Source organism: Pleurodeles waltl, chromosome 11 (assembly GCF_031143425.1).
Source record: "Pleurodeles waltl isolate 20211129_DDA chromosome 11, aPleWal1.hap1.20221129, whole genome shotgun sequence".
NCBI lineage: Eukaryota > Metazoa > Chordata > Amphibia > Caudata > Salamandridae > Pleurodeles > Pleurodeles waltl.
Window position 1 is genome coordinate 694902571 of NC_090450.1, and position 526554 is coordinate 695429124.

The 526554-nt window shown below is 45.0% G+C and overlaps 1 protein-coding gene across 1 annotated transcript; it reads left to right on the forward strand.

Annotated features, from left to right (window-relative positions):
* The first annotated feature begins 75587 nt into the window (after nucleotides 1-75587).
* On the forward strand, nucleotides 75588-390434 carry UBE2D4 (ubiquitin conjugating enzyme E2 D4). The gene is made up of 7 exons (XM_069214240.1): nucleotides 75588-75837; nucleotides 155400-155463; nucleotides 192554-192585; nucleotides 250773-250850; nucleotides 271706-271811; nucleotides 337031-337124; nucleotides 388645-390434. Exons 1-7 carry the CDS (start codon nucleotides 75598-75600, stop codon nucleotides 388688-388690), a joined length of 660 nt encoding a protein of 219 aa, XP_069070341.1. The 5' UTR covers nucleotides 75588-75597; the 3' UTR covers nucleotides 388691-390434.
* The last annotated feature ends 136120 nt before the right edge of the window (nucleotides 390435-526554 follow it).

Genomic DNA, 526554 nt, shown 5'->3' on the forward strand with positions numbered 1-526554 from the left:
CTGCTTTCAAATAAACACAGTCCACATAATTCGTGGAAATCATTGTTAAGATGTCCTTGGGTTGACTTCCAAATAAGCACAAATCCCATAAGTAAACGTGAATCATAATATGAACTCCACAGGAAAATGGGCAGTTGGCTGTCTACAAAGTTTCCATAACTGACAATATGCATATAAATCCCTTACCAGACTTCTCTCCTGTGACCAAGCAGAGAAGGAAAAGGGCAGCATCAGACATTTATTAGCCTGGTTCTTTCTTGGTATCTCGATATAAACAACAGGGCAGTGTGATATTGACTTGCAATAACAGAGCACCAAGAACCCCACAATATATACTTCTTATGTTTTAAGTGGAAAATCTTTATTAAGCCAATCTTTGCAATTTGTCTAAAGAATAAAGCAGCAAAAGTGTATTACATGCCCTCCATTAACCATTTATCTGCTACAATCAAATCTTAATGAGGTGCTAATATAACTCTATTCATGCACATGCTTGCATTGCAGCAGTACTGGACTGCAGAAGAGTTTGGGTACTGAGAAATGAGTCAGGCAGGGAGGTGAAGAAAAGAAAAGTTACTTGAAACAGGATAAAGAAGTCAGGAAAAAGATATAATGGAACTTGTAATACTGCGGGCGGTATATCTATCACGATTGTAACGGACTAATCCCCTCCGCCAAGGTCGTAATCAGGTCCTATGTCTTTATAAGCACTGGAAAACACCACCCTGTTGATTTGTTATGTAGGAAAAAAAAGAGTAAACACCAATAATCAATGATTTTACACCTTTTGAAAATATTGAAAAACACTGACAAAACCGTAACACAGTTCACCACAAATGGAAAGTGAAAACATGAACCCTTTTTTTAAAGAATCTTCAATACCCAGGCGTATCTCGCCGTAGGGAAAAGGGGCGTGGCAGGGAGTGTGGGGCGGGGGGGCAAAAAAAAAAACTAAACAAAGAAAATACAAATAAAACGTACCTTTTTCCTGCGCCGCGCTGCTCCATCCGCTCTGCTCTCCTCCAAAGTTGAGACACAGGCTCCCAGCCTGCCCTGCAGCCAATCTTGACGCTGCTCAATGCTGCATCAGGGTTGGCTGGGAACGCCCAGCCGGGTGATCCCAGGCAGACTGAGAGCATCTGCCTGGTCTTTACAACCCGCCAATGCAGTGCCGGGTTGGAGAAATCCTACTGCGCATGTTTTTTTTTTCACTCCGATACAGCCTCCAAAGATACATGCACACTGAGGGGATGTGCTGTGCATTCCCTCTCTGTACCGTCATGCCTGTGGCCCCACCCACGTTTATAGTAAAAACATAATAAACAAAGTTTATTGTATTTTTACTATAAAAGTTTTGCAACTCCTGCTGCTGGGGGGGAGAGGAGGGGCGACACTCCTGCGTCCTAGCAGAGGAGCCACCCCTGTTAATACCATCCTTTCCCTCTACATTGCGTTCCTAAAAATGAATAAAACAGCATCTATGACAGTTGAACCAAGAGAGCGAACTTAAAGAAAAATGGCGACAATGTTTCACATGCATTCTCTTTCCATCACAATGTATATCTTGTTCATGCATTCTTAAGTATGTTAAACAAAATGTACGAAAGTCAGGTAGAGAGCAAGACATTTTGAGGAGCACTCTCACTATGAGCTCCTTATAAAAGAAACCAGGAGTGTTGGCTTTCAACACAGAGGCCATCTCAGACCCTACAAAGTGAATAGAATGAACCTAGACTAATTCCCACAAGTCAGGGGCATGAAACAGGGATGCTGCCCGAGTCCTGCTCTGTTTAATTTATACATACACTGAATAACGGATCACTCCAGTACTATTTCTACAAAGATACACATATCTTTTATGATGATCATTTGATACTTCTGTCTCCTACATAAGATGGCCCAGTACGAGGGCATGGACATCCCAGAAAGGCAGTGCAGCACGCAGACTATGATAATAAACAAAGGAAAATACGTTTTTTCAAAGCACAAAGCAGCAGCAAACAACCTGCTTTTTATTTCTGGGATAAGCCCCTGGCAGATACCATAAAGGATACCTACCGAGCAATAATGTTCAGTTCCTCAGGAAACTTCACAAAAGCATGACTGGCATTTTATGCTATAAAATCTAAACTCAATAATATGAAACTGTTGGTGAGAATATATAATTAAGCTACTTCCCCGGCATGACATAAACGTCCAGTTACCTAACCTGAGCCATGGCCTTATTAAGTGTGCCATAAAACCAAATGTGAATGATGGATGCATTCTTTTGTTGACGGTTTCTGAAAGTCCATAGAAATACTCCAAAGAGGCATGCAGATCACACATCTTTGCAGAGTCCATGTATTCATGGGTATAAAATTGTGTTACAGATTTTCAAGCAGACCACAGCAAAGGTGACAGCAAAGCCTACCACCACTCTAAAAGCCTAAAATACTCATCAGGAGAGTAAGATCCATAGAATGTGGCTCTGTACGACTCAGGAATAAGCATTGGCAAAGCCATAGCCTCACCTATGCAAGATTTATTGGCGTAGCCAATGTGTTTAGCCATTTTATACACCAGCATGGCTAAACGTTTCTAGCATAGAGGAGAGTGGCAAGTGGAGTGGTGTACAGTAAATTAGAGTGGTGTGGCATAAAGTGTCGCAGAGTGGAGTGCTGTGGATTACATTGGGGTATCATGGAGTGGGGTAAAGTCGAGTGATGTAGAGTGGCATTGAGTGGAGGGGAGTAGAGTGCAGTAGAGAGCCATAGAGTGATGTGGCATAAAGTGGAGTAGAGTGTCATAGAGGGATATAGACTAGAGTAGCATGGAGTAGAGTAAAGTGCTGAAAAATGGAACAGAGTATCGTAGAATGGAGTGGCATAGAGTGGAGTGGAGTGGAGTGGTGTAGAGTTTCAGAGTGGAGTGGCATAGAGTGGAGTAGAGTGTTGTAGAGTGGAGTGGCATAGAGTGGGGTGTAGCAGAGTGGAGTTTCAGAGAGTGGAGGGTCGTAGAGTGTTGTGGAAGGTCGTAGAATGGAGGGTCATAGAGTGTCGTGGAGTGGCGCAAAATGGAGTACAGTGGAGTAGACTGTCATGGAGTGAAGGAGAGTGTTGTAGAGTGGAATAGAGTGTTGTATCTTAGAGTAGGGGAGTGGAGGGGCACATAGTGGAATGGTTTATCGTAGACTTTTGTGGACTGGCGTAGAGTGTCAGAGTGGAGTGGAGGGGCACAGAGTGGCATAGCACAGAGTGCAATAAGGTGTAATACAGTGGAATTATAACTCTAAGCCCAGCTAGTACATCTATTAGGAAAACGTTACAAGCCTTGCAAGCTGTTTAAAATAACTCTTCCCAATATTTTCCTTGGCCCATCTAACATTGATATTGGTACCCTTTCCACTGAAAGATAGTCATAGGATAGCAGCCCACTGCCTTTGAGGGACCCCCTGTACAACACAGGCCCTCTCAAGTGCAGCAAACCACTTGTTAATGTCATCCCCCTCCTTGTAAGGGGGAACTATCTTGTGCAGATTCCTAGAATCATGCTCTTTCACAGGATTACTATCTGTAATACTGCTGCTGCCACCAGGAGGTCCTAACCCCAACCTCTGTCTTTCTTTTTCTAAGTATAAAGATTCCCTGTCTAGAGCCAGCTGTTGCTGTTTAAGCTTCAGCCTGGTCTCTTCCACTCTCAATCTATTGAGCTCCCTTTCTAACATTCTGTCATCAGGGTGGGTGGGTTGGGCATGCTTTGACACAGAAGAATGATGTGAATGAACAGAGGGTGAATTGTCCCTAACAGTTGGCACTCTAACAACCTGGCCTGCAGGAATGACATTCCTACTGTGATGAGAGCTCACATTAGTACCAGTTATGCTAGGTGGTCTGCTAAGGGGCAAGTTGGAAAGAATACCAACTAACATTCTTACTGGGGCTACCCCAGAATCAGAGTGTGAACCATCTGCTAACTTCTCAACTGATGTGCCAGCTAAGGCCTTATCATTTTCAATGAGCATGTTAATCAACAATTCTCTAGAGGGATTCTTCCCTACTCCTAAACCTCTATCAATGCAGAGACTCCTCAAACTTTTCCAGCTAAGGTTATCATAAGCAGTGCTGGCCAGATCAAGAGTAGGACCTGTACCAGACATGATAGAAAAAGGTTTAGGGACAGATAAAAGAAATAAAAAAGTTTCAGGACTTTTTTAAGGACACAGAAAAAACCTTTTCAACTTTTTAGAAACTTTTTGAAAGTTTAGAGGTACTTTTCAGCATTTAGCAAATAGAGTAAGAGAAGAAAAGCAAAACTTTTTGGTTAGGTGTACAATCACTGAACTTGTTTTGTATATTTTTCTCTTATGAAAAGTACAATATGACAAAGTGGTAAGCAGTTACAAATACTTATCCCACCACTGCACAACCAATTTAGGAGGCTGGCCTGGCTTGTAGTGGGTACCAAGGGGTACTTACACTTTGGACCAGGTCCAGTTATCCCTTATTAGTGTAGAAGAGGTGTCTAGCAGCTTAGGCTGATAGAAAAGGTAGATTAGCAGAGCAGCTTAGGCTGAACTAGGAGACATGCAAAGCTCCTACTATACCACTGGTGTCACATGCACAATATCATAAGAAAACACAAAACACAGATATACTAAAAATAAAGGTACTTTATTTTTATGACAATATGCCAAAAGTATCTCAGTGAGTACCCTCAGTATGAGGATGCCAAATATACACAAGATATATGTACACAATACCAAAAATATGCAGTAATAGCAAAAGGAAGTAATGCAAGCAGTGTAAAGTTACAATGTATTGCAATAGGAGCACATAGGTATAGGAGCAACACAAACCATATACTCCAAAAGTGGAATGCGAATAACGTATGGACCCCAAACCTATGTGAGCTTGTAGAGGGTCGCTGGGACTGTAAGAAAACAGTGAGGGTTAGAAAAATAGCCCACCCCAAGACCCTGAAAAGTAGATGTAAAGTGCACCTATATTCCCCAGAGAGCACAGAAGTCGTGATAGGGGAATTCTGCAAGAAAGAACAACACCAGCAATGCAACCAAAGTGGATTTCCGGACGAGAGTACCTGTGGAACAAGGGGTCCAAGTCCAAGAGTCGCGACAAAGTCGGGATTGGGCAAATGCCCAGGAAATGCCAGCTGAGGGTGCAAAGAAGCTGCCACTGGATGGTAGAAGCTGTGGATTCTGCAAGAACGAAGAGGGCTAGAAACTTCCCCTTTGGAGGATGGATGTCCCACTTCGTGAAGAAGCTTGCAGAGGTGTTCCCACGCAGAAAGACTGCAAACAAGCCTTGCTAGCTGCAAGGGTCGCGGTTAGGGTTTTTGGATGCTGCTGTGGCCCAGGAGGGACCATGATGTCGCCAATTGCGTGAGGAGACAGAGGGGGCGCCCAGCAAGATAGGGAGCCCTCACAGAAGCAGGCAGCACCCGCAGAAGTGCCGGAACAGGCACTACAAAGAAGAGTGAACCAGAGCTCACCCGAAGTCACAAAAGGAGATCCCACGACGCCGGAGGACAACTCAGAAGGTTGTGCACTGCAGGTTAGAGTGTTGGGGACCCAGGCTTGGCTGTGCACAAAGGAAATCCTGGAAGAGTGCACAGGAGCCGGAGCAGCTGCAAATCACGCGGTACCCAGCAATGCAGTCTAGCGTGGGGAGGCAAGGACTTACCTCCACCAAACTTGGACTGAAGAGTCACTGGACTGTGGGAGTCACTTGGACAGAGTTGCTGAGTTCCTGGGACCACGCTCGTCGTGCTGAGAGGGGACCCAGAGGACCAGTGATGCAGTCTTTTGTTGCCTGCGGTTGCAGGGGGAAGATTCCGTCGACCCACAGGAGATTTCTCCAGAGCTTCTAGTGCAGAGAGGAGGCAGACTACCCCCACAGCATGCACCACCAGGAAAACAGTTGAGAAGGCGGCAGGATCAGCGTTACAAGGTTGCAGTAGTCGTCTTTGCTACTTTGTTGCGGTTTTGCAGGAGTCCTGAGCAGTCAGCGGTCGATTCCGTGGCAGAAGGTGAAGAGAGAGATGCAGAGGAACTCTGATGAGCTCTTGCATTCGTTATCTAAGGAATACCCCAAAGCAGAGACCCTAAATAGCCAGAAAAGGAGGTTTGGCTACTTAGGAAGGAGGATAGGCTAGCAACACAGGTAAGAGCCTATCAGGAGGAGTCTCTGACATCACCTGCTGGCACTGGCCACTCAGAGCAGTCCAGTGTGCCAGCAGCACCTCTGTTTCCAGGATGGCAGAGGTCTGGAGCACACTGGAGGAGCTCTGGGCACCTCCCCTGGGAGGTGCAGGTCAGGGGAGTGGTCACTCCCCTTTCCTTTGTCCAGTTTCGCGCCAGAGCAGGGCTGGGGGATCCCTGAACCGGTGTAGACTGGCTTATGCTTTGATGGGCACCATCTGTGCCCATCAAAGCATTTCCAGAGGCTGGGGAGGCTACTCCTCCCCCGCCCTGACACCTTTTTCCAAAGGGAGAGGGTGTAACACCCTCTCTCTGAGGAAGTCCTTTGTTCTGCCTTCCTGGGCCAAGCCAGGCTGGACCCCAGGAGGGCAGAAACCTGTCTGAGGGGTTGGCAGCAGCAGCAGCTGCAGTGAAACCCCGGGAAAGGTAGTTTGGCAGTACCCGGGTCTGTGCTAGAGACCCGGGGGATCTTTGGGGTGACAATTCCATGATCTTAGACGTGTTACATGGCCATGTTCGGAGTTACCATTGTGACGCTATACATAGGTAGTGATCTATGTATAGTGCACGCGTGTAATGGTGTCCCCGCACTCACAAAGTCCGGGGAATTTGCCCTGAACGATGTGGGGGCACCTTGGCTGGTGCCAGGGTGCCCACACACTAAGTAACTTGGCACCCAACCTTCACCAGGTGAAGGTTAGACATATAGGTGACTTATAAGTTACTTAAGTGCAGTGTAAAATGGCTGTGAAATAATGTGGGCATTATTTCACTCAGGCTGCAGTGGCAGGCCTGTGTAAGAATTGTCAGAGCTCCCTATAGGTGGCAAAAGAAATGCTGCAGCCCATAGGGATCTCCTGGAACCCCAATACCCTGGGTCCATCAGTACCATGTACTAGGGAATTATAAGGGTGTTCCAGTATGCCAATGTGAATTGGTGAAATTGGTCACTAGCCTGTTAGTGACAATTTGTAAAGAGAGAGCATAACCACTGAGGTTCTGGTTAGCAGAGCCTCAGTGAGACAGTTAGGCATCACACAGGGAACACATACATATAGGCCACAAACTTATGAGCACTGGGGTCCTGGCTAGCAGGGTCCCAGTGACACATACCAAACATACTGAAAACATAGGGTGTTCACTATGAGCACTGGGCCCTGGCTAGCAGGATCCCAGTGAGACAGTGAAAACACCCTGACATACACTCACAAACAGGCCAAAAGTGGGGGTAACAAGGCTAGAAAGAGGCTACTTTCTCACAGATGGGTACCTCCGAGACCCTTTGTTATGTAGAGGGACTAGAACTTATCATGTTCAAGACCCTGGGACATAACCAACTCATTTGTGCTGCATTATGTACCTTGCTCAATATACCAGGAATAAGTCTTTGGGCTTTATTTAGTTTCATGCTCATTAGTGAGCTTTCGACCTCGGGTATTACATTTTTAATAATGCAGGATTGTTAAAAAAATTTGCATCCTCCATTGTGACAGTTGAAACTATGGGCTCTAGACAAATGATCTGTTACTTGTAGACTTGGTCAGGGCAACTGGTCCTATTTACTAAACAGGCTAGTAAGAAAGTATCTTTGACAATAATACTGTTAAAGAATAAATAATCAGCATTTATTGGTAGAAAGGACAATCCTCCACTGAGTCCTTCTTTTCCATTGTCTTTGCAAGTTCTTGAAGCACCTAAATGTTTACATTTTCCACATGCACATTCAGCTTGTAAGGCAGTTGATGATCAACCTGAATCTCATTTGTTTAAAAGTAATATTGCTATAGATCAATGTTTTTGGAAGTGGCTTCTAAGAGTCCTTCAATAAACCCAGACAGGAACATTTGAATGCAGGACATCTAGCAGAAAGATGTCCTTCATAAACTCTCACATAGCCAGCCTAAGATCTAACTTGATGTGGGATACAATTTAGCAGCAGAAATTCTGTATTTGCAGGCGACATGGTTACTAAATTCATTTAGTTTGACAATCACACATGTTTTCAACCTACTCAAGAAGTCATCTATGGTACTCCAATGGCAGTCTAGCAATGTTACTAAGTGAAAATCTAGACTGTTTCTTTTCTGACCAGTATTTTGCACATTTATATAAGCAGAGAAAAAATATACAGGGAACTGTGAAAAAATGTATGTAAGCCTTACCATTCAATTTATGTATCACAAAGGGGCAGAATGATTAATTATTGTAAGTTACCTTTGAGTTGACAGAAAACATATGTGCTCTGAAAGAATGTGGGGAAGTGATAATAACTGGGGAACTAGATGCTCCTACTTCCCCGGTGTTATTTGGTTTAATGAGAAATGACAAGTATAACAACTGGGAAATCTAAGAGTCTTTAATTCACCATATATTCACCATATATCACGTGACAAATGTCTTAGAATGCTGGGCGGTTACTTGTTGTAAATATGACATTGGTTGTAGAAAGGGTGTTTTGCCAGCGATATCCCAAGAAAACTAACAAGGTACAACATGGAGCAATCGATCTGTATCAAATACTATGTTTATTTACTAGTCAATTGTGATTTTTGAGTTATGTGGGAGCATGACTATCACTAATGCTCATGCATTATTATGAGTACTAATAAGAAAGCAATAAATAAAATGGAGGAGCAGGTTGTGATTGTACAGACAGTAGAAGCTTATAGAGAAAGGTTGTTGAAATGGTCAGAAGAGGAAATATTAAAGGTGGACCAAATGATACATCTAGATAGTGGCATTTCACCCCTGTATAAAATCATGTAATTTGTTAAGCTGCTCGTAGATTTAAAAGAAGTACATATGAGCATGCCAAAGTGAAATACTAACAAGTTTCCTATTATTGCCTAGATGAGCGCCTAAAATCTTGAATAGAATTGATTCAAGATTACCATTTCCTAAATGCCAGATACAGAAAACACTGATTAAAAAATAAGGAAAGAAAAAAATAGGATGAAGTTAGATGGAAACAAAATCTGGGGATACCAAGTGGTGTGCCTAATTAATGTATTTAAGGAAGTTAGGAGGCATCTTTTCAGAAAATGAGTGATAGTTTAGTCAGGTTTATCAGAAACAAAAATCAAATAAGACAATGCAAATTCAATCTTAGAAGGCAGCTAGCTAATCCACATACAATGGTCACACAAGTACACACAACGTATTTATAAAACAACATGGAAGTGATTGTGAAATTCCATGTGACAGAGTATTGAGTGGCACCTGTGATTTGCCCCCTCTCAAATTGAGGAAGAAGGCAATCTTACTAAATGTTTGTGAAATTCCTCCACTCAAGGTCCAGACTGGCTTTAAAATAAATAATCAAAATAAAAAGGATGATTTTCAATATTATTAGAGCAAGTTTAAGCAGGGTGCATTTTAAGAAATAGGGTTTTTCCTGACTCCTTGAAGGACAACATTTTAGTACCTTTCCAGTATGTAGCCTAGTAACAATAGACTGGTAGTCTTTCCAGAAAGCTGTGGTAAGGAATTTTTACAAAAAACTTACTTAACCACTTACACAACTGCGTGGATAAAACGGATTGTTATAACTGCAAAAAAGCTGCAAATCAAAAAGCATTTAGAAACAGCAAAGGTGGTTGTATAATTGCAAAAGCTGGACACAATCGTTCAAAAGTATTTTAGGAAAAAAGGTAGCTAATATATTTGTCGTTGGTGGAATAAAAAATATATATGAGTGAATCTAGGAAAGTTTAATAACATTAACAATTGAACTCATAGTAATACTTAGATAAAATACTAATTAGTTCATATAGAGGGTTTACCAGAAAAAGTCTAACTACAAATAGATTGAGGCAAGGACGCTCGCACAAATCCTCTTCACCACATGTATTTCTGATTTGCCAGATGCGTTGAAAATTCAGAAAATACTCCTGCCAAGGATATGTCCTCGTAAGTAGTGATGATTTGTATATACTTATTATCTGGTTTAATTTTTGGCCCAATTCGGGTTTCAACGAAGTGTGGAAACAATCCAGCAATGCTCTTGGATTCATTTTGGATGATAAATGCCACAAAGATAACAATACATGTATTTGGTGAAGGGCAGGGGAATAAACTAAAGCAATGGTCTGTTAGCAAGACTGCTGTGGAGAGAGTGAATATGTTTTGCTACTTGGGGTATTGTTTTCTAGTACTCTAAAAGGAGACTCCCATAGACAACAACAGAGTTTGAGAGATCCTTCATCTATAAATGGCATACACTATTTAAAAAAATACAGGCAGTGGTTTAATCACTTCCTTGAAATAAACATATGAAGTCAACATACTGTCTAGGTTTGTCTAGGACAGGTTTGTTAAGTACAAAGAGCAACTCCAGATTCTGTAACTAAAGAAATCTACATGGAAGTGCCATTATACAGTGGAAACAAATGAATCATATGCCTTTGTTGCTTTGAGATTACATTTAAAAGCTTAGAATCATAGAATAGCAGGGCTTCCCTTGATCCATTAATTGTCAAACAAGGTAATAAGATTATTTGGCTTTAAGCTTGATTTGGCGCATGAAGAGTGGGGGCACTATTTGTTCCTTATTTGTTATTCCATAGCTGACTTTCATTTCCAATGTTATCTGGAAGTATTCCTGGAATACATGCCATGTAGATTTTTTGCAATATCTAAAGAGGTGGTCATCCACCACAGAAAACTCTCAGCTGATTGTAAAAAGCTCATATTACTTGCATATCTGTTATTTGTACCTTTTTTGGGATACAGAATGTCGACCCATACAATCAAAAGGGTAGTCCATCAGTAATAGTAGTTAGACGCTGCTTTCTTAGCTAGACGTTTTTGGATATAGTTCTGTGAATTCATTGTAAATAAGATGTTATATAAATGTTCTGTTAGCCTTATGTAAAGGTTTATATCAGAACTATTAATAAAGAAACCGAAAATCATATAATGACACAAAAGAAGGTTAAGGGCCTGATTACGACTTTGGTGGAGGGGATTACTCCGTCCCAAATGCGACAGATATCCCACCCGCCGTATTACGAGTTCCATAGGATATAATGGACTCGTAATTCGGCGGACGGGATATCCTCCACATTTGGGATGGAGTAATCCCCTTCGCCGAAGTCATAATCCGGCCCTAAATGTTTCGGATCATTAAGGAGGGATAATAGCCTTGTAGGATACCTATTTTGAATAGAAAACCACCAGAAGTAAACAAATAATGACAATATGCAGGATAAGCAACCAGTGGTTGTAAATAGAGACAGGAAGACCAACAAAGCAAAGAAAGACAGAATGCTATGATTTGCAACACAGGTCCCATAGAAGATAAATCACACTTTCTTATCTATTGAACATAACAATTTATCCCTGTTTTTGTGATACGTGATTTATCCCTGACTGATGTGAATCCCTGAAAGTGTCCCTGATTCTGGATTCATGGCACAGCCCTAGGGACTATCTTTTATTTAATAAATCATACCGAAGGCTGCTGCAGAGGCATCAGTGCAGTGTATTTGCTGAAAGAAGTAGCAGAGTGACAAAGCTCAGTGGAGTGTGTAAAACTATCCACATCCTTACTGGAGTGTCCGGTCACAAGCCGAATTTGGTAAACAAAGTTGTGGCAAAAATGTCTTAAGTCAATCCACCATACTCCTATCTGAAGGGAAAGTGGATGCAGGAAAAACTAAGGGCCATATGTATGAAGCACCAAAACTGCGAATTCCAAATAGCGATTATTACCGAATCACTATTTGGAATTCGCAAAATGCGATGTAATGAAGCAATCACAAAATATTTTGCAATTACCAAAAAATCGCAAACGCAAATAGCGATTACCAAATAGCGATTCGGTAAAATAGACAATCGGTGTTTGTTAATCGCAAATTACGGTTTTTGCCTTCTGGAGCAGCATAAAGACATCACAACCAGGAAGTGAATCAGTGCATTCTGTTTCCAGAAGCTACAGCCACAGGAGCAGGCAGACAGAGTGAGCACAGGTCCAGGGAGGCACTCAGGAGTTTTAGCCGGGAAATGTCCTGAACCACAACTCCGGAACAAGGATGACGCCTACAACAGAAGTGTAACCATGCCTGCCAGAACGACGACTGCCTTTTTCTCTGCTTTAACCACACATGTGCTCAACTACGCGTATGCATGGTTAAGGCAGAGAAAAAGGCGGAGTGGATCAGGAGAGGACGCAGTCAGGTAAGTGGGGTTGAGGCAGGGTTGGGGGCAGGGGTGGGGCAGTCGGGGTTGTTTTGTTTTTAGGGGCGGGGTGGGGGGACTGGGGTAGTTTGTTTTTTAGGGGTGGAGGTGGGGGGATCAGGGTAGCTTGGTCAGTTAAGTGGGGTTGGGGCAGGGTTGGGGGTAGTGTTTAGGGGTGGGGTGGATTAAGGGCTTGGGGTGGGGTGGGGGAGGCTGGGGCAGTTTGTTTTTTAGGGGCTGGGTGGGGGGATCGTGGTAGTTTGGTTTGTAGGGGTGGGGGAATCGGGGTACTTTGGCCAGGTAAGTGGGGTTGGGGTAATTTTTAGGGGGTGGGTGAATTAAGGGCTTGGGGAGGAGGTGAGAGGGGGTCAGGATAGTTTGGTTTTTAGTAGGGGATGGGGGATCAGGGTAGTTTGGTCAGGTAAGTGGGGTTGGGGCAGGGTTGGGGGTAGTTTTTAAGGGTGGGGCATTTATTAAGGTCTTGGGGCAGGGGTGAGGGGGTCAGGAGCTGTTTTGTTTTTAGGGGTTGGGGGTCGGGAGCTGTTTTGTTTTTCGGGGCAGGGGTGAGGGGGGTTGGTTGTTTTTAGGGCGGGTGGGGAGTCGGGAAGGTTTTAGGGCTCAGGGTGGGTGGTGGGTATCGGGGTAGTTTTGTTTTTAGGGATGGGGGTGCGGATGGGGGGATCAGGGTAGTTTGATTTTTAGGGGCAGGAGTGGGGGGACGGTTGTTTTTAGGGAAGGTGGGGGATCAGGGAAGGTTTTAGGACTCAGGGTGGATGCGGTGTGTCGGGGTAGTTTTGTTTTTAGGGGTGGGGTGGTAAGTTCGGGGTTGTTTTGTTTTTAGGGATGGGGATCAGGGTAGGTTTTTTTTTTTAGGGGCGGGATGGGGGGATCGGTAAAGTTTTGTTTTTAGGGATAGGGTGGAGAGGTCGTAGTTTTGTTTTTAGGGGTTGGGGTCAAGGTAGTTTTGTTTTTAGGGGTGGGGGGCTGGGGTGGTTTGGTCAGGTAAGTGCGGTTGAGACAGGGTTGGGGGGGTAGTTTTTAGGGGTGGGGTCTTGATTAATGGCTTGGGGCAGGGGTTGGGGGGTCGGGACAGTTTTGTTTTCAGGGGCAGGGTGGGATCAGGTTAGTTTTCTTTTTAGGGGGTGGGTGAATAATTTTTTTTAGGGCGGGTAGTGTAGTCGGGGAAGGTTTTAAGGCTCAGGATGGGTGGGGGTACTTTTGTTTTTAGGGGAGGGGTGGGTGGGTCGGGGTCGTTTTAGTATTAGGGTTGGGATACTTTTGGGCCTCAGGGTTCGTGGGGTGTGGCATGCTAGAACCACGCATGCCATTCCCACACATGTCTTTACTGGGCATGCTTTTACAATGAAAAATCATTGTAAAGGCATGCATGGTAAAGGCATTTGTGGTAATAACGCAGTCGTTGTTCTGGCGGCATTGTTCAGGCATGCGTGGTTCTCGCATTAGTTGTGCCATCATACATTCGTTTCAGCCAGGACCCTAAGACAAAATGACCATTGAAGGGAATGACAAGGAGACCGGAGGAAGAAAGAGAAAGCTCAAGTTCAGTGAGCAGGAATTGGAGGTGATAGCAGAACAGGTTGTCAAGGGCCATGATAAGCTCTTTGGGAAAAATTCACTCCATGTTCTGGAGAGTGAGAAGAGAAAATTGTGGAGTGACATCCAGGCAAAAACCAGCACGGTGAGTGTTTCGCAGCGCATGACTGAGAAGGTCGACATGCGCTGGTAGGATTCACAATCAGATGCTAAGGAGAGGGTAGCAACCATACTGAAGGAGGCAAGGAGCACTGGCAGAGGACCATCTACCCAAACACCATCCACCCCCTTGGAGGAAATGGTGGAGTACAAACTGCAGTCTGAAGGAGTAGTTGGTGTCAGCTACATAAACACCTTAGGCACACCAGGCACCCGCAAAGGTAAGGGCAGTAATTCATTGAATCACCATATGTGCATTAAAAATCATCCCATAGAGAAATTACGTTATCACACACTGTGTAAAATAGTTCATGCCACACTTTCCATGTCACCCAACAATGCCTTTTGGGAGTGGAAGTCCATACTCCAACAGTGCACTGAGAATAAAGATTGCAGCCTTGTGTATAGCTATACAGAGAGACAATACAAATGACAATTAAACACACTATGCCAGGGAAACTGTTTCCTAAATATTGTAACTGTGAACCGAGACATGAAAAAGTACTTTTCAATTGACATACTGTACATTGATGTTGCAGATGTTCCTGCACCGGATGTAGCAGAAACAGGGGGGAATGAGGAAAGCCAGACACGGTCTGAGACCAACATTGTCGTGTCCATTAAACCAACGCCACCCAGACGTAGGGCAACAGTGAAACCACTACCTGAGTTTACTCAGGACTCCGGTGACGTGCCAGAAGACGTGTATACACCACATTCTGGCGGTAGACGCACCCACAGACGTCAGTCCCTTTTCCAGCACCAGTACACTCACCTCACGAGACATAGAGCAGAAGTCAGACAGAGCTCAAAGGAAGGTGAGGGCCCATCTCTTTTTGGTGGTCTGAAGGCATCCATGTTAAAGATGCAGGGCCTACAATGTAAGCACATGAAATCAATGCACAGGCAGTTGGTGGCTCTCAATCACAACATGTGCTAGCTGAATGCAACAGTGTAGGAAGGACCAAAAGCTACAGCAGACAATCTAAGGGAGATGACAAATGCAATTCAGGAACTCTGCACAGTAGTACAGCAGGACCATGTCACCCACCATAGGTGCCATCATCAACAATTAATGGGTAGATTGGATGGGTTCAGCAGATCTGTCAATCGCCTCACTAATGCAACTGCTTTGTTGTCACAACGTGCTGTGGGCATGAAAGTGGAAATGGCACACTGCAGTGGGGGCATTGCAGGTGGATTGGTGCAGGTAACCAATGCACAGCAACCTGTGTGGTGGGGATAGTGAGAAGCTATTTAGCCTCAGTAGTGTGACTGCCCTGTGATGGATCCTATGCGTTGCAGTTCCAGACACAGTACTATCTCAGAACCTGCAACAAGAGGTGCCGCTGAGCCCACTGACCTTTCTATTGGAGTGCATGGACACAAAATGTAATGTAGACATGTGCTGGGCCTTGCATATTTTGTGACATTGCATTACTTATATGATGTTAATAGTATATAATTTGATTTAAGTACAGATATAGCTGGTTTGTGGCCAAGCCAGCGACCATGACTCTGGTGGCCCTCCCGCATTTGACCTGCAGGCCTCAGAGGCCCTGTGGTGACAGGAGCCTCGGGTGAGCCTGAGGCGTGTGGCAGGTCAGGCAGCAGGGTGCTGCCTAGAACCGAGAGCTTTGGGTGCCCTTCCCTTCCCCTGCCCATCGCCGACAAGAGTCCTTCACCCTGCGGGCTGGAGGTCGTGGGAGCCGGGAGGGAAACATTTTTGTGGAGCAGCAGACGGATGGATGGCGGCTTCCTGGGCTGCGTGCCTTTGGCGGCACATGGCCTACATCGAGCACTCCGGCTACCCCACGTACGTCGCAGCTCCAGGCTAAAAAACGCATTGGCACAAAGGACAAGGTGGTGGGCCCTGTGGGGATCTATGTGCATGTCATCTTTAGGGGACCTTTTGACACCGTGCGCTGCTCCTCTCACCACCTCTCTTACTAGATGCCCATACAGATTACTCTCTCAGCTGTGCTGCATGAGTCTGTTCACCAAACTGTTCTGGCTACCATGATCGCTTCTGGCCCATGATATGGGCGACCCACTCAGCTGTGTTGTTGACCGCTCCATGGGCCACCTATGCCGGACAGTTCTGCTCCACCATTGCTGCGTTATTTGGCCAGTCACTGAGTGGTGTCTGGGGCTGTCTCCAACCTGATGTTCTTGGCGCTGCTGGGGTGCGACCCTTTTAGTGCCGACGTGGTGTTTGCTATACTACCACTTGCATGACTCAATAGAGACACTGCCTGATCTGTGATCTTAAGGGGGGTGGTACGCAGCCCCCGTTAAGGAAATGGTGCGTGGGGAACCAAAACAACGAAAGCTTCCCTTTGAGAAACCTACTTCATCAGAAATTACTACTATGGCTCCACTGCTTGAGAGCGGTGCCACTAGCGGTTCGGCAGGCACGGGTGACATCATGGCGGAGCTCCAAACTGGCTTCCACGCAATTGACACCCGATTTGCAACTCTAACTGCTAAACTAGATGGCATGAGAGATCGTCTTGACAGACACCAAACCTGACTGGAGGATGTTGAAGAGCACATATCGGGACTGGAGGATGGGGCCATGAAAACTGTGAAGAGGCTGGAAAAGGTGGAGGCCATTACGAACAAAGACCTGGAGGCGAGAGGCCACAGAAACAACTTGCGTATCGCTGGTGTCACGGAAACTACAAGCACCAGCAGAATGGACCTCTTTGTGGAGGGCTACTTGCAGATCTCCTAGGCTGCCAAAATTTCACCACAACATTTGTTGTTGAGAGGGCTCACCGATCGCTGGGTCCATGTCCTGCGCCTGGGGCCCAGGCTCAGCTCATTATAGGGTGATTACTTAACTACAGAGACCATGACATAGTGCTCCACCTCGCCAGGGAGAGGGGGCCCCTTAATTATCAAGGCATGGTGGTCTCTCTTTTCCCAGACTATACCTCTGCTGTCCAAGATGCCCGGAAGAAATTTGCGGATGCGAAAATGGCACTCCAGAAACTGGACCTACGATATGGCATGCTCTACCCGGCCAGACTACGGCTTGATGTGAACGGTAAACCACGGTATTTTGACAATCCAGCTAATGCTATATGTTTCTGCAAGCACTATACTAAGCAGGGCAATGCCTCCCAATCTTCTCCCCCCGAGGTTGAAGGATCTACCACAGATCCTTCCGCCGGCATGGACCTTTTCCCCACAGATTGACATTCCTGCCTCTGCTCACAGGATTGTATTCTATGGCTCTGGAATGTGATACCATCGAATAACAAACAAAATTGTTGACTGTTGATCAAGATACTTGAAATAAGGCCGCTTAATACTTATGTTTGCTCATTGTTATTCTAATATGCTGTTGAATTAATCTTTTCTTTTTCGTTCTGCGTGGGTGATTCACCCTTGCGTTCTCACGCCCACATGGTTGGTACCAAAGTTCTTACTGCCCCTGTTGGGGGTGTTATGCAGTTGGAAATTATAGGATTCACGTGCCTGTTCCTCGCCGGGTGTGGGTGAGGGGAGTTTTTCTTTTCTATGGGTTTGAGAGCGTGAATGCATACTTACTATTGAAATGCTTACTATTTTTACTGACTCGCCAACTATAATTCCAGAACATACTATGTCAATGACAGGTACCACATGTGTTAGGGAGTGGTTGGCAGAGGTGACCTTCAGGTCTTGGTACCTACGAGGCCTTAATAATCCTTGTAAGGGAAAGCAGGTGCTGCAATACCTGGAAAGGCACAAGGTGCTTTTTTTTTTTTTACAAGAAACGCATTTACCTGCATGCTCCACTCATTTCTTTGCTTCCACATGGGGCTCAGGGCGCTACATTGCCAATTACAGCACGTACTCTGGGGGGTATGCATCCTGATACACAAGAGCCTCCCCTTTGCGTACTCCTCCTCCTATTCGGATGGGGCAGGCAGATTTCTCATGATCGCAGGGATGCTTGCAGGCTTTAAGGAACTGCTCATAAATGTTTATGCACCAAACATTGACGCGCCTGAATTCTTTCAGGATTTACAAGTCCACATGGATTGCTTTGAAGCAAATAATGTACTCTTGGGGGGTGACTTTTATAGGGTGTTAGACCCCTCAGTGGACACCACTGCTACAGTGCCTACCACTAAGCTGCGTTCTCACCGACTCCTGCGCAATATCTGCAAAACATATTCCTTGCATGATGCATGGCATCACCACAACACTGACACGAGGGCCGAAGCATTTTATTCGGCACCCCACTGAACCAGGATGCGCATAGATTGCTGCCTCCTGACTTGTCCGACTACCCAACTGGTCGCCTCCATCAAGCACCTCCCACGTACGTTATCTGATCATCCACTGGTGTTCTTCACACTTAGCATTCCTGTGCAAGGGGGTGTTGTGCGGTCCTGACGTTTCCCTGGTATAGCGTTGCAAAATGTGGTTTTCAGGTCGGAGCTGAGGGAGGTCATGGTCGAGTATTTCAGACTTAATAATGGCTCTGTGGCACGCATGCAATTGTGTGGGATGCGTTCAAGGCGTATACCTGGGGCATTTGATTCTTTAAACACTCTGGAGTACTGTGTGACATCCGGCGCAGCCTTGCAAAGGTAGAGACACAGCTAGCGGAGATAGAGGGTGCAGCATTGGAGCCTAATGTTGACTCCAGCCTCCACCAACGTAAACTGCTTTTGGATGAGTTTCATGAGCTGGTGGAGAGAGAGGCATTCCATCTGGGGAAATATGATAGGACCCGCAGATATGGTGAGGACTGACGCCCAGGATGGAGGCTGTCCTGCTTACTCAGCCCCTCGTACTCGTCTGCATACATATTAGAGCTCAAGAGAGAGAATGGCACGTGTGCCATGGGCACCTCTCTGAGGTCCAATCAGAGTTTTGCAACTAATATTCCCGACTCTACGCGGTCCATCTGCCCCTTCGCCCGAGGAGTTGCAGAAATACTTTGATGAGGTTGCGATGGTGTGGTTAAAGACTGCTCAGCAGCAGTTCCACAGTGAACCATTCACTGTTGAAGAAATCATACAGGCCATAGATGCCATGGAGAGTGCACATGCCCCCAGATTGTATGGGTTAACAGGGGTATTTTATAAAACGTATAAGGAACTTTTGCCACCACTGCTTCTATCAGTTTTTGCGGAGGCGGTCGAAACTGGAGTGCTCCCACCAACATTGCAGGAAGTGTTCATCACTCTGCTGCCTAAGCCTAGTAAGGACCCACTTGAATGTGGCTCTTGCAGACCCCTCTCTCTTTTAAACTCTGATAACAAAGTTCTAGCAAAGTTGATAGCCATGCGTCTCTCACTTGTTTTAGACCAAAATATTTCCCCAGCTCAATTGGGCTTTATATCACATTGTTCCACTTCTCTTAACCTCCGCACGGTCTTTTCAGTGTTGAGCAGAGTGTCTCCCACAACCCCGGCAGTCATAGCACTGTTAGACGCAGAAAAGGCCTTCGATTCCTTTGCTTGGCCATTCCTTCACGTAACTCTGCAAAAGATCGGATTCCAGGAGGGCTATACTGCTTTAATTTCTCTACTATACTCGCCGCCCACTGCCACTTTTCGGATTAATGGAACTCTATCCTCCCTCCCCCGTTGAGCTGGGTACTCATCAGGGATGCCCGCTCTTACCTTTCCTTTTAACAATAGCGATGGACCCTCTGGTGAACCATATGCAGGAGAAGCATATTCACGGAGGTTTACAATTCACCAGGGCTCAGCTTCTCATATCGCTGTATGCGGACGATATTTTATGTTTGTGCGTCACCCTGGAGATAACCTGAATCCCATTTGGACTAAATAGTCCGCTTTGGTGCATTTTCGGAGTTACACATCAACTGGGGAAAGTCAGAACTCTTTCCACCCACTGATTCGACTACTCCTGCCCGTTCGGATTATCCATTAAAATGGTGTAGTGACTCGACGACATATCTTGGTGTTAACATTCACAGGGATAAAGAGCAAATTATAAGGCTTAATTATGGGCCTGCAGTTGTCAGACTAACTGCGCAGGTGGAAGGCTGGGTGAGACTCCTACTATCTGAATATCTCACATTAAAATGATAGTTATTCCACAGTTTCTTTATCTATTTTTAAATATTCCTATTCCGCTTATTAACAACTTTTTCGATACGCTCCGCGGCATACTGACTCAGGTGGTCTGGGCTGACAGGTGGCCTCATATTACGTGGGCAGTCCTCACCCTTCTATATGAAAGTGGAGGCTTCGGAGTGTCCCATATGAAGCTCTATTTCCTGGCAGCACAGTGTCACTTCTCCTATCACTGGTTTCATCCAGACCGCACATTTGTTATGCAATTCCAGAGCGGGACTTTGTTGTCCCTATACCTTTGCGTACGCTGTTACCCTGGGGTGCTCCCTTGGACCCCAAAGACATTCAAACATTATCCACTACCAGCTGGGCATGGTGTAAACTTATACGCGTGCTAAGGTATGATTTACTTTACTCTCCCGCACTGCCATTACCTAACCACCCATATCTTCCTAACACGCAGGAAGTATTGGTACAGCGCACACTATAAACATGCAACTTTCGCACACTAGGCACTGTTTTTCCAGATGATCATGTTTTCTCACGCACTGAGGACACGTGTTTTGCTGGCGCCACCCATCTGGAGCACTTTGTGCTATGTTGCTTGCAGAGTGCTCTCCGTGTTTGCTTCCCTTCATACCCACAAGCCCCTGCAGATCTCCCTCCCCTCATGTTAGTTATTACAGCAGGCTCTGGGACGCATCTGGTCTCCGGGCTGTAGCAAGCTATTACCTGTTAATGATGCGAAGCTTGGAGAGGTATGGGAGTCGGACTTGGGTAGACCCCTTTCGGAGAGCATATGGTCCACTTGTTGCGCTCAAACCTGTTATGTGTCATTTAACTACAGACACAAGCTGTTGCATTTAAAATTCTTGCATAGGGCACCTTTTGCTCTGGCCCGCATGGATCCCTCCAGATCCTCTGCCTGCCCTAAATGCCTTGCAGGCTAGCTGACTTTCCAAACATGACATGGACGTGTCCTCTCATTAGTATTTATTGGCGTGAGGTGTTTGGCTTGCTATCAATAATGTTGGGTACAAATATTAATCCTGGCCCACTGATGGCTCTATTGGGGTAAGTGGGTAATATTTCTAAAAGCCTGACGTGTTATGCTGCTATTGCACTCTTACTTGCCAAGAGAAAACTTGCAATCCTTTGGGGGTACCAAGAAGGTACCAACCACCAAGTGCTGGATTACAAGCCTACTTTATTGTGACAACAGTGGTGAGATTTATGCATCCCTCCAACCCACAGTGTCTTGATAGCTGGATATTTCGCAGCCGCTCAAAGATTATTTACGCATCCTTAACACTAACTTGTCCATTTCCCCACACCACGCAGAAACGTGTTGATAAGTGATATTGAAATTGGTTATTATCTAATGTGCCTGCATGTCTTTGAATGCTCTGATAGGTTGTTGTCTGCTGTCTGGCATTTGTATCCTTCTCCAAACTCTCCAGCAAGTAGCCGTTTGTATATTCCACCATGTCTGAAGATGTATGTGTCATGTGTGCTACAATGGAATCTGGCCACTAAATCAGTGATGATGTGTGAGGCATTGCAGATGACCTATATGTTCATGGAATGGCTACTTTTTCTATTCCTGTAGATGTACTCCGTGTCAGATACTGGACAGATTGCAACATGAGTCAAATCAATGCAACCAATGACATGTGGGAATTGTGCTCCCTGATAAAAATGTAATTTTGTGACTTGCAAGTCCTGTGGGATGTTGGGGAATTTGATGTGCTCATTGATTTTAGATAATGTTGCTCTCAGGAATGCACAGAAGAAGCGTGAGAGCACATTTTGGGACACACATCCAGCTGCTGTTATAACCCCAATAGCTTCCTGAGGCTAAGAGGTGCAAGGAGCATAACACCTGCACATGAGTGGGTATGGCATTGGTTTCTGTTAATGTGTCACTGCAGTTGTGGTTGTAAATCTGCTATTAGGTCTAGTATCATGGCAGAATTAACCCTATACTTATCATGTATCTCCTTCTCTGTTTGGTCAAACAAAGTAATGCACACTCTCAAAATGCTCTCCTGTCTTCTCCTCCATGTCTTCAAACTTGCTAGAATCCTCATCCTCCGCACCATGACATAAAGTGCAGCCATTGTTGAAAAGGGCTGATGCACTCTGGGCCTCTTTTTATAGATGCACCTGATTACCACTTGATTTGAGTTGGTGGTAAATTGCACATGCAAAATCCCCGTTTTGCGACCAATCGCAATTTGCAAATGGTTCACACATTTAATTTGTGATTCCATATTTACTAATTGTAATTTGCGATTTGCAAAATTGAGCTGCAATTTTAGAGAATCGCTATTTTAGCGATTCTTTAAAATTGCACTGCAAATGCCTTTCATACATTCTGTATGGCTATTTTGCATTCGCAAATGGTGGAATTTTGTGATTTGCCCTGTTACGAATGCAAAATAGTTTGATACATCTAGCCCTAAGTCGCTAAAAGCCCACCTCAACCCAGGAGAAAATCGGGGTAAGAAGAAACAGAGAGAAAGAAGCACTGGTGCTGGCCTCGCCTGCTTGGTCTTAGCTCTGTGTTTCTCTAGTAACTCCTCCTCCAAGGCATTAAAAGATCTAGTCACAGATTTTGAGCTGAATAGATTTTTGTAGTAAATCTCAGTCTCACGTTTGGCTTACCTGATGTTTTGGTGACCACCCTTGGAGCTCCAAGAACCCTCCCCAGACCGAGGAATGCCACCAGTTGACCGACATTTAGAACACAAATAGCATCTGTATTCTTCAATGGAAGCACAACTCCTCAGGTATTAGGTAATAGACAGGAAAAGGGAAAGGAGGCATAGAAGACAAAACAATTGTGCAATGGAAATGCCAAATGGTGAATGAGCTATGGATATCAGGAAACCCTGCAACTGAAGAAGTTTCAAGGCAACTTGTTCTGCTTTGCTGATTCTACTTAAACTATCTCAGAAGCACTGATATAGTTCCTCCAATGATCTAGTAGTCTTTTATTTGTTTCTTTCCTGTCTGAACCACCTCCTGTTCTGCATCTCCAGCCCTCACAGGCCGAGTCACTTTCTCTATTTTTTTAAGTGCTGGTATTCTGCTTATTCTAACAAATGTTGTCTCAAGCTACTGAAAGTATACACGCCCCCATCAACCTCTCCCCTCCATCCAGCTCCTGCTTTGTTTGGAAATCAATAATAAACAGATTTTAGTAGTGTGCATACCAAAAAGGATATTCAAACTCCAGATAACCCTGAACTTGTACAAGTGGGGAGGCTTCACCCTTGGCAGTCCCACGGCAGATTTGATCTTGACTACATGGAACTCAGGGTGTTACTTTCCATTTATCAAGCATGTGGAATCTTACAGATGCAGAACCTGCTAATTCCTCAATGCAGAAAGGACCCACAAACACAATTATGAACTTAGGATGTGAAACGGGGATGTTCAAAGACAGGTGGATAACCAGAGAGTGTCTCTTTTCTAGCACCTAGCAACTGGGTCTCGATGGAGATCTGCAAACTTGTTAAATGCACCTTGGGCCTTTAATAATTTGCGACTAACTGTCTTGTGGAGATAGGAGATGGACTATAATAAAGCCATTACCGAATGGACATTAAGTGGTGGAAATGTGGAAGTCCATATATGGGGAATTAGAAATGATGCATGCACCAAAATAGTGGCAAACGTGACGAGCTGTGCAGGGAGTTATTATAGGCAAGTTCAGTTTAAGTATCCACACCATCCACGTATGTTGCTGTTCTACTATGAAACGTCAAAGGTGTTGTTCTATGAACTATTTTCTGTAAGACCATCAGTTTGTGGCTGATGACTTGTGCTTTTGAAAGGAATTGCACCAAATTTCTTTAAAAATGCATTCCAGAATTATGAGGTGAACTGTGAACCCCTGTCTGTTAGTATGATGTCTGAAAGTCCATGGACTTGAAACTCCTCTTTCAAGACAGGTTTTTTGGCCAGTTCAACAGAAGTAGGAAGTTTCTGCAGAGGGACAAAATGGGAGTTTTGTCAGATAATCTACCACCTTCCATAACAAAGTACATCCCTAAGAAGAATGCAACTCCACCCTAAGATACATTGATAAGTGGGACCATGGTTGATGTAGTGTAGGGAGTGGCTGTAACTACCCATTTTGTCTTCCAGGAGATTTTGTATTTTGTGCTACACATTTCCCCCACGCAGTTTACTACTAGCTCCTTTAATTTTGACCTGATATATATTGCACAGTGTTTCGTGGCATATCTTGAACAGAGCTCTCTAATTCTATTGTTGGTGCAAATACTAAATTTTCATACAATAGACATTCCTACCCTTCCCCTTTCTTAGTTCTTGAAGCCATTCTTCTTGTTTTATTCCTTTTGCATTCTGTTTGACCTGACGTATCAGTCCTTGATCTGGCTCTATTTATGGCTGTCGTGGTGCCAAAATAGCTGAAGGTGTACTATTCAATGGCTTTTCTACCTCTTACCCATGTTTTGATAAAACATTTGCTTTGCCTAGAAGGATTCCTGGGCGAAATGTGATGTTAGTATTAATAATTATGAACTAATAATTAATAATATTAATAATTTAAGAAAATTGATAATCTAGCATGCCTGATATTGGTACATTTATTACTCTTTACAAAGTTTATGTTCTTATAATAAATAGGGAAATCTGAGCTTGATTGCCAGTAACTCTTTCCTGTGTATTGTATAATTATTATCATAAGTTTATCAGGTACGACAAAAGTAGGCTACTGCATGCAGATTATTAGTTCTTGGGTGTTTTTGAGAAAGTATGGCTCTAATGGAGAAGGCTGAAGCATCAATTTATAAGAAAAATGGGCAGGTGCAATCCGGATGATGATGGGAGCAGTTGTGAAAGCAGTCTTGAGGTCCTGGATCCTCTGTTTCTTTGCTCCCATAAAAATATTGATTTTTGTTGGTCCATTTTGTCATGGATTTGACAATCTTGGAAAAATATTTGATACAATTCTTCTAAAAATTGGCAAACTCCAAGGATTTCTGGATTTGCTTCACTGAAGTAGGTTGCAACCACTTCAATACTGCTTTGATTAAAGTCTGTATTTATTCCCTGGTCCTATATGATGAAGTTATTTGACTGGTTTCAAAGATGGATTTATCTGCCTTAGCATATAATAAGTGTTGCTGAAGCTAACTCAAACCCCATTCATGTGTTGGGGATGTTGTACTAAATTCTCAGAGAATACCAAAATATCATCTAAGTAAATGACTACAAAGACAGTCAACAGATTTTGGAAGACATTGGCAAAGGGCTGGATGATGGACGGGGCATAAGTATTCATAACACCCTTTGTCAAGATTAAGCAAAGGCGTGAGAATACCTCACACTCCCTGTTCTCTGGGAAGGCCCTACTCTCTGTAAGGAGACCTCAGAAGTATGCCGTCCACTGATTGGGGGTTGTAACTTCTACACCATTTTTTATCCACCAGGAATGTGCTGATGGTGGGGTGGTGGGGGGTTGGCACAAGTGTTCAGATCCTTGACAGGAACTGTTTGAGGCATCACTGTGGTCTCAAGCACATTTCCAGTCTCAAATGCTGGAAGAACGTGTGTCACTGAATGCCTGAGTTTTGCATGATTTGTGGTGCTCCAAAGGACCCAGTGGTAATCTTTCATGATAAGGGTTAGTAGAAGATAGAGAAACAAGAGTAGGAGAAAGTAATGGAATGCAATGAGCATGAATAAACAAGGTTGATGGATCCAAAGGGGTGGTCAGTGGTGGCTGGAACTCAAACATAACATCAGGGCTATCCAGGCCAAGATCACTAAGAGACCAATTGGCGTGAAGCCCAGAAGGAAAATGGTATTGTTTAAATGTCTCCTATGTCCTTTATCTAAGTGGTACTGAAAGGACATATGGACATAGTCTGAGGCTCTGAAGAATTACCAATACATGCTAAGCAGTTTTTGAATCACAGGACACACCCACTGCTTAACTTGAGCCGGTGGTTTCCGGTGCGGGGCACCTGCACTTATTTTTTAGAGCTGGCACTTGTTTAGCTAGATCAAGCATTTACTGCGAGCAAAAGACACATATGGGAGAAGTGAAGGAAGAGAAAAATGAAAAAACGTCAGAAAGGGAGAAAGCAGAAAGCTGTAATTGTGAGCTGAAGGGGCAGCGAGTGGCTGTAAATGGATTAAAGAGGCCCAAGATGGCTCGCACATTTAAATGCAGCAGCCGCATGTTTCAAAAGAGAGCTTTGGGCACCGCCATGTTTTTATTTACAAATTAACCACTGGACACACCTCTGGTGTTTCTCTAACCACTAACCCTATTTTCCCTGAATCAATAGCACGTGGTCTGAGCTTCTGTCACTCAGAACGACATCGCTGTCCAAGGGCAGAGTCTTGGGTATTAGCATCAGAATCCACCAAATGTATCATTTTAAATCTTGAAGGAGTTCCCCTATTTAAGGGAGCTACAACCACCAACTGCTGCTAGTCAATGCCGTTCCTCTGAGGTAGGTGGCAATCCAGGAGCTCTTGTAGAGTTTTAAATGTTGGAGCACTGGATCCACTCTGGATCTCTGGTAAAATATTTTTTGAAAAAGTCAGAGAGTGTGATAATACACTGAATTTTAGACTTGAAACTCAGAGCATTCTTCAAAAAAGAAAGAGAAACAGTTGATCGGTTTTGGGCATTTCCTCATGCATGAGTTAAACATTGAATATTTGAAGATTTAATGCAAGAAAGTTCTAATAAAGTATTTGATTTTAAGCAACGTGAATCAAATCTAGAATCTAAGAACTCAATTTAAGAATCAAATCACAACATTATGAATGTTTGAGACATTATCAAACTGGTAAGGCGAAGGTGGCCTTTCTTTAAAAAAAGACTGCCTTTAGCCAGAACGTGTGTATGTTGTTATATATAGTTCTTCCTCAGTGGTTACATTTTGTAACATCTCCTCGATTGGGCAGGGGGTGTACTTAAGTCACTACATACCACTTTGGTATGCTGGTCCTCTTTAATACTGCATTTCTGATTGCCAGCACTGTATCTTCGACGGCTGCCAATAGAAAGTCACATGCATTACATCTGAGGAAGACATAGATGTTTAGTATATCTAGTTCTTCTGCTAGCATCGAACTGCCATTTAGCCTGACATCATAGATATTCAAAGGATTGTTTTCCACAATGTGTTGTTGGGATGTGTCATGAAGCAAACCTATCAACTGAGGTTTCTGACATAACCCATGTTTCTTGGAAGCAGCAGATATCATTCTGCTTGATGAAAGTTTGCTAGTCTAGATATTCTGTTTTAGGGATTATTCTTAAAATATTCCAGCTGAGTATAAGTAGTGGACTACAGTATGACCTCGAGAGCAAACATACCTCAAAGCCTTTTGCAATAATATGGTTGGTGACATTTCAGGATGTAGTATTGTGCATGCCAGCACTCAATTTATGTGGGAGACTGTGAAAATTTAGGAGACACATGCATATAGTAGAAGTGCTGTCTTCTTTATTATAAGTACTTTACTCTACTACAGAGACCCCACCCATCAGAGGTCTGACCACTCTGGTTAGCAATTCCAACTCCTGTCTCTTTTGAATACAAACATTCCCTATTCCGGAGTGGTCAGCACAAAACATTCCATGCTACGTCTTTCAGCATACCACAGGACCCAATTTTTCAGCTCAAGAGTTACCTGACTTTACCTTTCCAAGAATATTTGAATCCCCATGTTTAAAGCACACTGGCCATGTTAGGAACTAAAACATCAGTGCTAGAGTGAGGTCATGTTTTTTCAAAGTTATATTGCTTAGGTTCATGGCCACTGTTATGCTGCAAAACTGTGCATCCACAGGAAGCCTGGCCACAGCGCTCTGTTGTTGGCCTTGGAAATGCACACTCTCTAGCACAAAGTAGCAAGGCAGGTGAAGAAAGAAAGCTAGTGGGTGGGCAAGTGTATAACTCCTTAGAGCATGTATCGCTCACCAAAGTCTGGTCAGAGGAGAGCTATGCAAAAATAAGATAAAAAATTACTTGTTCCATTTATTACTGAAAAAAAACCTGTGCAGATGGCCTTTCTGACCTTGTACTCTTCTCTTTTTCATGAATAGTTAGAGCTTTAGTACTTCAAGTTCCAGCTCATGTTTAAAGAGCTGCGAAGATCAAGCCAAGACAGTCATAACAAAACACCCACTATTCATAGTGATTGTAAATATAAAGTACAATTTCTGTTTTGCAATTTGTTTCTTGAAGTTTTCAACTGCTTTAACCAATATTATTGATTTTAAAGTGTGAGTTCTAACTAAAAGGTTCCTAATGTTCCTACCACGTTTGTTTGTTTTGGAAACCCCCTGAAAAAGATCTGGGATCTGATTATTTTCTTTTCTTTTTATTTTATTTATCTTTTTATTGAATTTTTTATCAGGATCCACCAAGATAACAGAAGAGAAAAGAAAAAAAAACATTGCAGTTCCAAACTTGTCTTAAATAACTTCCCCAATGGTTCCCAGAAAGAAAGCTTAGCTACGCAAATTCATTCAATTGGTGATTTAACCTAGAGCAGATTTACCCATGATTATCTAAAAAGAATTCGCCCCAGATCAGGGAAAACTTTTTACCACTTCCTATTCTGCTAGCATATCTCATTTCCTGATTACTGACTTGCATCATTTTGCTCAGCCATTCTTGAGGGGTGGGAGATAACTCAGATCGCCAGTTTCTTAACAGGAGAGATCTGGCAACCACAGTGGCGATAAAAATGAGTTTCTCCCACCTAGAAGGGAGCCTTGCCTCGGGGTCGAAGCCCAAGCACATCAACCGAATACTGGGAGTTATAATAACCTGAGCCATAGTTGTTAGCATCTTGAATATTCCATCCCAGTATTCCTGTATACATCGACATGTCCCAATCACATGTTTCCAACCCGCCACCCCAACTGCCTTACAGCGAAAACAGAGATCAGGACAGCTGGGCACCATACACGAGAAGGCTTGCGGGGTTCGATATAATAGCCATTTACTACAAAATATCATTTGATGCCAGTTCGCACCTCTAAGTACTGTAAAATTTAAATGATTAATTATCTCCCAGCACTCTCATGAAAGGTCGAGGTCCTCCTGACGGGCCCATTTTCTTAGCACCTTTGCCCCGAGATCGACCTTATCCCTCTCTAGAAGTAGCCTTCTCCACGCACCTGCACGCCTTATTCCAGGAGGGTCCACCAATTCGGCAACTAACGCCTGAGCATTAATGATTAAATTGATATCCAAATCCCTTAAACTGTGAAGCATAGTATTATAGGATCCCACCAAAAGGAAATCATTTTTGACAACCATCTCGATGTTTAAGGGAGTTTCTCAGTTGTCATTGATGCGAAAGTCCCCGATTTTACTAAATCCTGCATGCTCCCATCTCCTTACTAAGTCTGAATTGAGCTCAGTGCCAGAGCGTAGGGTGAACTGGGTGAGAGGAGTGTAGAAATGCAAATATGGGATTTAACATCTTCTAAAAAAAAAACTGATTTTCTCTTAAAGAGCCATTTAAGAATCTTATAGCAAACTTTTTTGGGAGATCTCACTAGAAGTGCTGGATTCAGAATATCGTGCTCCCTGCATATTAATTCGCGAAAGTCACTAGAAAATAGGCAGCCTACAGATTGATCTGCTTTAAAATTAGTGAAATAATGTGCAAAAAAGGGAAAGTAATAATCTTTAAAATTGGGTAAAGCTAACCTCCCCTTTTCTCTATCCGCATATAATGTGCTTAATGGGGCCCGTGCCTTCTGATTTTGCCAAATAAATGGGTGTAACATAGACTCCAATTTTTTATTTTTATTTTGTGTTAAAACACACGGGATGGCCAAGAACAGAAAGTTGAATAATGGTAATACTGACATTTTGATCAATGCAATTCGACCTAACATAGAAAGGGGGAGAGACCCCTATTAAGCAAGCAAAGCCTGAGTTTTCGAGAGCAACGGGGCGTGATTAAGGTCATACAGGTCTCCTATGTCAGCTGAAAAGTTAATCCCAAGGTATCTCTTTGGCCTAGCATTCACACACTGTCTTAATTCGGGGAGCAGTTTAATAGAAGAAGTGCCACACAGAATAATATCGGTCTTACTCATATTAATCTTGTAGCCACCAATTTGCTCAAATTCGGCAAACACATTAAAAGCCGCTTCCTGGGAGGTGCACTCTACATCTAAAAACATAATGAAATCATCAGCATAGAGTTTGATCTTCCCCATTGACTTCAAAGGGGATTGAATCTGATTATTTTGTCTGATTTTAATGGCTAAAGGCTCAATGAAGAGAGCAAAGAGTATGGGGGATAAAGGGCAACCTTGCTGAGTCCCACGTTGTACTTGAAGTTGACCAACACAAGCGGAATTAATAATAATATTGGCTTCAGAGTTTGAATACAACCTTTGAATTAATGCAGAGACCTGAGAGGGCACCTTATAGCTGGACAGTATTGCAAAGAGTGTATCCCATACAACCAAATCAAATGCTTTTTCTGCATCTAATAAAAGGGCAATGGCAGAAATTTTATTAGAAGCGAAATAATCAAGAGCCTCGGCCAAGAAGTGCGTATTAGTTGCAAGTTGCCGACCAGCAATAAACCCGTTTTGATCGGGATGCACCCGTTTATTGACAACCCCTTTGAGCCTATTAGCCAAAAGTTTCGTAATAATTTTATAATCTGTATTTAGCAAAGAGATTGGACGATATGCATTAGGATCTTTCCTGTCCTTAATCTTTTTGGGAAAACTATTGACATTCCCTGAGTGCCAAGAATTGGAAATCTGTTCGCCCTTAAGTAGGCCATTAATTAAAGACAAAAAATCGGCATTGAATGCTTTAATGAAACCTTTATAAAATTCAGCCGGAAAGCCATCAGGTCCACAAGCCTCCCCGTGGGGAGGTTCTTGACAACCTCAAGGAGTTCTAACTTCGTAAATGGCTGTATTAGAGCATCGCTGTCTTCTTCTGTAAGACCGGGAATATCCAGTTTCCCCAGGAATTCCTTAATGGTCCTAGGGTCAATATCCGGAGCATGGCTGTAAATTCGCCTATAATGCTCTAGCATAATTTCATCCGGTATGTCTAACCCCAGTGACAGGGCATCTCAATGCATGTTTCATATTGCCAGCAATTCGATCCCGAACTTGCCATGCTAATAATTTGTCTGTAAAGTTACTCTCTTCATATACCTTTTGTCTATAAATCTGATATCCTAAATCAACCTTCTTGAAAAAATTGTGGTCCAGTGCCTTTTTAGCTAATTCAAAAGATTGTCTGTTGTTTACCGGAGGGGCATGTAGGTAAGCAGTTAAACACCTTTGCACTGCCTCTTCCAGAGCCCTGGCTTGTTGTCTCTGAGAAGATTTGTCTGCTGCTTCCTTGGCGATTACCAAGCCCCTGAAAAAGGCCTTAAACGAATCCCAGATTATAGCCAAAGGTGAAGATCCCTGAGTACATTTGAAAAATTCACTTATTTCGTCCTTAGAGATCTGTACCCATCCTTCATCTTGAAGAAGCTGTTGTTTAAAGACCCACCTTCTAGTCTGAGGCTTGGAGACTTCCGAAAAAAGAGACACTTCCAGCACCAGGGAGGCATGGTCAGATAAGCCAGAGTGCCACACTGACTGAGTCTTAAAGCGCAGTGTTTTAGATATCAGAAACAAATCAATGCGAGAGGCGCTTTTGAACCGGGTTGAGATGCTCTCTCTCGTTTGTGGCACTCATTCTCCAAGGATCAAAGAGCATCAACACTTTGGCATAGTCTTTAAAGATTTTGGCAACTCTACACTTACCGTATTTATCGGCGTATAACACGCACCAGCGTATAACACGCACCTCATTTTAAGAGGAAATTTCAGAAAAAAAACCCATTACATTTTATCGGCGTATAACACGCACACATCATTTGCCCTCTATTTTCAGGGAGAAAAAGTGCGTGTTATACGCCGATAAATACGGTATGTTGTATCTTTCCCCTAACAGTGGTATCCAAAATTGGATCCTGAAGAAAGTTAAAATCCCCACCAATAATAATTTTACCTGATAGTTGCAAAAAGGATTGAAACAATCCTACATAAGGAGCTGGGTCATCTAGCAACGGTGCATAAAAGCTAACGAAGGTAAATCTTTCTTTAGCAATTAAACAGTTCACCCAGCACCATCATCCTACGGGATCGCAAAGAAAGTCAAGTGCCCGAGCATTGAGGCCTCTAGCTAGAAAGACTGCCATGCCTCTATGGGCTGCTGGGGCTGCGGCAACCACCTTAAAATCGGCAAACTTTTTAAACATGTGGAAGCCCGCAACTTTTTTAACTGGGATATGAGTTTCCTGTTAAAGAATAACCAAGGGATTTAGGGCAGTTACCCTTTCTTCAATTACAGACCTTTTCCTCTGATTATTTAACCCGTTGACATTCCAGGAAACTATTCTTAATGAGAATTTCAACCTTGTATTGAGTTCTCATAAAAGATTGCAGAAGAAGTAAGTGATCTGAACCCACCAGGGAATTCGAGCCTCGGCCTGGTCCAACTAATATCACCCCCTTTATAACCTTAATCCTTCTGAAATACGTGTAGCTACGATTTAGTGTGGAAAACCAGGATCCTGGACACCTTGCCAACCCTCCCAGCACCCACCCCCAACCCCCACCCCAACCCTTGGGTGGCCGATACCTGGGCACCCCCGTCTGAGCAATCTGGGGCCAACCCCTAGCCCTTGACCCCATCCTTCCTTAATCGGGCGCCCTACACCATAGACTCCAAAAGGACTGGAATATAAGTACCATAGTGATGCATTTGATTTACACTCTGTGAAATCCACCTTTCTGAAGCAACAGGCCCCTCCCAGTGCATAGTCTAACCTCCTCTCCCCCTCTCCTAATCATATTTCCCCCCACCCAGACTGCTTCTGAATTGAATGCAACAAAGTCTTAGCAGCATCAACTGTATGAATTAGATTAGAATGTCCCTGAAAAAACACTTTAAGTTTAGATTGCTGTACAAGTCCTGCCGGAGCGCCGGCTTTTTGGAATGCCGGAATCATCCCTTTCAATTCTCTCCTCGGATGTGCAGCCGCCATATCTGAGAAAATGTTGAAGGGAAAATCGCCAGGGACCTGATGTATTTTACTTTTAATCGCTTGTTGAAGGATGCACTCCTTGACACGAAAATCACCAAAATTGACGAGAATAGTTAGAGGATACTTTTAATGGGGTGGCTGTACTGGGGCCCGCTTGATGGTAAAATCCAAATATTTATACGCTGGTTCTGAGAGAACATGATGCAGGATAAGATCCGTGATTAAGTTTGTGACAGTCTGTCCATTTTCACGCCCTTCAGGGATTCCTGTAAATCTCAAATTAGATATGCGTGAGCGATTCACCGCATCAACTAGCCGAATCTGTAAGTCTAACAAATCTGCTTGACATTTTGCCACTGATGGTTCCACAGATTTGTGGGCATCCTCCAGGTCAGATACTCGCTGTTCAACCTTCTTGATACGTGAGTTAAGTTGCTGTATATTACTAGAAATTAAATTCAATTGCGATTACGTTCTCCGATTTGCCTCATTTTGAGAAATTTTCAAAGCTTTTAACTCGGTTAAGATCTGAAGGAGCAAATTTTCTGAAGGGATATCGGAGCTTGCCTTGTCTCTAGGTGCATGAGAAAACAAGCCCACTTGTAAGTTCAGCTGATCTTGGGCCAATTCAGAGGGTCCATTGACGGAGGAGTTCAGGGGGGGCCCGGCTGAAGTACTTATCCCTGATGCAGAAATTGACTCACTGGACTCACGGGAAAGATCGAGTAGGGAGCTGTTTGCCTGAGGAGCAGAGGAAGAGTCACTAGTCAGTGAAGGAACACCACCCTTTTGGCCCTTCACCAGTCCACCAAACAGAGGATACAGTGGCTTGGAGCCTGCGCCCATATCCAGAGCCCGGCTGTGATTAACTTCGGAGTTACAGCTCAAGGCTGATTGGTTCAGACGTGGACTAACTTTATTTGTTGACTGCAAATTTAAATCCAAGTCCAAGTCCGGGTTTCTAGCCTCTTCAAGCGGAGAGTCAGAGACAGAATTTTGACCTCCCCGAGCTAGTCATAGAGGGTGCTAAGCTGTGAGGAGAAGTATCCCGAAGAGCTGAGTCGATGGTTGGCGGAGGGAAGGTATTTAAAGATAAATCCATATTCAGGTGATTGTCGGATGGGGCTGGGCACTTTGTTTTAACAGTGCGTGCAGCTTTAGGAGCCCTAGAGGCAGGGTGTCACTTTTCCTGGAGATAGTGCGGAGATCGGGGCATTATATAGCGCTGCTCCTTGCCCTTACAAGCGACATGCAGCCCCCTTCCTCTCCCCCCTATGCAGCAGACTTCTGGAAGAGGAACTAGCCTTGTGCCAAATTTGCGCTAGAAAAAAGTTTTTGCGGGGGCAGTGTCTTTTTAACCAACCACTTTCCAGGACTCACAATGTGCTAAAAATGGACTGCTCCAGGAACTCACCAGGCAGAGCTCACAGCAGTATAACTTATTTCAGATGTAAAGTTTGAAAAGGAGAAGAGAAAAAAAAAAAGTGAAACTTCCCTCATTGAAAGAGAATATTCCAGTCCGTAGCCCCCACCTCACCACTGTTTTCTTTAGAGAAACCAGTCCTCCTCTCCTCAGGGCAGGACTCCAAACATGCAGTGGCAAGCCTCTTTGGGGCAGAAAGCGGATTCCACCCGCAGCAAAAGTATCAGAGGTCACAATATCGGAGGGACAGTGCTTCAAATCCTCTCCAAATGGGGGGGGTAGCGGAATTGGAAGCCTCCTAGGCGCCAGGTGAACTTCAAACTATTTTTCCACGTTCAGTAACGCAGCGCCGCCATAAGTGCGTCTGACTCCTAACGCGCGTCCTTCCCAAGCCTGTGGTTAGCTACGGAGCATGACGGGAGCTCCTAAGCGCCGAGAACTAATTCAGATCTGATTCTTTTCAACTGAAGACTGGAGTGTATTTTCAATAAAAATATTTACATACTTTGCTAAGCAAGAAAGCATGTTTATTAACCAACATCTTTAAAGGTATGAAAATATTTATTGTAAAAAGATGAGTGATTAAACTGATTGTGAATGAGAAAATGAAAAATGTGATTAGTGGATGATCTCTGAAATTTCAACTGTAACACTGTTTGCACAGGGCCACCAGAAACACAGTATCTAAACATAAGGAGATACTGGCCCATATTCAAATGGAGAACTTGAGTATATCATCAAGCACAGCCCTTCCAGGTTTTCCAGGATATGTGTGAAGTGCTGCTCCAATCCAGCTTTTTCTTTAAATTCCATGACCTGAGTCTTGTTTATTCCATTATGAAACAAGACCACACGTCCCGGATTTCAAAGAAAAACGTTGGACTGGATCAGTACATCACTCATGAACCTATAAAAATAGGCAGCTATGTAAGCCTTGTCTTTTACTTTGCATTTTAGCACTGGTATCTCTGTATTTCTTATAAAAGCATTAAAATGAACTTCAGAATGAAATTAAAAAATGGGATTGGATAAACTACTCACCTTGATATGTAGCAAGCTGTGTTTTCCCCATGTTTTATGTTGTAAAAATATATCAGGATATGTTTTTTGTTAAAAAAACATATTTTATTTTACCAAGAAATACATGTCCAAGCCACAAAGAAGAAAGAAGAATGGGAACTGACAGGAGACAACTTCAGAGATAGTCAATCTTTTTATTTCTTTTTCCATTGCATTCTAATACTTGTAATTTTGATGTTTTCAACATAATCACAAAATCTCATGTCCCTTAAAGCATACGAAAAATAGGGTTGAAGAAATTCATGTTGCACCTCTTCTCCACTTGTGATAATTACTCATAGGAACATCGCAAACATGGAAAGTCGTTTTTAAGTATGCACATCTGTGACATGTATGATACTACCTCAGATATTTTACAGTGATGAATGACTTTACTGATTGTAATGGGTGAAAACTATGGCAGAGAAGGCTGTAAAACACTAGCTGTGGATGGCAATATATGTCACCACAAAGCCCAGAGACATGAAAAAGGTATGGCACTGTACGTGCCATAAAACATATATTTAATAATTATCCTTGTCAACTAGAATTCTATGCAGCGCTTAATTTGAGCCTGTGGTTTTCGGTACTCAGCACCGGAACTTAGGCCCATATTTATACTTTTTTAGCACCGCATTTGGGCCGCTTTTTGACGCAAAAGCGGCGCAAACTTACAAAATACAATTGTATTTTGTATGTTTGCGCCGCTTTTGTGTCAACAAAAGACGCAAATGCGGTGCTAAAAAAGTATAAATATGGGCCTTAATTGTTAACACCAGCACTTTTGTCAGTGTGCCACGTGGTGGTGATGTTTGCCTAATTTAGAGATGAGCAGAACAACAGTGCTTAATAATTCAATCCACATTAAAAATGGCTATACCTGCCACCCAAGCCATTCTTGTAACTTTGGGAGCCTAAAAAGTGTCTAAATTGTCACACTTGTAGGAATGTGATGTTAGTAGTTGTGTTGGTACAGTCATTGGCAGCGCTGGTAGGGGCAATGGGTGGTACAAGTTTCAGTGGCCTCCTGACAAGGGCCCCTGGCATTTATGGTTTTTTTTTTAACAAATTAAGCACTGATTCTATTTCAGACGCAAGGATTATGCATAATCTTTTCTCACTTTATTTACCCAGCAGCCTTTCCCAGCTTTATTTCTGTAAATAACATATCCCAACAACATAGGGAAAAAAGTAACAAAACACAGGCCGCCAATCACTATGTTTCATATGGCATAGATTACTCCCTGGAAGAGCCTGGTGTTTGTCTGTGAATCGGCCCAACCTATTCTAACAAAGTATTAACACGTGTTTTTCTTTAGTTAGGCTTCGCCACACCCTTCATGGTGGTAAGAGCAGGGGGTTTGCCCCTTAGTTTATTTATAAAGCACCGGGGGTGTCAGAGACTGCCCTAAGCACATTTTCTTGCAGCCTCTATCGCACCCTATTGATACAATGAAATTAAAGATGACATGGATGAGGCATCATCAATACTACCAGCTGCGATGGGGTTAGGAAGGGAACCACGGCGGAGCAGCACAGCTATGACCACTCCTTATCAAAGGTGGTAAGTGAAACCCTGAGACAGCTGAATAAACGATCCCAGCATCCCATCTTAAGAAAGGAAAAATAAGTTCTGGGCCGTGGGGCCCCCGAGTCAAATGTTTTCTGGAGACACTTAAACCCCAATATAGCTTCCTGAAGGGGTGATACAGAGCTCCTGGGGGCATTCAATAAACGTTTAGAAGCATTCTGAATCATGGGCAGACACTTAAACCTATGCCCTTATCTTGGAAGTCAGAAAACCCCAGTGAAAACAACAGTTTGTTGTCAAAGAAAATTACCCACTGGAGAGGGTCATAGTAGGAGGAGTGGGCATCATGGATGATGGTGACACATCTGATGAGGAACTAGGGTGCAACAGATCAGGGCGTACTGTACCCTCTCCAAAGAGATGGGCGGGTGATGGATAGGACTCAGGTATGTTTGAACTTGATTAGATTTACTATGCAAGATCCTTCGAGTGGGCTCCGTTTTCCAAGGTTGCCAACTACACTGCAAACAAAATACAACGACCCTGGAGAAACTGGTAGAGCATGCTTGAGAGTGGAATGCCCATCACCTGTCTGGGTTGGAAAAGGCACACTCGAACCAGAGAGTGATACAAAGCTGTCCACCTTCTTAGAGAAATTAACGAAGGACTCCAATAAGTGGATGAGTCGCCCCAGAAGAGCCTGCCAGAACACATTTTCGGATGTAGTGGGCCATTAGAAAACTTCTTGACATGTTGGAGGAGGCAAAAGCTTTAGGCAGCACCATGTCCTCGGCCATTGTATCCAGGTGGGCACAGAGAGCAATTTGTCGGTTCAGGAACGCATATTGCACACTGTCAATGAAAAGATCTCGGTCATTACTGATCAAGGTAGACCCAAAGTTGGGGTCCTGGCACTGAGAGAAGCAGGAGCAGTGGTGCATGGATGTCTTTTTGGGGAACTATTCATTAAAGAAGTGGAAAGTTTATAGCTACATTCACCTCTCTGGAAAAAGCCTAGTCCTTGATATAGAAGATTTTAGGGGACAACATTTTCACCGGGGCTAGGTGAGGTAAGTGGATGCTCACGCTGATGTTTCAGACAACAAGGCCCCCCCCCAGAGAGGCTGAGCAATTCGACACAATAATGGATGGGTGGACAACAGGCAATACAGAACCATCTTTCCATCATGAGTGGAGACCAGGGATGGGGAATTAGAGGCAGCTTTAGAGGATGACCAATCCCCAAGGAAGTTAGTATGCTAATGGTTATCCCTTTTACACTCTGAAAGTTAGGGGGGGAGATTCACTCTCAAGGTGGAGAGAGATCACGAGGGACCTGTGGGTGCTAGAAAGTTTCCAGGGTTTTCACATAGAATTTTATGGGTCTCCAAAAGAAATTGTGAGACCTAGGCCTTTGAGGTTTTCAGAGGAAGAAAAATACCTATTAGATGCAAAAATAGAGGTGATGGCATGTCCAGGTCTGTCAATCACACAAGGGATTTCTTAAACAATGTGTTCCTTGTGGAGAAGAAGGACAAAGGCCACAGGCATATTATAAACGTGAGTGAGCATAAACAGTGACGCCCATATTGACATTTCAAGAGGGAAAGCATCCATCTGCTGCAAGCGGTCTTATTCCCTGTTGACTGAATGGTGAGATTAGATCTCAAAGACACATATCTGACAGTCTCAGTCTGTGCCATGCACTGCTGATTTCTTCAATTTTGTTGGAGGAACCATTTATACAAATTCATACCACAAACTTTGGGCTCTCCTCTGCCCTGTGGTGCTTAAACTACTAAGATGGGTAGTGGTGTTTCTGATGTATGGGGGAATAAGACTGATAATCATATTGATCGATCAATGACCATTCAGCTGATTTGCGTCTGAACACAACTATTGTCCTGCTGCCAGATTTAGGGTTTCCTAAATATCTGGAGAAGTCAGAATTGTCTATCTGTTACACCATGCTTTCTTGGGGTTAGTGACAGACTCTGTGGAGGCTACACTGAGTGTTGCTGGGAAAATAATTTTCGGGGTCATGAATAAAATGAGAAGAGCACTCCTGAGGGACAGGCTTTTACTCAGATAACTTGCCACAATAGTTGGACTGTTCTCTTCTTCCAACAAGGCAATTTACCGAGATGGAAGGCCTCCCATTTGATTAGAGGGCGGACTTACTCAGAGTTGGTAATGCTGTTGTAGGAGGCCAGGTCAGAGCAAATGGAGGCCTGGAATGGGGAGCGATCTTCAGATTGTCCCCGGATCTGTACATAGATTCATGTAGATGTGCAGAATCTCCTTGGGAAGCAGATAGGTGGGGAAACAACTGAATGTCCACATCACTTGTCTGGTGGTGCTGGCAGGATCATAGCAAACTAGTCATGGATGAAGGGCAAGGTGTTGTGCTGTATCGTTCTGCAAAATATGTGTCTGCAGTCAGAAATATAAAGTGGCTGGGGGGCACAACTTCCAAAGGTTTGGCACAGATGGGGGAAGACTTCTGGCATTATTCCCTGAAATGTGGGATCTCAGTAACAGAGGAGTACCTTCCAGGATATAAAATGCGGTGCTGATTGGTACTCCACGTTCATTCAGGACATAAGTCACTGTTTGTTGGACCTCAGGGTCTTAGTAGCTTTAATACAGAGGTGAGAGGCATTTTCCCTCTAAATTAAACAATTAGCTCCAGAAATATTTTGGTTGGTGCCTGGCAACATCAATGGATGCATTTTTCAGGATTGCTAAGATAGCCAGAGCTTCATTGCAGATGAGACTCCAGATAGTGGATCTGATTCGGGTGACTCCAATTTCTAGGTCCCAGACTTGGGTTCCCACACTTCTGGAGCTATTGTGGGATTTCCTGGTGTCTCTTTCTTACTTCAGTTTAGTTCTGACAGATTGTCAGGGAGAGTCACAATCTTTTGGATAGTACTCTGAAGCTGAGCTGGATGCTTAATCCTCCTGGGCCTTTTGGGCTTCGCTTCCAGACTCATCCAGCAGACAAGGAAGGAGGACAATCATCAAAAGGACCAATCAGCCTAGAGGAAATGGTTATGTTGGTGTCTGATGAGGAAACTTGGATTAAGTGGGAGCTGGAGGTTGGCAAGTCCTGAACTTCCTTTTGTAGTTGGAACAGGCAGATGTAGCATGAAGTACTATTAGCACCTTTGACATACCTGTGGGTTTGCAAACTGATGAGAGGAGTTCGACTCCCTGGGCTGTCTGAATCTAGATATTCATACCTTTGCGATGTGAATTTCATATCGAAGCTTTTCCTCTCATGGCAAAGTAGTAATATTTTAACCAGACATTATTTTTATCCAGAAAGGAGTTACCAGTGAAACTTGCAACATTGTACAGTTGGTCTCTTGTAGACGGGTGTCTGATGTCAGGGTGTTAGATATTATTGGCAAGATGTTTACTCTGAATGGAACGACTTTTACAATTACTATGATGACAAAGCCCAATTTGATGTCTATTTCCTATCTGGCTGTTTAAGAGAAGCCTAAACTGTGTGTGGTTTGTTGTATCAAGAATAATAAATAGATGACGACAAAGATGAAGCAGCGGAGGAATGCCAGCTGCTGATTGCTCTGAAGAAGCTCCACAAGGTGGTGTCTTCACTGTCCATCAGGTGGATAAAATGGTCTACATAAAAGGCTGGCATTAATGTTGCAAGTTTTGGAGTTCATTCAGCCACAGGTGCCATGGCGTCAAAAAGACTGATGCTAGGTGAGCATCTGGAAGATACTATCAATGTGGCAGATTTGTCATCAGAATTGACTTTTAAAAACGTTCACTCTAAACAAGTAACAGAGATGGCATCACAAGTGGCGAACAAGCTTTAACCATTGATAATCTTCACATCCAGCCCTAGCATAAAATATGAAATTCCCTAGTTATTGCTTAGGAAAGTTTAGATTATGTTAAGGACACGAGGGCTGAGGATTATTCCACCCAATTATCAGTTTTAGGAATAATTGATCCCATCTTGACAGATGTCCTATGATGAAGTAAGTAATACGTTTGCTAGGCTTTATGTTTGGACCTGTGGATGCTACTTTAATATGCATTACTCTTTATGTCTCTGAGCTGCATTATTGTAATGATTAAAAGAATAGGGTAAGTGTGTTTCTACTTACCCCCTCATAGTCGCAGAGGAGAAGGAGTAGTGAAAGGCTGACTTCTAACAGAACGTTCCGGGAAAGAAATATGAGGAGTAGAAGACTGCAGGGTAGCTTATTTCATATGGGAGCATGGTGCTTAGTGGAGTGTCTTTTGTTACTTTTTCCCTATGTTATTAGAAAATACTTTTTCAGAGAAGTTAACTTGGCAAGTGCTGCTGAGTAAATGAAGTGAGGGAAGATGATTCCTAATTCCCACCTCCATATCCTTTATCACATTAATGCAGTTGTCATGACATTCACGCCATGAGCACCAGCTCCACAGTGTGATTGATGTGAACGTCTCATCATGAGCTGGGGGCTGGGAGGAAGCTCTGGTGATTCTGCTGGAGGTGCTCTCTTTTAAAACAAAGGTAGAGGCTGAAGCAGCATCATTTTTGTGTCACCCTCTTCCCCCTCCTACCCTTATAAGTAATGTCGGCATGCCATATTGATTGCTGACGTCATTGGCCTACAAGATGGCAGAGAGAGAGCAGCAGTGAGTGCAGGGAGCAGAAATGCTCGAGATGCATTGCTGGAAAGGGAAGAATCTTCCCTTTCCAGTGACTAATCTCCTACAACAATTCCTGCTCAGGGATCCTCATTAAGTGACAAGGAGATTTTTTTTGGGTGGGGGCTGCGGTTGCCCCCCACCCCCACCCCCCCCCAGGCATGACTTGACCTCCCAAGGGTCCTAACTAATTACTAAATTTTGAAGATCCTTTCCCTGGGTTTGAGGGATAAATCAGTCCACTTGCATGGACAATTGGCACCCCCAGAGAAAGCAAACCATGCAGGGCATTTTTTATGGCTCACCTGTGCTTGGGTTTCTTTTTTGACACCCCCAGCCACAAATTGTAATTTTTATGGAGGGATCACTCCCAGCCCCCTCCTTTGCAGGGGTGCCAAAACCCCCAAGGGCCAAGTCATGTCAGACATTGATCAGTGTTTGTGGCCTTCACATTACGCTTTTGCCCACAGCAGCATACATCGCTGTGCAAGAAGTCAAATCACTTCAGCCTTTGATCTTTTTACTGCAACATTCACATTCTGACAATCACATCATACGGCATGGGCAAGGGGTCGCCCACGTCAGCCATTATTCTGTTAATGTGACATTCACATTATGCTTCTGCCCACCACATCATAGGGAAATTTGTCAGATCATGTCAGCCAAGATCTGTTATTGTGTCACTCACATTTTGCTTTCAACTACCACAGCATACAACATGGGGCGAGAGTTCAGGCCACTTCAGCTTTTGATCTGTTATTGTGACATTCACATTTTGTTTCTGCATACTACATAATGGGAATGGATTAAGGGGTCAGTCCACTTCATCCATTGATCCGTTTTTGTGACATTAACATTATGCTTACGCCCACATCAATCATTGATCTGTTATTGTGTCATTCACATTTTGTTTTCACCCAGCACAGCATACATCATGTGGCAAGGAGTCAGCCGACTTCCGCATTTGATCTGGTATTGTGACATTCACATTTTGCTTCAGCCTACCACATCATAGAGCATGATGCAGTTGGTCAACCCACTCCAGCCTTGGATCTGTTGTGTCATTCACATTTTCTTTCTTCCATCGTAGCATATATTATGGGGCAGAGGGTCAGCCTACTTCAGCCATTGGCTAATTCCAAAGTGAGCAAAAGCATTCTGACTTTTCACGAGGAGAACATATTTACCCAAAATAGTTCCTTTCAGTGCAGTGAACTTTCACAGTCAGTAAAGTGCCATCCGATGAAGACACGTCTTTCAGTGATTCTGAGGAACATACAAGTGGGTGACGTGTAGAGCACAGGGTCAGCGCACACTTGACAACTTCCTAATTTAGTTCAGCCACAAATTCCCATGACCACTGAAGACTCTGAATGTAAAGTCAATACTACACTTTTTTCCCTATTCATTGCTTTCATCTCTTTTTGGATGTTGACATCCTTGAGGAAACTGTGCACTAAACAAACCGTTTCTGGGAAGTATGCAGGCACTCTAGCATCTCATTGTAGAGCACACCTATGGATTCCCATTTCACTTGGGGAGTTGAAAAAGATTCTGGGCCTTACGCTTAACATTAGGGATAGTGTGCAAACCAACTTTACAGCCTTACTGGCATACTTCTATGGTTTGAGCAACACCAACTGTTGTCCCAGTCATGCCCAAATACAAGTCTTTGATTCTACACCATATGCTGCTTTTCAGTGATAATTCTGCAGTGTTGCACCAGGATCATCCAGCCCATGACAGGTTGTTCAGAATTTGACCTGTCATGGAACATTTGTCTGTCAAGTTTCCAGAGATTTACACTGCTTAATCCTCTACAAAGGGAGGCTGTTGTTCAGGCACTAAATACCAAGCAAAAAAGCTTGTAATAGCAACAAGATGTACATGTTGTGTGAAAGCTCTACAGGTTACATATACAGCCTGAGAGTATATACTGGGAAGGACTCCACTATAAATCCTGCTGGTTGCTCTTCCACGGTAGGAACTAGAAAGAAGACTATGTGGTAGTGTGTCCGATCACTCATTAATAAGTATTACTGTATAACCTTTATGTGAACAACTTCTATAGGAGTGCAGCTGTTCAAAGAGTTGTACAAAGCTGGCACTGTGGCTTGCAGTACAATTCGAAGGCATCACAAAGGAGTCTTTCAGGAACCTGTTTGTAAGATGCTACAAAAAGTCCTGAGCTCTACCTCGTGTTCCCACAAACTTCTTGATAATTCTCAGCTAGGTAGAACGTATGTATGCTTACGATAATTCATGACAAGAGCACTTCTCTGGTCACAGTTTGGGGTCAGTTGGCAATTCACAAGCCCAACTGTATACTTGATTACTGTAGTTGGGCTGAGTGGATAAAAATGACCAGGTACTTTAACCATATTATGCGTGTTGTAAAACGTCCACATTATATACAGAATTGACTACCCACCTGATCCAGCTGGCAAAATATATTGCGTACGTTGTTTACCATCAGCCACCACAGGAAGACCGATATCTTTCCTTGACTTTCATCTGGCCGTAATTGAAAGTCCTACTGCTTCAGAAGCAGTAGAATCTACTTCATATGTTGTAGAGGACTTTGCAAGACCACAGGATCAACACTTTGCCAACTGCATTCCTGCAATAGCAAAAAGAACAAACCATATCATAGATACATAGTTTGCTATCTGAAAGGAAAAAAGGTAAGCACAAAGTGCCCCAAATATTAGAACAAGCACAGGCAAAGCCAATAGGTCTCACCTATGAGAGAACTATTCAATTTGGCAATATCTTTAGCCATGTTGTTGTCAAATGCACATATTTGCAGATACTTACAAATGCATTTACAAAGGAGTTTTTGACACGTAGAGCCGGAGTGAAAAATCAATGACCAAAGGTCTGTTTATTTTTGCTGCAGCAAAGAGGACAGGTTTACCACTGGCATCCCAGGCCCGAAGTAAAGTGTGCTAGCATGAAGCGTTTAACAGTGATATTTATACTCATACATCAAAGGATACATAAAATGTGTAAATAATGATATACGTCATACAGATATTTTAAGGAGTTAATCAGTTTCCACACACCGGTTCCATTCCCAGCTTTGTCCTTGCCTCCCCTCTGCAGCTGCCTGACTCCCCACATTCTTGAGACCCTTCAAAGGGTTACGTGGTTCAAAGGTATAGATATCAGCCTTTCCCTCCCCAAAATACCACAGCCGAGGTCAGTTAGTTATTTTGAACACACAATTATAATGAGTACAGTGCCCCAGTTAGGGAAAGAAACCAGCTGCAAGCCTATGGTGTGGAACCAGGCTTATTTTACTTAAACAAATATACATAAGATAACATATTTGATAGACAGTGCGTTCAGAGACAACAAAAGCTCAAACTTACACGTGTAAAAGAAACGAAGCAATTCAAAATGGATTCTAACAATCGACCCTTTTTGAGTTTTTTTTCTTCTGAACATAATCAACGTTTGAATAGTTCTAAATTTCCTCATATATGTTGAATTTTACTCCTACTTCCTTGAAATTTGCATTCATGGGGACATAAACAACCGATGGGTATGAGCAACCAGTATCTGTAGTGAGGATAGTGGGGTCAATAGCCATTAGGGAATTTATCTCTTCTCTCTGCATCATAGCTCGATTGGTTTCTAGTATTTTCACTGGCGGAAGTTTACACAATTTTAAACAGGAACAGAAAGCAGGTAAGCACTGTACTAACAAACAACTTAATACAATAGCTATTATTATAAAAAGTATGTCTTTAAACAACCAGCCCCACCCCCCAAACCAAGACCATAACCATGATAAACTCAAATCGCCTCCTTCATATTGGCCCCCCTTTTCAAATACCTGTACTGCTTCTTTTATTTTCCCAATATCCAATTCTATCTCTGATGACTTGTTGACAAAATAACAGCACTTTTGCTGGTACTGATGTTGGATTAAAACACATACTCCTCCTTGTTGTACTGTAATCAAGTCTAGGGCAAGCCGATTTTGTATCGCCAATTGGGCTGCAGAGTTTATCTCTATCTGTACACTTCCTATGGCCTCCCTGGTGGCATTAAATGCAATGGCTAATTCAGCTGACATATTCATCATTGCCAGTTGTAAATCGAAAATTCCAAATCCTGGAATAAGAACATGTAGCACTTGAAATACCCAGTTCTTTCGCTCCTCCAGTATGGGTGTCCCTCGTTTGTACCTATGTGCAAAACTCCCCATGTTAAGGGGCTGGGAAGATGATATATTTGATATCACAGTAATGTTGGGTGCCAAATATGCCAGTGAACATATCCCTTCCCAGTTTAGAGGTAGTACTTTATATGCAGTTCTTCCACATACGAAGTACATGCCTCCCTGGATTTGTGAATTTATAATGCTGTATTTTATTCGGGGCAATCCTACACCCTCTGGGGTGTCATGCTCAGAATTATTGCAATACTTGTAATCCTCCCAGATTGTATTTAGCAATGATACATTTGCCCAGGGTGCAACATATGAACATCTAGCCGTCCAGAGGGGGCCAAGGAAAACCCGGGACAATATTACAGGTGAATTTTTCCCATTTCTATCTTGTTCTCTGGAGGGATCATATAACAATCCTTCTGGATCTACCAGAATCTCATTTTCTCCCACAGTCAGGTTCCAATAATTTACAGTGTAATTTTGATGAGTCCCATTAATTAACGCTGTCCAATTTCTGTCTATTTTCTCCTCTCCTTCAAGATCCCAATTCCCTGTTTTTATATCAAATAACAAAGTGTAAACACACTGTTCAGGAGGGATCTTTCCCATGTATTTTGCCTCTGGGTTTTGCCCATAAAAATAGGTACCAAAACATATGGGAAACATTTTAAGTGTGGCATTCTCTCCAGGCATCGGGGAGAGCTTGTATTCTGCCTGGGTATTAGGGAGCACCGCACACCTAGGGTACCATTGATACTCTTGTTGGTCACATCTCCAAGTGGTATTTGGTACAAGACACACTTCCCCTCTTTCATATTCGCTTGGTGATACTGGTACTTCATAAAGGCCTATAGGATCCTCAGGGTGTCTAGACAAGTGCCGGCAAATCCAGCAGTCAGTGAGACTTAATGTCTCCGCTAATTTTCCATGAACCTTTATCAATGGATGTAAGGTAGGATTTTGCAACAATGATGCAACACCACTGGACATTATACATATTAACATAAGGGTCACTAGGTACTTCATTGTTGTTTTATAGAAATAGTTATAAGGCCACTCTTCCCTATTCTCTAGAGGGATATTTGTCCTGCCAAATGGATATATTTTCATAATTTTATTGTGCTCTCCTCCTTGGTCCTACAACCTTTCTATGATACCGTTTTACTCGTCTCAACCGCCTATGTGTGTTCAAAAATATACCCACACAATTACCAAATATGTAAATGCAAAATATTGATATCACTATACTAATAATCATATACGTATAGATACAGATAAGTAAATTTTCCTTCAATGTTCACACCCACTAGGGTTCAGCACCGCTGTGCTTTCCACTCTAGCAGTTAGGCTGCACTGGTTGGTCCATGAACAAGTTTTTCAAATACAGGACAATAGATGTTGGCTTGATCCTAGGTCCCTTATCTTCTCCTTTTCGAGTTTTAACTCCTGGTGAGTCTCAACTCCCAGTGAGTAAGTCGCGATACTTCAAAGTTCGTCTTCAGTATAGTTTGTCAGTTTCGTTCAGTGTCTCAGCAAAAATGAGGGCGGAGGCCAGCAATTTTCAACCAGATCAGTGATGTGCTTGGGTATTAAACAGAAAAGGGCACCTTTTTTTACCGCTGGGACTACAAACCGCACCAACCCTAATGGCTGGCCGCTTCCGTAGAACTGGTACTTGGTTTTTCTCGCCAGTCACAGAACTGTTAACTCCATTTACCCACTGCTTTTAACACAGATAATAGCGTTGCACAAGCTGCATCCCACTATGCTTGTGTTCTCGTTGAGACAAATGTTCTGACCAATGTTCTGGTGTCGTTGCACAGGCTAGTCACCCGTGTTCCTGTTCATACTGGAAATTTAGTCATCACAGTCATTTACAACCTCGTCGCCCAAAGTGTGCGTAACAACAGTGAGGATAGCTCGTTTTAATGCTGGTACATCAATGGCATCGGAAATGCCGGTGGCGCTGAAAGCGGGGAACTGTATTTCATGAAGGCAGGCGTGCCGTATTCTGCTGAGCAAAGGATTCCTTGGCCATTCAGAAAAGACCTCAGTTTGCAATTCCGAGCTAGGAGCTATCAGGGTGATGTAAATGTAGCTTTTCGTAGGGGTCACCACCTTACGCACCTTCAAAAGTCTGTTCATTTGGATGGGCGAGGACGCAGGTTGTATCGATGAGTTTGTTGATCTTCAAACAACAACTCTTCGTCACTGGGCTGCTGTGTCACCTCAGGAGCAGAAGTAGCACTTGAAACCTGTGGAGGTGTTTCCTGTCTCCCTACTTCTCTGTAATCAGGAGACAATGGTAATTCTGCTGTTAGAGTACTTTGTAGTGGAATTGGTGCACGCTTACAGTGGCTAGCATGTATCCAGTTTTTCCTTCCTTCCACTTTCACCGCTGTCTGTGTTGCAAGCAGTACCTGGGCTGGCCCCCGCCACCTGGGCTGAAGACTGTTGGTTCTTTGAAAATTCTTTGTCATAAGCCAATCCCCTGGCTTAAAAGGGTGACCAGGGCCTTCAAGAGGAGTCGGTAGGCTGGCCTTGACCTGTTGGTGGATCAAACGCAAATCTTTAGTCAATTGTTTACAGTAATCTACAAACAAAGGATATTGCACTTCAGAAAGCTTCTTTGGTCGTGGTACCCCCAGATATTGGCTGGCCTCCCCATGACAACTTCATAGGGGGATAATCGTGACTTGCTACTGGCAGTCATCCTGATGGACATTAATGCTAGGGGCAAAGCATCTGGCCATTTTAAGTTGGTCTCAGCACAAATCTTAGCTATTTTGCTCTTCAAGGTGTAATTATACCTTTCTACAAGGCCCGCTGATTGTGGGTGATTTGCAGCATGAAATCAATGTTTGATGTTAAGGGCGGTACAGACCTTCTCCATTACCTCATTAGCAAAATGACTGCCATTGTCACTCCAGACTAATCGTGGCAATGCGTATCTAGGAAAATATTATTTTAGTAATATTTTGGCGGTAGAGAGGGCACCATTGTCTTTTAATGGGTAGGCCTCTATCCATTTTGAAAACATGCATACTACCACTAACACGTATTTCAGTTTGTTACACGGTTCCATGTGGATAAAATCCATCTGTATAGCTTCAAAGGGGAGATCAGGAGGGGCAAAGTGGCCAGGGGGCGTAGGGGTCCCTTTTCCTGCATTGTGCACTGCACACACCATACAACTTTTAACCAGATTATTAGCAGCTTTGGATATCAGAGGATTACTCCAAACATGGTCCAAAGTTGTCTTGATGCCTTGGGCACTGATGTGTGCAGGACTGTGGGCCATAGTAACCATAGCGTGTACATAACAATTAGGTAACATCCATCTTCTTCTGTCTGTGTCATCTGTGTAACAACCCTCACTGTCTAGTCTACCGTTCTTCTCCCACTGTTCCCTTTCCTCTGCTGTTGCTTCTGCTTGAATATCTCTTACACACTGCATGGTATTTTCTAATACTTCGTTCTGGGGCTCTCTCTTGATGCTACTCTCAACATATGCATTGTCAAATGGTGCTCGTGCTGTTGCTTTCGCTGTAGCATCTGCAAAAGCATTTCCTCGTCCTATATCATCAGTAATTTTTTTGTGGGCACTACACTTAATGATTGCGACCTGACGGGGCAGGCTGAGAGCATTCAAAAGTGTCACAATCAAGTTGCCATGCTGAATGGTAGTGCCATGTGACGTGATAAAGCCTCTATTCGCCCAGAGTCGCTCAAAATTATGAGCTACTCCAAACGCATATTGGCTATCAGTGTAGATATTAACACTAAGATGTTCACTTATTTCACAAGCTCTGGTGAGGGCAATTAATTCTGCAGCCTGTGCCGAATTTTGCGTGATTCTATGAGATTCAACCACTGTTTTTACTGTGGTGACGGCATAGGCTGCAGTGGTCGTACCTTCTGGTAACTTGAAGCAAGACCCATCTACAAACAGCTCTCCCTGTGGGTCAGATAGGGGAGTGTCTGTTAAGTCTACCCGCCCCTTGGTTTCTTCCTCAGTGGCAAAAATGCAATTATGATCAAATTCCACATTGTCCTGAGGGAGGGGTAGTAACGTAGCTGGGTTCAAGACATTGCACCGCTTCAAAGTAATATTTGGACTGAACAATGTTAATTCGTAACCCGTTAGACGAGCACTGGTGAGGTGCTGCGTCTGTGTCTTGTTTAACAAAATATCAACTGCATGAGGAACCATCACAGTGAGCGGATTGCCACCAACAAACCCTTCACTTTGTTTCACCGCAGCTGCTGCAGAAGCCACTCCTCTAAGACAAGTAGGCAAAGCTTGCGCCACAGTGTCCAAGGTGGAAGAGAAGTATGCACAAGGGCGTTGTCTCCCACCTTGATCCTGTGTCAAAACGGACAATGTACAGCCATGCTTTTCATGCACAAATAAAACAAATGGTTTGCTGTAATCCGGATTACCCAATACAGGAGCAGAGCACATCGCCTTTTTTAAATCTTGAAAAGCCTCCTCACATTTGTCAGTCCAAGGTACAGGAGAGGGCACATCTGAAAGTGTCAGAGCAGTCAATGGTTTTGCTATAAGTGAAAAATTTGGAATCCACTGTCTGCAAAAGGATGTAAATCCCAAAAATGCTCGGACTTCAGAAGGGGTGCGTGGTGCAGTCATTGTATGAACCAGTTTAATTCTGTCTGGATGTAATCTCCTTCCCTCCTTAGAGAGGAGGTGTCCTAGATAGGTGACCTCCTCTCTACAATACTGCAATTTTGGGAGGGACACCTTATGGCCCAGAGGTGCTAAATGATGTAATAATGCAACAGTATCAGTCTTACATTGTGTCATGGAATCTGAGGCAATTAAAATATCATCAATGTACTGCAACACTGCAGAGCCTGAAGGTGGATTGAATTGGTCTAATTGACGTTTAAGACATTGACTATATATACTCGGGGACTCAACAAATCCCTGAGGAACTCTTGTCATCGCGAATAATCTACCAAAAATCGCGAAGCTAAACAAATATTGAGATTCTTCGGCAATTGGAATGCTAAAGAAAGCATTCTTCAAATCGATTACGGTGAAAAAACACGCAGAGGGTGGAATCATGGTGAAAAGACTATTCATGTCTGGGACCACGGGAAACTGGGGAATTACTATTTTATTTATTTCTCGGAGATCAATAACTAATCGATATACTGTGTTATCAGTAACTGATTGCTCACCATCTAATCTATTAGCATCATTTTGTTTCTTTACAACAAGAAGGATTGGACTGTTACATGGGCTGCTCACTATTTCCTTTATGACACCTGCATGCACAAGATCAGATATGACTGCCTTGAGCCCTTTTTCGCTTGATTTAGGTAATTTGTATTGAGGAACACGAGGTAACCGGGCACCTGGTTTGATTTTTATTACAATAGGGTCGATATCCATAATGCCTACATCATTCTTGCCTTTGGCCCATAAGCGAGGGTCTATTTCCTTTAGCTCTGGGGGTAAGTCGTATTCCTGTGAGAACATGCACCGAGTTGGGGAAACACTATCCATAGTTACATAGACACCATCCATTGAACAGTGAATAACTGCATTTAATTTCTTTAACAAATCTAATGCAAACAAGTTTTCATTGCAACCTGATGTTAAAGAGAGTGGCGTGTGTACTGTAAATGGGCCTACAGTTACTCTCATAGGTGTTGAGATGGGGCTCACCACGGGGATCCCAGAAATCCCAATTGATGTTGTATGAAGCCCAGACAGGGGAGCCCCGGGGACTGCAGAATGTGCAATAGATGTTCTGGTGGCACCAGTATCTAGAAGAAACTTATGGCCCTCTCCTTCGATTTTTACATCAATGTAGGGACCATTCTGATCTACAGGAATACTTACTCACCCCTGGCCCTGTCTGTGGCTGTCCTAATAATTGTAGGATTCAGAAAAGGAATCATCAGCATAATATTGTCGTTCAAATGCATTGTCAAAAATATTAGTGTTACGCGGGACCTGATTCTCATTCTGCGAATTCTGATCAGTTCTACCTCTTCCTCGTCCTCGTGCATTACCTGCCGCGTTCCCTCTATGAAGTGACATACTTTGTCTTCCTTCCAGTAATGGGCAAGTATCACGCCAATGTCCATCCTGCTTACAGTAGGCACATTGGTTGATATTTAATCGGCGGTCTTGGGGTGGTGCAGATGCACCTCGGCCTCGACCCCTTCCCCGTCCCCTTGGTGGGCCACCCCTTTGCTGAGGGGTTGTATCCCGCTGGGGGTATGCCTGCTGTAATAATACCTTTTTCTTCAATTCTTTTACTGACTTCTCATTCTTTTCTAATTCTTCCTTGTACCTGCTCTCATAGTATTGTGCCATCTGTAAAATCTCTGCCTGTCCCTTCGTCATCCACGAACTCTCTGTTGCTTTTAATTTTTGTGATATTTCAGGTAGAAGGCCATTAACAAAGCGTTCTACAAATAGTGTGACACCTGTTACGGTGGCGAGGTCTTGACCGCTAAAATCTATGAAAGCTTGTTCAATTCTAGTAAAATAATCTGGGACATCTTCACCTATTTTCTGTTTATAAGTGGCAAGTTTTCCCCAATCCACAGTCTGAAGAGGTATAACAGTTTCTAACTTAGTCAATATCCGGTTAGGTAAATTTAAAATATCCTGATGCGGCAGTGTAAGGTGGAGGTGCAGTAGGGCTATTATCTAATAGCTGTAGCATTACCTCATCTTCCTCTAATGCATGTTTGGTTTCTGTTGGCTTTGATACATAACTTCCCTCCACCTGGGCCCTATGGACTCTATCTTCAGATTCAATCCTTTTCTGGGTTTGGGAATGGTGATACAGGGCGGCCTTCTGCATGATGGTTCTCCTGTTTTCCCTCTCTATCAGTTTATCTGATTTAATTTTTCTTTTAGTGGCCTCCATTTCCCATTTTCTGTATACCTCAAACATATGTTGTCTAGCCTTTTTATGAAACAAACATTCCTGTAGGTAGGTTAGTTTCTTTAAATCAAAAGACCCATCCTCCGGCCACTGGAGGTCAGGACAATGTCTAGTATACCTGCGCCATATACTATTATACAAATTATTCTCTAAGCCATAATCCTTTAACATGTCCCACCCTGGTGTTCCCTCTTTTGGGATCGGTTGCTTTTTATCTAAACGTGGCACATGATTTCGGCGAAAACAAAGACATAACCCTTGCCAACATTTCTTATTTCCCATATCTAACCTTTTAAATTTTCAAAAGACAACACGCACCAAATTTAAAAATGCAACATGCACCAAAGAAACCCTTTTTCAAATGTGCACCAAAGAAAACCTTTTTCAAATGTGCACCAAAGAAAAAAACCCTTTTTCAAATATTTACCAACTTACAAATTGCTCCAGGCCTGGGCAAATTACTCAAACAAGAAAAACATGTGTAATACAAATTGTCAAATGGTACCTTGTACAAATGCAAATTTACCAAGAACTAATCATTCCCAAAAGTGATAAGTTATCCAAAAACAATTATTCTCTCAAATGCAAGTTAAAGCAGACAAGTAGCCAGCGAGGAACAGTCTTACCTGACTATCTGCTTTTCCTGGATTTCTCTCCGGCCGCCCGTGTCAGACTAATCAGTCAAGATAAAAACCGATGTTTTCAGGGACTTTGCTGGGATCATGAGAAAGCGGGGAGAGGCCTGCCCGGTGGATAAGATGCAGCTGCTTTTGAAACTAAGTCTTTGTGCAGGGGCCCCTGGAATCTACACCTCCGGAACGGCGTCCCCCCACTGGCAGCACGTCTCTTGACAGAGCTACTGAAGATATCCACTGGAAGGTCCCTGTTCGGGCGCCAAATTGTCAAATGCACATATTTGCAGATACTTACAAATGCATTTACAAAGGAGTTTTTGACACGGAGAGCCGGAGTGAAAAATCAATGACCAAAGGTCTGTTTATTTTTGCTGCAGCAAAGAGGACAGGTTTACCACTGGCATCCCAGGCCCGAAGTAAAGTGTGCTAGCATGAAGCGTTTAACAGTGATATTTATACTCATACATCAAAGGATACATAAAATGTGTAAATAATGATATACGTCATACAGATATTTTAAGGAGTTAATCAGTTTCCACACACCGGTTCCATTCCCAGCTTTGTCCCTGCCTCCCCTCTGCAGCTGCCTGACTCCCCACATTCTTGAGACCCTTCAAAGGGTTACGTGGTTCAAAGGTATAGATATCAGCCTTTCCCTGCCCAAAATACCACAGCCGAGGTCAGTTAGTTATTTTGAACACACAATTATAATGAGTACAGTGCCCCAGTTAGGGAAAGAAACCAGCTGCAAGCCTATGGTGTGGAACCAGGCTTATTTTACTTAAACAAATATACATAAGATAACATATGTGATAGACAGTGCGTTCAGAGACAACAAAAGCTCAAACTTACACGTGTAAAAGAAACGAAGCAATTCAAAATGCGTGGACAGTGTCATATATCATTTTTTATTGCTGGTGGAATGGGATTAAGCACTAAGCAAAGGAGGTCGAGTTGGTGTGAAACAAGGAAAACTGGGGAGGAGGAACTGGGAGCAACATAGAGAATGGGGTTGGGACAAGGGCTGGGGGCCACACAGACAAGGGGAAGTGAGATGGCTGGGCTGGGAGCAAGCATACAGACAATAGTGCATAGTAGGCGGGTCATGCTGACAGACAACAGAGGTAGAGAGAAGGAGGGGATGGGCAAGTGACAACCATGGAAGGAGGCGGAGTGGGTAGGGGTAAGCTATAACAGTGAAAGGAAGTAGGGTGGGTAGGAGCACACAACAACAAAGGAAGGAGAGACGGCAGGTGATGGCAAGTGACAACAATGGGTAAGAGGGAGGAACAATGAGGGTAGAATAGCACACAAGCGTGAAAGCTGAAAAAGACGCCCCCTGGTACAATAAGAGGCATGAGATTCAAAATGAAGCCAACCAATGGTAAGCAATGAACAGTCTCTTCTCGGAGGGACAGTGCATCTGCTGTCGAGGCACCACCTACAATGGATTCAGCACTCTGGGTGAAAAGCCTCAGCATCAAAAGGGTTAACAGAACTGAAACTTTCCTTCTTGATTGCTAGGAAATTTTGTATTTGCTAGCCTTCCTATGATTTAACTACACATAGATCACCTATGCCAGGTACCATGCAAAAGGGGTTTGACTAACTCATTTTAGTGCAGATGTGCACACCACTGCATTAAAATACATTAGTCACGCATTCAAAATCCTCTGACTTAAATTTGCAATGAGGTGCTGCAAGAATAATGTAACACAATAGGCAGCCCAGGGCAGCGTGTGCTTCAGCTTGCTGTGTCTTGGACTGCCCCCAGGCAATTTACAAACCTCCTGCTGGCCTGAAATCATAGCTATGGTGACCACACCCTGAAGTGTGGCTGATGATACATTATTTCCTCACCAGCACAAGGCAGAATAAAACAAATCTGCTGTGGACATTTCCGGCCTCACTAGGACGTGCATCTGAAGGCTGCGTCAGTCTTTCACAGTCAGACAAAAGCATTTGCTCCCCACGCCATAAACAACAGAAATGCCAGTCCCCACATGGATTCTGTGGTGTCTTCTGATATTTTCAGAGTAGTGGTCACTTGGCAGCTACAGACTCTGGTTTCAACGGATTTGAAGGTCTGGTCAACAACTGATTCGACATGTGTTGGGGGAGGGAGGGAGGGATGAGGCATTCTTGCTATCCCCGGTCAGCTCTGCCAGTCCAGGCCTTTGCCCGATGAGATGGACAAAACACTAGCAGTCCTGGCTTGGCTGGTCTTACTCAGCACACTACAGCACTGCAGAGAAAACAAGCATTTGCAATGCAATAGTTCTCACATTTGTTTGTGTTAGAGCTATTAGCTCTGTAAAGTCCTACCCGGACTTTTCTTGCCACATAAATTGAAAATGAAAAGTAATACAGTTTTACATAAGCGAGGCGATTTAAAGCGCCATGCCATGAGCATGAAGGAGCGCACAAAAGGAAACAGAAGTTTGCTTGCTGTCACATGTATCGGCAGTTATGCAATTATCTATGTAACAGGGTCAATGTCATGCAAAGTGCTCAACTACTGCCCATCCAGATTCTGCTGCAGAGAAAATAAAAAGAAAAGTTAGTCCAGAAGCCATGCAGAAAACATGAAGCCTTGTATGTTTTCAGTAGTTTACCGGTGCTGTTGAGGAGAGCTAAACACAGGAAAAGGCATGACATATGCATGCCTTTCACAAATGAAATCAAGCAACTTTTAAAAGGCAAGCCCATGAGCCAACAAAACTGATGGGCGTGACATGGGCCCGGCCCTAAAAACTGCAGCTGGCAGCCCAATTGAGGAGAGACCCTCTCTAAGAGAGAGAGTGAGGGCGTTTCGGGCACAACGAATCATGAAGAAAGTGAGGTGCAGGTCAGACAATGCGACAAGGAAAAGGTCAGAAACTGAGTTTGTGTTTTTTTTAAGTTTAACACTTTTCTTGAGCGTGTTTGTGTGGTTCTGTTTACTGTGCTAATCATTTATTTAGATTAGGTATTAATTACAGGCAGTGGCTCAAATTTAACTTCACTATGCCTACATATCATGACAAGGAAGGTGATGACGCGAGATATGCAGAGTGGGGATTTCAGAAGGATTTTGTGAAAAAAATGTCACAGAGAGAAAGGAGAGACTGCAGATGAAAGGTATGTGAAGGGGGAGAGCATATCTCATAGTCTCAGAATTTAAACATTTTCAATTCTGTTTGTTCACACAAAATCAATTACGCATTGTTCTGATACTGCTAACCTGTATTGGCAACGCCAATAGGCCTGGCTTGTTTGAAGAATATATAGGCTGGGGCGTGGCCAAGATGGCGACCAAGCGAACAGCTTCCTCGTAAGCTCTGTTGCGGCCCCAAAAACATCCTCAATAATCCTTCGCACCAGAAGGCGCCGGCACACTGCTAAGCACCTCTAACATAGCGGTACAGCTGGGGAGTCTCGTACTGACCAGGGGATCGCTCCTGTCACAGAAGACAATCATCCGTTCCCTGTGGCGGTGAGGAGACCCTGGGACATTGTTGCATGGGGGCCAAGTCGGGGTGCGCCAAGACTAAGAGGAGAACTGCTGTGATGGACCTGCTTCTCTGGACACAGGAGCACCTGGGTCGACCCTCTGACGACTGGGGAGTTCACCTGTGGAGTGTGCCCAGAGCTGCTGCCGCAGAGAGCCTGACTGGGCTGGGCGGCACGTGCACGAGGTGTCGGGGAGAGGAGCGACCTGGGCAGAGTGGCTCCAAAAACTGGGCGTGACCCAACTGGCCCGGCCCTACTGTAGGTGAGGACTGGGGGGTGACTAGGGGACCAGGGGCGGTAATTGAGGCCTGAGAGGAAGACAGGCCTGGAAGCATGGCCCTCGCCCCCAGTGGTGGGGACCGTGTGGTGCGGCCTGCATGCATCGGAGGGCCTGCAGGAGTTGAGGCGTGGGCCAGGGCTGGTGCGGCCTGTGAGGCTCTCAGCTGTATCCACGCTTTGCGGCCCTTAGTGGCCCTGCTCGCCGGACCCACTTATTGGACCCTCAGTGCCCCATCCCGGGAGGCCCAGCGATGGCGACAGATGCCTGCTTACTCCCCCGCCTGCTGTGGGCCACGCGGTCGGACACTATGGGGATATTGCTGTGCTGAGCCCAATTTGGCCTGGATCTTGTGAGGGGATCCCCCTGCCCACTTAAGGAGGAACTTGTGTACCTAGCTGGTCCCTACCTGGCTCGCTCTCCTTCATTATTGCTCTGGTGTCCTTGTCCCACACTTTGAGCACCACATGCCCAGCAGGGGACCTGCTGTGCTGAGGCCCCCATTCTAGACAAATGCAAACTGAAGATCTCTGACCCTAGGGGGTGACAGCACCGAGGATGATGCCTTAAACGTATGGTAGTACTGTGCAGCTGGCTGGCTCTAGGATGACATGCAGCCTCATTCCACTGTGCAGTAGCCAATTTTGCATCTTGAGATCCCGCTATCTTTTTAGTGGATACCCACACTTGGCCAGCGCTTTCACCAGCAAATTACATTCTTCTACAGGCATTATGGAGAAGGACAGGGCACTTTGACACAACCAGCATAGCAAAATTGATCAATATACCAACTCAAGACCTTGCCCTCTACTCACAATGGTTGAGCAACCACCTTGTTCACATGACGAACCATCAGGAACCCAGATACTATTGGCCATCGAATTCTCCGGTGATGCTGTATCACTGGATGTTGGACTGCTCAGGGTGGACCTCTGTGCAGTCTCGGATCAATCCCTAGCCATGGAGCAAAATGTTTCTGGATTACAGAGTGAAGTAGCAGCCCTCAAAGCTGCACTTGCGGCACTTACTTCTAAAACTGGTATACTGGAATGAAGGGCGGAGGACACGTAGGGACGATCGCGTAGACGCAACCTCCGCTTTGTGGGATTTCCGGAAGGTACCGAGGGTAATGATCCAGAATTATTCCTTGAAGGATGGCTATGCGAGGTGTGCCCCCAAGCGGCTTTGTCCCCAGTATTTGTTGTGAAGAGAGCTCCTAGGGCATTGAACCCTAAGCCACCGGGGGTACCTCCCCGCACCCTCATTGCAAAAATCCTTCATTTTAGAGACCGGGATGCCATCTTGTGAGCTGTGTGTCAAACAGGAGACTCTAAGTTTGAGAATCACATGATTCAAATATTCACAGATTATACATGCAAGTCCAGCATCTACGTGCATAGTGTGGCAATGTCAAACAGAAACTCGTGGCAATTGGGTTACGCTACATGCTGCTCTTTCCTTCAAAATTAAAAGTGGACATGCCCCGACACCATGAGCAAGAACACAGAAAAGAGTCAGGGCATCCAGATCCTCTCAGAGGGTGGTTGTGTGTCAAGATGGAACTATGGCATTCAGGCTCCCAGCACACAGACAATGACTAACACAATCCTGGCCTGGACCCTGAGCATATGCGGCTAGAGAGAGAAAAGGCAAGGTTCCTGGTTGAGGTGGTCAGAGCCTTGAGCACAGATGAGGGAGACCCTGCATCCACGCTCCTAGATGAATCCGAGAAATGAGATAAGGACGGGAGTCCGGCTGATGCTGATTATTTCCCCTTGTCCATTAATAGGATCTCCTTCTCTGTGGTGCACCGCTGCAGGCGAACTGTTCAGACAAAGCAGATTTATTTATCCTCGGGTGCCAATACTAGCAGCACCCTACAATGGGGGCTTCCCAGATAACTATTCATTCATGCCCATACCCCTTTCATGCCCATTTCCCTCGCAGGAGTGCTTTGCTGTGCCTACGGAATGGGTCTCTTTGACTTTAGTGCGGGATGTGAAGGAATGAATGCAGATGAATGTTAGTAGAGAGATTGGAATTGTGTGCATGACTTAGCAACTGGAGTGGGGCAGGAGTGCAGATCCCATCAACTCGGTGAGTCTGCAGTTTGGCCCACTTGTGCATAGACCTTACGTGTTCTGATTGTGAAACGTTAGGTGTAAGTAGAATTTATGCAGCATATGTTCTGTGTATTACAAAAGTTAAACCTATAGCCCGTTATTTGCTTTATAATAAGACAATGTTGCAGTGTTTGTTTTATGTAGTAATGGAGGGTACAGAGACATGGTTGGAAATGCACAGGTTGCTATTATGTGTTTACCATGGAGTGAGGGAGAAGCTATGGCCAATATCACCCAACATGCAATGATGAGCACGCCTACACTGACACTCACATCAGATCAGTCGGACATTGTACATCTATATGTAACACAAGGGGTAATCAATATAAATTTCTGACTTGGAATGTGCAGTGTTGAATTTATATAGCAAGCGACACAGGGTACTATCTTATTTACGCTGCCATAGCATATAAATTGCACCTCTCCAGGAGATTCACTTAACCAACAACTAAATCAATAAAGTACACTGAAATGTAGGGGACAGATATACTCCGCCACATACTCAAATTACGCTCCTGGAGTATTAATATGGATTGCCCCGGGTATGCCCTTCCAACTCTGGGAATATCAGTCGGACATAAACAGCCAATACCTACTGATAAACGGCCAATTAAATGGAACAGACGTATGCCTGTTAAACACATGCACCCCAAACATTGACTGGGAGTTTTTCCTGCAATAGAGACTGAATTGAGTCCCTTTTCAGGAATACTGATGGTATGGGCTGGGGATTTTAATTGCATCCTTAATGGAGAAATGGACAGGCACCCACTGCAGACTTGCATTAAACTGCAAATGACCGCTTCACTCCAGACTGTGACAGACAGGCTACAGTGCATTGACATATAGCGAGCCCTACACCCTGACACAAGAGAATTTACATGCTACAATTTCACCCACTCCACATACAGGTGACTGGACAGACTCCTTGTGTCCCATGACATTGCACCGTCAATCACTAACGTCCTGATCATGGGCAGGTATCTATCTGATCATGTCCCATTATTAAAAGAGTGGCAGACGGGAAAGCACGGACCTCGTGCCCTGCTCTGGAGTCTCCGTTCGGATACCCTGAAGGATCCCGTGTTTAGGGATGACCTAGGCACGATAATAGAGGGATATTTTAATTCAAACTGGGTATCTACTGAGACCAGGGGTCTGGAAGGGGATGTTTTAAAAGTAGTTGCATGCGGGAAATGTCTGTCACAGATTTGTAGCACGCGCCATTGACTGGAATTACACTTAAAAGAGACCAACAGCTTCATACAGTGGATACATCCAGCCACATGTAACCCTATGAAAATCGAATTACAGGCCAGACGGCGAGATGGTGACTTATGGGAAAGACTGGACAACATGACTAAATGCGACTATCGACAACTACTCCACAAACAGGGCGACAATTCGGGCCAATTATTAGCCTGGTTGTTGCGCCGTGGAAGACCTGCACCTTTCATACTGTCTTTGAAGAGCCCAGATGGGGGGGGATTGACTTCACAACACAACATCTAAATGCTCCCGGCGGACCACCTGGTGACAGTGTACGCCAGGGGTATGACCCCCCCCCAATCACTGGGATACAGGCCTCTCTGATGGACCGTAACGTCTCACGGAGGCACAGCGGGAGGGGCTAGATGAGGAGTTCAAGTTAGAGGAACTTAAAGAGGCCGTCAGAGAGATGGCTTGCCAAAAGGCCTCGGGCCCAGACGGATGGCCCGTTGAATACTACCAGACATATGGCCAAACACTCTTGCCCAAACTACTGGATACACTCCAGGAGTCCAAGGAATTGGGTTCCCTGCCACATCGATGCAGAAGGCCTGAATCACTATGCTCCATAAACCCAGCAGAGACCCGGAGGACCCAAGTTCATGTAGACATTTATCTTTGGTATTTGTTGAAACTAAGGTACTAGTGAAGGTTCTAGTCACTCGATTAAGATGGATCATATCACACTTAGTATATGGCGATCAGTGCAGCTTTATGCCGGGTAGGGGGAAACACATACATCTCAGGTGCGTGTCTCATGTGCTTCACTTGACGACAGGGAAGGACACCCCTGCGGCTGTGGCCTTGCTCGACATAGGAAGGCCTCTGATACTGTTGAGTGGAGGTACTTGTGGGCTGTCCTGGAAGTAAAGGGGTTCGGACCCGAGCTTCTGGCCTTGCTCTGCCTCCTGTGCACCAGCCTGGTCACGCTAATACGCACGAGCACGGAGGTCTCTGATGTCATCCCAATTGAAAGGGGGACCCGACTGGGCTGCCCCCGTCGCCACTCCTCTTCACAATTGAGCTGGAACCTCTGGCGCACAAGGTGAAGAGGGATGTTGCGATGGGTGGTTGTGGTTGGAGGGCACACACACATTGTTTCATTCCATGCAGACAACGCTTTACTAAATTTGACAGACCCAGAACATTCAGTCGCAACAGAATTCAGCAAAATGTCAGGATTGTGCCCCAACCAGTGCAAGTCTGTACTTTTCCCTATAGTGGGGCTTGCTGGTCGGACCAGACGGAGACCTCCCTTAGACAACACCTGCATGGGAATGTGATCACTTTCAATACCTGGGTATTCACATTACACTATCGGAGTCAGACCTGTAGGAAGCTGGGTCTGTATATGATTAACCGCAGGACGCGTCGGGACGCTTACCGTCTAATTCGGTAGGTGTACAATTCTATCAGCCCTCCTATAGAACTGCAGGCCCTCGATTGGCCTTTTTTCTGTAATTGTTTTAGATTTCCTTAGATTTTGCTTTGACTACTGCACCATGATATTTTTTATTTGAAGGAAGTTTTTATTTGAAGGAAGTTTGAATTTGGCCTCCATTTGTATCTTTCCACCTTCTGACAGTTATCAATTTATTTTAGACAGTCTTCACTCGAGTTTACTGTATTCCTTCTTTATAAACAAGCTTAGAACGGGATATTGTATGGTTTAACCGAGTATGGTTTAATTATTACCTGTAAAACTTTTTGCCCCGTGGTCTCTTCACATGTTATATACATTTCTGTGTATAGATTTGCATCAACAATTGGGACATTTTTGTCCGAAGATTCCTCTATTGTTTGTCACATGGTATGTTACCAACATAGGTTATCCTTTTCATTATTTCTAGCTAAAAAAATTCTAGTATGCCTTGTTTGTGATCACACTTAAAACACATGAGTGCCAGCATGTTTTTCAGTTTTTCACTTTTTCATTCAGTCTGACATGACACTGATACTTTTCGGTCCATTCTTTTTTCACTCACCTAATTCCCCCTGTTCTTATCTCACTTTAGCATCTCCATAGGGGGTTTCTTATCTTAGGCCAGTAGTTTTCTGTCCTATTTTCTCCTTCTTTTTCTCTTCCTGTTGTAGTGAGCACAGCAATACGCATGTTGCTCTCATCATTACACACTATCCTTCAGTCGTCTTCACCAGGGTACTCTCTACAGCAATAGCTTTTCAGTAGTGAACCCCCATATGGGGTTACACTCGTATCACTATTCCTTTTTAAGTTGTTTTTCTTCACTTTTCGTTTTTTCACCTTTTGGGAGCACGGCAGACAAGAATGTATGTGTCATCCGTTTGCACTTAGGACACTCACTTCTTTGGTAGCACCACTCTCTAGTGTGTGACTGACCTTTAGTCTTACATAGTTTATATTTTTTTTTCAGCCTTGAGAAAGCCCTGGCGTATTAGCAACAAGGGGCGAAACACGTGTTGGCTGTAACATCCTTGAACATTGGAAGCCTCTTTTTTCTTTGAATTAAAAGATTGTGCCATTTGGAGCATAACATTGTTGAACATTGGAACTTGTACCTCATAATTAAAAACTGCTGAACTGGACTCTTGTCATGTATTGTACATTTAATGCTATAAACTAGAAGAAACCTTTTCTGTGGGAGCTTACCATTTTTTTAAACAGTATTTGGGTCTGTATATACTATACTAAAGTAAGGTATAGTGTGCACAGAGACCAGTGGATCCCCAGAGGATTTACAGAGGCTAAAGTAGACAATACTAACGCTCTCTTTTGTGGTAGTGTGGCCGAGCAGGTAGGCTTATCAAAGTGTAGGGCTAAGCATTTGTTGTACACACAGTCAAGAATTGAGGCACACACTCAAAGACTAACTCCAGGCCAATGTTTTTATGTATCAAAAATATACTTTATTACTTTATTTCTAGAACCAAAAGGATCTTTGTTGCAGGTAAGTACAGTTTCAAGAATGTATCACTTTCAAGTATCAAATGCACTTTGTTTAGAATTCACTGACAAAACAGTTTACAGGTAAGCAATACTTTTCAGTTTCAAAAGTGGACACGGTACAATTTCTCATAGAAAGCAAGGCAATCCCAGGGGAGGAAAAGTAACAATACAATTTACAGGTAAGAACTTGATTTACGATCCCAGTCTTGGGGGGTTAAGGTGTCCACAGGGCAAAGCTTAAGTAGACACCAATAGTCCACCCCCAGCAACAAGGGGCCAGCCAGGTGCAGAGGTAAAATTTGGTGTTGGGCGCCCCATGGAATTTATGGAGACAGTGGGCACCTAAAGAGAAATTTCTTGCAGGTAAGTACTTGCAACTTCTGGGCAAAGACCTAGAGGTTTAGATCAGCTCCGGTGGGGGGAGCCACAGGTCAGCACCAAACACACACCCTCAGTGCATAAGGGGCGGCTGGGTGCAGGGTGCAAATACAGCATTGAGTGCCAAATGCTTTTCAGTGAGGGAACCCTGGGGGTCACAAAGATGCTGCAGGCATCGTCCAAGGAGTCGATTGAAGAAAACCAACTGCTGGACAGGTAAGTAGAGAGCCCACTGGATGTTGCTGGACCGTCGGTTGGGTTCCTCAAGGCCAGAAGGTTGCGGGTGCAAGGGTACCTTTAGGCATCGGGAAATCTTCACTGGAGCTGGCCGTGGTGTCGTCTGGATTTAGGCTGCAGGTGTTGTCGTGCTCATCAGGAGCAGTCATCCCAAGGTGGTTTTGAGGTCAGAATGCCCTGGGAACCTTCTCTGGACCAGTGGGCCACCTGGACATGGGCCATGGGCATCGGGTGCAGAGTGGGCAGGACTTGTGGATCTCGGGCAGTTCTATAGTCCTTTTGGAGGTTTCTTTGTGGACAGGGCTGCTGTCCTCTGGAGATCTTGGTCCTTGGGTACGCAGGCAGTCCTCTGGGGGTTTGTAGAGGTCGCTGGTCCTGCAGGATAAGTCGTCTTCTTGTAGCAGGTTTCTTGAAGCTGCAGACAGGCCAGTAGGGCTGGGGCCAAGTCAGTTGTCATCTGGAGTTCTTTCTGCTGGTGTGGCTCTTCAGTCCTTCTTCTTAGGTCGCTGGAAATCTGAAGAGCAAGGTTCAGGGGTGCCCCTAAATATAGAGTTAGGGGTTTTACAGGGGTCAGAGGGCAGGAGCCAATGGCTACTGTCCCTGAGGGTGGCTACATCCTTCTGGTGCCCATTCCCTTTGGGGAAGGACACGTTCCTAACCCTATTGGCTAATGTCCTCCAAAGGAAGATGGAGGATTCTGCCAGGAGGTGTTTACCTCAGCTACGGGCACCCGAGGGGTGGGCCTAGCTGGGGTGGGCACGCCTCAGGGGTGTGGAATTCCCATAGCGCGACACCCAGAACATATTGTTTGGTATCAAGGACAACGAGTTTTCATGTGTATTTTGTCCTTGGGACAAGTAGGCCCAAGCCCCTGCAGCACAAACCCTTCGGGTGCCAGTTCACATTATGGAGCAGGAAAGGGAATTGTCTGCAGTTGAGGTAATATTTGTGCCCATATGTTAATGCTGTTCAAACTTGTATTTATGGTTCATTACTGCAAAGCCTTTATAATTAGGGTGAGTGGTATAAATAAATGTTGTAAGCTTGGACTGCACTACTGACAGTGGTTCCAGTAAAGAAATTGTGTACATACACGTTTGAAATATTTAGCAATATGAGGCTACGTTTAATGTTCCCAGAATACTCCCTGATTAGATGCAAATATTTGCAGAAGCTTGAAAGCAAGACTGATGATTATTTGCTTTCAAAATAAAATGTCCACCAAAAATGCAATTAGGGAAAAAATATTTTGCAAAATTACTGTGACACTTTAGGTACCATTTATTTGCAGCATCATTTAGTAAAATGTATTGATGCATGGCAGTAATTCCAATAAATATTCATAATGGAAAATCAGTGTAACAAAGATTATGGGAAACACGAAAATAAACAAGCATTGGCAAAGCCAATAGGTATGATATTGGTGGTTAGTTTTATGGCCAGGGCCACCGAAATTATGAGATTGTGCAGCTGCAGTGATTTTTGCATAACTATAGATTTGGCACCTTTGCCACACAATCCATCATCTGCTGCATAATCTACAGATTTTAACAAAAAACAAATTGTAGCTCAAACGGTTCAAATGTTACTAAAAATGCAAAGCTGGATTGGTCACTTTTTTCTTGCTTATTGCTATATTTGGGCAATAAACTGGTACAATGAGGTGCAACCAATGCACAGAAAGTGTTACCAAGTTTGAAAACAATTAAATAATGAAGTAATACTATTACAAAATGTGCTGCATTATACAACATAATTGTCCTTGTCTTGCAGCATAATTTACTCAACCAGGCGCATAATTCCAGTGGCCCTGCTTACGGTTTTGTCAATGTAATTCGTTTGCACATGGTTTTTGTAAAATGTTATTGATGTGGGAGCTGCCGGGCACTCACCATTGTAACAAGCATTGGCACAAAGCAAAAACACACATTGCAACAGTAGTTCTTGGCATTGAACAAAATGACTTTGTGTGCCGATGTGCTCATTGTGAAAGAGCATGCTGCTATCACTCACAGTGAGAGGGAAATAGAATTTTAATTTAAAAAAAGGTCTTGGTTAATGCCAGACCTAATTAGGGTACTCAATTATTAAAGAAAGTCACAAAAGTGCACTCATGGTATATGTTGTTGCATTAGTGCAGATATCCGTATTTCATGAAATCACAAGAATTTACAAAAGTAGACCAGGAAATCGTACTCCTAGAAAATATTTGTGCACTGTATTTTAGCACGAGTAAATATGTGTCAACAAAGCGGCTCAATTCATGGCGCCGCGCTCCATTAACCGGTGCTCAGACCGAGGGCAAGCCGTACCCTCAATTGATTATTTAAAAAGAAACGTTCGGTCGAGCACTCCACCAAGGATGGTATATAAATTATTTATTGAGTGACTGTGACAAAAAGAACAACGCGTTTCGACCAACACGGTCTTTGTCGAGTTCTGAAATTCTACAATCCATTTAACTCCTTATTTATAGCTAATCCCCTTTCAAACCAAAATACAGTAATGCATGCTGGGACTGATAGTCCTATACACAAAAAGAAATTATAACATCCCGATCTGTACTAACATTGGTGATTATTAATTAATTATACTAACAAAATGTATTTGTGCCCAATGTTTTTACAAAATATAATTAAAGACAAATCATTAAATCAACAATGATCAAGTAGATGTTCATAATTGTGTTGATATCAAAATCGAAATCCAACTAATTTCCAATGTACATTTATCATTCTCATGTTAATCACCTCCTTGTGTACTTTAATCCAAACCCATTGTATATATATCTTTATCTCACCCTATTGATTCTAACATTCTATTTTATATCCACATATATCCTGAATATAGATAATATGCGATGACCTATAAATCAAAATTTCCTCAAATCATTTCTCTCTAATTATTCAAATTCCGTCTTACAAATGCACATAAAGCTCCTCATCATAATTCATCCCATAAGGGCCCTGGTTCGCATTTGAATTATATATCTGGACTCCAATTGATGCAACTTTTAAATTCGGTTGCCACCTCTTTCATGGTCTGGAATATGATCTATCCCATAATATCTTAAACTCCTCCAATCATTCGATATATGTGTCTGCATATGTTTAGCAGTTGCATATGTGATATCTTTATGGGTTATCGCTCTAACTGGACATACTGAAATTAGATCATCAATTGGGTGGCCTGGTTGTCCTAGATTTGCAACTATATTATTGTGCAAGACTCCTACAGTATCCTGTGCAGTGGTGTGCAGATGGACTGACCGCCGAAAAGGAACTGCTGGGGGTTTGGGTGGGTGTAAATGATCTCCCTGGCTACCTTATGAGGGGAAGGGGAACCCTGATTAGACCCCCATACCTAGTCCACCAGGTGGTAGAGATCTGGGAACGGATAGTCGCAGTGGTTCGAAAATGTGCTCCTCGCGCTAGGTTGCTCCCTCTGCGATGGTTGCTGAGCTTTAGGCAGGCACAGACAATTATAAACCTTACAAAATGGTATGATGGAGCCTGCTTGAGTGCAGGTGATCTATATCAACGGGACACATTCCTGACGTTTAAAAAGGTGCTGGAGATCTTCGGACGGCACTTGCAATTTACCAAAACCCCGGGACTGATCGGGGGCTGACATCTCGGATATACAAAGCTCTCAAATTAGATTGCAGAGTAGAGATGATGACAGGGCAGACTCGATGTGCACAAGACCTGGACAGACCTCTTGGTGAATCTGAGTGGTAGAGAACCTTTGCGCAGGTCCGGGAAGTGGTGAGTAATGCACGCTTTAAGTTGACCCAATTCCACTTCTTGCACTGTACATATTTTACACTCCAAAGATTACATAGAATTTATCTTTTATGCATGCCTGACTGCCCTTGTTGCAGACACACGCCAGCCACCTTCCTGCATTTGGTTTAAGACTGTGCGAGATTGGGAGGGTTCTGGACCACAGTAGTAGACACTCTGAAAGAAATCACAACACTCCACATTGAAGTGACACCCAAACACTATCTCTTGAGCACTACCAGAAAAGGGAAAAGAAAAGGGAAAGGAAATGCACTATTGATTTGTGCTGCTAGGACTTGCCCTGGCTAATTGCCAGATTGCCATACCCTGGCCACAATCTCAGACTCCCACCCCACGACGATTGAGGGTGGACTGCAGGGAGTTGGGCATAGCTGAGGAGAGATGTCTGAGGGCAGTTCACACTGACGAATATGCAGAGAGGGACTTAAAATTATGGGGAGACATGCTAGATGATCTAGACTACCAAGAACTTCCAGGGTCCACCCAACCAGCGTAGTTGACAGCCTCAGAACAGGGGGTGACCTGGGAGGAGACGCAGGAGCAGGGGTTCGGCGGGACCGGGTCCAAAGAAGCAGGGAATATGGGGTCACCCTCACTGAGCATGAATCATAGCAGACTGGAGCCTTGACAGGTGTCAGAACCCTTGCTTGTTCCATACACCCCCTTGCATCGACAAACCTTGTTTCATCATGATATACCAATATGCTCTTTAGACACGAATGACCAACCTTAATTCTGATTAGATGAAGACAAGATTAGCAAAACTACTGTTGTAGAAGTTAGTTGTTTGTTCTTTACTCATTTAATATGTGTTCTTTACTCATTTAATATTTTAGTATCCTCACTGTAGCCAGCAGAGGAGGCTGATCCACTTATACCAGCGCACACAGTGATTACGCTTCTGCCAGGTTCAGGCGCCGCTTCTCTGTATGCCATTGATACCATCACCTGGAGAAGGGGCATATAATGTTTCAAATGTTATGTACGTATATGAGATTTTCTCAGCTACTTGGCGTTATTGAGAACATAAAATGACTGCATTTCTGTAATTATCGAGGAACAGAAATCCATAACTGTACACTGTGTCACACTGTCACTTCTATTGCGAAAACTTGAAAATGTTAATAAAAACAAGTTTTAAAAAAGCATATAGTCATTGTGCGATATGTACTGATGCAGTATAGAAAGCTCACACAGAGACGCTCAAAAAATTGTCAGTCATTGGTTCACTTGCAAGAAAGCGTCACACGAAATGTAACTCATTTGACAGCAGAACATCAGTCATATGTGAACAGAAACAATATATATGTCACTCAAGCAATCTGAAACTTGGCAGCTCTAATAAATAATATATCAAAATGTATAAAAAATATACAAACAAAATACAACACTCCAGGATTCAAGAAAACATATGTCTAGTCACTGCAAGAAAGAGATGAGTCAACAAATTAAAGTTCGAGTCAGATGTGGGCTTCTGGTCAGCTAGAGGTCCTTTTAGAACCTTGAGCCCTAAACGAAATGAACTTTCATGTGGTTTCTCGCTCTACTCTCATGCATAAAGTTAAAAACAAAGCATTACCATTTGAGGTAAAAAAAGGTGCCAAATAGATTCCCATTTAGAGGCTGATTTGTACAAAGTGAAAGCAGAAAATCTGGGATTAATCCCAATTTTATGTCAAGAATGGAGGCTCCTAATATGCTTTCAATTATTGCTTTAGAACAAATAGCAGCAGTCAAAATAACAATCTACAAATCCCATGGGGCCATACAAAAGTGACCAATGGGAAAATACATGAAGTACAGCTTCCCAAGCCAATAGAAACCATCGACCCTTCATATCACCCCACTTGACTGCGACCAGCCCCCTTTTCTTGCTGCTCGCAGTCAAGATAAGTAGCTTTTACCTCATGGGCATGTTTTACATGTTTCAAATGTATTATTCATGGTTATATTTGTACTCTCTGTTTATGAGTGTTCATTTTTCTCCTCATGCTTACCACGCTCTCGGCTGCAACCCCCTCACATTCCGGTTGCCATTTTACATCGTCATTGACATTGCGCTGTTAGACTTTCTCCTGTTGCCGTGTAGTTAAAGCCTTTTTTCCTCGTTCAGCAGGTCATTTCTGTACTGCATCCTCGCTTCAGCCTTTTCGCTCCGGTTTTGAAGCATTCGGTGAGGGTTAGATTTCTTCCCAGGACCGCCCCCTTGGTATTTTGCTTGTTCTTGGCGGGACATCTGCCTCAGTTTAACCATTTTTAAGCTGTAATTGATTGTGTAGCAATAGAGATGGATAGCTCCCGTTTACCTAATCCTGATTTTGACGATGGGGAAGCGTTTAAGAATGATTTGAGTGATTTTATTCACTCTTCTGTAGAACAGGCTGTTTCAGCCTCTATGGAAGAAATTTAATAAAATATTGAGAATTCTTCGAAGAGTTTATTATCATGGATGACGCTAACGATGTGTCAAAAAATTCCTCCACAAAAGAAATCAAAATTTAACTCCCTCTTGAATAAAACAATACTAGATGCAGATGGTTGTGTCATGTTTGATCCCTCTCTTATTCCACACCCTAATTCCATGGAATGGCTCCCGGCGACACATGTAGGGGATTATATATACTCTAGGCTCCGTCTCCCTCTGGATAAGCAGAAATGGAGTAACTTGAAGTCGGAGTGTCCAAGACTTTCACTTCTGGCTAACATTACTGTCACATTGGTTATCGACTCAGCTTTGATTCATTTCTTTTCAAAATTTGGCAAGGATCCCCTCAAGGGTGTCGACAAGGCTTGGGTCAACTGCCAAGACAAATTGTGGACGTGGTGGGTCCATATCGGAAGTGGCTAGACTGGAGGATTCTGATATCTATCCTCAGGAACTTTAAATGTGGGTTCAGAGAGCATTTTGCCTTATTGGTAATGCTAACTCAGCTATTACGCATGAACGCCGGAAAGGACTCCTACTCAAGTTAGATCCTAAACTAGCTTACCTGGCGACGTTAGACCGAGGCATTAAAGCAGAAGGGCTCCTCTTCAGAGAGTCATTAATCAGAGATCTGAGTAGGTACGTGACAAACCTTTCTTCAATCGACAAGGCGCAAACTTCATTAAAAAAGGTGTTATCCCAATGAGTTTTTACAAGGGCCGGTAGAGGCAGCAGCCGCTTTACCGGCCATGCGTTACGCAAACAAGGATCTAGAGAATCCTTCAATAACAGCTATAACTACCAAGAGTACAAGCCGCAGTCTTACCCACAAAGGAATAGGGGCTTCAGAGGCTGCAGTCAAAGAGGCTTCAGACAGAACAATCAAGGTAAGTTCTCTTTTCAGTTTTTCTCCTGTGGGGGGCAGACTTCAGTTCTTTCTAGCAAAGTGGCAGTTGATAACAGCAGATCCTTGAGTTTTAGACACTATTCAAGGTTATTGAATAGAGTCCTATGGTCCACCTTTTCAAAGCGTTTTTCCTCCTCCTCCAAAATTTACTTCAGACATGTCTATCCTAATTTCTTCAGAGATTTGCTCCCTCCTACAAAAAGAAGCCATTGTGGTTTCCCTTCCGGACCAATCGGGTTTTTCAGCTCCATTTTCTGGTTCAAAAGAAAAACAAAAAGATGCACCCAGTCATCAACCTCCGATACTTCAATTAATTTGTGGTTTATCACCACTTCAAAATGGAAACAATAATTCATCTCAGGGATTCTCTATGGCAACACGATTGGATAGTAAAATTAGACCTACAGGATGCCTATCTCACAATTCCTATCCATCCTCATCACAGGATGTTTCTTCAGTTCCAGTGGCAAGGCCAAAACTACCAGTTTTCTTCCCTTCCTTTCGGTCTCTGTTCAGTACCATGGTGCTTCACAAAGGTAATGAAACCCTTCGTGGCTTTTCTCAGGTCTCTGGGTGTCAGACTAATTATATACTTAGACGACATCCTTCTCATGAGCCAAGACATTCAAAAATTACACGATCATCTTCATCTTTCGTGCACACTTCCCACAGATGTCGGCTTTCTCCTCAACATAGAAAAATCAGTAATGGCACCTTTCCAACAAATCGAATTTCTAGGTTTTTTAGTAAATTCGACTTCCACTACGCTGCATCTTCCTCAAGCAAAGGTCACGGTGATAAAACAAGAGATTATTCATACTCTTTGCAGTTCCCAGATTTCCCTCAGGTCCTTAGCAAGAATAGTAGGTCTTCTTTCTTCTTCCATCCAGGCAATTTTTCTGGGTCCGATTCACTACAGAGCTCTTCAATTACTAAAAATTTGTGATCTTTGCAGAGGTCTTACATATGCTGGCTCCATAACAATTGATCCGGAGTCTCAATCAGAACTTCAATGGTGGATAGACCATTTAAACGCTTGAAACTGTAGGACTATCTTGGCATCAGCCTCAGATCTTGTGTTAGAATCAGATGCAAACCTAACAGGTTGGGGCGCTTGATGTGGTACAACCTCAACTGACGGTACATGGTCACTAGAGGAGTCCGAATTGCACATCAGTTGTTTGGAGATGCTTGCAGGTTCCTTTGCTATCAAAAGCCTAGCAAAAGATAGAGTTCAATGCTCCATCTTTTTGCGAATGGGCAACGTCTCCGTGGTTCGTTACATAAATCATTGGGGCGGTAGCAAGTCCAAACCTCTGACAGAATTAGTGAAGAGCCTTTGGGAATTTGGTTTGCAAATCAAAATCTCGGTTCAAGCAGAATATCTTCCGGGAACCTTCAACTCCATAGCAGACTGGCACTCTTGTCACCTGAAGGATTTCAGTGATTTGAAACTTCACCCCTCCGTCTTTCACTCCCTATCTCACAAATGGGGTCCATTTCACATAGATCTCTTTGCTTCCTGTCTGAATTCCCACCTGCCTCGTTTCTTTAGTTGGCGTCCATATCCTCTTGCTCTAGCTACAGATGCGTTCTTACAGGATTGGTCTCAGTCAATCAATTACGCCTTTCCTCCCTTTCCCATGATCAACAGAGTCTTAACTCAGGTAAGGCGTCAGCAAGCCTCTTTGGTCCTAGTAACCCCCTTTTGTCAGTCCCAGGTTTGGTTTCGTCACCTTCTAGCATTGACTTACGATTTTTCTGATCTTGATCCCATCTTTCCAATCTCTTTTATTGGATCCACTAGGTCTTCCTTATAACCTGGTACTGGATGGCTCTTTAACTCTAGCGGCCTGGAAAATTTCCGGCCATCCCAACAGCCCCATCTACTTTCATCAGAAGCTTTGGACTTCATTAGTAAAGTCTGGGTGCCCGGGACAAATCGGCTTGGTCTTTATGATCTAGCTGGTGTTTGGGAAAATATATTAATCCCTTTTCAACATATATAATTTATATTGTCAATTACGTAGCAGTTGAAGTGAGTGCAGGTAAGGCTTATAGAACTATAAACTTTCATAGGTCAGCAATTTCCTTGTCTCACTCCCACATTGATGGCAAACCGGTAGGAGAACACCCACTTGTCTGTCGCCTCTTAAAGGGAGTAAAATTTTCCAAACCTCCTCTTCCAAAGTACAATAAATTGTGGGATGTAAATGTGGTTTTGAATTAGTTTACTCCTTTGCCTGACAATACAGTCTTATCTCTGGAGATGCTTTCCTCAAAGCTTATGATGTTGTTATGTTTAATTTCTATTAAACTTTTGTAGGATGTTAAACTCTTAGATGTTTTCTCTTGACCATATACACCCACGGGAGTGATGTTTACTGTTAATAAACGCACAAAGACTAACTTAAGTTCAATATTCTATCCTTACTTTCCAGACTATCCCAAATTGTGTGGACAATGTCGCAAGGTTTATGAACAACATTCCCAGCTGTTTCTTTCTTTCCGTAAACCCCATCTTTCAGTATCCTCTGCCACTCTAGCTCGCTGGGTCAGATGGATTATGTCCTTAGCAAGCATTAATACTTCTGTTTTTGGCACTCATTCGTCTAGAGGGGCCATGGCTTCCAGAGCCTTTTGGGCAGGTTCCAGACTTGAGGACATTCTGATATCAGCTGACTGGACAAATGCTAATGTGTTTAGAATGTTTTATTGCAAACTTGCTCATACGGCTACTTCTGTAGTTATTAACATGCTTTAAACAAGCATAATAGGAGCCTCCCGTCTTGACATAAAATGTAGATTTTCCTAATAATTTATGAAGGAAAGTCTTAATTTTATTAAAGACACAGAGGTGAGTATTATCCTGCCGCAGCACTCTTTAACTTGTGTTTCTTTCCCTCCCTAACAGCGGTGCCAGCTATGCCATCTACATTTTCCTAAGGATCTTATAAGGACATCTTCATCTGTTCCATCTGCGGAGGCTCCTGCGTCTTCACCTTGCTTCAGCGATTCCATGCTACAGGACCTTTCTTCCCTCGTCAGGAGTGCTGGACTGTTCAACTCCTGTCAAGAGCTATTTTCTTTTGTTACGGCTTTTGCTAATGTTCTTCCACTTGTTACCTTAATTGATGTTACTGACTTCTCGCACAAGAAAAGATGGCTGTTCGCAGTCAAGTGGGTGATAAGAAGGGTCGATGGTTCCTCTTGGCTGGGGAAGCTGTACAACATGTTTTTTCGCATTGGTCACTTTTGTATGGCCCCATGGAATTAGTAGTTTGTTATCTTGACTGCTGCTATTTGTTATAAAGCAAGAATAGAAAGCATAATACTTGCCTCCCTATCTTTAATAAAATTAAGACTTTTCTTCATAAATTATTAGGAAAATCTACATTTGCCCGTTTGATCAAACAATATTATTGCAGGCAAACATTTTGCTTCACCAATCCCTCTTTCTCTTCATTACATGTCAATAAACCTCTAATGTGACGGATTAAGCTTCAGTATCTTAAAGAAATGCACCTTTTTTTTTATTTTTAAAGGGCTTAGTCATATTGTACATGATGTTTTTGTGTTATTTGTATGGCAGGACTCGGCTGTGCACAGGCTCTTTCTCGGCTCTCACTGTAAAGATATTGGCTTGCCCACCTCTACAACAAAGCATCATGGTACCAAATGGCTCAGAAAGCACAGAAAGTGCTAGGGAGTCACCCATATTGACCGCCAGAGGGCATTCCTAAACCACTAGAGGCACTCCATCAACTCACGTCTTTGACCAAATTCTGTACCGTAACTTTCTGTTTTTTCTATGTGAACAGGCAACCCACGTCTCATGAACTTACACTGCCAGAAATGCTTCTAAACGGTTTACATTCTAATCTGCAGCACACCTTCTTCACTACATTTCCCAGCAGCCCCATCTGCACGTAAGGGCGTTAACAATGTTTGGGTCTACTACAGAGGGCGTGTCCTCTGTGGCATACGAAGCTCTCTTTCCAATACAGTTCCTGGTGCAGGCGTCGAAGCGATAGCGTGTGCTGTGACGTCATCACGGCACGCGTGCCGACCGTTTGGCACATGCGCAGTGCGGACAGAGCTGCTGGGCCGCCGCAGAGGTTCCTGTCAGTAGAGGAAGGTGCTCTCTGGTTGCCTGACTCGACGCGCGTGTTTCTTGTCCCGTGTGCCTTTTATCCTGCTTCAGAGTATAATTCCTGCTCCGCTTTTCGTACCTCCCTACATCGCTCCTCCGCGGAACCTTTTGTGAACCGCTGCGACTGTTGTGTTTGGGCGGCTATGGCCCTGAAGAGGATTCAAAAGGTGAGAGTGGATTCGGGCAGCGAAGTGTTTTAGGAATCCCCTGACGTCAGTCTTTAGCTATCGATGAAATCACTAATGTCTTAGTCTGAATGAGTGTACAGTCACTCTTCATCCCTGTTTAGGAATCATTGGCCTCCCTGGGAACACTGGCTGTCTCCTCGTATGAATCAAGGTAACCACGGATTATTTCAACTGCAAATATCACTGGTGGCTAATTTCAGTAAGGACATGGTTACAATTTTCTGTTCTCCAGTGATCACTACCATCACCGTTAGTGATCGCTGCAAGAGACCACTTTCTCCTCTTCCTCAGGGTCACTGTTCATATACTCCATGATCACCGTCCACCACTCAATTTGTAATCTCTGCTGTTCATATACTCCATGATCACCGTCCACCACTCAATTTGTAATCTCTGCTGTTCATATACTCCATGATCACCGTCCACCACTCAATTTGTAATCTCTGCACCTTAAATTTTTAACTAGCTGACTTCACGCTTCCCCAGGCATGACTCCCTACAAACTTCTGGGGGCCACACTATCACAGTCTGTAACATATATGTCCCTGCTCGTCAGTGTTTAATGATCCAAACCACACCTTCGTAGATAAACGCCTGACAGACCTATCCTCTCCCTCGATTATGTTGACTTGGTCCTCTTATTGTTCATCATACGACAAGCTTCCTCTGTGGATTGCAGTACCATGTGAGGGATTTGCCCATTGGATTATCAGGTGGTAATCCTTCACTGCATCATCACTGCCTGCTTTATCTCGCTTGTGAATCCCTGTTGGGTGGACCTCTAACTTTGTGACGAGTCTTCTTTCCAATCACTATCTCGCTGCCTCCTCCACTAAACCAGTTTTGACCGATATCCCATTTTACCCTTGCCTTTCCCACTGAATTATTAGCCGTCCAATAGTTATCTCCCCTGAATGCTTATTTTATACTTTACGACCCGAGTCTTATCTGCCATCGTCATCCTCTGATCATCATTTGGATCACAACCTATCACTTGCTCCCGTGAAGTACTATCCTCTCTTCCCCAGCGCTGATGGTGATCTGCTAGCTTCCACCTAGTAGTTCTTGTCTTAAGTCACATTCTATTCCTTCATGTCTTGCACTTGTTCTCACCTGTCTTGGTATGGCAGGTTCCTCCTCTTTGACCCACCCCTTTTCTGGCTATTATCTTGCAGCTTTCACTTTGCGGAGAACCAGAATCCCCACTCTTTCCCCTTCCTTCACCGACGATTCCTCAGTAGTAGCCCATGTTTTATTACTTTTTGGCAGTTCCTATTGCTAATCTCTGGTTGACTACTGTTTCTTGTAGATCACCGTTTCACAGGCCCGCTTTTCACTGTTTGATGCAACACAACCCGAGCTCCATATTAATTAGTAGCGAAACGCTAGTTTTTTGGGGTCAGAGCTCTGCAGCACTAGAAGCTTTAATAATTAGTAGCAACTGTCGCGTTGCAACATTTGAGATCAGCTATCACCTTGGCAGTGTATCATTTAAGGTCAAGTGTAGTTCTAATAGCAGTTCAAGTTGATAATCTTGCGATTATGTAAGAAGGAGGAAATGAGACGGACGTCTCTAAATTAATTGATTTGAATTATTGCTGTTGTGGTTGATGTAAGCTTCTCCAGTTGGGAGCGCTATGCTTCTTCCTGATGTCTCTAACGTGACCTGTTCTAAGTGTTTGGAGCTTACCACAAAGCAAACATTTTTTTTTTTTTTTTTTTTTTTTTTAGCATTTTCTTTCATATACCCTCAGACAAACGTGTGCCAGTGTATGATGTCATTGCGACATACCTTGCTCAGCTAAAACGCTTCTGCATTAGGCTTAGCTGTCGTTTTGTTGATGCATCTCAAAACACCCAAATGAATGACATGGTTTGCAGTAAACGGTTTTCAAATGCCTACATGCTGAACCCGTCCAGCTTCACTCGGGCTATGTGGCGAAAACGATTATTGTAAAACCTCTCTCGGCTCGTATTATTGCCCTCCCAGGCATTAAGCTGCACGTTTGCAGTCTGTCATGAAAATGTGGCTGTTTTCAATCTGCTCTTGGTGCATTTCCTCGAGATTGCAGGTTTACAACTTTTGTGATTTACGTAAATTCCGAAGATAAAAATGTCAGTTTCTGAAGTTTTGTCACCTACTTCAGGATTTAAAGTGTAGAAATGTGATTTCTGTCTGCATGAGTGAACCACCTTACATAAAGATCCAGAAATTCGTAATTGTGACTTTGTTTCAGGTCTTTTGCTCGCTTTTATCATTTGCGAACCTAGTTCTTGCCCTACTGTGTTGTCCTGTTTTTCATTGTTATTTTTGCCTGCACCAACAACATTGGTCCTACACTGTCCCCATGAGTCTGAAAACAGTGTAACCGTTCTGGTAGTTAACCTTGCTTTAGGGCCAATAAAGCAAAGTTTGTTTCTGCCTACGTCCTCTGTATCACACCTTTTTTTTTTTTTTTTTTTTTTTTTTTTTTTTTAAATCACGCAGGCTGTGGTGAATTCTGTACTTGGCGTAGACAAGCAATGTTTTTTGTGCAGTTTCTGAGTAGTCTCTTAAACAGTGGTCTTGCCTTTCAGACCTTCACTTTGAATAGTTTTAATACCAACCCTAGGCTGTTTGGTCTGGCAATAGCAACATATCCAACTTCATCCCTTGCCCCATTACACATGTAAAAGAGCCCATCTGATTTTGATTTGAGATTGCCAATAAAATACATATATATTTTTTTTTATTGAGGGTAGCATAATCAAGACTCCTAATTTTTTTTTTTTTAAGTCTAAAACCTATTTGTGTACTTCAGGTAAGCATTATTAGTTATGTATTTACTGTTTACCTGCAGCAACATTTTGATATCAGTGCTGCTATATCCGTGGTTCTGCTTTTGGCATAAAAATAACAAAACTGGCAGGACAGTAAAGAAAATCAATCGGTCCTTGGCTGTATTGAACTGACTTTGCTTGTGTTTGCACATGTTTTTAAGGTTTTGCAACACTTACATTAGCTGCTGACAAAATTTGGACCTTGAAGGGCTTGGCTTGTTGGTATCCAGTGCTTGAGCCCCCATTGTTCGAGATGGTATGCAGTTCAGTGTGGTTTAGCCCGAAGTTTAAAAGCCTTTGGCGTAGTTTTCGTATTGAGTTATGCAACCTAAAGTGCTATTTTAGGGTTGAAAAGCTCATTCTGCGGTTCAGAGTCAACTGCTCACATTACTGCTGAGTTGGGGCCTAGAATTAATAGCTCTCATCTCCTGGGCAGGTGAAGGCCGATCAGTTCAGAATATATGAATACTGTTTTTTTTTTTTGGTTGCAAAGCAGCTTTGTATCTGTAAGTCATTCCAGAGACCATATAATTAATTGTGAAACATTTTGTGTATAATACATATTTTTCTTCAGGCGATAGGAAAGGGGAGTGCTAGTAAAATAGGTTTTGGTTACAGATTACTTTCTCTCTCAAATATGACAACAGTGCTCTACCGGAGATGTCCATGTTTTTGGTTTTTTTTCGTCCACATTCCTTGCCAAGTTACATTAGCAACTGTTGCCTAGTTTTAGCCACTCCTATCACATTCATACTGTTAAGTTTTGATGGAATGACACATTGATTTGACAACAACTACAAAATACTCTAAACGTGCTTATTTCCCTGAAAGAAAAAAAGTTATTTTTTAAGAGGTGAGGCAATACAATATAAGTGGTCTGATTTGTCAGAATGTGTGATGGGTCCCCCCCCACTCTGGACCAAGTAATCTGAACTATCACAGAAATGCAGAGTTTGGAGTGCAGTATTATGCAATCTTCCTGATCTATAAAAGTCAAGATAGCACCATACTGGGATGTGTCCCGGAGTTGCGTCTGCTCCCTTACATTATGCCTGGAAATACTTTTTTTCTACATACAGAAACTGCTGCCTGAAATGGCTCCTGCACGGTTTCATTCACAAGCACGAAGAAAGGCTATTTTTAAAACTTGCAGGGGATTGTTAACTCTCCATGGATAGAATGTCACAAGCCTCGAGTTTGGCGAGGCTGTCGGCTCCTGTAGCTGAAACTGCAGACTGGGAAATGCCTAACAAAGTGCTTTTCTGAAAATGAAAGACGGTCACTGGTTTGAAAAAATCTATTTCCACCTTTTTTTTAGTCCTCCGAAATAAGTTTGATCATGGCCTTCCAATTCCTTCTTGGTAAGTTATTATATTGGGTTAGTTTGTTGGAGTTTCATGCATCAAAGGGAACGTTATACAAGCTAAGAATACCAGCAGAGCTGAGCGCTAACCATTTTTTTTTTCTTTTTTTTGAGCTGATGCTCACACCATCCCTAACTGCAAAATAAGGTGTAAAACCCTAACTGCAAAATAAGGTGTAAAATTAAGTCAGTGGGCTGAGTTCTTGCTGTAGGATCAGTGTACCTGTGACTTGGACAGGAAGGACTTTCACCACTAAAGCACCAAGAGGCTGCTCGGTTTATGACGGCATGTTAATATTAAATCTTATCTGCAATCCATTAAGTGTGGTGGCTTCATGTTGGTATCTCGTAATAAGTGATAGCTCTAGCAAGTGTTTCACCATTGTTGATTAGTAGTCTGTGAGCAACTTCCAGTAAATGAACTCCATTCTCTGATAATTTGACACTTTGTAGCATAACTGGTTGGGCCTGTTCTCTGTTCGTTTGCAATTTCAACTTCAAACAGGTGACCACAACAAAGTGGGTGATCTTGCTGATCTGCAAAAAAGGAGCAATGTGCATTCCGTTCATTTTGCAGTGATTTTCCTAGTATTATTTTCTTAGGGAAATCCGTGTTCTGTTTATTTATTTTTTTCTAAATTCTGTATACCCACTGTTCTATATTTTCACTCAATGAAAGGATTTTGCCAACATTTATGAAAAGGACCCCCCTTGCCCCAACAAAACAGTGCTCATCACTGCCTGTGAGTTGCAAGACAGTATATGACTGGAAAAAAGTTTTAAAAAAAAAAGGATTGTAGCAAATAAATGAGTTAGAAATAAGCATGCAGAACCCCCGGCCACAACTTAAGTGCCATAATGTTGTTGTCTATTCTTTTGCACAATATCTTTGTTCTCCTTTTGTTACATATGCCTTGGAGCTACTAACTTTCTACAGTGTCTTTGAGTTTTGTGATCCAAATCCCTTCTAGATAACCTCACGAACCTCGGACTCAAACAACTGGTCACAGCACCCACCCACTTACCAGAACACACACTAGACACAAGCTTCACCTCGAGCAACCACATAACCTACACTCACACCACCGAACTCCACTGGACTGACCACCACTGCATCCACTTCTCCTTCTCCAAACACCCCACACACCACCACCAACACACCACACCCTGCCGCTTGTGGGACAAGATCCCCACAGAGCACCTCAACTCTCAACTCGCACAGAACCCCCCCTCACACCAACGACCGCAACATTGCTGCCCATAACCTCACACAGTGGATCACAACCTGCGCAGACACACTCGCCCCCTCAGAAGAAACATCGCAACATCAAGAAAGCCCCCTGGTTCACCACTCAACTCCAAGCCTCCAAACGTGAATGCCACAAAACGGAGAAAGCTTGGCGACAGGAACCCTCAACCACCAACTACTTCACCCTCAAAACCACCATTCGCAAACACCACCAACTCATACGCACCACCAAAAGAGCATACTACAAGGAACGCATGGACAGTAACTCTCACAACAGCAAATAACTCTTTACCATCATCAAAGAGCTCTCCAAACCCAAAGCCAGCAACATAGACCCCACGCACACACATCTCCTCTGCGACTCCCTCTCCAACCATTTCCACCACAAAATCCTAGACATACACAACAGTTTCACACCTCACGCACCCGCCACACACACCACCCACCACCTTCCCCTCCCCCCCCAAACCTAATACTCACCTGGGCCACTACTAACAAAGAAACTGAAAAAACAATGAATTCCATCCACTCAGGCTCCCTCTCGGACCTCTGCCCCCACCACATTTACAACAAAGCCAGCCCAACCATCGCACCCAAGCTTCGCGACATAATCAACAGCTCTTTCAACGCCGCCACCTTCCCAGACCTCTGGAAGCACGCAGAAATCACCGCTGTCCTGAAAAAACCCAAAGCAGACCCCGATGACCTCACCAACTACCGCCCAATTTCACTCCTCCCCTTCCCCACCAAGGTCGCTGAGAAACTAGTGAACACCCACCTGTCTCACTTGCTAGAGGAAAGCAACACACTCAATGCCTCCCAGTCTGGGTTCCGCAAGAACCACAGCACGGAAACCGCCCTCATCGCATGCACTGACGACATCAGAACCAGAGTCGACAAAGGCGAGACTGTCGCACTCATCCTCCTGGACCTCTCCGCTGCCTTCAACACTGTCTGCCATCAAACACTTCGCGCACGCCTCCACAATGCAGTTATTCGACACAAGGCCCTAGACTGGCTGACCTCCTTCCTCACTGAAAGAACCCAGACACTCCGCCTCCCTCCCTTCCGCTCCACAGCCACCAAAATCATCTGCGGAGTCCCCCAAGGGTCCTCCCTCAGCCCCACCCTTTTCAACATTTACATGACCCCGCTCACCAACATCCTCCGACCGCACGGAATTACCATCTTATCCTACGCAGACGACTCCCAGCTCATCATCTCCCTCACCCGAAACCCTACCACGGCCCAAACCGACCTCCACGCTGCGCTCCTTGACACCACAACATGGATGACAGCTAAGCACCTCAAGCTCAACTCCAACAAAACCAAAGTCCTCATTTTCGCCCCCAACAAAACCATATGGGACGACTCCTGGTGGCCCACCTCCCTACGTCCCACACCAGCACCCTCAAACCATGCACGTAACCCCGGCATCATCCTGGACCCCTCCCTCTCCATGACCCAGCTAATCAACGCCATCACCTCCTCCTGCATCAACACACTCAGCATACTGTGAAAAACCTTCAAATGGATACCCATAGAGACCAGAAAGACCGTCACCCACGCACTCATCAGCAGCAGGCTAGACTACGGAAACGCCCTCTACGCCGGCACCACACTCAAACGCAAACTCCAGAGGATCCAGAATGCAACCGCCCGCCTCATCCTGGACCTCCCACGCCATGAACACATCTCCCCACACCTCGGGTCCCTTCACTGGCTTCCGATCCAAGAGGATCACCTTCAAAATCCATCCACGCACACAAATCCCTCCACAACGCAGGACCAACCTACCTCAACGAAAGAGTGAACTTCCACACTCCCACCCCCGCTCCGCCGACCTCACTCTCTCCATAGTCTCCTGCATCCAATGTGCCACCACCGGAGGCAAAGCCTTCTCCTACCTCACCCCCAAGGCCTGGAACTCCCTCCCCACCACCCTCCGCAAGACTCAGAAGCTCCTGCTTTTCAGAAAGAACCTCAAGACGTGGCTGTTTGAACAGTAATCCACCCCCCCCACCAGCGCCTTGATGGGTAAGTAGCGCGCTCTATACATTTTTTGGATTGATTGATTGATTTCGGGAGAAATTGAATGTTTTCCTGCTAGGTATTGTACCTTTTTATACCTTGAAGATTTAAGCTAAGCCCTTACATCGCTATTGCTTGCCAGTGAAGTGCCAGTTTAACAACTATTTGACATTGTATTCTGGTGCTATCAAAGAACTCACTGAAACATCATTCCAGGAGACCTGAAAACATTTTCTGATCAGGTTTGCAAAGGCTCTGTTGGTTCTTAGATGTGTCCGTAACCATATTAATGCATCCTGTTTCAATATTTGAATCATTTCAATAATGTTTTCAGCAGCTACCTCTAGGACATGCCATTCTGCACCCAGACAAGCCCATTTTTTAAGTGGGGTTTCTTTTGGGTTATCTCTACATTATCAACTGGTAAACCATTAGAAATAGAAATCACTTTACTGGCTAAATAAACTAGTTTTCATGAGTGGCAGGTTAATGCCTCTGCTTTTATGGCGCCAAAGCAGGAAGCTGTTTCTATCTTTGCAGTATTGTTCTTATAAATCTTTGGGGATACAATTGTGCACGTTGGCTCCGTGCTGCCATATTCCATAGGAGACTCTAAATGACAGGCTGTAGCTTGCAATACAGAACTCTTGCAGTCCGTGTCTTTGACACACCGTTGTTTTTCATGGGGCGATTGAGTTAGGTATTTAGGGCCTTAATGTTTGAGCACACTGACATAAGTTGCTTCTAAAAACAAACAGGTCACCCACAGTTGTTAAAAGGCTGAAATATAAACACTTTCGGCGTACTGCTTTTTAAAAAAAAATCTTGCGCACCTCATTGTTAGTTTCTTTGCATAATTTGTTTTGCTGTTTAGGTTTTAACTTTTTATTTATACATTTTATATAAAGTGCTAAACGTAGCCTAGGCCAGTTAAAAGCGCTACAGTAGACATTTAGCCCAGTGAAATCGGCTATGCATCGGAATTAGATCCGGGATACTTTAATCCTATCCAAAATGAGAATCGCCGTTTACTAGAGCACCAGTCTGAAAAGTTCAGCTGACAAGCATTTCTTTATTTGAACGTTAATACTCTATCCATTCAATTACTTGCTTGCTTATTTATCTCTTACATCCCATTACTTGTCCTTTTCCAGTGTTCGCAGACATCTGTAATTCTCAAACTCCTCAGAACTCCAGTACATTCAGAATATTTGTTTTATGGCTCTCTATTCCTACCAAACATTTGCGCGTCTGATCAACTCACTTGAGTCTAAATACTGGTGGTTCTGTATGATTTAACAGAAAAGGTTCTAAAGTCTACACAAAAATAACTTCCCTTTGCTGCCTACTTAAGAAAAAATCTGGATCTCTCCCATATGACATTATGAAGCCACCAGCAGTTCATAAGATATTTTGGGCATTTTGCTTCCTTGACGATCATGTGTCTGTTACTACATCACAGCATCAGTCACTGCTCAAGAATGGTCCTAACCCATTCAACCTTTTTTTGACTTTGCCACATCCTTCTAGTGTACTGTACGGCACAGGGCTGCAATAGCCAGCACTCTCCTATGAGGGCCAGAGATTTGCCTGTTTTTTTTATAGGATATTGACAGTTGATAAAATAAATTGAAACACTGTATGTGATACTGTACAGAAAACCTAAATAGGAATCTTCACATTCTCCAATTATACTGAAAATCTGGCATGATTCTGGTGTCTGTGGACTACTGGAACATATCTTTGCCATAGCAGGACTTTACCTCTGCCTGAATATGTGCCACACCCAGATTACTATATTGAGCATAGATGCCACTGGGATCCTTTTCATTTGATTGTCGACAGCTACCATTTGAATTGGTATAGGACTGAAACAGAATTGAGATAGCATGCTGCTCTTTACAAAATGATGAAGTATAGAAGTAGCTGGCAGCACAGCAGTAATATCGAGTCCATTGTAACTAAAAGTGTAGCTTATGACACGAGTCTGGCGGAGGGGATTACTCAGTCACAAATGTGACGTATATCCCATCCGCTGTAATACAAGTTCCATTATATACTATAGAACTTGTAATGCTGCCAACGGGATATCAGTCACGTTTGTGACAGAATAATCCCCTCCGTCAAATTCGTAGTGCGGCCCTTAGTGCATTGCATTGTAATGGATGAGGACGTGTGGTATTTCAAATGATTACATTCCTTGTGAATGTTTTAAAGTAAAATTTTATAACAAGAATAAGTGAAACAATATAGCACTTCGATCCCACAAAACAGGAAGTGCCCCCACATTTATTTATTCACATAATGCAAACAATATAACTCAGTTCAATTTCATACTGATCAACTGTATTTTCATATGTATTTCATACTGATCAAATGTATTTTTAACACGATTTCTTCATTCTGTTGAGATAACCTGAGCCTTTTATAAAATGTGCATGCTCAGAAAGAGTTGCCCTCATTAAACTGGTTATCCACTGTGCGGTATGAAACAACCCTCCACACACATCAAGAGCAGTTTAAAAAAAATCTTTTGGGGATTGTAGTTAAATGCCATGCTTCTGGAGAATTGCTAAGGGATCCATAGCAGGAGTACTATTCATTAGCTTATTAATTTTAGTAGTTTCCACATACCATTGTCTGTTTCCCTGGACTGAACTATAGTTAATTTAGGAGTAGCATTTACATCTTCATAAACCTCACATTTGTGATGCTCGCTGTGGTGTATTTTATTTGGCAAATATGGGCTTTTTTTTTCTTCTTTTTTTTTAATATATTTAATGCTTGTCAATCTAAAGTGTAGTGTTTAATGTTACATCTTTAGTGAAACCAAGTGATTGAGAACATTTTTCTTTGTTTATCCCACCATTTAAATCTGAAATGTTTACCCACTTGAATGATAGCCAGTCCATGTTTTCCTAGTAAACGTATAGTGCAGTCTACTCGACCTCCTGTGGGCATTTGCACAGAGGCAATCTATTTCTGAAAGTGAGGTATTCATCTGCCATTTGGGGGCACGTCACAGTGCTCCTGAGAAAATTACCCCAAAATATAAGCATGTGAGATGGCCTGAGACCTAACAGACAACATAGTGGCTTTTAAAAATTTTTTTTTTTTTTTTATTTTTTTTTTTACGTGTGCAAGCGTGTAGTATTGTCTCATTCCATTTGTCCAATGCAAACTCTGCTTTATAACCGTTTCCACCAGAAGAATGTTTCACTGTAACATCCACATTACGGGAAAGAAGAAGGCTGTTCAAGCTGTCCGTTCATCTTTGAGCAGGTTCCATTATCCTTTTCGGAAGATTCTGTCTACAAGACTGCTCAAAGAGGTTACCTTGATTTCTTTCCATTTCTCCATAATCGTCAGATATATTTTAGACATTGAAGAGGTAGAGCATTGCAAAAATTATACAGATTATCTTGTTTTGTTCTTGGAACTCTTGTTATTGAAACTAATATGCCCATGGCAATACAGTTTCTTGGTTGTTTTCCAGATTCCATATACACTGTACTAGAGTCTGCTTAATATCTTCTTATTTCTAAGTTTTGAAGTTAGGATACTGATTTTGAAAACAAGTCTATGTACATTTGGGCTTTTAACCCCTTCGCAGCCAAGGACGTAACGGTTACGTCCTTAGACCGGCTCTTGGGCGGAGCGCTAGTGTTTCCCTCCCCATGAGCCGAGCCTCTGCGCCCCCAGGGCAGGGATGGAAGGGGAATTGCTTCCCCTTCCACCTCTGCCCCCCTCGTGGCATCTGAAGACGTCAGCACACGATCGCGCACTGACCTCATCAGAGGCCTACCCCTCCGCCTGATTGGAGGAGAAATGCAAAGCATTTATGCTCCGATCAAAGGCCTTTCATGTCTCTCTCAGCAATTCTGCTGCCCGATTGCAGAAATGCCCACTAGACACCAGGGAGTTTTTTTTATTTGTATTTTAAAAAAAACAATTTTTAATTATTATTGAATGAGGGGAGCCGCCTCTTGGGCAAGGGCTGCTCCCCTTAGTGGTGTGAGGGGGATTTATTTTTAGGCCACTTCTGCCCCCCCTCTGGGCAGATGGGCCTATTATAATTAGGCCGATCTGCCCCCCGGGTTGGGGGCAAAAACCCATAGACACCAGTTCTTCTTCGTCTTTAAAAAAAAATAAAAATTTATATGTAGGGAGCGACCCCTTAGGCCAGGGTCGCTCTCCTGGGGGCAAATTGCCTTTAGGCCACTTCTGCCCACCTTTGGGGCAGATCGGCCTATTTTTATTACACCAATCTACCCCCAAGAAGGGCAGAAGCCACTAAACACCAGGGATTTTTATTTGTTTCGCGTCAATTTCACACAAGGGGAGCGACCCCTTAGGCAAGGGTAGCTCCTGGGGCGGGTTGGGGCAAATTTAATTTTAGGCCTTTCCTGCTCCACTTGGTTGTAGATCAGCCTATTTCTATTAGGCCGATAGGCCCCCGGGGGGAGGGGGGGGGGGCAACAAATGCAAAAAAAACAGCTGATGGACAGAATGTAGACCAAATCAAACTTTCACCCCCAGTCACAAATCTGGGTTTAATCCATCAGTATTTTTGCTCACCATGCCATTCCAGTTTGGACCCAGCCATATGCAAATCAGTCTTGACCCTGTTCCCTATGGGAACAGTCCAGCTCGAACTGCCAGACCAGGTCCTCCCTGAACCAGAAACAAGTATCCTGGGACTGGTTTCGGGGTATCACCCCTCTTCAGCCAGGCTAGCTTGAATCTGGTGCCATAGTGAGCACGGGACCAACGTCTGGGCATGCCCTTCCCACTTGGGGCGACAAATGCAAAAAGAACAGTTGATGGACGAAATGTAGACCAAATCATACATTCACCCCCCAGTCACAGATCTGGGTTTAATCCATCAGTTTCTTTGCTCACCATGCCATTACAGTTTGGGGGGCAGCCCCTTGGGCAAGGGTCGCTCCTCATGGGGGCATATTACTGTTGGCCAAGGGGGGGGGGCAGATCAACCTATTTTTGGAAGGCCCATCTGCCCCTGGGGCGGGGGGAGGGGAGGGGCGAGAGACGCGGTGAAAGCCCAACAGACGAGGGAAGATTCTTTATTTTTTTTCAAAAATAAGAGGGTGGGGGGTATGACCATACCCCCACCCAAAATAAATGGGGCCAATGGGGCAATTACCCCTGATCCACACCCCGAGGGGGGCAGAAAGTCTACTAGATGCCAGAGAATTAAAAAAAAAATATAGTGTGGTGGTGGCTACCAACCAGCATGGGCATGGTTATGCCCCCACCCCAACTGAAGGGGGTAATAGTCTTTCAGCTCCTCCCGCACACTAAAACATCTTATCCAATGGCAAGCAAGAGGGCATTTGATTATTTTGGGTTTTGGTTCTACATTTGGGCCATGAGAGCGTGGCTAACTCTCAAAATCGTCCCACTTGGAATGGGGAGGGCTGCACTTTTTTGACTTTGGGACGCTGCCATGTAGAAAAATCCACAAGACCTAGACACATCTGAAAACTAAACATCTGGGTGAGTCTAGGGTGGTGTGCTTCACATGCACCCTGCACCATTTTCTTACCCACAATGCCATGCAAACCTCCAGCTTTGCTGGAAATCACAGTTTTTTGACATTTTTGTGTTGGAACCTGCAGGAATCTACAACATTCCTACCACCCATCATTGTCTTAGCTATACCGATAAAAATTCTGCCCCACTTGTCAGCCTAAAAATGTTTTTTTTCAACCTGCCCTTTTGGACCCGCTTTGCTCCCCCCCTCCAATATCGACATGTTTTTGGCTGTTCCCTGTCACAGACACTTGGCCCACCTACACAAGTGAGGTATTATTTTTACCGGGAGACTGAGGGGAACGTTGGGTGGTAGGAAATTTGTCCCAGTGCGGTGATCCCACACCGAAATGTGGGGAAAATGTTTTTTTTTTTTTTTTTTTTTTTTTTTTTTAAGCTAAATTTGAGGTTTGCTTAGGATTCTGGGTAAGAAAACACTGGGTGATCCACGCAAGTTACACCTCCCTGGACTCCCTCAGGTGTCTAGTTTTCAGAAATGTCTGGGTTTGGTAGGTTTCCCTGTAAGGCTGCTGAGCCCATGACCAAAAACGCAGGTACCCCTACCCCTTCAAAAACCGGTCGTTTTGTATTTGATAATTTTGATGTGTCCAGATAGTGTTTTGGGGCCTTTCCTTTCGAAGGCACTAGGCCTTACCATACAAGTGAGGTACCATTTTTATCGGGAGACTTGGGTGAAGGCTGGGTGGAAGGAAATTTGTGGCTCCTCTCACATTCCAGAACTTTCTGTCACCGAAATGTGAGGAAAACGTTTGGCCAAGTTTTCAGGTTTGCAAAGGATTCTGTGTAACAAAACCTGGTGAGAGCACCACAAGTCACCCCATCCTGTATTCCCCTGGGTGTCTTGTTTTTTAAAAAAATGCACAGGTTTGGTAGGTTTCCCTAGGTGACGGCTGAGCTAGAGGCCAAAATCTACAGCTAGGCACTTTGCAAAAAACACATCATATTTCAATGTAAAAATGTGATGTGTCCATATTGCGTTTCCTGTCGCGAGCATTAGGCCTACCCATGCAAGTGAGGTACAATTTGTTTATCGTGAGACTTTGGGGAACACAGAATAGCAAACCAATTGTTATTGCCCCTTGTCTTTCTCTACATGTTTTCCTCCCAAATGTAAGACAGTGTGTAAAAAAGACGTCTGTTTTAGGAATGTCCTGTAATTCACAAGCTAGTATGGGCACCCCAGAATTCAGAGATGTGCAAATAACCCCTGCTTCTCCACACCTTATCTTGTACCCATTTTGGAAGTACAAAGGTTTCCTTGATACCTATTTTTCACTATTTGTTTCAGCAAATGAATTGCTGTATACTTGGTATAGAATGAAAAAACATTGCAAGGTGCAGCTCATTTATTGGCTCTGGGTACCCAGGGTTGTTGGTGAACCTACAAGCCCTATATATCCCCGCAACCAGAAGAGTCTAGCAGAAGTAACAGTATATTGCTTTCAAAAATCTGACATTGCAGGAAAAAGTTACAGACTAGAACACAGAGTAAAATGGCTGTTTTTTCTACCTCAGTTTAAATATTGTTTTATTTCAGCTGTTTTTTTCTGTGGAAAAACCTTGTAGGACCTGCACAAATTACCCCTTACTTAATTCAGGATTGTGTCTACTTTTCAGAAATGTTTAGCTTTCTGGGATCCAGCATTGGTTTCACATCCATTTCTGTTACTAAGTGGAAGGAGACTGAAATCACAAAATAGTAAAAAATGAGGTATGTCCCAGTAAAATACCAAAATTGTGTTGAAAATTGGGATGTTCTGATTCAAGTCTACCTGTTCCTGAAAGCTCGGAAGCTGGTGATTTTAGCACCACAAACCCTTTTTTTGATGCCATTTTCAGGGAAAAAACCACAAGCCGCCTTCTGCATCCCTTTTCCCCCATTTTCTATTTAAAAAAAAAAATAACGAAATTTTGGCTAATTTCTTGGTCTCCTTCAGGGGAACCCACAAACTCTGGGTACCTCTTGTATCCCTAGGATGTTGGATAAAAGGACGCAAATTTGGCGTGGGTAGCTTATGTGGACAAAATGTTATGAGGGCCTAAGCGCGAACTGCCCAAATAGCCAAAGAAAGGCCTGGCACCTGAGGGGGAAAAGGTGTAGCAGCGAAGAGGTTAATAGGCATGTGTTGGCGCCACTTATAAAATTCCATCATGAGGCAGTAACAAAAGAAGTTGCTCATATTCTGTATGTAAGTATGATTTGGGGAAAAACATAAAGATGCATTAGAATCATCACAAATAGTCTATCATGCTTCATCACTTTCTTGACTGATACCAAAGGTTTAATAGTCATGTAATCATTTTCCGTCGGCAAATGCTGCATCTTAGAAACAGAAGAAACTGAAATTTAATTGAGGAAGCGATTTATCTTTTTGATTAGTCACATCTGTATTCTCCTGCCAGTGATACCTCATATTAATGAGGTTAAATTCTGGTCTACCCTTTCTCACCAACAATTTGGCTCTATAGCATCCTGTGACTGCATTTCAAACCTAGTAGGCATTTCAAATACCAGTCACCTGTGCTGGAAGGACCAGCAAGTTTCAGACCCTTATATTGTCTACATGAAGAGGGTTGTCCTTTGGATGATTCCTTTCTTTGTTTTGAAAGGCTGAACAAGAATTAGTAGAGATGAGGCAATCATTTTCTAGGCTTGTCTGCATGTTTTCCCAGCTGCTGAAGCAGGAAACTTACTTGAATTTTCAGATATTTAAAACTCTACCTTGAAAGGGTCTTTTTTTAATTAATTTTTTACCAGCGGTGGATGTGCCAGAAACAGCAAAAACCTGAAGCCACTGTCGCCAGGCAGATATTCACTGAATTATCAAAATCATGTTATCTCTTTTGTTAGCCAGAAAGCAATACTTTTTGAAGTTGTGTTGCTGTGTGTTTTCTGAGCTATTAACTCCTGGCATGTCCTTTTACTGCGTTCTCTGTTCCTTCCCAATTGAATTTAGTTTGTTGCTGTTGCATTGGAGTGTCCAGGTGATACCTACAGTGCTGTGTGGCAGATGTGTTAAGGAGGCCATTTATCAACCCTCCTAAACAATATTTGAAATAGTTGATGTTATTTCAGTGAGAATCAAATATTTGTGCTTGTTTTCTATTTGAAAAAATCACCTTCTAGGAAAACAGTTTGTCCCCCCTCCCCCTTTTATTGGTAACAAAAATGAGTCCTATATAAATAGTTGGCAGCAAGCCGGTTCTACTAGCACCAGTACCTGCTTGCTAGTCTGTGGTTTTACTTACAGACTGGATAAGTCTCACTGGCCCGGCCTTCACTGTTAATGTTTTTGTCAAAACTAGGGGATGGGTCATCAGGGATTACTTAAATCCTATTTGGAGGCTATAATGTTTGGGTTTCATTTCTCGACAGACCAGCACAGGTAGCAGGGAATTAAATTGATCTCCATGAACCTTATGCTGTCTTTCAATTTCATGGACAATGGAAATTGAGCAGATTACCATAACCCTATCTTAGTAAGTAAGCACTAATGTCTGCTAAGAGAGCTTAAATCTGCGGACGAGTGGTTACAACCCGGCAATACAAACTCAGTTTTCTCTTCAGAGGTTGATTAAAATCAGTTGTGTTGAGTTGGGTCATGGTGACCCCTGTTAAATCTTGCTTGAAGAAATGTTAGCTGTTTATTGTTGAAGCGTGTTGTGAATACTACCAAAACTTACAGTATGCTTTGGGTCAGTCCATTGCTTATTATTCTCTGGATTTTGTGTCAGTCTCCCTTGGTTCTTATTCCTCTTCTTGTTTGGTTCTCCTCTAGAACATTAATTCTTTGCTTTGTTTTGGTGGGGTGACATATCTTACCAGTATTTGCTTCTGCCTTTAGCATTCCATGGGAGTGCATGTGTGTTCTTACTCTCTTCCCCCTCTTGTCTGCATTTTGATTCCTTGTATACCTGCAACACCGGTGCTGTTGATGATGCTGTCTCACCCCAGCTCATCTGTTTTCCCCTTCCTGGCCTGCTCAGCTTTTCCTTATACGACCCTGCCTTTGGCCCTGCCTGGCCCCCTTACTCACCACTTACTCTCATTGGTGAGGTTTACTTGCAAATCTGTCCTCTGGCTATTCTGTTGCTCTCCATCCCCTATATCCTTTTTCAACTTTAATTATTAAAATGTATTTATTCCCACCAGCTCAGGACATTTCAACAACATAAATCTCCCGGTTGCCCTTCAGTTAGGGGTTGCCTTACATTTACTGTATCCTGAAACGTTCTCTCCTCTGCGGAGATCCTTCCCAATGTAACACCCACGTGGCTTGCAGCTTTACTCACAGCTGTTGTTCCTGTTCAGATGTCTATCCACAAGGAGTTAAAGTGGATCGAGTGACTGTTCTTTGCTGGGTCACTGGACGGAATTAGAACAAGCTGATCCCACGTTTCCAGGGATAAAGGACCCAAAAACCTTAAAGGAACGCAGACTCCAGCTGCTGAGCTTTAAACATGCCCAGAGGAATTCTGTAATCTCATTGGGAGATCTGATTAATCAACCATCTTCTTGAAATGGAGACCATATGCTTCATTATCAGCTGTGTGTTAATTGTATGTAGTGCTGCATACGTTTTATTTCACCAGTTACATTTTGTCAAGTTTCTGATTTTCAGTACCCTTTGTAAAGTTTGCAGGTTTTTCCTGTTTAGCTTTGGATACAGTGGAAATGTTTTCCTCATTATGAAATAATGTTTACCCTATAACAAAATAATTTTTACATTAATCAAACCCAGCTGGCTCAGAAAAATGTTAGTTTTTCTTTGCATGTTTTCTATGAAGGGAAGCATTACAATGAAAAAGACAGATTTTTGGCAAAGTTTGCTTTATGAAGAACCATTTTGTAAACCTTGACTAAGCTTATGTGATCATTAGAAAGAAAGAAGTCTACACAGAATTGGCAAAGTGAAAAGGCATGCCAAGCTTTCCTTAGACGAGCAAACGTTTGGGGAAGAATAGAACTTTGGGTGCCCATAATTGTATAGTAAGTGAGGTGTTTATCTTTTTGATATTGTGTGCAAGCTGTCTCGCCAAAGTGTTGTAATGCTATCTGTGTATAGCTGCCAAAATGCCCCATACAACTTGTTCCACTAGAACAGGGTCTGTTCCCAAAAAACGCCCCTGTCCCTGTACCCATATGTTTGAATGCAGTGAAGATTCTTGCAACAATCATGAGGTTATCTTCTGTCTCTGGATGCCCTGATTCATACTATAATGCCACCTGGAGCTAAAATAACAACTCCCTTTGACTCAGTGTTGGGGTCTTGTTACCCGCCTGGCTTGGTGCTGTAGAGAAGCCAGTAAGGTTTCGCTCATGCATTTGGACCTCAACCCAGTATGAGAATTGTCGAGCCAGTTTTTAGAGAAACACAAGAGGAAAGGTGTGGTGGTGTACTTCGTTTTCCAAATTTCTTTATCTGCAACCCAGATACTGGGCAAAGCACAACCTCATTTGATTCCACTGAGAATTAAGTGTTATTGGAAGAAGGGAGACTGTTGGTGCCAGGGGTGTGAAATTTAATAAAATATCTACTTGTCGATGGGACATTTTGTTTCATAAATCTACCTATCCTGTAAAAGTCTGCTTGTCCCTTTGGTGCCATGTGGTGCGGCAACAAATTATGACATTGATCTCAATATACAAGAGCTCTGATAATAGCCTTTCTGATTATACCACAGCTTATACTATAGTAGGACTTGAATATTAGCAGTTACCTTATTTTCCCACCTTTCTGCTGATTTACATACTGGGGCTGGGGGTAGCGGTAAGCTGTAGTTCCAGGGTTGGAATGTCCTTTATAGTCTGTGCAACCCTACTAGCCTACATGTTTTAAGGGTTTTCACCAGCTCTTCTCTAATCTTTTCACATACTGAGACAGTTTGGAAATTTACTCCTGACAAGGGTCAAAAGTAAAACTTCTTCCAAGGTTGAGAAAATAGTGGTTTGAGGGAAAGTGAACTTGTAAACAGATTTACTCATGAACAAGTTTACACATGGACATTTGCTTGTGCTGAAATTCAGTTCACAAATATTTTCTAGAAGTACGATTTCCTGGTCTACTTTAGTAAATTCAGATGAATTCATGAAATACATAAATCTGCACTAATCCAAAGACACATACTATGGGTGCACTTTTGTGACTTTGTTTATAATCCCAGCCCCCCCGATATACCCAGTTAAAAAAAAAAGTTGTGCAGAGATTTTCATTTTTTAAAATGTTTTCCGATCATTAGAGAAGTAATTTAGCTTGAATAGACATGGCTGATCTGGGCCGGGCCTCCCAAACCCCTGCGCCCCTCCTCCCAACCCCCACACAACCACCATCTGGAAGGCATTTTTAAAATTGGTGGATGTATTGCGATGATGATGTAATATTTCAGGAACCATGAGACTTATATACTTCACTTTGGTGTCAAACATAGGTTTTCTGGGTCAGGTAGTCTTAATGAGACAGAAATAACTCCTCAGAGCAATCCTTCCGCCATTTTCCAAAATGGCAGATATAGTACAGGCATACATGAACCAAGTAATTGTTTTTAATCCTTTTATGTATACACCAAACTATGTTTATGATCAGAATATGGAACAAAACTGTTTTAGACACATTTTCATTGTTTCACTTTATTTGTTTCGGGGATTGCTTGTGGTGCATTTGCAGAATGTTGAACATTTGAGAAGAGCGTATTGACAGGGACATCTATTTGTAGCACAGGCTTTACAAGTACATGTACGTGTAAGTTCTTTGGGTCGAGGCTTTAGAAATTTCGTAGGTTTTAGCATTCCTTCAATATCTCCCCCAACCAAAATCACATGAATCTTTCTCTACATATACATGATCCATAACATTTAATCATCTTCTGATCAAGTAGAACGCTCTTTTAACGTGTCGATGACAGAATATGTTGCCGGTGGAAGGTCAGTTAGCGGGACTGATCTCTTGGACCCCACTGTACCGAAGATCGTCTTTTGTGTGACAGTCAGAACTCGTTTTCCACACACTCACAAGGTATTTTTCTACTTCTTTAAAACCAAATTCTTCTTCTGTCCCAGCAAATCCTTTTAGAAACTTCACAGGTTCAGCAGTTAAAGCTCCAAGCTTTGTTCCAATTTTGCTCATAGTCATCACCCGTAGGTATATGTTCCTTGATAAGAACACTGGCCATGACTGGTTCAGGTTTCTTGTACAGAATATGAAGCGGGATTAAGTGTTTTTTTTTTTTTTTCTTGCCTGTTCCGTAACATAGCCATTACTCTGACAATCCTTGACTTATGGACATTCCAACAAATTTAAGTAGCACAATAAAATCTGTGTCATTTCACCGTACAGTGACTCGATTGGAAACATTTCGAACAGCCCACTCAATATGTGGCACAACACAGAGGTTAGCAGCTTCCTCCAATTAGCTGTTCTTGAACAATATGGCCTGTAGCTTTTTGAATATATATCTCTGCAGGCACCAACTCCTCCTTGACAATCATTCCTCTTGCAATAATTGGAAATTCAGTGTTTACTGAAGCATCACAAATGTTTTGGCTAGTTAACATCTCCAAGTTAATCTTGTTTGAAGTTGATGACCAGAATTTATCAAGTTGCACAGGTATAGGTGGTGAATTTTTGATGCGGACAAGGACAATTGTTCCATTTGTAGACATTTATTTGACTCTCTCACATTCTTTGACAGATGGTTCAAGATAACTGTCAGAGGCAATGTACAGTTCTTGCAAGGAGCACACTGACTTTGATATCAGTAGAACAGTCTGAACGACCTCTCCGAAGTTTTGCGTGGATGAAATTTTGACCGTTCAGAATTGTGACATATAGCCCACAACAACAGCAGTTTTCAATGAGGATGCCTTTTCGAATTTAACTTCTTCAGGTGAAAGGTTTTTTGAGCTCTTGTACAAGTTTGTGCTTCACTTATATGGTTGCAGCATCTCCATCAAATAATGTATTTGTTAGAAAAAGATCATGCAACTGAATGTCCTTGATAAAATCATCCCTTTCTTTTGCTACGTCCATCTCTCTATGTGCTTGCAAAAGTTTTTATTTTTTATTTTTATAACCTGTTTTGTAGTGGCTGGTTGGATGAAACTTATTATGGCAATTAAAAGTGTTGAAGTTTAGCTTTCGTGATTATTTCAAATAGCTTTTTCTCTTTCAATACAAATCTCTCCTGGTTCAGTTCTGCATATAGTTTTGATCCACATTCCAGAGCATCTAGTAGACGTGTCTTTATATCGTTATCCACATATTATTTGGTCACAAAGTTGTGTAGTTACACAAGCCAGTCATTTTAAAGGGGTTTCCTTGCTGCTGCATGAAATGAAGAAGGCTGTCATGTTTATTAAATTGTTCCCCTCCCTTTCCCACAAGTTCATGATGAGGAACAGTTTCACAAGGGCCCAATAATTTTGAATTTGTCATCTCTCTGAAAACACAGAAAATAGAAAGGATTTCATGGAAAACTAGCTGCCATTGAACAACGTATTCACTTTTACGTGTCTGATCAACAATTCCCTTGGCGCTTTTCTGTGATCTCTGGATTGTCTGTTCCAGTTCCATATCTGGAGCCACAACATTGAACCTTCCCTTTCTGCCTTTCACCACAAAATGTCTTTGGATGCATTTTGTGTAGAACTATGGTTTTTCCACCTCTAGCTTCTTCACTCTTTAGATACAAGGACCCATATCTCAGGTAGTTTATGCAATAGAATTCGTGAAACACGGTAATCAGTGACTCCACAGTCTTCACGTGCCGCGCCCAATCACCTTCCCGATAAGCATGTACCAAGTTCTTCACAAGAGCTGTCATGTGTAAAACATTTCCCCAGTACTTAAAAAGTTCTGATTTTTCTTCACAATCTTTAACAAACTCTACAAACGTCGTTTTCATGTATTGTGATTTTTTTTATTTTTTTATGTGAGTGTATTGAACATTTCCTGGCTTTCCATTATGAAGTGCACCCTATGCCTTATTTAGTTTTGAGATAAGATATGCAAAACCTAATCTGTCATTCTTGCTTCAGAAAGCATTTGAACACAATGTTTCTGCAGCCTCAGATATGATGAGCATACCTTGTAACGAACTAACGTAATGAGTTCTACTCAATACCGACTGGACAGTTTTGCTTCCAAAGTATTCAGCCTTAATAAGTGCATCGTCTATTCTACACCTACTGAGAACTTCCTTCACACCGCAACACAAGTTTTGTAATGTAGAAAACGCTCATCATTTGATAAAGATAATCAAATTCTGCTGGATTGCTCATAAAAATGCCAGGTGGAATACAGAAAATACCTTCATTGCAGAAAATTGGCAGGATAGGCTGGTCTTCAAGCTGAGCACTCCCATTTTGGAACATGTTTTAGAGCTGTGTATACTGTTAAATAGTTTGTGCCTGGAGATGGTATTACTGGTAAAACCCCAATCTTCTTCAGTGGGACGGTATTCTGAGAGATCAGAGGATGAATTCCAACCCACGGAGAACTAGCTTTTCTTCATCCTTCAGTTTGCACTGAATAAGTGGTTTGATAAATTCAGTTCAATCAACTTTGTGGACCGCAGCATCAGGTAGAAGAAGATCCATGTCCTCAGCCACTTTTAAGCTTTCTGGTAGACTGAAACATGTTGATGGCTTATAGTGATTTTTTTGCACACGTTGGCAAGGCAGTTTGGTTATGAATTTGCAACTTCGCTTGTTTATGCCTACAACTGACACGGACTGTTTTGCAGGTGCTACTTCATTGATAGTGCCATGGTGCTTTTTTAAGACTGTATCATGTGCTGTATGTTCCAGACAAATAAGAGCTGTCTTTAAAATCTAAATATTTCCTTTCCTGGTAAAGTGACCTGGAAGTAGTGTGCTGTCGATTTCACAATATTTTATAGCATGATCTGCTAACAAGTTCCTGCTCAGTACTAAGTCATTATAACTTGTCGATACCCCAGTCCTATTCATTAAAGTGATTAGCTCTCTCCTTTTGCACTTGTCATAGATTGCGTGGGCTGTCATCGTGTGGAGTATTTTCTTTTTGCCATAATGTAATTCATAAAACATGATTTGGAAAAGACAGTACATTTGCCCCACATAAGCCTATCTGTTCATCGGATTGCCTTACACTTCTTCGCTTATATTTTCAAAGCAACCATCAATGTTGTTGGTTTCTGTTCCGAACTCAAGAACTTAAGTTTGTAACAGTTTTGCTTTGCTGGTATTAACAATGATGTAAAACTGTTAAGACCGCATAAGGCATTCTTGTTGATTCCCATGATTTTTGGAGCTTTTGGGCATCGCAAAATTTGTAATTCAGTCCAAAATCTAAATCTTTCTGGACTAAAATGGTTCCTCCTGATTTTACTGCATCCTGTGATCTTATTTTGGCAGTAAGAACTTAAGGAGTCAAATCATCTAAACACTAGGTGGCTCTTTATTTTTGTTTTATTGACAAAAAAAAAATTCTGTCTTTGTACATTCCCACCAGATAAATCTTAATTTCATTATTATGGATCAATACAGTTTCATCAATGTTGACCATTATTTCGCTGGTCTCAATAAATGGAACCCATAGCCAGCACTCAAGAGTGGCTTTGAAACTTCATTTGCTTTTTCAAAGAGTGCAAACCTAACTGAAGAATGCAGTTACATTGCTGCTGGAAGCTCATTGTACATTCATATTTTAAAATGTATGCACGCATGCAGTTCGGGTGGGCATACAAATCCGCTGCAAATACGTTCCTCTTGTTGTTTAGATCAGCTACTCGGCTGAAATCTTAATCTTGGAATAAACTAGCTGTTGATATAAACATGTTTGCCGTTTGAGACTCTCATACTCTGTACTTTCTTTCATCAGTCCCTTTGGCTTTTTTTCTGGCTAAACCACAGATAAAACATTGAAGATCCTCTGCTTTCTGATGAGTTGTTGGATGTGAACGAGGGGTTGCCATCGATCTTCTAAGTGGATGGGCATTGGATTTGTTTGTCGTCACTTTCTCAGAAGACTCAGATTCTTGTTGTGACTCACTGGTTTCTGTAATTTCTTTTTTTTTGTTTGATGTTTTTTTTTTTTTACATCTTTTTTTCCAGACTTTTTCCCATGGTATGCTTCTTGTAGCACTTGTTGTTACAATGATAAAAACATTTATCCTCTTCACCGATCAGTTTCAGTCTTTCGTGAACTTTGTGTGGTCATATTTCTGCAGCATCTCAAACTCTCTTCTGTCCAGCTGCGTTCGAAGTTAGCTTTTCTTTCGGATTAGTTTGGCATATGACACTTTTATTTTAACACAATCGATATTAGTTTTTGTTTTGCATATTTCCGCATGCCACAAAATGAAACCCGCATTTTATATTGCATCGAGGAACAAAATCACTTTGTCATCGAGCATCCTGTGCAATGTGATGGATGGCTTGTCATACATTTCAGTAACTTCATGCTTTATATATACCAACCCCCTCACCCTTTTTATTTTGCCAAACTTGTCACCTAATAGTAATCAGTTCTAGGAGGCGTATATTAGTGAAATTATGGATATTAATGGGCGATTAAGTGTTTGTGTTTTTGGTGGTCATGGGGGTGGCTCCAACTTATGTCAGGGTTTTGTAGGTATAACTGTCTAACCCTCCCCAACTGAGATGGGAGATTTCACTATTTGAAAAAGATCTCTTGAAGAAAGACCAGTATTCTTTAATGGTACAAAAATCAGACAGGGTGTGTTAATAGGAATGGCGCTCACAACTCTCTCACCCCAAAGGAACAAAATTAAAAAAAGTCTCCACTGTGCTCCTGGAAGGAGGACCCACCACACTCCCCCACAAAAATTTCTATCAAGAAAAAAACAATGCACAGTCCAAAGCACTAATGTCAAATAAATGACCAATGTCTGGATCTCTTTGTTCAGCAGATCCACTTGTTTTTGTTGGATGTGTTCTTCAGTTCCAACCAGTCCAGCCAACACTTGTTTCGTCATGCGAACAGTACTCGCTTTGACTTCATCAAGGCTGAAAATCAGCATAATTCAATCCAATTATAAATCGAACCGAAACTAAGTTTATACTAAATGTCACCGATAACCATTCAAAATAACCAAAGTCCCATGTTAGTTATTTGACATTAAAAAGACCATTACCATCTATACATCAAAAATCCAAAACGAAAGGTGCTAGTGAAACTAAAATAAACAAGCTTGAAATGGTGGGTGGTGTACAGTAAATCATTTCTATAGTACCAACGTAAAAGGAACACTAGTTCTAATTGGCCAAATAGGACATTCCCAACATGCTGCATCCATAAAAGGTAGTAAGTTTCCCATCTTTCATCTCGCTCTGTTATCTAACAGACACAAACACAAGACTGAACCTTTGTGACATCTCTACTATATTACAAAGGAAAATAAATAAATATATATGATCCATATTTACTATTTATACCTTATAGACATGTATCCTATATACATGATCGTAGCGCAGGTTCGTAATTCACTTAAACACATCCCTTGGGCACAGCTACTCAATTCAGTTCTCGTCCCAACTCACTTTTTAGATACATCTGTATGTCGTATAAATTCAGTCAGAATATAATATTGGCCCAAGAGAAAAGATAGCCCATAATGACTAAAAATATAATTATGGAAAACAAGTAGCACCCATAAAGTGCTTACCGGTATCTCGCTAAATTATCATATAGGTCAGCGTTCCGAAAGTTGTGTACGCGTGTGATTAACAAACCCGACTCCATCTTCGCCTCACCTATAAATACACCGGACGTGAGCATAGATGACTGACTACACAATCTAAAGGCGTCCGCCATCTTGAGAGTATAATCGTATACGTTGTATACAATGTATATGTCATATTACTAAACCAAAATCTCCTGTTATAGACTGCGCACAAAAAAATTATGGGGTGTCCGCTAAGTTTAATTTATGGGTATCCATCATCGAAAGTTAGTGACATAAGCTTGCAGTTTCATCCGTTGTTAACTCGCTCACAATTACCAATAGTAGATGTCGCTAATCTAGTAAAATGAAAGCCCCATCCCAAAATAGTCATGATTGTAATAGGATTCTACACCAAAACAATTTGTATAGGTCTCATCATTATGCCCCAAGAAATTAAAACTGTACAAAGATAAAATCACGCTAGTTCATCAATGTGCTCAAGATAAACAGACTTTTTCATCATTAATTCTCTCATGGTTATGCCCTCATCAAATGTGGAAACAGCACGTTTGGGAATTCTTTTTTAATAATAATGGCATATTAAATAGTCAGCAGAATTAAAAAATATGTTCAACTAGTGTTTTTCTTCTTTTATGTATATTATTCTAGTTAATTTACATTTGAAAAAAATTACCCAATCATTATTATTATATTTTATATGTACTTTCCCAGAAAAATAGTAACTCAATATATCAGATATCCACTTATCTGTTCACTCATTCACCCAAAAGGAATTCTAATTCTTGATTAGTATTCAGGTCCTCTTCTACTGCTCTCAATCTAAGAATCCAAATACATTCTCTCCTTCTTAGATGTGATTCTCTATTTCCCCCACAGGGTCTTTATGAACTTGCTCCAAGCCAAAAAACTCAAATATTTTATAAGTCCTTGCTCGCGCATTGTCTCATTTGCACAACAATAGGATATCTGGTATCTGCCTGTCTCGAGGCTCTGTAGTCTTCACTAATCCTTAATCTCAGGGATCTGATGGTGCTCCCCACATACATGCGATTACATTTACATACAATAGTATAGACCACAAAATTACTGTTGTATGTGATGTTCGTGAGTATCTGAAACTTTTTTCTCCAATGCTATTGGTAAAAGTACATATCCCATTCAGGGCCCATTTACACATCCGACAATGTCCACATTTGTAAAAGCCTCGCATTTGGGTTGTCAACCAATTGGTAATAGGTTTCCTAGTAGGATAACTGGGACATAATATATTCTTCAAGCTCCTACCTTTTCGATAAGTGAAATGTGGACTATCCAAAATATATTTCCTCAAACTGTTCTCCGCATGTAACACATGCCAATGTTTACACATGCATTTAAGTAGGAGACCCAATACCTGTGTGTAATTCACTATACATCGTATCTCCTCACATTTGATCTTGTGTCTTTATTTTAAAGTATCTTTCCTAGAAATTCTCATAATCTTATCATGAGCTTGCTCAATAATATGGGATTCATTTCCACGTTGGGTAAAACCTGTTTTCATGTTTGTAATACATTGCTGAAATTCCAAGTCATTACTGCAATTATGTCTCGCTCGCATCATTTCTCCGTACAGTATTGCCATAATTTGATGTTTCGGATGTGCACTGGTTGCATGTAATAAAGAGTTGCACACAGTGCTTTTTCGATATAATATGCTCTCAATTTTCTGGTCCTTTAATATAGAATTCAACATCAAAGAACGCAATATTGGTAGTACTATATTCACAAGTTAAACTAATATTAGCCTCATTGGAATTCAAGTATTCACAAAATCTATTTAGTTCCATAGTAGTCCCAATCCAAATCCTAAAACAATCATTTATTATATCAACCCTAGTATAGGATATAAGTGTTCCATTCTGTTCCTCCCGAGTCTCAAATTAGTTCCTGCTCCAAATGCCCTATAAGTAAGTTTGTATACGAGGAAGAAACTTTTGAACCCATTGCTACTCCTTGTTTTTGTCTGTACCATTCAGTTTTAAACAAAAAGAAATTGTTGTGTAGTATCAATTCAGTCATTGCCACCAACATCTCCGTGTGTTCCCTTAAGCTTGCTGATCTCTTGTTCAGAAATTGTTTTAACGCAAGAATACCGAAGTTGTGTTTAATAAGTGTACAGTGAAACCACATCTAAAGTGACCAGAATCATTCCTGGCTCCCAACTGATATCTGCAAGTATGCTCAAAATATGTTTAGTATCTTTAATGTATGAGGGGTGATTAAGTACATATGGTTGTAGAAAAACATCTACAAATTCCGACAGTCTTTCTGTGGGACACCCCATACCCGATACTATAGGTCTACCCAGTGTGAATGGTAAGTGGGGAGGGTGTATAAACATGGGTCTATAGGGCTAATAACTCGTAGATACATGTATTCATCTTCATTCAATAAACCTTTCCCAAACCAATCCCTCAAACAATTATTAATGTTATTTGTCAAATTTGGTATTGGTTATTGGGTAATTTTTTCATAACACACCTGATCCTCCAATTGTCTGTAAACTTCCTGTTCATAATCTGATCTGTTCATTATTACGATGTTGCCTCCCTTATCAACTTCTTTTCTTATTATATCATCAAATTTTTGTAAGGTTTGAAGGCCATGCATTCGCCATAATTAAGATTCCTTTTACAAGACCAATTTTGTTTCTTCATCTTGTGTTCCATTTTATCAAGATCTCTCCAGATCAATTTGTAAAAAATGTCAATGGAATTACCACTAGTTTCATATCGCTTAGATGCTGAAATGCTAAAGTTCTAGGTAGGATTGAGGCCTGTAGAATATGTTAAGGGGTAGCGCAGGATTTGTGAGTTTTCAGTAATTTGCAGCTTTCAGCTCTCATCCAAAGTCCAGTACACACAACTATCCAGGAACTGTCTGCCTTTGACCAGGAGCACTAGGGCAGTTCACTGAGAGACCAGAAACAAATTGGTTTCCACTGTCAGCTTTTGCTACAAAGGTGTGGGAGGGGGAAGATTCTGATGCGTGGAATACACTAGCATCCAAGATTGCCCGACCCCCCCCCCCCCCCACCCCAGATTGGTGCCAGATTTATTTGGGTGGTATCTCTTGAACGGCTGGTTTCAACCTGGTTTCTAGCATATATTGGGTTACGCAGTTTTACCTGCATCACCTGCCAGTCTCACTTTTGCCATTTGCAAGGTAAACTGGAATTTCGTTTTTCTTATGTTCAGGCAGAAATTTTATACCACAAAACCATTTCAGCTGTAATGAATAGGGGACTGTTGAAAGTGTTTCAATATCAATATATCTAGTATAACCAAGAGGGCTTTACAGTGAAGCAAAGGGATAAGTATACATTTTCAGTTGGAAATGGGGTGTTGGGTGTTCGGTGTTCCCACAAAGTAAGGGATGATTTAAATCAAGTCCGGGAAGATTCTCAATAACTTATGTTTTTGAATGTCTCCAGAAGGTCCCAGCCCTCCTGCTAAACAAATTACCTTCAGTTCACTTTTTACTCTGCTGCTATGTTCTTGTGTTTCCTGGGCAACTTGAAAGTAACATGACAATGGATAGCATCAGTCTTATAACCTCCATACATTACTTCATTGTAATGTTTATCATGCTTCATACATTAGTTCATTGTTTCATGGTCGGCTGACCTTATCCTGTGACCATACCTTGACATATTGTGCTTCCAGTGCGGTATTATTTTAAAAAAAATATAAGGCAGTGTTAGCGGGTCTGTGACGGAGCTGCTCTGAAGTGAATTCTGTGAAGTACCACTAGAAAGTGCAATGTACGAAATCTAGTGTTTGTGTACTTTCCCTGAGAAACTCTGCTTTAATTAATGGAGTGACATGAGCTAGTATTAAGCTATATTTAGGTGTACCTATGTTTTTTAAACACAAGGAACATACATTTATTTTCTTAATGGTATTTAATTAAAGTTGCGATTTCCACAAAGTATAAAACTGAACAACTGTTGGCGGTGGGAGTCATATGTACTAGTGTTGTATCCAGTTGAACAGAATTAAGGGATCTCATCATCAAAACCAGCATTAGCAAAGCCATTAGGTCTTCTATAACGTGAGTGGCCGAGCAGTGGGCTTTGGTAATGTTTGTTTGTAAAGTATTGTTTAAAAGAGAGAAAAAAACAGAAGTCCAAATTGTATTTGAAAGCTATAAACTAATAGTAATGTTCAGAAATATTTATAAATTGTTTGGTTTATTGTGTAATTACTAGTTATAGAGGAAATTGTGAAGAATAAAAGGAAAAGAAATTTTTAGAATGTAAAGGGAAGGGCTTGCCAAGGATTTTGTTCCCCCCCAAAATTTAGTCCCTTGTAGAAAGTTAGGAATGTGTGACAGTGTAATGTGTAGGACTGTTGTATTATTTGTGTGAACTTAGTATTGTATTTTTCTATTAGGATGTCTTAGATTGAATATATGTATGTAGTATTTTCACAGGGTTGTGGATGTTGGTAAAATGTAATTGTATATGGTGGCCGCTAATGGATTGAGAGCATATGAAAGGGGTTTGTGGAGCTTTGAACTGGAAAAGGAAGTGAGAAGTGGGGTGGAGGCTTACAGAAGGAAAGCGATTGAGTTTTTGTTGTTGTTATCAACTGACATGGGTTATAAAACTATCACAAAAGGGAGAAGAGAAACCAGTACGCCCCGGCCCTCATCGGCGAGCGACTATCAGTATGAAGTAATGCCCTCACCCACTCATTGTGGCATGCTTCATCATTGGGCTCTGCTAACACACTCCTTTGACCCATGTTAGAGTGGAGCAGTAAGGGTGGGGAACAGAAAACACTACGCAACAATACAAACAAAAACGGTGGTCAGAACAAATAACAGAACATAAAACTGTCTCGGTGGTGTACCCTTCCTCAGTTTTATTAAAGGACCCCCTCAACAGGATTAAAAATGGACCCCTGGTGGTGAGTTACAGGATACCATTACCTGTTCACCCCTGTACCTGTACATCAGTCAGCATATTTCGGCTGTTCTTTGCTGCCCCTTAGGGTCAGTCAGCATTCATCAGGACCTCAATGGATCCCCGTTATTACTCTTCCCCTACCTGTCCTAGATCAGGGCTTGTATTACTCTGTGTATTTGGGTACATTTGTCCCTGTTCGTCTACACACTTTGGATTATCGAGTTTTCATTAGGTCACTTTTCAACCCGGAGCTGGGTGGGAGCACCACCCTGTAGTCACACATTCATCAAAGGACCAGTGCCTCCTGATCTGCCGCCTCCGGCTCCGTGAGTGGGTTCTAAAATACACATGCCTGGGTTGAGATCAAAGCACACATAAGGATGAGAAGTGTTTGGGCACCACTGCCTTTTCTGCACCAGAGGAAGCTACACCCTTCGAAATGTAGCACAAAAGCTATGAACAGAGAGAGGAATATGTAAAAAGGAGAAATAAAGCACCATGCCACTGCACTTCCTGCACAAAAGGAACATATGGGCCAGGAAGTGTAGTTGCATAGGCTACAGATGGGAGAGGAGACGGAGATGTGTGTTGGGGTTAGAGAGTGATAGTGGTCTTATGATAGCAGAGACATGAATCAAAATGGTGTGTAGTTGACAACAGACCCAGGCAGTGTGAAGTGGGGGAGTCATTGCGTGTGATGGTCCATAGTGCAGGAACGAAATAGGCTCCTTGTGTTCAGTGGGTCACAGAGGCCTGTGTCTTGGTGCCAGTACAACTTCTCACAAATAGAGTACGCAGATGGAAGTGGGGTTGCAAAGGGTAGTGATGAGACCAGGAGAGGCGTGATGAGGTGCAGTAGAAGAGCAATGCTGGGGGTTAGTGTATTCAGAAGGACACATCCGCAAAACGCAGGCAGTCACAGTATATTTAATAAAGTGTGTAGTGGCATAGCCAGTGTGTCATGGACATTACTGCAAATAATGAAACAGACAGTTATGCTCCTGCTATAATTTTGAAATAAACTATTATTCTGTCTTGAATGCATTTGAGGTGGTACTGTACCTGCTGCACAAAATAAAGTCAGGGATGTGGAATTCCTATCGCCCGACGCCCGGGACATCTTGTTTGGGGTCAAGGGCAACAAGTTTTTATGTTTACTTTGTCCTTGGGACAAGCAGGCCCAACCCTCTGCAGCACAAACCCTTTGACTGCCTGTTTACAGAGAGTGGAACTCTCTGCAGTTGAGGTAATGTGTTTCCAAAAGATAATGCTGTTCGAACTTGTATTTATGGTTCATTATTTGAAAGCCTTCATTATTAGGGTGAGTGCTGTAAATAAATGTTTTAGGGTCACACTTCACTACTGACGTTGGTTCCAGTACAAAAAAAAAAAAAAAACGTGTATACACATGTTTGAAACGTTTAGGCTATGAGGCTAAGTATAATGCTCCCAGAATGCTCTCTGATTAGATGCAAATGAAGTGTCATTTAGTAAAATGTGTTGATGCATGCTAGTATTTCCCAAAAATATTTCTAATGGAAAATCAGTGTAACCATTTTCAACACGATTATGGGAAGCATGAAAATATACAAACACTGACAAAGCCAACAGATCTGACATATTTTTATAAGTCTTTTAGTTTCATCAATGCGTGTCTTGTTTTGACATGGCTTTTGTAACACTTTATTGTTGTTGGAGCTACCAGGCCCTCAACATTGTAACAAACACTGGCAAAAAAAAGAAAAAAAAGTTTTTGAACTCTAAAAGCACACGTTGCCACCAGTGGCATAACAAAGGCCCCGCAGCCGCCCTCCAGGGTGCCCCTTCAGCACAGCACCTGCCCTGAGTGAGTCTGGAGAGGGGGCTCCTCCATGTTCTTTGCAAAGGGGCACCCTCCAGTTTCGTTACGTCACTGATTGCCACTGTAGTTCCTGAAACTGAACAAAACTACTTTGTGTGCCAGTATGCTCCTTGTGGAAGAGCAGAATGCGATCACTCACAGTAAAGCCAGCCGAAAGAGAGAGAAATAGAAGTTTAATAAAAACAAAATGTCTTTGTTAAAACCAGACCTAATTAGGGACCAAGACCCACATGTAGGTAGCTTTTTGCATGTCGCAAACAGCGACTTTCGCTGCTTGCGACGTGCAAAAAGCACATTGCGATGCACAAACCCAGTTTTGCGATTCGGTAACCTGGTTACCGAATCGCAAAACGGGTTTGCGACTCGCAATTAGGAAGGGGTGTTCCCTTCCTAATTGCGACTCGCAGTACAATGTAGGATTGTTTTGTGACCGCGAATGAGGGCGCAAACCAATTGCAGTTTGCACCCATTTCAAATGGGTGCTAACACTTTCGCAAAACCCCTTCCCCATTGTGAATGTCACTGTAAACATTTTTTCATGCGGACCACTGCCTGCTCTGAAAAAATGATATGAAAACGTTTCATTTTTTGTTTTTGTAATGCATCTCGTTTTCCTTTAAGGAAAATGGGCTGCATTACAAAAAAACCCAAAAAACTGCTTTATTGAAAAGCAGTCACAGACATGGTGGTCTGCTGTCTCCAGCAGGCCACCATCCCTGTGAGGGCCGCCATTCGCAAGGGGGTTGCAAATTGCGACCCACATCATGATTATTCATGAGGTGGGCATTTGCGAAGGCCTTGCGAATCACAGATGGTGTCAGGGACACCATCCTACATTCGGATTTGCGACTCGCAAATTGAGAATCGCTCTGACTCGCAATTTGCGGGTCGCAAATCTGAACCTACCTACCTACATGTGGCCCCAAATCCTTAAAGAAAGTCACAAAAGTGCAACCATGGTATATGTCGTACCCCTATAAAATATTTGTGAACTGTATTTTAGCATGGGTAAATACGCATGTGTAGATTTGCTCATGTGAAAATCTATTGAGCATTTGCAAGTTCATTTTCCCTCCAGCCACTTTCTTCCCAACACTGGAAGTTCTAATTCTGCCATTGTCAGGAGTAAATGTCCAACCTTTCTTATTATGGGAAAATATTAGAGAGAAGCTGGTGAAAATCTTTAAAACATGCAGGTTAGTAGGTTTGCAGACTCAAAGGCATTCCAGCCCTGGAACTATTGCTTACTGCTTCCTCCAGCCCCAGTATGCAGATCTGCAGAAAGGTGGCAAAATAAGGAAATTGCTACTGTAGGGATTGAAACTGCAAGTATTCAAGCCCTACTATGGTAGTAGCCCTGGCATAATCAGAGAGGCTCTTATCAGAGCTCTTACATAATGAGATTGCGGCCATAATTTGTCGCCACACTACATGGCACCAAAGGGACAAGTAGATCTTTTTACAGGACAAGTAGATTTGAGAAGCAACCTGTCCCCTGGACAAGTAGATATTTTAATAAATTCCACACCCCTGAAAGTTAAAGCCCAGTAAATGTAGTTCTGTATGGTAAGGTTGTGAAAAGAAGAGGGATGTTTGAGGATGGGAGGAGGGGGACTGACCAGAATATACCTTGCTAGGTGGGTTTGTTAGTAAAGGAAACTGCATGTGATGGAGCATAATTTGTATTTTACAATGAGCTGGAATGATATGAAGAATGGCGCATAACTGGTATAGTGTTAAGTGACAAAAACATATGTAGCATGTGAATGTCAGTGACATATTATTAGACACAGTGGTAGCTAAAGGGTTAAAAGAACATGAAGGGAAGTTATGGAGCTCTGAACTTAGAAAGGGAGACTGAGAGGTGCAGTTGGTGGTGGGGGGCTTTGAGAAGGATGATAGGGGTTTCTAGTTGTTTACAAGTACTAGGGTGCTAAAGATCACAAACACACAGGAGAGGGATATCTGATTGAGATTCCTTACCTTTTGAATTTCCTGGCATCAGCTTGGAATCTGGAATTTTTTTCTGAGCAATACCCTGCCGTCACCGTTGTGTGTCATCAGTTGGATCTGCGTGCGTCGTTCGACTCATGTGGCGTCGTTGGAGCCATCTGTGACATCATTAAGTAAGTTGACAACAGAACAAAACCAAACGACTACCGCACATTCCTATATTTGAGAGTATGGTTGTGGTGCTCAAACATTCTAAACACGTCCGTTGTCAAACGTGTGTATAGGTACAGGAAAAACCTGTGCCAACAAGTTAATATTAATTAGAAAAAGAATGGAGCACACAGGGCATCAATTAATATATCAAACAAATTGCAACATTTTTGACCCAATAAATATATAAAAATGACAAATAATATGTACCTATCAAGGTGATATCAATATAGTGCCTAATCAATTTAACAGATTGTCAATGAGACTCATGATTGAATGATTGAATATATCATAAATGTAAGATTTAATGTGAACGTAGAAAAATATAGAAAATATTAAGAATAGAAAGGAGAACAGTGTCACAATTGACAATCAAAATATTCAGTGGTACATGACCTATTTGTAAATCAAATGTAATCACCAACAAAAAATTGTCACATCAACCAATAAGTACTGAATCCCCTCTTTGGAGAAAAAATATACAGATCTCATATAGTAGTGAGATGAGCAAAAGATGTCCATTCCAAAGAAATAACTGAAAGATGATGTCTTCATCCAATTTGAGGAAGGAAGCTGAGATTCATCTGTATTCAGCCCCAATTGAAAAGGAATAATAGAGTTCATCCGTATTCAGCCAATAATAAAGTTCATCCGTATTCAGCCGACACGTGTTTCGTCCACTATGGGACTTTATCAAGGCTGATTAAAGAAAGACAAATCAATTTGATTTACTACTTAGTCCTAATGTCATTTAAATCCAAGCATGACATGCCTATAAAAGATAGGAAAAGTCGCCAAGTAAACGACATAATAGTGACAATTTTTGAATCTAAAGTGTGTGAAAATCACCATGATATTACCAATAAGAGTTGTTTAAATCTTAAATATGTTACGCAAACAGAAACCAAAAATGTTTAATAAATAGTAAGCAATGAATCCGAGAGTGATATAGGTCAAGAGAATTACAAAGAAAAAACCAGAAGAGTCCCAAAAGTGAGTTGAAAGACCAATCAAAGTGCAAGAGATAGTGCACGTTAGTTACAATGAATCGTTAAATGCCGCAAGTAGAATGGTAGTCACTCATAAATGCTGGTAATAGTCCTTGACAACCCCGTTAATTTAGAAATGTTGTGCCCAAAAAGGTTTTTGATTGGTCTTTCAACTCACTTTTGGGACTCTTCTGGTTTTTTCTTTGTAATTCTCTTGACCTATATCACTCTCGGATTCATTGCTTACTATTTATTAAACATTTTTGGTTTCTGTTTGCGTAACATATTTAAGATTTAAACAACTCTTATTGGTAATATCATGGTGATTTTCACACACTTTAGATTAAAAAATTGTCACTATTATGTCGTTTACTTGGCGACTTTTCCTATCTTTTATAGGCATGTCATGCTTGGATTTAAATGCCATTAGGACTAAGTAGTAAATCAAATTGATTTGTCTTTCTTTAATCAGCCTTGATAAAGTCCCATAGTGGACGAAACACGTGTCGGCTGAATACGGATGAACTTTATTATTGGCTGAATACGGATGAACTATATTATTCCTTTTCAATTGGGGCTGAATACGGATGAATCTCAGCTTCCTTCCTCAAATTGGATGAAGACATCATCTTTCAGTTATTTCTTTGGAATGGACATCTTTTGCTCATCTCACTACTATATGAGATCTGTATATTTTTTCTCCAAAGAGGGGATTCAGTACTTATTGGTTGATGTGACAATTTTTTGTTGGTGATTACATTTGATTTACAAATAGGTCATGTACCACTGAATATTTTGATTGTCAATTGTGACACTGTTCTCCTTTCTATTCTTAATATTTTCTATATTTTTCTACGTTCACATTAAATCTTACATTTATGATATATTCAATCATTCAATCATGAGTCTCATTGACAATCTGTTAAATTGATTAGGCACTATATTGATATCACCTTGATAGGTACATATTATTTGTCATTTTTATATATTTATTGGGTCAAAAATGTTGCAATTTGTTTGATATATTAATTGATGCCCTGTGTGCTCCATTCTTTTTCTAATTAATATTAATCTGTGACATCATGGTCACCTATAAAGGCACCACCCTGGCCACTGCTGTGCTTTCGGGCCCTGTGGGGTCAGCAGGGGCACCATCGGGTTTAGTGCTGGCAGCTTCGGCCTTGGTGCCGTTGCGGACTCCAGGATCCGATACCGGATCAAGGGCAATGCAGAGTTCACACAGTCGGCCTCCTCTACGGTCGCTCCCGATGTCGACGCTCCATAGGCGCCCACTAGTGTAGCCGGTGGATTATCCCAGATGATCCGGAGCCGGAACGATGTCGTATGACTCCCATTCTGACTTCTGCGCGACGGGCCAGATCAGTACCCGAGGCCTTTTCTGAACAGCCAGGTACAGGGAAAGGAATGGGAGGGGTCCTATGACCCCTTAAAGTACAGATTGGAGCATATGAACTGGTATGAGGAACTAGGGGAAGTCAGTCGACTGGATACTTCTCCAGATACTGGCATGCTCTCACCTCCTACTGTGGCTACAGAGGAGAGAGCTTCATATGCTATGGTGGTTCATAGGGGAGTGCAAGTCTTGGACCTAGATTTGCCTATGGTGCCAGTCGGGACTAACCTCTTGACTGAGGTGCTTCATCCGGGGGGGGTTTCCCCATCAGAGCTAATGTTACCCTTCAATGAAGCCCTCATGGATGTTCTGCTGGGGACGTGGTCCAAACCCAGCACAGGTGCTCCTGTTAATAGGACTATCGGTTGCTGCCATAGACCAGCTCTAAACGATCCTATTTTCCTCACCCAACACCCCACCCCGGAGAGCTTGGTAGTCCAGGCCTCCACTTCCCATGATGCCTTCCCTTCCGCTCCCCGGGGTGGGGAATCCAAGAGGCTGGATCAGCTTAGAAAGAAAATGTTTTCTTCCTCCAGCCTGGCGTTGAGTTCCGGAAACACCTCATTCCTATTCTCCATTTTCCCCATACTTTGTGGGACACAGTGGCACACGTACTGCCCCAGGTCCCGGAGGGCGTGCAAGACACTCACAAGAGCTAAAGGATGGGAGAGATGCAGCCAAGTTTGAGACGGTGTGGTTTGGGCACGACCGACTCGCTGGGTAGTGCGATTTCATTGACAGTGGCCCGTCTACGCCACGCCTGTCTCCATACATCTGGCTTTTTGGGGGTATGTCCAAGCAAACCATGTGGACATGCCCTTCGATGCCTAGCGCCTATTTGGAGAAAAGGCAGACTCAGCGCTTGAGTGGTCCAGGGACTCGCAAGCTACGGCCAGATCCTTGGGCCTCCCGATGCCTGCGCGCCAGCAGTCTGCCTTTCGAGTTTCAGAATGGGTGTGGTACCACGCCATCCACAAGTCAGCCTCCGTCTCGTCATCTCAGCATCAAGTGCAAGGAAGAGGTCATGGTACCTTCAGACCCAGAGGGTCTAGCCAGAGGTCGGCCACCACCCAGCCCCCCCTTCCTCCACAGCACCTAAGTCCTCCTATTATGATTCTGCAAGACCGCTCGTTCCCAGTTGGAGGGAGGATTCAATTTCATCCCCCTCACTGGAGGTCCATAACATCGAACAAATGTATCTTGCAGATCATACTGAGGGGCTATTCCCTCCCCTTCCACTCTTTCCCTCCCTCTATGTCTCCATTAAAAGAACGGCTAATGGAGGATCATTTAACCTTGCTCTGCAAGGAAGACATGGCGAGGAAGCCATATAAAGGGTCCCGATGCCAGGATTAGGCAGTGGTTGTTATTCCTGCTACTTTCTGATTCCAAAAAAGAACATAGGTCTTCGCCCTATCTTGGTTTAAGAGACGTCAATCTCTTCCTCAAAAAGGAGTTCAAGATGCTCGCTTTTGCTCAGGTCTTGTCTGCCCTAGACCAAGAAGACTGCATGGTACTGTTGGAGTTGCTGGATGCGTATTTTTACATCCCCAACCTGCCTGCCCACGAGCGCTACTTGTGGTTCAAGGAGGGCCACAAGCACTTTCAGTTTACTGTGCTTCCTTTCAGCCTCACCAGTGGGCCTCGGGTGTTCACAAATGTGACAGTGGTGGTAGTAGCTCATCTGCACAGGTTAGGGGTTTCAGTCTTCCCCCTACCTCAATGACTGGCTGAAGATTTCTACACCCCAGGCTCTTATCACCCACCTTCAGACTACAGCAAACCTCTTGCATTTGCTGGGGTTCACTATAAACGTGCTGAAGTCACAGCTGACTCCCTCTTAGAAGCTCCCTTTCATCGGGCCGCTCTGGACTCAGTGCAGTTTTGGGCATACCCTCCCGAGCAGCGAGTCCAGGATATTCAGGTTATGATACCGATGTTTCAGCCTCTATCCTGGATTTCAGTGAGACCGAATCCGAGCCTGTTGGGACTCATGGCCTCCTGTATCCTGTTAGTCAAGCATGCCAGTTGATGGCTTTTGACCTTCCTCCAGAGGTCTGTAAAGTTATTTTGACAGCCAGGCGTCCCTCCACTAAAATGATACACAAATAATTTCCAACAGCAGGTATATATTATTGTACGGAAAGGTCTATTGATCCTCTTTCAGCTTCTCTTTCTGATATCCTTTTCCTTATACTAGCCCTTGCCCAGCAGGGTTCTGCCTTGGGTACAGTCAAGGGTTATCTTTCTGCTTTATCAGCATTTGTTCAGCTACCCGATTAGCCTTCACTTTTCAAATCTTCCATTGTTCATAGATTCCTCAAAGGCCTTGTACATATGTTTCCTCCTATGCCCTTTGTTATGCCCAAGTTGTCTTAAATTGGGTCCTTACATTTCTAATGTGTGCTCCTTTTGAGCTGTTACCCAAATGTCCCCTCTGGCTGCTCACCATCAAAACAGCCTTCTTTGTGATGGTAACATCTGTCAGGAGGGTGAGTGAGATGCAAACTCTTTCATCCAAGCCACCGTATCCCACTATGTTCCCAGACTAGGTGGTTCTCGGAACACGTGCCTCTTTCTTCCCTAAGGTGGTGACCCCATTACATTTGGGTCAGAATATTACCCTGCTTACCTTCTTTGCTTCACCACATCCCTCTAACGAAGAGGAGCGACTCCACCGGCTGGACCCAAAAAGAGCGCTTTTGTTCTACCTCCAGATTGTTTACAACCTCCCATGGCTCTGCAGATATGTCGGATATGTCTAATAGGGTTAGGGTTTATCCCTTTTAGGGCCCTAGATTTGCACAGACGAACTGTTAGTTCTATCCATGACTCTCCGTTTCTGGTGTGGAAATTTGTGGGTAAAAGACCTGACGTACGCACACTGGGGTGGTGCCTTTTTAGGTGACCGTGACATCCCAGACAGCTCCAACGACGCTGATGACGCCATGCAGAGCTGAACGATGCATGCAGATCTGAAGGACATCACCCGACGGTGCGCGCAGGGAACTGCTCTGCTATAAATTCCGGATTCCAAGCTGACACCAGGAAATTCTAAGGTAAGGAATCTGCAGCTAGATAGAATCTCTACCAGATAATGCATTACTGAAGGTAAGTAACTTGTTCTACTGACATAGAACCACTGAACATGCTGTACTAGTAGAAGCTGTGCATCTGGAAATGGGGTTGCAAAGGCTAGGGAAAGAAAAGGAATATATAAATGGGTAAAATGAAGCATTAAGCTGAGTTCACTGGGTTTGTACAGGGCACTGTGCCACTGCACTTAATGGACCGAAGCTTCCATTTGTGCAGCAGATGTATTTCTAGAAAGGAAACGAGGAAGGAGAGTGGTGTTGGTGGGTGGGCAGCAAAGAAAGCTGATAAGTGGTGGTAAAGGTTACAGCAGTGGCTTGAAACAGCTTACTTACTATTTGACAACAAAATCAAGTACAAAATCTGTGGAAGTGGTAGTGGGGTAGGCAGTTTGTGAGGGCCCTAAATGCAAGGAAGAAAATAGACACTTTAGCTCCTTTTTAAAATTTCAAATGAAGCAATAGTGTGGGTCCAATGGGCCACTCAAGCCTCAGTGTCCTGGTGCCATAGCGCCTACTGCATGAATTGAAAATACTTCCCTGAAAGTGCGGGTGCAAAGGCTAATGACTTGAAAGTCCTGTTAAGGGGGCCTTAAAAAGGCAGTGATGCTGGGCCGTTGTTACAGGAGGAGACACATGCATAATTTGTTAGTCACAGTGCAAGCAGGCACAAAATAGAAAAAAAGTCATGTCTGTAGAGCAGGTAAGGAAATAGGCTTATGTTTGTATTATGAAATAAAGCAGTGATATGGGTTGAATGTATTTGGGTCATGGTGCTACTCCACCTGCTGCACACAAAGAAGCTACAGCTTGTGAGTGTAGTTTAATAGGATGCAGATGAGAAGAGAAGATGGAGAGACATGTTTGGTTCGGCGTGCTGGGAGCAACCTGTCTTGCTAGTTGTCATAAGAAGAGGACGCATCTCAAAGTGAAGAAAGTTGCAGGTGAAAAGCAGAAATGTTAAATGGTATGAAGTGTTAGAAATTGGGAAATGCAAGGTTAATATATTTTTTTTAACTTTAAAGTATGTGCTGTGTTAAAATCCGACAAGGCACCTCAGTATTGAGACTCTTATAGACACCTCTTAATACTGATGACAAACTGCAGGTAAAGATAGAGCAAATAGATTGATCCCTAAACTTCCTGCCCTGGTCTGTCCAGACCAATCTGGCTTCACCCTGGGTAGGTCAACAGCATACAACATTTGTCCCCATCAAGGGGCGTGGTCGGACGCCAATGGCGGAGGAAGTCTCCTCGTGAGGCTCCCATCTTTAATCTCTCATCTCGGCACATCCTGCAGTTCGGAGGACCCCTAACCCAGCCAAATGTGAGGCTGAAGATGCGGGGAAGCTACGGGCCCGTCGGAAGACGTCTAACCTGCCTGAAGCACTGGGCCGGTGGCTAAAAGACTGAGTGACCCGGAGCTGGCAGCCCTTGGGATTGAGAGAAGGCGTTCATCACCTTTGGAGCTGAGGTGACGGGACCGGGGGAAGCCCTGAGGGGAACTACTGCTGTGACAGGTTCGGCGGGGACAGCCGCGAGGTGTCGGGGCCCGGGGGGAGCCGGACTTCATCCGAAGAAGGCAGGATGAAGATCGTAGTTTGTCCTAGGCCCTGGTGATGCCGAAGTGGCCCATTTGACTCGAAGGCCCCAACGAGCATGATACAAAAGCGGAGGACGGCGGGCGCCCTCTCCCCTCACATCGTTAAAAAGGCCTGACGGTAGGTGGGGGGGCCTGTCAGACCTGACAGAGAGACCCATTGGAGCCCCACGAAACTGTGAATACCACATCTGCAACCCCGACACAGGGTGGAACCCGGGGGAGTAGAGCTGGGGCCCTTCCCTCAGATTTAATAATAACTGGCGCGATCTGAAGGGGGGAGACAGATCCTTCTGAGACCCTGCCCAGCCTAATGTACGGGAGGGGCCAGGAGAGAAGGGGCAAAGACACCTGGAGAGAACAAGGTGGATGTCGCAGAAGATGGGTAAAACTGGCCGCAAAAAAGAAGCGGAACAAAAAAGTGGCTCAACCACAGGGGAGATGACCGAGCAGGGAGGCATCCAAAATACCTCCCCTGGGGAGAAATGAGGAGACCCTACCCTCCAGGATGTACTGCAGGCCATAACAGCCTCCCGGGTGGCAATAGAAGGGAAAATTGACGCATTGGCCACGGATCTCACTGTACTCGGAGACGACCACCACCGCCGCTTGGCTGAAAAGGTAGCCACTGCAGATAGACAGATGGAAGAACTTCGGCCAGAAATTAAAGACCCAGCCAAGATGGCGCAACAAATGGAGAAGCGAATTCGAGACTTGGAACTACGAGCTGAAGGCGCTGAAAACAGATCACGGCAAAATAATATCTGCATGATTGGCCTGCCTGAATGCACTGAAAAAAACAGCCTGGTGGAGTTCCTAAAACGCTGGCTGAAAGAGGAGGTAGCTGGACACGGACTAACTCCCTTTTTTGCGATCGAAAGAGCACACAGGGTCCCAGCTCACCCCCCTCCACCTGGGGCCCATCCAAGGCCAATAATAGCTAGACTACTCTGCTACAGGGACAGAGACTACTTGCTCAGTCAAAGTAGGAAAAAAGGAGACAGCACACTGGACAATCACGTGATTCGTATCTTCCCCGATTTCTCCAGAGACGTGCAGAAACAAAGAACCTCTTTTAGAGATGCTAAACAAAAGCTGCGCCAATTGGGGGTCCAATATGGGATGATGTTTCCGGCAAAACTGAGAGTGGTGACTAAGGACGGCATACAGTTTTTTTAACACAGCAGAAGAAGCTTGGCAGTGGATCGATACACAAACACCAGTGGAAAGTATACGTCTGACAGGGAGCCCGCACACAGAACAACAAAGGAAAAGCAGGCACAGTAAGGTCCGTAGAGTGGGTAGCCCCTCCCCCATTGAGATGGAGAAGGAAAGACAAAAGGCGATGGAAGCGCTGCTTCACAAAGCGGTTCCGACCTTGGATTCTGTGCACGGATACAGGACGAACCGGAACAATCAGAGTCGGAACAAGAATCGGAACTATCACACACATCAGACAAGACAGGCCCAGACGTGACACCGGGCACTTCAGACTGTATCATTTGAGGGACTCATTGCTGGATTCACACAGGGGGAAAAAAAAAAAAAAAAAGCTTGGATATGGAAAACCACTGCAACAGACAACACGGAAACACTGGCAGGTCCTGCGGCGGGGACCTGCATCAATTAAAAGAAGACTGGGTCCACAAAACCCTGAGAATCTTTCATTCCAAGAGTGGGGGATGGCGTGGTTATACACTCTTTGCATGAACTAGGAGCACCCCCCATTTCAATAGACTGGTTGAACCACTTTTTAGGTTTGGATGAGAGACGTTCAAACTTTTGTCCTGAGGAGTTGGGATGTTACTTGTTGGGTTCAGTTAATGGGGAAAGGTGAGCTACAAAGGGAAGTCACAGGGGAACCAGAGCTGGACTGCGAGATTGTAGACACATGCAAAATGATTGGTGGCTCAGATTGGGTCGTAACCAGGTGGGGGAGAGAAACTCCGATATGGCAGTGTTATATTCCACGTGAGAAATTTAGATTAATCTAAGGAGCATGCACACAATGGCCAAGAGATACAAGGTATTTTCTTACTTACAGCAGAGGGGGATTCAGATAGCAATGCTCCAAGAGACACACCTAACTCAAGCTGAAGGGAAAGTGATGGAGAGGCCAAGCATATTGCACTTCATATTCAGCATTCGCGAGGGGAACACTAATATGGATAAGAGCCGGGGTCCCATTCCAGATGTTAGATAGCCTCATAGACCCAGAGGGCCGATTTGTGGCAATTCGGGGACGATTAGAGGGCAGGGAGCTAGCGTTGGTTAATGTCTATGCACCCAACTCAGACCAGGGCAAATTTTTCACACGCCTATCACAATTTTCATCCTGGCAAAAGAACTGGGGGCTGGTCGATGTCTGGCGTAGACTACATCAAGACGATAGGGACTACTAGATCGCATATATACAACGCAGAATACTTAAACTGAAATCGGAAATATTGGAGGATGCACTCTTCCAAGGAGAACTGCGTCCGCATATCACTCAGTTCTTTGAGGACAATGAGGCCTCTGCTATTAGCCCCCTGCCAGCATGGGACGCTTTTAAGGTGGTGATGAGGGGGAGGTGCATAGCAGGAGCAGTGGGAGTGCGCAGGACTCTTCTCAGGGATACTGAGCTGGCAGAGGATAAGCTAAGAGAGGCTGAGAAAAATAGACCCGGAAATTCGCACCTACAAAATACTATTTTGGAGCTCAGGGCAGCAGTAGTAGACTGTGTAGAGCGTCTCCAATGCTTTGATTATAGAAATTACCTTACACAAGCGCACGGAGAGAGAGACAAAGCGGGACGAATGCTGGCATGGGTTGTATCACAATCTCATAGGAACTCAGCCATATTGGACATGGTAACAACAAGGGGACCATATATATGGGCAGGAGCAAATCAACTCGCATTTCATGACTTACTACGAACAGCTGTATAAAAGTAAACTCAGTTATACCAGGGACTCTACTGAGTATTATTTATCCAAGCTACATCTCGGATCGCTCCCACCAGAGTTTATGGAACTGCTAGGAGGGGCCATTACGCAGCCAGAACTTGGGGGAGCCATAGGGAACTTGGCTAGAGGGACGACATCGGGGACAGACGGGCTACCTGTTGAATTTTATGCCACCTACGTAGACATACTCATACCAAGATTGGAGAATTTATATAGGACTGCTAAAGAGCAGGGTGAGTTACCAACAACAGCGCGAGAAGCGATAATAATCCCCCTGTTAAAAACAGGTAAAAACCCAATGGAAACTGGGGCTTACAGACCATTATCCATGTTGAACCTTGACTATAAGAGCCTCAGTAAGATATTTGCCACTAGGCTCCTTCCATATAGGACAACACTAGTTCACCCAGATCATGCAGGATTTATTCCTGGGCGAAACACAGCAGACAGTGTTCGTAGATTACTGGCAGTCATGAGAGCTCAGAGCCCTGTGGACATAACCCCTGGGGTCCTAGCGGTGGACATGGAAAAAGCCTTTGACAGTCTTGAATGGAAGTTCCTTTACACTGTGATGTCCCGGCTCGAACTAGGACCCGAATATATCGCCTGGGTAAGACTGTAGTATACCAAGCCTACAGCTAGAGTACGCACAGGGCGGACAATTTCTAGAAGTTACACGGTTGAGCGAGGTACCAGACAGGGATGCCCCATGTCGCTGTTGCTATTTGCCTTGGCAATGGAACCATTGCCGGCCGCGGCGAGAGCTGGAGGGAGTGGCCCTGGAATAATGGCAGGAGGGGAGAGGCAGCGGATAGCTCTCTATGCAGATGATCTGTTGATATTCTTGGAGGATGTACACAGAGACCTGCCCCGGGCGCAACAGATGCTGTCTCAGTTTGGGGGACACTCTGGCCTGAGAGTGAACTGGGTTAAAACCGGATTGTTCTCTTTGAGGGCCTCCGTGACGCCACCACTGGGGCTAGGTCTGGTCAGATGGGTTCCGAGCTGTCTCCCATATTTGGGAGTCAAAATCTATCACGATCCACAGGATACCCTAGAGGGCAATATAGGGAGTTCCAAACGTTCCCTAAGGTCCAGTATGGCCTTTTGGCAAACCTTGCCACTATCTGTAGCAGGGAGAGTAGCGATTCTTAAAATGATACTGCTACCATGACTATTGTACCACTTTACAGTACTCCCAATATGGATACCCAAGGCCACATTTAAGGAGCTGGAAACTATGGTGGTGACATTCCTATGGGGCGATCGGCGGAGGAGAGTAGCTTTGACCAAACTCCAGAGACACTGCACAGAGGGAGGATTAGCGGTCCCCGATTTCGAAGCTTACTACCTGACAGCACAACTCAAATGGCTGGCACAGTGGATAACAAGCAGAGTAGAACCAGGGGCGAGAATAAAGGCATTCACCCCACCTGGGTCTAGGTTATTCGAAGTATTGCTGAGAACCACTGGAAGCAAGACTCCCCAGAACTAAAAATCTTGACTCAATGCTGGAAAGGCTTCTCACGCAAAATCAAAATAAGGGCCCCTTACTCAACAGAACTCCCTCTGCTGTCGCTGCGGGCCTTGCCCCATCGAGGTGCCTGGAGTGGACTCCAGATTTGGGTGGGGGTAGCGGGGGAACCTCCTGCACAGGCGATGTGTTCATATCTGGCGTCGTCTGCTGGCAAATATAAAGCTCTGGCCTGGGAGAGAGATCAGGGGACCGATATTACTGAGGAAGAATGGGAGCGCATTCTGGGGGGGGGTTCCCTAAAATGACACGTAACGCCAGATTCAAGCTTCTAAACTTTTATGTGCTCCACCAGGGATACCTAACACCTGGACGGATTAATAAGTACTTTGGAATGGAGAGTGAGGGCTGCCCAAGATGTGGTTTGATAGGGGTGAAATTTAAACATATATTCTGGGACTGCCCCAGGTTGGGGGCATACTGGGCAGAGTTGAGCCAGATTGTGGCACAAGCCATAGGAAGGGATATTCGTTGTACAGTGGGTCGCTGTCTGTTGGGTTGGTTTCCGCATACAGCCAAACATAAAGTTGCTAGCAAGTTTCAAGACCTTGCCTTTACTCTGGCAAAAAGAGAAATCACAATGTCTTGGAAGAACCCAGTAGGGCCGAAAATATCCCAATGGAAAAGAGAGTTGATTAAGTCGGCTAGCTGCGAGGGAAACATTCTCTACCAGGAGGCCAAGAGAGGAATAAGACCTCCTGAAGTGGCTGAGGGCTGGGAGATGGTGCTTGAAACTCTTAGAGCTGAAACCCACGCTGGGCCCGACCCCCTGACCGACTCCTTGATCAATAGGCAATAAAGACCTAGTTATGTTCTGACTACTGGCGGTTCCCTTGTGACTCAGACACTGGGAGTGACAAGCAAGATAGGGGAGTTGCATTTTACCCTAAGTTTTGAGAATAAGGCTACACCTGACCATGGCACACCCAGCTCCACTAAGAGAATTACAGTACATCATAATGCTCACCTAGTGGGGAGGGATAGCAGGGGTGGACAACGTTGTCCGTGGACCAACACCAGATGGGATGACCTAAGAAGGATACAGTAGAAGAAACAATACAGACATAACTTTTGTAGGATGTTATCCATACAAGCAATATCAGTGCTTGCTTTGTCATATTTTTAGTAAAACTATATAATTGGAGGAGCTTCTAGAACCTCACTGTTTTTTTAAAATTTTTATTATTATTAGAAGCTTTGTAAAAGCAAGAATCTTTTTATGGTCTTAAAAGGCACACATTGCTAAAGTGGGCCCCACAATGTAGTATACTACATTGTGTGAGGATATGCTCATTTTGGTACAACAGTATGCTGTCACACTCATTGTAACTTGCCAATGACTGTGGCTGGCTGACCAAGTTCCCCACATGGTGTGCTATAGTGGACAAAAAAAAATAAAAAATGTAAATAATAAAACAGGTCAGTGGATTAAGAGGTCTGAGCTGAACACCCTTATAGAAAGTATATTATATAATTTTAGTAAAATCAAAAGCTCGTGGCTAACGTCATTTCTAAAAGAGATAGTAAGTATTAACAATGGTCTACAGGAATAGATGATTTGTAAGGCAGCATAATGTAACTCATCTCACCATTTTTTGTCAGAAGTGAAATAATTCAACATCCAACATAGAAGTCCTCATTCACCAAATACCAGATGACGGTGAGAACTGCATCAAATATTGAATAATCTTCAGTAAGCTTCACAAGCCTAGAGTGAAAGACTGACACACAATGCAGCAGTTCACAGTAATGCAATAGTAATAATGACTGATGTGGTGGCTCTTGCTAAAGTACATCCCAATATACCCACAGTGGTTCTACAAAAATAAAACATAGCTTCAAATACAACAGCTTCCCTTATCGCTGATCTCTCCATGTAGCACTTTAGGGCCTTTTTGTATCAAGGTCTTTTAGCCCACCAACTCTAGTGAGGGACCATTGCTATAGGGAGACTTGAGAGAATGCTGGGTGTTAGGAAATTTGTGGCTCCCGCAGATTCCTGAAGTCTTCCTCGCAGAAAGGTGAGGAAAATGCTTGTTTTAAGTCAGAGTTTGAGGTTTGCAGGGCATTGCGGATAAAACATGTTGTGGGATGCACGCAAACACGGCACCCTGGAGTTCCCCAGGTGTCTAGTATTCAGAACTGTCTGGGTCTGAAAGGCTTTCCTAGGTGGTAGCCTACCTAAGCCCAAAATGTGCAGCCATTCACTGTTGCAAGTGGGACGATATTGAGTTAGTCACAATATTCTGGCCCATATGTGAAAACAACACCCCAAGTAATTAAATGTCTTTTTGCTTGCCATTTGGATGGGATTTGTTAGTCCACAAGGGAGCAGGAAGACTGAGGCTTTATGTGTGAGGGTGGGGCAGATGTTAGGATGGGTCAGACCCACCCCATTATTTTATGAAAAAGTATAGTCTGTCATTCAGTGGACTTTCTGCTCCCCAGGTGCAAATTGGGGCAAACCTTATGTCTGTCATGAAAACGGGAGGATGGGTGCAAAAAAGAAAAGACTGGTTTGAAGCTCTTATTGGTATGGGCTAATAGACCTGCCATTTTAAACCGATGTAATAGGGGATTGCTTGGCACGCAACCGTGGGTATAGAATCCCTTGATATAAGCATGTGAGGCAATTATGTAATGACCTTGGGAGATCTGATTTGTATCTAGCACTTGCAAAAATAACCCTGTAAGACAAAGTATGGGTTAAGCAGCTCTACTGGTAAAGGGTGGAGAAGAAAAGAGAAAGGGCTGAGATGGCCAAGCCCGCAATACATGAGTGTAGAGTTTTTAAGACTACCCCCAGAACAGACCTTTACTTGCCTGGATTCAAAATGTGTTGAAAAGACGCTGACCCGATTCCTTCTTGGTAGTATGAGGAGCCGCTTATCTTTCCCCTTGGGCCAATATGATACCGCCTCAAACCAACTTTATCTATGTGTTGAAAATTCAGGTCAAACGCTTTTGCACTCTGTCTTCTTCTGTAAGTTTTACAGAAAACATACAAGGCAATACTGGGTGCCAGTTTTCAAGTTTATTTTTTTGTATTTTTATTTTATTTTTTTGTTTTTATGTGTGTGCAAACCTGCACCTTTTATGTTTTACTTTTTTTTTTTTTTTTTTTTTTTTTTTTTTTACAGTCCCTCAGTAACCATGAGGTTTGTTGCTTGGCTGGTTCGTTTTTAAAGTCCGCTATACGTCTATGGAAGACTTTGCTCTTTTAATCTGTGGAGGGAAAAGGATGTATGCAGTGATTTTAATGTTCATAGAGTTTTTACTTGTTAACGCATGTTCTGTTAATACTTCTATCTTGTTGTATTTACTGTGGATGCTAGTTAATCAAGCTGTTTTGTGCTTTTATGGCTAAAACATATGAGCCAAAAATGTTCTTTAATTCAGGCTTATGATTATTTCAATTACATTACACTTTGACTGCTCAAGCTAAGGGACAGGTGGTTCAGAAGCTTTTGTCACTGAAAGATAATCAACTCCTCATGATGAATATTGATATAAAATTCTGTATTCATAAACCTATTAATTCTTACCTGGGGGGAGTAATGTAATGTTTTAAATTACACAAGAGGTTCTTTATCAGTGTGCAAGGACAACGTTTTGGAGCGTTCTCCGCGCTTAGGTACTCCATGCTGTGACATGTCCATAGAATTCCCCCAATGAGTCTGCAAGGTAATGCTGGTTGCTCAGGGAAGTGCCACTTTTGACGCAGACAATCTGCAGCAGCCAGAGAACAATTTGCTACAAGGCCATTTCTCGTCTATGTAGACACAAAACACTTGTCATGTACATTCTCACTATAAGGGCCACCTTTTTGTAATTGTAATTTGTAAGTAAATTAATATAAATGTCTTCTCACTTGGCTTAAGTAACTTGGTATCCCATATAAATAAATGGTAAACACAGAATCTGTGAACATCAGTGGTGCAGGCTAGAAGCAGTGCTGTCCTACTTACATAAGTAAAGGTGTTACAGCGCACAACTAATTTCATATAAAAAGGCTAAAAACATTGAGTGATTTTACTTCAATGGTTAAGTTTCCTTATGTCACTTTTCACCACTAACACCTTGGACGTTATGTATGATACTCTACCACACCAAGCACACAAGCAGTGTTATATTTTTCGTCTCATAGCAAACCACTGATAGTGTCACACTGGACCATAATACCTGCTCACTTCCTAGTGAACAGACTCTGAATTGCACTATTAAACGTTTGTCTTAGGTACAAGCGCAACAGCATGAATTTTTCGCAAACAAGAAAATCTAGTGGAGTGGTAACCAAATGGCAAATATCCCATAATATAATTAAGAACATGTCACACTAGAACTGAGACTAACTTGTTTGCCCTGATAAAGTGACTTTTTTATTCTCTAGGGTCACAAAACGTGTTGACAAGTCCTAAAATGAATAAGTCTAGATTTTGTACAGTAAACCATGAAATAAATAGTTCAGTTATTGTATAAGATTGTAAAACATTATTCAGTAAAGAGGGAATTAAAAAACTTAACGGAACTTTGAATCTAGCTATAGTATTATTCTAAGTCAGTTAGTTTTTCAAGTGCTTTGTGGTATTTTCTGTACTGCCATGCAATATACCTGATTTGATTACTGAAACTTGAAATTCAGAGTAACTTTATTACATGTGCCTCATTTAGTTTCCTTATGAAAAACCAGTAGCAACCCTGAAACTCTTATTTTTCTAGCAAGTACATTTTGCAAGCCTTGGGTGCAGCTGCCATTTTCCAGTTGTATTGTGGGGGAGCATATGCATTATGAAATGTATTTTTCTTGGGGTCATAACTTTTGCCAGTGAGTAGTACATGATATTATTGTTTACTGTTGAAATTATTCTTATTCTAATATCGGCCGACAGACGCTCTAGGGAAGGAATTGGACAGACGCACTTAAGGGGTTACAGAATTCCATCCCTGAATCCTTAGAACCATAAGTAAAAAAAAATATAATAGCCTTAAATTCTCAGGATTATTCTCTAAGGAACCAGGGAATATGTACTTTTTAAATTTCATCCCCTAACTAGTAAAAGTGGTAAGGCAGAAAACCTATAGACTACTAGAGTCAAGAGTCAGGTGCTCGAGAAGAAATGTAAAAGATGCACAGCTTGAAGTGATAGAACCCTCAGACGTGAGTGGATTATTACCATAGTCCTAGTTCCAAAACCTGATGGGTTTTTTCCACTTTAGATAAGTTAACCAAATATTTCAGTTTTGACACATACCCAGTGCCCAGAATGAACAAAATGAGTGCGGGTTCACTTAGTTCAATATATATATTGACATATTACCCTTAACCCGCTTGACAAAGTGAAAACTGCATTTTCCACTCCATCTTGCTCGTATCGGTTTACGTTCTTACCCTTTGAATTACAAGGTGCTTCTGTCACATTCCATATATTAATGAACCATACTCTTCAGGACCATAAACAGACTGTTGCTTATATTGACACCATCGTCAAGTCACTTCAGTCATTTTAAAACCAGTCTCAATGAAACAGCTCTACACAGTAACACCCTGCAGAAAGTGTGATTTCTGCTAATCATGTTAAATATCTGTGATACCTCTAGGATAGAGAACAAAGAAGAACAGATTACTGAAGACCTGTTGCCTTGCAGAATCCTTGGGCCAACACCAGACTTAAAAGGATATAGAAAAAAGTCAAGATATGGGTGTATAGCGTTTCTAAAACCAAAATTAAAAAAAAAAAAAAAAAAAAATCTACAGGAAAAGATGACTCTTAAAATGGCGAATCTTGCTGCATAACTTCACCCCATCAAAAATGTAAGAGAGCAAATGAAGAAATGTCCTTTTTATTATTGATAGCTACCTCTTACATCTTGTCCTAGTTTTAAATCAGTATTTACATTCTGTTGGTGCACATCTAAAAATGGCAATCTTAGTCTTGACTAAATTCACTTCTAATATACTTGTTTCATCAAAGCCAGCTAAATTGCATATGGCTAACTGTGTTTTCTTTTCAACCAATATTTTCTTTCCCAGGGCATTATTTATCTAACTACATTGAGGGCTTTACTGATTGAATGCTGAAGCGGCTTAATATTCTTATCTTGAACTAAAGCCATTTAGTAGACATAGACATGTGAAATGCTGTTGCCGAGGATGTATTTTCAAGATACATGGTTTACTTTGGGTCTTTTTGACTAAGTGCCATTACCATATGCTTAAAGCAGCGGTGTCTATTTTCCAGGAATTATTTCATTAATAATATGAAGTTGCAAAACTTCCTTACTTAAGTAACTAGGCATGGTACAAACCTCTAGAATGTTTTTTTTTTTTTTTTTTTTTTTTTTAGTTCTATTGAATGTTTTAGTCGGTCTTTCCTACTTATGTTCAAGCTAAGATGATTCTGCCCCATTTATGCATTGGTTTGTCAAATTCTCTTGCTGTGAACTGAAGGAAATGAAGAGCTTACACCCATCTTGAAAAGATGATCTGTAGAAGCTTCAGGGCAGATACCATTGGGTACACCCAATATCTTCTCATTCGGTTTCTGGTTATTGGTTGTCCTGTATTCCTGCTACTGATTAAGAAGCAGAAAGGAGCATAACCACCTTTTTTAGCTGGGGAAAAATGAAGTGTGTGATGTTTTCTGATTCCTTGGTAGACAAAAGAATATTCTCAGCATAGGGGAAGACCGGTTTGATTAGAGTTCTTAGTTTCTCCTTGTGTCAGTGTTGCTAGTCCAAAACTAAATGTAATTTATTTCAGCAGTTTAATGCTCAATACTTCCAACTGTTGCTGTGTGGTAAAAACTACACACATTAGATGCCAGGGGAAAATACTGTCTTTCATTTATGCCTTATTTTCCACCTTACAATTCTGCTGGTGTCCTCAATTGCAATGTTTCTTAAACAACATTGCGCCTGCCCAGCTAGACTGACATACTTAAGGTTTGTGACAAGTATTGCTTTCCTTCTGGAAATAGGATGTGCCTTCTAGAAAAGAAGGGTTTCTGATCAGTAAGCATTTATGAATGATGTTTTCCAGAAGAGATCTCTTGCTTTGGAATGCCCTACCGGAGTAGCTGAAGAATAATGCGCTCTCATCTTGAAATCGAAACACCATTAAAAACATGATGCTTCTAAAAAGGATTCCCTAGCTAGCTGGAACTCCTGGAAGTCTTGACATTGATTGGAACAAAGGATAGATGCCAGCTGTCCTTAATGTCCTGATGTTGACATTCAGCTAGATATAGTTTTCCGCCAAAAGAAGAAGAAAAAGACAAAGCCTGCTGGGTCTGTATTTTCCCATTTCTCTTCTCAGCATGGTCCATCAAGATATATGTTGTTGGCCGAAATGATAGGAGTGGATGTAATTTGGGCTTGTGACACCAGTTAGGTCTGTTGACACTAAACAAATCCATCTCTGAAACAGAGGTATGATAAACATGGTAATATCTAAAGTAAAGTGAGAAGGTCGGATGCAAGGACTCGAGGGTTAAGTAATGTATGTCTAGAGGCACAAACACAGTAGAGACACCTTGAGCAGCAGTTGTGTGTGGTGAACATTCCAGGCAAAAAAAAATCCTGATAGACATGTTTTTGCATGTGTACTATATTCAGTTCTGTATTCCAGTGACTATGTTTAGGTGCTGCAATTCTTAGCACTCAAAAACCATGCACTGTTTTGCCTCATTGCTCACTTGCTTGCCTTGCTTTACTGCGCTAATTTTTAAAATTGTATTTGGTGTGTGTTTCAATCTCTGTACGCATGCAAAGGTTCAGTCCTTCTGATGTCTCAGGCCTCTCGTGCTGGCTCAGTCCCCTCCTTGATAGTTCCCAAAGCCATCAGCAAACGTACAACTCTATTGATTATGGCACTACTGATTAGAAGAAAACCAGTACCAATTGCCTGCACCCCACACTCTCCCTTCTTTGGTTTTTTTAAAGACTTTATATGCTTAAAGAAACTATGCCATTATCCTTGTGGAATGTAGAGACACATTCCAGTTGTCATTTATGTGAATGTATTTCTTTCACAGCCACCCTCACCAAAGGCAAAACCAGCCTGTCCCATAACTGGGGGCCATATTGTTCCACCTGCAATTTTGTATATTTGGGGAAAATATTGGAGAGATAATTTGGCAAAGTAGCTAAGGTAACACAAAGATTTACACCTATGGGTTTCTGATAAGGAAGCTAAATGATAATGGATATGTTGGCAAGTCTAAAGAAAGAGGAAGCCTGCCTTTTATTATTGAAATATCAGACGAAGAAAGACATTTCAGATTCCCATAGCCCTTGCCAGTTTGATGGTGTCAACTTTGCATGAAAGAAATAATACATACATTTTGCAGTGGGGATAATTTTGAATATGTACAATAGTAGGCAATTGCGAATTGTTTGTTAGAGAAAAGAAATCTGCATAGATTGGCCTCCTACAGTAAAGTAAATGGATAACTATAGAATCAGCTGGTCTAGAAGGAGGCTATGCTGCAACAAGCTGGGAGTTTCCAGCAATTACCCAGCAAAGTACAGTGGTTGGATGCAGTATGTGAAAACCAAAAAAGGTGGTGAGTGAAAGACTTGCAAGAGCCTGATACCTGCATCCACTTGGGGCTTCTCTCCAGTACATTCTTATCTTTTTTGCTGACTGTTCCACTTGCAGGGGCAACCTGATGTAAATCAAGCTTAATCCTGCCCCGTTTTTGTTAAGGTAACAAAATATGGGATACTGGACCTCATGTACTGCACTACATTAATGCACATAACGTTAGATGCTGTGGTACCCTTGAGTTGCAGGTTATATGATAATGGGTTGCTAAGCATCTTCAATGCCCTGATCACTTATTAGGTTGTCATTAGAACTTTATGGAATGGGAAATGGCTAAACACTTGTGCAAGGTATTTAAGGGGCTAACAACTCCTGTGACCCTTAAGATTACGTAATGTTCTAGTGAGTCAACTCATAGGCCAAATCGAATGTGATTTGTAGTAACCTTCAAATTGTTATCTCTAATAATGTAAATCTGGGATATAAGGGATGGAGAATGAAGGAGATATTAAAACTGGATGCAGACACAGCTAGAGGTATTTATTAAATAGTGTGCATTTAGAAAAAAAATCAGAAACAGTAGTTTATGAGAAAAAATAATATTCAAAACAGTTTTTTCAAGATTTGAAGGGCAATTTTATTACATTTTACCAACAAACATTTACCTATTGAAACACTGTGAAAGGGTTATATTTATAGATTTCAACTAATATTGCCTTCTGTCTCGTAGAAAGTCAATCATTCCAAACTAATTTCACAATTTATTTTAAAGTGGTGGCCTATCATAGCTGTAAAGTTCTTCTAAATACTCACCATGAAACATATAGAAAAATGTGTGCAACTTTGAAGAAATGCAAGAATTCAGCATTAAAAATCTACCCTGAAGTGTGAGTAATGTTGAACGTGATAGGGGAAGCCACCATACTTAACCTTGTTCACCCTAGCAAGAGGTATGTACAGGAGGAGGTGAAAGATTAATACAAGACGCACATGATTGCCTCTCAAGTTGTATTCGTCAAGTGTGAACTTAACCCCACCTTGCTTATGTGTTGGTGGTCAAGTCTAGTTATGCTGCTTGTTCTTAATGTACTAGTATCAAAAAGATAGGGAAACAAGTATGATGTTTCTCGCCCCTAAGTGGGAAATGAAGGTGTGTGGTAACCACAAGACTGCGTGTGAGCTTATCTGAATACTGATATCACCTTTAAAGGTGGGTCAGAAACACTACGATTAAAGTTTGTACCTGGCATTTATCTTTTATGCTGGCTTGTAATATTACAAAGAAGAAAAAGGTTATATTACTGTTGCTGGCACATTTATAAATATTGCCTCTGGGAAGCAGAAATGCATAGTAGTAGCCAAGGAGCCTCATGAATATCATTCTCAAGTTATATTACAGAAAAAGGTAATTAGACTCCAAAATGACCAGTAATGGATTCTAATAATCATTGTTGATGTTGGAGTACAGTAAACTGGTGATCAGGAAAATTTCCATTGATGGTACATGTGTGTCGTAGTGTGTGGAAATTCTGTCTCCTGATGCCAGGCGATATTATGAGGTCTAGGACAACATGTTTTCTTGTTAATTTTGTCCATTTAGCTGTATCACAGTATGTATCTGTGAAAGAGGATTGTGTGCTCCTAAAGCAAAGGTTGTGTCCATATGTATAAGTTGTGTGAACTTGAATATATGGTTTGTCAGTGCAGCACCTTTACTATTGGGGTAAGGGCTCTAAAGAAATGCTGTAAGCTGTCAAGGCATCTTGCATGGCTGAATGTGGTTCCACTATAAATTGTGTGCAAATATTTGCAAAATGTAACCGTTTAAAGTTATTTGTATTGTTCCCAGAATGATCTATGATTACATGCATAAACATGTAAGCAAGATTGGTTCATTTCAACCTAAAGTATATTCAAAGAATTTTACAAATTGAAAGAGCATGTTTATCTAAACTATTGTGCAACTTTAAATACCATTTGTCTGAGGCACAATTTAGTGAAATGTGTTTGAAGCAAGCCAGTATTGAAAAAAATATATATTATGGAGAATGAGTATAATACTATTATGGCCAATACTATGTGCAGGCACCAGCACAATTAGCAGTCCTTGGAAGGACTGTAAGGTTTCCAAGCTTTTTCTAGAACTATACTGTAGCCATTTCTTAACTCCAGATGGATATCAATGACCATGTTACCCGAAACCTCTTCCCAGCCAGCGTTGTCTTCTTGAATTTTTGAGGAACCAGCAGGCTCCTGGTCGAAGTTTGAAGTTACATCCCGAAAGACTATTGACATGGGCCTATTTGATAGATGGTGTTTGGATGGTAATGTCTCCTGTACGGTATGACTCTACACCTGCCCTTAGTGCCCGATGGAATGTGAATCTTGTGTCCTAACTTTTTGTTTGGCCCAGCCAGCACACATATCTAGCATGTTAAATGAAACTTAGGTCTGTCCATAGGAAAAAAAACAAGTTATATAACCTCTTCTGTGACCCAGGAGGGCACAGCAAGCATACCCTCTCTAGTGACATTGGGCTGCTGTCCATGTCTTGGGTTGATGACATAGACCTGTGGTGGCAGCATACCTTATTTTGAGGGAAAGCCTATTTGTCTGACTCTGAGGCTAGTGAATCACTTGTTCAAGTTCTGCTGGGATGTGACAACTAGACCCTTGCACTGACATGTTGTGCATGTCACGGTTATGTGTGCATACTGGGTGTATGGCACATGTCATAGTGAGACTCAGTGTGCAGAGTGAGTATGATTGCTCTGACCAATAGGATCCATTTTAGTTGGCTCCTGGTTTCAATATGAAGAGATGCAGCTTTCTCAGACAGTGACATTGTTTTGCTTGCATTCCTTAAACGTAGGGTGGAGACTCAGATGGTTAAGTGAGGGAGAATAGAAACTGGGCTTCCTTCAGAAATTCCATTAAGTCCCTTTTAGCAAGGAATCAGTGCTGATTCCTGAGCACTGCCATTCGGTGTGTTATGGGGGAAGGGGAGCTAGCAGATTCCAGGTAGGGTCTACCCCTTAGCCTGTGCCTTATTCACACTTAAAGGAGGCTGGTGGCAGGTGCAGAGAACTCATTTCGTTGTGCACTTGCTTTGTATACTCTTGCTTGGAGCCAGCCCCATTGCTTCCTTCTCTCACCTTGAACAGAGGCTGTGTCAGGAAACCAGTCTGAAAATGCCATTTGAAAAAGAAACCACCCAATCTGGTTCTGAAACCTTAACGAGTGGATCCCAATCCCTAGTATGGAAAAAGCTTATGAAAGTGTAGTCCAACCCAAGCCACTTTGTTCTAGCCCTAACTTCTTGTCCGAAGAGGGGAGTGCTCCTCGGAGTACCATCAGAGCTGCAGTGCAACCTGGGCTGGCACCTTCCTGACAGCTAGTGTCCCAGAAGTGAGGGAGCATAACCTGAAGTCAGCATTTTAAGTTTGGGGAGTGAAGAGTTCTCTTGACTGCCAAAGTGGTGATAGAGGTGGGCCTTTTCCTACTGTTAAGGAGAAACAGCCCAGTGTGTTCCTGGTGTAAGGAACACCCGGAGAAAGCTAACTTACCTAGAGAGCAAATCCAGGAGTGACCTGTATCGTGAAGGGGTCAAACTGCTTCTCTCTCCCCACCTTCATTTCCTTTACCACACCCCCACGTACACGGTCACTCTTTGCAGTTTGTGTGTGATATGAACAACACTGAACCAAAATAATAATGCCCTGTTGCTAACAGTTTTCTGGGAGTTTAGGAGATTGGGGCTTCCGTGAACAATGCTGTGAATCAAGTGCACAAACCACGTACCTCCAGAAATGGAGATAAAGTTATCTCAATTGCTGTAGCCAAAACCTGAAACACTGTAGTTTTTTTTTTTATTGCAACCTTACCTTATGATATTTAGAAAGGCGGTAAAACCTTTTCAGCCAATAACAGACCCATAGAATACCTTTCTGGTTTGTGGCTAGAAACCTTTTAGTTGAATGTTGTGCTTAATACCCTTGACATTGCCAGTAAGTGAAAGATGTTTCTCTCTCCTAAGCAGGAAGTCCTGATTGGCCCCCAAGTCGCAACTGGTAGAAGGACACTACTGCAATGGTTTCAGCCTGGAGAGCAGATCTGTCATTACTCATTGCTTGCATAAACTTTATCTTTAGGGAGACTGCCACTGTGAGGACTGGATCCTGTACAGAATTCATCACATACGCACTCTTCTGCAATAACCAGCAATTAAAATGCATAACTTAGTCAGCATTAAAAGTGCACAGAGGAGCTTGCTGTGCACACTAAACAAAATTCAGAAGTGGTAAGGAAACATTGTACTGAGTTGCACATTTTGATCTGTAAGAGTATGTGTACCTTCTGCACCTACACCTAACCCTCCCTAAACCTGCAGAATGTTATGGGCTTTAGATCTGAAATAAACATAGCAGTAGGAAGGGGGATACTGGAAGGTTATTGGGAAGAAAGGGGTCTACTGCTTCATAGTTTAACACAACGTAGGCCCTCATTATGAACACGGCGGTAAACACCACTCCGGTGGCGTTAACAACCGCCAACAGGCAGGCGGTCTGGACTGCCAAATTATGAACCACCTTAAAAACAGGCAGCCTGAAAACTACTCACCGCCAGCAGAGGAGTGTTGACAACGACTGCAGAGCCCTCCCACAGGCCGACAAAGGCCCTACCCGCCCAACAAATAATGAAGCACTAGACCACCGTCTGTTCGGCGCGGCCAGTTGCAGATCATGAAGCCCTGCTCCCTGCCATATACCTCCACGACCGAGACCGCTGACGATGGTAAGACCCCAACCTACTAAACAAGGGAAGAAAGGGCACCGTTACATACCCACCCACCCCGCAACCACAACCCTTCACAACAGTACAGGCCATACTCCCCACAGCAAGAGGTACTTACCCAACACAAGGCATATCCAACCTGTCCAAAGTACACATGTGTGCCCAACACCACCAACCAAAGAAATGATGAACCACGGATCCAGAGTGTGTGGTAAACAACACTGGCCGCACGATTTTTAATTCAGCTCAATGAGCAACATAAATACAACATATGGCAAATGGCCAGTCAATAGTTTGTAGTCCAATGGGCCAAATTGGCCTCAACTTGATTCCCACAAGTGCAAAGGTACGCCACCTCATAGGGGCAACAATGGGGCATCCAGGCACCTCAGGGAACAGGGGCAGGAGGTGGTGGGGGTGGGGCTTACGACTGTGAGGGGGGGTGCTTGTCCTTACATTTGGAAGGTGGAGGGGTCTTGGATCTGGACCTTGAAGCAGGTGGAGCGGACTTAGCCTGGGGTGCGGCAGATGTTCCATGGCCAGCACGGGGTCTCTTGCTCACAGGGGAGGTAGCACGGGAATGGCAAGGGTGGACTGGGGGGGCTGTGATGTGGGAGGAGTGGATAGGGCAAGTGGGTTTGTATAGGTCAACACAAGATAGCAAAAGTTTTTTGGGGCAATTGGGGTGGACCTGGAGGAAGGTGTGGAGGTGGAGGTGGAGGTAGAGGGAGTGGTTGTGACAGGTGTGCGTGACGTGGCTGCATGTGTCTGGACAGTATGCTGAGATGTGGTAGATGGGTGGGTGTTTTGGTCCGGTTGAGTGTCTTGGGAGGAGTTGGGATGGACAAAGTGGGAGTGGACAAAGTGGGACAAGACAGGCTGGCAGTGTAAATGTATGGGGTCTGTGTGTCTGCAAGTTTAGGGAGTGTGCTGCACGTGTCAACTAAAGTTGTTGTGGTGAGTGCAGGTGTGGTGTCTGGGGTGCATGAATGGATGTCTGATTTTGTGGTGACTGCAAGAATAGGGTCAGCAACATTGAATGAGGGTGCAATGCCTGTGGGTGTGCATGTAGAGGGGACAGACAGGGATGCGGACACCCTGGGGGAAGTGGATGTTGTTGTGTGTGCCTGTGTATGTTGGCTGTGTGTATGCCTGTGGTCGGAAGTGTGGTGCTTGTGTTTCTGTGTGCTTCTTGTGTGTTGAGGTGTGTGCATGGCTGTTTGAACATGTACTTGGGATGGGTGAAGGGAGTGGGGTGCTGGAAGGGGTGGAGGTGGTTGGAGGGGGGGACGGAAAGACCAGGGACACTGGCTGCCGTCAAAGAGGAGGCCAGAGCCTGAAAAGATCTCTGTAGGCCAGACACAACACCGTGAATGCCATCCAGATAGGCATTGGTCTGCTGCACCTCTGATGCTAGCAGGATGGCATTGACAATGGTTGTCTGCCCTACAGAGATGGTTCTCAGGAGGTCAATAGCCTCCTCTGTGAGGGCAGCAGGGCTGACTGGGGCAGGGGAGGAGGTGCCTGGGACGAAGGAGACGCCCACCCTTCTGGGTGAGCTGGCACAGGCAACTCGGTGGGGATCAAATGGGAGGTCGGTGATGGCATGGGGAGTGGCAGACGATGACACAGAATGCGGGGCCCCCCTAGGGTCCGCCACTGCCAGGGAGACTCCACTGTGGTACTCCACTCGCCCTCCAACCCACTGGTCCCCTTGGCATCGGACGACTCTGCCTCCCTGGAACCGTAGGCCGCTGCATCCCCACTCGCCGGTGCCTCAGCACCCTGGCCAGATGAAGCTGATGTACACAGACAACACAATAGAACAGGGATGGGGGGGACAAAACAGGAGAGACAATTGTAAATAGCTGAATGGAGGTGCATAAGTGGTCCACAAATACACCCACCCTGTAAATTTTACATCAGGCAGCACCTACCGCTATACATATGGCTATGCCCCTGACTAGTGGCCACAATCCTGCTTTACAGCCATTCCCCACAGCACTGAAGGGCCTGAAGTACTGCAGACCTGACCCTTACAACCCTACTCCTCTCGGGCCATTATGTAGATGGACATCAGTCAGAGTCCCTGCCACTAGACAGCATACGTACCACTGCACACTCACATATCCATCAAGGAGCCATACTATGGTTTCTGTACTCACCCCCTTGTGACTGCTGTGCAGCCTTCAAGCTCCCATCCAGGTCCGGACACGCCACTGCCAGAATGCATTGCATAAGGGGGGGGTCAGTGCCCGACGGGCACCCCTTCCTCGTTGGGAGGATTTTCCCAGCTGGGCCTCGCAGATCTTCCTCGCCCAGCGCTGCAGGTCCTCCCACTGATTCCTGCAATGGGTGCTCCGCCCGTTGTAGGCCCCCAGGGTCCGCACCTCCCTGGCGATGGCCTGCCATAGTCCCCTCTTCTGATGGGCACTGACTAATATGGGACACAAAGAAAAATGAACACAGAGGTCAGACAATGGCCATTACATACAGCAAGCTATACGTCCACTATGGGACGGACATTTACAAAAGCATAACAGCACACACACACACACACACACACACACATGCAGCATGTCAGGAACGCAGGACTGTACAGTGTCAAATGTGCACACATGTTTACAGCCATCTACCATCATTACACACACACATCCATGCCCCCCAATCCTCCTACTCACCTGTACCTCTGGTAGACCGTAGAGCTTGGCGTACAGGGGCAGGACCCTGTCCACGAGCTTCTCCAATTCCTCGCTGGTGAAGGCCGGGGCCCTTTCCCGTGCCACACGTGCCATTTCCCTGACCAGAGGCAGGACACAGCAGCACACTCAGTGGAGTACCTCCATGCACAAGATCAGGGCGTCAAGTAAAGTTGAGGTGACGAGTTAGAGTATGCACGGCAGCGGTGTGCACAGTCACCGCCAGCAGGGATTATGATACGCTAAGAATCCCCAGTGACAACCATGTTAAACAATGAATGATCGCACGGCGGTGAACACTGCCTTAAACTATTACGTCAACTGCTAGCGGTATGAGGTCACTTCCACTACAACATTTCTGGGTTACAGGAGGCAGACATTTTGCCCTTTACTACGCAGTTGTTAAATCCTCCTATGCCCCATGCAGGCCCTATTGTCCCCAAACCCCCATAGGCATGAACAAATCTACATTTACTCACCAGAACAGTCCTGATGTATCATTGAGGACATGTTACTCCAGTTACACACCTACTATGCATATGTGTTGTCGACTTGTATACCAGCTGTGCTGAATAGGAAACATTGTGGGAAGATGTATGTGTGTTCCTCACATGTGTTCTATACTCCTCCTAGGTACAGACCCTTGTGGCGAAGGAGGGCCCCATTGGTGTACAGACCACTTGTTGATTTGAGGACCATGGTGGAGCATCACATCATTATCAATTACAGATTCAATTGTGCTACTATTCATGAACTTTGTGCATTACTGGATCCAGCACTGAGACCGGCTAATCGGAATCAGCATGCCATCCCTACTGAAGTGCAGGTGCTCTCTGCACTCCATTTCCTGGTCACAGGCTCATTTCAAGTGACAGTGGGCATGGGTGCAGGTTTTTCACAGCCCATGTTTAGCAATATACTATCCAGATTCCTGAATGCATTTGTACGACACCTGCAGTCCTATGTGAGGTTTCCCCAAAGTGCTGACCTCCCTGCCATCAAGTCGGACTTCTTTGCCTTTGCCAACATTCCCCATGTGATAGGTGCCATCGATTGAACCCACATTGCTCTCATCCCCCCAAGAGTCAGTGAACAGGTATACAGAAACAGGAAGAACTTTCACTCCATGAACGTTCATTTGGTGTGTACTGCAGACCACTACATCTCACATGTGAATGCCATGTTCCCTGGATCTGTCCATGATTCCTTTGTGCTGAGGAACAGTAGTGTGCCACACAGGATAGAACAACTACATGGGGACAGAGGATGGATCATAGGTAAGTGTTTCTGATGGATACAACTACCTGTGGATTCCTCACCTCATGAATACTCCCATGGCGCCAGCATTCGACGGAAATCTTCTTTCTAGTCTCTGCACGTCGACGAGGACGTCACTCTAGCCCACGCGACGCCGTCTGACGTCATACAGGCAATAAGAGGTCCTCGACGACGTGCGGACGTCAGTTCCCTTTTTTCCGTGCATTCGAAACGGTTATCTTCGAGGGAGCAACTGTTACTCTTGCGGTTACAGTGTATATCTTGCTGCGTAGTCTTTCGCTGTGGAAATAATGTCGCAGAGGAAGTTTGGATTTAAGCCTTGTCGTGAGTGTGGAGGCAAGATGTCGGTGACGGATCCTCATTCCGATTGCCTTTGGTGTTTGAGCTCCGACCACGACGTCTCGACTTGTGATTCATGTCAGCACATGAATCCAAAGGCCCTCAAGGAACGTGAGGCGAAGCTGTTTATGGCCAAGTCAAAGGGGAAACATCACAAGAAGTCTTCTTCCCCAAGACATCGGCGTCATCGAGACTCCCGGCGCCGTAGAGAATCTCGGCGTCATTCAAAGGAGACTCGCGCCAGGTCTCCGGATCGGCGCCGAAAGACATGGGAGGTCAGTCCCACGGTTACGCCGCATCCTTCGACGCCGTTGCCCTCTCCGGCGTCTCCAACTTCACCTGGACAGGCGTCGGTGATTGAGGTATTGGAGCCTCAAGTGTTTTCTCCGGCGCAGACGCCGAGGCCGGCGTCGGGGTCGCCTCCGAGACAGGCACCCCAGTATCCGGCTTTTCCCACCCCTGGAGCCGATAGTTCCGCATTCTTGAATGCGATGTATGCCATCTTCCAACAGATGGCTCCAGGGGGTGCTCCGGCTGGGCCTTTGGCCTTTTCTTTGGGTGATCCTGCGCCTCTTCGGCCGGCACCCTTTATGCCCTTTCTCCCGTTTGGGAACGTGGGCTCGGCGCCACTGTCGGCGCCGGTGGCCGCTCCGGTGGCTTCAGAAGGATTGGCCCCGGGGATTTCCATCCCGTCGACGTCGGGATTTCGGCCTGTGACTCCGGTGGGTCCATCTGCGGCAGTTGCTCTTCCGTCGGCGCCGAAGTTACCTGTGGCGCCGGATGCGGCGTCGGTGGCTTCTGAAGATCGGCGCCGATCTTCGACTTCGGCGGAGGCATTGTCGACTCCGCGTATTGAGCAACGACTTCATTCAAGGAGACGTGCTCTCCGTGTATTGGAAGAGCAGGAGTACCAACGAGCCCTAGAGGAAGGAGAGCTAGAGGACGGAGAGCTAGAGGACTCGGGTGATGGGCTGCGTGGACTGGAGTCGGCCAGTGGGCTGGACACTTCCCCTGAGTGGGACCTTTCGTCCCCGGGGGAATATACTTAGGAGGCTGCTTCCTTTCATGCAGTGGTACGGAAGGCAGCTAGTTTTTTGGACCTGCCTTTGCCGGTGGTGGAGGCAAAACAAAACCTTTTAACAGAGGTGTTACATCCGGCCTCAGCCGCGGCGGAGCCTCTGTTACCATTTAATGACGCTCTGCTGGATCCGGTGTTAGAGGTGTGGAAGAGGCCGGCATCTTCCCCAGCAGCTCACAGAGCCGTGGCCAGGAGGTATCGGACGGCTCCGACTGACCCTGGTTTCCTATCTAGGCACCCTACGCCGGAGAGCTTGCTGGTGCAGGCCTCCTGTTCGTCCAAGTCAGCGCCTGGTTCTTTTCCGACGGTGCCTGGGGACAGAGATTCAAAGAAGCTAGAGGCGCAGTCGAAGAAGATTTTTTCATCCTGCAGTCTGGCGTTAAAAGCCACCAATGCAACCTGTATCCTGGGGAGGTATATTCATGCTCTGATGGATGACATTTCCTCTTCGTTTACAGAGCTTCCCCAGGGTCTTTTGGATCTTGTCTCAAATGCCCAGGCTGCTGCGACCCAAATTATCCAGACGGGACTGGATACCACCGACTCGGTAGCCAGGGCAATGGGCACAACTGTGGTGGCAAGGAGACAGGCCTGGCTCCGTAACTCGGGCTTTTCGGCAGATGTACAGTCCACATTGTTGGATCTCCAGTTTGATGGGGACAAACTGTTTGGAGCTAAGGCTGATTCGGAATTGGAACGTTTTAAAGAAAGCAGGGCCACGGCTAAGTCGTTAGGGCTCCAAGCTCCTTCTTCCACGGCCTCTTCCAGATTCTTCAGGAGGTTTCGTGGATTTGGGCGTGGCTCTTCCTCCTCTTCCTTTCGGGGGAGATATCAGCAACCTGCTTCTTCCCATCCCTATAGATCTTTCAGGGGGACAGGTAGGGTCCGCACCAGAGGAGCCTCTCAGCAGCACTCTGCCTCTTCCTCATCCTCTGGCGGGGTGCAGCAGGGGAAGCAGCCTTAGGCTTCCACCATTTCCCACTCACTCCTCTCCTGTAGGGGGAAGATTACAGCATTTTCTCACCAAATGGAAGACTGTTACAACGGACACTTGGGTTCTCAGTATTGTGGGAAAAGGCACCCTTCCCTTTCGGGAGTTCCCGCCCCGCCCATCTTATTGTTCAGAAGAACACCTCCTGTTGCTAGAACAGGAGGTGCAAGTCCTCCTTTCAAAGGGCGCAGTGGAGTTGGTCCCGGAGCAGGAAAGGGGTCGAGGAGTTTACTCAAGGTATTTCCTGATTCCCAAGAAGGATGGTCGTTTGAGACCAATTCTGGACCTGAGGATCTTGAATTGGTTCCTCAAGCAGGAAAAGTTCAAGATGCTGACCCTAGCACAGGTGCTTTTGGCGTTGAACATGGAAGACTGGATGGTGTCTGTCGACTTGCAGGATGCTTACTTTCATATCCCGATACTCAAGTCACACAGGAAGTATCTCCGGTTTGTGGTGGGATCGCAACACTATCAGTTTGCGGTCCTTCCGTTTGGTCTTACTTCAGCACCTCGAGTCTTCACGAAGGTGATGTCGGTGGTTGCGGCAGAACTCAGAAGGAAGGGGATAGCAGTATTCCCTTACTTGGACGACTGGTTGATCAAAGCCAAGTCCCCGGAGCTTGTGTCGCATCATCTGCAGTCAACAACCCAGTTGTTGTTCGACCTGGGTTTTTCGGTGAACGAGCCCAAATCTCACCTAGAGCCCTCTCAGCGCCTCCTGTTCATAGGGGCAGTACTGGATACAACATTGGGTCGGGCCTTTCCTCCGCCTCAGCGGATTCAAGATATTCAGGATTTGGTTCCAATGTTTCGAAATGGAGCGGTAGTTCCAGTCCTCAAGGTCCTTCGTCTGCTCGGTCTTTTTGCCTCCTGCATTCTGTTGGTCACGCATGCTCGCTGGCACATGAGGGCTCTTCAGTGGTGCCTCCGAAGGCAGTGGTCTCAACACAGAGGGGATCTAGAGGGTACTGTCAAGATCTCCAGAGATGCTGCTGTGGATTTGAAGTGGTGGATTGCAAGAAACAATCTTTCACAAGGAAAGCCGTTCCAGCAGTCGCCACCAGTGGCCACAGTCATAACGGATGCTTCCACTCTAGGGTGGGGAGCTCATCTGGGGGATCTGGAGATCAAAGGTCTTTGGTCTCCAGAGGAACAGATGTTTCACATCAATCTGTTAGAGTTACGGGCTGTACGTCTGGCTCTCAAGGCCTTCCTCCCTTCCCTTCGTGGTCAGTCGGTACAGGTCCTAACGGACAATACTACCACGATGTGGTACATAAACAAGCAGGGAGGAGTGGGGTCGTACCTTCTCTGCAGAGAAGCTCTTCGACTATGGTCCTGGGCAAAGGACCATCGGATTTGCTTGATAGCAAACCATCTGGCCGGAGTTTTGAACGTGCGTGCGGACAGTCTCAGTCGCCACTTCTCGGCAGACCACGAGTGGCGTCTCCATCCAGATCAAGTCCGTTTAATCTTCCAGAGGTGGGGGTTTCCTCGGGTAGATCTGTTCACCACTCGAGAGAACGCGCATTGTCCGTTGTTCTGCAGCCTTCAGTATCCGATGCAGGGAGCGTTGGGGGGACGCGTTTCAAATAACCTGGTGCGGCCAGTTGCTTTACGCGTTTCCTCCCATACCCTTGATTCCTCGAGTATTGAGGAAGATTCGCCAAGACCGGGCTCTAGTAATCTTAATAGCTCCGGATTGGCCAATGAGGGTGTGGTACTCCGACCTTCTCCAACTCTCAATGTGCCCACCGCTCCGTCTCCCTTTCAGGGCAGACCTCCTCTCGCAGGGGCAGGTTCTACACCCCAACCTCCAGAGTCTGCACCTACATGCCTGGAGATTGAACGGGGCAACCTGAGTTCCTTCTCTCTCCCGCCTGAGGTAGTGGATGTTATATTAGCGGCCAGGCGACATTCCACTAAATCTATCTACGCTAATAGGTGGTCTAAATTTGTTGCGTGGTGTGGAGAGAGGCAGATTGATCCTTTGCATGCTCATCTATCGGACGTTTTGTCTTTTGCTCTATCTCTGGCGCAGAAAGGTTGTGCAGTGGCTACCATTAAGGGTTATTTATCGGCCTTGTCAGCCTTCATATGTCTTCCAGACCAACCATCTTTATTTAAATCCCCTATTATTATCAGATTCTTGAAAGGTCTTCTAAATCAATATCCTCCAAAGCCATTCATTATGCCGCAATGGGATTTGTCCTTGGTCCTGACTTTCCTTATGGGGTCCCCTTTTGAACCTATGCATTCTTGCCCCTTGAGGTATTTGGTTTTAAAAACAGTCTTCCTGATAGCTATAACATCAGCAAGGAGAGTGAGTGAGTTGCAGGCCTTATCAGTAAAGCCCCCTTATACAACTTTTTATGGGGATAAGGTGGTGTTGAGGACCAAGGCTGCTTTCCTCCCGAAGGTTGTTTCACCCTTCCATTTGGCTCAGGCAATTACTTTGTCCACGTTCTATCCTCCGCCTCATCCTTCCAAAGAGGAAGAAAGACTGCACCGTCTGGATCCAAAGAGAGCGTTGAGCTTCTTTATTGATAGAACAAAGGATTTCAGGCTGGAGGATCAGCTGTTTTTTGGATACGTGGGCAAGAGGAGAGGAAAGGCAGTCCACAAGAGAACACTATCCAGGTGGGTTGTTCTTTGCATTAAAATATGTTACTCTTTGGCAAAGAAGGATCCTCCTGAGGGCATTAGAGCTCATTCCACCAGAGCTAAGTCGGCCACTTCGGCATTGGCCAGGGGTGTTCCTGTGGTCGACATCTGCAAGGCCGCAACTTGGTCGTCCCTTCACACTTTTGCAAAGCATTACTGTTTGGATTCTGAGGTTTGAAGGGACGGCCATTTTGCACGGTCAGTGCTGCAGGATTTCTTGGTTTGACCATTTAGGCACCCACCGCCGGGCGTGGTACTGCTTTGGGACTCTATTCATGAGGTGAGGAATCCACAGGTAGTTGTATCCATCAGAAGAACGAGTTACTTACCTTCGGTAACGACTTTTCTGGTGGATACATTAGCTACCTGTGGATTCCTCACGGTCCCACCCGCCTCCCCGTTGCCTTTCTGGTCTTACCAAGTAATCCTTGAGTGCGCTCCTCTTGGTCTTTGAGGGTGCAATAGATGTGTATATAATATATTTATATATATGTATATATGTATATATCTTTGTGTATATACTTGGTGTGTGTATATATTTTAAAAGAGAAAGTTTTATATTTATATAAAAAGATTTACAGTTATTCATACACTGTTGTGTGTTTTTACAATATAAAGGGATGTTGCCTTGCTCTTTCATTGCATTGCCTGGTTGTTCTCATGCACGTAAAAAATGATTGGTACTGACGTCCGCACGTCGTCGAGGACCTCTTATTGCCTGTATGACGTCAGACGGCGTCGCGTGGGCTAGAGTGACGTCCTCGTCGACGTGCAGAGACTAGTAAGAAGATTTCCGTTGAATGCTGGCGCCATGGGAGTATTCATGAGGTGAGGAATCCACAGGTAGCTAATGTATCCACCAGAAAAGTCGTTACCGAAGGTAAGTAACTCGTTCGTCTGACACTTTCTGGCACATAGCAGACAGCCAGGCTGTCTGCCACTGAGGGTTGTCAGTGACCGTCCTGTTTTGCACCCTTTTTTAGGTGATTCTGGCTACCCCAACATGCTTTGGCTCCTGACACCAGTGAGGAATCCTAGGACAGATGCAGAGAGGAATTACGATGAGGCCCATGGACGGACTAGGAGGGTGATAGAACGCACAATAGGTATCCTGAAGGCTAGATTCCGTTGCCTCCATATCTCTGGCGGATCCCTGGTCTATGAGCCTGAAAAGGTGTGTAGAATAGTGGGGGCCTGCTGCATGCTGCACAACGTGGCTGTGAGGAATTCTATCCCCCTCTTGGAGGAGGCGGGTGCTGTAAATCCAGACCAGTTTCCTCAGGGAGGGGATGAGAGTGATGGTGATAATGAGGAGGGGGAACCAACGGATACAACTTTACTTCCAGTAACTGTGTGGGACTATTCGATGATATTGCTGTCTGTGCAGCATACTGTCAGTGTGCCTTTTCCTCTCTGGGGTGTTGGGTCTATAGAGATTGTCACTGTGACCAGGTTTGCATGGGACATGTAACATTATAGTCAAATTGTTTGACAATTCTGTTGGCATAACTACATGTTATGCGTGGGGTGCAATTCCTGCTACTCATATAAGAATAAATGATTTTTAAGACTATTGCATCCACACTTCCATTTGTTTCAACATAATGACAGGGGCCATTGACATTGGTGAACAGGTGTTTTATTTGGTGCAGGGATTACATTGTGCAGTTTACAGTGATGGAAGTGGGCTACTGGTGGATGTCCAATATGGCTGCATGGTCGCAGTGTTTATTGGCAATGGTGGTATGTCCATCTATCTTTCAAGTTTTTGGGGTTGTTTTTACACAGTGTGGATGTTGTTTCAGTGGCACACTTGGAAGACAGTTTTTGCCAGAGTCACTTCTTTGAGGGGTCCTTGGTCTTGGTAGGTGTTCCTGTGCCATATCTGGGCCTGAGGGACCATTGGGGTGCATGGTGTTACCCTGTATGGGTTGAGATGCAGGTCTCCTGTGTGTCCTGGGATGGTGGCACAAGTCCAGTTGCTGCTGCTGCTGATGTTGTTGCCTGGTCTATATCGTGGCCTGTAGTAGGGTCTTTCTGGTCTGTGGGGGCCTCAGGCTGGGTTGGGACAAGGTGCAGCAGCGCACCGGCCATGGTGGCATAGTGCAATTTCCACTGCTCCATGGCCTCTTGGTGGTGTGCTACCTGAATCCTTTGACTCTGCTCCAGGGTAGAAACTATCTGGGCCAATCTTTCCTAGGTATGGTGGTATGCTCCCAGGACCTCAGATATCACATCCTGGGATGCAGCATCCATCCTGTGGCCTCCACCCTGGCACAGGGATGCCCTCCCACTGGGCCTAGCCCCCTGTGCCTGTGTCCCCCGCACAGGTCTGGTGGTACCACTTGTACTGGGGCCATCGTCTTCCTGCCTGTTGGTAGGGGGTGACTGTGGCCTCTGTCCATGTGTTCCACCAGTCTGTGACCTGGATACACCGGTGTGGGGACCGTTGCCCTAGGCTGATGTTGTTGGCTGGGTGGTAGGGGTGTCAGTGGTGTCCTGGGTGGGGCTGCTTTATGGTGACCGTCCAGGACTGTGTGGGGCCAAGGTGTTAGTCACTGTCCAGGGTTCCCTCTCCAGTGTCCTGGGTGGTGCCTCTGTCTCCATGTGGGGTTCTGCCACTCCTTGTCCTGTCTGTCAGGGTGGCATGGGTGCTGGTGCCTGTTGGCGGGAATGGACATGTCTGTTACAATTGCATGATCGGATGGGGTGCACAGGGCTGGGCTGTTTTGTGCAGGTTTTCCACTTTTGGGCCATGCAGGATGCCTTTGTGAGGTTGCCATTACATTTTTCTTAGGATGTGGCGGTGCATTGTGGGTGGTGTAGTGCCTTTGTTGTTCCTGGCAGGGTTAGGTGGCTGTGCACAGGGGGAGGGATGTGGGCCTGTTAGTGGGTTTTTGAGTATACAGGGTGACTGGATGTTGTGGGCTGGGTGGGGTAGTGGTCCTGGTGGATGTTGGAGGGGTGGGGTGATGCATTCATTACAGGTGTAATTGATATGGGGTAATTGTAGACGACTTACCTGATTCCATTCCCCCAGTGAGGCCCTCTGGGAGAAAAAGGTACTGGCTATCCTGCACCCTGTCAGTGTAGTCGGGTGGTGGTGGTGGAGGTCCTCCCCCAGTCTTCTGGACTGCAATTTTGTGCCGGGATGCCATGGACCTCACCTTCCTGCGCAGGTCGTTCCATCTCTTGTGGATGTCGTCCCTCGTGCGTGGATAGTGTCCCACTGGATTCACCTTGTTCTCTATTGTCTGCCATAGCTCCATCTTCCTGGTGATGGGTGTGTGCTGGACCTGTGCCCCAAATATTTGTGGCTCGACCTTCAGTATCTCATCCACCATGGTCCTTGACTCCCTTTCTGTGAAGCGTGGGTGTTTGGGGGGTGTCATGGTGTGTGTTGTGAGTGGTGTGTTGTGTGAATCTAGGTGAGGGTGCTCTTGTGTGGTTGGGTGTATGTATCGTGTATTGTGGCGTTCAGTGTCTGCTTCTCTGTATCAGTTGTCCGAATGTCGTTGCAAAGGATTGTGGGGTGTGTCTGTGAATGTTTTTATAGTGTTGTGGATGTGTGTCAAGTGTGTGGGTTTTAGATTTGCTAATGTGTGCAGTTCTTACTGTTGGGTACCGTTGCTGTCCGTGGCGGTCTGTACCACCAATGGTCTTTCGGCTTCCACTGGCCGCTGTGGTGATTTCTGCATCATTATTTGGAAGGCAGGGAGTTTGTGTGCTCGGCGGTGGCGGGATGGGAGGTCCTACATTTCTGCTGACAAGGTCCTGACGGTGACTGGTGGCTGGGATTTTTTGGGCGGATTCTGATTTTTGCATCTTTATATGGTGGGTTTCTGTTCACCGCCAATGGTGGTCTTCTATTGACCATTCACTGTTTACCGCTGTGTTCATAATGACCGCCTTAGTTTTGAGCACTTTATCATTTCCATTTGATTGTGTATTATCCAGATCTCCTGTGTGATTGAATCTGTTGATTGAGTGTTGAGTTCTGAGCTCTTGCCTCCACACATCCATCCCAAGATGCCTGTGATTGCTTGCTCTCGCTGAGATTCAAGTGTGGTAAGGAATGTGCTTGACCAGTTCACAGAGCCATAGAAAGGCAGACTCTTGGACGCAAGCAACAAAGGACTTCAGCCACAACAGTTGAATGCTGTAGCCCCGGTATGCGCTGTTGCCCCCTTGAATGGGGTTCTTGTATTTAATTTGGCGTTTGAAATACGTACTGTCTTAAGGTTATGGGTAACCAGCAGTTTGGCCACTGCAGCCCTTGATCCCACTGATACCATTTCAGTCTTGTTGAAGTTGAAAGCTTATCGACTCTACTTCATGCATTTTTTTAATGTCTGCAACCAGCCATTTTAAACATTTGGTATTGCACACATACCCGCACATCAAGGGTAGTACTATGGGCAGAAAAAGTGTGACCCTCCTCCTGGAAATAGAGTTATTGTGTAAAGGTTTCAGGTAAACATTTAAACATATGGGAAGAATAATGTGCTCTTTGGGAATTCTACAGGAGACCTGAACAGCTGGTGAACCCTCTCTGTCTCATGATATAAGAAAATCTATTCGACAGGAAAGCCTCAAAATATTTAGGCGAAAATGGGGTTATCCCCACTGCCTTCTGGAAATGATTTAAAAGGGATGTGTTGTCAATGGTATTAAGTGACCGAACGGTCCAGCAGCACAAATATCACAGCTAAACCCTCACCTACCATCCTGTGTAACCTTCCCCTCACATCTTGCAAAACTGCCTCTCTTCTTACCAGGTCTGAAACCAGATTGGAGCTTACCAGGAAGCTGTTTTTTAAAATTATTTTATAACAATGTAACGTTTCAGGGCGAGATGGTAGCCCTTTAACTTCATTGTATTTTGATGTGATTCAAATCTTCTCTGTTAGTGTTTTGTAAGGCTCTTCTGCTTTTCCATAAGTATCTGTGATGTTTGTGCAGTGATATTATAATGCCAGGGCAACTTTATTCGGCAATAGTGAGCCCTGTAAATGCTTTAAATAAAACTAACCAAAAGATGTGAAGGGATTTGCCAGCTTTCAATTTTTCCTAGGTTTGTTACAAGAAAGTGAGGTGTAGTAATTGGCCATAAGATGTTTAGGCCCCTAAAATCTAAATATGAACTTATTAATAGAATGTTAAACCAGGAGTTTTGTAGGCAGTGTGAAATGTCTCACCACGAGTAAACTGTCAATTATACAGTGATAATAGGCACTAAATCTTGGGTGGGATCCTTTGCCAAGAAGGAAGGGCAGTGATCGGCCTGATACTGGGTGGTGTCTATGGTTCTAATAATGGACTCTATATCAGCTGAAGTTACTTGTACCCTGAAGTGACTTGTACTAGAGAAAAAAAAAGTTGGATGGAGAAGGATTCAGATGTCGGAGACTAGGAAAGAATTTTAATTTCCTCGCCAGAAGGGACAGTATTTTTCTAATTCTGCTGTTTTTGGGTTTCACTTGCACAGCACTTGTGAAATCTATTGTTAATATATATCTTAAAAGGGGCATAGATCCCACCCACCTACTTTTTATTGGTTCCTGTGCTTGCTACTCAGTTTTCCTTCTTTTCTGTTGACTGTAACATGCTATTTCCTGTTCTTCCTTGTGTCTTTGCTCTCAGTGTCCTGAGGTCCAAATACTATTTTCATCCGCTTTTGAAGTGGGACTGTTTTTTTTTTATGTTTTGTCTGCCCAGGGCTTTCTCCCATAGCAGGCAGCTCTCAGTGCACCCCCTCTCATACAGAACTGCATGTGCCTCATCAGTTTCATGCCGGCTCTCCTTCTTAATCTTAAAACAGGTGAACCAGTTCATTGTGTGGAATATTGTATGTCTTATATTCTTTACTCTTTTTTTTCAAGTTCTCTTCTTGAGGCAGGGTGAGAGCATGTCGCAGTTCTTTGTAAGTTTTGTTCATGAGGTTGCTCAAGTATGGCACGCTTATCAAATGTGCTTGGCCGCTACATGTTTTTTTTTCTTTGTCTTCTGCCATTTACCTAATCTCCCTGTATTATATCACCATTTGTTATTGCACAATATATATAGGCTTTCTCAGTCAGCAAGTCAACACTTTTATGGAGCTTCAGTAATTTATATCGCACAACTGCTCACCAAGCTAAATCTTACAACAACAAAAAATAATATTAATCACATAGGTGTAACCTAATGCATTTACCAATGCTTGTTTCCCATTGTTCCTGATAGTATTGCTTACAGGGTTCATTAGACTCTGAAGAAAAGGGAACTCCAGAAAGTTCTCTGAGATGCTGCAGAGCTGTCCGATACAGGCCCTGGACGCTTTATCTCTAGTGTTTGTAGAGTTTGACCCTTCTTTAGTAATTGTAAAGTGCCCTCTGACTGCATTTACTTTTTGTTTATCCACTTTATATTTGGACTTTCACCATTTTTAATGATTAAAGTCCTCAGTGTGCCAGAACTGTGACGCCTGGATATTTTTATGAACTAGGGTGTTTTTAACTGGGCAAGGACGTTGCACATATCTCCAAACACATTTGCACCTTTTCCTCAGTATTATAATGAAGTGGACTTTGAAACGCACCATTACCACTGATGGAATAGCTGAAAAAGTGAATTTACCTCTGTTCCGTTTCCTGTTATTCTTTTTTTTTTTTTAAGGGCGTCTAGCTGACAAAATCTATCACCTTTGAAAGGCACTAAACAGCAGACCAAGACATGAGCCAACTGTGGCTGGAAAGTAATTTGAATATTGATTAAAGACGATTAGAAATCAGTAAACAAGCAAGGATGAGGCATTTCAGTCTCACCAGGTGCATTATAACCTACATCGTATTAAAACGTCAAACCCTCCTTAGAAGCACCCTAGTGGACACTTGTGGAATGCAAAATTAAATTCAAAACCATCTGCAGAATGAATGTGCTCTGTGCTTAAACAATACATCTGTGCTTGGCTAGCATCTGATAGCAGAATTTTAAAATGCAAAACTAAGGGATTCTGTATGGGAAGTGTAGTGCCAGGAGTACAGGGATTGGTCAGGGTTCTGGCCCCCTCATACTGGTCAGAGTCAAGCGTCTTCAGACCCATGAATGCAGTCTTCTTCTTCGGATTATCCATCAGAAATCCTATTAGATCATGCAATGTCATAACAGTTTACTTCAAAAGTATTAGTTCGGAATGCTGAAAAAGTTACTGATTTAACAATTGCTGAAAAAGCACTACAATTAAACTAGATATGATCGCTTTCGTTTTTATATTGAGTCCCAAGAACACTCAGAGTTGTAATCCACAGAATGCTTATATGCAGAATAGCAGTACCACACGTGGACCAGCACACAATCAGGGAAACTTTATACTACACGCACAAGTCCTTATAAACATAACAGAAGAGATACATTACTTCAGGCTGATCAATCGCATGAAGAGCAGTTTAATCATCATTTAAACCTTCTGCCTTAAAATTGAATGCAACCAATAATTCCTGGGATGACCCACACCGAGTACAGAAGAATATACAGTGCAAGACTGATTTAGAGTAGTTTCTCAAAGTTCAATTTTGCTGCATTGATAGCTGGTTGCAAAGTGTTCCTCTTCAATTTCACAAACGAGCACACTGGCAGAGTTACAAAATCCTTATAAAATTCACAACCCTTAAAACTAATTGCTGACACATACGCCAAGCACATCAAATCGGATGTTTAATATCAGGCCCCATTTGGTAGCCTTCTAGTCCTCTTTGCTAAGTGTAGGTTAGTTTTTATGGCAGCAAATATTGGGGGGAATGAAGCAATACTAAACTCTCTTTGTTAGTACATTGACCAGGCTGCTATAAATGAAGTTTCCATTGATAATGTTTCTTAAAGATTTTGATTTAGGGATTTTCTAAAGAGAGAGTGAAATATAGCTTTTGCTGGAGTATCAGCCTCACATATAAGGTCATAGCATTGTAGAATCTTATACAACTTGTGACCTCTGTGCTGGTTTGGTCCTTAGCTTAGCAACACTACTTTCCTAGAGCCTTCTCCCTGCTTTTTAGGTCCACCTCTTTAGACAATTCGGTGAATTTAGAAACATTAAAATCAACCAATAGAAATAAGTTATGTCATAGATATCTTTGATCAGGCAAAACTTCAGCAGTACCTTAGAATCTTCAGTAGCCTCCAGCTTTAACCAAGCACAATTTCAATCTCTTGCCTCTTAAAGTGGTTAAAAGGAGATTTTGTAAATTCCTATTTCCAATTTATATTGCCTTCATAGAGCATTTCACCAAAGGGTTGCCTTTTACTACTGGTGTTAGCCGGGCTACCAGTGCCAAAGTTTTGTTCTGTCAGTGCTATTCAAAGCTCTATTAAAGCAGCATATGTTGTTTCTCTTGCTAAAGGGATTTGAAAGGTGCACAGGGCTGAGCAAGACCTTTGTTAAATATGTGCCATCTACATGATACATTTGCAGTAGGCAAGTGTCTGCCCATGATATTTATCAAAGTGGAAACTGTTGAGTCTACTTTTGTTTGGCCCTTTAGACATTAATGCAGAGGGCATAATCACAGTGGTCAGCACTTTCTGTACTAACACTCGGAATCTATTGTCCCTATGATAGAAAAAGGCTTTAACAGTATTTGCCTCAGCATGGCAGCATACAACATGTGATTTCACTTAAACGTTTCATCTTTGATCAAGTGTAAGGAGTCCTTCCACTAAACTGTCATCTTTCAGGGTTGCCTTTATTGTGTGGACAGGCTCTTTAAAATGCATCCCTACAATGTTTTCCCTGACAATAAGGCCTCTAGATATAATCATCTAGCCTAGTTTATCTTAAAGCCAATGAATAACCTTATTTTTAAGAGAACATAGTATTTTTTAGAGCTATCGCCTAAGCATACAAGTCAAACTAGCTACACACTTTTCTTAAAACCTTTGTAAATTACAGAGCCACAGCTGAATCTAATATTTGCTTCTTGTGCATCCTTAGAATATTCACCCAAGGTGTTGAGCACTTAGAATCGGACTGTTCTTTGCCATGGTTTGCTTAGTCTCTAAATTGTTCATGCCATTTACCTTGGTATTCACAGAGGAATAATGCCTCAGCGTATGTGTGTTTTACCAGTGCTTAAACCACCGGGTTTGTGCATGCCTGTGATCATTTTGGGTTGAGTACTTCTAGGATCAGTTAACAGGTGTGAATGATGGGAACACTGCCAGTTAAGAAATGGTATTGGTAGGTGGACAAGTTGTATAGCATTTGTGCTTGCATTTTAATGTTTGGTGTGGCCAAGGAGGGGACAATCAAAGTTTGTGAGTGTAGGTGTGATGTGGTCCAAATACTTTCTCCAGTGCTCAGGTGCAGACCAGACAGCTTTGAGATAAGTAAAAATGGCGTTAGAAGGCCAGTGAACACATTCTTACCAATGTTACAGAGGGGTAGGTTGTGATTGTCATGTGAAAATGTGTCTCAGGAGAACCGGTTTCATTTAATGTAGAAGGCTAATCTGATACCAGGCAATCTGCTTTTAAGTTACCACAGTCTTTGAATGGGAGACAGGAGCCTTGAGGAACCCACACATTTGTCTATGAAGCTTAGGTCTGAGATAAAACTTAGTTTTATCACCTTCATCCACTTGATAGACTATGGTAGTATGGATGTTTTTTTTGTTGGATTAAGCATCCGCTAGATAGCGGACATCCATGATTGACTCAAGTTAATAGTTGTTTCTGATATAGGTCAGTGACAGAGATATAAAGCTGCTTGCTGTCTGCATAATTGTAGACCAAGATGCCTTGTATGACCATTAGCAATGCTAGGAATTCTGTGTACTGGTTGAGTACTACTGTTTGACGGGAAAGAGGCAAGCTACATAAGGACTGTGGTGGAGAGACCCATGCGTATAGAGGGAATGTTAAGTACTACCTTATGACAAAGTGTCAAAGTACTCTGCTGGTCAAAGAGAATCAGGTTGCCATGGATCACCCTTGTCTGCTATTTGAAAAGTGTCATGATTGACTTTTGTAAGGTTGTAATCTCAGTGCAGACATGAAATCAGATATTTTGCTCTTCTGAAAATGTATGAAGTCTCACCCGAGGCAAATGAACTCTTGAAAAGGCTAGAGTGCAGTTTGTATTGTAAAATTTGTAGATTAGTTCAGAATAAATTGTTAGACCAGAGGCCTACAAAAGGATAGATAAAAAGAAGCAATCTCTGCACCAGAAACTCTATAAACAAACATGCAAAGACTTAAAACTGCATAGTGCGAAAATACTGGGTAATATTGTGTAATGTGACAGATACTGAAATACCTCAGTGATATACACAGAATGTGGGTTGGGGGGGGGGGGGGAGAGAGGTGCCATCTGCTGTAGGCAGTTAAATCACTCAAGGACTGAAGTACTGGGATTGAGGCGAGTTTATTTCAACCAAGAAGTGTTTCAAGAACAAGTGAGCACAAGCCTTAAATAAGTATATTATTAAATGAACAATGGCAGTCTGCCAAATGCATGGAGCTGTCTTCCAGCATTTTTAGTGAAGGCTAAAGCAGTAAGTGTTCTTCCAGTCCCAGCAACTATACAGTGAGGTAATCCTGGTGAGAGGGTGGAGGTTCAATTGGAGACTGAGAATGATGGGTTTTGTTTCAGTAAGCAGGTAAGCGAGTAGACATTGTGCCTGGTGTTTTTGTGATCAGTGTTTAAACTTTGAATGTATTCAGTCTGTGTATCTGTGCACAGGTTGTATTGAATGATCTGGTAAAAGCCATTTGCCTGCTGTGATTGAAGGGTTTGAGGTTTCTTGAGGGAGTACCAACACACATATTAGGACATGTTGTGACTGCCCTTGACAAAATTTTAGGTTTTATATATTTTGTTTGTTTATCTTCCTGTCCAGGAACTGACAGACCTGCAGAGGGACCCTCCTGCACAGTGCTCCGCTGGGCCAGTGGGCGATGACTGTAAGTAACTTTAAGCTAGCAGCTACCTTCTGTTTCCACTTTAACAATGTGTTAAGTGCATACTTTAGTCACTCACTTTTCAGATCTCTCAGTCCCTCTTCCCTTTGACTACTCTTGCTTCTTTATTGAAAACCTGAGATACACAGTTCTCTCATAGTTGTTTTGCAACTATTGTTTTACCTCTGTATAAATGCTTCCTTCTTATATATGTTTACTCTTTTGAGCAGCATACTACCTGCTCGTCCATTCTTTGCCCAAAAACTCAATTGTTGAGTTCTGATTCAGTCCTACATGGCTCTTTTCATGCTTTGTCCCTTAACTTGGTCAGGCTGCAGAATTAATATTTGAGTTATAGAAAAATTGAAAACCCAGGTTCCCTGGTGACTTGACCCTTGTTTTCTAATTCAGGGTTGTGGTGGGTGGCACGGTCCTTCTTGAAGTGAAACATCATGTGAAGCACTTCTGGGCAGCGTCCCTGTTCCCATTAGACTGTTAGATTGTATGCTTTCACATCCACAGAGAATTAGTTTACCACTGTCTCGTCTGATTTTTAGAGGCTGCATGATCACTGAATTGTTACTCCTGCATCGCATCGTGTTTTTATTGAAGTGAAGGCTACATAGACTTCTGCGGTGTTGTCCACACCATCTGTCACAACACCTTAATGCCACATTATTAGGATCGCATTATTAGGATCGTTCAGTTTCGTGTCACTCAAATGTAATTTGCAAGTACAAGATCTTGTGTGCGCCTGTTTCAATATACCTTAATATACTTTTATTCAAAAGTGTTTTTATTAGTTTCAGCAAAATTAAGCGAGGAGGCTGCAGCCAATAAGGGCATCTCAAAATCTTCCACCACATAGTAAAAAAGACAAATTTTCAAATTTCCATTAAACTTTTAAACTAAAGTTATTAGCTCAATCAGCTCTCCGGTAGCAGAGGCAGTTCCCTCTAATTAGGTATGGGGCGCATCTAGAGCCTCTGTGTATAGCTGGTACACTTCATAGCGGTGCATCACTAGCAGTTTCCACCCATCCGCTAGAAAGGCCTTTTCCACATTATAGCAGTAAACTAGTGTACCTTCAATATCTAGGTGAGACTTTTCCTCTTTACATAGTTGTCTGGGTCAAAAGACAGTAGCCCTGCTTTATATTGTGTTCCACAGTACACAGGCTTGAACCTAGTAAATAAATATACCTTGCATATACAATAACAATAAAAGCACCAGGTGGAAGGACTTTTCACTTCTTGATTGCTATTTTCGTTAGTGATCCACAAGCACCTTTAGGCATTCAGAAGGGATGAGGGAGTCTTGGGCTCTGGCCCTTCTAGAGGATATCCGGCCAAGGCGAAGATTCTGAAGGACCTGCAACAAAACAACTAACACCCAGTCTGTAAGGTCTTGTCAGTGCGAAATCTATTCTAGGACTGAGACTAAAGAAAAAGAATTGCATTCTAGATAAACGCAGTAGTAGCAGGAGAGTTCAGACAGGACGATCGGCTCTTCGTCGGTTACGTGGGGAAGAGGAAAGACAAAGCTGTCCACAAGAGAACGCTTTCCAGGTGGGTCATTCTTTGCATCAAGTTGTGTTATTCTCTAGCAAAGAAGGAACCTCCTGTGGGGTTAAGAGCCCATTCCGCCAGGGCTAAGGCAGCCTCTTCGGCTTTAGCTAGAGGTGTTCCTGTGGTTGACATCTGCAGGGCCGCAACTTGGGCATTCCTACACACATTTGCCAGACATAATTGTTCGGATTCTGAAGTCCGGAGGGATGGCCATTTTGCACCATCAGTGCTGCACGATTTCTTGGTTTGAAGAATCAGGCACCCACCACCGAGTGCAGTACTGCTTTGGGACTCTATTCTTTAGGTGAGGAATCCACATGTAGTTGTATCCATCAGAAGAACAAGTTACTTATCCTCGGTAACGCCTTTTCTGGTGGATACACTAGTTACCTGTGGATTCCTCACCTAAAGAATTTTCTTCTAGCTCTGCACGTCGACGATGACGTCACAATTGCCTGATAATTCTCCCGTCTGCATCGTTGCTTGGGGAGCTGAGATAGCACCAATGCAGGGCAAGTGAAATAAGGCGATCAGCTCATTTTACTTTCATTTTCAGTGATACCATGTAAGCCAACATGCACGCTGATAGTCCGTTGCCTCAAAACAAAAAAAAAAACTGCCTCAAGAGATGGGGAAGCTGTTCCCCAGCTCCCGAGGCTGTCTTTTGCAGCAGGAAATCCTTCTGGTGCCCGCACCAGAGGGATTTCCAGTGCTATGTGTGTGACGAGCCAGGAGCTGTCCAATGCACATGAACACCGCAGCATCGGACGGCTCCCAGCCATCATTTGCACACAACCAGATCATATTTCCTGTAGACGTTCCCCAGGTATACCTGCGTACTGATGAGAACCTTGGATTCAATGTAGGGTTGAAAAACCTTTGACAATTGAATCAAACAAACAAACATGTTGCTATCCTGTTACTTATACATGTACAATCAAATAGAACCTGTTATATTGGATTAGGACCTGTTCAGTTGTTTTTACCAGCACACTACTGTATAATCCGACACTGTTGGTTCATTGAACTTTGATTATGGGTTTTCTGCACTGGGGTTACTTTACATCTGTTTCCTTGTGATATCTATTGAGTGATGCAGTTTTTGATGTTAATAAACCTTATCTTATACCTGAAACCTTTATATTGTTTTTGTGCATTCTTTGCTTACAGTAATCTTGCTGCCTCATATACATATTTTATTTTTTACTGAGATCTGTGTGAACCAGTGTTCTTAAAACAACTGAACACCCAGATTCACAGAGACATTTTGGTTGCTCTTGTTTCTTATGGTTGAGTTTTTTTTCTGGGTCACTTATCACTCAGAAGCAGCCTTGTACAGATCGTTTTTAGCGTAGGCCACTCCTCTCAGCCATTTCTTCTCATAGGAACTTCTTGTGTTGTTTTAACTCCAGGAAATAAATGTCTTTACTATTTGTTGCATACCTTTTTGTCTTGGAGAAATGAAATCGGTTTAGGCTCCACATGCTTTTGGGACACTGTTGTACCCCAGTAGACCTACTGTTGAGGAATGATTAGTTTGTATGCAAACGTCTAGCAGAAGCTAAAGAACTTTGTAGAAGAGCCTTCAAAACTCTGCATTTGTATCGCAGGGGTGTGTCTGCATATATCAAGCTCTCTAACATTCCATCCTCACAAGAAATGGTTCAGGAAACAGAGGAATGAGCATCCTTCTTGTCTATTAACATTGATATAGCTTGGTGAGGCTTTTCGTCATTGAGTGTTTGACTTTGCCATTCAGTGTCAGAATGTTTGAAGTTGACATTGAGGCATATCTGATAGAGACTTCTAGTTGCAGATTCCTTACCTTAGAATTTCCCCCAGGAGTAAGTCTGGATCTGGAGATTTTTCTTTGAGCAGTACCCCTGTGCACTGTTAGGTGGTGTCGGTTGATTCTGCATCCATTACTGGTGTTGTGATTGCCCGATATGCAGCACAATGACGTCTGTTCTTTTCTTTCTGTACCAGCCTACATGCAGATCCAAAGAAGAGCTACCCCACAGTCACTTTTTACACTGGCCTTTTCGACTTTTGTAGAAGTTTTTTGACTTTCTGGTGCTTAGATGTCGTCACGGAAAACCAGGTTCAAGCCCTGCGAGTCCTTTCATTGGATGATGTCTGTGATGGATCCGCATCTCATAGGTCTCTGGTGTTTGGAGTGCGACCACCACTTGCGCTCCGAGTGCCAGACCTTGAACCCAAAGTCTTTGGGGAAGTGCTGTCTAAAGCTTCTTGAGGCCCGGTGCCCGACTCCGCATCGCTTGCGGTATTGGTTGAGAGGAAGGTCCTGAGACCTCTTGCCACGCCTACTCTCTTTGTCGTCCCATTCAAAATCTTCGGGGCGCTAGGGTAAGCATGAGAAGAAATGTAAGAACTGTAAATGTTCTTCAGCTTCACCCCGTTGGTCAGATGACACAACTCTGGTAAAGGAACGTCGCTGCTCTAGGCCTCTGTTCTCAGTCTACTTCTGGGTTGGCTCCTCCTCGAGTTTCTGGGAGCCAGAGCCATCACTGCCCAACTCCTCGAGTTCTATGAAGCCATGTGCCCCATTTTTGGGCAGTCTGACCCTGCTGGTGCGCCTTTGGGTCCTGTGGGGTCAGATGGGGCCCCCTTGGTTCCACGCCAGTGGCTTCAACCTCCGCTCCAGTGGGCACCCAGTGATCCGTTTCTGGATCCACATCGGCGTTGGTTGTGCCACTGCGACCCTCCCCGATGACGTTGCAGACATCACTGCTCCTGATGCTGGCCGGGCCCATGGTCGGCGTAGATCCTATACTTATCGCCGACTCTGACTTGGAGCCGGACCAATGTCGCTTGATGCCAATTCCAACTTCAGTGGGGACATTGCTTCCTCAGTCGGATCATGACCCTTATTTGTATGACTACGGGTATGTTGAAAGTATGGAGGGGCCGCTGAACCCTTTAGAATACCAGCTGGATGACCCCATGGGCTGGGCTCAGGACCTGGGTAAAGCCAGTGGTCTAGACACTTCCCCTGACGCTGGCATGCTTTCTCCCCCTACTGTGGGTACGGATGAGAGTGCGTCATTTTCAGTGGCGGTGAGGAGAGTGGCTGAGGTCCTGAGCCTGGAGCTGCCTTCTGTGGCTGTCAGGACCAAGCTCCTGACTGAGGTGCTTAGGCCTGGGGCTTCCTCTTCAGAACCCCTCTTGCATTTAATGAGGCCCTCACTGATGTCCTGCTGGGGACTTGGTCCAAACCCAGCACAGAGGCTCCTGTTAACAGGACAATCGTCTGCGCCTAATTACCCGGTGTTCCTGACCCAGCATCCTACTCCTAAGAGCTTGTATATGTAGGCCTCTATCTTCCCTGGCACATGTCCTTCCACACCCCCGGATAGGGAGTCAAAAAGACTGTATCAGATTGGAAAGAAATTGTTCTCTTCCTCCAGTCTGGCATAGCGGTCCGTGAACGCTGCATGCCTTTTGGGCCGTTAAACCCATACTTTACAGGACATAGCTGCGCAGGTACTGCCACAGGTCTCGGACGAGGCCCGGGCCACTCTGAAGCTGTTGCTGATTGGAGAGATGCAGTGAAGTTCACATATGATGTGGACTGGATTCCACCAACTCACTGGGTAGATTGGTTGCATCAATGGTGACCTTGAGGTGCCAAGCTTGGTTGAGGATGCCTGGGTTTTTGGGGATTTCCAAGTTGTGCTTATGGACATGCCCTTCGATGGCATTCATCTCTTCGGAGGCAAAGCAGACTCTGCACTAGAGTTATTTTAAAGAGTCCCGGGCTACAGCTCGGTCCTTGGGCCTCGCAGCTGCCCCTCGCCTCCCTCAGTCTGCTTTTTGCCCCTTTTGTGGCTACGAAAAGAGCGCCCATCCACGTACCTTTGCCTTCAGCCACTTTTCTGCGCATGCTGTCAAGTTTCTGCATGGCTAGGTATGTGGGATCCAATGTCCTCGTGGATCAGGGGACCAGCAGCTAGCCCAGTCCACCCCCCCTTCCCCTGCACCCTCCTGGTCTGATGCTTCCCCATCAAGGGTCAGTCAGAGGCAGGATTTGCCATCACCTGCCCTGCTGGGAATCCATTACTTAAGACAGGTGGGGTTTGAAAATAGGCCGAAGGGACTACTCCCCTCCCCTCCCCCCTCCCTTCAAGACTACCCCTCCAGCCATGCCACCATCCTACGATCAGATAACGGAGGATCACCTGGCACTTCTCCGAGAGGAGGTTATGTCTCTCTTGGCCAAGGGAGCCGTAGAGAGTTTTCCTGTGCCAGAAGTAGGTCACTGTTGTTATTCCCACTATATTTTCTGGCTTCAAAGAAGGACAAGGGCTTACGTCCTATCCTAGACATCCGGTCCCTCAATCTCTTCATCAGAAAGGAGAAGTTCAAAATGCACACTCTGGCTCAGGTCCTATCTGCCCTGGACCCAGGAGACTGGATGCTAGCATTGGACTTACAGGACACATATTTTCATATTCCCATCCTGCCTGCCCACAGACGTTACTTGCGGTACATGGTAGGCCACAAGCACTTTCCATTTACCGTACTCTCCTTTGGACTTAACAGCGCACCAAGTTGATGGCGGTTGCAGCTCATCTGCGCAGGTCAGAGGTTTCAGTCTTCATCTACCTTGACGACTGGCTGTTAAAGGCAGGGTTGCTCCAAGCTGTCATCTTCCCACCTCCAGACTACAACAAACCTCCTGCATTCACTGGGTTCACTATAAACGTGTCGAAAGTCACATCTGACTCCATCTCAGACACTCTTTCATCTGAGCTGTCCTGGACACAGTGCAGTTTCGAACCTGTCCTCCTGTGCGTCGGGTCCAGGAAAATCGGGCTATGATACTGATGTTTGAGCCTCTATCCTGGATTTCAGTAAGAATGACTCTGAGGCTGCTGGGCCTCATGGCCTCTGCATCCTGCTGGTGACACATGCCAGATGGCATATGCAGGCTCTGTACCGGGACCTGAAGTTCACATGGGAGCAGCATTAGGGGAAATCTCTCCGACATGGTCCAGATCTCGGAGGGACTGTTCAAGATCTACAGTGGTTGCTTTTGAACAAAGATTGGGTCAGGGGAAGATCCTTTGCCAACCATTTCTGTTAGTGGTGACAGATGCGTCACTCCTGGGATGGGGCGGCCACATAGGAGAGGAGGAGTTCAGAGGCTTCTGGTCTCTGGTGGAATCTGGGCTCCATATCAGTCTTTAGATGCTCAGGGTGATCAGGCTAGCATTGAAAGCATTCCTTCCCCCTCTCAAAGGGAAAGTGGTGCAGGTGTGCAAGGACATTTTTTTGGCTATTTGGGGCAGTTCTGGCTTAGGCCCTCATAACTTTTTGTCCACATAAGCTACCCATGCCAAATTTGCGTCCTTTTTTCCAACATCCTATGAATTCTAAAAGTACCCAGAGTTTATGGGTTCCACTGGAGGACACCAAGAAATTAGCCAAAATACAGCATGGGAAAAAAGGGCCGCCGTGTTTTTTTTATTTTATTTTTTTTACTAAAAACGGCATCAACAAAGGGTTTGCAGTGCTAAAATTACCATATTCCCAGCTTTCAGGAACAGGCAGACTTGAATCCGAAAACCACATTTATCAACACAATTTTAGCATTTTACTGGGACATAACCTATTTTTGGTGCTTTCAGCCTCCTTCCAATTAGTAACAGAAATAGGTGTGAAACCAATGCTGGATCCTGGACAGCTAAACATTTCTGAAAAGTAGACAAAAGTCTGAATTCAGCAAGGGGTAATTTGTGTAGATCCTACAAGCTTTTCCTACAATAAACAGCAGCTGCAGTAAAAAACTATTGAAATTAAGTTGAAAAAAACAGCCATTTCTCTCCACGTTTTACTCTGTAACTTTTTCCTTCCATGTCAGATTTTAAAAATCAATATACCGTTACCTCTGCTGGACTCTTCTGGTTGTGGAGATATATAGGGCTTGTAGGTTCATCAAGACAACTATGTACTCAAAACCAATAAAGTAGCTGCACCTTGCATTGGGTTTTCATTGTATACCGGGTATCCACAATTCATTTGTTGAACCATAAAGAGTGAAAAAAGGTATCAAGTTAACCTTTGTATTTCCAAAATGGGCACAAGATAAGGTGTTGAGAAGCAGTGGTTATTTGCACATCTCTGAATTCTGGGGGGCCCCATACTAGCACGTGAATTACAGGGCGTTTCTCAAATAGTCATCTTTTTTAACACACTACCTTACATGTGAAAGGAGAAAAAGTAGAAAAAAACTTGTTTTTATATTCTGTGTTCCCCCAAGTCTCCCAATAAAAATGGTACCTCATTTGCCAAACCCCAAAATTTGGCAAAAAAAAACCTTTTTTCCTCACATTTCGGTGACAGAAAGTTCTGGAATCTGAGAGGAGCCACAAATTTCCTTCCACCCAGCATTCCCTCAAGTCTCCAGATAAAAATAGTACCTCACTTTTTGTGGGTAGTCCTAGTGTGCGCAACAGGAAATGCCCCAAAACACAACATGGACACATCACATTTTCCCAAAGAAAACTGGCCTGTTTTTTTTTGCAAAGCGCCTAGCTGTGGATTTTGGCCTCTAGATCATCTGGCACCTAGGAAAACCTAGCAAACCTGGACATTTCTGAAAACTAGACACCTAGGGGAACTCAAGATGGGTTAACTTGTGGTGCTCTCACCAGGTTCTGTTACCCAGAATCTTTAGCAACCCTCAAAATTTGGCAACAAAACCCTTTTTCCTCACATTTTGGTAATGCATATTTCTTGAATCTTAGGGGAGTCACAAACTTTAATCTGCCAAGTGTTTCCCCAGGTCTCCCGATAAAAATTGTACTTCACTTGCGTTGGTAGGCTTAGTGCCCACGACAGGAAATGCCCCAAAACACTATGTGGACACATCAAAATTATCAAATAAAAAACTACCTGTTTTCGCGGAGGGGGCACCTGCATATGGCCATACCCCCACCTTCTTTTTTTTTTTTTTTAATAAATCTTCCCTGGTCTGTGATGGGCTTTCAGCCTGCCTTGGGGGTAGATCGGCCTTACAAAAATAGGCAGATCTGACCCCAAGGGGGGCAGAAATGGGCAACAGTAATGTGCCCCCGGAGGGAGCGACCCTTGCCCAAGGGGCTGCCACCCCCCCCCCCCCCCCCCAAACAAAACACACACCAGTCCCTGGTGCTTAAATTGTTGTCTGCAGGCAGATTGGCGTAATGAAAATAGTCTGATCTGCCTAAAGACAATTTGCCCCCCTGGGCAGCGACCCTTGCCTAAGGGGTCGCTCTCCACGTCTAAAAAAAAAAAAAAAAAAACTATCCCTGGTGTCTAGAGGCTAATTACTATAAGCCGATCTGCAGAAAAGGCCTTTAAAAAAAAAAAAAAAAATGCCCCTCTCCCCCCCCCCAGGGGAGCGAACCTGGCCAAAGGGGTCAATCCCCTTTATTGTTTATATTAAAAAAAAAATATATATGTTGTCTGGTGGGCATTTCTGCAGCCTGATCGCTTCCCGATCGGGCTGCAGAAATGCTCCAAAAAGACATCAAAGGAAAGGAAAAGCCTTTTCTTTCCTTTGACGCCTCTCTGCCTGCCCCCACTGCCGGTGACCCCCACCTAGTACCACTGGCTTTTGCTTTCTCAAAATAAGGCAGGCGCATCAAGACAGTATTTGCTTTATCTTTATGCTAAACAAGGGCAATGGCCATCTAATTAGCGGGTCCTCAACTCCCTTAGTGCAGTTTCCATGATTAAATAGCAGTAACTAGCATATGATATGTGCTGAGCCTATGATAAATTATGATGCTCAATTGCTATAAATCATGTGAGCCGTAAGAGGGAGGAAACCTCAAAAAGTGTATGATTAAGGAATGCCAGAATACTAGCTTTTCCAAACTAAAGCCCAGGTCCTACATTGCACCACTGGACAAATATCATGAATAGCCATTTTGCAAATGCCTCTGTAGGAGGCTGCCCCATTGTGTGGTGGACACCTACGGTGGTACACCCTCTACTGGGTCCTGGCAACCCTGTAGTGTTACAGCTCTCTAGTGATGGCTGTGGTGAGCAGCCAAGAATTATCTAGGAGGAGTGTGATGCACTTGCAGTATTACCTCAGTGGTCACGCAGTAACTTATCACACATGAAAGGAACCACACAGTGTTGCAAAGATGAAAATACTTTATTACAGGAATACCAAACTAGATTTACTATAGGTAAACCCCCTTCTGGAGGTAAGTACGCACACAATATACACAGGTTAGTATTGGGAAATAGCATAAAATAGCAAGGGCCCCATGGGGGGTGGGTGGCAAAAAGGATGGGGGAACCCAAAAAATAAAGGACAATGTACCATGAGGGTGGGGTTGCAGAGGTGGACACACGCCCATCCAGTGTTGTCTGATATGACCAATGATTGATCTCAAGCTCACACTGTCTTCTGAGAGGTAGCCCGGCAAGGTCACAGGGGCTGTGAGGGTAGGTACGAAGGGCAACGCAGGGCTACCATAGGTAGCACTCACGCGCTACACAAGATTGACAGCCCTGAAGTATGGAGGTGGGCGGGCAAACCAATCACATCAAAAGCATGGTAAATGGCAATCCAAACATTTCTGGATTACGTTAAAACTAAGCAGGCATGCTTGGTGCACTCCAGTTAGCTAGAGTGACCAGCTTTTGAGCAGGGTGGACGGCATCCACTCTGTAAAAATAGTGGGTGAACATTGTCCACCTGCATATACCCCCAGCTTGTGCCCTGCGCCTTACAGAAAACAATCTAACAGTGGAGTCGATGCCCAGGTGCAGTAGCAGCGAGAAGGAGGAGTTACTCTACCTTGTGAATTGAAAAACTTTCTTTGAAGAAAAACAACCTGCACACATGCGGACCCAACACTAGATGGTGAGAGTATGCAGAGCATGTGAATCTACAATACTACATGCCACGAACAGATGCTTACAAGGTAAGTAGCATATTCCTTATCACCCTCCCCAGGCAAAACTAGCACTTTTGTTGAACACTGCATGGAATTCTTCACATCCCAGTTAGTCCGCTCCGGCAACATTTTTTTTGATGACTTCAATTCATTGGGGGTACCGAATGTGACAAACAAATGGACACCTTCTACTCTTCACTGTCTATGACCTCCGACAACACTGCCAGAAATCCACAGCCTGCAAGCGCTCCACCCTAGGTCTGATCATATCTATGCCCTTCCATCTAACAACGTCTTATCCCATCCCGATAGACTAGGCTGGCCACTGTCGAATCTTCTTCAATGCCCTTTACCTTTACCAAAACCTCGCATCAACCAAAGAGGGAGAAAAATATGATTTAGGGACACAAATAGCATTGACATTGAAGCACTTGCGAGCATGGCTCACTCATAGCTCGGCTTGGTAGTTCACCAACTTGACATCAATGAGGCTACAAATTAAATAACTGCATGGGATCCATGATAACAGGAATTCACATTCACCAAGCGCAAGTGCAACAAACACAAACCTTTTCTATCTTGGTTCCCAAAAGACCTCTATCATTAAAGTCAGCATCTCGGATGGAATAGAAAAATTACCCTCCCTTCTGAATATGGCTAGGCTGAGATCTGCAAGGGAAAAAAACTATAAACGCCACATTTTTAGAGCCAAGTCCTCACAGATGTTTGCTAAGGACAGACCCAAAGTCCTGTTTGAAGTAATTACAGGCTAACAGTTCTTCCAATACCCCACTCAGGTCCTGTAAGGCTTTATGCAACAACTTTGTGTAGTTTTTCTCTAAAAAGTCAGACATAAACCTCTCCCCAATGATCTCCTTTGATAATAAAGCTGAGGAGATGTTATCTTGCACACACCAGAGGTGATGGTCCTCCTTCACCTCAGTTTCTGAGAAAGAACTACTAGTGACTTTAAAACTTTTGGTGACTATATCCAAGGTGAAACCATGTTTTCAATGCAATCCATAGGTCCATAAATGCCAAACAGTTACTCCCTTTCTGGTCCACCCTCCTCAGTTCCTCCCTAGAAAAGGGTATGTTCCCAGACTGTCAAAAAGTTAGCAAAATCTTTGCTCTTTTAAGGAAACAATCATTGAACCCTGATCACATTAACAACTTCCACCCTTCTTAAAGCTGCGTAGCCCCCTAAACTGTTTACTGTCATTCAGTCAGTCAACCTCCTTGACACTCTCCAATCTGGCTTTCGACATGTTATAACACCATGACTGCAATTCTGCAGACTGTGGATGATGTTCTCCACATACTTGACACTGGAAACTCATGTCTTGCTTTCCTCGGTCTGTCCACTGAATTTGACACAGTCAGCCACAGTGCTCTGATAAACATCCTGAAGAACTAAATAGGAATTGAAGGTGTAGCTCACTGTTAATTTACTTTCCCATCTGATGAACAACGCTCAAGTACTGAAAATTTGGGAGCTCGCTCTTGAAGCCATTAAGCCAACAACAAGGGATCCCCCAAAGTTGAATAGTCTTCCCAACCGAGCCTCTGTGTGACCTTTAGAAACTTTGGGATCATCTTTGACCTGTATGCCGACGATACCCAAATCTACTTGAAGGTAGCATCCCAGATAACATCACCCTCCTTTTTGTTAGATAAGAATTCTACCATGGATATCAAATCACCACCTTATTGTAAACCCTGCACAAACAGAATTCCTTCTGTACAAAATTGGACTGAATTCCTTTCTGCCTTAGAATGCAAACTCTCTATTGTTTAGAATGCCAAAACACTTGGCTTCACCTGTGGCAGCCAATTCAACATTCAGTCACATCACAGCCAGAACCAAACACACCCGGTTCCAGATGTGGATGCTGTTGCAGCTCATCCCCAGAGCAGGACCTAAAATCAGTTGTATAGGTGTTGGTTCTTTCCAGACTTGACTGAGATCTCGCTTTTGTTCAATCATCACTACTGTCCACTTAAGTCCGCTAAGAGCAGTTCTATATGCTGCAACCTGCTTAGTTACCGGTCGTGAAAAATTTGACTCATCTTTCCTATCCTGCTTTCTTTCGAATGGGTGTGAGAGGTGAAAGCCCAATTTAAAATTCCCTACACCACACACAAGGCACTGCACTCTGCCTATCTAACTGAATAACACACAAGCTCCAGTGCAAAACCGCATTCAAGAACACCTCAACCCCTTCTCCTAGATCTTCCCCGCTTTGAACAAGAGCAGCTTATGAACCAGTCAGTCTTGATAAGCGCCAAAAGAATTTTCAGCTACATTTCTCCGGCATTCCATATCACCACATGACATGATGCCTTAAAAAAAGATCTATACTACTGTAAAATGAGCTTATGTCTGCCGGCCATGTTTGAGCTACATACAATCCCAAAAATAAATAAATAAAATCCACAGAGGAGGGATTGAGCCACCACCTACCACAGAGCAATAGTTGCAAACACAAGGAAGGTGCCAGCGTATTCAACCCCAACCTGCTACTACCCACCCCAACCCCCACCATTCCATGCCTTTCTCCACACAAGTATTCAAACAGGTTGCAAGAGCTGGTGGCACATGACCTGCTTTTCCATGACCCGCAGCATTGTTAATAGTGTGGTTCTTTGATTATTTTTTTATTTTTATTTTTTAAGTACCTCATTTCCCTTCGGCAACTTGATATAGGGCTGGAAGCCTCTTATGATCCACCAAATATCCCTCTCCCTGCTAACCTTAAAACTCTTTCAGCTTTAGTTTTTGAAGGAAATATTCTGCATACTTTACAGAATCAACAGTACTTTTTACAGTGTATACTGGACAAGGACGAGTGCAGAGCTGTGAAGATATAATAGATAATTGTGTTGCATTGTAAAGAACTACAGCTTCTAGTGGAACACAACTGGGCATCCAGAGGTACATGTTTTGTGGAATACTGAATATATACTGAAAACAGTTCTGATATTCAGTATGATGGCAATCACAAAGTTGACATCAATACCAAACAGAAATATAACTAACTGTTTCAGTCTAACAGAGCATGCTAGGTGGAACAGCATACACACATCCAACGCAGCCAAACTCACAACAGTGAGTGTTCCACTCTTAATATACATACACTACAACATGGCAGAACACTAAGGCAACATTTCATGGCTAGTGTGCTTTAAAGTAATAGTGTGGTTCTTAACAAAATCCCTTGGTCTAAATCCCCCCCCACCTCCTCCCAGAAGCATAATTCAAACTTCGCAGTGCACGTCAGTTCCTCCCAGAGGCTTATGCCCGAATTCATAAAGGCACCTGGCTGCACCATCCAAACATTATGTTCACAAAAGCAGCATGTTAAAAACAACTACAGTACTTATAGTTTAAAAAATGGAGAAAACAGTTTATGGTCTTTGACCGGATCCTCAAGGCCAGGGCTTGAAGGTTCTAAACTCAAATAATGCTTTGATGCTGAAAATGAAGGTTGGGCCATAACAGGGAAGATGTAGGTCTGCCCTTTCTCCCTCCAGTAAAGTGAGGTTTGATACAGACTTAAAATGGGCGGCGCTACTGATCTACTGATACAGATGTAATTTTTGTGTGAGCTCTGGGCTATAAGCATCAGACCTGAGTTGATAAGAGAGGATGTGGTACTTCTTAGGGAGTAACCAGATAGTAACCAGACTTCTTAGAGGCTTCTGTCCTGTCTTTCATATGTAAGAGACATTATTTGGGCAGTGAATAATAAGGAAATGAGTATTGGCAAAGGCTTCCGGTCTGCAATGGTATGCCTTTCAGCCTTGCCAGTTGTTTTTCCCAAAAAACTTTTTGTGAAGCTTTATTATAAAAAGAAAAGAAAAATCACAAAATAGCTACCCATGCGTTTTTTGCCTGGGTGACCATTTTAAAATGTTTTTGCAGTAAAGTTTTACAAAAATCAGGTGAGCACCTACACATCCATGCACCAAAATTAGCAGCCATGTTAGAATTGTTTGGTGTTTTTCTTTCTTTTAACAGGTTTTAATAGTCCTGATTGTGTACAGATGCAAAGGTGGTTATCTTTGAATGAGCTTTATAAGCAACCCAAGATAGTTATCCATGCATGTGCAGTCATGCACAGGCAAACAACTTTGAACGGTTTTAATTCCAATTCAAAGACGGTGCTTATTGCAGTCTCTGTCTGGCACGAGACACCCAGCGGCAAAGGCCAAGTAACTGGATCTGGGGAACTGCTATGCTGCTGTAAAGTTACAATGTCTGCAAGAAGGCAGTCCCTAAGCAATTACAACTCCTTCCACTGTTAGAAGGAAAATGAGTGCTGCATGAGTCGCAGGAATGAAGACCGCAAGTGCTTTGACGTTGCAGAACCTCTGCTACAGATTTCTCCTGGACTCTTTACAGAAACGTATTGAAAAATAACGGTGTCTGGGGAGCTGCAGTGCCCTCACAAAGTTAACCCCTTCGCTGCCAGGCCTTTTCCCCTCCTTTGCAGAGCCTTTTTTTGGCTATTTGGGGCAGTTCGCGCTTAGGCCCTCATAACTTTTTCCCCACATAAGCTACCCATGCCAAATTTGCGTCTTTTTTCCCAATGTCCTAGGGATTCTAGAGGTACCCAGATTTTGTGGATTCCCCTGAAGGAGACCAAGAAATTAGCCAAAATACAGCGAAAATCTAGTTAAAAAAAGAAAAAAAGGGAAACAAGGGCTGCAGAAGAAGGCTTGTGTGTTTTTTTTCCCTGAGAATGGCATCAACAAAGGGTTTGCAGTGCTAAAATCACCATCTTCCCAGCTTTCAGGAACAGGCAGACTTGAATCACAAAACCCCATTTTTCAACACAATTTTGTCATTTTACTGGGACATACCCCATTTTTACTAATTGCTGTGCTTTCAGCCTCCGTCCAGTTAGTGACCGAAATGGGTGTGAAACCAACGGTGGATCCCAGAAAGCTAAACAATTCTGAAAAGTAGACTAAATTCTGAATTCAGCAAGGGGTCATTTGTGTAGGTCCTACAAGGGTTTCCTATAGAAAATAACAGCTGAAATAAAAATAAAAATTGAAATTGAGGTGAAAACAAACAGCCATTTTGCTCCACGTTTTACTCTAACTTTTTCCTGCAATGTCATATCCCTGGTGTCTGGTGGTTTCTGCCCCCCTTGGGGGCAGATTTGCATAGCAAAAAGCTGCCGATCTAAGTGCCTAAACACAATTCCCCCTCCCCCCCCAGGGGAGCGACCCTTGCCTAAGGGGTCGCTCCCCGTCTGTAAAACAACAAAATAAAAATCCCTGGTGCCTAGTGGTTTTGGTGGCAGATCGGCCTAATTAAAATAGGCTGATCTGCACCGCCAGGGGATAGAAATGGCCTAAAATAAATTTGCACCCCAGGGGAGTGACCCTTGCGTGAAATTTGCGCAAAAAAAAAAAAAACTCCCTGGCGTCTAGTGGTTTCTGCCCCCAAGGGGGCAAAAATGGCTTAAATATAATTTGCCCCCTAGGGGAGCGACATTAGCCTAAGGGGTCGCTCCCCACCTCTTTAAAAAAAAAAAAAAAAAAAAGATCCCTGGCGCCTAGAGGTTTCTGAAAAGGCCTTGTAAAAAAAAAATGCACCCCTGGGGAGCGACCCTTGCCCAAGGGGTCGCTCCCCTTATGCCAATTTCCTAAACAAAATAATATCCCTGGTGTTTAGTGGGCATTTTAGCAGCCGGATCGCTTCACAGTCTGGCTACTAAAATGCTCTGAGAGACTTCAAAGGGAAGGAAATTCCTTTCCTTCCCTTTGAAGCCTCTCAGGCCCCCATCACATGATCTGAAGAAAAATGCTTTTGCATTTCTCTTCCGATCGCACTGGAAGCTGAGCTTCCAGCGCGATGGGAGGCGGCCTCTGTGACGTCCTGGAGAGTGGGGGGGGTTAGAGGGGGTGGAAGGGGAAGGGCTTCCCCTTCCACCCCTGCCTTGGTGGGGGCTGGGAGGGAGCACTGTGCCGCAGGACGTAACCATTACGTCCGCGGCACAGAAGCGGTTAAAGCAAACAAAAAGTGTATTAAACAAAATGGGGGGAAAAGGACCCATTGGCCCTTAAGTCCTCAGTCCTGGCAGAGAATTTTTTTGGGGGTTATTACGCTGTACTTCAGCCAAAAGCGGTTAGTCACATACAAGGGAACTTATGGCTCAATTGAGTGATGATTTTCCCCACGGTGTATGCTGCTTGGGGTGGAAGAAAACTAAATAATACAACAGCAGACCAGAGAAGGAAGAGAAGCTGACTGAAAATCCCTATATGTAAAAACATCCATATCTGAAATGCTAAAATCTACAGTTTTTGGTAAAGCTAGACCTAAAACCTGCCTGTCAACTGATCTCAATCACTTATTTCACAATCCATATACTGTAGTAGGAATTTTGTTTTACGGTGTCATGTTTTGATTTTACTGGCTCAGAGTTTGAAAGTAGTCCTGAGTTTCAGCCATGGACAGATTGGTGTTGGCTACAAAGACTTGTAGAGATCACTTTTACATAGTATTCCTTCCACATTGCTATTTTTAGTAACAGTATAGTGATCCATCAATTTCTTAGGAAAAACATGTGACAGTAATGTGTTCAAGACAAACTCCTTGATTACCAGCTGTTGTGGTGCCATATACCTTTGCTTGATACGGAGGAACCTGGCTGTTTGCAGAGCTGGGAGACTGCAGTCCTACTTCTGTGTTTACACTGTGGTAACACAGGCCCAGTCAACATTTGGGATGGGTGAAGGATCAGATAGATTTTCTAAGCTCTTGCACGCTCCTTGTAGGTGATTCTGGCAGAGGCTCTCTACCTGTATTAACGATTAGCTAAAAATAATTCTTGTGACAATTGTAATAGGCCTGAGTTACTCTGCTGATTAGATTCCATCCCAGGCTGGTTATAAATGGAGCACTAGCTCTGCGTAGTAAAATGCAGTGTTTAATGCAGGGGAAGTATAGGGTCAGCATACTGAAATCCTGTTCCTACTTAGTTGCAAATGGAAGGACTTCCTGACTGTCCATCAGTCACAGACCAGTGAGTAATCACAGCATTGGATCCTGGTTGGTTGCAGAATCTAACCTACCACCCCCTACCACTACTCTAACCACCACCACCACCCTACTAACCCCTACCACCACTCTAACTACCACCATTCTATTAACCACCACCACTCATAACCCTAATTACCCCCACCCAACCCACAATCTCCAAAACCACCCCCTAGCCACAACCATTACTGCCCTGACTACCGCACCTTAATTACCACCAGCCTACCACCATCACCACCCCTTAATCACCACCCTACCTACCCTGACCACCATCACCACCCTACCCTAACCACCAGCCTACCACAGCCACTACCCTCATCAGTTGCAGCCTCTCCGCCACCAACAACCTACCATTACCCTCACCACCACCACCAGCCTTTCTCTAAACATGGCTCTCTGTTCCTATCCAACTCTTAATTTTTCAACAGCCATTTTCATTTCTTTACTTAATTGTTGTTTTTCATGGAAAGTTGAGGTCTACATGTGTATTTGTTTTCTCTCTAGTAACAACTTCTTACCTGAAACTATGCCATCTAATTCCCCAATAAAATCATTCCAAAGATTAAGAAACATTTACTGTTGTCTGTAGCGGTCTATAGACTTGTGGCCTTATTTTTGGAAATCGATTTGTGAACGTTGAGAAATACGTGTTTGATGGCATGTGTGGCTGTAGATACACATGCCTTTTCATAAGTCTGCCATCTAGTGTTACAAGTTGTTTTTCTTTGAAGAATCTTTTGAAGTCACGAGGTCGATTGACTCCTCCTCTCAGTCATAGTGCGCAAGGGCATTGAGTCCTTTGATAGTTTTCTCTAACCTGTTGGGTTTGGACATGTATTCCTTTCGCCCCTCTATTCCTCGTCTCAGTCTGTTCTGAACTCTTCTCTCATCTACTGTATTGTATTTCAATTGCATATTTTCTCTCTAACGCATTTGAATCGAATTTCTGCGCCTGGAGTCGCTTTAGCCGTCCATTGGAGCGCTAGTGCCCGTCTCAGGCCTGTTACTCCACGCAGTGTCTAGATATGAAGGGCTAATGGAACGCATTCCATTTTGATTTTGCCCCTGATGCCATTCCTGCACACCGATTGTCACCAGGTGTGTAACATCTGCTTGTACCTGGGCAAGAGAGAAGAAACCTGTGACGCCTGTCCATCGTTCTGCTCCAAGAAGACCCTGCGAGACCGAAGAGCGCGTCTGTTGGAGATGTCTTTGAAGATGCCGGACAACACCCCTGATCTCTTCGAGGAAGAGCACTTGCAGAAGAAGATCCACCAAAAAGAGGCTTTTTCCACAGGAGATTCGGACTCAGATGTTCAGTCGGACATTGAAAGCCAGCCTCCTACCCTGGCGCAACCTGTGAGTACTACCCTAAGCCCTAACGTAAAGACTTTAAAGAAGCCACATAAGACGTTTGTTGGTCCACCACTGCCTTCGGGCCATGGTCGGATCTGAAAATTGCATTTGGATGCCCTACCTTTGGGTTCAGCACTGAAAATAACCAAGACTAAAACGTCTTTGGCTTTGACCTCTGGCTCAACACCTCTGCAACCTTGGGATCGAGTGGATCCCCTGTCCCGAGTGTTTAGGTTCCGTCCCCAAAAATGTTTCCTCTGTTTCGGAGTTGACGGCTTTTATTTGACAAAAGGCTCAGTTTCGCAATCGAAAATCCCTCCTTCAAAAGACTCAAGCCTTTCCTCGAACTTAACAGTGGAGCCTATCCTTGAAAAAATGGACGCTCGTCAATGCCAGCTTCATATCCTAAAAGGAACAGGATGAATTATTGCTTTTCCTGCAGTTCCAATTAAGCAGAAACTAACTTTCCAGGAAACGTTGGAAACACTCCTCTACCTAAGAAGCTTGACGAAAACAAGGCTCCAGTACAACCTATGTCTTCTCCTCCACACTCTCCTGTACTTCCTCTTACTCGTCCACCTCCACAATCTCCTCCACCTTTTGTGGATCCACAATTTCCTCCACAAAGTTCACCAACACCTCAAGGAGATGACATGGAAGACATTCCACAGGACATAGACCCTTGGGATTCTTATGATATAGATCCTATACTCTCAAATGACCCTGATTTATATTTGACCTCCTGAAGAGGCAAGATCTTATTTGCAGGTCATAGCAAGGGCAGCTGCCTGTCATAATGTCCAAGTGCATTCTGACCCAATTGAGGAAGATTTTCTGTTTGACACACTAACTTCCACACACAAGGAAAGTCAATTTCTTCCCATGCTACCAGGCATGCTTAGACATGCTACAGCCATTTCTAAAGAGCCTGTCGGATCTAGAGTAATTACTCCAAATGTTGACAAAAATTACAAAGCAGCACCTACAGACCCTATATACATTAGGTCACAATTGCCCCCGGATTCCATTGTAATTAGTGTGACACGTAAGCGTGCCAGCAGTCACTCAACTGGAGATGAACCACCTTCTGATAAGGAAAGTAAGAAATTAGATGCCGAAAGGTAAACGGGTAGTGGCAAAAGCAGCCAATCATTGGCATATCGACAGTTCCCAAGGTCTTCTAGCAAAATATGATAGGGCTCGCTCAGACAAGATGAAAGACCTTCTTCAGTATCTCCCAGAAGAACACTGTCGAAGGGGACAGGAAATAGTTGTGCCACTGATGATGCTGATAAAGCCACACGGGGCATTAATACTAGTATTATTAGAAGACATGCTTTGTTAAGATGCTCTGGGCTCAAGCCGAAAATACAACGGACAGTGCTTAATATGCCTTTTGACAAGGAACATTTATTTCAGTTTCTGTATAGTGGTGTCAAAGACCATGGGGGCCTTATTCACTATACCTCAAAGAGGTACGTTTTGTCACCCACAGTTTAAGGGAGGCTTCAAGACAACATCTAATGAGCCTTCCAAACAAAACAAGGCACACATTTTTACAATAAAGGGTTCCTATAGAGGGGCCAATAGTAGAGGTAAAGGGAAGGCGTCCACCTCTAGAAGTTCTGCCTCAAACATATGCCAGTGACTGGCTACACCTCCCACCAGTGCACACTTCTCCGGTAGGGGGGAGACTACCTCATTTCTATCCAATATCACCACGGATCAACGGGTTCTATCAATTATCCAACATGGTTACTGCCTAGAACTCATTTCCATTCCACCAAATATTCCCCCTCTCACTCACAAACCTTCTAACATTCATCTCGCTCTCTTAAAGGAAGATGCACAATCCCTTCTTCTCAAAGGGGCTATTGAACCTGTTCCCCTGTCACAGCAAGGGTTAGGAGTATATTCCCTATACTTCCTTATACCAAAGAAAGTAGGCTCATTAAGACCAATTCTGCACCTCAGACCTCTCAACCTATACATACTTTCAGAGCATTTTCATGTGGTCACTCTGCAAGATGTTAATCCCCTATCACAGCAAAAAGATTACATGACAGCATTAGATCTCAGAGAAGCTTATTTCCACATTCCCATACATCCAGCACATCTGAAATATCTCAGGTTTGTCATAGCGGGAAAACCTTATCAATTGAAGGTTCTACCATTCGGGATAGCAACCAGGGAACTTCACCCACAAGTACTTCACCAATACTTTCAACTCTAAGGAACACCAGAAATAGATCTCTTCACCACCGTAGAAAACTCAAAATGCCAAAACTTTGCATCCAGATACCCACACCCTCAGTCCTAGGGCAATGCTCTATGGATGAATTTGACAGGGATATTTGCTTACGCTTTTCCGCCTCTCCTACTCATTCCATTTCTGGTTTGCAAACTGAGACAGACATCACTCACCATGATCCTTGTAGCCCCCACATGGGCACATCAACCTTGGTAGACAACTCTATAGGATCTGTCTGTGGTTCCCCAACAGTAACTTCCCAAACGACCTGACCTTCTGACTCAAAAGCAAGGTCAAATCAGACAACCAGACCCCAAAACACTCACTCTTGCAGTATGGCTCCTGAAGTCATAGTTTGGATATTTACAACTTACATCTGAATGTATGGACATTCCTAGAGAGGCACGTAAACCTACAACTAGGCAGTGTTATGCTGTAAAATGGAAACGTTTTGTTTGCTACTGTCAACCTAAACACATTGATCCACTCAAAGCATCAGTGCAAGACAATATTTGTTATCTGCTACATTTACAAAAGGCAAATTTGTTCTACTCGTCTATTAGACTTCATTTAGCAGTTTTAGCTGCTTACCTCCAAAACAGACAACATATTTCTTTGTTCAGAATTCCTGTGATTAAAGCGTTTTTATGGAAGTCCTTCTACCCTATTCCTCCCAGGGTTCCTCTAGTTCCAGTATGGAACCTTATTATTGTCCTTACTAGACTTATGGGTCCACCATTTGATCCAATGCACTCCTGCTATTTGCAATTTCTTTCATGGAAAGTTGCCTTTAGTGACTGTCACTTCTCTATGACATGTAAGTGAATTACAAGCTTTCACTCTAGAAGAACCCTTTTTCTAAGTACATAGAGATAGAATAGTCCTTAGGACAAACGCTGCATTTCTTCCAAAAGTAGTTTCGCCATTTCACATTAACCAGTCAATTGAGGTACCTGTCTTTATCCCACAGCCAGACTCAGTCGCTGAAAGAGATTTGCAACACACTAGATGTTAAACAAGCTCTTATGTATTACATTGACAGGACTAAAGGTGTTAGACAATCTAAACAGCTTTTTGTAGCATTTTCAGAGCCTCACAAAGGCAATCCAATTTCAAAAACTTGAATAGCGAAATGGATAGTCATGTGTATTCAAATTTGTTATCTCTAAGCTAAAAGACAGTTGCCTACAGCTCCTGGAGCACACACTACCAGGAGAAAAGGTGCTTCTATGGCCTTTTCAGGAAACATTCCAATAGCAGACATTTGTAAGGCTGCTACTTGGTCTACACCACACACATTTACTAAGCACTATTGTGTAGATGTTGTAGCTCACCAACAAGCAAATGTTGGCCAAGCAGTGCTCAGGACACTTTTTCAAGCTACTCCAATTCCTACATGCTAGTCACGGATTACTTGGAGAGGACTGCTTTACAGTCTTTGCAAAGCATGTGTATCTACAACCACGAATGCCATCGAACAGAAAATGTTACTTACCCAGTAGACATCTGTTTGTGGCATTTAGTACACTAGATTCACATGCGCCCTCCCTCCTCCCCGGATGCCTGTAATCATTGGAGTAAAATTCTTCTACAAATATTGTGCATACATGGACATCCTTTTATTTATATTTATATGTTCGATGGCATGTTTAGCTGCAGATACACATGCTGTGCACATCCCGCCATCTGGTGTTGGGCTCGGAGTGTTACAAGTTGTTTTTCTTCGAAGAAGTCTTTTCCAGTCACGAGACCGAGGGACTCCTCCCATTTCGACTCCATTGCGCATGGGCGTCTACTCCATCTTAGATTGTTTTTTTTCCGCCATCGGGTTCAGACGTGTTCCTTTTCGCTCCGTGTTTCGGGTCGGAAAGTTAGTTAGAATCTCGGAAAAAACATCGGTATTGTTTGCGTTCGGTATCGGGTTAGTTACAACAGATCGACACCGAATTTAGAAGAGTTCCGGTGGCCCTTCGGGGTTTTTTCGATCCCCCGTCGGGGCCTGGTCGGCCCGGCCACGTGTGAATTAAAGGCTGATGGAACGGTTCCCATTCCGCTTCTGTCCAAAATGCCATAACTAGTATCCGTATACGGATCAGCATCTGGTCTGTAACTTGTGCTTGTCCCCAGAGCACAAGGAAGATACTTGTGAGGCCTGTCGAGCGTTTCGGTCCAGAAAGACGTTAAGAGACCGAAGAGCCAGAAGACTGCAGATGGCGTCGACGCTGACAGAACAAGAGCGTTTCGAGGAAGAAGAGGAAGCTTTCTCTATCCAAGAGTCGGACTCAGAAGAGCTGGAGGCCGAAGAAACGCCGAAAACCGTGAGTAAGACGTCGAAACATAAGACTCACGAGAAGTCAACAAAAGCCCAGGGGACGCCACCGCCAACAGGCCATGGCTTAACTCAAACAAGCGGTGACCGAGCCAAGGCACCGAAAAAGGGCACGCTGGTGTCGAAGTCATCCGACTCCGGTCGAGATACCGCCACACAGCAATCTCGGACCCGAGACATCGGCACTGAGAAATTTCGGCACCGAACAAATTCGGCATTGAGACACCACCATGCCGAAAATTACAAAGGTTTCTTCGGAGCCTAAAAAGACCTCCGAAAAAGTTTCGGTTCCGAAACATCCAGCCTCGGAGCCGAAAACTGGTTCCTTTACAGAGGAACAAGGATTGGCCTCCCAAATGAAAAAACATAGATTTGGAGAGGAACTTCAAGCTGTAGAGCCAGACTATACTCAAAGGAGGCTCCACATCCATCAAGACACAGGGAAGATAACCACTCTTCCTCCAATTAAGATAAAAAGAAAACTTGCCTTTCACGAAAAGGACAAGGAGCCACAGGCAAAGGTGGCCAAGAAAACAACTCCACCACCTTCTCCACCACCATCAGTGCACACATCACCAGTAGCAACTCCTCCACTGATGCACTCCCCGACTCATACTGCCATGAGTCAAGATGATCCCGATGCATGGGACCTTTACGATGCTCCAGTATCGGACAACAGCCCAGACTCGTACCCTACCAGGCCGTCCCCTCCTGAGGACAGTACATCTTACACACAGGTGATCGCAAGGGCAGCTGCTTTCCATAACGTCACCTTGCATTCAGAACCAATTGAGGATGACTTCTTGTTTAACACGCTATCCTCTACTCATAGCCAGTACCAAAGACTACCTATGCTCCCAGGAATGCTAAAACATTCAAAACAAATCTTTCAAGATCCTGTTAAAGGCCGAGCCATAACTCCAAGAATGGAGAAAAAATACAAGCCACCGCCAACAGATCCTGTTTATATTACAATGCAGTTATCTCCAGACTCAGTAGTTGTCGGGCAGCTCGTAAGAGATCAAACTCTCATACCTCGGGAGACGCACCACCCCCAGACAAAGAGAGTCGCAAATTTGATGCTGCGGGCAAAAGGGTTGCAGCACAAGCAGCAAACCAATGGCGCATTGCCAATTCACAAGCGCTTTTGGCAAGATATGACAGAGCGCACTGGGATGAGATGCAACATTTGATAGAACACTTACCAAAGGAGTTCCAAAAAAGAGCACAACAAGTGGTGGAAGAAGGACAAAGTATCTCTAAAAATCAGATACGGTCTTCAATGGATGCAGCAGATACGGCTGCAAGGACAGTAAATACTGCAATAACAATAAGAAGGCATGCATGGCTCTGCACGTTGGGTTTCAAGCCAGAAATTCAACAAGCCGTGCTAAATATGCCATTTAATGAACAGCAGTTGTTTGGGCCGGAAGTCGACACTGCTATTGAGAAACTCAAGAAGGACACTGATACGGCAAAAGCCATGGGCGCACTCTACTCCCCGCAGAGCAGAGGCTCCTTTCGCAAAACACCTTTTAGGGGAGGGTTTCGAGGACAACCTACAGAAACCACAACATCACAAACAAGGCCCACTTACCAAAGCCAATATCAGCGGGGAAGTTTTCGGGGGCAATATAGAGGGGGACAATTCCAAAGAGGTAGAGGAAGATTCCAAAGCCCCAAAAGTCCTCAAAATAAGCAGTGACTCACAAGTCACCCATCCCCATCACATAACACCTGTGGGGGGAAGATTAAGCCAATTTTACAAACATTGGGAGGAGATAACAACAGATACTTGGGTACTAGCAATTATCCAGTATGGTTATTGCATAGAATTTCGAGAATTCCCTCTAACAGTCCCACCGAAAACACACAGTATGTCGAAACAACATATAAATCTTCTAGGATTAAAAGTTCAAGCATTGCTCCAAAAAGAGGCAATAGAATTAGTACCAAAACAAGAACTAAACACAGGAGTTTACTCACTGTACTTTCTAATACCCAAAAAAGACAAAACTCTAAGACCTATACTAGATCTCAGAATATTAAATACATACATCAAATCAGACCACTTTCACATGGTTACATTACAAGAAGTAATCCCACTGCTCAAGCAACAAGACTACATGACAACACTGGATCTAAAGGATGCATATTTACATATACCAATACATCCTTCACACAGAAAGTACCTAAGGTTTGTATTCCAAGGGATACATTACCAATTCAAAGTGTTGCCATTCGGAATAACAACTGCGCCAAGAGTTTTTACAAAATGTCTAGCAGTAGTAGCTGCACATATCAGAAGGCAGCAAATACATGTGTTCCCGTACCTAGACGATTGGTTAATCAAAACCAACACGCGAAAACAGTGTTCACGACACACAAATTACGTCATAGAAACCCTACACAAACTAGGTTTCTCAATCAATTACTCAGTCACACCTTCTGCCGTGTCAAACACAGCAATACCTAGGAGCAACAATCAACACAGTAAAAGGGATTGCCACTCCAAGTCCACAAAGAGTCCAAACATTCCAAAATGTAATACAAGCCATGTATCCAAACCAGAAGATACAGGTCAAATTAGTAATGAAACTCCTAGGCATGATGTCCTCCTGCATAGCCATTGTCCCAAACGCAAGGTTGCACATGCGGCCCTTACAACAGTGCCTAGCATCACAGTGGTCACAAGCACAGGGTCAACTTCTAGATCTGGTGTTGATAGACCGCCAAACATACATCTCGCTTCAATGGTGGAACAGTATAAATTTAAACCAAGGGCGGCCTTTTCAAGACCCAGTGCCACAATGCGTAATAACAACAGATGCATCCATGACAGGGTGGGGAGCACACCTCAATCAGCACAGCATCCAAGGACAATGGAACATTCAGCAAAAACAGTGTCATATAAACCACTTAGAACTGTTAGAGGTGTTTCTAGCTCTGAAAGCATTTCAACCCATAATAACCCACAAATACACTCTTGTCAAAACAGACAACATGACAACAATGTATTACCTAAACAAACAGGGAGGAACACACTCGACACAGTTGTGTCTCCTAACACAAAAAATATGGCATTGGGCGATTCACAACCACATTCGCCTAACAGCACAATTTATTCCAGGGATTCAGAATCAGTTAACAGACAATCTCTCTCGGGATCACCAACAGATCCACGAATGGGAAATTCACCCCCAAATACTGAACACTTACTTCAAAATGTGGGGAATGCCACAAATAGATCTATTTGCAACAAAAGAAAACTCAAAATGCCAAAACTTCGCATCCAGGTACCCACAACATCAGTCTCAGGGCAATGCACTATGGATGAACTGGTCAGGGATATTTGCATACGCTTTTCCCCCTCTCCCACTTCTTCCATATCTAGTAAACAAGTTGAGTCAAAACAAACTCAAACTCATACTAATAGCACCAACATGGGCAAGTCTTCCTTGGTACACAACACTACTAGACCTTTCAGTAGTACCTCATATCAAACCGCCAAACAGACCAGATCTGTTAACACAACACAAACAACAGATCAGACATCCAAATCCAGCATCGCTGAATCTAGCAATTTGGCTCCTGAAATCCTAGAATTCGGGCACTTAGACCTCACACAGGAATATATGGAGGTCAAAAAACAGGCTAGAAAACCTACCACTAGACACTGTTATGCAAATAAGTGGAAAAGATTTGTTTATTACTGCCATAATAATCAAATTCAACCTTTACACGCATCTGCAAAAGAGATAGTAGGATACTTACTACATTTGCAGAAATCTAAACTAGCTTTCTCTTCCATTAAAATACATCTTACGGCAATTTCAGCTTACCTGCAAATTACGCACTCAACTTCATTATTTAGGATACCAGTCATAAAAGCGTTTATGGAAGGCCTAAAGAGAATTATACCACCAAGAACACCACCAGTTCCTTCATGGAACCTCAACATTGTCTTAACACGACTCATGGGTCCACCTTTTGAGCCCATGCACTCTTGTGAAATGCAATACTTAACGTGGAAAGTTGCATTTTTAATTGCCATCACATCTCTAAGAAGAGTGAGTGAGATTCAAGCATTTACCATTCAAGAACCATTTATTCAAATACACAAAAATAAAGTTGTTCTATGGACCAATCCTAAATTTTTACCAAAAGTAATCTCACCGTTCCACTTGAATCAAACAGTAGAATTACCAGTGTTCTTCCCACAGCCAGATTCTGTAGCTGAAAGAGCACTACATACATTAGACATCAAAAGAGCACTAATGTACTACATTAACAGAACAAAACTAATTCGAAAGACAAAACAACTATTTATCGCCTTTCAAATACCTCATACAGGAAATCCTATTTCAAAACAAGGCATTGCTAGATGGATAGTTAAGTGCATTCAAACCTGCTATCTTAAAGCTAAAAGAGAACTGCATATTACACCAAAGGCACACTCAACCAGAAAGAAAGGTGCTACCATGGCCTTTCTGGGAAATATTCCAATGAACGAAATATGTAAGGCAGCAACATGGTCTACGCCTCATACATTTACCAAGCACTACTGTGTAGATGTGTTAACTGCACAACAGGCAACAGTAGGTCAAGCTTTACTAAGAACATTATTTCAAACTACTTCAACTCCTACAGGCTGAACCACTGCTTTTTGGGGAGATAACTGCTTATTAGTCTATGCACAGCATGTGTATCTGCAGCTACACATGCCATCGAACGGAAAATGTCACTTACCCAGTGTACATCTGTTCGTGGCATTAGTCGCTGCAGATTCACATGCGCCCACCCGCCTCCCCGGGAGCCTGTAGCCGTTTAGAAGTAGATCTTAAACATTTGTACATTTGTAAATATATTACTTGAAACTTCATTATGTACATACGCATTCACTCCATTGCATGGGCACTATTACTAGCATACACAACTCCTACCTCACCCTCTGCGGGGAAAACAATCTAAGATGGAGTCGACGCCCATGCGCAATGGAGTCGAAATGGGAGGAGTCCCTCGGTCTCGTGACTCGAAAAGACTTCTTCGACGAAAAACAACTTGTAACACTCCGAGCCCAACACCAGGTGGCGGGATGTGCACAGCATGTGAATCTGCAGCGACTAATGCCACGAACAGATGTACACTGGGTAAGTGACATTTTCCATATATATATATATATATTAGATGGCATGTGTAGCTGCAGATACACATGCTATGCATTATTCCGCCATCTAGTGTTGGGCTCGCAGTGTTACAAGTTGTTTTTCTTTGAAGAAATCTTTTCAGAGTCACAGGATCGAGTAACTCCTCCTTTCGGTCATACTGCGCATGGTCATCGACTCCATTGTTTGATTGTTTTCTTTCTGTTGTCTGGTTCGGACGTGTTTCCTCTCTCTCTGAGATTTCGAATCGGAAACTTTAGAAAACTCCCTTAATCGTCTGTATTGTTTCGATCGCGTTTCCACCTAGCCTTGAACCGATAGTACAGTTGGAAACTAAATTTTGCCCTTCTGGGCGCATGTGCCCGTCTGGCCTGTTCGGGCCTACCGCATCGAAGCCTGATGGATCGGACTCAATTTCGATTCTGTCCTCAATGCCACGCTAAATTTCCCTACACAGACCAACACCTTGTTTGTAATCTATGTCTTTCTCCCGATCACCAAGAAGAAGATTGTGAGGCCTGTCGATCGTTTCGATCCAAGAAGACCCTGCATGATCGGAGAGCCAGAAGATTGGAAATGGTGTCAGAGTACGGAACATCTCAACATCATGGAGGACGAACAGGCGCAGACAGCGGTTTCCATCGGAGACTCCAACTCCGAACAAGAATCGGAAGAAGATAGACCTATCACTGCTGGTAAGCACGTGAGTACGTCTGCCCCTACGCACACTTATAAAAAAAAATCATCAAAGGCCTTGGGTACACTACTGCCAGAGAGCCATGGTTCGACCCGAAAAAAGACTCTCGTCGACCAATCTTCGGGTTTGACCTCGAAAAAGGCCACTCCCCCGTCGGTATCGGAGTCAAGTAAATCCATTAAGAGTTCTACTTCGGACTCAAGCAAGCGTCCTACCTCCTCGGAGTTGAAGCCTCGAAGCCCAGCTTCGGAGCCAAAACAACCAGCTGCATTTTCGGGACCGAAAAAACTCATCTTCGGAGCCGAAAAAATCTTGTTCAGAAGAGCAAGGACTTTCGAGCCATCTTAAACAGAGCTCAAAATCACTGCATGAACAGTCTTATAAGCCTTCTGATAAGGACACTGAGATTCAACCTATCCTTGAGGTTATGGATGAAAGACCATCAAGGATTCACATCCATAAAGAGACCTGCAGAAGAATTACTGCACCTCCTCTACAAACCAAAAGGAAGCTGGCCTTTCAAGAACAATCAGACACTGCTCCACCACCAGCAAAAACTTTAAAAACAGAAGAAGACAGTACCTGCCCATACTTCTCCCACTCACTCACCACAACTTTCTTTTCCGTCTCCACCCACTAGCCCAACACCTTTGCCTTCACCAACTCATTCGCAATATTCACGTGGTGATACGTTGATCCTTGGGATCTCTACGACCCAGATCCTATTCCTGACAATGACCCTTATTTATACCCTCCTAAGCGTTCACCAGAGGACACTACTGCATACATGCAGGTTGTTTCCAGGGCAGCAGTGTACCATGGGGTGCTTATGCACACTGAACCCCTAAAAGAGGATTTTCTGTTTAACACTCTATCCTCCACGCACTCAAAAGATCAATGTCTTCCTATGCTACCTGGCCTGGTTAAACATGCAGATCAAACATTTAGTGAGCCAGTCAAAGCTAGAGTAATAACTCCACGCATTGATAAAAAGTATAAACCTGCTCCTACAGACCCTGATTATATTACCCACCAAGTTTCTCCAGACTCAGTGGTAGTAAGTGTGGCTAGAAAAAGGGCTAATAACCAGTCATCAGGGGGTGCTCCTCCCCCTTGCAAGGAGAGTAGGAAGTTTGATGCTGCTGGCAAGAGGGTAGCCACACAGGCTGCCAACCAATGGCAAATTGCAAACTCGCAAGCCTTGCTAGAAAGGTATGATAGAGCCCACTGGGACGAGATGCCGGAACTTCTACAGCACCTCCAAAAAGAACACAGCAAATTGTGTAAGAGGGTCAAGCCATACGCAATAATCAAATCCGGTCTGCCTTTAATGCTGCAGATACAGCAGTTAGAAGTGTCAATACTGCCATCACTTTACATAGACAAGCATGGCTACGTTCCTCTGGTTTTAAACCAGAAATCCAGCAGGCAGTGCTCAACATGCCTTTCAATAAAAAGCATTTGTTTGGCCCTGAAGTCGATACAGCCATAGAAAAACTGAGGAAAGACACTGCCAAAGCAATGGGAGCATTATGCACAACACCCTATAGAGGCTCCTTTCGAAGACAACAATTCAGAGGAGGATTCAAGCCACACTCCACGGAGGCTTCTACCTCCCAGTCAAAACAATGGCAACAGCAGTACCAGAGAGGGGGATTTAGAGGGTCTTACAGAGGCCAATACTTTAGAACCAGAGGCAAGTTTCAAACTTCAAAATCAAACCACTACCCCATCTAAACAGTGACTTATTTGCCATCCCTCAACCCCACACATCTCCTGTGGAGGGGAAATCTGCAGCAATTCCACTCCCATTGACAAAACATCACCACAGACCATTGGGTATTGTCAATTATCCGCAATGGCTATTGCCTAGAATTCCTCCACGTTACCACAAGCTGTCCCATAACACAATGTTGTATTACAGCAAGAAGTACAATTGCTTCTACTAAAACAAGCAATAAAATTGGTCCCACATTCTCAACAAGGAACAGGAGTATACTCACTATACTTCCTCATTCCCAAAAAGGGTGGCACTTTCAGGCCCATCCTAGACCTCAGATTCCTAAATCTATATATCCTGTCAGAACACTTTCACATGGTAACTCTGCAGGACGTCATTCCACTACTACAAAAACAAGATTATATGACTGTATTAGACCTCAAAGATGCGTATTTCCATATATCCATCCATCCATCTAGCTCACAGAAAATACCTAAGGTTTGTGATAGGAGGAAAACATTATCAGTTCAAAGTTCTACCATTCGGCATAACAGCTCCACGGGTATTCACAAAATGTCTAGCAGTAGTGGCAGCCTACCTAAGAAGGCAACACATCCATGTCTTTCCATATCTAGACGATTGGCTAATAAAATCAAGCAATTTTATATAGTGCCAACAACACACTCAATACGTAATAGAGACCCTACATGCACTAGAGTTCACTCATAACTACCAAAAATCACATCTTCAGCCAGCACAGGTGCAACCTTACCTAGGTGCTATTATAAATACGCAACGAGCCTTAGCCTGTCCAAATACACAAAGGATACAAGTTTTCCAAAATCTCATACCACAAATGCAGCCAAATCAACAATACACTGTAAGATTTATCATGAAACTATTAGGAATGATGGCATCCTGCATAGCAATAGTACCACATGCAAGACTAAACATGAACACAGGGACAATTACAAGATCTAGTGTTGTCCCTTCAATTGTGGAATCTCAGCAATTTAATGAAGGGGCGATCATTTCAAGACACTGCCTCAGACAACAAACAACAGATGCATCAATGGTTGGGGAGCTCATCTCAACAACCTTAGCATACAAGGTGAATGGGATTCAAAACAGCGACACTTTCACATAAACCATGTAGAATTATTGGCTGAGTTCCTTGCCCTAAACGCATTTCACCCCTTCTCAAACACAAGATTGTTCTGATAAAAACAGACAATATGACGACCATGTATTACCTGAAGAAACAAGGCGGGACACATTCATCTCAACTGTCCCTTCTAGCCCAAACAATATGGAAATTGGCAATTCACAATCACATTAATCTATTAGCAGAATACTTTCCAGAAATACACACAATCAGCTAGCGAATCTCCTAAGCAGGACGCACCAACAGACACACGAAAGGGAGATTCACTTTCAGGTACTTCAAAAGTACTTTCAAAAGTGCAGAATGCCAGAAATAGACCTATTTGCAACAAGCGAAAACACAAAATGCCAAAACTTCACATCCAGACACCCACATCCTCTATCCAAGGGCAATGCTCTGTAGATCAACTGGTCAGTGATATTTGCTTATGCTTTTCCCCCTCTCCCACTACTTCCCTTTCTGGTCAACAAACTACGTCGGACCTCTCTCACCATGATACTCGTATCCCCAACGTGGGCACAACAACATTGGTACACCGCACTCCTAGACCTGTCAGTAGTACCTCACTCCAAACTTCCAAACAGACCGGATTTGTTAACACAAAACAAGGGACAAATCAGACATCCAAATCCTAGTGCTCTCCACTTAGCGATTTGGACCTAAAGTCATAGAATTTGGATACTTAAAAATTCCATTAGATTGCGTGGAAGTTCTCAAACAGGCATGTAAACCCACAACTAGGTAATGCTATACTAACAAATGGAAAAGATTTGTTTACTACTGTCAATCTAAAAATACTGATCCACTGACAGCATCAATAGAAGATATTGTATGCTATCTACTTCATTTGCAGAAATGAAATCTAGCTTTCTCATCCATTAAAAATCCATCTTACTGCAATATCAGCATACTTGCAGGCTATTCAACACACCTCTCTCTTCAGAGTTCCAGTTAAAAAAAAAAAAAAAAGCCTTCATAGAAGGATTTAAACGTATTATTTCCCCCTTGAGCACCACCTCTTCCTACTTGGAATCTAAATATTGTACTCACCAGACTCGTGGGCCCACCTTTTCAACCCATGCATTCTTGTGAGATTCAATTTTTAACATGGAAGGTTGCCTTCCTAGTAGCCATTACTTCATTGCGAAGAGTTAGTGAAATACAAGCATTCACCTTTGAAGAACCTTTTTTCCAAGTACACAAACATAAAGTTGTCCTTAGAACAAATCCCAAATTTCTGCCAAAAGTGGTATCACCTTTCACATAAACCAAACAGTGGAATTGCCAGTCTTCTTTCCACAGCCAAACTCAATTGCAAAAAGAGCCCTTCATACTCTTGACCTCAAAAGAGCTCTAATGTACTATGTAGATAGAACCAAAGAATTTAGAAAAACAAAACAACTTTTTGTTGCCTTTCAGCAACCACATAAAGGGAATCCTATCTCTAAGCAAGGGTTAGCAAGATGGATTGTTAAATGTATACAAACATGTTACATTAGGCAAAAAGAATTTTTTTAATCATACCTAAAGCACATTCCACTAGAAAGAAAGGTGCATCAAGGACGTTCTTAGGAAACCTACCAATGGCAGACATGAGTAAAGCTGCCACATGGTCTACTCCTCATACATTTACAAAACATTATTGTGTAGATGTATTTTCAAAGCAACAGGCCAATGTTGGTCAAGCTGTCTTAAGAACATTATTTCAAACAACTCCTACAGGCTAGCCACCGCAATTTTGGGAAGAGTAACTGCTTTGTAGTCTATGCATAGCATGTGTATTTGCAGCTACACATGCCATTGAAGTGAAAATGTCACTTACCAGTGTACATCTGTTCGTGGATGCAGATTCACATGCACCCTCCCTCCTCCCCGGAAGCCTGTTGTCATTGCAGTTTTTTCATTTTTTATATTTATGTAGATACATTTACATTCGCATGGACATCTATTCTTATTTACTATTTCTATACAACATTTATATTACTATACTCTCACTCCTTCCTACACCCTTTTGCGGGAAAACAATCTAACAATGGAGTCAATGGCCATGCGCGGTATGACCGAGAGGAGGAGTCACTTGATCCTGTGACTCCCAAAAGACTTCTTCGAAGAAAAACAACTTGTAACACTCCAAGACCAAAACTAGATGGCGGAATAATTAGCGTGTGAATCTGCAGCACTACATGTCACAAACGGATGTACACTGGGTAAGTTACATTTTATATTTATAGATCTAGATATAGATATATAGATATATATACACACACATACATTCACACACCCCTTACCTCACCCGCTTGCGGGAAAACAAGCTAACAAAGGACTCCATGCCCATGTGCACTACCACCGAGAGGAGTCACTTGATCTCCTGACTCGAAAAAATTCTTAGAAATAAAACAACTTGTAACACTCCGAGCCCAACACTAGAAGGCGGACTTATTCAAAGCATGTGAATATACAGCATTACATGGCACAAACAGATGTCTACTGGATAAGTAGAATTTTCCTTATGGTAGGATATTGCTTTAACCCCTACCAGTGGAAATAAGAAAACTTAGTGTTCATTGTATTATGTTTCATGGTTTTTTATAAAGCAACCAACAAAAGCACTCAACCCTGATGGTTTTGTGGGCTTTCCATCTTCTTGAATGTGTAATTTTCCTGGCGCATGCCCTCATTACTTTTGCCTTTCCACTTTTCTTTTCAGACACTCCTTCTTTTCTTTTTAACTAAGCACTCCATGAGAATTAATGTTTTTCAACTGTCTCCCTTGCGTACTTCTCTTCACCCTGTTTTTTTAAAGAACAGTTCTTTTGCCCATGAGTTTCTCCCCCACTCCCCTCTATGCTTTTTCACCCTTGTGTTTCTCCATATTCCTCATTTTGGTCTCTCTCGCCCTTGTGGTTCTGCTCCCCTTTGGTGCACATTGCTCTCTTTCCAATGATTGTGTACTTCTCCTGCCATCCTCCATGTTGCTTTGGAACCTGTCCTCCGTGATCCTTCCCCCTCCAGCGCCGTTTGTGTTGCTTCCACTCCTGCTCTCCTTCTTGCTTCCTTTCACCCACTTTTTTTATTTTATTATCATCAATCCAACATGGGCTAGTAGATAAAGAACCCTACCCCTCGCATTTTATAGGTTCATGCATGTGTTGTGCACGCACCTTCAAAATGAACCATCTGCGGCGTCATCGCTCCTTTTTTGTTCTCTTTAGCCATGCTGCACAGCATCATTAAAAGCCATTACCAAAGCCATTAGTTCTAAAAGGTGAGACCTATTGGCTTTGTCAGTACTTATTTGTGTTTATGGAGGGGTATGCTTGGCCCAGGCAATATGCGGGATACTTGAAGGATGAGCTAGATTTTCTCAGCTCCTGCACATTCCTTTTAGGAGAGTCTCGCAGAGGCTACCTACATGTGTTAACAATGAGCTAAAATTAATTCTTCTTCATGAAGTTACAGTTGCAATGAGTGAGAGTTACTCTGCGGTCTAGATGCCCTCCTGGGATGGTTATAAATGGAACACTAGTTCTGCATAGTAGATTGTTGCTTTAAGGCAGAGAAACCTAGAGTGGCAACATACTGGAATCCATTTCCTACCTAGTATTGCAAATATAAGAAGTCCTGATAGCATGTCAATCACAGACCAGCAAGTGATCACAGCAGTGGATATCGGTCGTTGTTTTGAATGATTCTTCACTTTTGCTGTTTATTCCAGGCACCGACTGAACATGGAAATAAAAAAACAGTAGGTTGTGAATTAAAATGATCAGCATTCACTTGTTCAAACCAGCTTCTGCTGTCCAATTTACATACTTTTTCTACAGTTTGGACAAAGGTGACTTCAAAGCCAGTTTTACTACATTTGCCAATTTTGCACAAATGTTTACACTGTGAGGACTATCTGCATCACCAGGAATTTGCCTTCACCATTTAATATTCCCAAAGTCCATCTGAGATACATTTCCTATTGTCCCTTACCTGGATGTGTTTTTTCTCTTTGAATCCTGTCCATGTTTTTATATGGGGAAAGGCAAAATCATCATTAGACTGCAGTGAAAATACACATCCTTGGATGATCTACTGACAGAGCAGCAGCAGTGGTGGTGGTTCAACTATTACCAAATCTCCCAGTTCCAGTGTCTTGCATGTTGATTTAGATACTGAGGCACTGAACTGGTGGGCAATTTTATTTGTGGCTGATACCCGGCAGAGTTGAATTGTCTGTAACTAGCCTGGATTGCACAACATAAAAAGTTTTTAAAAAGACAGCAAACAAAAAAAGTTTTTAGCTGGCAGTACTGGATTGTGCCAACATTGGCTTTTCCATCTCTTCCAAACCGTAGTTGAGTTAAAATGTTAAATTGGGTTTTGAATGGGTGGCTCCTTATGACAGCCATTTTTTCAGTGTTAAGGGATTCAAGTAATTTGCCGATTTCTTTCAAACAAACGGTCTTGTTGGGAAATCCTTGCCTAGATATATATAACTAGGACATTTCTTACAGGCTGGATTTGCAGGTTTCCCTGGAACACCCCCTGACTTCATGATAGTCAACATGGCAGTAATAATGTCTGGAACACATATCTCAAGTCCTTTAAAGTTCAGGACTCAATGCAGGGCAGCAAATACCCTTGGTGGAAGTTGTACTGCTTCTTGGTGGCTGTCAGGTTCCTATCAAGTGCATGTGTACTAAATGTTGAAATTGTTTTACATTACTTTGTATGTTAATCACTTTTATGAGGCTTTGGTTTGTAGATGTTTTAAAACCAGACTCTTGAAAAAGCTCAGCATAACATTGAGCATGGCATGTTTGAAGTTTGTTTCACTGTGTGCATTAACTACTTTTGTATTGTTGTTGTTTCCTAGTGTTCCACTGGCAAGCCACCATCATGGGACCAGTAAGTAGAAACTTAGTGTGTATGTGTGTGCTTATGGCTCCCTTTTTCATTTAACATTAAAAAAATGTCGTAGACTTACATAGTGCTATATGGCCACACAGAACATTCCTTTTAAACAAAAGGCGTGGCTATTGGTTAATGCTGGATCACCCTTCCCTGAAGTATTGTGTTTTATGATAATTTAGAGTTGGAGGAGGGGCATTTTCAGTTGGGTTCTGTTTGTGTCCTTGTTAGTTTGTGGGCCGTAGGAGTGGGATTGGAGGGAATCTGCTCCAATGAAAAAGTAGTAATTCCATCATTTAAAGAGGCTTAGTGCTTGCTATCAGTATTGGCATATGTTCAGAGCTTGCTTGGCAGTATGCCATCCATTGAAATCCAATTTATGCCTCTTAAAATGTTTTCCAGAGAAATCACATTTTTATGTATAGAATCGTCAATTCTTTCAAAGCTCTGCGGTTTTCAATAAACTGTGGAGTCCAACAAGGGAGCAAAACTAGTCCCCAAAATTCTCTCTCTTGCTTCTATGGACTTGTAGCAACCATAATTTAGACATCCATTTTCTTCTTCATATGGATAAGAATTTGTTTTATTCACCCTACACTTTATTTACTGTCTATGTTGCTTTTTGTATCATGGTTGTATTTGTTGGGTGCTTATCAGCTCAGCTCTGTGATGGCCCTTGTGCTAAATAATGCTACAAAATGAATACAAACTGAAGTGAGAACATTATGGTGTTGACAATCTGTGTTTTAGTGTATTAGATTTAGGTGAATCATGCTTCGTAGTGTTTTAGATAGGTCCTAATTTTTTATTGTTTAATTGCTATCTGTTTGAAAGTGCCACTACTACAAGTGGATTCCCCAGAATGCTTCATGAACTTGTATGCATTTGGATTGCTACATTGTTGACCAGTCCGAGTGATCTAAGGGTGAATATCTGTTATGAGGAGTTGTAAGAGGCCTGGGAAAGTCACCTTTAATGTTTGTTTTCATGTATGAGATCCTTCTCAGTTTCTAAAGCATGGAGTATCACACCCTGTACAGCAGATTAAGAATCACGGTGGACAAGGGACAGGTTTTTCACTTTCTAATGATGCATCTTAGATTCACAAACTTGGGATATTCTCTCATTCGAGACATTGACTATTCAAATTGTGTAATCCTTAAAAAACGTATTCTGCTACAGCAGATTACATTACGTACCAACCAAAATATCCAGTCTAGGTATTCTTTGCAGAATTTGTGAGCGCTTAATTGAATATTCCCTCCCTGACATCCAAAACATTTTCATTACTCATGTATGTGGGCTGATTCACCTACTGATGAAAGTAAGGTTACCTGTAGTAGTGGTTCTCTTCCAGTGAATCCTTATCAGAAGTCATGAGCACTGACTTGACCTGCGCACTTGCAAAATCCTGGTGCACTTGGCAAACACGTACATGCATATACATAAAAATAATTCATTTCAGTTTTAGAGCTAAAAGAGGACACATTTCATTGATATTTTTCTCTTAAAAATATTTCCACGTATGGAAAAATAGTCAAACGTAAAGTGACCAGGAAATATCAATTTCAAACATTTGTACAAAAAAGAAAATCCAAGAGAATGAAGGCCAGTGCTAGCAGGCAGGCTGCACAAGCAAAGCCAAAAAAACTACCATTGTGCCTTTATTTGTCTCACCCATCCTTTAGTGTCCCATCATGCTTCAGAGGTGACAGGTCAGTTCATTTTTCTGTTTCATGGCTGAAGGATCCAAGCATATTTTGGCTTTTTCACAATAAAACCATTTATAAAGCTGGTTTAACCACCTCACTCGACATCCTATAGGATTAGGAAGATTTTAAACTTATTTAAATAGAATCTTTATTTTTCTAGTCTGAACAGCTCCCCTTTTTGTTGAGTGCCCTGTCTGTGGCAATAAACCCAGTCAGACCCTCATGAGTTCTATATTGTACATCTTTCAGACATGAGGATCATCACCCTGAAGATGGTAAATATGGTAGAATATGTTCAGGAGGATTCTGAATAACAGGCTGCATGCCTGCAGGAGAGACTCCAGAAAGCAGCTTCAGGAAATTCGTAGGGGTGTGCTAAAAATGTAACTTCAGCCTCAGTGCCCATCTAAGCTCAGGGGGCTAGTTAAGAGAGAGATCCTAGGAGCATAGTAGTAAAAAATAAATAGCGTTTCTATTCAACTTTAAGACCAAGTACTGTGGCAATATGCTTGCTTCTCGAGACATTAGGCATCCATGATGTCCTCAATGTTGAGAAGGCACTGTAAGTCTATGTAAAGATGTGATTTGACATTAACACCACCAGCTACATAAAGACCATGTTCTAGATTTTCAGATTTAGGCTTTCAGTGGATTGTCTCCCATTGCCTCATTAAGAGACTAGCACCACAGTCTTTTGACTAGGGGGTCCTGAGTGTACTATCCCACCAGAGCTGTAACACTTGTGATCAGTTTGTAGCTTGCTTCACGTCCTCTGGGATGAGCCTCTTCACACTTTTCACCAGCACAGCCTACTACTCCACTAGTTTTGACGTCACCACAGTGGCCAAAGTCACCAGTGGTCCCTGATGTAAAACTGGTGTCACTTAAGTCTGTGCTACGTAGACTATGCGCAAAATGGAGTAGTCCATGCGCTAGTTCTTGATCTCACATGATGTCTGATTCTCCTTCAAAGAAGTCTAGACTCCATAGTGAGAGTTCAGGTTCTCACAGACCGTCTAAAAGGCACGATCAGTCACCTTCATGGTCACCTTTTGTGACACTTCCTCTATTAGGGGCTATTCTTTCATTTTACTGACTCTCCATCTAAAAGAATATCACCTATGAATGACAGTAATACCTGCAATGCAGTGTTTGTGAGGGCACAGCAAAGTTTAACATTCTGATACTGAACAGTACAACTATTATGTTGGTTATTTTTGAAGCATTTCATCACAGGACTTCATCCAGACCTTTAGTACCTTTGGCACTGTGTCTTTTAGAACTAGCAATGCAGCTGTTTCCCATTGTAGAAACTGCTAAATCTGCTTCCACCAGGCTGCAGGTGAAATATAAGCCACCTTACCAGGATCCTCCTCTTTAGAATGGATTCACCTCCTTATTCCATTACTGTGTCAGCAACAGGCAATCCCATGCAGATGCACTTTCTTCGTCTGTGCCTCAAATTAAGTGGAGCAGGCGGATGAATGCAATTGGACGGAAAATGAGCCGTACACTGGAATGGAAAAAACCCATGTGCTTCCACAACAGATCTCTCTTGTACTCTTTACAGAGACTTACAGAAAAAATGCCAATTGAAGTACAGGGAGGATTTTCTGGAGGTTCTTTAAGAGAGAATGGAGGTGTCTAACCAGGTTTTTAGCTCCAAATCATATTCCTCAGAGTTATCTGCTCATGGATACTGTCATAGGATTTGTTTTGGGCACAGCTCCAGGTAAAGGCTTACAGTAGTCCATCAATCAATCCTAGATATGCAGAGGGTTTATTGTCACTCGTGAGGGTATCCAGGCGCTGGCAGGATCCACTTGATTAGCCGAATAGCCAGGTTTTTAGGGTCTTTTAGAACTCTGGAAGAGATGGCAGCAGTCGGAAGATAAAATGGTCACTAACTCAATGTCTTTGCTGCTAGGTAAGAGAAGGAGCAGCCTTAGCATCTGCTATGTCAGTTGCAGGGTGAGGGTTGGAGAAAGGGAAGCAGATTGGAGGAGTCTGGCGGGCTGATGGAAGTTCAGGCAGTGGTTCAAGTAGATGGGTCTGCATATTTTCAGTCCTTGGGGGAAGGTGTCCGTGGCAATTGAGGTGTTTAACAAGTTGGTGAGTATGTGGCTCATTCTGGCCGTGCCTAAGTTGAAGATGTGGTGAGGGCATAGGCCAGTTGGGGCCCCTGAGTGGACAGAATTCATGGTGAAGGTGGTGTCCTTTGGGGCGAGCGTGCTCCATTTGGTTAGTCCGATGTCAGTTGTGGTAGCTGGGTTGTTTTGCCTGAAGAAGTCAGTGGCCTTGGGCTGTGGCTTGAACTTTCTGTAGATGTTGGCAAACTTGTTGTGGAATAAGTTTGCAAGGTTGTCACAGAGTTCCTGTGAGGGGGGCAATGTTTGTTGTAGCTGAAGGTTTGGAGAATTGTTTGACTATGTTGAAGAGTTATTTCCTGCTGTTTGAGCTTGATTCGATGTTAGGTTAAGTCCTTTTTCTTTGAGTCTCTTAACTGTCTCTGGTAGAGGTTGAGGGCTGTCTTGAAGGCAGTCTTGTTGGTCTTGCGCCATCTTCTTTTCATTTGTTTACAGTGTTTTTTTTTTAGCAGTCCTGAGGTCTTCAGTGCACTAGCTAGCCTGCTTGGTGGATCTTCTGTGGGTGATGTTGCCCATGGGAGTGGCGCAGTTGATCCAGTTGATGAAGTTTCTGATGTTCAAGTTTAGCTTGTTGGAGGAGATGGGGTGGGTGGTGTCGAGAGCGTCAATCCATGTGTCCTTTATGGCTTTGCTCCAGCTGTGGAGGGGGTCTGTGGACAGACTGGAGGCAGAGGTCTTTTAGCTGGTGATGTTAAAGTGGATGATGGCATGGTCAGTCCAGGTGAGTTCCGTGGTGTGGCTGTACCTTATTTGGTTGCTGGAGGTGAAGATGGGGGTCTATCGTGTGTCCTGCGGTGTGCATGGGGTCATGGGCGAGTCTTATTTTGTTAATGCTGTCGAGGTAGTTCGTAGTGTTGTCATACACCTGGATTTTGAAATCACTGAGAAAATGTAGTAGTTGGAGTCTATGCCAATAAAGTCGACGAAAATACTAAAAGGCTGGACATGGTCCTGGAAGAGGGTAGAAGAGCTTGCCCCTGATGGGCGTTTCGCTCTCTGTTTAGAGTCAGAAGTTGAGGAGTTCCATGGCTGGGGTATTGTCGTCATTTTTGGTGGAGTGTTGGATAGGTTCTTTGTGTATGATAACGATTCCTCCGCCAAGCTTGTTGATGCAGTCGTGGTGGGTGATATTGTATCCTTTGAGTATTGCAGTGGCAATGTCAGGTGAAGAAGTGGGGTTTGAGCCAGGTCTCAGTGAGGCTGGAAATAAGGACCCAAATGTAGGTGGTGTATTTACATAGTGACCGTGTGTTGAGAAGGACCATTGCAAGTTGGTGTTTTCATTCAGGTGGTGTGTTCAGGGTGGGACTGGTCAGTGAGTTGTGTACATCCTGCGCAGTTGAAGTGGCAGTGGGTGCAGGTGAAAGATCGTACCATGAAGTGTGGGTCGGCACTATGGCAGTGTTTGTTGTGGCGTCCGGAGTTGAGGTTGTAGATCTTGGCGATGGTATCTGCGGGGGACAGGAGGGCCAGGGATTGTGGCGCTGAGGTTGGTCCAAGCACGGACAGGCTTACCTTTGCCATGCCTCTGGCCTGCATTAAGTATGTCCTATGAGTGCAGGGTTTCTGTTGGCCAGAAGAAGGTGGGGCGGGAATACTTGGACAGAGACATTGTCCCTTGGTCAAACAGTGGCAACTGGATTAGTCTGAAGCAAGCAGGAACTTGAAGTCACTGCTTTGTGGCAGGCTAGGTGCCCAGGTGCCTATTAGTGTGGTTGCACTGTGGCCTGCATTAAGTAGGCACTGGGGTGGGCAGAGATTCTCTTGGCAGGAATAACAGTGAGCAGGAAAACCTGGGCAGTGGCAGTGTCCCTTGTTCAGACGGCGGCAACTGGATCATGCTGGAACAAGCAGGACCTGGAGGCCATAAGCCCCTGGCAGGCTAGGTGCCCTGGTGCCTACCCGAATCTTAATGAAGAATTCTCAACCATCCATTCACAGGTAATTTATTTTCATGATCACACGCCGATGACGAGATGGCCTGGATGAAGTCAGACATGGACACCTTAAAGGCAGTAGGCCTCACAAAGAGCAACTATTTAAGGAGAAGTTATAAGCCCTATGACTAGAGATATTTCTGGAAGAAGGTTCAGACACCTCAGTGGTATCCAGAACTTAAATGCAGGCGCAACAGCTTTTCCACCAGAGAAGATTTTGAAACTCCAAGCAAGCCAACAGACCTTGCTTGCCACAGAAATACTTACCCCGAAGGTAATGAGGCCTTGATTCCCTCCTCTCTGGTTGAGAGAATTATTACAACTCATCTGAAAGAGTGGCAAAATATAACAGGAGACAAATGGATGTTGAATATTGTTAGAAATAAATATTCACAAACGTTCAAGTCTGAACTGTAGGAAAGTGACCCTTTTTGACATTGTCACCCCCACGTTTTGCACGGTATGTGATGCTGACTGACAGTGCACTGGGCTTCTGCTATCCAGGTCCCCAGAGCCAGATCTCTTTCCCTAAAAACTGTACAATCGATCCTCAATTGGCCATACCTTTGGCACCCCTGTTGGTACCTAGTAAATGGTACCCAAGGTACCTAGGGCACGGGTACCAAAGAGGGTCCCCAAGGTCTCCAGCATGTGTTGTGCCATACTCAGGGACTCCTCACCTAGCTTATGCAGACTGCCATTGAATGCTGCCTGTCTTTGTGAAGCTAAAAATAAAAACACAACATGGCACACAGCCTGTGTGCCATGCCCACTAACGCTGCATGCCATATATGTAAGTCACCACTACAGCAGGCCTTCCAGCCTGAAGGCAGGGTGCCTTATATTACTTGTCAGGACATAGCTTCAAGATCTGATATGCCCCTGCAATGTCTTTGTCAATTCTCCAGTATTGGGGTATCTTTCATAGACTCACATGCTTGAATCATTCCCCGTCGTCGAAGTGGGAGTCCCACGGTACATAGAAAGCAGTAAAAAAGAAATTGTCTTTTTTTCTCTTTTTCTTTCATTTTTTTTTTTCATTGTAGTCCATGGCAAAAATACATCCACTTTCCTAGCTTATTAGCTTCATTAGGAAAGACCCAAAGTTCAGCCAGTCAGGTTAGACAACCCCTTTAGAACTCTCAGCAGAGAGGCTCAGTGTCTCAGATTTTCTACTGCACGTCTTGTGTAAGGGAGTCTCCCTGAGCTCTGCTCAGTTTACTTTCTCTAAAGGAAATATTATTCAGCTTTTCATTCCTAGCTTTGCTGTAGTTCTTTCTCCATCATGTCTACAGCTAAAAAAGGTTTATTTAGACCCTGCGGTACCTGTGGGAAATTAAGACTTCATTGTGAAGATCCTCAGAAGGACTGTAGCTACTGTCTCCATCTTGAACATAAAGTGAAGGATTGCAAGATCTGCAGAACATTTCCGAGTAAGACTCTGAGACAGAGAAGCCAGGCTCCTGCTTTGGCTACAAAAGCAGAAGTCCAGAGTCTTTGTCTGAGGAGGAGGACAGTGATGCTTCAGTGGCCTCAAGAAAAAGGAAGAGGTCTGTTTAAGAGCTCCCCCTCTCCCCCACCCCCCCACCACTAAGTCAGCCAAGAAGCATGTGTTTAAGGAGAGAGCTGAGGAACATCCCTCAACTTCCAGGGAACATAGTGGTAAGGTTTGTTCTGAGCCATCTACTCCAGCTACCACATCAAAGAAGTTCAAGTAATCTTCAAGTTCCCTACCACCGTCGACATCCAAGATTTCCACACCCTCGACGGCACCGTCGACGACAGGCTTTGCTTCATCGACGACTACGGCGATGGCCACGTTTACAGCTCTGTCGTCGCCAATGATTGACTTCTTCCCCGTTGTCAGCTTCTACCATAACGTCGGTGAGTTTAAAGTACAGTCCCTCACCTGCTCAGATCATCAAGATTTCAAAGAGACCGTCAACAAGGAAAAAGGTGAGGTCTCTATCATCAACACACACCGTCGACGTCAACAAGTAAGCTGCAAAGCTCATCGTCGATGATTCCACTGACGGATGCATCGACGACTGCACGAAGATCTACTTTGCCGTCTACGACATCGCCGATGACCCCAGCTCCGTCGACGCCCACACCATCGACGACAGCTCACACCGTCGACGACAGCTCAGTCGGCGCCCACACCGTCAACAACTCAAATTTCTGAGTCCTCAACCAAACAATATGGAGGATCTCCTTTCTTGCCTCTAAGGATTCTGCCAATAAGAAGTAAATCTACTCACCTTTTGCCTTCTCAAACATCACCTAGTAAGGTGTCGCCAGCACCCCCACAACATCTGTTTGCTGATGATGAGGAAGAGGACGATATACATTCAGATGACGGCCTTTTCCCAGTGGCACATAGCCCTTCAGACTTGCGCATTAAATGTCAGGAGGAAGATGATGAGGAGGAGAGTGACCAACTCTATTTAGGACAACAGGGGCAGAGTCACACAGAACCTCAGGCGTTGCAACAGGAACAAACTATCCAGATGCCTGTCTCCTTGATTGCCAACCGTCAGCACATGATGCAGGATTATTATACTAGATTTCCCCCACCTGGCTCTACTACTCCGGTGCAAACTCCGCCCACACCGTTGAGCACTAACATTCAGCCATCGAATTCTAGGGGACCCATCCCAGTCCGGTCATCTGGCAAGGATATTGATCCACCTTCGTCGGATGACGAACAAGAGGAAGGCGAAATACAAGACTCTGACTCGCTAAGCCAGGAATGGTATGAATATCAGATTGGAGCCATCCCCTTCTACACCACCACCGGTCGACTCGCCACCGCAAGACATTGGTGGTTTCCACAGTGTAATGGAGAGAGCAGCAAAAAGATTCCTACTGCCATTAACATCCAAGCAGTCAGACTGTATCCTCTATGATTTCAAGGAGGACACTAGAAAGTCAGTGAGAGCAATACCTATTGTTGACTTTATTTGGGAAGAAGGGCTTAAGGTCATGCAGACCCCGTCTTCAATTCCAGCGGTGCTACCAAGGCTCGAAAGGAAATACAAGGCACCAGATAGTTCACCAGCCTGCTTGGTTAGTCACCCTACGCCAGACTCCGTGATATCCCAGGCAACTCAGCGAAGGTCCAGGAATCCATCTTCACCTTTGACTGCGCCCCCAGATAGGGAGGGGTGGCGGTTAGATTCAATTGGCAAGACATTTTCGACTATGGTGGCCGCCACGGTCAGAGCAGCAAAGTCCTTGGCAATCCTAGGAAGATACGACAGTCAAATGTGGTCAGACATATCACAGTTTCTAGACCTACTGCCTGAGGATTGTAGAGCGGAGGCGCGCAAGATATTACAGGAGGGTGAGAAGATCTCGGCTGAGATTATATATTGTGCCATTGATGTCTCGTCTACGGGTTTCTGCCAGTTATCCGGGGCTGCGGTACTCAGACGTCAGGGGTGGCTGAAGGCTACATCGTTTCGCCCAGAGGTGCAGTTAAAGATCTTAGACATGCCCTATGATGGTAAACTGTTATTCGGTAAGCATGTTGATGATGCTTTGCAGTCCATTAAAACAGACACCGAAACAGCCAGATCCATGGGTACATTACAACTCAGAAGACCGCCCTTTCGAGGAGCAAGAGGAAGAGGGCTCTATTCTTACAGAGGCGGCTCACACCATTACCATCAATATTCATCCTACCAAGGCCAATTTCGTTCCACCATTGGTCAACAGCAGCCGCATACTTATCGACAACCACCATCTACACACTTTCCGCAAACCTCAAGAGGAAAATCTGCTTACAAGGCTAAAGAACCGGCAAGAAAACACTGGCCTTCATCAGTTGCCTGCACCCAACCCCTAGCCCAACACTCTGATAGGGGGCAGAATTTCCAGTTTCCTTCACCAGTGGTCCCAGATTACATCAGACAAATGGGTCCTCGATATTGTCATCAAGGGACACACACTGAATTCTAATCAGCCTCCCCCTCACGTACCACCAAAAGGACCCCCACCTGCCCATCTAAAGGAACTCCTAGCGCAGATTGCCATCTTGATAGATAAGGGAGCAATAGAGATGGTACCAAGGAATCAGAGGGGAGCAGGCTTCTACTCTCACTTCTTCCTTATACGGAAAAAGACAGGAGACTGGAGACCTATTTTAGACCTTCGCTCTCTGAACAAATTCCTGAAAAAGCAATCATTTCGCATGATCTCCCTTCAAGATGTCCTACGCTTACTCCACCAAGGAGATTTCATGCCATCCTTGGATCTCCAGTACACGTATTTCCACATCTCCATTCACCCCAGTCACAGGAAATTCTTACGGTTCAAGGTTGTAGGCACCCTTTATCAGTTCAGAGTGTTACCCGTTGGCCTCAGATCGGCCCCAAGAGTTTTCACCAAGGTCTTGGCACCAGTTGCAGCCTACCTCAGGACACCCCTCTCATCTGGAAGGGTCTCTCCTTCCTGAAAGACAAACCAGCACACATTATAACAACGGATGCATCCTTGGAGGGATGGGGCGCACATTTACAGGACTTATTAGTGAGAGGAAGATGGTCCACACAGGAATCAGCTCTCCACATAAACATATTAGAATTAAAAACAGTTTCCTTGGCGCTCAAGGCCCTCCTCACCACAGTCATACATTACCTCAACAAGCAGGGGGGTACAAGATCACAGGCGCTGTCTCTGCAGGCAGAGGAACTATGGCATTGGGTGCTTCGGCATCAGATATCAGTCAGAGCGGAACATCTTCCGAGCGTTTCCAATACTTGGGCGGATGCCTTAAGCAGAACTCGAACCACCTGTCACAAATGGGAACTCTATCAGACAATTCTCGACCGCCTCTTTCGTCGTTGAGGCATACCCAGTCTGGATCGGTTTGTGACAAGAGAGAACAAAAAATGCCAACATTACGCAAGCTGGCAACCGCAGAGGGGGTCAAAGGGGAATGCGTTTTGATCAAATGGTCTGGGATTTATGCCTACGCTTTTCCTCCGCTCCCGCTCATCCCAAGACTTCTGCAGAAGATGAAGAGGGAACCATGCCGGCTTCTATTGATCGCTCCCAAATGGCCACGCCAGTTTTGGTTCACGGAGCTTCTACTTCTCTCAGAACAGCCTCACTTGCAGCTGAGACCAACACCAGACTGGCTAATGATGAATTAGGGGCAGGTCCGTCATCCCAACCCGATTATCTGCCTGGCTCCTGAATTCTATGAGTTTGACGGCTTAGATATCCCTTCAGACTGTCGAAGTGCTTGCCTGTGCCAGAGACTAGTCTACAAATAAGGCGTACAAACTCAAGTGGAAGAGGTTCTGCATATGGTGCAAAACTTCTAATGTTCAACCTCTGAAGTCTTCTCCAGAACAGATTCTTCTATACCTTTTACACTTAGCGAACTCAGGTCCCTCCCATTCGTCTATCAAGGCCCACCTAGCTGCCATATCTAGTTTCCGCCGGACGGCAGTATTACCATCTTTATGGTCATCCAGTATATTAAAACATTTTCTAAAAGGCTTGTTCAGGATGTTTCCTCCGATTCAGCGTCCTCCACCTTCCTGGCATCTGAATATTGTGCTGTCCCAATTGATGATGCATCCGTTTGACCCTATTCACAAAGCAAACCTGAAATACATCTCTTGGAAAATGGCTCTCCTTCGAACTTTCATTTGAAAGAACCGGTGGTTTTGAAAACTTTTTTTCCGAATCCTCAAACTCCAGCAGAGCGAGCATTACATTCCCTAGACATTAAACGATGTCTGAAATTCTACATGCAGAGGACTAGCAGCTTTCGTAAAGATGATCAGCTGTTTATTAGCTATGGCCAAGTCACTAACGGCAATGCTGTTTCCAAACAAACCATAGCATGCTGGATCTCCTCTGCCATACAATTCTGTCACCAGCTAGCGGGAAGACTGCTATCAACCAATGTCAAGGCACATTCCACTAGAGTGGTGTCAGCAGCTCTCTTCGCAAGAGTGCCTCTAAACCAGATCTGCAGAGCGGCAACGTGGACGCGTGCCCACACCTTTACTCAACACTACTGCCTGGATGATACTGACAGGATGGATGCCGCGGAAGGACAAGCAGTGTTGCGTAATTTATTTGCATAAGGTGAGCCAGTAATCTTCTTTACCCACCATCCTCGCATGTTATTTCCAGACTGATATTTATCTTATATATAGATAAAGTAGATGTATATGTATGTTTTTAGATATTGATAAGGATATCTAACTACCTATATAAGTTAATCTATAAAGAAATGTAAAGAAAGATGTTTTCTGATAGGTGCAGAACTTAAACATCTTCTTGTACTGCTGACTATTCTGATTCAAGCATGTGAATCTATGAAAGATACCCCAATACTGGAGAAGAAAAAAAGTTACTTACCTGCAACTGTGGTTCTCCAGTATTGGTATCTTTCATATATTCACATGCGATCAACCTCCTCCCCATGGAGGCTCACCCTGTTTTGTCTCTCTTGAAGTCACTAGTGCGGGAAAATCTGAGAGACTGAGCCTCTGTGCTGAGAGTTCAATATTGAGTTGACACAGAGAGTTATTTAAGAGTTATTTAAGAATTAAATACATCTTTGCTCCAGTTTTTCACCTCTGTGCCCCAGCTGCAGCCTGGGTCCTAAATCTGACTGAGCACTGCTCATTATTAGGCCCTGCTATCTGCAACCTGATGATGACAAGGCAAAATAAACAAGGCAGAATAAACACAGCCTTCCCTTAACTTTAAAAGGAAAATGTGACTCTGTGCTTATTTAAAAATGAACTTGGGTCACAGGCTACCCTGAAGGTGTCTGAGCTACTGGTAGCTCCTGATGAACTGGTTGGAGACATCTGATCTTGTGTATATAAAATAACCATAAACCTACTAGATGCCAAGTTGAGGTGGTTGTTCCATTTTTTAGGTCAAGCGTAAGCGTTCGACCTCATGTATACTTTTAGCGTACTTAGTGGGGGCTTAAAGCTATTTCATTTGTTAGTTTGTGTCATTTAAAAAGCCTTGCTTGCTAGTGGTCAGTCATGCGTCTTTGTCCCTCCTTCTGTGTGGGAGCAGGGCCCAACTACTGTAAAATTACATTTTGTCCTACTTATCTTGTCCGTAGGGAACTCCTTTTTTAAAAAAAAACTTTGGTTCCTGTTCCTGCTCCTGTCCAGGGAAGCTGCCCTTTTCATTTGCAGAGCATTCTTGCTCTGAGTTTAGCTTAGCTGCAAACAAGGCTATAAATCATGCTGTTACCTTGGCCACCTTTGGACTTTGTGGGCGCTCTGCGCCATCTTTAAGCTCCCCGGCTCCCAACCTTCCTTGGAGTGTGTCTGCCTGAGATCCAGTGCAGACAGCAAGGGAGGATTGCTTGTTTTCCTCTGCACCTGGATGACCTCTCCAAAGCAAGAGTGCTGCATGTGAGCCCGAAGCTGAATAATGGCTTTCTTGAAACTCGCCGAGCAGGTAGGAGCATCTAAGCCCCTCTCCCACGGTGAATGCATGAGTGTAGGGGAGCAGAAGATGCCCTCAAGATGCTGCACCCGCCTGCTCCCCGGCGAGGAGACTTTTTTGGGGGCCTTAATGAATGTGTAAGAAGTGGTTGTTCAATGTAATCTGTCCCCAACCACAAGTATGTTTACAACCGGAGTCTGGAGCACCTATAATGCTAATGCTAATGCACAAGACTTGATTGATTTGCGAGTGAGGAAAGAAAATTCCTAAAATGTGCTCTAACCTTTCTGTGGCATGTTTCTTTCCCCTGTTGGCTGAGCTCCCCCTCTTGATGCTCTGTGATTGTTATACCATTTTAGAGCAAAGACAACACAGGAAGCAGCCCCTTCCCTCCCTCAGGCTGTGCCTGGCTGGATGTGGAGGAACGAAGGGTGGCAGTACCTCTGGATTGATTGTCAAGTTCAGTTCACAAAGCCTGCGAACGATGCACAAAGGAAATGTACCGAGGGTTTCGCTCAGGGGGGAAAAAACCTATATTTGTTCACCTACATCACTGAATCACGTGACTGAAAAAACCACATCTTTTGTTCGAGAAGGTCTGCAAGTGGTGGTGTTTTTGTATGAGGCAAGAGTCTCACTTCCTCTGTGACAGCCTTGGTTCTGCTTTTATGCCAGTAAAGCTGCTTGTCCTAATGACGCAGCTTGTTGATTATCGTTGCCAAGTTCTTCTTTAGGATAGTGTTATTTTGGTTTGGAATTGTTGCAGCTGTTATCAAGGGCATCTCGACGTGTACGTATGGCGCTCGTGGTGATAAAATGAAAAAGCACAGTTTGTATTGGCGTCTTTCCATTGAGATATATAATATATATATTTCTGAAGGCTGCTTCCCTGTCATATGTCCATATAAATGGTTTTGTGCATGCAGCAGAGGGGCCGGACCTCCATCGGGAATAGATTGTTTCGTTAAGCCTTTTAGCTTCATCCCGAGTCCCCAGTGCGAAGTAATCCTTTGGGGATTTATATCACTTAAGGTGTCCCTCGGGAAAAGCCTCCCAGGTGCAGGAGCCTAGCACACCCCAGTGTCTAATACTGTCTAGTGTATCCAGTGTTCTCCCAGCTCTGGATAGGCTAGACTCAGGCAAATGACCCAATGCTACTTACCAGTTCAATAAAACAGTACCCTTAGCCAAGTTCATTTTACAAATGTGGGAAGTATTTTCAATCATATGAATTGATTTCGGTATTTATTGGGTTTCACATTAAGTGACGGGGTTACCTTAATCAAACGTATGCAAAACCATAAAGCAGGCATTGGCAATGCCTAAAGGACTAGCTTACAGTTGAAACTGTCATATCAGTCACTGGGAAGTTTGGGAACTCATTTCACTTAACTATGCACCATTCATCCTCCTATGGACTAATTATTGCATTCATTCACTCATCCATCCATAATGAAAAAAACACACACACACACACATACACACATTCAACAAGCACATGCAAGGTAAATTAAGGGAGCAAAATGAGAAAAAAAGAAAACATTTTTCTGCTTCACCATGGGGGGCATCTACATGTAATAAAGAAATAAGTAACAATTTGAGCATAGTAGTGGATGGCCATCTTGGAATGGTACTATGCACAGTGTACATAGTGTCATAACACAAGTAAAATGGAAGTGCTTTAGTTATATGCAGGGACACTAGAATTATTTGGCAGGAAAAGACTAAATTATGAGGCAGGGTTGACCAATTTATGTGGCATGAAAACTCCAGTTTTGAATTTACAACGCCAATAGCTCTAACTCAAGCAAATACGAGTCCTGTTGCATTGCAAATGCTTGTTTCATTTGGAAAGATCTGTTCTTTCTTTTTAATCTCTAAAAGTACACCTTGCAGTGATCAATACACATAGGATATCGCCTTCATAAACCACTTTCCTTTAAATCCAAGTAGTGGAGGGTGTCTTAAAGGGTATGAGGAATGGTATGTCTCCCACACAATTAAATATAGGGTTTTCAAAGTTGAGGGATTCATGTTTTGAACCTATACACAAAACAACTCTGCAGCATGTATCATGAAAGTCTGCTTTCCTGGTGGCTAGGCTTTCTGTGTGCAGAGTCTGTGATATCCTAGCCCTGTGTTCACATGAGCTTCATACAGTTTTTCATAGAAACTGAATGGTAATAAGAACTTACTCTAGTTGTTTCCAAAAGTTGTGTTGGATTTTCATATGAATCAAACAAGTTCTTTGCCAGACTTCTTTGCGAACCATTCAGGTTCCGTGAAAGGGCTATTCACTCATTTGATATGAAAAGGGTGCTCAAGTTCTGCTTAGACAAAATAAAAGATATTCGGGAATCTGAACATCTGTACACAAATTATGTCCTATTGAGGATGGATGTTTCCATGAAAAAGTAATCCATTTCTAGATGGATAATTTCTTGTACTAGATTTTATCAGTTGGCGAAAAATCCTCTACTTGGTAAGCCTAAGGCACACTCAACTTGAGAAAAATCAACTACAGTGGCACCATTGAGAAGTATCCCCTTTTCTGACATTTGTAAAGCTGCTACATGGAGATCCATTCATACCTTTGCCAAATATTATTCATTGGATTCGGTCTCGAGAGCAGATGCCCAGTTGAGCCAATCATCTTTGAGGAATCTTTTTTGGTGACATTGAGGGCTGTTTGCTTTTTCTTAATTTCAGCAAATTTTATTGTGACATGTTTGCTACTCGATTCAGTGCTTATGACTGCAGGGGTGTGGAACTTAATGAAATATCTACCTGTCCATGGCACAGGTTGCTTCATAAATCTACTTGTCCTGCCTGTAAAAAAAAAAAAAATGTACTTGTCATTTTGGTGCCCTTTAGTGTGGAGACAAATTATTACAGCAATCTCATTATATAAGTGCTCTGATAAGTCTTTCTGATTATGCCAGGGCTAATACTATAGTGGGACTTGAATACTAGCAATTTCCTTATTCTGTCACCTTTCCACAGATCTGCATATTTGGGTTGGAGGTAGCAGTGAGCAATTGTTTCAGGGTTGGAATGCCCTTTTGACTCTGTGCAAACCACCAACGTGCGTGTTTTAAGGGTTTTCAGGACCTCTTCTCTAATCCTTTCCCATACTAAGAAAGGTTGGAAATGTACTCATGACAAGGGCAGAAGTAATACTTCTTATAGGGTTGGGAAAAAGTGGTTGGAGAAAAAGTGAACTTGCAATTTTCGCCTGAGCAAATCTACACATCCATATTTGTGCAAATATACAGTTCATTTAGTTCAAGGAGTATGATTTCCTAGTCTACTTCTGTAAATCCTTGTGAATTCATAAAATACGTAAATCTGCACTGATGCGGAGGCATATACTGTGGGTGCACTTTTGTGACTTTAAGAATTGAGCCCCTAACTAGGTCTGGCTTTAACCAAGTCTACAGGCAAAAAGAGCACATCTGAAAGAAAATGAATGGAGGGAAGCAGAAGAAGGGAAGTGAACTCAACCCAAGGAAAAATGACCGCAAATCTTATATATTAACATTTCTATAGCTCCAATAATGCTGCATATTCATAACATAAACACAGAGCCAGAAATGTTAATAACCAAACAAATTTAAATATGTTCTCACAATACATTTTGTTAGTTATTTTATCTTTGAAATACATTTTTTTCTCATATTGACCACAGATTGACTGTTCATTTGTGGTAGATAGTGATAGTTCTCCTGTTAACACCCCCCTTTCAATTCTTGTTGGCTGTCACCCTCTGTTGTTTGGGATTTTTATTCCCCTGTGTTACCATCCTTTGGGCTGTATTTGCATGCTTTTGTTTATATGATAGGGTTATTCAGTGTAGGAGGCAGGGTTAATCATACCCCATGGGTTTTTAGAGTTTCCCACAGGAACGTTCCTATAAATTTATTGTTTACATATTTGCTTGCAGGCCCATTGGCGAGCTTGTAATATTGTTGTATCCTACCATATTGTTTTTCAATTTTCCTTCAGTGTTTTTGGTTTTGTTGTGTATATACTTTGTGTCACATAGGATTTGCAGTATTCTTGGCTCGCTTCCTTTAGTTACAATATGGCGGCCCTTTTTTGGTTTCCTTTTCTCCAGAGGCATGGCAGGCCTCTTTCTATGTCTGTTGCAGTCTGTGCAATGTCACGTGACATGCAGCTAGTGTTAAATGCACACAGATCCAGCAAGCTGTCTCAGCTTCTGCCTTTGCTGTGGGATCGAAGGAGATCTTGCGTTATCTGCCTTAGTCCATTTTTCTGGGACAGTAGTCCCATGTGCCTTCAGCTTGATCTTTGGAGTCCGAGCCATATTCAGCTTGGTGAGCTAACATTTTGCTCATGTCTTCCCTTAGTATTCTTATCTGTGGGCATTTTTACCTGATATAATATTTGGGTTTGCTTTCCCTGTTTTGGGCCTTGCAAGGTTTGTTTAGGTCTTCATGGCCCTCAGTTACCCCAGGTGAGGCATTGTCCATGACATAACAAGTTATCATCTCTAGCTCCCTGCTCCCTCTGTGTCATTTGCATGTAAATATGTAAGGTCCAGGCCAGTATCAGTTCTGGCTTTCAACTCCCCCATTGTTATTTGAGTGTACAAATGTATGTACAAACCATCCATGGGGGATATATGATTTAAGATGGGTACTCTGCACACCACCTGTATAGCTAGTCCTTTTCTGTCTTTTTCCGTTTACCCGTTCCTAGGATCCACTTGTTTGTTGGGGGTGTATGTTTTTTTTTTCTTTTTTTTTTGCAATACTTATTTGCTGCGTCCCTGTATTCTCGTAGAGGAGACCAGCTCTTTTTGCCTACCTGCATAAATATACCCCCAGCTTAGTTCTTCCTCTACTCCAGTACAAAAGGAGTGTTCTTTATTTTCCCTCTACAGCTTCTTTTTGAGGATGTGAGGATGACACTATACATTGTTCATCTGAACCTGCATGGTATCTCACACTTTGGAGTAATTTCCCGTTCATCCATCTTGATTTATTTATATGCCAGCTATCTTCCCATATAGCCATCTGTGGTTTTCTTTCATCATGTTCCCTAGGTATGTAATCATTTCAACAGCAGGTTCCTTAGGTTTCTAACTTGTGTTCCCAGGAGGTTACTTAGAAACTTGTCGTTCATTCCAGCGACACATTCATGATGAACGGGCAGTTCTGTCCACCTGCTGCATTAGCTGGGTTAATCTCTGGAGATAAGATGCAAGTAGTTTTGAGTATCCACACGAATATGAATATACTATGTTCTATGTGTGTACTGGGCTGTTTATTTATTCGCTAAGTCTCCAAGTTTTTGAATTTCTTTTTTTCAGTTAATATTGTTTTGCTCCTCTTCATGTCTGCACACATTTTTGTTTTGGTGAGATCTGCTGGTATGTATTTTAGTCACACTAATATCTATAACTGTCACAAGAGGTATGTTGGGTATACACAGCCTTGATATTAGAGTCAGAGGGGTTTTCTGGTTCTCCAGTTCACCAGTTCTATCTAATATGCATTAAACTTTTATCCTTGATTTTTGGGCCTTATACATTCGTAATTGACACGTAGGTGGTAATGTTCCAAGGCTGCCGCAACAATTACGTTTTACAAAAGCCATGTCAAAACAAGACTCGCATTGAAAAACACCTAAAGACTGTCCATCAGTGTTGAGCCTATCTGCTTTGCCAATGCTTGTTCATTTTCATGTTTGCCGTAATCTTTTTTAAACTGTCTGCGCCGATTTTTCCATTGTGAATATTTTTTGGAAATACCAGCTTGGATCAGCACATTTTATTTAATGATGCTTCAGAGAAATGGTACCTAAGATTTCACAGTAATTTAGCAACCCATTATTCTCCTAGTTGCATTTTTTTTGTGATCATTTTATTTCGAAAGCAAAGAATCGTCAATCTTGCTTTCAAGCTTCTGAAAATATTTTCATCTAATCAGAGAGCATTCTGGGAGCATTATACATTGCCTCATTTTGTTAAACTTTGCATACTTGTGTACACATTTTTTAACTGGAACTTCTGCCAGTTTACAACATTCAGTTAGAACCACGGATACATGTTGAAACAGCATTAACATACGGACTCAAATATTACCTCTAATGCAGACAATTCACTTTCCTGCTCTATAATGTGGTACTGTAAATCGGCACCAAAAGTCTTTATGCTGCAGGGGGTTGGTTCTACTTGTCCCAAGGACAAAATAAACATGAAAACTTGTTATCCTTGACAACAAACAATATGTTGTTGTTGTCATCCGGCAATAGGAATTCCAGACCCCTGTTGACTATTGATGAGGATTCCCTCAAAGAGAGAAACGTTTCTTTCATGTAGTCCTTTTTCTCTTCTAGGTGAATTGTCATCAAAGTCATAATCAACCCTTCCTCCTTCCTACGTAGTTTGTTCGATCAGTAGTTCTTATTACTTCGCCCAGAATCTTAGCTCTGTAAAAACAATCGTTTACCTCGGGGCATGACAAGACCCTGGAGAAAGGGTTAAGCTCCTAAAAAGTGCAGTGCCAGTTTTTTGGCTTTGCTTTTGAAGCCTTCTTGCTAGCACGAACAAGCATTCCCTTTATTTTTATTTCTTCTTGACAAAAACGTTTGTGGAAGATTATTCCTAGTTGCTTTAAATGTAGTGACAATCTTTTTAACCCCTTCGTCGCCATGGACGTAATGGTTACGTCCATGGCAGCGCCCGTGTGGCGCCATGGACGTAACCATTACGTCCTGCGACCGGCCCTCGGGGAAGCGCTAGCGCTCCCCCGAGCGCCACCCCCCCTGGCCAGGGCTGAAAGGAGAATCCTTTCCCCTGCTTTGCATTTCTAATCCGATCACATGGTGGAGGCCGAGAGAGGCTTCAAAGGGAAGGAAAGTGATTTCCTTCCCTTTTGAAGTCTCTCTCTGCATTTTGGCAGCCGGATTGAAAGCAATCCGGCTGTCAAAACGCCCACTAGACACCAGGGATTTATTTATTTTTTTAAATGAAACTGACATAAGGGGGCGCCCCCTTGGGCAGGGGTCGCTCCCAGGGGGGGCTTTTTTTTTAAAGGCCTTTTCTGCCCCCGGAGGGGGGGGGGGCAGAAACCTCTAGGCACCAGGGATAATTTTTTGTTTTTTTTGTTTCGTTTTTGTTTACCTTTTTGTTTTAGAGGTGTGGAGCGACCCCCTTGGGCAAGGGTCGCTCTGGGGGGCATCGGTGGGGGGTGCATATTTTTTTTTAAGGCCTTTTCTGCCCCCAGCGGGGGCAGAAACCTATAGGCACCAGGGATAATTATTTTTTTTTGTTTGTTTTTGTTTAGTTTTTTGTTTTAGAGGTGGGGAGCGACCCCTTAGGCGGCAAATTATATTTGGGCCATTTTGGCCTATTTTTATGAGGCCAATCTGCCCCAAGGGGTACAGAAACCACTAGACACCAGGGAGTTTTTTTTTCTTTTTTTCGTGAATTTCACGTAAGGGGAGCGACCCCTTAGGCAAGAGTCGCTCCCCTGGAGGCAAATTTATTTTAGGCCATTTCTGCCCCCCAGGCGGGCAGATAAGCCTATTTTAATTAGGCCGATCTGCCCCCAAGGGGAACAGAAACCACTAGGCACCAGGGATCTTTTTTTTTTTTTGCGCCATCATGCAAGGGGAGCGACCCCGTAGGCAAGGGTTGCTCCCCGGGGCTGTGGGGGGGGGGGCACGGGGCACATTTATTTTAGGCCATCTCTATCTCCCTTTGGGGGCAGATCGGCCTATTGTTATTAGGCCGATCTACCCCCGGGGGGCAGAAACCTCTAGGCGCCAGGGCAATTTTTTTTTTTTTTAAAGAGATGGGGAGCAACCCCTTAGGCAAGGGTCGCTCCCCTGGAGGGGCAAATTGTATTTAGGCCATTTCTGCCCGCTTTGGGGGCAGATCGACCGATTTTAGGTGAATCTGCCCCCAAGGGGGGCAGAACCCACTAGGCACCGGGGATCTTTTTTTTTTTTTTGCGCCAATGTCACGCAAGGGGAGCGATCTTGTAGGCAAGGGATGCTCCCCAGGGGGGCGTGGGGGGGACACATTTATTTTAGACCATTTCTGCCCCCCTTGGGGGCAAATCAGACGATTTTAGGTGAATCTGCCCCCAAGGCGGGCAGAAACCACTAGGCACCGGGGATTTTTTTTTTTTGTGCCGTCACGCAAGTGGAGCGACCTTGTAGGCAAGGGTCGCTCCGGGGGGGGAGGGAGGGGTGGGGGTTTATTTATTTTAGGCACTTTGCAAGAAACACCTCTGTTTTCTGTGAAAAAATGTGATGTGTCCACGTTGTGTTTCGGGCCATTTCCTTTCGTGGGCGCTAGGCCCACCCACACAAGTGAGGTACCATTTTTATCGGTAGACTTGGGGAAATGCTGGGTGGAAGGACATTTGTGGCTCCTCTCAGATTCCAGAACTTTCTGTCACCGAAATGAGAGGAAAAAGTGTTTTTTTTTTTGGCCAAATTTTGAGGTTTGCAAAGGATTCTGGGTAACAGAACCTGGTCAGCCCATCTTGGATTCCCCTAGGTCTCTAATTTTCAAAAATGCACAGGTTTGGTAGGTTTCCCTAGGTGCCGGCTGAGCTAGGGGCCAAAATCTACAGGTAGGTACTTTGCAAAAAAACACCTCTGTTTTCTGTCAAAAAATGGGATGTGTCCACGTTGTGTTTTGGGCCATTTCCTTTCGTGGGCGCTAGGCCTACCCACACAAGTGAGGTACCATTTTTATCGGGAGACTTGGGGGAACATAGAATAGCAAAACAAGTGTTATTGCTCCTTGTCTTTCTCTATATTTTTTCCTTCCAAATATAAGAGAGTATGTAAAAAAGACGTCTATTTGAGAAATGCCCTGTAATTCACATACTAGTATGGGCACCCCGGAATTCAGAGATGTGCAAATAACCACTGCTTCTCAACACCTTATCTTGCGCCCATTTTGGAAATACAAAGGTTTTCTTGATAGCTATTTTTTACTCTTTATATTTCAGCAAATGAATTGCTGTATACCCAGTATAGAATGAAAACCCACTGCAGGGTGCAGGTCATTTATTGGCTCTGGGTACCTAGAGTTCTTGATGAACCTACAAGCCCTATATATCCCCGCAACCAGAAGAGTCCAGCAGACGTAACGGTATATTGCTTTCGAAAATCTGACATTGCAGGAAAAAGTTAGAGTAAAACGTAGAGAAAAATTGCAGATTTTTTCACCTCAATTTCAATATTTTTTTTTTTTCCAGTTGTTATTTTCTGTAGGAAACCCTTGTAGGATCTACACAAATTACCCCTTGCTGAATTCAGAATTTTGTCTACTTTTCAGAAATGTTTCGGTTTCTGGGATCCAGCATTGGTTTCACGCCCATTTCTGTCACTGACTGGAAGGAGGCTGAAAGCACAAAAAAATCCTAAAAATGGGGTATGTCCCAGTAAAATGTCAAAATTGTGTTGAAAAATTGGGTTTTCTGATTCAAGTCTGCCTGTTCCTGAAAGCTGGGAAGCTGGAGATTTTAGCACTGCAAACCCTTGGTTGATGCCATTTTCAGGGAAAAAAAACCACAAGCCTTCTTCTGCAGCCCCTTTCCCATTTTTTTTTTTAAAAAAACGAAATTTTCACTGTATTTTGGCTAATTTCTTGGCCTCCTTCTGGGGAACCCTCAAAGTCTGGGTACCTCTAGAATCCCTAGGATGTTGGGGAAAAAAAAGGATGCAAATTTGGCGTGGGTAGCTTATGTGGACAAAAAGTTATGAGGGCCTAAGCGCAAATTGCCCCAAATAGCCAAAAAAAGGCTTGGCACCTGAGCGGGAAAAGGCCTGGCAGCGAAGGGGTTAAAAGAAAAAAAAATACTGTTTGTGCCTTTTTAGCCTTTTATAGTCTCCAAAGTTAATGATTCTTTATGTATATTCACATTATTTTCTATAAAACGGCTTGTGTATACTTGACAAATGCCTGTGTGTGTTTGTGAGATATATATATATATAACCTAGTTATAGTTGGGGCTTTTTTTTTTTTTTTTTTTACCATAGACTGAGCGTTTTGCTAATAACTTTGGCACCACTTGACAAATCTTCACCAAAATTTGGTCAGTTCAGCTGCTGTCTTGAAGGGTTTGGGGTGATCCGTCAAGTGGGGGGGATCCAAAAACAATTTTTCTTCATTAAGTCAGTGGGATTAAAAAAAGATTTGAACACGGCCCGAACCGCTGGATGTAATTACACCAAATTTGAGAGACAGCTAGCTCTTGGTGTGAATCCGTACAGTAGTTTGGGAGTAATTTAAGCCTCAAAAATATAGATATATAGGAGTGCAGATCCTCCACGGATTCAACTTTCCCCCTGCCGATATCTGATTGGCTGCCAACACTCCAACAAGGAAGTGTTAGCAGCCATCTTAGGACTCTGCTTCAGCTTAGTTCCAGAAAAAAAGTAATAAAATAAGAAAGGGGCCAGGGTAGAGTCAAGCTGACCCCTTAGCTCTGGTGCTTGGGTCCCAGAGCCCCGACACCCCGTCGCCCCCGCCAACCCCTCCCCCAAACCCACTGTGCTATATATATATATATATATATATATCTATATATATATATATATATATATGTATGTATTTATCAAATTTCTGCAGGAGTCGCAACAAATCTACTGATCCTATTTTTTTTGTTTGTTTTAAATAAAAGGTGGGCTTCTGCGATTCTTTCAATGAAGCCCCGAGGTGGGACATATCTGTTTGCTTTGACTTGGTGGGAGCTGCCAGCTCCCACTAAGTTACAGCAAACACTGTGCTCGTAGTGAGTTAGAGCTGTCAAAAAGCTCTCCCTCATTGCGAGCGGAGGCTGCCTCTGTTTCCCTGCCTGCTGACATGAGAAAACATTGTTGTCACGGAGAGGGAGCTGCTCTGTGACAGCAGTGCTGGCTCCCGCAGGAGGTATGGAGTCTGCTGGGACCGCAGAGGCCTTCAGGTTCCCCCGCTGTCCTCAGCAATGTGACAGGGTGCCCTGGGGGGAACACACGTCATGTGGCTGGGCCCAGGGGGATAGGGGCCACACAGCCCACCTCCTCCCCAAAAAATAGAAAAAAATAATTAGGCCTAGCCCCAGGTGAGGACGCGAGGGGCCTTATATATACTTAAATATTTAGGCTGACCCTCTGGGGATGGGGTCCTGGGAAGGTTGGCTGCATGCCCCCCTCCCCAAAAACGCAATCAAATTATTAGGCAGGCCCCGGGGATGAGGTCCCTCAGATCGGCCTGCAGAGGTGGGCCGTGTGGTTGCCCCCAAAAAATAAAGAAACCTATTTTAGAAGTCCGGGCCCTGTGGTATTTTGTCCCCAGGGCCAAACTTGTCAAGAAGAGAAGGCCATGCAGACCTGCTGCCAATTACCGCTGTGCATGGTTGAAGGCTGTGCGCATTCTGGGGTTGGGTGGTTATAGTTGTTGGCTGCAATATGAAATAAAAACAAGGGGTCCACGCAGCTCCTCCGCTACCCCGGGGACCACCACCTCCCCAGGGCAATTTATTCAAATTAATGGGGCCACCCCCTCACCAGGGCTAACTTAAAGGTTGGATGGGGCCCCTTGTGGAGCCAGTAATGGCCTTGGGGACAACCACCTCCCCACCCCCCCTAGGTCCGGCTCCTGCAATGTCCCATGATGCCAAACCCCAGGATATAGCCATTTGCTCTGACTTGGCAGGGGCTTTGACAGCTCCCGCCAAGTCAGAGCAAACAATCCAGTTCCAGCAGGCGAGAGCTGTCACAGTGCTCTTGCCCGCTGAAGCAGAAGTTTCATCTCTTTCCCTGCCCACGGAGTTGCAGATAGGCCCCCAGGAGACATGGCCTGAAATTGGCCCTGGGGGACCTAGAGTCCATGCTCCATGGTTCTCCTTTTAAATTGCTACAAGTATGCAAATGGGTCACCTGGAAGCTGCACCTGTTTGACCCTGCACTATTCGGCTTAGTAGTATGTATATTTCTTCCCATCCTTTTGCCAGGATGATGGACAGCTTACCAAAGGGCCCCCAAATGCATTTCACGCTGATTTTGGTGGTGTAATTTTGATGCTGAGGAATATGATGACATCTCCACAAAACAAAGAAGCACTTGCGCCATATAGATAAGAGGAAGGATCCTGGTTTGGTGGAGATTTTCTTCTTTGGAGTCTTGTTAACATGAATACTCCCTTAGAGAGGTCATCACAGAATTCTAGAGAAACACGCAACAGGAACAATCATATTGCCAAAACACACAGAAGGTCACTGGTAACATTTCCTTGTGCTCCATTACACAGCTATAATGTAGAACACATACTGAACATTTACCCAAGGAGACAGAAGGAACTCCACTTGAGTGGATATTTTGTGCAAAGCTGTGGACTCTGCAGGTGAGGTTCCTTGCTTCCTTTGTGGCAGAGTCACTCACACAGCTACTGACATCCCCACACAGACACACACATTCCCACACACAGATGCACTCACTTGTGCACTCACAGACCCACTCAGACCCTTGCACTAACTCACAGGCGCACTCGGAGACTCATGCACCCTTGTACTCAGAGACACCCACAAACGCCTACTCTCACACACTGACACTCACATAGACCCTCTCACACACATGCACTCTCAGACCCAGAGACACCCCCTCACACTTATTCTCACACTCAGAGAGACAGCACTGGGTTGGGTTGTTATGGGGGGCGGGATGGCTGCAGGGCCTGGCCAGAAAGTGCAGCCAACCCTTGTGGCTGTTCACAGTTGGGTGCTTATAGGGGGTTGGTGACAGGGCCTAGCCGCAGGCCAGGCCAAGCCCCGCCGTGCACTGCCAAAGGCTGTGTGCGACGGTGGTTGCATTAACGTATAGTAATGAAAATTACTTTACGTTACAAAAACCATAGATATTCGCTGAAAAAAACAAAGGTTACAGGAATAATACAGTTGGGAAATAGTATTTAAAAATATATATAAATCCCCCCCACCCCCCCAAAAAAACAAAGATTACAGGGATGTTATAGTTAGGTTCTGAATTTACTCACACACAGCCAGAGAAATTCAGCAGTCCGTTATTTCAAGTAACTTTATCTCACGACCCAAGTTAACTGTAACTCGCGCCCTCGCCATGCACTGCTAATTACCTCAGATATTACAACACTCACGCCAATTTTTATAACCTCAATAAAAATATCAATGAAACATTAGCAGTCAAATTATTGAAGAAAGAAACTGCATGGTGGAGGCTCGAGTTATAGTTACTTGAAATAACTATAATGATGAATTTCTCTGGTTTTGTGCGAGTAAATTCAGAACCTAACCATAACGTTCCTGTAACTTTCATTTTTTTAAAGTGAATATATATATATATATATATATCAGCAAAACAAAAAGGCTCCACTTTGGAGCCAAAAGGAGCACTCTATGGATTCCCAGCTTCCTCCAACATGACGCGTTTCGGCTGACTTGCCTTTCTCAAATGTGAGAAAGGCAAGTCAGCCGAAACGCGTCATGTTGGAGGAAGCTGGTAATCCATAGAGTGCTCCTTTTGGCTCCAAAGTGGAACCTTTTTGTTTTGCTGTAATTACCGTGCATGCCATTTGCACGGAGGAGGCACCCATCCTTAAAGTGTTCAGCAATAGGAATGGCATTTGTGAAGGAATATATATAGATAGATAGATAGATACACACACTCTCTCACACACACACATGTTCATTGGCATGTGTGGCAGTAGATACACATGCTCTGCATTTTCCTGCCATCTAGTGTTGAGTTTGGAGTGTTACAAGTTGTTTTCTTTAAAGCCACCACATCTTTGCCTAGGCCTTTGCCTCCTCAACTACTTTTCTCACCACCTCCAATTCCAACTTCTTCTCCACCCTCTTCCCCTCCTCGTTCTCTTGCCTCTCCTGCTGCAGGAGATCTCACCCCTCAGAGTTCACCATTATTTTTAGGGGGAGATCTAGGTGGTACATTTCCAGACCCAGAGGGTACATACATCCCCGATCCCATGATCAGTACTGGTCCAGCCCCCCGCCCCCCACCCCACCCCAGAAGACACTACCAGTTATCAACAGGTCATAGTAAGGGCAGCTGCCTTTCATATTGCTGAACTGCACAAAGACCCAAAAGAACAGGATTTTCTATTTGACACTTTGACTACTACCCAAAAAGATTTTCAGTTCCTTCCAATGCTCTCAAGCATGATTTGTCATGCAGATGATTTATTTAAAGAGCCAGTACACTCTAAGATTTTAACTCCTTGGTTGTACAAAATGTATACGCCTGCTTCTTCAGACCCAGTATATATCAGGTCTCAGTTTGCAGTTCACATATTTGACAGTGGCTACCACTGCAAGGAAAGGAAGCGTGTTAACATCCAGGCTACAGGGAACTCTTCTCAACTGGATAAGGAGAGTAAAAGGCTTGATGCCGCAGGCAAGAGTTGCTGCACAAGCAGCAAACCTTTGGTGCGTTGCCAAATCGAAGACCTTGCTATCAAGGTATGACTGGGGTCACTGGGATGAAATGGAGGAGATCCTCCAGTATCTTACAGATGAGCACCCTAAACGTAGCCAACAGATTGTTTCCAAAAGACAGACAATCTCGAATAATTTAATACACTCTGCATTAGATGCCACAGACATAGCTGCACGGAGGTAAACACCAGCCTTCTCCTAAGGAGCCATACATGGCTTAGATGCTCTGGCTTCAAGCCAGAAGTGCAGCAAGCAGTGCTCAACATGTCCTTTTGATAAAGAGCATCTTTTTGGCCCTCAAGTGGACTCTACACTTGAGAAGCTATTAAAAAAGGACACTGACACCGCAAAAGCAATGGGCAATCTGCAGTCTCAGGGGTGCATAGAGGCACTTTTCGTCACCCCACATTTAGAGGCGGTTATAAAACGATAACCTTTAAACTGTCTACCTCCCAACCGAGGCAACCCTCCACCTCTTATTCTAGAGGATTTTTCAGAGGAGCCTACAAGGGCAATAATAAGAGACCAAGGCAAGAGCACTACCACCTGTGGCTATGCCTCATCAGCTAAACACTAACTTACATACATCTCCCCAAACACCACACCAGTAGGGGAACGACTTCAGCATTACTACCAACTATGTACACACAACATCTTACCTATGGGTCCACTCATCCAACATGGTTATTGTCTGGAGCTCACTAACACACCTCCAAACATTCCCCCTCGCTCCCACAGGTTCTCTCACGAAAAGGAAAGGTACTATCCCTGCTCCTCAAGGGTGCTATAGAGACTGTCCCATTTCAATACCAGGGAACAGGAATATACTCCCTAAACTTCCTCGTCCCTGAAAAGGACAGAACGCTCAGACCTATTCTGGATCTCAGACTGTTAAACCATTACGTTCTCTCAAACATTTACACATGGTTACTCTTCAAAATGTTATCCCACTCCTTTAGGTTGATTTCATGACAGCCCTAGATGTGAAGAACACCTATTTCCACATACCCATCCACTCTGCACACCGGAAATACCTAAGGTCTGTGGTGGCAGGAAAAAGATCATCAATTTAGAGTCCTACCTTTTGGAGTCACGACTGCTCCCAGAGTATTTACAAAGTGCCTAGCTGTAGTCGCGGCACAGGCTTACGTTTATGTGTTTTCTTATCTAGACGACTGGCTCATAAAAGCCAGCGCACTACAGCAATGTCAGTCTGACACACAAACCACAGTAAACCTACTTCACTAGTTAGGATTCACAATCGGCTTTCTCAAATCTCATCTTCAATCTCTTCAGATGCAACCATATCCGGTAGCCATTCTCAGTGGACAGTTGGGGTTAGCTTATCTTAACCCAGCATGCATTCACAATTTTCAGCTCATGCTTCCCAGTTTCAGGAAGAACACACCTACACAGTCAAGATTGTCATGCGTCTCTTTGGGATGATGGCATTTTGTATTGCCATTGTTCCTCGCCACACGCGCCCCCTAAAGCAATGTCTGTGTCGTCAGTGGTCTGAGTCACAGGCTCACCATCAGGACCTAGTGTTGTTAGACCGCCGTACTCGCCACTCTCTGCAATGGTGAAACACCACCAACTTATTAAAAGGGCCGCCTTTTCGAGAACCTGTGCTGTAGCTCATTCTGACCATGGACGCATCCCTGACTAATTTAGGGGGGTGTGCATCTTCAGGGTCTCAGAGTGTAAGGCCTCTAGGATCTCTATCACCAAACCAAGCACATCAACTGTCTTGAGCTTCAGGCAGTATTTCTAGCCCTGAAAGCTTTTCTTGCTCACCTGTCACACAAAGGTATATTAGTAAGGGTGGACAACATGACAGCTGTGTATTATCTACAAAAACAGAGGGGCACGGTCATCCCACTTGTCAAAACTCGCTCAGACAATATGGAAATGGGCTTCTCACCGCCACCTTCACTTAGTGGCAGAGTATCTCCCAGGAACAACTAAAACTTCATAGACCTGCTCAGCTGGATGCACCAACAAGTCCACGAATGGGTATTCCAGACACATGTCCTTCAGAACTTCTGAAAGGGGGAACTCCTCAAATAGACCTTTTCGCCATAGCAGAAAAAGCAAAATCCCCGAGCTTCGCATCCAGGTACCCACACCCTCTCTCCAAGGGCAGTGCTATATCTATGAACTGGTCTGTGATATTTGCTTACGCTTTTCCACCTCACCCTCTCATTCCATTCCTGGTTTGGAACATGACACAAACGTCCCTTACCATGATCCTTGTAACTCCCACCTGGGCACAACACTACACTTCTGGACCTCTCGCTTGTCCCCCATGAGAAGTTCCAAAACAAGGCTGGATTTTCTCACTAAGGAGCAAAGACAGATCAAACATCAAGACCCCAAGTCGCTCAACCATGCAACATGGCTCCTGAAGTCATAGAGTTTGGTTATCTACAGTTACATTCCGAATGTATGAACATTCTTAAAGATGCTCGTAGACCTACAACTAGTGCATCTTATGCTGCAGAATGGAAGCATTTTGTTTGCCACTGTCAGACCAAACACATTAAACCCATTAAGGCTTCAGTCCAAGACATTGTTTGATATTTGCTTCACTTGCAGAAAGTAAAATTGGCTTACACTATTTGTCTATATCTTGCAGCCATTGCTGCATATTTACAAAACAGACCGCATACTTCCATGTTTAGAATCCCAGTCATTAAAGCTTTTATGGAAGGCCTTAAACGAGTCATTTTGCCCAGAATACCCCCAATATCATCCTGGAATCTTTATATCGTGTTCACTAGGCCTATAGGACCTCCTTTTGAGCCACTTCATTCATGCATTGTTCTGTAGCTTTCCTGGAAAGTGCCATTCTTAGTGGAAAATCCTCCGTCAATTAGAAGAATCTTTTTTTCAGATAGAGACAAAATGGTTCTTCGTACAAACCCAATGTTCTTACTCAAAGTGGTTTCTCAGTCCCATATGCGTCAAACCATTGAGTTACCATCGTTTTTCTTCCCCCAGCCTGATTCAGTTGAAGCAAGAGCCCTCCACGCTTTAGATGTCAAATGGGCGCTCATGTACTATATTGACAGGACCAAAGCCTTCAGAAAAAATAAACTGGGTAAGTAGCATTTTCGCTCGCTCGCTCTCTCTCTCTCGATAGATATATATATAACTATCTATCTATCGAGAGATAGCGAGGTAGATATATATAGAGATATCTCTATCTTAGTGGCAGTCTCCACTAGGTAGGTATAGTTAGGACTTAATTTCTATTGAAAAAGTGTTTTTTGACTTGCCTATATCTTTGGCGCCACTTGACGAATCTTCACAAAGGTTTCCCCAAAAAATCGACAGTCACCTCAACTGCTGTATGGGAAGTTGTGGGGTTATCTGTCAAGAGGGGGCCGAGAAAAAGAGGGGTTCTGGCCACAGGCCAGGCCTTGCTGGCAACCCCCGCCATGCACAGCCAAATGCAGTGGCTGGATCAACATATAGTAATAAAAAGTACTTTGTTAAAAAAAAAAAAAAAACACATAGAAATCCACTGAAAAAAAAAAAAGAGATTACAGGGATGTTATAGTTAGGTTCACATTTTAAACATACAAAACCATAGAAATTCACTTGTAATAGTTGGAGTTATCTCAAGTAACTATAACTTGGTGCCCTAAGATAACTAAGTTGCGCCCTCGCCATGCACTCCTAATTACCCCACAAATTACAGCACTCATGACATTGATAATATCAAGGTAATATATGCAGTAAAAAATATTTACGAAAAACCTGCGCATGTCGGGGCGTGAGTTATAGTTTCCTTAGGGCGCGAGTTTTAGTTGCTTGACAAAACTCCAAAAGAGGTGAATTTCTATGGTTTTGTGCGTTTAAAATGTGAGCCTATCTGCAACGTTATAGATAATGTTCTTTTTTTTTGTGTGTGTGTGTGTATACACGCACAGTGCTGCTGGATCCTGCACATGGGCAGGACAGTGCTGTGCCTATCTTATGACTTTGATGTGGATTTCCATGGAAGAGGACTAGGATTGCAGATAAGAAACTTTTCCTTCTCCATCATAGCTGTTTTTCTGATTTGCAAGCCTAACGTATTTACCCTACTGTTTTGTTTTTTAATTACAACATTTTTTTTATTTTATTCAATTTTGATGCACAAAACTATTACACAGTTGACCATACAGAACAGCAAATGCCCGACTGGCTGAGCCTGCCATATAACATTGCAAGTTTAATAAAAGCAAATAGAAGAACAAGGCTTCCAATACACACACACACACACACACACACACACACACACACACTACCAGGTGAATTGTGAATGGTTAAGGTCATACTCTGCTTGTAGCTCAAGAAAGGGTTTCACTCTCTGGCCTGGCAGGACATCTCCCAGCTTTGAGAAGCCCATTACACCCTAGGGTTTTAAGCTCTCTAAAGCCATAACCTGCAACAGCCAGGTCCGTGTCACAGTGCAGTTTGTTTTCTCAGGCGTCCCACCCATCCAAGAGCTTTGTGCGTCTCCCTCCAAATCTGAATCTCTTTTGTTGCTGTGTCTCTCTCCCAGTAGGGTTCCCCTATAACAGAAACTGTTAATAAGGTGGGAGGCCCTATAATACAATAGAATGTCTTGGGTTGTAATACTCACATTGTATGTGGATTTAAAACATTTAAATAAGGCTGTCTATAGAGTATGATACTGCCACAATAAATACTGCAGCAAGGCGTTTATTTTCTTGAAAAGAGAGATTGTTGTACTAGCTACAGAATTGCCCCTTCCTGCTTCCAGACAGGAAAGGATGACTATTTTGTATATAGCAGAGCACCCCAAAAATGGACAGAGGCAGTGCTGGTCACTTGTTTCAGGTGAGGCTGAGCATTCTTTTCCCAGGCCCAGTTTGGGCCTGGGGGGACCTGTATACCATCAGCCCTGCTTCAATGGAGAGCATGCTAGAGGGTGTGTTGATAATTTGATTTTATTGATGGTAAGCCTAGAAAAAGACTCCATACAGGACTCGGGTCACAGATTCCTGAGGGTCGTCCAGGAAAACTAGGATGTTGTCTGCGTATAACGCTGTCCTATCTGAGATCACAGGTGCACTTTTTTAACCCCCTGACCAGGGCATCTATCTTAGGCCATCGTGCCAGGGGTTAAACTAGATTGCAAACAGTAATGGTGATAGTGGGTATCCCTGCCTCACCCCGCCCCCCCCTTGTACAGTGGGAATAGAGCGGACAGTGAAGTCTCCAACCTCATTCTAGCATGCAAGTCATTGTACAGACGTTTTGTCCAATTTATGGATTTGGGTCTGAAGTTTAGTTTGCGCAGTAAGCAAAACAGATAATCCCACCGGACAGAATCTAATGCCTTATGAAAGAATATTAGAAGAAGTGCATGTCCCCTGGTAGTCTATCTGCTAATGCAAGTGCATTATATGCATAGCGGATGTTGTCGAGTAGCCCTCTGAGGCAGAAAACCACATTTGATCTGCATGGTTCGAGGTGGTGATCACTGGGCATAGTCTGTGGGTCAGGGCCTCCGTCCGTAGTTTGACTTCTGAGTTCAGAAGGGAGTAGGGTGGTATGAGGAGCAATTGTCTTGTGGATGTCCGTGTTTAGGTATAACTACAATAACGACAAGGCAACCATGGAAGTAGGGGGGGGGGGGAAGAACACCCAAGGCCACCCACCTTTCCTCACAAGTGATGTCTTGGTCTAGTGTGTCCTCTTCCAGGTCTGTTAGGGGGCGTGCGGATAAGTCTTTCACAAAGTCTCGGAAGGTTAAGGATCCACTTCATTTGGTGGGGCATATAATGCCGTGTAGTTGGTGGCAAAGCTCTGCACAATAGCTGTGTCTACAGTATGCCTGACCCCCACCTCCATCCGTTATGTGTGCAGTGGATGTGCGGTGTGTCGTGTTAGTAAAAAAACAGTGTAAGGTGTTGCTGGTTTTATTGTCCCACTGGTATATGCAGCTTTGCCAATACAAGTCTGAGCCTCATCCATGAGCAGCTGAAGGAGCACCATTTCTTGGTGCTACAAGTCCCGTAGTGGAGTGGGAGAGTGAGGGTCTCTTCTAGCCCTCTAGAATGCGTGTTTCCAAGCCAATCACATCCTGTCTGTGCTTCTTGCGCCTCACTAAGACTAAGGATTTCTTCTCCAGCTGCCTTTAATGCTTTCCAGAGAACCTCTGGGTACTCGACCATGCCCTTATTTGTGTCTAGGTACCATTCTATGGCTGTATGAATTGAAGTCTTGGTTTTGGCGTCTTGTGGCCACCACGCATTCAGACTCCAGCCTCACTAGAAGTGCAGTGGACCTAGTTGCAGCAGTATTATCAAGGGGGAGTGGTATGAGAGATTTGTACATAGGCATTTTTAACCCTATTGGATTGTGATACATGTAGGAGAAAGTCTAACTGGAAGCTATCTTTGTGGGCTCCGGGACAAAAAGGATAGTGCCAGTCCTGTGTGTCTGTGACTCTTCATGCATCCTCTAGGCCAATGGCCTCAAAATATGCTGGGGTTGTGGGGGAAGACAGTCCCCCGCCAACACAACTTGCCCTAGAGGTCCTTCCAATCCCCAATCTGCCACACCATTAATATCTTCCTGACCCCCAAGAACTCAGCGTCTTATCGAAATTTGTGTCCCCAGAACCCCCCAGTGTTTGCAGGAAGACGTGTGTGAGTGCTGTAGGGGTGTCAACACTAGCTAGAAAACTAGATATTGCCAGTGTCGGCTGAGATTGTCATGCCATATTTTGTTGACTCTCACTGTAAGGTTTCAAGTATAATAGGATGGCCATCCCCCATGAACCTCTGGTAAAACCTGCATGGAAGGACTGTGTGTATCCAATGCTGGTAAGAACAAGGCTTCATGTGCCTGCTAGTTATGTTTCCTGCAGTATGTCAGCAGAGTATCTTTTACTACTTTTCAACACTGCGCCTCTTTTGATAGTCTTAAATGCCGTTAACATCCACATCAAGAGACAGATGGTGCCATGTACATCAATGTTAGCTTGGTGGATCATTGAGCAAGCCAGTGCAATGAATTTGGCCAAGTGGAAGAGGCATGCTAGGATAAGGCTCAGTTATGACACTGTATAATGGTGTCTGGTGCAGGTGCGAAAAGAATGACAATACAGAACAATAACAACTCTCCCCTCCTCCCACCAAAAAAAACCTCAAGAACATGAAATACTTCTTGTGGAACAAACTATGATCTGTTGCCAACTTGGCGAGCAAATCCCAGCCCCGTTCCTCTTCACAATCCCTTAAAACAATCCCAGTTACACAACCAAAGGAGGAGGGTCCAAGTGGTGAACAGTAAGCCATTTCCGCACATTGACAGAGGTAACTAAGCCAGGTTAGGCCCAGGAAAGGAGGGAAATGACCTCCTAGGTGTTTGGTCTGGGTCTGAGGTCCTTGAGCAGCAGACTTTGGAAAGTGTGTTGAGTCAGTGGCAGAGTGGCACCACCGCAATTTACACCGGAACGGACGCTGCACCCTCCACCACTCTTTTTGTCATCTTACGTAAGTCCTGCTTCAACAGAGACAAGTCTACCTTTAATTCACCCATTTTCCCCCTTCAAGGAGGATAACAGGTCCTAGATTGCCTGCAAGATGGGGGTGGAATGTTGTGAAAGGGTGGCACATTGCTGGCGGGGGATCCTTGTTGGTGGTCCCTGCGGGCTGGGTATACTTATATATGCAGCCCTATGAGGTCTGGGCCCCAGGCTATGTGTCTTTTCCCAAGGTTTAGCTGTAAAGCTCCCTTTCGCCCGGTGTGAGCAAGATAGCTGGCTGTGTCCGGTCCAGGGTTCTGTGAATCACTGTGGTACCAGAGAGCTTTGCTGTGTGAGTTCACAGAGGAAAGTAAGTAGTCCAGTATGTGCAGGGTAAGGGCTCGCGATCCAGGCCTGGTCGCTCCTCGTTCCTCTGCAGCTGGTCTGCAGCACATGCCTTAGCTTCTCTATGCACCCTATAGCACAGGGGTTGGAGTGCAAGGTCACCCTGTCAGTCTCCCAAAGCTGCAGAAGTCCAGGCAGACTCCAAAGAACAGACTGAGAGGCATCTTAGTCCATGGGCCCTTTAGGTCAGTGCACCGGCAGAAGCCACATCAGACTCCTGCCACTGCCAGAGAAAGAAGGGAGGACCCTGTTTGCCTCCAGGCCTCAGTTGCAGCCAGCATCCCCTTGGAGCAGCAAAAGGGAGGAACTGGGGGGGTGACAATAAGATGTACCCCACCAACCAGGCCACACAACCTCCCAGGTTCCTTGGACCCTGAGGTCATCATACAGGCAGTGTAGGAAGCTGGCTCTTTATATGATATATCAAAATTATATATATTGTGCAAAGAGTCTAGGTGTTCCCTAACTAGTGGGCAAGGGCTTTCGATCAATCCCAAAGTGCTCTTTTTAGGGGGTAGTGTGGTTGAGCAACCTTAAGCTTAAAGAGAGGAGTGTTAGACATCTGCAAATACACACAGGCAATAAATGAGAGACACGACTCATATGAAGATACCTGCTATTTTTGTAAAATAGTGTGGATCTTCTTCTTATGTTTAGGCATCAGAATCAACACGATGATGTGGGTACATTTTTGCAAGAAAAATCTTTACAATTTTTACAAGTCAACAGTGCAATTTCAGAAAAGCTGCAATGTTATCCATGGAGAGAAAAACAAGTACTGCATTCAGGTATAGTAGAGCGACTTATGGGGCCAATCTCCTGGACTTAAGGTAAGTATTGGGCAAGTATCAGGACCACACCAGCAGGTCACACCGGTGGTCCTGGGGTGACCAGGTGCAGATGTGTAGTTCCACACCGGGTGCCCAGTTTCAGTCAATGGGAATTGGTCCGGTTGAAAAGAGGCTGCAGGTCTGGACAAGGGCGTCCAGTCTGGAAGAACCAACAGGTAGGTTCAAGTCTTGAGATGTTCGGGGATCGAGGGATACCTTTGGTCCTCTTCTCCATGGCCAGAGGCGACTGGTGAAAGGCATCCGGTTTTCTCCACTGGCAGCACTCACGCTTGAGGGAGCCTGTGGGCAGAGGCTGCAGTAGGCGGCAGTGAGTCCACAGGGGGCAAGTCCATGGTGGGCTTTGTCTCTGGAGGGCTGGGAGGCCATGTTAGCCCATTTCAGCTCTGGCTAGGCGGCACGGGTGCAGTGGTGTTTTACGGAGTCTGGTTTTCTGTAGTCCAGAGTCCTCGTAGGGGCGCCTGCAAGATGCAGGGAAGTAGGACCAGTGTTGCAGGGGAGATCTTGGGTCTTTTGTTGAAGGCAGACAGGCCTCCCAGGCTTTTGGAGGCACAGCAGCTTGCAGGATGAGTCGACTTTAATGCAAATTTGCAGGAACAGCAGACAGGCCGTGGAGGGCTGGGGCCACGTCAGGTGCTTCTTCCTCTGGTGTTGCTTTTGCGGCTCTTGGGTGTCCTCCTTCTTCATAGGCCAGCAGGAATCTGATTTCCTGGTGCCAGGGGGCCCCCCTAAATACTGAATTTTGGGGCGTTTAGGGGAGTGTATGGTAGTAACCAATGGGCTACCTACTCCCGGGCTCACTACACCCCCTACATGATCACGTCTTGTGGGAAGTGGGCATTGCACTGTCACAGCCTTCCTAATTCTGCTAACACCAAGATGTCATATTTCTAAATGTTGTGTCCATATCATGCAGCTCTTTTTAGGGGTGGGATTGACCTGAGAGTTGGACACACCTCCCTGATTACTAAATTTCCCACCTGTCCTAGTGCCAAAAGGGCCCTGGGGCAGGAGGGTAGGCATCTCTCCTCTGAGTGAAGCCAGATCTGCATACCAAGGGTGATCTTTGAAGCCCCATGCTTTGGAATGCAGATTTGCAGGTCATCCTGTTGGGTGGGGTGTGTAAACACCTCGCCCAGAGCAGGCTTTGCCTCTGACTGCCCGAGAGCAAAGGCTCTCACCCTAGGGGGCCAGAATCTTGTCTGGTGGTGGAAGGTTGGCTAAAACTAGTCAGTCCCAACACAGGTAGTTGGTAGGTTTTCAGGTGGCACCAGTAAGGTGTCCTCTGGGTACATGTATTGATAAATACACCACTGGCATCAGTGAGGGTTTATTGATACAAGATGTTTGATACCAAACATCCATGGCTTCCGGGAAGAATCAGGTAGCTGGGGAACTCGTATTGACCAGTGTCCAGCACTTGTACTTAAAATGGCTTCCCCTGTTCACTCACTAGGTCTAAGAATTGACAAAGACATAGCAGAGGCATATCTGCTCTTGCAGATATGCTCTCACATGTAAAATAATGCACCCTGCCTTAGGGCTGTAAGGCCTGCCATAGGGGTGACATATATATATGAGATGTATAGCACACAGTGTTTGGGACAGGGCTCACAGGCTGTTGTTCCATGGTGTGTTTTCACTATTAGGTTCACCTAGACACACAGCCTGCAATGGCAGTCTGCATGTGCTGGGTGAGGGGTCCCTGAGGGAGACACAATATATGCTGCATCCCTTGGGGACTCTCTTTGGTACCCATGCCTTAAGTACCAGGGGTACCGTCTACTAGGCACTTACAGGGGGATCAAAATGTGTTGCCAATTGGGAAACAATTGCACCTTTTTTAGGGAATGAGATCTGGCACCGGGGACCTGGTTAGCAGGAACCCAGTGCACTTTCAGTTACAAATGCATCGAATACCAGGCAAAAAGTGGGGGTGACCATGTCAAAAAAGAGCACTTTACTATAGGCAGGCATCCCTCCCAGTGAGCACCGTGGCCCTCCAGATGGAGGAATGGGCTAATGCCCACCAGCTCTAGATGACAAAGGAAGGCCCCCTCCTGCCGTCACGCCTCATTAATGCACCTGATCCAGAGTGGCCTCCTGACAAGTGGGCTTACCGCCAACGTTCCCCCAGGCCGTGCCCTCAGCATGTGTGAGGCTTTGAAGTCCTTCAGTGGCAAGTGGAGGGACTGGGGAGCTCCTGCAGCAGTGGATCCCTCCTCGACCCATTCACATGAGTCAGATAGTTCCTGGCGGCTATCATCACCAGGGCACGGGCCCCAAGTCGCCTGGGGTCCTCCTGGTATCCCAGAGAAGGCAGATGGGTGCTGAGTGTGGCAGTGGAGCTCAAAAAAGAGGGGCCACTATTTTCAGCGCGATTGCCACGCCCCTAACGTTCTATGTTGGTACCTTGTAAATATGAAGATGTCATGCTGGTGGCAGTTATTTTCTTGCAGGAGTATCCATCGCTGCTTCACAAAGTTGCTCTCCATCAAGCACGTCTGCCCCATCCTTGGTGGTGGACCATTCAGAACTTGTCAATTTGTGACAAAGCGCATAGTGGAAAATCATATTTTCATATCTGCTCCGTGTGAGTTTGATGATGCACTGAGGAAAATTAACAGAATGTAGCTGTGGAAAAGCTGAACATGTAGTCTTTGAATACATTCAGTGTATGAGTGTTAATAAGTGAAATGTATGGCCAGGAATTAGCTCTGGCATTTTAAGGATGTTTGTCAGTGGAAGAAAGTGATCACGTTGTGTTTCTTATTCATGATTTCTGATCCATAAAATCTCCAGCACCACTCTAGTTAAACACACAAGTATTAAAAAATAATCCTAGTGCTATATAGAAAAAACTGCTGCAAAGAGTTTGTGTCATTGATCCAAAGGTGTAAGAAGAACAATTATACTCTGAAGCTCTCTTGATGTAAATAGAGTTATAGTATGTGATGTCATAAAATGTATACCAGGTCTATCTAATGTGAGAATACCTGATAAAGACATATAGTCGAGATTCCTTACTTTGGAATCTTCCCCGGGCGCAAGATGGGATCCAAGAACTTTTTTCCCCAAGCACATCTGCGTGTCGGAAGAGGGCGTTGCGCAGCTCTGTACTAATGTTGCTCTCTGGATCTGGCGTCAACAGAATCCATATAATTTCCTCTCCAATGTGCAGGGTTTACACCCTGTGGGTCCTATGGATGACAATTGTTGGTGACGGACCGTCACTCTTTGTATGTGGTGCCTGGATGAACACCACGACTCCATAGAGTGAGAGTTCTGTGGTCAACTTCAGCTGAAGGAGCTACAGGAGCATCGAATGAAGTTTCTGGCGGCACGGCCGTCGGCACAGTCCAAGACTTCCCGTTGACTACGGTCTCCTTTGCTAAAGTTCGTTTGTGGGCCCATTAAAGGAGTCATTCTCGTGGATGTCATTCGCCATTGACTTCATGCGGTATGTCACAGTGCAAGCGGTCAAAGTCGTGGCAGTTGCTGACATCACGAGATTGGGCCTCCCACAATTCCTCAGTTCCCTGCGTTTCCCTCCCTATCCTGTGGCGACTTTGACCCAGTCACGTACATTTTAGGATTAACTTTGCTATCTTAGGTAAATCACCTTTCCCTGGAGCGCCTTTGGGCACCAAGGAGGTGCAAGTTGCCTTGACTGTGTCCACACCAGCGGGTTTGCCCTCTGCTAGGTCTTCTGCTTCAGCTGTCAGTTGTTACAGTGCAGATGCACAGTCGTTCTGGGTTCTCACCTTCTGCACCGGTATCCTATTAGCCAGGTTGCCGACGATTGAGGTCCCCAATGATTGGGCTATAGCCCACAGGCACCACCCAGCGCCTTGTGATCCGGCCTGCCTTCTCTGGCGTCCTACTACTTGCAGTTTGGGGGTGCAGGCTGTTTCCGCATCACATGATATTGACTCTCTCCCTCATGTTCCATCTGATAGAGATTTCAGAAGACTTGACACTTGTGGTAGGTGTATTTTCTCCTCCACTAGTTCTGCTCTGCGCTCTCTGAATACCTCTTTTGTTCTTGGACGTTTTTCCAATTCATTGTGGGACTTTTTGGAACGCATCATGCCTTCACTGCTGGATAATACCCGGAACCTTCTTGCCCCTTTGATCCAAGATAGACAGCAGGCAGCTAAATTAATGATTCATTGTGGCATGGATCCCACTGAATGTGGATCGGGCTATGGCCTCTTCATTGACACTACGTCGCTGTGCCTGGTTACGGACCTCCGGATTTTCATAGGCTGTTCAAGCTACTTTGATTGACATGCCTTTTGATTGTTGCCATTTATTCGGTGCACATGCTGACTGCTTTGAGGCATTTTCGTGACAGTCGGAGTAGAACAGCAAATTAACTCCGTTCCTCTCTACACTCGGCCTAGCCAGTTCCTCCATATTGGGGACATTTGTCTTTTCCTGTTGTCACAGATGAGCCATGCTTCAGCATTGCCTGTGAAGTTTTTCTTTCCTGTGCCACCTAATGATAGCACCAACTGGGGTGTTCTTGCCTCCTGCAGGAGTTTTTTTTCCCCCCCCCCCCTCCTTTGAGCGTATATTGCCTTGGGACCAAATGGGGGTTTTCATACTTACCGCTTGTAGGCTACTTTCTTAGTAGTGTTTTGCTAGCATTGTGCGGCTGCACTGTTACTTTGTTCCCTGTTATACAATAGGTGGTGCAGTAGTGGTAGCTTTCCACTTCAGGCTTGTCGATGACAGCTAATTCAGCTGTTTACTCTTTTTTGTTTATTAAATGATACCTGATGTAGAGGTCTTACAGTTTTCTTTACGCCAAAGAAGAGCGCAAGTTAAAGACTTGTACCTTTTGTGGTATGTACTTTACTCTAGGTGGAGTATATCTTTGTATGCTTGGTGAGCATATATATTTGTATATTCACTGGACCGGGATAGCTCAGCTTGTGAACTATTAGTCCCTCATTTGAGGGCAAAGCGTTCTTCCCTCCGTAAAGTATTATTTTTTCGCAATTATGAGATTTAGTCTCCGTTATAGGGAAGTGTTGAAATTGGCAGATCCAGGGGAGTCTCTGTATATTATTTACCTTCTGGTAAGGGAGTGTATTTAAATACATCGTCTATCAATCATGGTTATTATTAAGAAGTGTCTCTTTTACTTCTATGTGGTATTTGTGTGATGTTCATTAGCAGAATTAATTTCCACTGATGGGATTGTGCACCATTGAGAGGTCTGTCTCAAAATTCCTTCTTGTGTTTTCAAAGAAGGTCACTTGTAACCTTCATTCTCTCGTAGGGGATTTCCATTTATAGTCCTAAGCACTGAATAGTCAGGCCCATGTGTGGGGACCCCAAGGCACATTTTCACAATATATCTTCTTAAGTTACATGCTCACCTTTTTTCATGAAGGGCTGCAGAGTTGCTTAAGAAAGAAGAATATTATGCAGCCTTTAGGGACAGGCTACAATGGGCCAATTCATCATGCTCTTAAAAAGGGGGCCTGGAGTTAATATATGTATGTAATATCATTTTTTTTTTTTTTGTAAAACAGCATAAATGTCTTTCACAAACGCTTTTGTGGTAGAATAGAGGGATAAAGTAATGTAGGGCAATGTAGCCCCATAGGCTGACATGCTATGAGTTAAAATAGAGGCTGTGCCTTTAAGAACCCAGAGACCACCAGTATCCCATCATGCCTAGCAGGTGGCAGTTGCTTCAGTTCTTTTTTCTGACTCCTGCTGACAGGACCCTGGAGCACTGAGCTCGGCCAAATATTGGCTTTTTTCTTCAAAATTCTCAACTGAATTTTGGTGACAATGGATTTACTCTACATCTTTGGTCTTTCCCAGGCCTTTTCAGTTTTTTTAATTTTGTTTTGTTTGTTTTTTTCTGGCCATAATTAGAGGTCGTTTCACAGACAAGTGTCCCCTCTTTTTGACAAATGTTCAGCCTGTAGGAGGAAGAAAGCCACAACAGACCCTCACAAGGTGTGTATTCGCTGCCTACCAGAGAATCATATTCCTGTGTCTTGCCAACACTACAGAAATTTTTCAAAGCGCACCCTGAAGGACAGAGAAAAATTGCCTCCATGGTTCAGAGGAGAGAAGGAAACAATAGACGCAGTCTGAATGTGGGACCTCAGAGTGAGGAGAAGGTCAGGCATCTACCAGGGCTCTGTCATCTTTCTCTGGAGAGCTTCCCAGGAAGAAAATGGCAGAAAAACATCGGTCCCAATCGACGTCGAGAGCATAGATTTTTTCAGGTGAGGTACGGCTCCTACTTGTTCGCCGTTTACCCATGGTTCGCTGTTGAGGAAACGCCGCAGGTCAGTGTCAAGGCATGGGGTGTCGACGTGGAGAACACCACCATCAACTCACAGACCTCTATCGACATTGAGGAGGTCTCCGCCACCATGACGCTCGAGGTCCAGACTGCTGTCAAGGCTCCACCGAAGATTGGCGTTGAGGTCCATGTTGATGAACATCGAGGCCTAGAGACCGGTAAACATCAAAGACCTTATCAACCTCCTCAAGGCAGCAAGAAGAAAGAGAAGGTGCTTCTATACCTCACCAGATTCAGAGTATTCAAGAATTTACTCCCCTTTAAGAGCTGCACCTGGCTCTCCCCCGCCAGCGCCATCTCCTCAAACACCTCCTTCACCTCTGTTTCCACCTGAGCTCCTGCCAGCACTACCTCCTGCTCCATCCAAAACTCGCTCTAGATCACGCCGTCATTCTTGGCACCGGCATCACAGCTCAAAGCGCTCATTCCCAACCAGGCGCTTGCCACCATTCAAGATCTCGTTCCAGACACACTGTAGATGCTTCATCCTCTACGACAGGACTATACTCTCCAAAGCTGTTATACTCCCTACCTCCACGCATTTCACCTTTGGATGATATCACCACATTTCAGGAAGTCTTGTTGAGGGGAGCTGCAAAAATGTTTTGCAATGTTGACTCCAACACTGTTGACTTCAGTGATCTTTGAGACCCTACAACATAGGTCACCATCAACGCCTTTGTTACTATTAGTTCCAGGCCCATTAGAACCATCTATGGACTCATTTTTAACACCAGCCTCTGTCAAGCCGGCTCCATTCAGGCTGCAGAAAAGAAAACTCTCTGGAACAGGATCCTACATACAGAACCAATACCAGACTCATACCACTGCTCCTACTTCAGTGGTTCCTCCTGATAAAGAAGGTTGGACTTGGTGGGTCTGAAGGTTTGCAGTACAGTGGCAACCACAATGAAAATGGCTAGCGCTACTGCCCTTTTGAGCAGGTATATCAGGGCTTTATGGCACTCTATGCAACAATTTGTTGACTATCGTCCACGAGACAAACAAGGCGACTTTCTAAAAATCCTCAATGAGGGATTACTTGTTTCCAACCAAATAACTAGCGCTGATGCAGATTCTTCACTACTTGAAGCACAGGAATGCAGCCATGTGATCGCTCTCCAGAGGCACTCTTGGCTTTGCCTTACCTCACTCAAGCCAGAATCCCAACAGAGGATTGTACATCTCCCATTCTCTGGTACTACGCTTATTTGGAAGCAACACAGACTATGAAATGGCGAGAATGAAGGCAGAATGGAGACACTGAAAGCAGTTGGCTTGTAAAGATCAGGAGAAAAGCGAACATCTTTCCGTCCCTACTAACAATGGTACTTTTCTCAGGGAGTTGAAACCCCTTAGTGGGGGCACTAACAAATGGTGGACAACAACAGCGCTCTTACCACCTGTACCAAAGAAAGCAGACCAAGGGTAGATCCACCCAGCAAACTACTCATAGAGGCAAGCAACCCTCCACTTAAAAACCCTGAGTTGTTAAACCCCCCCCCCCCCCCCTCTTCTGTTAATCACTCCGATGAGGGGGGGGAGCATATCCACTTATTGGGCAGAGTGGCAAAAAATAACAAAGGACACTGGGGTTCTGAATATTGTACAAAATGGATATTGTCTCAGGTTCACCAGTCCTACACCGTCCATTCCTCAAACTGTCCAGTTTTCAACTCCTGCAGTTATTGTTGGAAGTTAACATCCTCTTACAAAAGCAAGCAACGGAACCTGTTCCTCACCACCAATAAGGGAAAGAGATTTATTCCAGGTACTTTCTGGAATGTACCTGAAAGTGTAACCAGCTGAATGGCAATTGGGAGGAAAGGATACTGCTGTCTCGTCATGCAAAGCACTCCCTGAAATGGTGGAGCTCCCCCAAAGAACCTGCTTCGAGGGATGACTTTTCACCAGGAGATTTCCTCCTCAATCAATAATAATAGATGCTTAACTACTAGGATGGGGGGCTCACATGGAACCTCTCCAGAGCAAATGGTCAGAGAGAGGGACTGTATACCATATCAACCTCCTGGAGCTACGTGTAGTCCATCTAGCACTAAAAGCGTTTCATCCGTCGTTCATATCAAACTCCTTGCTTGTTCAGGTGGACACTATCACTACTATGTACTACCTCAACAAGCAGGGAGGGGCAAGGTCCAGGCCTTTATTACGAGGCCCAGGCAATCTGGAAATGGCTCACAGCCAGGAATCTAACAATCACTGCAACTCACCTCCTATGTTTACAAAGTGTGCAGGCAGACTCTCAGCAGGATTCTGCAAGAAATCCACAAGTGGATCTTGCACGCCCACATCGTCACATCTTTCATCTGTGGGGGCACACCTGCCATTGACCTGTTCGCCACTGCAGAAAACAAAAAATGCAGAAGCTTTGCCTTGAGGTACTATCAACCAGTAACACTGGGGTATGCCCTATGGATTTATTGGTTTGGAAAATTTCTTTACGCTTTTCTGCCACTCCCCCTGATTCCATCAGTCCTCATAAAGCTGTTTCACTCGAGGGACAAGTTGACTCTGATAGCTCCGGAGTGGCCACATCAGTGGTGGTTCACAGACCTCCTTCACTGGTCCATCCTTCCACATCTCAAACTGCCATGCAGAACAGACCTGCTAACGAAGTTTGGAGGACAGATGGTTCTCCCCAATCTCTCCTCTTTGAATTTGGCGGCATGAATCTGCCACATGACTGTATGGAGATCCTAAAAGAAGCTAAGCAGCCTTCTACTCGTTCCCCAAATGCCTTCAACTGGAAGAGATTTTGCATTTGGTGTTCCTCCAAGAACGTGGGCCCTGCTTCTTGCCAGGAAAATGTCCTTCTTCCATATTTACTCCATCTTGCAAAACCTGGCTTGCAATTCCCTTCTATAAAGGTTCACCTGGCAGCCCTTACTGCCTACAGAAAATGTCCTTCAGACACCCCTTTTCTTCAAAATCCCCATCAAGGATTTTCTAGAAGGTTTGAAAAGTTTTCCCTCCAATTAGGTGTCCTTCACTTCCATGGGAGCTTAACATTGTACTCTCTCATCTTACTCAGTATCCCTTTGATCCTATTCACAAAGTCTCCCTGCAACATCTCTCTTGGAAAACAGCATTCCTTGTCTCAATCACATCGGCTTGCAGGGTTAGCAAGATGCCAGCATTTTTTTGTTATGAACCATACACAGTCTTCCATTCTAGCAAAGTAATTATAAGAAATGACCCGAAATTACTCCCTACGGTTACTTCAGATTTTCATGTTAATCAGACTATAACACTACCAATGTTCTTTCAGAATCTCGCTACTCCAGCTGAACGATCGCTTTATTCTCTGGTTGTGAAGAGTGTTTTGAATTTCTTCCTCAATAGGACTCAAAACATCCTCTCTTGACCGCTTCTAAACAATTAATCTTCTGATGGATCGCTTCCTGCATCCTATTGTGCTATCAAAAAGCTTACAAGTCACTATCCGCTAAGCCTAAAGCACAGTCCACTAGAGGTAAAACGGCTACAGCTGCTTTAATGAGAAATATCCCTATCCCTATCTCCGATATTTGCAAAGCAGCCACATGGAGATCTGTCCATACTTTTGCCAAACATTACTACCTGGATTCTGGTGCCAGAGCAGACGCTGAAATAGGACAAGCCTCCCTTACAAATCTATTTGCTTAAAATAATCTAAGTTTTCTTCTCTGTCTTCTCCACCGCCTTAAGTAGGGATGGGCTTGCTACTCAATTCAATGCTATTAAATGCTTATGACTATAAATGGAAATACCCTAAGAGAGAAGGAATAGTTTCTTACCTGTAACTCCAGTTCTCTTATATGGGAAGTTCCATTATATTCATAAGCAACCCTCTCTCGTCCCCGGTGGGGTGGACAGAGGGAACCAGTAGACTGATACATCACGCAGACACACATTGCCTCAAAAAGAACTGAAGCAACTGCCCCCTACTCAGCATGATGGGATACTGGTGGTCTCTGGGTTTTTAAAGGCACAGCTTCTATTTCAACTCAAAGTGACAGCCTATGGGGCTACACTGCCTTATTGTTATTTCATGAAAAACATTTATGCTACATTTAAATTATATACATATATAATCTCCTGGCCCCTTTTTAAGTACAAGATGAAGAATGGGGCCATTGTAGCTTGTTCCTATAGGCTGCATAATATTTTTCCCTCTAAAGTGACTCTTCAGACCTTCACGAAGAAAGGCGAACATCTGCACTTAGGAAGATGTGTTGTGAAAAAGTGCTCTGGGTTCCCCACACGTGGGCGGGACTATTCAGTGCTTATGGCTAATGGAAATTCCCTGACGAGAGAACTGGAGTTGCAGGTAAGAAACTATTCCTTATTTTTTATATGGGTTCTACTTTCCCCCCAGTACTTGGATTACGTTTGAGTGATACATGATATTACTTGTAATTAATAGTATAGGTTCTCTACTTTTGCTAGATTTATTACATTGTACACCTGAAGGTTATCATCTTATGGGCCTTAAGAAGCTATATGTTTCTGTTCTTAAGGTTCTGTCATAAGCCATTGTACTTTGGTGGCTATCCTACACCTTCGTGGAATTATTTGTTGGTTTTATACATGTTCTTTGAACATTGTTTTCGTATTCCTGGGTAGTATCTAGGTCGTTCTGTTCCCTCTATTGTGAAGAGCACTGAATATTCTTGATTCTTTAAGGGTGGTTAGGGTGCTATTGCGTTATTACTGAAGATTTCTTTCTTTTCTGAAGGAAATTTCCCTCTAATGGTGTACCTTTTCTTTATGAAGATGTTCATATACGTTTGTTCATGCGGAAAATAGGTGTTTGCCTCATTAATTTTACTTTTTGTAGAAGACTTTTATTACTATATTAAATGATAGTTGCTCTTCTAGGTGACATCGACTTTCATTATTAAACTGACTCTAGTTGTTTTGTAGTTTGGGTTCACGCTTTATCGAGTGTTGTCCCTAGACAGAATATACTAAATAAGTTGGATTCTTTTTATTATTGAATCCTTTAAAGTTTCCTGTTTAATTGTGGGAGGCCTTTTCTAGATCATCTGTAGTTGTCTCTCTATTCATATAGTTGGGTTGCGCACTAGCCTTGGTTTCCGCTAGGTTATCAAGGTTTCTTATTATCTTATTCTACCTTATACTACTATTGCTTCAGGGGTGTGGAATTTATTGAAACATCTACTTGTCCACGGGACAGGTTGCTTCTCAAATCTACTTGTCCTGTAAAAAGATCTACTTGTCCCTTCGGTGCCATGTAGTGTGGCGCCAAATTATGGCAGCAATCTCATTATGTAAGAGCTCTGATAATAGCCTCTCTGATTATGCCAGGGCTACTACCATAGTAGGGCTTAAATACTTGCAGTTTCAATCCCTACTGTAGCAATTTCCTTATTTTTCCACCTTTCTGCAGATCTGCATACTGGGGCTGGAGGAAGCAGTAAGCAATAGTTCCAGGGCTGGAATGCCTTTGAGTCTGCAAACCTACTAACCTGCATGTTTTAAAGATTTTCACCAGCTTCTCTCTAATATTTTCCCATAATAAGAAAGGTTGGACATTTACTCCTGACAATGGCAGAATTAGAACTTCTTCCAGGGTTGGGAAGAAAGTGGCTGGAGGGAAAATGAACTTGCAAATGCTCAATAGATTTTCACATGAGCAAATCTATACATGCGTATTTACCCATGCTAAAATACAGTTCACAAAAATTTTATAGGGGTACGACATATACCATGGGTGCACTTTTGTGACTTTCTTTAAGAATTTGGGGCCACATGTAGGTAGGTTCAGATTTGCGACCCGCAAATTGCGAGTCGCAAATCCGAATGTAGGATGGTGTCCCTGACACCATCTGTGATTCGCAAGGGCTTCGCAAATGCACACCTCATGAATAATCATGAGGTGGGTCGCAATTTGCGACCCCCTTGCGAATGGCGGCCTCACAGGGATGGTGGCCTGCTGGAGACAGCAGACCACCATGTCTGTGACTGCTTTTCAAAAAAGCATTTTCTTTTTTTTTTTTTTTTTTTGTAATGCAGCCCGATTTCCTTAAATGATACATTACAAAAACGAAAAATGAAACGCAGGACCACTGCCTGCTCAAAAAAAATGTTTACAGTGACATTCACAATGGGGAAGGGGTCCCTTTTGTGAAAGTGTTAGCACCCATTTGAAATGGGTGCAAACTGCGATTGGTTTGCGCCCGCGTTCGCAAAACAATCCTACATTGCACTGCGAGTCGCAATTAGGAAGGGAACACCCCTTCCTAACTGCGAGTCACAAACCCGTTTTGCGATTCGGTAACCAGGTTACCGAATCGCAAAACTGGGTTTGTGCATCGCAATGTGCTTTTTGCAAGTCGCAAACACCGAAAGTCGCTGTTTGCGACATGCAAAAAGCTACCTACATGTGGGTCTTGGTCCCTAATTAGGTCTGGTGTTAACAAAGACATTTTGTTTTTATTAAACTTCTATTTCTCTCTCTTTCGGCTGGCTTTACTGTGAGTGATCGCATTCTTCTCTTCCACAAGGAGCATATTGGCACACAAAGTAGTTTTGTTCAGTGTCAGGAACTAAAGTGGCAATCAGTGACGTAACGAAACTGGAGGGTGCCCCTTTGCAAAGAACATGGAGGAGCCCCCTCTCCAGACTCACTCAGGGCAGGTGCTGTGCTGAAGGGGCCCCCTGGAGGGCGGCTGTGGGGCCTTTGTTATGCCACTGGTGGCAACGTGTGGTTTTAGAGTTCAAAAACGTTTTGGTTTTTTTTTGCCAGTGTTTGTTACAATGTTGAGGGCCTGGTAGCTCCCACAACAATAAAGTGTTACAAAAGCCATGTCAAAACAAGACACGCATTGATGAAACTAAAAGACTTATAAAAATATGTCAGATCAGTTGGCTTTGTTAGTGTTTGTTTATTTTCAAGCTTCCCATAATCGTGTTGAAAATGGTTACACTGATTTTCCATTAGAAATATTTTTGGGAAATACTAGCATGCATCAAAACATTTTACTAAATGACACTTCATTTGCATCTAATCAGAGAGCATTCTGGGAGCATTATACTTAGCCTCATAGCCTAAACTTTTCAAACATGTGCATACACGTTTTTTTTTTGTACTGGAACCAACGTCAGTAGTGAAGTGTGACCTTAAAACATTTATTTACAGCACTCACGCTAATAATGAAGGTTTTCAAATAATGAACCATAAATACAAGTTCGAACAGCGTTATCTTTTGGAAACACATTACCTCAACTGCAGAGAGTTCCACTCTCTGTAAACAGGCAGCCAAAGGGTTTGTGCTGCAGAGGGTTGGGCCTACTTGTCCCAAGGACAAAGTAAGCATAAAAACTTGTTGCCCTTGACCCCAAACAAGATGTCCCGGGCGTCGGGCGATAGGAATTCCACATCCCTGTGCTTGATGGTGGTGTCTCAGGCAATTTGCATTACTCTGACGGTTTGGATGGCTGTTGCTTTCCTTAGTGGTATGGTATCCACAATAGGTTTCATACTATTAAATCAATGGTCTAACTGGTTACTGGACTTTATTTTATATCTATAAGTAATGAATGTACTCTTAACTCTTATTACTACATAGGCGTTATGTATTTTCCTCCCATGTGTATGTATGTATATATATATGTTCGATGGCATGTGTAGCTGCAGATACACATGCTGTGCACATCCCGCCATCTGGTGTTGGGCTCGGAGTGTTACAAGTTGTTTTTCTTCGAAGAAGTCTTTTCGAGTCACGAGACCGAGGGACTCCTCCCATTTCGACTCCATTGCGCATGGGCGTCGACTCCATCTTAGATTGTTTTTTTTCCGCCATCCGGTTCGGACGTGTTCCTTTTCGCTCCGTGTTTCGGGTCCGAAAGTTAGTTAGAATCTCGGAAAAAACGTTGGTATTGTTTGCGTTAGGTATCGGGTTAGTTACAACAGATCGACACCGAATTTAGAAGAGTTCCGGTGGCCCTTCGGGGTTTTTTCGATCCCCCGTCGGGGCCTGGTCGGCCCGGCCACGTGTGAATTCAAGGCTGATGGAACGGACCCCATTCCGCTTCTGTCCAAAATGCCATAACAAGTATCCGTATACGGATCAGCATCTGGTCTGTAACTTGTGCTTGTCCCCAGAGCACAAGGAAGATACTTGTGAGGCCTGTCGAGCGTTTCGGTCCAGAAAGACGTTAAGAGACCGAAGAGCCAGAAGACTGCAGATGGCGTCGACGCCGACAGAACAAGAGCGTTTCGAGGAAGAAGAGGAAGCTTTCTCTATCCAAGAGTCGGACTCGAAAGAGCTTGAGGCCGAAGAAACGCCGAAAACCGTGAGTAAAACGTCGAAACATAAGACTCACGAGAAGTCAACAAAAGCCCAGGGGACGCCACCGCCAACAGGCCATGGCTTAACCCAAACAAGCGGTGACCGAGCCAAGGCACCGAAAAAGGACACGCTGGTGTCGAAGTCATCCGACTCCGGTCGAGATACCGCCACACAGCAATCTCGGACCTGAGACATCTGCTCTGAGAAATTTCGTCACCGAACAAATTCGGCATCGAGACACCACCACGCCGAAAATTACAAAGGGTTCTTCAGAGCCTAAAAAGACCTCCGAAAAAGTTTTGGTTCCGAAACATCCAGCCTCGGAGCCGAAAACAGGTTCCTATACAGAGGAACAAGGATTGGCCTCCCAAATGAAAAAACATAGATTTGGAGAGGAACTTCAAGCTGTAGAGCCAGACTATACTCAAAGGAGGCTCCACATCCATCAAGACACAGGGAAGATAACCACTCTTCCTCCAATTAAGATAAAAAGAAAACTTGCCTTTCACGAAAAGGACAAGGAGCCACAGGCAAAGGTGGCAAAGAAAACAACTCCACCACCTTCTCCACCACCATCAGTGCACACATCACCAGTAGCAATTCCTCCACTGATGCACTCCCCGACTCATACTGCCATGAGTCAAGATGATCCCGATGCATGGGACCTTTACGATGCTCCAGTATCGGACAACAGCCCAGACTCGTACCCTACCAGGCCGTCCCCTCCTGAGGACAGTACATCTTACACACAGGTGATCGCAAGGGCAGCTGCTTTCCATAACGTCACCTTGCATTCAGAACCAATTGAGGATGACTTCTTGTTTAACACGCTAACCTCCACTCCTAGCCAGTACCAAAGACTACCTATGCTCCCAGGAATGCTAAAACATTCAAAACAAATCTTTCAAGATCCTGTTAAAGGCCGAGCCATAACTCCAAGAGTGGAGAAAAAATACAAGCCACCGCCAACAGATCCTGTTTATATTACAACGCAGTTATCTCCAGACTCAGTAGTTGTCGGGGCAGCTCGTAAGAGATCAAACTCTCATACCTCGGGAGACGCACCACCCCCAGACAAAGAGACTCGCAAATTTGATGCTGCGGGCAAAAGGGTTGCAGCACAAGCAGCAAACCAATGGCGCATTGCCAATTCACAAGCGCTTTTGGCAAGATATGAAAGAGCGCACTGGGATGAGATGCAACATTTGATAGAACACTTACCCAAGGAGTTCCAAAAAAGAGCACAACAAGTGGTGGAAGAAGGACAAAGTATCTCTAATAATCAGATACGGTCTTCAATGGATGCAGCAGATACGGCTGCAAGGACAGTAAATACTGCAATAACAATAAGAAGGCACGCATGGCTCCGCACGTCAGGTTTCAAGCCAGAAATTCAACAAGCCGTGCTAAATATGCCATTTAATGAACAGCAGTTGTTTGGGCCGGAAGTCGACACTGCTATTGAGAAACTCAAGAAGGACACTGATACGGCAAAAGCCATGGGTGCACTCTACTCCCCGCAGAGCAGAGGCACCTTTCGCAAAACACCTTTTAGGGGAGGGTTTCGAGGACAACCTACAGAAACCACAACATCACAAACAAGGCCCACTTACCAAAGCCAATATCAGTGGGGAAGTTTTCGGGGGCAATATAGAGGGGGACAATTCCAAAGAAGTAGAGGAAGATTCCAAAGCCCCAAAAGTCCTCAAAATAAGCAGTGACTCACAAGTCACCCATCCCCATCACATAACACCTGTGGGGGGAAGATTAAGCCAATTTTACAAACATTGGGAGGAGATAACAACAGATACTTGGGTACTAGCAATTATCCAGTATGGTTATTGCATAGAATTTCGAGAATTCCCTCCAACAGTCCCACCGAAAACACACAGTATGTCGAAACAACATATAAATCTTCTAGGATTAGAAGTTCAAGCATTGTTCCAAAAAGAGGCAATAGAATTAGTACCAAAACAAGAACTAAACACAGGAGTTTACTCACTGTACTTTCTGATACCCAAAAAAGACAAAACTCTAAGACCTATACTAGATCTCAGAATATTAAATACATACATAAAATCAGACCACTTTCACATGGTTACATTACAAGAAGTAATCCCACTGCTCAAACAACAAGACTACATGACAACACTGGATCTAAAGGATGCATATTTCCATATACCAATACATCCTTCACACAAAGTACCTAAGGTTTGTATTCCAAGGGATACATTACCAATTCAAAGTGTTGCCATTCGGAATAACAACTGTGCCAAGAGTTTTTACAAAATGTCTAGCAGTAGTAGCTGCACATATCAGAGGCAGCAAATACATGTGTTCCCGTACCTAGACGATTGGTTAATCAAAACCAACACGCGAAAACAGTGTTCACGACACACAAATTACGTCATAGAAACCCTACACAAACTAGGTTTCTCAATCAATTACTCAAAGTCACACCTTCTGCCGTGTCAAACACAGCAATACCTAGGAGCAGCAATCAACACAGTAAAAGGGATTGCCACTCCAAGTCCACAAAGAGTCCAAACATTCCAAAATGTAATACAAGCCATGTATCCAAACCAGAAGATAAAGGTCAAATTAGTAATGAAACTCCTAGGCATGATGTCCTCATGCATAGCCATTGTCCCAAACGCAAGGTTGCACATTGCCTAGCAACAGTGCCTAGCATCACAGTGGTCACAAGCACAGGGTCAACTTCTAGATCTGGTGTTGATAGACCGCCAAACATACATCTCGCTTCAATGGTGGAACAGTATAAATTTAAACCAAGGGCGGCCTTTTCAAGACCCAGTGCCACAATGCGTAATAACAACAGATGCATCCATGACAGGGTGGGGAGCACACCTCAATCGGCACAGCATCCAAGGACAATGGAACATTCAGCAAAAACAGTTTCATATAAACCACTTAGAACTGTTAGTGGTGTTTCTAGCTCTGAAAGCATTTCAACCCATATTAACCCACAAATACACTCTTGTCAAAACAGACAACATGACAACAATGTATTACCTAAACAAACAGGGAGGAACACACTTGACACAGTTGTGTCTCCTAACACAAAAAATATGGCATTGGGCGATTCACAACCACATTCGCCTAACAGCACAATTTATTCCAGGGATTCAGAATCAGTTAGCAGACAATCTCTCTCGGGATCACCAACAGATCCACGAATGGGAAATTGGGAAATTCACCCCCAAATACTGAACACTTACTTCAAAATGTGGGGAACGCCACAAATAGATCTATTTGCAACAAAAGAAAACTCAAAATGCCAAAACTTCGCATCCAGGTACCCACAACATCAGTCTCAGGGCAATGCACTATGGATGAACTGGTCAGGGATATGTGCATACGCTTTTCCCCCTCTCCCACTTCTTCCATATCTAGTAAACAAGTTGAGTCAAAACAAACTCAAACTCATACTAATAGCACCAACATGGGCAAGGCAACCTTGGTACACAACACTACTAGACCTTTCAGTAGTACCTCATATCAAACTGCCAAACAGACCAGATCTGTTAACACAACACAAACAACAGATCAGACATCCAAATCCAGCATCGCTGAATCTAGCAATTTGGCTCCTGAAATCCTAGAATTCGGGCACTTAGACCTCACACAGGAATGTATGGAGGTCATAAAACAGGCTAGAAAACCTACCACTAGACACTGTTATGCAAATAAGTGGAAAAGATTTGTTTATTACTGCCATAATAATCAAATTCAACCTTTACACGCATCTGCAAAAGAGATAGTAGGATAATTACTACATTTGCAGAAATCTAAACTAGCTTTCTCTTCCATTAAAATACATCTTACGGCAATTTCAGCTTACCTGCAAATTACGCACTCAACTTCATTATTTAGGATACCAGTCATAAAAGCGTTTATGGAAGGCCTAAAGAGAATTATACCACCAAGAACACCACCAGTTCCTTCATGGAACCTCAACATTGTCTTAACACGACTCATGGGTCCACCTTTTGAGCCCATGCACTCTTGTGAAATGCAATACTTAACGTGGAAAGTTGCATTTTTAATTGCCATCACATCTCTAAGAAGAGTGAGTGAGATTCAAGCATTTACCATTCAAGAACCATTTATTCAAATACACAAAAATAAAGTTGTTCTACGGACCAATCCGAAATTTTTACCAAAAGTAATCTCACCGTTCCACTTGAATCAAACGGTAGAATTACCAGTGTTCTTCCCACAGCCAGATTCTGTAGCTGAAAGAGAACTACATACATTAGACATCAAAAGAGCACTAATGTACTACATTGACAGAACAAAACTAATTCGAAAGACAAAACAACTATTTATCGCCTTTCAAAAACCTCATACAGGAAATCCTATTTCAAAACAAGGCATTGCTAGATGGATAGTTAAGTGCATTCAAACCTGCTATCTTAAAGCTAAAAGAGAACTGCCTATTACACCAAAGGCACACTCAACCAGAAAGAAAGGTGCTACCATGGCCTTTCTAGGAAATATTCCAATGAACGAAATATGTAAGGCAGCAACATGGTCTACGCCTCATACATTTACCAAGCACTACTGTGTAGATGTGTTAACTGCACAACAGGCAACAGTAGGTCAAGCTGTACTAAGAACATTATTTCAAACTACTTCAACTCCTACAGGCTGAACCACCGCTTTTTGGGGAGATAACTGCTTATTAGTCTATGCACAGCATGTGTATCTGCAGCTACACATGCCATCGAACGGAAAATGTCACTTACCCAGTGTACATATGTTCGTGGCATTAGTCTCTGCAGATTCACATGCGCCCACCCACCTCCCCGGGAGCCTGTAGCCGTTTAGAAGTAGATCTTAAACATTTGTACATTTGTAAATATATTACTTGAAACTTCATTAAGTACATACGCATTCACTTCATTGCATGGGCACTATTACTAGCATACACAACTCCTACCTCACCCTCTGCGGGGAAAACAATCTAAGATGGAGTCGACGCCCATGCGCAATGGAGTCGAAATGGGAGGAGTCCCTCGGTCTCGTGACTCGAAAAGACTTCTTCGAAGAAAAACAACTTGTAACACTCCGAGCCCAACACCAGATGGCGGGATGTGCACAGCATGTGAATCTGCAGCGACTAATGGATAGAGCTTAATACTGCTCAGTTGCATGGCCTGCTGATCTATATCTCACAAGTATCGAATACTCCGTTTGAGTCTGGATATACGAGCAAATGAATTTATATTTATATGGTCATTTGGCAGAATTGTCCTACTGTCACGGGTAACGTCATCCCATACTTTCAATGTTTTAGGGACTTTTTTTATTTTTATTACTGTGGTCTTTTAACCAGTTCTTATGGAGTGAGCATGGATTTGGGTACCATGAAGGGTGAAAATAGTTCTATATTCATATTGTTGGGTTGCTTCTGACAGATTTGTCATACTTCCATGGATCATTTTATTCCCATGTTTTTAATGTCTTATGACTTTATTTACCTGTGGTTCCTTCCACGGGTTTTTAGGTTGTGGAGTATGTGATTGCTCACCTAAATTATTATAGATGTCCGGTTTTTGTTCTCTTGTTCTTTACTGGTTGTGTTCTGAATGAAGACTTAACGGTCTCAGCTCGCAGACCCTCCTCCAGGGATGACTTTAGCATTTGATTCTAAAGTAAGGATTTTTGCGGCTAGATGTCTCTATCAGATGAACAAGTGACTTAACCTTCTGCAACGCGTTATCTGGTAGATACAGAATCTAGCCACATATTCCTTAACAACCCTCCCTGCAAACTGAGTCCTCTTTTGTTTTAAATATTTGACTATGGATAATTCACATCCTGAATTGAGAATTCAGTGACTATTTGGAACAATGGTGTCTTTTATTTTAGCACACTGTTTCGATAGGCAGTTTTTCTATGTGGCTTCATGTTTTGGGCACTGAAAAATAGTCACGGAAGCAACTGACGTCAGAACAGAGGTTATTTGGACTCGTATGTCACGTCTGGTGGATGACGTCAGTATGGAGTCATGCGAAGCCCTCTTCCGATGCGCAGGCGTCCTGGGGGAATTTCCAGATCCAGTCTTGCGCCTTGGGAAAATTCTGAAGTAAAGAATCTGCGGCTAGATTCTGTCTTTACTAGATAATGCTTACTTGAAGGTAAATAACTTGTTCTTTTACACTTTTGCAATTCTTAATAAAACTATATGTTCTCTGGCTTTATCCTAGATGTCTTCCAGTATCAACCTCCCTATGTGAGGAAGGTTCTTTGACATTCATGCACTTGACTGGACTTTTGTTGCTGTCCCTTGTTAAGGATCAGCCGTTTACTTAAAGTATTTTCTATTGAGGGACATCACTGTACATGTTGTGCTTTTCATTTGGCTACGATTGTTTCAATTTTCCAAAGTTTGCCATGTTTTGATCCCCTTTATTCTAGCAGCTGCTATACCTACTCTGAAATAGTCAACTATTGAGTTCTAGACCAGCTGTATTTGAAGCAAATAACATAGACTAGGGCCATACAGAGTAACAAGCAGGTGATACAGCCTAAAGAAGTAGAAGCATTTACTCATTTCAGTTGGTCATGGTAAACCACTCTCCATGAATTACCCAGCTTTGGAGACACAGAATTGAGCTACTTGCTTAGAGGGATGAAAGAGAAAGATAGCTGCCTACTGTGGTCCAGTATTGATATAGGCCTATTTCAAGTAGTCTCTAAGTAGAGCATTGGTGGTGTGGCTTGAAGTTGAATTGCACAGAGGTCCTTATTAGCATAGGAGGTCAACTTGAAGCCAAGAAGAAACCACTAAACGTACTTTGCTATTCAAAGTGCTGAGGGAGAGGGGGGCAGGGTCAGTGTACTTGGAGAAGAGTGTCCTAACAGAGTAACCATTAGTGTTTAGTCACACAAGCTCCCAAAGTGCCATTCTTAAGGTGATGGTTGTGGAAGTACAAGATCCTGAACATAAGCATAGAGGTTGCCTAATTACCGCCTTAATATATCCTTCTTTTATATTGATTCTCATATGGTGTGTTTGCCTTTTACTCTTCCTGATATTTATTTGCCCTTTTGTCGTTTTAGAATGACAGTCCTTATCAAGGCGGTGTCTTCTTTCTGACTATTCACTTTCCTACGGATTATCCTTTCAAACCACCAAAGGTAAGTGGTCTGCAGATCTTTTAGAGACTTTTGGGTGCAGATTAACATGTTTTTGTAACTGCATGGTCAGGCAGCCAGCCAACACACTTTACCGATAGAAGCCACAAACATTTTCTCCACTAAGAAAATCTTCCTTGATATTCAAAAGCATTGAAGTGTCTCCACCTATGTACAGTATCCAGGAAATAATTTACATAGATATTTGTATTTTAAGTTTTGAAAGTGATCTTCTAAATAAAACATGAAAGCAATGATTCGGCGCAGTGATAAATATGTACTACCTGAATAATTACTTTTCTCCATGATATTGCAACTCTTGTTTATAGTCAAGTAGACCACGGATTCCATCTGGGTACACGTCTTTGGGTTTCTTTCACCTTACCTGCTTATTTTGACCCATATCTCATTTTTGTTGACGGATCTCCTCACCATAAGAGGAAATCTCTGCACAACACTTGCACACAACTTCCCTTCAGTGCTCCACACTTAAACAAAAAAACACACAAATGCAACTCTGCAAGCTTCGCTGAACCTCCTAGCCTGCTCATACTGCTCAACGTGTTACAACTAGAGCACACTTCTGACCCACTTCCTACTCATGATCACCTTTTACTAGTCTCTCCTTCACTCTGTCTGCTTTGTCGATATTTTCTGCTTACATTCTCTAAACATGGAGTCTCCATCCTTTCCCATAATGAGAGCATCCTTTGAGCTAGAGCTTAATATAGTGATTTGATAAGGATGTGCAGGGGTCAAGAAACGTAATCACCATCATTGAAACACACTAGTTCTGCCCCAGTGAGCACGTAGAATTAAAGTCACAAGAGCTGTCTGACAAAATATATACCTTTTGCGTACCCAAGAACCTGTGTTGACTGTTTTATCTTGAGAAATAGAGGATGCAAATGTAGAAAGAGAGACAGAGATAGGAAGGTGTAAAAAAGAAAAACGGAAGGAAGAGATTGAGAGGAGAGAGTTCAGAAACGAGAAATATAAATAAAGAAGAAACAAATATGAGAAAGAATAATGCAAAGAAGAGAAAGATCAGGAAAAGCATCAAAAGGAGACAAAAAGGAACAAAAAACAAAGTGAAAAGAATAAAAGGACATGAAAAAAGACAAAAGCAAGATAAAGAAAACAAGATAAACAAGAAAAGGAGAGTGGAAGAAGAGAGAAAGAAGGCAAGAAATATAATAAAGGAAAAGGGGAGAAAGGGAAAGAAGTACAGGAACAAAGAAGAAAAAAATACAGACAAACGAGCGATAGAAAGACTGCCAGAAAAAGGCACAAAGTAATAGGTGAAACCAAGAAAGGACCTGAGGAATATAGGAATAGAAAGAAGCAGATAAAGAATAAAGTAAAAAAATAAAGGAGAGAAAGAAAGAGGAGAGAGGAAAACCAGAGGGTAAGGAGAGGAAGACAGACGGGGTGAAAAAAAAAAAAAGAAAAGGAGAAGAAATAAAGAATTTGAAACCGAGGAAAGAAGAGAAAAAGGTGAAAGAACAAAAGAAGATAGAAAAAAGAGAGAAAAAGGAGCAAAATTAGATGAGGATAAAAAATGAGAGAAGAAAAAGACCTTAGAGAAAGAATTATAGCTATAAAGAAAGTAGCAGAAAGAGTAAAAGAGAGAAATTCAGAAAGAAAAAAGTAGAAGAAAGAATTAGAAAATGAAAGATTGGAAGAAGAAGAAGAGAGAACATGAGAAAAAGAAATAAAGGAGAAACACTAAGATACAAGTTAATAAAGAAAGGAAAACATTTTCAGAAGTTAGCCTAATTAGTTTGTCTCAGTCACCTTACAAAGCTTCACAGAAACAGGTATATTGTTTTGGATCAGCTTCCTTAACTGGTGAGCAGCTGCATATTCTAAAACCATTGACTGAACGATCATGTACAAGCTACTTAGAATCTGCCTGTGACCTATTGGTAAGTCATGAACGAACGGTTGGAGTAACCTTTACTAAACAATTCCCTTTACATCCACCTCCACATTATGCAGATACATTCCCTTCGCTGTACGACTGGGATATGTCTCTAGATCCACACCTGGTAACAGAACTTTGGGGAAGTAGTAGTGACATCAGTTTGCTGTATAAGTGAGTAACACAATGATATTGTACAGAAACCATACCCAGAGGAGGCAACATTTTTTAACATTATTGTGTACCTGGGTTTTCCCTTTACAGACATAAAAAAGCAACATGTGGTGCATGCCCATAACACCTACTAATGTGAGAATGTTGGCAGTGTTCCTTTAATAAATCTAGGATCTTTTTGTGTTAGAAATGCTCTGTAGTGTGTGTTAGTTCAAGTTTCCATTCAGTGGAGCAAGGATCTCTCAACGGTTATCTGGCCCAGTATTGATTACAAGAATATGGATCTGCTCATATATCTGTTCCGCAATATTTTCATTATAGATCATGAGCAGATTATCAAAGTAACCATACTTAGAAGTATAGTTAACTTTTAACATTGACTTTTGTTTTGTTAGTCCATATTGTGCTTTCACTATTGGTGCAATTTTATATTTAAACTTCAGTAATATGGTAGAAAATGTGCTTTGCTGTACTACGGCAATGCGTCTCATAATATCTTTTTCAGATGTGATTTTTGTTGATCATGGCTATAAACTGTAGGACATCTGTGTATTTCACTCTCGTCTCTAGGTAGACAATTTGTTTATGGAAATGTTCTTCTCCACTGCTTTTATCAACTTTGAACCCTCTTTGTTAAATGTTGTTCTTACTCACTCAACGAAAGACTGCATTGTAATTCAAGATAAGCCATATAGGAGAGATAGCTTGTCTGAAGGCTAAGCTGACCCTTTCTTAAGAAAAGAAACCACATCTACTTCAGTGACTCACACCTACTAAATCAGCAGGGCCTTTTGCTGGTCGGTTAGACTCTGCCACTTTGGGCCCCTCAGACCAGCCACACTATTGTTGTCACTGCTACTGCTGTTCAGTCATGAGGATTTTGCCCCCAAGAGCTTAGTGGGCTCATTGTTCAATGTCTGGCTCTTTCTCGGTGTTACCAGCTTTGCTATAGAGTTTGGCTTTGGTGTAGACAATTCTGACCTGTGTTTTGAAGATATGATCACTTTTTGCAGTGATCATCCCTTCTTTCAGGTTATTTGAAAGCTTTCTTTGTTGCAAACTGCACCATGGAATATAAATTTCATAGACTTTCTGACCCAGGAAGGCTCCTTAACCTGTTGCTGCTAGGTATGTTTACGTTGTCTAGCTAGCCATCTTAACTGAAGGGACCTTTCGTCTGCTGTCTTTGCCGAGGATAAGAGATGATGAGTATGGGTGTGTAACTATTAGCGATGTGCTTGCTGCATGACAGAAGCACCTTTCTCAGGATGAAATGCTTTTTCTGTTTATTTGTTGCGGGGAGATGGGGTGAGTTGTAGCTGGAGGCCTTGAGTTTGGAGACTGGTGTTGCTTAATTTAGCTATTCCCCAGATAGGGTAGGAGGAAAGTGGAAAAGCGAATCAGTTTGTTGTGGAGGGAATGTATGTGGTTAACATCAGATGTGTCAGGGAAGAGAAAAAAGGAGCACAGCACGCTATGTATTAAGTTGTTCATAATTCAAACCGATCCTTCTAATAGTAAAAATCTTGGCTTTGAGCACATTTGACAAATAGCAGTGGGTAATGGAAGTAATCAAAAATGTGAAACCAGACATTGCATGCAGACAAGAGACTCGTCTAAAAGTCAGGTTAAGATATTTTGCTCAAGAGTTGATTGTACTTGGTCCTGGAGACAGTAACAGCCTCATCGATATTGGAAAGTTAAGAGGGCCTATTATGAGTCATTGGTGGTGTTATTATGGACAAGATTAATGGTTTTGCCGGTTCCATATATGGACCTAATGTGGATGACCCCGCACTGCTAGTGAAATGAAATTGGAGAAGGTAATTGAGAATCTTCTTGTTATGCTTCTTAAAATGTTCACTAGTGCCTGTGTCTTACTATTGATACAATCAACAAACACCAATTTGGGGAGATTAGTCTCCAGTTACTGCTACAACAAATTGGGAAATCCCAAGTAAGTATTGATTGGAATTGGGTTATATTTACTTCTGTGCTACTCATAACCACTACATGTAAATAGACTTGTCCTTAGCAACGTTTTTTGTGTTCAATAAAGGTGCAGGTTGTGAAAATTCTCATAATTATCACTGTAAGCCTCTGTTTCAAATGTTTGACCACAAGTGATAGTGATAACTACTTTGAAGTTTTAGAGATCTCTCTTACAGGAATCAGAATGTGTGCAGATGATGGCTAAAGGAGGTCAGCTTTTGCCATTAACCTAGGATTTGATTCAGCTGAAATTATTTGGGATGCCACCACGATCAGCTTGAGAATGGTTTACTGACAGTTTTTCCAGACACTAGGCCAGTAGGATAAATCCGAGCACTTGCTTATTATTCTGGAGATCAATGTAGCATTAGATACGGAATTCATAGCATTGATGCCAGTATGGCTTACTGCCTGTTCCTGGTGCTTGAGTTCTACTATTAGATGTTATAGTTAAGTTGGAGTTCAGTACTTTCAAACCTAAAGCATGCTTACACTAACACATTCACTCGATGGGGAAGGTGCTGGTTTTCTTGGAAAAAGAGGAAAGGGACAGGAAAATGAATTATTCAGAGTATACTCCTCAGGGTGACTTTACACATCCAGAGAGGAGATTCTGAATGTTTTGTGTCCAGGTATTCTGACTTCCATTGGCACCTTACCACCAGAATCTGGAACCTGCTTGCAACTGTACTTCTCTGAGGTTTACTTGGGTCCAATCAAAGAAGCAGAAGCTGTTGTATTGGGGGCCTCTTTGCAGCTCAGTGAAACTGTCGATTTTTTTAAGGCAGTGGCAGTTTTCAAAGTGGTTGAAGAAAATGCATTACCAGTAGAGTGATAAAAAGCTGTTTGATGGTATAGGCCGTAATTTGTCTAATAGTTTGAGATGAGAGGCTCACATATTAACTATTATTTCTAGTTCCTGTAGCATTATGGTTATTGATAATGGCAGTTGTAGCAAAAACTGAGCTGGTAATTGCTAATCCCAACATAGTAATAGAGGAACCCAGATTTGTATGTATAGTAGAAATTCTACTCAAATCCATTCATTCTTGGTAGGAATCTTCTTGCTGGAGTGATAAGATTATAGAGGATGTACATTTTCTTTTGGTCAAATTACCTAACTCGTTGCAACAAATATTAGCTCCTTTGGATGTGCACATTGACCTATCTGACCCACATTGTGGTCTAAGAATGTGCTGCGTTCTTAAAAAAATCTAAGATATATATATATTTTAGACCTGTCTACTTTAAAACAACTGCATTCTTGGATCTGGATCTCACTGGTCAATAGCATTACAAATGTTTTAGAGAGTAACATGTTCTTGATGGTTTCTGCAGGGTCACCTGGCCTGTTTACTCTGACCACTTATTTTGGGTCGAAGTCTACCAGACACTGCAGCTGTCTGGTTTGCTAACAACTTCTTTGGGCATTCTGAATGCAATTCGCCCATGGCTTACTACAGGGAGTGCAGAATTATTAGGCAAATGAGTATTTTGACCACATCATCCTCTTTATGCATGTTGTCTTACTCCAAGCTGTATAGGCTCGAAAGCCTACTACCAATTAAGCATATTAGGTGATGTGCATCTCTGTAATGAGAAGGGGTGTGGTCTAATGACATCACCACCCTATATCAGGTGTGCATAATTATTAGGCAGCTTCCTTTCCTTTGGCAAAATGGGTCAAAAGAAGGACTTGACAGGCTCAGAAAAGTCAAAAATAGTGAGATATCTTGCAGAGGGATGCAGCACTCTTAAAATTGCAAAGCTTCTGAAGCGTGATCATCGAACAATCAAGCGTTTCATTCAAAATAGTCAACAGGGTCGCAAGAAGCGTGTGGAAAAACCAAGGCGCAAAATAACTGCCCATGAACTGAGAAAAGTCAAGCGTGCAGCTGCCATGATGCCACTTGCCACCAGTTTGGCCATATTTCAGAGCTGCAACATCACTGGAGTGCCCAAAAGCACAAGGTGTGCAATACTCCGAGACATGGCCAAGGTAAGAAAGGCTGAAAGACGACCACCACTGAACAAGACACACAAGCTGAAACGTCAAGACTGGGCCAAGAAATATCTCAAGACTGATTTTCTAAGGTTTTATGGACTGATGAAATGAGAGTGAGTCTTGATGGGCCAGATGGATGGGCCCGTGGCTGGATTGGTAAAGGGCAGAGAGCTCCAGTCCGACTCAGACGCCAGCAAGGTGGAGGTGGAGTACTGGTTTGGGCTGGTATCATCAAAGATGAGCTTGTGGGGCCTTTTCGGGTTGAGGATGGAATCAAGCTCAACTCCCAGTCCTACTGCCAGTTCCTGGTAGACACCTTCTTCAAGCAGTGGTACAGGAAGAAGTCTGCATCCTTCAAGAAAAACATGATTTTCATGCAGGACAATGCTCCATCACACGCGTCCAAGTACTCCACAGCGTGGCTGGCAAGAAAGGGTATAAAAGAAGGAAATCTAATGACATGGCCTCCTTGTTCACCTGATCTGAACCCCATTGAGAACCTGTGGTCCATCATCAAATGTGAGATTTACAAGGAGGGAAAACAGTACACCTCTCTGAACAGTGTCTGGGAGGCTGTGGTTGCTGCTGCACGCAATGTTGATGGTGAACAGATCAAAACACTGACAGAATCCATGGATGGCAGGCTTTTGAGTGTCCTTGCAAAGAAAGGTGGCTATATTGGTCACTGATTTGTTTTTGTTTTGTTTTTGAATGTCAGAAATGTATATTTGTGAATGTTGAGATGTTATATTGGTTTCACTGGTAATAATAAATAATTGAAATGGGTATATATTTGTTTTTTGTTAAGTTGCCTAATAATTATGCACAGTAATAGTCACCTGCACACACAGATATCCCCCTAACATAGCTAAAACTAAAAACAAACTAAAAACTACTTCCAAAAATATTCAGCTTTGATATTAATGAGTTTTTTGGGTTCATTGAGAACATGGTTGTTGTTCAATAATAAAATTAATCCTCAAAAATACAACTTGCCTAATAATTCTGCACTCCCTGTATTGACTTTGGGGGGTGTAACTCACAGCTACTTGCTTTCTATCTGCTGGCTTTGTTTTAGGCTGTCCCGCTTGAGTTTGTCTCCCCCATGGACCATCCCTTGTTTACTGTATCCTTCAGAGTATTCACTTTCTGTAAACAGGCTTTTAAATTATGTTCTTATCTTGTCACATTTGCTGTACATTCATAGATCGGGGTCAAATGTCAAGCTCTGTCTTCCAAGGGAGCTTAGTATTTACTTTTCTTTCTCTGACTTCAAAGTGAGAGAATTTATGTGACAATCCTCCTGCGTTCCCATGTGAGAGGAGATGCTATAGGATGTTATTTTTTTCAAGCACACAGCAAACTTAACTGCTGATAATTCAGAATATATCAGAATTAGTAAAGTACCAATGAAGCACATTTTTTGTAATTCCGAACTGTGGTGGAAAAAAAAATATTTGAATATGATCAAACACTAGGTGATTTACATTTCCACACATTATCATTTGTGCGCAGTAAAGCTGTGTGTCTGTGCAAATGTAATGGTCATTTCAATTGAAAACGTGTTGTCCATAATGACCTCATGTATACATCACACTGCACCACTCCACTCTGTGCCCTTCCACTCCACGTCGTTCCACTCTATGCCAAAGTGGATAGTGCTGCCGGTAGAGGTAGGGGCGAGGGTGGGGTCAATAAGGCCATCAACATTGTTTTGTTATGTTACACAAGGAGGGGAATGTTACAGTGGTGGCAAGTCTGCCCAACAGGGTGTAGATGGGATACTTGTGCTCCGTGCTAAGGCAAAGAGACAGAGGAGGTTGGGAAGCTAGACTTTTTTTTTTTTTTTTTGCAAGGCTGCCTTGGGCAAGGTGGGAGTTGGGGAAGGCAGGAGGAGGTCTGATCTGCTGAGAAATAGGAAGCTGTGAAAGCAGGTAAGGAGGTTGATCAAAGCAACAATTGGAAAAAGCTGAGTGGGTGCTGTACAGTGTAGTATAAAAAATTATTTTCTCTAAATGGAGGGCTTTGAGATCTAATTTGGTTTTTGTAAATGGCCGAAAAAATTAATGCAAAAATATTGAGTTCTTCTCAAAAGGGGTCTGTCCTCTTTATTGACCAATCAGCAACATTTCTGATGGATACAACTACCTGTGGATTCCTCACCTAATGAATACTCCCATTGCGCCAGCATTCAACGGAAATCTTCTTCCTAGCTTCTGCACGTCGACGAGGACGTCACATTCGCCCACGCGACGCCGTCTGATGTCATACAGGCAATAAGAAGTCCTCGCCGACGTCAGTTCCCTTTTTTCCGTGCCATTCAAAACGGTTATCTTCGAGGGAGCTACTGTTGCTGTTCGACAGTTACAGTGTGTTTTTTTGCTGAGTGTTTTTTCTCTGAGGTTACTATGTCTCAGAGGAAGTCTGGTTTTAAGCCCTATCGAGAATGTGGGGGCAAAATGTGGGTTACTGACCCACATTCGGACTGTTTGTGGTGTTTGAGTTCCGACCATGATGTGGCCAGGTGTGATTCATGTCAACACATGAATCCGAAAGCCCTGAAGGAGCGAGAGGCCAAACTTTTTATGGCGAAGTCGAAGAGAAAGGAGAAGAGGCACCATAGAAAATCCTCCTCGCCGAAGTCTCATCGACGTCATCGAGACTCCCGGCGCCGTCGGGAATCACGGCGCCGGTCGAGCAAGGAGAGGTCGAGGTCGCCATCGACTCGACGTCGCAAGACTTGGGAGGTCAGTCCCACAGTCACTCCTCATCCTTCGGCGCCGTTGCCTTCTCCAGCTTCGCCGACTTCGCCCGGGCAGCCGCCTTCAGTATTTGAGGTGCCACAGCCTCAAGTGTTCTCACCGACGTCTAGGCCGGCGTCGGAGTCGCCTTCAATCCAGGCACCCCAGTATCCGGCTTTCCCGGCCCCTGGAGCCGATAATACCGCATTTTTAAATGCGATGTTTTCCATCTTCCAGCAGATGGCTCCAGGTGGTGCTCCGACTGGGCCTTCGGGTCCGTTGGCTTTCAGTTTGGGTGCTCCGGCGCCGCTGCGACCAGCACCCTTCATGCCCTTTCTCCCCTTGGGGAACGTGGGCTCGGCGCCGGTGTCGGCTCCGGTGGCTACAGAGGTTTCGGCTCCGGAGGTTTCAGCTTCATCGGCTTCGGCGTTTCGGCCAGTGACACCGGCAGGGCCTTCTGCAACTCCGAGGCAAGCTTCTATTCATCCGACTCCTGGCTCGGCGTCGAAGCTACCTGTGGCGCCTGACCCGGCGTCGGACGGATCCGGTGATCGGCGTCATTCCTCGACATCTGCGGACGCCATGTCGATGCCGAGAATTGAGGAGAGGCTACATTCGAGGAGACGTGCTCTCCGTCTCTTGGAGGAACAAGAGTATCAGAGGATCCTGGAGGAAGGAGAAATTGAGGAGTCTGGCGAGGGTCTTCATGGACTGGACACAGCTAGTGGCCTTGATACTTCCCCTGAGTGGGACTTGTCATCTCCAGGGGAGTATACTGAGGAGGCGGCCACTTTTCATGCTGTGATAAGGAAGGCAGCTAACTTCCTGGAACTGCCTTTGCCGGTAGCTGAGGCGAAACAAAATCTGTTGACTGAGGTTTTACATCCGGCCTCTACATCAGCAGAACCTCTTTTGCCATTTAACGAGGCACTGCTAGAACCTGTATTAGAGGTCTGGAAGAAGCCGGTATCTTCCTCGTCTGTCAATAGGTCTGTGGCCAGGAGGTATCGGGCTGCACCAACTGACCCTGGCTTTCTTTCCAGACACCCTACGTCTGAAAGCTTGGTGGTCCAGGCTTCCTGTTCTACAAGATCTGCGCCTGGATCTTTTCCATCAGTGCCGGCGGACAGGGACTCCAAAAAGATGGATATGCAGTCAAAGAAAGTGTTCTCGTCATGTAGCATGGCGTTAAAGTCCACCAACGCTACGTGTATTTTGGGGAGGTACATTTATGCTCTGATGGACGAGATAACATCTTCGCATACAGAGGTTCCTCAAGGACTCTTGAATCTCGTGTCAGAAGCTCAAGCTGCTGCAACCCAGGTTATCCAATCTGGGTTGGATACAACTGACTCGGTGGCCAGAGCGATGGGCACGGCTGTGGTTGCGAGAAGACAGGCTTGGCTTCGCAACTCAGGGTTCTCTTCGGATGTGCAGTCGACCCTGTTGGACCTCCCTTTTGATGGGGACAAGCTCTTTGGTGCCAAGGCGGATTCGGCTTTGGAGAGATTTAAGGAGAGCAGGGCCACGGCCAAGTCGTTAGGACTGCAAGCCACTTCTTCTGCCTCCTCCAGATTTTTTAGGAGGTTTCGCTGATTTGGTCGTGGCTCATCCTCCTCTTCCTTTTGGGGGAAATTCCAACAGCCTACCTCCTCCCTCACCTATAGATCATTTAGAGGGAGGGGTAGGGTCCGTACCAGGGGAGCCTCTCAGCAGCATTCTGCCTCTTCCTGGTCCTCTGGAGGGGTGCATCAGGGGAAGCAGCCTTAGGCTTCCACCAATTCCCACTCACTCCTCTCCTGTAGGGGGATGGTTACTGTATTTTCTTCACAAGTGGGAGGTCATCACATCAGACGCCTGGGTTACCAGCATTGTGGGAAAAGGCTACACCCTCCCCTTTCGGGAGTTTCCGCCCCCCATCCCGCCCGCCCATCTTATTGTTCAGCAGATCACCTCCGGCTGTTAGAACAGGAGGTTCAAGTCCTCCTTTTAAAGGGCGAGGTGGAGTTGGTTCCAGAGCAGGAAAAGGGTCAAGGTTGTTATTCCAGGTACTTCCTGATTCCCAAAAAGGATGGTCGGTTGAGACCAATCCTGGACCTGAGGATTTTGAATTGGTTCCTCAAACAGGAAAAGTTCAAGATGCTGACCCTAGCTCAGGTGCTTTTGGCGTTGAACAAGGGAGATTGGATGGTGTCTGTCGACTTGCAGGATGCTTATTTTCATATCCCGATCGTAAGGAAATGCCTCCTTGGCATGGTTACCCCCTGACTTTTTGCCTTTGCTGATGCTATGTTTTGAATTGAAAGTGTGCTGAGGCCTGCTAACCAGGCCCCAGCACCAGTGTTCTTTCCCTAACCTGTACTTTTGATTCCACAATTGGCACACCCTGGCATCCAGGTAAGTCCCTTGTAACTGGTACCCCTGGTACCAAGGGCCCTGATGCCAGGGAAGGTCTCTAAGGGCTGAAGCATATCTTATGCCACCCTGGGGACCCCTCACTCAGCACAGACACAGTGCTTGCCAGCTTGTGTGTGCTGGTGAGAACAAAACGAGTAAGTCGACATGGCACTCCCCTCAGGGTGCCATGCCAACCTCACACTGCCTATGCAGTATGGATAAGTCACCCCTCTAGTAGGCCTTACAGCCCTAAGGCAGGGTGCACTATACCATAGGTGAGGGCACCAGTGCATGAGCACTGTGCCCCTACAGTGTCTAAGCCAAACCTTAGACATTGTAAGTGCAGGGTAGCCATAAGAGTATATGGTCTGGGAGTCTGTCAAACACGGACTCCACAGCACCATAATGGCTACACTGAAAACTGGGAAGTTTGGTATCAAACTTCTCAGCACAATAAATGCACACTGATGCCAGTGTACATTTTATTGTGAAATACACCCCAGAGGGCACCTTCGAGGTGCCCCCTGAAACCTTAACCGACTATCTGTGTAGTCTGACTGGTTCCAGCAGCCTGCCACAACCGAGACATGTTGCTGGCCCCATGGGGAGAGTGCCTTTGTCACTCTGAGGCCAGTAACAAAGCCTGCACTGGGTGGAGATGCTAACACCTCCCCCAGGCAGGAGCTGTCACACCTGGTGGTGAGCCTCAAAGGCTCACCCCTTTGTGCCAGCACCGCAGGACACTCCAGCTAGTGGAGTTGCCCGCCCCCTCCGGCCACGGCCCCCACTTTTGGCGGCAAGGCCGGAGAAAATAATGAGAATAACAAGGAGGAGTCACTGGCCAGTCAGGACAGCCCCTAAGGTGTCCTGAGCTGAAGTAACTCTAACTTTTAGAAATCCTCCATCTTGCAGATGGAGGATTCCCCAATAGGATTAGGGATGTGACCCCCTCCCCTTGGGAGGAGGCACAAAGAGGGTGTACCCACCCTCCGGGCTAGTAGCCATTGGCTACTAACCCCCCAGACCTAAACACGCCCTTAAATTTAGTATTTAAGGGCTTCCCTGAACCTAAGAATTTAGATTCCTGAAACTACAAGAAGAAGAAGACTGTTGAGCTGACAAACCCCTGCAGAGGAAGAACAGAAGACACCAACTGCTTTGGCCCCAGACTTACCGGCCTGTCTCCTGCCTTCCAAAGAAACCTACTCCAGCGACGCTTTCCAAGGGACCAGCGACCTCTGAATCCTCTGAGGACTGCCCTGCTTCAAGAAAGACAAGAAACTCCTGAGGACAGCGGCACTGCTCCAAAAGAACTGCAACTTTGTTTCAAGGAGCAGACTTAAAGACCCCTGCAACTCCCCGCAAGAAGCGTGAGACTTGCAACACTGCACCCGGCGACCCCGACTCGACTGGTGGAGAACTAACACCTCAGGGAGGACCCTCCGGCGACTCCGAGACCGTGAGTAACCAAAGTTGTCCCCCCTGAGCCCCCACAGCGACGCCTGCAGAGGGAATCCCGAGGCTCCCCCTGACCGCGACTGCGTGAACTCCATTTCCCGACGGCTGGAAAAGACCCTGCACCCGCAGCCCCCAGCACCTAAAGGAACGGAACTCCTGTGCAGGAGTGACCCCCAGGAGGCCCTCTCCCTTGCCCAGGTGGTGGCTACCCCGAGGAGCCCCCCCTTTGCCTGCCTGCAACGCTGAAGAGATCCCTTGGTCTCTCATTGGAAACCATTGAAAACCCGACGCGTGTTTGCACACTGCACCCGGCCGCCCCGCGCTGCTGAGGGTGTACTTTTTGTGCTGACTTGTGTCCCCCCCGGTGCCCTACAAAACCCCCCTGGTCTGCCCTCCGAAGACGCGGGTACTTACCTGCTGGCAGACTGGAACCGGGGCACCCCCTTCTCTCCATTGAAGCCTATGTGTTTTGGGCACCTCTTTGACCTCTGCACCTGACCGGCCCTGAGCTGCTGGTGTGGTAACTTTGGGGTTGCTCTGAACCCCCAACGGTGGGCTACCTTGGACCAAAAACTGAAACCTGTAAGTGACTTACTTACCTGTGAAACCTAACAATACTTTACCTCCCCCAGGAACTGTGAAAATTGCAGTGTCCACTTTTAAAACAGCTTATTGTGTTTTATGTAAAAAGTATACATGCTAATGTAATGATTCAAAGTTCCTAAAGTACTTACCTGCAATACCTTTCAAATGAGATATTACATGTAGAATTTGAACCTGTGGTTCTTAAAATAAACTAAGAAAATATATTTTTCTATAACAAAACCTATTGGCTGGATTTGTCTCTGAGTGTGTGTTCCTCATTTATTGCCTGTGTGTATGTATAAGAAATGCTTAACACTACTCCTTTGATAAGCCTACTGCTCGACCACACTACCACAAAATAGAGCATTAGTATTATCTCTTTTTGCCACTATCTTACCTCTAAAGGGAACCCTTGGACTCTGTGCATGCTATTCCTTACTTTGAAATAGCACATACAGAGCCAACTTCCTACACCGATACTCAAGTCGCACAGAAAGTATCTCCGGTTTGTGGTAGGGTCTCAGCACTATCAGTTTGCGGTCCTCCCGTTTGGTCTTGCTTCAGCACCTTGAGTCTTCACGAAGGTGATGTTGGTGGATGCGGCAGAGCTCAGAAGGAAGGGGATAACAGTATTCCCTTACTTGGACGACTGGTTGATCAAAGCCAAGTCCCCGTAGCTTGTGCTGCATCATCTGCAGTCGACAACTCAGTTGTTGTTCGACCTGGGCTTTTCGGTGAACATGCCCAAATCTCACCTAGAGCCCTCAACGCCTCCTGTTCATAGGGGCAGTACTGGATACAACATTGGATCGAGCCTTTCCTCCGCCTCTGCGGATTCAAGACATTCAGGCGTTGGTTCCAATGTTTCAAGGTGGAGCGGTCATTCCAGTCCTCAAGGTCCTTCGTCTGCTCGGTCTGTTTGCCTCCTGCATACTGTTGGTCACGCATGCTCGCTGGCACATGGGGGCTCTTCAGTGGTGCCTCCGAAGGCAGTGGTCTCAACACAAAGGGGATCTTGAAAGTTCTGTCAAGATCTCCAGAGATGCTGCCTCGGATTTGAAGTGGTGGATTGCGGGCGACAATCTTTCCCGGGGAAGGCCGTTCACGCAGCCTCCACCAGTGACCACGGTCGTAACGGATGCTTCCACTCTAGGGTGGGGAGCTCATCTGGGGGACCTGGAGATCAAAGGGATTTGGTCTCCAGAGGAACAGATGTTTCATATCAATCTGTTAGAGTTACGGGCTGTACGTCTGGCTCTCAGGGCCTTCCTCCCATCCCTTCGCGGTCAGTCGGTTCAGGTCCTGACGGACAATACTACCGCAATGTGGTATATAAACAAACTGGGAGGATTGGGGTTGTACCTTCTCTGCAGAGAAGCTCTTTGGCTATGGTCCTGGGCAAAGGACCATCAGATTTGCTTGGTAGCAAATCATCTGGCCGGAGTCTTGAATGTACGTGCGGACAGTCTCAGTCGTCGTTTCTCGACCGACCACGAGTGGCGTCTCCATCCAGATCAGGTCCGTTTAATCTTCCAGATGTGGGGGTTTCCTCTGATAGATCTGTTTGCCACCCGGGAGAACTCGCACTGCCCGTTATTCTGCAGCCTCCAGTATCCGGTGCAAGGAGCGTTGGGGGACGCGTTTCAGAGAACCTGGTGCGACCAGTTGCTTTACGCGTTTCCCCCCATACCCTTGATTCCTCGAGTGTTGAGGAAAATTCGCCAAGACCGGGCCCAAGTCATCTTAATAGCTCCGGATTGGCCAAGGAGGGTATGGTACACGGACCTTCTCCAACTCTCACTGTGCCCTCCGCTCCGTCTCCCTCTCAGGGCAGACCTCCTCTCGCAGTCGCAGGGGCAGGTTTTACACCCCCACCTCCAGAGCCTGCACCTTCATGCCTGGAGATTGAACGGGGCAACCTGAGTTCTTTCTCTCTCCCGCCTGATGTAGTGGATGTTATCTGAGCGGCCAGGCGACACTCCACTAAATCGATCTACGCTAATAGGTGGTCTAAGTTTGTGGTATGGTGTGGAGAGAGGCAGATTGATCCCTTACGCGCTCATTTGTCAGATGTTTTATCTTTTGCTTTGTCTTTAGCACAGAGGAGTTGTGCCGTTGCTACTGTTAAAGGTTACTTGTCTGCTTTGTCAGCCTTCATTTGTCTTCCAGACCAGCCTTCGTTATTTAAATCTCCTATAGGACTTAGATTCTTAAAGGGCCTTATGAATAAATTTCCTCCAAATCCTTTTGTTATGCCTCAATGGGATTTGTCCTTGGTCCTAACTTTCCTTATGGGGTCCCCTTTTGAACCTATGCATTCTTGCCCCTTAAGGTTGTTAGTTCTTAAAACAGTCTTCCTGGTGGCTATAACATCCGCAAGGAGAGTGAGTGAGTTGCAGGCTTTATCGGTAAAACCCCCTTATACAACTTTTTTTGGGGATAAGGTGGTGTTGAGGACCAAGGCTGCTTTCCTTCCGAAGGTTGTTTCACCCTTTCATTTGGCCCAGACAATTACTCTGTCCACGTTCTATCCTCCGCCTCATCCTTCAAAGGAAGAAGAGAGACTACACGCTTGGACCCAAAAAGGGCGTTAAGCTTTTACATAGACAGGACAAAGGATTTCAGGCTGGAGGGTAAGCTTTTCATCGGATACGTGGGCAAGAGGAAAGGAAAGGCATTCCACAAGAGAACACTCTCCAGGTGGGTTGTTCTTTGCATTAAAATATGTTACTCTTTAGCAAAGAAGGATCCTCCTGATGGTATTAGAGCTCATTCCACCAGAGCTAAGTCGGCCACTTCGGCCTTGGCCAGAGGTGTTCCTGTAGTCGACATCTGCAAGGCCGCAACTTGGTCGTCCCTTCACACTTTTGCGAAACATTACTGCTTGGACTCTGAGGTCAGAAGGGACGGCCATTTTGCACGGTCAGTGCTGTAGGATTTCTTGGTTTGACCATTCAGGCACCCACCACCGGGCGCGGTACTGCTTTGGGACTCTATTCATTAGGTGAGGAATCCACAGGTAGTTGTATCCATCAGAACAACGAGTTACTTACCTTCGGTAACGACTTTTCTGGTGGGTACATATATGTATATATATTTATGCTTAGTGTATATATTTATTTATTAAAAAAAAATATATATATACATATATATATATATATAATATTAAATTAGTAGTCCATCTTCTCGCAATGATGTGTTGTTTACAATGTCATGAAATATTGCTTTTGTCTTTCTTCTCATTGGATTATGGTTCTCAGGCACGTAAAAAATGTTGGTACTGACGTCGGCGAGGACTTCTTACTGCCTGTATGACGTCAGACGGCGTCGCGTGGGCGAATGTGACGTCCTCGTCGACGTGCAGAAGCTAGGAAGAAGATTTCCGTCGAATGCTGGCGCAATGGGAGTATTCATTAGGTGAGGAATCCACAGGTAGCTAATGTATCCACCAGAAAAGTCGTTACCGAAGGTAAGTAACTTGTTCTTCTGAGTGTAATTCCACCAACTGCTTTCCTTCCTATCATCAGGTTAGTGAAGTTACAGAGAAGATAGGTAGTACTCATCAATTCTCCCTCTGTCATTGGTCTTATCCAGACCTGGTCATCATTTTATCATACAAAACGAGTGATGCTGGAGGTTTCCATGAAGGTCTAATCTGTTGTCCAGGATGTCATGCAATATTCTGTACCACATGCTTTCTTTCCCAGGTACTCTTCTTGTACAGCCGTCTGAATCTTATTTTGGTTTGCATGGATATTGTGAAAGAGGTGAACTGTTTTTCCCATTGGAAAATCCTGCAACTGTAAGTCAGAGATCCTGTATTTGTGTACCAAGAAGCAAACTGTTCGGACGACATGTCACAAATTAGACTAAATTATTTTCTTTTCTGTTTGGTTAAATTTCCATTTCAGCTTTCCTGTATTTATTTAAGTATAGTTGACTGCTACTAATGCTAACTGCAGATGTCTTCCCAAATGCTTATTTACCACTATGCCAGTGATGAAAGGTATACTAAATGACATTCAAGTATTTTGTTCCATCACAATGCCAAAGCCCCATCTTCATGCCCCGTGAGCTGGTTGTAGCTCATTCAAACTGTTTGATCCTCCACTCTAAACCATAGACAAGACAAACTTCCAGTATAAGTAATGATAAGAGGCTTTTGTAGTTGTAGCGTCAGTTAACAAGCATTTGCAATGCAGTTGGACTCGCAATTGTGAGAGCTAGAGCTATTGGTGTTGTAAGGGACAATGTATTTTACCCATGTGTTTTGGTTTGGAGTGGAGTGAATATGTGTAGTATGGAATTATGTGTGTTGGGTTGGAATTGTGTGTGGTGGAATTGTATTGTGTGGAGTGGATTTGTGTAGTGGAATTATGTGGCATGGTGTGCAGTGGTATTGAGTGTACTGGAGTTATGTGGATGAGCTGTGAGGTAGTAAACACTTAGCCATCTGTATGGCTTGAAGCTGTGTTGACTGCCTAACTGAATGAGGTGGTTGTGTTTAATGCATATTGATCACGTAGGACCAAGTTGTGTGCATTTGTGAAGTTGCAAGGGTTTGTTTAAAGAGTATTGTGGAGATACGTCCAGCGCAGTCTGTTTATAACCCATACAATCTAATATTCACTTTGCGCTAGAACGTATAAGCCCTTTTTAGAGAAACATATGTTGCAATATTAAGACAAAATCACTGTCCTATTGAGACAATCCATAGAAGACAAATGGACCATAGGCATAAACTGTGCAAGCTCTGAAGAACTGGTCACCTATTTGATAAGATGTTTCTTTTCCATAATCGCTAGTGTGAGCTCATATTCGTCTCTTAGTGGTTAGTGAGATTACAACGGTTGAGGGAAACAAACATAGTATGCATTTTGAAAAATGCCAGAAGCTTGATGGGTTTGCTTGTCAATAAATGTTGTGTGACTTCTAGTACTGAAAATGCTGCTACAACTGCACATGTGCACATTGTGTGTCCTTACTAACAACACTCTTTTTCATTATTTAGAAGAGTTTTGCCCAGTCTGAATGTGCCGTTCTTGAATTACTCTGTAGAGCAAAATGGCATACTGTGAAGGTTGCTGTGTCGTCATTATATCTGACCAATATTAACCATTTACTCTAGTAGGAAATTACCCCAAAGTGAAGCAGTTGTGTATAGAATGAAATGCACACTTGAGAAGGTGTAAACGACTTGCCTAGTCAATAGGGTTGCTAGATATGATTCCTAAAGAAAAAAAAAATTACATTTTGCGTTGAACAGTGCATGGCTTGTTCATCTGTAGCAAGTATTCTCTGGGTCACTTATCACAGAATTTGATTGAGGGTGTGCGTCTCAGACGCAGAGGCTGAACATGCGATGACGGCCAGCGCCCTGAGTCACAGTTCATAATATGTGAGTTTTGAAACATAACTAGGCTTATAATAAATCCTATGAATGACTCATTTGTTATGGAATTAATGTGAGACAGATGACTTGGAGAGTTCAGTTATGAGAATTCGGCACCCACCTGTATGTGACCGACTGGGCAGGAATTTGTGCATGCTTTATTGATGCAAAGTTGCTAAAAACATAATAGTAATTGAATAAAATGCAAAACGCCTAACATGGACCAATGCGCTAATGGAAGTATCTAAATCTTAAAGTACACAATAGGCAACTATTTCAAGATCTGAAAGCATTTCAATCTGTTAAAAATGTAAGTATCTTTTACATCCCTTTGTCGATCTTATAGCATCTGCAGTACTGTAAATAATTGTGTAATTAGAAGTATTACGTTCAGGACACTGTTACATCTCGCCAAAACAACAACAACAAAAAGCAAACGTCTGCTTTTGAATCCTAATGTGGTCGACTGCCTTTCATCTTTCCGAGGTCGGTAAAATGAGCCGAGGTGGGCAAGCAGAGCAACTATGCTGTGGGCACCACGAAGCAATACCAACTTTACTTAGGTTTTTGAAATAGCACACAGACTTGATTCCTACCCCGGCACACACTCCTGATTAAGATCTCCATTAAGGTGCCCCCTTGTGGAGCCAGTCAGGCATTGCAGCGCCGGCCTGACTAGGAGCTGGCCCTATGATGAAGCATGACATTCCTTGGATGTGGGAGGGCTCTTGCTTTTAACTTAAGAAGTGTCTTTTCGAACCTGTGCTCATTTTTCTATACTCTTCTATAGGAACAGTGTACTCATTTTGTATTGTTTAGTTTCTCTATTGCCCATGAGTGAGCCCCTGTTCCAAGAGCTTGTAGTACTGTGCTAGCCAACCCTTGCAGTTGGGTGGCTTATTACTAGGTCAGATATAGGAGCTGCTGCATTTCGTGGGTTAGTCACATACCACCACTATTGGCCAGATTTGGTGTCACTAGCCACTTTTTTGGATTTGGGTGCATACTTTCTGATTAGGAGCCTAAATAGTCAGCGGTCAATTTGCTGGGTTAAGGCTCATAAAGAAGGGCCCTGGTCTTGAACTAAAGTATTTTCGAAGTCCCCAGTAAATTGCTAGGACGGATATAGAGTGGTTTTTGCCTCCAAATCTAATGCAGAGTTTCTTTTTAAAGAGGCTGAATGTTGGACAGTGAAAACTAGTGTAGTAGCAGGATTGTGTGTGATTCTAGAGAGCAGCTTCTTATTTAGGTTAGGTATAGAATTCCTTATAATTTTTCAAGCAACTAAGTAATCCGTTTTTGAATATAGCTACTAATCAAGTAGGTTAAATATCCCCCTTGTTAACTCTGCTCTAGGAATTATTTGTTAGTTTATAGAGATGCCACTTCTTAGTCTTATTGGCAAATTTGTTGGTTAGGTTTGAAACTAACTTTTCATTCCTCATTGAGGAGATGTTCTTGACGGGATCCCACGTGTTCATGGGAAAAGATGCTTCTTTAACTGGGGCAGTGGTGTCCACATTGATGAACAGAAGGAACCTACGATTTGTTCTGTAGAGGAGTTGTCATTAAGCAGTCTAAGTATTAACACAGGTGCCCAAGGGTGTTGGGGCAGCAAGGAAGAAACCTGGCTGGTGACCTGTTGCTTGCTGTCTAGAACTGACTCGGTTCGGCAAACAAATGTACATGCTGGTAGAAGTCCCGTCTGTCTGAAAGAGAGCAGGTGATAGTCAGAATATCATCAGTGGGCATCGATGTACATATTGTGAAAGATCCGAACCTAAACTTGCACACAGCCCACGCTGGCCCAATGGAATGAGCCAAGAATTATTTGGTTATCGCCATCCAGTCAGTTTCTCACACACATGAACGCAGAGCCATAGAGGAGAAGTTTGTTGGGCCGGTTGCTTGCTTCTTCAGGACCTCCGGTTTCGGAGAACGTGATTGTAAGAAACAAAGGATTGAGCAAGCACTGTGCTGACATACTGCCTAATGATACAGAACTCCCGATCTCTCACCCATAGAGATGCTAACAGAGCAACGCAGCAAGTAAAGTTTCTATTGCCTGATTATGCCAGATGCATTGCTGACCTCTAAAGTGCCCCTCACTCCCACCCCTTCCTTCCTGCCTTTAATCCCGAATGATTGGAAAGCCTCAGCACGGTTTAACGCCTTCTCTTCTTCCAACAGGTGGCGTTCACAACAAAAATCTATCATCCGAATATCAATAGCAACGGGAGTATATGCCTGGACATTCTGAGATCGCAGTGGTCGCCCGCACTCACAGTATCGAAAGGTAGGTAAGGGCTCTCTGGGCGACAAGTGCAGATAGTGCTGACATCATGGGGAGCCTCGCATGTATCTGTATCTGTCAAACTGTTCCTCAGTGTTCTTACTGAAGGCTGCACTTATTATTGTACATCAGACTCTCAAGGTTAAACTTCTGACCTGAAGAAACCAGGTGATGTTTGATAGTTCATTTCAATATGTCGTCAGAAATTTATTAAAGCGGTTTGTCAGCCGCACAGTGCTGGTCCTGTCCGTCATCTCAGTGCTGACCTTTCTTCAAGGCTGTTCTCGTTTTTGCAATTAAACCTTTCTTTCCTGCAACAACCACCCCATTTGTCTAGTGCTGTGCCGTGTTTTTGTTGTGCGGTCATGGCTTTTTGACGGCTGTAAGATCAGATCACGGCAGATGCATCCCCGAGGGTGATACGGTTTCTCCTCTCCAGTGTCGCATTTTGAGTTCAGTAGTTGTGGAGGGCGTCTCTAGCACACTGCACCACCTAGCGTTGCTTGGCCTTGCGCTGCATGATGTAAGTCTCCGGATATAATCTGGGTTCCTGCCAGCACTCCCATGTGCGGCCGGGGACGTGTGGAAGTCAGCTGCAGAGCCCATCGCACAAAGGCAGACAACAAATATAGAAACTGCAGTGCCAGCAACTGTCGGGTATTTATAAATAGAAGGATAAGGTTTTCAAGGAGGACACAGCCCTTCATCCTGAACGAGGGTCAAGAATAGAAATTGTGCCCGGCAGTAGTAGGCCCTGTCTGATGCTCAGAGGAACGACTGTTTTGTGACACTATCCTTTAAGAATCTTTCATACTCTGAATTTTGAGTGATTGATTTCTTTCTTCCGTCCCTCCTGCCCTGTAGTGCAAATGCAGTACTGTAAACTGACCACTCGAGTGAAAGTACATCTTGGAAATCAAGATCAGTTCATTGTTTTTAATTACTTGTTTCCTGCACAATCTAATTGAGGCAACCCAGACCAGAAGATGTGTTTTAGTTATCTCCTGCCCCATACATAGCCCTGTATGGATAGGTGCTCTGTATTTCCTGGACAAATGCTTTTTATGTCTCTGTGCTCTGCCCCCAACCCTCGTTACCAGCATGGTTTAAGTCATGATGTGGGAATTGAATACTGGCAAATACCTTGCTTTTCCATACAATCATTTAAAAACAAAATGGTGGGAGTACTGGATCCTGGCATTAATGCCGAGATGGCCACTGATAATGTTGAATAATACCAGTGGCGTCGCAAAGGTGCCACCTTCCCTCATCTCTTAGTAGAAGGAAAAAAACAAAAAACACAGCTCTAATTGGCGTGCAGTGGGCCCCTGTGCCCAGTGGCTCTGCACCTGCTGCCTGATTGGCAGCTGCACCCTGCCACTCACGTTGACGAACCCTGGTTCCTTGCAAACATTCTGGCTAGGCAATACTTGTGCTGAGATTTTAGACGCCTCTTCTTGCACCCCTCCTACCGATTCTGAGAAATGTGTATAGAAGGTGTTACTATTATCCAGTTTGACACTTCATTTTCTGACCTTTTAATTACAGAAGGCTGAGTTGGCCTCGTTGGTATTCAAACTTGTACATTGCAGATCATAGCTTTTAATAATGGCCAATCTTTTCCGTATTATTACTTAATTATAAAGTGCTAGTTAGAAATGCACTTTTATGTCATTACTAATATGTTTGTCTTACTAATTAACTGAGTAGAAGACTTGTGGTCGTGTAGGAGAGAACCTCTTGACCTTCCTTTTTAGGGTCGAGCCTGTGTTAGCATGCACTTGCGCATGCGTATCGCTTGCGAGATGCTGTAGTAGTTAGAAAAGGACTCGGAACCCCGTGCATGTCACGTCCGTGTCTTTCATTGGTCCGTGGGCTTGCCTTTTAAAATCTGCTTGCTTTCATTAGTGGAAGGCATGCATACGTCATGCCTTTTACGGTGGTTAGCTCTCCTCGAGCGCAGCGATCAAGTACTGAAAACATACAAGGCTCACTGTTTTCGTCCGGTTTGTGGACTACCTTTTATCCTTTTTCACAGAGTGATTTCGCTTGGCAGAACTCAAGGAGCTTTGCATGACATCGACCCTGTTATATAGTTAATTGCACTTTCGCCGTTTATGTAGATAATTGCACTTTTGCCAATAGGTTTCACTACGAGTGAACTGTAGCAGCGCGATCGCGCTCTTTTTTTCCATTTAATGTGGCAAGAAAAGTCTGGTTGGGAGTTTACAACTGCTAATAGCTCAAACTCGGAGAAATGCGAGACCTGTTGCATTGCAAATGCTTGTTCCTCCTGTCACCCTCTGTCCCTGCTTCTTTTTTCTCTCACATGGAGGTTTTTCCATATACTTCTGTGATTGTTTCCACCATAATATACTGAGGGTTCATTAGGAGCGGTGGAATTTCAGAAGGAGCAAACACTCTGGTTGGAAATCTGCCACCCACAATTTCCGAATGTCTCTGGGCCTGGTATTACTGGGTCCGCTAATTTCAAATCGGAAAATTATTGGTCCAGAGGCACTGGAGCTTGTTTGTTGCTGCGGGCAGCAGCTCAGCTCAAACCCTGCATGAGCACGTTGTCGGGAGGATACAATACATATACAACTGCTCAGAAAAGAACCTGATACTATTGGCTCTGTGCAGTTATTCCCCATTCTGGGGAATAAACACATAATCACCAAATACCAGCTAGCTTCTGAGATTTTATCTCGACAGTATCCCCACACCAAATCGTGCATATTTTAATTGAGGGCTTAGTGCTGGTCTCTACCTGCAGATACTAGCTTTGTTGTATCAGCAAGCTGGTGGTTATTCTAAATCCTGAGTTCAAATGCCAGAGGGTACCTAAACTCACTAAAGTGATGAAACCCTAATCTAGACGAGCTTCTTGTCTGTCCCATGGGCTATTTTGACCCCTGTTGTCTTCCCTATGGCTGATGCTGTCACTGCTCCTCTCCTAAAACATTCACGGTTGTTCCTCTTGTTTGTTGGTTCTTTATTTTAGAAGCCTCACAACAATGTAGGATTGTGACTCCGCTTGCACCTATGTTTGTTGTTCTGTGAGCTCTTAGTCATATGAAACTTTAAGCCAATGAAAAGAATTGCTTTGATAGTACTCTGCTTAGCCACAAGAGTACAAATGAACTCCATTCCTATCTTCACCACCCCGCCTCCTCAACATCTCCTCCCTCTGGATAAGATTTCGGTCATCCATCAAAACCTGGCCTTATTCAGACTAGGAAGTTCCCTCTGTGCCAGGCCATTCCCGAAGAGGCTTGTTCTTATGACATCCCGAATCAAGTTAGTGTATTTTTCATAATGTAGATTTGTTCAGTGGTACCTTCTATAACGGAGATCAACTAGATACTCAAGCTGGGATTGCATTTTTCAGTTCTGGGATTCCCTTCTCGAGACTGCTGATCTGTTGATAGTGGTCCGATGTGCTGGGTTAGAGTGGGAAGATTGCTTGGAGGAGTTGGCTACCAATAACAGTGGTCCCCTAAAGAATAGAAAAATGCAAATTCGCTTTTGGAAGTGTAGCTCATTTGAATTTAACCACAGTGTTTGCACGTTGGGTTCACTCCTTGAGTGTGTCGATGCTGCCTGTTAATTCTACAGCACGTTTTATGTTCTAAGAGAATGAGGAGTTGTGTCTTGTCTTCATTGCAAGGTGAGCATGCATTGAGGTCCTGGACACAGGAACATCATACAGTCTGTTGGTTCTTGTGAACAGGAAATCACAAACTATCTGTTCTGAAAGATCACTCGAGAATGTGGCTCTCCAAAACTAGGTGTTTCTTTTGTGTTTTGGGTTTACATGGGCCTTTTGTGTTTGAAGTGTCTCCTTTAAATTGCTCGTATTTTATTTGTGACCTGGGTTTCATAATTATATATGCATGAAGTGCAAGTCGTTTTTGGGCTTTCTGATAGACAATGCTTCCTGCTGATTATTTACTGATTGACGATAACAAGATGCCACACTGGATTAGGAAACTTTTAATTTAATTGCTCCATACGAGTTTGCCCCACTTCTCACTATGACAACACATGCCTTAATACAACAGTGCACTCATATTGGTGTTTGTACATTTATTGCCATGCTTTTCTAGCATGAACCTACAGCTCCCTTCTTAAGTATTTGCTAAATTCCTTAAAAACAAAATAAACTATGTATTGTAGATTTCACTTCCTAAGCTTTCAGTTTGAACTTTTGTAGGAGTTTCTACAGGCCAAATTAGGGCTTATTTTAGCCAAAGTGACTCTTCACCCACTTGTAGGCCATGATCATAGTAATGGCTGCTGATCTCACATTTACATATGGGGAAGGCGTTCTACCCTCCACCCACACAGGTAACTGTAGGGACAAATGTTGCATTCCTTGGCTAGTGGCAGAGTCAATTTGGAAATAGGACAGTTAGGTTGTACTTTCCACATATATTCTATGAATGGAGTCTAGAAGTGAAAATTTGCCTTCTCAGCTTCCACAAAATTCTATGCCGCCCTGGCGATGAACTAAAGGCAAAAAAATTGAGCATTCGGTCTAAGGTCATCTGTAGAACAGAAGAAGAGCTGCAGGCATTTTTCATGGCCCTAAACGCTTCTCTGATTTCAGTGGACCAGAATCTGTTCAGGTAGTCCTTGTCACCACAATTCTGTATTATTGAGCAAGCAACGTGGTGTAGGATCAAGGTGTCTCTGCTTGAAAGCCCTGGTTAAACAGGTCTCCCATGTGGAACGTGATAGTTGACACCAGGAACAGGCTGCATTCATGCATTGAATGGAAACTTAATTCCCAAAAGTTTAAATTGATCATCGTGCACCTAGGCCACCCTCAGATGGTTCTTTTCACCTCCATAACAATTATCTATCTATTCTGTGTCCTACAGTTTCCTTTCTGGGGGACGACCTTTCTAAAGTGTTGACACATATTTGCTTGTGACTCGTTTACTGGTTCCCCAGTGTTCTTTAATCTGATCCTACATTTTTTGATGGCATCACTATTTAAACCGTTGCATAGCTGCCTCATTAGATTGTTGCCACTGAGAAGTAACAGGTTTTGCATTTTAAATAAGACAACTGAGTTGTACGTTCTCTTGGTTCCGCCTTACCATATTCTTTCCATATACAGTGCTGTTGCTTATTTGTGCATATTTTCTGCCCAAGATTGGGTCCTCCTTCATATGACTGTCAACTTGCTGGCTTTCTTCACTCCTTCAGGTGATTTTTATTTTTTTTTGGAAGGGGAGAGATTGCATAGGTCTGTTTCTAAGCGGGCCTGTAAATGGGAAGCCATGTAGACCACCAGTTGTTTTTGTGCTTTGTAGGGAACAAAAAGGCAGAGCTGTTACCTAGCACATACTTTGTCATTAGAGTGTCCTTCGTATGAAGCTTTACTTTGTCCTCACGAACAAGGATGCTCCCAAGGATATTAATGCCCACTCATCTAGGGCCACATCTCTTCCGTGGTACTGTCTAGGGGTGCTCCATTGATCAACATTGTTGTGCTGCTACATGATCTTCTGTCCATTTGTTTGCGAAGCACTTTTTTGATGGATATTTCTAACCACACAATTATCATCTTGTTATTAGTGCTCACATGTAAGACTTGATCCGGAAATATCAAAGCAGTACTCCTGCATGCTGATAATTGGCATTGTGCAACACTTATGCATGCTATCAGTTCCTTTATTTTTGAGCCTTCAGCTGCAGATCCAGAGCTATTCCTTTGTCTTTTTCAAGACCTGAACTTTGTTTACATACATTTTCCACTGTGTAAGGGTAAATCCATCTCTTAAGACAACAGGGTTCAAGCTTGTAGGGAGTGTTACTAACATATGTCTGTGATAGACCCTCAGGAGGGTAGGTATGTGGGTTTGGAGCACAATTTCAGGGCCTGCGACGAGTGGGCCCAGATGAATCCGAAGGCCATATGATACTGTGAGGCAAAACTGTATGTCGCAAAACATTGAATTCTCCATGTCATCACCAATTGAGGTTGAAAGGAAGGTCCTTTTCCCATAGTCGTTCCAGCGGCATATGTTGTTGCAGTTGAAGTCTTCCGGTAAGTCTAGGTAGAATCCTAAGAAATTAAGGCAGGAATCAGCCCCTTCTTGCAGCTCGAACTGCAGTGGGGGCATCAGAGTGCCACCTGGTCTCGCTTTTGATTTTAATTTGAGCTGATTCTAAGCCTAGTCCTGACACAATCTGAATTTCCAAGTCTGTCGGCAGTGACCCAGCAAGTGGAGGCCCTTAAGGAGGTGCTTCTTTGCATTTTTGACACTTTACAAGTTCTCTCCCACGTGCCTTCCAGCCCCAGGAAACCTGCAGGGAGCTCCAGTCAGGCTTCTGGCAGCAGGCATGCCATTGGCTCCATTTTTGCCCCTCTAACCATTTACAGGGCTAGCACTGGCACCGGTGACAATTTTGGTCTCAATGCCACATGCTGCACTGGTTCCTTTTGGATCAAGTTCAGTGCCAGATGAGGATTCACAACCCATTGTGCTTTCTGACTCAGAGAAAAATCCACTGTGACCAAGTCTGGGTCCGAACCCACTGAATACGCAGTCAGACAGTAATATTTCTGATTCCCATACCTTGCCTTTAGCATGTGGTAGGGCTCAAACTTTGTACAGTTTTTCAGCTCTGATTCAGACAATGACAATTTTGATGAAGGAAATGATTTTATTCCCCAATATGATGAGGAAAAATGGTTTGAGGAACTACAAGATGTCAGTTGCCTGGATACTTCTCCAGACACTGGCCTCTTTCTCCACCTGGCCCTGCCACCAAAGAAAGCTCCTCCAAAGCTGTTCTGTGGAGAGCAGCAGAAGTACTGGAGCTACAATTTAATCTTATGGAAGTTAAGATTACTGTTCTTACAGTGGTACAACACTGTTGTCTAGCACCTACAGAACCACTATTAATATTTAATGAGGCCCTCACGGACATCCTCTTAGGCACTTGGGCACAACCATGTTTGAGAGCATAGGCAAATAGCCTAGTTGCTCAGCACCAGCACCAGACGACCCTGACTTTCCTACAACATCCTATGCCAGAAACTTGGTGGTATAGGTCTCCAACAGTAAAGGAAATCCCAACAAACGGCATCCCCACCAGTCTACCTGATCGTGACTCCAAGAGAATGGAGATATTTGGCAAATGGAGCTTTTCCTTCACAAACTGTGTTGTGCAATCAGTAAATGCCAGCTGTCTTCTTGGTTGCTACTCCCATTCTCTATGGGTCATGGTGGCCCAAGTTCTACTGGCAGTTCTGGACAACCTCTGCGATTTCCAAACCCAAACTATCCAGAGTGACTGCTTTGTAGCAAACTTTGTGACCCTCTCTGAATTGAATATGTTCAGCATCTCTGATGGATATGTCATTCAATGGCTCTTGCCTTTATGTCGAGAAAGTGGATTCTGCCCTGGAGTGTTTTAAAGAAATCTGAGCCATAGCATGTTCCTTGACCCGGTGAGCCCCACCCAAATAGCTTCATCAGCAGTTGTCCTTTTTGAGGCTACAGTAGGGGTTTGCAGCGTCAGACTCTGTTGCCTGCACAAAAGGTATCACAGCCCTTTCATGGCTGAGGTTGTGGTTTACAAAGGCGATGCCCAGCGTATCAGCTGCAAACCTCTTTTGTATGTCATTGGGGCACAGATTTGGGGGCAGGAGCCAGCATTTCCTCCCAGGGTGGGAAGCCATTATGTCAGACAAAAGGGTCCTCCAAGTTGTCAGTTGGGGCTATGCCCTCTCACTTCGTTCTACACTGCCACACCTTTCTTCACCGTCAGGACAGCTGACAGAGGACTACATGAACCTTTTACAGAATAAAGAGCAGGCCCTTTTAAACAAAGGTGCCATTGAGATGGTTTCAGCAACGGAAGTAGGTGTTACTACTGTTACTTTCTTGTGCTGAAGGAGGACAGAGGGCTTTGTCCTCATTTAGATTTTTGCCTGCTCAATGCCTTCCTGCGGAAGGAAAAATTCAGCACGGTCACACTAGCCCAAGTCCTATCTGCCCTAGACCTAGAAGACTGGATGGTGGCATTGGACCTGTAGGATCTTCATTTCCATATCCCCTTCCTACAGGCTCACAGGCTCTGAGCATTTGGAGTTTGCATTGTTCCCTTTCGGTCTCATTAGGGCCCCTCGGGTGTTTGTGGAAGTGATGGTGGAGGTTGCAGAACACCTTCAAGATCGGGGGTATCTTTCTTCTCCTACCTCAACTACTGGCTGTTGAAAATAAACTCACCTCAGGCAGTGGTCAACCACCTTAAGATGATGGCGAACCTCGTAATGACATTTTGGATTCCCTGTTTAATGTACCAAAGTCAGACCTGGCTCCTGTTTTGACGTTCCTGTTCTGGATACGGTTTTGTGCCTTTTCCTTGGAGTGAAGATGTCAGGACATTTGGGCTCCGATCCTGATGTTTCTTCCTATGCCCTAGATCTCAGTGTGGATGACTTGAGCCTGCTGGAATTGTTGACAACCTAACTAGTGAAACATGCAAGATGGCATATGTGGGATTTGCAGTGCGATCTAAAGGGGCACAGCAACAAGGAAATACGTTGGATTGTATTCAGATTTTGGAAGGGACTGCAAAAGATATGCAGTGTGGCTACAGGAGTAAGATTGGGTCAGTGGTAGACCCCTCTCCGAATCCCACCTATAGATGAGTGTTCACAGATGCATCGCTTTATTTGGGAGAGGTGGAGATCAAATACCTCTGGTCTCTGGCGGAAGCTTGACTCCACATCAGTTAGAGCTGAGAGTGATTCACTTAGTGATGAAGTTTTTTTCCCCACCATCAGGCGAAGGCGGGTGCAGATACTCACGGATAACACCACTGCCGTCTTGTACTCCAACAAGCAGGACGTGGTTGGGGTCTTGTTTTCTTTGCCAGGAAGCTGTAAGCCTTTGCAAGTGGTTAGACTGGTGGTTGTGGAGGGTGCCTTCCATCAGCGGGGAGAGCCCTTGGTCTATCTTTTTGCCACCACCAGGAACCCACAATGTCAGCACTTCTGCACGTTGAGTTCCCAGAGAGCCTCTTTCTCATATTCATTGTACCTAGATTGGAGCTCAGGACTCCTGTATGTCTTTTGGTTGCTGCCTGCCTTGCCCCAAGTCCTGAAGAAGATATGGAACTTCTGGGCTTAAGTCATTCTAGGGGCACCAGATTGGCCTTGGAGAGTGTGGTACTCGGAACTCCTGGGCATGAGCAAACATCCTCCTATCAAGCTGCTGCCTTGGGAAGATGTACTGTAGCAGCACCAGGGCAGGATGCTTCTCCTTGGACTGCACAATCTACATCTCCTTTCTTGGAGATTGAGTTGCATCAGTTAACCTCATTTGACCGTCCCATTGAGGTCGTTGATGTCATCCTGTTGATGAGGTGTCCTTCTACAAAATCTCTTGTATGCCTGTCTTCGTCACAGATTTGTGGTTTGGTGTGGCACCTGCCACATTGACCAGCTGCAGGTTAAATTGTCTGACATTTTATTGTTTTTGTCCCTGACCCCGGTAGGAGTTGCTATGAGCACTGTTACAGGCTAGAAGTGTATTCCAGATTTAAAGGGACCACTCTATCAATACACTAACCTTGTTTTCAACCTTGATAGGAGGATGTTTGCAGATCCTCCAAAGAAAATAATGTAAAACTACACCTACTGACTGTAGCACATCCAGACCCTCATTCAGGTCAAGAAATATTCACCTCTTACCTGACTTTTACATGCTCAGCCAGATTTGAAACATACCTATACAGCTGCACAAGTGGAGACACACAGGAGGGTCAGGACTCTTTTCCTCCTTTACAATAACACAACTTAAATGTATTATATAAAAACTTAGAGCCTGATTACGATCTTGGAGGATGGAATACACTGTCGCAAACGTGACTGATATTTCGTTTGCCATATTACAATCGCTTTAGAATATAATGGAATTGTTATACGGCTGACAGGATATCCGTCACATTTGTGATGGAGTAACCCCATCCGCTAGGATCGTAATCAGGCCCTTAATTGGCTGTTCCACAATTTGTTGACCACACTGTCTATGCATTCAAAGGGCCTGCCTCGAATCGAATCATTCTCTCATCCACCCACAGCATCACAAGTTGATGTACTTTGTTGAGATTTAGTTAATGGTTTTCTGGCCCTCATATACAGGTCTAAATTGATTTTTCATAACAGTTTCTTCTGAACGCAAAAACCATGCTTGGTCCGTTACCATGAAGACTAGAGCAACTGCTTGACTGGACACCGCAGCAATTCAATTTCAATGCCACCTTGCTGGCTTCCTTTGTGAGACACCTAGGTATACCCAGTCCTTAACAAGTCTCCAGCTTTGCTCTTGGTTTAATGCACCAACTTATGTTAATTTTAATAAACCCTTCTTGAAGTTTGCATAGATGACAATCCAAGATACAAACCAGATAAAAGGACAGTAAAAGTTTAAAAAAAAAAAAAAAAAAAAAAAGCTTTTCCCCACTGTATTAGGTACTGTGAAATTGTAAGGCCGATTGTTTCGGAAACTTGAGTAAACGTCTTTGCCAACGGAAAGAGTTTTCTGCTTCATGCCTTAAACAATACCATAATTTACTCTTCCAGCCAGTCTATTCATTCATAGATTGTAAGTGTATGTTCGATGGCATGTGTAGCTGCAGATACACATGCTGTGCACATCCCGCCATCTGGTGTTGGGCTCGGAGTGTTACAAGTTGTTTTTCTTAGAAGAAGTCTTTTCGAGTCACGAGACCGAGGGACTCCTCCCATTTCGACTCCATTGCGCATGGGCGTCGACTCCATCTTAGATTGTTTTTTTTTCCGCCATCGTGTTCGGACGTGTTCCTTTTCGCTCCGTGTTTCGGGTCGGAAAGTTAGTTAGAATCTCGGAAAAATCGTCTGTATTGTTTGCGTTCGGTATCGGGTTAGTTACAACAGATCGACACCGAATTGAGAAGAGCTCCGGTGGCCCTTTGGGGTTTTTTCGATCCCCGTCGGGGCCTGGTCGGCCCGGCCACGTGTCTCTTCAAGGCTGATGGAACGGACCCCATTCCGCTTCTGTCCAAAATGCCATAACAAGTATCCATATACAGTTCAACACCTGGTCTGTAACTTGTGTTTGTCACCAGAACACAAGGAGGATACTTGTGAGGCCTGTCGAGCGTTTCGGTCGAGGAAGACACTCAGGGACCGAAGAGCAAGAAGACTGCAAATGGCGTCGGCGCCGACAGGACAAGAGCGTTTCGAGGAGGAGGAAGAAACATTCTCCATCCAGGATTCGGACTCGAAGGAGGTCGATCCCGAAGAAATGCCGAAAACCGTGAGTAAGACGTCGAAACAAAAAACTCACGAAAAGACTGCCAAAGCCCAGGGGACGCCACCGCCAACAGGCCATGGCTTAACCCGAAAAGTAGGTGACTGTCCATCGGCACCGAAAAAGGGCGAGCTGGTGTCGAAGTCATCCGACTCCGGTCGAGATACAGGCACGCAGCAATCTCGGGCCCGAGAGAGTGGCTCCGAAAAGATTTGGCACCGAGACAGCGCACCGAAATTGGTCGGCACCGAGAGGGCACTACGCCGAAATGCAAAAAGATTTTGTCGGAGCCGAAAAAAGCAGCAGGAAAGGTTTCGGTGCCGAAACATCCGGCCTCCGAACCGAAAATTAGTTCCTATTCAGAGGAACAAGGACTGTCCTCTCAAATGAAGACACACAGATTTGAAGAAGAATTACAGACAATAGAGCCAGATCACACGCAAAGGCGGCTCTTTATTCAAAAAGATACAGGGAAGATCAGCACTCTTCCTCCAATCAGAATGAAACAAAAACTTGCCTTCCAAGACAAGGACAAACAGCCACAAGCAAAAGTGGCTAAACAAATAACACCACCACCATCCCCACATCACTCTCCACAACTATCACCGGTAGCCACTCCACCAATGATGCAATCCCCAACACATACGGGGATGAGTCAAGATGACCCTGACGCGTGGGACCTTTACGACGCACCAGTGTCAGACAATAGTCCTCAGTGCTATCCAGCAAAACCCTCGCCACCTGAGGGATAGTACAGGCTACATTCAAGTGGTATCAAGGGCAGCAGCATTTCACAATGTCAGCCTTCACTCAGAACCCATTGAAGATGACTTCCTTTTTAATACACTGTCGTCTACGCACAGTCCATATCAAAGTCTGCCAATGTTGCCCGGAATGCTAAAACACTCCAAACAAGTGTTTGAAGAGCCTGTCAAAGGGAGAGCCATTACTCCAAGAGTAGATAAAAAATATAAACCGCCACCAACAAACCCAGTGTACATCACACAACAGCTATCACCAGACTCTGTTGTAGTTGGAGCAGCGCACAAAAGAGCCAACTCTCATACTTCAGGAGACGCGCCACCTCCAGATAAAGAGAGTAGAAAATTCGACGCGGCAGGCAAAAGGGTGGCGGCACAGGCAGCAAACCAGTGGCGTATTGCAAATTCGCAAGCTTTGCTAGCCAGATAAGATAGGGCCCATTGGGACGAGATGCAACACCTTATTGAACACTTGCCAAAGGAGTTCCAAAAAAGAGCGCAGCAAGTGGTAGAAGAGGGACAAAATATCTCCAATAATCAAATTCGATCAGCAATGGATGCTGCAGACACAGCTGCTAGAACTGTCAACACAGCAGTAACAATAAGGAGGCATGCATGGCTGCGTACATCAGGATTTAAACCAGAGATACAGCAAGCTGTGCTGAATATGCCATTCAACGGACAGCAGTTGTTTGGGCCGGAGGTGGACACTGCAATTGAAAAACTTAAAAAAGACACTGACACGGCCAAAGCCATGGGCGCGCTCTACTCCCCGCAGAGCAGAGGCACATTTCGAAAAACACAATTTCGAGGGGGGTTTCAAGGGCAAACCACAGAAGCCACAACCTCACAAACAAAGCCCTCTTACCAGAGCCAGTATCAGCGGGGAGGTTTTCGGGGACAATATAGAGGAGGACAGTTTCAAAGAAACAGAGGAAAGTTCCAAAGTCCCAAAACTCCTCAAAACAAACAGTGACTTCAAGGTCACAAATCCCCAACACATAACACCTGTGGGGGGGAGACTAACCAAGTTTTACACACATTGGAAGGAAATAACAACAGACACTTGGGTCTTAGCAATTATCCAGCATGGTTATTGCATAGAATTTCTCAAATTCCCTCCAAACGTCCCACCGAAAACACACAATATGTCAAAACAACATATAGATCTTCTAGGACTAGAAGTTCAGGCATTGCTACAGAAAGAAGCAATAGAATTAGTACCAAAAGATCAATTAAACACAGGAGTTTACTCACTCTACTTCCTGATACCCAAAAAGGACAAGAGCCTGAGACAGATACTAGATCTCAGAACATTAAATACCTACATCAAATCAGACCATTTTCACATGGTTACTCTACAAGACGTAATCCCACTGCTCAAACAACAAGACTACATGACAACACTAGACCTAAAGGGTGCATATTTCCATATACCAATACATCCTTCACACAGAAAGTACCTAAGGTTTGTATTCCAAGGGATACATTACCAATTCAAAGTGTTGCCATTCCGAATAACAACTGCGCCAAGAGGTTTTACAAAATGCCTGGCAGTAGTAGCTGCACATATCAGAAGGCAGCAAATACATGTGTTCCCATTCCTAGACGATTGGTTAATCAAAACCAATACGCTAAAACGGGATTCACAACACACAAAATATGTCATAGAAACCCTACACAAACTAGGTTTCTCAATCAACTACACAAAGTCACACCTGCAGCCGTGCCAAACACAGCAATACTTGGGAGCAACAATCAACACAGCAAAAGGGATTGCTACTCCAAGTCCACAAAGAGTACAAACATTTCACAATGTAATACAGGCCTTGTATCCAAAACAAAAAGTACAAGTCAAAATAATACTGAAACTACTAGGCATGATGTCCTCATGCATAGCCATTGTCCCAAATGCAAGGTTACACATGCGGCCCTTACAACAGTGCCTAGCATCACAATGGTCACAAGCACAGGGTCAGCTTCTAGATCTGGTGTTGATAGACCGTCAAACATACATCTCGCTTCAATGGTGGAACAGTATAAATTTAAACCAAGGGCGGCCTTTCCGAGACCCAGTGCCACAATACGTGATAACAACAGATGCTTCCATGACAGGGTGGGGAGCACACCTCAATCAACACAGCATCCAAGGACAATGGAACATACAGCAAAAACAGTTACACATAAATCACCTAGAACTGTTAGCGGTATTTCTAGCGCTGAAAGCATTTCAACCCATGATAACCCACAAATACATTCTTGTCAAAACAGACAACATGACAACAATGTACTACCTAAACAAACAAGGAGGAACACACTCAAGACAGTTGTGTCTCCTAACACAGAAAATATGGCATTGGGCGATTCACAACCACATTCGCCTAATAGCACAATTTATTCCAGGAATTCAGAATCAGTTAGCAGACAATCTCTCACGGGATCACCAACAGATCCAAGAATGGGAGATTCACCCCCAAATACTGAACACTTACTTCCAAATTTGGGGAACACCACAAATAGATCTATTTGCAATGAAGGAAAACTCAAAATGCCAAAACTTCGCATCCAGGTACCCACAACATCAGTCTCAGGGCAATGCGCTATGGATGAACTGGTCAGGGATATTTGCTTACGCTTTTCCCCCTCTCCCACTCCTTCCATATCTAGTAAACAAGTTGAGTCAAAACAAACTCAAACTCATACTAATAGCACCAACATGGGCAAGGCAACCTTGGTACACAACACTACTAGACCTGTCAGTAGTACCTCATGTCAAACTACCAAACAGACCAGATCTGTTAACACAACACAAACAACAAATCAGGCATCCAAATCCAGCATCGCTGAATCTAGCAATTTGGATCCTGAAATCCTAGAATTCGGACACTTAGACCTCACACAAGAATGTATGGAGGTCCTAAAACAGGCTAGAAAGCCTACCACTAGACACTGCTATGCAAATAAATGGAAAAGATTTGTCTATTACTGCCATAATAATCAAATTCAACCCTTACACGCATCTACAAAAGATATAGTAGGATACTTACTACATTTGCAAAAAGCAAAACTAGCTTTCTCTTCCATAAAAATACATCTTGCTGCAATTTCAGCTTACCTGCAAATTACGCACTCAACTTCATTATTTAGGATACCAGTCATAAAAGTGTTTATGGAAGGCCTAAAGAGAATTATACCACCAAGAACGCAACCAGTTCCTTCATGGAACCTCAACATTGTCTTAACACGACTCATGGGCCCACCTTTTGAGCCCATGCACTCTTGTGAAATGCAATACTTAACGTGGAAAGTTGCATTTTTAATTGCCATCACATCTCTAAGAAGAGTGAGTGAGATTCAAGCATTTACCATTCAAGAACCATTTATTCAAATACACAAAAATAAAGTTGTTCTACGGACCAATCCGAAATTTTTACCAAAAGTAATCTCACCGTTCCACTTGAATCAAACGGTAGAATTACCAGTGTTCTTCCCACAGCCAGATTCTGTAGCTGAAAGAGAACTACATACATTAGACATCAAAAGAGCACTAATGTACTACATTGACAGAACAAAACTAATTCGAAAGACAAAACAACTATTTATCGCCTTTCAAAAACCTCATACAGGAAATCCAATTTCAAAACAAGGCATTGCTAGATGGATAGCTAGGTGCATTCAAACCTGCTATCTTAAAGCTAAAAGAGAACTGCCTATTACACCAAAGGCACACTCAACCAGAAAGAAAGGTGCTACCATGGCCTTTCTAGGAAATATTCCAATGAACAAAATATGTAAGGCAGCAACATGGTCTACGCCTCATACATTTACCAAGCACTACTGTGTAGATGTGCTAACTGCACAACAAGCAACAGTAGGTCAAGCTGTACTAAGAACATTATTTCAAACTACTTCAACTCCTACAGGCTGAACCACCGCTTTTGGGGAGATAACTGCTTACTAGTCTATGCACAGCATGTGTATCTGCAGCTACACATGCCATCGAACGGAAAATGTCACTTACCCAGTGTACATCTGTTCGTGGCATTAGTCGCTGCAGATTCACATGCGCCCAACCGCCTCCCCGGGAGCCTGTAGCCGTTTAGAAGTAGATCTTAAACATTTGTACATTTGTAAATAGATTACTTGAAACTTTATTATGTACATACGCATTCACTCCATTGCATGGGCACTATTACTAGCATACACAACTCCTACCTCACCCTCTGCGGGGAAAACAATCTAAGATGGAGTCGACGCCCATGCGCAATGGAGTCGAAATGGGAGGAGTCCCTCGGTCTCGTGACTCGAAAAGACTTCTTTGAAGAAAAACAACTTGTAACACTCCGAGCCCAACACCAGATGGCGGGATGTGCACAGCATGTGAATCTGCAGCGACTAATGCCACGAACAGATGTACACTGGGTAAGTGACATTTTCCTTATACAGTGCCTACTACCCCTGATGAGGCATTGCACAACACAACACAATGTGCCAAATGCCACTTTGTCAAAGGCATACGCTTCAGTCTGGAAGCAAATTGTACACCATTTGATGCAAAAATAAATAAATAATGATAACCATTCCCTTGTGGATATCTGGCCGAACTTAACTGTAGGTGATGAAAGAAAATCTATTCAATCCATTTCATAAAGTAATTGATAAGCACAACATCCGGCCTGCTACAGCCAGGCAATGAATTTTTAAGCTTAGAAGGCTGAAGAAAATGCAGAACAACCATTTGTCAGTGCCCTTCTTTCAGTTCAGCTGTTATGATTAGATTGTCTGATTTGCATCAGATTACTCATGCCAATCAAAGCAAGTGGTAATGTATTCTTCCCTTGGGGACATACCAGCCACCAGTACAGACTTCTTTACCCCTTTTATGGACTAGTCATTCCTAAATGTCCTTTGTGAGATATATTTCTGAATATTTTTCCGGAACTCAGATGTTGTAACACACTTAAAACTCTTCAATATTGCAGCAGGTTCCAATGAAGGTTTAGCCATTATTTTCCTTAAATGTTAGTTTCTTTATTGACTGCTGTTCTGTAGGTGACCAGTCCCTGAATAATGTCATTTTAATTTGGGCATTTCTAGAATGTCCCCATAATAATTTGCTCCTGTTCACTCATCTGACATTATGCAATGAGCCTCTGGGGCAACGTCTTTAGAGGTTACAGTACTGTCTCTTTTGTCCTTGTCAGTTCAGAATGTGTAACAGAAAGCAGTAGCCCTGAAAAACAGGCCTTATGCTCACTTGCTCCCTGCAGTATACTGAACTTCAGAATTATATTATTGTAATTTGGGAATGTACTTAACCACCCATGGCCGTACTTTTAATGTTCCTCTGCCTTGTAACAAATTCACCCATGATTTGTGAGCTGCATGCTTAGCAAACATCCAACCCTGCAGAATCCTTCTAAAGCTTAGGTTCGGTTCAAGACTTTCCTTACTTTTATAGGCTCTCATTTCCTAGAGGTAAGAGTTGGCAAAGTCAGTTGCTACTTTCACCTGAGATGACAAACCACAATATAGTGACTACCAGCAAAATACCATGACCACCACTAATGTGACCAGTTACCTTCAAAGACTTTACCTTGCCAAGACCCCGCTGTTGCCCTGTACCACACTTAAAAAAAAAAAATTTTTTAAAAAATTGCAAACATACTTTCAAAGGTTCTCTGACTTTATGAAGGACTCCTATAATTTGAAATAATATCCATGTAGGCCATGGAACAATCATAGTTGCTCTTTCTATTAAGGGTGAGATTTATCTGACACAGCAAGTATGATCTTGGTTTAGTTTTGATAAATTACTAATTAATGACATTTATAATTTCTAATGGCACGATTTAGAGTTCAAAAAGAACAGATGATGGATGGAATGCTGAAAAATGTCATACATTCATCCCCAGTCACAGATCCGGGCCTAAATCCATTGTTTTTTTTTGCTTACCACGCCATTCTAGTTTGGACCCAGCCATATGTAAATCAGTCTTGACCCTGCACCCCAAAACAGGTCCCAGGGTGCTTGTTTCCGGTCCAGGGATAACCTGGCTTGGCAGTTCGGACTGAAGTGTTCCCATGAGGAGCAGGGTCAAGATTGATCTGCAAATAGCTGGGTCCAAACTGGGGTGGCATGGTGGGCCAAGAAAGATTGATTGGGACGCAGCCTGAACAATTGCCAGTGCCTGAGATTAATTCAAGCATTCCATCCATCACATGGTTGTTTTTACGATTTATAGTTCAGCAGACTGGTTACTCCATCACAACTTGACGGATGTCCCGTCATCTGTATTATGTAATAAAGCGAAATGGATATCTGTCACATTTGTGATGGAGTAACCTGTCCTCCAAACACTAAATCAGGTGCTACATGTCATTTTTCTGTTTCCTGGCAAGTAGAAACCTTTTAGTAAATCCATTGCATTTCTGAGTAGGCCATGCAAAAAAGCAAAATGTCTTCCTGGAATGTGGAGCAAGAACACTAGAATGAAAAATCCAGTCAATATGCCAGATGTAAATATTGACACACACAATCGGGGATCAAGGAATGTGATGGAAGGTCTTGACTGTGGTGAAAGTTCCAGCTGATGATGGACAGCTTGTCAAATGTGGTAATTTATTGGATTTTGGGAGATTTTGCTAGTCAACCTGTTTTTTTCTTTGTTGAGATAGCTGTAGTTTTTTCGCAGGCATAATTCACTATTTTCCCTTTGCCTGTCCACTACAGGCTAAACCCAAAGTGTGTAATTATCTGACTGTGTGAATGTATCATAATTTGAGCCCTCCAAGAAGGCTGTCAACTTGGTTCTTTTTTTTAATTATTTTTTTATCAAAGAATACAAGTACTTAACATCTTTTTGTGTGACATGTTAGTCAGTCATCGACGAAGTACAGTATAAGGTATCAGTACTCAACAGAGGTACATTGGGTAGCACTTGAATTGTTTGGGGGAAAGGCCATCATACATCAACTATTGGAAAGCAGAACAATTAGTCAATAACCCCTCCCTTATTCCCCCTATATGAGTCAATTCAAGTGTATTTGTATTCTTGTTCCACTAGTCCTTGTGCCTCAGGATGAGTAAGTGGACTTTTGATATATTAGGTCAACTAATCAAGGTATGAGGTTAGCAAAAGTTGTAGGCATGTGATGATAGGGGGAGGGGGATGAGCAACAGTACCCCAAGAGGCTCTGGGTCTCACTTTTCAAGATCTGCGGGTCTGCCTCAATTTTGTGTGAGAGCACAGCATTATAAGGTTACCCTGTGTTGAGTGGCGTGTTGGAGCGCCAGGTCATGTAGCCCTCTGATTCCTCTGTTTTCCAAGGGAGCCATCTCTAAGCCCCATCTAGGGAGTTCTAGTGTTGTTCTTGTCTCCCTTCCCCAGTGCCTTTGTCACGTCTGCCCAGCTGTCTGAGATGGCCTTTCTACACCCTCCACTAAATTCATCTCGCCTCAGGGCCTTTTATTCTAAATCTGCCCAATGTGCCATGTTCCTCTTCCACAAGTCCATAGTAGGGGGTTCATGTGAATTGGCCTCATAGTAAGTTCCCTTTTTTGCTACAAGCAGTGCCAGATGCATACATTTAGAACTCACCATGGTGGTTTTCGGTCTAGCATAAATGCCCAGCAAGCAACTTTCCACTGAGTTCATTTTTTTTTTCGCGGCATGTAAGTAGCTCATGGTCTTTTGCCATTCTTTATCATGTAAATTGTACCCCAGTACGGTCATTTATCTCTGAGGGATTGTAATCTCACCTGTGTTCTCTAGCAGAGCTGTGACTAGCTATGTAATCATGTGGTGTCTGGATCCTATTGTTTATGTATGTACCAAGACGTGTGTTGGTAGACTCATTGGTATCTGCCAGCCAGTGAAGCCGCAATGCTTTACCTATCCTATCATAAAGTAAGAATTGTCCATCCTGGAGGTTCCATTGTTCCACTACTGTAGGGAAGGGATGGAAGCCAGCTGCCTCAAACTCAACTCGTACAAGATGGAGATCTTCATAATCGGCTCCACCCCTTCTATCTGAAATAACTCCTGGTGGCCTACCACACTCGGAAATGTCCCCGCTCCCACAGACCACGCTCTCAGTCTGGGCATAATCCTGGACTCCTCTCTATCCATGACCCGCCAAGTCAACGCCGTCTTGTTGTCATGTTTCCACACCCTACGACTCCTTCGAAGAACCTTCAAGTGGATCCCCTCTGACATGAGGAAGACAGTCACCAATGCACTTGTCATTAGCAAACTGGACTAAGGCAACACACTCATCACCAAGAAACTGCCATCAAAACTGCAAAGAATGCAGCAGCCGGACTCATCCTAGACATCCCTTGACACACCCACATCTCCTCCCGCCTCAGAGACCTACAGTGGCTCCCAGTCAACAAGCGCATCACATACAAACACCTGATCCACACCTGCAAGGCACTACACAACATAGAACCGGCATATCACAACCACTGCCTTGCCTTCTGCGTACCCAGCAGACAACTCTGTTCTTTCCAGCGTGTCCCTGCAGCTGTTCGCAGTAGGAAGATCCTCCCTTGCAACCCAGATATGGAACACGCTACCTCTCAAACTCAGACAGACTGCATCACTGAAGCAATTCAGGTAGGACCTCAAGACCTGGCTCTTCGTTTGAGCTGCACGTCTACAAACACACCTTGAGACCCTATGGGTGATTAACCGCGCTTTAGAAATCACTGATTGATTGATTAAAGGGAATCAGTGTTGCCTTCTGAGAAGAGGCTATGTTGTCAACCCCCTACAGCTTCCCAGAGCCGGAGCAAAGCTGTGCCTGCGAGCATTCCCCTTAGTGGGATCGATGGGTCATATAGGACTACAGTTCGTATATATGCAGACACTCAGCAGTTCATGGCTGTATAGGACAATAGAAGCAGATGGGGTAGCGTTGTGGGCCTTGGTAGGACTGTACCTGCACACCACCCTCTGCGATCTGCTGTTGGGAGAGGGATATTTCTTCCGAATGTCTGTCATTCAGCCGCCATGCAACCCACTGCAGCTGTGCAGCATAGTAATAATTTAAAAAATCTGGTGCCCCCAAACCTTCCTTGTCCATAGGTAATCTCAGTTTGCTGAGCACAACTCTGGGTCTTCCAGCGGCCCATATCTACTGGCACAGTAGTGTGTCCAGTTCCTTGAATGGGCTTGCAAGCAGGAGGAATGGAAGGTAACGCAAATAATAATGGAGTCATGTGAGCATCACCACTTTAGCCAGTCAATGCTTCCAGCCACTGACAGGGGTAGTTTGGTCCAAAACTCTATTTGGAAGCACAGTGATTGTATAGCACAGGGCAGGTTACCTCCCTGCATATCACATTTTTCATGATGGATATTGATCCCTAAGTATTTAAAGGTGGCTGTTTTCTACCTGAGCATTTGTTCACTTGGAATAAGTGAGCAGCGGGCTTCGGACTGGCGTAGTGGGAAGTCAGTTTTTAGTCAGTTAGGTAGACAGCCTTCTAGAGGGGTAGTATGCAATCTAAGAGGCTATGTAACTTATGCACTGGAGAGTTGTAGGAATATTCCCTAACTCCAGTGTTCCTGTCATGCCAGGATTCAAGCAAGGACTGCTATTCCAGCCTGTTCACAGGAGCGTTTGCAAGGCCTATTGTAGGTGTAGCTAATAGCGGATGGTGTGAGTGATCAAGTACCATGTCCAACACACAGTTGCAGTCTACTCCTAGTACCCAAGGATATATCTCCCCAGTCCACCAATACTGTTTGGAAATAATAGGCTTCTCACCACTAGTGATTGACCATCAAGGCAGCCCTGTAGTAGGTCATAGCAACCCCCCCCCCCCCCCCTCCCCCAAAAAAAATCTAGGCATGTTTCCTTGACTGCAAATGATGTACCTGGGCTCAACCAATCCACTGAGCCTCAGGCATATGCTGCGTATTTGGTGTGATAGGATGGGCCTCTCTAGTTTTGATTTTGGCACCTTTGGTTTCAGTAAAGTGGGCCTTGTGCAGGAATGCAATATTAGTATGGTCTCTTCTCGGGTTGCATTTATTTTGTAATGCTTAGTTGCGTTGCCCATCCCTTTTATGTACAATGTGGTGAAGATTTATTTACCTGCTGGGCCCATCTGTGGATTGTTTCTGGGTGCCCTCTTACAAGACAGACCAGTTTTGAGGAGGAACCCAACCAACAATATCTGGGTTAAGTGGAATGTTTGTAATGATAGCATTGTATCAGGCAGACAGGGTATGGGCTCCCAGACTCATATTTGCTGTGGGTTTGCCGACAGAAGGGGCAAATCACAAGCCGCTGTATGTTACAGCTCAAATGCAAGCAGATCAGTTCAAAGGCTGATGGTGGGGGCCACACCTAGCAGCCGGTCCCAGTGTACATTAGTCTGTGTGCCAGCATCACTATTGTTGGAGACACTAGAACTAGCTAGTGTAACCCCCTGCCCCCCAACCCAATGGCCTCTGCTCTCTGTATTGCTGTCCTCCTTTCCTCTCTGGATTGAGCATGGGAGGACACGGCTACCATATAAGTTCCTGGTTGATGTTGCCAATTGTGCCGCTGTCTGAGTTTCTTCCATCTCCAGACGTTTTCGGGTTAATGCAGGCGGTCTTCCAGGTCCTGCTGGTGTGATCTAACGAGGACCAGGATTCTTCACTTGTATTAAAGAAATGTCTGTTGTGATGTCATAATTTTCAGTCTAGCCGGGAGCATTAGTGTGTATTTGATATTTAGCTCATGTAGACATTGCTTGACAACATTGAAGGTAGTTCTATCTCATTGAACTGCTAGGATAAAATCTGGGAATATTATCACTTTAAAACTGTCTGTGATAGGATCTGCTAAGTGGGCGCCCTGCAGCAATGTTTCCCTGTCACAGTAGTTCAGGATCTTGGCCACAATGGGTCTTGGTGGATCTCTGGGATTTGGCTTCCACGCAGGGCACTTTAAGCCCGCTCAACCACAAAACATGATGACAGGCCCGTCGGTGCTAAATGTAAATTGCAACCAGTTTTCGATTTATTTAGTGGGGTTGGTGCCTTCAAGGCGTTCAGGGAGGCAACTGTGCAGATATTATGTTTGAACTGGCACTTTGCAGCCATTGAAAGATCCTTTGATATTCACATTTGTTCACATTTGTTCTGACATTGTCTGCAGCTGGTCCGTTAGGTTCTTCACCTGTGGAGCCAACATGGCTAGCTCAGTTTCATTTGTGTGAACTTTATCTTCTGATGGATACAAACTACCTGTGGATTCCTCACCTATGAATTCGTCCTTGCGCCAGCTCTCCACGTCGTCAAGGACGTCACAATTGCATGGCTCCACGTGACTCCGTCTGACGTCACCGTGCCAATAAGAGGTCCTCGCCGGCTTGCTGACATCAGTTTTCCTTTTTTCTGTGCCTTCGACGCTAATGTTTTTACCTGGCTAGCTTTGGTTGGTGTATCTACTGCAGCTTTTGTGGATACAATGTCTCCCCCAAGGAAATCTGGGTTTGAGCCATGCAGAGAGTGCCGTGGTTGGATGTCGGTCACAGACCCACATGAAGATTGCCTTTGGTGTCTTAGCTCTGAGCATGACGTCGAGGAGTGTGCGTCGTGCCAGAGCATGAACCCTAAGGCATTGAAAGAGAGGGAGGCCAAGCTCTTTTTGCAAAAGCTAAAAAGAGTCATAGAGGCCATAAGAGATCATCTTCCCACGCTTCTTATAAGAAGCGGCGCCATCACGACTCTCGGCGCCGTTCGGCTCGGAGTCGTTTGAGGTCAAGGTCCCCATCTCATCGGCGCCATAAGTGGGAAGTGAGCCCGATGGTGACTCCGGAGCCCCAGAGCCTGGAGGCTTCTCCGGTGCCGTCCGTCTGTGAGGTGGCTCCTCTTAGTCCTCGATTCTGTCTGGCTTCGCAGGAGTCAGATGGACAGCAACAGGAGCAAGACCAGCGGTATCCTGCCTTCCCGTTGGCGGGAGCGGATCCGGTGGCATTTTTAAATGCCATGTATGCGGTCTTTCAGACAATGGCCCCTGGTGGTGGTGCACCGGCTGGTCCCACGGGGCCATTGGCGTTTGATTGGGCTCCCCTGAAGGTATCAGGCCGACGCCGATGATTTCACCTCGGGGTGATTTGTCTATGGCGTCGCCAACTGGGCCCTTACCATCGCCGCGTCGGCCGGCGCCGATGACATCTGCCTGCCAGCCAGCTCCGGTGGAGGCGCCGTTGGAGTCCGTGCCGACGCCTGGTCCGAGTGATGGAGTCGACCTTCCTCTCCAGTGCCTTGTCGGAATTTGAAGGTGGTGTCTTCGGCGTCAGCGAATTCAATGTTGACGCCGAGGTTGGAGTCTCATTTGAGATCTCGCAGGAGGGCCTGGCCTCTCCTGGAAGAGGAGGAATACCGGGGACAGCTGGAGGAAGGTGAACTTGTCGAGCCCTTGGGAGAGTATGAGGGCTTGGAGTCAGCCAGTGGGCTGGATACTTCCCCGGAATGGGACTTATCTTCGCCAGGGGAGTTCACAGAAGAGGCAGCAACTTTTCACTCTGTGATTAAAAAGGCTGCTGACTTTTTGGAACTGCCTTTGGCTGCAGCGGAGATGAAGACTAACTTGTTAACTGAAGTGCTGCATCCCTCAACAACTTCTGCTGACCCTTTGCTGCCTTTCAATGAGGCGTCAACAGAACCCATCTTAGACCTGTGGAGAAAGCCAGTTTAGTCTCCAGCGGTTAATAGAGCTGTGGCTAGGAGGCATAGAGGAGCGCCTGGTGATCCAGGGTTTTTGTCACGCCATCCAACCCCGGAGAGTCTGGTAGTTCAGGCCTCTTGCTCCACAAGGTCTGCTCCTGGGTCTTTCCCTGTGAAACCATCTGACAGGGAATCCAAGCGGATGGAGCGATCTGCGAAAAAGACCTTTTCATCTTGCAGCATGGCTCTTAAGGCTGCGAACGCTACCTGTGTGCTGGATAGGTATGTCCACGCCATCATGGATTCGGCAAAGGCTATGGTTTTAGATCTGCCTCAGGAGGTTCGAAGACCATTTGGGGCGCTTCTTTCTGATGTACAGGCGGCGGCAAAGCAGATTATTCAGTCTGTTTTGGACTCCACAGACTCGGTGGCCAGGGCAATGGGAACATCTTTTGCTACCAGACGGCACGCTTGGCTAAGGTCTTCGGGTTTCTCAGCTGATGTGCAGAACACATTATTAGACTTGCCCTTTGATGGAGAAAGGCTGTTTGGCGAGAAAGCAGATTCTGCCCTGGAATGTTTTAAGGACAGCCGGGCCACGGCGAAGTCCTTAGGGTAACAAGCCACTTCTGCTACCCCTTTTAGATCCTTTCGCAGGTTTAGGGGGTTCGGTCGTGGGGCAGCTTTTTGAAGGCCCCAGTCTTCAGTCCAGCAGCCTGCCAATCCTCCATATCGATCCTTTAAAGGGCTGGGGAGGGCTAGAGCTCGAGGGGCTGCCCAGCAGCACCCTTCGTCAACCTCTTCCACTGGAGGACAACAGCAAGGGAAGCAGTCCTAGTTTTCCCCACTTTATCGACCATAACTCTCCTGTAGGGGAAATGCTACGTCTTTTTCTTCACACGTGGGAGTCGATTACATCGTACTCATGGGTACTGAATATTGTGAGAAAGGGATATGTTATCCCTTTTCAGGAGTTTCCTCCTCCCATCCCTCCCCGTCCCTCATTTTGTTCAGAAGACCATCTCCTGTTGTTGCAACAGGAGGTTCAGACCCTAATGTCAAAAGGTGCGGTGGAGTTGGTTCCAGAGCAGGAAAGGGGTCAGGGCTGTTATTCAAGGTATTTCCTGATCCCCAAGAAGGATGGTAGTTTGAGACCAATTCTGGACCTGAGGATTCTGAATTGGTTCCTCAAGCAGGAGAAATTAAAAATGCTGACTCTAGCGCAAGTACTTCTGGCATTGGGCGAAGAGGATTGGATTGTGTCTGCCGACTTGCAAGATGCGTACTTTCATATCCCTGTACTCAAGTCGCACAGGAAGTATCTCCGGTTTGTGGTGGGATCGCAACACTACCAATTTGCAGTCCTTCCGTTTGGACTTACTTCCGCACCTCAAGTCTTCACGAAGGTGATGGCGGTAGTTGCAGCAAGTCTCAGAAGTAAGGGAATAGCGGTATTACCTTACCTGAACGATTGGTTGATGAAAGCCAAGTCTCCAGAGCTCGTGCTGCATCACCTGCAGATGACAACCCGGTTGTTGTTCGGTCTGGGCTTTTCGGTAAACGTGTCCAAATCTCACCTGGAGCCCTCTCAGCACCTCCTGTTCATAGGGGCAGTACTGGACACAACATTGAATCGAGCCTATCCTCCGCCTCAGCGGATTCAGGACATTCAGGCGTTGATTCCATGTTTCGAAATGGAGCAGTTGTTCCGGTCCTCAAGGTCTTATGCCTGCTCGGTCTGTTTGCTTCTTGCATTCTGTTGGTCACTCGTGCGCTGGCATATGAGGGCTCTTCAGTGGTGCCTCCGCTGGCAGTGGTCTCAACACAGGAGATCTCGAGGAATCAGTAAAGATCTCCAGGGATACTGCAGCGGATCTCCAGTGGTGGGCTGTGGATGGCAATCTTTCTCGAGGAAGGCCGTTTTCGCTACCACCACCGGTGACAACGGTTATAACGGAAGCTTCCACTCTAGGATGGGGAGCTCATCTGGGGGACCTGGAGATCAAAGGCCATTGGTCTCCAGCGGAACCCCCTTCCCTTCGCGGTCGGTTGGTTCAAGTCCTGACGGACAACACAACCGCAATGTGATACATCAACAAGCAGGGAGGAGTTAGGTCATACCTTCTCTGCAGAGAGGCTCCGCGGCTCTGGTCCTGGGCTCAGGACCATCAGATTTGCTTGATGGCAAATCATTTGGCCGGAGTCTTGAATGTACGTGCGGACAGTCTGTCGGCACTTCTCAGCAGATCACGAGTGGCGTCTCCATCCAGTCCTGGTTCTTTACATCTTTCAGATGTGGGGGATCGCCTCAGGTAGATCTGTTTGCCACTCGGGTGAACGCTCACTCCCCGACATTCTGCAGCCTCCAGTATCCAGTGCAAGGAGCGTTGGGGGGGATGCGTTTCAGATGTCCTTCTACGGCCAGTAGCTTTACGCGTTTCCCCTCATACACTTGATTCCTCGGGTTCTGAGGAAGATTCACCAAGACTGGGCCCAAGTCATCTTAATTGCTCCGGATTGGCCAAGAAGGGTGTGGTACACAGACCTTCTCCAACTCTCACTGTGCCCACCGCTCCCTCTCCCTCACAGGGCAGACCTCTCGCAGTCGCAGGGGCAGGTTCTACACCCTCACCTCCAGAGCCTGCGCCTTCATGCCTGGAGATTGAACGGAGCAACCTGAGTTTCTTTTCTCTCCCACCAGATGTAGTGGATGTTATCTAATCGGCCAGGCGACACTCCACTAAGACCCTTTATGCCGGTAGGTGGGCAAAATTTGTGGTTTGGTGTGGAGAGAGACAGATTGATCCCTTCAAGGCCCACCTTTCTGACATTTTATTATTCGCTTTAGAACTAGCAAAGAATGGTTGTACAGTGGCTACAGTTAAGGGTTATTTGGCTGCCCTATCAGCTTTTCTTTGCCTCCTGGATCAGCCCTCTGTTTAAGTCAGCTATTGTAAATAGGTTTCTAGAGGGTTTCCTTAATGTGTTTCCACCCACTCCTTTTCATATGCCTCAGTGGGATCTAAATCTTGTTTTAACTTACTTGATGGGTTCGTCTTTCGAAACCATGCACTCTTGTTCGTTAAGGTTGTTAGTTCTTAAGACTGTTTTTCTAGTTGCAATAACCTCAGCTAGGCGGGTTAGTGAGCTTCAAGCTTTTTCTGTGAAACCCCCTTTTACCTTGTTTTTCCCTGATAAAGTGGTATTGAAAACCAGGGCGGCTTTCCTGCCAAAAGTTGTCACTCCTTTTCATATGGGGCAAACGATTACCCTTCCATCCTTCTACCCTCCTCCTCACCCCTCAAAGGAGGAAGAGATACTCCATCGATTGGACCCCAGAAGGGCTCTCAGTTTTTACATTGAGAGGACGAAAGACTTTCGCCTGGAGGATCAGCTGTTCGTGGGATATGTGGGACAGCGAAAAGGCAGAGCAGTCCATAAAATAACTCTCTCCAGGTGGGTCATTCTTTATATCAAGGTTTGCTACTCGTTGGCAAAGAAAGTTCCCCGGAGGGTATCAGAGCCCATTCCACCAGGGCTAAGTCAACCACTTCGGCCCTGGCAAGGGGTGTTCCAGTGGTGGACATTTGTAAAGCGGCGACTTGGGCGTCCCTCCATACCGTCGCAAAACATTACTGTTTGGATTCATAGGTTAGGAGGGACGGCCATTTTGCACGTTCTGTATTGCAGGATTTCTTAGTGTAATCGGGCAGGCACCCTCCTCCGAGTGCGTTACTGCTTTGGGACTCTATTCATAAAGTGAGGAATCCACAGGTAGTTTGTATCCATCAGCTGAACAAGTTACTTACCTTTGGTAACGCTTTTTCTGGTGAATACAATAGCTACCTGTGGATTCCTCACAGTCCCACCGCCTCCCTGTTGCCTGCCTGATTGCACTAGGATGTGCGGTATTTGTATATATACATTTTATTTTACATATATGTATATTTTTATGTTTTTTCTCGTATTTGTTAATGATGGGTTTGATTATGTTGCATCTTGAAGGGTTTTTGTATGTATACATCTATTGGTGTTATTGTTGGTCGGTTCTCACCTGTTGGCCTCAAAGGCATGTAAAAATGGTTGAAACTGACGTCAGCACGCCGGCGAGGACCTTTTATTGGCACGGTGACGTCAGACAGAGTCACGTGGAGCCGTGCAATTGTGACGTCCTCGTCGACGTGGAGAGCTGGGAAGAAGATTTTCCGTCGGATTCTGGCGCAAGGACGAATTCATAAGGTGAGGAATCCACAGTAAGCTAATGTATCCACCAGAAAAAGCGTTACCGAAGGTAAGTAACTTGTTCTTTAATCTTCCACTGGTCATTCGTAAGCAAGGTGAGGTCTGCGGCCATTGTTTCTATTTTGGTTTCTAGTATTGTGTGGGTGCTTTCTATCTCCTTCTCGATGCGATATGATTTGTCTCCATTGGCATCAATCCCTGCAATTTCTGGAGCTCCAGGGGAGGTATCAAAGATGTGGCAGTCATCCCTGTTGCCTGGGCAGGGATCTTTACTAGCATTTCTTCCCCATCCTGGTAATGTGACTTTTCAGTGCCGCTGGTGGTCCGCGACCCCTCCTCCCACTGCAGCCCACTATGCCTTGTTTCATACCACCCACGCTGGCACAAGCAGCTGCAGCAGAGTGTACAGGCAACGCTGTTCCGAGTTATCGAAGGGTGTGCAGGCACAATATAGTATGAAGGAAGCCCCCAGCATGCGTAAGAGGACACCAGTTACTGACCCCCAGTCTTTTGTGATGTATTAGGTGACCGCTGCTTCATATCTCCTTGTGGGCTCACGCTGGGGACACAGGCCAGACCCTAGAGTGTCAAGCGGGGCCTTCTAGCCTCTGTGCTTTAGTCAGCTGTATCAGTGAGGCCAATGTATTCCACAGGAAGGCAGGCAATCAGCCATGCCGAGTGGGGTCGCATTACCCCAGTCCAGGGGGGCAACACAGGGCACTGGCATGGAATCCCAGGACAACCATATATGCCTCTGCACTCACCCACCAGCACCACCCCCCACCACCCCCACACACCAACCCCATCTACCAACCACCCCTGGTCTCTGCACGGGGTGTTTTTTTTGGGCTCTTGTTAGTCACAATTCGGGGAGGCTGCTGGGATTTATTTTCTGGTCTCTGCCATACTAGTGCAGTTCCCACTAGTCACTCGGCCTGTGCAGTGATGCGGACAGGGTATGCCAAACCCACTGCTCAGAGGTTCTGTGATGGTCGCCGAGCTATGGCTCTGAGGTTAACTCACTGGCTTCAGCTGCATCCTTCTCTGGTGTACGGGGGGTCTGTGCTTGCTCCTTGTGGGGATTACCTCACAGCCAACTCCCTGGTCGCAGCCTTACTCTCCTTCGCAACTGCTGAGTTACTCCCGTTTCGTGGCTCCATCATCTAGGTCACATGGCTGCTCACAGCACCCTTTTCTGATTATGCATGCAAAGTCTGGCCTCACCCCTGTCCCCATCTGCCATGGGGCCACCACCCCCAGTAATGTGAGAAATTTGGTGGCTCCCTCATATGTTGTTGACAAATGAAATCGGACTCGGTGGCACAGCTCTCTACCCGTCTGCCCTGTTTGGAGTTTAGCCATGCCCTCCCCCTTTCAACTATGTTCTTGACCCATTTGATAACTTTCTCCCCTTTCCCACCAGGAATGAAAGCAGTTCTCTATAGAAACTTTTTTCCCACATCCCATCGGCTCATGACAAATATCCCTTTTTTCATCTAACTGAGCTTCCACATCGCCACATAAAATGGAAACATTGCTAAATCAGAACAAGGATCTACCTTTGTTTTCAGTTGAACGTGAGGCCTCCAGCTCAGTGTGCAGAGGGCTGTGGGCTATATAAGCTTTTTCATAAGTACACCATTCTCACGTTGTATTTCATTCAATCTCAATTCATCATAACCTCGTAATGACGGGATTTTGTAGGTCTGGCTAAAGACAGGGATAACCTTTTATTCAGCGGCGACTCCTCAGCTATGGCGGAGGAACGTCGTGCCCACAAAACCCCCACCGCCGCCACCACCACCACCACCACCACCAGCAGCAGCTGCAAACTTTTAAAAATAAAACAATAATAAAAGGTGTTTATTTGTTTTATTTTTAAAGGGGCAGGCCATGGGGGGGGATGACAGCCTTAGAGCCATCAGTGTGCATGTATATTTGGCAGACTGACTCGGGCCGGCCGAACACACATGCGCACAGGGCTCTCTCCAACCCGGCACTGTTGCCGGGTTGGAAAGAGCAGGCAGAGGCTCCCACTCAGCCTCTGAGCGCCAGGCCAGGGCCCTGCTCTGAGCAGCGTCACGATTGGCCGCAATGCAGCGGAGATTGGTGGTGCGGCGATCAAGGTCATTTTTTTAAATATATATATTTATATATATTTTATATATATTTTTACTCCCCCGCCCAGCCACTTTGCACTGTCGCCAACCGCGTGATTTTATTACCAATTCTGTAAATAGAGTGAGCATTGACTTCACCCAGAGCAATATTACCCTCACTGCATGGCAGTGGCTGTTTGGTGTTATCTGATAGAGACATCTGGTTGCAGATTCATTACCTTAGAATTTCCCCAGGCGTCGGACTGGATCTGGAGATTTTTTTTCTTTGAGTATTACCCCTGTGCGCCGTTAGAGGACATTGTGGTCGCCGTGATGACGTCGCAGTTGTATATAAGCACCATGCGGCATGCTGACATCGGCACCTCGTGTGCCTCAGGTGTTTGGAGCACGACCATACCTGAAGTCGTGCTCCGAATGTCAGGCCATGAACCCGAAAGCTTTGAGGGAGTGGACCCTGAAGCTCATGGTGGACAGACACTCAATGCCACGTTGTTCCCGGTCCCGCTTGAGAGGCAGGTCAGGAGACCAGTGTGTAGTCACCACCATTCATCTTCGTCCATGTCATCTGGAGATTTGTGTAGGAAGAAGTCGTCGAAGAAGGCAAAACGTTCTTTGACTTCGCCCCGTCGCTCGCATGACGCAACACAGGAAGAGAGTCAATGTTTCTAGGCCTCCGTCCTAGGAGCCTCAGTCTGGGTCCGCTTCAAGTCTCCTCGAATTTCCAGGACCCGGTGCTACCCTTTCTCAACTTAGAGTCCTATGAGGCCATCCACCTCATATTTTGGCAGCCTGACCCACCCTCGGTGCATTCGGGGCCAGGGGAGTCGGTGAGAGCCCCCACGGGTTCCAAGTCTGCAACTTCGGTCCTGACTCCGGAGGGCACCTCAGGATCTGCTTCCGGATCCATCCTGACGACGGTCTTCCCAGCATGGGGTCAGACGTCAAAGCTCCCAGGGCATATTGGGCCCACAATCACCGTCAACCCTATACTTATTCCCGACGACCCGGAGCCAGAACGACGTCGCTTAACGCCGATTCAGTTTTCCATGGGCTCTGCTGTGCCCAGGGTTGATCTTGAGCTCTATTACTATGGGTATGGATACGGGGATAGTGTAGAGGAGTCGCTGGAACCTTTAGAAGACAAGCTTAAGCCTGAACTCGACTGGGTACAGGATTTGGGTGATGCCAGTGGGTTGGACACCTCCCTTGACACTGGCATTTTTTTTCCCTGTACCATGGCTACGTAAGAGGGAGCGTCATATTCTATGGTGGTGAGAAGGGCTGCTGAGGTTTTGAACCTCAAGCTTCCTTCTGTGGAGGTCAGGTCTGACCTCCTGGCTGAAGTGCTTCAGCCTGGGGCCTCCAACTTGGAACCCCTTCTTCCCTTCAACGAAGCACTTATGGATGTCCTACTGGGGACCTGGTCCAAACCGAGCACAGGGGCTCCTGTGAATAAGACGATTGCCCGCCGCAATCGGCCTGCACCGAGTGACCCAAATTTCCTTACCCAACACCCCACACCTGAGAGCCTTGTCATCCAGGCTTCATCATCCTCTGGCGCATTCCCTACCGCTCCCACGGACAGGGAATCAAAAAGACTGGACAATTTAGGGAAGAAGATGTTTTCTTCTGCCAATCTAGTGCTGTGGTCCGTGAACACCGCATGCCTTTTGGGCTGCTGTTCCCATACTCTCTGGGATATGGTCGCGCAAGTGCTGCCTCAAGTTCCGGCCCTGAATGTTCTCTCCCAAGCCATGACAAATGGGAGAGACGCAGCCAAGTCCATGATACGTTGTGGACTGGATACGACCGACTCACTGGGCAGATCGGTTGCAGCGATGGCATTGAGCCTCCACGTCTGGTTGAGGACGTCTGGCTTTTCGGGGGATGTACAGCAATCTTTGATGGACATGACCTTTGATGGCACTAGTCTATTCAGAGGCGAGGCAAACTCGGTGCTTGAGGGTTTTAAGGATTCCCGGGCCAGGGCTCGGTCCCTTGGCCTCGCAGCCGCTCCTTGCCCCCCTCAGTCCATCTCTCGCTCCTTTTGTGGCTATGGAAGGGACACCCAACTGCATCCATTTACACACCGCGCATGTTGTACAGCCCCTGTGCGGATGGGGGATCCAACAAGCTCGTGGATCAGGGAGTCAGCAGGCCGCCCAGTCCACCCCCACCCCCTCCTCTGCCTCTAAACCTAGTCTGTTGGGACATCTGGGACCAGTTGACAGCAGGATTCACCATCACCCGCCCCAATGGGAATCATCCATTACCGCAGACGGGTGGGTTTTACAGATCATCCGAAGGGGCTACTACCTCTCCTTCAAGACTTCTCCTCCAGCCATGCCACCATCATTCGATAATCTATCTGAGGATCATTTGGCACTTCTCCACGTGGAAGTCAAGGCTCTCCTGGCCAAGAGAGCCATAGAGAGGGTCCCTGTGCCAGAAGTAGGTCATAGTTGCTATTTTCTGGTGCCCGAAAAGGACAAGGGCCTTCGCCCTATCCTAGACATCCGGTCCCTCAATCTCTTCCCCAAGAAGAAGTTCAAGATGTTAACCCTAGCTCAGGTCCTTTCTGCCCTGGAGCATGGATGATAGCGTTGGACTTGCAGGACGCCTATTTCCATATTCCTGGCCTGCTGGCCCACAGACATTATCTATGATTCGTGATAGGTCACAAGCACTTTCAATTCACTGTGCTTCCCTTTGGTTTTACCATTGCCCCTCGGGTGTTATCGAAAGTGATGGTAGTGGTTGCAGCTCATCTGCGCAGGTTAGGGGTTCCAGTCTTCCCCTCCTCGACAACTGGCTGTTGAAGGAGGACACGCCCCTGAAAGTCTCCTCCCACCTCCAGACCACGGCAAACCTCCTGCATTTGCTGGGATTCACTATAAACGTGCCAAAGTCACACCTGACTCCCTCTCAGAGCCTCCCTTTCATCTGAGCTGTTAGAGAGACAGTGCAGTTTCAAGTCCACGATATTCGGGCTATGATACCGATGTTTCAGCCTCTATCCTGGATTTTGGTGAGAATGACGCTGAGGCTGCTGGGCCTCATGGCCTTCTGCATCCTGCTGGTCCAACATGCCAGATGGCATATGTGGGCTCTGCAGTGGGACCTGAAGTTCCAGTGGGTGCAGCATCAGGGGAATCTCTCCGACATGGTTCATCTCTTGGAGGGAACTACGAAAGACCGGCAGATCTCTCGCCCTTCCCCAACCAGATCTCACAGTAGTGACAGATGCATCACTCCTGGGATGGGGAGGCCACATGGGAGAAGTGGAGATCAGAGGCCTCTGGGCTCCGGCGGAATCCGGCCTCCACATCAACCTTTTGGACCTCCGGGCGCTCCGACTTGCATTGAAAGCATTCTTTCCCTCTCTCAAAGGGAAAGTGGTGCAGGTGTTCACTGACCACACCACCGCAATGTGGTATTGCAACAAGTAGTAGGGAGTAGGGTCGTGGACCCTTTGTCAAGAGGCTCTTTGCCTCTGGACATGGCCGGAACGCCAGCACATGTCCCTGGTGGTTCAATATCTGGCGTGCTATCTGAATGGCTGAGCAGACAAACTCAGTCGTCGATGCATAGTTGATCACAAATGGCGTCTCCATCCGGAGGTGGCACAAGGTCTCTTTCAGCAGTGGGGAGAGCCTTGGTTAGATCTGTTCGCCTCTGCAGAGAACGTGCAATGTCAGCTGTTTTGCGTGATGGAGTTTCCAAGGCGGCACTCGCTCGGTGATGCTTTTCGTCACGAGTGGAACTCGGGCCTCTTGTGCGCCTTCCTGCCAATACCACTTCTGCCCAGGGTTCTGAAGATCAGGCAAGACCAGGCCCAAGTAATTTTGGTGGCTCCGGACTTGGCACAAAGCGTCTGGTATCCCGAGGTACTGAGCATGGCCATCGATCCTCCGATCAGACTGCCCCTTTGGGAGGATCTTCTGTCGCAGCAGCAGATGAATGTTATCCACCCAAACCTGTCCAGTCTCTGCCTCCTTGCATGGAGCGGTGACAGTTGACGGCTTTTGACCTTCCACCCAAAGTCTGTAATGTCATCTTGGCAGCCAAGCGTCCCTCCACCAAAACGGTATACGCCTGTCGTTGGAATAAATTTGTGGCATGGTGTATCAACAAATCGGTTGATCACCTCTAACAGAGGTTCTCCTCTTTATTCTCTCTCTTGCCCAGCAGGACTCTGCTCTGGGCCCCCTCAAGGGATATTTGTCAGCCATCTCTGCCTTCTTAAGGCTACCAAACCAACCTTCTCTTTTCAAATTTCACATTGTTGGGATGTTTCTTAAAGGCTTCACTCGTATGTTTCCTCCTGTCCCGTTCATCATACCCCAGTGGGATTTGAACTTGGTTATCACATACCTCATGTGTGCCACTTTCGAGCTGCTCCACTACAGTCCTCTACCCTTAAAACAGCTTTTATGATTGCCATCACCTCTGCTCGCAGACTAAGTGAGCTTCAAGTCTCTTTCTTCGAAGCCACCATTCCTACCAGTGCATCCGGACAAAGTGGTGCTTCGTACCAGGGCTTCCTTTCTTCCCAAAGTGGTAACGCCCTTTCACATATGCCAATCTGTCACCTTGCCTACTTTTTACGCACCCCCCATATCCCTCTCATGAGGAGGAGACACTCCACCGTCTGGATCCAAAAAGAGCATTGGCGTTCTACCTAGATCGTACCAAAGATTTCCAGGTGGACGATCAACTCTTTGTGGGGTCTGTGGGTGCAAAGAAAGGGAAGGCGGTGCAGAGGAGGACCATCTTGCGATGGGTAGTCCTCTTCATCAAGATGTGCTACGCTTAGGATAAAAAGTAACACCCTGAGGGTTTACATGCTCATTCAACCGGAGCAACTGGTGCTACCACAGATTTAGCACGCGGAGTTCTAGTCCTGGATATCTGCCATGCTGCAACGTAGGCATCCTTACATACGTTAAGCATTACTGCCTGGAAAATCAGGTACATTGGGACGGCCATTTTGGCCGTTCGGTCCTGCAGGACTTTTTGGTGTGATCTTACCTCGCAGCCCACCACTGGGGATGGTATTGTTCGGATATCTATTCTTAGGTAAGGAATCTGCAACTAGAAGTCTTTATCAGATGTACAAGTTACTTACCTTTGGTAACGATATAGCTGGGAGAGACATATTCTAGTTGCAGATTCCTTACCGACCCGCCCATTCTCCACACACTACAAACTGATTTCTAGGGACAGTTATTTCCCTCTAAGGGCCCTAGTTTTGGCACACAATTCTCATTGTTCTTCATGGCTCCACGCTACTGGCATGGAAAGTCGTGAAAAGAAACTGACGTCAGCGCGCCGTTGTGGCGCCTATATACGACTGCGACATCATCACGACGCCCGCGGAGTCGACCAATGCCACCTATTGACTCACAGGGGTACTGCTCGAAGAAAAATTCTCAGGATCCAGTCTGACACCTGGGAAAATTCTAAGGTAAGGAATCTGCAACTAAAATATGTCTCTACCAGATATATCGTTACCGAAGGTAAGTAACATGTACATCATTCCACTCACCTATGGGATGCATGGATCTCAGTGCATGAATGTAGAAAATGTGCCTCGCCGTTATCCCATTTGGTTCAATGAACTACCCTTACAATCACTTAGCGTTCCCTTGAATTCATCAGAATCAAGTGTGTTTTATGGCTGTTGAACTGCCAATAAGTAAGTGGTCAAAGATGTTTTATCCTTCAACAACTAGTGAAAAAAATAATAGGCTTTTTTCCTTCAGAGTTAGGTCATTTACCATGAGGGGGTAATCGAGTAATTAATACAAACTGTATACCGTGTTTTCCATTCAGTACAGATTCAATTTGTAGCTGTAAAAATGGTTGAGATTATATTTAATTCTGCTTGACGAATGAACTGCAGTGGTTAACAAAAAGTTCTAAGACAAGGTGTGGGCCCCTGCTGATGGATGGCAGAATGATCCCTGAGGAATAGTATTGAGTAGCGTGCCTGAACCCAAACACTTTAAGCAGATGTTGTGCCTGCCACTGAGTTCTGGCAACTCCAAAGTTAATTCCCTTATGTCCCGTAATAAAGGCAGACAATAGACCAAGTTTGTAGCATTCTCCTAAATCAGGACATTTCAGTGTGTACAAGGTATGCCTTTAACTGTCCTTGCCTTGTAAATGACAACGTCCCATAATGCAGTTTGTTCAAGGAAGATTTTATATCGGTAGTAACCTGAAACTGAGAGCAGTTAAGGCTGTGGCATGATGGGAAGTTGGAGAGAAGGCAAGCAGTAGCCAGTATTGCTAAAGGAGGCAGAGATCACATTTTAACAGCAGCTGGAGCATTTGTAGTGGTTATTCATCAGTCTCTTATCACTAGTGTCGAGTTTTGGTGGCATGGATTGGTGACAGATAGCCCATTCTTCCAACACAGGTGTACCAGGTTATTTTCCTGGAACCCAGAAAGAATCTAATATATGTAAATATATGTTCTTGTGAGCTTATGATGGGTTGTGTGGCATGTATCATGTTGCTTCTTGCTGAAGTGAAGTGATACTTAAGAAGTAGACTGCCCCACACTATTCAGGCATTTTAAGTCATGCAACAAAAAAACTGAGCTAGCATTGCTGGCATTAGTTACAAGGTAAGAAATACTCATATGAAGCAACTAAAAAAAGTCTGAGAAAAAAATGTTTGATTGGCGATTCAGGGTTCTTGATATGGAAAAATGAACAGTGAAACAATCGCCACTCTTCTGCGTACTGGAGCTGTACAGCTTTGAAGCTCCTTTAAGTATTTCAGTTCAAAGGTGCTTTTCCTACCATCTGTAAGGGTTTTGACGATGCAGATTCTTCTGGTTTTAATCCTGTATTTTGGAAGACGGAGCCAGTCTTACACCTGACTGGTCACCATCTTTTGTTGGTTTGGCGCATCTTAATCTCCGGTTGGCACCCTGTGGAAGACAACACTGGAGGAGTCTGAGGCATAAACACCTGTGATGGCAAGGCTGGCAACTCATCTGAGTCTTAGGGATTACCATGGTCCAGAGCAACAGAAGAGGAAAATGCATTTCCACCATTGCTCACACAGAGTTGGAATGGCAGCCGAATATGGCTTGGAAGATGGAGACTGATTACGTTTGCCCTGAATGCCAAGGTAGAAGACAGGCTCTATGCCCAAGGGAGGAAGTGGCAAGGAGCGCAAAGAGCTGGTGTTTGGAAATGAAGGGAGAGAGTTGCAGTTAAGGAATCCCTAATTATCCCTTGTGTTTCATGGTAAAATCTGGAATTGCCAGGATGGGGAAGTATGACGTTAATACATTGTGACTATGCCAGCTTGTGAGTTCAGTTGTCTCTTGGTGTTGCCATATTCAAGGGCTACTTAACATTGAGTGCATGTATCTTTACACTATTGATTCACAGTCACAAGTTGACTAGAGTACTTGGATGCGGTGTTGGTTTCAAACTTTAAATAGCAATAACTAGAGAACAGTAAAAGCTAGAGTTTTCATCAGGCTACAGAATTAGAGTGACCAGCTGCAGTCAGTGAGATTCAAACTCAAGGCATAAGGTGAAGAATATAAGATCAGTAATCCTTCAGGTGAACAAAAAAGAGAATATGACCTCTTCTAAAGTCAAGAATGGCAATGGGCTAGTTGAGAAAATACAGGCTGCTTCTTACTCACAGCTCTGGAATGCTTCCCTGCAAGTCCCTTCTGGACACAAAGAGGCATCTTAGGTCTTTCTGACACTTTGTGTGTCCTTCTCGCCGTCAAATGTCTCAGCAAATCATGGTCAATTTTGTATGGACAAACAGGGCGTCCAGATGCCCACAATAATCTAAGAACATCATCCATTAAGGGAGACTGCAGATGCTGCTGGGTTACTAGGGAGTTGCTGTCCCAAGCTTGAAGGCCGCGCACCAGTGTCTGGCCAGGTTATATTCAGTCTTTCACAGAGAGTCTGAGACAGGTGTCACTCCTTGTTACACAGACCAATATGGGTCAGTAGTGTGGAGAGCTTGATTACGGTTTGGCCCTTCATCTTCTGAGTTTCCTCCTTTGGTTATGATGCTGTACCAACATCGTAAGAGAATTGTAACCTCATTTGGATGTTCTAGGGAGGAGTTCCTTTGCTCACCAATGTTTGCAGCCTTCTCTCACACCTTCCTTCTGCACCAGAAAAAATGAACTTGAACATTCAGTGTGTAGGAGTTCAGAAGTTTTCAAACTGGGAAATGTCTTAAGAAAGCTATTTTGACTCCTCCCTACAATACATAGAGTTACTGAAAGATGATGAAGTTTAGTCCATGAAAAGTGCCTTTAAGGGAGTGAGCGCTTGACCTTTCTCAATCTAAGACAGATAGTCTGTTTGATATCAAGCTATTGTTTTTATTTTGAACCCTCCTGTGCCCAGATGAGAAGTGAGAGATTCATATTGACAATGCTGTGGAATCTGTAGAGCAGCTAAGGTTTGGTGGCATCACATCCCGAACCTCAGTGAACCACCTAACCTGATCCTTGACAGCTGGTTCCAGTCACAACAAGTCACCTATATCTTGAATTAAGTTAAAGCAGCGTGTTGATTTTACTTCTCCGTTGAAACACTGGTTTCATCACTTGTTCAGAAATATTCCTCAAACTTTTCAGCAGTAAATTATATCCCATATGCTGTTTAAATTATGTTTACTTTATTAGAAGGTGAATGATGACTTCATGTCATGATAGCAGAAGGGAACCTGAAAAAATAGTTTTAGTGATAACACATAAGAGTCAGTGGTCTCTTACACTTGGTGGTTATCTTACAGAAGTACTGCTGGATACTGCCTATTTTACTTAAGTAACGCTTGACTTATCTTCTTGAAAATAAAATCAAATGCCTTTTCTCTTCTTGAAAAAAATAATCAAATAAGTTATGCCTTATGTGTGCTCCTGCTCTGGAAGCACAGCAGGTAGCTCTTTAGAGATCCTTTCTTGCCTTCCCCTTACACAGCATACTCATTACTCATAACCTTAATTTTCAGCCAAAACAGAGTGTTTGTGGGTTGGCTATTGCAAACTGCTTATGGCACTATGAACAAAATTTAAACCCAGAGTGTTGCTGCCTGAGAGGAAGAAGTGAAAAGAGAAAAAGCTGCAAGAAAACCAAAAAAATAATATGGGACATTTACATGTGTGTGTGGAATCCAATGGCATATTTTCATAGCTATTTTTTAATTATAAAATATCTCCTAAAGAACAATACCAGCAGAAGACTTCCATCTATGGCTGCGTCTCAACCCAAGTCAGAAAAACCCTAGGAGGAAGACACCACAACAATGAGAAATGCATAGTCCCAGATGCTGCTTATTTGGCTCCAACTCAGAGGAATTGTTTCAATACTAGATTACTTGGGCTTCTCAATAAACAGCAGACCATCTACTTGCAGAGGGCTAAATTGCCCACAGGGATTGGCAAGCCCATCACCTCATGCACGTTATAATTTTTTTCTGTGCAACTGTTCCCCAGTCAGCACACAGTTCACATGTTCATGATTATGTGATTTCATTATGTGTCATTTGCACAGTGCATCAAGAAATGCCTGGGCTGGCTGTAGATAAACATGCCTGTATGGATGGGCAGACTGCCGTAGGGTGCAATGAATTTTTCGAAGGGCTCGGCTTATGAGCAAAAGCGCTGCTTGTGAGAGGGACAGAGCAACGCTCACCGCTCCTATGAGAGTGCTGGTGGTGGCCTGTGGCTCAAATTAACAACTACATGCTGATCATCATTAGTATTTCTTTCAGGGTATGTAGAGAACTCTGGCCTTGCGGATAAAGTGCTATTCGTAAGAGTCAAGTAGGTTGTGAGTGATTTCGTCAGTTGCACACTGTGGATTAAGGTATTCACCTTTTAGACCTATAGATTCACAAATCTGTTGGGAGCAGTGTAGCTGATTTGATTTCTTGTTTGTAATTTTGTGGATTCAAAGTGGTATAGTAGTTTGAGTTTGTCAAGTGTCATTCCATAGATCTGTTGTTCGGTTATAGTAATTTGAATTTATCTCTGGAGTCATCTTGACCATTTTCCCATAACAGTGGGGACCGGATTAAGATCTTTATTGGGATGATATCAAGTATTGATGTCAGCCAGTGGTGGAACTGTTGCACTGAAATCACTTGGTCATTACGTAAAATCAACTTCAATTGAGCGTAGTAGGAGTAGAAGTCATGTCATATACATGGCTTTTTTTTAAAAAATTTTTTTAACTTTTAGCAGTTGTGGTTTTTGAGTGTGGTTGTTGTGGTCATGGTATGAGCATATTTGACTGGATTAAAGTTATTAAGACATGATCAGTCAGCATTAAGATATGATTGGTCTGAGCCACATGACATTTATGTGCAGAAGAGATTCTACCTGGAAAAATTAGCAGCATCAAGGGTATATCTGCCTGGGTGGATCTGACAAACCATAATTTCAGTTAAATTAATTGATTCCATAGTAGATAGGAGTCATTTGGTAGCGTCAGTACAGACTTGTCTGACCAAGTATTAATGTCCCCGAGAATGCATAAATCTGCACTGTCATACCCCGGTCAGTGTGGACCAAATAACAGAAAAGTGGTGCTGTTACCCAGCCGTGGTAGTTGCAGTCTTTAGACTCTAGTGTCCCAACATCTGTCATACTGTTGGCTACATAGTAGCCCAAGTACAACCCTTTCTGTACTTGACTGTCAGGGTAGGCTTCTCTGGGAGTCAAAAGCTAATAATTCTGTTAACAGACACAATAACTTGAATTTCCGTCCCACTACCTTTCTTTTTGTAAAAAAACAAATAATTTAATTACACAACAGAACTAAGTATAGCGAAATACATCGATGAATCCAGAGTCAAATTTCTGGTTATGCTCTTCATTGAGGATGTTCTTTCCACATGTATACCCTATCCTCAGCTGTATATCTTAAAGGTGCTATAATCCCCAATGCCTCAATGGTACAGGCAGAAGGCAGCATGGGTTCAGATGTTGTGTTGCTACCTCACCCAGGGAGTTGGTCTTTATGACCAGACTGATGCTTTTTGGTGATGTACCAGCTCAGTCTTCTGGGCCAATCAGGCACTCATTGGCAAAATGGAGTGGCAGCCTTTGATGCCAATCAAGCATCCAACAATGAGCAGTGGTTACTAAAAAGACACCATCCAGCTCTTCTTTTTTCCAAAGCTTTATTTCAGCCAAGAAGATGCTACCAACCCTGGCAGATACAAAGGACAACTGCCAGGATAGAAGCGCCTCAACATTCCCTCCCACTATGTTGCCCAGCAACATTACATACCCAACATTCCAGCATATACCCAACATATCTCCTTCCCAAACTAACAAAAAGTGTATCTGGCATGAATATTACAACAATAACCTACAACAATTTACTAAAATTACCTAAATCTAGACTACAACATTGTCATTTAAACTACGTTATCTTTGCGATACTCTGGACTCCTCACAACTCTCTTTTCCCTTCCCTTCAATTCCACATGATCCTCTTCACTTCCACCACCCTCTATTTCATTTTTCCACCTCCTCAACTCCAACTCATTGCACTTCACTACACTTTCCACATTCCACCTCTTACCGTCCTCCAGTTCCACACTGAATCTCCTCACAATCCGTTTAGGAATAGACCATTTAGATCCTCCCTTCTTAGATTTGTCCATTTGTCCCAGACTTTTGTTTGCACCCAATCGCCAACTGCCAACTCTCGTTCCACTACACTCCCCATACTCCTACCTTCATACTTTCCCTGCATAACCGTTACACGATTCACTAAAATTCCCTCATCCACTCTTTCCCTACCTGCCTTGCCCATCCACCCCGGCACTGCTCTGGTACAAGGTTTTCTACCTTTCAACAACATGAATGGGGTCTCCATCGTAAGGGAATGTGGGGTGGTGCGATAGCTTCACAGCATATCTTTGACCTCCTTCTTCCAATTCAACCCATTTTGCAACGCTAACTGAATGTTTTCCCCCAACACTCTGTCGAATCTTTCTACCAACCCATTCTCCCTAGGATGCGCTATAGCCGTCTTGATATGTTTAACTACACTACACTCTAAATAATTTTCAAACTCGCCAGATGTGAATTGTGGTCCATTATCAGTTACCAGTACCTCAGGGTAATCCTCTCGCCTCCATATTTCTTCACACATCTCAATGATCACACTAGATCTGACGTCACGGACTAAACTGACCTCAGGCCATTTCGAGTGGTAATCCATCATCACGATGGCAAAAGTTTTTCCTTCACCCTCCAAATTAAATGGGCCAGACATACATCCGTACCTACCCTTTCCCATGGTTTATGTGGAAAAGGTATGGGAACCACAGAAGTACTTTGCCAATATGCGTCTTGTCACTGCACGCACAACTCAAACAATTCCTGACAAACTTTTCAACATCTTGATCCATGCCCGGCCACCAAAACTCCTCCCTCGCCTTCCTCTTCATTCCTGACATACCCCCATGGCCCTCATGCAGCATTCCCAAAATGATTACAGTATGATATATAAATAATATGCAATTTTACAATAAACAAGGCTTTTCCTTTTTTCCATCAGTATTTTTGGTAGTGTTTTAGTTATTAATTGGGGCTCTTGTTGTTGGAAATAAAGACTGTCAAAACATTTTCTCTGTATCGCTTGTCCAAAGCTTAGGACTCCATTGGCCATGCCCATTATCCCCTGGACACATTCATATAGTCCATTTTTAACCTAACACATTTTACAGAAGTATTCACTTTTTTAAGCATTTTTCACCATCTATGTACAAGTATTAATTGTAAAATGTTAGTTTAGTTTGCCTTTGTAAGTAGTATTTTCATGTATTTATTTGATTTATTTGTTGGTGATTGTTTTGAACCATGTGCCACTTGTACACCATGTATAGTGAAGTCTTCTATCATTTCTTGTCCTTATCAGTTGTGCACACGTCCTACATCACACATTTTGCTTGTTCACAAAGTCATGCAATCAATGATGTCTTTGATTTCACCAGTGGTGTAATTTGAGATGTCATCAAGGACTCCATTCCCAATCCTCTGTGGACTTAAAACCAGGCTTCAGCCATGCTCATTTTGGGGTGTCTGTACGGTTTGGCCTACAGCCTGGCTCACTGTCCAACTCCCCATAGGTAACCCGCACAACCTTTGACCATGGGCAGCAGAAATTCACAATGGGGATTGCCCTCGACCAACCCTTGCTACCTGTGAGAAGGTATCCCGCTTAACAGTTTGACTTTAGGTGAACCGTAGCTGAAGATTTTTTATATGTTTCCTTTCCATCCACAAATTCCCTACCCATATTAAGCAGATCTTCCCTAATCCATTCAGGGCTCCAAACTACTTGTGTTTTGAGAGGCGGAGCTTGTTATTCTTGTCCTGATTTAATTTATTCTAGAAGCAGAGATGAGTAATCCTTGCTGTTTTGAACATATATTGTTTATTTGACCTCCTGAAGACCAAGTCAGATAAACCAATACAATTTTTTTTTTTTTTTTTTTTTATTTTTTTTTAGCATTGACTTTAAACAAAATTGCTAAATACTGGCAGGAATAGAGATCAGCATAAGTAGCTTCCAGCCACTGTATGCCAGTGCAGCATTTTGCATTCATAAAACCCTATTATTTTCTGGGGTTGGTATCAAGACCAGCAGTACAGCCTGAGGGTTAAGTTGTAGATCCCACCCTGAAGCGGCATTAATACCCCCCACCACTTTCGACCAGCACAATGCGAGTGATGAGCAGCTCTATCCCACATGTATAAAGAACTCTGCAGACCTTCTGCACCTACTGCATCGATCTGGTCTGTGCTCATACATGTAGTGCCATGTTTCTGGTGAGAGGTAGGCTTGATTGATAAAATTGTACTGAATTAATTTAAATCAGGCATTCGAGCTAACCGTTTGGGTACCAGCATGAATTTTCTTTCATTGTTGAGACAGTAGGGTTTCCCCCAGACCCCATCCCACTTAGTACATGCCTTTGGTATCAGCTTAGGCATGTCTTCTCTGAGTGCTCGGTACATATGGGCGATCAGCCTGCGCCCACCAGTGAGGGACATGCCTCAGCATGCTCCTGACTGTCGTTTCCCATATACGACACACCCATCCAACTACATAGGATGTATCTGGTGGCACCCATCTGAACCCCCCCCAGCCCAGTGGGCAGCGAGTGGTCCCCATGGGATCCCCTGAACAAATGATTTCCCAGTTATTGTCTGGGTCCATCCAGTGGACCGAATGCTGCACATGTGCTGCCATGTTATAGAGTTCCAAGTGTGGAACTTCAGTTCTACCCTGTTCCCAGGTCTATTAAAGCATAGGTAAGCTATTTTTTTTTCCTTTTGTTAGCCCACAGGAGATTAAGAACCAAACAATCTAACTCATCAAAATAATGTGTGGAGCTGTCATAGATCCTATTCGGCAAAGTTTATACGCATCAAGGAAGTATTTCCATTTTTACGATTGCTGCATTGGAAAGTCTGGTCCGCGTGAGCCAGTTGAATTCTGAGGTACCAGATCCACTCCGAAACCCGTGGAAGGCCCACTATAGGGCAGGCCTCTGGTACTATTGCAACCAAGCATCCCAAAGGGAAGAGTTGTGATTTCATTGTATTAACTCTCAGACCTGAGGCGTCCCCGAACCTTAGTAGGATGTTTAACAATATAGGGAAGGAGTATTCTGGGTTTGGAAGATATACTAGGACATTGTCCGCATATAGGAATATCACATGGATCATGTCCCTCACCTAAATTCCCCATGGCTTCAGTGCGTTTCCCGAAATCACCACTAGTGGCTCCATAGCCAGGGCAAATTAAATGGGTGACAGGGGTAATAATTATGTGAAAATATCTGGTGCAAATCTTTTATGGCCCTTTGAAACCATGAACTTGACTGCGCAACTCAGTGTATTAATGTAATAAAATTGCTTATACTAAAACAGTAGAAAAGAAATGCTGTGCTGCCACAAAGAACAGGTTATCAATTTCAAAAGATATTGATTCGTAAAGTTTCATATTTCTGTTTAGTGTGCAGAAAATTGAAAATTCTCATTTTTCTTTTGATTTTACAAATAGTGGGTGTTTGTTTTTTGCATAGAGCAAATGTGCAGTTGAGTTTACAGCAGCAATAATGGATGACGTCAGACTGTTAAATTTAAATTCCTGTTCTTTAGCCTCAATGCGGCTTTCTTACATCAAAATAGCATACAATTCAATCGTTTTACAAAATACAGATTCTGATTGTGAATACAACTGAAAACATGCATTTAAAGAATACATTGTGGAACCCAGAGTGAAAAATAATTGCAGAGGGGAACAAGATTTTTTAATGAATTGATTGTAGACCTTTTCTTGATTTTCAGATTCTGATACATGGTAGGGAAGTGGATCTGTTATAACTCAGTCAGGCTGTTTTGTAGAAGATTCCCATCCCTTCTTCCCACCCTGGAAAGTTTGTTATTCATAAAATCTTAAAAACTCAATACCAGACCGGCCTGTCCCTACCTTGACCTACAATCAGGCACTCGTTTATTCCATAATACTTTAATGGTTTGTGGTTTAATGCTTTTCTGTCAGTCACAATTGCATTGAATATATCATGAATCGTAGATGATGCATTTTAAACTGCCAACCAAAGTGTACATTTTTGTAGGTTTTAAGATTTTTCCTCGGCCCTGATTAATCTTTAACGAAAAGATTGTGAACAGCACTTTTATAGAATTCTTATTTGTCAAGTCATAAATATGTTCTTAGGAAATGTCTACTATAATTGGATTGATGACTGTACTCCTGCTTAGGCTTTATATGTATCCATTCTTCATATATTCCAGTTACATTTGGTATTTGCACACAGAACTATGATACTTGAGTGAATTAAATTCAGGCAAATTTAGTTTGACACCATCTCAGGAACATCCTCATTCTGCATCAAGGGAACTTCATTGATAGTCATTAAGATTAAAAGCGTGCATGTGTGTTTATGTGTGTGTATATGTGTCTGAACCCCAGCACACTTATTTTTTTTTTATGTTTGTCCGTGATTAATACACACAAGCTGCAAATTGACCATATGATGAGTAAAGCCTTTTAGTAGCCTATCAAAGGCAAGATGTTATTGAAACGTAGATTGTCAAACTCCAGAAAAGCATGTTTCAAGTCTGCATTGCATAAGGGGCTGTACAAAATGCTGAGAACGGGTCTAACATTGAGGTAAAAGTGGAAAGCTGTAAAAATCATGTAGCAGACAAAAAGCAGCTACTGACCCAGACTAGGTATGTGTTGCATACCTACTATCTTCATGTTTACAAAAGAATGAGTTATGTAAAACGAGGTCTTAAAGAACACTTAGTCTGAGAAGGCATCAGGCTGATAGGCACGCTGGTTGATATGAGAGCCAGGGAAGAGCAGAAAAGGAAGCAAAAGCCTAATAAGACCTGACCCACTCATCCTTGAAGGAACAGGATCCAGTACCTGTCCGAGACTCCCACAAAGGAAGATCTACAAAGAGAAGGCCAGGTTATAGTGACAAAAAATATAGACATCATGATTCTCTTCGACACACTCTTGTTCGATGTCAAACGTCACTATGTCAGTCAAAGGCTTCTTCCCCGAAATGCTCACCATCAACTATGACACATTAACATCATCACAGATCATCTAAATTATGTACGTTGAGACATTCCAAGTCAGCAACATTTCACTCAACCACGAGGAGGTATCCAAGAGGCACAAACATTGGCATTGCAGTCTCCTTTGCTGTCGGTGCCGAAGAGGCCTCTGCCCAATGCTGCTACTCCATCAGTGACATCAGAACCTTCCTTGATTATGTTGACATTGCAGTCAATACAATTTATACATACAACATCACTGCTTCATTTTCCGTGGCTGGACTCACCTGTGTGTTTCTAACTGTTGCTTTTCACACCAATGCCAAGTCAAAAGAAGAGACTCGCCCTGAAGCAGACTCTGCTTCCTTTGTGCCCTACTTGCTTTGCTGTTCCAGCAGAGGATCCATCCCAAATACCTTTGACTTTTTAACCTGCCTCCACCACCAAAAATGGTCATGAGACCAACTCCTATGTCACCTTTTAGAAACTTTTCCCGTGCTCCCTTGAGTTCCATCAGCGATAGAATCACCTCAAACATCAGCATAAAGCATTAGCATCTCCTCGAGTAAGCCCACACTCTGCATGGACCCTACAAAGGCATAAGAGGCACTGACCTCCATCATCGTTTCCTCCGTGCTGCCACTCGGGTATGATGACCGTCACATCATATACACCAGCATCTCCTGCAGCTGCTTCTTCCAGAGTATCGCAGAGAGATCACCACCTTCCATGATGTACTTGTTTGAGGTTCCCTAAGTGTTCTATTAGAAGCTCCTCGGCCTGCAATTCCCATCATAATTAGGCCTTCCTTTTTTCAGTTTCTATTTTTGGTGAATTTTGGTGGGTGTTTTTTCATTGTTTTCCAATGATTTCAAAAACTGTAAAGATCAATGGCTACTGACGTTCACTATTTTTTGATCCTTATAAAATCTTGGAGATTTTGCTGCATTATTCTTTTCCCCTTTCCTGGTCTTAACTCTACCTTCAAACCCATTCCCTGAATGTGCTCTATCAATTAAATTTTCGTTATACTTTTCTCCTCCCTGCTTGTCTAATTTCACAATATTCAGATCCATTTTCCAAGCAGTCCTTACCCTTCACATGCCAAATATGTGCATGGATGGAGATATGTTTCCACATCTTTAATATGTGATTGTAGCAGATAAAGGTGAATGGTGGACCTGTAATGCACCTTTCTCACACCAATGGAAAAGATCTGCTAAATTAAGATTTTCTGTTTAACACATGAACTATATATTGAGGGGTGCTTAATTATTGCAAGGCAGTGTCGCACTGTCCTGTGCTTTGCCTCGAGAAACCACGAAAGAACTGGGCTAATGAATGTATTTATTAATGTCTCATCTGGACCTGTTCCTTCTCCACACAAGCATAGGAGAGAAGTCTGCTTAGGAATTAATCTGCATACTGTTAGATGCAGTGTCTTTGGTGACAGCAGCCTGTGCTTCTGTCTGAAGAAGCAGCTAAAAATTGTAAAGAAACATCATGACCTGTAGGATGCCTTGGGTCATTTGCTTGTGCATGCTATAGTATTTTTTGGGTTAATTGAAAGGTAGCCCACTGACCTCTAGGTATCAGTTTTTGCCAAGCAAGCGGGTGGCCTCTGTTTATCATAAAGCATTGCAGTGGACTATCTTCCTGCAAGAAAGGCGCAACAACTGCACAAGACAATTTATTTTGCATTCTGTGTAGTGGTCTTACGCATTAGCTTAATATGTTTGCGTTAAATACTGTCACAGTGGTTTGCACAGGTAATTTTGCCAAGGGCCAAGTCTTGTTTTGCCACCATAAGTTTCAAGCTTCATGTTGACATGAAAAGCAGTAGGAATTAAAGTTTAACTTGGTAATCCTGGGTCTGTATATGCTTAAGTGCACAGTCTTGGAATGCGCCCATGTACCTGTTTTGCAGAAACTCTACCTGTAGCACATCCTAGACAACACAGAGCAGTTGTTGCCTATTTGCGTTTCTGAGCTGTTCTGTGTTTGGTTTATACAATAACTCATGTATGTTCTGAGTTAATGTATGTGCTTAAAGAACAGTAGTTTCATCAAACCCAGTGCTTGGACTCCTCCAGTGTCTGGTTATGACCAGTGAAGATGTTCCTGATAAGGCCTCTGGCCCTTTGAATGAGTTGCATGAGGGGATGAGGTTCTGAGGGCATAATTTTGAGACCATCTTAATGTCAGCCTAATAGGAGCGATGAGTGCAGTGTTACATGAGAGGACATTTATTCTGGAGGAATCCGTATGCACAGCGATCCTTGTTGCTTCAATCCTGAAACCTGAGCGTTCTAAAAGCAAAGCTCTGTCCAGCTCTCAGTGAATGAGGATGACCTCATAGAGTTGCTGCTTGCTTTGCACTGAGGCACTACTCGGAGTTCAGCTGTGAACCGACTGCCCATTATACAGCAACAAGCAGTAACCAATGAACCAAAGCCACATCAGACGAGTCATGCTCGTTTTATCCCAAAATAGGAATGGAAGTAGGCCCTCAGGCCATGAGACCTTGTGTAGGGTCACAAGCACATATTAAGTGCCTTTCAATAGAAAGAGTCTGCCGTAGCGGAACATATATCCCAGAAAAATGCTTAGTGGTCGAGGTTCTACAGGTAGGTGCTCTACTTACACTGTTAGACAACAGAGGGTGCCAAAACAGAAAGTGAAAAACAAATATTTCCTCTGGTGGTGTTTTATTGGGTAAAATTGGTTTTAACTGGAAACCCTAATTATAATGGAGATACTGCAGTCATTGACTTTACCAACAATGCTAGTACGTTTTGTTCCCGGTCTTCTAGAATTTGCAGAAGGACTCCAGCAACAAGCCACCGCAGCAACTGCAAAGTTCTTAAGATCATAAATGTAGCCCGACTCTGTGATATTCAAGTCAGTTAGACACAAGCAGGCCTCATCCTCAGAGAGAAATACAAAACTGGAGAGGGAGAGCAAGTACATATACAGGAATTTAGATGTAACTGAGAGTGGCTACTGGTGTGAAAAACAGCCGCACTCCTGGGAAGGTGTGACAGACTTGAGAGGGTGTTAAGTGATTTATGGATGAACTTCCTCTGCCCAGGTCATGGGACTTTGAGGGAATGGTGAAAGAAGGATCCTTGGTGGCAAACCCAGTTATCAATGCTGCATCAGATAGGGTGGAACATGCAGCATCCGTTTAGTGCAATGGATTCTCTCTTTGTAGATCATCATGGCTTTGTTTGACTACCCTTAAACCAAATGCCTAACTAAAGATTTTGAAACTCTCCCTCTCAGGACCCAACCTTGTTTGGTCAGCATACTGAGGAGGGTACTGTGACAATAAAATGTGGCAGAGACTCAGAAAGATATAGGTGCTGAGGAGAAAGGCGTTTTCAAACAATATTAAAAGCCTAAAGAGAGACTGTACTTTTTAGAGGGTTCAAACCCCTTGCTGGCTTTATCAGCAGTGACATCACCAGCAGCAAGGTAGGTGGTACCACTACCTGAGGGAAACTACTAAGACTAAGATGATGTCATCTTTGCCTTTCAATTCATCAGGAAAGTACTCCTTTGGGAACAAAGGTTGGCAAACGTTTATACCCCTCAATTCATCATTCCCATGGGAGGAGCAAAACATGACGTCTGAAGGAGTGATAGTTCATTACAATGGTCAAGTAGATGCTGATTATTGAGTCATGAGTGCTCGCTATTTTTCAAGTCAAAACTCCTGCTTGTTCTTCCAAAAACAACAAAGGCACCAAATTTCCAACCTGAAGAAGGAAACTTCAGTGCTGTTAAAGAAACACATAATTGAACTGGTTCCATCATAACAGGGACAAGCCATTCACTCCAGATACTTCTTAATTTTAAAGAAAGCTCTAAAACCCAAATTCGTGCATCTACACTTCACCAAAAATGTGCTCACAAAAGACGAATTTCGGAAGCTTGCATATTGGTAAATCTTTCATCGATTAAGGAGACTGGATTTGCGGCTTAGATTGGCAAGATATTTACTTGTATATTCCAGCAGTGAAACACCACTCGAAGTATCTCAGGTTTGTTGAAATTAAGTCACAGATCTCATATATGTCTTTTTCCCGCTTCAGGTTGAAGGCGTGGACTCATTTTCATTCTCAAGGTTGATTCAGAGACAGATATTTGTGGTCTAAATCATCAGGCAAATCTAAGTCTAAGTTCAAGTTCAAGAGGAAACATAAGAAGGTGAAGCAGGACCCCACCCCATCCCGCCACCCTCTATTGAAAGAGAAGTCTTGAAAAGGTGTCAAGCTGCCAATCTGTCTTTCTCCTGATCCCCACTTGAGGAGCTGATTCTACAATTGATCTCCGTGTTCCCAGGATCATCAACAATGACACAGCAAGTCGAGGCCTTTAAGGAGGGCTTGCTGCATATTTTTGGCACTGTTCTGGCTCCCAGCCACAAAACAAGTGCATGGGCCTGGATCCATGGCTCACACATTTCCTTGGACTCCTAACTCATCATAAATATGAAAAGATACTTGAAGAAAGACCTTACCCATCATTTCATAGTAGCATGTTTGGTCATTGGTGTCTTCTCCACATCTGTACAGGGTGCTACCACACAGATGACCTAGAGTAAGGCTGGGAGTTTCTTATAAAATATTGGAATTTGGATAGAAGCAGGGATCCAGGTAGTTGAAAAATACCTTAGGGTATACTCCAAAGACGTTTTATTCAAAGGGTCCCGTGAAATTGATTAAAAATACCTATTTTAGGATGTTTTCTGAAGGACAATGTTTCATACATCTGTTCCAGTGCAACCGTTCCGGGGAAGCAATTAGGAGTACAAGAAGCATTCTCCCCCCACTCCCCCCCCCCCCACCCCCCACCCCAACCAACTAAGCTGTTGTTATAAAGAAACCCCCAAATAGGGTAATTACTTATGCATCGAATGACATGAGGGAGAGCCATATGCAGACCCTCTATAACTCATGTATGATAATATTGGGGGGCGTTCCAAGTTGATGGCAAATTTCTATTCAATGATGGACTACTTTTGTGAACTGAATTTGAGGCGGAGACCTTTCGCTTTAAATGAATTTCATATTTGTTTATCCGTTTTCCTGTTTATTTAGAGTATTGTGAGTCCTAAGGTCCGCTTTATCCCAAGGAACCCGCTCCCTAGGAGGGGAGGGTAAAGAGTATAAATACTGTGCCCGGTGATGCATGGCTATTTTTGGTGACACCTATCACATTGTCTGTCACGTCACTATCAAATCAAATCAACAACATTTATAAAGCGCGCTACTCACCCGTGAGGGTCTCAAGGCGCCAGGGGGAGGGAGATTACTGCTGCTCGAAGAGCCAGGTCTTGAGTTGCCTCCGGAATGCGAGGTGGTCCTGAGGTTGGTGGGGAGGGAATTCCATGTCTTTGCTGCCAGGTAGGAGAAGGATTTCCCACCTGCCGTGGTGCGGCGGATGCGAGGGACGGCGGCGAGTGCGAGGTTGGTGGAGTGAAGTTGGCGGTGGGCGTGTAGAAACTGAGGCGACGGTTGAGGTAATCGGGTCCCTTGTTTTGGAGGGCTTTCTGTGCGTGGGTGAGGAGCCGGAAGGTGATCCTTTTGTTGACGGGAAGCCAGTGCAGGTGTTTCAGGTGGGCAGAGATGTGGCTGTTGCGGGGTACGTCGAGGACGAGGCGGGCGGAGGCGTTTTGTATTCGCTGCAGATGTTTCTGGAGTTTAGCGGTGGTTCCTGCGTATAGGGTGTTACCGTAGTCCAGGCGGCTCGTGACGAGGACGTGGGTCACAGTCTTTCTGGTGTTGGCGGGGATCCAAAGGAAGATCTTTCGGAGCATGCGGAGGGTGAGGAAGCAGGAAGATGATACTGCGTTGACTTGTTCGGTCATGGTGAGAAGTGGGTCCAGGATGAATCTGAGGTTGCGTGCATGGTCTGAGGGGGTTGGTGTGGTGCCAAGGGCCGTGGGCCACCAGGAGTCGTCCCAGGCAGAAGGGGTGTTTCCGAGAATGAGGACTTCTGTTTTGTCTTAGTTCAGTTTCAGGTGGCTGAGTTTCATCCATTCTGCGACGTCTCATTCCATCTTGCAGGTTGGTCTTGGTGCTGGTGGGGTCCTTGGTGAGAGAAAGTATCCGCTGTGTGTCGTCTGCGTAGAAGGTGATGTTTATGTTGTGTTTGCGTACGATGTTGGCGAGGGGGCTCATTGGGTGTTTTTCATTAGATTGTACACCTTGATTGAGTTCTTGATAACATTGTGCTCTTTTTTCCCACAGGTTTGCTTATTTAGGCTTTTCAAAGTGTGATGTTTATGTAAGTAGATTTTGGACATCAATAACCCACAGGGGGCATGTAACATAGCAGAGGAATTGTTGTGATTGCTGGTCCTGATGAAGCGCCGCTTGATCCGTAGGGACACCCAGGGCGCAAAACATGTTGACCGTATGTACAAGCTGTAGGGGAGAGCGTCCCTAGCAGCTTCTCTTTCCTATTTTTAGAGAGTGGGGGAACCCTACGCCTTACCCACTCTTGCTCTGTTTTTAATATTGACCGAGGCCTTCCGCTTTATTAAAACAAAGTGTTAGGTCACTGAGCCAACTGTTTTTTTTTTTTTTGTTTTTTTTTTTTCTTTCTTCTGTCTTTCATTTTTTGAATATATTCCAGACCCTGTTTTGTGGCACACACTTTTGTGGAAATTCTCCGGCATAGTGCCCCCTCAGGGGGGTCCGCCAGACATTGCAGCGCCGGTCTGGTGTGGAGTGGGCCCTATGATGAAACATGACATCCAATGGATGTGTGAGGGCCTGCATTTCTGACTACGAGAAATGCTGTTGCTGAACCTGTTCCATTATATTTGTTGTTTAGGAACTGTGAACCCCCTTTTTTGATTTGGAGAGCCATATGCTTCTTAACTTTTTGGATGAAGGACTACGCTAAGTACACAGACTCCCCTCCCTTTAATCCTGAAGAAAGCCGATGACCCGTGTGAGTTAGTTAGATGGGTGAAACATGTCTGCAAGAGAATAACAAATGTATGAAACAATGTCAGGTGTTATAACACCATACTTCTTTTAATCAGCTCCCTTTTGTACGAGTTGTCTTAGACATGGTGCAGTTTCAGGCCTTCCCTCTTTCACAATGAGTTCGGGGCAATTTGATAATGATCCTGATGTTCTAGCTTGGGTCTCTGTGAGACCGTTTTTGAGGTTTACTGGCCTGTTAGCCTCCTGTGTGCTGCTTGTCGATTACCCCAGGTGGCGTATACATGCTCTGCAGTGGAATCTGAAGTCACAGTGAGCCCAGCGCCAAGAAAATCTGCCTGATTCCATCCACGTTTTGGAGGAGACTTCGGAGAATCTACATTGGTGGCTGCTTTACTGCAGTTACACCAGTGGCAGACCTGTCCCACTCTGAGCTGACGGTGGTGATGGATGGGTCACTGCTGTATTAGGGAGTTCTTCGGGGGGACATGGAGAATAGAGGACGTTGATCTCCTGCAGAAACCCAGTTCAATATCCATTTGTTGTAGTTGCTGGCTATGTGCCAAGCACAGAAGGCCTTCCTGCTGTCTGCCAATGGGAGACTAGTGTAGGTTCACAGAGACAACAACACCACCTCTGTGGTACTGCCGGGAAGGGGGGGGGGGATTCTGTACCAAAAAGCACTGCCCTTGAGTTGGCTAGAGCATCAGGACATCTCCCTAATCTTGAACTACTTGGCAGAATCTTTCAATACCAGAGGATAGATTCAGCCAGCAGCGCCTAACGGATTACAAATGGCAGTTGCACCACAGGGTGGCACAGGACATTTTCGAATAGTAGGGAGGACATTGGCAGGATCTTTTTGACACTATTCAGAACTCGCAGTGTCCAAACTTCTGTGCGTTGGAGCTCTGAAGAGAGCTCTTTAGGCGATGCATTCCTGCGTGATAGGAGTAGAGCATGACTATATACCTTACTGCTTCTGCCTCTTCTTCCCCGAGTTCTGAAGATGAGGAATGACCGGGTTCCAGTCATCCTACGGATTGGGCTAGGAGAGCATGGCACCCGGAACTTCTAAGCATTATAATAGTGCCCTCTTATCAGCCTACAGCATCTTTGGTATCTATCACAGTAGCAGGGCAAGGTTTTGCCTCTTAGCCTGAGCAGTATGCACATTCATGCGTGGAGACTGTGCAGCAGCAATTGACTGGGTTCAATCTGAGGTTGTGGATGTCCTCCTTGCTGCTATGCAAACCTCTACAAAGTCCATTTATGACGGACGCTGGGAAAAAATTGTGGCCTGGTGGGGAGTCAGCAAAACTGACCACTTGCAAGCCAATCTGTCCGATGTTATGTTGTTTTTGTCTTTGGCCCAGCAAGGTCTTGCAGTGGGCACTGGTAACGCATATTTATGGGTCCTTTTAGCCTTTCTGGATTTGCCAGACCAATCATCCTTGTTTAAATCCTATGTTGTAATGTGGATTCTTATAGGTTTGACGCATTTTCCATCCCAAGCCATTCACAGTTGGGCCTTAAATTGGCCATGATGTTCCACGTGTACTCCCTTTAGCCTGATGCACAGCTGCACTTTCTCTTCTAACCTGAAAGACAGTCTTTCTCATTGTGATGACTTTAGCTTGTCGTACGAGTGAACTCCAGGCTTTATTCAGTCACCCTGCACCACCTTTTTACCAGACAAAGATTCCTGGTGGCGTTCTTGTGACTCTTGTATGGTATCTTTTTACAATGGGCATTCAGTCACTATTCTTTGCCCTACCTCAGGCCTCAAAAGAGGAGGAGAGCACCCATCGGCCATGCCACAAAAGAGCATTATGCTTTTACCTCAATCACACCAAAGACCATTGGATGCACTATGAGCTTTTTGTGGTGTTCCCTCGGGCAAAGAAAGGCAAGGCACTGCAGAAAATAACTCAGTAGAGGTGGGTAGTACTCTGCATTAAGATTGACTACGAATTGGCTAAAAAGCAGCGTGAAAGGCCATTTCAGAGGGACTAAGGCTAACACCACTGCGTAGGCCTGCTGAATACCTGTTCTGGACATCTGTAAGGCTGCAACATGGTCCTCATGCACACATTCACAAAGCACCATTACCTTGACAGCCAGGTCAGGTGAAAGAGGCAATTTGCCCATTTGGTCCTGCAGGACTTTGTGGTCAAAGCAAACTCCACACACTTTGGGGAGATACTGCTTTGCTATCTAATCTAAAATGGAGGTATCTGCAAATAGAAGTATTCCACAAAAGAACAAGGTAATTACCTTAGGAAACGTTGTTTCTGCTGGATATCTTTTCTAACCCTAGATTTCTTACTGCCGCCCTCCTCCCCCCCCCCATTGTGTGGAGTGGTCTCTTTTACAATCTAAAAAGGGGTTCAGCACACTCATCTGAGGGCGCAGAAGGAGTTGAGCAAGAAACCAACGTCTTTGCAAGCAGATGGCATTTATATTTGGCTCCTCTTTGTCACTTGCGGGACGGACAAAGCCCACACAGAGCTCTAGCATCACCTTGTGGTACGCAGAGCACTGCAGAGAAAATTTCCGCATCTTGTCTGGGGGATATTCTTAAGATAAGGAATTTACCGTTAGATACAGTTTCCACCGGAAAGTGTTAACAAAAATAACTTTTTCTCAGTTCTTTAGCTTACTGCGTTTTCATTGTCCTGAATGCGAGACTGCATATGAGACTCCTGCAGCAGTGCCTCGAAGATCAGTGCTTGCAAAGACTGGATGATTGAGACAACAAGCTCTGACTAACACTTACAGTGAAACAATCCCTCTCGATGTGGTGCAGAGGATGTCATCTCCTAGAAGGAGTTCCTTTCCAGTAAGAAATACAGTTACAGGTGATTGTTGCACATGCATCTTTCATGGGATGAGCGCTCACTTAGGACAACTGTCAGTTCAAGGCTGTTGGCCAGAAGGGAGAGCCCATACCACATCATTTATCAGGAATTTAGGGGGTCCATCTAGCTCTCAAGGCTTTCCTTCCATCTCCAATGATAACAACTATATTTACTCAGACTGACAGTACCACAAGTATGTTGTGCCTAAACAAGCAGTAAGGCACAAGGTGGCAACCACTCTTTCTGGAAGCACATAAGATCAGGCTCTGGGGTAGTGACCAGACGTCTCATGTTGAAGATTGTGCACATCCCAGGAACTTTGAGTCAGCAGTCAGAGTTTCTGAGTTGCTTCTGAAAAGAAAACAACTGGCGGGTTTTAGATGACGAAGTGGTACAAAACATCTTAGAATAATAGGAAATGCCATTACTTGACATATTTGCAACAGCTCAGAATAAAACAAAACCTAGACTTCATGTACAAAGATCCGCAGCCAGCAGTAATGTGTACTAACCTTTTGATCAGCTGGTCAAGGACATTATTGTACAACATTCCACCAATTCCACTGATCCCATCTGTGGTCTGGAGGCTACTCTGGGCTCAATCAACCTTGATTCTAATAGCAACAGATTGGCTAGGACAATGATGGTACTCAGATTTACATGATATCTATTGAGCCATATTGGCATGCATGCATCAGCCTCACTGGTGACACTGACTGCATCCAGGCCCGAACTTATTGCCAGGATACAAGAGCAAAATCAGCTTCCAAACTTAACATGGCTGAATTTGGGAGAGTGGCTCCTGCAATCAGACCATATGGTCATTGAAATTACCACCAGCAGGTATGAATAAGGGCTTGCTAGGCACGTAAGTGGAAAATATTCTGCATGTGGTACCAAAGCAGGATGACATAATATGATTTTATGTCAACAGGAAATTATCATCCCTTAACGTTTGCACAATCCAAACTGCAGTTCTTGCCTATAAAAGTGCACCTTGCTTCTGTAATAGCTTAAAGAAAGACTCCAAAAAAAAAAAAAAAGGTGTCCTTCAAAATTCCTGTGATCAAAGACTTATTGGAAGGTCAAAAGAAAATGATCCCTCTGAACACCACAGCGTTATCACCATGAGAGTCCAAAATTATTAGACCCTCCTTTCAAGCCTATTTACAAGACTGGATTATAGTATCTTCCTTGGAAGATAACATTCTTAATAGCTATATCAGCTGCTGAAAGGGCTAGCTGCTGTGGAACAATAGTTTTTTCACACTAACAGACTAGTAATGGGTCCTCTCTTCCCATGGCTGTGCTAGTATTCCACGATGAAGCATTACCTTGCTTGTCATCTTTACCAATCTAAGAACACCATTAAGAATGTTCCCTGTACTGGTTGGGTGGAAGAAGAATACTTTGATTTTACCTTTTAAAAAAAAAAACACAAAAAAACAAAACCTCCAACTAGCTATTATTTAACTATAGCCATGTTCAACAGGGTATGGCCACAGTCCAATCTGTTCCCAGGTGGATCATTGCATGCATGTCCGTATGTACCAATTAGCAGTTAAACCCCCTCCCCGGAAGATCAAAAGCTCATTACACTTAGGGGTAAGACAGCCAGCTCAGCTTAGCTCAGACACCAGGGATAATTTTTCTTTGTTTATTTTTTTTTTTATATGTTGGGAGCTGCCCCTTAGGCAAGGGTCACTCCCTGGGGGGTAAAATTACTCTTAGGCCATTTCTGCCCCCTATTATAATTAGGCCTATGTGCCCCCAAGGGGTACAGAAAACCGCTAGACACCAGGGATTTTTTGTTTATTTGATTTTTTTATATATGGGGAGCGACCCTTGCTTAAGGGGGGGAGGGGCTGGACAAATTGTCTTTAGGCCTATTTTTATTAGGCCAATCTGCCCCCAAGAGGGGCAGAAACCACTAGACACCAGGGATTTTTATTTTTTTGCGTCAATTTCACGCAAGGGGAGCGACCCCTTAGGCAAGGGTTGTTCCCCTGGTGGGGCACATTTAATTTAGGCCGATCTGCCCTCAAGGGGGGCAGAAACCACTAGGCCCCTGGGATTATTTTTTTTTGGTGCCAATTTCACGCAAGGTGAGCGACCCGTTAGGCAAGGGTTGTTCCCCTGGGGGGCAAATTTATTTTAGGCCATTTCTGCCCCCCCTTGGGGGCAGATCGGCCTATTTCTAGTAGGCCAATTTGACCCTCGGGGGCAGAAACCACATAGGCACCAGGGATTGGGGTGTGTGTTTTGTGTGGGGGCAGCCCCTTGGGCAAGGGTCACTTCCCATGTGGGGCACATTACTGTTGTCCATATGTGCCCCGGAGGGGCACAGAAAGCCCACCAGAGACCTGGGAAGATTTTTTTTTCAAAATAAGAGGGTGGCCATAGCCCCACCCCAAATAAATGGGTCAAAGTTGCCGCCGCCCTCCCCCCCCCCCCCCCCCCCCCAGAAAGCCTACTACAATGCCAGGGAATTTAAAAAAAAAAAAATAGTGGGGTGGTGTCTACCAACCAGTATGGGCCTGGTTATGCCCCCACCCCAACTGAAGGGGGTAACAGTCTTTCAGCTCTCCCTCCGCACACTAAAGCATCTTATCCCATGGCAAGCAAAAGGGCATTTGATTATTTTGGGTTTTGGTTTTACATTTGGGCCATGAGAGCTTGCTTAACTCTCAAAATCGTCCCACTTGGAATGGTGGGGATTGCACTTTTTGGACTTTGGGACGCTGCCATGTAGAAAAATCCACAAGACCTAGACACATCTGATAACTAAGCATCTGGGTGAGTCCAGGGTGGTGTGCTTCACATGCACCGTACACCATTTTCTTACCCAAAATGCCCCTCAAACCTCCAACTTTGCTGGAAATCACACATTTTTCCCAAGTTTTTGTGATGGAACCTTCTGGAATCTGCAGGAATCCGCCAAATTCCTACCACCCAGCATTGTCTCATCTATACCGATAAAAATTCTGCTGCACTTTTGGACCCACTTTGGTTCCCCCTCAATTTCAACATGTTTTTGACTCCTCCCTGTCACAAGCACTTTGACCACCTATACAAGTAAGGTATCATTTTTAGCGGGAGACTGAGGGGATTGTTGGGTGGTAGGAAATTTGACTGTGCTGTGATCTGACACACAAATGTGGGGAAAATGTGATGGTTTTATTTATTTTTTAACCTAAATTTGAGGTTTGCTGAGGATTCTGGGTAAGAAAACATTGGGGGTTCCACGCAAGTCACACCTCCCTGGACTCCCTCAGGTGTCTAGTTTTCAGAAATGTCTGTATTTGGTAGGTTTCCTTAGATGGCTGCTGAGCCCAGGACCAAAAATGCAGGTGCCCCCTCACCCTCAAAAAACAGGTAGTCTTTTATTTGTTCATTTTGATGTGTCCAGATAGTGTTTTGGGGCATTTCATTTCGCAAGCACTAGGCCTACCCACACAAGTGAGGTACCATTTTTATTGGGAGACTTGGGTGGAAGGAAATTTGTGGCTCCTCCCAGATCCCAGAACTCTGTCACCAAAATTTGAGGAAAGAGTGATTTTTGGCCACATTTTGAGGTTTACAAAGGATTCTGGGTAACAGAACCTGGTGAGAGCCCCACAAGTCGCTCCATCCTGGATTCCCCTAGGTGTCTAGTTTTAAAAAATGCACAGGTTTGGTAGGTTTCTCTAGGTGCCGGCTGAGTTGGAGGCCAAAATCCACAGCTAGGCACTTTGCAAAAAAGCTCGTCAGATTTCAATGTAAAAATGTGATGTGTCCATGTAGCATTAGGGCTACCCATGCAAGTGAGGTACGATTTTTATTGTGAGACTTGGGGGGCAGGATGAGGGGGGGGTGACACAGAATAGCAGAACAAGTGTTACTGCCCCTTGTTTTTCTTTACATATTTTCCTTCCAAATGTAAGACAGTGTGTAAAAAAAAAAAAATGTCTATTTGAGAAATGCCCTACAATTCACATGCTAGTATGGGCACCCCGGAATTCAGAGATGTGCAAATAACCACTGCTTCTCAACACCTTATCTTGTGCCCATTTTGGAAGTACAAAGGTTTTGTTGATACCTATTTTTCACTCATTATATTTCAGCAAATGAATTGCTGTAAACCCGGTATACTGTAGAATGAAAACCCTTTGCAAGGTACAGCTCATTTATTGCCTCTGGGTACCTAGGGTTCTTGATGAACCTACAAGCCCTATATATCCCCGCAACCAGAATACACCAGCAGACGTAACGGTATATTGCTTTAAAAAAATCTGACATTGCAGGAAAATGTTACAAAGTAAAACGTGGAGAAAAATGGCCCTTTTTTTCACCTCAATTTCAATATTCTATTATTTCAGCTGTTATTTTTTTGTAGGAAAACCTTGTAGGATCTACACAAATGACCCCTTGCTGAATTCAGAATTTAGTCTACTTTCCAGAAATGTTTTGCTTTCCGGGATCCAGCTTTGGTTTCACACCCATTTCTGTCACTAACTGGAAGGAGGCTGAAAGCACAAAAAATAGTAAAATGTCCCAGTAAAATGGCAAAATTGTGTTGAACAAATGTGGTTTTCTGATTCAAGTCTGCCTGTTCCTGAAAGCTGGGAAGCTGGTGATAGCACCGCAAACCCTTTGTTGATGCCATTTTCAGGGGAAAAACCACAAGCCGCCTTCTGCACCCCTTTTTCCCCATTTTCTTGGAAAAAATGAAATTTTCGCTGTATTTTGGCTAATTTCTTGCTCTCCTTCAGGGGAACCCACAGACTCTGGGTCCCTCTAGAATCCCTAGGATGTTTAAAAACAAATTTGGCTTGGGTAGCTTATGTGAACAAAGTAATGAGGGCCTAAGCGCGAACTGCTCCAAATAGCCAAAGAAAGGCTTAGCACCTAAGGGGGAAAAGGCCTGGCAGCAAAGGGGTTAAAGCGACCAAAGTCTGTTTTCATAGCGCCCCATTGTAAATATATTGGGCTGCAATTTTATTTCAGTGTTGGACAGGTTCTCTCCGCATTTTGCACTACAGTCGGCAGTGCAGTATTGAAATAAATGTAGAGTTTGGCAATCTACATCTGAGAAAAATCCAGCCCTGAACAAAAGGGGGCTGCTTAACATATGGTTGATTTGCATCCCCTTTTGTATAAATCATGGACCAGAATATAGCGATGAAGTGTTAGTAGGTCGCTACGCAGCAGGAAATTATTCCAACTCTTGTGATTTCAGTGAAGATACCTACAATGCTGAACCAGGACCGACCACAAGTAACGAGTTCTTATTGGACTCTGTAATTTATGATATCTTTTGAGTGCAGAAACTAACTTGAGTAGAAAATGTATTACAAGAACTTTGAAACTGGATCTGTGCTGCGGCCATATGCTCTGGGTTACTAACATTCACTGCATGTCTTTAGAAATTATTCAGCAGATATCTAGCCTGACTTTTATACTTGAAGATATTCCTCATCCAGTTCCCAAGCCATTGGTATTTCACCTTTGATTTCTACATAGCGTCATACCTCATTCACAGTTTTTATGTAGACAAACACCCAAGCAAAATTTGGTAAATGCTAAAATTATGCATTTAACCTTGGAAAAACTGGCACTTACAGCCAGCCCTAATGAACATTGTTTGAACTCATCCCTTCATGAGAATGTCTCCAAAATTGCAGAAGATGTCACTTTAATTTTAGAGGACAGTTGCTGTTAAAAGAATTCAAAGAAATCTAGAACTCTTAAGCAGATATTCCCCCCCCCATATTTGCACCTTCACTGAACCTCCACTTGGAAATGTGCCCCTTTACCTTGATGATGCCTTCCACTTTTCGATTGTGAACTTTTGATTTGTGCTTTATACTTGAGGCCTAACCATTCACTGTATTCAGCCCCAGTCCTACTTGCACTGCATTGTTGACTTTGGAAGTATTCTAGCACAGTACACATTAAATAAAGTATCTCAATTGGAATTGTGCCAAGATCCTTAGAATGTTTACAGTTTGACTCCTACTGGAGTATGGCAGTCGTTACCTTCTACTCTTCTTGTACACTCCGGATATTATCATATCTAGGCCCACCATAATCGGTTCTGTGCCCTGAAGTGGTTCTTTTCATTTCTTGAAGCGTCGCCTTCCTTGAGTAGAATGCTGCAGGAGGCTTCACTAGGGGGGGGGGGGTGTTTTGTTATAATTAGAGAACGTTTGAACAGTTCTAGGTATACTGTAGGCACCATCTCTTCTTGAAACTATTAGATGTACTGTTGACTGCAGTAATTTTAATCTCCTGATCTGCGTGTAAGGGGGATGAAGCTGAGAATGTTATTCTCTTCAGAGCCCCTTCCGTATTCTCCTCTTTCTCAATCACCAGTTGTTTCCTTTGGCTTTGTTTTTTTTCTGTAAGTTCAATCAATAGTTGTCCTACAATTAGCCCTTTTCTGAGGAATTATTAATGAGAATATGTTGACTAAAACCCAGAATCCTCAGTAATGCCCATGTTCCTAGATTTCGGCGCACTGTGTTCATGAAAAGCAGGATGCTATGCGGGGCAGTCCTCCATTGAGCTCCCCAACACATATTGCTAGCTATACCTTGGGGCTTTCCCTGGAATTTTTTTTTGTGCGTGGGAGTGGTAGGTGTCACAATATACCAAGGCTCCACTTAGAATTTTATTTTTACTTTCTGCTTGAGTATGCAGAAGCAAATCTGGAATCTATCAGTTTTTGTAATCTATTAGCCACGCCTTATAGTGAGCTAAACCTTAACTCTTGAATAAACTGGATCCTCTGCTAGTTGTATTACTAAGCTCCAAACAAAATGTAAATGACTGTTTTGTTATAAGTAATTCTGGTACCTCACCAGTCTTGAGTCTGAAGTGAATAGACTCTCAATTTCCGGTTTAGAAAAAAGAAAATTAGATTGATTTATTTTCATATCCTTTATGAAATTTTTTTAGAGGGTCTGGTTTGCCCCGCCGAGTTTATTGGAAAAGTTGTGAACCTGACGAAGACATTTTTTAAAAGAAATATAGAGAAGGAAGATTACAAGTAAGTAACATACCTACTTAAATATAGACCTGCTTTGTACAGAGATGCCCAATCCATCAATCTTAAGCGCATGTTTCTGTGCGCTGTTGCTTGTCTTTTATCCTGGGGAGATTAATATGAAGAGGATGTACCCAAGTAGACCTAGCACGCTGGTATCAAAGGGGCACAGTTGTGAAAGTAGTACAAACACTCAGCCCTAAGGCAGTCAGTCTTTGGCTCTAAAGATATAACTGCCATTTGTAGCTCTCTGGGGTTTTAATTGATGTATAATGTGACGAATATGCCTACCTCCTTCTCAGCCCCTTGTGTTATATAGAGAGGTTCGATCCCATGGATGAAAGCCAAAGTTGTAAGTCATTAGTCACTGGTTTATGCACTTTGATTTAAAAAAAAAAAAAAAACTCTTAATTATTTAACAATGATTGTTACGTTCTCTGTTGTACATAGTATATTCTCAGAAAGAATGATTACCTTTCATCTGTAAATGTTTTCTAAGGACTTTATCCCTTTACTGCACTGCCCCCTCCCCCATGTAGTAGTTGCACGTTCCCAAAACACGTACACATGACTTGCATAAACCTGCATTCTGTGAAATGAAACCTAAATCGTTGTCTTCTTTTGTTTCAGTTCTTTTGTCAATCTGCTCCCTGCTTTGTGACCCCAACCCAGACGATCCTTTGGTACCAGAGATAGCACACACCTACAAAGCAGACAGGGAGAAGTAAGCGCTCTGCCCTTCCTTTTGCTCCTGCGAGTTATCGCTGTGTTGGAAGTACTCACCCGCTGCATCCAGCATTCAATGTGTGCCTGCCATGAACATGAGGGAGTGTGTAGCAAAATTGAATGTCTGACTTGGTTATGGCTCCATGCCACAGATATTGAAGCTGTTTTGCAGTCCATACCTGTTCACAAGAGCAGCTATGCAGGTTACCATACTAGCATCCACTCTTATCACATCCTTAAACATTTGTTACAGTTGGTGTGATAGGGGATTGTTATTATGGTCTGTATGGGCAACCCTAAATATGGCAGCATATGTCGCGGTTGTCAATCAGCTGCTATTCAGTTTTAAAAAAAACGTTTTTTTATGGTTATTGGTAGAATGCGTTAGTTTCTGGCTTGTGTTTGTATAGGCTTGTAAGTTCCTTCATTTTTCAGTGCATTTGTTTAGATTACAAATAAGGGCAACTTTGGTGTTGTCAGTGCCTTACTACATAAGGACTTTGTTACACATAGATTGGCTAAGCTAAGCTTTTCTATATATTTAAATCTTGAGTTGTGCATCACGCTGACAAGCTGATCATAAAAAAAAGCATGATAAATCATTAACAGTAGTGTTTTATTTACTTCCCAAGAGGTTTTTGATATATATATATATATATATATATATATAATTTCTCTTGTAGGGGTATTTCCATGATAGTCATAAGCGTAGAATAATTCCCCGCCCGCCTGCGGGGACCTCGGAGCACTTTTTGCAATATCACTTCTTAAGTGTCCCTGTTCGCCTCCCTTCAGGAAGGCCTGTCCAGGCCTGAATGTTCCCATGCAGCCTATAGGAAGGCCTACAGTGTTCAAGCTCCTGCCTTCAGATTAGCCTGGAAGTAAAAATATAAAATGTTTGCCAAATAAAAGTCATTTTCCAAACCAGCTACTTCCAAAAACTTTTTATTTTCACAAAACCCCTATAAAGGAGTGCAGAACTGTGTAGTCCATAGGCTGCCATTAGAATTGAAGAAAATGGATACTGTGCCTTTAAGAACAGCCAGTCCTCCAGTATCCCATCATGCCTAGAGAGGGGCTGTTACCTCAGTTCTTTTTTCCGGCACCTGCTGACAGGACCCTGGAGCATTGAACCCGACCTTTTTAAGTTTTTTCTGTCAAAATTTCAGAGAAAAGTTCGGAAAAAAGGCTTAATTCGATGTCTTTTGTCTTTCTCTACCACATTTTGAACTTTTCTGACAGAACTTTAAGACTTTTTTCAACAAAATGCCTTCCTTGTTTGACAAGTGCCCTAAATGTGGCAGAAAAAAGGCTAAAACAGACCCTCATGAGCTCTGTATTTGTCTACCCTCATCTCACATTCCTGCCTCTGCAGCATCTTTAAGACGTTCTCCAGGTGCACTTTGCGTGACAGAGAGAAAATTTGCCTTCAAGGGAGAGCAGAGAGAAGACAAGGAACCAGGGGGACCTCTGAGCGAGGGGAAGGTTAGTCTTCCACCAGGGCTCAGACCTCAGCCTCCAGTGGTCGGGCGAGGTCTGAGAGGCGCTCGTCAGGGCGAAGACGACATCGGTCCTGGTCGACGTCGAGAAGGTCGATGTTGAGAGGAGGTACGGCGCTGACATGTTCGCCGTCGAAGTCCAGTTCAGCGTCGTTCAGAAGCCACCAGTCGGCGTCAAGGCATAGTACGACGTCGAAGACCCCGAGATGCACGATGTTGAGGAGCAGATCGGCGTCATCGGGGTCGACGTCAAGAGATAGACATAGACATGGCTCATCGCCACACTCGTCGAGACGGAGAGGAAGATCGACGTCCAGGATTCCGACGACGTTGAGGGGTCACAAGAGGCGGATAATTTATTCCTCATTGGAGCGCTCTTCCTCCGTAGTGTTGCTGCCTTCCTCTCCTTCTTCTCGTCCGTCTCCGCCTCGGTCCCCTCCTCCAGAGCTTCCGGCAACGCCGCCTCAGCCAACTGGCCAGGAGGCGCCGCAGCCAACGCCCCTCAAGATCCGGTTAATGTACCGGCTAGACTGCGTTCTGCATCGCGCCATCGATCACGCCGTGAACGGGAGGGACTCCTCCAGATCAAGATCGCACCGCCGATCGAGGCGTAGATCAAGTTCTAGGGAGCGTGACAGACTCTTGGTCCTCCACCAGAGACTATTCACCTACGTTGTCAGACTCTCCTCCTCGGTCCTCTCCGGTGGATGATATTAATACCTTTCATGAGGTTCTAGTCCGAGGGGCGTCGAAGCTAAGTATACCGATGGCTGCTCCTACACCGTGGACATCGGTCATTTTCGAGACGCTTCAACAGCGGTCAGCGGCCAGGCCATTGCTCCCTCTAGTACCGGGCCTCCTGGAACCCGCTATGGAGGTCTTCCTCACACCGGCAGTGACTAGGCCTGCACCGTCCAGGCTGCAAAAGAAGTACCGCCCTCCGAAGCAAGATCCGCTCTTCTTGCGTTCTGATCCGCCTGCGGACTCAGTCGTTATTTTGGCGGCACGCAAGGCCCACGCAACTTCTCCATCCTCCACTTCTCCTCCGGATAAGGAGAGTAGGCAACTGGACTCGACAGGTCATAAGGTCTGTGGCTCGGCAGCGTCCATGATGAAAACGGCAAGCGCCACAGCCCTGTTGGGCCGGTACGATCGCTCCCTGTGGGACTCCATCTTGCAGTTTGCAGATAATCTCCCAAGAGACCACAGAGAGGACTTTCTGGAAGTTGCCAAGGAGGGTGCTATGGTCTCCAACCAAATAATAAGCGCGGCAGCGAATGCTTCGCTGCTTTCAGCACATGCGTACTGTCATGGGGTAACGCTCAGGAGGCACTCATGGCTGCGACTCAAGTCGTTAAAACTGGATGCGCAGCAAAGACTTCTAAATCTGCCATTTTCAGGATCCCACGTTATTTGGATCGCACGCAAACGACGAAATGGCACGAATGAAAGCGGAGGTGGACACATTAAAGGCGGTAGGACTGTGAACAACGCAGGTCCTTCTGTCCTTTTCATAGCCGCTACACCACGCAGAGGGTTCAAGCCCCTCAATGGGTCTCTACGAGGCCTCACCAGTACCAGCGGCCCTACCAGCAACAGCGTAAGGCACAGAGGGGACGATCAACTCATCAGTCCACTCAGAGCACCTGACAGCCAACCACCTCAAAGCCCTGAGGATTTCCTCCCCCCAACTTCGTTATCCACTCCGGTGGGGGGGAAGCGTCACCAATTGCCTGGTAGAGTGGAAAAAGATCACAACAGACGCTTGGGTCCTAGACGTTGTACAGAATGGATATTGTCTCAGATTTTCTTCACCACCTCCGGCCATCCCGCCAAAGCTGACGACTGCAAACCTCGATCTCCTAAAGGCGGAAGTTTCCATCCTCCTCGAAAAGAGAGCAGTGCAGTCGGTTCCCCTCAACCAACACCTTCTATCGATCTATTCGCCACAGAAGAAAACAGGAAATGCTGCGACTTCGCCGCCAGATTTTACCACCCACAGTCGCAGGGCAATGCTCTGTGGATAGACTGGTCCAACAGATTTCTGTACCCTTTTCCACCGATTCCGCTGATCCCAGCAGTCCTCGTCAAACTATCCATGACATCAGCCACGATGATCCTCATTGCACTGGAGTGGCCGAGACAGTGGTGGTTCCCGGATCTTCTTCAGAGATCACTCCAACCACATCTTAGGCTACCCTGCAGGCCGGACCTCCTGACGAAGTTCGGCGGACAAATGAGGCATCCCAGTCCATAGGCTGCCATTAGAATTGAAGAAAAGGGATACTGTGCCTTTAAGAACAGCCAGTCCTCCAGTATCCCATCATGCCTAGAGAGAGGCTGTTACCTCAGTTCTTTTTTCAGGTAGTTACTGACTGACAATCAGAATAAACGTATCAAGACCTCTAACTGTTCCCCCCCAGGGAGGAGGGAGGGTTGCTTATGACTACCATGGAAATACCCCTACGAGGGAACTGGAGTTAAAGGTAAGAAACTATACCATATCAAGAACCTCTCACTGACAGTAGAAAACTATTTTGATGCAACAGATGTCTTATTGGTAATGGAAACTTCATACTGACCACTAAAATATTCCTCCTGTGAACCAAAACATATATATTCGGACGGTAAAGTCTCTGACATGAAACCGTGTACATACACAGCAAGAGTCAGACCTTTTGCAGTGCATAGAAATGTATACAGACTGCAAAAAAGGATCCTTACTGACCCCCATAGAAACATATACATCCTCCATCATCCTGTCATTGACCATGGAAACTTAGACATGGTCTACATTGACTGAAGTATAATGTAACATAACACCCCCCCTCCCCCACATAATATAGATACCAGATAAGGTACCTTACCGACCATTAAAACATATAGAAGGTTGGCATCTGACAGGCTTCTTACTGTATATGGTGCATACTGATAAGTTTCAAGTAATCATGCACTCCTAAAAGAACGTCTTTAACATACTCTTAAAAAGGCATCTTTAAACAGACTTTTTGATACAGTTATAGTTACTGGAGATAACTATTCCAGGTGAATTTCTATGGGTTGGTGCGTTTAAAGTGAGAACCTAACTATAACGTCCCTATAACCTTCAGTTTTTAAGTGAATTGGTATGATTTTTTCAATTTGGTTTTCTAACTATATCGTCCCTGTAATCTTAGGTTTTTTCAGTGAATTTAAATGTTTTTTTAAATCGTAAAGTCATTTTCATTACTATACCCCAATCCAACCACCACTGTGCACCGGTTAATCCCCACGCTGGTCACAGCCTTTGGCTGTGCGCTGCAGGGGTTGGCCGTCCTATAACCATCTGACAGCATCCCCCAGGGTCCACCCTTCTAAATTTGCTGATGATCGCCAAGCCCTGGACCAAAAACCCAGATACCCCCAATCTCCCTCCCTTGCAAAAACAGGTTGTTTTGTGATAGATAATTTGGATGGGTCCCTGTTGTGTTTTGGGCCTTTCCCTGTCGCTGGCACTTGGCCCACCCACACAAGTGAGGTACCATTTTTATCAGGAGACAGAGGGTAACGCTGGGTGGTAGGAAATTTCTGGTTTATTTCTGTGCTGGAAGAATATGGCACTGAAATGTTAGGAAAATGTGCAATTTTAGTCACATTTTGAAGTATGCAGGGTATTGTAGGTAAGAAAACTTTCTGGGATCCATTCAGATTGTGAAAAAAATGCCCTTAGGTTTTGTTGAAAAGACCCCTCACCCACCAACCTGGTTGGTGGCATGCTTCATCATTGGGGTCCCACCCGAGATACCTAGCATGTCACAGGTGTGCTTTGGCGTCTGATTACAGCGGAGCGGGACTTTTATTTATTTTTATTTGACCACACACATACTAGTTGGAATTTGCATGTGGGTGAGTGATTGTTCAGTAGATCAAATTTTATTAACGAGATTTCACAAAAATGAAATGCTCTGTTAATAACTGACAGGCCAAAAACGGAACCAATGACTCACAACTTGTGATCTGTAAAGGCATTTCAAGCTACTAACCACTTTACAGTACATTCACACACCTTTCAGACATGACTTGAACAAGACCATTCACACCACCTGCCGCGGGCCCAGCACATTACAACACTCACATCAACAGACGACGACATTCAAGGGCCCATCACTTTCATACGCCCACATACCTGACTCAGCAATCACACCACCAGACAAGAGTCTGTGGACTGGTGTTTGGCTAGCAGTGTGGTGTAGTGACCAGCAGCAAGTCACTATTTACGCTGCCAGCCAAGTGCCAGCTCTCTCACACTGCCACCCAAGCACCAATCTCCACACACATTGCCAGCCAAGCGCTACTCCTCGCATACTGCCAGCCAAGCACCACTCCAGCATACTGCCAGCCAAGCACCACTTTACGCACACTGCCAGCTAAGCGGCACTCCACGCCGCTTCATCACATTTTTTTTTTTTTTTTAACAAAAAAGAAAACACTAACTAATTATAAGTAAATACAAAACTACAAACACAAAAGTTCTAACTAAATACAGGACAGTAATGCCAACCGTGAAACTGAACAAAAAATATAAAACAAATCAGAACAGGCAGGTAGGTCACTTTCACGCTCACAGCAGTTTCCAATAATTCTTTTGGGTGTGGTAACTTATGAAACAGGTGGATACACAGAGCCGCGGCTTAGGACAATCAGGGCTGTACATAAGACTCTCCTTCCGGATACCTCTTCTTGCACAGACCACATTTCTTAGCGGGAAAGTCTTTTTTGGGTGTGGGAGGAATGTGATCAGGAAAGTGGTGATCTTTCAATCTAGCCTCATCCTCCACCACTGCTTCTCTTGGAACCTTTGCCTGTTCCACTACAACAGGGATGTCTGTCACTGACTCCTGAAACTTAACAAATGTCATTGTTGACTCAGGAGAACAATCCTTGAACACAACAAAAGCATTACAATTTGCTAAATGCTTCCATTTAGAGATGTATAGCCAACTTCTTATACCAAACGTAAACCTTACAAATAGAAGTGTAAGGTTCCAACCTCTGATCTGCTCGATCTACACCACCCATGTGCTGATTGTAGTCTAAAATGCACACAGATTTGCGCACTTCAGCAACCTCACCCCAAATAGTCACAGGTGAAGTAGCTTCATTGTGGATGGTAGTCAGCATGTAGACATCCCTCCTGTCTGCAAATTCTGCAGCTCATTATTATGCAAGGCACTGCACTGTCCCCTCTCAAGTATTTTACACACAAACTCCCTTGGATAACCTTTACGCTTAGAGTGGACTGCCCCTCATGCAACAGTGTCCACTTTGAACAATTCCCTGAACAGTTGCACACCAGTATAGAAGTTATCTAGGTACAAATGGTGATCTTTGTTAAATAGCGTCTACCAAGCTCCCACACGATTTTCTCACTAACTCCAAAAGTGGACGGACAACCAGGGAGGTAAATACTGGAATCCCTACCAGTGTAGACCCAGAAATTATAAACCTATCTCTCAGACAGCATATACAGCTTAATTCCGCAACATGCCCTCTTGCTAGCAATGTACTGGTTAAAAACCAAACTGCCTTTAAGCAGGGCCAAAGACTCATCCACAGATATTTCGTTCCCTGGAAAATAGATCTCTGAAAACAGATCTATAGAATGATCAAGGACCGACCGAATCTTAAAAGGACAGTCACAGTCAGGGTGATCGTGTGGCAATGCTAAAGCATTACCAACTAAATGCAGTATCTGAAGAAGAAGTAAATACAGATTATGACTCATGGTTGCAGGAAATCTAGCCGTTGCAATCAAGGCACTAGTAGACTAATATGAAGACAGTGACGGCTTCCTTATCAGGCCCATCAAAAAAGTTAAACCCAAGAACTTCTTCAACTTCAGATTTTTGGGAGTCCACCGGGTAGCTCTAGAGTGGGGCCCAAGTCTTACACTGTTGTCCCTCAAATACTGCTCAGCATACAAATTAGTCTGCTCAACAATCTCACCCAAAAATATATTGTGCATAAACAACTCAAAGAAATGTATAGGCAAAAAGTTTTTCCTATTCACTCTACACCTTGAGAGAGCAGTAAAGGCAGGCAACGCCGGCTGCACCATGTTTGGGGCAACCCAGAGCTCATGTCTTCCAGCGGGAAGACTTTTAGGCCCAGGCTGCTGGATTATTGGCACATCCGTGTCCTCCTCTAAAACAGGCATTTCATCTGCACTGGGAGTGGCTTCATCATCAGATGATTTGTCTTGAACAGAAAATTCACTGCCAGAATCTTGCACTTCCTCCCCTGCCTCAGATGCATAGTCAGACTCGTAATCATGGTCAGAAGACGACTCAAAAAGCATACCAACAACCTGCTGGGTGGTCATCCTGCTGCTAACCTTGATCCTTCCTAATAAAGGTACCTTGACAGATCCATCAACAACAACCAACACTGTGTACAATAACTAATAAACAAAGTGTGGCTTTGTCACAAAGAGCTATGTACTCAAAAACGATACCACTCACTTGCCAAAGACAGCTAGACTCACCAGCACCTACTCTGTGCAGACACAGCAAGCACAAATAATATGCTACTAAAAAGGAAGAGGAAAACAAATTACACATAAGACAACGCAAATATTGTGCACAAATCTAAGGACAATTTCACACACAATGAAACATAAGCTGAACATCCTGCATTTAGTACACAATTTACAACAAAAAAACATTTATGCATGGCAACAATACTCATTTGGAGTAAATAGTCCAAAAAACAATTTCTTACCAAACACATACAACTACGCAAAGTGCAGATCTAACACTGCCAAAATCGCAAGGAGTCACAGCAAAGGAATCGAAAGCTTTGAACTAGAACAAAAAGGAGAAATAAAATATTATGATCACAAATGCAAATACTTCGCCAGTCAACAAATACCCCACCACCAAACATTTAGACATTTTCCCTGGTGTCTAGTGGGTTCTGTTCCCCTTGGGGGCAGATGGGCCTAATATAAATAGGCTTGTCTGGCCCCAAAGGGGCCAGAAACAGCCAAAAGTAATACACCCCCATGTGGGAGCAACCCTTGCCCAACGGGCCGCTCCCCATACATATAATAACAACAACAAAAAACTGCGGTGTCCAGTGGGCATTCCTGCTGCACGATCGCTATTTGATTGTTCACCAGGAATGCTCAAAGAGACATCGGAGGAAGGGAAAAGCCTTTCCTTTCCACCATGCCTCATTTCTTAAAAAAAATTTTAAAAAAGAAGAAAAAAAAAACACCCGCAGGAGAAACTCACCTCTTCTCCTGTTGCTGTGCAGGAAGCAAATGGCTTCCAGCGTGTTGTGCGGCCTCTAATGTCAGATCCCTGGGATGGATCAGGAGTGGCAGTGGGTCTTTTGCTGCCATCCACTCTGGCGACCTGTGGGTGGGTGCCCCATGGAGGGAGCGCTAACACTTCCCCCATAGGTCAGTCCCAGGATGTATTTGTTACGTCCTGGGCTCAGCAGCGCTGCAGCCAAGAACATAACCATTACGTCCTGGGCACAAAACTAGTTGAATGGTAATGACAGATTTTAGTCCTAATATAAATAGTTAGTTGTAGCATGCTAACTTTTGTAATACTGATGTACTCTGTGATTTTTACCCTGTGAGGTGCTGATCCTCCGCTGGAATTTGATGAACCAAGTTTGTAAGAAAACTGTTTTTTCTCATTATTTTCTCATAGAGGTTGTGGAAGGTGCTTCAGAAACTAAAATGTGAGCTTATTTTTGATAGTCACACTATCTTCCTCAGCCATGTGAGAATAAGGTGTGACATACTGAGAAAAACATGTACTTCTAACAACAACAGCAGCAGCAGCCTGCCAGTTGATTCCCTGGTGTTCTAATGCTGCCTCCCACAGTGTTCCAGTGAATCAGTACAGTTCCAGCATTCTTATTTATGACAAAAGTGAGGCATGCTTGTAGCCATTTTAATTGAATCAAAACTGTAAAACCTAAACATTTCCTTTAGAAGTGAACAAACCTAAAAATGGGGAAAACAAAATTAGGATACATTTCCTATGAGGTCTCAGATATCTTCCTCGTCCACTTCAGTAAGACATTCTGGCATGCAGACTGAAACGTGCAGTTAACACCAGCAGTAGCGTGCCAGTTATCTTCCTGGTGATCAACTGCAGCTTTACCATAGTGTTCTCATGAACAATTAGGTTGCTAACATTTTGTATTTATGACAAACGTGCTGTACACCTGAAAGCCACCTTGAAGGGATCAAAACTGAAAGCACTTCATACAACACATACTGCAGTGAATGAAGAAATGATGGACCTATATAGCAACTAATTCTCCCAAGATGGCTGCCTGAAAAAAAATCGCAAATTCAGCCCAAATAGCATGTGCGCACCCATACACACACCCACACCCATGTAGCCCAAGTATTCCCTAGTGTAAGAAGTGTGTAAAGAGCTTAAGTAACCTTTGCAACAAATAATCAAGAGGGCTGTCCAAAGCCATAGAGCAAGCAGGAGGTACTTAGCCCAACCGTTGGGTTGGAGGCTTTTTACTCCTGATGTCCTGGGTGTGACCTATTATAACTCCACAGCAAGTGTGCCAAGTATCCCTTCAGCACTTGACTCCCAGGAATAGTGTGGTCTGAGCAGTCCAAGGCTCCCTCAGGGGTCTGTGGGAGAATGCGGGGGTGATACAGGGGAGTGAACACAGTCTCACAACTCAAAATGAATGCAGTAGCAGTAATATATTATTGTCCAGCCAAATACTCACTTTTATTACAAAAGAAGTATTTTATTTTACCGCTATCAACACAAAGGGAAATAAATCATTCACAAACAACTACACAGTCCCTATAAGGTCGGGGCTCTAGTATTTTGTTGGCAGTTACCTGTGTCCCTCACCCTCCTCACTTTAGCGATAGTGTTATTCCCGATTCACTATAGGCAACATCTAAGATAAGCTCTGCTATTAATCAGAGTCTCAAGAGCCCACTCTGACTCTGAACTAAAGTCAAAAGTGTTCCACCACAGCGGTGCTATCTAGCAAGCTGACTGGCCCGAAATCACTCCTACCCACACCTGCAGGAACAGAGCGCCTAGATTTCCTGAGCGCGCCCCCACTGCAGCTGCTGGAGTGGCACAGGCTTGTTCAGGTAAGTTCACTGCAAGCAGCCCAAGCCGGCTGCCCTCTGCAGTCCTCAACTTCCTCACATGTGGTTGTGCAACCACGGGTTCTTTGCAGCAGAGGGGGTGGGGGGGGGGGGGGGAGTAGTGCGAAGGTCCTGATGCTGATCACCATGGCGACCTCACTCTTTCGGCTGCGATCCTGGTCACACTTCTTACTGGTCCCAGTGACCTCCACTGGCATACAGGATCACCACATTTCTACTGCCCACAGTCTCCGACCCAATTGGCATGGCATATTATTTCATGGCTGCCTCCTGGCTTACAGGGTCCCCAGCTCATGACAGCACAAGGGCTACAACCCACTCTGCATAGAAGTCTGTCCTCGGCTGCCTTTCCTGGCATACGAGTGGGGTCACGATCCCTCACTAGACTCCGGCCCGATCGGCACAGCAAGGGTCCTAATTCCCTTTGTGGTAGCCCCTCCTGTCATACGGGGTCACAGACTCGTCATTGCACATGGGTGATGACCTGTTGGCACAGCGATGTCCTCAGCTCACTTCACAGCTTTCCTTCTCTGATACGAGGATTGCTGACTTTTTCCTGCACATGGGCAGCGATCCGTTCGTGCTACAGCTGTATCCTCAAATCTTGCAAAGGGTGTCCATTGGACAGAATTCTCCATTGGTCCTCGCTCCTCCCAATGCTCCCCCCTCTTCCTCACAAGGCACACTGGTCTTGGCAAGCAGGCAGGTGTTGGTGCTACAGGATCCAGGGTAAGTGGTCTTGGATTCCCTGGGTGATGTCTCCTCTCCCAGCTGGGGGGACTAGCAGACCTTGGCCCCCAGTGCTGGACACAGGCAGAAGTCTTGCCGTTTTTCTTCCTCACAAAGCCTGATTGGCTGCTTGACAGTTGAGAATTTGTGGAATCTCAAGCTTCCCTTCTTATCCATTTCTAGACACAAAATGTGGTTTAGAGTCTGGGTCTTTGAAGTTTAAGTTGGAGGTCTGCTTCCTTTTGAAGTCCCCTCTTCTCTGCCCTGACTTTCCTCCCAAAAGCAGTCTGTCGTAGCTCGGATGGCTCCAACGCTGAAAGCCCCACAACACAGACCATGGGAGTGACCAGAGTTCACTACTGGATAGTCAGCCATGGTAACCTGTGAATCAAAAGGTTAGCCCAAGGCCTCTGCCCTACTCTTTGATTTTCTTATCAGCCCTATCTCCTTGAGAAGTGTCCAGCCCCTTTCCTTTTCACCTCTCTCTGAATCAAAGAGCATCCTTTTAAGTGTATTGGGGGAGCCTGGCTCTCCCTTTTCCAGTGTGTCCCACCTAGCTCACAGAAATGCAGCAACACACAAATCTGTCTGGGGGGATTTCTCTGCCTCCTCACCTCATGTTTTAGCATGCCTCCTTGGGTCTCGCAAAATAAAACCCAAAGTCTGCCATGTATTGTACAATTCAGCACATGTATTCAGCATACACACACTGCACAGCACTGTATCCCTTATGTATTGCACCACGTATAAGCGCACATACTCTCAGCAGAAGCACTGAACATACAGACACACTGAACTCTACTCCATTATCCCAGTATTGTGCCCTTCCCAGGCACACATACACCCAGCGCAGGTACACCAAACACATGCTGGACAGCACCCCACATCAAATAAATTTAGGCCAAGGGGTAGTTTAAGCACCTAGCAGCAGAACTTGGAGTGGGCCTGCAGGCCTCACTCCAGTGACAAAAGTTAAAAACATGTTCACTCCTACTGTTCATTAAACAGTATTCTACCACCACCGTGCTCATGTTGCTAAACCATTGGTAAAGTAGTAGGCTTTCACTTCCATGAGGGTAGCGCTTTGGGCACCCCTTCTGGTCCAACAAGACTGCAATCCTTAAGACAGGACTATGTCATGGCACACAAGCACAATCTTTGTTTGCATATGAGAACAAAAATTATTATTGGGGATCGAGACATCCTTAGAGTTGGGGCACTCAAGACAGGAGTGCATGTCTGTTACCGTGCGGAGGGCCTTTGCATTGCAACAAAATCAGTTGGATGAAAACATCAAATGCAGCTAGTTTTACAGCCCTTTGATTTTATTTGAGAACTCAGAAAATGTCTTTTTCCTTCTAGTTTTCTTAAGCACGAACCATAATTTCTGTGAGAAAAGGGTCCCCTCTCATTTTGTTAATTTCTAAAGGTTTCATTCTATCAACATGACTTCAGGTGTGCTGCAGTTTTGCCATGAATACACAATGCTAGCACCTTAGTTGTTCATTAGAACTCTGTAGGCAAAGCGAGAGGGGAAGGGGCATGGACTCAAACAATACAGAGCAGGCCACAGGGAGCAGGGGCAGAAGCAGCAAGCGGATTGTGCTGGGTAGATGAGAAGGGCGGTGTCAGCACAATGGACTACACAGAGCAGGTGGAAGAGGCAGTAGCTGAACAGCTAGGGAGAGACTGTGGCAGCACAATGAACTACGGAGCGCAGAAAGGCAGTGCAGTGGCAGCACAACGTAACATGGAGAGCGGGAGGGATGAGTTGTGGGCACAGACTCTGACAGTGGAAGTAAGGTGGGAGATGGAATGGACGGCAAGCTGACAAAGGTTAAAGTAACTTTATAGTTCGTTGAAATGTTCCATAACAATGTAGTGTTTTAAATTCTAAAAACCACTGAAATTCACCAGTTATAGTTATCTCATAAAATATAACTCGTTCTTTCAGGTAATTATAACTCGCACCCCACCATGCACAGTTTTCTCAGCAATAATTTCACTGCCTATGTTGGAGTTGTGTCCAGAGCCCAGTGCGCCTTGCTGATACGCTTCCTCCCCATGATATGAAATGGCTCAGGGCCATTTTGATAAAAAATAAACCCAGTAAATCCTCCCAAGGGAATAAGATCTTTAACTGAGTAGAGCGTCCTACATCTTTTGGTTAGGTTTGCGCTATAGAAATACTGGATACATACATAAGATTGATGAATACACCAGCGAGCATGAGTGATGGGTAAACACCTTTGTTTAATTCCAAGAAACAAGCAATGGTGTTAGAGCCATCCTCTTTGAACTTAATGAAGCAATGCACTAGAACAATTGATTAACACTATCTCAATAGAGAAGAATTTCATCTGGACAGACCTATGCAAGGACTCTGAGAGAATGAAAGTTACAGACAAGGCAGTAAAGACTATGACGGAAATGTCAATGAGATGCAAGCCAAGATTATTAAAGTGCAAGATACCATCAGAATGTTGCAAACAAAAGTAGAGGAAGTGGAAGGGAGGTCCAGTGGGAACAACCTTAGCATTTTGTAGTTTCTGGAGACCAGCAAGGGGCCATTGATTGACCTTTTTTTAAAGAAATTGATTCTGGAGACTCCTTGCCCTCCGATTATATCAAACTTTTTTTCAAATAGAGGAGCCTGAATGTCTCTTACCGCCTCCAAGGCCATCATAGCCCGTTTCTTGAATTAAAGAGATGCCATTCTACTGGGCATGAGAGGCTCATCAAATGCCCAATTTTGAGGGTTTGACGATTCAGAATTTCCATGACTACATCCTGCTGTTGCAGACCCAGAAAAATCTCTTGATGCTGCAAAACTGTGACTGTGGACTTACTTGTAAGCGCAGATTCCTGAGGTGGTGAGGAGCTAGACTGGCTCCACAAACTCAGAAAGCAGTGCACCTGGGTGCGGGTAAGTGGCATCGTGCAGCTCTGCATCAACTCCACTCTGCTCTGGAAGTGACAAGCAGAACCGCATGTAGTGCCACACATGCATACTGACATCCACTTTCCGTGCCTTCAGAGGTGATCCAAAGCTCCGCTCTTCTTCACTTCTATGAAACGTTTTTTTCCTCTAAAGTCTTCTGGTATGCAAGAGAGCTGTTCCCCTTAGACGGCAGTGTTTAAATCTTTAGAGACTATCGCAAACAGATGTCTGTGACCAGTCCCCTCGAGGGGTGCCTCTGGTGTTTACATTCGGTGCACGACTCAAAAGTCTGCAATGACTTCACCAAGATGAATATGTAGGCCATTCAAGAATGTAAAGCAAAGCTCTCTGTGGTGATACACTGCAAGACTGCACAGGTCCCACTCCAAGTCATTCAAGAGCACATTTTTGCAGCAGATCTTAACAGTCTTAAGTCTTCGGGTAAGTTCTTAAAGAAACATAAGAACTCTAAGCAAGATTTCAAGGCTTTCCCACCACGCTCTTATCTCCCGATGGTGGGGTCCTAGGTAATGTGCCAGGGTGCTCTGGAAATGAGTGAATCATCAGGCCATTTTCATAGCTGTGCTCCATTTGGTAAGGCCTTTTAAACACTAGGGCTGACAAACTCCATCTACGTAGGAGATCGAATAGCAGTTCTACCCGGAGGTGGCGCAAGATGTCTTCCAGCGATTGGGAGTGGTGGGGACGGACCCTGGATCGATCCTTTTGCCACTGCTGACAACACTGCCAATGCCTTTACGTACTGGCCTTCCCAGGCTCTCCTTTAGAGACAAATTCTACATGGAGTGGAGCACAGGACACCTATACACCTTCCCACTGCTACTTCTCCAGCACGGAGTTCTGAAAAAAATCAGGAACAACGTGGCACTAGTTATGTTTGTGGCACCAGATTTTGCCAGGAATATGTGTACCCAGATCTACTTAAGGCCTGAGCACCTGTCTCCTGTCCAGGCTCCTGCTTCAGGAGGATTATCTGTCACAGAGCAGGGTCTTGCGCCTTGGTCTGTGCTGCCTGTATCTTCTTGCATGCAGTTTGAGCAGCGACAGTTGATCTCCTTTGACCACCCTTACCGAAATCTGTGTATGCTGGACTCTGAGGACATTTTAGTCTGAGCCATCCCACAGACCGCCCTCGCCTTCGAAGATACTGTTTTGGTATCTGTTCACAAGGTGAGGAATCTGCAGTTACAAATATCCTTCAGAAGATAGTTACTTATTTTCAGTAATGCTTTTTCTGATGGATACTCTTATCCAACCCATATTGCTCACCACCGTCCCAGCTGTATGTAATGGTCCCCTTTTCATCTAAAAAGGTCCCTGTTTAGTAATCTGCACACTGGATTTTCCAATTGAAACCTAAAAAAAAAAAATGACGTCATCAAGCATGGGTGGCTCTAATATGCAGCTCTGGACGTTACTTCTGAAGCAGAGTACAATCGGCATGGAGTTGCACTACGCCACCCACTAGTCTGCATGAGCTCAGCTGTTTCAGTTTTCAGATCCAGTCTGGCATGAGGGGATATTCAGTAGGTGGGGAAATCTACGCTTAGAGCATCCACCAGAAAGAGCATTATCAAATTTGTTACTTGTTCTTTCCAGCTAAATAAAGGGTGGTACATGATCTCACTGTTTCTTCTCCAGAAACCAACGGGGACTGAGTGTAGTAGCAGTTCGCTAAGGCTTCTTTCCATCAATATAGGCACTTGAAGCATGAGGATAGGGCCCTTTTTGGATATCCAAGCACAGGAATTTAGCATGGTTTAGACAGAGTAAAGGAATCACAAGCAATACATAGTGACAGTGAATGAGGCTGTAACTGAGCCAAAGTACTAATTTGGAGATTTCTCTGACCTCTTGCAGTGCGTATAAAAATGTGTAAGCGGCACCAGGATACTTTTTTTGGCATCTGGGGTGGACCTGAGCAGCCACCAAAGAATGATTGGTTGTTAACGTCTGCATGTGCTGCAAAAAGTTATTATTGCAATTCTGATTGCTTTTAGTTTTGGAGTTGGCTGGGGGGGGGGGGCTGAAATGGAGAGTTAGAGCAGAAAAGGATATTGTTGGGTTGTTAATGTTGTCTGCTTCCTGGACGATAGAGTTAAACATTCGACATGGCCTAAAGGAGGGGAATCTAGTTGTTGGAATTACGTATGTATAGGGAAGATTCACTGCCAGTTTGTGAAATTATTTTATAAAGGCATGTGTACAGTAAGTCTGCGTCATGTGCCTGTTTGATGGATCTTATCCTCCAAACTCAGAAACATCACTAGGAATGGCCGGCAAAGTTAAGATAATGATTTGGACTGATTGGGAGTTGAATGAATTTACTAAAAGACACGTCTTTTCACTGATCAAAAGCAGAGCCATGGAAGATGTTTTCTTACAAGACAAATGTACTCCTTGTATTTACAAGTGATGGCCATTTGGATGGCTTGGAGGGGTGGAAGGGGGAGTACTCTACAGTATCCTAAAAGGGGAACAATTTCAGGAGACAGATAAGTGTTACCTGTAGGGTATTCAGTGGCCCTTTTAATGTAGCAGACAGGATGCATGTCACTTTTGTGACCGAGTACCCCATCCGCATAGCTATAAATTAGGCCCTAAGGCCATGAAAGAAATGACGACCATCCTGTGTGGAGGTGCTTACCTTCTCTTAGTATTTCTCCCCGTTGTGGAGTGCATAGTAGAATAGACTTTGTTTGTCAGCAAACAGCTGATCTCTTATTTTGTCTGGAGTATCTGGATAGGACGCTGTTGGACCATTCTTTCTTACTCTGGTTGGCATGGCACCTTGCGGTATTGACATGGAATCTAAAGCCTGGCAGATCCAGAGTTTAGGTAAATGGTGTGTGCTGAAATGAAAAAAATATTTTTCCTTCTGGTATCTCCGTTGATAATTATAAGCACAGAATAGTCCCACCCAAATGTGGGATCCCAGAGCGCTTCTTCGAATATATTGTCCTCTATGTTCCATTTTCACCTTGCTTCAGGAAGTACAACTCTTTCTGTGTGACATTAAATGTTTGTGCAGCCTTCATTTGGTCTGGAGCTTCTCAGATACTTCTCTCACAAACATTCTTCTCGTTAACAAGTGCCACAATGAAAATGTCTCCCCTAAAGGCTCAGGATTCAAACCCAATAAGGAATGTGGAGGTCCGGTGTTGTCTCCTACCCACATGATGTTTGCCTCTGTTGTCTAGGCTTGGCTCATGACTCTCCGGCCTTCGAGTTCTGACAGAGTAAGCATTCATTAAAGAGAGAGAGAGAGGCTAAACTCTTTATGGCCTGAACCAAGGATGGCAGGAGGGGCAGACACAGGTCGAATCCTTGTTCGAGATCGTCTGGGTCATTGACGTTGAGATCCTCCCACAAGAAACCTAATAAAAAGAGGAGACTCAGTAGTAAGAAGAAAGAGTTAAGTCTCAGAAGAGTTCTCTTTCTCCACCCAGCAGGCTCTTCTTAGGAGCAAGAGCTAGTTGAAATCCAGCCCTCCTCAGACTCTTTGTCTGCGAAGGTCCCAGTGCCACCTCCGACTCCACCAACGAGCACAAAACCCTGCCCTGACTTCCCGGTTCGGAACTGGCACCATTCCTGAATGTTATATTTGAGGTGTTCAGGTGGATGATGGTCCCCTCAGGAGAGGCTTTAGGCCTCATGAATTCCTTTAGGTTTCCCTGCGTACTTCAGCTAGCAGGGTTTCCCACGACGCAGTTTGCACCGCAAATGCCACAGTCACTGGTTCCATTTACACCACTGGTGCTTTTGATGGGGCCAACTCCGGCTCTGGGAAAGCCTTCACTGGACCATCCCCACAGATGCAGATCTTGATCCTAGCTCCAACACCATTCCTTTGGTTCACACCCTTTGAAGACTATTCAGAGGTCAAGTAGAGAAGCACAGCACGTCCTCCTAGAACAGCAATATAAGGAGAAAAACTAATCCATACATAACAAATTTGATACAGATTCAGACCAGGATGATTTGGAGACCCCCATGATGTCCCCCAGGGATTTCTAGAGCTGGCGGAGGCCAGTTGGCTCAATACCGCACCTGAGCTGTAATTCCTGTATCCTTTGGGTCGTAGTGCCTCAGGATAGTGGCCCCCTACCATACCACCATTAGGAAGGCAGCAGAAACATTGTGCTTGTCCTTGTTCACAGTGGAAGGTAGGGCCAATATTTCAACAGAGGGCTGGCAGCCTGCACCTCAGTTGGCAGAATTCTTTCTCAACTTCAATGAGGCCCTTCTGGATCCTGGTATTTCCACCTTTTATAAACCTTTGCCCACTTTAACCATCAGTAGAACAGTAGCCAGGAGATACTGGCCAGTACCTACTGGTCCCCAATTCTATCTCCACACCTTTTCCCTGAAAGCTTAGTCATTCAGACCTCTTCCTCTAAATTGTCTGTATCCACTTTACCCTCGGCTCCGGCTGATTTGTAATCTAAAAGACTGGAGCCATGGTCAAAGAACCTAATGGCTGCTGGGTGTCTAGCCCTTAAGTCTCTTAATACTGAGTGCCTTCTGGGCAGGTGCCTTCATGCACTACCCAACATGTTCAGCATCATTGCACCCAAACTGGCAGATGAAACTCAAATGCTTTTCACAGACCTCTTGCTGAATTGTCATGCAGCAAATTATCCATTCTGGTCTCAACAGTACAGGCTCAGTTATTAGAGCTATGAGGACATCTGTGGCAGTCCGCAGATACTCCTGGCTGAGAACTTCAGAGTTTTCAAATGATGTCCCGTTTAGCCTTTGGATCTTCCATTCAGTGGCTCTAACCTCTGCGGATAAAAGGCTGACTCCGCCCTGATACGTTTCAAGATCAGATTGCCCAGTGCTAGATCCTTGGGGTTACAGCCCCAGAAGTTAGACAGCCAGGGATTGTAAAAAATGTGTACCTTGGGGAGAGGCCTCAGTCACCCCCTGAAGTGGATCTCCTTGCTTCTCATTCTGATTCTCTGTGCCTGAAGGTCTGTGCCCTCCAGTATCCAAAGCAACAGGGTTTGGCAGAAGCGTTTCAGTTGAATCTCAGTTTTCCTCTTCACTATGCATTTTCTCCACCAAAACCCCTCCAATCCTCAGGCCCTCACTATGGAATAACAGCCAAAACTGAGCCTGTAATCTTAGTGGCCCGGATTTGCTGAGAAGAGTGTGTGGCCCTATTGATCTTGAGCTGCTGCCCAGACCGGATGTCCCTTTTCTGTTTTGAGATTTTTGAAAGATCTAACCAATATGTTTCATCCCACTTCTTTTGTCGTGCCTCAGTGAGAATTATATTTGGTGCTTATCTTTTAAGGAGTCCTCCATTTGAGCCCTTTCACAATTTTTCCTTGTGGCTTCTGACCCTCAATATAACGTATTCTTGTTGCCATTACATCCACCACGCATGTCCTGCAAGTACTGAGCTCAGCCCTCCCTTTACTTCATTCTTCGCCGATATGGATGTGCACAGGACCAGAGCTGCATTCCTTAAGGTAATTACCCCATTTTATCTTGGTCATTCAGTCATTCTCCCATCTTCTCCATCCTACTAAACAGGAGAGGAGGAGAAGGCCCCACAGGCTTGATCTTAAGGGGGGGGCATTTTTTTGTTTTGACAGTTCCAAGTGGTCAACCGCCTGTTTGTGGTGTATATTCCAGCAAAAATTTAAAAAAGGTGCATGAAAGACATTATTGAGATGGATTACACTTTGCATTAAGATCTGCTATGTAATAGTACAAAAGCAGCTCCCAAAGGGCATTAGTGCTAATTCCATGAAAAAAACGGCTCTCTACATCTGCCTTGTCTAGGGTGGAGGCCCTGGAGATGGCATCTGCAGAGCAGCAACTTGGTGATCCCTTCACACCATCACCATCACCAAACACTACTGCCTGGGTTCCTGGTGAGGAGGGGTGGGCATTTCACCCTTTTTGTGTTGGAGGACTTCCTAGTGTAACTATCCATCAGGCCCCCCACTCTCTGGTTGGTGTTGTTTGGGAAACTATTTAAGAGGTGAAGTATCTGCAGGTTGAAGTATCCATGACTGTGTTTCTGATGAGTGCTTTATCTACCCGCAGAGTCCTCACTGTTCCCACCTACCTTCTTGTACCTGAATGATAATTATGGGCCACAATAAAAATACCCCACTTCTTACACTGTTTCATTTTGTTCACAATTTTTCATCCCTGTCCTGCCATTTAGGCGGTGTGGAAAAACGTATGGGAAATTGGCATCACACTTTGTAGCCCCTGTGATGATAAATGATATCATTTCTGGCACCAGAATGAAGCCGGTACTGCCTATTCTTGAGGGAAAGCTATCGGAAAAGTTTTCTCAACCCGTCTGACACATGGATAGCTAGATTATCTACCAGAATCATTGTAACCGAAAGTAACTTTTTCTAAAAAGCTATTATACCAATAAAATAAAGTCACTAGAAAAATAGGTGTTTTAAAAAAACTTTTCACAAACTTTTTTTTAAGGAAATTAAGTGGAAGGAACCAGGCCGTTGGAGGCATTCTGGCTGCAGCAATGTTAGGATGAAAACAAACACTGCCCCTTTAAGGGCTCGTAGGCTTCCAGTCTCACATCATGCTCTGTAGGTGGCAGATACATCAGTTCACTGGCCCAGCTCCTGGTTACAGGATCTTGGAGCACTGACCCCAGGCTTTTTTGGCTTTGTTTCTTTGTAAACTTTCTTCATATCATAAGAAAAACTGTATCACTCAATGTCTTTTCTCTTGGGTTATTTTGTGATGGAAAATATTTATTTTATTTGAAAGATGTCATCACTATTTGCAAAACGTCCTGCAAATGGGAGAAAAAAAAGAAAATTCAGATTCCCATGATCTTTGCCTTCCTGGCGGGCGCATTCCACAAAGATTGAAGCACTGCAAACCGTGTTCCAGACACACCATGAAGGGCAGGAAGAATATTCACCTACATGGAAATAATTACCCTCACAGACTGAATGAGGCAGTATGAGAAGGAAGAGAGACTCTGCACATACGAGTAGAAGATTAATTCTCTAACAGCCCTCTCCTGCCACTATCTATGGTCTCCCTGAGAGGAAGATCCAAAGGAGACAGCACCATCAAAGAAGATGCTCTCAATCAACTCTGAGGCAAGGTTCTGTGTTAACACGTACTCCAGTGCTGACTGGGTTGAAGTCTAAGAGAAGGAGGCACTTTATATCAAAAAGATGCTCAACCTGATGAGAAACTGTGACATCAAAGCACCCATCAACCTTGAGGAACATGGACTCTTCCTTTTTTACCCACACGTCAGTAGACTGGCTCAGGAAGATGAAGGTGAGAAGGTTGCCCATGACATCAGATTCGGAGTACTCTAGATCGTATTCACCATCTACATCATTATCCCTGGTGGTCATGCCAGACTCTCCAGCTCTGGCTGCCCGGCCTTCTTCGCATCAGTCTCCCCAGCCACATACATAAACTCTTCTTTTGTCCCCTCCTAAGCTGCCACTTCTTGTGCAGCATCCAGTTTCTCCAGCTGATCTACTTCATCTCAGCTTCTCTCAAAACCACCTGAGCTACCAAGGACATACAAGACACTTCTGCAGCGATCCAGAGCTTGTTATAGGTCAAAATAGCGATCAAGATACTGCTTGGGTCATTCAGGGTATACATCCTCTTCTAGACATTCTTCTACGTGTAGGCATCGCTCCGGAACAAATCCCTTCTCTTCTTGGCCATCATTCTCTTCTGACACGAGAAGATTTTCCGCCAGAAAAGATCTCCTCCGTTGAGATAGACACTTTCCAGGAGGTGCTTGTCCAAGACCAAACAAATTAAATAGCCTTCTACCAGCTCCCTCAGTGACCACTTTGGTGATTTTTGAAATGCTTCACTATCTTTTAGCCTCAAGGCTGCTACCCCCTGCACCCCCAATCACACCCCTGTTTGAAATGGCTATGGAATTACTCTCAACTCCAACTTCACGTAAATGTGCACGATCCAGGTGGCAAAAAATGGCACGACACCCTAACAGGATACTCTTTTCTTTTGTAAGGACCATCCTTCCTAAGTAGTGGTGTCAGATGCAAAAATGTTTCATGCCACTGCTCCCTCGTCCACTGTTCCAACAGGAAAGCACCTTGATTCTGTAGGGATGAAAATGTGTGGTACATCTACTATCCTCATGAAGATGACAAGTGCCAGTGCCCTTCTGTGCAGATTTAACAGTTTATTATGGACCTTGCTTCAGAAATTTGTCAGTTATCTCTGAGGGAAGGCAGGGAAGACTTCATTGAAGTTTTGAACAAGGACGTGGTGGTGGTGTCCAGTCAGTTAATCAGGGCAGCTGCAAAGATATCTATTCTAGGTGCACATGGATATAGGCCTGGCTTGAAGGCGAACCGTGTTTGAGATTAGCAGGTCTCAATCCAGAAGTTCAACTACATATTTTAAATGTACTTTCTCCTGGCAAATTTTTATTTGGCAGTCATACTGATGACTAAATGGCCTGTATGAAAGGAGAAATGGGGATCTTAAGTGGCTGTATGTCCGTAAAAGAAGGAACAGACAAAGCACTTGTCCATACTTGAACCATTGTCAATACTACCTTTAGATAGAGAGCTAAAGCCCTTCAGTGGCCACTAACAGAGACCCCATCCCAAAGGCAAAGCAGGTCACCAATCTGCTTCTGCAGCGGGGAAGCCTCCTGTACAGACAAACCAGTCAAGGAGTATCTACTTCCCCCTTCTTCCGTTACCCATACCGATGAAGGGAAGCATTTTGAACTACTTGGAAAAGTGGAGTCCATTTCAAAAGATCCATGACTATTTAAAGATCTTAGTAATGGCTAGAATCTCCGATTCAGCCATCCACCATCAGCAATACCACCAAAGAAGTCGCCCTCTCAACATCTAGAGATGCTTCAACAAGAAGTTAACATACTCTTGCAGAAACAAGCTGTGGAAACTGCTCTTCCTTTACAGGAAGGAATGGGCATTTATTCCCACTGTTTCTGGTGAAAAAAAGGGTTAAACAAAGAACACATTTTATGGCAAGGCAAGGAGGCCAATATTATGCATATCCTCTTTATTGCCACACACATAAACAACAATGCGAATCACTAACTTTAGTCCCAACACCACCAGTCCAAATATTTTGAAAGCAAAAGTGTTTCCTTTGGAGGACAGACTGTTAACTGTAACTATGAAATGTTGCACCCTATTAAAAGCAACCCATCCAACAGCAAGTCGGGTACTGTCACTACTAAGTTCAATGCCATACTGAATCATTCTTGTTCCAAACACCCGCCTCCATATTAGGCCATTTCTGGAATGTCTGGCATATCAGTGGTGTCGGTTCTCAGGGAAAAAGGTGCACAAGATCATTCTTCCTCCCTATGCAGCCCAGTCCTCAAGTGGAGGTGGCAACTGGAGAATCTAAAGTGTTCCATCTCAGACGATAGTGAATGAGGCGTTCCCCTGAGGTTGGGGTGCACACATGGATAACTTTCAAATTCAAAGCACTTGGTCCTCAAAGGAAAAAAAGTACAATATCAGTCTGCTGAATCTGAGGGCTGTATTCCTAGCACTGAAAGCCTGCCTTCTTCCCTTCCCTCTTTGAGGAAGGACTCGCACATTGTTCAGATGGACTGTACAACATTGATGTGCTATCTAAACAAGCTGGGAGGGACGAGGTTCTAAGACTTGTCACTAGAAGCCAAAACCATCTACAATTTTTTAATAAACCAGCTCTTGAGAGCCCATCTCCCAGTGTTCTAGAACATGTAAGCAGACTCTCTAAACAGATCAGGTCACGAAAACCACTAGTGAGGCGTCAGCTATTCAGTCCTACATAATGTCTTCCATGATTAGTGATTTGCAAAATTAGATCGCTTCTCCTCTACAGAGAACAAAGATGCCAGACGTCACCTCAAGAATCTACCAAACAATAGCACTAGGGGCTGCCGTATGACTCACCTAGTCCAATTTTCTTCTGATTAACCCTGATTCTAGCAGTAATCATCAAATGTATTTACTTGAGCCAGCATGACTTTGATTGCACTGGAGTGGCCCTGTGGACCTTTACTAATCAGAATGACTACGCAGGAAGGCTGCCATACATAAGTTAAGGAGACATATGCTGCATATCAGCCTATTATTATCCTGGAGTTTGGCAGCCCATCTCCTGAACCTATCCAACAGGGACACTTAAGCTTTCCATGGGAATGCATGGACAATCTAAGAGACACTAAATGTTCATTTACCAGAGCTTCCTACTCTTTCAAATGGAGGAGATTCTGTGTTTGGTGATCTGGGAACAATGTTGATAAGACCACTTGTCAAGAAGATGCTTTACACCCATATTCTTTTCATTTGGCTTGATCAAGCTTACCGTTCTCTTAAAGTTCACTGGGCATCTATTGGTGCCTCCTAAAATGATTTACAGGTCTCGCTTTTTTTCTTTTTTATGAAGATCACAGTGGTTAATAACTTCTTATAGGGATATAGAAATGTCTTTCGCCCAGTACAAACACATTCTCCCTTGAAGTAAAGCATTGTACTGTCACAACTCATGTGCCATTTGAACCAATGCACAAGGCTTCTTTACAACACACTTTCCTAGAGAATATAACTTAAGCATGCAGGGTTAGGGACATAAAGGCCTTAGGTTCCAGTGAAACATACAGAGTGCTTTATGGCAACAGGGCAGTCATAAGGACTCCTCCAAATGTCTTCCTAAAGTAGTTTTGTATATTGTGTAAACCAAACAGTCATCTTACCAGTGTTCTTTCAGAACTACCTCGCCAGCAGTGCAATCTTTCCACACACTTTGTTAGGGGAGTTCTGAAATTCTCTCTTGATAAGAATAAAGACGTAAACAGCTGCAAATTACATTCTGTTACCTAAATAGGACAGGCTTCCTTGAGAAATCTCTTAGTAGTTTTCATTAATTCATCTTTTTTCTGTTATGATTATCCTTAAGAAGAAATAAATGTTTCTTACCTGTAATCAAGTTTCTCCTTTATTTGGAATCTCAATTGAAATCATAAACAGCCCTCCCCAGCAGAAAGGATACAGCTATTTAATGTAACATGTATAATGTTATCCTTTACTTTCATATATAAAAACAAAAAAAATAGACAACTTCCATCTGCAGGGCGAGCCATAGTAAGTTTTCATTCTATCGTAGCTTCAGCCCTTATAGCTGTGTTGTCCTGGTTCCTTCCACTTAATTTTGATTAAAAAGGTTTCTGAATTGATTTTTAAAGCACCTAGTTTCTAGTGACTTTTTAATGTTTTAGTAGTATTTTAGATTTCTAAAGTAAAATTATGGAATTGGTCAATGCAGCATATTTTAGAGTCTGGAAAAATATCTAATGTCACATAGCAAAACCTGTCTGGATTCCTGAAGTATGGTGAACGTGGAGCACAGAGGAAGATGGATTCAAAGAAGTACTGCATGATCTCTCACGTGGTCAGGACTCTTTAATGGAGACTTGGTGCGGGTGGCAGTATGCTAATATGGACAGGCCCTTCTGCCTCCTCCTGCAGCCAGCGTTTACAAAGGGACCAGGACAAAGCTGGTAGAACATCCTGGCTGCTACGTAGGGAATCAGCTGGTAAGAATATACTACAATTTAGAGATTCACGGGACCATCAGTGTTGCATGCAGTTGACCATGAACAGTGTCTTCAAAGACTATTTGAAACAATTATATTCCCAGCAGGTAACCTGGAAACAGAACCTAATTGGACATATTTTAGAGGGATCGGACCTCTCCAGTTAATAGAAGACCAGAAACAACAGCTGGCGCACTGTTAGAAAAATAGTTGTTGGATGCACTCGAGGCCGTGGTGGGATATAACTGCCCAGTGTAAGGCAGCCTGCAATCTGAAGTGTTCAAAGTTGCCTCTGCTCTTAGAATGTTGCCCTACTCCTAGATAAACTCTTGAGGTTTGTACAGAAGCCCTAAGGAAGGGCTCAGTGCTGAGCATGGAAGAAGCCCGGTCATTGCTTGTCTCAATACCTGGAAGGACCCCATAGATTACATTTCTTATAGGCTGATGTCAGTGCTCACTGTAGGTATAACATTTTTGAATATAGCAATTGCTGACGATTGCTTGGAATCCTTACTTGGGTAATATATACTCATCAATAAGGATTCATCCCGCATAGGAACCCTATTGGGAATTTGAGGTAGTTGGCTCAAATCGACTATCTGAGAACTGTGACACAGTAGGATGGGAGTATTTTTATTTTATGTTTTTATTATTATTTTATTTTTTGCTATGCTGAGGAGTGATTTTTTTTTTTTTTTTTTTTTAAACCTAAAGTAATAGTTAATTACCATAATGTTAAACCAGCTACCACTGGTTGGGCCAAACCTCTGCATGCAGCCAACCCTACACCGCTTGCATTAAAGCTTTCCCTATAAAAAATGTGACCCTTACTCTTACTTTCATGCCTTTTCCTCCAGACCTGTGACACATTCATTCTTGAGTGAGGAATGTCACATAGTTTCTTGCACATCACAACATTTATTTATTTTAACGTGTAGCCCGTCTCCCAAAATGGACACCTTGACCCATGGGTTCCTTCTCCTACGTGTTTGCCAGTCTTCCGTTATTCAGTTCTTTTGCCTCCACTCAAGAAGACTGGATCTTTGTCATATAGTGCTTACAGGTAGCTAGTATTTTCTTCTAGTCAGCTAACCACCTTATCTTCTGATTCCAAGCAAAGTTTGTTCCTGTTTCGGCTTCAGAGTACCAGCTACAAGTGATTTTTGTACTCTGCATTCTCAGAATTCAGAGGTTGACATACATATTATGTGCCTTTAGTGCCCTGTGCCTGAGCTCGTCTTGGGTCTTATTGCACAGTTAGCGACGCACTCTTGATTAGGACCTTTTGAAGTGAGCTTCTTTAATGATTTAATTTGTTTGCTTCCCAGCCACCCAGAGTATATTGCAGGATTATCTTATGAAAGCAAAAGATAAATAAACGTTTCCTCAGTTCTTCATGACTAGCCTTAAACACTGAATAACCCCGCCCTCATTTGGGATCTTTGTGTACTTTTTCAAATATAATTATATTGAAAAACGTTTCCCAAGAAAAGCCAAGTTTAAGAAAATAAAAGTTGATTTGAAAGCATGTCTGCAGGCTATATTTGTCAGTTTTTGCATGTTTTCTGGAAACAAATAAGCCAGTTCCTTTATAGTCCCTACGTTCTACAACTGGTTAGAAAAACTCTTATTTCAAATCATGTTTTAAAGCAAAAGATGAGCAAAAAAAGAGTTTTGTATCTAGTACCCACTAAAAATAAATCGGGCACTGCTCATTTGCGAACGAGCATTTATCGTGCCCTGTCAGAGGGTGTCAGATCTTTTGTTCTGGCTCGTGGTAACAACATCCCAGAGCACTGAGCCTGACATTTATTCATTTATTTACTTATTTATTTATTTTTTGATTAGGAAAACCTTTCCAGATGTTTCAGAAAACATAATCACTTGACATCTTTTAAGGCAGACAGTGCATGTTTTCTTACAGAAACATTTTTCCTAGAGAATGCACTCTTTGTAAAATGCCCTCCCTGAAGTAGGAAGAAGGCACAGACAGATCTACATGATGCATGCCAGATTCCCATCTACAGGAGGAGTGTCATTTGGGTCAAAAAAATGTCCAGGTGGACTTTGAATGAGAGAGTGAAGATTCAAAGCAAGTGTCAAGATTCTACTTCATAAAGGTTTGAGGAGCATAGGGAAGGAGCCTCTCCCTTACTTAGCTCGATTTACTGCCTCGAGAGACTCCCAGAGTGGTGGTTCCAGAGAGGTCACGATGTGAGGATCATGGCACTCAAGCTCTATACATTGAATAATAATATGGCAGTCACATGCTCACTGTCAAACACACCTACACTGTATAAGTTACTGATGGTGTCATGTTCTTTAAAGGAGTAGCCGTTTCTCTAGTCTTTCATGCTTCAGCCTTCTAAGCTTCTTTGTCCCTATTTTCTCTCAGCCGCTCTTTAAAAGATTTGTCGGAGAATTTCAACGTTAATTTTAGTGACTATAATACCTTTTAGTTCGTTTTTTAAGTAAATAGCTGCAATGTAAACAGTAAGTTGTTCCAACATGTTTATATTTCTTAGAAAACATGTTTTCCAATAAAAAGCATATCTATTTTTATTTTGTATACTGTGTAAAAAGTGCTCCGGTTTCCTGCGCGTGGGCAGGACAAATCAGTACTTAAGACTATAATGAAGATTCCCCTGATGGCGGATCTTTGATTAAAGGTGATTAATTATTCATTGGAGATTCTTAATAGTCCACCATAATCAATGTCATTGGTACTCTTTCAGTAACGTTACATAGCACGAAGCAAGACTTGCAGAAGATCTTTAAAGAGGCATATTTGTGTCAGAGCATATATCAGTACCTTACAGGAGACGCTCGCTGCTCTGCGTATTGATAACAATTGACTATACACAGGACATGGACAGAACATCTACATACCAGAACACTGACATGAAAACAGTAGGCCAATTCCACTGTTTTCTTGCCCCAGAAATGGCTCTAGAAATCCCTGAAGATTCAGAATTATGGTAATTCAAAGTTTCTCAAAATAACTTTACGGAGCTACCATTTTATTTGTATTTTTCCTACTATCAGAGACAGATTTCTGGGCAAAACAACAGTTGTGTTTATGCATTTTTTGCCTGAAAAAGCTGTTTTTAATTTCCCAATCAGAGCTTTGTTTTCCATGATTGCAAATTCATGTTTTATATTATACTTTTGGTGTCTACTCCATGTTGTTTTTATGGTCTGACTTGACAGCTCAGCTGTCACCAATGTCACCAACAATAATGTGAGCATCACTAGAGAGGGGCTTGGGCTCAGCCCACATGTTGGAAGCCCAGAGTACATGTTTTGATTGGGTAGAAGTTGTGTACTTCCAAAAAAAGTGATTGCCCTCCATGCAGCTAGGATAACTTTGTTTATTTATCCTGCTGTGTTAGCTTGAACTGTAAAGGGCACTTACATGACATTAGATAACTAGACAATTTATGTTGTCTTTTTTTCTCTGGCAGGAGCACAGATTGAAGGAGGGCAGTCCTTAACCTAATTAGTCTACTTGGGAACTTTTAGGTCTTACTTGACAATGCAACGATCACCTTACTTCCGTACCAGTTAATCTACACCACTGTTATTCTACAGTTCTTTCTCTTTTACACAAATGCCTATGTTTCCACGCTATTTACTTCTAATGCCGTACTTTACCATACAACATTCCTTTAAAGCCAGACCTATTGGCATTGCAAATGCTTGTTTTACCCCTCATTGCTATCAAGTCACGTGAGAGGTCTGTGGGCCATCTGGACCATAAACCCATCTCCATAAAATGAGACAGAAGTGATCAGAAGTACATTGCTGTCTGATAACAGCCCCATTCTGAGTCGCAAAGAGTGGCCTACATCTGAAATGGCTGAGATTAATTCAAGCACTGTTGCAGTGCTTGAATAAATCTCATCCACTGATAATTTCTTGGGCTGTATCCAGTCCATAATTTCCCCACATTCACAACCACTGGACTCAAGCTGTACCTTGCACAGGCCTAAATATGCCAAAATATGACTGGGGTTGCATCCGTTGCCATCTGGATGGGAGCTAGCCAAACACTTTCATCTGGACTGTTGTAATTGGAGCAAAACCTAGTCTGCTTTGCATAAGGGTGGTCCCTGTCCAGAGTGACATATTGAGCAAAAAAACCAGATTGACTGGAATGCGTCCCTTCTCAGTTGCCAGTAATTGAGAGGAATTCAAGCATTCCACTGACCACGTTTTTGCTTTCTTTCTCTGATCAAGACCGCCAGATGCTCCTTTCCCTTTTATTTCACTGCTCTAACTCCCTTGCATGCATAGATAAAAGGCTGACCGTTATCAGCCTTCGTTACAAGGACATTGTGTAGAGCTTTACTCAGGCATTCTGACACAGTCAGCCCAGATAACCTTAATTAACTATTTCTTTAAGGACAGGCTTTCAAGAGGGCAAATAGGGGTCCTACATCTGTCCATAATATTCGTTCCTTAAGAGATCCAAGGGTGCTTTCACATGGATTGTGATCGTCCAGCCCGGAAACTTACCTTTAGCCGCCTGCTGCCAAGATATGCAGTGGACTAATTTGATACTTTGTTGCTTTCATGGTCACTTTTGTCCCCTGTAATAAAGCTAACAACCTTAGGGATGAGGGGTGGGTTCAGGTACTACCACTTTCGTACTGCCATAAACAGCAATATCATCTAGATAGGGCACACAAAACGTTTCTAGGCCATTCAGCATATGTTTTACCTGTTCCTAAGCTTCCCTGGAGTGTTCCTTACCCAAAGATCATGGAGTAAACCGCTGGAAGCCTTTTGGCTGTAGAGACGTCTTCTCCTTCATTCAGGTGTCAGGGTGGTTTGCCAGTAGTCACTGTTCAAATCAAAACTTTTGAGCTTTCTTCCATCCATCGTATCCGTGAGCTTGACAAATAGGATTAAGCATTTGCCTTTTGGGGTTTGTCTGTAGTCTTTATTTTGGATTTGGAACATGCAAAGAACAGAACGCAGGCTCAGTTAGGCAGTACAATGCAATGACATGGGAAAATGCAGAAAACAGCAGATATAGCATTTGGGAATCAATCCAACCAATATTCAAGTACTTAAACTCCACTGAGCCACTAAATAAAGGAAGAATGGAAGATTGTGCCGGGGAAGTGGAGGTGGGGGGCAGGGGGGACTGGGAAGAAGGTGAGCCTCAGTAGCTTGTGTGCAGGGAGTTGTGGTGAGGCCTCCAGGAAACCTCTATGAGAAGATGACAGCTACCCTGATTGCAGTACAGGACACAGGGTATCTTTGGTCGCCCCCAGCCCAGTCATGCATCATCAGTTATTAGGATTGGGGTCAACACCTTCTGATAGATGTCCAGTTTATCAGAGAGTGTGTAAATGATCCCCTCATAGCACACTACTTTAAACATTTCTACTAGCCATTCCGCATGTATGGGTATGTGGGAGGAGCAACAGTGCTGAAGGATACACAGCTTTACAGTGGTTAAAGCCGTGACGAAGAACTGATGCTCCTGATGTATCATCTGGGGGCATTTTTTAAATCATACAAAGGTACTGTGTCAAGTGAATGGGTAGAGGTAGCGTCCGACTCAGCGTGGCCTTCACCTCTGCCAACACTTTTCGGATGTCTGGACAGTTTTATGATGTGTGTGGAACATCCGAGTCCAGGAGGTCGTATCGCCGGTAGTGCGAGTAGTGTCAATTTAATTTGGAGGGTGTCCCGTACCAATCCTGCACCTTTTTGAAGAGGCAAAATTTCATCCTGGATTCTCTCACACTGGTGTCCAGGATATCCGGACATCAGCCCAGTCCTCTGAGGGGGTCTCTGTGTGCAGGCTGTGATCAAATCTAAGAAAGGACATGTGCCGCTTCCAGGCAAGGGCCTTCACTTGTATCATAGAGTTAGTAGAGCACGCCTTGAGGGCACTGTGAGCATAGTGTGGATGAAGGCTGGGCGGGCGACAGGACAGACTCCTTGTCATCCGATCAGGATTGGGGAAGGGGGGTGTCAGTCACACCCCGCTGCATAAGGACAAGTTGAGCTAGGTGGATTGCTAAAAGCATACTGTTCCACTGAGGGAAGACCTAGCCCAAACATACTTTTTATGTAATAGCTGTTTGGATATTGTCAGCCTTGGCCAGGCAGCGCCCCATAAGAAACCCTTGACAAGTCTGTCCATGGATCAAAGTAGGGAGATCGATCTGGAATGGTAACATGCCCAGTACATATGTAAACTTGGGTAGGGTAACCATCTTAATCTCTTGGACTTGCGTCTAGAGTCAGAGATTGAGATAGGTTCATTAGGCGAAGTCTGCACGGATCTTTTTCCAGTACAGGCTGAATATTGTCCCTTGTCACATGCATCAACCCCCTTTTGATAATAGATCCCTAGACGCTTGAGCTGGGACAACGTCCAGGGAAATTGACAGCTGTGGACAACAGTTGCTGTGTGTTGGCCTCTTTGACTGTGTTAGAATGCAGTACTCCACCAGGGGTCAGAGAAAACAGGTAGGTAAAGTGCACCCCCAGCACTGTTTTGCATTATGCCTGCTGATTAGGTTCAGATTGGGGAAAGACTCCCTATCCAGATCCTAAGTACTTTGTGACTATAGAGAACTTCAGCGGCACTGACCCTTGTCCTTTCTCGGGCACCTACAAATAGGCCAGTAATAGACATTGTATGAAGGTAATAGTCTCACATTCCTCTCAATACTTATCAAATTAAGGTTTATTGAATTTTTCAACCAACAGGTACTATGTGCAATAACACATGAAGGAGTTGTAGTTTACATGACCTGCATCACTTTTCTCCTTCAGGTATGTAGTCCTGTACAATGGAAAAAAGCTTGGAAAAAATGTGTCCACAAATAGCAGAAACCAGTGAATCACAGCAAAAATCCGAGTCTTCTGAGGAAGCGATGGCAATCAGACCCAGTGCGCATCCATTTAGAAGATTGATGGCTACCCCTCATCCACCTCCAACAACTTACCAGAAAGCTTAGGATCTTCAATGTGTTATCTATGGTTTAGCCACAAGAAGTGCCAAAGGGATTGATGAAAGAAGTACAGAGTAGGAGTCTCACAAAGGGAAAACATGTTTTTTATCTGCAGCTAGTTTCTTCCAAGATGAAGTTTTCAGCCAAGTAGCTGATCTAAATAGCGAGCTGAATGTATTTGCAGCGGATTTGTATGGCTTTCTGGACAGCATGCGTGCATACATTCGAAAATATTAATGTACAAAGAGCTCCCAGCAGCAAAGTACCCGGCGGCCTTCAAGTTTGCACTCTTTGAAAAAGCAAATGAAGTTTTAAAGCCACTCTTGAGTGCTGGCTATGGTTTCACATTCATTGAGATCAGAGAAATAATGGTCAACATTGATGAAACTGTATTGATGCATAATAATGAAATGAAGATTTTTCTGGTTCTAATGTACAACAGAATTCGTTTTTGTCAGTCTAACAAAAAGAATGAACCACTTATGGTGTTCTCAGCTGATTTGGCTCCTGAAGTTCTTGCTACCTAAATAAGATCACAGGATGCAGTAAAATCAGCAGGAAACATTTTAAGAAACGTCCTGGTAAATTTAGATTTTGGACTTAATGACACATTTTGTGATGTCCCAGAGCTCCTCTAATCATGGGAGTCAACAAGAATGCCTGATGTTGTTCCCGCAACATTTTCACTCGTCGTTTAGTTTGCAACAGTTTTGCTGTGCTAATATTAAAGTTATTTGAGTTCAGAACAGAAGCAGACCACATTGATGATGGCTTTGAAGATATAAGCGAGGAAGTGGAAGACAATCCCATGAATCGACAGGCTTATGCTGTGCAAATGTACTCCTTTCCAAATCACGTTTTATGATTTACATCACTTCAAAAGGAAAACTCTGCTACACGTGACGACTACCCACGCAATCTGACAAGTGCTAAAGTAGAGAGCTAATCACTTCAGTGAATAGAATTGGAGTATCGACAAGTTATAATGACATAGTACGGAGCAGGGACTTGTTAGCAGCTCAGGCTGTAAAATCTTGTGAATCTAACAGCACACCATTTCCAAGTTATTTTACCAGGAAAGGATTTACAATTGTTGCTGCTCTTGATAATTTTGATTATGAATACAGCTCTTCTTTGATGCTTTTTCAAGACTGTACCAATGAAGTAGCTGCTAGAAAACAAGCTGTGTCAGCTGTAGGCATAAACAAACAAAGCTGCAGACTTATGACCCAACTACCTTGCCAACATGTGAAAAATCGCTACAAGCCATTAACGCGTCCCAGTCTGTCAAAGTTTCAAAGTGGCAGAGGACATGGATCTTCTTCTATATGATGCTGCAGTCCGCAAAGTTGATTTAACTGAATTTATCAGATTGCTTATTCTGTGCGGACTGAAGGTTGAAGAAAAGCCAGTTCCTCTGTGGGCTGGAATTCATGCTCTGATCTCCCAGAATACTGTCCCACTGAAGAAGGTTGGGTTTTTACCAGTAATACCATCTCATTCACAAAACTACACAACAGTATACACAGCTCTAAAATTAAAAAATAAGATTTCCAAAAGGTGCATGCTCAGCTTGAAGACCAGCGTGACCTGCCATTTGTCTGCAATGAAGGTGTTTTCTGTACTGTGGATGTAGCTAACATTTTTATGAGCAATCCAGTAGAATGTGATGATCTTTATCCAATGATGGGCATTTTCCACATGACAAAAGGTGAGTTGTGGTGTACAAGAAGTTACCTCAGTGGATGTAGCTAGACAATGCACTTATTGGGGCTGAAATCTTTGGATGCAAAACTGTCCAGTCAGTATTGTGCGAAACCCATTATGTTAGTTCATTACAAAATATGCTCATCATATCTGAGGCTATTGAAGCATTACATTGGAATGCTTTCTGGAAAAAGAATGACTGATTAGGTTTTGCATATCTTATCTCAGAAGTGAGCAAGGGGAGTTTGTAGAGTTTCTTGAAGAATGTGAAGAAAAATCGTAACTTTGCAAGTACTGGGAAATGTTTTACATATGATAGCTCTAGTGAAAAACTTGGTACATGCCGACCTGGAAGGTGATGGGGAGCTGCACATGAAGATTGTGGAGTCACTAATTACTTTGTTTCACGAATTTGATTGCATAAACTGAGATCTAGGTCTTGGTATTTGTAAAGAGTGACAAAGCTAGAGGTGGAAAAACCATACCTCTATAGAAAATTCATCCGAAGACATTTTGTGGTGAAAGACAGAGAGAGGTAAGGTTTAATGCTGTGGCTCCAGATATGAAACTGGAACAGACGATCCATAGATCACAGAAAAACTCAAAGGGAATGGTGGGTCAGACATGTAAAAGTGAATGTATGCTCAGTGGCCGCTAGTTTACCATGACGTCCTTTCTATTTGCAATGCTTTTGGAAAGATGACAAATTCAAAATTAATGGACCATCTTCAAACTGTTCTTCACCACAAACTTATGGGAAAGAGAAGGGTACGTTTTAATAAACATTCTGACAGCCGTCTTCATTTCATGCAGCAGTAAGGAAATCCCTTTGAAATGACTGAGCCTGTGACTACACAACTTTGTGACCAAACAGTATGTGTATAACAAAATAAACACACGTCTACTCGATGTCTTGGAACATGGATTAAAACTATATGCAGAACTGACACAGGAGAGAATTGTATTGAAAGAGAAAAAGCTGTTTGACATAAACACTAAAGCTTGCACGTTTTAATTGCCATAGTAAGAATTTTGTCCAACCAGCCACTACAAAACAGGTTAAAAAAACAACTTTTGCAAGCACATAGAGAAATGGATGTACCAAACGAAAGGGGTGATTTTATCAAGGACATTCTGTTGCATTATCTTCTTCCCACAGACACATTGTTTGATGGCGATGCTGCAGCTAAACCAGTGAAGTACAAACTTGTACAAGAGCTCGGAAAAAAACTTTCACCTCAAGAATTTCAATTCGAAAAGGTGTACTCATTGACTGCTGCTGTTGTTGTGTACTATGTCACAATTGCGAATGACTTTTCATCCATGCAAAACTTCGGAGAGGTCGTTCAGACTGTTCTACAGACATCCAAGTCAGTGTGCACCTTGCAAGAATTGCACATTGTCTTTGACAGTTACCTTGAACTATCTGTCAAAGAATGTGAGAGACTCAGACAAATGTCTACAAGTAGGACAATTGACCTTGCATGCATCAAACATTTGACACCCATACCTTTGCAACTTGATAAATTCTGGTCAGAGAGATATTCAAAAGGTACAGGCCATATTGTTCAAGAACATAACAGCAAATTGGAGAAAGCTGACCTTTGTGTTGTTCCACATGTTAAGTGGGCTGTTCGAAATAGTTCCAATCGAGTCATTGTACCGTCAAATGACACGGTTGTTGTTATTGTGCTGCTTAGATTTGTTGCAATGTTCATAAGTCAAGGATTGTCAGAGTTATGGATATGTTATAGAACAGGCGAGAAATTACACTTAATCCTGCTTCATATTCTGTGCAAGAAACTTGACCCAGAGATGCTCAGTTTTCTTGTCAAGTTACATATTTCTATAGGTGATGATACTATGAGCAAAATTAAAACAAAGCTTGGAGCTTTAACTGCTGAACCTGTGAAGTTTCTAAAAGGATTTGCTGAGACAGAAGAAGAATGTGACTTTAAAGGCGTAGAAAAATACCTTGTGCCTGTGTATAAGGAGTTCTTACTGGCACACATTTGACGATCTTCGGTACAGTGAGTTCAAGAGATCAGTCCTGCAAAGTGACCTTCCACCGACCTCCTATTCTGTGCGTGAATACATTAAAAAAAGCATTATACTTGGTCAGTAGATGTGTAAATGTTTTGGATCTTGCATATGTAGAGAAAAATCACTGTGAATTTGTTTGGGAAGATATTGATGGGATGCTAAAACATACAAAATGTCTAAAGCCTTTACCCACAGAACTTACACATACATGTACTTGCAAAACCTGTGCTACAAAAAGATGTCTCTATCAAGATGCTCTTCTCAAGTGTTCAACATTCTGCAAATGTACCATGAGCGATTGCCGAAACAAGTAAAGTGAACTATGAAAATATGTCTAAAATAGGAGTGATAAACATGTTTTTCATATTCGGATTATAAACAGTATTTGGTGTGTGTGTGTATATAAAAGAATTAAAAGCCATTATTATTTGTTTCATTTCTATATGTCTTTTCTTCCTCTATTACAGCCACCATTTTGGAAAATGGTGTAAAGGTTGCTCTGAGGAATTATTTTCTGTCTCTAAGACTACCTGACCCCCAAAAAATATGTTTTGACACCAAAATGAAGTATATAGGTCTCGTGGTTCCTGAAATATTACATCATCGCTGCAAAACATGTCATTTAAAAAAAAAAAAAATCATCCAGAAAAATTCGAGCTGGATAAGAAATGTCTACACAAGCTAAATTACTTCTCTAATGATCCAGAAACACAAATCAAAAATGAAAATCTCTGGACAACAACTTTTTTTATGGAGGTATATCTGTGGTCCGGGAATTAGAAGTTTATTTTTATTTTTTTATAAGTAGTAGTTGTGTTACTGCATGACATCTTTAAAGAAAGGAGGGCAAAGGTTAAAAAAGATGTTTGGAGGTTTATAGTAGCCAGAAAGGTTTGGGATGAGTCAGAGAGAGGAGGGTTGTAACAAAAGTTGAAAGGAGGATTACAAAAAAATAATAATTTAAACAAAAAACTGAAATTAATGGATACTTACATACATACATACTTACATACATACATACACATACATATATATATATATATATATATATTTATATATTTATATATTTATATATATATATATATATATATGTTCGATGGCATGTGTAGCTGCAGATACACATGCTGTGCACATCCCGCCATCTGGTGTTGGGCTCGGAGTGTTACAAGTTGTTTTTCTTCGAAGAAGTCTTTTCGAGTCACAAGACCGAGGGACTACTCCCATTTCGACTCCATTGCGCATGGGCGTCGACTCCATCTTACATTGTTTTTTTTCCGCCATCGGGTTCGGACGTGTTCCTTTTTGCTCCGTGTTTCGGGTCGGAAAGTTAGTTAGAATCTCGGAAAAGACGTCGGTATTGTTTGCGTTCGGTATCGGGTTAGTTACAACAGATCGACACCGAGTTTAGAAGAGTTCCGGTGGCCCTTCGGGGTTTTTTCGATCCCCCGTCGGGGCCTGGTCGGCCCGGCCACGTGTGAATTCAAGGCTGATGGAACGGACCCCATTCCGCTTCTGTCCAAAATGCCATAACAAGTATCCGTATACGGATCAGCATCTGGTCTGTAACTTGTGCTTGTCCCCAGAGCACAAGGAAGATACTTGTGAGGCCTGTCGAGCGTTTCGGTCCAGAAAGACGTTAAGAGACCGAAGAGCCAGAAGACTGCAGATGGCATCGACGCCGACAGAACAAGAGCGTTTCGAGGAAGAAGAGGAAGCTTTCTCTATCCAAGAGTCGGACTCGGAAGAGCTCGAGGCCGAAGAAACGCCGAAAACCGTGAGTAAGACGTCGAAACATAAGACTCACGAGAAGTCAACAAAAGCCCAGGGGACGCCACCGCCAACAGGCCATGGCTTAACCCAAACAAGCGGTGACCGAGCCAAGGCACCGAAAAAGGGCACGCTGGTGTCGAAGTCATCTGACTCCGGTCGAGATACCGCCACACAGCAATCTCGGACCCGAGACATCGGCTCCGAGAAATTTCGGCACCGTCACAGCGGCACCGAACAAATTCGGCATCGAGACACCACCACGCCAAAAATTACAAAGGTTTCTTCAGAGCCTAAAAAGACCTCCGAAAAAGTTTCGGTTCCGAAACATCCAGCCTCGGAGCCGAAAACAGGTTCCTATACAGAGGAACAAGGATTGGCCTCCCAAATGAAAAAACATAGATTTGGAGAGGAACTTCAAGCTGTACATTCATCAAGACACAGGGAAGATAACCACTCTTCCTCCAATTAAGATAAAAAGAAAACTTGCCTTTCACGAAAAGGACAAGGAGCCACCGGCAAAGGTGGCAAAGAAAACAACTCCACCACCTTCTCCACCACCATCAGTGCACACATCACCAGTAGCAACTCCTCCACTGATGCACTCCCCGACTCATACTGCCATGAGTCAAGATGATCCCGATGCATGGGACCTTTACGATGCTCCAGTATCGGACAACAGCCCAGACTCGTACCCTACCAGGCCGTCCCCTCCTGCGGACAGTACATCTTACACACAGGTGATCGCAAGGGCAGCTGCTTTCCATAACGTCACCTTGCATTCAGAACCAATTGAGGATGACTTCTTTAACACGCTAACCTCCACTCATAGCCAGTACCAAAGACTACCTATGCTCCCAGGAATGCTAAAACATTCAAAACAAATCTTTCAAGATCCTGTTAAAGGCCGAGCCATAACTCCAAGATTGGAGAAAAAATACAAGCCACCGCCAACAGATCCTGTTTATATTACAACGCAGTTAACTCCAGACTCAGTAGTTGTCGGGGCAGCTCGTAAGAGAGCAAACTCTCATACCTCGGGAGACGCACCACCTCCAGACAAAGAGTCGCAAATTTGATGCTGCAGGCAAAAGGGTTGCAGCACAAGCAGCAAACCAATGGCTCATTGCCAATTCACAAGCGCTTTTGGCAAGATATGACAGAGCGCACTGGGATGAGATGCAACATTTGATAGAACACTTACCCAAGGAGTTCCAAAAAAGAGCACAACAAGTGGTGGAAGAAGGACAAAGTATCTCTAATAATCAGATACGGTCTTCAATGGATGCAGCAGATACGGCTGCAAGGACAGTAAATACTGCAATAACAATAAGAAGGCATGCATGGCTCCGCACGTCAGGTTTCAAGCCAGAAATTCAACAAGCCGTGCTAAATATGCCATTTAATGAACTGCAGTTGTTTGGGCCGGAAGTCGACACTGCTATTGAGAAACTCAAGAAAGACACTGATACGGCAAAAGCCATGGGCGCACTCTACTCCCCGCAGAGCAGAGGCACCTTTCGCAAAACACCTTTTAGGGGAGGGTTTCGAGGACAACCTACAGAAACCACAACATCACAAACAAGGCCCACTTACCAAAGCCAATATCAGCGAGGAAGATTTCGGGGGCAATATAGAGGGGGACAATTCCAAAGAGGTAGAGGAAAATTCCAAAGCCCCAAAAGTCCTCAGAATAAGCAGTGACTCACAAGTCACCCATCCCCATCACATAACACCTGTGGGGGGAAGATTAAGCCAATTTTACAAACATTGGGAGGAGATAACAACAGATACTTGGGTACTAGCAATTATCCAGTATGGTTATTGCATAGAATTTCGAGAATTCCCTCCAACAGTCCCACCGAAAACACACAGTATGTCGAAACAACATATAAATCTTCTAAGATTTGAAGTTCAAGCATTGCTCCAAAAAGACGCAATAGAATTAGTACCAAAACAAGAACTAAACACAGGAGTTTACTCACTGTACTTTCTAATACCCAAAAAAGACAAAACTCTAAGACCTATACTAGATCTCAGAATATTAAATACATACATCAAATCAGACCACTTTCACATTGTTACATTACAAGAAGTAATCCCACTGCTCAAACAACAAGACTACATGACAACACTGGATCTAAAGGATGCATATTTCCATATACCAATACATCCTTCACACAGAAAGTACCTAAGGTTTGTATTCCAAGGGATACATTACCAATTCAAAGTGTTGCCATTCGGAATAACAACTGCACCAAGAGTTTTTACAAAATGTCTAGCAGTAGTAGCTGCACATATCAGAAGGCAGCAAATACATGTGTTCCCGTACCTAGACGATTGGTTAATCAAAACCAACACGCAAAAACAGTGTTCACAACACACAAATTACGTCATAGAAACCCTACACAAACTAGGTTTCTCAATCAATTACTCAAAGTCACACCTTCTGCCGTGTCAAACACAGCAATACCTAGGAGCAACAATCAACACAGTAAAAGGGATTGCCACTCCAAGTCCACAAAGAGTCCAAACATTCCAAAATGTAATACAAGCCATGTATCCAAACCAGATGATACAGGTCAAATTAGTAATGAAACTCCTAGGCATGATATCCTCATGCATAGCCATTGTCCCAAACGCAAGGTTGCACATGCGGCCCTTACAACAGTGCCTAGCATCACAGTGGTCACAAGCACAGGGTCAACTTCTAGATCTGGTGTTGATAGACCGCCAAACATACATCTCGCTTCAATGGTGGAACAGTATAAATTTAAACCAAGGGCGGCCTTTTCAAGACCCAGTGCCACAATGCGTAATAACAACAGATGCATCCATGACAGGGTGGGGAGCACACCTCAATCAGCACAGCATCCAAGGACAATGGAACATTCAGCAAAAACAGTTTCATATAAACCACTTAGAACTGTTAGCGGTGTTTCTAGCTCTAAAAGCATTTCAACCCATATTAACCCACAAATACACTCTTCTCAAAACAGACAACATGACAACAATGTATTACCTAAACAAACAAGGAGGAACACACTCGACACAGTTGTGTCTCCTAACAAAAAAAATATGGCATTGGGCGATTCACAACCACATTCGCCTAATAGCACAATTTATTCCAGGGATTCAGAATCAGTTAGCAGACAATCTCTCTCGGGATCACCAACAGATCCACGAATGGGAAATTCAGCCCCAAATACTGAACACTTACTTCAAAATGTGGGGAACGCCACAAATAGATCTATTTGCAACAAAAGAAAACTCAAAATGCCAAAACTTCGCATCCAGGTACCCACAACATCAGTCTCAGGGCAATGCACTATGGATGAACTGGTCAGGGATATTTGCATACGCTTTTCCCCCTCTCCCACTTCTTCCATATCTAGTAAACAAGTTGAGTCAAAACAAACTCAAACTCCTACTAATAGCACCAACATGGGCAAGGCAACCGTGGTACACAACACTACTAGACCTTTCAGTAGTACCTCATATCAAACTGCCAAACAGACCAGATCTGTTAACACAACACAAACAACAGATCAGACATCCAAATCCAGCATCGCTGAATGTAGCAATTTGGCTCCTGAAATCCTAGAATTCGGGCACTTAGACCTCACACAGGAATGTATGGAGGTCATAAAACAGGCTAAAAAACCTACCACTAGACACTGTTATGCAAATAAGTGGAAAAGATTTGTTTATTACTGCCATAATAATCAAATTCAACCTTTACACGCATCTGCAAAAGAGATAGTAGGATACTTACTACATTTGCAAAAATCTAAACTAGCTTTCTCTTCCATTAAAATACATCTTACGGCAATTTCAGCTTACTTGCAAATTACGCACTCAACTTCATTATTTAGGATACCAGTCATAAAAGCATTTATGGAAGGCCTAAAGAGAATTATACCACCAAGAACACCACCAGTTCCTTCATGGAACCTCAACATTGTCTTAACACGACTCATGGGTCCACCTTTTGAGCCCATGCACTCTTGTGAAATGCAATACTTAACGTGGAAAGTTGCATTTTTAATTGCCATCACATCTCTAAGAAGAGTGAGTTAGATTCAAGCATTTACCATTCAAGAACCATTTATTAAAATACACAAAAATAAAGTTGTTCTACGGACCAATCCTAAATTTTTACCAAAAGTAATCTCACCGTTCCACTTAAATCAAACGGTAGAATTACCAGTGTTCTTCCCACAGCCAGATTCGGTAGCTGAAAGAGCACTACATACATTAGACATCAAAAGAGCACTAATGTACTACATTGACAGAACAAAACTAATTCGAAAGACAAAACAACTATTTGTCGCCTTTCAAAAACCTCATACAGGAAATCCTATTTCAAAACAAGGCATTGCTAGATGGATAGTTAAGTGCATTCAAACCTGCTATCTTAAAGCTAAAAGAGAACTGCCTATTACACCAAAGGCACACTCAACCAGAAAGAAAGGTGCTACCATGGCCTTTCTAGGAAATATTCCAATGAACGAAATATGTAAGGCAGCAACATGGTCTACGCCTCATACATTTACCAAGCACTACTGTGTAGATGTGTTAACTGCACAACAGGCAACAGTAGGTCAAGCTGTACTAAGAACATTATTTCAAACTACTTCAACTCCTACAGGCTGAACCACCGCTTTTTGGGGGAGATAACTGCTTATTAGTCTATGCACAGCATGTGTATCTGCAGCTACACATGCCATCGAACGGAAAATGTCACTTACCCAGTGTACATCTGTTCGTGGCATTAGTCGCTGCAGATTCACATGCGCCCACCCGCCTCCCCGGGAGCCTGTAGCCGTTTAGCAGTAGATCTTAAACATTTGTACATTTGTAAATATATTACTTAAAACTTCATTATGTACATACGCATTCACTCCATTGCATGGGCACTATTACTAGCATACACAACTCCTACCTCACCCTCTGCGGGGAAAACAATCTAAGATGGAGTCGACGCCCATGCGCAATGGAGTCGAAATGGGAGGAGTCCCTCGGTCTCGTGACTCTAAAAGACTTCTTCGAAGAAAAACAACTTGTAACACTCCGAGCCCAACACCAGATGGCGGGATGTGCACAGCATGTGAATCTGCAGCGACTAATGCCACGAACAGATGTACACTGAGTAAGTGACATTTTCCATATATATATATATATATATATATATATACGTACATATATTCATGTGACACTTGTTAAGGTTTTATTGGCTGTGGAAAAAAACCCTCTGTATATGTGAGTTTGGAAGAATGACCTTAGGGAAAGTTACCTTATCAGCCTCAAAACTTTACTGCTCTTCGCACAGTGTGCACACAGTTTAATAATTTGCGTACTGTTTATCAACAACAATAACCAATCATCTTATTTAAGAATGAATGCATTGTATTTGAGTGAACACATAAAGGTACAACACAGCAAAAATGGGCTATGGTAAGAAATGTAGCCCACTCAGAAAAAAGACCTCAAGATTAGAGGTTTACTTGAAAGATATGAATCCTTATGACTCATATTTATTATGTGGGCTCTCCAAATGCCACCCCGCCTACTGTCCCAAGCAAGAAGAGAAGGAACCAATCCCTGACCAAGCACACATATACACTTCCTGGCGATGTGTACAGCCAGTACACTCACACCTACGTACTTAGCACCTCTCCAAGCATATCCACAGGCTAGATGAACACTGCTGCAACTTCAGTAACAACAAACAGGGTCTGCTCTAGCACTAGTTGCGCCTGTTTCTTCTCAGGTTCCTTCACAACTACACTCCAACAGTGCCCCTCATTTCTCCATACATAGCTCCTTACTCACAGACATTTCATTTGTTTTCATGTGCTACTCACACCAATGTGAAGTGTCCGAGCACTATACATCACACACATTATACAGAGACAGTGAATCATACATGTGTAAATCAGTCTATAGGAAATGTTGCATAAGACAGTAAGGATTACAAAGTGTAGGAATCACGTCATTCATGCTAATAGGCAGTATATTTTAAGAGTGGTCCGGAGATGCACAACTCCAGGATTTTAAAGGTGCCACACTGGTTGGGTTTGGCTTTACTTATAAGAATACACTTCTACCCAAACAAACCATTTTTATGAACATTAGGATAATGAAAGACGGGGGGGGGAAATAATGTTCTAACCACTATGCAGTTTGCATGCATCTGTTTGATGGCAGCTCAAAGGTCACTGTCTTATATTGAGATTATAACCTATGTGCTGTATGTAACCAAAGGATCTCTGAAGCAAAACTAGTAACCCACAGAGCTATCCACATAAAATACAGTTCTGTGATATGCATGATACTGGTCCTCTGCAGCAGGCATGTTAACAATCTGTGCCACGTTGAGCCAAAACTGCTGCACCGGTCGCACTGCCCTAAAGCCGTCTGTTACTACAAAGCAGCTGTTAATCCCCGTTATAAGAGCTTGCACTGGCCCCTGCTGTGTGTACACCCCTATCCTGTGAAATATAGGGCAATAAAAAGCTAGGTCTGGCCTAGCCATCCCACCCCTTCACCATACACACACATGCTGGTGGAATCCCCAGACTGCTCCTTGGCATAGCAGAGAGAAAAAACATGTCAGCTGGACACCGCAGAGTCTTACCTTCTCCCCCTCCCAGCCACACAAGTATTGAATAATTTTCTTCTGACAAAAAAATTACTGTGATGTTCAGCTTTAAACCACCATGGGCTGACTCCATCTCCTTTCACATTTGAAGGGATTGCAGCAGCGATCAGTGATGAGGCTGGCCCTAGGAGGACAGACATAAGCACCCTGAGAGAGGGTGAGAGGGGGCCATGCACCATCCTCCATCCCATCCCTCTGGGGCTCTTAGAAGACCCGGCGGGGTCTGCTCACCTCCTATCCCAGGTCGTGCTGGGGAGACTGTGGGATCACATCGCTCCGACCCCCCTCTGATGCTGGATTCTCGATTCCTGCAGGTCTCACCCTGCCCTGGCGCCCCTCTGGACTCTGCAGCACCTATGCTCCAGTGAGTGGGAGCCTCCGCCGGCCCCAGGTATCCCTGTGCCTCCCTGCCCAGTACATTTGTGCACATCTAAATATAATTTTCACAAAAGGTACTTTTGTGTTTAACTTTATTAAACCTAAATGGCAGAATAAAGTGGAATACCGTTTTACATTTTTAGCTGGTTAATGTACGACATCTGGAAACATTCTCATTTGAATGCAGTGCCAGAATCTTCCACACTTATGCTTTTAGGTCCAGCGCGCAAGCGCCTTGACCTGTTGTAATTATTGTGGACTTTTAACCATGCCCTTCTCATGCCCATCACGTTCACTCATTCGTGGGTTTGCATTACAAAAATCACATTGGTAAATGCTTTACGTTTGTCCCGCCTTAAGGTTGTTTTTGTCATACGTTGCAGACTGCCCTTGTTGCATGGATTATTGCACAATTGCCGATCTACTTCAGCGTAGGCAATTTTTTTTTTTTTTGGCTCTCCCCTTTGTGCTGCATGGCAGCCATGGCGCTCACAGCCCAAACGGGCACAACAGAGTGAACTTGATCAGGGGTATTGGAGCGCTGGTCACATTGTTCACAGTTACTAATCAGAGTCATTTCTTGTTGCTCTCCCCTTAAAACACTTCAATCAATCATTCATTTGTAGAGCGCGCTACTCACCTGCGAGGGTCTCAAGGTGCTAAGGTGGGGGGAGGCGAGGGAGATGCTACTGCTCGAACAGCCTGGTCTTGAGGCGTTTCCTGAAGGTCAGCAGGTCCCGGGTCTGTCGTAGGTGGATGGGGAGGGTGTTCCAGGTCTTGGCGGCGAGGTGGGAGAACAATCTGCCGCTGGCTGTAGTCCTGTGGATGCGAGGAACGGTGGCGAGGTTGGCGGAGCAGGGTTGGGGGTGTAGAAGGTGAGTCATTCGTTGAGGTAAGCTGGGCCGGCGTTGTGGAGTGCTTTGTGGGCGTGGTCTCTCAGGTGGGCTGAGATGTGGTTGCGGCGTGGGATGTCGAGGATGATGCGTGCTGAGGCGTTCTGTATATGTTGCAGTCTTTTCTGGAGTTTGGCCATGGTTCCCACGTCGAGAGTGTTGCCGTAGTCCAGTCTGCTGCTGACGAGGGCCTGGGTGACTGTCCTTCTTGTTTCGGTGGGAATCCACCTGAAGATCTTGCGGAGCATGCAGAGGGTGTTGAAGCAGGATGATGAGACGGCGTTGACATGATGGGTCATGGTGAGAGATGAGTCCAGGATCAATCCCAGGTTGCGTGCATGGTTGGTGGGTGTTGGTGCGGTTCCTAGAGTAGCCGGCCACCAGGAGTCGTCCTAGGCGGAGGGGGTGGAGCCGAGGATGAGGCTCTCCGTCTTGTCCAAGTTCAGTTTCAGGCGACCGCTCTCCATCCAGTCGGCGATGGCCTTCATTCCGTTGTAAAGGTTAATTTTGGCGGTGGTGGGGTCCTTGGTGAGTGAGAGGATCAGCTGGGTGTCATCGGCGTAAGAGACTATGTTGAGGTTGTGAGATCAGACGATGTTGGCGAGCGGTGCCATTTAGACGTTGAAAAGGGTCGGGCTGAGGGAGGATCATTGGGGAATGTCGCAGATGGTCTCGGTGGCTTCAGTTCGGAAGGGAGGGAGGCGGACTCTCTGGGTTCTGCCGGTGAGGAAGGATGAAACCCAGTCCAGGGCTTTGTGGCCGATCCATGCGTAGTAGAGGCGTGTGCGTAGGGTGTGGTGGCAGACTGTGTCGAAGGCGGCCGAGAGGTCTAGGAGGATGAGGGCCGCAGTTTTGCCCTGTCTAGCATGGTTATGATCTCATCGGTGACGGCGATGAGGGGGGTCTCGGTGCTACGGTTGCTGCGGAAACCGGATTGTGACGTGTCCAGAGTGGTGGTGTCTTCAAGGAAGCGGGTCTGTTGACTGACGATCTTCTCAATGACCTTCGCCAGGAAAGGGAGCAGGGAGATGGGCTGGTAGTTCTTGAGATCTCTTGGGTCTGCTTTGGGTTTCTTTAGTAGGGTATTGACTTCGGCGTGCTTCCAGCTTTCGGGGAAGGTGGCTGTCTCGAAGGAGATGTTGACGATCATTCGAAGTTGGGGGGCGATGATGGAGCTTGCTTTGTTGAAGATGTGGTGCGGGCAGGGGAGTGAGTGGTGCTCATGGTTTTGATGGTATCATTATTGATGTGGGTCCAGGAGAGCAGGAGGTTGGTGTGGCTTGGGTCCGGTGAGTCGGGTTTTAGGTAACAGTGGCTGTCGTGGGGGTCGAGGTGTTGAAGTTGTTGTGGATGTCTGTGATCTTGTGGTGAAAGAAGATGGAGAGGGAGTCGCAGAGGTCTTGCGAAGGTGGGGTGTCGTTGGAGCAGGACCTGGAGTTAGCGAGTTCCATAACGATGTTGAAGAGCTCTTTGCTGTTGTGTGCGTTGTTGTTGATGTGTTCCTTGTAGGAGGATCTCTTGGTGGTCCGGATGAGCTGGTGGTGCCTGCGGATGGCCTTCTTGAGGGCAGTGTGGTTGATCTCGGTTGGTTCGTGGCTTCACTTCTCAAGTTTTCGGAACTCCCGTTTGGAGGCCTGAAGGTCTGCAGTGAACCAGATAGCCTTAGTGCTGGTGCGGTTGTTGGAGGTTTCTTGATCGGGGCAATGGTGTTGGCGCAGTCGTCTATCCATTGTCTGAGGTTGTGGGTGGCTGTGTTGGGGTCAGTGGTGTTTGGTGGCGTGGCTCGGGCGAGCGTGGATGAAATTGATGAATGCTTTACGTAAAACAGAAATCCTCAAAGTGAAAGAGGCTCTCCCGGCACAATGGGCGAGCCGATATTACAATATTCACTGCAATCGGGAAAACTTGACGGATAATGCTTTGCAGGACATTACTTTGACAAAACATTTTCGCTCATAGCTCAGCCTGTGATGGTCCTAGGATAATGGGACCACCTCAAAAATGTTCATGACAACGTGCTCTTTTTTGTCTACATCATCTTGGGATCCCCACACTAGGTTAGTGGGGACCCCAAAATAATAACCCCTCCCACTATTGAGTGTCTATTTAAGCTGTCTCATGGTTGCAACTTTTGTTGTACAGCTGGAAGTTGCTTGTGTTTTAAGGGCCTTGTTTGTAATATCATTGTGCTAGGCCTGCTATCCTTGAATATATATGTAATGCTATATGCCCTCAAGGGGCTAAATATATGGTTACACTGCATTATTTATTGCCATTTTCTTTTTGTGGGGTTATGTCCTCTAGGGGCTAACCATATAGTTACATGACCTTGTTTCTTACAAATGCTATTTTCATTGTAGTGTCATTGGAGCTGTTCTAAGCACTACAGTCATATCAACATATTAAAATATTCGTGGCATGGAAACCTGTCCCATAATGCTTTGCAAGGCATTACTTTTACAAAACATTTTTGCTCATAACCTCATCCAGTGGTGGTCCTAGGACAATGGAACCACTTTCACAACATTGACCACAGTGTGCTCTTGCTGTCTATATCATCTCTGGGTCCCCACACTGTTAGTGGGGACTCCAAAATAACTCCTACCACCATTCATTATCTTTTTATGCTTTCTCATGGCTGAAAGTTTTGTTTTACAGCTGACAAAAGTTATGTTTTATGGGCCTTGTTTGCTATATCATTGCAGTAGGCCTGCTAGCCTTACAAATGTGCAATGCACTATGCCCTCTATGGACTAAATACATGGTTACATGGCATTACTTTATCCCATTCTTTTTTTCATGTGGTTATGCTCTCTAAGGGCGAACTGTATGGTTACTTGACCATGTTTCTTCCAAATGCTTTTTATATTGTGGTGTCCTCTAGGGGATGTTCTGAGGATTGCAGTCCACATACTTTAATATTTGCGCCACGAAAACTTGCCCCAGAATGCTTTGCAGGGCATTACTTTTACAAAACATTTTTGCTCATAACTCAGCCTGCGGTGGCCGTAGGACAATGGGACCACCTTCAAAACGCTCTTTCGGTCTGCATCATTGCTGGGTCCCCACACCTGGTTAGTGGGTAGACAAATAATAACCCTTCCACCATTCACTATCTTTTAAGCTTTCTTATGGCTGCATCATTTGTTTTACAGCTGGGAGATGTTTTGTTTTAAAGGCCTTGTTTGTAATATCATTGCAGTTGGCCTGCTAGCCCTAAAAATGCTCTCTAGGGGGTAAGTATATGGTTACACTGCATTACTTTATCCTGTATTTTTTTCATGGGGTTATCCCCTCTTGGGGCTAACAATATGGTTACATGACCATGTTTCTTAGAAATTATATTTTTGTTGTGATGCCCTCTAGGCCTAATGCCAAAAGTTTATTTCTGATATAGGTTTATATGATAATTGTATATGTTTTAATAATCTCTTTATTACAATCATGAACATAATTCAGGCCAACTTAACATCCTTATTACACTGACTGTTTGAACATTCTTCATATGTTTGGGTGACCCTTCTAGTTTATTTCTCTCGTTACTCCTCCGTGGCTGTCTTTTGTCTGTTTTTTTTGAGGAATTGTGTTAGCCAGCAACTTCGATGGTGGGTTGGTGAAAGTGGTATTCTATTGGAAATTAGCATGTCAGATTTAAATTAGGATGTTAAATGGCAACATTTTTTTTTGCAGCAGCAGCAGCAGATAGAGGAAGAGGGGAAATGGAAGTGCTTTAGTTATATGCAGGGCCACTGGAATTGTATAGCAGGATAAGACGAAATTACGAGGCAGGGTTGACCAATTTATGTGGCAAGAGAAGTTCAGTTATGAATTTACAAAGCCAATAGCTCTAACTCAAGCAAGTGCCAGACCTATTGCATTGCAAATGCTTGTTTGTACTGGCTTCAAATTCTTCCCCTTCTTGCTGCCTACCACTTTTGCATTTGTAGCTTTTCCACAGGTAAGCAAACCATTGCACTTACCACTTTTGACGAAACCAAGGCCAAAAAGTAAAATATAAAAAAAAACTGTCTCTCGTTAATTGAGTTACAGCATTTTTCTTGATCACATCTGCACGTCTACCTAAAAAGAAATGTACTTCCGTGCCAGAGCTAGAGTCGCAGTTCTTTAACTTCCCAATTCTTTTTCTTTTTCGTTCAATGTGTTTTTTAATCCTTTATGTTTAAACTATGTCTTCATGTTACGGTAAGTTAGAACCAGTAGTGCATTTTCTTAGAGCCAGTAGTTGCAGCCATATGGCTCCCATGTTTAGTCAGCAACATGTTTTTTCTTTTTCTTTTTGATGTCTGTACTTAATACAAAAGTTAAAAAATAAAAATAAATCTTCTCACGGCCAGACATAGTAACTTTGTAAATAATTGTTGAACAGTTATTCTGCTGCTTTCACTCCACAAATGTACTGCTCCAACCCTGTGAACTGATAATCAAGGCCTCGCCACTCAGGGCCGGCTTTAGCACTGGTGGCGTCCTGTGGGACAGTCTTTTTTGGCTCCTCCCCACCCCATGACCCCCTCTTCGGATTCTCTCACTACCACCCTGCAAATGTGCCCCTCATCTCTCCATAGGGCCCCTTTCACATACATTCGTTTTAAAGCGCTTGTAAAGGCTTGCTTTACTAATCCACTCAGCTATTCACATAAAATATAGTTCTGTTCTTTGGAGCAGACATATTAACCCTCTACGCTACTTTATGGCAAGTCAAAACTGCTGCTAGACAAAACGCCCATCTCTCTCCCTAGCAGGAACATTAATCACAAGAGGTATCTTGACATTTTAATTGCTCCCCGGAGGCTGGAGCACAATGAACTTTTCGGAAGGTGCTTTTAAATCGCAATTTTGTAAGTTCTTGCTAAATACAGCGCCCCTTTGAGGTAAGCTCCCTCCAATCCAATTCAGCACTCGGTGCTATCGCATTCCCCTAAAGCCGGCCCTGACGCCACTCTGTGCTGTGATGTCATTCTTACTTGATACGGTTGATGTATTTGTGCAGCTTTGTCGTGTGTTTTTGCGAATGAAGTGAAGATAGCCACGAGGAGTGTTTTACGCATTGTAGAAACCAGTGAAAATGTTGATCTTGCATGACGTGAATAATACCTGTGCCTTCTGCTGTCCTGATCGGGTCTCGTCTTCTCTGTTGCAGGTACAACAGGCTAGCACGGGAATGGACACAGAAGTATGCAATGTAAACTGCTAAAAACAACACAAAAACACTTATCACATTTTACGAACAGACAGAGTTTGGGCACGAGGAGATATGGATAAAAGCCTCCTTGTCGGAAAGGAAACCTGAAACAAATACAAAAAAGCTAACTACAGAGTCAGGACCGGAGGTCTGGCTGCCAATCCTTAATTTACAAGCCTTGTGCCATTTGCAAAGAATTTTATACAGCGGGATTCCGAGGACGTCTGCATCAGGAGTGCTTTAGGTTTTGTGTTCACAACATCTGCACCTTTTTTGTGGGTTATGCTCGGTGGTTATTGTCACATTTTTTAAGCCAACGTTGCTCAGGTTTGATTGGCAGCTGATTCTCAAGACCATTGAACCCTGAGCTGCTTCTGTGCTGGAAGCGTGGACCTTGTAGTTGGACAACTAGCCTCACACAGGATCCATGGTAGTCTGCCTGTGCCAAGCAGTCACAGCCTTTGACAGTACCACCACTGCCTGCTGTTTGAACTTAACCGAAGAAACTTAAGGCCTTTCAGATTGAACATTCAACCTGTTGAATTACTTTAGGAGCCTAAGGATTATCGTTTACTTTTTAGCAAGCTTCCTAATGAGCCTTGGAGCTCATGAAGTGAGTGGCCAATCTGTCCGTTGAGCTTACATATTCATCATAGAATGCGCTATGTGATTCAAGTGGACTCTGCCTCCACAGCTCACTATGCAGACTCGCTGAGTTCCCCACTCCTATTCTATTTATAACTTTATCACACAGCGTTTGTGCATGAGAAGCGATGCTGGAACTTGTACTGTGTCCACAGTCGTCTCTCGCTTAGTGGCTGCGAGGTATCCTTATGCTGGGTCCCACTTTGAGATGGCGTTTCTTGCACCATCTAATTCCTCCTACAGGACCCCAAGCCACCTTATAACTGGCCCTTCTCCTGTGTGGTTATCTGCTTCAGATTCATAAGCTTAGAATGTTCCCTGCGCTGTTCGTTAAGACCTCAGCAGCAGTAAATACTAAACTGGTTAGTCTGATGATAGCCACATTGGAGAAACGAATGTTACAGGTGAGTAACTTCTTCCATTCTCCTTGCACTGCAAGGGATATAGAATGGCAGTGCTTGGTTGCCCTGTTAGTGCGAGATGGAAGATTTAGTTGCTCCAAAAGAAAACTTTGGGGGGAGAATGGTGTTTTCCTACCTCTGCCACTCAATTCTTCATAGTGTTTTTGAATATTAACTAGCCGTTTTCCCTCTGGAATGCACTGAAGATGCAGCATGACTATTCTGAGAAATAAGTAGCACACATGAATCTGTTCTCCATGCGGACTCGTTTGAAAACCGTTTTCTTTCCTCCAACATTGGAAGCCCATAAAAATAATACTGTGCCAGATTACTGTGTAGATGAAGTAGCTTTTACGTACTGTTCTTTTTTGTGTGTTTTATGTTTGTTTTCAGAGCTAATGTTCAGTAATAGTAATCTGCAACCCCAATTGCTTTCCATTATTGATATATTAACATGCGGTACATAAGCACCACACAGAGGCGCAGTAGCATTAAAAGAAATTGATCTTTTCAGAAACGTTTTTTTTTTTTTTTTTTTTTTTTTTTTTTAAAGTTTTGACTACAACACTCTGTAAACTTTGCATAGACATGTCTACGGATGTGAAATGTGCAAATTTGTTATTTTTGGCAGCTAACTACCCTGCAGTGAAGAATCAAAATTCTATGGCAGCAGCTCCTTATTAAAAGAAGAAAAAAAACTGGTTTATCTATTTTTTTCCCCATTATTAAAATATTGCTACTCATTGCATACATTAGCATGGTTCTCCTTCAGATATATAGGAAATATTTCAGTTGCCGATATCACAGATTGAGTTTGTGTTGTTTCCTTCAAAGGATGATAAAATGAGTATTGACCTGAGAGTCGTAAATAATTATCACCTCATTTGTGTACCTCTGTTTTAAGCACTGTCTAAAAGTTGACTGTAGTTGGTTACTCACTGGTAAGGAAGTTGACTTTGCTTTATTTGCTTTACTTTTGCACACGTTTAAGAGCTCTCTCCTTGCTTCACAATCTTTTGATAGGAGCAGTGTGACCTATTTATCTGAAGAACTTCCCAGCAATGTTCATTTACAGCAATGTCATGAAGACCAGACGTCTGCAGTGAGCATCAGATTAGAATGTACTCTGCATGAGCAAAAAATGTCTTCCTTGCCTAGCTTTCTAGAATCCAGCAATCGGCTTTCTTCAACTTTACACATATTTCAAGTGCCACCGTAGAAAGCTTGTGCAAGCTGTGACATGGCTCCATTTCTTACTTCCTGAATTGCTTTAATTTCTGTCTGAGTCCCAGCTTTGTGAAAGAACCACCTTTTCATCCCTTCCAGGCAACTTCCTGAGCAAGCCAGGGCAGAGATTGACATGTTGACCCATGCAGACCCTGACAGGAAAAGGGATAGCCTGCTCTTACCCTCATGAGCACTCTCGTTCAAGCCACCAAAGCTCCTTTCCTCCCAAATCCCCGCCCTTTGTAATATTCGGACATTTCAAAGAAGTTTGTTCTCCCAGCCGAACTGTAGAACATAGTTAACCTGCCACCCAGTTCATACTTTCCAAATCCCTAGTTTTTATACAAATGATTCTATTTGAGCTCTTTGGATAGAAAAATGTTGCTAGTTCACCGCTTTCTTTTCTCTTCTAATTTTTATGCAGATTGTAGGTTTACATGGTACAGTCTCCTGAATTTCTGTCAATACCTGACCACTCTTGCATCCTTGGCCTTTCCTCTGCTTTTGAGGGCTGTGCCGTAACATGAAAAAAACGTTTGACCAGGAATCAGGCTGGTGTAGCCTGGTCTGAAGCGCCTTGATACATTCCAGAGACTGACTTTTTTCTTTGCACGTCTTTTTTTTTTTTTTTTTTGTAAAGCTCTGGTGATCTGGTTTGGTTTCTCACATGGTCTTCATACCTGAGACTTAGATTGTGAAAAGCAATTGGAAAAATTCCTGGCTACAACGAATACAGTCTAGTTCAGCGGTTCTTACCCGTTTGACTGCTGTGTACCTCCACTGAATCATTAACTGATACTTTCAGCATGAAGGTTTGTGCCGTTTTTCCCGGTGTTTATTCCTTGATTGTGAAAAGCAATTCTGTATTTTCAGAGTTCTGCTTTTGAGTTCTGAAAATAAACCCCCTTCCTTTTACTGTCTTTTAAACGTCACTGAACCCGTGCCTGGCAACAGAAGGAAGGATTAAGAAACGTAAGTGTAATTTGGTGCAAGTGACTGCTGATGGCTTGGGCGTTTTGATTGTATGAAAATCCAAGAGCAGTTAAATATTTCCTTCATGCCACTGTGTATTATTCTCCACAGTTGTAACTATTTGGCACCACCCCTAGACTTTATTCTCCAATAGATGATATCACTTTAAATTTTATGAGACCGCTCCCCCCACCATGAGCATCCACTTTTTGCATGAAGACTGCACTCTTTAATCGCCCTAGAACTGGTGAGTTACTAAGCAATTTTATTATAGTGGCAAACCTCATTGAACTACATGAATACTGTCTAAATGAGACCTCCCGATACCTTAAAGTAGGTATGTGTTCAGTAACCCTGGTACCATTGCTATAACTTCAACTGATGCATCAGAACCTGTCAATGGTTTTCCATTAAACAGATCAGACTCCCAATACTGTACAGCTACCAGAAAACCAATGTGTGTATAAATAAATATATATAACTTTATCAGACAATCCTCACACGTCCTAGTGTTTTGCGGTTAATGTGTTCTCGCTCTCTTGGCTCCTGGGTGTATGTCAGAACAGGCACCTTTGTGGTAAGCTGTACATTTTGTTAAAAGTGAAGGCAAAAGGGTGGTCTACAGGGAAAATTATGATGAGTCCACTTGAAGCATTCTAGTTGCGTTTGCGCAGCAGTTACACGTTTCACAAAAAAGCATCTTACCATTAATGTGTCTGTCTTGACCAAGATCCGGCCACTGAGGCCTAGGCACAGGGTACAGTCTGTAGTAACATTTTCCAATAATGTTTTTCTTAAGTAGCTCTTTTGTTATTGGATACTGAAGGGCGATTCTAACCTCATATTTTCCGCCACTTATGCCAGCTCTCTTGGGCAGGTGTTTTTTTCTGTGGTTGTAAGAAGATAGCCTCACTGTCTGTCTGCATTGTCATATCTCACTCGATTAAGCACTGAAACATCTTTCAGGAGTTGTCGTACAGAAGACAGGTAAACGGTTTGCATTGGTGCCAAACAGGAAGAGCTGAAAAATGATCTGAAATCACTTCTACAGGGTGTTTTTTTTTTATTATAAACAGAAGAGCGCTGCTTTCATCTTCACAGAAAGTGCACATTAGACAACTAGAATATTAACTTCCAAACTCTCCGCCACTCTCGCTTGATTGACATCACACGTTTCTCATCCCCAAAGTTGAAAAATATGGAGTGCTGTTGGATGTATTTTTCAATGTCAGAATCTGCAATGAAGAGCCATAAGTCACGGTGGAGGATCAAGCCTTTTTTTTAATTTTTTTTTATTAGACTTCTTTCTGACCCAACGTAGTCTTTAGTTGAGTAATTCATGAAAACTGACCCCCGTTATCCCTCTGCTGTTGGTGTGATCCAGAAGGAGTACATGTACAAGTTAGATTGCCTGCCTAGTTCCTATGTCAACACTTCAGCCTACTATAGGAAGAAAGCACCATTCGTACAAATAATTCACTCTAAAGGCCTGGGCAGTTCTAAATCATTACTGTAAGAGACCTTGAAATGAACAGCTGCATGATATTCAAACCTTGCTTCAGAACTCTGTTCTCTGGGAGAAAGTGTTCTTTAAGGATATCATCGTGTATGAGAGAAACATAAATTTTCAAGTCAAGTCACCCTTTTGCTGTATTTAGATGTTGTCACCGGTCCCGGACATGGATTTAGACTACTAGGGACACTGATCTTCCCCCCCCCCCCCCCCCCCCCCCCCCCCCGACTCACACACATACACCTAAATTCTTTCTCAAACAGTTCCTTTCTGCCGGTGGCAAAAACAGTGTTGAGGAGGAGGAAACCGGTAGGCTTCAGCTGCAAAGATGAAACCTCCACAAGTATCACCACAAAGTCTAAATCATCCTGCCATAGCCAGGGAACAACCTGGTGAACGGAGTAGTTCCAATTATCTCCATTCTTGGCAGGGAATAACATGTGAAATGCTGCATGTTGAGCAGAATAGATACAAGCCCGGATTTTTGGAATGACATCCAGATGTCAACAAAGGCATCCACTTTTGCTACATTCTCCTCAAGAAGAGAGGCTTGAAACAGGAGTTCCATCATGTCCTTGGTGTAAAACCACAAACAAATGGGCCAAGAAATGGGCATGGAGGCTTTTTGGCTCTGCATCATTTTTTTAACCATCCAGATAAAGTGGATTGCAGGTGTGCGCTGTAGCAGCATGCATACTTCTGTATTCATTTTGTCACAGATTAAACCGCTGCCTGATATGCCACAGAGGTGTATTAACATATGCATTACAGCAAGAATTCTCTCACGGCTCAAAACTCGGCAGGAGATATGCTCATTAGAATCTTGTTGGAGCTGCAAGAGTGGGCATGAAAACACAAGTTGTTTGTCAGCGCCTTCAGTGTGGATACACCAAAATATTGACTGCTGAAGAAAATTCAAAATACCCATACTATGGCTTCAGTGTCCTAAAGCCTCACTTCAAAGGGGATTCATCTTTGATATTTCTACTATACCACACTTCTGGTGAAAGTGGTTCACTTCTTCGGGCAGCAGAGTACTGAACTATTTTATTGCCCTGAACCAGTCTCGCCATTTCCTTCAGTGATCCATCTGACTACAAAGGAGACTTCCATGCTGACCATACTTCTAGTAGGATTCTCCATACAATTGTTCTATCACCAAGATGACGCCAACTCCTTTCTGAACACTAACACTATGCCTAACAGTATAGAGATGTTAACATTTCAAGTGACTGACCATCCAGTAGGCCCCATTTCTAGTGAAAAGGTTTTCCATTTGGTGTCTGAAAGAAGCTAGCAGGCCAGAGAACTTGCCCAGAAGAAACAGTAGTACTATACCTTCATTATCAGATTGTCTCACGTTCAGTTCTTTATGAAAATTCATTTGGCTGTCTTTATTGCTTTTTGTAAATATTCTTCTGTAGCATTGTATTGCACATTTCCAGCGAATAGAGGTTTCCTAAAGGCCACAAACTTTATTCCTACCTTAGGAAGCCTTTCTTTTTTTGAGATTTGGAAGTTGTCCGCCCAAACAAATAGGTAAATCAAACTTTTGGGACTGTGCAAACGTGCAGTACTTAACTTTGAACTTTGCTTTCCTACTTGCTATAATGCTTGCCAGAATTGTGAGTGTGCTTCAATTTCTTTTAATTGAACAAGTGTATGCACGTTTTTGACTGCAATAATTTTTTTGAGGAGTCATCTCCCCCCCTCCCCCCAAAAGTTTTCTTCGATTTTTATATCGGACTGCTGCATAAAGCTTTCCTCACAGATTTCTCTTCTCCAACAGGAACGTCCTTCTACATGGATGTGAAGAAAACTTTTGTTTATTGCTTAAATGCAGCCAAAGACTTACATTATGCTAAGCATCTTTTCTTTAATTATGAAGTTAGCCATACGTCTGGCCTCCTCAAATTCCTGTCTAGATTGATATTAACATGTCGAATTTAATTTCTGGATTTTGTGTGATCTGTAAATTTTAAATTTGTTAATCTCTCAAGAGGTCTTGAAAACAAAATAAACTGAACGGATATTCTTTTGCAGTGGTATGATACTGGGTAACCCAGTAGTCCTCGAAATCTGGGCTTCTAGTATAACTATATTAAACTATGATTCTATCGGAGATTTTTGTAAAGCATAATATTCATCCCTGGACGACTTAAAGTCTTCTTGCTGTCAATAAACGAAACCAAAATAAACACCACCTTCCAGTTTTTCACTGTACATGAAATGTATATTGTTTGTTATTACCCTCTACACTGAGTCCTCAGACGACTCCCGCCAAAAACAACTGCCACCCTCCCGACAACATGGAAAGGGCGCGGGCGAAGTGCTACCACAAATGAAGGTGGATTCCTCTGAGATGGATAAACAGATGGTAATTAAGGTCTTGAAGCACAACTGAAAGGACCAGGCTCTTCGCCGGCCCAGATCGCTCTTCAGAGAGCACACGGAGTTCCTGGCGTCCGCCCTCACGCCATCATATGCAGATTGCAAATTACATGAAGATGTTCCCGATTCCTTGAGGGGTGCTCTTTACTCCATCTGATCTTCAAGAAGGGGAATAATACCAACCTCAAAAACTACAGGCTAAGTGCCCTTTTAGACATCAAGGGGAAAGCCTATGCCACCACCATACTACAAGGCCTTGTCAAATGGGTATCGGATGAGAACCCTTTCTATCAAACGGGATTCTGAGGGGGAAGTTAAACAGTCAACAATATCATGGCCCTCTCTTATATAGCCCACCAACCTGTCACACAAAATGTGCTGGCCGTCTTTGTGTGTTTTATTGACTACACAGCTTTTGACGGTGTAGTCCCCAACATCCTCTGACAAACACCCCCCTCCCAAGCTACTAAAAGCCATAATGTCACTCTACATTAGGAGATGGGTCCGGGTCAAACTCTCCGGCGACATAGCAACAACAAAGATTGCAATGAATAGAGGGCTCCAAAAAAGGATGGGTGCTCGCCCCTATTCTATTCATTTTATACACAACCAATCTGGGCCCAGGCCTAGTAGAAGCAACCCTATCGACCCATAGGATAAGAGAAAAGGAAACTTTCCTCATGCACTACGTGGATGATCTTGTTCTATTAGGTCACACCAGAGTTGGCCTCCAGAAGGTGTTGAATGCGCTGAGCGTATACAGTGCAAAAAACGAACTAATTGCCAACGCAAGTAAAACCAAAGTTGTGATATTTGGGCACTACCTGAAAAAGGGTCATGAAACGATAGCTGGGCTTACGAAGGCTAGACTCCGTGCAGAGTTAAAACTATCTGGGGGCATGGCTAAGTGAAACTAGAAAACCGAAAGTACACCAACAAAGAGTGAAGGACAAAGGGAAAATGATCGCCCACGTTATCTGCAAATTAAATAACTCACTTGATAGGCCTAAGGCCATCAGGAGGGTTCTTACGGTAAAACTCTATGCCCTCAATCAGCTACTCACAGCAAGCCTTTCTGAGCATGCTGGCTGCTGAACTAGACCAGCATCAATGTACGTGCTATAAGCACGCTTTCCAGCTGCCCACCTACGCACGGAATACCTTGACTAGTCTAGAATTCGACCTCGTGTGCCAAAAACTAGAGTACATGGCCATCCTGGTGCAGTGCTACCACCTGACGGCAGTCGCCCCTGACAACACAGTGAAAAATGTCTTAAACATCTTTACAACCAAAGGCAATATGTGGCACAGGCACCTACAGATGGCAGTGAAGGACCTTCAACTAGCTGTATAAAACTGTGCCAACAGCCTCACCAGCTACCCAGATGTCAAAGCCGCCATAAAAAGGCAATTTTGCCTTTGCTCACAGGAGGCTGATATCGGAACTCTACCAGAACGTGGCACTTATACCGCACTAATACCATCCTATCCAACCCAGTCAAATCGCCAGCACCTAAAACAAGCACTGGGAAAACACAGTCTAAAGCTAATATTTTAGGCAAGAGGTGGTGCCTCTTCCAATAAGAGATCTGAACGGTGGTGGGAAATCACTTGGAAACCTTGAACATTGTAGTTTGTGCGATTACAGAAAGAAATTGCTGTCCATCTATTATGCAGCTGCCCATCATAATACAGTGCCCGTTGTAAATTTCTGAGGCCAATTTTATACAACATGCCATACGAATGGTCACAGAAGCTCAAAACCTTTTATTTTCTCTGGAAACAGTGACAGACGTGGCTAGATTCTGCAAATGTATGCATCTGGCACAGACACTTAATAGACAAACTACCGGGCACCTTGCCCTCACCAACGGAGCATGCCCCGCCTCTCTGCAGTGACCAGCTAAATGCATATTAGTATTGGGTACATATTTTACCTTTTCTGTGAACTATCTTACTTCAGCTCAGTTGTTTAAATGAACAGAAATTGAATTGCGTAAGAACAAATCTGTTGACCAACTGTTCTACTATTTGAGAGTTTAGCTCGCTTTTCCACTTTTTTTAACAGCACAAATTTTAAGAAAAACAGAATCAAGTAGAGAATAATTCCTGATTGTTTTTTTTTTTTTATCTTACTGGACTTTTAATTTGCATATTTGTCACTTTGTAATGGTCTTAAGTAATCGTTCAATACATTTATTCATTCAAATAGTTTCAAGCCCCAAACAAGGTATGCATATTTACAAGGTAGGTGTGCAAACAGCAAAATATATAGGCGAAACGATGCAGTGCTGTTGGAGGTGAAAGAATCGTCCTAAGATTTAAAAAAACAACCCTTTGGGAATTGGAAAAATTCGAATACAGTCTAGTGCAGTGGTTCTTACCCTTTTGACTGCTGTGTACCTCCACTGAATCGTTACTGGAGTCTGGTGACCCCCACTGAGTAATTATGGGAAGACAGGGACAGCCAGACGAAATATTTTCTATGATTTTAACCTCAAAACAATGCACAAAAATACAAACCATGCATACACCAAACATATAATCAAATTTTGGAATATTTAGTTTAATTCACAATCAAATTTGGAAACTTTTGAATTTTGAAAACGTGCTTCTTCAATTGTGTGAATATGTTTTCTTTTATTCTTTTTATTTTAGTTTGTAGAACATCTGCGGACACCTTGAGGAGGGTCCCGGACCACAGGTTGAGAACCTCTGGTCTAGAGATATAAATGGCAAACTGTAAAATCCTAGTTTTGCCCACTACGAGAATGCACAGTACAGACATATGATGATTTTGGTGTCAACCCTTCAACCTGTAGAAGATTTATTTTATGAACTGGACCTCAATCAGGACTAAATGGATAGTTTACACTTTGCCTGGTGAAAAACTTTGAGTTAGTAGTGTGTACTACAGTGAATTAATTGTGTATTATAATGATTACTAGTGGAAAATGTCTCGCCCCCAGAGCAAAATAAATGGAGGTCAGCAAAGGCGCAAAAAGTCAGCTGGGAAACGCTCAGTGTGACGGCATACAGCTACCCAACTAATGGCATATGCTTACTAAGAATGTTCTGTAAGATTTAACAAAACAAACAGCAGTGTCAAAATGAGTTAAATACTCTGAATGTGGCTCTCATTGAGGCTAATGAGTTACTTGTAATTAATGAAAGTATCAGGATTGAAACCTCCATGAAACTCTGAAATGGAACAATATTTCAATAATTAAAACTAAAAAGAAATGAACAAGCTCAGCATTCATCAAGGGGCAGTAGACAGAGAATAATCTTTACTTTGTGCTTGTGTATCCAAAATGAAGAGCTTCTTAGAGTGAGCTCTCAATGGGTTCATGTTAACGCAGGTGGAGCCACACATCTGAAACTGATCTAGAGTGTTGACCACTGTGTATGGTGTATAGAAAAACCCATACTAGCCTAGAGCCAAGTCTCTGGTGGAGGAGTGTAAATTGAATTTTATCTAAGTGACACAAGCAGTGTGCAGCCATACAACTACCATATGTGAGAGGAATGTTTGAAATGTTTATATTTTAAATAGAATGTTTATATATGAGGAAAACACTCCTGCAAGTTGAGCTAAAATTAAGTGCTTGTGAATTGCGTTTCACTCACTAATTGACATAGGCTTTCTTGGAATGCCCTGTAAGGTTTAGAAAACCAACATTAGTGGAAACTTTATGTAAATGCTCCATTAACAAATCTAGGGGCTGTAGAGTTTACTCCTCAACTATTAGCAAAAGTATCTGGATCAAAACCTCATGTACTTGGAAAGGCAACAATGTTGCAATTGATAATATTTAAACTGAATATGCTCAGAATACATCAAGAATAGTGCTGGGCTGACAGAGACCCTTACCCTGCACTTCAGTGTGTGAAATGAACAGCTGCCTGAAGCAGGCTCTTAATAAATTCATCCTACCAACGCGTCAGTGTGCATGCTGAGCTGTCTGAGAGAGGTCCAGAGTGTTATCCACTGCATGTTGTGTATGGAAAAAAACTGCTCTGGTATGGAGTGAAGTCCCAGGTGTGGGAGCGTAAATAGAATGTTATGTTTGTGGCATGTGTAGCTGAGAAACACATGTTCTGCATGCTCCTACCATCTAGTGTTGGGTTCGGACATTTGCAACTTGTATTTTTCTTGCCAAAGTTTTCAAGTGACGCCACCTATTACTAATAATGGGCATTAGCTCCATTGTTTGATTGTTTCCATCCATTGTTAGTTTTGGACTTGCATCCTGTGAGCTCTAGGTCGATGCCTTCTGCTGTTCATCGCAGGTACCTCTTGGTTCTTCCGCCCCCTTTCCATGTGAACAGTCATCCTTCTACTTTGTTTCGACCATGGTAACCTCTGTTGACCTTGATGACCAAGTTCCTTCCACAGCTCTTCCTCAGGGCACTTGCTCCTTCATAGGGCCTTTTCCTCCTTGTCTTCCATCAAGAATGCAGACTCAGTGATGGAAAGGACTCCTTTCAAGTATTGTCTACAGTACCATTCAAAATCCTCCTGGAGAGATCACCATTGGGTCTGTATCTTTTGCCGGAGGACAACAGGCATCCTGCTCCACCTGCCTCGCCTTCCAGTCAAAAAAAGACGCTGGAGTACTGACTAGGTCATCACCTAGCTCAGTGTACCATGTGGCACCGCCAGGAAGAAGACACAGAGGAGTAGCCGCAGCAAAGGCTTTTGGCCACCAGGCCTTTAACTTCAGCCCTGAACCAGGCTCTCACTCTGCTTCTGAACAGAGGAGCCCCAACTCATCTAAAGTCGATGTCTAGCGTAAGTCAACACCTACCTCTCCACGACCACCACAGCATCAAAAGGCTGAGCACTGACCCGAAGGAGGTTGGGAGTCAAGTGTCAAATGCGAGATTCAGGCTTCCGATCCGCCACTGCCTGAAGGGCTATAGTCTTCACCGAACAAAGGCCTAGGAACAGAGTTCGAGACAACTACCAGCATCGAAGCATCTGCTCCAGTCCCAACCAACAGTACCTTTGAAGCAGACATTGAAACCAGGCTTGGCTCTCAAGATTACTTCAGCTCTGAAAGTCCATTTGGAGCACAGCATGCAAAAAACACCTTCAGTGTCAAAATATCTAACGCCCAAAGCCCCGTTGGCAGCCCATCCTTCCTGGGCTCCAGGAAGAGCTAAACAAGCCTTGCCATCCACCCTTGGACAGGGAAGATTATCACCAAGCCACCTCCCAAAAAAAGAAGACTTTCCCTCAAAAGAAAGCTGACTTTTGAAGAGGAATTTGCCTCTGAACCATCTCTTCTACCCAAGTTTAGAAGACATTGTGACGGGTAACAGTCCATTACCACTTTGTCATCTGCACTGCCTCATTCTTTTCTATCCCCCATAACCACACTCACCAGAGGGCACGTTCCTCTTAAGAGGAGGGAGCATCTTGTTTCCTCTTTGATCTCTACAACTCACCATTTTACCCCAATCCCAGGGTTGACCCATGGAATGTTTATACCTTCGACCCACCCGCAGACCCCGCAAACCCCGTTTGTTGCATGAAAAATGGCATCGCCGTCTTTACTTGCTTGAGTGACTAACTGATCAAGAGCGCAGACGAACAATAGTGCACACACCCATTTCACCATCAATCTTAGACAATCTGGGGTTTACTGTCAACATAGACAATTCCTGCCTTTATCCCATCCAGGTTTAGACTTTCCTGGGAGTAGTGCTCAACTCAGTCACTGGGAAAACGTACCCCAGCCAGGCACAGATTTAAGTTTTCCAGTCGTTCCTGCCTCTTTTCCATCCATGTCGCCAATTAAAGGTCAAAACAGTTATGCATCTACTTGGCATGATGGCTGCCTCCTTTGCCATAGTTCCCCATACCAGATTACACGTGCATCCATTGCATGAGTGTCTAACTGGACAACGGTCACAAGCAGAGGGTCACCTGGAAGATCTTGTGTTAATTTGGCCCGGCAGTCATTGCTGTCTGCTGTGGTGAAACAGTAACAATGTTATGAGGAAGGTCCTTTCTTGACACAGTTCCGCAAGTGATCATCACCACAGGCGAACCCCTTATGGATTAAGGAGTGGGGGTGGCAAATGTTCAAAACTTGACCATACAGGATATGTGGCCGCCTCAACTACAGGTTTATCACTTCAATTACCTAGAGCTACTGGTCTTCTAGCTAGCTCCAAAAGCTTTCTTCTACCACCTAGTTCACAAAGTAGTCCTCATCAAAACAGACGTGACCATCATGTATTAACTCCAGAAACAAGGTAGTGCACACTCAGACCAGCTGGCAGCTTTAGCACAGGCCATTTGGCATCAGGCACTCCACCACGACCAGATGCATCTGTTGATGGATTACCTACCGGGAATAGACAACAACTTTGCAGACCTGCTCAGCAGCAGCAAAAAGTCCATGACTGGGAACTCCAGCCAGAAGTTCTAACCCTTTGCTTTCAACATTGAGGATTCCTCAAATTAGACCTCTTCGCAACTGCATAAAATGCAAAATGCCAAAGATTTGCCTCCAGGTTTTTTCATCCACAGTCCATGGGCAACGCACTATGGACAAACTGTCAGGGATATTTGCCTATGCTTTTCATACTCTCCCACAGTTTCTGGTCCGTAAACTTCGACAAACATCCCTCACTCTCATCCCTGTGGCTCCCACGTGGGCTAGACAACTCTGGTTCACCACTTTCTGACCCGTCCTTAGATCCCTACAAAAAGCTGCCCAGTCGGCTAGACCGATCCCCAGGCCGCTCAATCTTGCAATTTGACTCCTGATGTCCTAGAGTTTGGATACCTCTATCTGCAGCTGAATGTGTATGACTATCCTTTATCCTTAAGGAGACTTGTAGGCACACTACATGCACCTGTTAGGGCATTAAATGGAAGAGGTTTGTTCATTACTGCCTTTCCAAGAACATTGGCCCATTAAAACCAGTGGTCTAATACCTAGGGGCCTGGTATAGATATTTGTGGATGAGTTACTCTGCCACAACGGTGATGGATAGCCCTTCCTCCGAAATCTAAATCCCATTATATCCTATAGTATTTAGATTTCGGCGGATGGGATATCCATTGCCGTCGTAATGGAGTCATTCATCTACGAATATCTAAATCTGGCCCCTAGTCCGTTAACTGCTGCATCTGCAAATGTCAGGCCTTGCCTACATATATGTCTGTCTCCACTTGGCAGTTGCAGCTTATCTCCAAAACAGAGAACGCTCTTCCTTAATTAGAGTCCTAGTCATCAAAGTATTTATGGGGACACTTTAGCAAGTTATTCCACCGAGGGTACCCCCAGCCCTGGGCTGGAACCTTAATATTGTCTTAACTAGACTCATCGGCTCTCCTTCTGAGCCTCTTCATTTGTGCTCTGTTCAGTGCCTCTCTTGCAAGGTGGCCTTCCTGATTGGCATACTGTTCCTTAGGAGAGTAAGTGTGCTGCAGGGTCTTACCTTCCAGGTACACAGTGATAGTCGTACTTAGGACTAACACAAAGTTTCTAACTAAGATGGTCTCTACCTTCTGCCTTAATCAGACTATTGAACTCCCAGTGTTCTGTCCACACCTGGACTGTATAGCGGAGAAGGCTGTTCACACACAATATCAAAAGAGCCCTCATGTACTACATTAGTAGAACAAAGCCCATTCGCAACACATAACAACTTGTCTCTTTCTATAAACCACACAAGGTGCTCGCTCTAAGCGGGCATAGCCAGGTGGTTAGTTAAGTGCATCCAGACCTACTATGGCAAAGCTAAAAGGCAATTGCCTGCCCCACCTGTGCTCTACTCTATCCGCATGAAAGGAGCCTCAATGGCTTTCCTTGATAACATTCCAATAGCTAATCCAATACGAGAAGTACCCTTACACAAAGGGGATGGAGCGCCATCAAGAGCAATAAAATTAAATCTCCCCTTGGTAAATCAACAACCCACATTCATCTATACCACAAGCTGAATCATTCACCATTCAGACGCATACCTCACAAAAAAGAATGTACTTAAGTATATGTAGTACCAAGACAATATAACACAGAAGCATCAAGCTTTAATGGTGTGTTCAGACACCACTCAATTACAATTTATAGCCGTATTGTGTCAATAAGAAACATAGTAATATCACCCTTACCCCCTTAAAACCATTTCCTATCACAAGAACATGATTTACCCCCCCCCCCAGTACAGTGCACAAACTAAAACATAAACATGAAAAATCAAACCATGAAACAATAACCTGGAGAGACAAAAGAGAGAGCTTTTAATTATCTGATTCAATAATGTTTATCCGTTCATTCATTACACATGATATACAATAGAAATGACCATCTGTTATATCAGGGTTTGTGCAGATTCAGTACATCAAGAAGCATTTCTGTGGATTCCACAGACGATTACCACCTTCCCCAGAACAAAAACATATATTCTGATGGATACAACTACCTGTGGATTCCTCACCTAATGAATACTCCCATTGCACCAGCATTCAACGGAAATCTTCCTAGCTTCTGCACGTCGACGAGGACGTCACAATTGCCCACGCGACGCTGTCTGATGTCATACAGGCAATAAGAGGTCCCCGCTGAGGTGCCGACGTCAGTTCCCTTTTTTCCGTGCCATTCGAAACGGTTATCTTCGAGGGAGCTACTGTTGCTGTATCGACAGTTACAGTGTATTTTTGGCTATTTTTACTTTGGGACATTACAATGTCGCAAAGAAAGTCAGGATTCAAGCCCTGCCGTGAGTGTGGTGGCAAAATGTCGGTAACGGACCCACATTCGGACTGCTTGTCGTGTCTTAGTTCCGACCACGATGTTGATAAGTGCAATTCTTGTCAACATATGAATCCTAAGGCCCTGAAAGAGCGTGAGGCCAAGCTTTTTCTTGCGAAATCGAAAAAGAAGGAGAAGAGACATCACTGAAAGTCGTCGTCACCGAAGTCTCATCGGCGTCATCGGGACTCCCGGCGTCATCTAGAATCACGGCGCCAGTCGACTAGGGAGAGGTCTCGATCGAGGTCTCCATCAACTCGACGTCAGAAGACCTGGGAAGTCAGTCCCACTGTCACTCCCCAGCCAACGACGCCATTACCATCTCCGGCTTCACCCACGTCATCGGGCCATCCTCCTTCAGTGTTCGAGGTTCCGCAGCCTCAGACGTTTTCTCGTCTTTGCAGACGTCGAGACCGGCGTCGGTGTCGCCTTCGATCCAGGCACCCCAGTACCCAGCTTTCCCGCCCCCTGGAGCTGATAGTGCCGCATTCCTGAATGCGATGTTTTCCATCTTCCAACAGATGGCTCCAGGTGGTGGACCGGCTGGTCCTTCGGGCCTTTTGGCCTTCAACATGGGTGCTCCGGCTCCACTTCGACCGGCACCCTTTATGCCCTTTCTCCCCCTGGGGAACGTGGGCTCGGCGCCGGTATCGGCTCCGGTAGCTTCGGCTCCTGAGGCTTCAGCTCCTACGGCTTCGGCTCCTGCGGCTTCGATGTCTCAGCCAGTGACGCCGACTAGACCTCCACCGACTCCGGGATAGTTCTCACACCGTCCGGCTCCTCGTTCGGCGCTGAAGAGAACTACGGTGCCTGTAGACCTGGCGTCTGACGGATCCGAGGATCGGCGTCATTCTTCGATGTCCGCTGATGCCATGTCGACGCCGAGGATAGAGGAGAGGCTGCACTTGAGGAGGCTTGCTCTTCGCCTCCTTGAAGAGCAGGAATACCAGAGGCAAGCCTTGGAGGAAGGGGAGATCGAGGACTCTCGTGAGGGTCTCCATGGACTTGACACTGCTAGTGGTCTGGATACCTCCCCTGAATGGGACTTGTCATCACCTGGGAAGTACATAGAGGAGGTGGCCACTTTTCATTCTGTCATCAGAAAGGCAGCTGACTTTCTGGACCTCCCTTTGCCAGTGACTGAGACAAAGCAGAACATCTTGATGAAGTGTTACACCCTGCCTCTACATCTGCAGAGCCACTTTTGCCTTTCAATGAAGCACTACTGGACCCCATTATGGAGGTCTGGAAGAAGCCAGTGTCTTCTTCAGCCGTCAATAGATCTGTGGCTCGGAGGTATCGGGTTGCACCGGCTGACCCAGGTTTTCTTTCCAGACATCCAACACCTGAAAGCCTGGTGGTCCAGGCTTCATGCTCAGCAAGATCTGCTCCTGGGTCCTTTCCAGCTGTACCCTCGGACAGGGACTCTAAGAAGATGGACATGTCATCCAAAAAGGTGTTCTCGTCATGTAGCATGGGGTTGAAGTCCACCAATGCTACATGCATTTTAGGAAGATACATTTATGCCCTGACGGACGAGATTAAATCGACGCACACAGAGGTTCCTCAGGAATTATTGAGCCTGGTCTCTGACGCTCAGGCAGCTGCAACCCAGGTTATTCAATCTGGGTTGGATACATCTGACTCGGTTGCTAGAGCAATGGGCACTGCTGTGGTTACGAGGAGGCAGGCCTGGCTTCATAGCTCTGTTTTTTCCTCTGATGTGCAGTCGGCCCTATTGGACCTTCCTTTTGATGGTGACAAGCTGTTCGGTGCCAAGGCAGATTCGGCCTTAGAAAGGTTCAAAGAGAGTAGGGCCACGGCCAAGTCGCTTGGCTTGCAAGCCACTTCTTCTACTTCCTCCAGATTTTTTAGGAGGTTTCGAGGATTTGGTCGTGGTTCCTCCTCCTCCTCCTCCTTTCGAGGGAAATCCCAGCAACCCACCTCTGCTCTCTCCTATAGATCTTTCAGAGGGAGGGGTAGGGTCCGTACCAGGGGAGCCACTCAGCAGCACTCTGCCTCTTCCTCATCCTCTGGAGGGGTGCAGCAGGGGAAGCAGCCTTAGGCTTCCACCAATTCCCTCTCACTCCACTCCTGTAGGGGGGAGGTTACTGGATTTTCTCCACAAGTGGGAGGTCATAACATCAGACTCCTGGGTTACCAACATTGTGGGAAAAGGCTATACCCTACCCTTTCGGGAGTTTCCGCCACCCATCCCACCCCGTCCTTCCTACTGTTCAGAAGAACACCTCCTGTTACTAGAACAAGAGGTTCAAGTCCTCCTTTCAAAGGGCGCGGTGGAGTTGGTTCCAGAGCAGGAAAGGGGTCAAGGTTGTTACTCGAGATACTTCCTGATTCCCAAGAAGGATGGTCGGTTGAGGCCAATCCTGGACCTGAGGATCTTGAATTGGTTCCTCAAACAGGATAAGTTCAAGATGCTGACTCTAGCTCAGGTGCTTTTGGCGCTGAACAATGGAGATTGGATGGTGTCTGTCGACTTGCAGGATGCTTACTTTCATATCCCGATACTCAAGTCGCACAGGAAGTATCTCCGGTTTGTGGTGGGGTCGCAGCACTATCAGTTTGCGGTCCTCCAGTTTGGTCTTACTTCAGCACCTCGAGTCTTCACAAAGGTGATGTCGGTGGTTGCAGCGGAGCTCAGAAGGAAGGGGGATAGCAGTATTTCCTTATCTGGACGACTGGTTGATCAAAGCCAAGTCTCCGGAGCTCGTGTTGCATCACCTTCAGTCGACCACTCAGTTGTTGTTCGACCTGGGTTTTTCGGTGAACGTGCCCAAATCTCACCTAGAGCCCTCACAGCGCCTCCTGTTCATAGGGGCAGTACTGGATACAACATTGAATCGAGCCTTTCCTCCGCCTCAGCGGATTCAGGACATTCAGGCGTTGGTTCCAGTGTTTCGAACTGGGGCGGTTATTCCGGTCCTCAAGGTCCTACGTCTGCTCGGTCTGTTTGCTTCTTGCATAATGTTGGTAACACATGCTCGCTGGCACATGAGGGTTCTTCAGTGGTGCCTCCGAAGGCAGTGGTCTCAACACAAAGGAGATCTCGAAGGCTCGGTGAGGATCTCCAGAGATGCTGCCACGGATTTGAAATGGATTGCGGACGGCAATCTGTCCCGAGGAAGGCTGTTCTCGCAACCTCCACCTGTGGCCACAGTAATAACGGATGCTTCCACTCTAGGGTGGGGAGCTCATCTGGGGGACCTGGAGGTCAAAGGTCTTTGGTCTCCAGTAGAACAGATGTTTCATATAAATCTGTTGGAGTTACGGGCTGTACGTCTGGCTCTCAAGGCCTTCCTCCCATCCCGTCGCGGTCAGTCGGTTCAGGTCCTGACGGACAATACTACTGCGATGTGGTCTATAAACAAACAGGGAGGGGTAGGGTCGTACCTTCTCTGCAGAGAAGCTCTTCGGCTATGGTCCTGGGCAAAGGACCATCAGATTTGCTTGGTAGCGAATCATCTGGCCGGAGTCTTGAATGTACGTGCGGACAGTCTGTCGCCATTTCTCGGCCGATCACGAGTGGCGCCTCCATCCAGATCAAGTCCGTCTAATCTTCCAGATGTGGGGGTTCCCTCAGATAGATCTGTTTGCCACTCGGGAGAACTCGCACTGCCCGTTATTCTGCAGCCTCCAGTATCCGAGACAAGGAGCATTGGGGGACGCGTTTCAGATGACCTGGTGCGACCAGTTGCTTTACGCGTTTCCCCCCATACCTTTGATTCCTCGAGTTTTGAGGAAACTACGCCAAGACCGGGCCCAAGTCATCTTAATAGCTCCGGATTGGCCAAGGAGGGTATGGTACACGGCCCTTCTGTGCCCTCCGCTCCGTCTCCCTCTCAGGGCAGACCTCCTCTCGCAGTCGCAGGGGCAGGTTTTACACCCCCACCTCCAGAGCCTGCACCTTCATGCCTGGAGATTGAACGGGGCAACCTGAGTTCTTTCTCTCTCCCGCCTGATGTAGTGGATGTTATCTTAGCGGCCAGGCGACACTCCACTAAATCTATCTACGCTAATAGGTGGTCTAAATTTGTGGTTTGGTGTGGAGAGAAGCAGATTGATCCCTTACGTGCTCACTTGTCAGATGTTTTATCTTTTGCATTGTCTCTAGCTCAGAAGGGTTGTGCAGTGGCTACGGTTAAGGGGTACTTGTCTGCCCTTTCAGCCTTTCTTTGCCTCCCAGACCAGCCTTCTTTGTTCAAATCCCCTATAGTACTTAGATTCTTGAAAGGTCTTGTTAATAAATTCCCTCCTACCCCTTTTGTTATGCCTCAATGGGATTTAAACTTGATTCTAACTTTCCTTATGGGGTCCCCTTTTGAGCCCATGCACTCTTGCCCCATAAGATTATTGGTCCTAAAGACGGTTTTTCTGGTTGCAATTACTTCTGCAAGGAGGGTAAGTGAGTTGCAAGCTCTATCTGTGAAGCCCCCTTATACCTCTTTTTATGGGGATAAGGTGGTGTTGAGGACCAAGGCTGCTTTCCTACCGAAGGTTGTTTCACCCTTTCATATGGCCCAAACGATTACTCTTTCCACGTTTTATCCTCCGCCTCATCCTTCAAAGGAAGAAGAGAGACTTCACCGCTTAGATCCAAGGAGGGCGCTAAGCTTTATATAGACAGAACGAAGGATTTCAGGCTGGAGGACCAGCTCTTCATCGGGTACGTGGGAAAGAGGAAAGGAAAGGCAGTCCACAAGAGAACACTCTCCAGGTGGGTTGTTCTTTGCATTAAAATGTGTTACTCTAGCAAAGAAAGAACCCCCTGATGGTATAAGAGCTCATTCCACCAGAGCTAAGTTGGCCTCTTCAGCCTTGGCTAGGGGTGTTCCTGTGGTTGGCATCTGCAAGGTTGCAACTTGGTCATCCCTTCATACTTTTGCGAAGCATTACTGCTTGGACTCTGAGGTCAGAAGGGATGGCCATTTTGCACGGTCGGTGCTGCAGGATTTCTTGGTTTGACCATTCAGGCACCCTCCACGGAGTGCGGTACTGCTTTGGGACTCTATTCATTAGGTGAGGAATCCACAGGTAGTTGTATCCATCAGAAGAACGAGTTACTTACCTTCGGTAACGACTTTTCTGGTGGATACATTAGCTACCTGTGGATTCCTCACAGTGCCACCCGCCTCCCCGTTGCCTGTCTGGTCTAGCCAAGTAATTTTTGAGTGTGCTCCTCTTGGTTTTGAGGACTTGTATATATTCTGTATATATATTCATGTTGATATATATTGTTCATATATTTGTTTGAAAAAAAAAAAAGGATTGAGTTATTAGAATGATATATTTATTTGGAATATCATTAAATTTTGCTATTTGTTCTTTCATTTCAATGGCCTATTATTCTCAGGCACGTAAAAAATGTTGGTACTGACGTCGGCGGGGACCTCTTATTGCCTGTATGCCGTCAGACGGCGTCGCGTGGGCAATTGTGATGTCCTCGTCGACGTGCAGAAGCTAGGAAGAAGATTTCCGTCGAATGCTGGCGCAATGGGAGTATTCATTAGGTGAGGAATCCACAGGTAGCTAATGTATTCACCAGAAAAGTTGTTACCGAACGTAAGTAACTCGTTCTTCTCCCACATACATTAAGAACAAACATAAACCCAAAATGTGTATCATAGTTCCCTAACGGGACCGATCCTTCCATATTAGTATTATCGCAAAAGGACTCCTGTTCAAGATTTCAGAACTGTTGAATGCCCAAACTTCATCCAAAAGAGCTTTCATAACGGAGTATGCCCAATGTTCAAACTTCATTGGGCAATTAGTTCTTCCCTTTTATTATTTTTAGAAATCAGGACTGTCACTTAAGACTTATAGAAATACTACGGTTCATTGCCTTTCCTTTTAAAGCCACTTGGATGCTGATATGCGTTCTATTAGCAGAAGAGGTCTTGATATAAATAATGCTATCAATTTTAATTGACAGTGGTATCGGTGAATACGCCATTAAAGCTTGGTGCTTCTTTGTTGTATTGCCTTGGTACTGCAATTACTTCAGAAAATTATTTGGTGTGATGTGTCTCAATGGTGAATGATTCAGCTTGTGGTATAGATGATTGTGGGTTATTGATTTCTCAAAGGGAGATTTAATTTTATTGAGCATTCCAATAGCTGACATAAACAGAGCAGCTACCTGGTCCACTCCACATACGTTCACTGAATACTTCTGTGTCGCTGTTTTAGCATACCATTAAGCAAACATTGACCAAGCTATCTTATGTACACTTTTCCAATCATCTGCAAGATCCACCATCTACCCACTACTTAGTGGAAGAACTGCTTTACAGTCTTTAAAAAGCATGTGTGTCTACAGCTATACATATCTGATAGAGACTTCTAGTTGCAGAACCCTTATTTTTTTAAATTTCCCCAGGCGCCAGTCTTGAGCTGGAGGTTTTTCCTTGAGCAGTACTCCTGCGCTATTAGATGGCACTGATCGGCTGTGCATCCTCGCTGGATATGATGTTGCGGGTCCTATATAGGCACCACACTGTGCGCTGACTGTGGTTCTAAAAATTCTGGACCCATGTAATTTACTTTGCCACAGCAGTACGATTTTAGTATCAAAAGACCGATAATGATTAGTACACTAAGCATGAGCATTTTCGCTCAATTCCAGCAGCGTTTTCACCTCGAAATCGCCATTTTCGTCCTGCACTCGTGGCTCCCATTTTATACACGGCAGCCATTTTTAAAAAGTTGCTCTCACATAGGCTTATAATACAGTCAGATTTGATTCCAAGGACACGTACACCTTGATTGACTTTTCTCTGACCTGGGCAAGCTGGAACCATTGCCTCAGGCCAAACCTGTTTGGTCAGTCCCTCTCCCAGTGGCCGAATCAGATAGCATCAAGGCACACCATGCCATAAAACCCTTATTATCGCTCACACACCCTGCCTAATCTTGCTCACACCTGCACCTGCTCTTTTCTTCTTCTTACTTTATGAGGGGGAGGTGCCCGTTTTTATTGGGGGTCCACACTTATCTGATGTAAAATACTAGGCCTTGCCGGGTAATTTATTATGGGTTGGATGACATGAAATATGAGGTTTCATGATGACACTGTTTTTTCCTTTGTAGTGAAAACATGTGAATGACCAACCAAAATGTCAAGAATGTTTGCCTGAAGCTTAAAAAACTGTATATAAGGAAACCTGACTTTGCATTGACACACAGTCTCCTGAGAACATACAAACCGTGCTGTTGTACTTCTAGGACGCTTGTTACTTGGTTGCAGGCAATAAATTAGATCTTTGACTTCACCTAGAAGACTCTGAGTTTCTGTGGTCTGAATCAGGAAAGTACCCGAGGTCTTTGGGTGTACCCTGGCACCACTGGGTTACCGGATCATTACCGGTTCTGAAAAACCCAGTACCTCATGACTTCAGTTGTTTTCTTTCTGCGTCAGCCAGTGCTGATCCGAAGAGAGCTACCCCTCAGGCACTTTTTGATTGGTCTTTTTTGACTATTATCAAGTCTTTTTACGAGTTGTATAACTTGTGGTTAGTCAAGGATGTCCTCTAGGAGGGCCGGGTTCAAGCCTTGCGGGTCTTGTCAATGGGAAGTGTCAGCGACGGATCCACACCTCGTGTGCCTTTGGTGTCTGGAGTGTGACCATGACCCAGAGTTTTTCCGCAGTGCAGAGCCATGAATCCGAAGGCTATGAAGGAGCAGTCACTAATGGCTGCCTGGAACCCACCTCGCCCTGCATAGGTCTCAGTAGAGAAAAAGGTCTCGGGATCTGTCACGGAGCCGCCCTCTTTGTCGTCCCACTCCAAGTCCTCTGGACGTTATGGTAAGTCGAGGCACAAGAAGTAGAAGAATGCCAAACGTTCTTTGACTTCACCCCGTTTGTGCGCTGACGAGATGAGGGAGAGGGTGTGTCATTGTTCGAGGCCTCCATCTGCAGAGCCTGTGTCTGGGCTGCCTTTGCACTTCCCCAAGTTTCCGGGAGCTGGAGCGACCCCTGCCCAGTTGAAAGAATTTTATGAGCCCATGTGCCTCATCTTTGGGCAGTCCGACTGCAGGCACACCTTCAGGCCCCACAGTCAGAAGGGACCCCTACGGGTTCTGCTCCTGCGACATAGGCTCCCAGAGGCACTCATGAATCCATTCCTGGATCCAAACTGGTACCGGTTGTACCATTGTGACCTTCCCTGGTATTGGTTCTGACGTCCACGCTCTCAGCACCACCCATGCCCCCGAGGAGCACCACCCCATCCTCATTGCCAACTCGGACACTGCGCCGGATGGGCATCGTACAACGCTGGCAGGGACCTTTCCCCCATGCCCAATCCTGAGCCCTATTATTATGGGCTAGGGTACTGTGAGGAGGGAGGGTCGCTGAACCCTTTAGAATACCAGCTCCAAGACTTCATGAACTGGCTTTCGGACCTGGGTGAAGCCAAGCCTCCACTTCCCAGGACGTGTTCCCTTCCCCACTTCTGGATAGGTAATACAAAAGGCTGAACACTTATGAAGAAGATGTTTTCTTCTGCCAACCTGGCATTGCGGTCCTTAAACACCGAATGCCTTTTGGGCTGTTATTCCCACACGTTGTGGGATATGGCTGTGCAAGTGCTGCCACAGGTCCTGGAGGAGGCCCCTGATGTACTTTTCCAAGCAGTTGCTAATGGGAGAGACGCAGCAAAGATCACAATCCGATATGGACAGGAAATTACCGACTCACTGGGCAGAGCGGTTGCATCAACAGGGGCCATTAGGCATTACGCCTGGTTGAGGAAGTCTGGCTTTTTGGGGGCTGTCCAAGCCACCCTTATGGACATGCCCTTTGATTGCACGATTTCTTTGGAGACGAAGCAGACTCAGCGCTCAAGCGCTTCAAGGATTCTAGTGCTACAGCCAAGTTCTTGGGCCTTGCGATGGCCTCTAATCCACCTTAGTCTGCGTTTCACCACTTTCGTGGCTAAGGAAGGGATGCCCAACCATGTCCGTTCCCCTCCAGCCACCGTGCCGCACAAGTGGGATCCACTGCCCTCATGGATCAGGGAGCCTGCAGTCTATCCAGTCCAATGCCACCCCCCCCAACCCCCCTCCAGCACCCAGCAGCTTACTCAAAGCCTTCGTAGTCTGACAATTCCCCACAAGGGACCAGTTGGAGGCAGAATCTGCCATCACCTGCTCCACAATCATATAAGACAGGTGGGTTTTGCAGATAGTTCAAAGGGGCTATTCCCACCCTTTTGAGACTACACCTTCATCCATGACACCCTTCTACGATTGAATGATGGAGGATCACTTGCCACTTCTCCGAGAGGATGTAATGGCTCTTTTGGCCAAGGGAGCCATAGAAAGGGTCCCTGTGCCAGAAGTAGGTCATGGTTGTTATTCTCACTACTTTCTGGTGCCCAAAAAGGACAAGGACCTCCACCCTATCCTAGACCTTCGGTCCCTCAATTTCTTTCTCAGGAAGGAGAAATTCAAAATGCTCACCCTGGCTCAGGTTTTATCTGCCCTAGACCTAGGAGACTGGATGGTGGAGTTGGACTTGCAGGACTCCTGTTTTCATATCCGCGTCCTACCTGCCCACAGACATTACTTTCTGCTCACAGTATGCCCCGATCACTTGCAGTTCACCCTGCTCCTTTTTGCTCTTACCTGAGTCCCTCAGGTGTTCACCAAGGTGATGGCAGTGCTCACAGCTCATCTGCTCAGGGGTTTCAGTCTTCCCCTACCTCGAGGATGGCTGTTGAATGTGGGCTCGTCCCAGGCTGTCCGCTCCCACCTCCAGGCTACAGCGAACCTCCTGCATTTGCTGGGGCTCACTATAGACATGCTGAAAGACCCCTAAATCCCTCTTAGACACTCCCTTTCATCTGAGTTGTTCTGTACAAAGTGCAGTTTCTGGCTTATCTGCCCAAGCAGCAAGTCCAGGATATTCAGGCTATGATACTGATATTTCAGCCTTTGTCCTGGATTTCAGGTGAGAATAACTGAGGCTGATGGGCCGTCTGTATTCTCTTGGTGGCACATGGCATATGCAGGCTCTGCCGTGGGACCTGAAGTTCCTGTGGGCGCATCATCTGGGGAATCTCTCCAGTATGGTCAAGATCTCAGAGTGAACTGTGCAAGATCTACAGTGGTGGCTAACAAACAGTGATTGGGCCTGAGGCAGATCCCTCTCCCTTACCCAACCAGATCTGACAATAGTGACAGATGCATCACTCCTGGGATAGGGCGGACCACCTAGTAGAGGCGGAGATCAGAGGTGTCTGGTCTCCAGGGGAGTCTGGACTCCACATCAGCCTGTTGGAGCTCTGGGTGTCAGACTAGCATTGAAAGTGTTTCTTTCCTCTCCCAAAGGGAAGTTAGGGCAGGTGTTCACAGACAACACCACCACCTTGTGGTAGTGCAACAAGCAGGATAGAGTGTGGTCGTGGACCCTTTATCAAGAGGCTCTGAGACTCTGGACTTGACTGGAACATCAGGCCATTTCCCTGATGGTTCAACATCTGGTGGGCTGACTGAATATCGGAGCAGATGAACTCAGCCGACAATGCTTAGTTGTCATGAATGGCATCTCCATCCAGAGGTGGCACAGGTCTGTTTCCGCAGTGGGTAGAGCCTTAGTTAGATCTGTTCGCCTCTGTAGAGAACACACAATTTCAGTAGTATTACGCGTTGGAGTTTCCAAGGCAACAATCGCTCAGTAACGCCTTTAGTCTTGAGTGGAACTGAGGCCTCCTGTATGCCTTTCTGCCCCTACCACTTCTGCCCAGAGTTGTCAAGAAGATAAAAAACAACTGGGCCCAAGTAATCCTGGTGGCACCGGACTGGGCTTGAAAAGTATGGTATTCCGGGCTGTTGAGCATGGCCAATCAGACTGCCCCTTCAGGAGGATCTTCTGTCGCAACAGCAGTGGAGGATTCTCCACCCAAACCTGTCTAGTCTCCAACTTCTTGCAAGAAGATTGCGTGGCTGTAGTTGACAGCTTCTGATGGATACAACTACCTGTGGATTCCTCACCTCATGAATACTCCCATGGCGCCAGCATTCGACGGAAATCTTCTTACTAGTCTCTGCACGTCGACGAGGACGTCACTGTCTCGCACGCGACGCCGTCTGACGTCATACAGGCAATAAGAGGTCCTCGACGACGTGCGGACGTCAGTTCCCTTTTTTCCGTGCATTCGAAACGGTTATCTTCGAGGGAGCAACTGTTACTCTTGCGGTTACAGTGTATATCTTGCTGCGTACTCTTTCTCTGTGGAAATAATGTCGCAGAGAAAGTCTGGATTTAAGCCTTGTCGTGAGTGTGGAGGCAAGATGTCGGTGACGGATCCTCATTCCGATTGCCTTTGGTGTTTGAGCTCCGACCACGACGTCTCGACTTGTGATTCGTGTCAGCACATGAATCCGAAGGCCATTAAAGAACGCGAGGCGAAGCTGTTTATGGCCAAGTCAAAGGAGAAGCATCACAAGAAAAAGTCTTCTCCAAGACATCGGCGTCATCGAGACTCCCGGCGCCGTAGAGAATCTCGGCGTCATTCAAGGGGGGCTCGTTCCAGGTCTCCGGATCGGCGCCGGAGGACATGGGAGGTCAGCCCCACGGTGACGCCGCATCCTTCGACGCCGTTGCTCTCTCCGACGTCTCCAACTTCGCCTGGACAGGCGTCGGTGATTGAGGTATTGGAGCCTCAGGTGTTTTCTCCGGCGCAGACGCCGAGGCCGGCGTCGGGGTCGCCTCCGAGTCAGGCACCCCAGTATCCGGCTTTTCCCACCCCTGGAGCCGATAGTTCCGCATTCTTGAATGCGATGTATGCCATCTTCCAACAGATGGCTCCAGGGGGTGCTCCGGCTGGGCCTTTGGCCTTTTCTTTGGGTGATCCTGCGCCTCTTCGGCCGGCACCCTTTATGCCCTTTCTCCCGTTTGGGAACGTGGGCTCGGCGCCAGTGTCGGCGCCGGTGGCCGCTCCGATGGCTTCGGAGGGATTGGCCCCAGGGATTTCCATCCCGTCGACGTCGAGATTTCGGCCTGTGACTCCGGTGGGTCCATCCGTTTCATCTGCTCTTCAGTCGGCGCCGAAGTTACCTGTGGCGCCGGATGCGGCGTCGGTGGCTTCGGAAGATCGGCGCCGATCTCCGACTTCGGCGGAGGTGTTGTCGACTCCGCGGATTGAGCAACGACTGCATTCAAGGAGGCGTGCTCTCCGGGTACTAGAGGAGCAGGAGTACCAACGAGCCCTAGAGGAAGGAGAGCTAGAGGACTCGGGTGATGGGCTGCGTGGACTGGAGTCGGCCAGTGGGCTGGACACTTCCCCTGAGTGGGACCTTTCGTCCCCGGGGGAATATACCGAGGAAGCTGCTTCCTTTCATACAGTGGTACGGAAGGCAGCTAGTTTTTTGGACCTGCCTTTGCCGGTGGTGGAGGCGAAACAAAACCTTTTGACAGAGGTTTTGCATCCGGCCTCAGCCGCGGCGGAGCCTCTATTACCTTTTAATGACGCTCTGCTGGATCCGGTCTTAGAGGTGTGGAAGAAGCCGGCATCTTCCCCAGCAGTTCACAGAGCCGTGGCCAGGAGGTATCGGACGGCTCCAACTGATCCTGGTTTCTTATCTAGGCACCCTACGCCGGAGAGCTTGGTTGTGCAGGCCTCCTGTTCGTCCAAGTCAGCGCCTGGTTCTTTCCCGACGGTGCCTGGGGACAGAGACTCAAAAAAGCTAGAGGCGCAGTCGAAGAAGATTTTTTCGTCCTGCAGTCTGGCGTTAAAAGCCACTAATGCGACCTGTATCCTGGGGAGGTATATTCATGCTCTGATGGATGACATCTCCTCTTCGTTTACAGAGCTTCCCCAGGGTCTTTTGGATCTTGTCTCTGATGCCCAGGCTGCTGCGACCCAAATTATCCAGACGGGACTGGATACCACCGACTCGGTAGCCAGAGCAATGGGCACAACTGTGGTGGAAAGGAGACAGGCCTGGCTCCGTAACTCGGGCTTTTCGGCGGATGTACAGTCCACATTGTTGGATCTCCCGTTTGATGGGCACAAACTGTTTGGGGCTAAGGCGGATTCGGCCTTGGAACGTTTTAAGGAGAGCAGGGCCACGGCTAAGTCGTTGGGACTCCAAGCTCCTTCTTCCACGGCCTCTTCCAGATTCTTCAGGAGGTTTCGTGGATTTGGGCGTGGCTCTTCCTCCTCTTCCTTTCGGGGAAGATATCAGCAACCTGCCTCTTCCCATCCCTATAGATCTTTTAGGGGGAGGGGTAGGGTCCGCACCAGGGGAGCCTCTCAGCAGCACTCTGCCTCTTCCTCATCCTCTGGCGGGGTGCAGCAGGGGAAGCAGCCTTAGGCTTCCACCATTTCCCACTCACTCCTCTCCTGTAGGGGGAAGATTACAGCATTTTCTCACCAAATGGGAGACTGTTACGTCGGACACTTGGGTTCTCAGTGTTGTGGGAAAAGGCTACACCCTTCCCTTTCTGGAGTTTCCGCCCCTCATCCCGCCCCGCCCTTCGTATTGTTCACAAGAACACCTCCTGTTGCTAGAACAGGAGGTAGAAGTCCTCCTTTTAAAGGGCGCGGTGGAGTTGGTCCCGGAGCAGGAAAGGGGTCAAGGAGTTTACTCAAGGTATTTCCTGATTCCCAAGAAGGATGGTCGTTTGAGACCAATTCTGGACCTAAGGATCTTGAATTGGTTCCTCAAGCAGGAAAAGTTCAAGATGCTGACCCTAGCACAGGTGCTTTTGGCGTTGAACATGGAAGACTGGATGGTGTCTGTCGACTTGCAGGATGCTTACTTTCATATCCCGATACTCAAGTCACACAGGAAGTATCTCCGGTTTGTGGTGGGATCGCAACACTACCAGTTTGCGGTCCTTCCGTTTGGTCTTACTTCAGCACCTCGAGTCTTCACGAAGGTGATGTCGGTGGTTGCGGCAGAGCTCAGAAGGAAGGGGATAGCAGTATTCCCTTACTTGGACGATTGGTTGATCAAAGCCAAGTCCCCGGAGCTTGTGTTGCGTCATCTGCAGTCAACAACCCAGTTGTTGTTCGACCTGGGCTTTTCGGTGAACGAGCCCAAATCTCACCTGGAGCCCTCTCAGCGCCTCCTGTTCATAGGGGCAGTACTGGATACGACATTGGGTCGGGCCTTTCCTCCGCCTCAGCGGATTCAAGATATTCAGGATTTGGTTCCAATGTTTCGAAATGGAGCGGTAGTTCCAGTCCTCAAGGTCCTTCGTCTGCTCGGTCTTTTTGCCTCCTGCATTCTGTTGGTCACGCATGCTCGCTGGCACATGAGGGCTCTTCAGTGGTGCCTCCGAAGGCAGTGGTCTCAACACAGAGGGGATCTAGAGGGTACTGTCAAGATCTCCAGAGATGCTGCTGTGGATTTGAAGTGGTGGATTGCAAGCAACAATCTTTCACAAGGAAAACCGTTCCAGCAGTCGCCACCAGTGGCCACAGTCATAACGGATGCTTCCACTCTAGGGTGGGGAGCTCATCTGGGGGATCTGGAGATCAAAGGTCTTTGGTCTCCAGAGGAACAGATTTTTCACATCAATCTGTTAGAGTTACGGGCTGTACGTCTGGCTCTCAAGGCCTTCCTCCCTTCCCTTTGTGGTCAGTCGGTACAGGTCCTAACGGACAATACTACCACGATGTGGTACATAAACAAGCAGGGAGGAGTGGGGTCGTACCTTCTCTGCAGAGAAGCTCTTCGACTATGGTCCTGGGCAAAGGACCATCGGATTTGCTTGATAGCAAACCATCTGGCCGGAGTCTTGAACGTGCGTGCGGACAGTCTCAGTCGCCACTTCTCGGCAGACCACGAGTGGCGTCTCCATCCAGATCAAGTCTGTTTAATCTTCCAGAAGTGGGGGTTTCCTCGGGTAGATCTGTTCGCCACTCGAGAGAACGCGCATTGTCCGTTGTTCTGCAGCCTTCAGTATCCGATGCAGGAAGCGTTGGGGGACGCGTTTCAAATGACCTGGTGCGGCCAGTTGCTTTACGCGTTTCCTCCCATACCCTTGATTCCTCGAGTATTGAGGAAGATTCGCCAAGACCGGGCTCTAGTAATCTTAATAGCTCCGGATTGGCCAAGGAGGGTGTGGTACTCCGACCTTCTCCAACTCTCAACGTGCCCGCCGCTCCTTCTCCCTTTCAGGGCAGACCTCCTCTCGCAGTCGCAGGGGCAGGTTCTACACCCCAACCTCCAGAGTCTGCACCTACATGCCTGGAGATTGAACGGGGCAACCTGAGTTCCTTCTCTCTCCCGCCTGAGGTAGTGGATGTTATATTAGCGGCCAGGCGACACTCCACTAAATCTATCTACGCTAATAGGTGGTCTAAATTTGTTGCGTGGTGTGGAGAGAGGCAGATTGATCCTTTACAAGCTCATCTATCGGACGTTTTGTCTTTTGCTCTATCTCTGGCGCAGAAAGGTTGTGCAGTGGCTACCATTAAAGGTTATTTATCGGCCTTGTCAGCCTTCATATGTCTTCCAGACCAACCATCTTTATTTAAATCCCCTATTGTTATCAGATTCTTGAAAGGTCTTCTAAATCAATATCCTCCAAAGCCATTCGTTATGCCGCAATGGGATTTGTCCTTAGTCCTGACTTTCCTTATGGGGTCCCCTTTTGAACCTATGCATTCTTGCCCCTTGAGGTATTTGGTTTTAAAAACAGTCTTCCTGATAGCTATAACATCAGCAAGGAGAGTGAGTGAGTTGCAGGCCTTATCAGTAAAACCCCCTTATACAACTTTTTATGGGGATAAGGTGGTGTTGAGGACCAAGGCTGCTTTCCTCCCGAAGGTTGTTTCACCCTTCCATTTGGCTCAGGCAATTACTTTGTCCACGTTCTATCCTCCGCCTCATCCTTCCAAAGAGGAAGAAAGACTGCACCGTTTGGACCCAAAGAGAGCGTTGAGCTTCTTTATCGATAGAACAAAGGATTTCAGGCTGGAGGATCAGCTGTTTATTGGATACGTGGGCAAGAGGAGAGGAAAGGCAGTCCACAAGAGAACACTATCCAGGTGGGTTGTTCTTTGCATTAAAATATGTTACTCTTTGGCAAAGAAGGATCCTCCTGAGGGCATTAGAGCTCATTCCACCAGAGCTAAGTCGGCCACTTCGGCCTTAGCCAGAGGTGTTCCTGTGGTCGACATCTGCAAGGCCGCAACTTGGTCGTCCCTTCACACTTTTGCAAAACATTACTGTTTAGATTCTGAGGTTAGAAGGGACGGCCATTTTGCACGGTCAGTGCTGCAGGATTTCTTGGTTTGACCATTTAGGCACCCACCGCCGGGCGTGGTACTGCTTTGGGACTCTATTCATGAGGTGAGGAATCCACAGGTAGTTGTATCCATCAGAAGAACGAGTTACTTACCTTCGGTAACGACTTTTCTGGTGGATACATTAGCTACCTGTGGATTCCTCACGGTCCCACCCGCCTCCCCGTTGCCTTTATGGTCTTGCCAAGTAATCCTTGAGTGCGCTCCTCTTGATCTTTGAGGGTGCAATAGATGTATATATATAATATATTTATATATATATAGGTATATGTGTATATATCTTTATGTATATACTTGGTGTGTGTATATATTTTAAAAGAGAGAGTTTTATATATATATATATATATATATATATATATATATATATATGTACATAAAAAGATTTACAGTTATTCATACAATGTGGCGTATTTTTACAATATAATGGATGTTGCTTTGTTCTTTCATTGCATTGCCTGGTTGTTCTCATGCACGTAAAAAATGATTGGTACTGACGTCCGCACGTCGTCGAGGACCTCTTATTGCCTGTATGACGTCAGACGGCGTCGCGTGCGAGACAGTGACGTCCTCGTCGACGTGCAGAGACTAGTAAGAAGATTTCCGTCGAATGCTGGCGCCATGGGAGTATTCATGAGGTGAGGAATCCACAGGTAGCTAATGTATCCACCAGAAAAGTCGTTACCGAAGGTAAGTAACTCGTTCTTTTGGCATTCCGCTCTAAGTCTATAATGTTATCTTGGCAGCCAGGCGTCCCTCCACGGAAACTGTATACACCCGTCATTGAAAGAAATTTGGGGAAAGGTGCACAGAAGAGTCTATTGACCCCGTTTCTGACCCTCTTTCTGAGGTTCTCTTGTTTATACTCTCTGTGGCCCAGGAGGGCTCTGCTTTGGGCATTCTGAAAGGTTACTATCTGCTGTCGCTGTGTTTTTGAAGTTGCTTGAGCAACCTTCCTTGTTTAAGTCTCCAATTGTAAATAGGTTTCTTAAAGGCCTTATTTATATGTTTCCTCCATCTCTAATCATTATCCCTTGATGGGATTTGAATTAAGTTTTGATATTTGTAATGTGTGCTCCCTTCGAGCCTCTCCACAATCGTCCTCACAGGCTTCTCACTTTGAAAACAGCCTTCCTTCTGGCCATTACCTCTGGCCACAGGGTGAATGAGCTGCAGGCATTTTCTTCTAAGCCGCCGTACCTTTCCATCTATCCTGACAAAGTGGTGCTTCTCACACTTTCCTTACGCAATATGATCAGTGTGTGATTATAGATGCATGTTGCTCTGCAACACCCTTGTAAAGAATGAAAAATTTGCCAGCATTCACATCAAGAATTTTCAATTCTAGCGGCATGGCCAAGTCGGCAATGGAGTCAGATGCGTAGTCCGGAGCTCCTGTTGTCGTGCCTGATCTGAGGGGCAAATATCCTGTTTAGGGCAATAACCTGACCCCACAGAAGAGATCCTGGCCCCCCGAGGACTGGGGAGACTCAGTGGCGCAGGAGGTGACGGACGTGCGGCGGAGGAGGGTATCGCGGAGGGCGGCGCTGTGACAGGCCTCAGGCCACGGTCCCCGCGGCGCACACTTGGCCGCCTGAACCAAGGAGAGGTGGCATAGCGGCGAGAGCCTAAAGGCCCCCCCCCCTCACCTTTAGGTCTGGATCGGGGTGGCCCGGGTAGAACCTGGGGCCCACCAGCAGCCCAACGACAGGGTGGTGAGTCTGGAAGCGGGAGGACGGAGCGGCCACCATCTTTCCTTCTCTACTTTTTGGGGTGCGAGGAACGGGCCCAAGGGGTTTCACGGGTGGGAGAAGAAGACTATCAAGGAAAAAAAGAATAGATTAATTAACCCCCCAACCCCTCCCACCCCGAGACAGCTTGAGAGGGGCTTGTGGGGGCCCCCTGCGGTCTGGCTAACAAAGACCCTGAGGACACTGGCACTACCCCAGGATAGAGGTGGACCCAGAGGCAGGAGGAGACAGAAACCATTGCACTCAGGAGCACAGAGAGGAGGTGAGAGAGTACCCTGGGCCTGGAGACACCGGAGAGGAAGTGGGACTGCCCTGACACGAGGGATCGCAAAACTCAGAGATGCAGCGGCCCACCCGGGAAGCCATGAGATAGGAAGTTCCTGAATCTGGGCACAAAAACACAACAGAGAATAATTCAAACCCGATGCAGGACAGGACACAGATACCTCTGCCACTTACCACAGGGCCCACAAGCTAAAGTAAAGTCAAGTCATCAGGCAAGGAGGTACCCTGGAACACCGAAAAGAGGAGTGACGCAACGAGCCCAAGCAAATCTCTGAATACTGGAGGTGGGGAGGAGAGGTAGATCACTGGAGGGGCATGGATGGCCGCAGAAGTTTGGACGACACAAGAGAAATTGTAATGCCCCACTAACTGACTGTCAAGTTGACGGCCAGTAACAGCGACAGTCATCACCATATGGCGTCACGTACTGAAGTGGGAACAGAACGGATAAGCGATTAAACAGCAACAACTGAAAGACTGTGGTAATTGGGAATCCCAGGGTGGACGCTTACTCCCTCGCCCTCCCAGGTGAAGATGGGGGAAAAAAAACTGGTAAGGATGCGCCCACCCCGAGAGATGTTACGAGCGAGACGGCAGAGGGAACAGAAGCACTAACACACAGCACACCAAAGTGATCCTGGCAACCATACAGGACACAAAGACAGCCTTGGAGAATGAAATTGCAATGCTTGCGGGGGAGGTAGGTCTTCCCCGAGACGATCACCACAAGCTGAAAGATCGGGTCAAAGCAACAGAAGAGATGATGAATGAGACGACCCTGCAGGTGAAAGCACTGATGCAGAAACTCGCACTCCTGAACAAAGAAATGAGGACTCTGGCCATCAAAGTGGAGGACGCCGAAGGACGGTCCCGGCGACATAATATACGCCTGGTGGGAGTCCCCGAAAAGACAGAGGGCCCATCATAAGAACTTTACATAGAAACATGGCTGAGCGACGTGGTGCTGAGGGGTACACCCACTAAATTCTTCTCGGTGGAGCGGTTCCTCCGCCACCGGGGGCATATCCAAGACCAATAATAGTGAGATTGATTAACTTCAGGGACAGAGATGTGATCCTCCAAGAGACGCGCAAAATTGAAGGGAAAGAGATAAACATCGACCCAGGTTACACAAACTTGGTACAGAAACAACGGGCAGCATTTGCCACAGTCAAAAGTCCTCCAACACAACAACATAAAATACGCACTGCTGTACCCGGCGAAACTTCGGATAGAACATGAGAAGAAAACGCACTTCCTGGGAAACCTCTAGAAGCCTGGGAATGGATTGAGATGCAGGGTCTTCGCCACGCCAACGGATATGGAAAAGAGGGTGCCAAGGCCTGGCCGACGGTTAAAAAGAAACGCAAAGGGGCAGGAGCCTGAACGGGACCGGCCGCCGTGCCGTCCCAGGAACAAATAAAGGCTGCACAGATTAAGGCTGTCAGGGACCTTAGGGGGACAATCAAGATCCAACTGAGCGACAGGTGGAGGGAATTAGCGTTGGACACTGGTGGAACTGGAACAGAGCATTCAGGGCCGGAAACAGAATCTGAGACGGATCCACCGCCTCAGGTGACCCCAGAAACAGCAGAAAAGCTGGGCTAACAGATTCTTCTGCAAACACTAATCCTCACATCATATGACCACGGCCCAACGAGAACGGGCAAAGGAGGTGTCGGGAGTGGTATCGGGGAGACCTTTGGGACCCCTGTGTCTGGTCCTGCCTTTCTCCTCATACACCCCTCGGAGATGGGAGGGCAGAAAATGAATAATGGAAAGCGACAAACTATGACAATGGCTAGGATCCACGCCTCAGAAAGTCATACAATGGGGGACGAGGGTCTCCAATCAGGGGTTCGGGTAAACACATACCGTGAATTGATGGGGTGGTTAGTTCTACAATCACAGCACGGTAAGGAAGGGTGGGGTGGTCGTTGGGGGAGAAAGATTTACAGATCCCTTCACACAAAGGTGGGAACACGAACTTGAAGTCGGTACAAAGGATATGGGTAGTAAACAAGAGAGCAATTCCATAAAAAAAAATGGACTACCCTCGATAACAATATTATCATGGGTACTGAGAAATTATCCCTCCTCACATGGAATGTAAAGGACTAGGAAATAAACATAAAAGGAGCCTTATACATAAAGGCATATCTAGGTACAAATCAGATATAATATTTATGCAAGAAACCCATCTTGTAGATACACAACATAAAGCTATGGCGAGGGGTAAATACAAACTAATGGGACACACACAGTTTACATCCGGATCAAGAGGGGCCATGATACTTATTAGAAAAGGCCTCCCTTTCCATACCACACGCACGTGGGCAGACCCACACGGCTGTTACATAGTAATACTAGGGACATATAAAAATATGCATATACTACTAGTTAATGTATATCTACCCCCGGGCCTGCAAGGAGGGATACTCCAAAAAATTGGTACAATACTTACAACCTCTCCACCAGCATCAATCCTTATGGAAGGTGATTTAAACATGGTGATAAATGCGGAGCTGGACAGGACTAGTAAATCGAAGACAGGATGTCCCAATACAGGGAAACTGGAGGGCTTTATGCAGGCAATGGGCTTATGTGATGCGTGGAGATTTCTCCATGGGTAGGAAAAGGGATATTCATATTATTCAGCTGTCCACAACACTCACTCTCGATTGGACTATTTTGTTACTACGGCAGGCATGCTGGCAATAATTAAAATGGTGGAATATCAGGCTAGGGGAATTAGTGACCATGTCCGATTACAGATGACGGTGTCTCTGGGTCCCGACCACCAGGAAAAGAATGGCAGTTGCAAACATGGCGATTACAAAATACGAAGGTAGTTGAGGACCTAGAGCAAGTCACTCAGCACTACTTCACTGAGAGGGATCAGTACAAAGCCCAGTGATCCCATGGTAGGCCTATAAAGCCACTATCAGAGGGGAGATAATAGCGGGAGAAGTAGGAGAAAGACGGCAAAGAGAGAAAAGACTGGTAACACTAGAAACCGAACTCATAGCATTGGAACGGCGATACGCAACACAACCGACACAAGACATCAAAAAACAGATGAAACAAACAAGAGAGGAATATAATATAGTAACCTGAAATGAAGTACTTCAACAATACCTATTACAAAGCAAACGGCTATATGAGTCTGGAAATAAAGCAGGTAAACTGTTAGCATGGTTAGGAAAGAAGGAACAAAGTGATTCCCTCATCAGGGAAATCTGGACAGCCAAAGGGAAGCTAATTAGGAATCCCGAGGATATAATGGAAGAAATGGCAGCCCAGATGGAGGATTTTTATAAATCCTGTACAACTATTCCAGAGGCAGAAATAGATAGCTTTTTAATCGATTGCCCCATGACATGTCTATCCCCGCAACAAACAGCAGATATTGAGGAGGGGATCACCGAGGAAGAAATGTTGGCAGTGCTAGGTCAACTACAGAAAGGGAAATCGCCGGGGCCCAATGGATTCCCCGTCAAGTTTTTTCTGAAACTCAGGAAGGGGCAGATACCACACCTACATGCAGCACTGCATCAAGCTGTTGAAATCGGGGAACTACCCACTCGACATGAGAACAGCTACGATCATCTTCCTACCTAAACTAAACAAACCCAGAGACCAGGGGGATTCCTATCGCCCAATCTCGTTATTAAATGTCGATGCCAAAATACTGGCTAAGACATTGGCAATCTGATTGAGCAGGGTGATGGCGACCCTAGTCCACCTGGATCAAACGGGGTTTGTACCAGGCCGCTGTACAGTCCTGAATCTCCGAAGGCTCCATAATAATTTGGCCCTAATAACATATTCGACTAAAGGAAGAGCAATCCTCTTCCTAGATGCCAATAAGGCATTTGACTCGGTAGAATGGAGGTAAATGTTCAGCATGTTGGCCAAGATGTGGTTTGGCCTCAGATTTCGGAAGTGGATTGAGCTACTATACAAAAGACCAACAGGAAAAATGAGGGTAAATGGATTCACGTCGCAGGAATTTGACCTTCACAGGGGGAGTAGGCAGGGGTGTCCTCTGTCACTGATGCTATTTGCGTTGGCGATCGATGGACTAGCTAACTGGATAAGAATAGACCCACTTAGAAGAGGATGGCCAACCAATAGTGATGAGGATCGGATCTCGCTATATGCAGACGACATACTATTATATCTGACTTGGACACCATCTTCAATGGGCCGTCTGGGAGACATATTCCGGGCTTTTGGGGGAGGTATCAGGATTCGGAATAAATTGGGGTAAGTCACTACTGTTTCCCGTGGGACATGGGAGATAGAACAAACTACAACGTTACCAGTTAGAGTGGAACTGGAGAAGTTCAAATACCTAGGTATCTGGATATCAGGTAAACCCCACCTTCACTACACCACCAATCTACAACCCCTACTGCAGAGATTCAAAATGGAGACTAAGCATTGGCAAACCCTCCCGATCTCATTGATGGTTAGGGCAGCACTCTTTAAGATCGTGGCACTACCTCGCTTCCTATATATTTTACACCACTCCCCATACCAAATCCCAGAAACATTATTTTGCCAGTCAGATTCCCTACTACGCACATTACTGTGGTCAGAGGGGCAACCTAGAATCAAACTGCGCACCATACAAAGATCAGAATATGAGGGGGGCATTGCCCTGCCAAATATCCAGAAGTATAATGAGGCGACACAACTCAGCATAATAAATCATTGGGCCTTTGCTCCACAAGATGACCCAGCGTTTAGAGGGGACGGGGAAATGATGCATAAGAACAGTTACCTACGCTGGCTATATTGGGGTAGACTGAACCCTACATTCAGCCCTGCAACAAAAACAGTCATACAAACTTGGAAACAGCTTACCAAGGAGATGGGATGAGCCACACGCTTGATCCCTAAAACACCTTTGTGGGAAAGAACCAGGTTACCCAAGATAAATACCTTAACGGCCTATAAAGGTTGGGAGAATACTAGGATAACGTACTTAGCTGACATATGGGACGCAAATGGGGTGGTGCCCTTTTCGCACCTCAAAAACGAATACCAAATGTCAGACACACAATGGCTACAATACGCCCACCTACAGCCGGCCCTGAAACGTAGCATCCCCGCAGAAGAAGAAACACAGGAAAACGCCCCATTAGAACTGAGACTTCTAGAGGGGAGGATACAAAAGAAGCTAATAACACACATTTACGGTACAATCATGAGACACACACACAAACCTTACTGTCTAATCTATGGGAACGATGGAAAAGAGACTGTAAGGAATTAGAAGAGGAGGACTGGGCGGAGGCATTAATTTTTCTGGCAGAAGTGGCTATTCCAGCATCCCTCAAATTAATGCAAATTAAAATACTACACAGAATATATTACACGAGATCTCTGCTCTTTAAGATAGGGAGGGCAGCAAACAACAAATATCTATGGGGATGTGGGAGGGAGGGAACATTTTATCACACGTTGTGGACCTACCCCGGGGTCGCCGGATTCTGGGAGGAAGTGGGGGGACCCTGGAATGTGTAACAGAGACTAGCATCGAAATGACACCGGAGGCAATGATACTGGGTGTATGGAGCCGCACCAAGCACACAAGATATCAAAAACTACTGATTAATTTAGGCTGCATGATTGCAAAAAGGTACATAGCCAGGAGATGGGGATCTGGGACAGCACCAAGCCACGATGACTGGAGGGAGGGTATGGATAAATGCTGACTACTGGAAAGAGAAATATACAGATAGAGGCAATGAAAAAAAATACGAGAAGATATGGGGGAACTGGGAGATGGGTTAGCTCAATAGCGGCCCGAGGAATAACTGTGACATTAAAACAGGTGGAAAGAGAGTCAGGACAACCCCACTGAGACAAAAGGAGGCTCTGAAGACATAGAGAGGGTAGGAGACAGGGAAGTTATGTACTCCCAATACAACACAGGCCAGAGAAGAGGAAATCTCAAAACGAGAAAGGTACCGGGGTGGGGCAGGGGATGGGGGGCTGTGGAGGAATTCAGAGACTACTGCTATTATGTGATCACTATAGTTGATATGTTGCTTGAGGTGTAAGCAAAATGTTATTACAAATTGTTGTATTACATACGAAAATAACAATAAAAAGTGTTTTAAAAAAGAATTTTCAGTTCTATTAAGGACACAGAGGCAAGGATTATGCTTCTCTTTCTTTACTACTCAAAATACAGCAGCCAGTCACAAAACAGAAAACTTCAACTACATTTCCCAGTATGCTTAGCTGAATATGTCCACCAGTCACAGTACATTGAACCCTATTAGGGTCCTTAATAACCGTCTTGAATTCCTCTTTCTTTGCTCTGCTGAACTCTATGTTGACTGATGAACTGAATAACACACAACTTGAAAGGACTTCAACAAGACAGATCCCTGTGAAATTTCTGATCCACTCAACCAGCGAGCTCTGGCACGTCAACCTCATGCTGAAAAAACGACTTCTTCATTCTGCTTTCTCATCCGTTCGTAATAAATCATAAAATACACTTATGGTAATTTCAGGTTTGTCAATGGTGAATTGTGGGTTAAAAGACTTTCAGCAAATAAGCATGTTTTGCTCATTGTACAATGTCATATTCATACATTACCAGATCATTAATTGGGTGGGATAATCCTTGCCTCCATGTCCTTAAACAAACTGAAAATTCTTGACACGAATGCTAGCAATGTTTTCATTCTATGTCAGGACCGAAGGCTCAGATTATGCTAGTTCAAAGCTGAACCCTAGATGTTATATCACCAACAGGCTTATAGTAGAACTGTTTAAACGTAGATTCTGAAGACTGATCAGCTGATTTCATGATATCATGATATCTTGCACAGTTACTCCTGTCTCTACAGATTTGGAAACCATCACCCCCTAATCAACTTAACTCCAAACTGCTCAACATCAATGCCTGCCTCTACCATTACCCCTCTTAACCATCTGGCAGTGGTCGCAGCAGATACAGGCTTGAAAGGTTTCTGCAATGAAATCAGTAAGTGGCCTGACACATCTGAACTCAGTGCTCTAGTACATTCTTCATACTGTTTCAAACAAGTTATGACACACAATTTTGCATTAAATAGATATGCATAGTACTCAATACATGTTGACAACGTTTTCCTTCTTCTTGTGATATGGAAAGGAGACACCTTCCGGTGTAAACACTCCGCCTGTCAGATCCAGAGCTTTATCATCCGATGATCACCTACATGCTGTATGGCATAGAAGCATTGCCAGTTTGGCAGGTAGTTGTTATCTATACGTAAATGTTATCGGGCCAACTCTCAAATAACTTGAGAACCACATCCCACAGAAACATATACCTCGGCTTAGGAGGATCACACACACTAATGCCTTTAAGAAGCTCACATATGACGGGAGGCATTTCGACTGGATTATTATTGACTTTTATGTGTCCTGCCGAAATAGCTGAGCGAAAATTATTTACTGACCTGTAAGTGAGACCCTCCGCCGGTTTTTGCTACAGGTAGTTTACTATTTCAAATATCTCTGTTGCCACGGGATCCACGTGCCTTTCCAAGCACCAACCCCGCCAAGTTTTCCATGCTGAGGAGTATCTTTTCCTTGTAGACGGGGCCCATGCTTTACTGATGAAGCTTGCAGCTGCTTCCGAAATGCCTGGCAAGCACTACTGCTGCCTGAAAGCCTTAAGACCATCAGCTGTAACTGCCTTTCTACTATCAGAGGGTGCATCTCCCCTTGGGGTCCCAAAAGCATCTCCTGCGACCAAGGAAGAAACGGGGAGAATCGCATGCTAGTTCTAGAAGAAGCAGAAACCAGGGTTTCTCTTTCCATACTAGAGTGATCAACACCACCTCTCCGCTGCTTGTCTTTTGATTTGATTTGACACCCTTGGTATCATTGAGAAAAGAGGAAAAGCATAATTGAGATCCCCTGACCAATCCCGGGATAAAGCATCCGTAGCCCTCCTAAGAGGGTCCGGCCTCCAGCTGAAGAATTCGGCCAACTGGCGATTCAAGTGGGAGGCAAACAGATCTATCCTATACTGACCCCACACATCTTGGGTCAACTGGAAGAGCTGAGGTAGAAGCTTCAAATCAAATCAAATCATTAACATTTATAAAGCGCGCTACTCACCTGTGCGGGTCTCAAGGCGCTAGGCTTCCAGTTTCTGTGGTCCCTGGAGTTCCAGTCCACTATAACATTGGATTGCCCCAGGATGTATTCCACTACCAGCCTGTGGGTCAAACAATAATGCCAGAAATCTTTGACTATTTTGGCCAGAAGAGGGGATCTGGTACCCCCCACCCCCAGCTTGTTGATGTACCAGACCGCCGAAATATTGTCCATCCTGAGCAGAATGGAACACAAAACGTTCTTGGGAGACAGTCTTGATGGCAAAGGAGCCTTTAGTAACTCCAGGCAGTTGATATAAAACTGGAGCTCCTGCTGAGACCATCTCCCGCCCGTTGAGATATTCCCACATCGAGCTCCCCAGCCCCACAGGTTGGCATTGGACTCTATTATCGTCTCTGGTTGCGAACTGAAAATGGCTCTGCCATTCCAGTCATCCACATGTGTCAGCCACCACCTGATCTCCGCTCTTACCTCCTCCGTTTGAGGAACTTGATCTGAATACGCCAGGCCCCTCTGGAGATGTTGAATCTTGAACCTCTGTAATGCTCTGTCATGTAGTGGGCCTAGGAATATCTGTATTGAGGAAGCTAAGAGGCCCACAATGCGCGCAGTTCTTGGGGACAGCAAGGGTTGTGCTAAGACTACTTTCAACCCTCTCTTGATGTCCCGGAGCTTCGACTTGGGGAGTATCAACTAAGATGTCTCTGAGTTGATCACAAAAACGAGGAATTCCACAGATCTGGAGGGGGAAAGACTCGACTTGCTCACAGTACCAGGGTGCTGACGAAAGCCAGGACCAAATATTTCAGCCACTTGCCCCTCCATCTGAATTGGAGGAATCTCTTGTGCAGATACCAAATGGGAATAGTGAGGTAGGCATCCTTTAAATCTAGACAAATCAGCCAGTCTCCTGTCTGAAGTAAATCTGGCATTAGATGAAGACCCTTCATCTTGAAGTGCCGGTATACAATGAAATAATTGAAGTATCTGAGATTTAAAGCTAACCGGTGCCGTCCTCCTCGTTTTTGGACAAGAAAAATGTTGCTGCAAAACCCAGTAGGGTGGGGCTCTCAAAAAGCTACAGCTCATTTCTGCAGCAAATCCTGGATTTCTAAGTCTATGAAACTGGCTGCATGTAGGGAGAAACTCAGAGGAGGTGGAGGGGGCTTGCTGTTGTGGGGTCTGATAAAACCCTTGAATGATCTGTAACACCCATGCATCCTGAGTCACTTAATACCAATTGTGTCAAATATTGAACGCGACCGCCCAATTCAATGAGAGATGAATCTAGAACTCTTACCTGTGGAAAAACTTGATTGGAAGTTATTCCTGGCGGCTCCCCGCTGACCTCTGCGCCGTGCAAAGCGGGAGGGGAAGAATGTTCCCCCTCTGGTGTAGTGGTGGCCCCTATTAAAGATCCTCTTTGAGGGCCTTGGGAGTATTTGTGGCCCGACAAGCGGCTCCTGCCTCGTCCAGCCTGACCAAAAAGGCCTGAGTTAAAGACTTTTCAGGTTAGCTTACGCCTTGTCCAGCGTCTTTAAGGTGCTTACATTTTTTGCTATGTCCTTCATAAATTTGTCCTCGAAGAGGTGACCCTCGGCAAGGGAAAGTGTGTCCACAGCATCAAGTTCTGTTAGGTTAGGATCAATTCTCATCAGGAGGTGTTAGACCTGACAGCCTTAGGGTGGTCACCCCTAACTTTTTGCCTGCCTCCCTTCACTTTTTGGACACTTTTTGCTGGTTTTAGGACTCTGCACACTTTACCACTGCTAACCAGTGCTAAAGTGCATATGCTCTCTCCCTTAAAACATGTTGGCATTGGCTCATACCCAATTGGCTTATTTACTTCACTTATAAGTCCCTAGTAAAGTGCATTACGTGTGCCCATGGCCTGTAGATTAAATGCTGCCACCCACATTAGTAGCCCCTTAACCATGGCTCAGGCCTGCCGCTGCAAGGCCTGTGTGTGCAGTTTCACTGCCAATTGGCCTTGGCATTTAAAAGTACTTGTCAAGCCTTAAACTCCCCTTTTCCTACACATAAGTCACCCCTAAGGTAGGCCCTAGGTAACCCATAAGGCAGGGGGCTGTGTAGGTAAAAGGCAGGACATGTACCTGTGCAGGTTATATGTTCTGGTAGTGTAGAACTTCTAAATTCGTTTTGCACTGTTGTGAGGCCTGCTCCTTTCATAGGATAACAGTAGGGCTACCCTCATATACTGTTTGAGTGGTAGATTCTGATCTAAAGGGAGTAACAAGGTCATATTAGGTATGGCCAGAACAGTAATACAAAATCCTGCTGACTGGTGAAGTTGGATTTAATATTACTATTTTAGAAATGCCACTTTTAGAAAGTGAGCATTTCTCTGCACTTAAATCCTTCCGTGCCTTACAATCCACGTTTGGCTGGGTTAGTTGACAGCTCCCTTGTGCATTTCACTCAGACAACCCCAAACAGAGGATGCTCAGTCACACCTGCACACATCTGCATACTGAATGCGTCTTCCTGGGATGGGAGGGTGGAGGGCCTGACACTTACATGTCAAAGGACACTGGCCTGCTCTCACACAATGGACTGCCAAACCTCCTACTGGGACCGTGGCAGACTGGATGGACCAGAAAGGGGACCTTGTGCACTCCTAAGCCACTCTTTGAAGTCTCCCCCACTTCAAAGGCACATTTGGGTATTCAAACAGGGCCCCTGACCCTACCAACTCAGACACTTCTGGACCTGAACCTGCACTCTGTCAAGAGGAACTGCTTGGCTGCCCAAAGGAATCATCTGACTGCTTCCCTGCAAAGGACTTCTGCCCTGCTGTTGCCCTGCTGCCTTGCTGCCCTCTGACTCTGCTGAGAAGTGCTCTCCAAGGGCTTGGATTGAGCTTGCCTCCTGTTTTTTGAAGCCTCAGGGTCAAAAAGACTTCATTTCTGCAAAGAACTCCTTGTGCAGCGAAATTCCGACGCACAGCCTGCATCACAGTGAGAAAATCACTGCACGCTGAACCGGAACAACGCAGCCCGGCTCTCTGAGTGGAGATCGATGCAGCACCAGCGTTGCGACCGGAACTTCGATGCATGGCCCACTGGATCAACGAATAGCCGAGCCGGAATGACGCACCCCGACTTCCTGCAAGAAGAATCGATTCAGCGCCTGCCGTGCAACAAAAATTTCCCTGCATCGCCTACTGGATCAACGCAGCTCCTTTGACTTCGTCCTGCACGCCCAGGATTTCTCTGCATCGTCCCCGGGGCGTCCAAATACGCCGCAACCCGAAGAAGATCCAAGTCCGCGCCCCGCAAATGAACGCACGGCCCTGGCTGCGTGAAAAATATTGACACATCGTCTCTGCGTGCCCGGAGGAACCGATGCACACCTCCCCGTTTTCCACGCATCTCTTCTTTTTATCATTCTGCAAAGTGATATTTCAACGTGTACTTACCAAATTTTGATCGTTTCGACCTTATTTTATCCAGATAAATTATCTATATTTTTCTAAACCCATGTGGAGTATTTTTGTGGTGTTTATACTGTGTTATTGCATGGTTTATTGCACAAATACTTTACACATTGCCTTTTAAGTTAAGCCTGACTGCACAGTGCTAAGCTACCAGAGGGTGGGCTCAGGATAATTTGGATTGTGTGTGACTTACCCTGACTAGAGTGAGGGTCCTTGCTTGGACAGAGGGGTAACCTGACTGCCAACCAAAGACTCCATTTCTAACAGGGGGGATTTGCACATTTCTGATGACATGGTACAATTGGCATTGCCTAGTAAGCAGCTCGCCCTCTGTGTCCATTCTGCCAGAGTGTCTGGATCTATAGGGGCGCCGGTTTCCTGGGCCCTCAAGGCCATTTCAAGAATTTTTGCCAGAGGATTTGATAAATCCAGCAATTTATCCTGGTAGGATCGCCAGGTTCAATCGATCCCTTTCTTCGGGTCCTTGGCAAATCTTTTCAACAAGGTCAGCATGCTCGCATCAATCTCGGGTGTTTATGCCACCTTGTTTGGGCTTTCCGGCCTAGGACATTCTGCCCGCAGCCTATTGCATACCGCTTTGTCAAAGCTCTTGTTGCAGCTTATTGTGTACGTACTCCGCCACAGCCTGGACAAGTGCCCAAGCGGCTGACCGGGGATGCACTATGGGGGTCATTACGACCTCAGCGGTCTTTTCAAAAGACCGCGAGGCCGCGGGAGACAGAATACCGCCATTGCCGACAGTATTCATGACTCCCTATTATGACATTTCCGCTGGGCCAGTGGACGGTAACAGTGTTACCGTCCGCTGGCCCAGCGGAAATGTCACGTCAACATTGCAGCCGGCTCGTAATAGAGCCGGCGGCAATGCTGATGTGCAGCGGGTGCAGTAGCACCTGTCGCGCATTTCACTGCCCGAAATTCGGGCAGTGAAATGCGCGACGGGGCTATGCCTGGGGGCCCCTGCACTGCCCATGCCAAGTGCATGGGCAGTGCAGGGGCCCCCAGGGGCACCCCAAGTCCCCTTACCGCTGGCCTTTCAATGGTGGTGTGTACCGCCACAGACAGGGCGGCGGTCGGGGACTCATAATCCCCAGGGCAGCGGTGCTTGCACTGCTGCCCTGGGGATTATGACCGCCAGGCGGAATCCTGGTGGTATAATGGAGGGGCCGGCGGTATGGCCGTGGCAATTCCACCACGGTCATAATTGCTGGCGGAACACAGCCAGCCTGTTGGCGGTGTTACCGCCAACATACAGCCGGCCGCCAGGGTCGTAATGATCCCCTATGTCTTCCAGGTTAAATTGGAACGGGTTAGGAGGAGAACCGGAAAGTTCCTGCACTTTGGAGGAAGCAACTTTCTTTGATATTTTACGTTTGCGCTGGGATTTGCTGGAATAGGAAGAATCAGTCACTGGGGTCGGGATTTGATGATGCATTAGCTCCAACGGGAACCTCAGAGGTGGAAGGGATCAAGCAATATTGATGGTTTTCGCTGGGCTTTGGGTTAGCACTGACCTGGCTCTGTCATGAGACCAAGAGAGGAAGGTGTCTTTAGACTTGCCGGGAAGGGATGGGCCCCCTGCCACCAAACTGGCCTCAGATAATTGGACATATCCTTGCCTTTTCGCAAAATTCTCCAACTGCTGGGTTATGGATTTTAGGGCTGCCACCAAGGCCTGGTTGATTTTCTGTGGAACAGAAGATTCTAGTGCCTACCTGACTGACTGCTGAAGTGAGGAATTGATTGCTCAGACAGAGTGTCCCCCCAGAAGATGACCTTGTGTATCAGCCTCATAATATTGCCCATACTCCTCCTCAAAGGGCACCCAATCGGTCATTTTGTATGTATACCGCTGTGGAAAGAAGTCAATCAAAGACCAGGTAATTTACTGGATATTAAAGCTGGGGGGAGCCACCCCTAGTGCAATCTAAAATCCAGCTAGCTCCTCAGCATAAGCTGTGCTTTGATGATTGCATCCCCGCTGTGAAGGGCGTCAGAGAGAGCCACAATTGTTGTTAACTATACGTCTTCAAGAGTGTGTACTCTGCTCTGCATGCTGGGCCTGCTCTATTATTGCTGCCAGAGCGAGGCGTCTATCGTGCTAACAGGAATGCAAAAATGCAAGCAATTGCCACTGTCAGGTCTGCGTGTAGGTGGAGGTGAAATTGACAGAGTACTACATGTAGCCCAATCCTACTAGAATAGCCCAACTGGGATACTTGCACGTACTCGGCTGCCTGATCAGGGGAGGCTCTGGACAACCGCTGGCTAAAGCACAGCGACAACAAAGGGGACAATACCTCCAGAAGAAAACAGCGCGTAACATGCTTGGTGTGCCCTCGAGGGGAGGCGTCTCCTCATGACCTCACCAAGCACAGGGATCGGATGGGCGCGAAGTGGCCTGCCTGAGAGAGCAGCTACGCCCAATCGAGCAAGCAGCTCGGAGGCAAAATCACCAGTCGCCGATCGACCGCTAAGCAGGTACTGCTAGTGCAATGATGCCCAGAAAAGCCTGTAAATGGAAGATGAACACACTAAATATTGTAACCAAAGTAATGCACTGAAGAGAAAAGCACTTATCTTGGTCTGCTGAGCAGCAAAGAAAGAGGAATTCAAGATGGTGTTAAGGACTCCAATAGGTTCTAATGTACTGTGATTGGTGGACATATTGGGCTAAGCATACTGGGAAATGTAGTTTAAGTTTTCAGTTTTGTAATTGGCTGCTGTATTTTGAGTAGTAAAGAAAGAGAAGCATAATCTGAGCCTCTGGTCCTGGCATAGAATTATTGTTGCTGTAAATTGAGAGCGTATCAGTGCAGAAGGTTTGTAATAAAACCGGGACTGGCAAATGAGGAGGGAGCAATTAGGAATTCAGCAAGGTGCACATTATAGTTGCAACAATATAAACACAATTGGCATTGTTACTGTGATTTATATCATTATAACTATAATTTAGAATCTGGATTTACACACACACATTCTCCTATGGATCATTTCTTTCTGAATTTCAGTTGCTAATCCGGGTTTTATTACATACCTGCGTTGATACATTCTCCATTTATAGCAGCAATCATTTCTATACATGGTTTTTGAAGCGCAACTTGTATCTACGGTTATAACCCTGATCGTGTTGCCTAAATAACTTTGGGCCAGATGTATCAAGCAATTTTGCATTCACAAACGGTGCAAATCGCAAAATTTTGCTTCACTTGAAGGAGTAATTTCTTAATATAAAAGTTCTGTTTAAAATATAAACATTTTAAATATTCCACTCTCCTGTGGTGGTTGTATAGCTCTACACTGCTAATTCTATTTACACTCCTTCATCGGGTACTTCGCTCCAGGCCACTCTTATCTTTTTCTTATACTGCTGTGGTTGACACCGGATCTGTCTCTGAAGGTCAGCATGTACGTTGCTGGCTAGCTATCTCCTGAGTTGATAAGATGAACCCATTTAGAGCTTACTTTAAGCAGCTCTTCATTTTGGATACACGAGCAGAAGATAATTATCATTCTCAGACCAGCTTTCCCCTGAGCATGTTCAATTTGTAGCTTTAATGATTGAAACATTTTTTCATTTCAGAATATAATGGAAGTTTAGATCCAGATACTTTAATTGTAGGTGAGTAAACTCTGCAGCCTCCATGAGAGTCACAATTGGAATACTTATTTAGTTTTGAGACTGATTTTATAAAATATCTTACAGGGTTTAACTAGTAAACCTATGTTATTATTTGGGTATCTGTCTGGCCCCACACGGAGCGACTATTGGGCATCTTTTTGTGCCTTTGTTGACCTTCATTTAATTTGCTCCATAGGTGAGACTTTACACTCTTAATCATAATAATATAAAATTGATTTATAATACTACTTACTCAGTATTTTTCCCTGCACAGGATATATCCTATCCCCATAGTCCTGATGAAGACCAGGTTCATAAAATCAATCTTCCACAGATCAAAAGGTTGGCGCTAAAGAACAAGTTACTTACCGTCGGTAACTATATCTGGTATAGACATACTCAAGTTGCAAATTCCTTACCTTAGAATTTTCCCCAGGCGTTAGACTGGATACGGAGATTTTTCTTTGAGCAGTACCCTTACGCTCTGTTAGGTGGCGTCAGTGGACTCCGCATGCGTCATTGGCGTCGTGGTCACCGTGATGACGCAGTGGTTATATATGGTACCACCCCGGTGTGCTGACGTCAGTTTCATTTTACAACTTTCCACGCCAGTAGCGCAGAGCCATGAAGAACACCAAGCATGGTGTGCCAAAACTAGGGCCCTTAAAGGGAAGTTCCTGTCCCTAGAAATACGTTCGCAGAGCGGGGAGGATGGGTGGGTCTGTAAGGAATCTGGAACTAGAATATTTCTACCGGATATATTGTTACCGAAGGTAAATAACATGTTCATCTGACAGAGACTTCTAGGTGCAGATTCCTCACCTTAGAATAGATACCTGAACAATACCATCCCCAGTGTTGGGCTGCAAACTAAGATCACTCCAAAAAGTACCTCCGGACCGAACGGCCGAAGTAGCCGTCTCTGCGGACCTGACTATCCAGGCAGAAAGGTTTAGTGAATGTGTGCCGGGATGCCCACGTCGCTGCCTGACAGATATCCAGGACTGGAACTCCGCGTGCTAATGCTGTCGTAGCAGCAGTTGCTTTGCTGGAATGAGCACGCAAACCCTCAGGGTGTTGCTTTTTCTACAGAGCATAGCACATCTTGATGCAGAGGACTACCCATTGCGAGATGGTCCTCTTGTGCACCACGCTCTTTTTGGAGCCAGGCGGTGGAGTCTCTCCTACTCATGAGGGATGTGGGGGTGATTAAAGGGTAAGCAAGGTTATTGATTGGTCTACATGAAAAGGTGTCACCACTTTGGGAAGGAAAGAAGCCCTGGTACGAAGCACCACTTTGTCAGGATGGACAGCTAGAAATGGTGGCTTTGAAGAGAGAGCCTGGAGCTCACTCACTCTGTGAGCAGAGGTTATGGCAATCAAGAAGGCAGTTTTAAGAGTCAAGAGCCACAGGGGACAGTTGTGGAGCGCCTCGAAAGAAGCAAACATGAGATATGTGAGGACCAAGTTTAAATCCCATTGGGGCATTATGTGGAGGGAACATGTGGTTGAGACCTTTAAGAAATCTCCCAACAATGGGAGATTTGAAGAGAGAAGGTTGGTCTGGCAGCCTTAAAAAGGCAGAGATGGCAGACAAATAACCCTTGAGGGTACTCAGAGCAGAGCACTGCTGGGAAAGAGAGACAATGAGGGACGCCTGGCTGCTAAGATAACATCACAGACTTTGGGGCGGAAGGTCAAAATCCATCAACTGCCAGCACTCAGTCTCCACGCAAGGAGGTGGAGACTAGACAGGTTCAGGTGAAGGACTGTCCCCTGCTGCGACAGAAGAGCCTCCCGAAGGGGCAGTCTGATTGGAGGATCAATGGTCATGCTCAATAGCTCGGGATACCAGCCTCTTTGTGCCTAGTCCGGAGCCGCCAGGACTGCGTGGGCCCGGTTGTGCCTGGTCTTCAGAACTCTGGGCAGAAGTGGTATTGGTGGGAAGGCGTAAAGGAGGCCTGAGCTCCACTCCTATCGAAAAAGCGTTGCTGAGCGAGTGCTGCCTTGGAAACTCCAATGCGCGAAACAGCTGACATTGTGCATTCTCTGCGGAGGCAAAAAGATCTAACCAAGGGTTTCTCCACTGCTGAAACCTTGCGCCACCTCTGGAAGGAGACGTCATTCATGATCGACTGTGCATCAATGGCTCAGTTCGTCTGCTCTGACGTTCAGAGAGCCCGCCAGATGTCGAACCACCAGTGAAATGCCCTGGCATTCTAGCCATGTCCAGAGGAAAAGAGCCTCTTGACAGAGGGTCCACGACCCAACTACGCCCTGCTTGTTGCAGTACCACATGGCGATGGGGTGGTCGGTGAACACCTGCACCACTTTCCCCTTGAGAGAGGGAAGGAATGCTTTCAATGCAATTCGGATCGCCCGGAGCTCCAAAAGGTTGATGTTTAGCCCGGACTCCGCCAGAGACCACATGCCTCTGATCTCTGCCTCTCCCATGTGGCCGCCCCATCCCAGGAGTGACGCATCTGCCATTACTGTGAAATCTGGTTGGGGAAGGGAGAGAGATCTGCCACTGACCCAGTCTGGATTCAGTAACCACCACTGCAGATCTAGTGCAGTCCCCTCCGAGATCTGGACCATATCGGAGAGATTCCCCTGATGCCGCGCCTACTGGAACTTCAGGTCCCACTGCAGAGCCCGCATATGCTATCTGGCATGTTGGACCAGCAAGAGGCCATGAGTCCCAGCAGCCTCGGTCATTCTCACCGAAATCCAGGATAGAGGCTGAAACATCGGAATCAAAGCCCGAAAATCCTGGACTCACTTTTCGAGAGGATAAGCTCAAAACTGTACAGTGTCCAGAACAGCTCCAATGAGAGGCAGCATCTGAGAGGGAATATGGTGTGACTTTGGCAGGTTTATAGTGAACCCCATCAAATGCAGGAGGTTTGCTGCAGTCTGGAGGTGGTAGAAGACAGCCTGGGGCCAGTTCGCCTTCAACAGACAGCCCTTGAGGTAGGGAAAGACTGAAACACCGAACCAACGCAGATGAGCTGCAGCCACTACTATCCCTTTCGTAAACACCGGAGCGGTGCTGGTAAGGCCAAAGGGGAGCACGGCGAACTGAAAGTGCTTGTGACCTACCACGAATCGCAAGAAACGCCTGTGGGCCAGTGGGATGGGAATGTGGAAAAAGGTGTCCTGCAAGCCCAATGCTACCATGTAGGGTCCAGGGTCCAGGGCAGACAGGACCTGAGCTAGAGTTAGCATTTTGAACTTCTCATTCTTGAGGAAGAGATTGAGGGACCGGAGATCTAAGGTAGGGCAAAGGGCCTTGTCCTTTTTGGGCACCAGAAATTAGCAGAAAACAACCACAACCTACTTCTGGCGCAGGGACTCTCTCTGTGGCTCCTTCGGCCAAGAGACCCTTGACTTCCTCAAGGACAATTGCCAAATGATCCTCCGACAGATGATCGAATGACGGTGACGTGGCCATAGGGGAAGTCTCTAAGGGGAGGGAGTAGCCCCTTTGGACGATTTGCAACACCCACCCGTCCGTGGTGATAGATTCCCAGTGGGGCAGGTGATGACGGATCCTGCAACCAACTGGTCCCAGATGTTCCAACGGACTAGGAAGGCTTGGAGGCAGTGGAGGGGGTGGGGGTGGGCAGTGTAAGGGCCCACTTAGCAATCATTCACAATTTATTGTTCTATCCTATTTGCTTTGGTGACACCCACTACTGAACAACAGTACAATTCTTAAGACTGTAGACTGGACTTTCTGTCTACCTCTTTTCTCTCTGCATTTCTACCACCAACTTCTTAGCTTTCTTGTGAGAACCAGTTTTAGCCAGCCTCTGCGTTCTATGTGACATCAGATGGGCAACCTCTTATACCCAAGTTGTATGATCAGCTCACTGATTCATCAGGATGTACCTTTGATAAGCAGACATCCTCAAACATAATAAAAGAAATGCATTATTCACATCCCAGCTGTGACATACACCAAGTTAATCACACTAAGGTGTAACTCTTTGGTTACATGAGCTCTCAGACCATTGATGCTCAACATTTACCAGAGTAGTGTGACCATTCTTTTGCCCCTTCACCAGACCATTACGAAAAACCCTGGTACATTGCCATTGTTTTGTGCACACATAGCACCAAGTCATCTGAGCACCGTGTATAACATGGCACCAAATTTAAAACAGTTTGATTGGAACTTTTTTCCAGATTCTTTTTGACACTGTTAAACAAGATCACAGCTTACTTATCTGGATCCACTTCCGATCCCTACTGCTCTACCTCAAAATGTTCAGATCTTAGTTCCCAAGATTCTTTAAGCGGATCCTCAATCTGTCCCTCATCCATCTCCTACCAAGAAGACCTAATTTGATACCTATATTTCATTAAATTTGGCCTAATTACTGAATTTAAAAACTCGAGGCACTCAGACTTTAGAACTTGCTGTCGCTGGTATCAGATTAAACCTTAGCTTCTACTTTGAAGAAAACAATGCTGGGATGGAGCTGCTGTCAACAAAGCAGAATCTGAATTCTAGGGGGTGTCTGAATCCCCATGGCGGCGGAGCGCGCTCCGCCGCCATGGAGGATTCAATGGGGCAGCGGTAAACCGGCGTGAGACCGCCGGTTTACCCTTTCTGACCGCGGCTGAACCGCCGCGGTCAGAATGCCCTCGGGAGCACCGCCAGCCTGTTGGCGGTGCTCCCGTGGTCGGTGACCCTGGCGGTCACCGGCCGCCAGGGTCAGAATGACCCCCTAGGTGGTGTCCGGTAAATCCCATAGAGGATCAAAATCATTATAGTATGGAATTTCAAATTTAATTCTAAACTTAGCCCATGTCCCAATGGCTGTCCCCAGTACATTTAATCTTATTGTCTTAAAATATTTGGGAGCATCCAATTCATTAAAAAAACTATCTTTTATCTCTAATTGCTGTATAATGGCTTGAAACAGTCTGCCCCTATCTGAGTAATCAGGTGCGCCCTAGAGCAATCTAAATGTTTTAAGCTGGAAAGCCCAACAATACAACTGGATACCTTGATGGTGTAACCCCTTTTTTCCATTTTGTTTCTCAGTTTTTTCCCCCCATTTAATCGAGCAGATTTAGAAGCCCAAATAAAGCTATTGATGTTGCTCTGGATCTTCTATACATCTTTAAGCTCACATTTTATTATGATGTTAGTAAATAGAAATGTAATATTTGGTAGGAAATTACATTTACTCTTCCATAGATTACCTGAAGAGTTTGCAACGTCTTTAATAGTTTTTATTGTTTCAAGCGCTACCCTGTCTGTATTGCCCTTCACAATCTGCTCAGTTCTATAGAAAATATCAATCCTCAGACACACCTCAACTTTTTTGTGTTAGTACTAATGGAATTTAAAGCATTTCTGGTCATGACCTTTGTTTTGTTGTGATTTATAGAATATCCTGCCAATTCCCCCAAAACACTGGCTATCTATTCAAACCTCTTTATACCTGTGTCAGCAACCTTTGTGTATATAATTAGGTTGTCTGCTTACAAAACCATATTTTTACTAAATCCCTGTATTTTAAAAGTAACTATTTTTTCCTCTAAACGCAACATTTTAGCAAGGGGCTCCATGAATAAATAAAACAGAACAGATGAGAAAGAACAGCTGTGATGAGTGCCCCTCTTTCTATTGAACATTTCTGAATCAGTATCTTATTTAACCCAAACTCTGGCGGATTAATTACTGTATAATATTTTCATGGGCGTTATAAAGGGCTCTGGCATACCAAACCTAAGACAACCCCAGAGAAATGTCCTGGTTAAAGGTCTTGGCTTCACCTACCTCAATTATTGTCAGAGTAGTTTGACTGAATAGCGAGGTTTGAAGATTTCACGGCCCAGTGGATCACTCCTGTAGATGCCTTCCTAGAATAAATGTCTGATCCCTGCTACTCCAGCAAGTCTTTTAGTAAGTATTCCTGTAAAGATATTGTAATCGTTATTTAATAGAGAAGTTGATCTCTAAGATTCATACCTGATGGGATCAGTTTTTGTTTTTTTATAGGGCACCCATTATAGCTTCTCCCCAGAATGCTGTGGTTAGTAGACCCTTGATCAAAATAGAATTAATAGATCTTTCTGGACCAGGATTAATTGAGGTCTCAGAACCTTATAAAGTTCCAATGGAATTCCATCAGCCCCTCCCCAGCTTTCCTCTACTTTATATTTGTACTATATATTAGTAATTGCTGTCTTTATCTTCACTACTGTGATCTGCTTTGGCAAAAGCTCTTGATGATCGAGATCGAAAGTGGGAAATTGGAGGGTGGAAAACCAACTTTCAATGTCCTGATCTATTTGGTACTACTTTTCTTACATAAGAACTTACAAAATCCCTCAAGGCTTCCCAAATCTCCTCATTCTGGGTAATCAAAGGACAACCTGAGGACTCTTTATTAGGCAGGATGTTGTTACAGGTCTCCTGCATTTTGGATTTCTTTGCCAACAATTTCCCCAGGTTTTCGCTTTAATTTACTTTAATTCTGAGAAACTCTAATTTGATCTTAATCCTATCATAAAACAACTCCCAGCCTGGATCTGTCAGTTGTAATTCCAAGCTTCTAATTTAATTTAAAATTATGTCCTGTTCCACTCTTTCGCCCTTAATGTATACTGTGGTGTACTTGTTTGTAATACCGCTTAGGAACAATTTATAGGCATCCCACACTAAAATAAGTGAACAGCTTTTGGTCTCAAAAAAGGTGTAAGTATTTACGTCTAGACATTGGGCCCAAGCGAAATTGAGTAGTAACCTTCTGTCCATTGTTCATCTTTGACAATGAAAGGTCTTCCCGAAACACAATGTCAAGGCTGTCGTAGCATGGTCAGAGGAAAAAGATGGGATGTAATCTATTTTTCACACTTGATCTACAATCTTTTAATCCACAAACCAGTAGTCTAATTTAGAACTATGCCCAAACTCATGGAATGAGTATACTCTTTGTAATTTCTTCACTCTCTAAATGTCGGATAAACCTCAGCTTTATAATATGTTCTTTAAACACATAGGCCCTCATTCCTACTCTGGCGGGCGGCGGTTGCCGCCCGCCAGGCGGGAACCGCCATATGGCCGCTCCGCGGTCGAAAGACCGCTGGGGCCATTCCGACCTTCCCGCTGGGCCGGCGGGCGCTAACATTGTTAGCGCCCGCCGGCCCAGCGGGAAGGCGGCCTGCAACACTGAAGCCGGCTCCGAATGGAGCCGGCGGTGTTGCAGGTGTGCGACGGGTGCAGTTGCACCCATCGCGCTTTTCACTGTCTGCTATGCAGACAGTGAAAAGCATGCTGGGGCCCTGTAAGGGGGCCCCTGCACTGCCCATGCCTGTGGCATGGGCAGTGCAGGGGCCCCCAGGGGCCCCAGACACCCGTTCCGGACATCCTCTTCCTGGCGGAGAAAACCGCCAGAAACAGGCTGGCGGGAAGGGAGTCGGAATCCCCATGGCGGCGCTGCCATGGAGGATTAGCCCAGCCGGGGGAAATCCGTCGGGAAACCGCCGGACCCGGTTTTCCGACCGCGGCTTTACCGCTGCGGTCGGAATGGGCTTTGAAGCACCGCCAGCCTGTTGGCGGTGCTTCAGTCATCCGCGACCCTGGTGGTCATAGACCGCCAGGGTCAGAATGACCCCCATAGTGACCTTTAGTGAGCTACAATATGGTCTTACCATTGAATGGATGATTTTGGAGTTCACTGGGGCATTAAAATCCCCCCATAATATTGGGGCATTGTAGTCCTAATGTTTAAGGAAATACTGTTTTAAAGCAGACTGATCATCCAGATTTGGCCCATAATATCCAGTGCATCCATATTTAGACTTGTCAACATCAGGGCAGTGCGCGCTCTACGGGTGACTAGAATGCAAAAACTCAGCACTCTCAAGGTAACGTAATTCATGCATTGTGCTGATATGCTGTTGTTTAACCTTTTGCATTGCAGAGTTTAATCCTGAAGACTTATGTTCAAGATGCATATAAATACTGTTCATTTGCAATGTACTGCTGCAGGCTTTCAGAGTGTGTCAGGGTGTGGTCCCTTTCCAGGGCCTTCTAGAAGCTTTCCCTGCAGCATGCCTGGGTGTGGTTTGTGGGCTGGGCCAAGACTATATATAAGGGAGCCAGCCCAGCTCCACGTGCTCACTATTCAGAGGTCCTGGTGCAGAGCAGCAGCAATCTTCCTGAGCTCCTGTTCCGGAGGCCTACTTTGATCTTCCAGGCCTCGCCCTTTCACTTTGCTCGGTGATTCTTGGTTAGGGCGGTAAGACGGGCCCCTGATTCCGTTCTCGAAGGATTTCGAGTTCTTGGGCCTAATTAGCACGATAAAACTATTTTGCTCTTGTGCGTGTTAATGTGCGCTTGATGTTTAATGGTATTTTACATGCTGGCATTCGAATCGGCAAGACGCAAGATTCTTTCCTCAAGTACAAATCTTGATATTCATTGTGCGCTACCATTTTATGGCATTTACAAGGTAGCATTCCAATCGGCAAGACGTGCGATTCATTTCTCATGCCTATTTCATGTTATTCATTGTACGCTACCATTTCTTGGCATTCATATGGTGGTATTCGAATCGGCAAGACGCGTAAATCATTTCCTGTGCTTAGTTCATGATATTCAGTGTGCGCTACCATTTCTTGGCATTCACATGGTAGCCTTCGAATCGGCAAGACGCGTGATTCATTTCTTGTACTAAATTCATGATATGCAGTGTGCGCTACCATTTCTTGGCATTCACATGGTGGCCTTCGAATCAGCAAGACGCGCAATTAATTTCTTGTGTTTAGTTCATGATTTTCAGTGTGTGCTACCATTTCTTGGCATTCACATGGTGGCCCTCGAATCGGCAAGACGCGCGATTCATGTCTTGTGCTTAGTTCATGATAGTCGGTGTGCGCTACCATTTCTTGGCATTCACATGGTGGCCTTAGAATCGGCAAGACACGCGATTCATTTCTTGTGTTTAATTCATGATATTCATTGTCTGTTACCATTTCATGGCATTTCCGTGGTGACATTTGAATCGGCAGAACGCGCAATTCGTTTCTCGTGTCTAATTCATGTTACTCCTTGTGCACAAACATTTCATGGCAGTTACAAACCTTTGTGGAAATCTGTAATGTGCGCAATTCATGTTCCTGCCGTTTTAAGAAAACAAAAAGGTGATCATTACAACCCTGGCGGTCAGTGTTAAAGCGGCGGTAAGACCGCCAACAGGCCGGGGGTAAAAAAATAGCAATTACGACCGTGGCAGAAACTGCCAACAAAGACAGCCACTTTAACACTCCGACCGCCACGGCGGTACAGACAAACAGCTTGGCGGTCACCGCCAACAGACAGGAGGAAGACAAAGTAACGCCCACAGTATCACAACCTACCAATCCGCCACCTTTTCCGGGGCGTATTCACCGTGAATAAAAACACGGCGGAAACAGGATTTAGAAGGGAAAACGCTCACCTCTACACACCCCACGAGGAACCAGGACACTATGGAGCCAGAACTCCAAATTCTCCCTGCGATAGTCTTCCTGCTCCTCTACCAGGAGCACGAACGCCGGCGGCAAAGACCACAGTGAGTACTGCACCTACGACACAGGGGAGGGGGGAGGGCAAAAACAGGGACACACACACGCAACACCCCCACCCCCACCCCCACCCTCACCCACTACAACACACACACTAATACATATTTATACATGATAGTTACACACCCCAACCCCACCGGAAGAATGCAAAGACAAAAGAAAATGAGTGTAACCATTGTAATATATTAAAATCAAGTAGGCAAAAATATATATATACACCATAAACAAAATATACACCAAGCTTAGTAGTCCAGGTAGTGCTCCAATGAAGTCCGTGGAACACTGGGCCCACACGGTATGGGCGAGGCCCACACAAGATCCCCGACCATGACAGAGAGAACACTGCAGGGGCATCAGAGAGCAAGAAAACAGGCACCTCAGGCGGTTGAGTGCACTACGCCAAATCCACGAGAGGGCCACATGCCCACTGTTCCATCCTGGGGAGTGCAAAGCCACAGTCTCTCAAGTCTATACAGTGGGTGGGTTGCCCACTGTTCCATCCTGGGGAGTGCAAAGCCACAGTCTCTCAAGTCTCTACATTGGGTGGGTTGCCCACTGTTCAATCCTGGGGAGTGCAAAGCCACAGTCTCTCATGTCTATACAGTGGGTGGGTTGCCCACTGTTCCATCCTGGGGAGTGCAAAGCCACAGTCTCTCAAGTCTCTACAGAGGGTGGGTTGCCCACTGTACAATCCTGGGGAGTGCAAACCCACAGTCTCTCAAGTCTATACAGTGGGTGGGTTGCCCACTGTTCCATCCTGGGGAGTGCAAAGCCACAGTCTCTCAAGTCTCTACAGTGGGTGGGTTGCCCACTGTTCAATCCTGGGGAGTGCAAAGCCACAGACTCACAAGTCTCTACAGTGGGTGGGTTGCCCACTGTTCCATCCTGGGGAGTGCAAAGCCACAGTCTCTCAAGTCTATACAGCGGGTGGGTTGCCCACTGTTCCATCCTGGGGAGTGCAAAGCCACAGTCTCACAAGTCTCTACAGTGGGTGGGTTGCCCACTGTTCCATCCTGGGAAGTGCAAAGCCACAGTCTCTCAAGTGGATGACAGTCTCCGCTGGTTCTGGAGGGGGCTCTGTGCCCAGAGTGCTTCATCCTGCTAAGGACAGAGTAAGTGGATGTATCTCTCCACTGGTTCTGGAGGGGGCTCTGTGACCAGAGTGCTTCATCCTGCTAAGGACAGAGGTAGTGGATGTATCTCTCCACTGGTTCTGGAGGGGGCATGGTGCCCAGAGTGCTTCATCCTGCTAAGGACAGAGGTAGTGGATGTATCTCTCCACTGGTTCTGGAGGGGGCCTTGTGCCCAGAGTGCTTCATCCTGCTAAGGACAGAGGTAGTGGATGTATCTCTGCACTGGTTCTGGAGGGGGCCTTGTGCACAGAGTGCTTCAACCTGCCAAGGACAGAGGTAGTGGATGTATCTCTCCACTGGTTCTGGAGGGGGCATGGTGCCCAGAGTGCTTCATCCTGCTAAGGACAGAGGTAGTGGATGTATCTCTCCACTGGTTCTGGAGGGGGCATGGTGCCCAGAGTGCTTCATCCTGCTCGTGACGGACTCAGTAGCGTCAGTGCCCTTGGCGCTCATGGGCCAGCCGTGCTTGAGGCGGCGGTGCCCTGGTCAGCGGTGCTTGATGCGGCGGGCTCCTTTGCAGTGACTCAGCTGCTGGCGGTCCTCTCTGTCCCAGCGGGGCTTGTGCTGGTGGTCCTCTCTGTCCCAGCGTGGCTTGTGCTGGCGGTCCTCTCTAGCCCAGCGGGGCTTGTGCTGGCGGTCCTCTCTGTCCCAGTGGGCTTGTGCTGGCGGTCCTCTCTGTCCCAGCGGGGCTTGTGCTGGCGGTCCTCTCTGTCCCAGCGGGGCTTGTGCTGGCGGTCCTCTCTAGCCCAGCAGGGCTTGTGCTGGCGGTCCTCTCTGTCCCAGCGGGGATGATGGCGGTGGCCTCCTGGGCAGCGGGTATGATGGCGGTGGCCTCCTGGGCAGCGGGGATTATGGCGGTCTCCTCCACCGTGCTGCTCTTCCCAGACTTTCCTGGTTTCTTGTGGCCCTTCCCCACCTTGGAAGGTGTTGTAGCTGACTCCACACTCCCACCAGGACCCCTGGGAGCGGCTTTGGTGGCTGGAGTCTTCCCCCTCTCCCGCCGGGCACTGGCCAAGTTTTGATGCTTCACAGGTGGGTGACTGTCCGTGCTGTGGCTCCGTGCCACACTGGCTGCCCTCGTGGCCGGTGCACTCCAGATTCCGGTGACTACAGGCACCACTGGTCCCGGAGATGTTGTGGCTGAGGTGCTAGTTTGGGACCTAGGAGACGGACGGGGTGGGGGAGGTGTGGGAAAGAGGTCAAGGTTGGACAGGAAAAGTTTTTGGGAGACACTGGGACGGGTAGCTGGAGGGGGTTTGGCAGTGGAGGAAGAGGTTGTGGTTGTAGGAGGTGTTCGTTTGCTGACTTTGGGTGAAGGTGCATGGGCTGGAGGCTGTCGTGAGGTGGATGGCTGTTGGGTGGGTGTGTGCCTGCGTTTGTGTATCTTGGGAGGTGGCGTCACAGACACACTGGGAGAGGACACAGGGGACGTGTGAATGGTAGTGGGGGTGGTGACTGCACGTGAGCGGGGGTGGTGGTGGGTGTGTTGGTGATGGCAGTAGTGGCTGTAGATGTAGTGCATGCAGGTGTGAGTGTAGACGAGACTAGGAGGTAGGAGGGAGACGAGGAGGAGGGGGACACAGTGGAGGCAGTGGATGTTGGTGTGTCTGCATGGGTATGATGCTTGCGTGAGTGCCTGTGGGATGTGTGGTGCTTATGTTTGCCAGAGCTTTCCTTGTGTGTTGACGTGTGTGCATGCTGGTCTGTACGTGTGCTTGTCATAGGCTGGGGTACAGGGGATTGAGTCTGGGTGGAGGAAGTTGGAGGGGAGAGGCTAGAGACAGGGACAATGGCTGCCATCAGTGCTGAGGCCAGAGTCTGAAAAGCTCGCTGAAGGTCCACCTGACCAGAATGAATGCCCTCCAGGAATGCATTTGTTTGTTGCAACTGCCTTTCTACACCATGGATGGCATTCAAAATGGTAGACTGCCCAACAGTGAGGGACCTGAGGAGGTCAATGGCCTCCTCACTGAGGGCAGCAGGGGTGACTGGGGCAGGGGCTGAGGTGCCTGGGGCGAAGGTGATGCCCACCCTACCGGGTGAGCGGGCACGGGGCAAAGGCTGAGGGGCTGCTGGGAGAGCGGTGCTGGTACGGGGGGTGGCGGCTGTACCTGTAGATGGGGGGGCACAGATGTTGCCGCCACCATAAGGGAGCTCCCATCAGAGGACGAGCCTGTGTCGCTGGTCTCAGCTCCTGTCCCCGCCGTGGAGCTCCCCTCGCCCTCCGTCCCACTGGTGAAGTCCGAGTCCGTAGAGTGGCCCGCCATGGCCATGTGGGATGCAGCCCCCTCGTGCTCCGGTGCCACTGCTCCTCCGCCTGATGATGCTAATGCACACAGGGAGACCACAAAAAGGGGGACGACGACAGAAGAAAGACATGTTGAGTGCATGCATTACCGCTACCGTTGGCGGACACGACAGACACAGAAGCCCCCTGCACTACGCCGCGTTCTTGGGCTCCACTGTTCAATCCCTGGGAAATGGCCTACTAGGCTATGGACGACATCTGCACACATGGATGACACAGGGGCATGACTAGGTGTACTTGGCACTTACGCGGGGACCTTGCCTACGAAACTCGCCCTAGGGAAACCCACAGCCCACCTCCCCCACCCAGACACCTCCACTGCGCGCAAAATCAGCAGGATGAGAGTGTACTCACCCCCTTGTGGCTGTTGTGATGCCCTCAAGCGCCCATCCAACTCCGGGTACGCCACCGCCAGGATCCTGAACATCAGGGGGGTCATGGTGCGACGGGCACCCCTCCCACGTTGGGAGGCCATCCCCAGCTGAGCCTCCGCCGTCTTCTTGCTCCAGCGGCAAATGTCCTCCCATCTTTTCCGGCAGTGGGTGCTCCTTCTGTGGTAGACCCCCAGGGTCCGGAGGTCCTTGGCGATGGCACGCCAAATATATTTTTTCTGGTGGGTGCTGACCTACATGAATTGTACAGGGGAAGAGAAACTTACTACCAACTGCACCGTCACAGTCGTTGGCCCCCATCCCTACCCTTGCCATGTGGCACATGCACTCACCGTCGTTTCATGCACGCCGCAATCTCCCCCCCCTTCTTAGATCCACCCCGCTCCACACAGGCATAGCCCATACAGCATGGTCCCAGTGTACTTACCTGTTTGTCTGGAGGACCGTAGAGTAGCGTGTACTGGGGGAGGACCCCGTCCACGAGTTTCTCCAACTCCTCCGATGTGAAGGCAGGGGCCCTTTCCCCAGACACTCGAGCCATTGACTCTTCCAGACCGAGGTCACAGCAGCACTTGCAGTGTAGGTCCTCTCCTGTCGAAGATCAGGTATCGAGTGATTGAACAGATAGAAAATGGCAGTCACGTCCGTGGCGGTGCGTACCGTCACCGCCGGCTTACATCGTCATTGGTTCATGGGACCCATAGGGTCCAATGTTAACCAATGCAGCATTGCACCGCGGTCTTCGACCGCCTACCGCAACAGTGTACAACGCCAGCGCAGTTACCGCACATCCCATTGTCCCACTTTAGAGGTCAGGCAGCCGCCATTTCAGGGGGCCACATGGGTTCATTTTTAACTGCGTCACACATACCTAGGCCTAGACTCAACACACATACAGGCCACTTTTTGGATTATGATTCGTGTTCTGTGTAAGCTGTGGGTACGTACCTCTGAGTTGGTTGACTCTGTGCTCGCTGTTGTCCTTCATAGGCACCGTCTGCTGGGACATGTGAGGAGATGGCGGCATCCTCCGGTGTACCGACCGTTGGTGGACCTGTCGACAATGGAGGAAAGATATGTGATCATCACATACAGGCTTGACCGTGCCACAATCCAGGAACTGTGTACCCAGTTGGAGCCAGACCTGATGTCAGCTATCCGCCATCCCACAGGAATCCCCCCTCAAGTGCAGGTGCTGTCAGTGCTCCATTTCCTTGCAAGTGGGTCATTTCAAACAACAGTGGCCATTGCATCAGGGATGTCCCAGCCTATGTTTTCCAACGTGTTGTCCAGAGTGTTGTCTGCCCTGCTGAAACACGTGCTGAGCTACATCGTTTTCCCTCAGGTGGAGGATTTGCCTACAGTGAAAGGTGACTTCTATGCCCTGGGACATATCCCCAACATCATAGGTGCCATTGATGGGACCAATGTGGCTTTGGTCCCCCCCGCAGAAGTGAACAGGTGTACAGAAACCGGAAGAGTTACCATTCCATGAATGTACAGATGGTATGTTTGGCAGACCAGTACATCTCCCATGTTAATGCCAAGTTCCCTGGCTCAGTGCATGACGCCTACATCCTGCGGAATAGCAGCATACCTTATGTGATGGGTCAACTCCAGAGGCACCGTGTGTGGCTATTAGGTGAGCACCTGGAAGCAAGACAGTGGGAATGGTTGTCTGTGTCTGTGGATGTCCCTATGAGTTAGTGTGTGTCTAACAGTTGTCCCTCGCCATTTGAAGGTGATTCTGGTTACCCCAGCCTGTCATGGCTACTGACCCCAGTGAGGAATCCCAGGCCAAGGGCAGAGGAACGCTACAATGAGGCCCATGGGCGAACACGGCGGATAATCGAGCGGACGTTCGGCCTCCTGAAGGCCAGGTTCCGGTGCCTCCATATGACAGGTGGATCCCTATTCTACTCACCAAAGAAAGTGTGCCAGATCATCGTGGCATGCTGTATGCTTCACAACTTAGCTTTGCGACGACAGGTGCCTTTTCTGCAGGAGGATGGTCCAGATGGCGGTGTTGTTGCAGCTGTGGAGCCTGTGGACAGTGAAGACGAGGAAGCAGAAGAAGAAGACATGGACAACAGGGACTCAGTGATCCAGCAATATTTCCAGTGAAACACAGGTAAGAATACAAACCTGCCTACTACATGTACTTTAACACTACTACCTCTCTACTGTCTGTCGTTTTCACCCAGTGTATGGTCACTGAGTTGTCACTTTCCCTTACGATTTCACAGATGTGGGTCCCACAGTGTGACATCTGCTTTTATTCCTCATGGACTACAGCTGTGTGACATAGGTATTTTGACATTACAAATGAAAGAGCTTTTTGACACTGTAATTGCTAATACACTATTCCGAAATCACAGACTGACTCCAGATTGTTTTGTGCTTTAAGGGTGTTTATTTTAGTTCTCAATATTGGAGGGGGTAGCAAAATGGTGAGGGGTGATGGTGGAGGAATGTCCATGGCAGAGTCCAGTCTATTAGTTTCACAGGTGCATTGCCCAAATGGGCATAGGAAGTGGAGCTGGGGCAGTTTAAGGATGGACAGGGTGACAAAGTGGGACAGAAGGATGACATTCAGGGTGGTCTCATTTCTTGGCGAGGGTCTTGGCATCATTCTCTGTCTTTGTCCTGGATCTCAGGGACCGTTTGCAAGGTGGTTCTCCCTCTGCAGGGTGTGGGGTGCTGGTGTGGTGGTCCTGTGGCGGTGCCTCCTGTCCACTAGCGCTGGCAGAGGTGGTGGGCAGTTCATCGTCCAGACTAGTGTCAGGGGCCCCTTGTAGTGCCACAGTGTCCCTTCTGGTGTTGAATAATTCCTTCAGCACCCCTATGATGGTGCCCAGGGTGGAACTGATGGCTCTGAGTTCCTCCCTGAAACCCAAATATTGTTCCTCCTGCAGGCGCTAGGTCTCCTGAAACTTGGCCAGTACCGTTGCCATCGCCTCCTGGGAGTGGTGGTAGGCTCCCATGATGTTGGAGAGGGCCTCGTGGAGAGTGGGTTCCCTTGGCCTGTCCTCCCCCTGTCGCACAGCAGCCCTCCCAGTTCCCCTGTGTTCCTGGGCCTCCGTCCCCTGGACCGTGTGCCCACTGCCACTGACCCCAGGTCCCTGTTGTTGTTGGGGTGGTGGGTTAGCCTGGGTTCCCTGTAGTGGTGGACACACTGCTGATTGACGTGTCCTGGGGACGGAGGTATGGGCCCACTGGGTGGGTGCTGTGCTGGTGTTTCCAGAGGGGGGAAGCTCTGTAGTGGCCTGTGACTGTGTGATGGGAACCGACTGTCCCAAGGTCCCCTTGGACAGAGGTGCTGTCATCACTGTGGGCCTCTTCTGTTGGTGGTGTGGACATGTGTGGACCCTCCTGTCCGGTGATGTTGGGTAGGGGTCCTGCAGGGGTATAAAAGGATGTTTATTACATCTGTGTGTGCCATGGTGTGCAATGGGTGGGTGACCGTGTACCCCAGTGCTTGCATTCCTGTGTGGGACCTTGTGTGATGATGGTTTAGGGGGGTGTATGGGTATGTGCAGTGGACATGCTTTAGTGATGTGTGTCGATGCTTTGTTGTTGCATGCAGGGCTTGGTGTTAGGATGTGTGGTTTGTGATGTTGGGACATTTGTGAGCAGTTAGAGTGATGGGGGTGAGGGTGAGGGTGGGGGTATGTCTACTGGCATGCAGGTAGGGTTGGGGATGTAATAGTTAAGATTTGACTTACCAGAGTCCATTCCTCCAGCGACTCCTGCGAGGCCCTCAGGATCCAGAATCGCCAAGACCTGCTCCTCCCATGTTGTTAGTTGTGGGGGAGGAGGTGGGGGTCCGCCGCCAGTCTGCTGAACCGCAAGGTGGTGTCTTGAGACCACGGAACGCACCTTCCCCCCTAGGTCGTTCCACCTCTTCCTGATGTCATCCCGATTTCTTGGGTGCTGTCCCACTGCGTTGACCCTGTCCACTATTCTTCGCCATAGCCATAGCTCCATCTTCCTTGCAATGGAGGTGTGCTGCACCTGTGATCCGAATAGCTGTGGCTATACCCGGACGATTTCCTCCACCATGACCCTGAGCCGTGCCATGGGGTGGTATGGGTGATGTGTGAGGTGGTGTGTGTGGTGATAAGTGTGCTGATATGTAGTGGGGTGTTGTGTGAGGTGCGTGGAAGTTATGTGGGTGATGGTGTTGTGTGCCTGTGGATGCTAGTATTGTTGATGGTGGTATCTCTCTTTGTGCTTCTTTCTCAATTGTGGTAATAGGGGTTTGTGGGTGATGTAGGTGTGTGTTTTTTATTGTATTGGGTGTGTGGGAGTGGTGTGTCTATGTGTATCAGGTGTGTGTATTTCGAATTGTCCAATGTGGCTGTGTTTTGTAGATGTGTGTGTATTTTGAGTGCGGCGGTGTGTACCGCCAATGGAATACCACGGTTGAAAGACCGCCACGTGGATTCATGGGTCGTGATAGTGTGGGCGTATTTCTGTTGGCGTGACGGTGGAGGTTTTGTTTTCGCCAGTTTATCACTGACCTTTGGTGTGGCGGACTTGTGTGGGTGTCTGAATATTGGCGGATTCCGTGCTGTGGGTCATAATAGCTGTGGCAGAATTCCGCGGCGGTGTGTTGGCGGTCTTCTGCACGGCGGTAAGCGGCTTTTACCACCAATGTTGTAATGACCGCCAAAATGTTTTAAAATTCTAGATGTCATTTTGAATGTGCATAACCAGTATTTCAAGTACAATTCATATGGTGTTATAGGAATCATTCAGATTATTTCCTTGTCCTCATGTCAAAGTCTATGCTTGAATTTGAAAGCGTAATTCTAGAAAATTCTGATGTTTCTAATTCATGTGGAACATTTCATTGAGTGATTCATTAGAAAGTTGTATTAATCTTTCTTGATTCCCTCGCAGGTATTCAAACATTTTTGAGGCCTTTTTATTTAAGTCCATGTTTAAGTTATCCATGTTTCCAGTATGACAATGCTTAGAGTCATAGCCTAGTAATGATTAATATGATATAATCTTGATATTGTGTGTTCTAACCTTTTTGCTTCCTACAGGTCTCCTTCCCAGCTGTTCCCTACCTAATCCCCTTTTCCCCACTTGGACTCTCTTAGACTCTGTGATATTCTAATCAGAGTATTGGAGCTGTCTTGTGGTGGACGTGTTGGGAACGTGCACAGACCCCGAGAATCTGGTGACTCTGACAAGACTGATGTATGAGGAACGGAGCAATAATCACTTACCACCAATATCTACTTCAGAACGAATTATGTGAGTATTCTACTTCTTTCTAACTACCAAAGCTACTCTCTTATGACGTCCAACATAGTTGGTTGATGTCACCTCCTGAATCCACAAATGACCCCTTAAATACTTCACTCCTCCTGCATAATGTGTATTTGGGGTGCTATTAGATCTCAGGAATTCTAGGATACCGCTTTTTCTTTTCCTGGGTCTAAGACCATTTACATTCCAGGATGTCATATCCACAGAATACATAGACATCCTAGATGACCCCCAAAACGCCACTTAAAAGCAAGTCATTCACTCCTAACTAAATCACAAAAGGTATGAGGTCAGATTTTCTTTGTATGTTTATCGCAACTTGCATCATCTGGAGACCCCCTACGGATGAACCCACCACCACCCATTAACCAGCACGCTCCATAGTATATCAGCTGTACCATTCGAGAGACCCCCATCACATTTAATCCCTGTGTGTTTACTGTGAGTATTTTTATGGGAGTACTAATCCTATATATAATGCTTAAATCTATGCAGTCTAATCAGTGTGAGAGCTAGAGTCAGAGGTTCAACTCTACCTGCCTTAATATTTTGAAATTCAATATTCTGCTTCCTCTGTAAACCTCAAATTGTACATTTTATTGTTCCACGTCACTTTCAAAGATTACAGGAATTTTACTTGCACTTTTGCCCCCAGACTTTGGAGATCCACAATTTTCCTGCCAAAACCACTGCCTCTCCTCTATGGCATAACACAGTTCTGTTCTAATAGCAAATGTGAAATTTTTTAAGTCTATTCATTTTGACTTTAAACCTGTACTCAAGATTTCATCCTTTACTACAAAGGTATGGACGTTAACCAGGATTTTCCTGGTATGTTTCCTATTCAAATTTAGCCAATAAGGGTCTCTACGAACCCTTTCAATGAGCATACTCAAGTCACCTTCACTCTTTGAGGTCCCACCTTAAAGAGACTATCCTGTATTAAACTGATTATAAAGGCCTTCATTTCTGAATCTTACTCCTCCGGCATTTTTATTAACTTGATATTATTCCCCCTAGTCTGATTTTAAAGCCTTGTTAGGGTTTCTTCAACAGCCTTCTCACATATCTTTAAAGCTGCTAGATCACTAGCGTTCTTTTCCACCTCTTGTGAGGTTTTATCCATTGCAGATTGAGAATGAATGTTCCCCCAGCCAATTCATTCAGCTTATCACTTTTCACAAATGGCCTCCTGATTCGTCTCAGATTTTGTAAAACCAATCCTTAACTCTTCTGCAATTCCTTCCAGCATTTTCCCAGCCCTTCCCTACTTCCCTCTCGAAAACCCTTCCACAATTAAGGTCTGTTTCCCAGGACCAGTATCCACAATTGAGATTCCTAGGATACCTGAAGAATGTAAGCTATGAGCTAAAACTGGGGTTGCAGCAGTGTTTGGTGAAGTACTATCTCCCTGATAAGAAGGTTGAAGACTGGAGAACCTTCAGAGGTGCCTCCTAAAACAGTCATGGCCTCAAATCTGTTGCGCATAGTCACATCCTGATGGACAGCCGGAGTATATGGGGGTTGAGACAACTCCAGAGGGCGATTCCTGTTCTTGATTGATACTGCACTACGTGGAGCGCCAACCTGTTTTCAAAGGTAAGGCGGCAACTTCCTCCATATTATCTCAGCTAGCTAGACAGACTGAGATTGTAGAGCTACAGGTGGACGGGCTGGGAGAGAGGTGTATGTCTTTGATGTCACTTGTGACACTTGAACTCCTGGAGGTTCATTTGTGACTCTGAAGTCAACCTGAGAGATGGTGTAGGCCTGGTTGGGTTGTCGGGAGGGGGGTTCTCATATGTGCTGTTTGAAATGTATCTTTAAGAGAAGCACTTAAGTCAATTGTTTTCCGACCCATCCTACCACTATACTTGGGATTAGTAGGTTATAAAGAGAGGCAAAGTCAGATTTATCACCCCCCATTTTAAATTTAAATCTACCCCTTTGGCCCACAATTTGTAACAACTCAATACAGTTAGCTTATGCAGGCTTTTAGACAGCCCCCCCAACCTTAGATTTGGATTTAGTACCCTGCTTTGAGGTTTGTAGGCCCTTCTGCAATTCCTCCAACCCAGAAAAGCTCTGGGGACTTCTAGGGCACTTTTGAGCTAGTTTCTTCTCTGACATCTGCACTGAAATTCTCACTTTTAAATGCTGGACGTTTGAAGGTGCCAAATCCCTGCGGTCCGCTCTCCCACTAAAACCCAACAGTGTTATGCTACTGATGCCCGTGCTGCTAGCTTTCCTCCTGCCCAAGAAGGAGATTGCAGCATTTTGCTCTCTGACTAGTGCAAAACAATTATCTTCATAGAGCTAGTTCCAGAAAAAGAGAGTTCTCTAGTTTTACTCAAGATATGGGCATGTCTTTGGATAATCATGGAAGGCTGTTTATTAAAGGTTAAGGGTGTTTGGGGGAGGGGAGCATGAAAAGAAGGGTGCTTCTGGTCTGCCCTTGGTCTGTATTAAAACTACTAGTACAAATGCACACAATCCAAATAGTCCATTTGGACTTCTCCAGAACTTTCCTAAGATTATCTTAGCTTTAATAAATGTCCTGAGCCATACAATCACCCTCACTTTTGTCACTGGTAAAGAGCTCCTGTAGAATGTGCCCAAAAAGTGCACCACTGCCAATTGAATGCTGTCAGTGACAAGGTAGAAACTAGATTAAGTTGTTTTAGAGCTGAAAGAAAGAAGACCTTGAACCTAGGCTCTCCTTGGTGGGCATGCTTTGGAGACGGCACAAAAAGAGGTGCTTTACCCTGAAGCCAAACAGAATCCCATTTAACTCCTGAAAACTCCTTCGCACCCAACAACGTTGGAAGTCAAAAATATTCCCTAGTCTTTCAATGTCACAAAATGTAAGGCTGTTGTTTGAATAGGTTCTGGTCTTATTCCTTAGGATAGGATACAGGAGTCATAATCCTTCACAGGGGGCAGAAATGTGAATAATTGCAGGAAGATAGCTATCCTCCCATAAATCTGATATTGACACTATTTCACTTACTCAGCACACAATACTGTAGTGTTTACCAGATGACTCGCTTAGTGCCTAGAAATAAAAGGTAGAGAAAAAGAGCAGGTGTGCAGGAGGAGTGAATCTTGGAGTGAGTTCAGACAGTTTTTTCTTTAAAGCAGCGGTTCCCACATTTTTTTGGACCTTTGTACCACAAACCAATTTTTAGAACAGCAAACATTTGCTATCTATCTAGCTTAAGTGGGAATGAGATGGATGATTTGTTTTAATGTGGCTAAAGCATTGTGTGTTAGCACACTGTCATTTACAGACAGCACTGAAATGGCAACTTAATTTGCACAGACATACTTTTTTACTGATAAAACTATATTGCACACAAAGGATAATGTGTGGAAATCAGGTTTCAGTGAGCAGTTATAATTTGTGCACCACCAAGTAAATTGCCTTGATTTGTTTTCATCCTATTAAAATCTTTGTTTCCATCACACTTTAGAATTTAAAGAAAATTTTGTTCATTTTTGCTTTCCTAACTGCTGAATGTGTACAGTCAATGTACAGGTGTTTGCATTTTGTGTGTAACAAAAGAATTACATCCTAAAGCCTTTCCTTTCACATTCCTGTATCCCAGCAAGATTGTCACATAATTCACTTTACACTTCTTTCTCTGACTGCAGAGTGAGAGGATTTTGAAACACCATAGCCCAGGTTGAAAAAGCACTTTGTAAGAAAACGTAGTCTGACATTTGACCTCTGTCTTTGAAGTGCAGCAAATGTGACACGATGCATACAAAATATAAAGTGGTGTTGTGGCGAGTTGCCAGTGACAAACCTGCCGCGGTCATAATGTGGCGGTATGCACCGCCAGCCTGTTGGCGGTACTACTGCCACTTCACCCTGGCCGTCAGAAGACAGCCAGGTCATAATGACCACCTATATCCCTTATCAGCATAAACACCGATAGACACTTGTAAGTTCACAAACTAAAATGACTTTCAAAGAAAAAGTGAGAAAGAATGTTTCATTTTTAATTTTTCTTGAAGAAGTCACCACAATTTAACCTTCTTATACACAGCAGTAGCAAGAAAAAGTAGTCTTCTTGTATTTTGTTTAGGAACGTCACTAATGTTTTTTTTTTCTTTTCTTCCCTTTTTTGTTCTTTAATTTAAAGATGAAGGGTTTAGATGGCACGTTTTTAGGTTGAGCTCATTCTTTTATACACTGCAGATAATCTGGGAAAAATAAAATCATTTTTGCTAATTGGGCAATGTCAGTGATAAGTGAAATGGGAGTTTTGTTCAATATGTGCTATCACATTTTCCCTCAGAAACAGAATGGGTACAAGCCTTGATATATGAAACCCCGTTGCTTACTAGTCAGTATTGATAGCTGATCAAGAGCCAAATACCCCAGGCTTTAAACATTTAATGTAAGGTACAGTGGCAGCTATCTGTGAAAAGTGTTCTGCCATGTGGAAGGGACAGCGGTGAAAGCATGACTCAAGACTTTCCATTTATCAACTCAGCATAGCAACATAAAATTCGTAGCTGCAAAGTTTCTCTTTATGTGCGACTCATTCAGCAATTCTTCTTTTTTTATTTTTTTTATAGCCAGCTACACTTTACTGCTAGATTTTTTGAATCCATACTGTTAACAGCAAAATATCACGTCCCAGAAAAAATGTGATGTCGCTTAAAATTCAGGATAGACTTAAAAGCGTGATGTTTGTGGACACTTTGCAGTTACAGATCTCCAAACAACAACAGTAGCACCACTTGTAAATAGACAGAGAGCCATAAAGCAGTGTCAGGCATGCTATAAGTGGAAGGTTTCTGGTGTTTTAGAATGCAGGGCTATAAATTCAGCTCATACAGAGTAGCAAGGTAATATACTGTTGACAAACTCTTACAGTGTCATAATATTTAATAAGGTGTAGGTGAATAACCCCCAACTGGGTCCATGGATTTGGTTATTAAACAGATGTGAATATAACACTTTCTTGATTTCCTAAACCACTAATAGTTGTTTAAAAAAGACTGAGTCTAGAAAAGTGTAAGAGGTAGTGAAATGTGACAGAGGGCATGGAAGAAATTATGTGAGTTATAGTACAACTGCCAAGCTTCTGTGCTTAGCAAAGTCTACAGGAAGTTCACTGGACACACTGTCAGTGAGAAAAAACTACATAAAATGGAATACTTCTTTAAATATGCATGTTATACACATCAGTGCAAAAAAGCAACTTGTTTTGTAAACACCGGAAAAAACAGGTTTCGTCTCTTGATGGTTAGGCAGCTGAATAAACTCTAATAGAAAGCTCCAAAATGTTTTGAAAACACTGAGTAAACACTACTGAAATTTGTAAAAGGTGAATACTGAAAACAGTAATACCTAGTTATGAAGCTTGTTAGAGGGCCAGCTCAGCAGGGGTTATGTATGGCCATCACTTTCCAGGTAGAGGACTGGACATAATATTTAGAGCTCACCATCAGGCAAGTGAGGATTTCTCCCACAGAAGTGCGAGCAGTGTAACGGAACAGAAGTCTGCTCCCAGCTGGCGGAAGCATGTTTAAATCTCCTACAGGTGGGAGCAGGCTTCCATGTTTGCTCCTGTTTGGCAGGAGAGTTACAAAATGCTCCTGCCAGACACAAGCAAACAGATGTTTCCCTGCCCCCACTAGTGAGGGCAGGGAAATTACGGTGTTCCAGGGTGGGCTGCCCATGACACAGCCACTGGGCCCCAGGAGATGGGGTCCTCAGGGCCTTTAGAGGCTCAAGGAGGAGGGGTGCGATCCCCCTCACTTTTAATGAGTCTCATGGCACTGGGGAATAGGGTTCCTGGGTCGTTTTTATGGCTCGGAGAGGGAGGCTATGTGGCTCCCTCCCCTTTTATTAACACTTCAGCCCTGGGGAATAGGATTCCCAGGGTCTAATCAAGCTTAGTGAGTGGGGCTGCGTGACCTTCTCTATCATTTATTACTCGGCCTGGGGGATGGGTGTTTCATACAGCCTTGGGGAATGCGCCCCCTCCCATAATGTGTCTACCCTGGGGGGATAGGGCCCCTGGAGCCTCCAAGAGGCTTGAGGAGAGGGGCCAGGTGCTCCTCCTTCCCTAAACTACTGTCGGAGTTGCCTCCCCGTGCCATGTTCCACACTGGGACAACAACAACAAAAAATAAGTTTTTGGCCCCAGGGAGGGGTCAGCGTATCCCAGTCCCCTGTGTCTTTTTTTGCCATTTGTTTTAGGACTTAGGACTGAGTCCCAAGTCCTAAGATGGCTGCTACAGCTTCCTGGTTCATGTGGTGGCAGCCAATCAACTCTTGCAGGAGACCTGTCTGCTGCTCAGATCCTCAGCTGTGTGAAATATGCAGTTTTTGGAGCATTAATTGTTCAAAAACCACTGAATGGATTTACACCAAATCACTGGACCAAGATTTAGCTTTCTGCCAAATTTTGTGCAAATCAGTTCAGCGGTTTCAGCTGCCGCTGTCTAAAGTTCCTATGGAAAAATAAATGGGAAAAAACACATTTTGGGAACCCATTTTTTTTCTCGCCCGCACAGATCACCCTAAAACATTCCATGCGCAAACATATAAAAAAGGGGAAAAAAGTACCACTTCTTGAAACATTTGTGGAGAGTTGTCAAAGGGCACCAAAGTTATTAGCAACTTAAAAAAGGCATTTCCTATGGCAACACAATTCTAACTATAACTACCAAGTGGTGACCGCTACCGGGATGGATATATATATATATATATATATATATATATATATATATATATATAGATAGAGAGAGAGAGAAAAGTCTGGCAGGAAACACCCACTGCTGAGAATAGGACCTATGTGTTGGACTACTTGCTATATATCCAAGAGCCGCCTCCATGTTGAAAAAAGAAAACCAACAGGCCACTTCATGTTCACTTTCAACCTACCAAGAAGACATGAACAAGACCTCTTGGTAGATCAAGACACATCAGTTTCTCCATGGCCCCCGACCAACCCCAGTCCACCTTTTCTTGGCTAAGAAGGGGTTCACAGCCACATTATTTCCCACACAGCCACCACGTCCAACAGGTTTTCCAGCCTTCTGGCAGCAGAGGACACAGTTCCTACAGACTACGTGGCTAGAAGAAGACCCAGTCCACTCATCAGCAGCCACAGCCTAAAACCTCTTCAGTGTGCCCTTCTACTAACATGGGCATCCTGTGGGGGGCAGGATATACCATCGCCTCCATCCATTGGCAGTTGATAACATCCAACAGATGAGTTTAACAGATAGTCTAAAGGGGCTGCCCTGTCCCCTTTCTAGATACCCCTGGCCCATACCACCTATTTATGACCCTCTCACTGAGGACCATCATCTTTGCTCCATCAGGAAGTGTTAGCTCCCTTGCCCAAGGGAGCCATCAAAAGGGTGTTGGCATCGGAAGTAGTTTGTGGTTGCGGTTTACGCTACTTTCTGGTGCCCAAATAAGATGGAGGCCTTCGGCCTATTCTAAACCTGCGCCTTGTCAACTTCTTCCTGCAAAAAGAGAAGTTCAAAATGCTCACATTAGCTCAAGTCCTGTCTGACTTGCAGACTGGATGGGAACACTGGACTTGCAGGATGCATCCTTTCACATTACTGTCCTGCCTTACCACCGGCAATACCTGTGGTTCACGGTGGGCCAAGGGCACTTAGTTTGACGCACTCCCTTTCGGCCTCACCAGCACCCCAAGGGTGTTCATGAAAGTGATGGAGGTGGTTGCAGCGCATCTGCGGAGTTCAGACATTCCAGCCTTCCGTGAACGATTGGCTGTTGAAGGTAGGCTCATCCTAGGCAGTCGTTTCTTACTTCCAAACTACAACAGACCTCCTGCGTTTGCTTGTCTTTACCATAAACGTGCCAAAGTCACACCTGACTCCCTCTCAGATGCTTCCTTTCATTTGACCTGTTATGGACACAATACAGTTTCAGGCCTATCCCCCCACATGGCAAGTCCAGGATATTCGGGCTATGATACCAGTGTTTCATCCTCTATCCTGGATTTTGGTGAGATGGCCTCTGAAGCTGTTGTGCCTCATGGCTTCCTGTATCCTGCTAGTTACACATGCCTAATGGCATATTTGGGCTCTGGAGTAAGACGTGAAGTCCCAGGGGGCATAGCATGGGGGAACTCTTTTTGAAATGGTACAGATCTCAGATGGAACTGCAAAAGACTTGCAGAGGTGACTGACAAACTGTGATTGAGTCAGCAGCAGACCCTTCTCTCTTTCCCAGTGTCAATTGACCTTAGTGATGGATGCATCACTCCTGGATTTGGGTGGCCATCTGGGAGAGGTGGACATCAGAGGACTCTGGTCTCTGGCGGAGTCTCAACTCCACATCAGCCTGTAGGAGCTTTGGGCAATCCAAAGGGTATTGAGGGCTTCTTTCCTCGATCAGGGGAAGTCTGGTGCAGGTGTTCACGGACAACAAAAAGAGCAGAGTGGTGTTGTGGACTTTTGGTCAAGAGGCCCTGCATCTCTGGACATGATTGGAACATCAGGGCAATTCTCTGGTGTTCAACATCTTGTGGGCTCTCCAAACTCCAGAGTGGACAAACTTGGGTGTCGTTGCTTAGTGCATCACAAATAGCGTTTCCATCCGGAGGTGATGCAAGGTCTCTTTTAAGAATGGAAAAGACTTGGTTAGACCTGTTCGCCACTGCTGAGAATGTGCAGTGTCAGCATTTCTGCGCACTGGAGTTTCCAAGGCATCTCTCGCTCAGGCGCTTTTTGTCTCGACTGGAGTTCCAGCGTCCTGTACATCTTTCCACCCACACCATTCCTGCCTAGCGTACTCAAGAAGATGTGGAACGACCGGGCCAAAGCCTTTCTTGTGGCTCCAGATTGGGCATAGCGAGTCTGGTATCCCGTCCGTTTAGCATGGGTATTGGTCTTCCGGTCAGTACTGCCTCTTCAGGAAGATCTTCTGTTGCACCAACTAGGGTGGGTTCTGTACCCGAATTGCCCACCCTCTGCCTTAATGCATGGAGATTGAGTGGTGACTTTCAACCTTCCTCCCGAAGTCTGTGATTTTATTCTGGCTGCAAGGAGTCCCACCGGTATACACCTGCTGCTGGGACAAATTTGTGGCATGGTGTGGATCCAAAACCATTGACCCTCTCTCTGCACTCCTTTATTCATGTTTTACTGTTTGTTCTATCTTTAGCCCAACAGGGTTCTGCTCTGGGTACAGTTAATGGCTATTTATCAGCCATTTTGGCATTTTTGCGGTTGCCAGACCAACTTTCTTTGCCTTTTGAGCCATTGCACAATCGGCCACTGTGGTTGCACACATAAAGACAGCTATCCTAGTGGCTAGCCAGGAGGGTCAGCGAACTGCAGGCACTGTGTGTGCCCCTTCCTTATACCACCTTTTACTCAGACAAGCTGGGGTTTCCAACACATGCCTCCTTCACTTCTGAAGGTAGTGACACAATTTCATATAGGCCAAAATATCACCTTGCCTACCTTCTTTGTTCCACCTCACCCTTCTAAAAAAGAGGTGAGACTCCAATTCCGAGACCCAAAAAAGTGTTGACGTTCTACCTTGATTGTACCAGTGAGTTCCTGGTGGACGATTAACTCTTCATAGGATAGGTTGGAGCTAGGAAGGGGAAGGCTCTGGAGAAGCAGACCATCTAACTACGGCTAGTGCTCTCCAGTAAGATCTGCTATGCACCTTAGGGCTTGCATGCTCATTCCACCGGAGCCAAGGTTGTGAACACTGCGTTAGCTTGCGGAGTCCCTGTCCTGGACATCTGTCATTTAGCTATGTGGGCATCTTTGCATACGCTTACCAAATAGTACTGCCTGGACAGTCAAGTCCATTGTAATGGGCACTTTGCCTGTTGAGTCCTGTAGCACTTTTTGGTATAACTTGGTATTGCAGACCCACCTCCTGGGAGGCATTGCTCGGTTATCTATTCTAAGATAAGGAATCTGCAGCTAAAAGTCTCTATCAGATAAACAAGCTACTTACCTTTGGGAATGTCATGTCTGTAGGGACTCTAAGTAGCCGCAGATTCCTTACTGACATACCTATAGTTCTTGCTCTGCGAACTAATTACAGCGTGCGGGTCACCTTTCTAAGGGCCTTCAAAATCCACACCAATTGTTTGTGTTATTTGTGGTTCTGCACTCCTGGCGTGGAAAGTTGAAACAAGAAACTGATGTCAATGTGATGAGGTGGCACCTAAATTGTGATTGCGCCTGTCACTTCTAGCATGGATGGTGCAGAGCTGAATGACACAACCTACAGGCGCGTGGGTGTATTGCTTGAAATTTTCTAGATTCAGTCTGACTGGGTAATATTCTAATGTATATAATCTGCGGGTTTATCAAATAAGGCATTGCTGAAAGTAAGTAACCTGTTCATTATTACCATTCCCTATTACAGTGTCACTTTAACCTTTGTTTTTTCAAGGAATGGCCTTTTTTTAGTAAGTAAACTAATAATGTATTACCTACGTAATGCCACCCACCAGGCCCAGCCTCCAACCCACGTGTCTGACCCCTGCAGGCAGCCAACCCCACACTGCTCACAGCCCATCGGCATAAGAAGTGTGGGGTTGGCCACAGGGCCTGTCCGCTGGGTTTGCTGTGCGCCACAAACACCGCAGGTGGGAGGTTGGGCACACGTGCTGTCACCATCCATGCATGGTTCACTAAGTGATGCTACAATATAAATGGTGTAATTTTGTGTAAATCAGACTAACTGACTTTGTCAAAGGGGCAGAACACCAAAATATAAAAAGAGGGCCTATTGGCTTTATGAAGGGGTCAGCATATCAAAATATATAAAACACACCTATTGTCTTTCTCAGAAAACCACCAATAATTATAATCAAATGTATATTTCATTAATTCATACAGTGGAGTGTTTAAAAAGTGATCGCCATAAAAACTTTAAAAATGTTTTATTTAAAAAAATCCACATGTCTTTGAGTCTTCTTTTAAAAAAATTTCGAGCTACAGTGTGAAGTCATAGAACCAACCACTAGGGGTCCTTCCACTCAGGCTGAAGAGCATACTGCCTCAGGCCTAGTGCTTTAAAAAATGTGGTAAGCTTTCCTTGGACATGGGTTTATTGACACAGGAGACTTATTGTTTTTTTAATGTTGTTGGGAGGCTGCTGTACTCCCTGCAGCCCACACAACATTAAACAAATGCTTGGTGGTGCCCCTGCTCCTTCTGTGGGCACCACCAGGATGAAACAAATGCAAAAAAGAAGCTGTCTCAGGGCATTATGGGACACTCCATCCTTGAGCAGGAAATAATACATGAGTGGCTCCTGCTGCTCGTTTATTATTTATTTTATGTTGTTTTTGTTATATTTTTGGCTGTCCCTGTGACCCTCCGGGACACCCACATCTTTATTTTTTGTAATGATCTGGGATGGAGCCTCATAGCTCCCGCTGCCCTGCTGGCTCCCTGTAAGCAGCTCCTTGATCCACACAGGACTCTGCAAACATTTTTATTAATTTTTAAAATAAGCAGTGCCCATGTGGGGCACACCACATTATTTTTGTTGGGAACAGTGGAGAGAAGCCCTATTTACTTCATACTGCTGTGGCAGCCGGCATCTTTTTTTATATATTAGTTGAACTTTCAAATGAGGTGTCTCCAACCCCATCCAGTACACCCTACATCGTGTACCACGTTGGGAGATGCTGGGGAAGGCCTCTGAGTCCCAGAGCCACCAACTTCCCTAGCGTTCACCCCTCCGGTGTGCAGCGGGAGCCGACATTGCTCCCACCCGCAAGAATCGCTTTTCCTTTGCTCCTGGGTGGGTGCACTTCTGTGTTTCCCTGCCCAGGAGAGTGGAGACAGGCACCCTTATGTGCTCCTACCCAGTAGGACCAGGTTTCTAACAGCTACCTCCTCAGGATCTAGCGCTGTGGTGTGCATGTTCATCATGGTCACACCTCAGAAGAGATAGAAGAATTGCAACGTTTTACTTGCTTGCCTTCCATCAATCAAAAAAAGAAATTTGACACAAGCTCAAAGGTAGCAATGGCGGCAACTACACAGTGGCCGATTGCATTGCACCTCTAAACCAGTATTCCTCAGCAGTGTAAACAGAAAGATCCCCACTGTTGTGTTTCACCTCAGACTTAGAAGAAGTTATAGAGTTCAAAGTTGGGATGAGATCAACAGATATGACTGGTAGGGCCCAAGTAGGCTGGATGCCTTCACCATGATACTGAGCTCAAACTTCTTTTTCTTGTGGCAAAGATCTTAAAATGCAATGAACCCAGAAGTGTTGCCTGGTGAGACTGCTTTTTGCAGGCGGCCCCAAGCAATACATTGAAATCCTGTAGAGGCTGAAACTTTTCAAAGTCCTAACTTTTTTTATGCTAAAATTCTTTCTCTTGGTTACTCCCCAAGTTTCAAATCCTCAGGTGCTCAGAGCACTGAGAACAGAGGGAGAGAGACTTGAACCTGGACCCAGCTTGAACGGGATCTCCAGCACAGTTCCTAATGCTCACTGGTTTTGTTTACAGGTAAGATTCCCTTTTTGATCTTTAATCTCCAAGACCACAGGATGTCAGCTGATCCTGACCCCCCTTAAGAAGCACTTCTAGACATTGGACACAAAGGAAGGCTGATTCATGCCCTAGACCTTTTTCAGGCAGGCGAGAAATTGGTTCTTCCTCTTAATGTTCTTCCCAAGTTCATTTGTGTTCTGATGTGTTGGTGCTGGGAAACATTTCTTTTAAAGGTGTTAATTCTTAACTAAATTCAAGAAAGATGACAAGACTGTGGCCCAGTATCCAGAGGGCTGGCTCCTTATTGATGGACATTCCTATTAAATTCAGGAAGCTACCCTGGAAAACAATTAACTTTAACCCTTCAGTGCGATTGACAACCTGTATATGTTCTATATGCTGCCTCAGCAGTGTGCAGGACATCAATGGGTTGTCCACTAGGGAAGTGACTGGAAAAGCTCTGATACTACCACTGGGGGCTTCCCTGCATGTCTGGTGATGTGGGGACAGATGAGGAATCGCTTCTGCGCCAGTCCCCAACCATCAGAGACATCAGCTTTTAACTAGGAAAGGTAGAGTTTGCCCTTTCCAGCGATGCATTGTTGAAACAGATCCCTGCTCATGGATTGTGACTGGACTGCAATCCACATGCTGGAATTCCAGTAGACACCAGGGATGCAGGGATGTCTTGCTTTGTGTGTGTGGGGGGTGGCATCCTAAGCATGGTCGATCCCTCCTTGCATATTTGTTTTCCCCCCTGTGTGGGGGGGGGAGGTGGAGGTGCTTTATTGGCCTTGAGGTGGGGCCTGAACGGAGAATCCACTAGACATCAAGGATGTCTTACTTCAAGTGTGTGTGTGGAGTTGTCGGGGGAGGGGTTGGGTCGGACCCCAGGCATGGTCGACCCCCTCGTATATTTGTGTTCCCTCCACTGTGGGAGGGGGGGCTTACTGGCTTTGAGGTGGGCCTCAACACATTCTCCCACGGGAAGGGAAAATTTGGCAGCCATTTTTGTTAAATGTACCTGATGCCTTCCTGGTGCTCCCCAGGCTCCAAGATGTTTTGGGTAACCCCACCTACACATGGTTCGACCTTGCGGGGTCAATATATTAGATTTGGTTGCTTTTCCATCTAATTGAGGCGATTGACACCCTCCCCCCTCCTCCTATAGGAAATGAAAATATGGCAGCCTTTTTTTCTATGTACATTCGCATGGTGTTTTTGGTGGCCATTTAGTTTGACTGCTGCCTTGGGGTTTTAAGTGCCCCCTCCATGTGCAGCATGTTCATTTGCTGATTTGTGTGCCATTGGCATTTATTTTCACCCAGTAGAACCTACATAACGTGCCGGTGGGTGAGCCCACTTCAGTTAGTGATAAGTTATTCAGCCATTCACATTCTACTATGGCCACTGTATTTAGGATGATGTGGTGGGTGGACGTATTGCCATGTGCTGTGGTGGGTTGAAGTAAAATGTGTATGTCTGAATAACTAAGCAGTGACTGAAGTGGATTCAGCCTTTGACTTATGATGTATTCCACGCTGCGTAGAATTACCATGTGAACAGCACAATAAGTGATAAATGGCTGAAATGTGCTCACCAAGATCGCCAATGATGTATGCTGTTCTGGGTAAAAGTAAAATGTGAACAACTCAAGAACTACTTATTGCCTGACGTGTGCTGTGGTGGGTGTAAACAAGGGTGCATGGTGCAAATAGCTAACTTCACTGTGAGTCATTGACATTCTGCTCTTTCATACGGAGCCTGTCTCACAAAGAACTTTCTCCTGGCATTGGGGGAAAATGTAGCATAATGTGCATTTGACATGAACTAATTTGTCCTTCTTATCTTGTTCTCTTAGCTGTGATGGAGAAGTTTGTGGCAGTGTTGGATCTTTGAAGAGGCTTTTGGCAGCGCTGGATCTTTGGAGAAGCTTTTTGTGCAGATAAGTGCAAGATTGAGACTGTTATTGTGATCACTTTTCTACATAACATTACATTATTCTTTTCGATTCATAGCACTCCCTTTTGCTACCCACACCGCAGATGCACAGCATTAATTTCTATAATTATCTCTTCATTCTACCTAGACCAGAAAGTTTTAGTTAGAAAACAGAGATGGCGTCTCATTGGATGACTGCTTCCCAGGCGCTAACTCGAATAATGGAGGAGAGCTCAGAGGAAGGGTCTGCTACAGAGACACCATTAGAGGGAGGAGATTCTGGGGCAGGATCTGGGGGTACTTTTTAAGTATGTGTTCCTTCTGACGATGACTCCTTTTCTAGTGATTCAAAGGAACATGGCCCTTATAGTCGTGAGCACTGACTGTTCAGCCAAGAGTTAGTAACTACTAACAGTGAAGACCAATGTAGAGTGCAGGCAGTTTTAGTGCTGATCCCAACAGAGTGCTAACTTGGCAAACTTAATTTAGTACTGCCTGTAATTCCCCCATTCCCTGGAGATGCTTGGACGTAAAACCAATATAGTATGTTTTTTGTTTTAATAAAAAGATTGTATGGGAGATTGCCTAATCTCTTTCATAAATGTCACCATATTTATGTAGATAACTTCTATAAAGCATTGCAGCAGTTTAGGGAACTGTATAAAGCTGGCACTGTGACTAGAGGTACCACTAGAAAGCACCACAATGGATTCCCTCAAGATCTTGTTTGCAAGAAGTTTCAGAAAGGGCATAGCAATGTGAACTGTTCACTGTGAAGTTCTTAGACAGGTGGGATGTATATATGCTCACTCCATTTCACAATGAGAGTAATTCTCCTGTCACTGTTTGGGAACAATTGGCAGAAATTCACAAGTCCACCTGTATTCTTGATTACAACAAGTACGTGGGTGGAGTGGATAAATACAACGAAGTTCTTCAACCATATAATGCAATTTGTAAAATCTGCACATGGTACAAGGAGTTGGCTACTCATTTGATCCAGTTAGCAACATGCAATGTGAATGGCAGTGGCAGACCTCAACAGCAAGTCTGATGTCCTTCCTTGATTTTCAGTTGTCTAAAGCCTTACTGCAATAGAAGCATTAGCCTCAACTTCGTCGGAGGACATAGCAGCAGATTAAAAGAGTCGCTGCTCGGCAAGGAAAGAGGCAAGAGAGTTGATATTAATGCCCCTAGTGCCCATATCAGCATGGCCTCTGATTGCCAACTTGCTTCACTTTTTACCACACAAAAGTAAAGTTCTGGGAAACTGACTGAAGTGGAGCACATAGATTAGGAGTTACTATCTTCCCAAATGAATGTTTATGGATACATAACTTTCCATGGGCTGTAACTTTTTTTTTTTTTTATCTGTTTATTAACTTTTGTTATATATAGTGCAATGTTTACAAGCATGATCATAATAGTACAGTAGGCTACATTATTGGCTTTAGTCATTCTGTGTACATCTTAATACTTTGGTAGGTTAATCGCCTTATCAAATTTCAGACGAGTATGAGTAAACATTTAGTTTCTGCATTGCAATAACGACTAGAGGGGGAAAACAGAGAAGGAAGAGAAGGGTCACCTTGAAGATATATTTGAGGCTCTTTGAGGCATCGGGATGCTAGTCAGGACAGGGAGAGGGGCTGTTGGAGAGAGGTGAGGTATTGATCATTGCTCCTATTGTCCAGTAGAGAGTGTTAGTGTGGAGTATGGGGGGTCTGTGTAGTTCTGTGTGTTGCAGCTACGGTATTTGTGCATGTTTCGTGCATTTTCCATGTCTGGGTAGGTTTTCTGTTTCGGTATAATTGTGCTGTTGCTCTTATTAGGTAGGAATCATGCAGTTTAATTTAATGTGTGTGTGTAGGTCAGGGGGGGCGGGTATCATCTTTCTCTTCCAGTTGTTCTATGAATGCTTCCCATGTTTCCACTCCCTTTACTATTATTCCCCTGTCACAGAGCGCGCGCAGCGTTTGTATCTCCGCCACCACCCATCGTAGTAAGTCTGATGCCCAATGACGTACGCTGGGAGCACTCAGCGATTTCCAATGCGTCGCGATAAGTCGTTTTAATATAATGAACGCCAGGTCTGCGCATCTCTGTTTCTGTTTATCTTTACTGCGTCTTTTGCATATCCCTAGGATGCAGGACTCGGGGGTTGGGGATAGGGGCAGCCCGGTCAGGAGTGCGGCTTGTTCCATGGGCTGTAACTTGAGAAGCTGTGTAGCCATGGAAATGTGTCCATCTAATTTTGAAAGAAGATTTGTTTTTAAACTTTATTTTCATTCTGATTAATTTAACAGTCAGGCAATTGAGAGTGACATCTCCCACACAGATTAGGAACATTAAACAACTAGAAAAGCAGTACTGGTATGGCAATGGGTCAACATGAATACACAGCGCAGTAGTGTGTTTGTATTAATTAATTCAGATGTTTCCAACAAAAATATTCATGGTTACTCCAGTTTCCCGCAGAGTCCGTGTAGTACAGTTTTCCGCAAAGTAGCATATGTTATATGACATGAGAGCCATTGCCCCAAGACAATTCTGTCTTCTTCTCACATAAGCACTACCATCTCCAGACATCCATCAAGCAGGCAAGGCTGTTACATGGGTCACATCACACAACATTTGCCTCCTTGTTTACATCCATATCATTCCGTACACGTGCTAGATATTTCTGATATGGGCCCCAGATACCTACATGCTGACATAAGGTCATGGCATGCGTCTGATTAGGTACTGCAACTGGTCATGTCACTGTGCCTCCGACATGGTAGGTAGGGGACCTTTCATCCAGCGCATCGCTATTCGGCATCATGACAGTAGTAGACTTATAGCCACAAGTCTCAGGTTGCCCTTCGAGATGTCTCTGTCATAACCCAGGAGGGCTATCAGTGTTTTACAGGGCACTACCTCCCCTGTGATCTCCTCCAGGACCAGCAATATCTCAAGCCAGAAGTGTTGCACTCTGGGGCAGTGCACCGACGCATGAACAAAATCAGCCTCATCTGCCCTGCGATGCAAGCAGCAAGAGTCGTCATGTATGCCATAGCGGCACAATGAGGCCAGGGTGTAATATATATATATGGTTGAGATATTTTAAGTGTACAGGATGATTGTGACCATTCAAAGAAACTGCGCAAGTGTAGGCACAGAGCACTGGGCGCTGACCTTGGCCCAGTCGTGCTTAACCTTGTTCTTAAAGAAGTCTCCTATGTACTCTATACCAGGCCTATGGAGTGCTGCGGCAGCTGCCTATTCCTAACCCAGTGGGAACCATGTGCACCACTTCAGTGGGAGGCGAGGGGAGTATAATAAGGGTCTGGGGTACAGGTCCAACATTTTCTTCAAGAGGCATTGTATAGTGCCTATAAGGTTGAAAACATGGGAATGGCATACCGGGCTACTGAACAAGTATTGGGGTATCGGCAAGGGAAAGGCCACATCTCATTCCAGCCATAGATGGAGCAGGTGTTCCAGGCCATGGGGCCAATAATACGCAAACATGCACTGCGACGCTCTGTACTAACCCTATAGATCTGGGGAAATTAAGTCCCCCTATTCCGAAGAGTGAGTGCATTACTGGCCCACGCCAACCGCACCAGCAGTGTGCACAACGTCTAAAAAACTGTACTGGGAAACCGCACCAGAATATTTGTAAACAGGAATAAAAAGCAAGGTAACACCATCATCTTCATAATGGCAATGCGGACGCAAAGAGAAAGGGGAAGGAGGATCCAGTGGTGTATTGCTTAGATAAGACAGTGGACTGCCCTTCCATTGTATTCGCGCATCACCACCTCTGGGTTGGTATGAATCTGGATGCCCAGATACCCCACAGGCTCTGTGGTCCACTTGAGTGGCTACTCTAACTGTATCATTGTTGAGGCAGTGGTGAGAGGGAATATTAGGGATTAATCCCAGTTGAATCGCAATCCGGAATGGCCGCCGAAGAGGACGACCTCTCTTAGGACTGGCGAAAGGTTATGTTTGGGATCCTGAACGTATAAAAGAGTGCCATCTGCATTAGCAGAAATTATAAGATTATAATGCAGAAAGCGAATGCCACGATGATCGTGGTATTCCCAAAGTGCGAAGGACAGAGGATCTGCCACATATACATAGAGGAGGGGAGACAAGGGGCAGCCGTGGCAAGTGTCCTTTGTGATGGAAATGGCGGTCACTTGACTGTTAACCTGGATCCGCGCTGTTGGTTCCGAATAAAGGATCTGCACTAGTTTCAAAAACACTTCCCCCACTCCCACTCGATGCAGCATCGTCATCATAAACCCCCACTCAACAGTCGAAGGCCTTTTCCATGTCTTGAAAAATTGCTGTGGCATGTATGTCTCGATACGGGAAATCAAACCAAAGAGCGTACAAAGATATTTGTGTCCATATTTAAAAGTGATAGCTTCCGATAGGATGAGCAATGAATGGCTGGCTTATCTGGTTTGACCAGAGTAATCGATAGGGCATACAACCCTCAGGTACCTTTTCCTCAAAGATTGATGAGGTGTGGCATGAGCCTGTCCTGGTAGGCCTTGTAAAAGACCATGGTCAAGCCGTCTATGCCGGGTGCCTTTCTGCTTGGAATGTCTTTTGGTGCAGCAACAATTTCTGAAGGGCAAAGTGGTGCCATAAGCTGTACCCCATTGGCATCTGTCAACCACTTCATTGTGATATGTTAGGTAGTCATCCGTGGACTGTTCATCATGCACAATTCGGGAGGAATAAAGGTCTGATTAATAGCAGCAAATCCAATCCGCCACCTGGTTGGCCTTATGAAGGGTCATCGACTGTTCATTAAGAATAGTTGATACTTTGTTGTCCTCACGGTTAGTCATGTAAGGGCCGCCAGAGCAGCGCTTGGTCTCTCACCTTCACCATAGATGCAGCCATAGATCCTAGCCACTGCACACCTACCTAAGTGCCTGATTTAGATCTCTGTGGAGGGGTTACTCCGTCACAATGGTGATGGATATCCTGTCCACTGAAATCTCAATCCCATAGAAACAATAAGATTTTGATTTCGGCAGACGGAATATCCATCACCATTGTGAGGGAGTAACCCCTCCACTGAGATCTAAATCAAGCCATATGGGTGCAACTTTGGCATGGGGTAGCTTCTGATATTCCTCTACCTTAGTCTTGATGTCCCATAGTAGCTTCTTCTCCGCCATCTCCCTCTGCACGCTCTAACTCAGATAAATCTGCCTCCACCACATCAGTCTGCCCTGGATCGATCAAACTACTTGTGCATGTTTGGAGATGGTTACTCTGCAAATATATACTTTAAAAGCCTTGCAGATAGCATCAAGTTTCTCCACCCTCCTAAATTGGTACAGAAGTATTTGTCAATTGCCTGGGCTAGTTCTTCACAGAATACAGCATCCTTCGGGAAAACTGCGGAAAAAACAGGAGAAAGCGCAAGGACGCAGACCCTCAAGTTCCAGGACCATCAGTACCAGGGAGTGATGTGAGTATGTTCAGGACAGGTGTTCACACCATCGGACCCCAGATAATAGGCTGCCAAATACAAGCCACTAGTCTATACATGAATGTATGTCATGAGCTGTGGAGAAATGGCTATACTCCCTGCCCAGAGGTGAACGATAGCGCCACATGTCCATTAAGCCACTACGTTCAGTTATCGCCGCTATAGCACGGGCCGCTGTTGAGGGGCACTGGGGCAAGCCCTGAAAGCAGGCCAAGTCAGGTGACATAACACAGTTAAAAGCGCTGCCCCAGATTTGAGGTAGGTTGCGGTAATTAGCTAATTCAGTATGCAGTGTGTGATAGAATTGAGAGTCATCGTAGTTGGGAGCCATATACCCTAACTAATAATGTGGTGAAGTGCTCTAGATGGCATTGTGCTGCCATTTAGTGCCCCACCCAAGTGTCCACACGGTCATCCTGTACCTTAATACCAGAACCACATCTGATCCAACTGAGGACCCCGCACACGTGCGCTAGGAAACCCACTGGATAACAAGCTCCCCTCATACGCCTTTGCATGAGCTGCCCGCTGTTCGAGGGCAGGTGTGTTTCTTCCAATATGGCACCATCTATCTGGTGACACTGCAAATATGATACTAATTTGCAAAAATACCTATTGTGATTCAGCCCCCTGATATTCCACGTAACGAAATTCAGCATTGGTACACACCTTTCAGCATCATTGGTGATCCCGACTCATCAGACATTTCCAACCCTTGCTTTTGTTTTGGACTTGCCATGTTGTAGGGTAAATCTCAGTGTCTGCCCCCTCCTGTTCCTCTTAGTAAGTCGGACATGTCTGTACCCTTGCTGGCCCATGCTCCACCCCCAAAAGCTGAGGAGGCCTCACAATATTCACCCCATAACCACTGCTTCCCCCAACCAAGGAAACCCAAGAAAGCCAATGTGAAGCAAACATGGAGACAGGAGTTGCCCGCTGAACAGCCTTGCAACAAAGAGTCAGATTAGGGCTGCATCAGCAGAACAGAACACACCAACCGTGCAGCAAGCAGGTAAATAATCAGTTGTACACTCCATGTCTACACACAGATAGTGGAACTCTCACCACGCCCAAATGACCTCTCCAAACCATGGGAAGTCGCTACGACTACTACTTACACTCAACAATTAGTATTGACACTCGCTCCCACTGCAACACCCGAACAGCAGGGCAACTAGAATGATGGAAACAAATTACTAGTGGAAAATTACATAGAAAGTGACTTAGAATTGAAGGATATGTTTAGATCAGTCCAGTCATTCCATGTTTTGAGAAGCTGAAGCTTTGCCACCATCCGATTCCCGGCAATTGCCACCGCCTGCGCTCTGACTCCTGTTCTTTAAGGAACTGCAACAAATTTTTAGGGTCACTGAAAATGTTCGTCTTTCCATCAGGTGTCACACGTAGATGGGCAGGGAAGAGCATGGCATAGTCAAGTTTCAGTTCTTGCAACATCCGCTCGAGGGCAAAAACTATCTCTGCACCTCCTGTACCTGAGGTGTAAAGTCCAGAAAGATGGATAGTTCTGCGCCCTCATAGCAGAGTGTTTGTAGTTCACAGGAGCGGCAAAGCACTGCGTTGTGGTCGCTATAGTTGAGCAGTCTATTAATGATGGGGCAGGGTTCTGACTCCTGGCATCAGCCACAGGGAGAGTGAGCAGTGTGTCCACTCCACAACAAACAGATCAAATAACGTTTCATGCCCTAGTAGTCTATAAGGAACCACTCCACGAAGGTCTCCATGTTTCCACCATTTGTTGATTCTGCCAGACCTACAATGTGGAGGTTATTCTGCCAGGAGCGGGCCTCCAGGTCCTCTGCCTTGGCATATAGTGTTGATAGAGCCTTCTCCAGTTGTTTTGGTGTTTCCGCAATTGAGACCTGTTCGTCTTCAGCCTCCAGCATGTCTTTCTACCATATCTAGGCACTCCCCATGCTTGCCGACATGCTCTGACATCCTGTCATTCTGATATGTGAGGGCTTCTATATTCTCATCAATCTCGGTGAGGCTTTGTTGCATGGTCGTCAAGATTTGGAGCAATTCACCTCCCATATCTGACCCTGGATTGTTCATTTCCATGCTAGATGCTGTTGTCCCCCTCCTCACACAGACTGGAAGTTTTGCACTGTCCAAATTGCAGCTTGGGCTGCGTTTTGCCTGTCTTGCCCATAATGGCTGAAATTATACAGACCAAGGCAAACGTGTGGGAGACGTTTGAGTGCACTGGATAGCATAGGAAGCCAGGCCCCCCCCCTCCTCTAGTGCTGGTTCCCACTAGCTCATGCAAAGTGTAGGTGTAGTCGCAGTGGTCTCTGACAGGGCCCATCCCCTGCTTCCCCAGTTGTGGTAGTGGAGCAGGCCACCCACTAGCTGCAAGCAGAAGGATCAGTTATATGCAGTTATGCAGTGGTCGTCCTGTATGTGGCCTGCTGAGTGAGACTGCTGGAAAAGTTAATTCACTGTTTGTTAGGGTAGTTGGTCGTGCCGAAACGCCACTGCCCATGAATGGAAAGCAGACCCCATGCATTGTGGCAGCACCCCACCTGCAGGCAATGTCTTCAAAAGGTCACCATGCAGGTCCACACCGCCTTACTGCCAATGGGCTGCAGAGCGAGGTTAGACCATACAGACAATGTGGGCAGGCTTCCCCTGATATTCCTGGTGCCACTCGCTATGACGAGCCTGGCTCAATCAGCAGTTCTGCCCAGCAGGGGGCTTTCTCACAGCAGCACTCACTCGCTCCAGGCACTGTGGGGCAAAACAGTGCAGCAGAGCGTCCTCAGCAGGCCCCAGGGGCTCCAATTTCAGGTAAGCAGGAGGCCCAGTCAGAGCGGCCCCTGCAGCACTCCTCCAATGTTGGGGAAGGCACAGGCATTCTGTGATGCAGGCCTCAGAGGACTAGGCAGCCCGCTCTACCCGATCACCACACAATCAGCAGGCCACAGTACCTGGAGGGCCTGCTGATCCGGAGCAGGCTCCCCCCACATGCAAGAGGTCAGTCTGCAGCCAGACACCGCAACCAGCTAGTTGACCACTAGCCTCTGTGGAGCTGGCTTTCACCGGAGGCAATAAGGAGGGTTTGCGGAGCCCCCGTCAGGCACTGTGGGCTTCAAGCAAGTGCATGCGAGTACAGCAGTCGGGTGATCCCCCACAGCAGGCCCTTCGGCTCCAATTGCAGCACCGTCAAGTGGAAGGCTGCAGCGGGGAACAATATGTCCGCAGACATCGCTCTCTGGAAAATTTCAGCTGAACAGGGACCCCGGTGCAGTAGATGTGTGTGGCACATGCTTAGGGAGTAGTTAGTGGCACAAGGCTGAGGATAGTAGATGGGCCCTGAGGAGATCGCCTAAGAAGTGGCCATCTTCAAGACAGGCAAGCCCCCCCCCGAAAAAAAATGTCAAATAAAAAAAAAAAAAAAATCCAAAGCTGCCACCATATATTTACCGACTCCAGTAAAGAGGCACACATGGTCTTGCTTTGGCTATTTACCACCTTCTTCTCCCATCAAAAATGTGGTGGAAGTTTTGTCCATCATATCACAAGTGCATTTTAATGAGTACACTGCACTTAATGGTCAACTGGACAAGTGCCATGGTTTGACTGAGTATCCTGTCAACTAAACCCTAAGGCCCTTGGTCTTTCCAGAAGTGATTTTTAGGGAATTTAGTAGAGTGTGCCTCAGAATGTTTAGCACCATTTTCAAAGGTGTATTTGCTGACAATGTCTGAGTAAAAATGCATCCTCCGACACTCCCAACTTACTACCACACACTGAAAGGCTTTGGATTTAGTGCAGTGGGTGTGCTGCAAACAAGTCTTACTAAGCCTAAGCAGGCTGCCACAGGGAGTTGTTAAGATGAACATGGGCCCTTGCATTATTAGGACTCCAGGTGAAAAACAGACATGAACAGGTAGCCAAAGGTTAGTCTAGATTTGCTGTCAGAGGGATCTTGTGTAGGTAGAAGGCAGTTGAATAAGGTTGGAGTGATATGCAGATCACTGTGCCCATCACTTGTCCTATCATGCTTGTGGCCTATTTGCTATCTTCATTCGCTGTCAGAATATAGCAGATATTCCCCCCACCATGAAACTAGTGATTTTCAAAGCACTGCACATAACCAAGGACATGAAATGCACCATGTTTTGACTGAGTATTCTGTTCACCAAATCCTAAGGCCCTTAGTCTTTCTAAAATGTTTTTAGGGAATTTAGTTGAGTCTTCCCCAAAATGTTTAGTTCCATTATCAAAGGTACATTTGGTCAGCGAGTCTGAGGAATGAGCCACAAATGCAGCCCCGCACACCCCCAACTTACTTCCACACACTTGAAGGAGTTCGATTTTAGTGCCCTCAGGGCACGTGAAAGACAAGTATTTCTAAGCCTAATTGGGCTTCCACAGTGAAGCTTTAGTAAAGGCGTACCTGTCACCCTTGCAGTATTAGGACTGCAGGTAAGATAGACATGAACAGATATAACCTAGGTTTGTTTTCATAGGGACCTTGTGTGTTGAGAAGCAGATGTTCATGGCTGAAGTGGAACTTTATTCAAGGGACTTATCCAGGCACAGCTGGCATTATGTGTGTAGTGGTGACTGTGTGACTGTTGGCTGGTGCAATGTGTGGCTGTTGTCTGGCGCAATGTGAAGCTTTTGGCTGGCAGAATGTGTGGCTTCTGGCTGGCAGAATGTGCCACTGTTAGCTGACAAACTTCAGCTGTTGGCTGGTGTAATGTGTATTGGTTTGCTAGCGGTGTGTTTCTATAATACGTTGGCTGATAAGTAGTTGACTGGCAGTGTGATTGATGTTTTGGTCCAGTTTGTGCATGAATGTGTTGGGCCCTTGAATGGTGGTGGTTTACTGATGCGTGTTTAGTGTCTGTTGGGTCCATGGCAGCCAGTATGAATGGCTCTGTGTGGTGTGCATGAAATGAGTGTAATTGGGCCATAAAGTGGTTGGTGCCGTGATGCGGCTTCATTGCTCACTAGCATGAGGTGATAGGTTCAAAATTCTGATACTGGTATTACTACTGATGCTTTGACCCTATTAATATTGGTAGTGCCAAAAACCAAATGGTCGTAATTTATTTCTTGTTGTGGATAGACCCAGAAGGAATATTTACATCCCTTCATATTGAAAACTAAACATCCAGAGGTGTCTAGGGTGATGTAACATGCAGTAATCCCATTCACATATCCACAATGCCCTCTGTTAGAAAGTGGGTTGTTGGTTGACTGTGGCGTAAGCCTTAGTCAAACAGCAAGCACAATCCTAGTCAGCTTAAGTGTCAGGCAAACCCTAAATTATCCTTTGCTCAAACTCTGGTAGCTTGGCGCAGAACAGTCAGTCTGAACTTAGCAGCAGTGTATAAAGTATTTGTGCAACACTTCAAACAGCAGTGAAAATACCACTCAAAGTGAATCCACACCAGTTTAAAAAAACAGAGTAAGATTTAATAAATAAAACAAGACCAAAATGACAAATCTGATAATTAGAACTTGAGTTATGAATTTTTAAAGATTAAACTGTAAAATTGAGCTTAGAAGCAATAAGCGCCAATCTGGGATATACGCCCTCATTATGAACACAGTGGTTCAGACCGCCATGCCGGCGGCGGCAGAAAATACCACCACGGCGGTCTGAACCGCCATAAAATGAACACAGGGAGGGCCGCCTATGTCGGCCCTCCCCTACCGTCGACAGGCAGCCTGACGATACCCTGTTTCCTCCAGCCTTTCCCTGGCAGGTTCCCTCGCCAGGGAAAGGCTGGCAGAAGGGGTGCTCTGGGGCCCCCGTGCAGTGCCCCATCGCGCAGATCACAGCCCGATTTACGGGCACTGATCTGCACGACAGGTGCTGCTGCACTGAGGCATTGATGATGGCTCCATGTGGAGCCGTCTGCCATTTCCCGCCCATCCATTCTGCTGGTCCGGCTCCACCCACCGGCCCAGCAGAATGTTTGTAATTTGGCCAGCGGGGTTGAAAGGGGACTGGCGGTCTATGAAAAGACCGCCAGCAGGAACATGGCGGGGTTTCCCACCGTTTTCATATTGAGCCCCTTAATGTCGCGCTGGACCAGGACAAAGTCAAGAGTTCAGACCGACCATGATGGAGCACAGGCCGGCTAAAGGGACTAGGGGCCAGATGTATCAAAGTGTTTTGCGATCGCAAATGGCCCAAAGGGCTTTTTGCGATCTCAAATACTGCATTTTGGTATGTAACAAATCCAATTTGCGATTCAGTAACTTGTTACCGAATCGCAAATTGGAATTGCGACTACACACCGATTCGGTATTAGGAAGGGGCGTGTCAAGGGCGTACCTTCCTAATACTGAATCGCAGAGGTATGCATGATTATTTTGTGACAGTGCATGTGGTAGCAAAACAATCGCAGTTACCACCAATTTCAAGTTGGTGGTAACCCATTCGCAAAAGGGAAGGGGTCCCTAGGGGACCCCTCCCCGTTTTTGATTGCATGCAAAAACATTTTTTTAAGAGCAGGCAGTGGTCCCATGGACTACTGCCTACTCTTAAAAAATTAAAAGAAAACTTTTCATTTTTCATTTTTCATTTTTAAACGCACCCCGAAAACGGGCTGCATTTAAAATAAAAAAAAGATTGCTTTATTGAAAAGCAATCACAGGCATGGTGGTCTGCTGAGCCCGGTAGGCCGCCATCCCTGTGATTGTAGCCATTTGCAATGTCTCGCAAATTGCAACCTACCTCATGAATATTAATGAGGTAGGTCCATTTGCGAGCCCTTGCAAATCACAGTATGAAACTCCAGGAGTTTCATACATTCCAATAGCGATTACTTAATTGCGATTCACAAACAATCGCAATTAGGTAATGGCTATTGGATAAAATTATACATCTGGCCCTAAGTTAGGCCTGCTGAACAAAAGTACCTTAAATCCTGGTTGAGGAGTGCTGCGTTGGTTCAGAACCAAGCAATAAAGGTGATGCGTCGATATTCTCCATGCAACAGTGGCAATGTGTCAGCTTCGAGATGTGTCGGTGTTAGTGTGCAAGTTCCTGCTGCATCGACATCGAGGATCCAGGCAATGGGGCTCCAGCAGTGGCAGTCCTTCAGCAGAACAGCAGTCCTCTCTGGCAGAATAGTCACAGGTCCAGAAGTGTAGTGATTTGGTGGAGTCAGAGGTCCAGTTCTTACACCCAACTGGGCCTTTGGAGAGGAGGAGACTTCAAAGACAGGCCTCTGACGTGCACAGAGGTTCTGCTCTTCCCATCCTGCCTCCAGATTCACTACAGGGGGTTATGCATCCCTTTGTGTGAGGACAGGACACAGCCTATCCAGGTGTAAGTGAGGCCGTGACCAGCTCCTCCTTTACACCCTGCCAGGATGGCCCATCGAAGCCGATCAAGTCACACCTAAGCTCCCATTGTGTGTGGCTGTTTAGGGGGGGTACAAAAAGCTCAGCGGTTATCCACCCCAGACAAGTGATCAGTCAGACAACAGACACCAAATGGCCAAAGTAAAAAAATGGATTTTAGTGCATTGAGTGTGCTGGAGGCACATGAAAGACACGTCTTTTTTGGCTTAATCAGTCTTCCACAGTAAGGCTTTAATAAAGGTACACCTCGCACACTTGCAGTATTAGGAATGAGGGTGAGGTTGACATGAACAGGTTGTCAAACCATAACCTAGGTCTGTTTTCATAGGGATCTTGTGTAGGAAGAAGCAGATGTTCATGAAGGAAGTTAAACTTTAATCAAGGCACTTATCCAACCACAGCTGGCATTTGTCTGAACTTTCTAAACGTGGCATTTTCAGAATTGCATTTTAAAATCCGACTTCACCATAAGTTGTGATTTTAAATTGTGATTCCAGAGACACCAGTGTTGAAAAGTGTATCTCTTCCAGATTTCGAATTACACTTATAAAATGTAATAATAAGGTAATCCCAATGTTATCCTATAGAGGAGACAGGCCTTGCTGTAGTGAAAAACTGCTTTGGGAGTTTTTCACCACCAGGACATTTAAAAGTTAAGAGTACATGTCCTGCCTTTTAGATACATTGTACCCTACCCTCCTTGTTGCCTAGAGCATACCTTAGGGGTGACATGTATAAAATTGGAAGGTTTAGGCCTGGCAAAGGGGTTATTTTGTCAGGTCGACCAGCAATATAAAACTGCACAAATAGGATCTGCAATTGAAGGCCTGACACATGTTTAAAGGACTACTTAAGTGGGGGGGCACAATCGGTGCTGCAGGCCCACAAGTAGCACTTTATCTACAGGCTCTGAACACATGTAGTGCTTTTTACTAGGGACATATAAGAAAATGAAATATACCTATTGAGGATAAACCAGTGTCACCATGTTTTAAGCAGAGAGTACAAGCACTTTAGCACTGGTTAGCAAAGGTAAAGTGCACAGAGTTCTAAGGTCAGCAAAAACAAAGCCAGAAAAAATAGGAGGAGGAAGGCAAAAGTTTGGAGATGATCCTGCAGAAAGGGTCAGGTCCAACACCCCCCAAATATCAAACTTTCCCTAATTGTTAAGATCACACTCAAATTTCTGTGATGGCACTTTCGGAATCTGTCTACCCTCAAAACTCCTACTACTCAGTATTTCCAACCTTGTCCTTATGAAAATGCGAATGCCCTTGTGTAACTAGGCCTAGTGCCTGTGACTGAAATGCAAAGCGGAGCCATTGACTATAAGAGTAGCTGTAGCATTTAGGCGTGCACTCTGCGGCCTCCCAGGGAAACCAAACAAACTCACTCATTTATGAAAACTGGACACCCTGGAACCACCGGGTGACTAGTTTAGAAAAATGCCTGTGGTTTGTAGTTCCCGTAGATGGTGGCCAAGCACAGTCCCAAACACTGCAGCTACCCCTATTGCTGGTCTTTAGTGCCTTTTTTTGTCAAAGTCCCACCCAAACAGGCGAGGTACCATTTTTATTAGGAGACTTTGGAGAATGCTGGTTGGTAGGAAATGTGTGGCTTCCTCCAAATTCCAGAACTTTCCATCACAGAAATGTGAGGGAAATGTGTGTTTTAGCCACAGTTTAAGGTTTGCAAGGGCTTCTGAGCAAAAGTACCTGGTGGGAGCAGTCAAGTCATGCCACCCCAGACTCTCCCAGGGTCTAGTTTTCAGAAACGTTCAAGTTTGGGGTGGCTAAGCTAGAGCCCAAAGTCCACAGGTTCCCACATTGCACAAAAAGGTTGAGCTAGTGTTGGATGACCTGGAAATAACTCCTCTTTGCCAGAGGAATGCTGTCTGTCTGACCTAGCCCACTTTTCTCTCTCAGAAACGTTTTTTTACACTTCATCAAATAGTTAATCACTGCCTCTGAAGAAGTGAGTGTGTTGGACCTGGCTCATTTTACATGGTCATCCCCAAACTTTTTGCCTTTCTCCTTCTATTTTTTGTGACCCTTTTTTGACATTAGGACCCTGGGTCCTTTACCACTGCTGATCAGTGCTAAAGTGCATGTGCTCTCCCGTCTAAACTTGGTATGACTGGCTTACACCTGATTGGCACATTTAATTTACCTGTAAGCCCTTTGTACAGTTGTATCCCTATACCCAGGGCCTGTAAATTAAATGCTACTAGTGGGCATGCAGCACGGCTTGCGCCACCCACAGAAGTAGCATTTCAAACCTGTCTCAGGCCTGCCACAGCAGGGCCTGCATGTGCAGTTTACTGCCACAGGGAGCTGGCATCCAAATTTACTTGCCAGGCCTGGAACTCCCCTTCTACTACGTATAAGTCACCCCTAAGGTAGGCCCTAGATATCCCTTTGGGCAGGATGCTGTGTGTGTAAATGTAGAACGTATGTCTTTCTGTACTACATGTCCTAGTAGTGACAAACAGCCTATTTGGTTTCTCACTACAGTTAGTGCTGCCTCTCTCATAGGACTGCGTTGGAAACGCCCTAACATATATCTAAGTGGTATTGTCTGATCTATGAGGGGTGGCGTAGGCATGTTTGGTATGGTCGGAATGAAAGTGAGAAATGCTGCTTACTGGCGTAGGTAGATTTTTTAATACCATAAAGAAATGCCACTTCTAGAAAGTAAGCATTTCTCTGTGCTTATGACTCTGGTGTTATGCAGCTTGACTCCAATCCACGTCTGGGGCAGAGTGACAGTTGGGCATTGTGCATACTTTTCAGACAGCCTGTACACAGGCGGGGTGGAGGTGTTGCAAGAGTACATCAGCATATCAAATGGTTATCTCGGGCTGAGAGAGGTAGAGACGGGGCACACCTGCATTTGTAAAGGATGTGCTCTGGCCTCAGACAAAGGGCTTGTTTACCCACACTGATGTCTGGAGCCAGTGCTGGAGAAGAGAAGGGACATCCCTGGAACCAGTTAGTGCTGGAGGCGACTCCTTCTCCCCCTTTTGTGGAGGCTGCGCAAAATGAGTATAAGTACAGGGGGTTGTCCCCCACATTTTTTAGGACACTGATGGCCTTGGAACCAGATGCTGCTGGAGGGGGACTGACACGCTGCAAGGAACCGCCAGTGGACTGAAGTGATGTGCTGACCTGTGGTCTTCTAAGCCCCAGAGGGACTGCAACTTATTCTACAGGGTAAGTAGTGGGTAAGCAGCTGGCCTGCTGCTTACCCTCTGCCCTGGGTTCCCCCAGTTATCCTCAGGGGCTGGGTGGAGTGCCTCCGGTCTCTCCTGCATTTGTGCTGCCCTTGTGCTGTGTCCTGCAGCTGGGCACAAGTAGATTGCCCCTGGCTCTGGTAGAGCGCTTGGAGAGTGCTCTAGGGGCCTCAGCGCGTGAAGAGTGCTTGATTTTGGCCCCAGGAGCGTGAAGAGCGCTCCACTCTCATTTTCTCAGCGCACAAAGAGCGCTTGATTGTGGCTCCAGGAGCGTGAAGAGTGCTCCTTTCCTTTTTGCCCTTCCAGCGCATAAAAAGCGCTCTCATCTGGAGGTCCTGCCGGCTGGGGAGGGGGTGAGGAAGCACCCCTGTCACCTTGTGTGGGACCTTCCCACCCCTCTCCCACGTGGGAAAGGGGAAGAGGAGCCGCTGGCCATGAATAACTGTGCGCGGCCGAGGCGCGCTCTCAGGGGTGCCCCCAGGGGACAGACAGCCACACACTGCCGAAGAAGGAGCTGCATGGATGGTCGTGCTCCCCTCAGATGTTCTTTGTTCCATTGTGTGGCTTCTCACCTCCAGGGCCTGGGGGAGTGGGTCCTGGGCCCTGCAGGAGTCATGCGGTTGACCGACGATTGACACAGCCAGATGGGCACAGGTAGGTTCCCAAACCCCTGTGCCCCACTGACGCCAGCCCGGTTGGCTCGGAGCCTGCAGTTATGGCCTTGGGGCCGCAACAAGTCCCCACACACGGCAGACACGGGGAATTGTTTGTTGTGCTACCCTTCTCACTGTGCAAGGCTGTATAAAGCCTCCCAGTACACTTTGGGAGCCCACACACTGCTGACAGACCCCATATAGGCGCGGCGGCACGCCATGTTTCATGGAGAAGCAGTGGATGGGGGGATGTGATGAAGGGTCAGTGATAGTCTACATCTTCCTATAATGCGTATGTCCTCATTTATTCCTATGCAGTATTTTCATGACCTGGGGTGATTGGTTTTGCCATTTGACCTTCCTGTGATAACTAGCACTTCAGGATCTACTGTACACACATTTTGGAGGGAAGATTTACTGATCGGTCCAGCAACTGAGCAAAATGGCACACAAATAACCTTAACCTCACTTCCAACGATCAAAAGCTGATCCACTTTCCCCTGAGTCTCCTGGTAAGATCAAGATGGACATCCATACCACAATGGAATCTATACTCAAAAAACTGCCTGAAATACAGGACCTGGTGAAATCTACGAAACAAAATACTGACTCTAGGTAACTAAAATTGACAGCCGTAAGGGCAGACATCAACACCTTGAACATCAAGAAAGCAGAGGCAGAACAAAGACTACTCTACTGTAGAAGGCAATATACATCAAACAACTAAGGATCTGCAAAAATTCACATATCTACAAGACTCATGAAAAGGGATATTGCTAAACCTCGAAGACTGAAACAAAAGAGGGAACTTGAGAATCTTTGGTATCCCCGAGGGTTCTGAGGAGGCCTCTAACCAATATCCTTCATTGAGAGCTAGCTTCCACAAACCACTGGTATCAAATTCACCAAAGAGTTTGAACTCGAAAGAGGTCACAGAGTCCCGACCTTCAATCCATCAAATGAAAACATAACGAGACCGATAATCTGCAAGCCTCTACGATTTCAGCATACTGAATCTATGTTATCCTACATGTGAAAAAACAATCACATCATCTGGAATACACACAGAATCCACATCTCGCAAGACTACTCCAAAACAACGGTGGAAACCAGGAAAGGATTCCTGTCCTTATGAGACAGACTGTGAACAATGAACCTTCAATTCTCCTTTGCAGCACCGGCAAGATTCAAAATCCTGATAAAAGACAAATTTCAGACGTTTGACGATCCTAAAGATCTGTTGTGCTTCCTGGATAAACTCACGGAACAAGAAAGGAAACCTCCAGATCGTCATCCAACAAAAGAAAAGGAAAGGATTCCCGGCCTTATGAGACAGACTGAGAACAATGTACCTTCAATTCTCCTTTGCAGCACCGGCAAGATTCAAAATCCTGATAAAAGGCAAATTTCACACCTTTGGAGATCCTAAAGATCTGTTGTGCTTCCTGGGTAAACTCACGGAACAAGAAAGGAAACCTCCAGATCGTCATCCAACAAAAGAAAATCATGAGTGGATCGACTTCACTTTATTATTGACTATGTACCTGTTCTGTACTTACAACTATACTTGACAAAACTGCATAACTTAGATAAGTATATGTTCCATCCCTCAATTCAAAATGACTAGAGATTCCACATGAGGGATCCAATCATAAATGTGACCGGGGGGAGGCAGTTGAAATCAACACCTTGATAAATTAAAAGATTTGATATTGTGCACACCACCCCAGGCACTATGACACCTAGACACAGCAGTTAACCATGTTTAATCTCTATTGTGCTGGCACTCCAACAGATGAATCTGTTGCACTCCATATTACAACTCTGACTTGTTCATCTCTTGATACTCTTTGAGATCATGCATTGTGACTTGACCGTACACACGATTTGGTCACAAACCACCTCTGATAGACAACAAGATAGCGTTGGTTAAAAAAACTTAACTGTTACAGCTTCTAACCGGGCACAATCATTAACCTTACTAGAGCCTTAGAACTGTTTGGTTCACTGAGTTCATGTATTCTTCCAAATAGTGTAATGTTGTACAAGTTCCGATACATTCCAATGTTTCCCGCTGGAAGTTGGACGCTCTTCGGCATCACTTCCTCTAAGTTTGACTGTTGTTGGGAGGTGGGTGGGAGGGAGTGCCAGTGGGATGGGAAAGGTTTTTTTTTCTTCCTTTTCTTCTTTTTCTTTTACTTTTTTGTTTTTTCCTTCTTTCTTTCTCATGTGAAATTCCTACACAGATGTTTTCTCAAATCACACAAAAAATTGACACATTACCGATTACTTCTTGCATTACACTGAACTAAAGCCTTACTGGGAACATTTTATAAATTCACTGATGACACCATCTATGATAACCATACCCACCGTGATACACATGCAAGGACTTAAACCAACTGGGTGGAATTAAAATCTGTCTTATTTTTCAACAAATCTAAAGTCCTTGCTACAGGAAATAACCCTTTTTCTAACCTTATATTTGACACCTCATTGACAACTACTAAGATTTCATTACCTTGGATTCAGTACCATTTAACTCAATGCTATGCCTGATCCGTTCACAAACATAACCTCAACATTGTTTCCATGAAAGTAAAAGGGGCAACCCACCTGTCAAAAGACATAAAATAATGGACTACCTCTACAAAACCAAAGGAGACTGTGATAGGGGTTGGCGCAATGATGACACTAAGCCTGTGGTCATATAGTACGCACACAGCCTTTATTTAAGATTATAGGTTCCTTTTATGTTACGTTGTTCGGCCATTCTTCCTCTGGTGTTCATCTCTCGTCGTCTTCTTTCCAGGTGGACTCACAGGAGCCACATGTGGGGAGAAAACGGAGACAGACAACGGTAAGTGGCCTGGTGGGTGTTTTTTTTTCCTCTTTTTTTTTTCTTTCTATTCTGTTTTCCTCTCTGTTTCCTTTTTTCTTTATTTCTTTTCTTCTCTGTTTTTGTTTTCTTTTTTATCTTTCTCTGGGTCTGTTTTTCTTTTGTCTGAGCCTTCCTTGCCTTTCTATATCTTCCTCTCCCCTGTTGTAGCAAAAAGACTTATACTAGGAGATGTTCTTAGTGACCCTCCTTTTGTCTCAAGGGTGTAGCTCTTTTCTTATGCTATTCTTGACTATTTGGAGCTATCCCTCTCCTGGTCTTGTAGCAAAAATAATAATACCGGTGAAAGCAAATTAAAATTAATTGTGTGGGAGGGAAAAACAAACACAAATAAAACAAACAAACATCAAAGACCTCCAATGCTCCAACTGGTAACTGTTCATTGATTCTGCTTTCCCTCCTTTTTTCCTCTGCATCCCCCCAGCTACTATTGAGACCTGCCCCACACACCTGCTGAGGCCACGCTCTCCCCAGAGCGTGGCCGGAGTCCTGGTATACTGCCTCCTGGTCCTCCGCTGTGCCTCGTGATGCCGCTGGTGGTCCTGGTGTCTTCACTGCTTTCTGCTGCCAAACCGCCACCGAGACTTCCCCTGCCTTCCTTTCTGCTGCTGGCGCCTCCGTCCTTCACCGCCTTCTCTTCCTCTCTCGCCGCCAAGTTCTCCTCTGCCTTCTCTTCCTCCCTGGTGACGGCGCAAAGGGCCTGCTTCTGCCCGCCGTCACCCGGAAGTCCAATCCGATTTGTTCCCGACTTGAGGACATCCGGGTCGTGAATCTCCATAGTGCCGGTGACCCAGGGGTATGGCGGGTTCAACCGAGGCAGTGTCGGCCCGTCACAGAGACATCATTCTTCTCCAAGAAACAAAAATTACGGGCAAAGAAGTTAGTTTTTAAAAAAATAATTGGATCACTGAGGCTTACTGCTCCCCTGCAGTCCACAAAAAAACACTGAGTTCTCACTCTAATTTTCAAACACTCCAACATCACACTCGAATCGAGCTATACAGATGAGGAAGGCAGATGGATCATCACCACCCTACGCAGAGTAGACTCAATATTCCATGTAATTAATGTATATGGCCAAAACAAAGATGACACCTCCTTTTGGACAAAACTATCAGATAAGATAGGTTACTTACCCCCCAACAAACTTATCCTTGTCAGCAGGGATTTCAATCTCCCGCTTGATATAACTCTAGGTCGCCAAACCACTTATAGATGCCACCCACCTAAATTGCATATAATTTTAAAAAACAAATGCTCCAAATACAATCTCAAAGACTCCTGCTGCCTACAGCACCCTGATTCAAGAGAATATTCCTTCTATTCTATTCCACACACTCTTATACAAGAATTGATTACATACTCATTTCCGGCAACTACACAAATTTGATAGACCAAACAAATATCTCACTGTGGCTACTTTCTGACCACTCTTTTAAAAATACAGTGATTGCTGGTACAGACTCTAAAATCCCCACAAAAATCTAGCGTTTCAATAATGATATCTTAACTAATCCAGTCAACATAATCAAAATCGATTAAACTATATCATACAACATTACTGATATCTCTTCACCTAACATAAATATACAAACATTCTGGGACGGGCTTAAAGTAACACTAAGAGGGACCCTAATAGACATGAAGGCTAAAATTAACAAAACAATGTAATACGTTATTACTACAACTTGAAGAACAAATTCAACAATTCGAGATTTCAAATATTAAAACCTTGGATAGAAATATTCTATCCAAACTCACAGACAAAAAATACGGATACAACAAGATTGTAAGTGAAAAAGCGGGCGTGTGGATTAACAGATTTGAAGGCCTTAAACTATGCAAAATTAACAAAGTGTGCAAAACGCTAGCATCATAACTTAAACATAAAACAGAAAAGGATAACCGCAATTCAATATGATAAAAACGTAACCCACTCTAACCCCCAATGGATTCTGGACACTTTCAGACAATTTTATGAATCATTGTCTACTGACAACGAAAAATGCACTACAGACCAGTGTTCCAATTACTTAAACAAATTACAGCTACCTCGTTTATCTGAAGAAGACAAGAAGTTCCTGTTAAAATCATTCACACTAACAGAAATCACCAAAGCAATTGATTCTCTTGAAGAAAACAAAGCCCTTGGCCCAGACGGCTGTACAGCCATATTTTACAAAACATTTGCACAATCACTCAAAACTGCCTTGTTAGATCTTTTAAACATTATGCAACATCTGGCTCTATTAGTGGTACCACTGCGAAAACCAACATATTTCTGATTCCCAAAGAAGGGAAAGATCTGTTACACCCCATAAATTACAGACCCATCTCGCTAATAGATTTAGACTGTAAATTATACACCAAAATCCTAGCCAAACGTCTTAACCCCTTCTTACCAAAAATAATAAGCAACACACAAGTAGGGTTCTTAAAAAAATCGCATGTCCAACGACAATCTCCAACTATTGTGCCATGCCCTGGATGAAGCAAAAACCTCCTCCTCTGGATCTGTTGCGATAGAACTAGACGCTTAGAAAGCATTTGACAAAATATTATGGACCTTTCTCAAACAATCCCTTACTACATTTAACTTAGGAACTATAGTCATAAAAATAATTATGTCCCTATACACTAACCCAAGCGCCTGAATATTTAACAATGGATACCTTTCCCAACCTTTCAAGCTCAAGAAAGGTAACAGACATGAGTGTCCACTCTTCCCACCCCTCTTTTTGCTAGCCCTGGAAACGCTGCTCACAGACATAAAAAATAACCTATATATAGCAAGGATCAACCTCCAAGGAAAAGTGGTAAAATTGTCCATATATGCAGATGATATACTAATCCTTACTAAAAACCTAAGTCCTCTATCCTTGCTCTCATGGAAACCATTGAGCAATATTCGGAAGTCTCTGGCTACAAATTAAATAGAGACAAGTCAGAAGTCAAATCCCTCAATCTCTACGATCCAACGACATACTAGGAGGCTCCGGACTGTCTTGGCAACCCAACTATATCAAATACCTAGGCACTGAATTCGGATCTGACCTGATAGACACCATCAAACAAAATGAAAAGCTCACACTTCAAAAAATATCAACCCTACTAGAAAACTGGTTGCCCAAATTCATCACCTGGTGGGGCCAAATTGAAACAATAAAAATAATGATCACTCCAATAATAAATTACATAATCAACATGCTACCACTACTACTCTCTGACGATTTCCACAACAGACTAGATAAAAATCATCACACGTTATCTGGCAGGGTAAAAAGTCAAGAATATCATTGAAAAAAGTGTCTCCCCAATACATTAGGTGGAGTTAATCTCGCCAATTTCAAAGATTACCAGACAATGGGGGTCATTACAACATTGGCGGTAAAAGCCGCTTACTGCCGTGCAGAAGACCGCCAACACACCACCGCAGCCAAGGAATTCCGCCACGGTCATTATGACCCAAAGCCCGGAATCCGCCAAAATCTAGACACCCACACAAGTCCGCCACACCAAAGGTCAGTGATAAACTGGCAATAACAAAACCGACACCGTCACGCCAACAGGAATACGCCCACACTATCACGACCCACGAATCCACACGGCGGTCTTTCAACCGCGGTAAACCATTGGCGGTACACACCGCCGCGCTCAAAATACACACACAAAACACTACCACATTGGACAATTCGAAATACACACACCTGATACACATACACACACCACTCCCACACACCCAATTCATTATAAAACACACACCCACATCACCCACAATCCCCTACGACAACAATTGCGACAGAAGGCCAGAGAGAGACACCACATATACAAACTCGCATCCACAGGCACTCAACACCATCACCCACATAACATCCACATAACACATAACATCCAAAGCAACCTTTGACCCTGCTTGCAGGTAGGTCGCTCCCCGCTCCTTCTTCCACGCCACCTCCTCTCCCGTTACCTTTGTGCCTTTTTCCCCACCGCTGCGGCCCCTCCTGCGTCCCCCTCCTTCTCACCCCTTCGTTAGCCTTTTCCCTGCCGCTGCGTCCCCTGCGGCCCTTCCCGCCTCCCTCCTCCTTCTCACCTCTTCGTTAGCCTTTTCCCTGCCGCTGCGTCACCTGCGGCCCCTCCCGCCTCCCAGCGCCAAAACCCCTGGCCCTCTCAGACACACCTACTCCCCCCTCACCCTCCACTCTCTCAACCCAGGCCCCCGCCCCACATGCACCACATCTAGCCCCACACACACTCATAGCCCCTTCACCTGCCACACCTGCCACTTCTCCTGCTCGTCATCCCTCACACCACACACCAACCATAGCGACCCCACCTTCAACAAACACAACACCCCCAACACAAGACTCACCCACCCTGCCCCCACCAACCAACCCCGCAGCATGCCAGCCCACAACCAGAACACACCCCGCTACAACACCCTCACACACCACACCAACGCCACCCACCACAACCACCTGAACTGCCTGCTCCTCAACATACGCTCCCTTCACAAACATGCCATAGAACTCTGGGACCTCATCACATCACACTCACCTGACATCGCCTTCCTCACGGAAACCTGGACCAACCCCTCCTCAGAAACCGACATAGCCATAGCCACCCCCAAATGATACAAACTCCAACACAAAGACCACCTCAACAGGCCAGGCGGTGGCATCGCCATCCTACACAGAGACACCATCAAAGTCACCACCAGCTCCCAAGACACTATCAGCAACACAGAACACATGCACTTCCTCATCCACATCAACAACAACTCCACCCTCAGAGGTAAACTAATCTACAGACCACCCAGACCACGCCCCGCCTTCTGCGACACCATCGTCGGCAGCATCAGCCCGTACGCCCTCACCTCCACAGACTACATCATCCTCGGTGATTTCAACTTTCACTTAGAAAACCCACAAGACCACAACACTACCTCCCTCATAGACAACCTCAACAACCTCGGACTCAAACAACTGGTCACCGCACCCACCCACTCAGCAGGACACACGCTGGATGCAATCTTCACCTCAAGCCAACACATAGCCTACACCCACACCACCGAACTCCTCTGGACTGACCACTGCTGCGTCCACTTCTCCTTCACCAAACCCCCCACACACTACCATCAACAAACCACACCCTACCGCATGTGGGACAACATCCCCAAAGAACGACTAAACTCTCAACTGGCCCATAACCCCCCCCCACACCAACGACCCCAACGCAGGAGCACACAACCTCTCCAAATGGATCACTACCTGCGCAGACACACTAGCCCACCTCAGAAAACACATCACGACCCGCAACATCAAGAACACCCCATGGTTCACCCCTGATCTCCAAGACTCCAAGCGCAAATGCCGCCAAGCTGAGAAAATATGGAGACTAGAACCTTCCTTAACCACCTTCTCCACCCTCAAAACCACCATTCGCACCCATCACCAACTCATACGCACCGCCAAAAGATACCACTATAAGACACGCCTTGACAACAACTCTCAAAACAGCAAAGAACTCTTCACCATCATCAATGAACTTGCCAAACCCAAAGCCAGCATCATAGACCCCACACACACACAGCCCCTATGTGACGCCCTTTCCAGCCACTTCCTCCACAAAATCCTGGACATCCACAACAGCTTCATACTACACACACCCACCACACATACCCCTCACTCACCCAACTCGACCCCCACTCAAGACCCCCCCACCACACTATCCACATGGACCCCCACCACACACGAAGAAACCGAAAAAACCATGAACTCCATCCACTCCGGTTCCCCCTCCGACCCCTGTCCACACCGCATCTACAACAAAGCTAGCCCTACCATCGCCCCCATACTCTACAACATAATCAACTCCTCTTTCGACTCCGCCACCTACCCAGACTGCTTGGAAGCACGCAGAAATTACCGCTCTCTTAAAAAAAAAACAAGCCGACCCGGAGATCCTCTCCAACTACCGCCCCATCTCCCTCCTCCCTTTCCCCACCAAGGTTGTAGAGAAATGAGTCAACACCCGCCTATCCCACTTCCTCGAAGCAACCAACACCCTTGACCACTCACAATCTGGGTTCCGCAAGAACCACAGCACAGACACCCCCCTCAACGCATGCACTGACGATATCAGGACCAAAGTCGACAAAGGCGAGACCGTCGCACTCATCCTCCTAGACCTCTCCGCAGCTTTTGACACCGTCTGCCACCACACACTCCGCACACGCCTCCACAACATAGGAATCCGCCTCAAAGCCTTAGACTGGCTCACCTCCTTCCTCACCGACCGGACCCAGAGAGTCTGCCTCCCGCCCTTCCACTCCAACAAGGGTCCTCCCTCAGCCCCACACTCTTCAACATCTGCATGATCCCCCTAGCCAACATCCTCCGAGCACACGGAATCACTATCCTCTCCTATGCAAAGGACACCCAACTCATCCTCTCCCTCACCCGCAACCCCACCACGCCAAAACCAACCTACACGCCGCTCTCCTAGACACCGCCAACTGGATGACCACTAACCACCTCAAGCTCAACTCAAACAAAACCGAGATAATCATCTTCGGCCCCAACAAAACCACATGGGACGAATCCTGGTGGCCCACCGCCCTAGGCCCCGCATCCACCCCCGCAACCCACGCACGCAACCTCGGCATCATCCTCGACCCCTCCCTCTCCATGACACAGCAAATCAATGCTCTAACCTCCTCCTGCTTCCACACACTCTGCACTCTAAAAAAAATCCTTCAAATGGATCTCCCCAGAAACCAGAAAGACAGTCACCCACGCACTCATCAGCAGCAGACTGGACTACGGTAACACCCTCTACGCCGGCACCACACTCAAACTCAAACGCAAACTCCAAAGAATCCAGAACACAGCTGCGTGCCTCATCCTTGTCCTCCCCCGCCACGAACGTATCTCACCACACCTCAAATCCCTTCACTGGCTCCCCATAGACAAGAGAATCACATTCAAGATCCTCATCCACGCACACAAATCCCTCCACAACATCGGCCCAACCTACCTCAATGAAAGAGTAAACTTCCACACTCCCACACGCAACCTCCGATCAGCCGACCTCGCCCTAGCCACAGTCCCCCGCATCCAGCGCACCACCACAGGAGGCAGGTCTTTCTCCTACCTCGCCCCCAAAACCTGGAACTCCCTCCCCACCGACCTTCGCAAAACCAAAGACCTACTGGTCTTCAGAAAGAACCTCAAGACATGGCTGTTCGACCAGTGACCCTCCCTGCACCCCCCCCCTGGTTTTCACCCCCCCCCCATAGTGCCTTGAGACCCTCATGGGTGGGTAGCGTGCTCTACAATTTTTTTTTATTGATTGATTGACCCATGCACCTCACACAACACACCTCTAAATATCACCCCACACATCAAAACACACCACCCCACACATCATCCACACCACCCCATGGCACCGCAAAGACACCCCAGGTTCTCTGAGGAGGAGCTCAGGGTCATGGTGGAGGACATCATCCGGGTAGAGCCACAGCTATTCAGATCACAGGTGCAGCACATCTCCATAGCTAGGAAGATGGAGCTATGGCGAAGAATCGTGGACAGGGTCAACGCAGTGGGACAGCTCCCAAGAACTAGGGATGACATATGAAAGAGGTGAAATGACCTCCGGGGGAAGGTGCTTTCCGTGGTCTCAAGACACCACATCACGGTACAGAGGACTGGCGGCAGACCCCCACCTCCTCCCCCACAACTAACAACATGGGAGGAGCAGGTCTTGGCTATACTGCACCCTGAGGGCCTCGCAGGAGTAGCTGGAGGAATGGACTCTGGTAAGACAAATCTTTACTATTTCATCCCCCACCCTACCTGCATGCCATCACATACCCCCACCCTCGCCCTCACCCCCATCACTCCAACTCCTCACACATGTCCCAATATCACCAACCACACATCCCAAGCCCTGCATGCAACACCAAAGCATGGACACCCATCACAAAAGCATGGCCACTGCACATACCCATATACCCCCTAAACCATCATCACACAAGGTCCCACACAGGAATGCAAGCACTGGGGTACATGGTCACCCACCCATTGCACACCATGGCACACACAGATGCAATAATCATGCTTTTACACCCCTGCAGGACCCCTACCCAACGTTACCAGACAGGAGGGTCCAGATATGTCCACTCCACCCACAGAAGAGGCCCACAGTGATGACAGCAGCTCTGTCCAACTGGATCTAAATGACCATCCCGGCCCATCTGGGACCTCAGGACAGTCGGTTCCCCTCACACTGGCACAAGCCACTACGGACCTTCCCCCCTCTGGAAATACCAGCACAGCACCCACCCAGCGGGCCCATACCTCTGTCCCCAGGACACTTCAAGCAGCAGTGTGTCCACCACTACAGGGAACCCAGGCTAACCCACCACCCCAACAACAACAGGGACCTGGGGGCAGTGGCAGTGGGCACACGGTTCAGGGGACAGAGGCCCAGGAACACAGGGGAACTGGGAGGGCTGCTGTGCGACAGGGGGAGGACAGGCCCAGGGAACCCACTCTCCACAAGGCCCTCTCCAACATCATGGGAGCCTACCACCATTCCCAGGAGACAATGGCAACGGTACTGGCCAAGTTTCAGGAGACCCAGCGGCTGCAGGAGGAACAGTATTTGGGCTTCAGGGAGGAACTCAAATCCATCAATTCCACCCTGGGCACCATTGTAGGGGTGCTGAAGGAACTCGTCAACACCAGGAGGGACACTGTGGCACAACAAGGGGCCCCTAACATTAGCCTGGATGATGAACTGCCCACCGCCTCCGCCGGCGCTAGTGGACAGGAGGCACCGCCAGAGTACCACCACACCAGCACCCCACCCCCTGCAGAGGGAGAACCACCTTGCAAACGGTCCCTGAGATCCAGGACAAAGACAGAGAACGATGCCAAGACCCCCGCCAAGAAATGAGACCACCCTGATTGTCATCCTTTTGTCCCACTTTGTCACCCTGTCCATTCTTAAACTGCCCCAGCTCCTCTTCCTATGCCCCTTTGGACAATGCACCTGTGAGACTAATAGACTGGACTCTGCCATGGACATTCCTCCACCATCACCCCTCACCATTTTACAACCCCCTCCAATATTGAGCACTTAAATAAACACCCTTAAAGCACAAAACAATCAGGAGTCTGTCTGTGATTTCGAAATAGTGTATTAGCAATTACAGTGGCAAAATGCTCTTTCAAATGTAATGTCAACATACCTATGTCACACAGCTCTAGTCCATGAGGAAACAAAGCAGATGTCACACAGTGGGACCCACATCTGTGAAATCGTAAGGGAAAGTGACAACTCAGGGTCCATACACTGGGTGAAAGTGACAGACAAATGAGAGGTAGAACAAGTGTATCAGATGTAGCAGGCAGTGATGTCTTCTTACCTGTGTCTCACTGGAAGTATTGCAGGATCACTGTGTTCCTGTGGTCGATGTCCTCTTCTTCTGCTTCCTCGTCTTCACTGTCCACAGGGTCCACAGCTGCCACAAGACCACCATCTGGACCATCCTCCTGCAGGAAAGGCACCTGGTGTCGCAAAGCCAGGTTGTGAAGCATACAGCAGGCCACGATGATATGGCACACCTTCTTTGGTGAGTACATTAGGGATCCCCCTGTCATATGCAGGCACCTAAACCTGGCCTTCAGGAGGCCGAAGGTTCTTTCTATAATCCTCCTAGTTCGCCCATGGGCCTCATTGTACCGTTCCTCTGCCCTTGTCCTGGGATTCCTCACTGGGGTCAGTAGCCACGACAGGTTGGGGTAACCAGAGTCACCTATTAGCCACACACGGTGTCTCTGTAGCTGTTCCATCACATAAGGGATGCTGCTATTTCGCATGATGTACGCGTCATGCACTGACCCAGGGAACTTGGCATCTACATGGGAGATGTACTGGTCAGCCAAACAGACCACCTGGACATTCATAGAATGATAACTTTTTCTGTTCCTGTACACCTGCTCACTTCCACTGGGGGGAACCAAGGCCACATGGGTCCCATCAATGGCACCAATGATGTTGGGAATATGTCCAAGGGCATAGAAATCACCCTTTACTGTAGCCAAATCGCCCACCTCAGGGAAAACAATGTATCTCCGCATGTATTTCATCAGGGCAGACAACACTCTGGACAAAACCTTAGAAAACATAGGCTGAGACATCCCTGATGATATGGCCACTGTTGTTTGGAATGATCCACTTGCCAAAAAATGGAGTACTGACAGAACCTGCACCAGAGGGGGAATCCCTGTGGGTTGGCGAATGGGGGACATCAGGTCTGGCTCCAGCTGGGCACACAGTTCCTGTATAGTGGCTCGGTCAAGTCTGTATGTAAGTATGACATGTCTTTCTTCCATTGTCGACAGGTCCACCAGCGGTCTGTACACAGGAGGATTCCTCCATCTCCTCGCAAGTCCCAGCGGACGGTGCCTAGGAAGGACAACATGGAGCACAGAGTCAAGCAACCCACAGGTACGTAACCACAGCTTGCACAGTACACGATTCGCAATGCATTGAATGGCTTGTATGAGTGGCAATGCAAGGCCTAGGTATGTGTGACACAGTAGAAATTAAGCCAGGTGGGCCCTTGAAATGGCGGCTGCCTGACCTGTGAAGTGTGACAATGAGATGTGAGGTCAATGCGCTGGCGTGGCACACCGTGGCGGTAGGCGGTCGAAGACCGCGGCGCAAAGCAGCATTGGTTAACATTGAACCCTATGGGTCTCAGGAGCCAATGACGATGTGCGCCGGCGGTCGCGGTACGCACCGCCGCGGTACGCACCGCCGCAGGCGTGACCGCCATTTTCTAACTGCTTAATCACTCGAGACCTGATCATCCACAGGAGAGGACCTATACTGCAAGTGCTGCTGTGAACTCGGTCTGGAAGAGACAATGGCTGCTGCGACTGGGGAAAGGGCCCCTGCCTTCACATCTGAGGAATTGGATAAACTCGTTGATGGGGTCCTCCCCCAGTATGCGCTACTCTACGGTCCTCCAGACCAACAGGTAAGTACACTGGGAGCACGTAGTATGGGCTATGCCTGTGTTGAGTGGGGTGGATGTAAGATGGTGGGGAGGGGAGCGAATGAGGAGTGCAACGCACGACAGATGAGAGCATGTGCCACATGGCAAGGTTGGGGAGGGGGGGCCACTCACATCGACCATGCAGAAAAGTGATGATATTTCTTTTTCAACCCTGTCCATGTCACATAGGTCAGCGCCCATCAGAAGATCGACATTTGGCGTGCCATCGCCAAGGACGTCCGGGCCCTGGGGGTCCACAACAGACGGGGCACCCACTGCCACAAGAGGTGGGAGGACATCCGCCGCGGGAGCAGAAAGACCGCCGAGGCTCTGCTGGGGATGGCCTCCCAACGTAGGAGGGGTGCCAGTCGTCAATTGACCCCCCCCGGTGTCCCGGATCCTGGCGGTGGCCTACCCCGATTTGGATGGGCGCATGAGGACACAAGGGGGTGAGTATCAGCACATTCCGCTATATTAGCGCACAGTGGAGGTGTCTGGGTGGGGGAGGAGGGCTGTGGCTATCTCTAGGCCAGGGCGGTTTCTGTAGGCTAGGCCCCTCTGTTAGACATGGCCCTGTGCCCCCGCCCCCCACCTCTGTAGGGTGCTAAGTACAGCTATCCATGGCCCGGGCTCACCTATGTGTGCATTTGTCATCCATAGACTTGTAGGCCAAGTCACTATAATTGAGTAGTGTACCCCGAGTGCGCGGCGTAGTGCAGGGGGCTTCTGTGTCTGTCCTCTCCGCCAACGGTGCCGCCAATGCATGCACTCAACATGTCTTTCTTTCTTCTCCCCCCCCCTTTTTGTTGGTTTTCCTGTTCATGTGTGCATTAGCATCATCAGGCGGAGGAGAAGTGGCATCGGCGCACGAGGGAGCTGCATCTCACATGGCCCCGGAGGGCCCTGCAACCGACTCAGACTTAACCAGTGAGACGGAGGGCGAGGGGAGCTCCACAACGGGGACCCGTGGAGACGTCAGCGACACCGACACGTCCTCGGAAGGGAGCTCCCTTGTGGTGGCGGCACCATCCGTGCCCAACGCAACAACAGGTACAGCCGCCACCCAGCGCACCAGCTCCGCCCTCCCAGCAGCCCCTCAGCTTTCGCCCCGTGCCCGCTCGGCCAGGAAGCCGGCCATCTCCTTCGCCCCTGGCACCTCAGGTCCTGCCCCAGTTACTCCTGCTGCCCTCAGTGCGGAGATCATTGACCTCCTCCAGACGCTCATTGTTGGGCAGTCTACCCTTTTGAATGCCATCCAGGGGGTAGAAAGGGAGGTGCATCGGAGCAATGCATACCTGGAGGGCATTCATTCGGGTCAGGCTGCCCATCAGCGATCGTTCAACGCTCTGGCCTCAGCACTGACGGCAGCAATTGTCCCTGTGTCTAGCCTCCCCCCTCCAACTTCCTCAACCCAGTCCCACTCCCCTGTTCCTCTGCCTATCCCAGACACACCTACAGACCAGCCTGCACACACATCAACACCCAAGGGCAGCTCATCCAGACATAAGCACCACAGATCACACAAGCATTCACCCAAGCAACATCCAGATGCAGACATGCCAACAGCCACTGCCTCCTCTGTGTCCCCCTCCTCCTCGTCTCCCTCCTCCCTCCCTGTGACGTCTCCACTCACACCTGCATGCACACCACCATCAGCCAGTACGTCCATCACCACCACACCCACCAGAACAGTCCGCACACGTGCAGTCACCACCCCCACTACCATTTACACGTCCCCAGTGTCCTCTCCCAGTGTGTCTGTCACACCCTCTTCCAAACCACACAAACGCAGGCAGCCACCCACCCAACAGCCATCCACCTCACGACAGCCTCCGTCACAAGCACCTGCACCCAAAGACAGCACACTTGACTCTCCTACAACCACATCCTCTTCCTCCACTCCCATACCCACTACAACTACCCGTCCCTGTCTTTCTAAATTAATTTTCCTTTCCAACCTTGACCTCTTTCCAACAACTGACCCATCCCCTCCATCTCGTAAGACTCCAACCAGCACCTCAGCCACCACAAGCCCTGCACCTACTAGGACCATCGTTCAGGGCTATTGGAGTCCACCAGCTCCTAGGGCAGGAACATCGGCCAGCAGCAAGGGGACAGGCAGCCCACCCCCTGGGAAAAGAACCAAAAAAGGGAAGGGCCGGTGCCACAGGCCTGAGACGGTGCCCCCAAGGACACCAGCCTTGCACCGTCACCTGGCCCATCCACCAAGGGAGACAAGGGCCCCAGAGATTCTTCCAAGGAGGGCAAGGGCCCCAGAGATTCTTCCAAGGGAGGCAATGGCCCCAGAGATTCTTCCAAGGAGGGCAAGGGCAGCAGGGCGAAGAAGTCCGGCAGCAGGCGAGCTGCCCAGGAGGGCCCCACCAGCCCCATTTGGGGTGTGACGGAGGACACCCACGGGCCCAGGACTCCAGCACAGGAGGGCCCCACAAGCGGAAGGTCGGATGGCGACTGAGCGGCAATTATTGGCCAGATCTGGTTCCCTAGGAACACAAGACAAGCACCGCTGAACAGGGCCCCGCCTTGAGAAGCACCGCTGAACAGGGCCCCGCCAAGACAAGCACTGCTGAACAGGGCCCCGCCGTGAGAAGCACCGCTGAACAGGGCCCCGCCAAGACAAGCACCGCTGAACAGGGCCCGCCGTGAGAAGCACCGCTGAACAGGGCCCCGCCAAGGCAAGCACCGCTGAGCAGGGCCCTGCCAAGACAAGCACCGCTGAACAGGGCCCTTCCTGTCAAGCACCGCTCCGCTGGGCCCTTCCTGTCAAGCACCGCTCCGCTGGGCCCTTCCTGTCAAGCACCGCTCCGCTGGCCCCTTCCTGTCAAGCACCGCTCCGCTGGCCCCTTCCTGTCAAGCACCGCTCCGCTGGGCCCTTCGAATCAAGCTCCGCTCCGCTGGGCCCTTCAACTCAAGCACCGCTCTGCTGGGCACCGCCGTCTCAGAACTGCTCCGCTGGGCCCTTCAACTCAAGCACCGCTCCGCTGGGCACCGCCGTCTCAGAACCGCTCCGCTGGGCCCTTCCTGTCAAGCACCGCTCCGCTGGGCCCTTCCTGTCAAGCACCGCTCCGCTGGGCCCTTCAACTCAAGCACCGCTCCGCTGGGCCCTTCCTGTCAAGCACCGCTCCGCTGGGCCCTTCCTGTTAAGCACCGCTCCGCTGGGCCCTTCAACTCAAGCACCGCTCCGCTGGGCCCTTCGACTCAAGCTCCGCTCCGCTGGGCCCTTCAAATCAAGCACCGCTCCCCTGGGCACCGCCGTCTCAGAACCGCTCCGCTGGGCCCTTCCTGTCAAGCACCGCTCCGCTGGGCCCTTCAACTCAAGCACCGCTCCGCTGGGCACCGCCGTATCAGAACCGCTCTGCTGGGCCCTTCCTGTCAAGCACCGCTCCGCTGGGCCCTTCCTGTCAAGCACCGCTCCGCTGGGCCCTTCAACTCAAGCACCGCTCCGCTGGGCCCTTCAACTCAAGCTCCGCTCCGCTGGGCACTGCCGTCTCTGCACCGCTCCGCTGGGCCCTTCAACTCAAGCACCGCTCCGCTGGGCCCTTTGACTCAAGCACCGCTCCGCTGGGCACCGCCGTCTCTGCACCGCTCCGCTGGGCCCTTCCTGTCAAGCACCGCTACGCTGGGCCCTTCAACTCAAGCACCGCTCCGCTGGGCACCGCCGTCTCAGAACCGCTCCGCTGGGCCCTTCCTGTCAAGCACCGCTCCGCTGGGCCCTTCATCTCAAGCACCGCTGGCCCATTGGCAGGGCTGAACAGGGCCCCGCCTGTGCCCTGTGTCGGGCAGGGCTTCACGAAGCACTCTGGCCAACATGCCTCCTCCATAACCAGTGGAGTCTGTAATCCACCTGATGGACTGTGGCTTTGCACGCCCCAGGATGGTACAGTGGGCAATCTACCCACTGTAGAGACTTGAGAGACTGTGGCTTTGCATTGCCCAGGATGGTGCCGTGGGCATGGAGGCCCCTCGTGGATCTGGCGTCGTGGACTCATGTGGCTGAGGTGCCCCCCCTTCCCTTCCCCCTGAGGACCCTGTCGTTTTATTATCTGATGCCCCAGCAGTGTTCTCTCCAATGGAATCGGGTCTCGTGTATGGGCTTTGCCCATGTGTTTATGCACATTGGCCCACGAACAATGGAATGTTGCCAATATGTGCCGGACTTTTGGACTATGTATATATTGTTAATGTTGTAATATATTTATTTTATAGATTTGATATTTCACTAAAGTTCAAATATACTATAATATACTTCATTTTAATGATCTTTATATTTTGTCTTTGCATTATTCCGGGGGGTTTGGGGAGTGTCACTCTGAGTTGTTGCTCTGCATTGGTGTGTAGGAATTTGGAGGGGGGGGGAAGGTGTCGCGTATGTGTGTGCCCGTAACCTTTTCTCCTCCCCCCTCCCCTGTGTCATAGGTGCAGTACTCACCGTTGTCTCCTGCGGCGGCGTTCGTGCTCCTGGTAGAGGAGCAGGTAGACAATAGCTGGTAGGATGTTTAATTCGGGTTCCATGCTGTCCAGATTCCTCGTGGAGTGTATAGAGGTGAGCGTTTTCCCGTTCGTGCTCTGTTTCCGCCGTGTTTTTATCGGCGGGGCTCCCGTCCCGGAAAAGGTGGCGGATTGGTGGGTCGTGATAGGGTGGGCGGTACATTGTCTGCCGCCTGTCTGTTGGCGTGACCGCCGCGCTGTTTGTTTGTCCCGCCGTGGCGGTCGGAGTGTTAAAGTGGCGGGCTGTGTTGGCGGTTCCCGCCAGGGTCAGAATTCCATTTTTTTTACCGCCTGCCTGTTGGCGGGTTGCCCGCCGCTTTAACACCGACCGCCAGGGTTGGAATGACCCCCATAGGCTGGGACCTCCCTGATGCTATGGCCACTGTAGTCTGAAAAGACCCACTTGCTAGGAAATGGAGTACTGACAGCACTTGCACTTGAGGGGGGTTTCCTGTGGGATGGCGGATAGTTGACATCAGGTCTGGCTCCAACTGGGCACACAGTTCCTGGATTGTGGCACAATCAAGCCTGTAGGTGATGATCACATGTCGCTCCTCCATTGTCGACAGGTCCACCAGCGGTCTGTACACCGGAGGATGCCGCCATCTCCTCACATGCCCCAGCGGACGGTGGCTATGGAGAAGAACAGCGAGCAGAGATTCAACCAACTCTGAGGTACGTAAACACAGCTTACTCTGAAAATATTAGCAATTTGAAATTAGCCTGTATGAGTGTTTAGGCAAAGCCTACATATGTGTGACGCAGTCCAAAATAATGCCATGTGGGCCCATAAAATGGCGGCTGCCTGACCTGTAAAGTGGGACAAGGGGATATGAGGTTACTGCGCTGGCGTTGAACACCGTCGCGGTAGGCGGTCGAAGACCGCGGCGCAATCCTGCATTGGTTAACATTGGACCCTATGGGTCCCAGAAGCCAATGACGATGTATGCCGGCGGTGATGGTACGCACAGCCGCGGACGTGAGCACCATTTTCTCTCTGTTTAATTACTTGATACCTGATCTTCGACAGGAGAGGACCTACACTGCAAGTGCTGCTGTGACCTCAGTCTGGAAGAGACAATGGCTTGTGTGTCTGGGGAAAGGGCCCCTGCCTTCAGCACGGAGGAGTTGGAGAACCTCGTGGATGGGGTCCTCCCCCAGTACACGCTACTCTACGGTCCTCCAGACAAACAGGTAAGTACACTGTGAGCATGCTGTATGGGCAATGCCTGTGTGGAGTGGGGTGGATAAAAGATAGGGTGGGGGGTGAGAATGAGGCGTGCATGAAAAGACGGTGAGTGCATGTGCGTCATGGCAAGGGTAGGGATGCGGGCCAATGACTGTGCGGACGTTAATATATTCTCCTTTTCCCCTGTACTATTCCTGTAGGTCAGCGCCCACCAGAAGAAGAACATTTGGCATGCCATCGCCAAGGAAGTCCGGACCCTGGGGGTCTACCACAGACGGAGCACCCACTGCCGGAAAAGATGGGAGGACATTCGCCGCTGGAGCAAGAAGACGGCGGAGGCCCAGCTGGGGATGGCCTCCCAACGTGGGAGGGGTGCCCGTCGCACCATGACCCCCCTGATGTTCAGGATCCTGGCAGTGGCGTACCCAGAGTTGAATGGGCGCTTGAGGGCATCACAGCAGCAACATGGGGGTGAGTACACTCTCATTCTGCTGATTCAACGCGCATTGTAGGTGTCAGGGTGGGGGAGGTGGGCTGTGGGTTCCCCTAGGCCAGGGTGAGTTTAGTAGGCAAGGACCCTACTTAAGGCAAGCCCTGTGGCACCCCACCCCACCTGTGTACAGTGCCAACTACACCTAGTCAGCTCCTGTGACATCCATGTGTGCAGAAATCGGCTATAGCCTTGTAACCCATGTCCCTGGGATTGAATAGTGGACTCCAAGTGCGCGGCATAGTGCAGGGGGCTTCTGTGTCTGTCGTGTCTGCCAACAGTAGCGGTATTGCATGCACTCAACATGTCTTTCTTCTGTCTTCCCCCCCTTTTTGTGGTCTCCCTGTTCTTCTGTGCATTAGCATTATCAGGCAGAGGAGCAGTGGCACTGGAGCAGGAGGGAGCTGCATCCCACATGGCCCTGGAGGGCAACACTACAGAGTCTGAATTCACCAGTGGGACGGAGGGCGAGGGGAGCTCCACGGCGGGGACAGGAGCTGACACCAGCGATACGGACTCCTCCTCTGATGGGAGCTCCCTTGCGGTGGCGGGCCCATCTGTGCCCCCTGCATCTACAGGTACAGCCGCCACCCCCCCCCCCCTACCAGCACCGCCCTCCCAGCAGCCCCTCAGCTTTTGCCCCGTGCCCGCTCACCCAGGAGGGTGGGCATCACCTTCGCCCCAGGCACCTCAGGCCCTGCCCCAGGCACCCCTGCTGCCCTCAGTGAGGAGGCCATTGACCTCCTCAGGTCCCTCACTGTTGGGAAGTCTACCATTTTGAATGCCATCCAGGGTGTAGAGAAGCAGTTGCAACAAACCAATGCATACCTAGAGGGCATTCACTCTGGTCAGGCAGTCCTTCAGCGAGCATTTCAGACTCTGGCCTCAGCACTGATGGCAGCCATTGTCCCTGTCTCTAGCCTCCCTCCTCCAACTTCCTCCACCCAGACCCACATCCCTGTACCTCAGCCTATCCCAAGCACACCATCAGACCAGCATGCACACACCTCAACACACAAGGGAAGCTCAGGCAAACATAAGCACCACACATCCCACAGGCACTCACGCAAGCATCATACCCATGCAGACACACCAACATCCACTGCCTCCACTGTGTCCCCCTCCTCCTCGTCTCCCTCCTCCCTCCCTGCATGCACTACATCTTCAGCCGCTACCTCCATCACCAGCACACCCACCACCACACCCCGCTCACGTGCACTCACCACCCCCACTACCATTCACACGTCCCCTGTGTCCTCTCCCAGTGTGTCTGTGAGGCCACCTCCCAAGGTACACAAACGCAGCCACACACCCACCCAACAGCCATCCACCTCACAACAGCCTCCAGCCCATGCACCTTCACCCAAAGTCAGCAAACGTACACCCCTACAACCACTACCTCTTCCTCCACTCCCAAACCCCCTCCAGCTACCCGTCCCAGTGTTCCGAAGAAACTTTTCCTGGCCAACCTTGACCTCTTTCCCTCACCTCTCCCACCCCTTCAGTCTCCTAGGTCCCGACTCTCCAGGTCCCAAACTAGCACCTCAGCCACAACATTGGCGGGACCAGTGGTGCCAGTAGTCACCGGATTATGGAGTGCACCAGGCAGCAGGGCAGCCAGTGTGGCAAGGAGCCAGAGTACGGACAGTCCCCCACCTATCAAGCATAACATGTTGGCCAGTGCCCGGCGGGAGAGGGGAAAGAAATCAGCCACCAATTCCGCTCCCAGGGATACAGTTGGGAGTGTGGAGACAGCTGCGACACCATCCAAGGTGGGGAAGGGGCACAGTAAAACCGGCATGTCTGGGAAGATCAGCACGGCAGACAAGACCGCCAGCAGTCAAGCTGCTCAGGAGAAGACCGCCAGCAGCCCCTTTGCCCAGGAGAAGACGGCCAGCAGCCCCTTTGCCCAGGACAAGACCACCATCAGCCCCTTTGCCCAGGACAAGACCGCCAGCAGCAGCCCCGCTGCCCAGGACAAGACCGCCAGCAGCAGCCCCACTGCCCAGGAGAAGACCGCCAGCAGCCCCGCTGCCCAGGACAAGACCGCTAGCAGCAGCCCCGCTGCCCAGGACAAGACCGCCAGCACCGCTGCCCAGGACAAGACCGCCAGCAGCAGCCCCGCTGCCCAGGAGAAGACCGCCAGCAGCCCCGCTGCCCAGGAGAAGACCGCCAGCAGCAGCCCCGCTGCCCAGGAGAAGACCGCCAGCAGCAGCCCCGCTGCTCAGGACAAGACCGCCTCCAGCAGAACCGCTGCCCAGGACACCGCCGCCAGCAGCCCCGCAGGCCAGGACAAGACCGCCACCAGCAGAACCGCTGCCCAGGACACTGCCGCCATCAGCACCGCAGGCCAGGACAAGACCGCCACCAGCAGAACTGCTGCCCAGGACACCGCCGCCAGCAGCACAGCAGGCCAGTGAGCGCCAATGATTCCGACGCTACTGAGGCCGCCACATGCAGGATAAAGCACTCTGGGCACCAAGCCCCCTCCAGAACCAGTGGAGAGTTACATCCACTACCTCTGTCCTTGGCAGGATGAAGCACTCTGGGCACCAAACCCCCTCCAGAACCAGTGGAGAGTTACATCCACTACCTCTGTCCTTGGCAGGATGAAGAACTCAGGGCACCAAGCCCCCTCCAGAACCAGTGGAGACTGTTATCCACTTGAGAGACTGTGGCTTTGCACTCCCCAGGATTGAACAGTGGGCAAACCACCAACTGTAGAGACTTGAGATTGTGGCTTTGCACTCCCCAGGATGGAACAGTGGGCAACCCACCCACTGTATAGACTTGAGAGACTGTGGCTTTGCACTCCCCAGGATTGAACAGTGGGCAAACCACCAACTGTAGAGACTTGAGATTGTGGCTTTGCACTCCCCAGGATTGAACGGTGGGCAACCCACCCACTGTAGAGACTTGAGAGACGGTGGCTTTGCACTCCCCAGGATTGAACGGTGGGCAACCCACCCACTGTAGAGACTTGAGAGACTGTGGCTTTGCACTCCCCAGGATTGGACGGTGGGCAACCCACCCACTGTAGAGACTTGAGAGACTGTGGCTTTGCACTCCCCAGGATTGAACAGTGGGCATGGAGCCCCCTCGTGGATCTGGCATCGTGCACTCAACCAGCTGAGGTGCCACCCACCTTTCCTTCCCCCTGAGGTGCCTGTTTTATTTCTATCTGATGCCCCTGCAGTGTTCTCTCCGTCTTGTCCGGGTATTGAGTGTGGGCCTCGCTCATGCCTTTTGGGCCCAGTGATCCACGGACTATGATGGTGGAATCCCTTGGATTTGTGTTCTTGGTGTATATAATTGTATATAGTATAAATGTATATATATGTAAATAAATATTTTTGATTTATGTAATTGAATATATCACAATTATTCGACTCATTTCCGCTTGTCCTTGCATTCTTCCAAGGGGGGGTGGGGGGTGTAACTGTAATGTATCAATATGTATTAGTGTGTGTTGTAGTGGGTGAGGGTGGGGGTGCTGCGTATTACGTGTGTGTGTCACTCTTTTTCCCCTCCCCCCCTCCCCTGTGTCGTAGGTGCAGTACTCACCATGGTCTTCGCCGCCGGTGTTTGTGCTCCTGGTAGAGGAGCAGGAAGATAAAGGGTGGGAGTATCTGAAGTTCCGGTTCCATGGCGTCCTGGTTCCTCGTGGGGTGTGTAGAGGTGAGCGTTTTCCCTTCGAAGTCCTGTTTCCCCTGTGTTTTTGTTCGCGGTGAATCCGCCCCGGAAAAGGTGGCGGATTGGTGGGTTGTAATAGTGTGGGCGGTACATTGTCCTCCACCTGTCTGTTGGCGGTTACCGCTGCGGTGTTTGTTTGTACTGCCGCGATTCAATTTTTTTACCGCCGGCCTGTTGGTGGTTTTACCGCCGCTTTAACACCGACCGCCCGCGTTGTAATGACCACCAATGTTTCTTGCCAAACAACGATCATATTGGTTCCATACACCGACCAATATACCCCCACTTGGCTAGAAGTTGAAAGAGCTTTTTTGAACAATTTAGACCCAATAACCCTGCTTACCATAAACGACAAAGACTTCACCACTTCCAAGTACATATTTAACAATACCAGGAATGCACTGCTAACTATTGAGAAAAAGTTACCTATCTGAATGAAACTTTCTAATTTAGCCTCTATCTGGCACAATCCAGACATCACATATGAAGGGAGTACCCTCTACTGGGAGTCATGGATCTCCAAAGGTATCGTTTTCTCAAAACAACTAGGCTTCAAATCTTCTCCCCTGACATTCTCGAATGGACAATCAAAATATCATCTTGAAGATCAAGAATTTTACAACTTTCTTAAGATTAAGACGACCATCACCAAATCTAACCACCACCACAAAGAACCCTCCCTATCATCACTCATCTAAATGTTCGACTTGCTAGGTCACCAAGTATCCAAATACTACCACTTCCTACAACCTAAATCAAGAAAACTAAACAACAAAATTGAAGAATATTGAGACATCCACTGCTCTAAACCCACATCTGAGACTGACTGAAATGTATTATGGAAATCAACCACCACACACAAAATAACACCAGTAATCTCCCAAACCAAATTCTGGTTATTACATAAAGCCTACAGGACACCCGCACAACTACATACTCTGAAGATACTTGATAACCCCTCTTGCTGGAACTGCACTGCAGGAATAGGAGGCCTTGCCCACTTAATGCACCACTGCAAATCAGTAAACACTTTCTGGGATGACGTTTTTGAACTCCTCTCATAGCTTTTTAACACACACCCCATGAAAAAATTGTCATACCTAATCAGGAATAAAAGAATTGTCATACCTAATCAAAGTCTTCCTAGATCCTAATATTAAGAACTCTGATGATAGCCTTCTACTTGATCTCCTATTATCATCGGCAGTTAAAACAATCAACAGTAACTGGAAGAGCACACATAAAGCCTCATTCCATGCATGGCTAAATTGGGAATCTCACAATAGGGGTACCGATAACATCACCCTCCAAGATACACCCTGGAAGCCACAATATAGGCCCATCTAGAAAACATTAGATAACTACTTCGCTTTCAACACACCACCATAAACTGTAATTCTGGACTAAGACACCAAAGCGAAAATGGATATCCTGCACTCGCTCTATAATGTATGACAAAATATAAGCAACAATAGGGCAGACTACCTCAATTGTCTCCAATCCTTACCTTCTCCTTCCTTCCTTTTTTCTTTATAAATCAAACCCAAACTATTCACCCTCTTTATTACCATACTTGGATCGGTATCTATACTGTTCATATCAACACAATTTAACCCTATATGACATGTGAAAATGATATGCTATCTGTATCAATACCTTCTTCTTATGTTACGTTATGTACCCTGTTACATTAAATTCAGAAAATGTATTTTGAAATGAAAAGATTTATTCCCCCATATTGGCCACCTGCCATAAACAAGTGCTCCGCAACCTTAGACATCCAGACCAGTGTGGCTTTACGCCGAACAGAAGTACGAGGCATTGCCTCCGATTCCTTCATGTCATGCTGGCACACCACCGATCATTCCCATCCAATTTGGCCTTACTTCTTATTGATTATGATAAGGCCTTCAGTACAGTAGGCTAGTCTTAATTAGAGCATATGTTGAAACGAGCTGGCAACGCTCCCTGGTTTTGATGCTTAATTTCTATTCTCTATTCCAACCCTACGGCCCGGGTATTGATCAATGGAGTGCTCTCAGATCCCTTCTCCATCAGTCAGGGATGAGACAGGGCAGCCCCCCTCCTTTTCGCCTTGGCAATTAAACCACTCCCATGGCTTATTTGCTGCAAGGCTCAAATAAGAGAATGGCGATGGGATAACTGCGAGGACAGAATTGCGCTTTGTGGGGACGACATCCTACTCTTTTTTTTATCAGAAGCTGTGGTGTCCAGTCCCTGATGCTTCCAGATCCTTCAGATCTTCTGAGAAGCCTCTAGCTTCCATGTCAATTCTGCCAAATGAGTCCTGGTGCCTTTGGCTCCACATCACGACTGTGCGGCGTGGCAGTCCTACATTCCTATTCGCCGTTTCAGTTTTCAGTACCTCGACTTCTGAGTAGCGCTTCACCTGAACTTACTTGGTCCCTCAATCTTGGGCCTCTGGTGCAGAAGACTAGGTCTGATCTGACCAACTGGAAATCCCTTTTGCTGAATGTGATGTGCAGGATCGCCCTTTATAAAATGGTGGTGTTACCACGCTTCCTCTCTGTCTTTCAAAACATCCCCATATTCCTGCCACACCGCTGGTTCCGAGAGATGGACAGTCTTTCAACGCGCTTCCTTTGGCAAACTTCCCGGCCCCGATTAGTCCTTCAACATTGTCGGCGGGTCCCGTATGATGAGGGTCTAGAGATGACTAACCTTTACTTATGTTCTCTTGCCTCTCAGCTCCTGGTGCTCAATAAATGGTTGGCCCGTGGATGGTCTAACCCAGCGTTTCAGCTAGAATGAATCATTTGGATTGCCTCAAGTCCTGTTGAAGCTATATGGAGCCCCGGTCTCTACCGCTGTCCCTATGGTGACCGCTTAGCCTTTCTTCCTATGTGAGCAGCCCTCCAATATACCCGGTGAGATACCAAACTTACACTTCAGACCTCCCTGTGGCATGGCATGTGGCTGAGGGAGGTGGTTGCCTTAGAGGGTTTCCGGAGATGGGACCTCTTTGGTATAGGCCATATTGGAGATATATGGTCCTGGACATACATGCGCTCTTTCCAGTAGCTTCAGGCCCTTATGCACTCAACTCTTCCCAATTTTATAAATACTTGCAACTGAGACATGCCCTCTATGCCCAGGTACTTTGGGAGACCTCCTTCCCAAAATTTAGCTGTTTGGAAACTAAACTCCTTATGGGAGCACTGGGTAAAGGTGGAGTCTCAAAAATTTAATGCACTCTGGTCATCAACTCCCCCATCATATTGGATCATCTCTGTGAGCACTGGGAGGGCTGTCTGGGCCCCCTCGAAGATGACGACTGGTGTGATGCACTGATGGCCCCCCACACCATCACCATCTCTGCCAGGCTACATATGATTCAAACTTACTACCTATATTGGCCCTATCCCACCCCAACCCGGCTACATAGAGCATGGCTTCTTCCTGGGCCTGTCTGCCCCTGGTGCTCCGACACCCCTGTCGACTTTCACCATTTGTCGTGGTCCTGCCCCGTGATAGAAGCGGTACTAGAGGACCATAGTGTCAACTCTTGGAGGTGCTAGGGTGGGAGGTGGAACTCTCCGCACTGAGTTTATTGCTTGGGGTCCTAGAGGGCATGGGAGGCACGAGGACTGCTAAAGCATTCTTGGGTGTGGCCACCTCTCTGGTGAAGCGTGACATTGCAGCACTATGGAGGAACCTGACTCCCCCTGGAATCACTCTGTGACTGGTGTGTGCTCTGTGTTTGAAGTGAGGAGCTGCCCAGCAAAGTACAACCTGATACGGAGAGGGTGGCTGGGTCAACTAGGGTTATTGCTCCTCAGTGATATTTTATTCTTGCCTCTGACTTGTCCCAGTTATTAGTTGGCGAGATTTTGTACCACTCCCTCCAACTCCTTTCTCGACTGTGTTGTGCTCTAATGGAATGTGCCTTGTGGTACCACATGTGATGCAAAAAAAAAAAATGGGGTAGCACAATATCTTTGTTAAAAGTGATGTCAAAAAAGAATGGCCACCATGATTCAAACATGCAGATTTTACATTTCCATGGTAATTTCTCTCTTAGGCTTTTAAACGAGGGTTTGTAAGTCACCATATGCTAACTTCCATGCCACTAATGTATTAGTAAAATATGATCTCTATCAGCCCCTTCTCTGACGACAGTCTTTGCCATCACAATAGAATTTTCTCATTTACAATGAGACAAATCAAAACCTTGTAGTCTGATAACTCGTAGCTGTAGATCTGCAATAATTGTCAATTCTCTTCATTGTCTGATAATATCTGTTTCTCATATTTTCTATGTCCTTCCTCCTCTGTTTATTCTTTACTCTTTGCCTTTTCCAGAAATTGTAAGCCTTGTAAAATCCAAGTGCACACATGAGCCACACTGCCACAATCAATAAAGTTTTCAGGATCATTCTCACAAATCCATTTCCCAAATCTCCAAACCAAGACCCTACCTTTGAGAATCCTTCACCTATTGTTTCCCAAATATCCGTCTGTTTCAGGTCATTCAAGTCAGGTCTCATATTTGTCAGATTAGCTAGATATCTCTTTACTGTTATCAGGAATGTAAGTGCAGCAGTGTTGTGACTATAACATTTGGCAGATTCCTCCTCCTTTTGCTAAAAGGATGTCTTAAACAAGACCATAGACCTTACCACAACCATTTACATATCCTTTAGGAGCATTGCACCTAAAAAATCAGTTGACATCTTATCTACAATCGTTGATAATTTCCTTATCTTTGTTATTCAAGATCACTCATACTGATGGAATAAAAGTTCCCAAAATATCTCCTTTAATCTCTGAACCACTTGCTCCTCTTTTAAATCTCACTTTAAGTCTCCCAATCCCTGCTGGATTGTCAATGTTGTCTACTTGGTAGATTTTCAGGAAAAACACTCCTAAATAGCATGTGCCATAGCAAACTTTTAGTAAAGTGTAATTAGCGTTCTTACCCAGATGTAATATACACCAAGCACAGTGGGGTCTTGTCCATTTAGCATATAAACCCATACACTCCTAAACAAAAACACATGTCTGCATTCACTCGTTCCCACAAACTTATTGTCATTTTTCGATTGCGGCCAATATATACACAAAGCTTCCCTATATGTTGCCAATTTAAAGCTAAGCGCCCTTGTGTATCAGGTGTGTTGTGATTTGTTTTCTTCTTGGAAACTATACCCTTATCTATCATTCCTTTTATTGCTTTTCTACTGTCATCAACTTGATTAATGAACTCCTTTTCTCCTTGTGCAAGAAGACATGCTAAATTATTCCGGTATATATATGCTGTGCCAAAGGATAGTGTAGGTTCAAAGAACCCACCTACTATATCTATGTTATTGGCCCTTGCAGTGCTGCTCAAATGTTGATTAATGGGAACAAAGGAGAAAACTAAATCATAGTTAGACTAGAAGTACTGGATGTACTCTTGATTGTACAAGCGTGTTAATAATAAACTACAACTAATACCATAAGTTAACGGTAAGCTGTGATAGGTGATTCCCTCCTGTACTAATGAAAGAATTTGTGTACACAGAAAACAATCATGCACATTCATTATGTCCACGTAGTCATACAGCAAACTATAAACATTGGAAGACAAATCTCAGTTTGTGTTATGTAATTGAAGAAATTCCTCATCCTTATAAAACTTATCTTGCTTAGATGTTGTCATTTTCTCCACTGGAGTTGCTGTGTTTTGCATCTCTCCTTTCATTGAAACACTCATTCCCGCAATCAATAATATGCACAAAATCATACACATTATAACTAGACCAATGTGCACATATTTACATTTACTGAGTTTACCCTGTCCTGGGTTCATGGTTTCTGCAGAATAAGAAAAGGAAAGGAAAATAAAAATGTAAAAAGCAAAAGCGAGCAAAAAATCTAATCCAAATTGGCTTTTCAAAGTATTTTTGCCATATTCACAGCAGTTCTCAATCTTAAAAAAGTTCATAATACGTTCTCAAAGACAGTTCAAATTGTTTGTTTTCAATAAAACATATTCTGATGATCATTTCCAGAGCGTAATGTCTTTGATGATCAATTGGCAAGGTTATCTTAAAATTCAAATGCGATTTCAAATTCCAAAATGTTCAAGTGAATTCTCACAGTCAAAACAAAAGGGCATAAACTTGTTCTCCCATTCATTTGTGACAAGATATTTCCATTCAGGTGAAGAGTATCTGCGGCTTGGTACCCTTTTCTTTTTTGTTCTCCTTACAGCACCATCTCCGTCTTCACTCTGATTTGACTCTTCAACTGCTTCTGTTATTGATGGGAGTTTATCAGCAACCAGTTCATGTGTAGCTGCAGGTCATTTATCTCCTTTCATAGTTCTCTTTTTGAGTGTGACTGGGTTCACAACATTTGCTGTGTTGGCAGGAATGAGGTGGCTTTGACTTTGCTCTCCTGCACCTTTGTTTGCATTTAGACTGCTTGCACTTTAACCACTTTGCATGATTTCTGCTCCAGCCACTTTTTCAGTCCTCACAGCTTGGTTGAGTTGAACCCCTTCTTCATCTGCATTCGCTCTTGCAGGATCAGACTCAGGCGGTCATTCTGACCTTGGCGGACGGCGGAGGCCGCCCGCCAAGGTACCGCCGTCAGAACACCGCACCGCGGTCGAAAGACCGCGGCGGTGATTCTGACATTTGCCCTGGGCTGGCGGGCGGCCGCCAAAAGGCCGCCCGCCAGCCCAGGGCAAATCAACCTTCCCACTAGGATGCCGGCTCAGAATTGAGCCGGCGGAGTGGGAAGGTGCGACGGGTGCAGTTGCACCCGTCGCGTATTTCAGTGTCTGCTGGGCAGACACTGAAATACTTTTTGGGGCCCTCTTACGGGGGCCCCTGCCGTGCCCATGCCATTGGCATGGGCACGGCAGGGGCCCCCAGGGGCCCCGCGGCACCCCCTACCGCCATCCTGTTCATGGCGGGAGAGCCGCCATGAACAGGATGGCGGTAGGGGGTGTCTGAATCCCCATGGCGGCGGAGCACGCTCCGCCGCCATGGAGGATTCAGACGGGCAGCGGAAAGTCGGCGGTAGCCCGCCGGCTTTCCGCTTCTGGCCGCGGCTGTACCGCCGCGGTCAGAATGCCCGGCGGAGCACCGCCAGCCTGTTGGCGGTGCTACCGCCGACCTCCACCCTGGCGGTAATTACCGCCAGGGTGAGAATGAGGCCCTCTGTGTTTTCAAGAGGACACAGAACTTTGCGTGTGCGGCTTGCATGTATCCAGTTCGGAAGACCAGCACACTTCACAGCTGTTGTCGTTTCCAAGATAACTTGAAACGGTCCTTTCCAACTTGGCTCTAGGCAAGTCTTCCTTATGTGTTTCTTTACAAGAATCAAATCTCCAGCTTTCAAGCCGTGAAACTGTTCTTGAGACATTTGAACTGTTGCTGCCTCAACCTGATGAGGCAAAGAACGAACAACATCAGCCAGACCTTTGCAATAATCTAGCACTAAGTTATCTGTTATAGTCAGACGTGCATTTGCAGGTACTACTGGCAACCTCATTGCACGCCCCAAAAGAATCTCATGGGGAGACAGTAGTGTCTTCTTGTCAGGGGTGCTACGTATGCTTATCAGGACAAGTGTCAATGCATCAAGCCATTTCAATGCTGTAGAGGCACAACCCTTTGCCAATCGAGCTTTCAGTGTTCCATTTCTTTGTTCCACCAATCCAGATGCCTCTTGTCTGTAACTGCAGAGCAATTTTTGCTCAGTGCTCAGTGCTGTGCACAACAGTTTTAGGGTATCGTTATTAAAATGAGTTCTTCGATCTGATTCCAACCAAGTCTGGAATCCAAATCTCCGTATTAGTTCAATCAGCAGCAGCAGTTTAATTACAGTGAGACTGTCATTCCGACTTTTTGGATAGGCCTCTATCCAGTAAGAAAAACACGCATACGACAACCAGCACATACTTCAATCCATTGCAGGCAGGCATCACAATAAAATCAAGTTGCATTCTGTTAAATGGACCTCACAAATGGCCTATGTTGCTCAAATTAACCACTGTGCGCTTCCCTACATTAATTTGTTGACAGGCAACACATCTGTGACATAAACCTAAACTTGGCATTGTACCATGTCTATTTGAATGTGCAAATCATAGCATCTCTGCCGATATGAACCTGACCATGGTAATATCTAGCCATTGAGTTAAAAAAAACATCTGGCAACACAACTTTCCCTTCGTTTGAAATCCAGACATCATCTCACTCCCTTTGAACACAACCTGCTTTTATCCAACCTCTGTGTTCTTCTTCTGTTGCCTCTTCCTGCAGTCTCTTAATTTCAATCCAATTATCAACCACTGACATCAAGAAACTTTGATTTATCTCACTGGTGTCACTTCTACCAACCCGCTGTTTATTGAAGGTGATGCAATGGAGTGCACAATATCTGGCAATTTGGTCAGCATAGGCATTGCCTAACAATACATAATCATTTGACTTTTGATGGGCAGTGTACTTCACAACCCCAATCTTCTCAGGTAACTGCAAAGCATTTAACAAACTATGAATTTGTTTACCATTTGTAATGGGTGATCTTGATGAGGTCATAAAATCTCTCTGATGGCATAACTGCCCAAAGTCATGCACAATACCAAATCCGTATTAACTTTCTGTGAATATTGTCAGTTAGAGCTGCTCAGATACGCAGCATGCTCTTGTAAGAGCAACCAATTTAGCTACTTGGGCAGAAGCTACTCCTTGAGGCCATGAAGCTTCGACTGCCCCCGAGATGGTGCAAACTGCATAACCAGCTCTCAAAGTACCTTTGTTGTCTTTTAAACAGGAGCCATCAACAAATACAACTTGATCATTCCCCTCTAACAGAGTATGCTGAATATCTGGTCTGTGTTTGGTGCACAGTTCAGTGGCATTCAGGCAGTCATGTTCCATTTCATTAGCATAATTTGAATCATTAACATTAACTGGCAATAATTAACTGGGTTTAGCAAAGCACACCTCTTGATAATCACACTAGTAGAACCAAGAATCAATAACTCATAACGAGTAAGACGGGCACTGGTCAAATATTGGGTTTTAGTTCCTGTTAAAAGAACTTCAACTGAATGTGGGACATAAAATGTTAAAGGATGTCCCTACACAATGCCTTCGCATTGACTATGCTTACACCAACAGCTGCCATTGCCTTTAACTAGCCAGGCAAAGCAGCAGGGACAGGATCCAATGTGGCGGAAAAATATGCCACAGGTCTATTCGTTCCTCCATGCAATTGTGTCAAAACAGAAAGAGCACACCCATCACGTTCACGACAAAACAGTAAAAAGCTTTTTGTTTAATCAGACACTCCCAAGGCTGGAGCTCTGCACAAACTCTCGCTCAATTCAGTGAAAGCTTTCATACACTCTTCATTAAAGGGCACTGGGTCTGTAACTTCTTTGTGCGTTAACTTCTTCAGTGGTTTGGAAATCACTGAAACATTTGGGATCCATTGGCGACAATAGCTCACCATGACCAAAAACATTCTGACATCTCTCTTTGTAACTGTGGGATTCATTTGCATAATAGCTGCAACTCTCTCTTGGGACGCTTTTCTTGCACCTTTCTCAATTTGGTGACTCAACTACTTTACTTCCTTCTGGCAATATTGTAATTTGGTAGGGGAAACCTTATATTCATCTTTTGTCCAAATGATTCAATAACGCTATGGTATCTTGTTTGCATTCCTCATGTGTATTAGATGCAACCATCAGGTCATCAATGTATTGCACTAGGGCAAACTGAAATGGCATGCTTAAAGACTCTAAGGTCTTCTTCTAAATTTGATTAAAAATGGACAGTGATTCTGAAAACCCTTGTGGAGTAGGGCATCATGAATACACACGGTTGTGGAATGTGAATGAGAAAATGAACTGACTATCCTTGTGTAAAGGCACCGAAAAGAATGCCTATGATAAGGCAATAACTGAAAACCATTCTGCTTCACATGGGAACTGAACTATTACTGCTGAGTTTCGTACCATAGAACTACAGGATAGCACAATTCTGTTCACCTTTCTCAAATCCTGAACTATGTGGTATTTCCTACTTGGCTTTCAAAATCCCATAATTGGATAATTGCATGGGTTACCCATCACTTCTTTTAAAACTCCCTGCTCGACAAAGCCTGCAATTACTGGGGTAGTTCCTTCAATTACTTCTGGTGTCATGTTATATTGTGACGTCCAGGGAAAACTGCATTTGGCTTCAAAGTCACTTTGACTGGTTGGACACCTCTTATGAGTCCAGTATCTTTTCCAGAGAGATCCCAAACTCTCAACATTACTGTTTCTTGTAATTCATCAGGCAAGTCTTTAATTGTCATAACAGGAAACCATGAAACTAGAGGATATATCTCTTCAATTTGACTGAAAGTTTAATCATCACTATTTGTCTGAATTGCTAACTCTTCATGAGTACAAGTGATGGAGCATTTTAATATGCATAGTAAGTCTCTTCCTAACAGACTCACAGGACTTGAATGTCAGACTACAAATTGGTGCATATCCTCAAATGTTCCTATTTTGATTGAAATTAACTCTGTAATGAGGCTTATGTTGATTTGCTACTCCTACAACCTGAAAGGGGCACACTAGAGACCTCTGCAGATCCGACAGTGGAATGAGTTGCTCCAGTGTCAACCAGAAATGAAACATCATGATCCATAACACTTGCATTCATAAAAGGACCACGCCGATCCACCTCCAATGAGGCAGCCAACACACATTCCTCCTCTTCTGAACTCTCACTCATATATTCTTCACTCATCTCATTATCACTGAAATCTATCAGTTGGTATTGTGTGATTAACTGATTTACATTTGCATTTGGTCTTTGGTTCGTGCTCTGCTGAGGACCTGTTACTGTGCCATCAGAGCTTTTGAAATCTGCATTTGTTCTTGTGGGTCTTGGATTTGCTGTTAGGGAAATTGTAATTGTTGTTGTGGAACCTACATTTGGACTGCTCCTATAAGAACATTAATGCTTTGATTTCGGGCCTTTGAACTCTGATTTTGAAATTCACTGCTGTCAACCATCTGCACAACACCACCATCTTGCACCAAATTGTTTACGTTACGTTTACGTTACGTTACGTTTACGTTAAAGGGACACTCTTGTTTCCAATGTCCGACATTGCTGCATGCATGACAAAGTAGCATTTTCTTGATGTTTTGAACATCACCCACATTAACTTTTGCATCTTCTCGAATTCCACAACCTCTACCTCTGAACTGAGGCACCATTTTGCCCTGCTGTTGTGTTCCCTTGCTGTTGTGCTCCCTGCAGTCCTCCTGCGCTCATCATTCCTTGAGATCCCTGAATACCTGCTGCTTGAGCAAACTTGATTTGAATCACCATTGACTTTTCCCTTATTCTTTTCTGCCTCAACTCAATTTCATCACTACAATATTTTGCCTAATGCAGTACTTACTTCATCAATCGGCTTTCCGTGCCAGCAAATCAAATGATTCCGAATCATATTGCTAATTTCAGACTTCAATGCTTGAGCAAACCTAAACACAAAATGAATCATGTCTCTTGGTTCAATAATTCCTGTGCCACTGTATTGTTTGAACGCTTGCAACAATCTCTTATAATAAACATGAACAGACTCTTTTGTCTCTTGAGATGTCCTGTCAATTCTTTGCCAATCAATATCTTTTGGGGAAACTCTAGCTTTTAAAAACTCAATCGCATTGTAGAAGCTTTTCATCACTTCTTCAGAAGGTGCACCTGTCATTGCATCCCATGGCGGCTCCCGCGTTGGCCAATCAACACTCTGCTTCCTCTCAACCTACAAATTTGCTGGAACCACAATCTCAAATAAAGTGATCAGTTTTCCAACAAGCACTTCGCAAGCTTGCCAGACCTCTCCGTTTACTGGTACCATTCCACTTGTTTTTTCCCTCAACTTCGGATAATCATTTGTGAATGGCAGTATGTCACTTCTGCTCCACGGAACAAGATAAAAATTACCTCCTGGAATTTCTCTCATTGGCATCATTTTTACAGCTCCCTCAGCCTGCTGTACATCATTTGAAAATGCAGTCAGCTTTTTCTTCTGATCACTTTTCTTGCCCAGCTGCTTTCCCATTTATCTAGTGCTCCCCATGAATGAATACTCTGAAACGGTCCTTTAATGTGAATTTTCATTCCAGGTGATCTCATGTTTGCAATGTCTCTCAAATCCAATTATAATATGTAACTTCTCTTTAGCTGTTTGGATTTATTAATTTTGATTTCATATTTCTCAGCTAAATTAGATAATTTCTCATAAACCTGTCCTGCTTGAAGTGTAACATCCTTGCACATAAAGTGCAATTTGTTTTCATTGTGAGAATCTAACCCGGCCAATTCAAGTGTTCCCTCAATTATTTCATTTAATTCCAATTTTAATCTCGCCATGTTCAATGTCTTTTTGCTTCCTGCAACTGATGCTCTACTCAGATTGTCTAAGCATTCAGTCAATTGCTGGATTGTCAATTCTTGTAAACTAATATTATTACTATTATTTCAGAGTCTAAGCTGTGGAATATTACATGGAGCTCTTATTGTCTGTTCTTTAGCCATCACAGAAGAGCCCATTGACCATGGTGGACATGTCACACCAATCAACGGACCTACTTTATCATGTGTCTGGTTCAAACCAAATTAATTCATGGGGTCATGACTGGCACCGTAGTGCTCAGTCTCTCCATTTCTGCATTAGTTTCAAAAGGGGTATTCATTGCTGATACTGGATTTGGAAGCTGGGGACCACTCTCATTATTACCTTGGGCATACAACGGGACAACTGGACCTATTGTCACAGGAACTGTCAATGCATCTGGTCCTGACAAATTCATTTGACTTGGCAGAAACATTAATCCTTTACCTTGACCAGTCAGCACTGTACCAAGAGTCTGATTTGACTGATTTGGGGCAACATTCTGTGGTGTTGTTACTGGCGAATACATGGGCATTGCCTGTCTCTGGTTCACAATCTGTGCAGGTGTCTGCAAATTAGGGGTGGATTCAAATTGAGTCATTCCCCAATTCTGAATTGACTGTGGCATAACTGGAACTGTGACATTCTGATCTGTATTAACAATTGGAATTGTCAGGTAAGCCACTGAACCCTGTGCAACATTAGCCATAGGTACATTTGGAGTTATCTGAAACTGGCTTTGCGCAATTGGGGCTGTGGCCAGATTAAGGACTACATTTTGATTAAATGATGCAACTGCATTATATGGTGGGGGACAATTCTGCAACAATTGAGTTATAAATTCATCCTCTGAATCACTTTTGGTAGCTGCTACCCTTTTGTTTTCCCCTAATGTCTGTACTGCATCTTCCTCAGAATTCTTTTTGGCTTTGGGTTGAAAACTTCCATCATCTTCCTGTGTAATTGCTGGGAATAACTTCACTGCATGTACTGTATCTGCTCACCACATTTCTGCTCCTCATCCCATCTAGATTCTAATAACATCTTTTCTGCTTTCCTCATTCTTTTGAATTTCTGAGCTTCTTTCTGTCTTGCAACTAAGTCCCAAATTGCAGGGGCTTCAAATTGCACAGGTCGAGGAAGGGGTTTTGACTCATACAACACCCTCCTCAGATTCTCTAATACTCTTGAATTAAAAGTTCCATAACAGGGAAAAGCCAAAGTACCTTCCTTCTCAGTTATTTTGAACCACTGATTTACCTAAAGGCATGCAGAAACCCCTCTTTCCTCTGGTAATTCAAATGCTGGCGTACCCTCAGGTGGAGTAGGCTCACCCTCTCTAACTGGAATAAAAACATCTCCTCTCTACGCACTCCTTAAAGCTTTGAAAAACTTAATTTTTACACAAATTTAATTCACAAACACAAATTCTACAAAATCAGGAAGGAAGTTTCGATTCTACAATCCTTTTCTGAGCTGTTCTTAACCTATAGCAGCGCAGTCTTGTCCACCAATCCCTATGGCTTTTCTCACCAACCGACCTATCACAGTCACTTCACTCGGCAGCTGCGTCTCACTTCAGAGCCTTTTCATACACCTCTCTTGCAAAACCTAAATGCAAATATTGCGAGCACAAAACCAAACATGTCTGGTCACTACGGGTAGGACTCAAAGGCTTTGAAAGCTTTACAGAACTTTCAACTGTGGCCTTTCGCACAAATAGCTACTCTTCCAGCTATGACCCGCAAATCTCATTCCAGTTGATATGGATTCCCCCTGTGCACTCAGGATTCACCTAATACCCACCAACAAATCTCACACTCATGGGAAATCTACTGGTATTGTCGACAGCGCTCAATATACCAACACCTCAGTGCAGACAATAAATTAACCAAGTTTCTCCATACACTTGTACAATACTCTGAAGTCTTAGGCCTTGCAGGACCAGTAAACAACAACCATGTGGACAATTTGTGGCACAAAATGCGACATTCACTTGGAGAATGCCAACTCCCTACTTTCTTAATTGGAGTATGCAAACTCCCTACTCACTTCGTACATCACACTTCATCGCAATTTAGCCAAAGCATTGCAAGTACAAACCCTACTTAAACTCATACTGTATAATTTGTAGCACAATGCTGAAATTTACATCAAGAACAACTCACAACGTGGGCAAATTCTGACTCCTTCTCACAAG

Excerpts from the sequence above, each read along its gene's own strand:
- UBE2D4 (XM_069214240.1), top strand. The coding sequence starts at position 75,598 with ATGCGCAGTGCGGACAGAGCTGCTGGGCCGCCGCAGAGGTTCCTGTCA. Across the intron at positions 250,851-271,705 it reads ATCCTTTCAAACCACCAAAG|GTGGCGTTCACAACAAAAAT; the intron begins GTAAGTGGTCTG and ends TTCTTCCAACAG. Across the intron at positions 271,812-337,030 it reads CGCACTCACAGTATCGAAAG|TTCTTTTGTCAATCTGCTCC; the intron begins GTAGGTAAGGGC and ends CTTTTGTTTCAG.